The sequence below is a fragment of the Mirounga angustirostris genome, unplaced genomic scaffold (genome assembly GCF_029215605.1).
Source record: "Mirounga angustirostris isolate CCGP_5_RB_7025 unplaced genomic scaffold, mMirAng1.0.hap1 SCAF_1, whole genome shotgun sequence".
Lineage (NCBI taxonomy): Eukaryota > Metazoa > Chordata > Mammalia > Carnivora > Phocidae > Mirounga > Mirounga angustirostris.
In genome coordinates, this window is record NW_026991709.1 from 144,070,287 (window position 1) to 144,607,805 (window position 537,519).

The 537,519-nt window shown below is 41.5% G+C and overlaps 2 protein-coding genes and 1 non-coding gene across 8 annotated transcripts; 1 reads left to right on the forward strand and 2 right to left on the reverse strand.

Annotated features, from left to right (window-relative positions):
• The first annotated feature begins 11,728 nt into the window (after positions 1–11,728).
• STT3B (STT3 oligosaccharyltransferase complex catalytic subunit B) lies at positions 11,729–112,419 on the forward strand. Its single transcript, XM_045903928.3, has 16 exons — positions 11,729–12,456; positions 53,073–53,181; positions 56,555–56,842; positions 75,514–75,579; positions 77,284–77,383; positions 91,941–92,039; positions 93,626–93,772; positions 94,682–94,730; positions 96,108–96,262; positions 98,257–98,468; positions 100,117–100,304; positions 100,862–101,033; positions 101,902–102,075; positions 104,922–105,035; positions 107,295–107,507; positions 110,789–112,419. Exons 1-16 carry the CDS (start codon positions 12,143–12,145, stop codon positions 110,867–110,869), a joined length of 2,481 nt encoding a protein of 826 aa, XP_045759884.1. The 5' UTR covers positions 11,729–12,142; the 3' UTR covers positions 110,870–112,419.
• On the reverse strand, positions 99,282–99,385 carry LOC123835015 (U6 spliceosomal RNA). Its single transcript, XR_006788578.1, has one exon. It is a non-coding gene; the product is annotated as a U6 spliceosomal RNA (small nuclear RNA).
• Positions 112,420–115,806: 3,387 nt separating the features above from the next.
• OSBPL10 (oxysterol binding protein like 10) lies at positions 115,807–450,195 on the reverse strand. Of its 6 annotated transcripts, XM_064588984.1 has the most exons (13): positions 449,439–449,576; positions 385,617–385,760; positions 338,269–338,444; positions 334,386–334,465; positions 287,788–287,979; positions 216,425–216,635; positions 204,620–204,774; positions 175,996–176,145; positions 153,677–154,154; positions 144,898–145,084; positions 142,755–142,937; positions 133,027–133,180; positions 115,807–130,712 (listed from the first exon to the last, which is right to left on the reverse strand). In XM_064588984.1, the coding sequence occupies exons 3-13, from the start codon at positions 338,312–338,314 to the stop codon at positions 130,668–130,670; spliced, it is 1,881 nt and encodes a 626-aa protein (XP_064445054.1). In that variant the 5' UTR covers positions 338,315–338,444; positions 385,617–385,760; positions 449,439–449,576; the 3' UTR covers positions 115,807–130,667. The 6 variants fall into 6 exon arrangements, with proteins under 6 accessions (XP_064445054.1, XP_045759885.1, XP_064445048.1 ...); XM_045903929.3 differs by lacking the exon at positions 385,617–385,760 and having other exon boundaries at positions 449,439–450,193; XM_064588978.1 differs by lacking the exons at positions 385,617–385,760; positions 449,439–449,576 and adding an exon at positions 396,937–397,121.
• Between the last annotated feature and the right edge of the window lie 87,324 nt (positions 450,196–537,519).

Consider the following 537,519-nt stretch of genomic DNA (forward strand, 5'->3'; position numbering starts at 1 on the left):
AAACAAATTCTGGGATTTTCATGCTAGTGAGTTCATAAGTTATCTTTATTCTTAATCCAATTTAAAAATAGATTTTTTTCAGAAGTGATATTTGGGTAGCCCAAAAGGAAAATGGCTAATTCTGGCTAGATGGTGTTAAGATTTGGATCACGTGACTTTATATGGTGTTCCTTCCCATTCTTGGCGTTCTACAGAGCTTATTCTCTGTCATTCTTCCTGGATTCTGTATTGGCCTGTTTATTTTATTGCCTCTAAATTCCATACTCTTGGATTCAGAACTCCTCTTTACCTAATGGTTGTGTCTATGATTATATTAAATTTAAATTAAGTTTGAATAAAGTTTAGGCTTACACACCCTAAACATTAAAACTTCTCATATAATTAAAATTTTTCCAAAATGACAAGTTTACAACCAGAATATATTTCCTTTTTTTCTCATTTAAACAAAGCCTTGCATATAAGTAAAGCAGGCACTGTTTAGAGGAAGCATACATTTTGTTCAAGAAATATAGAACTTTAAATTAATACTACATTTCCTTATCTTAAAGACGAGAAGGTGTACAGCATATTGAAATTTATTTTCACTTTTGGCTCATAAATTTGTTGCATAGAATTATATAAAGTACATTTTATGAACTATATTCTAACACCAGAAACCACAAGTGTTATTTTTCATAGATTAGATTATTATTTTCAATTCATCTTTCTCCTATAATATAATTATACATCCATGCTCTTTGCTACTGAGGCTTTGCAGTGATCTCAGGAGAGATGATCATACATACAAGCCCAGCTCATTGATGTTGGGACTTGGCGGTAGGACTTATTGTGGCTCATGAAATATCAGCAGACATTACACAGTAGATTAAATGTGTTTGCATGATTTGGTTTGGTTCTTGAGCTTCTGACATCTGCCCTGAAAACAGATCTGAAGAGCAACTGAGTCAAAGGAAATTGAAGAGACACTTGGAGGAGACCTCATCTTTCCTCATACCCAATGCTAAGCTCAACTGACATCAGCTAAGCCCAACCGAATCACAGACTAGTCACAGACCCATGAGTGAAAATAAATACTTGTCATAAGCCACTAAATATTGGAGTTGTTATGCAGCAGCATTATTATATCAGTAGCAGACTAATTACTTTTACCCCAAATTATTATTAAAAGTAATGTTCGGGCGCCTGGGTGGCTCAGTTGGTTAAGCGACTGCCTTCGGCTCAGGTCATGATCTTGGAGTCCCTGGATCGAGTCCCACATCAGGCTCCCTGCTCAGCAGGGAGTCTGCTTCTCCCTCTCCCGCTCCCCCCTCTTGTGCTCTCTCTCTCTCTCTCACTCTTTCTCTCAAAAAAAAAAAAAAATCTTTAAAAAAAAAGTAATGTTCACATTAACACTTCCTTTTCAAATGTTAAGGTGCTAAGTATTCTGTCTCTGATAATCTGTATTTACTTACAAATCTGAAACATATTTTATAATCAAAACTTATTAACTTATTACCTTTGTCATATAGCACTTAGTGTACTGAATTGGAAGGCATTCACGATAATCACTGAAGTCACTAAAACTGGGTGGTAATCCTGGCTTGGCCATTAATAAGTTCTGTGTCTTTCACAAGTCACTTGGCCTTTCTGGACCTCCCAGTTATCTATAAAATGACGGTTGAACTAAATCCTTTATAGGCAAAAATGTTATGGTTGTGGTCTTCAAATTCATATATTTACATAAAAATTATATATAATGTTCCTTTTACATGCTAATAGATTTTAGAATATAAGTAAAATGAGAATTCAAGTCGTAAGAATTCTGGATGCTTTTAATGTTCCTGAGTTTCCTAAATAAATGAGATACAATAGTCCTCCCTTATCTGCAGTTTTGGTCTTCATTTCAGTTATTCACAGTCACCTGGGGTAAGAAAGTAGATGATACTCTTTCTGACATATGGTCAGAAAGTTAACAGTAGCCTAATGCTACATTACATGCCTACATCATTCACCTCACTGCATCTCAACACAAACAATTTGTCATCTCACATCATCCTCCTAAGAAGGAGGGTGAGTTCTGTACAATAAGATATTTTGAGAGAGAGTAAGACCACATTCACATAACTTTTATTACAGTATATTGTTATAATTGTTCTATTTTATTACTAGTTGTTATTAATCTCTAACTGTGCCTAATTTATAAATTGATCTTTATTATAGCATATATAGGGTTTGGTACTACCCTCAGTTTCAGACACCCACTGGGGGTCTTGAAACATATCCCTTGCAGATAACGAGAAATTACTGTGTATGTGTTGGTAAGTTTCTTGGATACAACCTGGCTGAATCTTATCAGTTTAAGATTCTGTAATTTCAAAAATGTTTTGACTATTCTAGAGTAGAGAAAGTCACTTAAAAAAATTATATTGATCACCTAAGTTGTGCTCAGTACACATCTTAGCTTGCAGAATACCAAAAACTGGGTTGCTAAAACAATAGCAATTCATTTTCAATATAGTTCTGGAGACTGGAAGTCTAAGATCATGGGGCTGGAAGGGTTGGTTTCTGGTGAAATCTCTCTTCTTGGATTGTGGAAGGCTGCTTTCTCGCTGTGTTGTCTGCACATGAGAGAGAGATCTCTAACATCTCCTCCTCTTAGTGTAAGGACACCAGATCTACCCTTATAACCTCATTTAACCTTAATCACTTCCTGAAAAGCACTATCTCCAAATATAATGGAGATATATTGGGAGTTAGGGCTTCAATATATGAATGCGGGGCTGACACTGTTAGTCCATAACAACACATATAGTGAAAGAAGAATTTTTAGTAGAAAGAGCACAGATTCTGGCTTCAAATATGCAAGTTTTAGGATCGGCCCCTGCTACCTTACTATCTCTAAGTTGGTTTCCATAAAGGAATGTCTTATGGGCAATAAAAAACAAGGAAATCAGATTTTTACTATCTTCCATCTTTCTACAAGCAAGCCAAGCCTTGGATTTGAAGGTGAAGAGTTGCTATTACTCTGCCAAATGTTACAAACCACGCTATGCGGAAAAATGTGCCAATTTCTATACATAGCTAAGGCCTGACACGCAAGGTCTACAACTATGTTTTGGATAGGAGAGAACTTCAGGCCCACTCAATTCCTGCATTCTTACCTGGGTTAAAAGCAACATTTCAGGGCGCCTGGGTGGCTCAGATGGTTAAGCGTCTGCTTTCGGCTCAGGTCATGATCCCAGAGTCCTGGGATCGAGTCCCACATCGGGCTCCCAGCTCAGCGGGGAGCCTGCTTCTCCCTCTGACCCTCGCCCCTCTCATGCTGTTTCTCTCTCGCTCGCTCTCTAAAAAATAAATAAAATCTTTAAAAAAAATAAAAAATAGAAAATAAATAAATAAATAAATAAGCAACATTTCAAAATTCCATGTGCACGCTCAGGTTATCCTACATAAAGGACAGCGTTCCTGGCTCAAGTATGAGGTGCTGAACCCTCCCAGCATCTCACCAAACATACACTATCACTGTGTCTGGAGCAAAATTGCTGAACCCCACTTTGATCTCTTGATGATGTTCTCTTACCAACTCCTTCACTTTTAGCTTCATAGATTTGCTTGACTGCTGCCTTTGCACTCAGGTGTTTGTTCAGTATTCAAATTATAATTTTGTAGTTGACACAGTTGGGAGACCGCAGTTATCTTAAATGAGATCATATACACAGAGACCCTATCTAGTCATAGACACCTTGAAATTTGCTTTAATTTGATAATAAACATTTTTGCAAACAAGTAAACTTTCACATTGTAAACATAGCCATCGGTGAAAACTTTTTATGGAAAAGAATTTTTGAGACACTTTGTGTTAGTTGTATATAACCTCAGGTGAATTTCTTAGCCTTTTAAAACCTCAATTTCCTTAAAAGTAAAATGACGCTGATAATATTTATACTGTAAAGCAGTGGTTCTCAGACTTGAAAGTGAGTCAAATTACCTAAGATGCTTATTGAAAATGCAGATTCATAGGTCATGCCCCAGACATACTGGGTATGGGGTGCAAAAATCTGCATTTATAATAAACACCAGAGGTGGTTATAATATATGTATTGTGGGGTCTTGTTTTGAGAAATATTATCATCAGAAGTAAATTAAATGAGAAAATACCAAGCACCCGTTCCCTTTCCTGCACATGAGTAGTAATTACTATTTAGAACTCCTACTCATCCAAAAAATCAAATCTGGAATTAAGAGATGGTGGCTTGCTTTTAAGGTCCACTTGATAAAAACAAAAACAAAAACACAAAACACAAAAATCATAGTAACAAGAATGCATCTAGATGCAAATAAACTCAAACAAGATGAACTAGTCTGTATTGGAACAAACCATGCAAGGTACAAGATGCAGGCCAGTCACTCTGCTCTCTTTTAAGAGCCTTGGCATAACTGTCAAGGTCATAGCCACCTATTGGAGGTGACCATGTACAGAGGTGACCATGCACGTAGCCATGTGACCCTACTACCTGAGCTGCAACTGACATGACCAGAGAAATGTGACTGGTCTAGATGTAACCAACAGCCAATGGAGTGAGTGAGCCAGTACAACAGCCCAATAGGAGCACCCTACATAGGAGGATAACTTCTTTTTTTTTATTATTAACATATAATGTGTTATTGGTTTCAGAGGTACAGGTCTGTGATTTACCAGTCTTATATAATAACCAGTGCTCGTTATATCACATGCCCTCCTTAATGTCCTTTACCCAGTTACCCCATCTCTCCACCCTCTTCCCCCTCCAGCAATCCTCAGTTTGTTTCCTATGATTAAGAGTCTCTTACGGTTTGCCTCCCTCTCTGGTTTCATCTTGTTTCATTTGTTCCTCTCTTCCCTTATAATCCTCTGTTTTGTTTCTTAAATTCCACATATCAGTGAGATCATGCGATAATTGTCTTTCTCTGATTGACTTATTTCACTTAATACCCTCTAGTTCCATCCACATCGTTGCAAATGTAAGATTTCAGTTTTTTGATGGTTGCGTAATATTCCATTATATATATACACACACACACACACATCACATCTTCTTTTTCTATTCATCTGTCGATGGACATCTGGGCTCTTTCCAGTGGACATTGCTGCTATAAACATTGGGGTGTAGATGCTCCTTTAGGAGGATAACTTCTTGACCCAGCAGATCATCTCTCTCAGGGAACTCCAATCTGAGCCATATTTGAACGTGAGAGGGATGCTGAAGCAATGTTCCATGTACATCCAGGACCTTCAGGTCCCTCTCTACCATGTGCCTGTGCTTCTGCCCTAGGCTTTCCCTTCAAATAACCAGAGAGCCAGAAGTGCCTAGAAGCTCATGCATTTCCTTGACCCTTAACCAGTGACCGACAGGTGTAGGGGCAACAATGCCTCAGGTCTTTGCCTCTTGTTTAGTTGTCAGAGGCATAACTTACACTCCCAAGCTCCCCCACTGGGGTTATGCTGGGGGACCCTCCTTGAACTTTGCTGAGACTGCATCCTTGATGGGCTTCTTTCCTTTCCTTGACCTTCTCACTCCCTTACCAATTTCTCCCTCCTGAGAACACTACCATAATAAATCACACAAAAGTTCATCTCAGGGTCTGCTTGTAGGGAAACAGATCCAAGGCCAATGTGCAAAGATTTCGTGAGAAGCACAGAGTTGTTCAACAGAGGGTTGTAAGGAGAAGCCCCAAACCTGTAGGAGTTATACGGAAGCAGAGTAAAGAGCTTTTGAGAACAAGAATAGTGAGTGAGTTAAAGAGTAAAGACAGGAGAGGTAGTCACAATGGGAAGCAACACAGAACAGTGGACTCGGCCTACGAACAGGGCATGGTATAGGAGCTGCTGAGTGCAAGGTAAATGACAGATCATTCTATTGGCCTAGCAGAGTTTTGTTGAGCCACCACAATCGCTGTGTGTCCCAAAATAACTTCTTGTTTTCTGTGAGGTCTGGCTGTGCAGCTACAGAGATGTCTTCCTGTCTCTCGTACCCCTCTGTGCATCCTTTCAATAAGTTCCATTACCCAGGACCTCCAATATATCTCTGTTTGTTGAAAACTGAAAGAGCCTAAGAAGCCCACTTTCAGAAATAAAATTAACACCGCAATCATAAATGCATTTACAATGCTTTAGATGTTTAGAATATTTTTAATTAATATGTCCCTTCAGTTCCTTTTAATTTTGTTTTTATTATCAAAATTATAACGTAGTTTTCAATTTTATAACTTCCAGCTAATATACCCTCTGTTTTCCATTGTGTCACTAATTTAATAACCAACAAAATCTCTTCTAATTCCTTAGTAAATGAGTTTGTTTTGTGTAATTATTAAGTGGAATACATTGCTTCAGCATAATACTTATTGTACTTAAGTTTAAGTTAAACATTTGGGATATCAACAATTTACAATAGAAAGAAGATTTAAAAAAATGTATACACAAATTCTGAAGCTCAATATATATCAAATTCTCTTGTTAAGCAAGAGGGAGTTCAAGTTTCCTGTTTTCCTGACACCTCTAGGGTGAAATAATAGTATTTTTAGTACTAGAAATACTAGTACTTACTAGTATTTACTAGCATTATACTAGAAATAATAGTATTTCTTCATATTTTATAAACTTCTTCTTTGAGCATTACTCTGACTTATTTCATAAGAACATAATTTAATAAATACTCTTATAAATATAATGCAGTTATTGTTACTACTTGGATTAACATAAAAAATATCCCAAATGTATGGGGATAGGTGATAATACTGCATCAGAATCACTATAATTGTAATTGAAATACATTGAAAGAAAATATTATTTGCTTAAGTAACCTATTTACTCATCTATTCCTATAAGGCTCTCGGGGAGAGATGGGCAGTTTAGCTACACATCAGGAAGGCACAGAATTTCATGACATTAAAACGAAACAAAAAACCACCTTTCTATCAGGGGAGACATTTGCTAACAGTGACTCTATCTTTAGAAAATTTCTACCTGAATTTCTTAATGCAGCATAAAAAAATCCCTTCATTACTTCAAAAGTACTTTCATGAAGTACATGATCTAGAATAGATCATCTAGGGGATGTGCTAAATTGAACAGCAGAAGAGTTTTTTGTTTCTTTTTAAGAACAGATTTGCATGAATTCAATATAGATGACCTCGTTTTTTGAGCAGCTGGCCAATAAAACTCTACATGCTAATGGTTTCCATGACATTGGAGCATACTACTCCAATAATTACACTTAAAGATACACAATCAGTGATGCCAATTCTGCCTCATGGAGGATGTGAAAAGATTGCCTTAAATATACAATCAAATACCCTCGGCCTTACTCATAAAGGAAATGCAGATTAAAACTACCAATTTACACCTCACTTGTTGGCAAAATGCCAACAGTTTCTTAACACACTCTGCTGGTGAGTCCCTAGGAAATGGGCTTCTCACACATCCTGGGAATGCAACTGATACAAGCCTATATGGAGAACAATTTATCTATTGAAATTCCAAATATGTTTATCCCAAATTTCACTTACAGTAATTTCTCCAACCAACACTCTTACACTTGGGAACAATTACTTCTTTATAAGTCTATTCATTGTATCCATGTTTGCAGTTGCACAAGATTGGAAACAGCCCAAACATCCACCAATCGATTATTGATTAAATGAGTATGATACATCCATCCTTTGGAATATCATGAAGCCATAAAAAGGAATGAAAAATTTCAGGCAACAGTCAAGAGAATGAAAACCAACACACTAAGAGAATTGAATGTGTCTTATTAGGTTCAACTGGTAAAACAGAGCTACTCCAGGTATTTCAGGAATAAAGGGTTTAATATAGGAATGATTACTTGTACAAATGTTGGAAAATCAAGGGGAACTAAGATCAGTGAAGTTGCTGCCAAAAAGTCAGGGTCAGGGAAGCCAACTCTGAAAACTTCAACCTGAAGGACTGAAGCAGGTAGTTCTCAAAAGCTTTCCAATCATCTCCAAAAAAGCTCCCTTACTCTGTCTTACTGTCTTACTTGATGACAATGTTGTTAAGTGGTTCTCACAGCAGCTGAAAGGGTGTTGTGAATCTTAGGTTTGCTCATTCTTCTCTTGTCCAAAACCGCCTCGCTCTCTTTTCTGTCTTCTAAATCTTGACTGTGTTCCTCTCAAACTCTAACGTGGAACCACACAGGGAAGAGGATCTGGGAAATGTAGTTCTCAGCTTCTCCCAAGCAATGCAGAGACTACGGAAGGGGGTGAAAATGAGTTGACACCAGACAATCCAGCATAGAGTGGAAAGACAGAAAACCCTGAAGACATTTTTGAGCAGTGGAATCAATACCAGCAACTACCTTTCTCCGGACTTGATGGTAGAGAAGTCCTTCAGTCACCAAATATTTATGAATGCCAATTATATGCCAGACTCTGGCAGCTCCCTACTATGCCCAGTGCCCAGTGCAAGAGTATGTGTTATGTTGTTTCTGTTGCTCTAAGAAGAATGAAACCTTCTCTTAGACCTGTGCCATTTCTGAGGCACATTTTCTGCACTCAAATCTTTTCTTGACCATATTGGGAGAAGCCAGGAGCTGAAGATCATTTTGTCTTTTCCTTTGTCTGACTTGGTTCTCTATGCACTTTCAAAGCCAGACTTCTAAAAAGGGTGGTTTACATTCCCTGTCTCCACATCCTTTGCTTCCAAACCCTCCTCACCCGCTGCCATCTGGCTTCTGCTCCCTACAACTTCACTAAATTGACCTTGCTAAAGTAACTGGCGAACTCACTTCTCTGCACTCTGTGTCACTGCTGGCCTTACTTTATGTCCCTCTGGATTCCACTCTTTTGCTATCTTCCCTACCTATCCTTCCCTCTCTGGGCCCTACTGTCCCAGTTTCAGCATCCAAAACACTTAGCAGGATGATCAAGAAGCTCAAGTGCAGAGAGGCAGAACAATATACTCAAGTTCATGCACAAACTAAGTCACTTTTCTATGTTGATGGCTGGAAATTGAGAATTCACCGTATTGCAATTTATTTTTATGGATTCCTTAGTGGATCCTCTGTAATGCATTCCTCACAAAAGTAACCTCTACAATTTCAGATGTTGGCACAGGTGGACTGAGGTCCCGTCCGCAACACGCTTTTCACATTGCACTCTCGGTAATCTTTTCAAAACACACAGCTGATGACACTGCATCTCATACACACCAAATTCTGCTTAAATCCCTTTATGGTTCCCTATTAGTCTCCCATTGAAACAAAACAAAAACACCTCTTAACATGACCTATACTCTCTGGCCATTTATTCAACTCCTATTTCACGTTGTTCCACTGTGTTGCAGCCATTCTGGCCATTTTCTGGGTTCCTTGTACCTGCCTCCCCAGACCCAAAGCAGGGCCTTTGTATGTGCTTCTCCGGATAATTCTTCCCTTTCTTCTTCCCCTGGTCATTTTATCCTTATCCCTAGTGCTGCTTCCCTGGGTAACATTCTCATCTTGTGCAGATCAAATCCCCCATGTGTCTCTCTTTGATAGCGTTTGTCACTTTGCATTTTGGTACTTAGCAGTGTGATGGTTTACTCAATGCCCATCTCCCTAGGACTGGCTGGTGAGCTCTGTGAGGGAAGAACCACGCTTCTCATGTTCCCTACTGCATCCCGGGCCCACATAGTGCTTGGCATAAAGGAGCTCAATAAATACTTGTTGAATGCATTAGTGAATAAGTGAATAAACACCAAGAATAACAGGGTTTTTTTCCTACTGCTTTTACACTCCCTGCTAAGCTGCATTTGCTTATGATCCTTAACAATTTTTCAAAGTATTTTCAGATAAGCTATCTCACATGATATTAAGAACTGACTTTATGAGTAGAAGGGGTAACCCATGCAGGTGACTTGGCCAATGCTACGTGGCTAGTAAGCAACAATGGGCAACTGGAACTGAGTCTTGTCACTTTTCAGACCAGAACTTCGGCGATTAAAAAACCAAAAAGGAAGCAAGATAATGTGTAACTTAATAGAGAGCATCTATACAAAAGATAGTAAAACGGAAATATTCAAATAAATTAAAAATACAAAATAAATTTTATTTTAGGTTGATAGAACTTTGGTTCATGGAATATGGGCACCAATACTCTAAATGCTGGCATTTTAGCATGTACAGTTTGGCTCTGAGAAAGAACATGTCACCTTTCTCCTACAACAGGTCTCAGTTAATATTCTATGATAATTCTCACTAAAATTTAGATGTCCAATAAATGTCAGCTATTAAATTGTTGGTGGGAAAGTCTACTTCTGGAAACCTTTCATCCTTTCCTTAATGAGACTATTTACTTATTTTTGTAAGGAAACCAGAGAAAAGTCAATCGCTTAGGTTAAAAGAGTAGCTGGATCCATTAGTTTCAAAGACCAATCTCAAACTTAGTCGTTCATTTATCTAACAAGGCCTACTGTTTAAACACAATTTCTAAATGTTTAAATTTGCTGTGTTGAAATTTAATGGCTTAATAATTGAGTTCTTTCATAATATTATGCGAACACAGGCTTTTAAGTTCACGTTATTCACCTAAATAAAATGGACAATTACTTTACATGAAAGTGAATCGAATATTTATGGAATCAAAGCTCCATGCCCTTCGCGGGGCGTATATTAGAGTAACTCTAGTCTCCTCACTACTCCATTTACGTTTTAACTCATTCTGACTTGAATTTAGTCTCCCAGGTGGCACTTTCCTGGGGGGGGGGGGGGGCGGGGGGCGGGCAAGAAGAAGGGGGAGGAAGGTATAAAAATACAACCTAGACGTGCAAAACTTTGTGGACAGGGATCTTCGGTCCGTTATTATTCACTAAAGAAAATTCAGTAACAGCTGACAAAAGTTTCACTCGTTCGGTGGACTGTATGCAGCCCGTTAACAATGAAGCCCTGCATCTGCTCGTACCTCCAGGGAACAAACACGACCTTTCCAATCAGAAAGATACAAGAAACGAAAAAAGCGAGAGAAAGTCGCACTTTGCCTGCCCCCTAGGTCTCTTCGGAGCTAGGAGCTTGTTTTCTGGCTCCGAAGAGTTTTCAGCGCCGGCAAAGTCGTCTTCGCTCACAACCTCTTTAGCAGGACGCCCGGCGCAGCCGGCAGGGTGGACCCGTGCGCCGCCGCCGACGCTCATAGACTGCGCAGGCTGTGTCGGGCGCCCCGGGCGGCAGAACCCCGCCAGCCAGTCCCACGCGCGCAAGACTAGTGTAACGCGCCTGCGCGCTTAGTCACGTGACGGGGCGCTCCGCGCAAAGCGGGTTAAAAGTCACGACCGCCGCAATCTGGCGAGTGCCCGGTCGTTCGGCACAGCGCTGTTCGCCTTCCTTAAGCTAATTCTGACGGAGGTTGCTCCGCTGTTCTCGATCACCTCCCGACCCCTCGTCCTGGCCCAGCTTCATGCAACGAGCGGAGCAGCCTAGCACCCTTCCATGCCGACAACACAGGCGCGCGAAACCGCGTCTTTCAACTGACAATGAAGCCGTAGCCGCGCAGCACGGCCGCCCCGGGCTAACGGGCGCGAGGCGGGAGGGGGAGGGAGTGGGGGAGAGCTGTTGGGCTAAGCCCCGCCCCAGCTCGCGCCCCCATTGGTGGGCACCGCGGTTCTGGGCCCGCCCCCTAACGGACCTGTCGCATTGTGACAGGTGGAAGGGCCAGTTCCTGTTGGGTCAGGGGCGGAGTCAGAGGTAGCCTGAGCTCCGCCCGGACTCCAGGGGGCTCCTCCTCCTGCTCTTCACAGCGGGGCGGGCGGCGAGTGTGAGAAGGAATGTCATTGCTGCTCCGAGCTGTGGTGCCGCCTCCGTCTGCTGCTTCTTCTCTGGCGCCCTCGTCCCGTCGGCTTTCGCCGCTGCCGCAGCTGCACGGGGGATACGGATGGCTAGTGGGGCGCAAGGGCCATCCGAGTTGAGAGCGCGGCAGTCGCGGCCGCTGCTGAGGCGGAGACTCCCTGCCGCCGCCTCCACCCCCTGTCCCCCGGCCTCGCGGCGCTGAGGGCGGGAGCGCGCAGCGCTCTTCCCTCCTCCTCCTTTTTCTTCCTCCTTCTCCTCCTCCTCCTCCTCCTCCGGGTCCCCGCCCAGCACCCCTCGCACCAGGCGGCGGCGGCGGCGAGGAGGGAGACCCGCCGCCGGGGCACAACATGGCGGAGCCCTCGGCCCCGGAGAGCAAGCACAAGTCGTCCCTCAACTCGTCCCCGTGGAGCGGCCTCATGGCCTTGGGGAACAGCCGGCACGGCCACCACGGGCCCGGGGCCCAGTGCGCGCACAAGGCGGCGGGCGGCGTGGCGCCGCCGAAGCCGGCCCCCGCGGGGCTGTCCGGGGGGCTGTCGCAGCCGGCCGGCTGGCAGTCGCTGCTCTCCTTCACCATCCTCTTCCTGGCCTGGCTTGCCGGCTTCAGCTCGCGCCTCTTCGCGGTCATTCGCTTCGAAAGCATCATTCACGAGTTCGACCCGTGGTAAGTGCCCCGCCGCCCCTCCCCCGCCCGCGGCCCGCGGAGACCCGGGACCGGCGCCTCTGCCCGCCGCGGCTCGCCCCGGACTTGGCCCGGCGCCGCCGCCGAGCCCCACGCGCACCCCGGCAGAGGCGAGCGCGGGTCCCGGAGCTCCGGGCGCGCCCCCTGCCCGTGGGCGAAGTTTCCCCCGCGCAGCCCGAGGCGGGGCGTCGGGGGTCCCCGAGTGGGACTTTGCCCCCCGGCCGAATAAGTGTGACGCCTCCTGGGAGGGCGAGCGAAGCCCCCTTGCAGCCCTCTTGGGTTGCCCAGTCCAGAGTGGCCACGCCGGGAGCCGGCAGGTCTCTCCTCGGCCGACTCGTGGCGGACTCCCCGCCTCCCCGCCCGTGGCTTTCGCGTTCTCTTTTTTGCTGGCGCGTTTTTGCTGGTTGGGATGGGATCGCCCAGGGGTTGCCCTGTTGCCGTTGGAGGTGAGGCCAGATGTGCAGGAGCCCTGTCTGCTCAGCCTCGCAGTTTTACGCTTTTAGTGTTTCTCCTCTTTTATACAAGAAGGGGAAAAGGGAGTGAGTAGTGAGGTGTTGTAGGAAAGGAAATAATACCCCTGAAAGTAACCTGAAAGCTAGGGACTCTTATTTATTTAACACTAGATATTTTCAGGAGTGGCTTTTTTCAGGGCCCCTAAGTGCACTCAGCACCTCACTGTTCCACAATTATCTTGGTTTGCTTTTTAGAGCAAGAACATTACTCTGTTAGCCCAACTGTCACCCTCAGTATGTTATGCACAATATCCGAAAGCATGGCATTAGTTCCTTTATTGGTCTCTGCAGGAAGGTTTGTGGATAAGAGAACAAACTGCCACAGTGATGGGGAGCCTTAGGTTATAATACAGAAGTTGCACGTGGTATCCGGGACTGACCTGAATGTTTTAGGAAATTACCCTATAAGAGCGCTAGCTAATTTAGGCACTACCCTGGTTTGTGAATTCTATAGATAGGAAGATTGCTTTAATTTTTTACCCAGCTTTCCCAGCCTATTTGGTTTTTGTTTTTGCTTTATATCTGAGCCTGTGCCTTTTAAACTAAATTCATGTTGACCCGACTTGTCAGCCTTGAGTTAATCTTATATTCTTATAATTAGATCTAACTAAATTTTAGGATATTTATCATTTTAATACAAAGAATCTTCTTGAGAGCTACTGATATATGGATTACAAATATTTGGGGTCGTGAATTATCCATATATTAAAATACTGGATTGAAGTTCTGTTATGGATAGAAAAATTGGTAGTGCTGCATCTGTTGAACACGACAGGGGCCCACTCATGGAGAATTCAGTTTAGGTAAACAATTACTGGGACATTCTTCGTGAAACGAAGAGGTTTTGATTTTTTTCTAACATTTAAAAAAAAAAACTTTATGTTACTTGGAATCACAGAAGAAAATACTGTGAAGCCTTGGGAACTAGGTACAGTGTTCTTAGTCTTAGGTTTGAAACACTTAAGCAAATTAGATAAAAATGAAATTGGAACCAGAAAATGAAAACTGCTAATATTTTACTGAACAGTGTAAAAAGAGAAAGTTGTCTTTTTAGATTACAACAGCAGAAGTGCATGGCGACCAAACATCAACGGGTAACAAAAATAGTGAATAGTATTTCTACAGAGAGTATCATTTTTACAAAGGCTGAATATTGTTTAGTAGTAACTTTGAGGCTGCAATTAAGGATTGCAGAAAAATTCACAACTGAATGATGAGACGATTTTGTTATTTTTCCTTATTTTGAAGGAAGATTAGAAATCTGCATCAAGTCAGCCCAAAATTACTATTGAAATTGAGTATTGTAATCATGAGGTCTTATCAGGTTGCTTCACCGATAATATTACTTTTTTCTTTTTTTTAAGTATGGCAAAGAATTAGAAGTTGATCTTTTTTCAAGTTTCAAGAATATGCTTGGAGAGCATAACCCTTTTTTATCCACATGAAATTTGTTTCACTTCTATTTTTTTATGTATAGAAACATATTTCAGAAACACTGTCTTTTAGCTAAATGTATGAAATTTGAACTTTAATTCATATAAGCTAATCTAAAGGTATATGTATCTCTTCATTCTTAAAGATCTACTTTAGGTGTTCTGCTTACTAATAGTTTGGATATTTACATTTTATCATATTCCTAATTAAATGCTTCTGTTCATACTATTAGATAATTGTCATTAGTATTAGTCTTTTTACAATAAAGGAATTGTCCCTATCCCTTACTGTGAACAGAGATTTGCCAATATAAATTTGATGTCTAAGTATAATTTGGGTTGACTTAATGAGAAAATTAGGTTTTAGACCAAAAAAATCCCTTCTTCGCTCACTTTTGTTTTTCTTTTTATATCTTTTGAAGATCTCAAGTAGTTAGGTATCTCATTCTTATAATCCATTCTTGTTGAAAAATTTTGAAAAAGGGTTAGAGTGTCTATCATTATTACTCTGGATTTTTTTTTTTTAAGATTTTATTTATTTATTCATGAGAGACAGAGAGAGAGAGGCAGAGGGAGAAGCAGGCACCCAAGGAGCAGGGAGCCCGATGTGGGACTCCATCCCAGGACCCTGGGATCATGACCTGAGCCGAAGGCAGACGCTTAACCATCTGAGCCACCCAAACGCCCAATTACTCTGGATTTTTAAAGCAGTTTTTCCTTCCAAGGTACTAAGAATACCAATATTTTGATCTTTAATCTAATACTCTAGTGTTATACTAGCTTGGGAGTCTCCCAGATTACTATTTTATAATACAGCAATGCCATGAACCTTTAATAATATTTAAACGTTTCTTTCAGATTTTGTATCAACAAATCAATTTGTTCTGGCCTTCTCTGTTTCCTTTTTTCATGTCTTTGTTACTGACTTCATTTCTGAAGTCTTTTTAGTGAAAAGTTTACTTTTTCTGTTTGATTATGAGTTATTTCTATAATTTTACAGTAGTTCTTAAATTGCGTAAGACTCTAGTTAGTTGCCAGAGGTGACTCATTGTCACAAAGTTGTACTTGTTTTTTAAATTTGTCACTCAATTTTTATAAATCTTGCAGTTGTTGTAAGTGGTGGTATATAATGTTGGCTATTATCGATTTATTGAATTTTAAAGTACACTACACTTTTTTAGAACTTAGCAACATTTGTGGTATGATCTCCTCACCACTTTAGTAATTTCCTCCCTTATCAGTTGAGTTGATCAGACATGAGGAAGCAGTTTGAGAGTATGTTGTCTGTACTTGCCAGACATTTGGTTGAGCAACTAGTTTAACAGCACCTAATTTTATCTTCTTTTTATCTGGAGCAAAATGTAGTTTCTACTTATTTTTGTATGTTAATACTCTTATATTAACCAAGTACCTTTTTCACAGCCGTTATCTTGTTAAATTGTAGTAGCTTTTCCCACAGAGGTGATGTAAAAGCTACCTATATAAGGAGAGCTGCCCTTTTCCCTGCCTGCACAGGTTGCAGTGGCTTCTCCCTAGAGCCCTAGAGAGAATTCTCTGAGCCTCTCTGATTTTGGCTGCAGTTAGCTGTAAAAGGGCAGCAGATGTCTTTTTGCAGGGCAGAAAGCTCCAGTTTAGAATTGAAACTTGGAATACAGTTTTTCAAAGAAACTATGGTATAAATAGATTAATTAGTGCAACCATGTTTTCAAAGGATTGATAAACCTTTGGAACATAAGCTGTTTGTAAGCTGGGAACTAGTTCCTGTACTTTGAGGTCTCCATGTTTTTCTTCACTTTGCAGATGACAAAAAGGGGCTATTGACCTCAGTTCTGAAGAAGACAAAATGGGTAACAAAACCAGTTTTAGAAAAAAACATCCCAAATCTTAAAAAGTTACTTTGTGGAATCATAAGCAACAGCAGTCCAGCTGCTCTTCAGAACAGGTATCCTGTCACTGGAGTCGTTGTAATTTACAATTTTTCTAGCCTTGAGCTTAAAGTCGTTGTAAGTTACAAGAACACTTAGGGAGGAGGTGCAGGGAGTGTCTTGACCTGCTGCATTGGATAATGGAATCGGACTTGCTCCCATTTGATTTAAGTGTGGTGGTTCTTAGAGGTTCTTATGCCTCATAGGTTTCATGAGGCATATAGAATAGGTCCTGGGGTAGTTAGGATCTGTCAGCAAAGACTTTGGAACTTTTTCTTTTTGTTCTGGATTTTTGTATTTTGAGTGCTAACCTGAGTAAGACTGCAGATCTCTTATTGCCATGAGTAGTTTGCATAAATTCAACATTGGTTGTAGACCAAGCATTAGAAGCTCATTATGGCTCTGACCCAGTTGTTAACGAATATGGGGAAACTTACTGGCCTGTCTGTACTTAATCTCCTTCTGATTTTATACTCCCTATAAGTTATGAGTAGTTTGGGATATGAGAAAATGTTAAAAGTTCTCTTCATTGTACCTTCTTAGTATTGATTTGTGCATACATGCTCTCAGAAAAAATGGAAAGATTAATATTCTGGAGTGACTGAATCATATTTTTTACTTGTTTACTTTGAAAACTTAATGCTCTTAGAGACCATACTGCTGTTAACCTAAATTATAAAGCATCCCACAATTCAACAGATTTGTACATTGCTAGATTGTTACATTATAAAAATTTTCATACAAAAAAGTTAAAAGAATTTTATAGCAAACACTGCTACACCTAGATTCTGCAGTTAGTGTTTTACTTAATTTGCCTTATCATATCTTTCTAATACTGCTTTTAAATCCTGCTTGTAGACACTGATAGTACATCATTCATGGTAATATGAAGAGTGTTATCTTTGTTCTCCAACTCCATAATTAAGAGGATCTCTTATTTCTGGACAACATTTGTTTTCTATAATACTTGAACATAATGAGTATAAATACTGTTTCTGTATCACCCTCAATTGGACTGCAGGTTAGAATCAAGATTTAATCTTTCTAGGTTTTGGTTAGTAAATTACCTGAGTACATCATAAGTCAATGGATGTCTGTTAAATGACCTGACTGCCAAATCTGATGTCACAGAAGAAACGCCTGAAGTTGTTAGAAGGGTATTGACGTTGGTTTTACTAGACTTAATTTTTGTGGAATACCTAAATTCCTTTTGGGTTATTAGAAGCCTTTTATTGGTCCGCCTGTTGCTTACTCTGAGTCATATTTATGCTCTTTTATTGCCATGTTTTGTCCAGATAATAATGCTTAATTTATGTATAATTGCAAAAGTGACTTCTTTCAGTCCCTACAATAAATAGGAAAAAATGAAAACATTTTCAAATAATACAGGGCCCATGAATACAATCTATGGGCCAAATTAATACTGTTGAAAGGGGAAAAAATGTAAATGGTTAACATGGTACCCCATCTTAACTCCTTTACTTCCTTTACCTGATTCTGGTGGATATTTTTTGTTTTTAAATCACTTACTCTTTTCTGAGAAAGTTTCTGTGTCCTCACTTGACCTAATTCAGACACATAATTTCCAGGGATTTAGAAATTGATAGAAAGTGTCAATACCATAGGATTTTTTTTTAAAAAGTGTTAAGTGGAGGTAAGAGTTGGAAGAGATAGGAACAACTGCCAGAGGTTCTCCTATTTTAGGTAAATGTAAGTAAACTGGCATTTGTAGACTTGGAATTTTATTTCTTTGTAAAAACACCTTCGGAGTTTCAAATGAAAGGCATCTAAACATACTTTGGAATATAACCTATACATAGGTTGGTGAATGCCTTTATGTTGGTCAAGTTTATACTATTTTTAGAAATACACATTTCTGAAGAATTGTGACTGCTACGCTAATTAAATTGACCATATCATTAGTGACCATTTTTTCTTTCTGTGGAACTTAGTGCTGCAGGATAACTTTAATATACGTTCTAAATGATAGTAGATGCTTAGTTTTTACAGTGTCTTACAACTTGATTTTAGATCTTAGAATTAAGGAGATAAGGTAACATCTCTTATTTCTGTAGATAAAAGGTACTTCAGTTCAGTATTCCACTAAGAATTGAATAATACAGGTTTGCTTGTCTCCAAAATCTATGTCCTTTTTACTGCATCTTCTGCCTTCAAGACAGGCTTAAATGAAAGTGTCCTCCATTTAATTTATGTTTTTGAATCAGCTGCCCTGATTTAAGTCTTAACATATTGGCCTATCCGAGTGCCTGGGCACAATCCATGCCTAGCTAACTAAGCTCACTAGTTGGATGATGGCTGATTACTTGTTTTGATGTAGGGAAGAGAGAAGAGTTGATGATGACTTCAAGTTTTTATTTATTTTTATTTTTTGTTAAAGATTTTATTCGTTTGAGATAGAGTGAGGAGCAGGGTCGGGGGCGGTGGGGTGGGGCAAAGGGAGAAGCAGGCTTTCCACTGAGCAGGGAGCCCGACGTGGGGCTTGATCCCAGGACCTTGGGATCGTGACCTGAGCCACCCAAGTGCGCCTGACTTCAAGTTTTTAAACCGAATGACTAGGGAGTTTTCAGAGATGGGGCTTTTAAGGGGAATAGCTGAGTGAGAAGAAAAGATGAATGAATCCAAGTGAATGTTGTTTTATTTAGATTTATTTTGTCTGTAAAAAGTTCATTGCAATAAGGTTGGAAATATTACGCCATTCCAGTTAAGGGACTTTTTACAGGGTGGGAGCTCAGAGTAGACCCAGAATTCTATGGTCTGCAGGGCTTCCAGAGTGTTTGCTGGCTTGGCTTGTTTTCAGGGCAAAGAAGCTGAACACCAGAGGGTGAAGTACCTTTTCTAAGGTTGTACTTCGGCTAGATTCTTTTCTATTTTCTTTGCACCTTTGTTTGCATTAGAGGGCGTTTTGTGAGAAGTTGTTTGAAAATTGTTACTTGAGAAGATGAAGGGAAGTTTGTTTCTACCACTCATTTTAAATTGACAATATTGGAAATGTTGGCAATTGAAGTTCAGCTATGAAACGATTTTTATGTGAAGTTTGACTTCTTTAGAATTGGTGATATAAAACTTGTGTGCTTCACTCATCTGTAGTTTCATTGAGTTAATAGTTTTCATGCTTTAGGTTTTCAGTTTTTTTTAACTTTTTTATTCATTCCTATCTGAGGAGAAAGACTATTCATAAAATCATAAAGAAAATTTATGTTTATATTAATAAAATATAAATGATTAGTTGATAACTAAATTGATAATGTTTCTTTTGAGGTTTTCTTTTAATTTCCTTTTTATGCCTTACAGGTTTATCAGTTTTTCTCCAGTAAAGATTTTTCTTCACAGTGCAGTGTTCTTTTCTTTAGTGATATCTAGCAATCTTTCCAACCTACACATGACTTCAGATGAATTTGGTTTTTAAACTTAAGTTATTGGGTCTTTCTCTCCATAGATAGATGGATAGATAATATTGTAGCATATGCTGTTTTCTATACTATTTTTAAATTAAAAGTAGTAATTCATAATTTATAAAGTTCCTGTATATGCACAGCTTAAATTATTGTTTGTTGCTGGCCAAAAGGGTAGAGTAGGATTGGTGAAAGGAATCACCACGGGGAAACTCACTTGTTACCACCATGTTTATTTCATGCCTATTCTTTTTTTTTTAAATTGAAGTATAATTGACGTGACATTTTATTAATTTCAGGTGTACAGCATAATGATTCGGTATTTGTATACATTTTGAAATGATAATAAGATGCTAACATTTGTCACCTTATATAAAGTTACAAAAAATTTTTTTATTGTGTTGAAAACTTTTAAGGTCTACTCTCTCAGTGTTCATGCCTATTCTTAAAATGCCAGTAACTCCTTAAAGTAGAATAAATTCTATTTAAGTAGGTTTTATTATTCAGGTTAATTATTAAACCATCTTACTTGTATAATCCACAGGAACAATAATGGAGCACAGAATTATTGGAAGGCAGCACTCTTGAAGTTTCTGAGATGTTCTTTGAAAATGTCTTAAATGTTTATATAAGCATGAGAAAAACGTTTTGCAAAGGCTTTTGATGAGAAAATGTTTGGTTTCAGTCTTTAAAAAAGTTTTTCTTTTATGGTGAAATATAACACATTCTGAGAAGTATATAAACCAAATGTACAATGTAATGACTAATTATAAGATAAACACCCATGTGATCATCACCCAGATTAAGAAATAGAACATTGGCCCCACCTCAGAAGTCTTGATGTGTGCTTGCCTCCCTTGCTTCCCACTTGTATAGTAATTACATACTTGCTTTTCCTCATAGGTGGTACAATTCTGTGTGCATTCCTAAATAATATAATTTAGTTTTGCCTGTTTTAAAACTTGAGATAAATGCACTTAGAGCTTTTGTGTCTTTTTTTTTTTTTTGCTCGGCATTGTATTTAAGGTCCATCTTCATTGATCAAAGGGTTGTGGAGAATGTGTGGTAATAAGGTTTAGCAATAATTTGATTAACCAGGCTTCTTACCCCCCTGAGGAGGTTGCCTGCTCTTTTGCAGCAGGAAGTACTTGTAGGAAAGGGAAAGCATCCTTCTCTTCACTTGAGATCAAAAATTATCGTAAGATTGATATTTTGAGCTGGAGTCAATCTTGTCAAGAGATAACCTTGACAGCTTTTCAAAAAGTACTAACTGGCCAGAGAGATTCAGTCTTTCAGCAGACACTGAGAGTATAAGGAAGAGAGGGTGAGGGAGGAGACATCACTGTCATTGAGGAGACAAATGATAAATAATCAGATAAATGCAAAGGACTGGTTTTTAAACTATAACTTTTGCCAACTATTGTCACTTTAAAACATACTAAAATTTATATAAGGTAGGGAGTGGTTGTTAGTTCTTGAAAGAAAGAAGGAAAGAGAATGTTGGAAAGAGATCTGAACTGAAGGAATTTAGGAGACCCCTAAGCACGGGCTGTTTAATAATGTATTGGTATATTTGTAAAGGATTGCTCTCTCTTCTTCTTCCAGTCTTCCATGGCTACTATTGTTTTTCTTTCCCATATCTTTATTTCCTTTATTGATTTAGTAATTGTCTTGGTCTTCAGGAATAGGAGAGGTTTGATAGTAGTAGGTTCCTTTCAGAACCTGTCTTCAGGGGATAAAAAGTTTTATTCAAAGAATAGTAAAAGTCAGGCATTGAGTAATGTATACAATTGCCTAAGCACTATGTTGTACACCTGAAACAAAGGCAACATTGTATGTCAACTATACTTCAATTAAAAAAGAGAATAGGGCGCCTGGGTGGCTCAGTTGGTTAAGCGACTGCCTTCGGCTCAGGTCATGATCCTGGAGTCCCGGGATCGAGTCCCACATCGGGCTCCCTGCTCGGTGGGGAGTCTGCTTCTCCCTCTGACCCTCTTCCCTCTCATGTTCTCTGTCTCTCATTCTCTCTGTCTCAAATAAATAAATAAAATCTTTAAAAAATAATAAATAAAAAATTAAAAAAAAGAATAATAAAGCAAATGATTTTTTTTATGTAGGATTTTACATGATTATTTATGTAGGAGCTTGAAATCTGTTGGGGCGTGGAAATTTGGCATTATGTGTTAGCAAATGATTAAGGATATTGGAAATGAGATTCTAGGCCATGACTGGCTAGCTGGATATCCTAGGAGAACTTTAACGGAGGAAGATTTTAGTTCAGTGAGTATTTCTTCCAAGTAAGCTTTTCTTTTAATTAGAAAGCAGTTCTTAAGTGAAATAGTAAACAAGAATGCTCTCTAACGCATGTCTATTTATTGGTCAGAATGATTTTGATCAAATTTGGCGGTATTTTTCTGCTGCCCGTTAGTATGTAACCCATACTCCATGAATGGATAACAGTTGATTTCTTTTGTGAACAAAGCTTGTTTCATAGTTAATGCATTGTTGAAGAATTTAAATCCAGGACTGTCTTTCTTCAAACTCCCAATTTAGTCAGCTAGTATTTCTACAGAATTCAAACTTAAAATTTTTTTTTTTTTTAAAGATTTTATTTATTTATTTGAGACAGAGAGAATGAGAGACAGAGAGCATGAGAGGGAGGAGGGTCAGAGGGAGAAGCAGACTCCCTGCTGAGCAGGGAGCCCGATGTGGGACTCGATCCCGGGACCCTGGGATCATGACCTGAGCCGAAGGCAGTCGCTTAACCAACTGAGCCACCCAGGCGCCCCAAACTTAAAATTTAAACCAAGTATCATAAGGAAGGTATATACATACTTACTATCCCTTGTCCCCTATATCCCTTGTAATATATGCCAAAGAGAAATATAAATGACTTTGAATTAGGCTGTATTTGGATATTGGTCCAACCTAATGATTTAAGCTTCTTTAATACCTCTAGTATTTCTCTTGTTTGAATTCCCCAGGGAAGTAGGGATAATTTTTTTTTGAAATGCATTAACTGTTAGGAAACATGCCAGGAATACTTCTTTAAGAAATAACAATCTAATATAGTTTATCTGCCTTGTGTGAGAGGTATAGATACAGGTTTTATTGATCCCACTATAGAACAAACTTACTTCGGTTAAATTTTGTTCAGGACTGTTCATTTAACTAAATAGGCTAGATCCGTTTTGAAGATTTTTAACACCTGTAATGTAAAAACATTCAAGGGGATTTAAGTTATTTGTTTTTTGCCTAAAGTGGTAAAATACTGTTATGGTGATATGGTTCTTATTTCCCTCTCTAATGAATAATAATAACTTACTGTTATTATAGAGAGATGAGATCCTTTCGGGTAAGAACATCATTTCTAATCATGCTAGAATATCGTACACTGTATTAGGAACGTAGTGGGTACAATTTATGTTTAGGTGATGATAGTAATAGCACAGGAAGTCTCTGTTGTGTAATACCTTGATAAACCTTGGATTTGACTGTGATATCAGTAGAATCATGTGTGGTGATACTGTGATTCATAATAAGAAGATATGTTTGGTCTTCATCCTCGTTTCTGGCACAGAGCTCCTAAAACCTTTGTAATTTTCTAAGTGATGGGTGGGGGGGGAGGTTTGGCATCTTTTGTTATGTTAATAAAGTGATTTTGGAAAGCCTAAGGGGATAGGGGTTGGTTGCCAGTGAAACCTACCCCGTGATTAGAGGGTTGGAAGTGTAAGTTCTTCCTCCTGACCTCTGGGAAGGGGAGAAGGTCTGGAAGGTTGAATCACCAGTGGTCCCAATAATTTAATCAATCATGCCAATGTAATGGGAGTCTTCATTAAAACCCCAAAGGACAGAGTTTGGAGAACTTCCATATTTGTGACTATGAGGAGATTTGGGGAGGGTGGTATACTCAGGGCATGGAAGCCTCGTGCCCCTTCCCACATAATCTTGCCCTGTGAATCTTTTATCAGTCTTTTCCTGAGTTCTGTCCTTTTATAATAAATCTGTGATCTAGTAAGCTAAATATTTTCTCTCAGTTCTGTGAGCAGCTCTACCAAATTAATTGAATCCAAAGAGGGGGTCACTAGAACTTCTGGTCTATAGCTAGTTGGCTAGAAGCACTGGTGGCAACTTGGACTTGTGATTGGTTTGTGAAGTGGGAGATTGGGGGCTGGGGAGGTCCGTCTTGTAGGACTGAACTTTTGTGGGATTTAACACTATCTTAGTGTCAGAATTAAGGTGATTTGTAGGACAGAGATGTTAGAAAAATGATTTTTGGTGTGGAAATTCACCACCCCCTCATTGGAATTGTTGGTGGACCTCTTAGTGAACATCATAATCTCACCATCAATAAAGGTGTCATTTTAATCTTACAGAAGAAGGAAAGAGTTGATGATGCAGAAAGGAGGTGATAATGCTTATGGAAAAATAATTTATATGAGTAATTGCCATCAGCAATTGGGAAATGACTAGCTAGCTGAATATCCTAGAAGAACTTTAAGGGAGGGAGATTTTCAGTATTTCTTCTAAGTACAAATAACTGTCTCAAGTTTTAACTCACTGTTAAGGAATATTGAATAAGAAAAGACAGACCAGTTAATACTGCTAACTTTTGAGCTGATAAATGAAAAAAGACATGTCAGCAATAAAAGTAAAGTTTACAAGGTGGCATTTTGTTTGAACTTGAGAAATATATCTTGATGTGGAGGAATAGTAAGAATAGAAATGATCATTGGGTATGTAGGCATTAAATTCATGCAAGTGATGAGTTTGGGTGGGGTTGGATTAATGATCCATTTGCTTTCTTGGCTCTTGATTTAACTCTGTGATTACAGCATCCCCCATCCAAAAGTAGAGCATTCCAACGAAAACTTTTGTAAGCCAAAAATGCATAAAGCAAAGAACAATTAATTTATGTGGAAAAAATTGTTTTTGGTGTTCCTAAACCCAAAAAATAACCCTGCATTTTTCTGATGCACAAGAGGCTTAGGCCTAAAGGACGCACAAAGTAAAGAGAGATAAGGAATAGACAGACGCAATTCAAAACTATGGTTTGATGTTGAGTGTTGTTCCCAAGGGGCGGAGCTTAATGGTGCCATTCTCACTGCTCAGGGTGCAGGCTGCCTCCTTAATGGCATGCTGCAAAACAAATAGTGAACCCTGTTTTTCCTTTTTTCCATTTTCCTTAAAAGTGAAAATCCTCTTTGATTCTTTCGGTTATTGACAGTAGGTACTAATGTAGGTTGGTGGTGAAGTTGAAGGCGAAGTGGCAGAAGGGGAAATTTCAAAAAGCCCTCTATTGGTAATTAATTTGGAAATTAAGCAACACTTTAGGAAGCCATCACAGCTCTGACTGATTTCATTTAAACCTTCCCACAAGAGGTTAAAGGATACTAAATAAAAATACTCATTGGGGTTAAATAAATCGTGTCTCCAATAAAGTGTCTCTGCAATAGAAATAGCTTTGTCTATGTCTAATTACTGGGAGGATCATTGAATTTGTAGATCCCGAGAGTTAAGTAAGCCAAAATATAAAGTCATTACCTTTTTTTTAAAATAGTTTTTATTTATTTAAGTAATCTCTTCATCCCATGTGGGGCTCGAACTCACAACCCTGAGATCAGGAGTCCTGTGTTCCTCCTACTGAGCCAGCCAGGAGCCCCAAGCCTTTACCCTTTTTTTTTTTTTTTTTTTAACTATGGATTGGACTCTAACAAAATGACTGGTCAGCTCTTTATACTATTCCATGTAATAATAGCAACATTCCTGTGAGTCCTAAAACTGATAGGTTGTAATGGTCTCACCATATGTTTTTGTGTACTTTTTTTTTTTTTTAAACCTTTATCCGTCAGTGTGCCTTTAAATCTGTTACAATGAATAGGGTTTGTTGAATGTACTGACAATTAAAATGTTGCATGTGTTCTTAATTTTTAAAAATTTAATAAGCTTCATGGAAATTTAATTTTAATACTAAAATCATTTTTACTCTACACCATATATAGCTAAAGAAAACTGTATTTTAATAGGCCAAGCAGCTTTCTGGTATTAGAAGAAACAGGATAATGAAACAATGTGTGGTAGATGAAATAAACCTAATCTTAAATCTATAAAGGCCAGTTATTCACTGAAAGTAGAAAAATGAGCTTGAGAAGCAACGAAAATCTTTTTTTTTTTTTTTTTTAAGATATATTTATTCATCTGAGAGGGGGAGAGCACATGCAGGGGGAGGGGGAGAGAGAGAGGATCCCCAAGCAGACTCCCCACCCAGCGTGGAGTGGTGAAAGAGCTGCAAACCACACAGGGCTCCAACCCCACAATCCATGAGATCACCACCCTACCTGAAGCCAAGAGTCCAACACTTAACAGACTGAGTCACCCAGGTGCCCTGCAACTAAAATCCTTTTAAGTATTTTTTTGAAGGTTGTTAAAATGAATGGCTCACTTCTTTAGAAAGGGAGATCTTTTTTCTTGTTTAGTATACTTTATTTTGATTGTTGAAATAATTTACCACATTTAAATAAAGTGTAAATATAAATGGCATTTAAAACAAAACGTTTTCCTTTTGAAGTAAAAATAATTCTAGACTTTTAAAAAGTTTATAAGTACTTGTTATAATTGTTGGATATGAATTGCAACATAATAGAAAGCTATAAAAATTTTTATAAATCAAACTATATTGAAAATGGAAATTACATATTAAATAATGTATATGCCATATATGTAATTATAAACATAATGATAAACACCCATGTGAAACCCCTACCCAGCTAGGGTGTTACCAATTTCACATCCATCCATATTTCTTCTCTAGCCTGTCCTCCTGGTTTTCCTCTTAGCACTAAGAAACCATTATCTGAGTGTTTAACATCTCCTTTGTCATTATTAAAAATATATATACATATGTTTGTGTCTCTAGACAATATGTTGCTAAGTTTTGCTTTGTTTGGAGCTTTAAAAATAGTAGTATTCTGTATATAATTTTCTTTGATTTGTATTTATACATTCCTAGGTGGTGACTATTTGGGTTTCCAACTTTTTGCTTTTATGAATAATGCTACTATGAACACTGAAGACTGTTTTCTGATGCATATGTGTGGATGTTTGCTTGAGTATATACCTGGGAATTTCGTGATTATTTTTGTTTCAATTCATAAAAATATAATACACCACCCCAAAACTTGGTGACAAAAAGCATTTCATTGTTTCACAATTCTGTGGGTGGAGTGGGAGTTTTTTCTGCTTCGCGATGTCAGCTGTGGTTCTGGGATGATGAGAGTCATCTGGAGGCTCAACAGGCTGCAGTCAGCTGGGGCTAGAAGTGCTGGGATGCTGTACTGCTTACGAGTCATCTGGAGTCTTGATTGGGAGCTCAGCTGCAGCTTTTAGTTCCTTCATGTGGCTGCTTAGGCTGCCTCACAGCATGGCAGCTGAATTTTAAGAAAGCATTCCAAGAGCAAGAAAGCTGCTTGTCCAATTAAGGGCTAGGCATAGAATGATCAGTGTCACTTCCACTATATTTTATTGTTCAAAATAGACACAGGCCTATCAGAGAGTCATATATACTGTTAGGGACAGAATTATTTCGGACCATCTTTGGAAACTGGTTACCATAGTGTATCATTTTTATTTCTTCTGTCATTCACAGAAGACTTTGTGCTTTTATGTTTTATGTTTGTGTCTCTGGTCAGTTTTCCTTTTTTTTTTTTTTAACTCAGTTATTTTGTATTTTGTGGGGAGGGATACTAAGTCTGGGCTAAATTTGTTGCAAATTTTAATGTATTTTGTGGCTTATTGGTCCTTAAGCACTTTAAGATAGTTATTTTATTACCCCCGTTTTACAGATGAGAAAAGGAAGTACTGCTTAGTATATTGAGATAATACTTTGTGAAGTCAGAAGCCTCGGGTGGTATTTTTGGTTTTAAAAATAGCATGTGCAAATGTGTGCAATTATGAAATGACATGATGCTTCCATCCATCTACTTATTACACCCCTCCACTTCCAAAAGAATGAGGCTTGGAAAAATTTACAAGTATTTTTTATTCACTTATGATCTATTATAATATTCTCGGTAAAGTGCTAAATGACTTGGCCAGAGTGACAGAGTTAGAACCAGTACATTCATGTCTTACTTGTCTTGCCTATACCCATATTTCATTTTTTTTCCCACTAAATTATTCAGTTGGATCAGTCAGTCACTATCTGCCAACACATTTCAAAACTTGTGTTTTTGATAGCCAGACTAGTTCCACTATTGATTGGTTCTCCCACTTTGAGGGTATGCTGGAGATCTCAGAAGACAGTGGTAAGGAATTGGCAGATATTTGAGATTTTCTTGGCTGATCCCACTTCCAAACTTTATCATGGAAATTAAGTTTCTTAAGTGTTGTGGTCAGAATATTTTTTCAAAATAATAGAAGCCAGAGATTCACAACCAATATTCAAATATTTCCTTTATGTATTTTAAAAAGCACACTTTTAGGCATTGAGTGCAGTGAGTTGCTTTAAAACTGAAAATACTACAGAATAATTCTGAATTCCATAATGCAAGGCTTTAAATAAAATGAGTCAATTTTCTATCATGCCTGAACAAATACAAAATACACAGAAATAAACTTGTAGATACTTCCCAGCTCTCAGGTTAGGAAGATTGTTCTGTGTTAAGTTTCCCATCATTACAATTCTGTATGTTGAAGACAGACTTCAGTACAGCTCTCCAGTGTAAAAACAGTGCTTCAGGGAGCATGACTTATTTTCATGTCCCTTCAGATTTCTTGGATCTGAGATTCAAAGGCAGAAATGAAAGTCATAATAATCTGCTTATTGGAGGAATTCTTTGACATGTAATGGAACACAGAGCATCTTTAGACTTCGACTCAGAAACATTTTCCACCAGAGATAACAGCCATTGAATGACCAAGCCTTTTACTCATTTTTACTCTTTCCTGCCCCAGATTCTTCCACTTTCAATGTCACACGGTGGAATTAGTTACCTTCCTCAAGAAGTAAACTAAAGTATAATGTATTTGCTATAATATTGATACAATGTTACCGTGACAAAGTGTAGGTGTCAAGTGCAGTAATTTGGCAAAAAGCTAATGCCAGATTCCACCAGGTTGAACATAATGTAACATCATTTGTAAAAAAGAAAAGGGGGAGAAGGGGTAAGTCCATTAAAATTCAGTAAATGCATTTGCAACATTTGTAATTCTCAGAATAAACACATTTTAAAATAGAGTATACCCCAAACATGCTTATCTCTGAGGAGTTTAATGTATGTTATTTTATAGAAATTGCTGAAATTACTTTATTTTTTTATTTTTATTTTTTTGAAATTACTTTAGATATGTGAAGGATACCAAAGTTTTCATATAGTTCAGTATTTTCTGTCTCTCTCCTTCAACCCCTTTCAAATAGGAAGAGAAGACTGACTTTATTCTTTCTTAGCCCCTTCTTGAGTTACGGTTGCTGATACTTTGAAAGTTTCTGATTAAAAACTAGGTAAATGGGAACACTTGGTTTCTCTGGACTATAGAATGAACCTCATACCTAGAAGAGAACATAGAAATCATAGAAATTATTTGTTAGAGTGGTTGCCAAAGCGTGTTCTGCAGAATACATATCCCAGGAATTGTAGTTCAAAACAAAATAATCTCTGATAATTTAAATTTGGAAAAACTGCATATCCCATCCACTTACTTATAATACATATTAGCATGTCAAAGGCTGAGATGTTCTTCAATACAGTGTTAATTTTCTTTAATCTGGTGTTTACCATATTTAATTTAGGAATTACTGTAGGATTTTTTTTTTAAATAAGTGTTCCATACAATGCATACTTAATGTTTGTTAGTTGGAAATCTTATTTCCATAGAATATGAATATATGTCCTGACTTAAGTATATGTAACATAATACATATTTGTATTTTTAATGCTTATTTGGAAATCTTATTTATATAGTATGATATGTAGCAATTATATAATATCAATAAGTAGATATATAATAACAATTAAGTGTAAATATGACACATATATATATATGATGTTTGTTGGAGATCTTATTTCTATAGGATATGAATGTGTGCTGCCCTAAATATGTATTACATACACATGTATGTGTGCTCTGTGGAGAGAGAGTACATCCCAAGTGTGTGCAGCTCTTGCCTTTTGTCCAGGTGTTTTAGATTTCAGTATATATTGGATTTAACTAAGCAAAAAATATCATTGAATAGTTTTAATTTATCAAATCCACTATTTTATTATTTGATTTTATTTCTTTTAAAGATTTATTTATTTGTGAGAGAGAGAGCGAATGCACCAGTGGAGGGGAGGTGTGGGGGGCAGGGGGGAGAGAGAAAATCCCAAGCAGACTCCTCACTGAGTGCAGAGCTGAACATGGGGCTTGATTCTTGGGTGGCTCATCAGTTAAGCGTCTGAGAGCCGCTCAGGTGCCCCCAAATCCACTATTATATGTGATCCTAGAATTTTTTCAGATTTTTTTGAATGGCATTAAAATACTTTTATCAGTCTTATTTTGATGTAATTTTTTGGTACCAACTTTTCATTGTCCTTTCCTTTTTTCCAGTTAGTTTATTAAGTGCCCTTTTTAAAGCAGAACAGATTCTCCTTTTTCAAATGAATACTTAGGAAAATTGATAGCTGTCATGGTCAGTTACAGCAGAAGTTAAGAGCTAGGACTGTAACATAGATCTTGTTTTCAATTAATAATGTTTGGGAGTTTTGCTCTGTTCTTATGAGTTCTAATATCTTTTTGATTTGTAATGCATCTCATCTTAAGTGAGAAGGTATAGAGAGAAGCTCAAAAAAGTCTGCAGGACAGTATCAGCTTTTGAACAACACCCCCCTTTTTTTTAAAGATTTTATTTTTTTGTCAGAGAGAGAGAACACAAGCAGGGGGAGCAGCAGGCAGAGGGAGAAGCAGGCTCCCCCATGAGCAAGGAGCCCGATGCGGGACTCGATCCCAGGACCCTGGATCATGACCTGAGCCAAAGGCAGATGCCTAACGGACTGAGCCACCCAGCTGTCCCAACCCTTGTTTTTTGTTTTTGTTTTTTTACCATATGTTGCTCAAACAGAAAAACAGGTAGTTTGTCCATCTGATAAATACAGCATGGACTCTGCTTAGGGAAGATCTTGAATCATTATGACTGATTCATCGGTTTTAAGAGCAGAGAGGTTAGTGAAAGTAGTCTTAAGACCCAGTTGGAACTGCTTATATATAAATGAGTAGTGGTGATTTGGTGACATGGTAGTGGTCATTCTGTGTGTTCCTGGGTCTTTACAAACTTCAGAATTGACCTAGTAAAAGTAAAACAGTAAGAAAAAAAATGACTACTTTATTCTGTATCATTACTAATTCTTTGAAATTTTCTTGTTTTGCTCTTGTTAATTAAACAGTGATGAATCTGTTACCCTACTAGGCTTGAATGTGTCCTTGCAGGAGTTTTCATTGTTTAAGTAATAAAATTGGCTATGTGTTTAATATGTTACCTAGATGGTGTTTATATGTAGAGGTGGTAGGACTGGGTTTAGATTATTAGTTTTAGTAGTCCTAGTAAACTGGTGTTTTTTTCTCCCAGGTGTACCTACCTGTTTTAGCCTGTCAGTCTGGTATGCTTTTGTTTTTGATCCTGCCACTAGATGGCAGGAATAATAAATGGTAGATTGAAATGCCATCTTCAGCTGGTGGCCTTAGCTGCTTTGTACTTTTCCTTTACCTTCATTCTCTATTCCCATTAGTGCTGAATTTGGGGTATATGAAGTCTCTCAACTAGTGGGATTTAGGTAGATCTGGTACCTTGTAGCCTGAGAGTGTGCCTAGTGACAGGGTAAAGGAGAAGGAACAGAAAACCTTTAATCCTAGATATAATCATTGGTATTCTAATACTTTGCTTTTTACTTCTATTTTTATTTTTTCTTTGTGGAATTCTGTCCTTTCCTTTATTTCTTGATTCTCTTACACTTACATTGGCATCCATAATCGGTCGTTTCTGTTGGTGGAACTAGTTGCCTTCTCATTTACTAGGTGAATACATGTTAACTTGGCCAATTTTGTAAAATCTTAACACTACACTTTGCAAACAAACTCAGAGTTATAATTGACTATATGAATCTTTTCACAGAATATTATTTTCAAAGTAGCCTGTTGATAGCCTTTGAAAAGTAGTGTGATGGACAAAGTCTAGGGTGGTGGGAATGTAGCTTCCATGATTATGTTATGTAAGACTGTGTTACTAGTGGACTTGTACCAGAGACTCCTTGCTGGCTTATGAAGTAAGCAACCTTGTTGAAGTCCATGCACAAGGAACTGCAGGAAGCCTCTTAAGAGGCTCCAACCAACAGCCAGCAAGAAACCAGGGCCCTTGGTCCTACAGCCTCAAGAAAATGAATTCTGCCAGCAACCTGAGTAAGCTTGGAAGTCAGTTCATTCCCTGAATGAGTCTCCAGATGAGAACCCAACGCTGTTAACTCCTTGATTTCACCTTCAGACCCTAAGCAGGGGATCCAGTTAAGCGGTGCCTAGATATGTGACCCATGAAACCATGAGATAATGTGTGTTGTTGTTCTAAGCCATTGATTTTGTTGTAATTTGTTATACAGCGATAGAAAATTCATACCAAAAAAAATTTTTTTAAGAAAATTAATACAAATACCCTTGATAAACCTTTCACATCTCTGAATATTACCTATTTGCCAGGGTCTTGTGGATACAGTGGTGTGAGCCCAAATAGAAATGGTTCTAGTCTGAGGGAGAGAGAGACTTGTAACTATTAAGAACGACAAATACTCTGAAGACCTATGATGCCATGAGAGCATCTGATAAACATAAATACCTCTTTGGGACTTAATTGATCTTTTAAAACTTACTCTTCCTAGGTTGTTTTCTCATTTTTTTAGCATAATCTTGACATCACAAAACTTGATCTAGCTTTATTTCCTGTTAGTATTATGAAAATAACTTACGTGTATTTTTTAGCCCTTGCACATGCTCTTTCTTCTTTTTAAAACACTTATATTCTTTCCTGCCGTTTTGCTCAATAATCCATCCAGGTTTAAGTTAGATGTCAGTTGAGTTCCATGAGGAGCTTTGTGAGGACAGGTCTGTTCTGTTTCTCCAGTACCTAGCACAGTTCAGGTAGGCCCATTTAAAAAAACAACAACAACAACAAAAAACATTGATAGAGAGTATACCTTACTGGTGGAAGTATTAATGGTACACCTATTTTGGAGAACTGTTTGATGTTTTTAAATATATGTGTACTCTATAATCTAAGAGTGGTTATTGAATGAAATGCTAAATATTTATCCACAAAAAGAGTGGAATTGCTAAATATTTATCCAAAGAAATAAACACATGTTCTTAAACAAGGCAGAATTTACTGTAGTATTCATAAAATGGAATACGATTCAGCAATAAAAAGAGAACTGCTGCTACATGATAAATCTCAAAAACATGTTGAATGAAAAAAAACCAGACACTTATATAGAAAGTAGAAATATATAGAAAGTAGAATCTATGATCTATATTTATTTACTCTAATTTACTTTAAATTTAATTTATTTACTTTAAATTTAAGATTTATTTGAGAGAGCACCTGAGTGTGAGGTGGGGGTGGGGTGAGGGAGAGGGGGAGAATCTCAAGCAATCTCCCCACTGAGCACACAGCTTGATGCGGGGCTAGATCTCATGACCCTGAGACCATGACCTGAGCAGAAACCAAGAGCCACTCAACTGCCTGAGCCACCCAGGCGCCCCTATGCTATATTTATATGAAATCTGAGAACAAAATGAATCTACGGTGAAAGAATTCAAAGTGTTTGGGAGGGAGAAGTGACAGGAAAGGTTCACATGGGAACTTTCTGGGTGATGGTTTTGGGTGATAGTTTTGGTTGATGGTATATATAAAATTGTCAAAACTCATTGAATCAAACATGTAAGGTCAGTATATTTTAATGCTTAATATAAATTGTTCTTCGGAGAAATGTTAGATGTCCTTTTGTATCCCTTCTCTTCCCTTCTCTGCTTGAATTTGTTTGTTGCCTGTCCCTCCTGCCAGATTGTCAAAGATTGTCAGCTTTATGAGGTCACAGACCAAATTTGCCTTTGGTTCTTAGAATTGTGAATTTGTATGCATAATGCCCAGGCTTATTGGCTCTGAGGGAGAAGTTATTTGTGAACTCTAATTTATTCATAAATTGGTGTCTATACTTTATGGTTGCATTTTCAAGAAAAATATTTGCATTATTACAGAATCTTGTATTCAGTGTTTTTCTTTATGTAGCTTCTAGCTTTTTCTGCTCTAGGATGCACAAAAGACATCTGTTTAAGTGTTGGTAGAGTAATCTTGCTCCAATTACAGCTTTGCCAACCACAGTTTGAGATAGCACAGTGCTATATTTATATACCAAAATTTAAAAATCCAATCTTTTTTATAAATGTGAAGTTTATTTTATTCCTTTAAAACAAATGAAAACTAAATATGAATCTTGTTTTCTCCTGAATCTTTGTCATCTCTCCTTAATTTTTTGAGAATGGGCAAAAAAAGGATAACCTATTATTTTACTTTTTAATACAGAAAGCCTTATGCACCACAGTAATTTGAAAGAGACCCTTATTACTTCCCTTATTAAAATAATATTGTTTTAAATGATTTCATGGCTGAAAAATAAGTATAGTCTTGATTTCCCAAAACTGCTTCAGTGGATCACAGGTGTAGTTTTTTCCAAACTATTGAACAAGGTAACTCACAGAAGATTTTTCAGTGCTGGAAAGAAATGCCTTTCTAATATGATTTATGTGTTGGGGGTCTTCTAAAATTAAGTTTAAAATTCTGCAGAATTTTTATGCACATTCTTCTGGTGAGAGAATCTGTGTTTTCATCAGATTCTCAGAGTCCCTCACCCAGAAAAATGCAAAAACCTATCTCAATCTCTGAGGTTTTTTTTGTTTTTGAGATCTTTTTCATTGCCAGTACATGGTTTTGCCAACTTTTCAGAAACAACCAACTCTAAGGTCGGCAACTAATTCCTTCATATTGAGTGTTTACCTGTACTGAACACTGTGGAAGTGTATTTGATGTCTCTGTTGGTTCTCTTCATGTCTTCATTGTTGCTTTGACTGTTTTTATGACCTTTTTAGTTGCAGAACTAAATCATAATAACTGCCCTCTTTGCTTCTGTGTTCCAAACCATCCCAGATAGAATGATGAAGAAGAAATACTTCTTTAGTAAACCTGATTTTTTGGGTTTTTTTATGGACTCTCTGGTCAGAAATGCTTGTTCTCACTTATTATACCAGTTTTGTGGGGGAAATGTATACTTGGCAAGATTTTTAGGTATATCAAAATCTTAAACTATGTGGCTGCATACATATCTTATCTGTCACCTGATAACTTACTCTGTCCTGACTCTCCTATTTCTAATCTTGTTGCTTTTATCTTTGAGGTGGTACCTAGCTATAAAAACCTGTAAAAAGATAAAATGTCATGATTGCAAAAATTAAGAAAAATTCATGTTAGAGTCACTGCGTTTTGATATCTGTTTTCTATTTTAGTTTAACAAATAGACTTTAGTATTGTAGTTAAAGAGCGTGGATTTTTTTTTTTTTTTTTTAAGTAAGCTCTGTGTCCGACATGGAGCTTGAACTCAAGACCCTGAGATCAAGAGTCACATGATCTACCACCTGAGCCAGCCACGGGCTCCCTCCTATTTGGCTTTGATTCCTGGGAAATGAAGTTAGGTCCATTATGACTACATTTTATGTGTGTCCTTATGACTTACATTTTTGTGTGTTTTTATGTAGTCTTGAATTTTTATATCTACACTTCTCTTGTCCTTTATCTTTCTGTGTTACCTTTATTTTATTATTTTATTATTTGTTTTTGTGGAATAAGAGATAAGATGTCTTACAAATCTTAGGATTTTAAAAATAAATTTTTATAGGCTTTGATTACAAAAGCTTTTAGTACTAAGGATACATTCAACTTTCACATCATTTTAACAAATATTTATTATGTGATAATTGTGCAGGCATAGTACCAAGGATTAGGAATATATATAGGGGTCTCTGTTGTAGTGGAACTTATTTTCTGGCAGGTAAACATGTAAACAAAGATCGAGGTAATTTCAGTTGTGAGAAAGGCTCTGAAAAAAATAATATGGCAGCTAGTGTCTGGGATGTGGCTTTGGGACTACCACTGTAGATATGGAAGTGAAGAGGCCTTTTTGAGGTGATATTTAAGCCAAGATCAAAATGACAAGGAGTTAGCTATCCCTGTGAGGATCTTAATTAAGAGCATCCCTCCAACCAGGAACACCTTGGAATGGTGAATGGACAAAATAAGGCCCCCATGGCTAGGATATAGTGACAAACATGGTATGGATAGTGTTAGGATAGGGCCAGATCAAGTGCTGAGATTGGTAATTATGGAAGTTAAACTCTTAATCAGAATTTCAAAAAAAAAGAATAAGTGGAACAGAAATTCTTTTGGTTGCAGCAGGTGTTTTTCATTTCTACATACAATACTGAATAGTTTTATGAGTGATGAAAGGCTTTAGAGGCCAGAACATAAAAAGGGATCCAAATGCATTGACTCAGGTATATGGAGTGTTCACACATGAAAATTTAATTAAATCAATTACACTATTTTTATTACCTTCTACCTGAATAGTATATTTTTATAGAAAGAATAGTTTACCTTAGAGTGGGAGTTAAAACATTTTATACAACTCCTAACCTCATACTAACTCACTTAACTCAAGACATTTGTGGCAAATGTTTTACAATTGGATGATATATAAAATGTTCAGAGGCACTTTAACAAACATTTATTGAACTTATTACATGCCAGGCAGTGTGCTTGGTGCTAGGGGTAGGAAGATCAATTCATTTATCTTTGCCTAGAGATCAAGTGAAATAGACTCTGGGCTTTGCTATTCATTAGTTGAATGACCTTGAGCAAGTTACTTAACTTCGTCATTTGTCTTTTCATCTGTGAATTGGGAATGACAATATCTATATCAATAAGTTGTCATGAAGATTAAATTAATACAAATGAAGGTACTTAGAACAGTGTATAATTCATAATCACTCATTAAATGTTCACTGTTGTTATTATTTACTTATGTTGGAACCTACTAATAGTAAATTAATTCTGTTTAATATGTTGCATTGAAAAAGGTAAAACGAAAAGTGCAAGATCGAGGTATAAAGGGGGAAGTGCCAGCTCTTACCTGAAAAGGATAGTTAAGGCTTAGAAAGAGGTGTCTTGAGTTAGGTCTTGAAAGATAGGTGTGGGAGGATGCTAAAGGAGGATTTGCTCTTCGGGTAACAAGAACAGCTTGTGCACAGGTACGGAAGTATGAAAAATCATGAATAGTATTTGTTTAGCGAAAAACCTGACGTTGAGGTATATAAGGTGAGAGAGAAGTAGGGAGGAGCCATTTCAGGGTAAGGATAGGGAAGGGAGTCTTAAAAACATTAGGACTTTATCCTGTAGATTTTGGGAAACAGTTGAAGGATCGGTATAATCGTTCTAGAAATTTTTCTCTTGTGTGGGGGATGGATTGTAAGGTCGGAAGGAAATACCAGAAGCTAGGAAGTCTGTAAGAAGGCAAGTGAAATAGTCTAGATAAAATATGAAGAGAGCTTTAACTAGGGGAATTTAAGAGCTGGGTACAGGGAGTGAGGATTTTATGATTCCCAGATAAGATACCAGTGATAATGGTAACATTTTAACTAAGATAGAAAGCAACTTTTTTTAATTAACTTTTTTAGAGTGGGGCAGGGGGAGAGTGAGAGAGAGTGTTAAGCAGGCTCCACACCCAGCTCAGAGACCTGCGGGGCTCCATCTCACTACCCTGAGATCATGACCTGAGCTGAAATCAAGAGTTGGATATTTAACAGACTGAGCCACCCAGGAACTGCAAGAGCTACTAGTAGAGGGCAGAGTAAATGATGAGTTCAATTTTAAGTATGTTGAATATCATATCTGTGGAGACATCTAAGTAGATACTCAAGTAGGCTATTCAATACATAGATTTAGAATTTAGAAAAAGGAATTGCGTACTTACACATTGTAGTCAAAGTTCAGGAAATGAACGAAGGAAAGAGGAGAGGTAACAGTGAAAACAGAACAATGAAGACCAAGCTTTGACATCGAGCATTTGGAGCCATTTAGCATCATGACTAAGAAAATCTCTGTCTTTGGCCCTCAGTTTTTTCATCCAAGGGATTTAAGGGCATGTGACACTTGTAAAAGAATTAATTTTCAGATTCTCAGCTTCTTTATGTACTTAAAACTGAAGTTTAGGCATCATGCTGATTTTTTCCCCATATCTTATTGCCGTTATCCATCAACTGTTTTATAAGAGGAAAGCATATCACTCACCTGTCCTATATGTTGCCCTAAGATATGAAAATCTAGGGTTCCAAATGAAGGCACAATTCACAGTGTTGGTGTGGAAATACTGTGCTTTCTCTAAAGAGAACAAGTAAAATACATGTTACTGAGACAACTCTGTGATTCTTTCTGACAATTTCAGTTTTTAAAAGTTTGTTTGCTGTATCATAATCTATAGAGATCAAGCATAGCAAATTTATCTTTAAGGTACTGACTAATATATATCCTAAGATATTTATGAGAGCAACTCAAAAAAATTATAAAGACGATCTTACGAATTCTAAAGCATGAGGTAGAGCAGAAAAGTAAGTATTAGTTGAGAAGAGAAAAATGAACAGAGGTCAGCTTCAGGGATAGAAATTACAATTCACATCTTACGATGCTTTGGTGAATTGTGTCTCATTTGGAATTTTGGTATTCAGATGGTCTTCCTTAGGACAGAGCCAACCTTTTATATAGTTAGCACAGATTTTCTCATTTTAATAAAGCTGATCATGGTTAAATAGCATTCTTTAGGAAGCAGTGTAGAATTCTAAAATTAGAAAAATAGGTCTTTTCTGTAAAAACAGTACCTTCTTTAAAAGACAGTGCTTTTTTCTTCTTGTGTTTTCATACTGCAGTTTTTGCTACAGTAGTTGAAGAAATAGGGAAAGTCTTTTTCTCTTATGGAAGACCTAAATTAATACTAGGAAGAAAAGAGCCGAATTGAAATAGTTAAGTATTGGACATATGTAATGGAGACGGTGAACTTCCATGGCTTCACTTAAGGTGGAGATTGTATTTTTAGACAGATTATTCAAGTAATATGTTACACTAAGAGTGAAAGCCAAAAGGAGCTGCAAATTAGCTACTTCTACAAATTTTTGGCACTTTTTTCCTTCAGAAAGAGGGAGAATGACTTAAAACAGACAAAGTAAGCCATTTATAGACTTCATTTCTGAAATGGGTATATGAATAATTTTCTGACTTGTTAGTAGCAAGGTTGTTTAAAGATTTAATGAAAAATGAGAAACAACCGTACTTGAAATTCCTATGGAATTAGAAAATACTTGATAACAGGGGAAAGAGGAAGAAATTCAAAACAAACTGTTAAACTTTAAATCTCATAAGTAGTTTGTTCAGGTCAAAATATTGATAGATGATTATGGTGATAATAATGGAAGTTGTGTATCTCTTGGGAGATGTTGCAGTAATGGGCAGTAGGAACAATAGAATTTACATGTGTCTCTCTGTCTTGCATTCTTTCTTCTCATGAGAACTGAGACTTTGCTTTCTACCCAATAAATTTTTGATCCATGTATACTATAAAAGTGAAACAGCCTGTTTAGGTCAAATAGGAATTCCTAATTCTCTGTTTTATACCTTGTAAACAGTTTTAAAACCATGAAGGAGAAAACTGTGTGAGAAAAAATACTTTCCCATCCTTTCTCGTTTCCTTTTGATACATTGAATATGCAAATGATAGCAGACATTATTTTCATGTTATCATTAGACATTGTCCAGGAGTAGTTGTTTAACATTTATGTGGCAAGCTTGTCTATAAGGGAGGAGAAATTGGGAAAAAAAAGCCTGTGTTGATAGTGGAAGGGGAAGGAAGGATTGCAAGTCTTTTGGAAAATTATGTGTACCCATGCTTACATATAACTTTTAAAGATGAGAAATAGACTTTGAGGGAGTAAAGATTAGAAATTATTGTGTATGGGGCGCATGGATGGCCCAGTTGGTTAAGCATCCAATTCTTGGTTTTGGTTCAGTCATGATCTTGGGTCCTGGGATTGAGCCCTGAGTTGGGTTCCGCACTGAGCCTGGACTTTGCTTGAGATTCTTTACCCCTCCCTCTCCCTCCCCCCACTATGTTCCTTCCCCTGCTCTTTTGCATGCCCTTTCTCTCTCAAATAAATAATAAAATCATAAAAAAAAAATTAATAGCATACTGAGAAGAGTATGGTTGTCTGGAGACACACAGTGGTTGATTTGATTTCATATATGAAGCATAAGAAAGGTGCCAAGAAGGGGAGAAATTTGAGGCAGAGATGAGGACCACTTGCTTTGTATCTTCTTTATGAGAGTAATATTTGTTGAAGGGTTTGGTAAAGGCATTTTGTAGATTGTGTGTGATGTTAATAAGATGGTGTGATAATGGTTATTATCGGCCAAACAGTACTTAATAATGTTTTCTGGCTATGATTTTCTTTTTCTAGGCTTTTTGTTTTTTTTTTCTTTTTAATTTTTACTTTAACAATTGCTCATTGTTTCAAAAAAAGTCAAAGAATGAGGCACAATCTATTGACAACTCATTATGTAGCCTCCTCGAATTTTTTTGAAGGATACCCAGTCTTTGAAATATTTATGTGCATATACATGCACATATAACTTTTAAGTTATTGGCATGAATAGGATCATATATATTAATGAATTTTGCTTCATCTACAAAACAGCATGACATATATGGTAGCCGTTAGTGCTGTTCACTAATGCCTCCTTTCCCTGTTTTCTGAGCACAAGGGGGCCATGTGACTAGAACTGGTAAATGAATTGAGAGTATAAATGGTATGTATTTCTTCCCAGCTGAGAATTTGTTGTGCTCCATCTTCTAAAGTTCTCTCTCTGGCAGAAAGATTGTAACATTCAAGTTCATGGGTATTCTGGCTGTGATTGTTTAAAAGATAATATGTACCAAAGAGTTGAAATCTAAAAAGATACAATCAGTGATATATTGGTCCTCTCTGTCCTTTTGCTTCCAAAGTGACTTAAGAAGGGGCATAAACTTCAGGATTCAAAGTTTCATCTTAACACATCTTAAGAGAACTGTGCTAATGGTTTTTTTGTGTATATAATTTTAAACATACCACTGTTTTTCAAATACTTGTTTCAGCTTTTTTGAACCCTTTCTTCAAGTGAGAATTTACACAAGAATCTAATATATAAACAAGTATATTAAATAGGATGGTGCCCTTTTCCAAAGTGTGTATCCCACTCCCCTCAAAGTTTATACCTGGCTCATGTCAGAAATGTAGTTCTAGAGGGGCACTTTGGAATCCCTGAGGTATAGGGAACTTTGAAATCCATTTATAAGGTTCACCGTGCCCACCAGAGTCAAAGCTCCCTAGTTTAAATCACAGTTTGACCACTTAATTGCTGTATGACTTTGGATTTGACATCTTTGTGCCTTAGTCTAATCATCTATAGACTGCACATAGAATCCTATCCTACCTCAAAGGTTTTATTTTTGTGTGTGAGGATTAAATGAAAGCTATTCTTTTATAGTACCTGACAATTGTTAACAATTTTTAAAAATAATTGTAAATAAACAGGGCGCAAAACTTGTCTCCTTACCACTCCCCTTCTTAAACCTCTTTCCCTTACTTTTTAAACATGCCCAACACACTCACCTTAAGGTCTTTGCCCTTGGTTGTTTCCCTATCTAGGGACAGCTCTTTTCCCCTTTTGGAATGGCTGGTTACTCCCATCCTTAAAAGTCTCACAAATATTATAAGACTCCACTTACACCTTGATTAAAGAAGTCTTTACCCCTTCCTCCCTCTTTCCCTTCTTCCTATTTCACTCTTTTATTTCGTCCCTTTAATTTCTTCCAAAGCTCTTGTTTCAATCTGTAATTACCTGGTTTGTGTTTATTGCACTTAAGCTCCAGGAGAGCTGTGACTTCGCCTGGCCTTTTCAGTGCTCTGTTCCTAGTGCCTAGCAGAAACCTGGTGCATATTTGTTGCTCAAGAATTTAAAAAAAAATTTTTTTTCTTATCTTTCAAAAATGAAAACCATACTAATGCCCAGTATAGAGTAGCCACCCTTAGAGGCACATACTGTGTTTTGACAGGCAAGAGTTTTGGGGAGGTTTTGAAGGACATGGTGTCAAATTGAGATGTTATCTATCCATAGAGGACAACCCTGAGCCCTCACTTGGAGTCCATGTATCCTTATTTTTGATAGAAACTTAAGTTTAGTGAATCTGGTTTCTTATCTCAAGGCAAATTAAAACACTAGGGTGATTCAAGGCTTCTGTCTTAAGGGGACTGTGTTGAGATGTGGTAATACTTGGTATAGTACTCCACCACCTCACTCTCCTTTTGCTCTATCTCCCTCCCTTCCTTCCCTCGTTTGCTACTTGTATTTGTTGTTCTTTAGCACCATCATTGATCAAAGCCGCTTGCCTCTCCTTTGTTTCTTTCCTCCTTTCTATTTCTGATTGATTCTTCTGTTTCTTAAGATTTTATTTGCAAAGGCCGAGTTAAACTAGACTTGTGTTGTCTTAAGAAAATTAGATTTGTGGACTGAACACTTGGGAGGTGGAACATGTTTGCCTCTCATCGCCTCTGTATTTATACTGGTTACTTCTAGTTTGAATCTATTCTATAAGTCCTGGTTTCTAAAGTTCTGACATTTTTACTGTGTGTATTTAAAACTGTATCAATCTTGTATCTGTATAGGAAAAAGGTAGGAATTATTATAGCGGGCACTTATTTGAGACAATCAGTTTAATGCCAGTGTTAAGAAACAGCAACATCGTCTGCCCTCACCTCCCTTCTCCAGAAATGTCAGATAGCAAACTTTAAAGATTTAATTATTTGTATGCATTTGGTAGATAGTTTTAGAGAAGGAACATGGTTTAGGGAAAAGAATGACAGAACTGGCCCTTGGAAAACTTGTGTTTTACTTTCAATGCTACCTTTAGCGCCTGTCTTGAGGCTAGAACTTTGTCTTTTACTTCCTCCTATAAATTAAGTGAAGCTTTTATTTCTTAGCTTTTCCAGTTCAAATTCTACACGTACCATATATTACGTTTCAAATGCTGGTCACAGGGTAAGTATTAGGTGCCTTGAGGTTGGTTATAGCATTAAGATAACAATATACTGACTGTTCTTCCCCTTAATTTATTCTTAGGCATTTTCCAATTATGTTAATATTTTTTCTGACACACTGCCGTATTTTTGTAGAGAATTGGAAATGTTAAACATACAAATCCCTTTCCCACCTCAGAGGTTTCTGTTGTTTCTTCTTCTCCTTCCCCCCCGCCCCCCCCCCCAAAGGTTTCTCCTTGAAGGTAGAAAAGCTATAGGTTAATTTTAGGGCTGAGGCATAATTTTTTTTTAACCCTCTTTAAGATTAAGGGTATATTGTGGTATGTTGCTTCATAATCATGAGATTCTGTTTTTGTTTTTATTGTTTTGAGTGTACATTGGGTAATTCATTTAGATGAAATAAATCCAAAATCAAATGTACAAGTGGTTACATCTCCAACAGGATTTATAGAAGGAAAATGCAGAGGCAGCTGTTAGTGGCTTTTTCTTCTTGTTCATAAAGGTAGTTAGTACTAGTTTACAAATGGGATGGAATTTAGTTTTTGTTTTCATAAGGAAACAATACAGTATATGCCGGATAAACCTTAAACCAGCTTGTAAAATTCTTTTTAAGCTGTAATGTTTTGAATACAGCATTGTAGTAATATCTCTACTAGAACCCAAGAAATACAACGTTTTTTTCATGAATAAGAATTAGGGAATAGTGGAATTGCTGGATCATAGGGTTTTTTTAGCACACCAATAATTAGAACACTGACTTAAATTTTTGTCTTCTGTTCCTTTCTTCATTAAACTCAAGCAATTGTGTGCACAAAAGCAGTCTTCAATTTTGGCATGTCCAGTTTACATATTAAAAAAATTTTAAGTAGCTGGAGTGTTATAGACAAAAGGACCATCAAGTGGTAACTGTTGAAGCTGGGTGATACATACCTGGAGGTTCATTATAGTATTAGATCTACTTTTGTGTATGTTTGAAATTGTCCATGATATTGTGTGTGTGTGTATACATATAGTTTACATATACACACACAGGTCTGTTATTAATTGTAATAAAATTTATATACAGATAGACACATTATTTACATAATTATACAAGGAACACAATACATATATATGTATTTTAAAAAAAACCAAACAGGTAGTGGCTTCCAGAAGCAAGTTCTTTATTCCTATTTTCTTACTTTTCATTGTTTCCTATAGATATAGAGAAAGGCAATTATGAAATACAGTGTCTCTGAATAGTCACACAATACATATATATGGAAACTTTATTATGGAAAATACCACAAATTGGATAAAACAAAATGGAAACAAACTATTACCTCTTACAACAGGGCTTTCAAAACCTGAAGTTTGCCAAGTTGTCTTTGACACATCTGTTTGTTTTTAACAGTCACAGGGAAGTTTATTGATTTTCAAATTTAAAGTCTGAAGGAATCTAGTGATAAATTACTAGAATTAATAAGCATTTGCAACGTTTCTGGTTACAAAATCAATGTAAAAATATCAAGAGATTTCATGTCAATGTCAAACAGAATTTTTAAAAATTAAATGAAGATACCATTAAAGATAGGAAAAAATCTAAGCAAAGATGTGCAAGACCTCTAAGGTTAAGTTATATATTTTCTGGAATGACATTAAAGAAGATTTAAATGAAGGAGATAAACTGTATTAATAGGTTTGATGAGTCAGTATTGTAAAGATGTTAATTCTCCCCAAACTGTTGTGTGGAGTTAATAGATTTTCAGTCAAAACCTCACTTTTTTTTTTTTTGGTGGAATTGACAGGCTTATTTTAAAATTTATATAGAAATGCAAAAGGACAAAATAAAAAACACAGTTAAAAAAAAAGTTCTACCAGGTATCAAGATATAATTTAAAGCTCCAGTAATGAAGCTTACATATTATTGATGCAAGGATAGACATAAAGACCACCTGAACAAAAAAGAATCCAAAAACAGATCTGCACATTAATGAACCTTAATATATGATGGAGGTGGAACTGTAGAGCAATGGAGAAAAGATAGTTGTTTTAATAAATGATGGTGGAATGATTATTTATAAGGAGAAAATAAAAATAAAAATAAAATTGAATCCCTATTTCACACTGTGTGAAATAACCCATTCCAGGTGTATTAAAGACCTAAATAAGTAACTTGAAATTATCACGAAGAAGAAAAAAAAACAAAATCCTTATGACTTTGGGGTAGGGAAGAACTTTATTTTTAACCAGGAGTAAAGCAGTAACCCTATAGCAGAAAGTTGGTAAATTAGGTTTATGTCAAGAATTTCTATTCTTTTGGGGTGCCTGGATGGCTCATTTGGTACAGCAGCTGCCTTTGGCACAGGTCACGATCCCAGGGTCCTGGGATCGAGCCCCACATCGGGCTCCCTGCTCAGTGGGGAACCTGCTTCTCCCTCTCCCTCTACCTGCTGCTCCCCCTACTTGTGCTTTCTCTCTCTCTGTCAAATAAATGAGATCTTAAAAAAAAGAATTTCTATTCTTTTAAATACCATCGCAAGTGAAAAGAGAAGCCATGGAAAGAAGCTTACAGCTTATAAAAAACTTATTTAAATCACCTAGAAAAAAAAGTGTGCAAAGTATTTCAACACACACTTTACCCAAGAGGAAATTTTAATGACCAGTAAATATATGAAAAGTATTCAACCTCAGGAGTTCTCATGGAAATTTCATACGTAGTTACCATTGTTGGCGCGAATTAACTTTGGTAATCCTGTGTTGGTAATATTACTAAGCAACAAGAACTCTTGGATAGAGTGTCCACTTTTTCTTTATTTATCCCTATAGTCATAGTTAATTTAGCTATCACACTGGGCTTAGATTAGTTGAGTGGTATGTTGTGTGGGGGAAGGATGAGAATGGCGTACTATATTATGGGTCTAAAAAAACTAGTGACTAACACTGAAAGTGCCCTGTGAAATGAGTGTACTGCCTTTTATAGTCCTGTTTTTCACTTCCAGGAGGTAAGAGATGAAAGCCATAAGGGCATTCAGAAGAACATTCATGGTGATGGGTTGGAAACTGAGCCAGAAAATGGATAGAAAAACAAATGACAATTCAGGCAGGAGAAAGTTAACTGAAAATCAAAGAGAATATGTATGTAAGAATCCATAAAGGAGTTCTGGGAGTCTTGCATACCAGGAGAAACTTGATCTTTGGGATAAAATTGGACTAAACACATTCTACTTATGTTTATGTTTAGTTTTTAGGTACCTTGGCTAGGTTTTCAATAGAATCTTAATGAGCTTTCTTGTTTGTTCTAACTTTTTAATTATGCCTTCAGGCTTGGATCTCAGAAGTATAGTTAAATCTGTCTTTGTCTTTAATTTGGGGATACCATTTAAAATTGGCATTAGGTACAGGTACCTATCAAGATAGCTTGATTGTATCTCACCCCCACTGAAAAACATATTTATGAAATCAGTTATTCATTTAACATATTTGAGGGCTACTGTGTGTTACGTGCTGTACCAGATGTTGGAGACACAGTGGTATCCTAGTGGGAGTATTTATCTAGTGAGGTGCATATTAAGTGAACTAATGTGAAATTAGATCTGTGGCAAGTGCTAGGAAGAAAAGTACACTGAACCATTTCAGAATAGCATCCCTATAAATGCTGAAGTTTGAAGGATGAGTTATTTAGGCTAAGAAGGGGAGATATTAGTGATCCAGGGAGAGGTAATTAGCAGTCTGAAGATCTTAGGAAGGAATAAAGTGAGTCTGGAGAACTGAAAGATGGTACAGTAATCCCCCTCACCCCCATATGTGATTTCACTTTCTGTGGTTTCAGTTAACTGTGGTCAACTGCAGATGATCCTCCTGTCAGAAGGTCAACAGTAGCCTAATGCTACTTCACAGTGCCTACATCATTCACCTCACTTTATCTCCTCTCATAGGTAGTTTATCATCTCAAATCATTATAAGAAGAAGGAATGGTACCACACAATAAGATACTTTGAGAGACCACATTCTCATTACTTTTATTATAGTATATTGTTATAATTCTATTTTATTATTATTGTTAATCTCTAACTGTGCCTAATTTATAAGTTAAACTTTATCATCATAGGTATGTATGTGAAAAAATGTAATATATATAGGGTTCCATACTCTGCAGTTTCAGATAGTCACTGGGGGTCTTGGAATCTGTCCCTCACAGGTAAGGGGGGCTACTGTATATGGGAAGTAGGGAGATAGTAAGGTATGAAATGAGACTAGTGTTATAGAAGAGCTAGAGTGTGTGTGGCTTTATGTTAAGAAGTGGAGGTTCCTTCCCTTAAAATTTTTTTTTTTTTTTTACTCTTAAGAGAGGAAGCCTTTGAATAGTTTAGCAGAAGGTTGCAATATGATCACATTTGCATTTTGAAAAGATGTTCTTTGTTGAGATGTATACAGATTGGAAATTTAGGAGATAGGCAAAATGGATCTAGGGAGATGAATTGGAGACTACCACTATAGTCTAGTTAAGATGATAGCTTGGATTAGAGTGCTAGTATCAGAGTAGGAAAACAGTGGACAAATTGTCCAGTTTGTTGGTGTATACTTGTTCATAGTAGTCTCTTATGATCTGTTGTATTTTTGTGATATCAGTTATAGTGGACAAATTTCAGAGATACTTAAGAAGTAAAATGACAGGGCGCCTGGGTGGCTCAGATGGTTAAGCGTCTGCCTTCGGCTCAGGTCATGATCCCAGGGTCCTGGGATCGAGTCTCGCATCAGGCTCCTTGCTCAGCAGGGAGTCTGTTTCTTCCTCTCCCTCTGCCTCTCCCCCTGCTTGTTCTCTCTCTGTCTCTCTCGCAAATGAATAAATAAAATCTTTAAAAAAAAAAAAAAAGTAAAATGACAACTTGATTATGATCTGTGTATAGGATGTGAGAGGGAAGGAACTATCAAGGACGACATCTCAATTTTTGTCTTTAACTTAGGTGGTAGAACACTCTAAAAGCAGACAGAGTATATATATGTTTGGAGGAGTCTGATCATGAGTTTAGTTATTGAGTTTGAGATGCCTTTGTGACATTCAAAGACAAAACCAAACTCAAACAAAAAAACTGACGTAGGCAGGGAGAAAGGATTGGTAAATTGTTGGGCATGCTGGTAATAATTACTGAAGAGACCCAAGTGTAACTGACATCTCTTGGGGGAGAGTTGGAGTGAGTTAATGAGAGGGTAAAGGAGGCTGTCTGTACTGAAAGCAGGAAGAGGACTGGAGATGTGGGGTAAAAATCTGGAGACTTGTAGTAATCCTTAGTGTCCTGAAATTTATTGAGATGTGTATGCAGTTTCTTTTTCCCAGTTAAAAGAAATGTAAAAACTTTCTGGATTTATCTTTAGATTTCTTAATTTTTTTCATAATACTTTTTCCAGCTTTATTGAAATGTAATTGACAAAGTTGTATAAAATGTACCGCTTGATGATTTGATAGCCCTACATTGTGAAATAATTACCACAATCAATTTAATAAACATATTAAATTTTGCATTGCTTGGATGAGGGCCCTGAAGATCTACTCAACAAATTTCAAGTATATAGTATATTATTATTAACTATAGTCACCATGTTGTACATTAAATCCTTAGCATTTATTCATGTTATAACTGAAAGTTTGTACCTTTTGATCATCTCCCCATTTGTCCATTCCCACATCCCCTGGCAATCACCATTCCTCTGAGTTAAACTTTTTTTTTTTTTTTTTTTTTTAGTAGTTCACTTACGAGTGATAGTATTTTTCTTTCTCTGTCTGGCTTATTTTTTCATAGCATAATACCCTCCAGTTTCATCCATGTTGTTACAAACCAAATGACAAGATTTCCTTCTGCTTTGTGGCGGAATAAGATTCCATTATATATATTTACATTTTCTTTTTCCATTCATCCATTGACAGACATTTAGGTTGTTTCCATATCTCTGCTATTAGGAAAAATGCTACAATGAACATGGGAGTGCAGGTATCTCTTCCAGATACTGATTTCTTCTTTAGGATATATACTCAGAAATAGGGTTGCTGGTGGTTCCATTTTAATTTTTTGAGGAGCCTCCATACTGTTTTCCATAATGGGTATACTAATTTATATTCCCACCATCCCTGTACAAGGTTTCCTTTTCTCAAACCCTTGATGTTTGTTACCTCTTATTTTTTTGATGATAGCCATCCTAATAGGTGTGAGGTGTATCTCATTGTGGTTTTGGTTTGCATTTCCCTGATGGGTAGGGATGTTGAGCACCTTTTCCTATACCTATTGATCATATGTATATCTTTGGAAAAATGTCTGTTCGGCTCCATTTTTAAATCAGATTTTTGATTTGGGGAGGTTTTTGTTGTTACTGAGTGGCATGGGTTCCTTATATATTTTAGATACTACTCTCATTCCATAGATTGCCTTTTCAAATATTATTTTTTTCTTTGCTTTGCACAAACTTTTTGGTTTGATACAGTCTCAATTTTGTTGCTTGTGTTGCTTGTTTTTGGTGCCCCCTCCCCCCCAATCATTGCCAAAGGCAATGTCAAGGAACTTTTTCTGTTTTTTGTTTGTTTTAGAGTTTTATGGTTTCAGGTGTTACATGTAAGTCTATAATGCATTTTGAGTTAATTTTTTGTATGGTGTAAGATAAGGGTCCACTTTTATTTTTTCACATATAATATCCAGTTTTCCCAACACCATTATTGAAGACTGTTCTTTCCCTGTTATTGTTCTTGGCACCCTTGTCAAAGATTAGTTGACTCCATATGTGTGGGTTTATTTCTTGGCCCTGTATTCTGTTCCAATGGTCTATTTCTTTTCTTTTTTCTTTTTCTTTTTTTTTTAATGCCGGTACCATACTGTCTTAATTACTATTGCTTTGTAATAGAGTTTGAAGTCAGGAAGTATGATTCCTCTACCTTTGTGATACCACCTTCTTCTTTGTCAAGATTGCTTTGGATATTCAAAGTCTTTTTTGGTTCCATGTACATTTTTGGATTATTTTTTTTTATTTCTGTGAAAAATGTTGTAATTTTTATGGAGATTGCATTGAATTTATAGATTGCTTTGGGTACTGTGAATATTTTAACAATATTAATGGTTCAATCCAAGAACATGGAATATCTTTCCATTTACTTGTGTCTTTCATCATCTTATAGTTTCAGTGAACAGGTGTTTTACTTTGGTTAAATTTATTCCTAAATATTTTATTGACTTTAATACTATTATAAATGGGATTGTTTTCTTAATTTCTCTTTGAGATATTTCACAGTTAGTGCATAGAAATGCAACTGAGTTTTGAATAATGATTTTGTAACCTGCACCTTTACTGAATCCTCTTTGTTAGTTCTAACAGTTATTTGGCGGAGTCTTTAGGTTTTTCTATATATAAGATTGTGTTCTCTGCAAACAGTTTTGCTTCTTCTTTCCCAGCTTGGATGCCTTTTATTTCTTTTTCTTGCCTAATTACTCTGGCTAGGACTTTAGTTTTGTCTTGAATAGAAGTGGAAGAGTGGGTACCCTTGTCTTGTTCCTGATCTTAGAGGAAAAACTTTCACCATTGAGTTTTTTGTTTTTGTTTTTTTTTTAAAGATTTTATTCATTTATTTGAGAGAGAGAATGAGAGAGAGCACATGAGAGGGGGGAGGGTCAGAGGGAGAAGCAGACTCCCTGCCGAGCAGGGAGCCCGATGCGGGACTCGATCCAGGGACTCCAGGATCATGACCTGAGCCAAAGGCAGTCGCTAAACCAACTGAGCCACCCAGGCACCCCTCACCATTGAGTTTGATGTTAGCTGTGGGCTTGTCAAATGTGACCTTTATTATGTTGAGGTACCTTCCTTCTCTACCCAGTTTGTTGAGAGTTTTTGTCATGAAAGGATGTTGAATTTTGCCAAATGCTTTTTCTGTATCTATTGAAATGATCATGTGGTTTTTTTCCTTCATTTTTATTAATATGGTCTATCACATTGATTGATTTCCATATGTTGAACCATCTTAGACTCCTAGGGATAAATACTTGTTGATGCTGTATGATCATGGTGTATTGAAGAATGTGCTATTGAATTTGGTTTGCTTGTATTTTCTTGATTTTTACATATATGTTCATCAGGGACATTGGCCTGTAATCTTGTATCTTGTAGTGCCCTCATCTGGCTTTGATAAGAGGGCAAATCTAGTCTCAAAGGGGGGTTTGGAAGTGTTGTCTCTTCTTTGATTTTTTTGGAAGAGTTTGAGAAGGATTACCATTAATTATTCTTCAGATGTTTGGTAGAATTTGCCATTAAAGCCATCTTGTTGGTTTTCTTTTTGGGAGGTTTCTGATTACTGATTCAATCTCCTTGTTTTGGTTCTCTTTAGATTTTCTGTTTCTTCCTGGTTCAGTCTTGATGTAGGTTATATGTTTTTAATTATTCATTTCTTCTAGGTTGTTCGATTTGTTGGTATATAATTAATTGTTCATAGTAGTCTCTTATGATCCTTTGTATTTTTGTGCTATCAGTTATAATGTCTCCCCTTTCATTTCTGATTTTGTCTGAGTCTTCTCTGTTTTCTTAGTCTAGCTAAAAGTTCGTCCATTTTGTTTATCTTTTCTTAGTTTTGTTGATCTTTTATGTTTCTAGTATCTATTTCATTTATCTTTGCTCTGATCTTTGTTATTTCCTTTCTTCTGCTAACTTTGGGAATAGTTTATTCTTTTTTTAGTTCCTTGAAGTGTAAAGTTAGGTTGTTTGAGATCGGTTTTATATTAATGTAGATATTTATTGCTCTAAACTTCCCTCTTAAACCTGCTTTTGATGCATTCTATAAGTTTTACTATGTTGCATTTCCGTTTGTGTTTGTCTCAAGATATTTTTTATTGTCCTTTTTATTTTTCCTTTGGCCTATTGATTGTTCAGGACTATATTTTCAATTTCCACATGTTTGTGAATTTTCCACTTTTTTGATATCTAGAGTCCTACCATGGTGGTTGAAAAAGATACTTGATATAATTTCAGTCTTCTTAAATTCGTTAAGACTTGTTTTGTGGCCTAACATATGATATATTCTGGAGAAATTCTGTGCGTGCCTGAGAATAGTATGTGTTCTGCCACTTGTCAGATGTAATGTTCTATATTAATCTGTTAGAGACATTTGGTTTGAAGTGTGGTTCAAGTCCAATATCACCTTAATGATACTCTTTTTGTATTATCTCTCCAGTATTGAAAGTAGGTATCGAAGTCCTCTGTATTATTGCATTGCTGTCTGTTTCTGCTTTTGGATCTGCTACATTTGCTTAATACATTTAGGTGCTCTGATATTGAGTGTGTATATATTTACAGTTGTTACATCCTTTCAGGCTGCTGTGGCTTGTCTTAGTCTCTGCAGATAGTCGTATTTCTGCTTCCTATGGTATTCTTCCATTGGTTTTTAATGCATAGCTTTCGTGTTGCTTACTTTTCTCCAGTGTTGGGTTTGGGGGTGTGCTTATTTTTGTATTTGATGAAATTTATCTGAAAATGCTGCAGTGCGTTTCTTCTCATTTGTCTTTTGTCTTCCATTGATTAAATTTCTCATTACTGAAGGTCATGTTTTGTTTCACAGTGCTCTTACAGTTTATTTATAGTTTATTCTCTTATGGTTTTAGTGCTATTATAATTTATTCTTTAGTCCTGTAATTTTTAGGGTTGTAGGATTGGAGGCGATCATGTTAAGTGTGCTCCTTTCATTTTGATGCTGTCTTTTGTTAGTGGTTCTTAATCTTTTGAGAGTCATTGACTTGGACCATGTGGTGAATTCTGTGTACCCTCACCGTTTTTTGTTCAAATCCATAGCTGTGTACCGCTGCCGGTACCCTAACAATGGCCAAATGTTAATTTGAGCATTATTAATTTTGTAGGCATGGGTTTTTTTGGGGGGGGGGGTCTTTGTTTTTGGTTTTAGGTAAGTGGTATAAGCCTATTCCTTGGAGAATAATGTCAATTTCTATGAAAGAAATATGTATGTAGGCCATACAGTTAAATATAAAGATATTTACATTTATAATAGAAAGATAGGGCTATTTCTTTCTACTAAGCAAACTTTTATAACATTTCCTTTTTTCCTCTTTTCTCTAGGTTTAACTATAGGTCAACACATCATCTTGCATCTCATGGGTTCTATGAATTTTTAAATTGGTTTGATGAAAGAGCATGGTATCCACTAGGAAGAATAGTAGGTGGTACTGTAAGTATATCTGCAGTTATTTGTTAATCATAGTAGTTATGTTAATCATAAAGTTTTTATAGCTATTTGAGTAAATCATGAGTTGCTAAGGTGATGGAGATTTTTGAAACCTTTGTATAGTTAACTAATACAGTTTTCTGTCACTGATTAGTATTTAATATACTAAATCTCTTTTTGACACTCGTTCTCTTCCCCCACCCCTTTCCCTGCACTTGTTTGGGTTATCTCACACTAGCCATTATTTCTGACAAGTGGAGGCTGGGAGGGGACATTTCTTGTCATAGTACATCTTAAGTTCACATTATTTGTGGTTTTGTTCTATAGCAACTTCACTGAAAAAATATTTTTTGGAAGAAAATACAAATTTAGAAGAATCAGATCATTTTATTTATATTGGGGGGTGGAGGCGGCAGAGGGAAAGGGGGAAGAGAGAATCTTAAGCAGGCTCCACGCCCAGTGCAGAGCCCAACGTGGGGCGCAATGTCACAACCCTGAGACCATGACCTGAGCTAAAATCAAGAGTCAGACACTTAACCAACTTAGCCACCCAGGCGCCCCCAGATAATTTTAATTTTTAGGTCCTAAAGCTGCGCTAAATTATTTCAGGTAATTGAGTACTGATCATATAGCTCATAGAGAGCGATTATATTCAGAATGTGACATAAGGGAAATATTTTTACGGTCTGGAATGTAAGGAGAATGTTGAAAGTGCAAGATAGATATCTTTGGGGAAATATATGTTTAGTCTTATTTTTTTCTTGATATTTTGTCAAATGTTTATCAATTTTATTAGATCTCTTAACCCAAAGAAACTAACTTTGTTGATTATATTTATTATGTGTTTGTCTTTTATTGTATTTCAATTTATTTCCTTTCTCCCATTTTCTTGAGTTTATTTTGATGTTTTTCTGACTTCTTGATATAGTTTGCTCATTAAGTGTTCTTTGTTATTAATGTATTTATTTTAAAGCTATAAATTCCCACTAATCACTGTTTTAGCTACATTTATAATGCCTAAGTTTTGATACGTAGTACTTTTATTTTCATTCAAGTTGAAATTTATTTCAATTCCCCTTATCATTCCTGCTGCTTCATGGGTTATTTAGAATTGTATTTAACTTTTAAACGTAAGAGGACTTCCTAGTTATATTTTGTTGCTTTATATTATGGTTAGAGAGCAAATTCTGTAATTTCAGTCCTTTGAAATTTATTGAGACTTGATTTGTGGCCTAGCGTATAGCCACATTTTTAAATGTTCCCTCTCTGTTTGGAAAGAATATGTCCTCCATGACAGTAAGATGTTGTTTCTAATCTGGGGCATTTTCTTATCCTTGATGTAAACAGAGATAGAAGGAGAGGAGTCATGGTCTCCAGGGCAAATTAGGAAGGTATTGAGTGGTAAGAGATGTGATAGATGGCTATTATCTGCACTTCATGGTGCTAATCCTGTTATGTACCTTATTGTAATATTTGATGACTACAGTTTGTTTCTGGGTGTGTTTATAACTTTTTATTTTGAATGCATACTTACTGGAGGTTTGTTTTCTGAGACTCCTGGTGTCCCTAGTATTTAGGACCATTTCTATAATAATCTTTCTCATTTGCTTTCACTAGAGCCCATAGGGGTTTCACTGGTTCTAGGGCAGTTTTCAGAGGTTGTTTCTTAGCTTGAAGTTTCTCACACCTGAAGTTGTTATAAATGTGGAACCCATATTCATAAATGTATTGAATGAGTTTATTTCTCGTTTTGTTTCTATTCAAAGCTTTGGAAGTAAGGCATAAAGTTCCTTACTGCTTCCCTTGGTGGATGGGTATAATTTGTCTAGTTTCATAAACAGGCCCTGGATTTGTGCCGGGAATTAGGCATTTTCTCTGATCCCTGTATTGAGCAATAATCCTACAACCTAAGGTGTGTATCGGCCTGGAGTGCTTTTTTCCTCTTTTGGGCTCCCTTGGCTTCAGTACCTACTTTGAATTCCTGCTTTATTTTTGGAGAGTTCTCTTTCTTTTGAGCTTAAATATGTTTTTTTGTTGTTGTTAGGCAGGTTTTTTGTTTGGTTGGCTGGTTTTTAAGGTCCTTTGATCCTATAGTTGTATGTGTTTTGGCTATATTTTGTGTCAGTTTAGTCTGCCCTGTTATCGTGGATGTATTGACTACCTTTAGAGGTTATTTGGATTTTTTTTCATTTTCTTTGAATATGACTGTCAAAATCATACACTGGAACCTGGTATTATATGTGAAAAGGAACAAAATTTTAATTTTTAAGAATTGTGATGATTGCCACACTTTACACCCTTCTTTAATTCTATCCTCCTTCCATGCAACTCAGCAGGTATTGTGTGTCCATTTTGTGCTAATCATTGTTCTGGGTGCTGAGGAAAATTTTCCTGCTCTTCCAGAGCTTATATTCTTGTGAGGGTGGTGAGTTAATAGACAATAAAGTAAGTAACATAAAAAGTATGTGAAATGGTGAGAAGTATGAGGGAGAAAAAGCAAGGGAAAGGGGTAAAGACCATAGGGAGTTTGCAGTTTTAAATAGTATTGCTAGGAAAGGAAATTTATAACTTTTTTTGTAGTTTCTTTGATGGAGAAAGGAAAGAATCTTTTAGGATTTAGATAAGGATGGAAATGTAATTACACATTTTAATCAGCTGTGAATAGCACAAAAATAATATCCTACTTATTTTTCTCATCTTCCTCTTCCAGGATGAGGGTAAGGAGTATAACTGTTAACTGGCTTCTTCTAGTTTATTATTATTCTCTTCCATCCTTAAATACCTTAAGTGGTGTAAAAATGTTCAACCTTCCAGGAGTCCAAAAACATTTCTTTGAATTCATCAGCTGACTAGGTTTTTTGTCCCTAGCTAGAGTTGTTTACATTCCAAATCTTGGCTTTGAAGGGAGGGAAGATACTTACATAATATTGCACGTAACTTTTCTTATCTTCTCTTTTTTTTCTCATTTCCTTATATACATAAAAGTGTGGGCAAAGTTGGAGCATGTTAAAACCCTAAACTTAAGAGTAAGTTAGACTAGGACCCTGTTTTATAGTGAAAAAAGAGTGAGTAGAATTAATAAGAAAGTTGCCTACCGTTTTTCATTTCTAAACATTATCATTTTTAATGATTCATTTTGTCTGATCTTCCTTTATTTAAATATCTGTTGCTCCATATATGAGCTTTTCCTTTGTATCCAATATAAAAGAACGTTTAATTTTGTTGTATAGGAATGTGGTGAAGAAGGCAAACTGTTTTGAGACCTTATTCTCAAGCTTACTATAAAAAACCGTGTGTAATAATAAAAGAACTCATGTTAGTGTTTTGAGCTACCTTATTTTATATGTAATTAAATTTTCCATTTTTATCTTCCTAGGTTTACCCAGGGTTGATGATAACAGCTGGCCTTATCCATTGGATTTTAAATACATTGAACATAACAGTTCATATAAGAGATGTATGTGTGTTCCTTGCACCGACTTTTAGCGGCCTTACATCTATATCTACTTTCCTGCTTACCAGAGAACTTTGGAACCAAGGAGCAGGACTTTTAGCTGCTTGTTTTATTGCTATTGTACCAGGTTACATTTCTCGGTCAGTAGCTGGCTCCTTTGATAATGAAGGCATTGCTATTTTTGCACTTCAGTTCACATACTACTTGTGGGTAAGTAACAATGTTTGCTTCCATTTAATACTCATGAACTTTGTGTGGAAATGCTGTAGGTTGTACACATTTGTCCTTTATCAATTATAGTTCCATACAGGGATCTATTACTGTTCATAGTAAACTTAGTAATGAACAACATTTAAAAATGTCATGTACTCTGCTGTGCACACTCTCCCTCACCGCCCCCATGTGTAGATGATCGTTTTCAACAATCCTGTTATGCCTGTTTCACAGATGATGATAATATATCCTTAATTTTTATGTGTCATAGTTCCAAAAAAGAGGTTACCAAAAAGCCATCCTAGTGGTTTGTTTGTTTCTTTTTGAGTCGAGAAAGGGGCCAAAAATACTTAGGAAGGTTGAAATGTGATTTAATGACTTGGGATTTTGAATTCTGTTGCAAAACTAGCATTATTTTGCTGTTTCCAAGTTATTTCTTCCCAATCTATATACCTGTTATTGTCTTTTTGCATTAGCGAGTACTTACAGTACAATGTTCAAAAGAAGTGGTGAGAGGGAACATCCTTGCCTTGTTCTTGAGCTTAGTGGGAAAGCTTTGAGCTTCTCAACATTAAGTATGATGTTAGCTGCAGATTTTTGGTAGATATTTATCAACTTGAAGAAGTTCCACTCTATTATTAGCTTGCTGATAGATTTTTATCATGAATGGATGGATTGTGTCAGATGTTTTTTCTGTATCTATTGGTAATTTCCCCCCCTTTTTTTGATGTGATACATTAATTTTCAAATGTTGAACCAGCTTTTCATACCAGAGATAAATCTCACTTGGTCAGGGCATATAATTCTTATAATACATTGTTGGATTTGATTTCCTATTATTCTGTTGAGGATTTTTACATCTGTATTTATGATACATATTGGTCTGTAGTTTTCTTGTAATGTCTTTGCTTGGTTTTGATGTTAGGATAATACTGATCTCATAGAATGAGTTAGGAAAGTATTCCCTTCACTTACATTTTCTGAAAGATTATAGAGAATTGGTATAATTTCTTCCTTAAATGTTTGGTAGAATTTACCAATGAACCCACTTTGGCCTGGTGCTTTCTATTTTGGAAGGTTATTATTAATTACGGGGTGAATTTCTTTAATAGATACAGGCTTATTTAGATTGTCTCCTTGTGTGAGTTTTGGCAGATTTCTCTTTCAAGGAATTGGTCCATTTCATTTAGGTTATCAAATTTGTGGGCATTAGATTGTTCCTAGTATTCCTTTACTATCCTTTTAATAAACTGTCTGTGGGATCTGTAGTGACATCACTTCTTTTATTTCTAGTAGTAATTTATGTCCTCTTTTTTTTCTTTGTCTAGAGACTTATTGATTTTGTTGATCTTTCAAATAACCAGTCTTTGGTTTCATTGATTTTTTTTCCTCTATTGTTTTCTGTTTTTTGATTTTCGTTGTAATTCTTTTTTCTTCTACTTCCTTTGGATTTAAATTGTCCTTTTTTTTTTTTCTAGTTTCCTAAGGTAGAAACTAACTTAGGTTACTGATTTAGATCTTTCTTTTTTAATATATATGCATTCAGTGCTATAAATTTCCCTATAAGCACTGCTATTTCTGTATCCCACAAATTTTAATAAGTTGTGTTTTGATTTTTAACTTAGTTAATATTTTTAATTTTTTCTTGAGAGTTAATCTTTGACCCATGTGTTACTTTAGAAGCATGTTGTTTAATCCCAGTTCTTTAGTTATCTTTCTGTTACTGATTTTTTAGTTTGATTCCTTTGTGGGCTAAGAATGCACATTATGTGACTTCTATTCTTTAAATTTGTTAAGATGTATTTTTTTTTTTTAAAGATTTTTTTTTTTTTTTTTTTTTTTATTTGAGACAGAGAGAATGAGAGAGAGAGAGCACATGAGAGGGGGGAGGGTCAGAGGCAGAAGCAGGCTCAGGGAGCCTGATGCGGGACTCAATCCAGGGACTCCAGGATCATGACCTGAGCCGAAGGCAGTCGCTTAACCAACTGAGCCACCCAGGCGCCCCAAGATGTATTTTATAGTGAATGTTCCATGTGGCCTTGAGAAGAATGTATGTTTTCCTGCTTGTAGATGAAGTAGTTTATAGATCCAGGATACCAAGTTTATTGATGAGTTTGAGTTTCACCTACATCCTTACTGATTAGCTGCTGCTTGTGTCCGTTTCTGAGAGACAGAGGTTTTGAAGTCTCCAATTATGATAGTGGATTCATCCATTTCTCCTTGCATTTCTATCAGTTTTTTCCTCACTTGGTTTGATGCTCTGTTGTTATGTGCATAGACTTTAAGGGTTGTTATGTCTTCTTGAAGAATTAATCCCTTTATCTTTATGTAATGCTTTTTATTATCCCTGATAACTTTACTTGCTTTGAAGTCTGATCTGAAATTAATATAGCTACTCCTGCTTTCTTTTGATTAGTGTTAGCATTGTACATTTTTTTGCCATCTGTTTATTTTTAATTTATATATATCTTTATATTTAAACTAGGTTTCTTGCAGACAGCATATATTTAGGTCTTGTTTTTAGATCCACCCTGTCAATTCGTTTTTTAATGGGTGCATTTAGACTATTGACATTCAAAGTGATTATTGATGCAGTTGGATTAATATTTATACTAAATGTCTTACTGTTTTCTATTTATTACCTTGATCTTTGTTTCTTTTTTTGCCCTTCACTCTTTTTCTGCCTCTTATGGTTTTAAGTGAACATTTTGTAGGATTCCATTTTCTCTCCTTTCTTAGCGTATCAGTTTTTGTTTTGTTTTTTACTGTTTTAGTGGTTGTCATAGAGTTTGCAGCATACATTTACAACTATTCCAAGTCGCCTTTCAAAGAACACTGTACCACTTCACAGGCAGTGTGAGTACTTTATAATAACATAATCCTAATTCCTCCCTCCTGTTCCCTGTATCATTACTGTCATTCAGTTCATGCATACATAATCATATATATATGTAAGGTATAGTCACTAGCATACATAATAGAATACATAGTTGGTATTATTTTCAAAAAACTTATGCGTTAGCTCAATTAAGAATGAGAAATAGTTTTTTTTTAAGATTTTATTTGAGAGAGAGAGCATGAGCAGGGGGAGGGACAGAGGGAGAAGGAGAAGCAGACTCCCTACTGAGCAGGGAACCCAATGAGGGGCTTGATCCCAGGGTCCTGGGGTCATGATCTGAGCTGAAGGCAGATGCATAACCAACTGAGCCACCCAGGCACCCTGAAATAGTTTTTATTTTAATTTATTCCATCTTCAGTGCTCTTACTTTCTTTATGTAGATCTTAGTTTCTGATCTATGTTATTTTTCTTCTCACTAAAGAACTTTTAATGTTTATTGCAAGGCAGGTCTACTGTCAACAAATCCTCTCAATTTTTGTTTGTCTGGAAAAGTCCTTATTTCTCCTTAAATTCTGAAGGATAATTTCACAGGGTACAGAATTCTGGGTTGGTGTTTTTCCCTCTCAGTACTTTAAATATCTGGTTCTGTTCTATTCTTGCTTGCTTGCTTGGTTTCTGAGTAGATGTCATAAAATTCTTTGTTCCTCTCTAGGTAAGGTGTCTTTCTTTTGGCTTCTTTCAGGATTTTTATTTTTAATTTTCTGTAGTTTGACAAAGATGTGCCTGGTACAGGGTAGTTGGATTTTTTTTTTTTGGCATTTATTCTTTAGTGCTTGAATTTCCTGGATCTATGGTTTGGTGTCTGACATTAGTTTGGGGAAATTCTCTATCATTATTGTTTCAAATACTCTATTCTTTCTCTCTTTCTTCTCCTCATGTACTAGGTAAAAGGAATTATGGTAAATAAGCCTTTAGTAATGTGGAGTTAAGGTGTGAGGAGAGGGAAAGCATTCTGTAGTTGTAAGATTAGGTCTGAGTCTTTTAATAAGCAGGATTGTAAACTTCGTGTGTTGCCCTTCTCCCCCCTGCCTTACTTAAGTAGACAGGGTTGGCTGGAGCTGACTGGAGTTGGATATTCCTCTCCCTGACGTAAGTTTCTCCAAGGATAGGCCTTGTTTTATTTATTTATTTTTTTTAAGATTTTTTGTTTATTTGTTAGAGAGCACAAGTAGGCAGAGCAGCAGGGAGAGGGAGAAGCAGACTCCCCAGTGAGCAGGGAGCCCGACGTGGAGCTCGATCCCAGGACTCTGGGATCATGACCTGAGCCGAAGGCAGTTGCTTAACCAACTCAGCCACCCAGGCGCCCCAGGATAGGCCTTGTTAAGAACAGAATGCTCAGGCATATTTCAAAATGGTTCCTTTTCCCTTCCTTGTGCTGGAAACAAGGGGATTTGTTTCTTACATTTACTTATAAGAACCTGGTGGAGATCCTGGAGGTAAATCCCACAGAATTGTGGCGGCCTTTGTATGACTGGGTCCACCCTGTACTTTTAAGTTTCCACACTGAGCTTCCAGCCATTCCTCAAACAGTTTAGGTTTTCCTGTGTTCTGTGTCTCATACTGTTTCCCATATCAATTCCCACTCGTGTGACTGTGTGTTTGCATGTGTGTCTCTAATCTCTCTCTCTTTTTTAAGATTTATTTATTTGTGGGAGAGAGACAAAGCAGCAGGAAGAGGGAGAAGCAGGCTCCCCGCTGAGCAGGGAGCTTGATGTGGGACTTGATCCCAGGACCCCGGGATCATGACCCGAGCCCAAGGCAGACGCTTAAATGACTGAGCTACCCACACGCCCCTGTGTGTCTCTAATCTTGTTGATTAGAGTTATTGATTTTTCAACTGTTCAGCTTTTTACTTTTTGTTAGGATAGAATGGTTCCTTACATTTGGAACCAGAAACCAGAAGTATGTTGCCCAGTTATCTAAACTTAATGTTCTTTTTAACATGTAAAATGAAGTTACTTAGTACTGGCTTCAACTTAAAGCTTGCATTTATTTTATTTTACCTGTAGCCTATGCTCATACTTTTTCAGTGTTGAAAATTGCCAAATTTTTTACATGTGAATACTTTTTTATATGTTAAGTATATTTTTAGGTATCTAGGTGAATTGGAAGTGTTATTTTCTCTTTAATAATTACATCTTTTAAAATTACTTAGCCCTTGGAAATTTTTACTTTGGCAAGAAATTTCAGAGGAGAATGTTTTAGTCAACAGTATAGATGGTTGCTTGATTTTGAGTTTCAGAAGAAAACACCCATGGAGATGAATATGATGACAAGCAGTAGGATGCTGCTAATGCTGCTGTATTCATCCAAAAATGTTTAAAAACATAGTCTTTATTTTGTGCATATGAAGAAAAAACACAAAATTTGGAACATCTGTTTGAGGCCTTTTAACATACAATTTAAAAAATTTTAAAAGTATGTATGAATGTTGATAGATCTTTATAATATAATGCCAAGTGGAAAAATAAGTTGAGGTGCAATATGTACAGTATGATATCTTTATTTAAATTTTAAACAGTATAAATCATACCATATGTTGTGTATAAAAATATAGCATATATATCCATCATGTACAGGGTAGTAGGTATTCTCAGTATGAGTGAGTGATTTTGAGGAAGGAATTTTAAGGGAGGTTCAACTATGTTGTTAAAATTTTTAATAAAATCATCTGAAGCAAATAAGTATTCTCATTTAGAAGTCTGGATGGCTATTCTTTACTCTTCTATATATTTTGTAATTTAAAAAATAATAATAATCGAAAATAATATATCCTGATGTGCCTGGTGGCACCATGCTGCATTCCTACCAACAATTTAGGAAAGTTTTAATTTCTCTAAATCCTTGCCAATACTTATTTTTTCTGTGTGTGTTTTTAATATGTCACCTGTTGGCATGAGGTCATATCATGGTTTGTTTTTATTGTAAAATACACATAAAATTTAACCATTTATAAGTACATTAAATACATTCACCATCACTACTATCCATCTTTATAACTTTTCACCTCATGAAACTTGAAACTATACCCATTAAACAGTAATTCCCCATTCTTCCCTCCCCTATCCCTGGACAACCACCATTCTACTTTTGGTCTCTGTGGTTTTGATTACCCTGAGTATCTCATATAAGTGGAATCATACGGTTTTTGTCTTTTTGTCACTGGCTTATTTTACTTAGCATAATATAATGTCCTCAAGGTTTATAAATGTTGTAAGCATATGTCAAAATTTCCTTCCTTTTTAAGGCTGAATAACATTCCATTCTGTTTATATACCACATTTTGTTTATCCATTTCATCTGTTGTTGGACACATGGGTGGTTTTGTATTTTAAGTATTGTGAATAATGTTGCATGAACATAGGTGTACAGATATCTGTGAGATATTATTTGCATTTCTTTGCGGTATATACCCAGAAGTGAAATGCCAGATCATGTGATAATTCTGTTTTCCATTTTTTGAGGAACTACCATTCTGTTTTCCATAGCCACTGTACCAGTTTACATTCCCATTAGCAGTACACAAGGGTTCCAGTTTTTCCACATCCTTGTCAACACCTGTTATTTTCTTTTTCTTCTTCTTCTTCTTTTTTTTTTTTTTTTTTGGATAGTAGCTATCTTAATGGGTATGAGATGGTATCTCATTGTGGTTTTGGTTTTGGTTTTCACTTTCCTGGTACCTAATGATGTTGAGCTTCTTTGCTTGTGGTTAAAAGGCCATTTGTAGGGTGCTTGGTGGCTCAGTTGGTTAAGCGACTGCCTTCGACTCAGGTCATGATCCCGGAGTCCTGGGATCGAGTCCCACGTCGGGCTCCCTGCTCAGCAGGGAGTCTCCTTCTCCCTCTGACCCTACCCCCTCTTGGGCTCTCTCTCTCACTCTCTCTCTCTCAAATAAATAAAATCTTTAAAAGAAAAAAAAAAAAGGCTATTTGTTATCTGGGGAAATGTTTATTCAAGTCCTTTGCCCATTTTTGAATCAGGTTTTTGTTGTTGATCTGTTTTAGGAGTTCTCTATATATTCTCAATATGAATCCATTATAAGATACATGACTTCTGAATATTTTCTCCCATTCTATGAGTTACCTTTTTTATTGTATTGTCTTTTGACAATTTTTAATTTTCCCTGAAGTCCAATTTGTCTGTCTTTTCTTTTGCTGCTTTGCCTTTGGTGTCTTATCTGAGAAATCATTGCCAGATTTAATGTGATGAAGCTTTTTGCCCTGTGTTTTCTTCTAAGAGTTTTAGGTCTTACATTTAGATCTTTTTGAGTTAATCTTGTATATGATGTTAAGTAAGGGTTCAACTTCATTATTTTGCACAGATGTCCAGCTTTCCCAGCACCATTTATTGAAGATTGTCCTTTCCCCATTGAATGGTCTTGGCACCCTGGTTGAAAATCAGGAAGTGTGTTTTCTCTAGCTTAAACTTTTTCAAGATGCTTTTGTTTATTAGGGGTCTTTAGAGATGCTATATGAATTTTAGAATGGATTTTTTACTTCTGCAAAAAACATCATTGGGATCTTGAATCAGATTACATTGACTTTGTAGATCACTTTGCGTAGTATTATCATCTTAATACTGTCTTTCAATTCATGAATGAACATGGGATGTTTCCATTTATGTCTTTAATTTTTTACAGCAGTGTTTTTAGAGTTTTCATTGTTATAAGTCTTTTATCTCATTAGTTAATTCATAAGTGTTTTATTCTTTTTGATGCTATTGCAATTGAATTTTTTCAGTAATTTCCTTTTCAGATTGTTCATTGTTGGTATAGAAATACAACTGAGGGCGCCTGGGTGGCTCAGTTGGTTGAGCGACTGCCTTCAGCTCAGGTCATGATCCGGGAGTCCCGGGATCGAGTCCCACATCGGGCTCCCTGCTCAGCAGGGAGTCTGCTTCTCCCTCTGACCCTCCTCCCTCTCATGTGCTCTCTCTCTCATTCTGTCTCTCAAATAAATAAATAAAAATCTTAAAAAAAAAAAAAAAAGAAATACAACTGATATTTATATATTGACTTTGTATCCTGCAGCTTAGCTGAATTCAGTTGCCAGGTCTGACAGTTGCTGTGTGTGGAATCTAGGGTTTTCTACATATGAAATTGTATTATCTGCAAATAGGAATCATTTTTCTTCTTTCTAATTTGGATGCCTTTTGTTTTTCTTGCCTGATTGCTCTGACTAGAACTTCAGGTACAGCTGACCCATGAACAACACAGATTTGAACTGTGAGGATCCACTTAAGTGGATTTTTTTTTCAAGAAATACAGTACAGTATATAAATGTATTCTCCTTATGATTTTTAAAATATTTTCTTTGGCTTACTTTATTAGAAGAATACATTGTAAAATACATGTAATATATAAACTATGTGTCAACCAGCTGATTATATTAGGGGTAAGGTTCCAGTCTACAGTAGGCTATTAGTAGCTAAGTTTTTGAGGGTCAGAAGTTATATGCAGGTTTGCAACTGTGTGGGAGCCAGTGCCCCTAACCCCCCTGCATTGTTCAAGGGCCAACTGTATTATGTTGAATAGAAGTTGCAAAAGTGGGCCTTGTCTTATTCCAGATCTTACAGGAAAAACTTCAGTCTTTCACTATTGAGTATGTTTGCTGTGGGTTTTTCATATATGGCTTTTACATTATATGTTGTATATTAACATAATGTTATTAAGTATGTAATAATATTAATACATATTTTGTATATTTAAAAAATATTTTTAAAGGTTTATTTATTTTAGAGCACGTGTTACACATGTGCGTGTTGGGGGGGGCAGAGGGAGAGAATCTTCAAGCAGACCCCCCCACTGACCACAGAGCCCGATGTGGCCCAGTCCCACCACCCATGAGATCAGGACCTGAACTGAAACCAAGAGTCGGTTGCTCAACAGACTGAGCCACCCAGGTGCCCCTTAAAATATTTTTTATATATATTTCTCAGTTGGACCAAGGTATTCCTCTAGTAGACACCTTAGGAAAGTCTCAAAGTACAGTATTTCTCAAGTCCTTGCATGTTTAAACCTGTTTTTCTGTAGCCTCATACTTGATAGTTGGACTGATATAAAATTCTAGGCCATATAGTCTTTGTTTGAATTTCTTGAAATTGTACCACCCTCACTTTATTTTGCTTCCTACTGTCAAGAACCTAATTTTATTGTTTAATAAGAAACATGGGGGTGCCTGGGTGGCTTAGTCAGTTAAGCATCTGCCTTCGGCTCAGGTCATGTTCTCAGGGTCTTGGGATTGAGCCTCTCATTGGACTCCCTGCTCAGCAGGGAGTCTGCTTCTCCCTCTCCCTAGCTCCGCCAACTCGTGCATGCTCGCTCTCTCTCCCTCAAATAAATAAATAAATAAACTTAAAAAAAATAAATCTTATTGGGCAAAAAAAAAGGAAGAAATGTCTTCTAATCCTGAAGTAATAGAGATTTTTTTTCTATGTCAGTAAAGTAATAAATTTCCTAGATGTGTCCGAAAGCTGACCTTTCTGGTAATGTTGATCCCTTTCAACATGTAGATTGGTATTATTTCTGAGAAGTTGTTTTGTTGCTGTTGTTTTTGCATGTTTATTTGTTTTTAAGATTTTATTTATTTGAGAGAGAGAGAGCGCAGGCACGCATGAGCAGGGGGAGGGGCAAAGGGAGAGGGAGAAGCAGGCTCCCTGCTGAGCAGAGGCTCATTCCCAGGACTCTGGGATCATGACCTGAGCTGAACGCAGATTCTTAACCAACTGCCCCTCTGAGAAGTTGTTTTTGATTGTAGTTTTAAATATCAGTTTGTTTCACTGTTTTTCTTGGATTTTCTAAGTGCCTTCTATATCACTTGGTTTATGACCCTTTTTCTTTATCTTGGCTGTTTTCCTTCTCTCCTTATAACATGCTGCTGAATTTGGTTTTTAGTATTCTGTTGAGGGTTTTTACATCAGTGTTCATAGGTGATAACTGGTCAGTAGGTTTTCTTCTAGTGTTTTTTGTCTGTTTTTGATACCAGGGTAATGCTGGCCTGATAGAATGAATTAGGAACAATTTCATCCTCTTCAGTTGTTTTTGGAAAAGTTTGAGGATTGATATTCTTTCTTTTAATGTTTTATAGAATTTACCAAGGAAGCCATCAAGTCCCAGGCTTTTCCTTGTTGAAAGATTTTTGATTACCAGTCCAACCTATTAGTTACAGGTCTATTCAGATTTTCTATTTCTGCATGATTTAGTATTGGTAGGTTTTATATTTATAGGAATTCATCCCATTTCATATAGGTTATCCACTTTGTTGGAGTACAGTTACTCATAGCACTGCCTTATAATCCTTTTAATTTCTACAGAATTAGTAACATTTCCATTTTTATTTCTGATTTAGTAATTTGACTTTCTCTTTTTTTTCTTAGTCCGTCTAGCTAAAGATTTGTCAATTTTGTTGATACTTTCAAACACTACTTTTTGGTTTTGTTGATTTTATTATTTTTTTTAAAGATTTATTTTATTTATTTATTTGTCAGAGAGGGCACACAAGCAGGGGGAGTGGCAGGCAGGTAGAGGGAGAAGCAAGCTCCACACTGAGCAATGAGCCCAATGTGGGACTTGATCCCAGGACCCTGGGATCATGACCTGAGCCGAAGGCAGACATTAACTGAGCCACCCAGGTGTCCTAATTTTATTATTTTTTTATTCTCTAGTTTACTTATTATGTTATTTATTCTAGTAGTTTTGGGTTTAGTTTGTTCTCTTTCTAGTTCCTTAAATTTTACAGTTAGGTTGTTAATTTGAGATCTGTTTTTTAATGTATATGTTTATAGGTATAAATTTTTCTCTTAGCAATGCTTTGCAGCATCCCATAAGTTTTGGTGTGTTGTGTTTCGTTTTCATTCCTCTTTAAGTATTTTTTAAATTTCCTTGTTATTCCTTCTTTCATCCATTGGTTAAGTGTTGTTTCATTTCCACAAATGTGTGAATTTTCTAATTTCACTTCTGTTACTGATTTCAAACTTCATCCCATTGTGGTCAGAGAATATACTTTCTATGATCTCTGTCTCTTTAGAATTAATTTGTAGCCTAACATATGGTCTATCCTAGAAAATGTTCATGTGCACTTGAGAAGAATGTGTATCCTGATCTTATTGGGTCTAGTTGGTCTATTGAGTGAAGTCCTCTGTTTCTTTACTTATGTCTAGTTCTACCAATTGAGAGTGGGGTATTGAAGTCTCCAACTATTATAGAACTATTTCTCTCTTAATTTCTGTCAGTTTTTGCTTCATATATTTTGATGGTCTGTCATTAAGTGTCTAAATGTTGTAATTGTTATACTTGGAGTATTGAATGTTTTATTAATATACATTGTCCTTTTTTGTCTTGCAGCCTTTTTTGATTTAAAGTTTGTTGTGTCTGTCATTAGTATAATTACCTGTTCTCTTTTAGTTACTGTTTGCATCGAATATCTTTTTCCATCCTTTAACTTTGAATATATTTGTGTCTATGGATCTAAAGTGAGTGCCTGGTGGAGAGTATATATTTAGAACCATGTGTTTTTATCCATTATGCCAGGCTTTATCTTTTGATTGGAGAGCTTGACTAAACCATTTACATTTATTCCTGATAAGAAAGATCTTATTTGTCATTTTGCTATTTATTTTCTATATGCCTAGTAGCTTTTCTGTCCCTCATTTCCTTTATTACTGTCTTTTGTGTTGAGCTGATTTTTTTTGTAGTGAAATGTTTAAATGCCTTTCTCATTTCCTTTTGGTATATATTATATTGCTGTTTTCTTTGTGGTTACCATGGGGGTTACTTTTAGCATTCTAATATTATAAAACTCTTATTTCAATTTATATTAGCTCATCTTCAATAGTATATAAAAAATCTCCCTACAACTCTCTTCCTACCCCTTTTGGTTGTTGATGTCACAAAATTAAATTTTTATACATTGTGTGTGCAAAAACAAACTAATAATTGTTTTAATTGTATTAGTCTCTTAAAGTATCTAGAAAACTAAATTTGGAGTTACAAATCAAAGTTAAAATAATGCTAGCTTTTATACACTGATAATTTTTGTTTGGACATTTAAGGTCCTTTGTATTTCCATATGAATTTTGCATCGGATTCTCCATTACAACATTGTTTTTTAAGTGGCATAACTTTTTTTATTAATTCAACAGATAATTTTGTAGAACACCGTGTGGAACTGGTGCTATTTTATATGTTGATTATACAGACTTAAATGAAGTTGATGAGCTGGTAGGGGAAATTATGAGTAGTATCCTGTTGCTTTTAATAATAGCTTGACAGAATGATAAAGCATACTCACTAAGGACTAAAAGATTATTTTGTGAGTTTTTCCCTTGTTCTGTTTTTTAAAGCAACATATTTAAAATAAACTAGGTTTAAAGTAGAAGCAGCTCCAGTATTTGAAATGAGGAGTTGGTTTGGAGTTCTGGCATAAAAACTCATTTTCTGACTTGTGGCAAGGTGTTTGACACTTTACTATCCTTCACTTTTCTTATAAATGAAATATAAAAAATGTTTTAGCTACAGAGTTGCATTAGATAATTACGTTTATGTCAAATTTGATCTTTACCAATTGAAAGTAAAAATAATAACAGCTCTGACTACTCTGAAAAGTTTTGTAGCCAAATGACATGAAGCTGAAACATTTTACATTAAGTTGTCTACTAATTCCTTATCTGGTGTGTTTATTTTTAAACTGCTCAACAGTCTTTAAAATTTTTTAAATACTTTGTTTTCAAAGCACCATTTCCAGACATTTTTGTGTATGCTAATTTGTGTTCTATAGTTTCTAACCTTTTTTTGTCAGGATTAAGTGCTTTAGAGTCTTTGGAGCCAAACTGCCCTGGTCTGGTTTCCTCTTTCCTGGATTTCAGTTCTTATCACTAGGAGTCATTTAAACCACTCCCATGTCTATTAAATCAACTGTAAAATGGAAGTAATAATAGTACCTACCTTATATGGTTTAAATAAGTTAATGTGTAGAACATTATAGGAACACAGAAATTGATGAGTACATGTTTGTTTTTACCTCTGTGTTACCACTCACCAACAACAGAGCTGATGCAAGTAAAATAGTACTGAGAACAGTACATATCGTTGCGACCTATAGAAATTTTTTTTTTAAGGTTTTCTCCCCTGCCTTTGTAATCAGTCCTCTCCTTAACCCATATTTCTTGCAACTGCAGATCTAATTTCTGTCTTCATATTTTTGGGAGTTTGTTTTCCATAATGCCATGTTGTAGAAACATACAGTGAGGGGTGTGACCCTTTATGTATGGCTTACTTCACTTAACATAAGACTTTTGAGAGTTATCCATGTTGTTGCATGTTTTAGTAGTTTGTTACTTTTTATTGCTGAGTAGTATGGGGGTACTATATGGATATACTATTGCTTATTTTGTTACCCAGTTTTTGGCATTTATGAATAAAATAGCTATAAATATTTGCATACAGTTCTGCATATGGGCATATATTAGTATTCCTTTTGGACAGATGCCTAGGTGTGTGGGGTTGCTGGTTTGTAATATAAGTACATGTTTAATTTTATAAATAGCTGCCAAATAGTTTTCCAGAATGCCTGTGTTATTTTTCATTCCCTCCACCAAAGTATGAGGCATTGCATTTACTCTGCTTTTACCAGCATGTGATATGTTCAGATTTTTAAATTTCAGCCATTCTAGTAGATGTGTAGTGGTATCTCATGGTTTTAATTTGCTTTTCTCCAGTGAGTAACAATTGAGCATGTTTTCATGTGCTCATTTTCCATTCTGATTCTTCTTTGGTGAAATGTCTGTTCATACCTTTTGCCTATGTTTTGGTTGGGTTGTTTTCTTATTATTGAGCTGTAAGAGTTCTTTATATATTTTGGAAACAAGTTCTCTATCAGATGAATGTTTTGTAAACATTTGCTCCCAGCTTGTCCTTTTATTTTTTTAACAATATCTTTCTAAGAGCAGAAATTAAATTTTTTTTTCTCCCCTCATTATATATATACTGGTTGGAACCTCGAACACAGTGTTCAGTAGAAGCATTGAGAATTTTTTTATCCTTTCCTTCCTGATTTTAAAGGGAAAGCATTCAGGCTTTCACCATTAAATTAAGTATGATGTTAGTTGTTTTTTCTAGATGTCCTTTATCATAACTTAAGGAAGCTTTCTTATTTTTAGTTTGAGAATTTTTATCACGAATGGGTGTTAGATTTTGTCAATAGCTTTTTTGTATCTATTGATATGATCATATGGTTTTGTCCTTAATTACATTAATTCAAGGTTTTCTAGTTTAATACTATTGACATTTGGGACAGGCAGTTATTTCTTGTGTTGTAGAGTGTTTAGTGCATCCCTTACCTCCACACACTAGATGCCAGGAGTACTTTCTCCCTATTCCTCACTTGGGAACCACCGCATTTTTTTTTTCAGATGTTAAAACAACCTTGAATTCATGGAATCAATTCCACTTGTTCATGACACATAATCCTTTTTTTTTTATATTGTTGGTTTTGTGTTTATATTTTGTTAAGAATTTTTTCATCTGTATCCATGAGGGATATTAACATGTAGTTTTCTTTTCTTGTGATATCTTTGTCTGGCTTTGGTTTTTGGTTTTTTTTTTTTCTAAGATTTTATTTATTTGAGAGAGCGTGCATGCGCGCGTGAGAGCACAAGCGGGGGAGGGGCAGGAGGAGAGGGAGAAGCAGACTCCCTGCTGAGCAGGGACCCTGATGTGGGGTTCAATCCCAGGGGCTTGATCCCAGGGCCCCAGGATCATGACCAGAGCCCAAGGCAGATGCTTAACTGACCTAGCTACTCAGGCGCCCCTGTCTGGCTTTGATATCAGAGTTAATACTGGGCTCTTAAAATAATTAGGGAAGTGTTTCCTTCTCCTCTGTTTTCTGAAAGAATCTTTATAAGATTGGTATTATGTCTTCCTTAACTGTTGATACTTTTCACCAGTGAAGCCATCTGAACCTGGGAAGATTTTTAATTACTAATTCAATTTTTATTGACATAGTTCTGTTCTGATTTTGTTTCTTTATGAATAATTTGGTAAAGTATTTCTTTTTTGAAATTTTTTTTCATGTATATGATATTTGTTGGCACAAATTATTCATCATACTCCTTTATAATTCTTTGAATTTCTGTACAGTCTATAGTGATGTTACCTCTCATTCCTAGTATTGGTCATTTGTATCTTCTTTCTTGGTCAGTCTAGTTAAAGTTTATTCACCTTTTGGTTTCATTTATTTTTCTCTGTATTTGGTTTCTATTTCATTGAATTCTTGACTTTTATTATTCTATTTTGTATTTGGTTTGCTCCTTTATAGCTTCTTGAGGTTGAAGCCTAAGTTATTTTAGCTATTTCTGTTTTTCTAATGTGAAATTTTTTTTTAATTTTTTAATTTTTAAAGATTTTATTTATTTGACAGAGAGACACACAGCGAGAGAGAGAACACAAGCAGGGGGAGTGGGAGAGGGAGAAGCAGGCTTCCTGCTGAGCAGGGAGCCCGATGCGGGGCTCGATCCCAGGACCCTGGGACCATGACCTGAGCCAGAGGCAGTAGTAGCTTAATGACTGAGCCACCCAGGCACCCCCTAATATGAAATTTAAATTATACTTTCATTATTGCTTTAGCTATATTCTGTATATTTCAGTATGTTGTGTTCTCATTGTCATGTAGTTAAAATATTTTTCTAATTCTTGATTTCTTCTTTGACCCATGGGTTCTTTAGAAGCGTGTTGTTTAGTTTCCTAATATTTGGAATTTCCAGCCTTTTTTTTCTCTTGATTTCTAGTTCCATTGTTGAAGATTTCTGATTCAGGAGCTTTAATATTAACATGTCAAAGACTGAGTTAAAAAAACCCCTATCCAAACCTACCATCTCTTGGTCTTCCTCCTCCCCGCTTATGGGTAATACCTCAAGGTAGGAAACTAGGAGTTCTCAACTTCTTTTTCTCTACTACTAATTCTAGTAGTTCACCAAAAAAATGTTGATTTGGCCCTTAAACATAGCCTCTCCTTTATGTCTACATTCCTACCACTGTAAATTTGGACCTCAACACTCACTTAGTCATATACCATCCTCCTGACTTGTATTTCTGTTACCAACAGGATCTATAAGGACCTTAATGCCACTCAGTGTCTATACTCACCCATGTGGTTTCTGTCATACTGTGCTTTGACTGTAGTTCTTGCTTTTGTGTCTTACCTCTCCATTTGGGGCATGACTGAGTTATAATTTGTGTGTCCAACATAGCCTTGCAGAGTTTTATGTGTATTGGTAAATACAGCAGAATATGTTTGATTCCTTTTCTCATTCTCTCTCAGCCTATACAGTTGGTTTTGGGGTTTGAGAAAATTTCAGGGTATGGACTATATTTAGTGGTTATAAGTATATTTTGGTTTTTTGGTAATAGATTGTAGCAGGGACTGGGCCCAGTCAGTCACAGTAGATTACATAAGGGGAGTTTTAGAAAAAGAAGTATTAACTATGATAGAAGAGTAATACAGAAGGAAGCCCTATATGATATGCTAAGGCTGAGGGAAAGTACTCAAGGAAGGACAAACTTAGGATTCAGATTTCATTAGGGTGTGGTTCAGCCCACCAACCCCAGAGAAGTTTGATGGTTAGGCCAGCCTAGAGCTTCTTTGGAGCTGCCTGACAGGCGATTGACCACCCTCTGGAGTGTAGGCATTCAGGAGTGGGGAGCTGCTAACCTGTAGCATAGTGTGCAGTGGGAGTCTGGGTACCAGCATGGGCAGGAAGCTTTTAGACTGTGTTACCATGTAAAGAGGACCGCAGAAAAGTTATTACTAGACCAAGGCTGCAAAGTCACATAAGGACTGTGTTCTGCCCCATGGCTGGGGTCGGCACCACCAGATGTTCTCACACCTATACCACCAACGCCAGCCTACACCTAAAATGATTGGAGAGCCTCTACTGCAGTGTTCTTTCAGCACCCTCTACCGAGAGAACTTAACATCATACTTACTTTAAAGGAGAACTACTTAGAAAGTATTCTGTTGTTTATCATAGAACATATATTGAAGGGTGCATTTGGAGCTAAGAGGCAATAAAATGATAACTGACACACAAATATAAAGCACTGAATGGTCATTTGCAAGCTTTCTCTGCCAGCATTTATCTTCTCTACCTCCAGTTCACTGGATAGCCTTTTTTTCTCCGTCACTAGGTAGAATCATTTTTTTCTTTATTCTATTGATCTACCTGCTGTAGCCTTCGTGCCCCTGTTCTTGGGATTCCATTTTGTTTCTGGAGCATCTCGTCCTCTGAGAACACTATTTCTTCTAATCTCTCCATTTAGAATTAGGCCTTTCTGGGGCACCTGGGTGGCTCAGGTCAAGCCCTGCGTCCTCAGGCTCCTTGCTCTGCAGAGAGCCTGCCTCTCCCTCTCCCTCTGGCCCGCTCCCTTTCCCCCCTCATGTTCTTTCTTTCTCTCTCAAATAAATAAAATCTTTAAAAAAAAAATAATTAGGCCTTTCTGAACATTCTTTCCCATTTCCCTGGTAGCTGCTTTCCTTTCTAAAAATCATCTTTGGTCTCTCTAATTTATCTTTTGGTCTCTGTGATTTTGGCATTAGCACTTGGTTTCAACTCACTTCTCCACTCTGTAGAGATTGGATATTATAGGAACAATTTTTAATCAGCCCTGGTAATTTTTTTCACTTTTAAAATGTCAGTATTTTAATATACTGAGACATTTTAACATAGATCAAGCTAGTTTCAGTGGGGGAAGGGGGGATGTGTTTTGTCACACACATATACTATGATGTTGAATTCAAAGCAGTCTTTCATTAATTAGTCTAATAGAAGTCAGCCTGATAATATCTTTAAGTGCTGTAAACTAGGAATGTTTTCTCTTTCCTTCCTCTCCCCCTCTTTTCATTCCTGTGTGTGTGTTTGTGTGTGTGTTTGCTTTACAGTTCCCCCAAAGATTACATGTCACCTATAGTTTGTTTTAATGTACTAGTAGAGACTCATTTTAAAAGTAAATTCCTTAAGATCAGGTATATATATAGTTCTTAAATAAAGACATTTTGCTCTTGGCATAAATAAGTATTTAGAACTTGTGTTTTTGAAATTTAAAATTCAGTTTTCTGAACCAAACCATTATTTTCAGAGGAACATATAAACTTATCTGGGAATTATTTCTTTGGTTAGTTTTTTCCTTTAGACGGTAGAGATTTGTCATTTTTTTGAACCTTCCCTTGATTGTAGGTTCTCGTTCTGGTTCAGGGTAATTGAGAATTTTACTGACATATCCTAGAAATTATTATAGGACTGTCAGTTTCTTGAGGATATAGATTATTTATTGATTATTGTTATTGGTTATGGTATATGAAAATTCCTAGATGATAGGTTTTCAAAAATGGATGCTCATAATTAGAATTATATAGAAAATCAACCATATGTAAAAATGTAGATTTGCTGAACAAGTTTATTTAGTTAAAATCTCAAATTTGCTGATATTAATCATTTTAAAATAGAAAATAAAGCAAATAGAAAAATACAGTTTTGCTTCTTCTAAGATGATTTTTACTGAAACCTGCATAACAACAACAGAAAAATCAGGGCTATTCATAAAATGTCTGACTGTTGCCCAGTGTTCTAAATGCATATATTAAGTGGATCTGAAATCTGAATAACCTCTGTACTTTTTTTAAGTATATAACTTTGGCTTTTTGTAGTACAAGTGTACTAAATATTTAACTTTGTTTGAATAGCAGGAACATTTGTAAACATTTGCTTGTTTGTGTTTTAGGTAAAATCTGTAAAAACTGGGTCAGTTTTTTGGACAATGTGCTGCTGCTTATCGTATTTCTATATGGTAAGGATTCATATTTGAAACTATATTTGAAACTATATGAGGTCTAGCAAGTATTCGGAAATTAGACCAATTCCTCTTCTTCATCATTTTCTTCTCATCTGGACGAGTTCTTCCCTTCCTTTCTCCTGAAATTTTTAGGATCCGAATTTTAATGTATTCCCATTCATTACTGCCATCCTCTTCTCTACTCCCATCCTTGGGGTGTGTGGGAGGGCTAATACTCAAGCCCTCAGATATATTTGCAGGAAGTGAAACAAAAATTTTCCTTTTCAAGTGTATAATTTATCTAAATAATGTTCCTATCTTCTAGGAAAACTTACCTACATACTTTTTTCAATAGATAAGATTGGGGTTCAGAATTACCTCTTCATTCTCCTGCCTTTTTTCCCCACAGCACAGCCTATATGGTAGTCTTGTGCTGAAAATTAGTGATAATTTTAGGTAGCTTTTTTTCTGATTTTAAACAAATATCATGAATTTGTGCATCCAAATTATCCATGCCCCTTTTAAAATGGTTGAAGCCTGAGACACATTCTGTGCAGTTGTACCCACGTACTAGCAAACTCATTCTCTTTGAAGCTTACATTAAAATTTTGAAGGTAATTTGAAGTCCTTCAGTTAGGACTTGTGCTCAATCAGAGTAACATTGTTTTTGGTGCAAAATAGCATGTGACTGAAGCACTAAACTGATATTCTTATATGCATTGCACACTGAAGGCAGGTAGTTCATTACAAGTGGTCCTGAGATATTTTAGACAAGGGTAGCATCGTTACAATATATATGTGAATGTCTAGTCTCCTGCTATGACTGTTGGTAAAATGGCTCTTCTAAGCTTTTAATTATTAGAGTACACCTAAAACTTTGATACTGACAAGAGCTTATTGCCTATTGAATGTACTCAAAAAGGTAATACTATTGGTTGAGAATAAACCTTATCTTTAGAATTTTTATGAATTTAGACCAGAGTAGGGATGGCTGGCTGACTCAGTTGGTAGAGCATGCGACTCTTGATCTCAGGGTCGTGAGTTCAAGCCCCACTTTGGGCATATAGCTTACTTAAAAAATAAAGAATCACATAAAAAAATTAGACCAGAACATACTCATTTATTCTGATTAAATAGGCTATTCTAATTTTATGATACATGCTAAACATTAAAATGGAATCTTGATTTGTAATCCATTAGTAGGAAATAATTTATACTCAAGGTAGCACTTTTGAGTATCTCAAAGCATATCCAGATTATCTGAGTGTTCCTTGTAGTTCACTTGTTGGCTGATGCTAACATTGATTGTTCTTATTCTCAGTCAAGTGTCTTGCAATGTACTTATCAAAAATGGGGGAAGTAAAACCCTTTTTTTCTTTTAAAAATTTATGATCTATATCCCAAGAATCCTTACCTTCATGAAAGACTTATTACTGATTCACAAATTAGTGTTCTTAGAAGTGTTCTTAGTTTAATTTGACCATTTCTCCAGTGAACACAGAAAAGCATGTTGGATTTATGGGATTGTGTTATTTTAATAATCAAGAAAAATAAGTAGAAATAGGTTTTTTGTAGGTTATATAAATCAATTTTAAGCATATCTCACAATTGCTAAGAATCCTAGTGTTTATGTCTATTCATTATATATTTAGATTGTCATGACAAATAAAACTTACCAAACATCTTAAATTATTTAACTTTGCATTTCTTAACTCCTAGGTTTCTGCTTGGGGTGGCTATGTGTTTATCATTAACCTTATTCCGCTGCATGTATTTGTGTTATTACTGATGCAGAGATACAGCAAGAGAGTCTACATAGGTAAGTGATCTGACTTTTGAAATTTCAGCTTGTAAGAGATGTTTCATATACATTCTCTTCATTGAACAGCTATTTCTGTTTGGCCATATTACCCATAAGAAGGTAAAAATAATTTCATATATTTTTTTGCTCTTTTTGTATTAATAAGGTGGGTCAGGCATTTTTACCTAAGTGCATTGTTACCAACTTTTCCTTGATGAGTTTTTCTTTTGTTTTTGTAGAAATTAGTCTACACATACTAGATTTAATATTTGTCAGCCTAGCCTTTTTTGGGGGGGAGGCGGGAATGGGCATTCTATTGTGAAAATCATTCATATATATGTATTGTTCAGATTTGGCTTAGTCACTATGAAATTGAACATCCTCAAAGTAAACAGTTTTATAAACTTTTGAAAGCCCTCTCTGTATAATATATGGCAATCTTAGTCCATTTGGGCTGCTAAAACAAAATACTACAGGCTAAGTGGCATATAAACAACAGAAATTTCTGGTGGCGCCTGGGTGGCTCAATCGTTAAGCGTCTGCCTTCGGCTCAAGTCATGATCCCAGGGTGCTGGGATCAAGCCCCACATCGAGCTACCTGCTCAGCGGGAAGCCTACTTCTCCCTCTCCCACTCCCCCTGCTTGTGTTCCCTCTCTCTCTGAGTCTCTCTCTGTTAAATAAATAAACAAAATCTTAAAAAAAAACAAAAAAACAGAAATTTCTCACAGTTCTGGAGGTTGCTGGAGAGTCCCAAGATTAAGGTACCAGAATGGTCACATTCTAGTGAGGGCTTCTTTCCTGGTTCACAGCTGGTACCTTTTTGCTTTGTCCTTACCTGATAGAAGGGATGAACTAGTTCTCTGGACCTCTTTTAAAAGGGTACTATTCCCCATAGCCCACAGAACCTTATTACCTCCCAAAGGCTACCTCCTAATACCATCACCTTGGGCATTAGGTTTTAAACTTAAGAATTTGGGGGGTGGGGGGATGACACACTCATTCAGACAATAGCATAGACTGAACCTTTTTTCTATGAAATCTTTTTCTCTCTAGGTTAAAACATGTCTTTTGAATAAGATGCTTAATGATAGATGTCTCAAATCTTAGAGCTCATTTTCTATGACAGAACTTTTATGTGTTGAATTAATCAGAAGTTGTGGTCTGAACCCAGTGTCTTAGTAAAATAATACAATTCCATTATGGTAATGTTGTTGGTAAGCAGTAACACAAAAATATAAAGCTTATTTACTTAATTAAAGAAAAAAAAACCATAGTAGTTTGGCAGTTCCTCAAAAACTTAATCATAGAGTTCCCATATGACCCAGCAGTTCTATTCCCATGTATATACCCTAGAGAATTGAAAGTAATTATTCACACAAAAACTTGTACACTAATGTTCATGGCAGTATTCATTATTTCTAATAGCCAGCAAGTGAAGACAACCCAATGTCCATCAACTGATGAATGGATAAATGAAGTATGGTATATTCATACAGTGGAATATTTAGCCACAAAAAGGAATGAAGTACTGATACATCATGAGCCTTGAAAACATTATGCTAAGTAAAATAAGCTAGACGCATAAGGCCATGTATTGTAGGATTCTTTTTATATGAAATGTTCAGAATAGACAAATCCTTACAGACAGAAAGTGGGAGACACCTGGCGGCTCATTCGGTTAAACATCTGCCTTCAGCTCAGGTCATGATCCCAGGGTTCTGGGATCAAGTTCCACATCAGGCTCCTTGCTCAGTGGGGAGCCTGCTTCTCCCTCTGCCTGATGCTCCCCCCTCCTTGTGCTCTCTCTCTCTGACAAATAAATAAAAATATTTTTAAAAAGAGAGAAACAGAAAGTAGGTTTAGTGGTTACCAGGGGCTTGGGGAGTGGGAAGAGTAACTGCTATTGGGTATGGGGTTTCTTTTGGGATGAGGAAATGTTCTGGAATTAGGTAGTGGTAATAGATACAACTTTGTGACCATAATAAAAAAAAAAAACAACCACTCAATGGTACATTTAAAAGGGTGAATTTTATAGTATATGAATCATATCAATTAAATTCATATGTAGTCATTTTTATCATACTTTATTACAGTCACTACTGAAATTATTAATATATATTGAGTGCTTATTTTACACCACAAACTGTCCTGAGTTTTTTACATGTATTTAACTAATTTTCATAACCACACTGTGTGTAGTACATACTGTTACTATCCTCATTTTTACAGATGGAGAAACAAGGATATAATATGTTCAAGATCATGTGGGTAAAGCTTGAACTTATGGCTACATAACCCATGATGCTAAAAATTACTGTAACTGTGTGCCTACCATATAAATAAATACCTTACTGTTGAAATACATCAACCTGTGATACATTTCTACTCTGAACACACTGTAAACAGTCTTTGGGATCCAGAAAGGAGAATGATAGATTCAACTATAAGTTTCAACTTCCTGTTTTAGAAATATATAAGGAAAGGATTTTTTTTAAAGTTAAATGGTAATGGGGGGAGCTATGAGGTTATTTAATTTAAAAACTTTTGGGTCTTGAAAATTTTTTTTTTTCCCCTAAAGATTTATGTATTTATTTTAGGGGGTGGCAGAGGGAGAGAGAGAGAATCTCAGGCTGACTCCCAGTCGAGCACAGAGACCAACTCAGGGCTCAATCCAGTGACCCCAAGATCACAACCTGCACCAAAATCAAGAGTAATATGCCCAACCACCTGAGCCACACAGTTGCCCCAGGTCTTGAAAATTTAATGGTCAGGGGATTAGAGTGGGCAGCAGATTAAGGGATAGACTTGTTAAATGTCCTTGAATCAGGGAGAGGAAGAAGAGCCAAAGTAGTCAGAAGTAGCAAGATAAATACATTGTTAAAGAGGTCAAATGAAAGGATTTTCTACATAAAAGTTTAAAACATGAGCAGTGTCCAATTCCTTTGAGTATTAGCACTAAGATCTAGTAGGGTGAGAATTAAGAAAAGACCTTGTATTTGATGAATAGGATTTCTCTGGTAACTTTACAAAAGTACTCAATACTGCTTTAGTTGGTTCTTGAAAATATTTCTTCTTTTCAGGGGGAAGAAAAATAAAATAGTTTGGGCATATTATATATATGTGTGAAGTTAGATTAGTGAACGCCTCAGGTAATTTCATAGTATTCAAACTCTACACCATCTTCCTTGTTCCTTAATCGCTTATTCCATTCATATAACTAAGAGTATTTTAGGTGATTTTTATGCTCTTTCATAGTTTACTTCTAAGTGGATGGAAAGTGATGGTATAGAACAGTCAGTTCTCTTTCTTTATCCTAAATGTATCAAGATTTAAGTTCAGTTTGGGGCGCCTGGGTGGCTCAGTCATTAAGCGTCTGCCTTTGGCTCGGGTCGTGATCCCGGGGTCCTGGGATCAAGCCCCGCATCGGGCTCCTTGCTCCGTGGGAAGCCTACTTCTCCCTCTCCCACTCTCCCTGCTTGTGTTCCCTCTCTCGCTGTGTCTCTCTCTGTCAAATAAATTAAAAAAAAAAAAAAAAAAGATTTAAGTTCAGTTTAACCTAATGGTCCTGAAAAATATGAAAGCATTATAAAGTATATATACAGGTTGTCCTCTGATTTTACCACATAACATCCTTTGTTTGTAGTTCTCTCTCCTTATGAGTAGAAACATTTAAAGAAATAATGATTGATAAATGGCAAACTCATAACCATACATTTGATTGAGTTCTCAGTATCAAATTAAATGAAGTAAAAATGAATCATTTGAAATAATTATGAAAAATGGTTTTCCCTTTCAGTAAATTTTTTGCATGAGTATTTAGAATCTGTTGGTAAGCCAAGGAAAACTCAAGTTTGTTCATATGTGGAAAGGGGGGCACATGGAAGATAATGTGGTTGTATAGGGTAGGTGTGGCACAGGAGTGGGGGGAATTGGGGGGTTAAGGGATAAGAAAAGCCCCTACTACTTGAAATTTGGGTGGGGAGGAATTGTTGTATAAAGTTAAATTATTTTGTGAAGTTATATTTTGTACTTGGTATATGTCACTATATTGGGATATGAAATACGTTACAAATAGGATTCTGATGTTTTAACAAGAAAAAAGAACACCCGTATCTTATTTTGCATTTATAGAAAGACTGGTTTGCAGGTATCACCTAACACTAATGGGATGTGAAGTTATTTAGCCTTTATAAAGTTTATCACACTTTTTATCATGAAATTATTAAAGATATGAAGACATATTTAGGGGTGTTCACTATGATGTAAGTTATAATTGTGAAAATAGTTTAAATGCCCAGGTTTAAATTTTATTTTCTCTATTGGACATTTAAGTTACACTTAAATTGTAGTGTTGCCATATCATGAAATATTATGGCATCATTAAAGTTGGTATTTGATGATATAGGAAAATGTTAATAAAAGGCAGGAAGACAATAAGGATTACTACTGATATTTTTTCTTCATACTTTTCTCTGCTTTCCAGATTTTCTACAATGAGCATGTACTGAATTCACAATAAATGAGACTTGCTTTTTCATTTACAGGAATGTGAATTTTATCTCTGATGGTTGTTAAGGGTCTCATTAAATTAGAATAATAATTTAATGAGAGGGAAGAAATTAGTTTCTAGTATTGATAAATGATTTTTAAATGTCACTGAGGAATTTGTTTATTGTCTGTTTTATTTTATTTTTATTTTTTTTAAAGATTTTATTTACTCATTTGAGAGAGAGAATGAGATAGAGAGAGCATGAGAGGGGGGAGGGTCAGAGGGAGAAGCAGACTCCCTGCTGAGCAGGGAGCCTGATGTGGGACTCGATCCCGGGACTCCAGGATCATGACCTGAGCCGAAGGCAGTCGCTTAACCAACTGAGCCACCCAGGCACCCCTATTGCCTGTTTTAGTAAGGTCATTTGAGTAAGGAGAGTAACAGAATCACTTTTTTTTTTTTAAACAGAATCACTTTTTTATCTAAAATGTATTTTTATGGTAATATTTACTGGTGGAACCATCATATAAAGAGTTAAGTATTATAGACATACCATATATTTTAGTTCTGTACAAATTATTCTAGGATTGTAGAGTTTGTGAGTGAAGAAAGAGAATCCTGCTATTAAGTGAATTAAGACTAGGAAAGCACCTGGCTGGCTCATTGCATGGAGCATGTAACTCTTGATCTCAGGGTCATGAGTTCAAGCTCCACATTAGGCATAGAGCTTACTTAAAAATTTTTTTTTAATTAAAAAGTAAAACCAAAAAATAAAAGTAAAACCATAAATTTTAGGCATCATATTTATACTTGGCATATATAAACAAAATATATCTAATGCTAAACAACAGAAAAACTTAAAAGAAAAATTGCATGTAAAAATTCTAGGATACAAAAGCTGGAAGCACTAAAATTTAGTTTGTCCAATTTTACCTTTTTTTGGAGGAAATTTAAGCAAATCGGTTCATTAGAGAATTAGATATTTAATAGATACTACGTTTTGTGCCAGCCATTAGAATGCACAGATGATCAAAAGATGGTCTTTTTCTAGGGAGCTTATACTATACAACATAATTTCATTATTACAATGTAATTATAGCATATTAACAAAATGGAAATGGGAAGGAGTCTGTGAAAATCAGTTTTGACTTTTGAGTTTCAGGAAAGTCTTGTTAGGCTTTCCAACTGACTATGTCCTGAAAGTTTTAGAGATAAATCTTGATCTTGAGAGGAGAAAATAGTATAGAAACAGACTTACAGAGGGTTTGTGATGATGTAACCATAAATGAGAGGTGCCATAATGGGGTAAGAATATGAACTGCAGAGCCAAATTAACAGGATTCAATTCCTGGTCTAGTCACTTACTAGTGGTGCAACTTTGGGCAGATTACTTACTTTCTTTATGCCTTAATGTCCTCATGAATCAAATGGAGATAATTGCCACCTTGCAGAATTTTAAGGTTAAATGAAAAGTGCTGTTTAAGTGTTTGCCTCTTGCTGTTGATGTTAAAATTATGAAGGAATAATTAGACAGGAAGAAAGAATTCCAGAGGCTGAGAGGTGATTATAAAGACTGAGGATATCTAAAGATTGTTTCTTTTTTTTTTTTTAATGAAAATAAACTTTCACTACAACTATTTTTGATTATGAGAAAAATAGCAGAGAAATAACACTGGTCTGTTACATAAAGTACCAAATAGCAACTAAAACACAACTTAATAATAGAGTGGTGTGCTTATTTTTACTTATAATTTTAAAATATAATGTATATAATTGAGAAAGTCCAATATTACTACAAGGCTTATAAGCAAAATCAGCAGGTCTTTTTTTCCATTTCCTTGATTGGCTCGCTCCCTAAATTCTTATCTGAGACAGCCACTTTCAGTTCTTTCAGTGGTTTCTTTTGCTTTTTACCACTAATAAGCTTCTAAAGGGTTCCTGTCATCAGTTCCAACGTGTGGGGGTGGTTTTCCCACACCATCAAACAGTTCTCTGACACCAGCAGAGTGTCCTACCACTCAACTCAATTCTGATACCATCTATCCTTAGGTAGCATCAGATGCCACAGGTTAAGGTTCAGTCCCACAAGACTGGCCTCTGCTTTATATGCCAGTCACAAGTCCAGGTTTGTTACCTGTGCTTCTGACCATATGGCTGTGAGTCAGAGGTTCCCATGATCCCCTCCTTGGTTTGACTAATTTGCTAGAGTAATTATAAGAGTACAGGTATATTATAAAAGGATGTAATTCAGGAACAGCCGGATGGAAGAGATGCATTGGGCCAGGTATGGGGAAGGAACATGGAGCTTCCATGCTCTTGCCAGGCACTCCACTTTCCCCAAATTCCACTTATTCAACCTGAAGCTCTTGGAACCCTGTCCTTTTGAGGTTTTATGGAGGTTCATTACAGTCATGATTGATTAAACCATTGGCCATTGGTGATTGAATTCAATCTTTAACCTCTCACCCATCCCTGGAGGTCAGGGGGGTGGGATTGATATTCCAACCCACTAATCATGTGGTTCCCTTTGGCAGCCAGCCTTTATCCTTATGTGAGATGCAAAAGTCACCTCAGAAACATAATAAAAGACACCTTAATCATTCTCATCACTTAGGAAATTCCACCGGTTTTAGGAGCTCTGTGCGAGGAACAGTGGATGAAGACCAAATATATATTTCTTCTTATAAAACATAGTAGCACAACTTGAAACTCCTATTTCTTGGTATTTATTTTCCAGTATCTACCCTTTTAAGATTTAGCTACCATCGGGGCGCCTGGGTGGCTCAGTTGGTTAAGCGACTGCCTTCGGCTCCTGGAGTCCCTGGATCGAGTCCCACATTGGGCTCCCTGCTTGGCGAGGAGCCTGCTTCTCCCTCTAACCCTCCCCCCTCTCATGTACTCTCTCTCTCTCTCATTCTCGCGCTCTCAAATAAATAAATCTTAAAAAAAAAACAAAAAAGATTTAGCTACCATCATTAATTTCTACTTAGACACAAATACACTTTCCTATCTCTGCTCCTAAATGCATTCTTGTTAAAAATAAAATCTGATATCTGCTTAAATAGGGAAGACTACCAGTTTTATTTTTTGAAATATATAGAATTCTTTGTTTTGGTAATGTCCCTTGAAAAACACTATGACAGGCTTTAATTTTGTTGGCTTAAGATCAGAAACAGCTCCCATTTGTTCACATGAAGTTTAACAGGTAAAGTATTTATGACACTGACTCTTTATTATCTGTACTAATACTTATCTTTATTAACATATTCCATTCTAAGGCCTTAGGAGTATTGTTAATCAAAGACTATAGGGCAATAGCGTACTGAGGTAGATGCATGGGGTAATTGATGGAATAGAAGAGAAGTGTCATTCCTGGTCTTGCACATAACTTCTATTGTCTTACAGGGTAATTTTCCCAAGAAATTAGAGTTACCTGCATTTTACAGTTAAATAAATGAAAACTCAGAGAAGAAAAAAATTAGACCTAGACATAGAATAATTTTTTCTAAAATGACATCTCTAAATCAGCTGAGAATTAAAAAAAACAACATAAGAATTATGTTTCTTATACAGAAATACAATTTTTTTCATTGCCAGTAACAATTGATGGGCTAGAAATACTAAATATCAAAGTGGTGTCTTTCCCTTTTATGCTGATACACAGTTATAGGTAATAGAACATCTTTAAAACCTACTCTAAATAGTAACTTTCATTATAAAATAACTCCTAAAAGGGATTCTGTATGTAAATAAACTAAAATCATTTTGATAGTTTTGATCTGAGATATTGAAAGTAATAAAGTATAAAAGTTTTATATTTGTGGCAGATAAATTTTTACCACAATGAAAGATTACATTTATAGCCTATAAATAGATTTTTATAAGGAATGAATATGTCCATATAACACTAAAGCATGATTTTCCCATGCTACCTAGAATGTTCAATTTGTCCATGATGTTTTATCTTGAGTTAATTGGTTTGCCTTTCTTCTTTATTGTACCTTCAAGGGAACATGAGCCAAGAGCAGACAGACAAACAGGGACTACCATAACTGCCTAAATTTAGCAATTTGTCCCCCCCCCCCAATTTTTGTATGAAGTTTTCGTTTTAAAGTTCTTTTGCAGTATTAGTTCAATAAAGTGAATTTTCCAGATGACTGTCCTGTAGTAAGCATTGAAACTAATTATTGGAGGAAAGGGATGGGGAAATTTTCCTTAGCCTAGATTATAATACTTAAGGATTCCTTTTACAACTTTTTCAGTGGGTACTTTAATGGTTATTTGGGGGGAAATTTTATATCTAGGTGTGCACTTGAAGATGCTGTTGCTTCTGCTATCTGTATTGTTAATATTATTTAGTTTGCAAAGGGTTAGTCTTCTGCTGTCGTCTTATTTTAAGACCCAGGATATATAGAACAAGAGTCTTACCTATGATTTAGCAGTAATCATTAGCTTAATCAAAAAGGTTTCTTCAGTGAATAGAAACAACGAATGTTCATGTTCTACAAACTAAACAGAAGCAGTGAATCATTTTATACTCCCATCTAGAAGAACAGATCTGAGATTTCCTTTAAGGATCTGTTCTTACTGAGAATCTTGTTTCATAGTCCAGAAGACTTGCTTTTGTGTAGTATAAATTAACAGATTCTTCGTGGTATTATTTAAATGAATTTAGAAACCTAGTTAGCAATAGTAGTTGACATTAAGAGATACATTAAGAAGAACCTAAACAAATTTAGTTTTTTAGTGATAAAGTGATTTGTGACTCTGCATGGTTTAAATTCTTTGTTTTGTTTTACTTAGTTTATGAGTGAATTAAGGTTGCTGATATTTGTCTGTTACTGCTTCTTTGCATATTAAGTTTAGTAACTAATCTTAGCTCTAAAGGAGTTAATTATTTAAGGGTCCTGGGATCGAACCCTGAGCCTCAGTGGGGAGCCTGCTTCTCCCTCTTCCTCTCCCTCTCCCTCTGTCTCCCAGCTCGTGCTCTCTCAAATAAATAAATAAAATCTTAAAAAAAAAAAAAAGCCCACAAAGGTTCATTCTCTACATAGTGATGGGCAGTGTTTTTGGAAAAGAAAAATTATTTTCCTTATATATGTTTGTTAATCATTAAGAAGAAGAATTCATATTTTTATGTGGGTTTTTTTGTTTGTTTGTTTTAAGCTTTAATTCATATAAGTTTCTTATCATTCTTCATCCTGCTTATTTACCCAGGATTCGCAGTAACCAAGTAGTAGAGTATCTTTATGAAAAGGCTTCAGCAGTCTTACAGTCCTTTAATCATATTTGTTAATAATAAAGCAAAATTGGTTGGATTTTCAAATATTTCCCCACGGTGTTTCTTTTGGTTAATACTGTTTTGGTTGAGAGAAAAGAAGAATGGCAAAGGAATATTTTGTTAGCCCTTTCCATTAAATATCAACCAGGAGATAAAGGAACTCAGAAATGCTACGGTGATTTAATGGTGGATCCTAGTTTTGTTTTGTTTTGTTTTTATTATGTTAATCACCATGCATCACATCATTAGTTTTTGATGTAGTGTTCCGTGATTCACTGTTTGCGTATAACACCCAGTTCTCCATTGAGTACGCGCCCTCTTTAATACCCATCACCTGGCTAACCCATCCCCCACCCCCCTCCCCTCTAGAACCCTCAGTTTGTTTCTCAGAGTGCATAGTCTCTCATGGTTCATCTCCCCCTCCGATTTCCTCCCCTTCATTTTTCCCTTCCTGCTATCTTCTTTTTTTTTTTAAACATATAATGTATTACTTGTTTCAGAGGTACAGGTCTGTGATTCAACAGTCTTAACAATTCACAGCACTCACCATAGCACATACCCTCCCCGATGTCTGTCACCCAGCCACCCCATCCCTCCCACCCCCCACCATTCCAGCAGTGGTGGATCCTAGTTAATGGAAATTTATTATTCACAAAACCTTTTCCAACTTTAAGTAAAAGGAAGTACAACAGTATCTTATAAGTATAGAGTACCATCAACATAAGTCTTTGCTTTGTCAGGGAGAAGGTACTTAAAGGTTATTTTGGGGAATAACAGGAGCTTCTTGACAACTTAAAATTTTAATGGAGCTTGAATCAGAAGTTTCAGTACCTTTTATAGAACAACTCATTTGTGTGCCTTAAGGACAGCAGTTTTCTGTTTCATTTTGGCCCTACCCCTTGGATAAAAAATAAGGTATTTTAACAGTGAAAGATGTTTAGGCTCTGTTTAGAAGATTAGTATTTGACCCAAGTCAAAGAGATTTTCTTTGGCTGGAAATAATCAAACAGAATAGTATACCTTGTAAAATATCTAATGGCAATTTTTTCTGGAATTCTTCGAGTACATTGAGAACATCATGTGCAGTAGTGAATGCCAGTAACTGTGCTTCCACAGGATGGCAGTGTGGTAACATTTTCATGATGTAATAAATGATTTACAACATTTTTGGCATTGTGCATTTTCTTAGAGATCACTACTTTGGTGGAAATCTTTGTTCTTCTGGTTTAAAGGGTAAAAGAAGTAGGTTAACATGGATGGATAAAAAGTCGTGCTGGATATGGATAGTAAGTAATTTGGTCAAGTTTCCTTAGAGAGTTCATAGGAAGAATTGGGAATGATTGCTATCTGTGAGTTTGTGTTGTTGAGGTCTTCTGAGAACATTAGAGAATGACAGAGATGGTTTCCACTGCCTCTTCAGTGCTGATGTCAAGAAGAGATCTCTCCCTCCTTGAGTTTTTGTAGAGTCAGGCTTTTTCACCGATGTGACATGTACTTGCTTCATTGTATTGTAGTTATGTACATCTCTGATTTTCCCAATTAGATGTCTAACTCTTAGAGGATGGAATTGATCTTAATAGCTTTTTTGTATTCTTAGAATGCCTTGACCATAATGACATAAAGTTTATATTTGAATGAATTAATTAGGTAATTTTTAAACACACTGTTAGATGCTATTGTACAAAGCCTGGAGGAAAATGTTTTCACTTTATAGTGAAGATTTTGTTTATTTTTAAGAATTGAGAGTCACTTCACTATTTCTTTCCACCCAAGTATATCTAATTCTTATTTTCTGTGTTTTAAAACATAGCTCTGTAAATGGAATTTAAATTGAGGTACAGAAATGCATATTTAATTTTACAGAGTCAAGGAGAAGGACAATATTAAGCAAGATGAGTTTGTGATATTTTTTATTACCTGGCAAGCAATCCTGACTTTTTTTAATAGAAATATTTGTCTGTGTAGTAAAAAGTGCTGTGAGGAGGAACATATATCCCCCTATGTAAACATCACAGGATCAGTGATCCAAAAAATATAAAATTAGGGAAAACATGAATCCAGTTCTCTTAGAAGAAAATGGTGACTTTGGATTATTACATATATCATTTACCAGCTTTGTATCATTGGTGCATATCTAATATGGATAAGGGCATTCAAAGGTAAAATATTGTTGAACTTACTTCTTTCTATTAATTCATTTTTTTTTTTATATTAACCTATGTTTACAAAGTAATACAAATTAAAGTCCCACCTGGTCTTTTATGTTTTCTGAGATTGAGGTTCTTTTTCTTGAACAACTCTCCATCACTCTTATTAAATAACTTGAATTCTAGTGCATCTGTTTCTATATGAAGAGTTTTTTCTTTACCAATGACAGTGTCTCTGTGGGGTTGCATAAAACCACCGAATTGAGAATATTAGGAGGTTTATTCTTCTTTTTGAATAAGTCTGGAAATGGGCAGATCCCTGAGAGGAAACTTCGATAGTTCCCAAGCAAGTGGTTGCTTACGTTTTTACATTGCCAAGCATATAATAGTCCAGTTTGAAAAGAGAGAATGTGAATATGTTTATGTGAGCTCACCATACATTTTAGTGATTATTTCTCGAAAATGTGACTTAAAGAAGTAAATGGGCTAGAGACTTTCTACTTTTTATTTTTTTCTAAAACACAAAACGTATTGCTTTTGCAATTAGAACAAACTAGTAACTCATAGAGACAAATGAAGATTTGTGTTTAACTTGCACTGGGATGGGGGAATGGGGAGCAGCTGCTTAATGAGTGTGGGGTTTTCTTTTGGGGTGATGAAAACATTTTGGGACTAGAGAGCGGTGGTATTTGCATAACATTGTGAATGTACTAAATACTTCTAAAATGTTCACTTTTAAATGATTATACATAAATATCTCAAGTTTTTTTAAAAAGGCTTTATTTTTTATTCATCATGTGCCATTTATCATATTTAATACAAATTTTGTGACAGTATTATAACATTCAGTGTTCATTAGTGTTTATAAGAAAGAGAAATCTAGCCTAAGAGGCTATGCTGTTTGGACATAAGTAGACTTAACTATAAATAAAATACATAAATGACATAAGGTTTTCCCAGACCTGGCCTCTTTAGTGTGCCTCTGTGTGTTCAGTATTTGTCTAGGGTTTGATTTCTCGGCAGTAGGTGTCTAGTAAGGCCTGTTGGTCATAGAATCTTAGGTTATTATTGTAAGGGTGGGGGTTGATCTACAAATCTTTTTGTCCAAACCCTCATTCTGTAGTGAGAAAACTGAAATTTTTTAAGTAGGTGTTCAAGATCAGGATCACTTGTTTCCATTTTTTTCTGTTTCTGCCTCAGTGACTCTTTGCCAGTGCGTCTACACAACACTGATAGAAACATGCTGATACTAGAAATCCCATTAACCAAATTGATTGACAGTTTGAGTCACATAATAAAAGACTTTTATGCATTTGTGTTCAAGTACCTCACTGAGGATAATTCCATTCCATAATTAATATTCCTGGAATGTGCATTATTAGGTGGACTACTTTTGTAGTCTCCTCTAGACAACCAGTTCTCCATTATCTTGGGCATATTGGAAACTGTTCACATACACTGGTCCTTCCTATTAAATTTACTTGAGCTTCTTAGCCCTTTTCCTAACACTGTAGTCATCTCTTACCATACAGCTTGGGAGACAACTTAACATTTGAACCATTAGCCCATGGTTTACCTTCCATAGATGGGTTTCTTTTGAAAGCAAATAAACATTCTTTCTCAGCTGAGTTGGAGAGAAGTGTATGCTGAATGCTGTGCTACATACAATGTAGAATATGGATAGATAAACTATAACAGTTCTCTTCCTAAATACACCACAGTCTTTTTTCCTAATAGCGTAGTTTATTTGCCAACAACTATGGACTGTGTTTCATAAAATAATGTGAATAAGCTTCTATTATAAGTGGAATAATTTCATGTTAACTTATTTGAGATGGGTTTTACCTTCATTTCTAAATAACTTCCAATTATAATGATTCCTAATTCTAACTTTCTCTGTAATGAACTTAATCAAAATAGTGATCTGTGAACACCTAAATGCAAAACAAGTTATTACACAAATTCTAATCCCTCCGCCATGTCCCTACATTTATGTTTATATAAGCCAAGAATATTATAGTTTACTCAATGTCAAGAGCAAATAGTCTTCCTTTATTAGACCCTAATAAATTCAGAAACTAGTCTGTTTTATGGCTTGACTTTTGTATACTTAGTCTTTTTCTTCTTTTATGACCGAAAACTTGGTGAACAGACATGGTGGGGGTTGTTTCTTACTGAGAGGTACTGTGCAAAGTGTCAGACTATAAAAAGGATGTGGAATACTTGAGAGTTTTTGAGACGATAGCTATTTATGTATGATGAGGATCGGTATTCTTTAGGTCATGCTTCAGAGTAATGCCAATAGGAATAGTTTTTAATTATTTATTACATAGCTTCTGGGGCATGTCAGTTATTATTGATAGATTGAAAACTTGATTCCATTTTAGGAAAAGGAAAGCAGCACCAGTCTTCTAAACTGTTCTAAGTGATATTTTACAAAATAAAGTACTTTAAAGATTGGTAGAAAGAATTTTCATGATTTATAATATGTGATTAACCAGCAAATATATATCAAATAGAGCAGTCATTTCAAGATTCTATTCTTAAAATAAGGTTAGTTAAAACTTTGCTAAAAATGTGAGCTATTGTATACATTTATGTTTGAAGTACTTAATGGTAGTAGTAAATTATCCTTGTTTCCTATTTTGTCTTTTTAGCATATAGCACTTTCTACATTGTGGGTTTAATATTATCCATGCAGATACCCTTTGTGGGATTCCAGCCAATCAGGACAAGTGAACACATGGCAGCTGCTGGTATGAAAAAATACGTATTTTCCTTTTTCTAAAGAATATATGAATGTATTACCAGCCAGTCTTCAAGAGAATTAAGGGTTTTTTTTTTTCATTTTCTTTTTGATTTTAATTTTCATCATACGGTTCTAAAACATTGCCACTATAAAATATGAAGTCAGAGTTTTATTGAGACTTTCTGATACTGTGTTCCCAAATGTGCCTATTTTCCCGGCACTGTTGTTTTGAAAAGGGGAAATATTCCTTTTTGCACAATCCATGTTATTTGCAAATACTAAATAACATATGCTTGGTTTAAACAAATATTAAACAGTGTATCTACACTGAGTGTACTGCATTTCAGCAAATTTAAATGGAGCATTTTATTTTTATGTCCCTTATATCTCCCTAAAATATTTTATCTACTAACTGAAATTAATGACTTTTGTATTGATTATGAAGTAATATAATTCCTTTCCATATGAGCAGACTACTTTGCCATTATTAATCTAGGTCACAATTAACAAGATAATGGGAGACCTTTGAATAAAACTTTAACAGAGATTCTTAACACAAGGTCCATGACACCCACAGACTTCCTGTGGGTAGTTATTTTATTTGCAACATTTTATAAATTATCAGTATATTTAACTCTGATATGATATTCCATAGCTTTTATGAGATTCTAAGTTAGAATCTTGAACTCCCGCCCCCAAAAAGTTAAGAACCCACACCTTACTGTTACATAGCATTTTATGAATACTTTTACTTACATTTCTAATTTGATATTATAAAATTACCAGGTAGTTTTATATGCAAGAAATGTATATCCAGTTTTGAGTATATAATCCTTTATAGCAATGTGTGTAAAGATACACAATCACCTGACTTTTTCTGTTACATGGGTTATTATATTTCCTAAAATCTAAATCTATGATTATACTTAACTTTTAATCATTCTAAAATGGTTAAAATTCTAAAATTCTGAAAAATAAATTTTTTAAAAGAAAAATCAATATGCCATATGGGTTTAGGATTCTCTCATGTCTTTTAGTTTTACACCTAGTGCTTTTGTATTATGTTTTGTCTATTTTAACAATTAAATACTTTCTGCTCTTACTGCTCTAATTTTATCTTAGCACTCACCCTTATATTTAGTAATTTAGAATCTTATATAAGTGTGTAACTAAGGTCACATCCTATCACTCAATCATAAAGAGTAACTATCAGGATTATCCTGGTCCAAGTCATTTGTATCCTTCAGTAAATCTAAGGACTCTTTTTGTAATGACAATTCTATTTTTTTTACCCCTAGAAAACCTGTCACTAAAATATGGGACAAGGGGGAATTTAATGGATTAATAGGCTCTAGTTATGGAAATGAATGAGATTTTTCGTATCTGGTCCATATATAGGGATTCTGATCATTTTTAAAAATGTAAAACAATTTTTTAAGTGTTTTTGACAAAGGAAATGTTGGTTAGATGAAATGACTAGGCTTTGATATGTATGATACAGGGTATTTTTAAGAAGCTCTTTAAATTAACCTTTTTAAGTATCTTTGGAAAAGTGCTTTGTTGATTATTTATATCACCCTTTTCTTTAATTAGGTGTCTTTGCATTGCTGCAAGCTTATGCTTTCTTGCAGTATCTGAGAGACCGATTAACAAAACAAGAGTTCCAGACCCTTTTCTTTTTGGGTGTATCACTAGCTGCAGGTGCTGTGTTCCTTAGTGTCATCTATTTGACTTATACAGGTAGGTGTCATCACCTGTAGACTGTGAATCTTGTCTTTAGATTATTCAAAAAGGTAATTATTTTACAAATTTTGTACATTTTCTATTTATCCTGGTTAGGTTAAATACTGTGGTGGTAGTCTTTATGAACAATATGAGAATAATAGTCAAAGGTTCTAAAATCTGAAGAGCACTACAAATTGTAATTTTTTTTTTAAACTGCATCTCAACTTTAATGCTTCAGTCCCAGATAAATACACTTTCAAGCATCCTTCTCTTGATAGATAAATAGCCCCAAAGTACTTAAATTCAGAGTTTCCAGTGTTACCTACTGTAAGCTTGCCATTACTCTGTGTGCATACACTCTCTTTCCAACTTTTAAACACTCAACCAAATCAGTTTCCATCTGCGTCTAGATTCCAAGTGACTTTCTAATCCTGAACTTCAGTAGTCCTAGAAACAAATCAGATTCTCTCTAAAGGCATTCCATCTGTCAAATTAATGTACTTGCCTAGCTCAAAATCAAGAAGGATTAATTGACAAGAGTGAAGGCAAGAATGTTTAAAATCATCTTTGTACTTTATCTAAATTTGGATTAGATAATTTAGACATCTTCCCCCTTTTTAAATTATCAAATGCCAACTTAATGTCTTAGCTTTATTTTACTAGTCAACTAGAAGTTTAAAGGAGAATGGGAAAACTTTCTATAATTTTATCTATCAACTTGTATTTCTCTGGAAATGTGATCTCCATGGATATTTGTTTTTATATAATTACTAATTTTATCTGACTGCCAGCTATATGAAATATGTTGTCACCTACAAAAGAAAACTGAAATTCTTTTAGTATTAATTTACATTAGTCCATAACAATCAGTTAACATAAACAATAAAAAGGCAGATTGATTTCCTCTACATTTTTCCTTCCAAGGTTACATTGCACCATGGAGTGGCAGGTTTTACTCATTGTGGGACACTGGGTAAGTGCAGATAAGTTATTTGCCCTAATATTATTTTAAAATACCTTTTTCCTATGTTGCTGTATTTCAGTATCTCTGTCAGTACTTGGGCAACATTTCTGACGTACCTAGCATATGCTAGTTTAAAAATTTTGAATCATCCCTTGGAATTTATCTTTGTTTAAAACTCCTGTTTCTTAGACTGCACCTTTAGTATGATATATATATATCATACATTTCTGTTCTACATGTTCAACTCCTTATTTTAGTTTTGTTTGTCAAAACATTGCAGGTAACATTGTGCCCTTTTAATAATTGATTTTTGCTTTTAACCATTCAGTTTCCATCTTAAGTAATACTTAATTTTTAATTCTTAAGGTGCTATGTTATAAACCCATATGCTGTAGTTATGAGGAAAAAATTTAACTTTTTCCCTAATAACACATTAAGTTCTTGATATTTTTAATCTGTCAAATACACTAGAGGATATTTTTGCATTTTTAAAGAGTGCTATTATAAAATGAATTAATAAAAAATTTTGGTTTTAAATTAGTCAACCAGTTCAGTAAAACTTTTTGTGTCTAAAATGTTTTCCTAAGGATAAGAATATAATCTGTTGATGATAGTTTCTCTCTCTTCCCACTCTTTGTCTTCTTTATTACTCCCTATGTGGCCCAGTAAACCTACCAATAAACAACTTATTGATGGGGCCTGCTTGACACAATACCAAAAGGGCTCATGCCCAGGTCTAATTAAAGGCGTAAGTAAATTATGTATAAATGACAAGCTAACATTTAGACACCTATTTCAAGAGATCAACCTGTGGATCTCCGAAAAGTTTGAAGGAGAACGCTAGTTGTAGACAGTTATTCTGATGAGGTTAAATTACTAGGTCAAATTTTTATACGTCATTCTTATTTAATTGACTATTTTGGAATCTCAGGGCTGGGAGCAATTTGTCCTGTCCTTTCAGTTTCCCTCCCCTGCCTTTGTGCCATCTTGTTAAGAAAGGTATTGTGGCAATATGGTATTTTACAGGATAAGGTATTTCTGCTAGTAATAAGTCTAAAAGATGTGAAGCTTGTTGATAACAAACATAGGAGCTAAGCAAAACTGCAGAAAATTCGTATTTGAACAAAGATTTTTGTATTAAAAGTCAGAGCCAACACTTTTATAACTGACTTTAGATAAGTCTTCCAATTTTAGGAGTGGCATATTGGTTTTTAGTTTACCAGTGTAGACCAGATTTATTTCCATTTGTAGGTTACATTGGAATATACTTTCAAGCAAGAAGGGATGGGGGATAGGGACCATATTTATAGTCAAAGGAAATTTCTTCATCTAAAAGAAACTCCTGTTTTATTTAATTTTAAACAATATTAACTTTTTAAATGCCAGGTATGCAAAAATACACATTCCAATTATTGCATCAGTGTCTGAACATCAACCTACGACTTGGGTATCTTTCTTCTTTGATCTACATATTCTTGTGTGTACCTTCCCAGCAGGCCTATGGTTCTGCATTAAAAATATCAACGATGAAAGAGTATTTGGTAAGAGATTTTTAATAAATACTTTGATTTGGGACAATTATTTATTTTCTTTACTGAGGTTATTATCACTTTAAAGTTTTATTTTTCTTTGCTTGAGTCTATGCATATTCAAGATAAATTTCCTCATTTTGCGTGTTTAGTGAAGAAAAATTCAGTCAATTTGCATTATATTTACTCATATTAAAATGTTTTAAATTAATTTAGAACAGTTATATAAAATTTTCATTCAATTGAGTATGTTTTCTGAGAGATGAATGTTACTATAGTCTGTGGCTGAGAATTGGAAATTATAACTTTGTTGACAATATAGTCTTTATTTTCTGAATTAGATCTGGTTAAGTAGGAAGAAGTTCACAGCCTCATCCATTGTCCATATTTCAGTGTAAAGTCATTTTGTAATGGAGTAGGAATCACCTTTAAGTTAACATCCTCTTCACTGATAGATTTGTGTTTATTTCAAACTAACAAGGTGGTATTTTCAAACTATTTTAAAGCCAAGTGTTTAAGATTTGACATTCAAGATATAAGTAGACAAAATAAGCAGATAGTAAAGACCTTTACATGATTAAGTCATCACAAGAAGTATGTGTTAAAACCTGAAACTTTAAAAAAGATTTGTAACATGCACACTTGAACTTGTGCAGGTATGATGTATGAACCATGAGTGACACTCAAATTACTATTCTAGAGTAAAGTCGGGAGAGAAAAATAGCACCTGCATGAGTTATAACCGAGGATAACATTCATTTTTGTCCTGTTTATATAGATTAGTGACTTTGGATAAGGTCTTGTTAATATTCTGTCATTCAGAAGAATGATAGAATTAGCTTAAACATTTTGCCCACCTCATTAGTCAGCACTCCCAATCCCAGGTATATACCCAAGAGAAATAAGTGCGTATGTCCAACAAAGGACATGTTTAAGAATGTACATAGCAAATTTATACATAATAGCCCCTAATTAGAAACCTTCCAAAGGTTATCAGCAGTGGAACAGACAAATAAATTCTGATGTATTTGTACAATGTAATATAACACAGCATTTAATAAAAGAATAGCATGGGTAAATAAAAGAAGCTAGTACAAAAGAGAACATTTTTATATAATTTCATTTTAAGAAGTTCAAGAATAAAGAAAACCAAATTAATGCTTTAGAAGTTCAAATAATAGTGATTACCTTTTTTGTTAGCGAGGAGGGAGGGCAGCTATTAACTGGGAAGAAGCATGAGGGTTCCTTCTGAGGGAGATATACAAATGTTCTATATTTTGATATGGGTAGTAATTACATAGGTGTGCACATATGTAAAAATTCATTGAGCTGTACACTTAAGAATATGATATAATAAATCTTTGGTCAGAAAAAAATTTAGTTTCAAATGAGATAAGAGCTCTGATGACCACTGACTTTCTAAAGTCATAGAGCCTTTAGCCAGAATTGGTGGAGCCTTTCCCTTGGTTAGCACATTATCTAGAAGGCTTTGACTGTTAAAAATTACTTTCAAAATTTAAGTCTCGTGGCAATAACTTTACAAGTTCCTCCTTTGGTTAATAAATTACATTCTTTTCATCCCATTCCTACTTTAAAGCAGGCTTTATGCCAGATATTTGCATTGGCTTTTCATAGACTGTTTGATTCTGTAAACTTACTGTGCCTAATAATACAATTCACCAAGTATGTTTTTGTCTATTAGCTATGGATTTTCTAATGTGTGATGCTATTGACAAGTACTAAATTATCATCTTTCCCATGATAATTAAATGTGAATCATGATATATTAACCTAAAACTGTTGATATGTAGTGTTCAGTCAGCTTGCCTTATAATTTCTAAATATGACTATTAAATCAGTTGGTCTGTATTATCAATTTAAAAACAATTAGCTCTTTATGGATGTGTGTCTCTTTTTTAGCTTTGACTTATAATGTAGTATTAAATACTGAATTCAGTTTTCTGTGGACATTTTCTGAAGTGTTATAAGCGAACTTGTCTTTGCAGTTGCTCTGTATGCAATCAGTGCTGTCTATTTTGCTGGAGTGATGGTGCGGCTGATGTTGACTCTGACTCCGGTCGTCTGTATGCTGTCTGCAATTGCCTTCTCGAATGTTTTTGAGCACTATTTGGGGGATGACATGAAAAGGGAAAACCCACCTGTGGAAGACAGCAGTGATGAGGATGATAAAAGAAACCCAGGAAATTTGTATGATAAGGTGGGCATCTAAGGCCTTTAAAAATTTTATGTGCTTTATTTTCCTACCATGGTAAGAACTATACATATTAAGAAAAATGATTAAACAAGGAGTTAGACAACCTGTGACTATTTGCCTCAACATTTGGGCCCTGTTTGGTCTTTTGGTCTTTTAGCTTAGAATAAGCAAATACAGTGTAATCAGAGAAGAAATTCTCTTTTTTTGTTGCTCAGGTTTTATCTGAAACCCCTCCAATTTAGAGAGTTAAAAACCTCGTGCTCTACTTAATTACACAAAATTTAGCACACTCTAAACCCTTCTGAAACGATGTGTACAAGCATTAATCCTTTAGGTCCGTATTTTAAACTTTTTAAATATTTGGTTGATTGAAAAGTAAAGGGAATAAAGTGCGTTTAAAACAAAAAAAAAAGCTTCTTGCGCACCTGGGTGACTCAGTTGATTAAGTGTCTGACTCTTGATTTTGGCTTAGGTCATGAGATTGAGCCCTCCATCAGTCTCCATGCTAGGCATGAAGCCTGCTTAAGATTCTCTCTCCCTCTAACCCCCACCCCACCCCACCCCCCAGCTTGCATGAGTGTGTACACATACTCTCTGTCTTGCTCTCTTAAAAAAAAAAAAAAAAAGCCTCTAGTTTGTTAGTAACAGGTGGCTGTCCGGTATAATGTAATTTACTTTTAGCCTCTCACATAACAGCAGGATTATATTTGGTGCTGGTATAGAAAAGACTTGTAAGAGCACTTGGCTTGGATGACCTTTTTTTTTTATCCCATGTTACTTATTTTGATGAGCGGGGCAAAAAAGAACCTTTCATGAAAAAATACGGAATGTTTCTGAATTTGCGTGTCATCCTTGTGCAGGGGCCATGTTAAACTTCGCTATTTGAATATTCAGTAGGTTTTTAAATACCAGTAAGCAATGAGACTTCCCATTATAAGTATTAACTTTGAAGTTCTTCTTTTCCTTTTTATAGGTCCCATAGAATTTATGCAGATTTGTGTTAATAAAGCACATTGTTGCTTTTGTGGTTGTTATGTTTTGTGGTTTTTTAAAACTAGCCTTGCAATTTAGAACCTGTGACTCAGTTTTTGGTGGGATTTTCTTGTTGTTTTCAAAAATGTAATCTTAACAAGATTGTAATCTTAACAAAATAACAAGCCTGTTATTTTGAGGCTTTGGTAATTAGAAGATCATGATAATGCAGGTTTTCCCTATACTAAAGTCCTGCAATCTGAATTATAGGTGGACATTGCCATTTTCAGGATAATAAATTCAGATTTTATAAGAAAAGGTTGCCAGAATGAGGCCAAATATTTAGAGATAACCAAAGTTATCGCCTTTGTCTTTGTTTTGTTTTCTGCCTTTGTGTTAAGTAAAACATAAGGGCACCTGGGTTCAAAAGTTTCATACTAGAAGTATTTTGCTTTTTGATCAGCTCCTGAATTGGGTATAGTCCCAGAAATCCTTCTCATTCACATTTGACTTTAAAATCTACCTTGATAACTTTTAGAAAACATATCACCCACACAAGAATACCTGATGGTTATACATTTTCCTTCTCAAAGAATTAAATTGATTTCACATTTTCCCTGAATGTCTTAATGACACAAGTGAAATAATTGATTTGTTTAACCAGTTTTTCTATTTTCAGGCAGGTAAAGTGAGGAAACATGTAACTGAACAGGAAAAAACTGAAGAAGGATTAGGTCCTAATATAAAAAGTATTGTCACCATGTTGATGCTGATGCTACTGATGATGTTTGCAGTCCACTGTACCTGGGTCACAAGCAACGCCTACTCCAGTCCAAGTGTGGTCCTGGCCTCTTACAATCATGATGGGTAAGAAAGTAACTTGGCGGGGCACCTGGGTGGCTCAGTCAGTTAAGTGTCTGCCTTCGGCTCGGGTCATGATCCCGGTGTCCTGGGATGGAGCCTACCATCGCGTTGGGCTCCCTCTCCCTTTGCCCCTCCCCCTGCTTGTGCTCTCTCACTCTCTTCTCTCTCTCAAGTAAATAAAGTAAAATAAAAAGAAAGCAACTTGGCTATAAAAGGATTTTTTTACCTACCCTTTTTTTCTGTCTCAAAAGATAGAATTCAAAGATAGAATGATGTTTGTGAGGCTCTGCGTTTGAATCCACCATGTTTTTCTTTTACCTCCCTACGGACACTTCCACCCCAGAACTACTAAACCAGAATCGCTTTTTTTCAAGATGGCCAGGTGATTTGTGTGCATATTACAGTTTAAAAAGCACTAGTCTAGGTCTTCATGGATTTTTCCCCCCTGTTGTTGAGGCTTTTAAAATGTGAAATTACCTAATGGCTTAGCCCCTCAAGATTTTAAGTGACCCTCTTCACATTTAAGATCTTATTTAAAAGAATATTGTGATTCTTTTCAGCACCAGGAATATCTTAGATGATTTTAGAGAAGCTTACTTTTGGCTAAGGCAAAATACAGATGAACATGCCCGAGTGATGTCTTGGTGGGATTATGGCTATCAGATAGCTGGAATGGCTAACAGAACTACTTTGGTGGATAATAACACCTGGAATAACAGCCACATAGCACTGGTAAGCATTTGATAAACAAAAGATTAAAAATTACAAATCTTTATTTACTACTTAGCAGTCAGGCTTCATTTTGTGTTTGAGTAGGGAAAATGTGGGTAAAAGTATTCTTTGCTTGCTGAATTCTCAAAATAATATTTCACACATTTATTCAATAAAGTGAATTCAAGGTATGCTAATATACTTTGTTTTTAAGAATGGTGTCTACTTATTTAAATATTCAGAATTGTAGGCTGATTTCTGGTATATCACATGATAAACTTAGCTCACTGAAGAATTAGGTAAAATCTGAAACTTTTAAGTATTATTTAACTTTTATTTTCCATTTTTAAAATTAAAATTATTTGCAAGTATATAAAGCCAAATGTACTGCATTTTTATGGGCATGTAAATTACGTTCACTCTATTAAATAAGTAATTTGCATAAATTAAGGTAGTCACGTTCTTTAAAGATTTTAAATAGATAATGGATGTTAAACAAATGAGTTCTATTTGTATTAGCATTGTAGCTAATCATCTGGTAGACAGAGAAGAAGAAAACATTTGCGTCAGCTAGATTGCTGGTCATCCCTGGCCTTGAGGTTATGAGAAATTGTATTTTTTTATATTAAAATATTAATTTCATGAAGCTTAATTATTAAGCACAATATTAGAACATGTATTCAGATGTTGACATTCCTGCTATAATTGGTTATAGTAAGTGAGGTGCTTATAGATCTTGGTAAATTTGTTGAATTTATAGCAGATCATCTCTTTAGAAAGAATTCCATGTAAATAAACTCTTGAGGTGCATTCTGTCCAATGTACATTCATTTTTATTTTTAGTGTACTGTGGGACTAAGTACACACATTGTCATTTTTTATTCTATAGGTGGGAAAAGCTATGTCTTCAAATGAATCAGCAGCCTATAAAATCATGAGGAGTCTGGATGTAGATTATGTTTTGGTTATTTTTGGAGGAGTTATTGGCTATTCTGGTGATGACATCAACAAGTTTCTCTGGATGGTTAGGATAGCTGAAGGGGAACATCCAAAAGACATTCGGGTAAGAAACTAGATCATTCTACATGTGTGAGAGACAGCTGTCAGTGTCCAAGTAATTTTCTTATCTTGCTGATTGTATTGTATTTGTTTTTATCATCTTATCCCCTAAATTAGTCCCTTACCCTGACTTTACTGTTTTTTGAAATAGTAAAGCATTGAGCATTTTTCCAGGTTTAAAACTTTTGAAATTCATTGATACGACTGTTCTTCCCTATGAAACTGTCCCCTCTCAAGACTCTTGCTTTTTACTCCTTTATAGCCTCTCAGTTCTGCCCTTTCTTTCCATTTACATTGCTTCCACTGTGATACGAACCCTAATGATTATAAACCTGAAATGGGACAGTAACCTTGAGATTGCTCTCTTTGCCTTAATCTTGTTTCCTGTCCCTATCTAACATGACATTGATCATATCATTGTCCAACTTAAAAGCCTCAGTAGATTAATGGTCTTGAAATCAGAGAGATAGGAGTTAGGACTAAAACCCTGCCATTGTCAGCTTGGTGATATGGGCAGCTTATTTTTGGCCAGGCAGCATTACATGTTTGAAGCACTAGGTCACATTCTTGGGTTCTGGTGTTATAATGGTGACTAAGGTAGCATAAGATTGTCACTAATGGGGAGGCCAGGAATAATTAATTTGTGGTGCTGTTATGAAAATTTGTAGGGATGTAGATGAAGCTCAGCCTAGGGGTTGGTATGAAATAATCTCTGTAATGAAACAATGGTATAAAATCCAAACTCCTTCACTTGGAATGTAAACCCCTTAATACGACTTTCCTTTCCTTTGCTGGCCTCTTGTCCCTCTATCAACTTTTTTCCATCCGTCAATCTACTCTAGCCTGTGAAATTTGCCTTGTGGTTTCTTTCTTTGACTTATGTGATACCTCTGTTTATATACTCTCCTCTTTCTTGGAATACTTTCCCTACCACAGATTTTCCATTCTCCAGAAGCCCTTCTCTGGTGCATCTGTGTGTTTATCATCAAATCACATGTAGCCTGTTTTATTAATAGATTCTAAGGTATCTCTCCCTCTCAATTGTGAGCTCATAGAGGATGGGCACCCAGCATTGTGGTTACATGATGAAGGGACAAAAGATGAGAGTAAGATTACCACTGACCCAGAATAAAAGAAACTTTTGGGAAAATGTATGTATGTGTGTCATGTGACAGGGATGAAGTAAAGCTCCCAACTTTCTGTTCAAATGTAAATGGTGTGATGTTTTCCCTTAACTATTATTTTAAAACACTACTTCATTGTATTAATCTTAATTTTTCCAGTATGTGATTTTCATTTATTTGCTTTAGCAGTGTTAAAATTGTGACATATGATAGATCCAGTTACCATGCTTTCAAACTGGGTATTTTTGAACTTTGAGAATAGATAATACATTCACATGGTTCAAAAAATAAAATATAGGGGCGCCTGGGTGGGTCAGTCAATTAAGTGTCCCTGTCTCAAAGTCCTGGGATCAAGCCCCTCATCCGGGTCTGCACAGTAGGGAGTTGGGGAGTCTGCTTCTCCCTCTCCCCCTACCCCCAACTCGTGCTCTCTCTCTCTCTCTCTCTCTCTCTCTATCTTAAATAAATAAATAAAATGTTATTTTTTTTTAAGATTTTATTTATTTGAGGGAGAGAGCACGAGTGGCAGGAGGAGTAGAGGAAGAGGGAAAAAGCAGGCTCCCTGCTGAGCAAGGAGCCTGACAATGCAGGGCTCAATCCTGGGACCCCAGGACCATGACCTGAACCACCCAGGCACCCCATAAAATCTTTAAAAATAAATAAAATATAAAGAGATATACAATAAAAATTTATCCCCTCCTCCAAGAAAAGAAAAAAAAAGTCCCATGTTTTATTTTCTTATGATTCTTATTCAAGCAGGTAACTAGTAGCGAAGTATACACTTTGTTTTTGCTTTCTTCACTTTGCAATATATCTTGGAGATCTTCCCATATTAGAATATGTGGAGAGCCTTCTTTATTCCTTTATTGCACATCTGCACCTAAAGGAATGGTATTATCCTCACCCACCACCATTCAAGGAGCCATCCTGAGGTCCCCTTCTCTGTCAGATTGCCTCTCCAAGTGGTTGTTCGGTAATGTGTGTGCACCATGATTTATTTAACCTTTCCCTCTTGATGGATACTTAGGTTATTTCCAGGTTTTTAGCCTTATAAACAGTGGTGTAATAAATAACTTCCTATACTCATTATTTTGTCCATATGTAAATATCTCTGTAGGATAAATTCCTAGATGAGAAATTTCTATCTAAATTGCCAATTGGCAATTTAGAGGTTAATTTATAAATTTTATGTAATCCCAATAAAAAATACCACAGTTTTTTAGACATTTCTCCTCCCCAACCAAAGAACTGATTAGAGTTCATAAAGAAAAATAAATAATTTTTAGGAAAACTCTGAAAATGTGTAATGGGGTTGAGGATGGAGCAGTTGGAGAGATTTAGCCTACCTGGTATTAAACCATGGCATTGGCACCATTCTTTTTAAATAATTGAGATTTTATAACATGGTTTAAAATCTGCCCTCCCTCATCCAACAAAGACTTGTTCTTTTCTTTTGTTTTCTTAGATACTCTTGTTTATTTTTTGTAAATGATTTCTAGACTCAGTTTAAAAAAAACACCCATGATAGTTTTTGCAGGTTTCTTTTAGGGGTCATGTTAAATTTATGAATTAATCTTCTAATACCGTATTTTTTTGAGATAACTGAATAATGGCTTTTTGAAGATACCTCAAGAGCTACTTCTTATGGGGAAATGAGAGGGGGAAACTGGTGGCTTTGAATGTGTTAAATTGAACTGACACAGAAACTTGATTTCTTTTTTTGTAGGAAAGTGACTATTTCACCCCACAAGGAGAATTTCGTGTGGACAAAGCAGGATCCCCCACGTTGTTGAATTGCCTTATGTATAAAATGTCATACTACAGATTTGGAGAAATGCAGGTTGGTTATATCAGTTTTCCTATAATCTTTATTCAAAGGAATATTTTTAAAGTAGTCTTGTTTGCCTCCAGAAAACAGGATAATGAATGTTTTAGTTTTGCTGTAAAGAAAAATATGCTATCCAAAGATTCCACACACCCCCTTAAATTCAGATTTCTGAAACTACTATGTAAAAAGTTAGGGGGGAAATTTTTTTAGAACAAAGACTTCTTCCCAAAATATTAATTAACACTAGGCTCAAATTCAGCCTTCGCTTGCCATCTTACCTTTTGATCTCATGCTTTTGGAAGACATTTTTCTGTAGGGGAGAGGTCTTCTAGGTAGGAAACCACATGATCGTAAGTAGGCTACTTTGCTGTTTTGTGGGGAAAAGCCTGAAATTAAAGAGTCAAGTTATATAGTCACTTCAGATATTCTATCACTGTTCTGTTATCACAGCTAGCTGGGACTATCTGGGTAAGAGTTTCCTAGAATATTAGAATGATGTGTGTACAAAAGCTTAAGGGTCCCCAAAATGAGTGCATGTGCAAAGAGGCATTGTGACAAAAAGAAAACAGTGGACTTCCTGCCATAATACCTGGGTTTTAGATCTGGCTCTGTCAGGTTATGTAACCCTTGGACAAGTCACATCCTCCCTGGACTCATTTTTTTCCTTGTCTTTATACAATAGGTGCTGGACTGATGAGTTGATTTCTGGGGTTCTTTATAGCTCTCTTAGATTGTATGACTATAATGCCAAGTTAGACCTTCATACTAAGATTTCAGTGAAAACTGCCTGATTTCATATTGCTTTCTGGTTGATACTAGAAGGGAGAGGAAAAATTGCTTGTTGAACTTTACGCAGGGGTCAAGGTAATTACTATTCATTCGGAATTACTCCATAGGTGGCTTTTTTTCTGTTTCTGTTTCTTTCTTTTTTTTTTAAAGTACAGTTGGCAACATAATACTACACTAGTTTCAGGTATACAGTGTAGTAATTGGACAAGTTTAGACATTGTGTTCACAAGTGTAGCTACCATCTGTCACCATACAATGCTATTACAGTACCATTGACTATACTCTGCAGGTGGCTTTAAAAAAATAGACAATAATTTTACTGCAAGATTTAGGGTTTTGTTTGTGTTTCGGTTTTCTTTGAAGGCAACTGTGTGGTCTCTAAACTCATGTAAGAAAGAAGCACTTAAACCATGATAATTAGCTCTCTCAGAAAATGGGTCAAAGATTAGTTTTTCTGGTCATAATGATGGCATCAAAAGACTTTTTCGTGTGTGTGTCCTTTAAATTTATCAACAGTTTCAAGTCATGCTTCTAGCATGCGTTCATTCTGATGTCTTCCCTATTCAAAATAATAAATGTTTAAGACATGAGTACAACTTTTCTTTCGTATAGATATGCAAGAACAAGTTCCGCCCTTATGAGCATTTGTTTTTGTTTTAAAGTTGAATTTGCTTACGCTCTTTGTGAACATAAACTTATTCTGAGAATTTCTTAAAATCTTCTCCCCTTCCCCCATTTTTTCCTTTTTTCGTTCCTCATAAATCCTCCCGTGGTTTGGCTTTTCTAACTTCCTTTATAGTTTCCACTTTCTGGATGTAGTATCGCTGCTTACTTGTGCATTTATTTAACAAATAACACTGGGGAGATAAAGCCACACTCTGAATAAGATAAAGTCATCATGCAGCTTACATCCTGGTGGAGGATACAGGTAATTTTAAAAATAAATAAAAAAACTTTAGCAGTGAATGCTGTAGAGTAAAAGATGAGGAAACAATGGGGGAGACTTCTCAACCACCAATTTCCAGAAACTATTTCCCTGAATAGATGGTGTTTGGGCTGAGACTAAAAGATAAAAAGGAGCCAGCCTAGCAAAAGAGCTGAATGAAGAACTTTCAGGCTGAGAGAGTAGATAGAGCAAGGCCCTGAAACAGAAAAGAAGTCCCTTCTGGTGTGTTTCTCTGTTACCTATAAAAAGGGCTTTGATGGATTTCCTTTGGTTGGCTGTTTTCGGTTTTTTATGCCCGTAGGCTGCTCATGTACTCTAAGGGTTCAGTGAAATTCTAATTCTGCTCTATTTAATTTCTCTCTTCCTCATTTCTTCTTATCTAGTTAGCAACATATGAGAAATGTTACGATATATTGCTCTGATTTTGTTTTCCTAGTTTAAAGGGAGAGTTTCGCTCTGATTATAACATTTACTATCTTCTAATACTGAATGTTTTCCAATACAGTTAACATCTCATACTAATGCCACTTTTGCAGCTGGATTTTCGTACACCCCCAGGTTTTGACCGAACACGTAATGCTGAGATTGGAAACAAGGACATTAAATTCAAACATTTGGAGGAAGCCTTTACATCAGAACACTGGCTTGTGAGGATATATAAAGTGAAAGCACCTGATAACAGGGAGACACTAGACCATAAACCTCGAGTCACTAACATTTTCCCAAAACAGAAGTACTTGTCAAAGAAGGTAGGTGCCAAGGGAAGTCATGTCTATAAAAGGGTAACTCAAAAGTTGGTTGGTTTGTCTGAAAAACAGTTACTAAAAATTACTAATAAATTTTCATTTGTCTCTCCTGTCTTTGAGGCAAGAAAGAAGGCCCTCAAGCCCTGTCCCTTCCGATATTTGACGGGGTTTGGATGTGTATTGTGGGGGTTTTTTTGTTTATTTTGTTCTGAGATTAAAGTATACAAAATAAAGAAGATACAGTTTTATACAAAAAAAAAATTTCATTTGCCACATCTGTGTAGACTATAGCTTATATACAAAGTATCAAACTAGCCTATTAAGGCCATTCCTTTCAAACTGAGCACTTGAGATATCCAAGCAGCAGCCTTTTCTGGATAGCATTGTGATTATCAGTGAACCAAGCTGAGATTTTCCAGAGGCATTCTGGCTTTAGTTTTGGTCATTCCCATTAGTAAGACTTACTTGAAAGTAAGATATATCTGTGGCCATCACTTTCCGAACTTTTGTGAAAGTAAAAATGTGATTGGTTTCTCATCTTTTGGTCAAAGCAAATTTATATTGCATTTTCATGTTCCATTCTTTTTTTTTTTTTTTAAGATTTTATTTATTTATTTGAGAGAGAGAGAATGAGAGACAGAGAGCTCGAGAGGGAAGAGGGTCAGAGGGAGAAGCAGACCCCCCCGCTGAGCAGGGAGCCCGATGTGGGACTCGATCCCGGGACTCCAGGATCACGACCTGAGCCGAAGGCAGTTGCTTAACCAACTGAGCCACCCAGGCGCCCTTCATGTTCCATTCTTATTATGTTGCTACTATATTACTCACTGAGTAAAGACCAAGCCTGAATTAGTAGAGTCTTGAATTTAAAAAAATCATTTATCTTAAGATAATTATTTTTAAATGTAATTATCATGACAAAGGTTGTAGACGGGAATTATAATGATGAGACTATTCTAGTCCTTTTGTAATAAATATTTAATAAGATATGAAGTATTTTATTGAAGGTCATTATTGCTCACTTAAGCCAAATAGATCTAATCTTTGCTGTAATAGGCTAGTAAAAATGAGTATTTATGTAGGTTGCTCTCTATGGGAGATGGGAAATAATGAGCAGTCAAGTAAAATATTAAGGTTGTATTTTAAGGTACTACTCTTATAATACTAATTATTAGACCCATTTCAGTCTTAAGTCTTGAAAAATGCTTAGGTTTACATTACTTGGATGAGTTTTTTTTTTAATCATTAATGCAGTTGTCTTTCCCTTTGCATTACTTAAAATATACTTAAAATATATTCAAAGTACAGATTATTTCAGTGTGTATTATAAAAGGGCTAAATATGAATTGTATGATATATAAATAGAAACTTTTTAAACTAATACTTTCTGTCAGATATAAAGTGCCATATCTAGACTGATATATTTAAATATGTTACATGGAGCTGACATGCATGTGTTAGTCATATCAAATTCACTGAACAGTATTTACATCAAATGACAGATCAAATGATCTGGTTTTTCATAGCCATGTGGGCGGAGAAACTGGTGAGTCCCATCAGTGCGGAAGTCAAAACAAATGCTGCTAGTCTCAAGGCACTTACTCCTGAGACATCTAAGCCCAGTTAAAGTCTACCCTGTCTGAGAAACAAAGCCACTGAACTTGCTGTCTAACTGATGATAGTGAATTTTTTTTTTTTTTACAGTCCTCTGATAGTGAATTTTCTTACTCTGAGCTCTTTTGTCTTCCCATCATTTCTCTAAAATCAGTAAATGAATGGATAAATAAAAATTAGTGTGCCTTGTATGCCCAAAACATACATTCTAGTAGCCAACAACATGGATTTTGAATTTCAGGTTTCCATGTCTTTATATTCTGTTTTATACTAGCACTAGAGGAATATTTGCTTTCCTCTCCCCACCCCAGTTTTTATTTTTGGGGCTGTATAGTCATTTGAGGACTTATTCCTGCTACTACAAAGCTGACAAGGCTGAGGCACTAGGAATTGTTATGTAGTCCAGGGCTGGATAAAAAGACTTTTTGGCATGGGTCACTGAGGTCTAGTTACATACTTACATAGACCGGGGGCATTTTACAAGGTCTTATAGAAAAGGTTTCATGTTAGAAACCTTTAGGTGATGATGATAAGGAAACTAACACTTTGACCTGGTTTGAATCTTTTTAAATTGTGCCCTCTGAAGTTTTTTTACTTTTTTGCCTTTATAAATTAATAATAAAGTAACATAAATTATGGACAAGTTAGCAGAAGCTAATTTTTATAACCTTAGGAAGGACTGCATTTTGCCTTTTATTCTTGTGCCTGTTAGAAAAAAGTTATAAATTGTTTTAAACTGACATCATAAATTACATGATCTAGCATTTACCCTGAATTTCTGAAACCACCTGCAAGAGTTTTTAAGTATTTAAGTCTTCATCCTCTTCTAAGTGCTTTAAATTATTTGTTTGCAAAAAGTATTTGCTCTTCTCAGTATCTGTGGCTGTCAGAGTGGTAGACACGTGGTCTGTCTGATTTGTCTTCTAAGAGTCTAGCGTAGCAAATATTTTTGCAATAGGTTCTAACAACATTTGTAGTGATTTGTTTCTTACACCAGAAAACATCTGTTGAACGTATTTTAGTGGGATCCTGAAGTGTTTAGAAAAATGTTATTTTTTAAAGATCTATGAAACTCAGTGTTACAGCTTTTTTTTCTTGGTGTTTGGTTTTTAAGTTCTTATGTTTCTACCTAAATTGGGAGAATATGCCAAGTAATTTTATCTCTTTCATTTTTGTAGATGGTTATAATCATCCTCATCATACACATAATGAAAGTTCCTAAGTTAATTTGTATTTCTGATACACATACACAGCTAATTCTTGGAGGCCAAACCAGGAGCCATATTAACATTTCCTGATTCCTTAGTCTAGTGTCATATTCTATCATGCTTGGAAATATGAGTAGTAATTACAGCTAAGCATTTAGTGGTTAAGAGGGGAGGAAGAGTTCATTTACCTGATGGTAAGGAATATATGATATGCATTTGAGGCATGCTGTGGTAGTGCTTTCATCTTAAAGCTAGGGACCTAGTCCAGTTTACCTTGGATCTCTCAGCATACTTCGCATAGAACTATTATTGGTGCTCATTGACTGTTCAAGCAATCCAGTCATAGGACAAACTAAGGGTTTTATTAAGGCAGTCTTCATCACAATGCTATAAACCATGTGTGTATATATTTTTTAATCTGTGGGAAACCTACACTAATATCATCTGTTCTGTTTTCTTTTTTAGACTACAAAAAGGAAGCGTGGCTACATTAAAAATAAGCTAGTTGTTAAGAAGGGCAAGAAAATATCTAAGAAGACTGTTTAAATACACTGTTCTGGTTCCTAACTTGAAGCGCAGTTGTCCTTGTGTGAACCGGTCTTTGCCTTTAGCTCATGTCATGTTTCACAACAGAGGGTACAGAACCATCACTGGTCCAGATTAATGTACAAAATTTTCTGGCAATGTCTGACTTAAAAAATAAAATTGGCTTATTGAGAACAGCTATTTTCTATTTGTAGTGTGAAGCAAGACAGAGCACTGCTGTAAATGTCTAACAGCAGATTTTTTTTATTGGTACATATTATCCTTCAAATCTGAGAATTTGGACTAATTGCACCAAAGAACCCTCTAATTTGGTCCCTGGCACATGCATACTTGTCAATGTTTTTATTTTTTACAAGACCTACATTTTATTTGAATTACCCAAATAGCAATATGTAAAATACAAATGACAAAATGTGATGTGAGTTTCTTGAACCAGTAAACTAGTACAGGTCTGAAAAAGAGATATTAGAAAAATAATTATACTTCCTTGAACTATATTTATTTTCATGTTTCTCCAGTGCAAAGATTGTTTCATCAAATGTACATTTTCTGTTGCTTACTGTTTGCTCTGTCAAAGAAGCTGCTGTTTCAAAGATGGACCTCTGAGTAACTGATTGATGCAAATAGTCTTTTATGTTGACACATTGCTGCTGTTAGCAGTTGTTTTCACCAGGTACTTAACAGAGCAGATCTCATGCATTGTTCATTCAAGGGCTAAATTTATATCCTTTGGAAGGCATGGCAACTGCACAGAATGTTGCTTACCAGGATGGGGTTTGGTATCACTGAGATTAGCACTATGTTTACATGCAAAAGATTAAGGAAAAAACCCTTAAAGTGGACAGGTATCCAAAGTTCATTTTCTGTGACTCTTCAAAATGACAAAGGATTTGTAAACTTTGCCTGGATTTCTTTCATTTTATAATAGTTTCCTCCATCACAATGATTTTATCCTCTGCTCCATTTATTTTTTTAATCCCTGAAGCATTTGATGAAACACTCTTTAATGCTATATGCATTTTCTTACTTTTATTAAAAATGTGACAATTGTCAAAAAATGCACTAAAATATAAATGGAGATTGAACATGTTCATTTTCCAGCTTATAGGCAACTTTATATAGACTTGAAAATTTTCTCCAGTTGTTTAGTAAAAGTGAAAGAGAAAGGGTTTTTCCTGCCACAGAATATAACTTTTTTTTATATAAACAAGCGTAACTTACCACTGTTTTTTGGTGGAAAAGTGCAGAATAGTATGTACCTTTTATGAAGAAAAGTGTAATTTACAATATTCAGTGAGAATGTTACTGCTGATTTTCTTTTCCAAAGTGTAGAATATTCTTTGATTTATAGAAGTCATTTTTGACCCAGATGATGGTTCTTTTACAGACCAATAAAATGGCTGAACATTTTCACAAATAAAGTGTAACTAAATCTGGATTTCTGATACCTTGTCATTTGGGGGATTTTATTTTACTTTATTGCTTTAAAATTCAATGCAGAGAAGTTGTTGACTGTAGGGGAAATAAAGTTAATTCAAATTTTGTGTTAAGTGTTGTCTTTCATAAAAATTTCATTTTTGAAAGGAGTTTCAGAGTACTGAACGCATAATTCCTTCCTTGTTCACTTTTACAAAGATTTTAGAGAATATGTGTACAGTAGTCCTCCCCCCTTGTTTGTGGTTTGGCATTCCTCAGTTTCAGTTTCCCGCAGTCAACGTGATCCAGAAGCAAATGATCCTCCTTATGATGCATCTTAGAAGGTCAGTAGTAGCCTAACTCACATCACAATGCCTACATCATTCACCCCACATCATCTCATCACGTAGATATTTTATCTCACATCATCACGAGAAGGGTGAGTACAATACAATAAGATCTTTTAAGAAAGAGACCACATTCACACTAACTTTTATTACAGTAGATTTTTGTCATTCTGTTTTGTTAATCATTGTGCCTAATTTATAAATTAAACTTTATTATAGGTATTATGTGTAGGAAAATACAGAATGAATGTATAGGGTTGGGTACTGTCCACATGCTTAGGCATCCACTGGAGGTCTTAGAACATGTCCCCCTCAGATAATGGGAGGACTGTTATAGAAAAGAAGTGCTAAATTACTTCAACCTCGACCTACTATTTTATTTTCCCTTCTTTCTACTCAAGAATTAAAATCGTATTTTGACTTTTTATGAATGAGTGAAAGGGAGAGGGGGAAGATACCTAGCCAAGTAGGAACTTTATCTCCTTTAAATGAGGATAGGTCTTTAACAAAAGCCCTGCTCCATAAAGTATATAACCAGTCAAGTCTTCATTGTAGAATTTTCTGATTAAAAGAAATTATCTTCCACCTTTCTCAGTTTTAGGGAACACCATTTTGGTTCAGTGGTTCAGTAAAACACCATACTGTAACCCCATGTGTGGTTTTACTGTAGCACAAAAGTGAAATTATAGTAGTTTAAATACATTGCAATATACAATAATTGGCTCAGAATATTCTTTAAATCTCTAAATTCATGTGTGATCACTAACCCCATACATCACAGAGGGAGGTATTAAAGATCATAGCTTTGAATTTAGGCTATAAAACAGCTTTTGTTTTTGTCCCACGTTTTAGAATTGAAAAAGTTGAGTGCTTTGGAGTATAAGTGAGACAGCAAATCCAAAGATAAAATTCAGTTTTCAAACTTACATTATTACCTACTTGAGTTTGCATTTGTAGAGATTTACTTCATTTGAGTCTCTAAGCCATGACCAAGAGGCCAGAGGGGTAGATAGTATAAAAGCATCTTCTAGCGTATTACTGTTTTCATAACTAAAGGGCCATAAGATGAGATTTGGAGCTACTGCACGTTCTTCCCTTTTTTTTTTTTTTTAATTTTATTTGTGGCAAAAAATATATAACAATTTACCATCTCACAACTGTACATTCTTAAATGTACAATTCAGTACTTTTGAGTACACTGTCATGCAACCAGTCTCCAGAATTCTCTTCATCTTGCTGGAACTGCTGCTGCTTGATGGGGGTTTTGTCAGACATCTACCTTGCTGCCCATAATCCTCAATTAGGGTACTTAGGTGGAATAGTGGATAGATGGAGAGCTCAACAGCAATTACAATTGAGATGGTAGGAAATTGAGACAGACCATCCCTAAACAAATGTCAGATGTTTAATTCTCTTGAAATAAACTTCTGTTACTGTGAAATGTAACACAGAATCACAAAAACTATACCTTAGTTAATTACCACAAAATGAGCAACTTTGTAACCACAACTCAGGTCAAGAGAACAGAATTGTGCCAGTACTCCAGAAGTTTCCTCATGCTATAACCCAGTCACTGGCCTGTCCTAGTCCCCCCCCCCCCCAAAGGTAACCACTCCCCTAGCTTTCATAGTAATTACGGATTTCTGATTCTAATACTTAAGTATTTCTCTCTAAACATAACTGTTTAATTGCACCTACATTTTAAACAGCATAAATGGAATCAAAGTATTTTTTGTATTCTTTTCCTCAGTTTTTATGAAATTGATCCAGAATGTTGCATGCAATGTTTTTATTTTCACTGATAAATAGTATTCCTTGTGTGTGTCACTTTCTTTCTCTTCACCCCACTTCACACTGTTGTTGGTAGATATTTGCATTGTTTACAGGTTGAGGATATTACAAATACTATAGGAATATCCTTTTGCATCTCTCTCAGAGCATATATGCATACATTTTTTGGTGGGTATTTACCTAATAGAGTAGAATTGCTAAGTAGGATATGAGGGTTCTTGTAATTCTCATATCCTAATTAGCCCATATTAATCTAATTTTCCCTTTCTGGTGGGTGAATAATGATTTCTCATTTTGTTTAATTTGCCTTTTCCAGGTTATTGGTGAGGATGGCCATTTGGAAATCCTTTTATATAGGTTTTGATTCTAGTCCATTTTTCTGGTTTATTATTTGTCGTAGTTCTTTATCTTGTATATAGGGCCCTTCATCATTTGGGTTGCAAACTGCCTAAGAATTTATTATTTTAATGTAGCCTTATTTTTCAATCTTTTGTATGCCTATAGCTTTCTATACCCTGTATAAAAAACCCTTCTGAGATGTGAAGATAGTCTCTTGTATTCTTTTCCAGAAAGTTACTATTTTGTATTTAGCTTTGTAGTCCGTCTGGAATTCATTCGTTGAGTAGTGTGAACTGTTTTTGGATGCTTTTTGTTTTGTTTTGCATATGTATATATAAATATGCACCATTTCTTGAAAAAAATATATACTTTTCCTACACCTTTGCAGTACTCCTATGCAGTATAAATCAAGTGTCCATGAGTCTCTTTCTGGAGTCTGTTACATTACAGAGAGTTCTTACCTTTGGGTCTTGACTTACTGTAGGCTTAAGATAACTAAGATACAGTAAAGCAAGTCCTTCTCCCATCCCAACCTTGTTCTTTAATCTTCCTTGGTTGTTTATGGCCCTTTTTTGCTTTTTTATATAAATTTCAGAACCATGTTGTTAAGTAACACCATAAAAAGAAAGAAAAATCTTGTCAGGCTTTTGATTGGGCATTGAAACTGTAGAATAATTTGAACACCTTTGAAATATTGTGTCTTCTGTCTATGAACATGGGATATCCTTCAATTTAGGGCTTGGTCATCTTTAATTTCTTATTTCCAGTTTTTAAATAGGCCTTGCACATTTTCATAATTTTTATTACAGTATATGTTATTTTTTGATGTCTTACAAAATTTTATTTTTCAATTGTCAGCATATAGGAAGTTTGGTTTTGTATGTTGAAATTATACTCCACAACCTGTTAAATTCTAACAATTCAGATTATTATAAACGTGCTATCATAATTGAGGAATAATGGCAGTTTTCTCTCTCCCTTTCTAGTGGTTACATTTTTTTTTCTTATGCTGCACCAATAGGACATCTAGTATAGTACTGCATAGAAAAGGTAACATTTGTGTTTTGTCCTGTCTCATATGGGAAGTTTTTTTTTTTTTTAAGATTTTATTTGAGAGAGTGACAGAGATAGCGAGAGAGAGAGCGCACAAGCAGGGAGGAGAGGGAGAAGCAGACTTCCCACCGAGCAGGGAGCCCGACTTGGGACTCGATCCCAGGACCCCAGAATCAGGACCTGAGCTGAAGGCAGATGCTCAACCTACTGAGCCACCCAGGCACCCATTTTTAAATTTTTTTTAAGATTTTATTTATTTGAGAGAGAAAAATAGCGACAGGAGAGAATGAATGAGCACAAGCAGGGAGGGGAGGGAGAAGCAGGCTCCCCTCTGAGCAGGGAGTCTGATGTGGGGATGCTGGCTCAGTTCCTGGGATCATGACCTGAGCCGAAGGCAGACGCTTAACCCACTGAGCCACCCAGGCACCTCACATGGGAAGTTTTTGGTATTTTTCCATATGCTGAGTTTTTATCACGAATGAATCTTATCAAATGGGCTTTTTTTTTTTTTTTTACTGAGATGATTCTGATTTTCCTCTTTTATTCTGTTAATGTAGTGAATTAGAGACTTTTTGTTCACAGTGTTAAACTAAATTTGCATGCGTGAAATAAAAGTGTTTGATAGAATTTGCTAGTAAAACATTTGGGCCTAGATTTTTCTTTGTGCAAAGGTTTTTAATTACTGATTTAATTATTTAATAGACACAGGATGATTTGGTTTTTTACTTACGTCAGTTTTGTTGAAATTGTGTTTCTCAAGGAATTTGTCCATTTCATCTAAATTTTCAAGTTAAAATTGTTGCTCATGTCCCTTAATTTTAATGTTTGCAGATTCTATAATGATGTCCTTTTCATTCCTAACATTGGTTTTCTTTTTTTGTCTCACATCCCTATGTGTTTCTGTCTCTGTTCTCTCCCTCATTACCATGCTCATTTGCTTTGGCAGTTTTAAATCAATTTTGTTAATTTTTTTTCCTTTCAAAAACCAGTTTATGGCTTTGCTGACACTTTCTACAGTATGTTTTTTATTTCATTAATTTGTGTCAATTTTCTTCTATTTCCTTGGACAGGAGGTGTTCTTTTTAATGTGTTGATTTCTTTTCCCAGTATATGAATTTAAAGTTATAAATTTACTCCAAATGTAGCTTAAGTTCCATTCTCACAAATTTTTGATGTGAACTATTATTCAGTTTAATGTATATTTTAATTTCCATTGTACTTTCCTTGAACCATGGGTTAGATGTACATTTCTTGATACTCAAATGTGGTGATTTTCTAGTTACCCTTTTATTATCTGTTTTTACCTTAATTGCATCGTGGTCAGATACTCTGACTTTAACCCTTTGAAAATGGTTGAAATTTGCTCTGTGGCCCAACATATAGTCTACACAGGTGTGTCTATAAATGTCCCTGAAACTTACTACTTGCTGAGGATGATGTGTTAAAATTGTAGGCAATTAACAGGTTTGCCTAATTGTCCTTGAGCTGTCAATTTTTCTTTATGTGTTTTGAACCTATATTATTAGGTGTTATATACACTTGGAACTTTCTTGGTAAATTGAACCTTCAGTTTTTTGGGAATACCAAATCTTCAGTAACACTTTTTGTTACAGCCTATTTTGTCTGATAAATAAAATAGTGTTTTATCAGCTTTATTAAGATGATTGCATGATGTATCATTTTCAGACTCCTAATATGTCCTACTTTGGATTTGTTGAGCTTGTTGGTTTTCAACAGCAAGGTTTAAAATTCTTAGTCATCTTTTTTTTTTTTAAGATTTTATTTATTTATTTGATAGAGACACAGCGAGAGAGGGAACACAAGCAGGGGGAGTGGAAGAGGGAGAAGCAGGCCCCCCGCTGAGCAGGGAGCCCGATGCGGGGCTCGATCCCAGGACCCTGGGATCATGACCGGAGCCGAAGGCAGACGCTTAACGTTAGTCATCTCTTTAAATATTGCTTCTCCCCCATTCTCTTTGCCTTCTGAGATTGATTAAACACAAACCCTCTTTATTTGGGTCTCTCCTTTTGCTCCTCCATTCTGTGTATTTTCTCCTTAAATTCTCTCATTACTTATGGCTGATCTGATGTTAAACCCATTCACTGATTTCATTTTACTTATTCTGTTTTTCAGGTCTAGAATTTATCCCATCTTTTTTTTTTATGGTTTAGAGCTGACCCAATGACATTTTCAATCTTTTATTTAACATAGTGGGCATAGTTGTTTTAAGCTTATATGAATAAATCCATGGTCTAGAGCTCTGTGGGTCTTGTTTCTATTGTGTGGGGGTTTTTTCCTGTCGTTCATGTGATCTTATCTCCCAATGTGCAGGCCTTTTTATGTGTTCTAAACATATTGAAGAAATTGTATGAGGAAGTTCAGGCCTAGGTTGTTTCCCTTTCTAAAGAGGATTTGGTTTCTGCTAGGTTATCTAGGAAACCAGCAAGCTAGAATGATCTTAATCCAATTTAAGGGACGATATACAAAGCTAGCCTGCCACCCCTAGGTAAGGGCTGGCTCATTATTCCTACATTGAAACTTTTCAAGGATGATACCCATGCAGATTTAAATATCAGCATTTATCCTCCTAGTTCTGCAAAGTTACTGAAATTATTGTTTGGTGTCTCCCAATTTCCAGGAGGAAATGGCACCAAATGCTAAGCTTCTCTCTCAGGATTTCCATCTTTTCCTAGATTATGGGCTGGTGATTACTATCTTAGTTCTATGAAGTCTTAAAGCAGATGTTATGTCTTGTCTAGCTTTTCTACTTGTCCTTAGCCCAGGAATTGGCCCAAACTCCCTAATCCACCACTGTCAGGAATACTTTACTTAGAAAATATGGAATTTTCTTGGAGAGTTATTCTTAAATCTTAAAAAGAACCTGGAGGTCATATCAAGTCTCTGCTTCTGTGAAATTGGCTTCAGTGAAAGCTGGAGATCAAATGGGAACCAGAGTGACTAAGTGTGACAGTGTGCATTCTCTTATAACCTCAGTACACTCTCTTAATTATTCAAACAAGCTAGATAGATAAAACATCTTCTGTTCTTTGCAAAATGAGATGAACATGGATCAGAGCCCAGGTGTATATCCTGCTGAAGGAAATACATACTTTTTTAAATGTTTTTATGGCCCTATTGACAAAAGGACTACACTAGCAAACATTACAGAAGGCAAGCCCACTTTCCATTTTGTATCTTTCAGTTATATAGAATTAACTTTTAGGTTTGTAATCTGTTGAGTTACTTTCTGTATATGGCTTGATGTGGGAGCCACATACAAACTATATACTAACTGTAAGTCTTGAAATCCGGTAATGTGAGTCCTATACCTTTGTTCAATGGCCTTTTAATACTTACCCTAGGCCCACAAACACACACTGGGTATTTTGGGCAACTCAGTATGTATCATCACCTAACCTGCAACTATCTAGAGTTTGTGTAGTTCTTAAGAAGAAATCCAAATGGCAGTATATGTAAAGGAACATACTATCAGGTTAGCTAAAATGCGTCAAGTAAGTTAGGATGTACAAAAAGTGTCCCATATTGTTGGTGGAACTTAAAACTGTTCAGACCACTCTGAAAATACACATTCCCCATTTCCCAGTAATTCTAAGTCTGGCAAAAATAATAGCTGATAGCAGTATGTTCATATAAGGGAATAGTATAAAATGAAAAAGAATGAACTACATTTATAAGAAATAACTGATCTTTTTTTTTTTTTTTTAAAGATTTTATTTATTTATTTGAGACAGAGAGAATGAGAGGGAGGAGGGTCAGAGGGAGAAGCAGACTCCCTGCCGAGCAGGGAGCCCGATGCGGGACTCGATCCCGGGACTCCGGGATCATGACCTGAGCCGAAGGCAGTTGCTTAACCAACTGAGCCACCCAGGCACCCCAAGAAATAACTGATCTTAAAAATGAGTTAGACTAAAGGATTATATAACATGATTTCATTTATATACAGTTTAAAAAAAACTAATATATAGTGTTTATGAATGTATTTAGGAATGTAATAGTGTTAAAGCTATAAGGCAATGTGATTATTTTTTTGTGGAGGTGGATGTGATTATTTTTTTGTGGAGGTGGAAGGATAATTTGGGGGCTTTGATTACAAATGGGTAAGTAGAGTGGTTCTGGAGTGATGACAATGTTCTGTTTCTTGAGTTGGAGTGTGGTTACATGTGTCTGCTTTATTACACTGTACATTTGATTTTTGTATTGTGCGTGTATTATACTGCACACAAAATGAGAGCAAAGTTGCAGACTAGGAAGCTCCAGGCGCTCATTTGTTTCATGAAAGTGTTAAAACCAAACCAACTTTCCCAGAAAACCAGCAGTGGTCGATAGCACTGAGTAAATGTCCAATCAAGACAAAGTCACATTAAAAAATGTCATGTTTTTATTCAACCTTTCTCTACGCCGCCCCCCCTCCCCCACCCTTGTGGCATGGTCAGGAGAGAGGAGCCTCCCAAGCTCCCAGTGATCTTTCTCAAATAGCAGGGAACAGGACAGACCTTATTTTCAACACTGTAATGTATCTAAGGCTGCCTGAAAAACTCGTCTGGTTTTCACCTAACTTGGCTCAGGGAAAAGTGTTATAGGCTGGGGAAAGCTGCAGGGATACTACAGACCTGGAGATGACCAGGCAAGAAATTATGGGTCCAGGAACGAGAACAGCTAAGGCCATGTATAAAAGGGGAATAAAAAAACAGCACACAGCCCTAAGGAAGACATGGCCAGAAAAGACCTGAGATGACCTTAAATCTCCCCCTGGGCTGATCCCAAGGCTCAGACACTGCAAGTTAATGAAGGTCTTTCTGGCACAGAGCCAGTTTGAAAAGACTGGAAGAGATTTATTTTTTCAGATGCCTAATTTTCAGCAAAAGATCACAAGGCATGTGAAGAAACAAAAACGTGGCCTATTCAAAGGAAGAACATAATGTGACAGGACTCATCCATTAACAGGCATCAGACACACTAAAGACTTTAAACCAGCAGTCTTAAATATGCTAAAAGTAAAAACAGTCAACAAACTAAACTGAAAACATGAACAAAGAATATCAACTAAAATAGGAATTATCTTTTTAGAAAATCAAATTCTGTGGCTGAAAAATGAAAAGTTGACTGGGGGTTTAACAACACTGGAACAGAAAAATCAAGAAAACCAGTCAACTTAAGTTATTTGGTCTCAGGAGAACAAAAAATTTTAGAGATCTGAAAACTGCCTACAGGCCACCATTAAATGGATGAAAATACATTATGGGAGTCCCAGAAGAAAAAGAGAGAAAACTGCAACAAGATTTGAAGAAATTGTGGCAGAAAATTCCCCAAATTTGAGGAAAGGTAGGAATCTACAAATTCAAGAAGCTCAGTGAACTCCCAAGTATGTTAAACCCAAAAGAACCCACAGACCACACTGAGACATTATAATCAAACTGTCAAAAGCCAAAAGCAAAGAGCATCTTGGAAGCAGCAAGAGAAAAAGTGATTTATAACATAAAAGCGATTGGATTATCAGTGGATTTCTCAGCAGAAACTTAGGTCAGGAAGCAGTAGTGCTGAACGAAAATAACTATAAACCAAGAAATCTAGAAGTTAAGAAGTAGTTAAGAAATTTCCACATAACAAAAGCTGATGGAGTCCATAACCACTACCCTTGCCTATAAGGAATTAAGTCTTTTAAGTAGAAATAGAAGGCTTTAGATAATAACTCAAAGGCATACAAAACAATACAGGTAAATACATGGGCAAATACGAAAACCAGTATTATAGTTTTGGGTCATAATTCCAGTCCTGTAATTCTACAGGACTTAAAAGTGCATAAAAATAATTGTAAGTCCATGGATACACATACAAAGATGTAATCTGTGACATCAGTAACAAGGGTAGAACTGTAAAGGAGTAGAGTTTATGTGACTGAAGGTATTAATTTAAAATGGATGACTATTACTTTAGGACGTTCTGTGTAATCTCTCAGGAACCACAAAGAGGACTAGAGAACACAGATAAAAGAAAATGAGAATAAAAATGTAGCACTACAAAAAATTAAATACAAAGGAAGATAATTGAGGAAATGAGAGACAAATGAAGTTGGAAAACATAAAATGGCTAAGTCCTTATCTGTAATTAATTTAGATGACATTCACCAATCAAAGGCCAACACTGGCAGAAGAGATTATGCTGTCTACAAGAGACTCACTTAAGATCTATGGAAACATGCATTCAAAGTGAAAGGACAGGAAAAATATTTCATGCAATCAGGATTGGCTATACTAATATCAGATAACGAAGTCAAACATTTATAAGACACAAGGTCATTACATATTGATAAAAATTAACTTGCTACTATAACATAAACATAGAAGCACCAAATATCAGAGCTCCAAAATATAGGAAGCAAACATTTACAGAATTGAGGGAGAAATTGCCCTACAATAATAGGAGACTTCAATCCCCCACAATCCATAATAAAACAACTATGCAGGATCAATAAGGAAATAGAAGACTTGAACAACTCTGTAAGGCCAGCTGGACCTAACATGCTTATACAGATGGCTCCACCCAGTAAGAGCAGAATATTCATTTTTCTTAAGTGTGCATGGGACATTCTCCAGGACAGACCCATGTGCTAGTTCACAAAACAAGTCAATAAATTTTAAGACAAACCATACAAAGTATCTTTTCCAGTCACTATTCAATGAAACTAGAAATCAGCAGCAGAAGGAAAACTGGGTAACCCACAAACATGTGGAAATTAAACAACACACTCTTAACCAGTGGGTCAAAAAAGAAATCACAAGAGAAATTAGAACATATCTCAAGACATAAAAATAAAAGCACCAAAATGGGATGCTGTGAAAGCAGTGCTAAAAAGAAATATATAGCTGTAAACACATTTAAAGATCTAATACCAACAATCTAATTTTGAACCTTAAGGAACTAAAAAAAATAACTAAACCCACAGCTAGCAGAAGGAAGGAAATATTAAAAGACTAGAGCAGAAATAACTAAAATAGAGAACAAAAGTACAAAAATGAAATTAAAAACCGTTTCTTCAAAAAGATCAACAAAATTGACAAAGCATTAACTAGACTAAGAAAAAAATCAAATGCAAGTGGGGCCATTACAACCAATTTTGTATAAGTGAAAGGCTTTTAAGAATAAATACCATGAACAACTGTACATCAATAAATTGGGATGATCTAGATGAATTATACATCAACAAATGGAACAAATTCCTAGAAACATTACCTATCCAAGACTGAATCATCAAGAATCAAAATATGAAGACCTGTATCCAGAAAGAGATTAGATTGCAATTTAAAACCTCCTGAGAAAAGCCCAGGACCATATGACTTCACTGGTGAATTCTACTAAATATTTAAAGAAGAATTAACCACCAATCCTCAAACTCTTCCAAAAAACTGAAAAGGGAACACTTCCTAACTCATTCTATGAAGGCAGTATCCTGATACCTAAAGCCAGAAAAGGATACTACAATAAGATTATAGATCAGTATCCCTTATGAATACTGATGCAAAAAATCCTAAGTAATAGTAAATTCAACAACATATTAGAAGTATTACATATCATGACAAAGTGGGATTCTCTGAATGCAAGGATGGTTCAAAATATGAAATCAAAGTTATACACCACACTTCACCAGAACAAAGGGAAAAACACATCTCAATATGATGCAGGAAAACCATCTGACAAAATTCAACAAATCTTTCATGATAAAAATACTCAACTAGGAATAGAAGGAAGCTATCTCAACATAATAAAGGCTATATATGAAAAACACAGCAAATGATGAAAGATTAAAAGTTTTTCCTCTTAAGAATCAAGATACCAGCTTTGCCACTTCCTTTCATGTATTGGAAGTTCTATCCAGAGCTATTAGACAAGAAAAGGAAATAAAAGTCATCCAGGTTGGAAAAGTAGTAGTAAAACTGTTCACAAAAGATATGATTTTATATCTGGAAGACTCTAAAGATTCCATACAGGGCGCCTGGGTGGCTCAGCTGGTTAAGCGACTGCCTTCAGCTCAGGTCATGATCCCAGAGTCCTGGAATCGAGTCCCACATCGGGCTCCCAGCTCAGCAGGGAGTCTGCTTCTCCCTCTGACCCTCTCCCCTCTCATGCTGTTTCTCTCTCTCTTGCTCTCAAATAAATAAATAAATAAATAAATAAATAAATAAATAAATAATCTTTAAAAAAAAAAGATTCCATACAAAATTGTTGGAATAAATATAGCAAAATTGCAGGACACAAAGTCAACACATTAAAATCAATTGTTCCTGTATTCTAACAATGAACAATCCATAAAAGAAATTAAGAAAACAATTCCATTTGCAATTGCATAAGAGTAAAATACTTAGCAATAAACTAAGGAGGCAAAAGTCTCGTATAGGCATACCTCAGACATACTGCAGTTTCAGTTACAGACCTCCACAACAAAGCAAATTATCTCACTAAAGCAAATCAAATGACCTTCCTGGTTTTTCAGTGCATATAAAAGTTACACTACACTATTAAGTGTGCAACCGCATAGTGTCTAAAAAGCAAGGTACATACCTAAACTAAAAAATACTTTTTGCTAAGGAAATGCCAACCATCTGAGCTTTCAGCAAGTCCTACTTTTTTTGCTGGTGAAGATCGTGCCTTGTTGCTGATGTTGACGGCTGCTGACTGATCAGGTTGGCAGTTGCTGAAGATTGGAGTGGCTGTGGCCAATTTCTTAAAATAAGACAAGTTTGCTGCATCGGTTCTCTCATGAACAATTTCTTTGTTGTATCTAATGCTATTTGATACCATTTTACCCACCAGTAGAACATTGTAATCAATCCTCTCAAACCTTGCCACTGCTTTATCATCTAAGTTTATGATATTCTAAATCCTTTATTGTCATTTCAACAATTTTCACAGCATCTGTGCCAGGTATAGGTTCAACCTCATGAAACCATCCATAAGATTGCTTGCTGATCTGTAAGTAGCAACTTCTCATCCATTAAAATTTTTTCATGAAATTACAGCAATCCAATCACAAATTCAGGCTCCACTTCTATTTCTAGTTCTCTTGCTATTTCCACCACATCTGCAGTTACTTCTACTTGAAGTCTTGAACCCCTCAAAGTCATCCCATGAGGATTGGAATCAACTTTCAAACTCCCGTTAAGTGTTGATATTTTGACCTCTTCCTATGAATCATGAATGTTCCTAATGGTGTCTAGGATGGTGAATCCTTTCAAGGTTTTCAATATACTATGCCCAGATCCATCAAAGGAATCACTATCTATAGCAGTTATAGCCTTACAAAATGTATTTCTTAAATAATAAGACTTCAAAATTAAAATTACTCCTTGATCCATGGGCTGCGGAATGAGTGTTGTATTAGCAGGCATAAAAACGTCTTGTATATTTCCATCAGAGTTCTTGGGTAACAGGTGTATTGTCAATAAGCAGTAATATTTTGAAAGGAATCTTTTTTTTCTGAGCAGTAGTTCTCAACAGTGGGCTTAAAATATGCAGTAAACCATGTTGTACTGATGTGCTGTCATCTAGGCTTTGTTGTTCCATTTCTAGAGGATAAGCAGAGTAGATCTTAAGGGCCCTAGGATTTTTAGAATATAGTAAATGAGCATTGGCTTCAACTTAAGTCACCAGCTACATTAGCTCCTAACAAGAGTCTCAGCCTGTCCTTTTGGAGGCCAGGCATTGACTTCTCCCCACTAGTCCTAGGTGGCATCTTCTTCCAATAGAAGTCTGTTTCATCTACACTGCAAATCTGTTGTTTAGTGTATCCACCTTCATTATTTAGCTCGGGTCTTCTGGATAATTTGCTGCAGCTTCTACATCAGTATTTGATGCTTCCCCTTGCACTTTTATGTTATGGCTTCGATCTCTTTCCTTAAACCTCATGAACCACTCTCTGCTAGCTTCAAACTTTTCTTCTGCAGCTTCCTCACCTCTCTCAGCCTTCCTAGAAGGAGAGTTAGGGTCTTGCTCTGGATTAGGCTTTGGCTAAAGGGACAGTGTTGTAGCTGATTTGACCTCCTGTCCAGACCACTAAAACTTTCTCCATATCAGCAATAAGGCTGTTTTGCTTTCTTATCATTTGCGTTCATTGGAGTAGCACTTTTAATTTCCTTCAAGAACCTTTCCTTTGCATTCACAACTTGGCTAACTGGTCCAAGAGGCCTAGCTTTTGGCCCCTCTCAGTTTTCAACATGCCTTCCTCGCCAAGGGTAATCATTTCTAGCTTCTAATTTAAAATAAGAGATGTGTGACTCTCTTCTCCTTGAACACTTAGAGGCCATTGGGAGGTAATTAATTCCAATATTGTCTGTCTCAGAATAAGGAGGTCCAAGCAGAGGAAGAGAGGTGGGGAGGTCAGATGGTTGGTGTAGCAGTCAGAACATACACAACTTTTAACATTTATCCAATCAGCCTGCCACCTCACTGGGTGCAGTTCATGGCACCCCCAAACAGTTACAATAGTAAGATCAAATATCAGTGATCACAGATCACCATAACAAGTAAAATAATGAAAAATATTAAAATATTGCAAAAATTACAAAATGTGACACAGAGACATAAACTGAGCAAATGCTATTGGTAAAATGGTGCTGATAGCCCTACCTTAAGGAAGTCTGCCACAAACCTTCAACTATAAAAAGCAGTATCTGCAAAGCACAATAAAGCAAAATGCAATAAAATGAAAACTGAAAACCACAAAATATTTCTGAAGAAATGGAAGATGAAATAAGTAAATGGAAAGATTGCCTGTGTTTATGGATTAGAAGACAATATCGTTAAGATGTCAATATTGTGCAAGGTAATCTACAGAGTCAGTGCAACGCCTAACCTATCAAATTCCAGTGATGTTTTTAACAAATCTAGAAAATTCCATCCTAAAATTCATATAGAATCTCAAGGGACCCCTAGTAGCCAAAACAATCTTGAAAAAGAAAAAAGTTGAAAGTCTCTCACTTCCTATTTTCAAAAATTTCAAAAAGCTATAGTAATCAAAACTGTGGTACTGGCATAAAAACAGATATCTAGACCAATGTAATAGAATGAAGGGCCCAGGAATAAGCCCTTGCATCTTGGTCAAATGATTTTTGTTAAGGGTACCAATACCATTCAATGGAGAAAGGAGAGTCTTTTCAACAAATGGTCCTAGGAATACAGGATATGAGGTTGGACCCTTAACACCATATACAAAAATTAACTTAAAATGGATCAAAACCCTAAACATAAGAGCTTAAAATATAAAACTGTTAGAAGAAAACATAGTGGGAAAGCTACATGGGGGTGCACCTGGGTGGTTCAGTTGGTTAAGCATCTGCCTTCGGCTCGGGTCATGATCCCAGGGTCCTGGGATTGAGCCCCGTGTCGGACTCCCTGCTCAGCGGGGAGAGTCTGCTTCTCCCTCTCCCTCTGCCTCTCCCCTCTCAAATAAATAAATAAAATCTTAAAAAAAAAAAAAAAAGATGAAAGAAAGAGAGGAAGGAAGGAAGGAAGGAAGGAAAAGAAAGAAAGAAAAAGAAAGAAGAAAAGAAAAGCTCCATGAAGTTAGATTTGTCCATGATTTCTTGGGTAGGACAATTCAAAGTACAAGCTACAAAAGAAAAAGTAGATAAATTGGACTCCGCCAAAACTAAATACTTTTGTACATCATGAACCCTATCAACAGGGTAAAAAGGCAACCTACAGAATGGAAGAAGCATTATATATCTGATAAAATTATAAATCAGAAAATATAATCTGATAAAGAATATCCAGAATTTATAAAGAACTACAACTCAACACACAAAACCTAATTAGAAAATGGGCAAAGGACTTAAAAAGACATTTCTCCAAAGAAGATACAGAAATGGCCAATAAGCACATGAAAAGATGCTCCACATCACTAATCATTAGAGAAATGCAAAGCAAAACCCCAATGAAATGGCACTTCACACCCTTTATGATGATTATTATAAAACAAAAAAACAAGTGTTGGGGAGGCTGTGGAAAAATTCAAACCCTTATGCATTGCTGGTAGGACTGCAAAATGATGGAGGCACTGTGGAAAGCAGTATGGCAGGTACTGGAAAGTTAAACAAGGAATTTTCATATGATACAGTACTTCTACTTCTGGATACGTATATCCCCAAAAGAATTGAAAGCAGATATTACTCAGATATTTGCACTCCCATGTTCACAGCAGCATTATTCACAATAGCCAAAAGATGTAAACGACCCAAATGTTCATGGATAGGTAAAGAGATGAACAAAATATGGTATATATACATACAATGGAATATTATTCAGTCCTAAAAAGAAGGGAAATTCTGATGAGCTTTGAACACATTATGTCAAGTAAAATAAGCCAGACACAAAAGGATACGTGTAGAATGATTCCACTTATATGAAGTACTTACAGTAGTCAATAAAAACAAAGTACAATGGTCGTTGTTAAGGGCTGCAGAGATGGGGGGATAGGAACGCAGAGTCATTGTTTAATGTGCAGGGAGCTGCAATTCGGGAAGATGGAAACTATGGGCACAGATGGTTGTGCTGGTCACACAATACTGGGAACATATTTAATGCCAATGAACTGTATACTTAAAAATTGCTAAAATGGTAAATTTTACGTTACATACAGTTTGCCACAATGAAAGTATAAAACAAAATGTGAATTCGGCAAAAAGGAACAGAAAAGCGAACAAATAGAGTGACTCATAACATAGATTGACCTATAAACAAAATGTTAGCTCTGACAGGCAAAGCCAAGCCTGCTCTTTATAAATCCACAGAGCATGTGTGGAGGTTTCAAAAGAAAACAATTACTCCAGAGATCAGGACAGTGGTAGTGTTATCGCTGTGGTCAAGGAGGGGGATACAGTTTTGTAAGGACACAGATGTGGCGTTTCAGGTACTAGCAAACTTGGGGGTCTTTCCTTAGGCACTGGGTACATGGGTGCTTATTCTTGGAACTGTAATATATTTCATATAAACCTTCTGTATATATTTCACAATTTTTTAAAAAGGCAAATTGAACCCTCTCCCGCCCAAAACAGGAAAGAAAGCGAACCTTGTCCATGTTTAATTTCCCAGATGGTTCCTACTTTGGCATAACATAAGACTGGAAAAATCTAAACACACCACAGTGATTATTTTGCAGTCTTCTCTTGAAGATCTTCTTCCTCAAAATAGCATCTATTCTGTTTTCCTCCTCAGAAATAAAATGGTTCCACACACTTTATTCTCCCAGATGTCTTAAGACTATGAACCTGAACAGGCCTACTACATTAGGACTTTGGCCAGTAGTAACTTCTCACAAACCATAAAATTCACTAGATAGGAGTTAAATGTTCATATCAACTTGTCAGAACATTTCCATAAATAATGTTTATCTGGTAGATTTTTTTTTACTGTGTTTAAAACACCGTTTTGATCTAAATATGATTGCTGTTCACATCAAATTAGCAATATCTAACCAATAAAATCTGAGCTCGTTCAGAACGGCCAGTTCCAACTGAAATTTTGGATCCCTAAAAATAAAATACAGACACACAGATAGGTATAGTACTTAATCGAAATATATTGTCTAATATCTACAAAGTGAACAATTGGTCTTAAGAAAGCAGACAAAAGGCACAAAATCAGTATTACTACAGAGAAGCATTCATGCTACTGGATTTTTATAAATATTCTGAGTGGCACAGTAAAAAATAAATTAAGCATTGAGCAAAAAATCAAATACTTCATTTTTTCCTTGCTTTATATTCTAGTCATGTCTTGACCTCATTTGTAAAGGCTGAGGACTGAAATTCAGCTGAAACCATGGAATGCTTTTGCAGGCTTTATGTATGTGTCATTTAATCACAGTGGTTTTCTTGCCGAGTTTGGGTCAAACAAGAGAGGTGCACTTAAAAAAAAAAACCCACAGGAAGTTCTTTTCTCTTTCCCCAAACGAAATACAAAAATTGAGGCTATGGTTGTGCAGTTTTGTATATGCATGCGTGTATTTAACTTCTAAAGCCCTTTTTCATCACAAAAGTAGTGAAGTCTTCATCTGACTTGTTTTCTACTGTAAAAGCAGCAGCTTCTGAAAAATGTCTAACGCTTTGCGCAGGAGAAATTGTCAGAAAGATTCTGGGGCAAGGACACGGGAGGCAAATTCCAAGATGGGCCTGCTTCTCCCAAAGATGCTCCATCTTGGAAGGCTCTGGGCATAAACCTTTAACAGCTTCTTGCCCACTCACCATTCAGCAGGAAATAGCTTCTCTTTCTTAAGGACAAACAAAATGCTCAAGTGGGGACAGAGGTGAGAATCACAACACTAATTGTGAAGTGACCACCACCTACACTTCTCCCAGGAATGAGCCACTTTCCACCATAGGGACCTCACCTGGGCCAAGCCAATTCACCTCTGTTTCGACAGGAGCTGCCTACACGGGAACACTTTTGTGAGTGCAAAACATTTTTGGCAAAGTGAAAAATAGAAAACCTCAAACCTCATTGATAAAAAGGAGCTCATAGTTACCCACTTAAATCTCGGTAAGTGCAATATTTACATGTGTAATAATACCTAGTAGACATGTGTATATAGTGCATGTGCGTGAACATACCGTACTGAGAGCTCACACACAGACCTGTGTACACACACATGCCCCAAATGGCTCTTGAATAAACTCAATCCCGGAGTAGTTTGGTGGTGCATTTTTCACAGTATATCATTTCTCTCCCAGGTACCATTTCTTGAATGACATCAAGAGGTCTTAGTGAATACCAGCAGAACCTTGACACTTTAATTCCTACTAACACAGGGCTACTTCTGAAAGCTCTACACCTCCACCCCATCAGTGCGCCTTCCAAAGAGGCTTGAAGTATACCCAGCCGTCACCCTGGAAGAGAAGGAAGGAGACATTTTATGAAGACCTCTCAGCTGGGCAAGGGGAGAAGCAAAGATATTTCCCCAGACTCTGCTCTGTTAAAAGCCGAGGAGCAGGCAAAGCAGTGCTCCCTCAGCAGCCGCTCAGAACTGCCATTAACGCAGCTCACAGCGACGCCATGCTGGTGGTCTCACGACCCCTCCTCGGCCTGGCTGCTTTGTAGATACCATAAATCTTCACATCTTGGCATTTCAGGAGGAAACCCCACAAAATAACCAAAATAACGTAAGAAGGGGGGCTTTGTTGGTTTATATCACGTAAGATTAATTGGCCAGAAAAGCCCTTCGAAACAGTGGAGCAAGAGAGAAAAAAGCAGACAGAAGAGAGAAGGCAAGGCCTGCCTCTGAGGAATTTGCCCAAACCAGTGATTTACAGCCCACCAGCCTGGAGGGGAGTGCCTAACCCAATCCGCACACACAAGAAATGATACCAAGTATCAGAGAGAGGGCAAGAATCAAAATGGCATACACAATCTGGGGTTTACCTAGAGGGGGATGTACTGAATGGTAACGATTCTGGTATTGGGATGATTTTTGTTCTTTACATACCCTCAAGCTTTCTATTACGAACATACTGGCTTTTTATTAAACCCCAGAAGAACTGTATGGGTTTCTGGGGGTTTTTTTGTTTGGTTTTGTTTTGTTTTGTCATCTTTTGGGTTTTTCTATGTCCAACTTTTCCCAGAAGCCAGGCAAACTAGTTGTCTCAGAGAGACCAGATCCATCTCACAAAAGGATCCTTGACTGATTTTGTGATGGTTAATTTTGTGTATTAAACTTGATTGGCCATGGTACCCAGATTCAACATTATCTCTGAATGTGTCGTGAGGGTGTTTTCAGATGAGATAATAAGCACTCAGTCAAGCTGATTTCCCTGCCTAGCGTGGCTGAGCATGATCCGATCCGCTGAGCAGGCCTGAAAACAAAAAAAGGTAAAGGAAGGAGGAATTCAGCTCCTTTTTTTTTTTTTTTCTTCTGCCTCACTGCTTGAGTTGGGACAGCTCATCTCCTGCCTTTGGACGCAACTGAATTCTACCACTGGCTTTCCTAGGGTTCAGCTTGCAAACGGCAGATCCTGAGGCTTTTCAGCCTCCGTAATCTCAGGAGCCAATTCCTCATAACAAATCTCTACGTATTTACATCTCATGCTTCTGCTTCTGTTGTTTCTCTGGAGAACCCTGGCTAATACAGATTCGCCTCACCTAGGCAAGGCTTCCCAACGTGGTTCTCGCTCAGAGCCTCATAAGGCAGTCTGCTCAAGCAGGCTTCCTGCCTGAACCAGAATCCAACCTTGAAGTGTCGGAGTTCCTGCCTGTGGGGAGAACAGCAGCTGCTTCTGTCCCTGACCAGAAGTCCACCTCAAAGCTCCTAACTCACCCTGCCGCCTGCCTGCTACACAGAGTAACCCTTCCTTGTAGCTCAAGTCAGACGCAAGTTGCACCTGGGCCAAAAAGCCTCGACGTACTTCGATGGGCTCTCAGGGTTGCACCTTGCTAAAATTCCTTGCTCCCATGTGAATATGTGATTTCTCACTTCTTGTGAAGAACGGGACGGTCTGTGATCGCCTGGGGGCTAAGTGGCCTCCACTCCCTTTATGGACTCCTGTGTCCGCCCCAGTCCTCACGGGTCCTTCTCTCATTGATGCTGCCAGGCTCCTGAGGGCCTGCATTCAAAACTGTGGCTGCCACACTTTCGTTATTTCTAATCCTGTTCTCAGAAAGCTTCCCAACTGCTCCACAAACAACCTGAAAAGCTAAGAACCTCAACGGGGCCCAGGGTACCTTGCCCGATTGCCCAGGGGGTGGGCAGCCTGGTGGCTATTACTCTTCCAGTGTCGCTTTCCCGGGTGACAGCAGAGGTACTAAGGACCCAGGACTCATGCTGGCCTTTCCTGGCATGTCCATCCCCTTTGGTCCATTCGAGGTGCTTCACAGCTAATTTGTTACTGACAATAAAGTAGCAGGGGGTGTGGTTTTGGTTTTGTTTTTTTTAAACAGGACAGCATCCAGATCTCCACCCCATTCATTCCTTGCACTCCCCGCCAGGCTGATGGGCTACTCTGACATTAGATGTCAGAGGGGAAGCGTCAGGCGCTCTGTTGTGCCCCTAGGATGGCCTGGCCCAAAGCTGGGGCTGAGCAAAGCCACCCCAAACCTTCCCAGGACCTCCCGTCCCCCATCCTCATCCATCCAAACGGCTGCATTGGCAAGACAAACCCATGCGCCCCTCGCTTGGGACAAGTCCCCAAAGGCAGGCGGCAGAGTTACCTCCTGGATGAAATACTTGGGTTGCCACGGTGTGTGGAGGTTCTCCCGCTTCCGTTCCTCCACCCGCTGCTTCTCCTCCAGGCGTCGCTTCTGCTCGGTGGCAGCATCAATGTTCCCCAGCCGCAGGTATCTGGTCACCTCCTGCCAGAGGTTCCTGGGGATGCACGGAGGAGAGGAAGTGGTCGGACAGGGGCAACTGGCTTGACAAGGGCGGTTCTCGGCAAGAACTGGGGTGGGGAGGGCATTTGGGCAGGGGGAGCGCATCCCAGGTGCCTCAAAGACCCCTAGAGCCAAGATGAGAACCCAGGGCTAACAGGTGCCCAAGTTTCCACGCCCCTCTTGTCCTCAGCAGCATGCATCTCTCAGGGCTCTGAGTGTCTAGCAGTGGAATCTGGGCATAACAGCAGTGGTCAGCAGTATGAATACCCTTCTGTCACAACTGTCACAGCAGACACACTGCATATCGTGTTTCTAACACTGTCGTGTATCTTAGCTCATTTCACCATCACAACAACCCGGTGGCATGGGTGCTACGTTACCATCCCCATTTTAAAGAGAAAAATAAGATGCACGTAAAGTGACGGGCCCAAGGTCAGCAAGCTGATAAATATGAACAATGGCTGCTGACCCACAGGGGAACCCGGTATTAGGAGTGGTAGGCTGGGGGGAGTGGCCGTGTGTGTTTATGTGGCACGATCCATCACGCGCCCCTGTCTACATGGAAAACCACTTCTCTGCCTCTTCATTCATTCACTGCAGAAGGCAGCCTAGAATGGCTCCTGTCTAATGGATAGCTTTGCCCCCCTCGGAACGTCCCAGGACCATCCCTGATTCATACTCTGCTCTAGAGGCGGAGGAAGGGGACTGAGGTAAAGCAGGATACCATCACCCGTGCACTTCCTCATGTAAATGCATCCGGGCAGTTTGGGATTTTGCATAAAAGGAACTATCAGTACTCTCAGCTGCCAGGACTCCCTCCCTGACTTTGGGGAAAAGACGCCTCGGCAGCCAGGAGTAAGCAAACATTCCATAATTAGATCCATGGCCAGGGAGCACTCCCACAGTACCCTTGGCCTTGTCCACAAGAGGGCCAGGACAGCGGGAAGCACAGAGTGTTGGCATGATGATGCCGAGAAAAGGCGGACAAGGCTGCCAGCAAAGTGGGGACAATGAGCAACCCCTTCTGAAGGGGATCAGAATCAGGCAGCTGACAAGGGGCGAGCTCCTGCTGTAAGCTCAGCCTGCCCACTGGACCTGCCCTGAGTCCCACCATACACAGCCCCAGGGAGAACAATGCTCTGGCTTCCATTTTACATCAGGAGAAACTTCTAGAATTGACTGTAAAGCTAGGTCCAACTGGCCAAAACAGTGAGGGGAGGGGAGGAAAGAGTGAGGGAAGGGTGCTGGGTCAAATCATGGCCGTTTCATCACCCACACCCTCCACACACATCTAGAGCTGAGGGAGAAGCTGGGCACAAGGACATCCAAGGTGGGGGTGCTCTCAAGGGCAGGAGCTCCCATGATGAGTCTCATCGTAAGCTAGTGGTCCCAAATTTAGAGGGCAGAGCCCTCTAAAAGAGGTCAGCAAACATTTTCTTTAAAGGGCCAGAGAGCAAACATGGTAGGCTTTGCAGGCCATATGGTCTTGGTCGCAACTGCTTAAATGCTGTGCAAAGGGGCAGCCACAAACAATACGTAAATTAAGGATCATGGCTGTGGTTCCCCAACATGTTATAAAAATCAGCCATGGGCTGTAGTCTGCTAACCTCCTGGACTAAAAACTTTCAAAAGGCATATTCTAAGAAGATTCTGCTTCTGTACCTGCATAAACATCCCTTTAAGTGGCTGCAGTACATTCACAGCATGGAGTAGACCTATTAACTGGGACGATACTCCATAATTTACTTTAACCATTTTCCTCTTGTTGGACAGGTAGGTGGTTTCTTCTTCTTCTATTAGTTTTCTTTTTTGAAAAAAAATACCCAGTTTTATACTTAAAACCGTTTCTGAATTTAAGAATTCTCCCTCAGAAGAGATCCCTACAAATTTAATTTTGGACTACAAAATTAAAGTGAATTCATGAATCTGAAGCCAGGGACCCCTGCAGCTACCCTGCGCACACTGTCACTCTAAGTGGAGGGTACAGAGTGTCAGTTTGATCCCATTCTTGCCACTGCTGTGTTGTTTTTTTTTTTTTTTTTTTTTTTTTTTTTCTTTTTTTTTTTTTTTTCTTTTTTTTTTTTTTTAATTTTTTTATTCTTATGTTAATCCCCTTACATTACAACATTAGTTTTAGATGAAGTGTTCCATGATTCATTGTTTGTGCACAACACCCAGTGCTCCATGCAGAACGTGCCCTCCTAAATACCCACCACCAGGCTAACCCATCCTCCCACCCCCCTCCCCTCTAGAACCCTGTTTGTTTTTCAGAGTCCATCGTCTCTCATGGTTCGTCTACCCCTCCGATTTCCCCCGCTTCATTCTTCCCCTCCCGCTACCTTCTTCTTCTTCTTCTTTTTTTTTTTTCTTAACATATATTGCATTATTTGTTTCAGAGGTACAGATCTGAGATTCAACAGTCTTGCACAATTCACAGCGCTTACCAGAGCACATACACTCCCCAGTGTCTATCACCCAGTCCCCCCATCCCTCCCACCCCACCCCCCACTCCAACAACACTCAGTTTGTTTCCTGCGATTAAGAATTCCTCATATCAGTGAGATCATATGATACATGTCTTTCTCTGTTTGACTTATTTCACTCAACATAATACCCTCCAGTTCCATCCACGTCGTTGCAAATGGCAAGATCTCATTCCTTTTGATGGCTGCATAATATTCCATTGTATATATATACCACATCTTCTTTATCCATTCATCTGTCGATGGACATCTTGGCTCTTTCCACAGTTTGGCTATTGTGGACATTGCTGCTATAAACATCGGGGTGCACGTAGCCCTTCGGATCCCTACTTTTGTATCTTTGGGGTAAATACCCAGTAGTGCAGTTGCTGGATCATATGGTAGCTCTATTTTCAACTTTTTGAGGAACCTCCATACAGTTTTCCAGAGTGGCTGCACCAGCTTGCATTCCCACCAACAGTGTAGGAGGGTTCCCCTTTCTCCGCATCCCCGCCAACATCTGTCGTTTCCTGACTTGTTAATTTTAGCCATTCTGACTGGTGTGAGGTGATATCTCATTGAGGTTTTGATTTGGATTTCCCTGATGCCGAGCGATATTGAGCACTTTTTCATGTGTCTGTTGGCCATTTGGATGTCTTCTTTGGAAAAATGTCTGTTCATGTCTTCTGCCCATTTCTTAATTGGATTCTTTGTTCTTTGGGTGTTGAGTTTGATGAGTTCTTTATAGATTTTGGATACTAGCCCTTTATCTGATATGTCATTTGCAAATATCTTCTCCCATTCTGTCGGTTGTCTTTTGGTTTTGTTAACTGTTTCCTTTGCTTTGCAAAAGCTTCTTATCTTGATGAAGTCCCAATAGTTCATTTTTGCCCTTGCTTCCCTTGCCTTTGGCGATGTTTCTAGGAAGAAGTTGCTTCGGCTGAGGTCAAAGAGGTTGTTGCCTGTGTTCTCCTTTAGGATTTTGATGGACTCCTGTCTCACATTGAGGTCTTTCAACCATTTGGAGTCTATTTTTGTGTGTGGTGTAAGGAAGTGGTCCAGTTTCATTCTTCTGCATGTGTCTATCCAATTTTCCCAACACCATTTGTTGAAGAGACTGTCTTTGTTCCATTGGACATTCTTTCCCGCTTTGTCGAAGATTAGTTGACCATAGAGTTGAGGGTCCATTTCTGGGCTCTCTATTCTGTTCCATTGATCGATGTGTCTGTTTTTGTGCCAGTACCATGCTGTCTTGATGATGACAGCTTTGTAATAGAGCTTGAAGTCCGGAATTGTGATGCCACCGGCTTTGCTTTTCTTTTTCAATATTCCTCTGGCTATGCGGGGTCTTTTCTGGTTCCATACAAATTTTAGGATTATTTGTTCCATTTCTTTGAAAAAAGTGGATGGTATTTTGATGGGGATTGCATTGAATGTGTAGATTGCTCTAGGTAGCATTGACATCTTCACAATATTTGTTCTTCCAATCCATGAGCATGGAACGTTTTTCCATTTCTTTGTGTCTTCCTCAATTTCTTTCATGAGTATTTTATAGTTTTCTGAGTACAGATCCTTTGTCTCTTTGGTTAGATTTATTCCTAGGTATCTTATGGTTTTGGGTGCAATTGTAAATGGGATCGACTCCTTAATTTCTCTTTCTTCTGTCTTGTTGTTGGTGTATAGGAATGCCACTGACTTCTGTGCATTGATTTTATATCCTGCCACTTTACTGAATTCCTGTATGAGTTCTAGCAGTTTTGGGGTGGAGTCTTTTGGGTTTTCCACATAAAGTATCATATCATCTGCAAAGAGTGAGAGTTTGACTTCTTCTTTGCCAATTTGGATGCCTTTGATTTCTTTTTGTTGTCTGATTGCTGTGGCTAGGACTTCCAATACTATGTTGAATAGCAGTGGTGATAGTGGACATCCCTGCCGCGTTCCTGACCTTAGGGGGAAAGCTCTCAGTTTTTCCCCATTGAGAATAATATTTGCTGTAGGTTTTTCATAGATGGCTTTTATGATATTGAGGTATGTACCCTCTATCCCTATACTCTGAAGAGTTTTGATCAAGAAAGGATGCTGTACTTTGTCAAAAGCTTTTTCGGCATCTATCGAGAGGATCATATGATTCTTGTTCTTTCCTTTGTTAATGTACTGTATCACATTGATTGATTTGCGGATGTTGAACCAACCTTGCAGCCCAGGGATAAATCCCACTTGGTCATGGTGAATAATCCTTTTAATGTACTGTTGGATCCTATTGGCTAGTATTTTGGTGAGAATTTTTGCATCCATGTTCATCAGGGATATTGGTCTGTAATTCTCCTTTTTGATGGGGTCTTTGTCTGGTTTGGGGATCAAGGTAATGCTGGCCTCATAAAATGAGTTTGGAAGTTTTCCTTCCGTTTCAATTTTTTGGAACAGTTTCAGAAGAATAGGTATTAATTCTTCTTGAAATGTTTGGTAGAATTCCCCTGGGAAGCCATCTGGCCCTGGGCTTTTGTTTTTTGGGAGATTTTTGATGACTGCTTCAATTTCCTTAGTGGTTATAGGTCTGTTCAGGTTTTCTATTTCATCCTGGTTCAGTTTTGGTAGTTGATACATCTCTAGGAATGCATCCATCTCTTCCAGGTTATCTAATTTGCTGGCATAGAGTTGCTCATAATATGTTCTTATAATTGTTTGTATTTCTTTGGTGTTGGTTGTGATCTCTCCTCTTTCATTCATGATTTTGTTGATTTGGGTCATTTCTCTTCTCTTTTTGATAAGTCTGGCCAGGGGTTTATCAATCTTGTTAATTCTTTCAAAGAACCAGCTCCTAGTTTCGTTGATCTGTTCTACTGTTCTTTTAGTTTCTATTTCATTGATTTCTGCTCTGATCTTTATGATTTCTCTTCTCCTGCTGGGTTTAGGCTTTATTTGCTGTTCTTTCTCCAGCTCCTTTAGGTGGAGGGTTAGGTTGTGTACTTGAGACCTTTCTTGTTTCTTGAGAAAGGCTTGTATTGCTATATACTTTCCTCTTAGGACTGCCTTTGCTGCATCCCAAAGATTTTGAACAGTTGTGTTTTCATTTTCATTAGTTTCCATGTATTTTTTTAATTCTTCTTTAATTTCCTGGTTGACCCATTCATTCTTCAGTAGGATGCTCTTTAGCCTCCATGTATTTGAGTTCTTTCCGACTTTCCTCTTGGGATTGAGTTCTAGTTTCAAAGCATTGTGGTCTGAAAATAGGCAGGGAATGATCCCAATCTTTTGGTACCGGTTGAGACCTGATTTATGACCTAGGATGTGGTCGATTCTGGAGAATGTTCCATGGGCAGTAGAGAAGAATGTGTATTCCGTTGCTTTGGGGTGGAATGTTCTGAATATGTCTGTGAAGTCCATTTGGTCCAGTGTGTCATTTAAAGTCTTTATTTCCTTGTTGATCTTTTGCTTAGATGATCTGTCCATTTCAGTGAGGGGGATGTTAAAGTCCCCCACTATTATTGTATTGTTGTTGATGTGTTTCTTTGCTTTTGTTATTAATTGCCTTATATAATTGGCTGCTCCCATGTTAGGGGCATAGATATTTACAATTGTTAGATCTTCTTGTTGGATAGATCCTTTAAGTATGATATAGTGTCCTTCCTCATCTCTTATTACAGTCTTTGGTTTAAAATCTAATTTGTCTGATATAAGGATTGCCACCCCAGCTTTCTTTTGGTGTCCATTAGCATGGTAAATGGTTTTCCACCCCCTCACTTTCAATCTGGGGGTGTCTTTGGGTCTAAAATGAGTCTCTTGCAGACAGCATATCGATGGATCTTGTTTTTTAATCCAGTCTGTTAGCCTGTGTCTTTTGATTGGGGCATTTAGCCCATTTACATTCAAGGTAACTATTGAAAGATAGGAATTTAGTGCCATTGTATTGCCTGTAAGGTGACTGTTACCATATATTGTCTGTGTTCCTTTCTGGTCTATGTTGCTTTTAGGGTCTCTCTTTGCTTAGAGGACCCCTTTCAAGATTTCCTGTAGGGCTGGTTTTGTGTTTGCAAATTCCTTTAGTTTTTTTTTGTTCTGGAAACTTTTTATCTCTCCTTCAATTTTCAATGACAGCCTAGCTGGATAGAGTATTCTTGGCTGCATATTTTTCTCATTTAGTGCTCTGAATATATCCTGCCAGTCCTTTCTGGCCTGCCAGGTCTCTGTGGATAGGTCTGTTGCCAATCTAATGTTTCTACCATTGTAGGTTACATATCTCTTCTCCCGAGCTGCTTTCAGGATTTTCTCTTTGTCTGTGAGACTTGTAAGTTTTACTATTAGATGTCGGGGAGTTGACCTATTTTTATTGATTTTGAGAGGGGTTCTCTGTGCTTCCTGGATTTTCATGCCTGTTTCTTTCCCCAAATTAGGGAAGTTCTCTGCTATAATTTGCTCCATTATACCTTCTGCCCCCCTCTCTCTTTCTTCTTCTTCTGGGATCCCAATTATTCTAATGTTGTTTCGTCTTATGGTATCACTTATCTCTCGAATTCTGCCCTCATGATCCAGTAGTTGTTTATCTCTCTTTTTCTCAGCTTCTTTATTTTCCAGCATTTCATCTTCTATATTACTGATTCTCTCTTCTGCCTCATTTATTCTAGCAGTTAGTGCCCCCATTTTTGATTGCACCTCATTAATAGCCTTTTTGATTTCTACTTGGTTGGATTTTAGCTCTTTTACTTCTCCAGAAAGAGTTTCTCTAATAACTTCCATATTTTTTTCAAGCCCAGCTAGTATCTTTAAAGTGATGATTCTGAACTCTAGATCTGACATCGTACTAATGTCTGTATTGAGTAGGTCCCTGGCAGTCGGTACTGCCTCTTGTTCTTTTTGTTGAGGTGATTTTTTCCGTCTCGTCATTTTGTGCAGAGGAGAATAGATTAATGAGAGAACAAAATGCTAGCAGAGTAACCACGTCCCCAGAAAATATACTCTAAACAAATCAGAAAAGACCTGAAGCAGTGGGATAAGAAGGGGAAAGAGAGAAAAAAAAAAAAAGAAAAAAAAAGAAAAAGATAAAGATAAAAACAACAACAAACAAAACAAAAGAACAACAACAAAAGAAAAACCAGAATGTGATCAAATATGATCTATATGGTATATAGATCAGTGCCACACACTAGATTTGGGGTGTGTTTTGGTCTTTTAGAAGAAAGTGTCTCCCAAAATTTTAAAGAAAGAAAAACTTATATATGTACAAAAATAAGGGTTGATATGATGAAGGGATGGAAAATGACTGTAAAAATGGAAATTATAAAAAATTTTATAAAAGGAATTGATAAGAAGTTGTTTGAAAAAAGAAAGAGGATTTAAAAAAAGAAAAAAGAAAAAAAAAAGGGAGAGGATGTGATCAGGCAGGGGAATAGAGAACACCATATACTAGAGATTTAGGGTATATTTTAATCTGTTAGAAGAAAGTATCTCAAAATTTTAAAGAGAGAACAACTTATATATATAAGCCAAAAATATGGGTAACTACTATGAAGGGATAGAATATGACTCTAAAAATGAAAAATAAAAATGTTTTTTTTAAAAAAAGGGATTGATAAGATGTTGTTTGAAAAAGGGAAAAAGAAAAATTCAAAAAGAAATAAAAAGACAAAAAGACAGTTAAAAAAAAATTAAAAGACTAAGGAATCATGGTAAAAAAGCCGTGAATTCTATGTGCAGTAGTCCCTTAGCGCTGGAGTTCTGCTGTTCTCATTGATCGGTAAACTTGGTCTTGGCTGGCTGTTCTCGCTGATCTTCTGGGGAGGGGCCTGTTGCCGTGGTTTCCAAATGTCTCTGCCGGAGGCGGAATAGCCCCGCCCTTGCCCCCTCCCGGCTAAGTAATCTGCTCGGGTTCGCTCTCCGGGGCTTTTGTTCCCTGCGAGCTTTCCGTACAGCTTTGGAGGCGGAGAGTGAAAATGGCGGCCTCCCAATCTCCGCCCCGGAGGAGCCGAGAACTCGGGCCCGCTCCTCAGTGAGCCCCCAGAGAAAAGTCGTCAGTCACTCCCGTCTCCCCGGTCTGCAGCTGCACTCCGTGCTCAACCGGCCTGTGACCACGCGTTTCTATCTCTGGCACCGGACCCGGTCTGGAGTCTCCAAACCCAGCAGATCCCTGCGGTGCACTCCCGCGCGGCTCCTCCCGGGGGAGGAAGGTGAGTCTCCCCGGATCGGCCGCTTGTTGGGTCCCTGCTGGAGGAGCAGGGGCCCGACTGGGCCGCGGATCGCGGTTAATGGCAACCCCAGCTGAGAGCCCGCGCCTGGGCTCCGCCTCTGCAGCCGGCTTCCCTGCTGCGTTACCTGGGAGCTCTGCTGCCCTCAGGCACCCCCGGTCTTTCTGTGACCCTGAGGGTCCTGAGACCACACTGTCCCGGAGGGTTCCACCCCCCGCTGAGCCACCAGAGTGACGTCCCTCGGCGGAGCTGACTTTTAAAAGTTCCGATTTTGTGCTCCGCGGCTCTATCACTTGCCAGAAGCGGCCGACGGAGGCCCCTCCCCCGCCGTCTATCTTCCCGAATATCGCCTCGGATTCACTTCTCCGCACGTCCTACCTTCTAGAAAGTGGTCGCTTTTCTTCTGAGACAGTTGTTGCTCTTCTTTTCTTCGATCTCCTGTTGAGTTTGTAGGTGTTCAGAATGGTTTGATCCCTATCCAGCTGAATTCCTGAGAGGAGACGAAATCCAGGTCTCCTACTCCTCCGCCATCTTGCTCCGCCCCCCCTGTTTTTTTTTTTTTTTAATCCTGTCGCTAATCTAGTGAGAAAAACAGTCTCTCATGGCTTCTAGGCAGTTCTTTGAGGACCAGCAACCCCGTACCGACCTCTGCGATCAAGCAACAGACCAGCTGAGTGGACAAACTCTTTCAGGACAAGCATCAAAAGTCTACTGCAGACTATCCTCACAACCCACCCCTACTTACAGAAGAACTGAGCTGAAGGCTACAAAGGATCTACCCCAAAGCCACATGCAGTGAGACATTCAAGTAAGAACACTATGCCTGGCCCATTTCTGTTAGCTGAGCGCACAGCGGCTTCTTCTCTGTCCTTAGGGTCAGGTGCTGCGGAGAGCCCAGCCCCGAAGAAACACCCCGCCGGGTCCCCACCTGGACTCCATGGGCCCCTGCTTCTCCAGGGGTCTGATCTTCTTGGGGTACACTGGCAGTGTGGTCGTGTCGATGACCCTGGTCTCTCCACTGTTGTACGTGAACTCTAAGGTACCGTTCCATTCCCCGTGGGCTTTACAAACAATGGTGTTGGTTGGGTTGTGCTTCACTTCGGCCGTGACCCTGAATGAATGAATGAGTCAAATGAACACACTTTGCGAGATTCTCAAAACAGAGGCTCACACTTGAAAAGCTGTACTCACATGCAGAGATTCTTTTTCATGGGGTTGCAAGGGGGAGGGATTGCGTTTTGCCATTTTGCTTAAAGACTAGCTCTTAAAATGTGACCTACTATTCTTGATCAGAGAAAGCAAGCGTTGGTAGACAAACTGGTGAGGGTCTGTAGGTTAGCTGATCGCAATGCAGCAATGCTAATTGCTTAATTTTGATAAACACACAAAGGTGGTGTGTTTTTTATTGGGGTGGAAATCAGGCACTTCAGTAGAAACAAAGTATATACTTCTCCCTAAAATCGCATTGAAGAGTGCTACATTTTAACCACCAACAGGGCCTGAGAGTACACCCACAAGGGCGGGCCAAACAGGACTGCCCCCAAGCGGCCTGAGATCCCAGGGAAAAGGAGGGAACCCTTCACCCTGGCACCTGCACATTCCTCTGAGCGAAGGCGGGGCAAAAACCGCGACTCTCGGCACTGAACGCCATCCTCCTCCCAGCAGCAGCTCCGAGGGACCACCTTCACAAGGGCCTTTGTGGAGGTCTGTGCCCTCCCCTGCTTCTCCGGCCTGGCCCGAGGGGGCTCCAGGTCTGCAGCTCCGGGAGAAAGCTGACCCCAGCTCCCTCTCCACCTGGAAGCTTGACCCGCGGTCAGAGTCGCGCAGTGCCAACAGGAAAGCCCGCTCCGAAGCCGCCAAGCGTAGGAAGGAGCTGGGCTCCTCTCTTTCTAATGGCCCAGCTCAGGCTGAACCCAGGGTTTTCAAACACAGGCTTGGAAGCTCTGTCCCTGAGCCTGAGCACAGCCATGGCTCCTGGGTGCCGAGGCCAAGGCTCACGGGCAGCATCAGGAACCTTCTGGCTGCATGCAGTGGAAGGCTGCTAGTGGGGTGCTGGCAGGGCTTTAATAAATGGTTCTCCCCGGGGAAAAACACCTGATTTGTAGCATCTGCCATCTTCGGGGGTGCCCTCCACAGCTGATCTCAAGCTACTGACAGGGTCTGAGGGACGGTGGAGCCGTGGAGAAACAAACGCACACCGTCAGCTCGTGCGAGCCAGCGCGCATGCCTGGGAAACAGCCACTGAGGGCACCCCGGTTCCCGGGGGGCACCCGGACACCTCGCGTGAACGCCATTCGGAACAACACTTCCCAGGAGAAAGGGCCAAGATGGGAGCCTGCTTATACGGTGATCTGTAACCGCAGCAATAAGAACAACTTAAGGCTCCCCTCGAACAGCAGACTTTTCCTTCAATTTCCTAGGATCAGGCTTCCCCAGCTTCTACAGTGGTCCTGATTTCATAGATGATACGGGGTTCGGGATATTTCATGGAACCAACCTAACACGAAATGAGCTTTCAGGGGCGCCTGGGTGGCTCTGTCGGTTAAGCGTCTGCCTTGGGCTCAGGTCGTAATCTCGGGGTCCTGGGATCAAGCCCCACGTGGGGCTCCCTGCTCAGCGGGGACCCTGCTTCTCCCTCTGCCCCTCCCCCGTTTGTATTTTCTCTCTCTCAAATAAATACAATCATTTTTTGTTGTTGTTTTTTTAAAGAGGTCTCAGGCAGCGTCTGAGCTCACAGATGAAATTGCTTCAGAGCAGAGAAATGGGCTGTGGCCTCAGAAGGGAGAGGTTATCTTGAGAAATGGAAGCAGCTTTGATTCCCTGCTGTGGGTCCTGTGACTCGATCACCGAAGGATTTCACTGGAAGAGTAGACTGGGGAGGACTTCAAAAAACTGCCACGGGAAGGGGGGCGGTTGGTGGTGGGAAAGAGGCGCCTCTTTTAAACAAGATCTGTTAACTTAGAGTTTCAGCTCCTCCCAGGGTGGAAAGCCCAGCTCCCTCTGGAGCAAAGAAAGTCAGGGCATCAAGTGAAGGCAGACACACAGCCCCTCCGCGGCCGCCTCCTTCCTACCTGTGCACTTTCCCTCCGTAAAAAGGCTTCGTGTGGAATATCACCGTCGCCGAGTAGCCGGTCTTCGCACAGCTGATGCTGACTTTGCCTCCGAGCTCCACCCAGGGGATGGTGAGAATGGAGCGCGCGTAGGCACTGGGCAGCGTGAACACGTACTCCTCCCCGTGTTCCAGGAGCTTCAGCACACCTCCAGGGAGGCAGGAGGAGAGAGTCAGGCACACAAGAAGAGGGCAGCCGGGGATCAAAAGACGTCGAGATGACAGACCCAACAGCCTCTGGCAACCGACATCGCGTCTCCCACCCCTGCAAAGGTCGGCTGCTCACTGGCCACGTATTTAGTTATTATTCCCTGCCCTCCGGGTTGCCAGACCTGCTGCGAATACAACAGTGAGCAGACCCACTTTCTTCCTCCAAGGAGAACAGGAAGGTGGCCATTAATCACCAACTGTGACGACGGCGGGAGGGCAAAGTGCCCAGTGCCATGGGGGGCCTCCGAGAGTTGACCTCGAAACAGAGTTCTCCCTAAGGAAGGGACGTTTGGACCGGGTAAGAGTTGCGAAGCTAAAGAGGGGAGGGAAATAGTCCAGGTAGAGGGAAGACCATGTGCAAAGGGCCTGGGGTGGGAAGGAGCCTGGGGAGCAGGGAAGGGCTGAGGGAAGGGCCCACGTGCACAAAGGGAGGGAGTAGGTGTGCAGGCTGGCCAATTCGGCAGGGGCCAGACCTTCTTTTAAGCTTTGAAATAGCATGCGGGGCGCCTGGGTGGTTCAGTGGTTAAGCGTCTGCCTTCGGCTCAGGTCATGATCCCAGGGTCCTGGGATCGAGCCCCGCATCGGGTTCCCTGCTCAGCAGGAAGCCTGCTTCTCGCTCTCCCACTCCCCCTGCTTGTGTTCCTGCTCTTGCTCTCTCTCTCTGTCAAATAAATAAATAAAATCTTATAAAAAAAAAACAAAAAGCTTTGAAATAGCATGCAAAGGAGTTCTGCCTTTTCCTGAGAGCAGCACAGACCTCCACGGTTCTCATGAAGCTAGAGAACTCAGACGGGACACTGCTCTCAGCAGCCCAGGGCAGGCATTAGCCACACGGGCAATGTCCCTCTAGATGAGGGCTTCTCCAACGCAGGCTCCAAGCATTAGGTGTGGACAAGTCTTAGTCTTCTGGAACAATGCAAAATTGTGTGGGTTTGTCTATTTTCTAGGGAAAGGGGCCACGGTTTTTGTCAAGTTCTCAAAGGCTGACATGACCAGGCTTTAAATGCACCAACTCCCAGGGCTGGGAGCCTAGCTGTATCCTGTTGTACAGTTTATGTACCACACAAGGTGCTGTTCTGTGAGGGCTGAAATCCAGCCCTTGCTATGGCCTGGCAGGCTGGGCACCCACAGTCGAGGGGCAGCATTTCGCTGCACCCCGAAGCCCAGACAGGCTGGCAGAGGTCCCAAGAACCAGGCTACGGGCTGACATGTGTTCTGTGCAAGGAACCTTCTCCACCTCCCACTCCAGCTCTGGGGCTCAGGGACCTGCACACGGCCTCGCCTCTCTCCCAGCTCACTCCCAGCCTGGCAATCAGCAGGTGCACTGTGCGTCGCAGGAAGGAGCGTGCTGCCCTTTCGCCCCTCCCTGGCGGTGGCCCCTGCCCGGCCCCCTGTGGGTCAGTGGTGCCCATGTGTGTTGGCACTTTCTGGCTGCCAGGCATTCCTGCGGGCTTCCCACGCATTATATCGGTTAAGTTTCACGATGACTCCACTTGGCAATAATTGTCATTTTCAAGTAAGGAGGAGGAAATTGAAACTCAGGTTTCAAGTAATTTGGCTGGTCAGTACTTCCCTCTCAGGCTAGACAAGCATCTGTATCAACTAGAGCTAGAACGTGCCCAGTAGAGACAGCGTGGTTCTTAGTACTGATGAGCTTGCCCGGGGGCCTGAGGACAGATGGGGCTGAACTGTACAGAGGAGTCCTGAATGCTGAGTTGCTAAAGTCAGCGTGAAGGCGCATACAACTATAACTCAATTTACCCTTGACATCCCCTTACTCGCGGATGTGCTACCGTCTGCAGATTAACCGACGACGCTCTTCTGGAATCAGCAGAAGCCCTCTCCGTTACCTCCAGTAAAGTCAGTTCTGCCAACCCACAGAAACAGAGAACTGGCCTGCAAATCTGGAGGGACACGCTCAGGTGTGTGTAGGGGTCTCGAGCACCCCCAGAGTGGAGGGATGCTCACACATGTGGGGCACATGCAGGAGCTGAGATCATCAGGGAAAAACAGATTTGTGGGTCACTCACGATCACGTGGGCAGGACAGGAGGACAGATATCATGGCAGCATTTAAATCTCAGTCAACCTCTCTCCCTCCTTCCCCCACCCCCAGGAGTGTAACTGAATATATGTAACATAAATGCACAAAGAGCACGGCTCTACCACCACGCCAAATATACCGAACATCAGCGCAGACCTCCTCCCCACTTCACCACCTTGCCTGAGCGCTCATAACTGAATTAACGCATCTCCCTGAAAGTAAAGCCCCCAGGCCATCGAATGCTCTCCCGCAGACCCTCGTCCCTCCTCCTACGGGGCGGTGAGTAGCCTCCCCAGGTGGCCCGAGGCCCTGCCCTGTGAGCACAGGGACAGTGTGTCTGGCAAGAGAATTACCCTTTGCTGGCTCAGTTCCGCAGGACCCTTGGAGGAGAGCAGCTGGGGCTGACACACTTTTTGTTTCGAAGCCCACTTTGTGTGTCTGACTTCCTCATGTTCGGCTGCTTAAGAAGACAGCCCAGAGCAGGTGGAAAATCACAGCTAATACCAGACACAGGTAGGACACCAACAGGCAAGAAGAACTGGAGAGAGCAGAGAGACCGAGGCCATCTTGGGCTTTCCTCTCTGCCCCAGTTCTACCCACAAGCTTCCAGGTGCTCTGGGGCCAGCCACATTCGCATGGTCTCTGGGCCTGTGGCAGCTGGGAGAGGACCCTGGGTCCCTGCAGAGGCGCTGCCAGGCCCTCAGCCAGCCTGCCTCTGAGGTCCCGGACAAGAGGCTTCCCTGTCCCCCCATCCCCGGCCTCTGTGCTAAGGGACTACTTGCTCGTAGAACCCTTCCAAGGTGGCCAACGTGTCCTCAAGAGCCCCACCTCAGCTCCGATGCCTACGGTGTCCCTGGGTGGTCAGCCCTGCCAGGCCTCAGCTGGGAGCGCCCTGGAGGCTCGCGCCCAGCCGCCCAGCCCCCCAGCAGCCTTTCTGCAGGCCAGGGCCTCACATCCTGAGCTCCCCTTGCTGCACCTTCCTGGCCTCACTCACCAACGTAAATCTTGTGGTGTGGGGTTCCACAGCTGATACTCTCTTTACAACATAGTCACATGGATCCTGTGCCCCAAGTTTTCATAAAGAGCTGGATGAGATGGAGATCTCGGGGGGGGGGGGGGCGTCAGGGGGTCCTTCCAAGCCCTCAGTCACTCAAGCAGCCTGGCAACCTTAACTTCTCTGGGTCTCAGTTTCCTTATCCATGACACAAGGATGTGTGAGGTACCTCACAGGGCTGTGGTGAGGAGCAGAAGGCGATTCTAGAGCTCAGCTAAAAGCATCAGCCTGGCACACAGCCAGGATCCTGGAGGCTTTATATCCTAACTACTCCTTGCTCTCTGGGGTGGCTTTCTTGGTGGGTGAACTCTAAGCTGCGGTATTTCCATTTGGGAATAAAGAGTGAATCACAAAGGCGCAGCAGGCTGCACACGGCAGGTGAAGAGATAGGTGGGAGGCATCCTCTTCCTACTCATCTTTAGAAAAATGTCTTGCAGGGGCACCTGGGTGGCTCGGGCAGTGAAGTGTCTGACTCTTGATCTCAGAGTCATGAGTTCTGTCCTGCGTCGGGCTCCACTGTGGAGCCTACTTAAAAAAGGAAAAAAGAAAACGGAAGAAAGAAAAAGGAAAAAGGAAAAATCTCTTGCAAACCTGAAGTCCACAGAAATCAGTGAGCCCCAAAGCTGAGTTGGTAGGAAAACACAGGGAGACCACACTCCTTTAGCTCTTCTCTAAAAATCCATAAATGTGTGCTTTCTCATTAATCACCTGCAATTATGCCTTCTCAGTCCTAACTCTTCTGTCAGGGCTGCATAAAAAAAAAAAATCTGTCCCTAATATGAAATAAAGACTATATTAAAACTAGACTTACAGATGGGCTCACAAATGAAAGTTCCTTTTTAATGAGCCTAAGAGCTCGGAGAAGCCAAAAAAATGCCAAATAATCAATACTTCCACACCGTGGTTAGTCTTCAAACTGCAAGATTTCCATTTTAAATCCCACAGATTGATTTACCAGTAAACATAAGGCAAAGCATTAAGATTTTCAAACTGATACTTTAAAATAATTTCACATCCACTTTCATTCTGAGGAACCAAACTATTCCAGTAGGACGCTGTCTCTGGGAAGCCCCGAATGGCAGAAAGGAACTCGGCATGGGTCTGCAGGCCCGGCAGCGTCGGGACTCCCAAGCACCCAGCCAACCTGGCGTTCTCTCACTAGAACTAGCTAGAACTAACTGCCTCTTCCCACAGACTCAATTAAGAAGCCATGCCATTTCCCGGGCTCTGGCTCTGGAGTTTTGGGGGGGGAGCAGGTTGCAAGAGCAGCTGAAAGTGCCTCGGCTCCCCCACAGGGCGGGTGATGAGCAGAGGGGTCACATTCCCCGAGGACCAAACTGCCGGGTGGACTGAACAGTGTCTCAATTAGGGGTGTGAGTGCCAGGGCTGAGGGACCTGGGTGGGGGCGGAGAGCAGTCTCTGAGCTGCGACCTAAGTGAGTTCAAGGCGTAATGAAGCATTGTATAATGGCATTTTACTGTAGCCAAATATGGCACGGCCTAAAGGCAGTATTTTAAAAGATAAGCCCATGTATTTACATACAAAAATTTCCTGTGGACCCACTAAAGATCTAATTTTTAAAATGAGGGGGTGGAAAAAACATTACTTCAGACCCAATCAACAAAGTCATGGAATGTGCTAGATCGGGAGGAGGAATTAGTGAGGAAAAGAAAAACATCCTGGCTTCCCATCCCCCCAGCCCCCCAAAGGAGCTCTGAATACAGGAACGGGAACCTTTTGCTCCAAAATTTGGGGACTCTTAAAAGTATTTTCGGGGGGGGGGGGGGCCTGATTGGCTCAGTCAGTTAAGCATCTGCCTTTGGCTCAGGTCATGATCCCAGTGTCCTGGGATAGAGTTCCTCATCGGGCTCCCTGCTCAGTGGGAAACCTGCTTCTCCCTCTCCCTCTGTGCTTTCCCTCTCTCTTGCTCTCTCTCTCAAATAAATAAATAAAATCTTTTTTTAAAAAAAAGTATTTTCTGGGAAAAATAAGGCTCCTGGGTGTTACAGAGTGCACATTTAATTAATATGAAAGGGGGATGTAGCTTCTGGAAGGATTTGGGGAAACTTAAGGCCTCACAAGAATGAGCCAAGGGTCTGTCCCCTGACCCTTCCCAGGTCCATCTGCAGCAGGAATGCACTGGGGGTGGCCAGAAAGGGCCATCAGGGAGGGCCCTTCCAGAGTCTCTCTCCAGAATTTTCTTTCTGATTCCAGCATTCTACCAAGAAGTTCTAAGTAGAATTTTCGAGCAGCAGATTCTAATTCTACTTCAGGGATGGCTACAGTGAGGGCCTCAGGAGAGGGTGTTATATGATCTCCCACCCACTGCATTAAGAGACTCATCCAGCGTGCCCAGAGCTGTGCCCAGTGAATTGAAGGCCCCAGGCCCTATCTGCCGCCTGTTGGGACAGGGGAGTGAACACCCTGAGACACTCTCACTCATCAACCACCAGCAATAAGACAAAGTGAAGATGTTGGCTCACCTCAGGGTGCGGGGAGTGAGGGACATGGTGGGGGCAGAAGGACCCACCATTCTCAAGTATAGTTCCAGAGGAGAGGAATGGAGGTCATGTATGCGGCTGGGTGAAGGAAGGAGCCCCAGCCCAGGACGGAGCAGGGTAACAGAGAACCCAGGGAAGGGGAGAGAGGCGCAGAATGTGCTGGAAGGGCCGGGCTAGCACGACAACACAGTCAGACAGGCAACACAGCTGTACACAGCCTCCTCACCAGAGCCCACTCCTGACGTGGATGGCTGGGGAGAGACTGACTTTCACTGACTGAGAATTCCCTGGATTCCTAGATTTGCAAATCTTCACCTTTATGGAAAATTTCCAGATCTTTGTCCAAAGTCAAGAATCCTGACTCCCGGGCCCAGAGACTGGGAGGCACCTGCCCTGTATTCCTATTTAAGAATCTGTGGTTTTGCCTTGCCTTGACCCAGAGCAGCAGGTATTTCTGCTGAGCACAGGGGAATCCCCAGAAAGGCACTTGAATACCTCCTCTGTGTACCTGAACGTGCATTTGGCTTTATCGGAAGATTAGCCTGGCCAATCACCGACTGAAAGTATGTGTGTGGGGGAGGGAGGACGAGAAAAGAAACAACTCGTCTGTCTCCCCCGGCCTGTGCCCCCGGGTCCTCCCCGCTCCCAGCTCCTCTGTTCCACCCAGCATCCCTGGGGACGCAGGTCCGGCCCTGTCCACCGTCCACGGACTCACACCTCACTCAGGGAAAAGCCCGGGTTCTTGTAGCCCCCGAGCCAGCCCTCATGGCCGGGCCCCTCCTCTCTGACCTGTCCCCTCTGCTCCAGCCACAGCAGCCGCCAGAAGTTCCTAGAACAGCCCCGCCTCACACGCTCATCCCGGGCACCCGAGCCTCCTGCTCTCTGGGCCTGCAGCGCCCTTCCTCCAGCCATCCACACGGCTCCTCTCTATCAAAGGCTGCATTCTGGGGGCGCCTGGCTGGCTCAGTCGGTTGGGCGGCTGCCTTCGGCTCAGGGCATGATCCCAGGGTCCCGGGATCGAGCCCCGCATCGGGCTCCCTGCTCATCGGGGAGCCTGCTTCTCCCTCTCCCACTCCCCCTGCTTGTGTTCCCTCTCTCGCTGTGTCTCTCTCTGTCAAATAAATAAATAAAATCTTAAAAAAAAAAAAAAAGAAGCTCAATCATGTTAACAAATACTATGTGTACCAAGTGAGGCAGCACAAAAGTGCTATAAAGACAGAACAGAGGAGGGGGGTCTGGGTGGCTCAGCTGTTAAGCTTCTGCCTCTCACTCAGGTCATGATCCTGGAGTCCCGGGATCGAGCCCCACATCGGGCTCCCTGCTCGGCGGGAAGCCTGCTTCTCCCTCTCCCACTCCCCCTGCTTGTGTTCCCTCTCTCACTGTGTCTCTCTCTGTCAAATAAATAAAATCTTTAAAAAAAAACAACAGCGGCTGCCTTCTCGGGGAGGTCTGCCCCAGGAACAGTGGTGGCCCCCACTCGCCGTCCCGCCAGCGCCGGTCCCCGGGGAACTTGGCCGGCACGTGCCCCAGACGTCAGCTGAGCGGCGAGCCTGCCACCAGGAACGGCACCACGCCTTTCCCAGGTGAGCCAGTAACCCGGCGGACTGACTGACCCGCCCCGTTAGAGAGCAGGGAGGAAACACACTGGAAACAGGTCTGTAGAGAAGGTGCCGGCCATCGGTGCGCGCAGCCGGTGGGGGGACACGAAAGTGGAAACAGCCCCCACGCTCCGCCTCCTCCCGCAAACAAACATTTCGCCTTCCTGTGATTCCTGACGTGGGAGACTTAGGATAAGGAATGAAGTGAAACAGGATGAGGTCTGAATCCGCATTTTTGTTTCTAAATCAAAGGGAAGACTCCACCAGTACAAACCAGGGGGCATGAGGTGGGCCTTTGGCAACTGGCAGAAGGCCGCCATGCCATCCCATCCCATCCTAAGGCCCCCCTGCCCTATCCCCATTGCTCCCGGCTTCCTCCCCCTTGCTTTATTTTTCTGCATAGTACCTCACACCTTCCCACACAACCAACATAATTTCATTTACCAGGAAAACAGAAGTAGAATGGAAGCTGAATGAGAACAGAGATTTATTTTGGGGGGAGAGGTCTATTTTGTTCACACAAGGATCCATAGCCCCTAACACAGTGTCTGGCATCTAGTAGGTACTCAATAAAAATGCCCTAAGTCAATGAGAGGTATTCTTAATCTCATGGACTCTTGGAAGGGCTTCCAAGGAGTCATGTACTCCCTGAAACTGAAGACTAAATTTTGGGTTGGATTTTTTTCTTTCCCTTTCTCGAGAAGAGAATCCATAGTCTCAGAGTCTCAAAGGAATTGTGACCCAGAGAAGTTGAAGAACCATGAACACAGATGCCTCAGTTTAACAAGGATTATTATAGGTTTCTTCCAACAATGAATAAATTTCATTCATAGCTATTTGCTAAAATAAGAATGTGCGATCCACGTGTGGTGTGATTACATTGTTCTTGCTTCAGAAATCTCTAGCAGAATCCAGAGATCTGCCTTGGGAATGTTTATGAGCAGATTCGGAATAGGCAGCCCTATTATCCTTACTGTCTGTGAGCCAGAACACAGGTGAGAATGAACAAAAATGTGTTTTCACAGATTTGGAGCCAACTCTTAATATTCATGCAGAGCTGAAAATAAAAATAGTACGTAAGGGGGGCCCCATACACGCATAATGTGTAAAGATCCAGGTGCATCCCATCTACTCTGCAACCTTGGCCCCACTGGGAAATTACCAGGGCCTGGCCCCAAAATAACAAAACCCGTCCCTCTTTACTACTCAGCCACCCCCAATCCCAAAACAAAACAAACACAAAGAATTCTACACACACAATCATCAATCATCTCTCAGGGGTACCAACATCACCGTGTAAGAGCCAAGCTCCACCAAACGTACAACATGGCTTACCTTCCCCTATCATGGAGACCCCCACGGACATGCCCATGAACTTGCTTTTGGTCCATACGTGAGTGTTGACGCACAGTCTCTTCTCCTTGCACTCACAGTAGAAGCAGGAGATGGGTGGGTGATGGGACACCTGCTCGGCCACAAACCTCAGTTTGTAGCTTTTGGAAGGGTCCTCGGCCATCGGGTGTTCGTGGCCAGCAGGAGAATGGGGAGCAGTCCTCTTTGGCTTGACGCTGTCTTTGGGGACCTCCCAGGAGCAGTGAAACGTCTCACCGATGATGGGGTTGTAGGGCTTCTTGGCCAAGGCCCCCTTGCGGCCCTCGTGGAAGGCCGTGAGATAATACTCCACGAAGCAAATGACCCTCTCCTCCGGTGTGGCCCCAGCGGTGACGGCCAGTAGCAGGTCTGGATGCGCCATGAAGTCTGCGTACATCTCCAGCAGGGACCGCTTCTCCAGGATGAACGTGGGAAGCACCACCTATGTTCGGAAGGAGACAAGGTCAGACAGGAGAGCCCGTGATTCCATGAAAGAGGCTGCCACCTCCACCAAGCAAACCCTGATCATGGCTTCAGCCAGGCAAGGTTTCTTTTGCTACGGACACAAATGACAGATCAGGGGAAACAGTGTCCAAGAAAACAAGATCGGAGACGTGGCTACAGGGGTGGCAAAATGCCAACCTGCTTTCGTGGACAAGATGGTTTGGAGCGGCTCTCTTCTCTGCTCAGCTGGACTGGAACGGTGGTCTCTGCCTCCCTCTCCACCCTTGTCACTGTTCTCACACAAAACCCTCTTTTAGGGACCCGGGCTCAGTCGTTAGGTGTCTGCCTTTGGCTCAGGTCATGACCCCAGGGTCCGGGGATCGAGCCCCACATCGGGCTCCCTGCTCGACGGGAAGCCTGCTTCTCCCTCTCCCACTCCCCCTGCTTGTGTTCCCTCTCTCGCTGTGTCTCTCTCTGTCAAATAAATAAAATCTTAAAAAAAAAAAAAAAACCCTCTTTTACTCCTCGTTAGAGATGTGAAGAAAAGAGCTCAAAGGACTTTTTCCTTTTCTTCCTGACATCAGACACAACCAAGGGGGGTGCCAGTGTGTCCCCACGAACAGAGACCCTGGGGCTTTGCTGGTGCCGCATCAGAGGGGGTCCAGGTCAACCAGCACACACCACCACTGCGAGTGTCTACTTGGAGATCTCTGTTAGCAGAGTAGCATACAAATCCCGACATGATCAAGGGAGAGCAGGAGTGAGGAAAGGGCCCCTTGGCCCAGGTCTCTGGGAGGGAAGGCCAATTAGTGGGCCAGCAAATGTCCAGAGAGCTGCCATCGAGGACAGGAGCCACGTGTGAAGAGTGCTCTGCAAGGCTGGCCCAGAAGAAATAAGCAGAAGTGACCAAGAAGTGAGCTGGCGTAAGTGCGTACAGCATCTTCTGGTACATGGACTGGCACAGGGGCTCCTCCTAGGTTTGTTACTGGTACCACTACTGAAGGGGAGTAGAGATTGGGATGATTCCGTCGGGGACAAGACGGGGACTCCTCGTGGGTCCAGACTGGCCACGTGGTCATCAGGGGCCCTACAACCCCAGTGAGGAGGTCAGGTAAAGCCAATGAAGGCCATTGTGAAACTGGGCTGGAAAGCAGGTCACTCATCACTATCATTTCTCACTGCTCGAGAGTGATCTTAAAATGACTTTCGTTATTGGGTATTAATAGTCCACCCACTTGGCTGCAAGGCATAGCTCGCTTTGACGTTCTCCTCCTCGTGTGGAATCACGGGGGTGGGGGCACAGGAGATCAAGGCCATGCAGCTGGCTTATACTCCCTCCTCACGACTGAGTCTGTCCTTCCTCCATACGGGCCCCAACTCCTGAGAAAATATTCTTTGACCGCGAATGTCAGAAGGCTTAGAGATCTGCAACCCCACCTCCACCTGGGTTTGCTCAGACCCTTCCTTGCAAAAGATGTAAATAAAATGGAAGAGAGATGTCCTGAAAGAGACAGACAGGCAGACAGGAGATCAGCAAAGCATAGAGGTTTCTAAGGAAACTGGAAAAATCCCAGCCCACTGGAGAGGTGACTCTGGTATCTTTTTTTTTTTTTAAGATTTTATTTATTTATTTGACAGAGAGAGAGCACAAGCAGGGGGAGCAGCAGAGAGAGAAGGAGAAGCAGACTCCCCGCTGAGCAGAGAGCCCAACGCAGGGCTCGATCCCAGGACCCCGAAATCATGACCTGAGCCGAAGGCAGACACTTAACAACTGAGCCACCCAGGCTCCCTGACTCTGGTATCTTTATTAACGCTTCTGAAATATTGTGTTCGAGGAAAGAGTACGTACACATGTCACATAAAAAAGCAGCCAGATGTAAAGTTAAACATGTAACACCATGATAAAAAGACCCCAAATGTTAACATGTATTTCTTGCTGTTAGATTTGAGTGATTTTTACATTTTTTTTTAAGATTTTATTTATTTATTTGAGACAGAGAGAATGAGAGAGAGAGAGAGCACATGAGAGGGGGGAGGATCAGAGGCAGAAGCAGGCTCCCGGCCGAGCAGAGAGCCCGATGTGGGACTCGATCCAGGGACTCCAGGATCATGACCTGAGCCGAAGGCAGTCGCTTAACCAACTGAGCCACCCAGGCGCCCTGATTTTTACATTTTTTTCTGAGTATCTTTCCGCTTTCCATTTACAATATACTGGAAGAAAAATACATCACTTAAAACACAACTATGAAGATCAGTGGAGATTTCTGCATTTTCTTTCAGCCAAAACTTGACAACACTGAGGACCTGGCTGCCCAAGGATCTAAGCTGGCCATGTAAAGTACATTCTGGCTCAGAATGGCCTTCACAGTCCACTGTGATTACGTCCTACGTCTTTTGTGGGGACAGGTCATCATTCACCGGCCATCACTGTGCGTCTGCTCTTCCAATGGGGCTCTCAAGGGCCCAAATTCTTCCCATTACCCCTGACACATCACAGGTATCTGCTTCTGGCTAACAGCAGCCTTTTCTTTCCCTCGGTGGACTAGGGAGGTAAGAATTCACTGAGCAGAACAACTGGGATGGCTGGGCCATCTTCACCTACTGCTGCTGATTAATTAGTGGGGGGCAAGGGGGCACCTGGGAGCCTCAGTCGGTTAAGTGTCCGACTCTTGATTTTGGCTCAGGTCACGATCTCAGGGTCCTGGGATCAAGCCCCCCATAGGGCTCCATGCTCAGTGGGGAGTCTGCTTCTCCCTCTCCCTCTGTTCCTGCCCCCCACTTGCGCCTGTATGCGTGCTCTTGCTCTCTCTCTCTAAAATAAACAAATCTTTAAAAAAAATAAGTGGGGGGCAGGAAGTGGCACACAGGAAAGGGGGGCGCACAAACCCCACCTTCTGGCCCATTCTACTCCTCCTGGAAAGACTAGGTAATCCACCTGTCCAAAAATTATTAATTACCACCGGGAGAGAGACCATCGGCAAGGAAGAAAGGCAAACACAGCACCCCCCATCTGGAAAAGTGCGGCTATGGCTTCCTACCTGGCTTCCCTGCTTTTTGTCAGGCCCACCTTGATTTCTATTCTATACCACAGCCAGGCCCATCTCTCTAGAATCTCTACAAGAGATAAATGAAGTCCATTCTGGCCCCTACCTCCCTCACATTCCGCCCCCAGCCATCCCCTTACAAGTACCCACCCCTCCAAACACACACTCAAATCCTGTTTTTCCTTTTCTGCCCTCCTCCTGCCTTGTCTGAATGATGGACAGCTATTCCGCTCAAGGGTAGCCTCCTCGGTGAATCTTCTCCTGACAGCTCCCGGTCCCAAGGCTAAACCAACAACTCCCTCCTTCAGATCCTTGCCACACCCCACACATCTCCACTGTGGCATTCACAACGCTTGTTGTGATAAACAGCATTACTGGGGGGCTCCTGGGGGGCTCAGTCGGTTAAGCATCTGCCTTCGGCTCAGGTCATGGTCTCAGGGTCCTGGGGTGGAGCCCCGGGTCATCGGGCTCCCCACTCAGCAGGGAGTCTGCTTCTCCCTATGCCCCTCTCCCAGCTCAAGCGCTCACCGCACTCTCTCTAATAAATAAAAATATTTTAAAAATTAAAAATAAGAGGAGCAAGATGGCAGAGGAGTAGGAGACCTGGATCTCGTCTGGTCTCAGGAATTCAGCTGGATAGGGATCAAACCATAATACCTACGAACTCAACAGGAGATCGAAGAAAAGAATAGCAACAACTCTCTGAACAGAAAAGCGACCACTTTCTGGAAGGTAGGACGTGCAGAGAAGTGAATCCAAGGCGATATTCGGGAGGATAGATGGCGGGGGAGGGGGCCTCCATCAGCCGCTTCTGGCAAGTGACAGAGCCACGGAGCACAAAATCGGAACTTTTAGAACTCGGCTCCGCTGAGGGACATCGCTCCAGTGGCTAAGCAGGGGGTGGAACCCTCATGGGACAGTGTGGTTTCAGGACCCCCGGGTCACAGAAAGACTGGGGGTGCCTGAGTGTGGCAGAGCTCCCAGGTATCGGAGCGGGGAAGCTGGCTGCAGACACGGAGCCGAGGTGCGGGCTCTCAGCTCAGGGTTCTTATAAACCTTGATCCGCGGTGCAATCGGGCCACTGCTTCTCCAGCAGGGACCCAACAAGCGGCAGATCTGGAGAGACTCCCCTTCCTCCCCTGGGAGGAGTGGCACGGGAGCACACCGCAGCGCTCTGCTGGGTTTGGAGACTCCACACAGGGTCGTGTGAGAGAGACAGAAATGCTCAGTCCCAGGCCGGGTGAGCATGGAGTGCGGCCAGAGACTGGGGAGACGGGAGTGACTGACTGCTTTTCTATGGGGGCACACTGAGGAGTGGGGCCCCGAGTTCTCGGCTCCTCCGGGGTGGAGATTGGGAGGCCATTTTCACTCTCGGCCTCCAAAGCTGTACGGAAGGGTTGCAGGGAACAAAAGCTCCTGAGAGCAAACCCGAGCAGATTACTTAGCCCGGACCGGCAAGGGCGGGGCAATTCCGCCTCTGGCAAAGACATTTGGGAACCACGGCAACAGGCCCCTCCCCAGAAGATCAGCAAGAACAGCCAGCCAAGACCAAGTTTACCTATCAATGAGAACGGCAGAACTGCAGCACTAGGGGAATACTGCATATAGAATTCATGGCTTTTTTACCATGATTCTTTAGTCTTTCAAAGTTAATTTTTTAATTTTCTTTTTTTTTCTATTATTTTTTGAATTTTTCTTTTTCCCTTTTTCAACCAACATCTTATCAATCCCTTTTGTAAAAAAACATTTTTATTTTTCATTTCTAGAGTCATATTCTATCCCTTCATAGTAGTTACCCTTATTTTTGGCATATATATATATAAGTTGTTCTCTCCTTAAAATTTTGAGATACAATTTCTTCTAACAGATCAAAATATACCCTAAATCTCTAGTATATGGCTTTGTTCTAGTCTCCTGACTGATCACATTCTCTCCCTTTTTTTTTCTTCTTTTTTTCTTAAATCCTCTTCTTTTTTCAAAAAACTTATCAATTCCTTTTATAAAATTTTTTTATAATTTTCATCTTTACAGTCATATTCCATCCCTTCATCATATCAACCCTTATTTTTATACATATATAAGTTTTTCTTTCTTTAAAATTTTGGGAGGCACTTTCTTCTAACAGACCAAAATACACCCAAAATCTAGTGTGTGGCACTGATCCATGCACCAGCCTGATCATATTTAATCATATTCTGTTTTTTTTGTTCTGTTTTTGTTCGTTTTTATCTTTTTCTTTCTTTCCCTTTCTTTTGCCCCGGTTTTAGGTCTTTTCTGATTTGTTTGGAGTATATTTTTTGGGAACGTTGTAACCCTGTTAGCATTTTGTTCTCTCATTCATCTATTCTCCTCTGGACAAAATGACAAGACGGAAAAAATCACCTCAACAAAAAGAACAACAGGTAGTACTGACTGCCAGGGACCTACTCAATACAGACATTTGTATGATGTCGGACCTAGAGTTCAGAATCATGATTTTAAAGATACTAGCTGGGCTTGAAAAAAGCATGGAAGTTATTAGAGAAACCCTCTCTGGAGAAATAAAAGAACTAAAATCTAACCAAGTCGAAATAAAAAAGGCTATTAATGAGGTGCAATCAAAAATGGGGGCGCTAACTTCTAGGATAAATGAGGCAGAAGAGAGAATTAGTGATAGAGAAGACCAAATGATGGAAAATAAAGAAGCTGAGAAAAAGAGAGATAAACAACTACTGGATCACGAGGGGCAGAATTCGAGAGATAAGCGATACCATAAGACGAAACAACATTAGAATAATTGGGATCCCAGAAGAAGAAGAAAGAGAGAGAGGGGCAGAAGGTATATTGGAGCAAATTATAGCAGAGAACTTCCCTAATTTGGGGAAGGAAACAGACATCAAACTCCAGGAGGCAGAGAACCCCCTTTAAAATCAATAAAAATAGGTCAACACCCCATCTAATAGCAAAACTTACAAGTCTCAGAGACAAAGAGAAAATCCTGAAAGCAGCTCGGGAGAAGAGATCTGTAACCTACAATGGTAGAAACATTAGATTGGCAACAGACCTATCCACAGAGATCTGGCAGGCCAGAAAGGACTGGCAGGATATATTCAGAGCACTACACGAGAAAAACATGCAGCCAAGAATACTATATCCAGCTAGGCTGTCATTGAAAATAGAAGGAGAGATAAAAAGCTTCCAGGACAAACAAAAACTAAAGGAATTTGCAAACATGAAACTAGCCCTACAAGAAATATTGAAAGGGGTCCTCTAAGCAAAGAGAGAGCCTAAAAGCAACATAAACCAGAAAGGAACACAGACAATATACAGTAGCAGTCACCTTACAGGCAATACAGTGGCACTAAATTCATATCTTTCAATAGTTACCCTGAATGTAAATGGGCTAAATGTCCCAATCAAAAGACACAGGCTATCACATTGGATTAAAAAACCAGCCCATCGATATGCTGTCTGCAAGAGACTCATTTTTGACCCAAAGACACCCCCAAATTGAAAGTGAGGGGGTGGAAAACCATTTACCATGCTAATGGACACCAAAAGAAAGCTGGGGTGGCAATCCTTATATCAGACAAAGTAGATTTTAAACCAAAGACTGTAATAAGAGATGAGGAAGGACACTATATCATACTTAAAGGGTCTATCCAACAAGATCTAACAATTGTAAATATCTATGCCCCTAACATGGGAGCAGCCGAATATATACGGCAATTAATAACAAAAGCAAAGAAACACATTGACAACAATACAATAATAGTGGGGGACTTTAACACCCCCCTCACTGAAATGGACAGATCACCTAAGCAAAAGATCAACAAGGAAATAAAGACTTTAAATGACACACTGGACCAAATGGACTTCACAGACATATTCAGAACATTCCATCCCAAAGCAATGGAATACACATTCTTCTCTAGTGTCCATGGAACATTCTCCAGAATAGATCACATCCTAGGTCACAAATCAGGTCTCAACTGGGACCAAAAGATTGGGATCATTCCCTGCCTATTTTCAGACCACAATGCTTTGAAACTAGAACTCAATCACAAGAGGAAAGTCGGAAAGAACTCAAATACATGGAGGCTAAAGAGCATCCTACTAAAGAATGAATGGGTCAACCAGGAAATTAAAGAAGAATTAAAAAAATTCATGGAAACCAATGAAAATGAAAACACAGCTGTTCAAAATCTTTGGGATGCAGCAAAGGCAGTCCTAAGAGAAGTATAAAGCAATACAAGCTTTTCTCAAGAAACAAGAAAGGTCTCAAATACACAACCTAACCCTACACCTAAAGGAGCTGGAGAGAGAACAGCAAATAAAGCCTAAACCCAGCAGGAGAAGAGAAATCATAAAGATCAGAGCAGAAATCAATGAAATAGAAACCAAAAGAACAGTAGAACAGATCAACGAAACTAGGAGCTGGTTCTTTGAAAGAATTAACAAGATTGATAAACCCCTGGCCAGACTTATCAAAAAGAAGAGAGAAATGACCCAAATCAACAAAATCATGAATGAAAGAGGAGAGATCACAACCAACACCAAAGAAATACAATTATAAGAACATATTATGAGCAACTCTATGCCATGCAAATTAGATAACCTGGAAGAAATGGATGCATTCCTAGAGATGTATCAACTACCAAAGTGAACCAGGAAGAAATAGAAAACCCGAACAGACCTATAACCACTAAGGAAATTGAAGCAGTCATCAAAAATCTCCCAACAAACAAAAGCCCAGGGCCAGATGGCTTCCCAGGAGAATTCTACCAAACATTTAAAGAAGAATTAAAACCTATTCTTCTGAAACTGTTCCAAAAAATAGAAATGGAAGGAAAACTTCCAAACTTGTTTTATGAGGCCACCATTACCTTAATTCCAAAACCAGACAAAGACCCCATCAAAAAGGAGAATTACAGACCAATATCCTTGATGAACATGGATGCAAAAATGCTCACCAAAATACTAGCCAATAGGATCCAACAGTACATTAAAAGGATTATTCACCATGACCAAGTGGGATTTATCCCTGGGCTGCAAGGTTGGTTCAACATCTGCTAATCAATCAATGTAATACAATACATTAACAAAAGAAAGAACAAGAATCAGATGATCCTCTCAATAACTGCAGAAAAAGCATTTGACAAAGTACAGCATCCTTTCCTGATCAAAACTCTTCAGAGTATAGGGATAGAGGGTACGTACCTCAATATCATAAAAGCCATCTATAACCTACAGCAAATATCATTCTCAATGGAGAAAAACCAAGAGCTTTCTGCCTAAGGTCAGGAATGCGGCAGGGATGTCCACTATCACCACTGCTATTCAACATAGTATTAGAAGTCCTAGCCACAGCAATCAGACAACAAAAAGAAATCAAAGGCATCCAAATCAGCAAAGAAGTCAAACTCTCACTTTTTGCAGATGATACGATACTTTGTGGGGAAAACCCAAAAGACTCCATCCCAAAACTGCTAGAACTCATATAGGAATTCAGTTAAGTGGCAGGATATAAAATCAAAGCACAGAAATCAGTGGCATTCCTATACACCAACAACAAGACAGAAGAAAGAGAAATTAAGGAGTCGATCCCATTTACAATTGCACCCAAAACCATTAAGATACCTAGGAATAAATCTAACCAAAGAGGCAAAGGATCTGTACTCAGAAAACTATAAAATACTCATGAAAGAAATTAAGGAAGACACAAATGGAAAAATATTCCATGCTCATGGATTGGAAGAACAAATATTGTGAAGATGTCAATGCTACCTAGAGCAATCTACACATTCAATGCAATCCCCATCAAAATACCATCAACTTTTTTTTAAAGAAATGGAACAAATAATCCTAAAATTTGTATGGAACCAGAAAAGACCCTGAATGGCCAGAGGAATGTTGAAAAAGAAAAGCAAAGCCAGCGGCATCACAATTCCGGACTTCAAGCTCTATTACAAAGCTGTCATCATCAAGACAGTATGGTACTGGCACAAAAACAGACACATAGAGCAATGGAACAGAATAAAGAGCCTAGAAATGGACCCTCAACTCTATGGTCAACTAATCTTCAACAAAGCAGGAAAGAATGTCCAATGGAACAAAGACAGTCTCTTCAACAAATGGTGTTGGCAAAACTGGACAGCCACATGCAGAAGAATGAAACTGGACCATTTCCTGACACCACACACAAAAATAGACTCAAAATGGTTGAAAGACCTAAATGTGAGACAGGAGTCCATCAAAATCCTAAAGGAGAACACAGGCAGCAACCGCTTCGACCTCAGCCGAAGCAACTTCTTCCTAGAAACATCGCCAAAGGCAAGAGAAGCAAGGGCAAAAATGAACTATTGGGACTTCATCAAGATAAAAAGCTTTTGCACAGCAAAAGAAACAGTCAACAAAACCAAAAGACAACCGACAGAATGGGAGAAGATATTTGCAAATGACATATCAGATAAAGGGCTAGTATCCAAAATCTATAAAGAACTTACCAAACTCAACACCCAAAGAACAAAGAATCCAATCAAGAAATGGGCAGAAGACATGAACAGACATTTTTCCAAAGAAGACATCCAAATGGCCAACAGACACATGAAAAAGTGCTCACCATCGCTCGGCATCAGGGAAATCCAAATCAAAACCTCAATGAGATACCACCTCAGTCAGAATGGCTAAAATTAACAAGTCAGGAAACGAAAGATGTTGGTGGGGATGCAGAGAAAGGGGAACCCTCCTACACTGTTGGTGGGAATGCAAGCTGGTGCAACCACTCTGGAAAACAGTATGGAGGTTCCTCAAAAAGTTGAAAATAGAGCTACCATACGATCCAGCAATTGCACTACTAGGGATTTACCCCAAAGATACAAATGTAGGGATCTGAAGGGGTACATGCACCCCGATGTTTATAGCAGCAATGTCCACAATAGCCAAACTGTGGAAAGAGCCAAGATGTCCATCGACAGATGAATGGATAAAGAAGATGTGGTATATGTATACAATGGAATATTATGCAGCCATCAAAAAGAATGAGATCTTGCCATTTGCAACGACGTGGATAGAACTGGAGGGTGTTATGCTGAGTGAAATAAGTCAATCAGAGAAAGACATGTATCATATGACCTCACTGATATGAGGAATTCTTAATCTCAGGAAACAAACTGAGGGTTGCTGGAGTGGTGGGGGGTGGGAGGGATGGGGTGGCTGGGTGATAGACATTGGGGAGGGTATGTGCTATAGTGAGCGCTGTGAATTGTGCAAGACTGTTGAATCACCGATCTGTACCTCTGAAACAAATAATGCAATATATGTTAAGAAAAAAAAAAGAAGAAGAAGATAGCAGGAGGGGAAGAATGAAGGGGGGGGAGTTGGAGGGGGAGACGAACCATGAGAGACTATGGACTCTGAGAAACAAACTGAGCATTCTAGAGGGGAGGAGGGTGGGAGGATGGGCTAGCCTGGTGATGGGTATTAAAGAGGGCACGCTCTGCATGGAGGACTGGGTGTTATACACAAACAATGAATCATGGAACACTACATCAAAAACTAATGATGTAATGTATGTTGATTAACATAACAATAAAAAAAATTTTTTAAAAGAAGACCCAAAATAAAAAAAAAATTAAAAATAAAAGCATTACTGGGATAGTTTGAGAAATTTTTACTGCGGGCCACATATGAAATAGTATTGTGTCAACATTACATTTCCCGAGTGTGTCAAGTGTGTCGTGTGGGAGAATATCCTTGTCGTCAGGAGATGCACACTGACTGATGCAAGGGAGAATAAACATGTCTGCAACGTACTCGGAAATGGTTCCTCCAGAACCAGACATACACGCATATATGCATGTGTGTCTGTGTGGCCGCAGAGCAAGAGGAGAGGGAGAGAGAAGTAGATAGAGTGGGAGAGAGGACAGAAGGGAGAAGAAAAGCAAAGCAGCAAAATGTGAACAACTGGCAAATACTGGTAAAGGCTACAGGGCAGTTCACTGTATTATTCCTGCAGCTCTACCACAGATTGGAAAATGCGCAAAATAAAAAGATGGAGGGAAAAGAAGGAAGGCTCCTCTAGGGATGCGATACCTGAGAACTCATCAATTTTCAAAGCCACCCTCTCCAAACTGCAGACCCAGGGAACGTGCTCTCACGGCCACCAGCAAGTCCAACCCACTTGGATATATATTCTTTTTTTTTTTAAAGATTTTTATTTATTTATTTGACAGAGAGAGATATGGCGAGAGCAGGAACATAAGCAGGGGGAGTGGGAGAGGGAGAAGCAGGCTTCCCCGCTGAGCAGGGAGCTCGATGCGGGGCTCAATCCCAGGACCCTGGGATCGTCACCTGAGCCGAAGGCAGACACTTAATGACTGAGCCACCCAGGCGCCCCTTGGATATATATTCTACAGTTGAAAATGAGACTTCAGCTTTGTCAGAGCTGGAAAAAGTGGGATACCCGGAGAGACGGAGGAGGATAGATCGGGAGTGGAAGAACGATTTCTTCTTTCATCTCTTGTCGGGTCTGTCTTGTTGGTGTTTGTGCGGAATGCCACATCAATGCCTTTCAAAACCAGCACCCTGAACATTTCAGGCAAGATAACATGCTTTTCACTAAAGCAGATTTCTCTCTCTCATACGATCTCCCTGCCTTTTGTGCGTGTGTGTGCGTGCCTTTGCAAATAAGTCACTTCATCATCTGTTCCGTGGGCAGTGGACACTGGGGACACAGAGCCAAGAAGTGGCGAATGCTAATTGGGCTGTCTGCCTCCAATGGGGACATGAGTGATGGCCCAGCTGTGCAGACCAACAGCATCCAAATGGCTGGGATCCCTACTGCAGATTGATTGAGCCATCAATAAGGGCTGCCTTTTCTCCCATTAACATAATTAAGACAATGAACTACTTTGGGGAAAGAAAAAAAAAAAAAGAAGATCTGCATTCAGGACTCAGAGAACAATTAATTACATTTAAAGTTGCATCACTCTAGAAGTAACTAATCTCCAGGCTGGGCTCTTAGAACTCTGAAATAATCAATCACCCACCAAGACAATGAGAAGGTCCAAAGAAAGAGTTAGAGTCTCTTCCCCCGAAACAGGGAACACAGCAGGCTTCTGCAAAGAAAGGCCAAGAGCAGGTGCAATTTTCTCCAAAGAAACATCCATTAACTTAATAACCCTGAGAATCATCTCTAGAACTCTGTCCTGAGACGGGCGGACCCACCCAGGGCCAAGGAGGCGGCACAGAGAGGCTGAAACCATCCACCAAGACTAGTTTCCTTTAAGGAAACCAGGGGACGTACACAAAACTCCAACCTTACAAAATAAAGGGTAGATAATCCAGCTGCCAAAGGGTTCTTTCCTTAGCCAACAGGATGCTCCCTTGGCTTTCCTTAAATGCCAGCTTCCGGGGCGCCTGGGTGGCTCAGTCCGTTAAGCAGCTGCCTTCAGCTCAGGTCATGATCCCAGGGTCGAGGGATGGAGTCATGCGTCAGGCTCCCTGCTCTGCGGGGAGTCTGCCCCTCCCCCCACTCGTGCTCTCTCTCGCTGCTCTCTCATAAATAAAATCTTTAAAAAAAAAAAAAAGGTGCCAGCCCCCTTCACATGACTTCACAGTGCTTGGAACATCATGAAAGGCATTCACTGAAACTTTCGTTGGGTGGGAAGAGTCTGAAATAAGATGTTACTTCTTCCAAGAAGATGTGTACTACATAAAGAGAGCTACAGCTGTGAAAATCAACTCCCGGGTTCCCTCAGAGTCCCAGATGTGGGCTTGCAGAAGGGAAGCAGAAGCTGAGGGCTGACATTCATCTCTTGGTGGCTATGGCCTCATATACTTGGGCAGGCTCATCTCTCTAAGGCTCAATTCCTCTGCTCTAAAACAGGGAAAATAAGAAGAGCAACCTTGTAGGGGTTTTGTGAGTATTAAATGAGTGCAGAATCAGCCCTGTGCCCACACAGTACGTGCTCATGCGGCTGGTGGCTGTTATCATCGGGGATCTGCATCTTCACCTGGAGACTCGGGCAAGCTAAGAACAGGGTAGATCAGACACGAATCTGTCAAAAATTTTTCAGTGACAAAGCTGAAGACTAAAAGTAAGTCTCAATGACCAGAGCAACCCCTGGGACCACCTCTGGTGTGTCTGTCTGTAAATACTAGATTATTTGAGAAAAAGGAGAAATAGTTGTATAAAACAAAGAAAGTGTGGTAAGAAGGCATGAATGTTTCAAACTTAAACGAGATGTAGAACTCAAGCCAGGCTCAGTGCTTTGGGCTTCACATTATCTTGTTTGGTCTTCTGAATCCCCTGTCAGCAGATAGGACAATTCCATTTTACAGATGAGAAAACGGAGGCCCAGAAAGGCTACATAAGTAGAGAGTTGGAATGTGAACCAATTCTGCTCAGCTGAGGCCTAGGCTGGATCCCTCACTGCCCCCAGGCCCAAAGATGCACCATCACTCACTGGGAATCTCCCTGGAAAAGCAGGATTGAAGAGCTCCTGCCAACAGCACAGGGAGGGAGGATGGGAATGACACACACCGGCCCCTCCACAATATAGATGCATCCAGACAAGCTTCAGGAAGCCAGGTTACTACTGGGTTTTCTACTAAAAGGCAAGCATTTCAGGAGAAGGAGTGGGCTTTACTTGACAGTATATTAAAAACAAGCTTTGGAGGGGTGCCTGGGTGGTTCAGTCGGTTAAATGTTTGCCTTCAGCTCAGATCATGATCCCAGGGTCCTGGGCTCGAGCCCCACATCAGGTTCCCTGCTCAGCGGGGATCCTGCTTCTCCCTCTGCCTCCCCACCTCCTACCCGTGGGGCTTGTGTTCTCTCTCTCTTTCTCAAATAAATAAATAAAATCTTAAAACAACAACAACAACAACAAGATTTGGAGAGAAGAGCCAAAGGCATCGGGAAGGGAAGCAGACACGATACTTGGGCGAACGGGACACTGTGTACCCACAGTTGTGCTTGTGGGGGGTTCATTTCCAGGGTTTACCCTGGCTCTTCTGACCTTCCTCATAAAAACTTCCCCCTTGGAAGGAGGAGCTGAATCTAGCAACACCGATCTTTGGCATACCATGACTAAACCTGGAAATTTAGCCTACTAAAACCATCAAAGGAGAAAACTCATATGCCCAAGACATTTGCGACCTCATGCCAGGATCAAGAAGCCACAGAGACACACAGGACCCTTCACCACTAGTTGCTGAGGACGTCCAAGACCATGTAGCAACTCGGTGGAATGTTATGCGGCCAGTCAAGAGTACACAGGGAAGGACAGTGTTCTCTTCCTCAAGCCCGCGGGTGAGGACACGACTGTTTGCTGTAGTGGGATTTGTGGGTCAACAAACCCCAACCATGCACGGGATCTCCACCTGGTTTTACAAATAGTGCTACCGTAACCATTCAAGCGATTCTTTAGGAATCGTAGAAATTGACGAATTATCTCGGCAAGCCTCTCTCGCAAAGTGAGAATCTTGTCTTACGTAATTACTAATTGCAGAAAGAGTTAGGGGTCCCTGGGAAAAGAAAGAGGGAGACCTAGCTTTCTTGACATAAGAAAGGTCATTTGAGGTGCCCCCCCCCAACCCTGCCACCTTGTGAAAGAAGGTAAGAACGGCCACTCTTGGGCCAGGAGATAGCCTTATCAGAGACGATAAATCAGTGGTAAAACTCCCAGGCCAGGTTCAGAGGTAAAGGTGGACTGGACGCACATTCTTGAGTTCTCTTTGTAGGATCTAAAGTCCCCTGAGCACTCAGACGCCAGCCCAAGAGGAGCCAGAGATTTGGTGATGATGACCCTGTCCGCCCTCTTGACTTTGACCTAAACTCGGTCATCTTAAGGGGACTTCTGCCCCAATCCCACTGTCTTTACCACTGTGCAAGTCCCTTCGTGAATGTGTATGCCCCCCTTAGCTTAAAACTGCCCCAATTTCATTGTTCAGGGAGACACTGCTTTGGGAAAGATCCCTGGTGTTCTCCTTTATTTGTGGCAAGTAAAATCCTTCTTTTTCCTATTCTTTGGCTTGACACTCACCAAGAAGGGAACCCCGTTTCGGTAACAATGGGATAGGCACTATGTACCTTCAGGGTCAGGGAACTCCTCACCTGAGGAGAGCCGATCCCCCCTCCCTTTGTCTTGTACTAGTTTTAACCACAATCTCTATCCCCAAAACTCCCACCTACTCTGTGGAATCAGCTGTGCCATCTGGAACAACACAAAATCCACTGTTCTAGAAGATCTCCCTCTCACTTGATCCCATAAAATTGGAGTTTAGGCTAACCCCCCGCCCCCAAGGAATCCATGTGGGTCACCTTGCTACCCATAACTACCACCATCCTCCATAATCTCAGTTCCAAGCATGCCACTCTCCACCCAGTCCCCCTGAGGTCCCACTCCACTCTGCCTCATCCCAGCCCCACCAAGAACGACAGCCTGTTGACCCTGTTCTGTCCCCCACCTCCTCACAGCCTCATTTTCCACCACACGGGTGTGGAGTCCATGGCCCCACCTTACACTTACCCCTCTGATCCCTGCCACACACCCCCCTTGCCCTGTGGATCTGCCACTTTCTCCCACTCGGGTACAAACTGGGTGAACCTCAACTCTGCCATAATCCAGCTCCTCTCATTCTCCATGCCTCAACCTGCGGCTCAACCTCCCTGGAGGGAAAGAGGCACCTTTCACATCCGTGACCGACAGCAAACTTAAGTGCCCCTGTGGGAGGGTGTAGCCATCCTCCTATCTCCCAGGTCACCCTGAGACCATCACTCCTTTCCTGCTGCTATCCTCCAATCTCTCACATGAGCCCACTGCTTCTGTGGGCACGGGGACAAGCGTGATGACCGTGTGCACACCATCATCCCGAGCCAACCCTCCTGCGGCACTCACCAGGCCCCGCTCGGACGCCCTCAGATGCCGGGTGCATGCAGAGCAGCCCCACAGAAGGTACACCTCTCCCAGGTTCACAGTCAGGAAACTGAGGCACTCAGCCTAGGGAACTCAGCTAGGCTGCCACCCTGACAGTCCGGCTCTCCAGCCAACGTCCTGGGCTTTGCCTGCTCCCCGGAGGCAACGGCCGCGCTGTCCCATTGAAGGGTGACCCTCTGCCTGGGCTCTGGGCCCCACGCCCTCCTACTACTCGGGTTCCTACAGCCACCACCCCTCCCCTCTCTGTTCCCGCTGGCACCCAGACACCTTCAGAAACCAAGCCTCCCAAAGTCCAGGTCCGCCTCCAGGTTCCACCCAACCCTCTGCTCTCCCTTTACTATATTCTGAGCTCTTGCAACAGCCATTTCTCCGCTCCGCCACCACTGGTCTCTCCGATCTCCCTGGAGCCCACCCCCCATCAGGCCTCAACAGAAACAAACGCAACGGTCTATCTCCAGGCCTGATCTTTCTGGACACCTCCCCAGCGCTTGCTCACAGCTGATGGCTTCTCTCTCCTGGAAGCACTCTCTTCCCGTGGCTCCAGGACCTCACACTCCTCTGGTTTCTGTCCTACCTCCCTGCCTGGCCCTTCTCAACCTCCTTTCCTGGATCCTTCTCATGCCCCCAGCCTCCACATATTGCAGAATCACAAGACTCAGGCCTTGGACATGCCCTACATCTCCACTCACTCCCCAGAGGAACTCATTCCCATCTCCTGGCTTCCAACACCCTCTGTTCCTCGTTGGTTCTCGACCTTGTAGCTGAACCTCACTCATACCCCTCAGACTCTATACCAACTGCCTCCACACCCTCCCTACCTGGATGCCTAACGACCTAAGAGATCCATGACGAATTCGTGATAGCCCCCAGCCTGCTCTTCCCGTGGTCTTCCCCGTCTCCATAAGGGCGGTGGCCTTCTGGGGCACTGGTGGCCTCCAATGAACCCCAGCTCCTGCAGAGCACACTTGTTTTAATCAATACAGAGCAAGTGACACTGTACCACTCCGGAGCCTAAGTTTTAAAAACGCTTCTCCGCTTCACTCTTGTCCTCATGGGAACTTGCAGACACCCTGCAAGATGCCTGGCTCCCCAGCTGGACAGACCATGTGGGAAGGATACACGAATAGAGATCCTAAGACTTCATAGAGAGAGGGAGGGGACCAGCTGTCTCAGCCACATCCAGCCCCCCACCGACCCACCAGCAGACCAGAGACCCGCGAGTGACCATGGACAAGACCAACAGCACGACCGCCCAGCCAAGCCCTGTCCAGACTGCACAGCTGAGAACAAACAAAATGGCTATTCGAAGCCACGACATTTGAGGTGGTTAATTCCTCAGCGATAGGTCACAGAAACAAATGTGGCTGAATCTAGTGTTTAGTCTTCCAGTGGCTCAGGTCAGAATCCCAGAGTCACTCCTTACCCATCTTTCCCTTACACTCCACATCCAATCCATACGCAATCAGGACACCCGTATCCTGTGGGGACATCCGAACTCTGTCACTGTCACTCTGCCATCATTTCTCACCTCCTCCCTGCGTCTACCTTTCCCCCCGTTGCCTGCAGCCCACTCACCCGCACCCCAGTTTACCTTCCACGAGAGGCAAAATAATCCTTTACAAGAAGGGCCACTGTGCTTTTTGCTCAAAACTCTCCAGTGGCCGCCATGTCACTCAGAGTAATATACCAAGTCCTTACGGTGTCCTAGGAGTACGCCCCCACTTCTGTCCTGCCAACTCCATTTCCTGCCAACCCACCCAGTTCATTCTTGAGTCATCCCTGCTCACCCTCAAAACACCAAACAAGGGCCCTCGGACGCCTCCACTGCACAGTCACCTGGCTGAACCCCTCATCTGAACCTTGTCTCTGGTCCAACGGTGGCCGGGAGCACCCACCCTGAGCAGCACCTCGAAGAGGGCCTGTCCCCCTCCCCTGAACTTCACCTTTCACCCTCCCGCCAGGCTCTGCTTCTTTGCACTGTTCTCAGCTCTGGACTCTCCTCTCTCGTGTACTGTCTGCCTCCTTCCGTCATCCCACGAGCTCTGGGAGGGTGTGGATGCTGGAGGTTTTGTTCACTGGTGCACTCCCAGTGTCTATGGAGCGTGCAGCTCCATAAGTATGTGAACGTATGCATTACTCGTGGTCATCTTTTATATCCCTGGAGAGCAGGTTAAGAAGGTCACAGATCTCCTGGCTCCACCCGGCATTCTGTGGCCCCGCTCCCTGGAGGCCAGGCGGAGCACAGCACCTCCTCTTCGTGGTTCTCACCTACATCAAACCCTCCAAAGCTTTCTTGTTGCCCTCAGGATCAGGTTCGCCCTCCTTCACGTGACCCACAAGGGTCCACAGGATCTGACACTGCTACCCACTCCAGGTCCGGCTCAAGCGTGCCACTCGTCAGCACACGTGGGACTCCAGTCACACTGCCTTGTGCTCTCCAGCTTTGCCCATGCTGTTCCTTCTGCCAGGAATGCCTTCTCGCTCCTTCCACTACTGCCCATCATCCTTCGGCCTCAACCTAAATGGCCCCTCCTCAAAGAGGCCTTCTGTGGCCCACCATCTTTCTGTGGTTCCTTCTTTGTCTCTCCTTTTCCTTTCTAGGCTACCCACAATTTGTGGAAATGGAGCAGGTCATCCAGCGGAGGTATTCACCAGCAACTTGGGGTTGTGGAAGCATAGCTGAGGGAGGAGGGCAGCCAGGGGTGCTTTTAGTGGGAGGACCAGCTGCATATTTTGTGGGGGCAAAGTGAAAAATGAAAATGAAAATCCCCTTATTCAAAGTTATTAAGAATTTCAAGAGAGGACGCCTGGGTGGCTTGGTCAGTTAAGCGTCTGCCTTCGGCTTGGGTCATGATCCCAGGGTCCTACAATCGAGCCCTGTGTTGGGCTCCCTGCTCAGCAGGGAGTCTGCTTCTTCCTCTGCCCCTCTCCCTCCCCAGGTCGTGCTCACGCTCTCTCTCAGGTAAACAAATGAGTTAAAAAAAAAAAAAAAGAATTTCAAGAGAGCAACAGTAGAACATTCTATCCAGCATGGGAGCCTCTGAACATGGGGGGCTGTGTGACTCCACTAGTCACACGCCCATGAAACTGGCCCTGTCTGGTGACCACAGTTAATCAACTCAGGCAAAATGTTGCATTGGACGCCCAGCCATGCTGGTGACTTGTGGATGTGTCAATACTGGCCACCTCCTCAAAGATGGGGCGGTAGACTTGTTTCATGGAGAGTGACCAGAGCTCCATTCTTCAGTCAAAGAATACCCAGGGTGCCTGCTCATCAGATGTTGTAATTGGGCTAAGTTCATACACTGACAATCTGGCACAAGCTTAACACCATGATATGGGCAAACGCCAAGAAGAGAAAAGGAGACAGTAAGCAAAGAGACTTTCATCAACCTTTCTATGATGCAACAGAAGGTTTACCTCTTCCTCTCACAAGCATTTCAGCTCATTAACTCTTCCCTTGGTTTTCGAATAATAGCTTCTTCCCAGTAAATAAGTTAATGAACTACAGACTAGAAAAGCTTTCCTTTCAAAGAGCCAACTGAGTATTGGATAAACGTAACAGTTGCTCTTTTAGGAATAGACCGTGGTTCCCAAAATGCAAAGCAATTATATCCCAACAAAATAATAACAGGAGATGCACGGTTCCTAGGATTTATTTTAAAACAAGAGAGCCATAATGTGAGGTCTCCAAGACATTCAACCTGCGTAATAGAGCCCTCTCAGTATTTTATTGTGTTCCTCCACACCTGACCTGGACAATTTCAGTGCCTCTGACATTCTCTCTCCTATGTCATTCATGATTCTACATCAATGTTTCACAAATATTTTTTAATACGATCCGCAACGAGAGTATGTTTTACATTGTGACCCAGTACACATGCATCAACAGAACTGAAATAAAAATTTTATCAGCAGTACACACTGAGATTTTCCATTGGGTTTTACTTCATTTTTTAGAAATAATCATCTGACCCACACATTGGTTTTACAACCTACTAAATGGGTCATGACCCACAGTTTGGAAATGTGGTTTTAGATCATACTAGCATATATTATTACCCACATTCCTTCCACCGGATCTTAACTCAAGCTCTATCTGAAGTGTCCACGAATCCACAAGAATAAAAAATAAGTGGCTTTTAAAAAGGCAAGCATTTAGGGGCGCCTGGGTGGCTCAGTCGGTTAAACATCCGACTCTTGATTTTAGCTCAGGTCATGATCTCAGGGTCGTGGGATTGAGCCCTGCATCAGGCTCCACACTCAGTGGGAAGTGTACTTGAGACTCTTACCTCTACCTCTGCCTCTCCCCTCCCCTGCTCTCTCTCTCGCTCTCTAAAATAAATAAATAAATCTTTAAAATAAACATATAAATAAAAAGGCAAGCGCTTAAATGATTCCTCTAGCAAAAAGGACAGGACCATTCTAGAGCTAGAAGGCTGAAATGAAGGGAATTAGGCAAGGTAACACAAAGCGGGTCTTCAGGGTGTGGTGAACAGATCCAAGCAGAGGGCAGAGAGTGGTGAAGGCAGGAAACCTTCTGAGGTCAGGCCTCCCCAGCATGGGGCCACCATTTTCTTTAAAGTGCCACAGTCTCCCAGAATATCAGACACGCTCACATTCAAACACAGAAAACATTCTGCGGAAAAGGCTTTTCTGTCTTCTTTGAGGCTCCCAACTCCTCAGTCCCCCGTAAGAGGTCAGTCACCATCTTGTCATCTTCCTCTTCAAAGAATCTCTCACACCTGCCCCTTCCCGCCAGGTTCTCTGGCCTCTGGCACAGTCTGAGGTGAACCCGTGGTCTCCAGACCTGTCACAGCAGCCATACAACCCAACCACCCTCAAGGCGGCTTCCACAGGGGGTGCCTTCAGTGGCGTGGACCATCTCAAGCATGTCCACATTTTTCTGGCTGGCCTTCAGGTTCTAGAACCCTCCCCATGGGGTCTCTCCCGACTCGTCGTCCCTCTACCACACCACACAGTCTCATCACACAGGAAGCGTTTGGTAAGGTTAAGAGTGATGTCGCACCTATTACGAGTCCAGCACGGGGCTGGGGCCCTGCTTGCTCCCTTTAATCTCACCACACCCTTCCAGGGAGGCATCAGGATTCAGTATCTGGCTAGAAATGTAACCAGGTGGGCACCGTCCCCCAATGCCACCATACAACCCTTCAGCTACGTACAGAATTGCTTTCTCTGCTTGCCTCCAGAATGAAGCCACCGCTCAGGGTGAGGGAGGATCTCTACGGGCCCAACAACTCACCTCCAGTAGTCAGGACACCGGGTTCTCTTGATGCTGGCCCCCAGGAAGAGTCAGCTGCACTTCCACCAAAGAGCAGGTCTGTTCCCTTGCAGGTGGGTAATGGGATCTGAGTTCCCAACAAGGCTGCCCTTTGGGGACTAGCTGTTAAAGCTAATACCAACTGGCAGCAGGTTGTGGCCAGGCACACAGTGGCATCACTCCCGGGGCCGCCATTTTCCTTCCTCCCGTTTTTCTCTCTGGGAGAGAAATGCCAATATGCCTCATCTGTCTCTACATCTTCAATCTTCTCTAGAACACAGCAGGAAACAAAGAAATCTTATCTTGAATTTTCCCTATCATCTCCTGTGCTTCTTCTGATGCTAGACTAGCAGCTTCTCTAGAAGGTCAAATGTGACGCTTATGCTCTGAGAGGGGCATTTACGTAAAAACATCCTTTCAAATTATCCCTTGGAATATCCATGCTCGGGTGCCATTCTGGCCTTTTTCCCACTCTCCTTCCCCAGTCTCACCCCGGCGAAGAGAATGTGAGGAGAGGAGGCTTGGGGGTGGGGGGGTGAGGGGAGACAGAACCCAAGCCATTGGCTGCACACCCAGTGGGACATGCCAACCTACCTTGGTCAAATCCATTCCTAGTTTGAGCTGTGAAATGAGATGGAGAATTATACTCCGTTGATCCTCCATGACGCCCAATTCTGTCTCTTCCTTATCTTCAGTGTCACTTTTTTCATCTTCGGACAAAACCAGTTCAGGGCCTGAGTTTGGCTAAAATTAGATCATTGATAAAAATCACCAGCTGGTCCAGCAGAAGTTAGAAGCACAGCGTAGGGACCTATACACTTAGCAATGATGGAAGGGGCCCAATCCTGCCCCACAAGGAGTTTCTCTGGAAGCCAGCCCTATTAGCCACAGGGTGAAAGAGGACTCTTTCGGGGTGTAGGCCCTTTTTGGGATGCTTTAGCTATTGTGCATGCCCATTCATTTTCCTCATCATCCCCTATTAGTGAACTTTCTGGTCTAAAGACTTCCCCCAACAAAAAAAAAGTTTCCCACCCTTCAAAAAACTATATGGGTATGAGCTCCCTTATCTGGACTATTCCCATACAATATTTTCCTTTTAATTTACACAACCCGGAACACTTTATATCTAACGTAAACTTTTCTGTTAATAAGCAAAAGTCAGATACCCCCAGGACAGACTGAAATTACCTTGGTTATGAGAAGATTTACTCTGAGACTCTTTCTACTCACATCAATTAATATCACTACAGCAAGCGTAAAAAAAAGTCTCAGAGCTGGCATTAATTTAGGAAGGGAGACAAAAATAAAAATTTAAGGAAAAACACAGAAATTTTATAATGCTGAAACTCATGCTAGCCAACAGACCCTGCTTTCGTCAATGCAAGTTTATTAATTCAATTGCTTGATTCTGATTTTTTCAATTACATAGTTAACAAGCAAGTTAATGAGCAGAATGTACAAGAGGGATTATGGAGCACAGCATTTTCCAAGACCCCAGTATCAAGAACTCTGGCTATCATGTAACGTTGTCCTTGGGATTCTACTGAAAGAAGTAACCCTATTCCCCACTCCACATTTACCTGTGTTCTTATGGTACTTGTTTACAGGTAAGCCCAAGCACTCTGCAAAAACATTACACAATGGTTTCTAATTACCAATGACAGGTCAGACCAATGAACTTGATATACAGAAATGCAGGAGCTTGAGGTTATTAGTACGAAAAGGATACAGACTTGCCCATATGTCTATGCAAAAACTAATGATTTATAAACCCCATTAGGCAGAATCATCTCATTTTATCTAAAGGTACTTCCAACTTCCAACACCCCAAGGTTATTTTAGTGATTAAGGTGGTTGTGACTGATCAGCCTAATATACACGTGCTGGCCATTCCTTACCAACGCTCTGCAGAGAAAATAAGATGCTCTTCTTCCCTGGGGTAGGCATTTAAAAATTTCCATCGAGATAGACATTTTCCATGGACATACTTCTCAAATTATTCTAAATCACCTCTGAATAACCCCAATTCTGGAGAGATAGTTGGGAAGACCTCGGTGAAGCCCACAGGAGTAGGCTTCCCCCCCAGCCAAGAGTTGCGTGTTCCCCCATTGTGTGCCTCATTTCCAGCCTCATCGTAACGTGTGTTGTTTGACATCATTAGAAAATTGTGTTGCCAGGATACACTGAAATAACTGAGGACCTGAACCCCATCCTGTTCCACGGGAGACTCACCGGATGAATCTGGATTGGGGGAGTGGACTGCACTGATTCTGTGCTGGGACGCTGGAGAAGGAGGGGCTCCGAAGGCCACCCTGCCTCTCCTCCAGCTTCACCTCTTCGACACGCACCTGCCACGTATCAGTGCTGCCACCAAGGCCACTGAGCCGGAATGGCTGAAAGGCTAGGAATAGCAGGGTCATCTTCCCACCAACCTGTCCCCCCTGACGCTTCCTTCTCCCTCCTCTGGATTTCAGTGTTGAAGAGTATGGTGGTCTCATTTCACTGGGAGTTTATAGTTCCAACCAGACACCACCAAAGTAAGAAAGCTCAGACCCAGTCCCTTCCAATGGCAAAGGTGCTGCTCTTACCACTTCTTCTGTAGTGACCTGGTGGGTAGGGCTCTGTGTTAGTAGACTTCCCCTCAACGCAGGGGTGGGCAGCTGGGGGAGGAGAGGACAATGCCCCGGGCATCTTGCTTTGGGAGGAAAAAGGACAATCAAAAACAAATCAAGCTATCAGCATTCACCCACACTGGGGGAAGAGGGGATGGTGGTGTGCAAAGTCCTTGGCCGTCTCCACAGGAAAGGGAGCCGCCATCTTGAGTGCAATTATTCCTGCCTGGAATTAGTTGTTCTCACCGAGTACCAAAAGCAGACTAAACAAATCAATTGCTCAAGTGAGGCTGCCATAAGCTTTATGAAGCAGAACGACCCTTTCTTCTGAAAACATGATTTCCCATTTGTCCACACAGCAGCACACAGGGAAATCTCCATCCTCCCCACTCAACTCTCACACCTGCTGCAACATGTTTACAGGACCCCCCGGGACCACACTTCCTCCTGCTGTCTGCCTCACTTGGAAATTAAACCCAGCTCGTCCCGGACTTCGGGTAGCCAGGAAGTCTTTCTGCAAGATCCTGCCACGTGATACTAAGTACACACATCAGTGTGCACACAAACCTCCCCAGGTCTTCCTCTTCGATCCAACATTACATTTCCTCTGTGTCTGGTGATGCCTCTCAGAGACGCTGGCTCGAGCAGAGAGAATTAAAGCTGGTGCACGGACCCCAGAAGCTGACTCACTCCAAGGCGACCGGAGGCCAGAGCTCGTGGGGACCTGAAGTCCTGCCAACGGAAGAAAGGCCGGGAGGAGCCCAAGACACATCACTGACTTGGGTCCCCAGCAAACTGGCTAAGCGTAATCAAGGATCGCAGTATTTCTCTCTCCCAGAGCTTCTGAGAATGTGCCTTTCTTCTTACAGTATGATTTGCAAAAACCCCTCCTACCCAAACTCAAGTGAATAATCAGGGTTAAAAAGGGAGGGGGGCACCTGGGTGGCTCAGTCGGTTGGGCGTCTGACTTTGGCTCAGGTCATGATCTCGGGGTCCTGGGATCGAGCGAGTCCTGTGTCGTCAGGCTCCCTGCTCAGCAGGGAGTCTACTTCTCCCTCTCCTGCTGCCCCTCCCCCTGCTCATGCTCCCTCTCTCTCTCAAATATATAAAATCTTAAAAAAAGAAAAAAACAAAGGTGGTTTCATTCATCACGTTGTTAGTGAATGTCTTAGAGGACACCCCCAATTCCACCCACGCTGGAACTCAGTCTTTTGCAGAAAGGTGAGACCACCCTCCGTTGTGGGTCAAAAAGGAGGGCAAGAGGAGAGAAGACAGGAGGATTGAACTGGTCAACCCCATGAGAAAGAGGTCAACTGACAACATAAAGACAGCTCCATCAGCATCCACAAAGCACCCACTATTAACTGGCGCTGCAAGAAACTCAGAATTTGAAGAACAAGGCTTTGTTGGCCTTTTAAAGGCAGAAAAACCCATTCCCTGTTAGGGTCAAGAGTTTGTCGATTCTGCTGGTCTACTGTGAAATCCAAAACATCAATAAGGTCACGGGATCTATATTCCATAATCAGGCCCATGTGCCCCTTCCAGATCCTCACCCTCCCACTCGCAGCACTCTACTTCTCTCCTGGGGTCCCCTGCATGCCCGAAACCCTCCAATCCCTCTGGATTTCTGCTTGTAAAGCTGTGACCACTGCCTCGAGGTGCTCCAAGGTGGCAGAACAGTGTTTCTCGATCTCAGAAGAAAACGGAAAATGAGAAATGGTTTTATAAACACTGAGAAAGTTCACACGACTTACTAAGCAAGAAGAATCATCAAATTCCCCCATTCCCCAGAGATCTCTGCAAATGAGCCAGCCCAGTCATAAAAAAGGTATGCCAACTTGAAGACAAAATGGAATCAGAATATGTTTTAAAGAGAAGCAGGCCTTGGAAAAATGAGGTTTTTAATAAAAACAAAAATTAAAGTCAATATTTCTACCACATGAGCACCTCAGGGCATATGGTGCTACTAAAAATCAAGTGACTCATACCTATGAGCAAATAGGGGTAAGGACAAGTACATTTGATGGACAGGAAAAAGCTTCATGGCAGGCTGGGGCTTAGGGACACTCCTCCGTGTGTCCACAACAAGGACTTTTGCCCCAGAGCACGGGTTCTGAATCTGGGCACTATGGACACCCCCCTAAAGGTACTACCACTACCCTTCATATTTGATACAAAAATTGTGTGTCTGGGCATTTTCTGGAGAGGAGGCCCATGCTCTCTTTGGATTCTGGAAGAAGATCTGTCCCTGGGCTGACCCTGGGCCTCTCAAGGACCAAAGGGTCTGAGACCACGTAAGAGAGATGGGCTCTCAGGATGGAATGTGTTCTAGTCAGACAGTCCCAGCATCTGCAGACGTGCTCCTGCCTTTAGGCACAGACCTCTACTTCTTCCCTGGTTCAGGGCAGCACATCTGTGAGGCACCGGCCGGGGGCCAAAGCCAGAAGCAAAATCATGACTCAGGTTAGACGGTGCAAGGGAAACACTGAACTTTGCTCCCACATCTTCTTTTTAACACAAATCTTAACTCTGCAATACAAATACAAATTCCAAACAAGACGGAAATTCCAATCCATTTTATTCAATACACACATGTAACTGAACTACAGTTTGGGTCAGTTCCAGGAAAAACCATGAAAGAGACATTCATCTTCCAGGCCCATTCATTTCCCTGTCACAGGCCCCGCTCCACCCCTGCACCCGCACCTACTCCCCCTCCCCCGCTTCCTGAGATAAGTGCATGCAACCCAGCCTTCTTTCTTCACCACCGTCTCTCCTCCTTTCTTCACTGGCCCTCAGAGAGAGCTGAGGCCGACACAAGCAGTTTGATCTATTAATGTCCTCTTTATTTGTAAATGCCTAATAACTTTAGCGTCTTAACTCAAAGGGCTGAATCCTTAGATTTGAGGCATTATGAGAGAAGGCTAGGTGGCTACATGACCCAACCTTGAAAGAAGACTTTTTCCCGTTGAACAGGGAGTAAGGCCATGCTAGAGCCCTTAAATCACAGACATGCAGGTATGAGGGGTCTACTCTAGCGAAGATTAAGATGGGCACCTACTGCCATCTTTTGCCCAAATAAGTGTTCTAGAATAGGCATTCATTAAGTAGATAATCTCTTCAACAGAAAACTGAGTTCAAGCAATCTGCAGCTATCCGAAAAGTCTACTTGACCAAGGATAGAAAATAAAGGCAGCTAGAGACTGAATATCAAATTCTACTCCGTCAGCAAGCACACTGAGGCCCAGTGTTTTGAGAGCCTGGCATCTCTCCCCACACACTGTACCTCGGCATGGAGGCACGGGACGAACTGAGTCACACCGAAGACCCGAGCATTGTCCAGATATCGTCTTTACGGGAGAAAGGGGAAAATCCAGCCATGTCAGAAAGAGTATCTGATATTCTGAGGGTCACAGAAAGCCGGAAGGTGGGGGCAAAGACCCAAAGCACCACCCTCAGATATCCACCCTCAAATGAGAGAAACGTCATGAGGGACAGCAGCAGGGCGAAGGAGCAACCGGGCAATGAGGTGTCCTCCTTCAGACCCTACCTCTCACTTCCACAACGATGCACAACATGCAACACTGGCCACCAGCACAAGTACGCCTCCGTTCACTGGGGGGGTAAAGAGTCAACAGACAGTGGTTTGCTGGAAAATGAGAAGTTCTAGAAAAAATAGGAATGGCAAGTTGAAACAAGGGATTAGAGGCTAGAGGGGCAGAGAGGTTGGGAGAGTAGGTAAATGGAAGAGAAAGGAGATAAATACAGTGAATACTGGAAGACAAGCCCGGGGGTCTGCATGTCTAAGAGGTACAAGTGCCCAGGGACCAACTACTGAAACTAATTTCTGTTCTAATGATAAAGGCATTACTGGTGTGGACGACCTTTATGGAATCCACAAAGCCAAGTATTAAGTCCTTTTATCTCTAGTCATCTTTCTCATCTCAATATTTATAACATATTCAACCAAATTATCATAATCATTCCTTGATCGTCATTGCGTATGTTCACATTAGTAATATTTCACATACTCAGAAGTCCAATCTAACAGTACAAGGCGAGGAAAACCGGCACAGCCATATTCGAAGACCCAAGCCAACTTCATACACAAGTCAATACCATCAGTATAGTGCAGGGCATACAAAGATGGCCAGCAGTCCAGCAAATTCACCTGGCATTTTTGTCCCTCATTCTACGATAAGACAATTATATCGCACGACTATCAAGTGCAAGGCACTATCACATGCTTAGAAAAACTATTTCCCCCAAGGGCACACACATACAGTTTTGTCATATGAATGTAACGTGGCTGCTCCTAATGACCTACTGTCCTTCCCACACTCAGCACAGGTGGGATTTCTTCCCCGGAAGAGTCTCTTTTGTGCCTGTCTCCAATTCCCAAAAAGCAGGCCATCTTTGCTGAGCGGAGGGTCTCTCAGTTGAATGGACGGACGCTCTCCTCTGGTCAGAAGTCATGCCAAAGAGCTTGATGTCAGACATACGTCTTCAGGTGATGTCTTGTACACCTGACGCCCCTTGGCCCTGACGCAGGGCGGCTGCTGAAGGCTAGGCTCCTCGCATGTACGATCTTCTATGTGGAGCCACATCCAAAGCCAGGTGACCAACCGTGCCTTGAAGGCCACCACTGTAATTAGGGGACCTTATCTTGCCATTCGGAGGTAGGTACAATGAGGCCACTGGGCGAGGAGGGGGAGCCCGACGGACGAGTTGGCTCTGATCCTTAACAGGTTCAAGTACAAGCACGTCCACACAGCAGGCTGGTCCCAGCTGCCGTTTTGGAGATGCTGAGTTGGTTGCCACTGACATCACAATCCTTCGGCCGCCTCCCAGGGGACGCGCTGGCTTTCTGGCTCTAACCACACATACACACACATTTGCCACACTTGGCTCGCACAGACTGGAAGGACAGATGCTCTTCCTGAGCAAAGGGGCCGACCTGCAGAAAGGTTCATTTTCAATAAAACACAGCCTGGAAAGTAGAAGGAAGTCACTTCTGGGGAGGGGGAGAGGATGGGTGGGGGGGCCGGGGGGGAGACATTCATCGTCAGCCAGCATGATCAGGCACGATTATGCCAAGAGGATGCAACAGGTGTTCCTTTAAAAAATACCGGCGAGAAGCGTTCATCGCAAACATCGGCCCTTTTCTCATTTCCATGTAGCTGCTCGGAAACCATTTTTAAATGAAAGCAAAAAAGAAAGGAATTGGGAAGGATGCAAAGCGAACCTTTAAAAGTACAAAGAAACAAAAAACCAAACCGCACACCGCCCCGTAAGGAAGCAGCCGCAGCTGTGAAGGGGGAGGTGATTATCTCGCAGCTGGGGCACCGGAAGCAAGCATGCCAGTGACCGTCCTGGCGACCACGTGCAGGCATCCCGAGGCCACACACCACGCGTCGGCTCCTCCAGCCCCAGCGGCCACCGGGAACAGCGGGAAGGGCACACGCGTGACGAGAACGCCCAAGAGCCAAGCGCTGTGTCGCGTGCTTTTATGACACGATCTCAATCAGCAGAAGTTGGGCGCTTTGCAACCCAGTCCAGCACTGAGTTACTGGCCCGGCCAAGAGCTCGCCAAGCCTGGGGTGACAGCGAGGCCGCGCCGGGTTGTGGGGCGCCAGTCCACACGGCCCAAGCCACGCAAGCAGCACAGGCCCATTTCCAAGCCCACGGACAGCTTGTGAGCACCGGGGTCAAAGGCTCGAGAAGGAAAAGGAAGAGGGCAGGGAAGCCGAGAACATAATCGCCACAGCTCTGGGAGGCAGCGAAGCCAGAGAGATGGCCCCGATATAAATCCTGAGTCCACTACCTTCCACCTGTCAGGCTCCGTCTGCTCATCTCTGAAACGGTGACGGGACTACCCACACCTCAGGCGGCCGCTCACGGGCCTACAGAAGACAAAGCACAGAGAGCGCTGAGCCCGGAGCTGGGTCCCCGGGTCAAGCCCAGTAAGCAGCCACTGCGCTCGGGAGCCCGTGGCTGACCCACTGGGGCACTGGTGGGCACGGTGATCTAGAAGCCTCTGCCACAGCACCCGCGTCCTCCGAGCCAGCCCTCCAGAAGCTGGGTGATGCTGCTCAAGCTCCTCTGCCAGGTCATCCCCCGCAACAAGGACCCAGAGGGCTCTGGGGCTGTAAAGGTCCAGGTCCCCCACAGAGCCCATGGCCCTGCCCACGAGGGAGCAGTACTTCTAGAATCTAGGGTTGCCCCCGGAAGGGATCCGTAGAAATTCCAAAACAAATCTCAGCCACGGGCCACATGCAGATCGGAGAACCACAGGAGACAAATACCAAGCAGCAGGGGCAACAAAGCAGAGCACGCGTGAGCAGTGGGCTGCCATCGCAGGTACCTGAGCTCTCTGAAAGACCCAGGAAAGGGAGGGACGAAACGCGTGCCAGGCCCATTCCAGCCTCCCTAGGTTCTGGTATGAGGAAACGCAGTTTAAGACATAAAAGACCTCCTGCAGATGGGCTGAATGGGGAGCAGGCACCCGAGTTGCAGGAGTTACCATCACCCTGACTGCCTCGAACACCCCCATTAGTTATTGAAGATAGAAGGATGCTTAAGACCTGGTGTCTGCATTTGACAAGCTGGTAAACTGCTTGAGGAGTGCACAGATCTTTTTTTGCCCCCCGGCCCTGGGGGGATCCCGTAAGCTCCACCTCCTCCTTGGAGACTTATTTCAACCACGCTTTGCAGCAGCAAGAGGTGGTACCTCCATCCTAACAAGGAACTCCTTAGCTCCCTGTAGGCACCCCATCTGGCACTCATCAACTGGATTTATGCAACTGCACATCTGCTTTCCCATTGGAACTGGAATGCCAGATCTCTCTCAGTAGAGAACATTGATTATTCGGGCTGGCTACTTAGCGCTCCGGGTTGATCCGGACCTGGAAGCCACCTCTGGGATCCGGGAGAAAGAATGCTGTGATCAGTTAGTACCATTGGCCAGGAATTGAGGAGTGGACAGTAGTGGCCTTGCAGTGGCCTTACCCTAGTGTTTTGAAACTGCTTCGTGACAGTCTCCCATTAGAACTCCTGTCCAATTCAGGTTTTCAGTTGTAGAATCTCAAGACAAAGGCTGGTTTTTATAACACATGCTCAATAAAAAAATGTGTTAAGGAGTAAGTGAATAAAACTAAAGAAACAATGGGGACAACTTGAGCATGCAAGGACAAAATCCAGATTTAAAATGAAAATGACAGGGGCGCCTGGGGCGCTCAGTTGGTTAAACGTCTGCCTTCAGCTCGGGTCATGGTCCTGGGGTGGAGCCTCGCATTGGGCTCCTTGCTCAGGGGGGAGTCTGTTTCTCCCTCTCCCTCTGATGCTCCCCCACTCATGCTCTCCCTCTCTCCCTCAAAAAAAAAAAAAAAAAACAAAAACAAAAACAAAACTTTAAAATGGAAAAGACAGCCAGTCATAAAAGATCACATATGACATGGTTCCACTTATAGGAGACGTCCAGAACAGGCAGACGGATGAAGACAGAAAGCAGGTTAGCAGTTGGGCAGGGGCTGGGAGGATGGGCAGAATAAGGGGTGATAGCTAAAGGCTACAGGGCTTCTTTTGGGGGTGGTGAAAAAAAATTTTTTTTTAAGATTTTATTTATTTGACACAGAGAGAGAGGTGGGGAGAGAGAGAAGCAGGCTTCCCACAGGAGCAGGGAGCCCGATGCAGGGCTCGATCCCAGGACCCTGGGATCATGACCTGAGCCAAAGGCAGACGCTTAACTCACTGAGCCACCCAGGTGCCTAGGGGTGATGAAAATGTTCTAAAATTGACTGTGGTGATAGTGGGACTTACCTGCAAAAACACTAAAACCCATGGAATGGTACATTTTAAATGAGTGAATGGCATGGCATGTGAATTATATCTCATAAAGCTGTTATTAAAAAATGAGAATAAAAATATAAATAAAAGGACACAAAATGGAAAGCCAAACAACAAGGGCAGGAGGAAGGTTGTGGCCTGGGTGAGCAGAAGGGCAGACTCTGAGCTGAGTGTCACCAAAGGGCAGTGCTTAGGGCAGCCAGAGGAAGGAGGGAACATTCCAAGAGAAGGAGCGGCATGATGACGTCCGGACAGTTTGGCTGAGCGGGACAACACATGGTTTAAACTTATGGCTCAGACTCATTCCCTTGGGGAGCCCACCTGACGCCATGGCTTTCCACCATTTATTCACCAATGACCTCTAAATTTCTACCTCAAGCTCAGCCTTCTCCCGAAACTCTAGCTTCGTGCATCACCCGCCTGCTCACCATCTCCCCACCCCCCCACAGCCATCTGCGGGTAGGCAGAATTAACAGTCTCCCCTGGAGGTCCATGTCCTAAGGGGCCTGTGAATGTTACCTTCTGTGACAAAATAGGCCTTCTAGAGGTTGTTAAGGGCCTCGAAACAGGAACAGAGTCCTGGATTATCCAGTATAATCACAGGAATCCCGGAAATTGGAAACCCTTCCCTGGCTGTGGTCAGAAGGTGAGCATGGTCAGTGAGATGTGACAACTGCTGGCTTTGAAGACAGAGGAAGGGGCCACAAGCCAAAGAAAGCAGGCAGCCTCTAGAAGCCAGAAAAGGCAAGGGAACAGATTCTCCCCTACAGCCTCCAGGAAGGGTCCCTCCTCTTCCTTCGTGCAGTAAATAGGCATGTCAGGCTCTCCGTGAGGCACAGTAGAGGAATATGGAAAAGATCTTAGTCCTCTTGGAACCTGAGGCCTTGCTGGGCAGACCGTGGTTTGGTTTTGGGGTTCCCCTTGGGGGATCACGCAGGGGGCCCAGGGAAAGTAGTAAGATGGTGGCAGGCGGATAAGGAAGTGAGCAAGCATGGAAGGCAGCAGGTGAAGCCGGAAGCGAAACTGGACCTGCCAGAAATGTATGCAGATGGAGTTACTAGTAGGCCGTGGGCAACATAACACAGCACAGAAGATTCATGCAGGCGGGAAGCATTCACAGGGGAGAAAGCCAACATCATCTCACCTTCCCTCCTCTCAGATCCAACACAGACCTTGGAAGAGCCCCATCAGCATCCTGACATCTCCATTTTGCTCTCCGCACTCCTGCCTAGTCATCCAGACTTGAGGCCCCCGCAGGTGCTCGGACACCTCCCAGCACCACACCATCTAGACATCTAGCTGGTCAACACATCCCTTCCTGCTCGCATTTCTGCCACCACACCCTAGATCTTAGACACCTAACTGTATGATCCTACCAGTGTGCAGATTCTCCTTCTGCTCCAAACATTCCCCTCTTACACGTTGCCTTGTGTTGCACCACTAGAATGTTCTTCCCCAAATACCCTCTTCTCCGTTCGAAAGTCTTCAGTGCCGTTCCATGGCTCAGAGAGAACTGCTATCCAGTCAGCCCAACCTGTAAGGCTCTCCTCCACCTACCCCTTTGTCCCTTTCCCTCCTGCTCCTCACCCGAACTCCCTCCTGCCTAGACAGTTTGACGGCACCCTCATGGCACCCCCTAACCTCATACTGCCCAGCACAACAGCCACTGGCCACATGGAGCTATGCAAATCCATTAAAAATAAGTAAAATTTAAAGTACGGTTCCCCAATGGCACTAGCCACATTTTAAGTATTCACCAGTCACATGTGGCTAGTGGCTACCATATTGGTCAGAGTACAAACATTCCCATCATCGTAGCGTGTTGTATTGGATAGGCTGCTCTATGCTTTTCACGCCCTCCCCGTTCATTTCTCTGCTTTCTACCATTTGTTCTTTCTCTGCAAACACAGCCCCATGCCTTGATATGGACTCCAATGACCCCAGGTCGTTAACAGTCTCTCCCTCCTCTACAGCCCTTTGGGTAAGCTTTGCCACGGTCACTCACAGGCCACTGCCAGGCCTATCTTTCCTTAACTTCTTGGTAATCCAAAGCTCACGGAGAAGAGGTCATTTTGAAAATCTGACATTCCTAATAAAGCACACAAGGACAATTTTACAAATACAGTCGCCTCAGAAACAACATGATGAAGGAGTGATGTACTGGGGGTAACCAATAGTATTAAAAGGACTCTGGACCTAAAAACTTAAAGGAATTCTACTATCTATGATTTGCTTCTTTTGTAACCATGGATGCACACCAAGAATACAACTCTGACTTTCTATATCCATGGTTTAAATTATTATTGATTTATGCTTTGTGCTGGGTGATGGATTTCTTCTGATTCTGCAGATGGTAAATACCTTTATTCAGAGAGTAAACACAATGAAACTCAGGTCGATGGCACCACGTTAGCGATGCTTTCAGACTCCACACTTGACGCCACCAATTGCTAGGCTGCCTAGTTTTTTCCACAAGTTATACACGGTTATGGGCTGGAACTCTTGAAAGAGACAGGAAAAAAAGACACAAAGCAACGAGGATGTGCAGAGCAGCTGTAGGAGAAGCTCCGAATCAGGCCTACATAATGTGTGGTTTCCGGACCTGCAGCCTCGGCATCACTGGGAACTTGACAACAAAGACGATCAAGAAAACCATCAGAGATAACCCAGGCTAGGGGCCCATCCCAGACCTATGGAATCAAACTCTGGGGCCAAGGAGTCCAGAACTGTGGATGTTTGGGGTTTTTTGGCTTCTATTTTTTAGTTGAAGTATAATTTATATATGGTGCAATGAGAGACCTTAGTGTACAGTATAACATGGCTTATGACAAATGTATCACTTTATATCCAATTCATTTTTTTTTTACCATCTTAACTATTTTTAAGTAGTAACGGTGTTATCTGTATGGACGCTGTCGTGCAACAGCTTTCTAGAATTTTTTCAGCTTCCAGACTGAAACCCTACACCCACTGGATAACTTCCCATTTCCTCTCCCATGGCCCTGCAGAACCTGTGTTCTGCCAAGCCCTCCAGGTGCTTCTGGTACGTTCTAGCGGTTGAGAAGCACTGCTCTAACCACCGCAGGCCACAGGGGTCAGCAGAGACAAGCAAGCAGGCCCCCAGGAAAGACTAGCAGGAGATGGACTATTGGCCCCTCTGGTTCTCCAAACCCAACCCCAAGCGCCTCCTGAGCACACGGCACCGCCTGAGGCGCAAGGGGACCCAAACATGGACAAATGGACAACTGTTCTCAAAAAACTGCGTAGGCACACGCTGAAGAAACAAACCGTCTTTCTCAATGTTCTCTCAGGTTCTGGAAATTCCACTTGACAGCCTCAAAACGGAAATGGAAAGCTATAAACTTTGATTGGAAGAGGGTGATTATATTTTCATCAGTGGCCCCACCAGGCGGTCCTTTCATTCTGACTCTGGATTTCATCCGTCCATTTTAATCATTTATGCCTCTCATTTAGAAATTCCCAACTGCTTCTTTCCGACGGAAATCCTGGAAGGGTATGATAACACAAAGGAAATAACCAGGGGCACTGCAAACCACAGAATAGTTTTGATTTACAAGTCATTAAAAGCACGAGGCATTTACTGTTCTTTGCAGGCAAAAAGGGACTGCATCATGAATAATGGAAAAAGCAAAGGGCATTAAGGACTCCTCCGCAGATACTGTTCTCTCCAGCCCACACTGAGGATTTCCTGGGACCCGAGGCACATATCAGTACATACACCAGTGCACCCCGGCCTTCCAGGATCTAAATCGTGCCAAGTCTATACCATTTCACTCCAAAAGGTCGAGTTTCTGGATTACTATTTCCTGACTCTCAAAAGAGCCAATGATTTAGTGCTAGAAGCACATCAAGAGCTAGGAATTTTAGAAACAATGCAAAGCTCGGGCAATTTTAGACTTTTCGTTTTTCTTAAAAAGAGGTCTGGTATATTTCCACTATATCCAGATTTTTGTAAATATTAACGGACGGGAAAGCATCCGGGAGAAACAGGCAGTAGTGTTTTGTAGGAGAAAAGAAAGAAAGAAAGAAACCAGAACAAAACCGCCTCCAGCTCTTCATTCTACGATGGGGAAGCACCAATAAGGCCCTATTAAAGCTACAATCTCTAAATCCCACTCAGTACCTTCTGGCTCAAATAGCAGGCATTTTCTCTGCTTCTTAATTTGCATTATGTATGTCCATTTTTCTAGCCACTGTGACTGAGGGTATTCAAAGGAGGTTTCTTTCTACTTTTATTCAAATGTGAATTGATACTTAGAATCTAAGAGGGTAATTGTAACAATTCATATTTTCCCCCTATTATTCCACTGCCATAAAATCCAAATGAGGCTTACTATGTCTTCTGCTTGAAAAACTGTCACATTATCACACTCTGCATTGCCCCATTTTCAAATGCTTCATTCAGTGACAACTTCAAAGACAAATTTGTGAGACAGCTGTAGTCACCCTAGGGGACCGTGAACACGTGTGGTGAGCGCTATTAATGATCAGAACTGTGGGTTATTGTGTTTAGCACAAAAAGAAGACAGTGAATTTTAAGGTGTAAATGTACTCTGGCGGGACCCACACTCTTCTAAATACTAAGTTCCTGTTTTCATTGGTTGTTTTGTTTTGTTTTGTTTTAATGATTACCCTGATGCAGTTTCCATTTCTCTAGCATAACCTAGCCTGCTATGCGGGCTCTTGAAGCTAGGTTTTCCGTTACTTGGGTAGACATTTTGACAAATGTTGTACTCCTGTGCACTAAGTCTTCATCCCATTCATGAAACAAACAACCCTCATGCAAGTTTAAAAATAACCCATGGTATGTGATGTTTTGCTTGAAATTGATATTTAACTGGTTACTTTATCATGCCATCCATAATCTAAAGTCTTTAGAACTAAAAAAAAAAAAAAAAAAAAAGTTTAACTTCTGATATTAAGTGCTTCATTTTTGAGAAATAAACCACTGTTGTTTTTTCCAAGTTAATAAGTATCCTGCATAAAACTGTCTTAAAAACCAGCAACGTCAGACCCTGGATGGAGAGAGAGGGTCCAAACCAGAACCACTGTCAAATGAGTCTATCTATACACATTTCCACATTTCCTTCACAGCAAGGAGTAGGACCAGGGAGAAGGTGAGGGTGGGGATAACAAGGGCTCTACGTAGTCAGTAGTCTTTATGAGAGGACCATTTGGTTCTTGCTGGATGATGTTTCCAAGACAGACAAGCGTCTATCTCGGCTCACGGCTATTCCCATAGCTACTGTACCTCCCTCCCAAACAGAGCAACATGCTGGCTCATCCTGGTGGTGTTCCTAGACAGCCACACATACAATTCTGGAGCCTCATTTGAAACTAACACTAGATTACAAAAGGATGTAATGAGAGTCTGACTCTCAACCCAATTCAAACTAAGGGATCCTTCACAGGAAAAGATTCTGCAGTGGTGACTGTAACCGTAATTGCTGCCACTACTTCTCATATCTGAAGTGCACCCAAGATATGGACAAAATACTTGCCCCACATTATGAAGAATTAATTGGCTTAATATAAAAAGAACACTTATAAAATATTAATTAGAAAGTCCAAATGAATTGAAAAATGTGCAGAGGCTGTGAACAAGATAAACATTAATGGCTAATATGTGAAACATATTCTTCACTTCATTCATAAGTACAAAATAGAAAGTACAACAAGACACCATTTTTCTTCTAAAATTAAAAACCAGAGGGGAGCCAGGCTGGCTCAGCCAGTGGAGCGTGCGACGCTTGATCTCGGGGGTCATGAGTTCAAGCCCCACACTGGGCACAGAGCTTAAAGATAAATATTAAAAATAAAAAAAACTGGCAAGAAAACAGGCACTTGATATTCGTTTCTAATGGCAAAAGTACAGGAAAATAGTAGCCCTCGCACATTGCTGCAGAAGTATAAATTCGTCTCCGTCTTCGAGAGCAATTTGGTAATACTGAGAAGAATTTTTAATTCCCACATTTGTTGACTGAATTCCACTTAAACTCCACTGCTAGACAGTTCCCCTATATGAGACATAGTTGTCTTAAGTGTGCAAAATATGAGCAGAACCGTATTTGTAAAAGAAAAACTGGACAACCTAAATGTCTCTCAGAAGGTCTGATTAAATAAGGCACAGGGTTCCCCGAATCATGACACAACCCTAGAGTTGACTGCTCTGTAGCTGTTTAAAGGGATGCAAACAATCTTCGTATACTGACATGGGAGGGTACTGAAGATGTATTGTTCAATTAAAAAGCCACTTTACCTACACACGTTATCTGTAGTGTAATTTCATAGTTGTAAGAATTCCTATATATATATATAATATGTATGTTTGCTGTGCAAACTCCCCAGAAGAGAGACAGTAGCCCCCTGCTGGAGGCAGCATCTAAAGAAGAGTTGAAACAGTGGACTTTTATTTCTGACTTCCTACAAAAGCCTCTGCTATTATTTTTATGGCAACAATTACGTTGTTTCACAATAATTTTTTTTTTAAAGATTTTATTTATTTATTCATGAGAGACAGAGAGAGAGAGAGAGGCAGAGGGAGAAGCAGGCTCCCAAGGAGCAGGGAGCCCGATGCGGGACTCGATCCCAGGACCCTGGGATCATGACCTGAGCCGAAGGCAGACGCTTAACCATCTGAGCCACCCAGGCGCCCCGTTTCACAATAATTTTTAAAGTCCTCCTCCTTCCACTGCCAACCTAAGAACTGTATAAACTGTCAGAAATGACCACAGGCTTCCATGTCTGGTTTAATCCTGAGGCCCTGGGGAGGCCGTGGGAGTCGGTGAAGGCGTGAGGGCCAGTGGCCAACTGGCAAAAACAAGTTTGAACTAGTTTCACTGTGTACAAAAAGCAAAGCCAGTGACTTCTTCTAATAGCACAGCCAGCTGAGCGGACTGCCTTCCGCAAAGGAACAATTGAACAATGTGCTCTACTTGGAGCCAGAGATCGATCTCAGGTTGATTTCCATGGTATTTCTAATGTATTTGGTGAATGCCAACTAATGCGCTTGCTGCAGTGGGCTGATGAATGGCCCAAAGACATCCAAGTCCTAATCCCCAGGATGGTGACAATGTCAGGCTACTTGGCAGTAGGGCATTAAGGTCGCTAGTCAGCTGAACTTAAAGTCGGGAGATTATCTTGGATTATCTGGGTGGGCCCAACATAACCACAAGGGTCTTTAAAAATGGAAGAGGGAGACAGAGGAGGGAAGTCAGAGGTAGATAGGACTATGGAAAGAGCCAAAGAGAAGAAATATTCTTGGCCCAGAAGAGGAAGGGACCATGAGCCAAGGCAGGCAGACAGCCTCTAGAAGCTGGAAGAGCCAAGGAAATGGGTTCTCACCTAGAACCTCCAGAAAGGAATGTAGTCTGCCAACAACTTGATTTTAGCCCACTGGGAGAGACTCGTGTCCCAGACGTCTAATCTACAGAACCGGAAGATGATAAATTTGTGTTGTCTAAGCTCTTAAATGTGTGGCAATTTGTTACAGCAGGAATGGGAAGCTAAAACAACCTGCCTAGACTTCCTTTATTTCTCGACACCCCAGACTTCCTCTGGTGGGCAAGCCTGGGCTACGCTGCGGAAATCAGCCCACCTGGGCATCTCACCCTACAGATGTCCAGTGACCTGGGCCCACCCAGGGGCCCAGCTAGCTGATTTTAGGACTTCCTCAGAGAGAACCCAAACAAGACACCAGCAACAAAACTGTCTTCATGGTTATTAAATTAGCTACATCGGGAGAAGCCATATTTGAATAAGTTATTAATGAAAGCCCTTTGTAAATCATGCCTCACCATACAAATATACTTGTTGTCATTTACATGCAGACTACTCTTTTGAAAGACTAACAAAAGAGAAATGAATCTCCCTTGAGGAACCCAGGATAAGTCAGGAACACATATTCTTAGGGGTTTCTCAAGACACTCATATCCACGGACAGGGATTTGCAAAGAACAATGTGAATAAGGGCTCACCACTGAGTACCTACTATGTACCAGGCATTGGGCTGAACACTGAAAATATGTGATCTCATCTGATTCTAACATTTCCATCAGGAAAGGACTCCCATCATTACCACTGACACTGCCCACACCCCCATGGCAGTCAGTGAAGGGGATAGGTTTCAGATCGCCCTGTCACCTCCACAGTGGGCGTCCTAGAGAGGCAGCCTGCTACCCCCATCAGGGACAGCTTAAACTGACATCAGCTTGATGCCAAAATGCTCAAAAGGAGGAGAATATTAGCTTTATTCCTATGGTCCTAGAAATGCAACCATTAACATACCTCCTCTCAAAATACCCCTCAGACTTTCAAAAACTTTTTATTCATCTCAGCCAAATTATCTAGAACAAAATCTCTCATTGTCTTTATTTTTATATATATTTTTAAGTAATCTCTATGCCCACTGTAGGGCTTGAACCCAAGACCCTGAGATCAAGAGTCGCATGCTCCACGGAGCCAACCAGGCGCCGCGTCTTTTTTTTTTTTTTTTTAAGATTTTATTTGAGAGAAAGCACGCATGCGCACAAGAGGGGGGAGGGGCAGAGGGAGAGGGACAAGCAGACTCCCCACTGAGCAGGGAGCCTGAGGGGGGTGGGGCTCGTTCCCAGGACCCTGAGATCATGAGCTGAGACAAAGACGCTTAACCAACTGAGCCACCCAGGCGCCCCTCATTGTCTTTATTATTATTTTGTACTTTATGTTCTACTGACTGCTTCTTCAAGGAATCGTGTTCAAAAAGGATATAAATCAAAAGCTTGCTTCTGTGACGCAGGCACTCTGATGTTTGTAAAGGCTTTCTGGGAGCAACCGCTGTGACACCTCTCCCTCACTCCGCAAGGCACAGGGGTCCCCACTCACCTAAGTGCAAACCATGATGTCACAGAGCAGCATCTAAAATGGGTGCCTATTTTCCCATTATGGGAATTTCTATATAAGAGCTCATTCTAAATAAAGTTTTTAGCTCTAAAAATGCATTCTAGCAAAATACAAAAAGGCAGGTAAACGTAAAAGTGGTCCCTTTCCCCTGCTTCCATGTCTTTTTCTCAATTCAGAGCATGAAATTGGTATCAGTCTACCATGAGAAAACTTCACAATCCCCGATGGAGTCCTTTTCTCCCTGAATTACATAATATATTTCTTTTTTTTTTAAGTCAGAACTACAAGCTGGCCCTGCATTTCAGTACAAAGGCCACTGAAAAGAAAGATTTGGAATCTGAAACACATTTTCCAAAATATAACATCATTCATGGAAGAGGGCCATTTCCAGAGTGACCCACAAAGCTCTTTGAAGCTCATAATGTGGCTTACGTACTCTATGTTCACCAGAAGGAGTTGAGATTTAATACCTCCGCAATATAAATTTTAAAATAACTCTAAAAAAAACAAAGTTACATACATTTCTTATTCTTTTGAAAGGAAAGAAACTTGGGTGAGATCGAGGAAAATGTAAAGAGAGATGTGGGACACTCTGAAGAACACTCCCATGGTTTTAAGGCTATCCAGTTCTCCAGTATGTTGAATTTCATTTCCAAAAAGGTTATGGTCTCCTTTTCCTCCATGTGTCTGTCTTTCTGCCACTCTTCTAATGCTTTTTCACAATGAGACCATTTGCTGGGATAAGCACAGCCAGTAGAGAGAGCCAAATATGACATCGGGACAGTCCAGCATCCACTTAGCTGGCTGCAGGGGCGAGGTGGGGTGGGGATGGAAATGACGGAGAAAAGGGGCCGGGGCGTCGGGGGAGGGGTGGGAGTGCACTCTGTCAGAGGAGAAACAAGATGGTGGTGACGGGGTGTCACATGACACCTGAGCACGCTCTCACCCCTCAGAGCCCACCATATGACCCTTGTGGCTCTAATATCTTCAAGGGCTAAGGTCCTGAGGTGAACTGGAGACAGGATGGCCAGCCAACTAGTTACTGGTAAAGTATGTTCAAGTGTTGGAGTCCTGTATCCACAGAGTCTGAAAATCACTACCAGGACTTAGTGCTACAGCTTTCTTATTCATGCACACACACACGCAATCTACATTCTGCCTGGTTAGTAGCTCACACCTATCTTCATTACCAAAAACTTAAAAATATACAATCTTGATTTAGCACCCAGTAAGCCCCCGCATACTGTGTAGTACTAGGGTATCCACAGCCATCCACAAAATCCCATTCAAATTGCAAAAGGGATACAGAACTCATTGATTAATTCAGGCAAAGCCCAGAGTATATGCGAGAAAAGACTGTACTCTTTTCTTCCATAACATTCTTTCCCCAAGATCATAAATCTCAGAGCGTTGACTTTCCATCTTAGGAAAGTGAACGTCATCTGAGGCAGAGGATAAATCACCTTGAGAATAGTTATTCACTGTGGGCAAATAAAAATGTAAGCCAGGCAGATGGTGAAAAGCTCATTTCTCCTGGTATAATTTTATGGGAGCAGGCCAGCAAGGGGAAAAGCGGAGTGGGTTGTGAAATCTGGGGCCACGTTTATAGGAGGAGAGAAAAGACCCCCAAAACCAGAATACTAAAAATTATCATACCACATCGCTACAATCTCTTCAACTCTTCACCGCCGGTTCAGATCTGACTTCTTCCCTTCGTGGTCCCAGCAGTGAGAGGAAGGCAGAGAGGAAAAAAACCCTACTAAACACGGCAGGGTTTTATGCCCATTCATTCACCGGGTTCAAAGCGCTTAATCCTCTGACTACTGCTGCAGAGTAGATTAGACTATACCACTCGGGGCTGGTTTTTTCCACAGGGCTCCAGCTCACAGCTGTCAAATCCAAGATGGCTGCCTCCCCAACAGTCTGGGCGCAAGTGTTTATGTCACAAAGCCACATGGACTTGGGGGGGGGAGGGGAGAGAAGGGAGGCAACACGGTGACCGCAACACGGTGACCACTCCTAAGGCTATCCCCAAAGACCTGCTTATTCCAGTGTTGAAACTCAATAAAAGTCTTGAGACACACCCTACGGGCCCCCCAGAAAGTAGAGCTGGGACCTTCTGCTACATTTCACCTCTCTCTTATATAAGTAACACCCTAGGGCGCCTGGGTGGCTCAATCAGTTAAGCATCTGACTCTTGATTTCGGCTCAAGTCATGAGATCCAGCCCCATATTGGGCTCTATGCTCAGTGGGGAGTTTGCTTGAGATTCTCTCTCTTCCTCTCCCTCTGCCCTTGCTCCCCTTCACGATCTCTCCCTCTCTAAAAAAAAAAAAAAACAAAAACAAAAAACAACAACAACAAAAACAACAACACCCAATCAAGAAAACAAAACCTTAATTACCACCCACAAAAAGGGAGAGAGGAAGAGAAAGAGAAGTAGGATGGAAGAAGGAACAAGTCCTTGGAAAGGGAGCATAAACTGAAATTAATCCCCCAAAGCTGCAGAGGGAATCACACCATCATGCCTTGTAGTAGGAGAGCTCATTAATGCCACCAGAAACCAAGTTCAAGGAGCCCTTGAAAAATGCACACAGGGCTTAGGTCTGTGTGTGATGGTTATATTTGCTGTTGATTTGTTAAGGAAAAAAAGGCCGAAAAATGTGGAGTTTTTTTACAAGACCAAAAGGAGCTCTTAGCCACGGGAGGCAGAACAACCACAGCCTTCGAGAATACCATAAAAGCACGTCTTCAACTTCCATCACATCTTACAGATGGTCACCTTAATTGCTACAGGCCACAGGCAGACTTGTAGCCACATACCCCCAGGACCTACATCGTCTTGGCACACTAACCTGGAAATGTCCCTTGGCTAAAAACCATTTCTCCTGCTTCTCGTCTCAAGATATTTTAAAAAATAATTCTAACTAGTGTGAAATATGCAGGGAGTTAAGGAGCTGCGTATCTTAGTCCACTCAGGCTGCCCTCACAAAATACCATGAATGCGGAGGTGTAAACAAGAGACTTGATTTTCTCACAGTTCTAGAGGCTGGAAGACAGGGAGCAGGCTACCAGCATGGCTGGGTTCTGTGAAAGTGCTCTTCCTGGCTTGCTGAAGGCCCTCCTCTCCTGTGTCCTCTGTCCTCTTACAAGACTACAGTCCTACTGGATTAGGGTCCTGGATGAGGGCCCCACCTATGACCTCGCTTAACCTTAGCTGCGTCCTAAAGACACCACCTCCCTGATACTGTTTTGGCTAAATACACAAAGGTGAGATTGCCGGATCATACGGTAATCCTATTTTTAATTTTTTGAGGAACCTCCATACGGTTTCCAGAAGCTTATATCTTTGAGGCCCTCATGAGTTGCTATACCAAACGTGGAAGTACTTATTGGCAGAATTCTTGTGTGAGAAGACTTCATTTATTGCTTGAGCCACTAATTGTTGGATTCTCAGTTACTGTATCTACTAGATACAGGAGATGGTCTGGTGTACGGGAAAGGCACTGGCTTGGGAGGCAGGAAGTCCAGATATCCATCTTGTCTCCCACAGGCCAGCTGTGTGGACTCCTGGCAAATTAGTCAGCCACTCCAGTTTGGAGAGTAGTCACTGGACCCCTAACAATGCTTCTAAGATTTAGTGATTCAAAGGCCATGATTCAAAGAGGAAAAAAGTCTGTTCTACAGAAACTGGGAAGGAGATACAATCAAACTCCCGTGGGGCGTGGGGGAAGGAGGGGAAATCGTATCACCCACAAACTTCCTTGGAACAAATTCTAATAAACGTGATCAACAACATTTCCTGTGTAGCAACCATCTGAAATTCAATTTTGTGGGCTTATCACAGAATTCCATAAAGTGATTTTCAATTGCTATAAGTCAGTGACAGCTGTCTCACTCCTTCATTAAACGGTTGGAATCAAATAAATATGGGTCACATATTTTGAACAAACACATAAGACTCAACATTTGTGTTAATTATCCAAAGGAGCAAAACAACCTATTAGCTTATCTTCCAAAATCTATCACCATCCCATGCCTGATAAACACCCTCAGTCACATCTATTTACACATTTATATATCATGGAGATGAAGAAGAGATGATAAAAATGGGTTGAGGGGATTATAAGGGCCAGGCTTCAACTTGAATGTCAGAGGATTTCAAACTGCCAGCATCCTATGTCGTTAAGTGGTTCAAAAGTTCATTGTTAAAATGATAAATCCACCAAGGGCATGGAAATTCTTCTTGAGGAAAATTCAGCTGAATCTTTTGTATGTGTCTCTCTCCTTTATTTGTAAAACAATCTCCTCCCTTGAGGAAGAGTGGGAGAGATGATGACATGCTTACTTAAAAATTCAATTTTGCAATTTTCTAACTGAAGCTCATTTGTCTAAATGCTAGTGGTCAGTACTTGGGGGCATTATGAGAAGTCTTTCTGAATCTGCTAGATTTGGGGGAGAGTAGGGTGTGTGGTCTCTTAATAGCTTTGTTGCCACTGTAGTTCAGACAATTAACTAGGCAATGTTTATAAAGAACAATCAACCCAAGGGTCGCCAGGAACTGACGGTGTGTTGTTGTTGTTGTTGTTGCTGCTGTTGTTGTTGTTGGCGGGGAGGGGCAGAGGGAGAAAATCTTCAAGCAGACTCCCAGCTGAGCGTGGAGCCAGACACAGGGCTCTTATCTCATGACCCATGAGATCATGACCTGAGCTGAAACCAAGAGTCAGATGTTTAACTGACTGAGCCACCCGGATGCCCCACTGACAGCATGCTCTTGAGGCACAAGCTTTAAAACCCCTCTGTTCAGGGGCGCCTGGGTGCCTCAGTTGGTTAAGCAACTGCCTTCGGCTCAGGTCATGATCCTGGAGTCCTAGGACCGAGTCCCGCATCGGGCTCCCTGCTCGGCAGGGAGTCTGCTTCTCCCTCTGACCCTCCCCCCCTCATGTGCTCTCTCTTTCTCTCTCTCTCTTATTCTCACTTTCTCAAATAAATAAATAAATAAAATCTTTTAAAAATAAATAAATAAATAAAACCCTCTGTGCAGGGTCTCCAATAGAGAGATAAATAGAACTGACCCTCCATCTTCTCCCTCCAGACCAGGGGGTAGGTATATGGGCACCAAATATCTGTCTTATATGATTAATACAACACTATATTAAACGTTTCCCTTTTTCTATTTTATCCATGGGGGATTCAAGTAAGTTAAGTTTACCAAATGTTCTTCATCTGGTGAAAGGATAAACAAACTCTGAATCCAATGGATACTATTCAGCAATAAGAAGGCATGAACCACTGACTAATATAACAACATGGATGAATCACAAATGCATTCTACTAAACAAAAGAAACCCTACTAAAAAGGCTACATACTATATGATTTCATTTAAATGCCATTTCAGAAAAGGCAAAGCTATATGGACAGAAAACAAAAGAGGACTGCCAAGGGCTTAAGTATAAAGGAACACTAGGGAATTTTGGAAAGTGATAGAATTATTCCATATTTTAATGGGCTTAAAAGTGATAAAACTGCATTTTAAAAGGGTGACTTTTATTATTCCTGAGTTATGCCTCAATAAAACTGACTTTTAGAAATCTTAAGATTCTGTCCCTTCAGAAAGGTAGGTATACACAGTCACATTTGTGATTGTCTCCATGTCACCCTCGGCTTTCCTATTCCAATGGCTCACCCAGTCTTGATCCACAGCAGGAAACAGAAACCACACCAGGTATTTCAATCAGAAAGGGACTGGGTATGGGAATTAGGTGCTTACAGAATCTCTGAAAGGTATGGAGGAGCAACGTCCCCTTTCAACTCTTTATTTCAAGGACACACCCCGGTAGGTAGTCATGATCCCAGTGTTGGGAAGTGGCCGCTGCTGCCAACCCAACAGCTTGTCACGTCCGCATAGGTGGGCCTAAGGCCCCAGGACAATGCATCTGGTCCCTGCGAGTGCCTCGGAACACCCACATCCCCATGACCTTGCCCACCAGCAGCACCAGCAGCACCAGCAGAGGAAACTTGGTCTCCATCTCAGCCTTCCAAATCTCACACAAATGCATTTATGGGACCTGTCATGCATTCAGAAACCTAACTGTAAGAAATTCTTGGACATGCAGTTGTTAGGTTTCCCATCAGGAGGGTGGAAATGAAGGTCAAGAGAGCCAATCCCAGTATCTCCCCATCACAGTTCTCCCTGTCCTGGTACAAGGCATTCTTCCCCAAAGATAGCACAACAAAAACCTTTTTCTGTCTAAATTTAAATTTCAAATGGTGCTAAGAGACTTGAAAAATTGTTCTGCTAATGGGTAAAACCAAGATCCTAACTCATTTCATTATGGAAGAATATTTCATTTTCCCATATAGTTAGTTCTAGCCCCAGCAGAATAGAATTTTAAGATCACTGCACTTGATAATAGAGCCAACTACAGTTCTGCTCTAACTCATGTATTAAATACACATTGGTCTTTGAGTTTTATTCTGCTGGGAATTAAACAGATGAAGCTTGAAAATGCATTAATTTTCCCGGTATCTGTAAGCTGTTTTACAGTAAAGCCAGCACTAGGGTAGGGAGTTTGACACTGTGATTTATAACAAGAAATATATATATTTGGTTTTGTCCCCATTCCTGGCATAGTGTTCCTAAAACTCTTGGAATTCCTGAAGGGATGAGAGAGATGAAGGTGTCTTTTGTTACATTAATGAGTGACCTTTAGAAGCCCCTTGGGAACCTAAGGATGGTGACTGTCTCCAGTGGAACTAACACGATGATTAGAGGGGTGCAACTTCCAGTCCCACCCCCTGACTTCTGGGGAGGGGCTGGGGGAGGTGGAGTTTTGTCACCAACAATTTAATCAATCTTGCCTCTGGAATGAAGCTTCCATAAAACCCCAAAACAACAAGGTTCAGAGAGCTTCCGGGTTGGTGTACTTGGGGAGGTGCTGGGGGGGTTGCTGGGGAGGTCATGGCAGCTCACGTGCCTTCCCCAAGCATCTCTTCCATCTGTTCCTGAATTCTAATCTTTTATAATAAACTGGGAAGTGTTTCGCTGAGTTCTGTGAGCCACTCAAGCAAATTATGAAAACCCAAGGAGGGGGTCATGAGAACCTCTGATCTATAGCCCATTGGCAGAAGCACAGGTGACCTGAACTTGTGATTGGCTGAAGGTGTGTGTGGGGGGGTCGAGGGGCAGGACAGTCTTGTGGGGCTGAGCCCTTCACCTGTGGGATGCGAAGCTCTCCCCAGGGAGACCATGTCAGAGTTGAACTGAACTGTATGATGCCAAGTCTGTGTCCAGTGAGAACTGGATTGAATTAATTGCTTGCTGGTATTAAAAAAGCACACACCCATCGGAGGGAGGTACACCTTGTATACCCTAATTATTGCTTCTAAAGATTTAAAACAAGCAGCAAACCAGAAGAAAATAGTTTACTCAGTTAAAGTGCCACAATAACTACAATCCTGAGTTTCACTGGTGATCACTCACATAGTAACCCATTCTCTATACTGAAGGGTTAAGGAACATATTCACAAGGAATGTTTAGCCTCTAGGAATTTCACTTCACTCCTTCTTGGGTTATCTCTCCAAATTGTGCAAAAAGGAGGCAATGGAAACATTTTCCTTTTTCTGACAGGAAAATGATTGGGTCAATATTGCTAGCTTCCTCAGTTCTCAAAAGAAAAACAAAAAAAAAAAGTGACAAAGCACAATGGCCTAAAGTAAAAATAGTATCCAACCAACACTAGCTGTTGGGGTTGTGAGAAGCATCTACCACAGCAGTCATTGGAAAAAATGGAAGGAGTCTCAAACTCTCCCTTCTCCGAAAACCATCAAAATACCATCATGTCCCCATAAGTCCTCCCTGCTATGAGGACTTACCTACCAATACCTTACACCGCTCTGACTGGAGTAAAGGTAATACGACAACCAGAAATTGATGCTGTTTATAACGTAAGGGTAAAAAAAGTTCTCCCTAGTTCTTCTCTTTCAAAGTATTTTTAAAAAGTTGAACCTGGAAGCTAGTCCTTTCTTGTGGACAATTATATACTCTTCTGTCAATGCCAGTGACTGGAAAGGCAAAGAGAGCAACAATTTTAAGTAAAAAGGTCAGGCCTGGCCTCTCGAGCTTCAGCATTAGAGGAAAAGCAGAAAAAACACGCAGAAGGATTCCCAGAATGGGGGTGGACACCAGTCCTAATAAGTAAGCTTCTTAGGTTATGGCTTCTGTTGGGTTTTGCCCAAGAAGGCTGCTGGGAATGAGATCCTATAAAATTGTTACTGAAGATCTAATAACTTACTTCCCTACTCTTAATTCTTCCCTAGAGCAAGATTTTAAATGTATTTATTATGACGTGAACCCCAAAGGTTCTCTGCCAAGGGAATGAAGGATATTATCGTAGTTTTCAACTCTTGAGCGGCTAAGCACCTCACCCTCAAATGCCAACTTCCCCCGCCCCCCGCCAGCTGCCAAGGCTCTCAAAAGAGCAATAGGACGGTGGGGCTCCCACCATTTATTCTGTCACCAACTTACCTGCCAGTTCACCTACACATCAGCTGCGAGTGTTTCAAACTGAAACTCCTGGTACAGGCAGAGGCAAGTGCCTTTGAGAATCTCACATCCCCTATTCGTTTCATACCCTGCGAAGGCACCTTATAGATGCTAATGGAACACTTGTAGGCAGGATGACCCTACCTCTGTAAGAGCCAAGCTACCAAAGTCCCTGTCCCAGAATATGATAATGTGAAGCTTGGAAAAAACTTTCAATTGATAACCAAGACCACTGGACCCAAGCAGCTGCCTTGGGGCTCTCGACCTTCCCCAACAGATTTTATGAGCACCCTACATTTTTCAGGCTAAGGGGATTTCAGTTAGAATTAAGAACAACCTCTGGGCGCCTGGGTGGCTCAGTTGGTTGAGCGACTGCCTTCAGCTCAGGTCATGATCCTGGAGTCCCTGGATCGAGTCCTGCATCGGGCTCCCTGCTCAGCGAGGAGCCTGCTTCTCCCTCTAACCCTCCCCGCTCTCATGTACTTTCTCGGTCTCTCAAATAAATAAATAAATCTTTAAAAAAAAAAAAAAAAAGAATTAAGAACAACCTCTAACGCGTGAGTCAGGTATGGCTCAGCCCAGTTCACAAGGTCCCGCAGAGAGAATGCGTGCATCAAACAGAAAAGAAAATATAGAAGTTCCCTTGCGACACAAAGTGAAATCGACAGGAGGACGCGCTGTGTGTGGCTCCCTTCCAGTGGTCACTGGGAGGCACGGTTAGTCGGGAGAAGCTTGTGGGCAGGGGGCAGTCCACGGAGCCTGCCGAGGCCTGGCTCATCGGGAGGCTCTGCAGGGGCCACCGCCCCCCCACCCGCCCCCGACCCTGACCCGGCAGGGCAGGAGTCCCCGCAGCTGGAGGGGAGGCCCAGGAGTCTCAACCATGGCCCCGGGGACGCATGCAGGGGTCGAGCGTGTGAGGCAGGCGCTGATGTTAGCACGAACCACATGAAGAAGCCATTATTCAGGGGAGCGACATAATATATTGTAACTGCTCCCAGCATGTCAACAGGTATCATTTTAATGCGTGCGTTTGAATTTCTCCCACTTGAAGTTAAAATGACTCCCATTTCAATGAAAATAGGAGATTCCTCATTGGTAGGATCACATTTCAGCCACGGCAGCTGCCAGACACAAGAACAGAAGTGCCAGGCGTGCCCAGAGCCGATTTTGTCACTCCAGGCAATGTGTCCATTTTATAATTTGTCTCCTCTTCAAACAAAGAGATGAGCAAGTTACAAATATAATTACTACATTTCTGAACAAGCGAGAACACAAGCCACACGGGTGCAGAGAGAGAACTAACGGCTCGCTTACCTCGGGCTCTGGCGGCAAGCTTTGCTCTTCTGCAGCGGAGTCTGGTAAAATCGCCCAGGTTATGTTGGCACTGGTTGATGGCAAAGAGCCAAGGGTCCCATTTTTCAGCTGCTCTGTGGAATGTGACTTGGGCCCGTGCCATCCCAGGATGTTCTCTGCAATAAAGACCGAGAATGATGCCAAGTATGTTCCAACTTAAACATTTACAGCTCAAGAATATGTGTACCCCACTGTATAAGGAGACGGACTTGAAATGGGCCCAATTTGAAGCGGACTATGGTAAATTTAAGCAGGCTTGTTCTGAACGAGGTACCAAGTGTGGATTTGGATCTATTTATAAACTAGTTTCTGTATGATGGCAGTACCAGAATTATTACCATAGGCTGTTTCTTTCCCCATCCTTGGGCAAAAAAAAAAAAAAAAAAAAAAAATCGCATTCACCAAAGCCAGATTTTCTTAAAAGTGTTTTTCTTAATTTTTTAAGAAAAAATATTTATATAAAGATATTTATCATTAAAACATTAGAATAAACAACAAGGCAAATTTTATCAGAAAGGAGCTGCTCAAATTGTGGTTTAATTGCCAATCGGCATAATGACCTGCAAAGTTGCCGGCATCATGTGCCTCGCCACCACCCCCCCCAACCCCCCGCCCCGGGTAGATGTGGCTGCTAGGGCAGAAGTCCGGAAGCCCCAACACGAAGGACTCTTGTTCATTCCATTCTAGCAAGAAACACGTTTATAAACACCAGTCTGATAAACCAAAGGCATTTTACTAATCCTCCCTCAACCCTGGGGGGAAACAAAAAAAGACTTCTTTAATTCTAATACTGTTTATTTAGGAGTCAAGTGTTATTATAGACTCTCTAGGTATGCTTATTAGTGGGGACAGGAGTAAACACAGGGGATTCCTTTATCAATTCTACCACTGGAATAAGAATAGGTCTCAAACTCAGCTGACCCTCCCCCTGGAGACTGTGTTCTCCATCTAAGAGCAAGGATAAGGGATGAAGAAAAGGTAGGCTGAAGTGGATACTGCCTTACATGAACTAGAACTTGACCACGCAGGGTCTCTGAAGTTCCATCAGTAATCCTATCCGTTAATTAGCCTTTTCGTTAGAGTTACTCAAAGAAAAATTGACAAGTATCCCAGACTCTCAACACCTTGGGAGACTCTGGTTGATAGAAACAAAATAACAGAGCCAGTTGAGATGGCTGTATGCATGCTGAGTGTGTATGCTACTATCCAACACAAGCATATTTTTATGCAGAATTTTTTTTTTTTAATGTCAAGTGTTAGATCACATAGCTGTGGCTTAAAAACCTCAAGTGGCTTCTCATGGCAACTGGAACGTAATCTAGCTGCCTGGCTTGCAAGACTGCCCGGTCTCATTTCACTTTCTCCCCAGTGCTCACTGTGCTCAAGTCATGCTGGTATTCTTTCCATTCCTCAAGTGAGCCAAGTTCATTCAGGTCAAGAGCCTTTGTGCACACCCTTCCATCTGCTCCAAACGCCACCCCTCCAGTTCTTCTACATGGGGGAGAGGTCTCCTTCATAAATCCAGGGGTTGACTCAAATATCACTTGCACAGGGAAGCCCCCTGGGACCTCCCCAGCCAAAGCATCGCCCCAAAGGCACCCCCAGCCCCATCAGTCAGTTTACTGTCTTCACAGCACTTAGCACTATCTGAACTCACCCTGCTCATTTGTTGGTCTACTGTGTTTCTCTCCTCCCTAGAATGTCAGCTCCTGAAAGCAGAGACAATACTGCCCTTGCTCAGGGCTGGGTCTCCAGAACCTAGAATATGGTCAGGCAAAGAGTATGCACTCAATAACTATGTGCCAAAATGAATGAATGACTATTAAGATTTTCACAGACAGTAAATTTCAAAAGGAATGTGCATTTCACAACCTCCTAAAAGTTAAGAAATAAGAAACAGCAAAAAGAGAGAAAGTAGAATGGATGGTGGTTGCTAGGGGCTGGGGGGAGGGGAATGGGGAATTAGTGTTTAATGGGTATGGAGTTTGTTTCACAAGATAGAGTTCTAGAGGTTGGTTACACAGCAATGTGAATGTACTCAACACTCTACTGAGCTATATACTTAAAAATGGTTAAGGTGGTAAATTTCTGAATATGGGTGTTTTACCTTTTTTAATGGCAAAATAGCATCTATATTATCAGTTCTTGATATCATTTTTAAAAAGGTGAAAACTCACAATACTAAAAACCAAAGGCTGAAGGATGAGCTAAGACCAGACTTGGGAGGAATCCCCATAAATAAAAAGGCGGATGGGGCTGGACTAAGAAAACCAACCCAAGGTTCAAGACACCAGAATCTGCCATGAGAAAGGTAGGAAGAGACTTCTTACACCTGTCCTGCTGACCAACTCCTTATCAGCAACTGCAAGTTGGATTCAGATCTTAAGTACTGAGCAGCTGTCTTATCAATACAGGAGTACTACTTTTTCTAAAAAAAAAAAAAAATTATGCAAGTAGTAAATTTCCTCTAGAGTAATTAGGAAAACTTAAGAAGCACTAAGGAAAAATAAGATCTGCTTGCCTAGGTGATTGGGACAATATTCCCTTCATTACTTCTACACCTCAACTCTGTCCCTCCCTCCCCTCCATACCACCATCATTCAGAGATGATAATCCAGGAGACAATGGGGCAGGAAGTAGAGTCCCACAGGCAGTGACACACTGCATTCAGGAATAGACACAAACCAGGACAGGAAGAGAGAAGGTAGCAATGCATGCTGGGGAATGTAGTCTTCTGGATACTCTATGGATTCAGCATATCAAAGAATCAGTGAGTGAGGACCAGAGAGAAGCCCATCCTAGGCCAATCCAGGTGCTCTATTAAATGATCACTTAGGGCACCTGGGTGGCTCAGTTGGTTAAGCGACTGCTTTCGGCTCAGGTCATGATCCTGGACTCCCTGGATCGAGTCCCTCATCGGGCTCCCTGCTCAGCAGGGAGTCTGCTTCTCCCTCTGACCCTCCCCCCTCTCATTCACTCTCTCTCTCTCATTCTCTCTGTCTCAAATAAATAAATAAAATCTTCTAAAAAAAAAAAAGATCACTTAGTTTGGAAGTCTGGCTAGGCCTGCCTCATTGGAGGATGTAGGAGGAAAATTCTAACAGAGTAAATGAGATAGGGGCGCCTGGGTGGCTCAGTCAGTTAAGCGTCTGCCTTCAGCTCAGGTCATAATCCCAGGGTCCTGGGATCAAGCCCCATGTCTGGCTCCCGGCTCAGCAGGGAGCCTGCTTTTCCATCCCCCTACGCCCCGCCCCGCCACTCGTGCTCTCTCCGCTAGCTCTCTCTCAAATAAAGAAAATTAAATTAAATTAAATTAAAAAACAGAGTAAATGAGATAGATTATATAGAGCTTGGGAAAAGAAGTGGAATCCTCAGAAAGCTTAGAGGAAGAATCCATCTCTGAAATTTCTCATGTAAGGCCTTTGGCTCAGGTCATGTCTCAGGGCCGTGAGGTTGAGCCCCTTGTCGGCCACTGTGGAGCCTGCTTAAGATGCTCTCTCCCTCCCCAGCAGAGAGAGAGGGAGAGAGCATCTTAAGCAGAATACACAACAGAGATCCAAGAGACCCTGATGGACAGAGATCAGGTCAATGGGACAGAAACAACAAATAATGGCAGAAGAAACAGACTGAGCAGAAGAGAGAGCTTGGGTGCGCTGGTAAAGTCTACCACTTTCCAGCAAAGACAATGGGGAAAAGACACATCTACACACAGCTTGGAAATCTTTTTTTTTTTTTTTTTTTTGGCTTTTCATTGCTGGAATTTCAAACTCATATGAAAGTAGACTACAATGTATGGCCTAGCTCATGAAGTTTGGCAATATTTTTGAATAATAAAAATCAAGAGAATATTTTCCCAATCATTTAAGGCAGAAAAGTTAGACTTGCCTTAAAGGAAAATAAACTAGTTTTGAATTTTGCTACAACACTAGATGTCAGAAGGTGAACAGGTGAAGAGAGGAATGCAAACAAAAGTCTACAGATTTGGGGGCGGGGTGAGGGGCCAGGGGATAATGCTGTCTGCAGCCAAATGATCTTTCCTCTGCTAAGAAGCTCTTTCGAGGTAGCAAGGACTACTGTATGCAACTTACATGTGTTAACTCATCTAATACTAAAAATGACCCATGAGGTAGGTCTTACTATTATGCCCATTTGTCAGATAAAGAAATAGAGGCACAAATAGCTGGTAAGTGGTAGAATCAAGATTAAAACTGAGGCAGCCTGGTTCTAGCACCCAGACTCTTAAACTTTACACACTGTATGCTTTCCCGGAGCACCTCAGAGACTCAGAACTAAGTTTCCACCCTCTGTGGGAAAAAACTACTTGAGGACATGTACCAACACATGAAGAAAAGAAGCAGAATCAGGAACTCAAGGCTGGAAAATTGTGTATTAAAAGGACTGAACCCCATTAAACACAGAGCAGAGCAGAGCTGCAGTGTCAGGGGAAGTAAGAAGGACACTCCCCTCGGGTGTAAATTTTAAAGTGGCACCAACAAGACACTCAGTAATCAGGATAAATGACATTTTCACACAATATTTTTAAAACCAAAATTAATGGAAAAAGTCTTGCAAGACTCAGTCTCCCTTGCCTCGCTGCATTGAATCCTGTCTTAACTTAAAATTTTGATATTTTGTTCATCCTGGATTATTTCTGCATTAATTTTGGCTCAGAAATATGTCATTAAAGGATCATTATCTTAATTATTTGGCACCCCTTAAATTTGTGCTCAAGGTGAGTGCCTCATACACCTCACCCCAGTCCGAGGCCTGATAGTGAACTGAAATAATTTTTCTAAACATGGTTACATGACTGAGTATTAAATCAAAATTATTTTAAAGAGATTTAATCATTACCACATTAAGTATTAAATTAATATTAAGATATTAACAATAGCCCCCATATTATATTACCAAAAATAGGGACGCACATCAGAGAAACAGGAAATTAAAGTATGCTGAGTTTTCATCACTAAAGGAGAGAGTCAAAAAGAAGTGTCATTCTTGACTTTGATGATTAGAAAAATACAGGTTAAGTTTATGTTTAGTACAGCATTATTTACAATAGCCAAATTATGGAAGCAGCCCAAGTGCCCATCCATAGATGAATGGAGAAAGACAACACACACACACACACACACCCACACACACACACACACACACTGGAATATTACTTAGCCATAAAAAGGAATGAGATCTTACCATTTGCAACAACATGGATGGAACTAGAGAGTATAATGCTAAGTGAAATAAGTCAGTCAGAGAAAGACAAGTACTGTATGATTTCACCCATATGTGTAATTTAAGAAACAAAACAAACAAGCAAAGAAAAAAAAAAGAAAATATAGGTTAAAGAATGCTTATGAAAAACATAATGTTGGGGCACCCAGGTGGCTCTGTCAGTTAAGCATCTGACTCTTGGTTTTGTCTCGGGTCATGATCTCAGGGTCATGGGATCAAGCCCCACGTTGGGCTCTGTGCTCAGTACGGAGTCCACTTGTCCCTCTCCCTCTCCTAATTCCCCAGCTCACAAGCGCATTCTCTCTAAAATAAATAAATAAGTAAAATCTTAAAAAAAAAAAAAAAAAAAAACGGGCACCTGTGTGGCTCAGTAGGTTAAGCATCTGCCTTTGGTTCAGGTCATAATCACGGGGTCCTGAGATTGAGCCCCACCTTGGGCTTCCTGCTCCGTGGGGAGCCTGCTTCTTCCTCTCCTCCCCGCTCGTGCTCTCTCTCGCTATCTCTGTCGCTATCTCTCTCTCTCAAATAAATAAATTCTAAAAATTAAAAACTAAAAAAAAAAAAGTAACTGCTACTAAAATTTATATACATATTGTTCCCGAAACACTAAAGATGATGAGTCAAGGAAGTACAACCTATGTAGCAAAATAAAGAGAAACCAAGAAAAGCCACAGGGAAGCAGGAAAACAAAAAGCATAAAGGATTACCCTACCAGGAAAACAAACAGCAGTTTAAATAAATAAATGGACTGCGTTACTCTATTGAAAGGCAGACTCTCAAGACTGTGTCCTAAAACAAACGCAAGTCTAGACCATACACTTCCTTAATTCTAAGACACACCCATTTCCCAAACGCTCCGGAACAAGTTTGGCCTACAGTCAGTATTGTGTCAGATTTCATCTGCAGCTTTTTCCTTCTCAGGAGCACTGAGCACAATGGTGTGTTTTACCACTACTGACAGTTGAGAAAATACGCCACACCTATAGAAATTGACTCAAGTAGGAAGATGGTCAAAAGTAGGTTCTCCAGTAGGAAGGAGGTCTCAAGTAGGAAGAAGGTCAAAAACAGACTGAGACGTACAAATGAAAGGACAACTAGGAACAGACATTACCATGTGGCTGCTGACAAACTGTCAACTCAAGTAGCTGGAGATCCACTGGCTTTCGTTCCCTCCTGGAACACCCTGACGCTCATGAGCGGGGAGACCATGGAAGATGATAGAACAGGAAGGCGGAGGGTGGTCCACCGAATGGCAAATCCAGGCCTTAAAAGAGGCTTTTTACACACACCTGCAACTCCTCACACGACATACCATAGTCGATAGGACAACATCGGGAGGAAGGAAAGCAACTGTATATGGTTTAGTTCCCTGAACCAACTAGAAGCAGAAAGAAAGCGACAGAAGATTTAACTGTGGGCATTAAGACTGGACTGTGGAACTGCTTTCATCTGTCCTTGGCCTTAGCTTCAGCCTTGCTTGGAGTGCTGAGGGCTGCAGTCTCCATGCCGGGGCTAAGAGACCTCTGCCCAGAGGCCTCTGACAGCACCCAACCCTCGTCCTGCAACACAGTGACTTCATGCGTCCTATGCTCAGTAAACCTAAGTCTTCCAAGACAGAGAAAGATGGATATTTACAAACCTGAAGACAACAGAAGGCACATTTACAATGGAAAGCTATGATGTTAGCATCTAACTGCTTTCTTTAGGGAGAATGTGCCACTCAAAATCTCCCTTCGGATAGCTCCAACAACAAAAAAATCCACCCACCTGAAATATTCTACAATGCTAGTTTTTCTTTTTTTTCTCCAATATGCTATTTACTGGAGGAATCATCACGTTTCCATCTCGGCTTTTAACCACAAAATGAGGGAAGGTGACTCGTGTGGGGCACATCCTCACCAGAAGCGGAAGGTGTCCAGAAAGAAGGTGTAAGAGACAGAGACAACAAAGTGGAAAGAGAGGAACACTGGCAGTCTGAAGACATCTCTGGAAAAAAGAGAAGCACAGCAGAAGGAAGAAGGCCACCCAGCCAGAGAGGCCACAAAGGCCTTATGAGAGGCTCACTTATTCACCCTTTTTGCCAACCCCCAAACAGAAAGGCCAACGCAACTGGCTTCTTCTAACTGACAAGCCCCACAAACCTTATAAGAGAATAAAAAAGTTATTGGAAGGACAAGTTAAGAAAAGCACATTAAACTCTGCTCTGGTTCTCCCCTCTTCGATGACACATCTCTTGATCTCTTGTCCTGATTTATGTCCAAGGGCACGTGGGTCACCTGCTGCAATTCCCCAACACCCTGCTGTCACTTGCTCCGGCAGGTCTGACTTCAGCATTTTTCCCAACATGCCTTGCACCGACCACACTGTCAGCATCCAGCTCTTACCTGGCACTAGAATGTATTTGTCTGGTTACAGGTGTCTGCTCTGACTCCTGAACCATGCTCCCCAGATCAAGACCTGCAAGCAAGGATTTAACCAGAAGCAATGCCAACAGAGTACCCTGCACTCCAAACCACTCCAAAGGTCTAGTTTCTCTCCCACACTGGCAACCCACCCAAAGCCCAGACCCTCAAGTAGCTCTCAGCTTTTTCTAACTGTGAGTGAAGTCCTACCCACCTTTCCAAGTAGAGACAGAGGCACGCATTTAGACTGAGGAGAACGGATGCCTGCCTACCGGCCCCCATCTATCATTTGCCTCCATCAAGCTATTCAAGTATATTTAGTAGTTCCCAGGAACAGAACTACAGGAGCTGTGGCCTAAAGGGCAAGTTACTTGATTAATATGAATTACAAACTTCTCCATAAATGGAAATTAAATGAAACATTTCAGGCTACTGTATCTTAGAGATAAGATCAGAGACAGGTCTAGGAGCCCAAAACGCGTAAATGGTGGGCAGACGAACACTGAAGCATTTTTGGGTTTCAGGTCAGTTGCTCGTGTGCTTGAGATGAAATGAGCGTTAAGGAGCAACATTTACAGACAAAGGCTCCAAAGCCAACTGGTTCCCCAGAAGATACAATGAAATGCTATGGAAGATGAAATGCTACAAGCCCACAAAATAATTTCTGATTCAGAAAATTTCTTTAGGAAGAAATACAACAGTGGGAGGGTCAGAAAGCAAAGAAGCCAGGATCAAGAACAATGCGTGTGGATATTTAGTATGCTGTAAGCAATCTGTGCCTCCCTGCCCATTGAACATTTAAAGGAAACCCTGATGGAGTTTCGCTGTAATGAGATTTTGATTTCCATCAAACCAGGATGGCACTCCTTAGATACAAGCATTATGCTTTTATCCGTGGGAGTCAGGCTGCTGTAACTATTGTCAAGTTCAAGAGCCCTGAGATTCCAAACAAAGACATTTTGTGCTGACACTCCCCAGGTTGCCACATTTTCTTCTTCCATTAGCTTGAGATTCCGGAATTCCATTTTAACTGCAGGCAAGTATGATGTTTTGGATGCAGGAAGTAATTCAATTGCTTCCCCCAATGTGTGCCAGAGATTGAAAAGAACCTGCACAATGTTAAAACTTAAGGGGCTGTTATATGAAATTTTTTAGGAGGGTTAAAAGTTAAAAGAAGACAAGAAAACAAAATAACCTTTGTGATACTTCAAGCACCTTCTATCCTCCAACCTTCAGCCAAGTTCCTTGATAAAAATGGTTAAAAGGAGGGGAGGGGATGGGGAGTGGGTGAAGTAGGTGAAGGGAATGAAGAGGTACAAACTTCCAGTTATAAAATAAATAAGTCACAAAAATAAATAAATAAATAAATAAATAAGTCACAGGGATGAAAAGTATAGCCCAGGGAATACAGTCAATAATATTATAATACACTTAGGGGCAGTCAGTTGAGCTTCCAACTCTTGGTTTTGGCTCAGGTCATGATCTCAGGGTTATGAGATCAAGCCCTGCATCGAGCTCAGCCCTCAGCACAGAGTCTGCTTGAGATTCTCTCTCTCTCTCCCTCTGCCTCTCCTGCTCGTGCTCTCTGTTGCTCTTTCTCAAATAAGTAAATCTTTTTTAAAAATAATATTTTAATACACTTACTGTGGTGAGCATTTCGTAATATATATATAATTGCTGAATCACTATGTTGGACCCCTGAAACTAATTTATTACAGGTTAACTATACTTCCGTGAAAAATAAAAATGACCAAAGAAGTGGCAAACAATAGTGATTCATAAGTTTGCTGTCACTGGATGAATAGGTTTTTAATTTGAATATAGTAAATATAGTATAAAAACAACAACAAAAGTGACTAAAAGCAAGGGAGGAAGGACAGTCAAATGGGGCAGGGGTGTAGGAAGGGGCAGGGGAGATACAGGAGGTAACGCTGTACACACAGTTTCAGGGATATTGCTTGGTCCTCCCAGATAACTTTCATTTCAACCTGTCATCCATCACATCTGAAATTTGAAATTCTACCTTGAGCTTTGTCCTTCCAAGCTCTTAAAAACACCATTTTTTTTCCCAATGAAAATCAGGGAAAAAATTAGAAAGCTGCTAGAAACCAGCCCTGCAGAAAGATGTAAGGGAGTCACTTTAGGAATAACAAAATGGTTCAAGTGTATAGTTACCAGTGAAACATTCCTGAATGCACCCATTAGGTTGCAGAGGCTGGAAGTTACGATATTCCGTGGGAGAGATCACGGACGCCTTGAACAGCTCCCCAGTGTAACTCAGAATCTGTGCTCAAGCCCCAATGGGGTCATTGAGACTCAGTCCAGATCTGAAAATATCAAGGAGTCCCATGGGGGGCTGCAACATTAGAGTTTCATTTTTCAAGCTGAGAAGGAAGAGGAAAGATAGAAAAGCAGGTTTGGGCACCTTCACTTTGTGCCTGAATACACACGCACACATCCCCTAGGCTGGATCCTGCACCAAAACCTTTTTCTTTCGTTATGAAGGACATTAAGAGAGTAATTGGCAAAATTTAGTGAGGTCTACAGATTAGGGAATAGGATTGTACTCATGTTCATTTACTGATTTTGACGACTGGGCAGTCATTATATAGGAGACATTATATAAAGGACATTATATATAGTGTCCTTTTTCTTTTTAAAGAAATACATACTGAAGCATATAAGAGTTAAGATACAGCATGTCTGCAATTTACTCTGAAGTGGTTAGAAAGTTATAATATGCTTAGAGAGACAGAGAGAGAGAGAAAAGGGAGATGATGAAGCAAATGCCATAAAATGTTACCACTGGAGGATTTGGAGATGGGAGATACGAGAATTTTTCATAGTATTCTTGTAACTCTTCTGGAAGTCTGAAATTCTTTAAATAAGGAGAAAAGTAAAGAAAATAAATACCTGCCAGTGAGAGAGTTGTGATGTGAGCAAGACAGCGTCACTGGCCCCCGTGAAGGGTCCCCAGAGCCGACTGGTGGTCTGTTCTGGATTAACAAGGAACCCCAGGCAGAGGAAGGCGCCTGCCACACCAGGAAGCACCCGTCTCAGCTACTTGGCTGGGTGGCCTCGGGCAAGTCATTTACCCACTATGAGCCTCAGCATCTCATCTGAATGACGGGCATAATATCATCTAGTCTGTGAAGGTTTCAGAAAAGGTGTAGCAAAGGCCAAACTCTGGCAGGATCGGAGCTCAGTAAATGAGAGTGGGTAGGACAGAAAGAAACTTCTCTGGAAAACCAACATTCCTCTTAAACTCAGTGCAACAGAGGGCAAAGAGGACTTGAGAAAAGCATGAAATACAGACCGTCACTCATAAGCTAGCTTTGCTTTCATCATCCAAGTTGTCTCGTTTCCTCAATAAGTGAACCCCGGCAACAAAGCTCAAGGAGGCTTCTGTTGGTCTCTTCATTCTAATCCTTTGTAATTATATACGACATGGCCAACCTCAAGCTAAGTTCACCTTCATCGCTGAATTTAATCTTCTCTAATATCTTTGAATCTGCTTATTAAGCCCTCCTCCAAAAGGACTGAGGCATCTTCAGGGAGTGTATTATTATCTCTAGCTACTTGATAAAGAGCTAGAAATACTCCTGGCATGTATTGAAGAGAAAGGCTCACATAGGTCCAGGAGGAGGCATGCAGGAGCATGCTCCCTGAGCCATGCGAGCAGGACCAAGCACGGGAAGCAATGTGGGAATCCTTCACCACAGTGTGGTGACGCATCATGGTGGACGCACATCAAGGCGCAGTTAGAAAAATGGATGGCATGGCAATGTATCTCAGAAACACAGCACGGAGTGCCAAGTCACAAGTGGAATGAGATATAGAACAAGATGCCAGCAAGCCTGAAAGGAGTTCCAAAGTACTCATGTAAACACATCAGTTAAATCTTTCACGGGATGTTATAGTTCTAATCAGTCAAAGAAAAAGATATCCCAAACTGGGTAGAGAAGGAGGGAGGGACAAATGGAGAAACAGATGGAATAAATGGAGAGACAGGTGGAAGGTGGATATAGTGGATTTAAAGGAGGAAGGCCACGGGGGAGATCCACACAGACACACAGACACGCACCCCAGATACTCATGGGCAAACCCACCCGCCAGGCGGTCTTACCTGAGGCCCCCGGCTTGTGGCCGGGCTGGCCCACCTGCTGCACACTCTGCTGCAGCAAATGGAGGCACTCCCCGAGGCAGCTGAGGGTGGCAGCGGAGGTAGCTTTCAGGAGGAGCAGATCCTGGTCCAAGGCAGTGAGGGGGCCAGAACCCGGCAGAGACTCGATGGCGTGCACGAGGTTCTTCTGCTGTCCTTCCACCTGGTTCATCATCTACAAAATGGGAAGACAGCAAGGGGGTGAGAGAGGACAGTCCTCCATTCAGTAGGCTGCAGAGCAGCTCTGACACCCGGGGGGCCCAACAAGAGAGGAAAGTGGGGAGAGGAAGCATTACCCCCAGGCTACAGGTGGCGCGAGAGTCCACTCAGAGGGTGTTCGGTACACGTTAGCGCTTTGACAGTGCAGGCCTGGGTGACATCTAAGTAAGTCTCTCCAGAGGCGCACAGGTGCAGCTCTGATCACAAGAGCATTTTAGAAGCCCCTGAGTTAAAAGGGCCCATTAGGGCCATCTGCATGTATCATTTTACTGATCTTCTGAAGGCAAGTCAATGATATATATGTTAAAGGTAGAAGTCTTTGGGACCGTTGTTAAGGTTCTTTCACTCTGAAGGGTTATCGGAGACAGTGGACGAACTGTGGCTTGGCCTCAGAGCGAGGCTAATTCCCTGCGTTTCCTCCAGCCCCAGTGCCTAGCTCCTTGGCAGTCTTTTTGAAGCTCAAGAAACAGAAGTGAAATCTCAGGCTGGCATTTGCATGAGTGAGATCATAGTGAAGCCAGCCATGAACCATTCCATTCCACCCTAAAAATGCTAAATCGGCTGTGACTTGAACACCATGTAAGATGCCAGGAGGAAGAGAAAACCCAGAAACTCTAGAGCCAGCCCTGCGCCACAGTTGAAGCTCTGATGGCCCCAAAGAACCATATTTTGTGTCCTGGACTCAATCCATAAGCTGCAGATAAGCCACAGTCTACTCACATCTTGGAATTGACAAATCAAGGAGAGAGGAAGTCAAGAACTAGAAAAGAACTTGACTGGTTAGCTTGTGAGTTTGATCTCCCTCGTGTTCCACAACTTTCTAAACAAGATCATGCACATGAAGTGCATGCCTAGCAAACAAACAGTCATTCCGGGAAAGGGGAGGAGGCCAAGCAACCCGCCGAGGTCCCGCTGCTCAGCATCAGAGGCTGCAGCCAACTCTTGGTTTCTAGACTCTGGTCCACTGTTCTTTCAGCTGCCCACATGAAAGCCATCCTTAATTTAAGGCCGTAACTATGACTTTGTCCCTGTCTTCCCCAGAAGATCCTTGTTATCCTCACGATGTCACCAGGTGGGAAGAAGTAATAATTCCGTAAGGACCCCTGGACTTGGGCCACAAAACTCATTCCATGCTCAGCCTTATTTTTCTATTTCTCTTTGAAAACAGATACCTGCTATTTTCTATCATTCTGTGTAGTTACCAGCTTTAAAAAAAAAAAAAAGCTCATCCATTGCAATCCTACTTATCAAAACAGGTGCTGTTACTTCAAAAAGGAATTTTTTAAAATCACTGTTAAGCCTATTGCACCGACATGGCTTAGAGATGTCACTTCAATGTGCACATTGATCCTTTGGCCATGTAAATTATTTTTTGCAGATTATAAAGGTTATACCTGGTTCTTCTGGCTCCTAAAAAAGTACCTGGGGGCACAACAGGGGCTCAATAAGTATTCATTTCTGCCTTCAGGTCTTTGCTTAAAAGTCATCTTCTCAGCAAAGCTTCCTGAGCTACATTAATTAAAACTGTATTTCCAGGGGCAGCTGGCTGGCTTTGTCAGTAGAGCGTGCGACTCTTGATCTCGGGGTGGTGAGTTCGAGCCCCACCTTAGGTGTAGAGATCACTTAAAAAAATAAATCCTTAAAAAAAAAAAAAAAAAACCTGTATCTCCAGCCCAACCCTTGGCGCCCCCTCCACCCTCCTTACTAATTTTTCTGCATAGCACTTACCACCTTCTAACCTAACTTGTCATTTACTTATTGTGTTCATTTGGGCTAGTGTGAAAGCAGGGATCCTTATCTGTGCTGTTCACTGATATATCCCAAGTACAGTAAAAATATCTGTGGAATGAATAAATGAATCCCCAGTCTCATTCTTCTCTGAGGTGCAAAGGAACTGATTTTTTGACACAAAGTCTACAGAAATCATTATACTCGATTAGCATAATATGGCTGAAGATTTAGTAAAGGATAATACCTCTATTACCAGTTTAGGTTTACCAAGAAACTGCCAACTGGTTAAATTTAACTTTGCACAAGACAAAATGTTTGTGTGTTCTTTGACAGTTCTATATATAGAACTGACAGAGAGAAGTGGGTTTTGAGCTATTTGTCATAGTCAACATTTCTGTAAATTCCCGCCATAAAATCTTGTCTTAGAAACATGAGGTGTTGAAAGGGAAGAAGAAAACATAATGAAGGTGTAATACATTGTTCTTGAGAATTATGGGTGATACCATAATGCTTAAGAGAAAAGGTGAGTAAAATCAAGCCGTTAACCATATGGGATACACTTGTTTTTAATCAATAAAAAGAACTGTATTCCAATTATATAATATAGAATAAATACTCGTTATTTCACAAGCATAAAATATTATGTAAATCTCAGGTAATAAAAACACAGAATTGACTTACAGAATTTTCTACTCCATTACAACAGAGACGCATGCCCAGAAATGGAATCCACATATCTGCTCTCTGAAAAGTATTCAACGTTAATTGAGAGCCTCTCACCAGTGCCAGAGGCAGGACGGCCTGCTTGGGGGTGGGCGTAGGGGAGCACCTGAACCGGCAGTGGGGGCGATTTGACAGTTACAATGCTTTGACACTGAGTGGTGGCGGGGGGGGGGGGGGACATGCTAAATGCCTCACAGGCCAGGGCACAGTCCTCCTAAAACTTGTCCCCCACTGCTCAAAATGCCAATACCACCCCATTAAGTAACTCTGTGCTAGCTTTATCGATAACCAGGAACCTGATGGATTCCAACGTCTTTCTGGGTAAACTGAGTCTAGCACAGGGCTTGACACACAGTAGACATGCCCTAAAGATTCATTTTCTCCCCCTTTTCCATGTGATACAAAACCGAACTACTGCCTTTAATAACACAACTGATGTCATCTTCACTTCCTATTAGTTTCATCAAGCTCCAAAAGAAATTGAAGGAACCCTCAAAGAGATGAAGGATTCCTAGCCTTGGAGCTGTATGTCACAGTTATTATTGCTCCAAAAGACTGGGAGGCACAGATGAGGAGTCTTCATCAGACTTCGGAATAACACGTTTTAGCTTCTTCCGCAACTAATTTTAATTAAGAGCACCTATGAGAAGATGAATATGGCACTGAAAAGCTGTATGCAACAATACCAACAGCAAATCCTTAAAGCATTCTCTCTCCCTTTCAAGGTTCTTTCTTTCTTTCTTTCTTTTTTTAAGTAGGCTCCATGCCCAGTGTGGAACCCAACACGGAGCCCAAGGCGGGGCTTGAATTCATGACCCTGAGATCAAGACCTGAGCTGAGATCAAGAGTTGGATGCTTAACCCACCGAGCCACCGAGGTAGGTGCCCCTCCTTTGAGGTTCCTATGGGCTTAGCAAGAGAAGAGCAAAGCACAAGCATCAACGAGTAGGCTCACCTACTGCTACCAGCCTTTGAAAAAGTTGAACCACTTACTTTAATTATGTAAGTTTCACATCTGAGCCTTTAACACTTTTTTCTGAAGCACATCAACATCCATCATTTGTGGTCTTTAGGAACAAAATGCCCGTTTCATTTCTTCCTGGCATTCCAGAATCAGGGGCATCACCATCTTATAGCACAGGTACAAAATGGGACCCCAAATGAAATTTCAGAGATCCACCCCTGAAAATGTCAACTCTGAGGTTATAAAATCAACCATATGTAGGTCACGTTGAACTTCACAGATAAGCAAATGTCACAGGGAGGGAAAAAAAAAACCCTACGGCCCATTTTTCATAGTACAAATAATGAATGGTGTATGTACTACAAAATCAAATCACAGGAGTGAATGCTAATAAAACCAGTGGCAGCACATTTTATTGCTTTATTTCAATAAAGCTGTGTAAAAGGAGATTTCAAAAAGGAGTAAGCAAGGCTAGCGAAGAAAGTCTCTTCTAAAATAGGCTCAGGAGGCCATCACGGGGGAGGAATTTATGTGCATCCTAGGAACCATGAACTTTTTGCCAGTGGCAAGCCCTCAGCCTGGACTTAACTCTCTCCTCATGATGAGACCTGAATCACTGGTGTTCTTCACTTTGAAAGGAGCCAATGGATTTGACAAGTTTCAACCCTTCATCTGTATACTAACCCAAGCAATCCCAGTTAACCTAGCTTCAATCCCTGTTTTGCTTAGAGGATCTGAAAGAGAACAGCACATTATTCCTCTGCCTTTATAACTCCCCTGAACAAGAATCAGGTTTCTACCTGAACTGTCTCCCACAGTTGCAATTCTCATTGCCCAAATAGATGCCCATTGGCTTACATTTTTCATGAATTCTCTCTTGGTCAACAACTGAAACCATGATAAAGAGACTAAAACCTAACGTCATCCAGCTCAAAGAGCTCAGATCTGGCTAAGGAGAGACCCGAACGGGGAAGCAGGGGCCCGGGGGCTTCCTGCATCTGATTGTTTCAGACTTCTCAGAGCTGCAAACCTCGGAGCAGATTTTGAGAGATGCCTGAAAGGTCCAGTCCCTCACGGGCCAGATAGCAATGAATACCAGTTCATCCACTAGTAATCAAAGGATCAGCATCAGGCACCTCCTGACATGGACTCCTTATCCTCAAGTTACCAGGGCAGCTTGCTTGGTTGGCAGAGCCTCCTGGGCTCACAGATTCCTGGCACCTTCGGTAGCTCAATCGGTCAGGCTTCAAGCAGACCGAACAATGTGAGCCAGCATCAAGGTGGCCTTGGCTTAGCATTTCCAGAAGCTCCTTTTAAGTCTCCCCTCTGGGTCAGGGGTTAGTCCTTGGCTGACTTAGGCACTTCACTTGGCCAAAGTCCTCAGCTAAGCTTAAAAGCCGTACTTCAAGCATCTTTAGAAGCAATACACACACACACACACACACACACACACCCCTCTTACTGCCTCCCTTAACACAGATTTACTATTCCGCTGCCCTCATTAGCATCACTTTAATATTCCAAGAGCCTGCCACCCCCAAAATGACAGCTCTTTAAAGCAACTTCCTGAAAGATCCATCAACTCTGTAATGGAAACCATCAACAATTTGTACCCTACAATCCTTTGATTGCCTTGCCTCAAAATCCTTGCCTAGTTGTTTACACCAATCCTGAACTGTTGGATCTTGATCTGTACCTAACCCTAATCAAGGCCCTGTACTGTAAACCGAACTTCAAATTCTCAAATTCGGAATTTGCTCTCCCCCCTCGGAGACATGGACAAGGCCCCAGTGGTAAGTAATAAAGCCATTTTGCCTGATCAACAGACTGTGCTACTGATATCTGGAGAGTTGGCATTCCAGCCTCCAAAGACTTCCTCCAAATTCCCAAGCGTTAGAGCACAGGAAGCCTTCGCCTCATACCTGAACAATCTCTTCTCCTTGCTGACTTTCCCACCTGACATCCAACCTTCCACCTGTCCTCCCTGAGCTGTGTCTCTTCTTCCCTCTTGGCACAGCACCTACCTGGAATGATAATCTACCAAGAGTCTCCCTTATTAGGGCAGGGTTCTGGGCCCTCCTGGGACACCGCTCTATGTCCAAACACAGTCCTAAATACCTTATGGACTCCCCCAACTCTCTCAAGTCTTATTATGTGAGCAGAGAGAAAAAGCCCCACCTAGTGGACAGATCTCACCAAATCTACATCTCCCAGTAGGGTTAAGAGAGCGGACAGTGGCCATAAGGGACAAAGATGAGTGGAGGAAATGGGGTCCATCTCCCAAGGTGGGAGGCTGCTTGCCACACAATGAGGTTACAAACAAAGAAGAAAGTTTAAAAACACAGGACGAGAATGGAGACACCGAGATAAGGAACCTAATGCTCTATAATATAAACCAAAGGAAACAAAGAAAAGGGGGTGGGGGGGGAGAAAATATCTCCAAAAAATTGACCTTTATGTCTTTGATGGTCTTACTGCAGGGGTCAGCAAACTTCTGTAAAAGGCCAGACGATCAATATTTAAGGGGTTTTGAGCCATTCGGTCTCTATGGCGACCACTCAACTCGGTCACTAGGGCTTGAAAGCAGTCAGACCACAGGTACACAGAGGAGTGTGACCAGTTGCTCCCATAAAACTAACATCTGACACCTCTCAGTTTTGACATCAGATAATTATTTTTCTCCTTCAAGTTGTGATTTTACTGGTTCTTGGTATGATGGGATTTTCTACTGTACCCTGGACATTCTGGCTATATCACAGTTGGAGATTTTAGGTCTGATTTGAATTTTTTTTCTTAGCAGGCTACAGAATTTATTACGTTTAGCACACAGGCCCCTAGCCTACTTTTATGGCCTGTGGTTTCAATAATGACCTACTTTCAGAGCCCCTGGGGTGCTATCTTGATCTGCTTGGTTTATCTCCTGCCTCAAGGGCCTCCACTGGCCCCTGCTGGGGCTGAGAGGACAGAAGGAGGCTCCCCAGTGCTGGTGCCTCCAGGGAAGAGAGAGCATCTTCAGCTTTCTCCACGAGTGCTTGTCTATGCAGCCATCCCCCCTTGCCCTCAGCTCTGGGTGGTGGAGGGGAGAATCCAGCCTAAAGTCATTGTTATGGCCTCGGACATAAAAGTCTGCTTTCTTTTTAAAGGTATGTTAAGTGCAGACATCCTATTTCTACATCCAAGTTGAAGACTGCTTCATAAGCAGATCTAACTGGCCAAATGGAAGGTTGCTGAGCACCATCCATTCATCTTCTTGGTAACAGAAGCAAGTATTCCTTTTAGAAAATTGACAGAGAAGCATTCATCATTTCTAGATTTTTGCCTACTTTCTAGATGCATACCCACTTTGCTTTGGGCTTCCTGGTGTCAATATGGAGGGTGACCATCACTAAATAACGGAAGCTATGGCTCCAGATTTCTCCATCTACTCCATCCCTGGGAGGCAGGACAGGCTAATGGCATTTTTAACCTCAACACTTTGACACCTGGCCTTTATCATATGAGATGAGGGGGATAGAAACCAAAGACAAGAGTGGTTGTAAGACCAATCCAGAGATGAAGGTGATCCAAAGTCTGTTCTGGTCCCTCCATAGCTTCAGTAGGTGACCACTATCAAGAAGTTTCGGTGCTGCTCATAAATGAGCCCATGCTGGCAAGAGCAGAAGGCAAAGGCAAAATTCTGAAATGTGCACACACTCACTCAAAAAAAACACTTCCTGAAGATGTGGGAGGAGTCTGCTTTATTTTAAGAGGGGGGAGGGGATGAGGGAGGAGGCAGAGAGAGACTCCTAAGCAGGCTCCATGCCCAGTGCAGAGCATGACATGGGCCTCAATCTCAGGACCTGAGATCATGACTGGAGCCGAAATCAAGAGTCGGACACTTAACCAACTGAGCCACCCAGGTGCCCCGAGTCTGCTCTATTTCTTAAAAACAGATTCCTTTCTGTCCTATCTTCACCTTTGGCTTTTCTACAACTATTTCCTCACCTGCCCCAATAATAACTCCACACTGTACACATATGAAATGTAAATTTTATCTTGACTGATTCTTATAAAGCAAACCAATCCTGCCATGTTCAAGAAATCGGAGATAACAGCATTCACAGCCAAAGAAATCTCAGGGTTCTGTTGGTCCCTCACTTTCATTTGCCCAGTGGGAAATCTCTAGTCACAGAGGCCAGGTGTCCTGGCAGAGGTCACCTGTCACGGCAGTCCCCACACTCCAGTGCCCTCTACACTAGAGGACACGATCTTGTGTACTTCCTCCTTTTCCTTTCTCAGATTCTGGAAGTAAAATACTACCTCCTGCCTCAGAAAACAACTATGACAAATTCTCTTCCATGGTTTCTTCCTTACTCCACCCTTTTTCGCCATCTGGAAACAACTTGGGTTTTTTTGTTATTTTGTTTTGTTTTGTTTTGTTTTCTGATTGCAAAAGGCTGGCTCACTCCATCACCATCCCAACAAAATTAGTCAATGAAAATAGTTACAGAGAAGGAAGTAAAAATTACCTGCAATCCCACTTCCTAGAAATAAAAAAGCAATGTTAACATTCTGGTATTATTCTGACTCTTCTAACTTATGCGCACACACATGTTATTTTATTTTAAAAGGCTCATCCCTTATAAACAATTGTGTAACTTTTTATCACATAGAATGCATCACCTGTAATGCCTGGGATTGAGTTCAAAATAATCCAGGTTTTTGGGGGGGTGGGGAGAAGTAAGGATGAAACAATATGGGCTTTGGGGTGCTGAAGCTATTGATGAGGACATGGAGGTTCAATATTACCTTCGCTGATGCTTTATGTTTGAGATTTCTCCTGTCATGTTTTTTTTAAATAGGGGGAAAATGCGTGTTGTTGTTTTTTTTTTTACATTACGTTAGTCACCATACAATACATCATTAGTTTTTGATGTGGTGTGTTCTTATGGGTTGAATTGTGTCTTCCCCCACCCCAAATCCATATGATGATGTCCTAACCCCCAGTACCTCAAATGTCACCTTATTTGGAGACTGGCTCTTTACAGAGGAAATTCAAGTTAAAATGAGGTCATCAGAGTGAACTGTAATCCACTGCTGAACCCAGATGAAGGAGTCCTCACTCTCCCTGGAGACAAGATTGGCCTCCCTGGCACAACACCCATAAACAGGGCTTCTGAGTAGCTCAGAGTAGCTCTGCAGGCAACTCCCTACTCCGTCCGCTTTGTTTTCCCTGAAAACATCTTTCCTCCCCTTTTTTTTTTTCTTGTACCGAAGTAATACTTACCACAGAAGAAATAATCAAAAGAAACAATACCATAACACATCCAAAAGCAGAGAAAACATATGTTAAAATCTTGGCATGTATACTTACATTCTTTTTATGCATGCATCCGTGAATTTTACTTTTTATGAAAATGGTTGCACATCATAATACTGCCTGGAACCCTTTTTATTCCATATACCATGTCAATAAATATTTGAGAGAGAGAGAGCACAAGCAGGGGGAGAGGCAGAGGGAGAAGCAGGCTCCCCACTGAGCAAGGAACCCAATGCGGGACTCAATCCCAGGACCCTGAGATCATGACCTGAGCCGAAGGCAGATGCTCGACTGACTGAGCCACCCAGGCACAATAAATTTTGACAATACTATTTAAAAGACTGCAGACTAATCCATCGCACAAAGGTGGCACAAATTATTCCCCAATTCCCTGCTGCTGGACATTATGAAGAGACCATTTCTTCTCTGTGACAAATTATAATTCAACAAACTTCTGTAAGGCTAAATCTCAGCATAAATTTATAGTGATTTTCTTAAAATAAACTCCTAGAAGAGGAATTGCTGGATTTAACAGTACTCAACATTAATTTTAAATTTTTAATAAATACCGCCGGCTCACCCTTGAAAAAAACCGTATCAGTTTGTATTCCTTCAGCAGTGTGAGAGCCGTCCTCCTTCTCCCTCTCTACAATCTTTTTCTCTTGACCAATTTCATCGACAACCCTCCCCCACCCCACCCCACCCCAAAAACCAGTATCTCATTGTTTTAATTCATTGTATATGTCCCTCTATCACATGAGGTAAAGAAAGATGAAGAAGTTTCCATATCCACGGGGCGCCTGGGTGGCTCAGTTGGTTAAGCGACTGCCTTCGGCTCAGGTCATGATCCTGGAGTCCCTGGATCGAGTCCCGCATCGGGCTCCCTGCTCAGCGGGGGGTCTGCTTCTCCCTCTGACCCTCCTCCCTCTCATGCTCTCTGTATCTCACTCTCTCTGTCTCAAATAAATAAATAAAATCTTTAAAAAAAAGAAGTTTCCATATCCAGCAACAAATAGTAAATAAGCCCTCAAGAGCTACTACACGTTACTACACAGTATGGTGAATATAGACAAGAATATGGTACCATAATCATCAAACTTGTTGATAGACTAGACCTTAATTATTCCAACCATTAAAAAGGAAGGATAATTACATAATGTGATAGAGGTGCTAAATATCGTTACAACGGCAATCATATTACAATACAGAAATGTATGAAATTAACATGTTGTATACCTTATGTTTACACAATGTTATATGTCCAGTACGTTCGATAAAAAAGAAGTTTCCCTCTCCAGTAAAGAAAATTTAAGCAAGTAAGACTAATGGGAGTCCAGAGAGTGTCCCCTTCCTCAGGGTGGAAGCAGCAATGAGGATGGCAGGGTGGTCCCCACCAGTGGGAGGGAAAGCTCAAGGAAAGGGAGCAGAAGGACTACTGGGGAATCACGTGGATCCAGAAAGCTCTGGAAGACACCAAATTTCTCTCCTAAAAGGTCCCAGGCACAATGGAACAATGCAAAACCATTACAGAGGGCCCCAAACCCTCACAGTGCCAGAGAGAGTTAATTGCTTAAACCTTGTCCAACTGCTTCGTTATTTCGTCCCCAAAACCCACCAGACAAGAGAAGGGCATCTGTCCCCCTTCCCCGAGCCGGCCCAAGGCCCTGCGTCTGAACTGATCCCAACACTGAAGCTGAAGAGTAAAGCAGAAAGGTGTCCTTTGCCTTCCCCACATTTCCCCTTCTCTTCTCATGCTCTTCCTTGACCCCTGTATAAAAGTCACAGTAACAGCCGCATCGTGAATAAGAGAAGCAGGGCCATTTCAAATCAGGGGGAAGGAGAGCTCTACAGTGTACAAAAATGCTTTCACACTCATAATCTCCTATCCTCCCAGCTCTGCCCTGGCCATAGGAGCAGAGCTGGTTATTGGGATTCTCCTTTTACACAACGCAGGGGCCCAAATCATAATCCATAAAAATGCAGAGGTCATGACTAAAGTCCAGTGTCCTGGAACCAAACTTCTCCGCCCTCTGCCTCCTTCCCAGGGGACATGAGAACACCACTGCGCATGTGCATGCTTACGCACAGGGTTTGATGCCCAGCCAGCACAGATTTCTACCTAAAAGGGAGTAGATGCTTGGGGAGCAAGCTGGCTGATCCACAGGCCAACTCACCATGAACTGAACAAGAATAGGTTAGACCACAAGCTCTGGGTAAAATCCCCATGGGAAAAAAAAAAAAAAAAAAAAAATGTGATCCATAAACAGAAACTGTAAAATCAAGGTAAGGATTTGTCCTGCAAAAGGCGTGGAAGCTTCACTCAAGTGTTTAAGTTCCTCTTAGATGTTCCCAAATCAGAAACTACTCAACATAAGTCACATAAAAGGTGGAAACTAAAAGGCGGTTTTATTGAGGTCTTCAGAAGTCTGGTTGATCTGCCAGTTCTCAGCAAACGCTAGCCAGTATGTTAGTTTTTTATCTCTTGGAGAATGTAACTTCAGAAACCAAAGATCAGCAAGTATGAAATTAAACCATTTTCTTGAAATTAAACCATTTTCTTGAGCCCACTTTATCTTTGTTTATTCATATTCCACATACGCGGCTCAGCCTTTCTCAAAGAACTTCTAAGTGTCTGGATATTTAATCTCCATTTTGGGAAATTCTTTTATTTTGCAGAGAGAGAAGGCTGTTTTTAAGAATTCCTAAAGAAAACAGGCCAATAGACATCTATATTCTAACTTCAGCTTGGTAGCACAGATTTATCTCAAACCAAGCCTTGTTGGCTCTACCTATTAAATGCCTGCTACTTTCTTTCACAACTTATTGTTTTTAGTTCAAATATCTATCCAGAGTAGCAGACAAGGATATAACAACTCAGTTCTCTTTTCCAGCTAAAATTAATTTCACTAGTGCCAATTATTTTCAGGAAAGAAATGCATCTCCAAAGGACACTTAAAAGGGGAGGGGAAATTGGACAAGAACTTTATGCCTCCAGGCAAATCCTTTATAGCATTTGAGCCTTGGCAAATGGAACTCTGGAGAGACAAATGCATTTATCAGGAATCTGCTTCATTAATCTGACAAGGAAAATTATGTTAAGGGATAAGCCACCAGTAATTAATATTTATTGTAGCTCCACTGAGTAAAAGATACTGCAGTCACCATTTTACAGAAGAGAGAACACAATTCCTGCATGCAAACTGCTTACAATGTAATCCTCAAGGTGCTCAAATAGGAGACTGAATAATGATATAGAATACACTGCGCTTTACCAAAGAGCGAACCACCCCTTGCAGATGTGTGCATTGGAAACTGCTTTCCAGTGATGGAATGAACTGGCATGGATCCATCCCCACTCTTCCTCACTTCCTCATGACTCTGATGTACACTTTTCAAGAAAGTTAAGTGTAAGAGTGTGTAAAGCATGGTCACTATTCATATAAATAAATGCACAAAAAGAACTTATTAAATTATAGTTAGTTCCATAATGTCTAACTCCAGGACACAGCCTACTGACTGAATCAATCCATTCATCCACTGCCATATTGTAGGATGGGACCACAGGACCTTATTCACGGGAGATGCCTGACAAATGTATGTTGGGTAGATGAGTAGAGAGAAGAAGGGAGGAAGGAAAAGAGAAGGCAAGAGAAAGGAAGGGGGAATGAAGGAAGGGAGATGAGGGAGAAAGATGGCAGAAGAGGAAAGAAGGGAAGAATGAAGAGAGAAGGAGGACAGAGCTCCAAGGTTCCAAGAAGTTTTAATAAGCTGGCATGGTTCTCCAGCAAATCCAAAAAAACCTTTCCAATGGCCCAAGTCTGGTGTTACTACTTCCACTCGAAGAATAATGGATATTTTCCCTTTTGTCATAAGACCTTGGAACTTTAGCCTTAATTGTGAGTCTCCTCCAGTACCAATCTCCCAGAGGGAATAGGACATTTTAACTGCACATTAGACGTCTCTGGGCACACAACAGTCCCAAGTTCCTTTCAGTCTCTAAAATAATCTATATGATACTGGAAAAACAAGGCCCCACCTGAATGGGTTCCAGGCTCAACTTCCAAGCAGTCCATGGAATGCCTTTCTCCTGGTTAATTCTTACTCTTTCTTCAGACCTCACCTTATAGGTTGCTTTCACCAGGTAGCTTTCCACCATCATCCCAAAAGGTCATGGTTGCCATCACCCACAGAACCCATCATGGTTGTAGTTAAGTCATGTGTTATGTTATCCATTGGTTAATCTGTCCCACCCTTAGCAGGCTCTGAGCTACATGAGGATGAGGACCTTGTCTCTCAATCTCTCTCTCTCTTTATTTTAAAGAGGTGGATAAGGAGAGAGAGAGAAACTTAAGCAGGCTCCACCCCTAGCATGGTGCCCGACATAGGGCTCCATCTCAGCACCCTGATCATGACTTGAGCTAAAAGCAAGAGTCGGACACTTAACGGACTGAGCCACCCAGGCACCCTAAGGACCTTGTCTCTTTTATTCACTGTTGTTTTCCTAGCACCTAGGACAGGGCCTGGCAAACTGTAGACAAAAAATATTAGTTAAAAAAGAGTAAATGAGGGCGCCTGGGTGGCTCAGTTGGTTAAGTGACTGCCTTCGGCTGAGGTCATGATCCTGGAGTCCCAGGATCGAGTCCCGCATCGGGCTCCCTGCTCGGCGGGGAGTCTGCTTCTACCTCTGACCCTCCCCCCCTCATGCTCTCACTCTCATTCTCGCTCTCTCAAATAAGTAAATAAAAATCTTTAAAAAAAAAAAAAAAAGAGTAAATGAATATATGAGAAAAAGCACCGAGACATCTCCTTTAGGAACTGACAATTTTCTCCACTTCCTGGCATGAAAGAAGCTATGAAGACCTGAATGCTACTAAGAGATGCATCCAGATGAACAAACATACCCAAATTACATCTAAATGTCAACCACCGGGCCTTTAAAAATTGACAAGTGAAAGTAGTCCAATACCAGCTCTGAATGGGTTGATTTTTTTCTTCTTATATCAAGACAGAGAACTTCAGTAATCACAGGACAAGGTTTCATACTTTTCCTGCATTTCTCCCCAGGTCTAGTTGATCACCATCAAAGAGTGTTCAGTAGTGAAGAACAGAAATCCACCCATGCTAGTTCAAGAAGGGGATCTGTTGCATGGATATAGGAAGGGGGTACCCAGAATCTACCAGAAAGGGCTGCTCCCTCTGCCCTTCAGAGATATCCTAATCTCTTATCTCTATAGTCTCTGGCTTTCCCACCTTCTCACTCTCTCTCCTCTTGCTCAATTGAAAACTTCCCCAACCTGTCCAAATCCCAGCAGAGCCATGGCGGAGCCAAATCTACCCAATTTCATAGGTCTGGCTTCCTTTCTCTCTAAATTCAGAGTTGAGAGAAAGTGAATGTGATTGGCTGGCCATAGTTCAGATGCCTAGGCTGGTCCAGTCAGCCAACACCTGACCTACCCCTTCACTATGTGGGCTCCTCCTCACCACTTCTCTTGTAATATTTAACCTAATCTAGGATTGTGACATTCATGAGATATAAGGATATACACTATTTGCAAATATTTTTAAAACTCACTTTACAAGAAAATTCATATATCCAACGGGACATCAGTCAATGCCTTCATCCATAAAAACTTGTCAAATAATGAGGCATTTCCCTAAACTTAATGCTGGTATGACATGAACACCAAAGTTACACAGCTTCCTGACAGTGGGTTCTAGATGTATACTAACTTCTTAAAAATGCTTATGATAAACATCCAGCTCCAAATAAGGCCAGACTATCCCACCTCTTTTAGTGATAGTACTGATGATGTAGGAACTGTTGGGGTTCGGAGCTGACGGCCAAGAAAGAATTCTTGAGACATCTTTGGCGCAAAAAGGTGGTTTTATTAAAGCACAGGGACAGGACCTGTGGGCAGAAAGAGATGTTGCCCTGGGGTTGTAATGGGTGACTGATTATATACTCTCAAGTTGAGAGGGGGATAGGGACAGCACAAGCCTCCAAGGTGTTTTGCAAACAAGGTTTCCAGGATCCTGACGGGTTAGCTATTGTTAGGAAAAGGTCATTTATTACTGTTTAGTAAAAACGCAGTCTTGAGACCCTTCAGATGTATATCAGTGGACCATATGCTTGGAGGGTGATTGCTAACATGTATCTTTCAAGGTAGAGATAAAGGAATTTTCCAAAGGAATTTTTATACGTTAAAGAAGACTTCCAGGATCCTGGGGTGTTGGTATAATATTAAGTGAACATTGCCTTTTGCCCTTAGCAAAAGTATTAACATGGAGGCAGCTGAGCTCCCAGAGGAAGGTCACTCTGCCTGCTTCAAGAACTGGTCAGTGGGCTCTAAGTAGTAAGGAAATTTAATTTTTCTTCTGCCTTTGTTTCCCACATCATTACCACGTAATAATGCAAAACCCACCAGTCTAAAAGGAGTTTAAGAAGAGACAAGGGCTCAATCCACAGTCCTCTCTCAGTTTATACCTTTTCTGATGATTTCCGAAGTCTGGAAAACAACCCAGTTAGCTGTGTTACCTCTTTTCTCATATCAGGTTCACGGGTCTAACACATCTATTAACTTTGTGGAAATGGATCTTGCTACATTAGCCAACTTTCCCTCAAGAGCCCTCTGTAGTTCTCCCTATGCAGCTATGATTAAAACAGTTCTCTTCTTCACAGAAATTTTTCTCTTCCCATGACCATCACCAAACTGGAGACAAAAAAAGAAAATGTCTGGTCCTGACAATGCCCTGGAAAGTATAGGACCCCAAAACAGAATTATGTGTGATTCTCAAAAAAGGTGGTTTGTATACCTTGTCCCTACCTTCTCATGAACACAGTACCCACTTGGGCAACTTGGCCCCTCCTGACTTTCTCTCAGGTGACATCTTGCCTAGAAATCCTTTCCTCCTCATCCTTCACTGTCAAAATCCTACTAGGTTTACAGTGCCTGGATCAAGGGAGTGCCTCTCCATGAAGCGTGCATTTCCCCACAGAGAAGTTACCAGTCACTACACCCCCAATCTTTCCAAAGCCCTCCCATGAGCACCTGCCTTTCTTCCTTGAAGTTCTTGAGGTGTGGGGGACAGCCCCAAGTTCCCTGCACCTAGCTAGTATAGAGAGATGTTGATTAAGTTTTCAACGATCCACTAAATGCATCCTTCAGGCTTTGGGCCATTGCTTCAAGTTTTCAGGTTTGTTTTCTTCCGGTGAAAATGTTCTTTATTTCAGTTGTTCTATTTGTGGCAGAGCTAGGGCTGCCTAATTTTGGCTAATCTGAACATTTACAGAAGGAAAATGCATTTTTCTCCTTCCGTCCAGAAAATACTTAGAAATGACTATCTCCCTTTAGACTTAACTGGGTACTGTTAATTCACCATCTTTAAACTAACCTTTTAGAAAATGTGTAATATTAAGCTCTTCTTCCTGATACCTTCTCAGGATTCCCCACTGTAAAATAAACACATGCTGTAATTCCTTCCATAACTAAAATGTAAATACGTATTTCACTCTTGGGATAAATTGGGTTTATTTTCATGTAAATTTAGTAGCAATAAAAGGTAATGCTCAGCATGAGGAAATGCTGTTTGCTGGCTCCCTCAGAAGATTCTATGTTACCTTCCACCCCACCCCAACGCTTCGAAAACCAAAAAATAATATCTTCTTCAAAATGCAATTCCTTTAGTAGGAAAAAAAAAGAAAAATTTTTAAATATTACTTCAAACTGAAAAATATGCTAGATTTTAATAGACCTGTATTTATTTTAGGAACGATTTCCTCAGCTTGCCCATTGGGTAGATATTCTCTTAAAGGCTCTACAGCTCTGAAAAGCCTGGTTAGGCTGAAGAACAATGACCATTTTTACCTACTCCATTGCTGCCCCCTGCTGACAAAAGGATGGACACCTTTGCCAGACACTGTCCTCTCCTGGGACAAGGGCAGCTATAGACACATTCGCCCACTGGCCTAACGGGTATCAAACCCAATGGAGAATAAGAAAGGGCAAATAGATATGGTTCCCTAAAGGCAAACAATGAATCATGGAACACTACATCAAAAACTAATGATGTAATGTATGTGATTAACATAACATAATAAAATTAAATTTAAAAAAATTTTTTAAAAGAATGAATAGAAGAGACAAAGCATTTACATATGAAATCATCCAAAAGCAGTATAAAATTATACTGTTAAAGTTATAGAGTAATGGCTGTCCAGACTGACAGGATTATGGGGCCAATGAAGACAGAGGCCCCATATATGTTAGTGGTTCCCAACCTTTATACCACTAAGGAGCCCTACCTTAGTCAGCATGGACTTCTTGCTTTCAATAATTTGTCAACATAATAAAACCAAAGTACCCAGCAGACATTCATCTAATTCCAGGCAAAAGCAAAGAAACATAGATAACTGCTTGACTGCAGTCAGGTATTTTTAAAGGGTGAAAGCAGCTCATTGACCCCCTAAGAGAGAAGGTTCTAGAATCTGATGAGACCAAAGGCAAGAGAAATGGAGATGAAATTAAATTTCCTTACACCTTATAGCCCACTGATAAATACCTGAGAAACACAAGAGTGTGACATTCCTCAAGGAGCTCGATGGCCCCTTTAATGCTGATGTTTGGCTAAAGACTAAAAGCAACCTTAGCTTGACAAGAGCCAGACCTCCAGCATCCTGTAAGTCTTCTTTAACATATGGAAATCCCTTTAGAGACTGCCTTTATCTCTTTATCTCTACCCCCCTCCAACTTAAAAGTATATAATCAATGTCTCCTCACAATCCCAATGCAGTTCTTTCTGCCCAGGGGTCCTGTCCCCGTGTAATAAAATCACCTTTTTGCACCAAAAACATCTCAAGAACTTTCTTGACCATTCACTTAGCAGCCCCACATCAGAATCCATGAACCCTAAGATTCTTTCTTAATGGGCTTCTCAGGAGGTCTGAGAACACCCACAAAATGTATCACTGACAGGGCATGTGCCTGGGAAGATTTTCCTCAGAGTGAAGAGTCATTGGCTTTCATTAACTTCTCAAAGGGGCTGTGGCCAATAATAAATTAATCAATAAACAAAATTAAGATCTCTAGGCCTAGGGATGCCAGGCTAGGTAGGAACTCCTGGTACAGATGAGGAGAAAGGATGCAGAGAGCACCTCTGGGGGAGACGCCATGTTCGCCCATTCCTGTCCTGAGATGTCCCCGTGAAAGTTTCACTCGAAGAACAAATATCTCCTCTTCTTCTCTGTACGAACTCCACCATACTTTACCACCACATGTCATGTCCCATTAACAGTTTTAAAGATAAAGAAAAGGCAACTCCAACAGGTCATAATCCTTAACCATTTATCCTGTGTGGGCAGTTCTCCTTGACAAACAAGTCAGTCTCTATTTGCAAAGCCGGTTCGTGAAACATGTTTTTTTGTCCCACACTTGCTATGTTACAATCCATAACAACTTATCAGCTAAAGTACCTGCATGCACTAATCTGAGCTTGGCTTCATGGAAAATTAATACATAAAAAAAAAAGTGGAGAGCATGTACAATTTCCTAGTGAATCGGCTTATTAGTGGGGGGAGTGTCTTCTCCACTCCCCCCCCCACCTCCCCAACTTGGAGGAGCAGCAGAGTTCAGGGTCTGAGTGCTCAGGCTCAGGACCAAGAAGCATAACCTTGGGCATGTTGTTCAGTATTTCTGGACCTCGATGTCCTTATCTGTAAAATGGGACTCCTAACAGTGCTTATTGCATAGGCATGTTGTGAGGAATGAATTAGTCAATCATTGTGAACCACTTGGAAATGGTCCTAATACACAACAAGTGTCACGTAAGTGTTTGCAGCTGCTGGGGTTCCCCCCACGGCCACTACCACCGTAATTATTATGGCGAAGATTAAATAAGACTGTGTGTAAAGAACTTAAAATAGCAACAGGCATGTTGGAAATGCTCAATAAACATGAACCATGGTGATGATGAACACCAGGGGAAAAGTGAGCAGATAGGAACAGATAGGGAATTTCTATCCTGTTATTCTAGCCGGGCATCATAACACCAGTGTATTTAAGAAACAACATAGCCCATGGAAGCCATATTACACTTTTCTTGTGGAATCATTTGCCTTCCCTGTTGTAAAAAGCAAACCGTTGATTTATTGATTTATTTTTTTAATTTTTTAAGTAGGCTCCACGCCCAACATGGGGCTGAAACTGATGACCCCAAGATCAAGAGTTGCATGCTCCACTGAGCCAGCCAGGTGTCCCAACTGATTTATCTATTTTTAAAAATAACTTCACCAAATCAATTGTGGTTGATTCTCCTTATTCACAGTAATCAGGTTCCACAGTCACCATGAAAACACTGAACTCACAAATATTGAACGATCACTCTTAAGGGAAATACAAGGGGATGTTCCTTTGAGCCTCGAGTGACATTTTCATCAACGAAATACCATTTGCGTTATAAAGGTCTGTTTGCCAGAAGCTAGCGTCATTAGCATTGAAAACTGGCTTTTCCATATCATTCTTCTCCTGTATAACACTTAGGAGGTAGAGCAAATTCTTGTTATTCATAGTAATTATGTTCTATAAGGTCACCATGAACAGTGAATTAGCAAATACTGAACCAACTAGTCACTAGTGTGCGTGTGTGTGTGTGTGTGTGTGTAACAACACTCCAGCAGGTCTTAAGGGTTAACTCGCTTCAAGTTAACACTCCTTACTTGCTGATCTAAGGCCCTAGGTCTGTAACAGAACTAATTTACTTGGAGATTTGCAGACGATTGGCCTTGAGAAGTGAAGAACCAGAACCTTCCCATGCCCCCCAGGCCAGCAAGTCTGTTTGAAGCCGTCTCAGCTTTCTGATCAGTCCAGCAATTTTTTTTTTAGCAAAATATTCTTTTTTAGGTTACACAAATGATTTTACTAACCTCCCTTTGTGTATCTGTAGACCTTGCCCTGCTTTCCAGAAAGAAGGGAGTACTCGGGCACATCAGGACACAAGAACAGGACCCCCACGCACAACCCCAGCACTGAAAATGTTTCTAGCTGGCCTCAGATCTGCATGTGATCAAGAAATGCTACAGGCCACTGCCCGCTCTTTGCCGATTAACTACCCTAAGCCCCTTTAAGCCCCCCTGGGCCAGGCAGAAACCTCGGAGTGGGCTCTTGGACAAGAGTCTACCTTCTCCTTGGGTTGCCAGCCTCCTAAATAAAGCTCAGATTCCTTTCCAATCAAAACTTGTCTCTTGAGCAATGATCCTTCCTGCGACACCCTGCCAACCTTGGGTTTGGTAACATGCATGCACACGCATATGCATATATACCATAGATTATAACCTTAAATACTAAAAACGACTCATCCTGGTAGATTCTATTTTCTTTATTTTACCAAAGAGAAAATGGGGTTCAGAACTCTTAAGCCACTTGCCTGGGGCCGCCCCACTCACATGTGCCAGAGTTGGCATTCAAACCCCATCCAGCTGGCCCCGGATGCAGAGCTTCCTGCTCACCTCTGTATGAAAGCAGAAGCAAAAGGCAGAACATCGCCTTGTCTGACTTCCAGCTAGGAATGTGTGCACTGGGTGACACGTTTTGGGATGTTTTACAAGTCTGCAAATGACCACAAACGCCTCGAGTATCAATTTGGGGCTTAAAATTAATTGTAGCAAGTAGGAGAATCTGCAAATACAGAATCCGTGAATAATGAGGATAGACTGGATTTTCTTAATTCTTCATTAGTCTCTTGATATTCAGAACGCGTCTCACCTGCAAATTTAACGTGTTTCATGCTGAACTGAGTTTTGAAATGTGCGAACCAGCCAGCACTTAGCTGAGAAGGGCTTAACATTTTCCTGACCCTGGGTAACATGCCCGAATCTTTGACTTTCAGCTCTACAGCAATGCTGTCCATGTATGCTTTTTTTTAACCGGTTGTCATCTCATGAACCCAAAAATTTAGCTGCCTTTCCATCTTTTCCACTGTTTCATCACACACTACAGATGTTACTTTAGAATTTTCCAGAGAGGGGTGAAAAAAAATAATAATTTCTCCAGAGTAGCTTCACATACAGATAAGCGAATTTCCTCTTCCTTTTTCCCCAGATGCACCGTATTTTGCTTCATTAACATTGAACTCACAGCCAACAGCGCTGGAACTCATACCTGAACAAAGCTCATCTAACACATATTTTCTCCATCAGGCAAAACCCAGCCTTCATGCACTTGACACATGACATGCGTCTATACTTGGGGCCCACTTAAAACAGCAATCACCAACAAAAAGGACAAACATGCAAAAAAAAAAAAAGTGGCACTAAACAGGCTATGGAAAGGGAACTCATTTAATAGGAGCGCTGAAGCAAGAAGGCAGAGCATCATCTTGTTCGCCCTCCGCCGGAAGGAGTCAAAATTTTTCTGCAGCTCTCCCTGCATCAGTGAACAGCCAGGAAAGTATCTCGAGCACTTATTCTAGAGTTACAGATAAATTGTAGCAGGGAGGCAAATGTGCAGATACAGAATCCCTGAAAAATGAGGATCAACTAGATATTTTTAAAGTAAAATATGTTTAAAGCCTAGGGCTATGAAACTAACACAAACAAACTCGAAATCAAACCAGAAATACAGGAGATTGCATGTGTGCACCCACCTGCATGGTGACAAGAGACCATCCCTCGCTATTCTCTTTTCATGCAGTTCCAGGCTTCTGATCACCGAGAGAAGAGAGACACTTCATATTCACCGCTCTCTCTGCTTCAAAACGGGCAGCTTAACTTCATTCAATTATTTTAAAGTTCTGTGATGAATAGTAAATTGGGACAGTCTCTACCACTGCAGTTATTCAAGTTCAGAAAAATATACTCAAAGACATGCCCCTAAAGCTTTAAAGGTATTGGTTTTGATGTAGAATAAAGCTTCTCAAATACCTTTTTTACGGGGGGGAGTGTAAAATCATTCTCCAGGCAGCCTTTATACAACAAATTTTATTGGATTTCACAGTTCAAACCATCATTTTAGTTGCTAAATGATGTTCACCTATGGATTCCATTCTGCTACCTTTAAGTGGTGTCATTTTCTCTACAAGTTTACAGAGGCAATTTTTTTTTTTAAGGCTAAAGTTTCTGGGAAGAAAAATGGGATTCATCTTGAGCCTTGGCAGGTTTAAACTGGGCACTCTCCTAGGCAAGGGGACAGCAGTGAATGAACCAACGAAAATCCCTGCCCACAGGAACGGATGTTCTAATAGAGGAAGATAGACTATGTAGACAAGCAAGTGTCCAATGTCAGATGTGATGAGTATTCTGGGGAAAAATTAGGCAGGGAAAGAGCAAAAAAATGGGCGGTAGAGGGCAAAGGGTCTGCCATTTTAAATAGATGGGTAATCTAGGAAATCCTTGCTAAGACCTTTGGGTAATCTAGGAAATCCTTGCTAAGACCTTAAAGTAAATACCTCAAGGAAGTAAGAAGCCCTACACAGAGCCAAAGGAAGAATGTTCTAGGAAGGAAAGGGTGACAGGAGAGCAAAGACCCTGAGGTGGGAGCAAGCCTGGTGTGGCCAACAAACATCAACGCCAGTGAGACTGGAGTCGGAGAGGAAGAAGAGATGGAGAAGGCCTCAGAGAGGCAAGCAGGGAGCTGCAAGTGAGAGCCTTTCAAACTGTTTGTAAAGCCCAGGCTTCACTCTGGTGAGGAGGGGCACATTAGAAGGTTTGTTTCAGGTGGGGTCTATGTACTGTCTTTTAAAGTTTCAATGTTCAGAAAACTCCAAAGAATAGAAACCTACACACCTGCCAGCAAGATTCAACAACTGTTAACATTTTGCCACATTTGCTTTTTGTCTTTCTGGAAACATTTGAAATTAAGTTACAGATATCTTGATATCGTACCCCACAATATTTCAGCATGTGTCCCCCAAAAGCCAGGACATTCTTCTGCTTCTCCACAATTCCACCATCTCACTTCATAAAATTCAAAATAAATCCATTAAATGATCTAGTACATAGTCCACATTCCAGATGTCCCCCAAGGTCCAAAACACTAAGGTCCATATACAGAATTTGGGTTGCTATTCACTGGAGTCTCTGTCCATTTTTCCTATTTGAAGAGAAAAGGCTTGTGGTTTTATGGAGGTCCCACATTCTAGATTTGTCTGATTGTTTCTCACGGTGGTATTTAACCTGCTTCTCTATCCCCTGTATTTTCTACAAACCATAAGGCAGGTCTACAGGTTGGATTAGATTCTAAGCTTGCCAAGAACGTCTTGTTACACGATGTCAGCAGGCACCCCACGTCAAGGCATGCCACCATAAGTGAGGCTAAATGAACACTCCAAGGAGGAACTGTCAGCTACCTTCCTTGAAAGTTACTTTTTAAAGACTTTATTTTTAAAACATCTCTAGATCCAATGTGGGACTCGAACTTACAACCCCAAGATCAAGAGTTGTGTGCTCTAACTGACTGACCTGACGAAGCGCCCCTTGAAAATTACATTTTCACCTTCATAATTCCTAAGTACTGCTTGACATCTTACAAACACACAAACGAAAATCACACATATGCCTTCCAAATATCCCATTCCCCAACAACCTGTACCTAACGGTTTTGGCATTCCTTAATGCTCTTTGCCTAAATCAGTGATTTCTTCGGGAATTGCCAAAAGCGTTAGTTGGCATTCTTCCTTCCCACCACCTGCCACTTTCATTTTCGCTCTCATCACAGCTTCGTGGATTATCTTTTTTTTTCCAAATGTTCTAAACTATTACCACTATTATCTTTTGACACACACCCATGAGCCTCTGAGCACTTCCTTTTCAGGTGCCTTATAATGTCCCAGGCTTATACTTTCCCTCTTCTAGCCTGAATCAACCATCTCACTGTTGGCAGGTTTTGAATAAAGGAAAGACATTACCTGACTTTTAAAAAGAATCACTCCAGCTGCTGGATTGAGAATGTTGTTATAAGTGAGGTCAGAAGCAAGGAGACCAGTAACAAGGCTCTTTTATAGGCATCCAGGCAAGAAGCTGGTAACAGTGGCCGTCATCATAGGGGTCAGATTCTAGTTATATTTTGATGGAAGAGACAATGGTATATTCTTACAATTCTAATGTGGAGTACTAGAAAAAAAAGGAATAAATAACAAAGAATGACCTTGAGATTTGGAGTCTGAGCAACTTTTATTAACACGGGAAGACAGAAGAGCAAGTTTTCCGTGTTGTTTGCGGGGCAAGAGAAAGGGATGTGGAGAAGTTCAAAATTCCATTTTGGCTACATGAATGGAGTTACTTTGAGACACCCAAGTGGAGATATAACAAGGCAGCTGGATACATGAGCATGGGCATGATCAATACCCAGACTGTCTTTATAACCACAACTCCAGAAAAGGTCACCAAGGGGACGACTAAAACTAGAGGAGAGAGGAATTCTGGAGACACGAGGAGGAAACAGCAACAAAAGCTAAGAGGAGTGATGGCCTGTCAGGTGGGAGCAGACCAGGAAAGCACGGTGTCCTGTGTCCAGGACAGTGTTTCAGGAAGGAAGTGGCTGTAGGATCCAGCACCACCGACAGGCCAGTGGCATGAGGACTAGGACAGTGGACCACCCACTACCACCCACTCCATTTACCCCACCTGGAGATCACCCAGGTGAACTTGATGAGAACAAGTTTCAGTGGAAATCGTGGAGAAAAGGGCTATCATAGGATGGGTTTAAGAAAGACCAGAAATACCACAGACAGTCCTTGAGGGGACTCCCTTCAAGGAGAGCAGAAAAATGTCCCTTGAGAGAGAGCATGCAGTCAAGAGAGGGATTTTTTTAAGTGAAGGTCTCTTTGTACACTGATGGGAATGAAGCACAGCAGAATATGCCCCCACAAAATAGGTCACTTTGACATAGGGACTCTTTCAAGCCAAGGGCAGGTGAGAAGAAGCAGACAAGAAAAACTCTCTTCTTTCTTTCTACCAGGAAGGGCAAGATGGTTCTTCATCACCTGACATTCTAGACTCTTATCAGCCAGAGATGGCACTGGAGGAATAACCATCAACCAAACCTAACAAACCTTACTAATTATCCTTGTCATCTCTTAACTTCCCCCATATGTTATCTTTCCCCAAGCTGCAGCCCTTAGAAGCTCAAAGTCCTTTTCCTCTGTCACCTCACTACAAAATTTATTCTTCTTTTGTTAGGATTCTATACAAGCCCCAGTTCTAGCCACTCCTTTCATGAGGACTCCAGCGTGTATGCAAGACGCAGGCCTTAATCTAATTTTTTTGACAAAAGATGGATTAACAAGAAAAAACCCATCTAATTTATAGGGCTCCTGCCAGAGAATTTAGGAGGATAAAAAAAGCCAAGCTTTTTCTCTCTTATAGGAATAGTCCAACAGATTGACAGGAGAGAGAAGGGAGAATCTCCAGAACAACGTCCTCAAGCAGGCGAGAGGTAGGATGAGTGCAGGCATTGGCCTAGAGCAGATGAAGGTAGAATGTTGGGGAGCAGAGGCAGGTGGGCAGGAAGTGGTGCCAAGGAAATTGATGGAGATTCTCTTTTGGTTGCTTTTCTCTTCTCAGTGACACAGACCTGGGATCACCACTTAAAAGTGAAGATGGGGAAGGAAGTGCTGGAGATTCGAGATTAAACTAGGGTTTGGGTTTGGCCAAGGTGAGTACAGCCAGGTGAGAAAGGTAAAGCAATGGAAGGGAGTTTGCAGGGGTCACTTACACTGACAGGCAGATTAAGGAGGAAGATGCTGGAGAGAGTGATGGTGATTCACAATCTCAAACCATGAAGGGATGAGGGAGGGACGGGAGGGATATGGTGTGACAAGAACATGAGATTCAGAGGTGGGTGCTTTTAGGGAAGAAAGAGAGAATGCTCTAGAAGTGGCACAGAGAAACAAGGAGGTCACTTACCCCACCTCCATGTCCTGGGAGGAGCAGAAAAGAAGCACCACCATGTGGGAGGGCTACAGGGGAGAACCATGTTCCAGATAAAGAAAGGTGAAGGAATTGTCATTTTGAGAACAGGTTGAGGATGTAGAGGATTATGTTTGATGATGGAACATGAATCCCAAGCAGCACATGAAGGGATTTCAGGAGTTGAGGAATACAGTCAGAAGAGGAGATATGGGGCCACATCAGGATGCAAGTCAGGAGGCCGGCTTGATGTGAAGTCCTGGGTCTTTTGTGATGGCTGCCACCTTGTGGGTTCATGGGCATGACAGGATTAGACTCAATGGTCTCAAGCAGAGAGGCGTGGGAAAATAGAGTGTTAGGACTTCAGTGGAAATTAATGATACACAGAAGTTAAGCAATTATCCAAGAAGCATGTCAAAAAATCTTCAACATCATTAGTCTTAAAGAAAAGTGCAGGATGTGAGGGCGATCTGGTTGCGACATCTGTCACCCCATTGATCGCCAGGGTTGATTCAGCTGATCTGGCTGGCTAGGCGGGTGTCCCCTTCCTCCCTCACCGCTCCATGTGCATCCCTCCCGAAGCTGCGCACTCGGTCGAAGAGGACGACCTTCCCTGATAGAGGAGGACCGTTCTTCAGTCAAGCGTATACGAGTAGCTGCGCTCCCCTGCTAGAACCTCCAAACAAGCTCTCAAAAAAAAAAAAAAAGAAAGAAAGAAAAAGAAAAAGAAAAAGAAAAGTGCAAAGCAAAACCAGAGTGAGATACCACTTCCCACCCACTGGGATGGCTAAGATCGAAACAGTACAAAATAATAAGTGTTGGTGAGGATGTGGAGAAAAGTAGACACTACTCATGAGAAAGGAAAGTGGTACAGTCACTGGCAATTCCTCAAAAAGTTTAACACAGAATTACCATAGGACCCAGAAATTCCACTCCTGGGTATATGCTCCAAATAACTGAACACTGGTACTCAAAAAAAAAAAAAAAAAAAAAACCACTTGGGCATGCCTGTTCCGCGCAGCACTCTTCACAATAGCCAAAAGGTGGAGACAATTCGGATGTGCATTAACAGATGAATGGACAGATTGTGGTAGAACCATACAATGGGCTATTATTCAGCCATAACAAGGAGTGAAGAAGTACTAACACAGTGTGGATGAACTTCTAAGACTATGCTACGTGAAAGAAGCCAGACACAGAAGCTCACATTATAGGACGCCATTTATATGAGATATGACGGAGATAAATCCACAGAACCACAATGGGTGGCTGCCAGGGGCGAGGCAGAAGGGATAATGGGAACTGACCGCTTAATGGGTATGGGATTTCTTCTTGGGGTAATGAAAACATTTTAGAACTGGGTAGAGGGGTTGGTTGCACAACTTTGTGACTACACTAAAGGTCACTGAACTGTTCATGTTTAAATGGTTAATGTTATGATACTTCCACTTAAACTAAAAAATAATTTTTTAAAGATTTTTTTTTAATTTATTTGAGAGAGAGTGCGCACAAGCGAGCGAGCGAGCAAGAGCATGAATGGGTGGGGGAGGGGAAAGGGAGAGGGAGAAGATGCAGGGCTGGATCCCAGGGCCCTGAGATTATGACCTGAGCCAAAGTCAGAAGCTTAACCAACTGAGCCAGCCAGGCGCCCCTAAAAAATAAACTGTTAAGAGAAAAAAAATTAAGTAATAATTTACCCGTCTCAAGATCAGACTAGCCTCAATACTGAACTAAAAATAAACATTAAAGAAAGGTTAGTGTTTAAATCAATGAATAACAAAGAACACCAAGATTTAGGAGCAAGATGCCACTAGACTAGGTTTTCTCAACACCCAAAGCCTTCTGAAAACTTTCAACTAAGGACCAAACTGTGAAGGGTCTCTTCCAGTTCTGAACAGCATCTTAGGTCCACACTGTGGCTCATCTTTTCTGGATCACAGGAAACTTCCAGCAATGATGGCAAAGCTCAGCATTTTCTGTCCAATTAGTTATTAGAACACAGTGATTTAAATTATTTTTAAAACCCAGTTGTTTTTTTTTATTTACAGAGAAATGTTCCACTCTTTTTGAGATGAGTGAGTGACCTGTTACTGTCCCACTAGCCTGGTGGTCACTTAAGAGTATTTGATTCAAGGGGCGGCTGGGTGGCTCAGTCAGTTAAGCATCCCACTCTTGATTTCAGCTCAGGTCATGATCTCAGGGTCCTGAGATCGAGCCCCCCATGGGGCTCTGAGCTGAGCATGAAACCTGTTTAAGATTCTCTCCCTCTCCCTTTACCCCTCTGCCCCTCCCCTCCTCTCTCTTTCCCTCTCTCTCAAAAAAAAAAAAAAATTAATTAAAAAAAAGAGTATTTGATTCAAATTAGTAGACTCTATAGAAAGTGCTAAAGTCCTTTTCTCTGTAACAGTATATGGCACATGGTAGGCATCTGATTGGAATTTGTAGGAGAGAGAATGAAAGACAGGAAAGGAATCAAGATAAAACTCAGGTCTGGCCAGGCAATTGCTAAAGAAATCATTCAGTGAAGAAATTTCCAGACACGAATCCATTGATCTTACAGCTGTTTCATTAGGCCCAATCGCCCTTGTAAGCACAAATCCAAGGAGGGAGTTTGGGAATGGCAATTAAGAGTTCACCTCAATCATTAACATTGTGTGGGACTCAACAAATCACCGACCTCTCTGAACCGTGCTTTTTTCATCTATGAAATGAAGAGGTTGAACTAAATTAAGCCCAACATGTCTCTCAGTCTTAAAAATCATCCATTCTGGGATTTCTTCATAAGGTTTGTCCCTTAAGCACTGGGAGAGGCTGGATAATTCTTGTTCATTGACAGACAACCATTCCCATATAAAGTCTTGTCCCTCCCTCAATAATTTGCTTTATGAACTTGGGAGAATTATACTCTTTTTTTTTTGAACCTACTTGCTCATTCATTTATTATTATTACATAAAGTTTTAAACATAAATACTCAAAACATCATACAGCAAACATGTGTATACCCCTCTCCTAGATTTTTACCATTAGTTTTTTTAAATTTTTTATTGTTATGTTAATCATCATACATTACATCATTAGTTTTTGATATAGTGTTCCATGATTCATTGTTTGTGCATAACACCCAGTGCTCCATGCAGAACGTGTCCTCTTTAATACCCATCACCAGGCTAACCCATCCTCCCACTCCCCTCCCCTCTAGAACCCTCAGTTTGTTTTTCAGAGTCCATCATCTCTCATGGTTCATCTCCCCCTCCGATTTCCCCCTCTTCATTCTTCCCCTCCTGCTATCTTTTTTTAATTTTCTTAACATATATTGCATTATTTGCTTCAGAGGTACAGATCTGTGATTCAACAGTCTTGCACAATTCACAGCACTCACCATAGCACATACCCTCCCCAGTGTCTATTACCCAGCTGCCCTACCCCTCCCACCCCTCACCACTCGAGCAACCCTCAGTTTGTTTCCTGAGATTAAGAATTCCTCATATCAGTGAGGTCATATGATACATGTCTTTCTCTGATTGACTTATTTCACTCAGCATAACATCCTCCAGTTCCATCCATGTCGTTGCAAATGGCAAGATCTCATTCCTTCTGATGGTTGCATAATATTCCATTGTATATATATACCACATCTTCTTTATCCATTCATCTGTCGATGGACATCTTGGTTCTTTCCACAGTTTGGCTATTGTGGACATTGCTGCTAGGGAGAACTATACTCTAGTGTGGCTTTGGGATGGTGGCTAAGGCTTCTGGACATAATAGAGCCATAAGTTAAGATTCCTAGACTGTGATTCAGAAGGGCTCCACCTAAACTGTTAATCACTGTAGGTAGAGGTAACTTGCTAACAAGTTGGAGGGCCCAAACTTGGCTTCGGAATCAGAAGCTTGGTCCGACCAGATAAGGATGGAAGCAAGAAGGGTGCCTGGGTGGCTTAGTCAGTTAAGCATCTACCTTCAGCTCAGGTCACGATCTCAGAGTCCTGGGATCAAGTCCCACGTTGGGCTCCCTGCTCAGCAGGGAGTCTGCTTCTCCCTCTCCTTCTCCCTCTGCCTCTCCCCCCCACCTCCTGATCATATGCGTGCTCTCTCTCAAATAAATAAATAATCTAAAAAAAAAAATACTTATGCAAACTGAGAAAGATGAGAAAATGTTACAAAAACATTAAAATAGGGTTTTTCTTTATTTTTTACTGTCACATTATTACATTTTTTTCCTCCGCAACAAAGATGATTCTGGAATCAATTTTAAAGTTGTTGATCAGTCTACATCTAGACTTCAGAGAGGCCAGCAATCTAACATTGGCAGGTCTACATATATTATTTTTCTAGATCACCAACATGCATAAAAATAACAAAAGTTATTGTGCCAAGTTTTATCCTCTGGAAGGATCACTTGCCATGATGTTATTTAATAGAAGGAAACTTTGATCAATTTGGAATAAATGTCAAAAGGAGCATCAAAGAAATTACAGAAGAATGATTTTCCTCAGTTCTTTTTTTTTTCTTTTATGTAGGCTCCATGCCCAGTGTGGAGCCCAGTGAGGGACTTGAACTGATGACCCTGAGATCAAGACCTGAGCTGAGATCAAGAGTCAGATGCTTAACCAACTGAGCCACCCAGGTGCCCCCTCAGCTCTTAATACAACCTAGACCTTTGCAGAGGTCCATCTGCTAGCAACAGATAGACACAGAATGTTTGATCTTGTTTTGCAAATTTGGGGTGAGGTGGAGAAGAAAGTTGGAAGAACTAAAAATTATAGATGATCCCAAAAGCATATTACATCTCATCACTCATTTTCCCCTTTTTCTCAACATCTAAGTAAATAAAAGAAAAAAACACCATTAAAAAGAGGCTTTGTAGGGCGCCTGGGTGGCTCAGTTGGTTAAGCGACTGCCTTCGGCTCAGGTCATGATCCTGGAGTCCCTGGATCGAGTCCCGCATCGGGCTCCCTGCTCGGCAGGGAGTCTGCTTCTCCCTCTGACCCTCCTCCCTCTCATGCTCTCTGTCTCTCATTCTCTCTCTCTCAAATAAATAAATAAAATCTTTAAAAAAAAAAAAAAAAAAAGAGGCTTTGTAGAATTATAAAAGCATTATATAGACATAGTAGGAAATCTGGAAAATACAGAAGAGGGTGAAGAAACAAAACTCATCTATATCCCCATTAATTCCAGAGAAAAATCAACATGTTGGTGTATTTCCTTCCAGTTTGTTTTGTTTTGTTTTGTTTTATGTGTTTTGAGTGAAATACTGTTAGGTGTAGTTTCACAACCTGTATTGTGTGGTCTGACAGCTACCATCCACAGATTCAATGGAAGGCACACAGGGGGCAGGAAGAGGTTGTGGACATCACCAAGGGGTCATTCTTCCAGTCTTATTTAAATGAGTCCACCATGGGGCAAGTAGCCACCTCAGTATTTTGGGGAAAAGAAATGAATTCTGATTTTCCTTACCACCTGAACACAGCTTGGAAGTAACTGCAGAATCTTCCCATAGGGTACAAGGCAGAGAGGACTGAGGGTGAGATAAGCCCTGCGTGGCAAGGAAAGGACAGGGAACTTAGCGCCTGCCTGTGGAAGGAGTGGGAGGAGCCACACTGACAGCTGGGAGCACCAGGACGTTCCTTACTTCAGCAAGTGGAACTTAGTGATATAAAACTATAAGCAGGACCCCTCGTGCACTGTTGGTGGGAATGTAAATTCATGCAACCACTGTGGAAAACAGTATAGAGGTTCCTCAAACAATTAAAATAGAAATGTCATATGACCTAGTGATTACACTCCTGGGTACTTAGCCAAAGAAAATGAAAACACTACCTGGAAAAGATATATACACCCCTATGTTTATTGCAGCATTATTTACAATAGCCAAGAAGCAGCCCAAGGGCCCATCAATAGATGAATGGATAAAGATGTGTTTTATTAATTTCGAAGGGTTACATTTATAAGAAGGAAAAAAAGAGAACACAGAATACTCCAACTCAGTCCAACATTTATATATATATATATATATATATATATATATATATATCTCAAATATATGGTATATCTATCAAATGGAATATTACTCATCCACAAAAAAGAAAGAGATCTTACCATTTGAGGCAATACAGATGGACCTGGAGGGTATTATGCTAAGTAAAATAAGTTGGAGAAAGACATATACCATATGATTTTACTTATATGTGGAATAAACAAAAACAAAAACAGATTCTTAGATACAGTTTTAGTGGTTGCCAGAGGGGAGGTAGGGATGGCCAAAATAGGTGAGGAGGATTAATATTATTTTATTACTTCCAGTTATAAGGTAAGTAAGTCATGGAGATGAAAAATACAACATAGGGAACATAGGCAATAATATCCTAATAACGTATAGTGACAGATGGTCACTACACTTACCATGGTGAGCACCAAGTAACATACAGCGTGATCAAATCCCTATGTTGTACACCTGAGGTTAATATAACACTGTGTCAATTGAACTTCAATAAAAAAAAAAATCTCTAATGTTGACTTTAACGACAAAACTATGAGCATGTGTGACCTTTATTAAAAAAAAAAAACTAATTTTTTAAAAACCTGTAAGCAACACACTTACCAAAGTAAAAATGACAGATGATCAATCAACATGCGACAGTTTTCAATCTCACAAGTAATTAAAGAAAACGCAAATGAGAACGAGATGCTTTTTTTTTTGTCTGCTGAGCAAGTTGGCAAAAAATCTTAAAATATGATAATCCTCAGAGTTGGCAAGTGTTCAAACAAGTGAGCAGTCAAAATGACTGCCAGCCAAGGGTGTAAATTAGGATGACTTTTCTCCGGGCCATTTGGCAGTATGTTCCCAAAGCCTTTAAAAGACCATTTGTGTGCAAACCCCTGAGTATGTGCTCGACAAGAAAGGTGTCCTGAGTTACCCCCCGAATAGTTAAGAGCTGCTTCATATATCACATATATCAAATTCTTATGTCTCTGAATCACAGGTGTTAGGATCCACCATCTGCCAATTACTAAATACTGACGGAGGATAAAGATTAAAGGGGCCACATGAGGGATCTTGCGGCATTCCCCGCGTCACCTGTTGGCCAAGGGGCCGCTGACTCTTGCAGAGCTGGGACGTTCCTCAGAGCTGGGACCAGTCCACAGGGTCAGACCCCCAAGCTTGCGGTTGAAATTCGAAAGCCCTAAGCACCCACTGCCACCTAGGGACCCTTGCAGTGAATACCACACACTTACCCACTAGACGTGTGACCTACACAACAGTCTCTCCTGGGTAATAAGCTTACATCATTCAAATCAGATCAGCCAGTCCAGACAGGAAAGATCTACATATGTGTCGGAAGGCCAGATGGTGCAGAAAACACAGACATGCTTGTTGGAACTCATTTTAATGTTATTCCCCAAACCTAAGCCATATGGCAGAGGGTTCCCTGGCTGGCTGGCATAAGGAACTGGACATCTGAGACTCATAAACAATTACCAAAGGCAGAAGGAGAGAAGGATGGAAAGGGCTTGATTCTGGTCCACTTGGATCATTAAAATAAAAGTCATGGAGGAAAAAAAATACCTGCGTGACCTTTTTGCAAAACAAAACAAAACAAAAAAACATTTTTGTTGCAAAACAGAAGTGTCATTTTTAATGCCGGAACAGCTTGTTCTTCTAAAGATTTGGCTCTTAAAGCTAGGTGAAAAATCTTGTCGTTTAAAAACCATAATGCATCTTTTCAAACCTCAGAGACGGAGTATGTGAGTGGTGGCTTTTAGAGGAAGAATTAATGTGGAGGGCACTTTCTCGGACTAAAAACTCACATTTGGTATAAGCCAGTTGGCCAGTGCATATATTTAATATGCATCTAGAGGGTATGGAAGTCTCTGGGACAGAATTACAAAGGAAGAATGAACACCAAATGAAAATACAGATGCACTTACCCTGAGGTTCTGGCATTTTCTGATAGCCTCACATTGTTTTTAAAAGCATTCATGCAGGGCAAATTCCACCTTTCACTCTGGAAGGAGTTCACTATTCTAGTATCTAATGTGCATTTACCTTAAAAGCCAGTGAAAACTGGAGTTGTTATTGGCTTGTGGGAATGGGCACACTAGTTACTTTTACTTGACAAAGCTTTACTGAGTTGAGCTGTATAAGGCCAACGTAACTTAAAAACCCATTAAAACCTTATTTTTATGCCCTAAAGAGCTAGTTATCACCGACTGGGAAAAAACAGATCATTATGTGATTCATTAAGATCTTAAAAGCACATGGTGCTTAAAATGAAAAATTAAGAAGGGTTACATTTATAAGAAGGAAAAAAAGAGAACACAGGATACTCCAACTCAGTCCAACATTTACTGAACCACACAATGTATAAAGTAGTGGACAGAGGTGCTGCGAGGGATTAAAAAATGAGCAAGATAGAGGATCATCTAGAAACTCAAAGAACATTCCATGAGCTTGCAAGCAATCAGACATTATGTGTCACTTTCAATAAACACTCAGGAAGGGACAAATCATAATCAAGTTGTAAGACTGATCATTTCAACGAAGCTTTCCCAAGTTTTCAAAAAAGCCAAGGGCAGCTTTCAAACATCCCATTTTGCTCATGTTGCAAAACGGTTCCCCTCCCCCCCCACCAGCCTCTGAGACTCCTAAAAGGCTCGTCATTACCTAAAACTGAGAGACAGACCCCAGTAGCATTTTTGTTTTGGTTTTTGGGGTCTGTGTGCGTATGGGAGTTTTAAATTCTCACCTATCAAGACCTCCTGACTGTTGTAGAAAGTCATAGGGACTGGCTTTGTCCCGGAGAACTCAACACAAGTCAGATTTCCTGGAAGCTGAGCATGAAAAAAGTTTTATTAGACTCCCTCTGTTGTTTCTGCTGAGGGAAGAGAGAAAACTATCAGTTGAGCCAGTGTCACCAGGTCCATTATTCCCCCCAGCCCTCCCGCTTGGCAAACCAACCAGAGAGGGTGGAAACACCTTCCTAATGAATCCCTTTCCTGTCCTGCCTCCTCCCTGCGGCAGGTACACCTCCCATGAACTCGTGAGCTCGCAGGCAGCCTGCGAAAATGTCTGTCACTGTCTCCCTGCCTAAAATAGCTACAAGCAGAAGTGGCTTCCCTCACTGTGCTTGAGTTTTCACGACTATAGTCAAGCACCCGTTTGTATGACCTCTGTGCCATAATTTATGCAGAAAATTAAAACCTTGGAGAGCTTTTTAAAAAATCTATTTCTAAGCTTAGGTGTAATCTAATTAGCAATAAATGCCGGATAACATAGCTGCTGATTGCTTATTTACCAGCTGTCCAGCTTCAATACCACATGAGCTGAAGGAGGGAAGGTCATATATGGGAATTATGCTAACAACCCCAAACTAAGCACCAAACACAAGTTCACCTTCTTCAAACAAGAGGCTCTCATAAATAGGACTGGTTCTCCTACAGTCTTCTTAAAAAGCACCTCTGGTTTATAAAACAACATGCAATTATGAAGACTCTCTAAGCTTCCCAAGCAAAATGCTACTGCCATTAAATTTATGCTTGTGACACATCGTGTTAAGAAGACTTATGAGCATAAAGAAAAGCAGCTCGTTCAAAGACAGAGAGTTCCGATGCATATGTATTTTGCCCCTTTCTCCTGGAAGTCAGGGGTTCTCTGCCTTGACAATGGTGACACGTTAGGCCAGGTAATCGTAGGGGAGCGTCCTGTGTGTTGAGGGGAGTTTGGCAGTACCCGTGGCCTTTACCCACTAAGTGCCAGTTGGCAAATGTCTCCAGATGTTGCCAAATGCCCTGGGGTGGCTAACCACGGCCCTAAAGGATTTCTTACAGCTGACTGCTCACTTGGCACAGGAATACTGCTCAGTGAGGGCATCCAGCTTAGTGCCCCAACACCGGAAGTGTCAACTTCATTCATGATCTTTTCAAACAGGAATTGACCCCTTTTCTGCCTGCTGTGGCAACTTCCCCCACTCTCATACATGTTCCTTCCAGAGAGCCTGACAAACCTCACACATGACTGCAGGGCTAGATGTCAACGCAAGGTGAGTGTTCAAAACCAAAGTTAAGATACTAACCTCGCCCTTAGCACATAGACGGAATATCCTCTCGGCTCTGTGTTTTAAAGCCCTTGACTCCCATAATCATCTTCTTTTGATGGCAAAACCATGACTACAGGTCAAGAGACCCAACTCTGTGACCTTGTGCAAATCATTTAACCTCCCTGATCCGCAGGGCCCAGGGGAGAAAATGGAGTTGAACCAGCTGATCGCAGAGAAGGTTTCTATTTCTCCAATCTACAATTCTGTGAACTCTACAAAAGGTCACTGCTATTTTTCTACAGAAAAGGGTATACGTTAAAACACACACACACACACACACACACACTTTCTATATGAAAGTTGAGATGACTCAGAGCCGAATTTTGCCATCTCCACAATACAATGTACAAAAGAGATTAACTGTTTGAGTCACTCTCTGTGTGACCTCAGACATCTTCCTGAGCCCCCATGCCTTGGAAGGGTAGCAGATTATGCCCCCCAAGATATGCCACTTTGGCCTAAGGATTATTTTTGAGCTGGAGGCAATTGGGAAACAGACACAAGAAAAGCTCCCTGCTCTCCCTGTTTGCCAAAAAGCAGGACATCAGTGTACAAAGGTGTCCCTGTCCTCTCTACCAAAAATAAAGGTTAATCCTAGGACAACTTTAGACCCTATCAACCTGGACAGGCCCCAGAGACATCTACCTAACAAACTGTGCTAGCTAGCCTTTATCTCTGCCCATGAAACTCTAAAACTACCCTCTTTTGTTCTGTCATTTCTTTGCAAATTTATTGATCTTTGTTGAAGATGCTATAAAAAGTGGAATTCTAAGCCACATCTTGGAGGTGATCATTTTTCCTTGGGTACCACATTTGTATACATGAGGTAGACATGTTAATAAACTTCTGTTTTTCTCCTTTTAATCTTTCATTACAAAGGTTCTCAGCCAGGAACTCAGGAGGGTAAAGGAAAAATTCTTTTTCCTCCCTTACACCTTCAAAATGGAGTGGGGGGAGGAGGGTGTCTGTTAAAAATAACTATGATCCGGGGCGCCTGGATGGCTCAGTCAGTTAAGCATCCTACTCCTGATTTCAGCTCAGGTCATGATCTCAGGGTCATGGGATCAAGCCCTGAGTTGGGCTCCACACTCAGCTCAGAGTCTGCTTGTCCCTTCTCCCTCTGCTCCTCCCCCCCACTTGTGCTCCCTCCCTCCCTCTCTCTCTCTAATAAATGAATATAAAATCTTAAAAAACAAAAAAACAAACAAACAAAAAACTATGATTCCTTCCAGTACTCTAAACCTGCAATCCACATACATTTATAGTATAAACTGGGAGTATAAACTGGGACAGTAAAGATTGCTTTTATTCAAACTGTTCCAGACTCTGGGTCCAGGCCCAAGAAGGTGCCTGCAAGCCTATCAGTACACCTATCCACCACTAAAGGCTATTCAGTACAGTAGCTTCTAGTCACCTGTGGCTACTGAGCACGTGACATGTGGCTGGTCCCAATAGAGATTTGTGTAGTATGTGTAAAATGTGCACTGAATTTCAAAGACTTAATATAAAAAAGAATGTAATGTCTCCATTTTTATTATTGATCACATGTTGAAATTATAATGTTTTGGATATAATGAGTTAAAGTATATTATTAAAATTTATTTTACTGGTTTCCTATTAATTTTTAATGTGGCTAGAACAGTTTTTATCACGTGTGGCTTGCATTATATTTCTACTGAGCCATGCTAATCTAATCTCCCCCAGTTAAATCAGTTCCAACTAAGTAAACCATTATTTAATAGTAGAAAATAGGTTTCCCCAAGTCCTCTCTACAGTTTGAGTCTGCATTGCAGAGAGCTGTTGCTCTAAACCCGAAGTCAGTGGGTCCTTTACACCACACGCCCTCCCAGAGTGGGATCTGATTCTTCTCGTGGGATAGGTCTGCAACTGAGAGGGTGGGCTTAGTCAACCAGCAGCTTTGAGTTCCAGCTCCACATTCATTGTCCAGCTGACCTTAAGGGAGTGACTTGCTCTCTCTGAGCCTCCATCACCTCATTTGTCAAGAGATGACCATGATGGGGCCTGGCTCATAGAGCTGTTGGCAGAGCTGAAAAGTACTCAGCACAGTGCCTGGTACATGGTGAGCGCTCCAGAAATGAGAACCACAAAACATTTACCAATCTCTTTTAATAGATAAGGAAATGAAGGCTCAAGGAACTTAAGGGGCTAGTCCCCAAGCACACAAATCCTAAGGGGGCAGAACCAGAAACTTACAAGCAAAGATGCATTTAAAAAAACAAAACAAAACAAAACAAAACACCTCTCTGCTTGGATTCAATTTGATCAATCAAAAGAGAAAAGGGCAGGAAGTTTTGAGCAGGAAATGATCTTAGGAACTGTCCAACTTGTCACATTAACTTGAATCACATTGATGACACAGCTCCAGGTGCTATGCACTCCTGCGTAGAAACCACAGATGTTTTTAAAATGGAACATCTACCCACATTCTCTGCTGTCCTGGATATCCTCAATAATATTTTAGATCAATACATGGGCATGCTGGTCCACCAAAGGGAAGTAGCAACATTTCACTTCGAGATTTCTTGCACGGTGTGGTCTCTGATCCTACGTAAGTACAAGTGAAACTCTCCAGAAGAAGAGAGTGCTGGGCCCAGTGCAGACATCAGCCTGCCATGGGCTCCTGCCCCCCACCCCCCACCACCGTCACACACAGCATGTGTCCCAACCCCTTCTGAGCAGGCTACTAAAAAGACTGCCAACTAATGCTAAACCCCCAAGCGAAGAAGCATTTCCTTTTCTATCCTTTCTAGCACCTTCTCTCACTGAAAGCAAATGAGTAGGCAAAATACCACTGCTTACAGGCAAATACCACCAGCATAAAACCATGCAGGGCTACAGCAAAGAAAGGCGTTTATTTAATGAGGTGCATTTTGGGGGCAACTTAAAATTCACAACCATACCATGAAATTCAATATGCTATAAAAACTTATGGTACACATTTAAATTTTTATTTTAAAAAGAAAACCGTACTGATAACACTTAAGGAGACATCGAAATTACAGGAGTCCATAGTAAGAAAAATGTTATCAGAATTACTCAGTTTGTAATGTCCTTTGGCTTTCACTATGAGGTTCTTCTGAGGTAAGCCTAAAATAAGGACTGTGTCTCAGGCTTTATTAACTTTCTTAGTTTTCAATTCAGTTACAAAATAATCCTTTACTGTCCCCACTACCCTTTCCCTGACACCCACCACCCCCCGCCCAAAAAAGTTAGTGTCTTAAATGTTTTTTTCTTTACAGATAAATAAGGCTACTGACATTTCCATACCTCCAATGTTGGGTGGGGAGGGCTTAGGATTTAGCCATCCCGACTTTTTTATAGCCTCTGGAGTTGAATGTCAGGTATGGTGACCTTCTAGGGGCAAGGGATGAGGACTCCCTTTTTTTTTTCTTTTGCAGATTTTATTTTTAAGTAATCTCTTCATCCAATGTGGGGCTCAAACCCACAACTCTAAGATCAAGAGTCGCATGCTCTACCAACTGAGCCAGCCAGGTGCCCTAGGACTCACTCTCTTTAGACAGAAATAAACTGGTCCACATAGGTCTGCATGGATGTCCCCACAATGGAATGATGGGACTGTTGTGGCCCCCAAGTCCCCAAAGTTTCCTACAGACACATAGCTGCTGACACCATGTGCCCAGCGGAAGGAGTGAATGGATGTGAAAAGTGGACACTGGGGGAAGCCTAGGTGGCTCAGTCGGTTAAGCATCTGCCTTCAGCTCAGGTCATAATCCCAGGATCCTGGGATGGAGCCCCGCGTTGGGCTCCTTGCTCAGTAGGGAGTCTGCTTATCCCTCTCTCACTCTCACTCTGTTCCCTTCTGCCTCTCCACCTGCTCACGCTCTCTCTCTCAAATAAATAAATAAATACCTAAAAAAAAGTGGACGCCGGGCCAATAAAGGAAGTGGACTCTAACCTCTTGCTCCCCCTGATCTAGAGGTTCTGGCTTCTCACCTCCCTGCTTACAAGGCACTAAACTGCCTACAAAGTCCATCCAGGAGTTTCTGAGTCTTCACCATGAGGGGAGGGGACTCAGGGGTCAGTTTCTGAGCAGAGCCTCCCACAGCAGCAGGCCCATGAGATCTGTCCCTGCAGGGCTCAAATCTATAGACACATTCACACACAGGCAAAAGGCACGGATCTGGACCCTGAAAGGTCTTCCTCCAGAGCAAACGCACCTCCCTTGTAAGGAAAGAAAAAAACCAGCTGAGATGCCTTAAAATCCATGAATGCCCTCAACAGTATGTTATGCTAGGAGACCCATATCAACTTCTTATGCTACTGGGCTATGACCAGGCTATCAACCACTCAGCTCATAAGAGCATATGCCTTCTTCACTCAGAGGTAATAAGAGGTAGGGCTGAAGGCACAGGCAACATTTCCCATGCTGCTCTATAAAACTTCTCTGAGGGGCGTCTGGGTGGCTCAGTTGGTTAAGCATCTGCCTTTAGCTCAGGTCATGATCCCGGGGTCCTGGGATTGGGCCCTGTGTTGGGCTCCCTGCTCGGCGGGAGTCTGCTTCTCCATCTTACTCTGTGTGCACACTTGTCTCTCTCTCTCTCAAATAAATAAATAAAATCTTTTAAAAAAATAAATAAAACTTCTCTGAACTATACAAAGATAGCAGAAGGTACTTTGGGGCAGGGACTACTACTGCTCCCCTACTATCCATTCCCCTTTCTTCCTTTTGACAGCTTCCCTCCCCAGGTTTTAGCAGGGTACCCAGTCTAGAGACCGCATTACCCAGACTCGCTTGCATACAGAGGCGTGACCATGCGGTCAAGTTCTTGCAAATGGTTTCTGAGCAGAAGCAAAATGTTCAAACTCTCCATCTCGCCATTAAAAACAATGAGGAACATATTCCTCTTTCTTCCCACTAGTAGGGGAAAGGTGACAACTGGTTAGTCAGGTTTGACCCAGGAAAGGAGGCAGTGCGATGTTCAGAGAGCCACCCCAGTTGGTAATCTCTGAACCTCTGAGAGGAGCAAACCTAAACCTTATGTAGACTTGTACTTTGTGTCCCTCTCTGTGACAACCTCTAAATCTGAGCTAAACCAATACACTCTTCCAATCTACAAAGTGGTGTTCCTAAAATCACACAGAACTCAAGAGTTCTTCCAATAATTTTTTCTGAATCTAGGAGAGTATTCTGTGAACATCAGCTGCCACCTGGAGATGACATTTTCCTAGGAAGAAGGCAAGAGGAAGCAGGTTCTGATGGTCCCACTCCCAGCTTCCAAGCAGAGCTCCATTGGGTCAATGACCAGGTCCAGCCCCTCTGCTCCCGGAGGGGTGTTGGCCTAAGGTCAGCCTGAGGGTCTAAACTTTTGTAGGGAGGCACAGTGATATCCAGCTGTCAAAGGACATGACCGCCAAGCCTGTAACCCTATGACCACACAGAAGAGCACCTTCTCATAGGCTACAGAGTCATGCTAAGTCCCTGGCAGAACCAGCAACGGCTATGACCACCATACCCTCCAAACCAGAAGAACAAGCAGTTGCAGCTATCACCAGGGATGTGATTATGCTGTGCGCACTCAGTCAGGGTCTTCACATGCATAATGGATTTTAAAAATCATTTTACTTTGAAATAATTCAAGACTTACATAAAAGTTGCAAATCCGATGGAGAGTTTCTGTACACCCTTCACCCAGTTCCCCCTAAGGTGAATGCCTTATGTAAAAGTTGTACAACTGTCAAAACCAAGAAATTCACAGTGACACAATACTATTACCTAAATCTACAGACTCTGTTTTGTATTTCACCCATCTCCCCCCACTAATTTCTGTTTTTCTCTGGTCCAGGATCCAATCCAGGATCCCATACTGCATTTAGCTATCATGTCTTCTTCATCTGTTCTAATCTAGGATGCTTTTGACAAGTCCAGGCCATTTATATTCAAAATGTCCCTCTTGGTTTTGAATTATTAAATTGAGGTTATATTCATTTGGGGCAAGAAGACCAAAGTGTGACATTGTGCTTTCTCAATGCATCCTATGGGGGGGGGGGGGGGGGACATGATGTCATTATGTCTTCTTATCACTGGTGATATTAACCTCGATCACTTTGTTGTGGGGGCATCTGCTGAATTTCTCTACCATAAAGGACTATTTTCTTTTTGTCATTAATAAGTATCTTGTGGGGAGATACTGTGAGATCATGCAAATATCCTGTTTCTCATCATACTTTTCTTTTTAAAGATTTTATTTATTTATTTGAGAGAGAGAGCATGAGAGTGGGGAGAGTCAGAGGGAGAAGCAGATTCCCCACTGAGCAGAGGGAGCCCAACATGGGACTCAATCCCAGGACTCCAGGTTCATGACCTGACCCGAAGGCAGACGCTTAACGACTGAGCCACCCAGGCGCCCCTCATCATAATTTCACTTGCTAATTTTATTATCCATGGATGATTCTTTCCTACAACAGTCATTACTATGGCTTTGTCCAGTGGGCAATCTTTTATTTCTCTCATTCCTTCTACATTTATTAATTGGAATTCTACTCTAAGGAAGAACGGTTTCTTCTCCATTTGTTTATTCAATTTATTTATATCAACATGAATCATGGATATTTATTTTATTCTAAGGGCTATAATCCAAGAGTATCACATAATGGGTTTTTAATCCTGTTCATAATTCCGATATTATCTCCATTTTACAGAATAGGAAAATGAGGCAGGAAGAAGCTAAAAACCCTGCCTAAGATTACCCAGCAAGTCTGGAGATGGGAAGCCAGTCTGACTGACTGCCCAGTTCAAGTTCTTAATTAGCAAATGATCCAGCCTTTAGGTTAAACAAAGTGATGTCATCTCAATTAGCAAAAAAGCAGAAGGCAATCTACCAACTAGTAAGCACATATGAGAACAGAAGAAGGAAACTCTTCATCTCAACAAGCAGAATTACTTACTCCCAAATTCCATGTGCCATCTTCCCAGGCACGTGCCCCACCCCCAGATTGGACACACAGAAAGCACTTCATGAGAGGGGAAAAAAAAAGGGGGTGCCTGGGTGGCTCAGTTGGTTAAGCTACTGCCTTCTGCTTAGGTCACGATCCTGAGGTCCCAGGGTCGAGTCCTGCATCGGGCTCCCTGCTCAGCAGGTAGTCTGCATCTCTCTCTGACCCTCCCCCCTCTCATGTTCTCTCTCTCTCTCAAATAAATAAAATTTAAAAAAGAAAGAAAGAGAGCGCTTCATGAGGACTCAGGGCGCTTCTACCAACACCGCCAACAGCAATAAACAGCAACATTAGTGATCTCAACGAAGCTTCAAAAATTAAGCTGTTTCAGAGGTTATTCAACTTTAATAAGACTTCACTTTCCCAGCTACTAAATCTGCTTTGGTCTGCAATTTATTTTGGGTTGTTACGATGATCAAGGGTCTCACTCTGTGTCTGCTTGGTGGGAATGATTCAGATTCTGATTCAAACAGGCAACACCACTCCCAAGGAAGCGACTTACTACCTGATGGCTCTTATGTTCTCTCTAGGACACCTAACTTTTCTCTGGTTGTTGACATCGCTGACAAAATTCATGATGATGATGATGATGATTTCATCTAAATGGTGTTCAGGGTCTGCTGTATCATTCTCAGCTTTAAGACGGTATCTTTTGCTCACACTCTAGGTGAATCAGCATGGATTCCAATTTTCTTTAAAAATGAACTATGTGGGGCGCCTGGGTGGCTCAGATGGTTAATTGACCGCCTCTTGGTTTCAGCTCAGGGCGTGAGATCAGGTCAGGCTTCACGCTCAGCGGGAGTCTGCAGGAAGATTCTCTCTCCCTCTGCCCCTCCCCCTACTTACTCTTTCTCTCTCTCTCAAATGAATAAATAAAATCTTTTTTAAAAATGAACTTTGCAAATGATTCCTGCAAGAGATTTCAGGCTCCTCCATTAGAATGGACCCTTAAAACAAATGCATACTCCGCCAAGACATTAATGTATGTTGAACCCTTTCTGGGACTTTGCAGCATTCTCCCCTCACCCAAGGGCCTGCACTACCAGAGAAGGGCTGAGCAAGCAGACCCAGGAACATCTCCCGACACTGCTCTCTGGTCCACTCATCTGTGCAGGGTCCTTCCGGGAGCTCACGGTGCTGGTTACGAGCTGACATAAAACCGGTCATCGGGACCAGAAATTGCCTTCTATTTCTCATGCTCCCACAGTCGCCGGGGATTCAGTCCCACTGGCTTTTAGTTAATGCAATCTGAAACAAGGCATGAATGGGTTCCCTCTGCCATGCACACCCAGCTAATACATTGGGCCTTCCTGCTCTTATGGGCCAGACAGAAAGAGCACCAATCCACATTAGATAGCAAGGTGTGGTAAAACGGCAAATACAAAGCAAAGCGTGGCCGTAGACCCTGAATGCTTAGCCATGACCCATACTGCCACTGTACCACCCTCCCCCCACCACCTCCTCCAGCAACAATGTCATACGGCCTCGGACACACAGATGAAGGACAGGAGAGCCCGCTGCCCATGGTCTCTCACCCTTTCTGGAACCCCTGGCAGAAGCCCTCACTTCCACACCTCCACCAGCCTCGGCCAGGTTAACTGGTTAACCTGAGCAGGTCCTCACCCGTGTTCCAATTTGCCATTTTCCTACCTGACCAAAAATGTCCACAGAAAGCCACCACCCCCGAAACAAAAATCTCTTCCTGAAAACTGAACTCAAGTGCACAAATGGAAGAAATTCTAGGTGACTAGTCTTCACTCATATTTCTCTACTTGATTCACTTAGCGGAAAGTCAAACCAAAAACGGCAAGGGTCCTTCATTCTTTCAGTAAATATTCACAGGGCATCTGCTATGTGCCATCATGTACAAAGAATGTGACCACAGAAAGTCCACAAAGCTTTACAGTGTAGGACAAGCAATGAGCAAATACATACAAATGTAATGTCAGATAATAATAAAGTAATAAGCACTATTTAAAAAATAAAGACAAGGGGATAGAGAATGATGGATGAGGTTGGGGGTCTATCTTATAAAGAGTGGCCTGGAAAGGACTCTCTGAGAAGGAAGCGTTTGGGCAGAGGCCTGGGGGAAGTGAGAAGGAGGTTGGGGAGGGCTGTATGGGGGAACAGGGAAGCCAAAGGCCCTGAACTGGGAGTGTCGTGGCCTGTGCAGGGGATAGCAGGTGGGCCAGGGGGCTGGAACCAGGAAATGAGGGGAGTGTAGAAGAGGTCTGAGAAGAGCCGGGGACCTGGTCATACAGAGCCCATGGGCCAACGATAAGACTTGGGGTTTACTGTAGGTACAACGGAAATCCATCAGAACTTTTTAACAGTTACATGATCTGACATGGCTATTAAAAGATTCCCTCTGGCTGCGATGTGGGAAATACAGCGTGGGGGCCAATGGCAAAAGCAGGGGGGAGTTCAAATGCAAGTGACAGTGTTTGGGAAGAGAGCAGTAGTGGTGGAGATGGGGAGACAGGCGTTGGCTGAATTTAGAACCAAACTCTTTGAGGAAAGAAAGTGGCATCCAGGACCGGGGAAGAAATAAGAAATCATTTAAGAATTGGAAAGTATCTAAGAATTAGAATGCAGATGCTGGGCCATGGTATGATAACGCATTAATAACCTCATCTTTTTGTATAGAGAACACCACACAGGGCATATGCTAAGTGAAACAAGTCAGACAGAAAAAGACAAACCACCCGATCTCACTCATGTGTGGGTTCTTAAGCAACAAAAATACAAGCTCATGGATACAGAGAACAGATTGGTTGCAAGGGTGGGGTGGGGAGTGAAGGAGGTCAAAAGTCACACACTTTCAGGGGCACCTGGGAGGCTCAGTGGGTTGAGCGTCTGCCTTTGGCTCAGGTCATGATCCCAGAGCCCTGGGATAGATCCCTGCATGGGGCTCCCTGCTCAGCGGGGAGCCTGCTTCTCACTCTGCCTCTGCCTCTCCCCCTGCTTGTGTGCTCTCTCTCTCTCTGTCAAATAAATAAATAAAATCTTTAAATTAAAAAAAAAGTCATGCACTTTCAGTTATAAAATAATCAAGTCCTGGGGATATAATGTACAGCATGGTGACTCCAGTTAATGATACTACATGGCATATATGAAAGTTGCTAAGAGAGTAGATCTTCCAAGCTTTCATCACAAGAAAAAAAAATTTTCTAACTACGTATGCTGACAGATGTTAACTAGACCTATCATGATGATCATTTCACAATATATACAAATATCAAATCATTACACTGTACACCCAAAACTAGTATGTCAATTATACCTCAATTAAAAAAAAAAAAAAAAAAAAAGACCACCACAGAGGACAGGGAGAGTTACATGGCACAAACAAGGTGCCACAGTCCACATTTCCACCTTGATTTTGTCAACGGAGCAACGAGCTACAATGGCCCTGAGTCTCATCCAGGATGCATCACCTGGAACCAGATGGGGAGCTAGAAAGATAAGAGCCAAGATTCTGCACTCATCCTGCAAGACTAAAATCATTCCCATTTTATTCCTGCAATCCCAGCAGGTTTGACAAGAGATTGGAGGAGGGAGGGGCAGGGAGAAGCAGCAAAGGCAGTCATTTCAGCAGCTGGCCCAGAGAGAAAAGAAACACAGAACCTGCCCAGGCCTGGAGTAACACATGGAGAGCTGGTGGCCAGGGACACTCACAGGGACACTGAGATCCTGTCAGGTGTCACGTTTGCAGAGTGTGGTGCTGGAATGTAGCCAGTTGCCTTAGTAACAGTATCTCTATCCAAGGTGATAAATTACCCTGCTCTTTAACAAATTCAGTTCATTTCTTCAACAATCAGAGTCCTGGAAATAATAGGAGAACAAGCAAAACCAACCAATAGACCGAGAGGGTAAATCACTCACTGGGTTTGCGCTGAAGTCCCCTTTGCAGGAGAAAATGCTAGCGACTGAGGCTGGGGAAAGGGACTGTGGTTCAGGAGAGCTAATGTGCCCCAAAATTTCAAATTAAATTAAAAAAGAAAAAAGAAAGCTAATAAAAAGGCACTTAAAAATGCTAAATCCCGGGGCGCCTGGGTGGCTCAGTCGTTAAGCGTCTGCCTTCGGCTCAGGTCATGGTCCCAGGGTTCTGGGATGGAGCCCCGCATCGGGCTCCCTGATCCGCGGGAAGCCTGCTTCTCCCTCTCCCACTCCCACTGCTTGTGTTCCCTCTCTCACTGCCTCTCTCTGTCAAATAAATAAATAAAATCTTTTAAAAAAAATGCTAAATCCCTCTGTGACCATTCTAAATAAATTCACATTATTCTTTATCCCTCTCCTTGTGTTACTTCATAGAACCTGACATTTAACAATTATTTGATTTTTGTTCTTGTCTGTTCCACCATACTTTGAGCTTCTTGACAGCAAGGGCTTTGTCTCTGTTTCACATCCCACTTTATTCCCAGAACTAGAAACCTGCCTGGAACATTGCAATCCTGCAGTAATATTTATCAAATGAACAAATTAAAATCTCTTCCAGATTTCTAAAAACTCTTAAAAAAGTAATATATATCTTATATGTACATTATATAATATATATTATATATACATACATTTTATATAGATATATTCCCTAATGGGGGAAACTAGAGGCATTTTCAGAAAATTAAGCCTAAGGCAAGAATCATCACATTACATCTATTTAAAATTATTTTGGATGCATTAGTCAACATAATTATTAAAAGAAATTTGGTAAAAATAAAAAGGAGGTAAATAATCACTATTTGCAACAGGTTAGTCTGTATACCTACCCAACCCAAGAAAATCAACAAAGAAACTACCACAAATAATAATAGAATGTATTTATATTTCTGGGAATAAATTCAACCCACCAAAAAGAATAGCCTCCCTTTTCACAAGTCACCCAGTCAAGTCACCCAATCAGGTAGAAAATATTACAGAAAAAAATCCCATTTGCAATAATAATAAAAGGGATAAAATACTTAGCAATTACAAGAAACATACAAGATCCGTATGCGTTAAAATGCTCCAGAGGGACACAAAAGAACACAGATGTGAACTGAAAAATGGACAAACCACTCTTCTCGTCTCGAAAACGATAGCATTCAGATGTCAATTCTTTAATATTTATTTTTAAATAAGCTCTACACCCAATGTGGGGCTCTAATTCACAACCCCGAGATTAAGAGTCACATGCTCCACCGACTGAACCAGCCAGGCACCTCCCTCAAATGTCAATTCTTAAATAATGCATAAATTTGATGCAATCCTAATAAAAAAAGGTGATAGGGTGGTGGGAGCCAAGAGGTTTTTAAGACCTAGACAAGCTGCCTCTAAAGTTCTTATGGAAAAATACTATACAGGAATGGCTGAAATGAAGTGGGACTCCGGTCAATCAGGCTACATAGGTCTTACCAGATATTAAAACATTCTAAAGCAACAATACATAAAATATCATAGTTTTCACACATGAATAGGCTGACAAGTCAATGAAAAAAAAAGAGAAAGACCAAAGATCCACCCAAGTAGTTAGTTTAGTATGCAATTTAGATGGCATTGCCGTATCAGTAGGGAAAAGTTGGGCTATTCAATAAATGGTGTTGAAAAATGAATAGGCACAAATAAGAAAATGCAGATGGATGCTGCTCTCACTCCTTACACCAAATAAATTCCAGGACAAAAATTCAAATATAAAAATAAAACATAAATATTATTTTTTAAGAAGATTTATTTTAGAGAGAGCACAAGTGGGAGGGGGAGAGGGAGAGGGAGAGAAAGAATCCTAGGCAGACCCCGTCCAGAGCACGGAACCTTACACAGGGCTTGATCCCATGACCCTGAGGCCATAACCTGAGCTAAAACCAAGAGTCAGACGCTTAACTGACTTCACCACCCAACATAAACATGATTTTTTAAAAATATTAAAACATAAAGATAAAACAGTGATAGAAATGTTCTAAAACTGGACTGTGGCCATACTGCAGAACTATATAAGTTTACTCGACTTTACTGAACCGTAAACTTGAAAGAGTGAATTTTATGGTATGGAATAGATCTCAATAAACCTATTTAAAAATGAAACCATAGCATTTTGAAAACATGGCTATTATTTAATAATCCTAAAGTAGAAAAGAACATTTCTAATTATGATACAGGGCTCCAAATCTCTAAAGACTGGTAATTTGACTACATAAAACTCAAAAATTTCAACACAGAATAAACACATAATTCAAAGGCCAGCTGACAAATTTCCTTAATATATAAACAGTTCCTAGAAATCAGTAAGGAACACATACTAAACAAAAATGGGCAGAGAACACGAACGGTTTCCAGAAAAGGAAATACAACTGCTCTTAGAGACATTAAATAATCTTCTACCTCACTTAAAATAAGAGAAATTAAAATTATGAGATACCATTTTCCCCCTGGCCAACTAGCAAATGCAAAAAAGCTTGATAACATAGCAAGACCACAAGGGTGTAAAAGAAACTGTCATTCCCAAACATCACTGGGTGTGGTATAAATGGTTCCAACAAGCAATTCTCCATCCATGATCCACTCCTAATGATCCACCTTTACTGTTATTAAACAGCGCATGGACATAGATTTTTCCCTTCAGCATTGTCTGTAAGAGCAAAAAAAATTATGGGGGGCAGGGGGAGCAAGATGGTGGAGGAGTAGGAGACCTAAATTTCGTCTGGTCCCAGAAATTCAGCTAGATAAGGATCAAACCATTCTGAACACCTACGAACTCAATAGGAGATTGAAGAAAAGAACAGCAGCAACTCTCTGAACAGAAAAGTGAACACTTTCTGGAAGGTAGGACATGAGGAGAAGTGAATCCGAGGCGATATTCGGGAAGATAAACGGTGGGGGAGGGGCCTCCGTCGGCCGCTTCTGGCAAGTGATAGAGCTGCGGAGCACAAAATTGAAACTTTTAGAAGTCGGCTCTGCTGAGGGACGTCGTGCCAGCACAAAAACAGACACACAGATCAATGGAACAGAATAGAGAGCCCAGAAACGGACCCTCAACTCTATGGTCAACTAATCTTCGACAAAGCAGGAAAGAATGTCCAATGGAAAAAAGACAGTCTCTTCAACAAATGGTGTTGGCAAAACTGGACAGCCACATGCAGAAGAATGAAACTAGACCATTTCCTTACACCACACACAAAAATAGACTCAAAATGGTTGAAAGACCTAAATGTGAGACAGGAGTCCATCAAAATCCTAAAGGAGATCACAGGCAGCAACCGCTTCGACCTCAGCCGCAGCAACTTCTTCCTAGAAACATCGCCAAAGGCAAGGGAAGCAAGGATAAAAATGAACTATTGGGACTTCATCAAGATAAAAAGCTTTTGCACAGCAAAAGAAACAGTCAACAAAACCAAAAGACAACTGACAGAATGGGAGAAGATATTTGCAAATGACATATCAGATAAAGGGCTAGTATCCAAAATCTATAAAGAACTTATCACACTCAACACCCAAAGAACAAACGATCCAATCAAGAAATGGGCAGAAGACATGAACAGACATTTTTCCAAAGAAGACATCCAAATGGCCAACAGACACATGAAAAAGTGCTCACCATCGCTCGGCATCAGGGAAATCCAAATCAAAACCTCAATGAGATACCACCTCACACCAGTCAGAATGGCTAAAATTAACAAGACAGGAAATGACAGATGTTGGCATGGATGCGGAGAAAGGGGAACCCTCCTACACTGTTGATGGGAATGCAAGGTGGTGCAGCCACTCTGGAAAACAGTATGGATGTTCCTCAAAAAGTTGAAAATAGAGCTACCATATGACCCATCAATTGCACTACTGGTATTTACTCCAAAGATATAAAAGTAGGGATCCGAAAAGGCACGTGCACCCCAATGTTTATAGCAGCAATGTCCACAATACCCAAACTGTGGAAAGAGCCAAGATGTCCATCGACAGATGAATGGATAAAGAAGATGTGGTATATATATATATATACAATGGGATATTATGCAACCATCAAAAGGAATGAGATCTTGCCATTTGCAACGACGTGGATGGAACTGGAGGGTATTATGTTGAGCGAAATAAGTCAAACAGAGAAAGACATATATCATATGACCTCACTGATATGAGGAATTCTTAATCTCAGGAAACAAACTGAGGGTTGCTGGAGTGGTGGGGGGTTGGAGGGATGGGGTGGCTGGGTGATAGACATTGGGTAGGGTATGTGCTATGGTGAGCACTGTGAATTGTGTAAGACTGATGAATCACAGACCTGTACCTCTGAAACAAATAATACATTATATGTTAAAAAAAAAAAAAGAAGAAGAAGAAGATAGCAGGAAGGGAAAAATGAAGGGGGGGAAATCAGAGGGGGAGACAATCCATGAGAGACTATGGACTCTGAGAAACAAACTGAGGGTTCTAGAGGGGAGGGGCGAGAAGTGGGGGGATGGGTTAGTCTGGTGATGGGTATTAAGGAGGGCACGTACTGAATGGAGCACTGGGTGTTATACGCAAACAATGAATCATGGAACACTACATCAAAAACTAATGATGTAATGTATGGTGATTAACATAAAAAAAAAAAAGAGCAAAAAATTAGAAACACCCTAAACTGTTCATCAAGAGTGCCGAGAGCTGAGATGCCAGGTGACAAGGAGGTCAATCAGGACAAGCCAAACTGAAAGGAAAAATTCAGCCTTCATCTACTTACCATGATAGTATAAGCATTAGGCAAAACAGGAAAAGGGAGCATTTTCCCTCACAGAACAGCACAAGGCGAGGGTCTGACCCATCATTGTAGATGTGGAGGAGGTGACTGTCTCACTGCGGGGGGTGGGGGGGCAGGAAGGGCAAAGAGTGGAAAAGGACTGAGGATTGAGTCTGAGTGCAGAAGAGTGCCCTTCAGGCCTCCTCCCTCAATAGCAGATCTCCACAGAAGTGCCTTGGCCAGGGCCCCTCCATAAGGCAGTCTCCTAAGGGGGTGCCAGGGCCAGCAATGCAGTCACAGGTCAACACATGGCTGGTCCCTAGTCCTTGGCAGCAACTCCCTCCAGACCGTGCATCCAGGTTGGTATGGGAGGGCAGCTTTCCCCCCATGGGGCCTGCCAGTGAAAGCCTTTCTAATGGCCTGTGGTCAGGTCTGAAAGATCACACACAGGATTTTGGACTAGAACAGACTCCTCCAAGAGAGGAATCTTGAAGTATGTCATGGTTTGTCCATACAAAAGAGCACTCTGTGGACATTAAAAAGAACAAGTTCTTGTATGCATGGATACGAAGCCATTTCCAAGTAGAAGAAAGCAAGGTTCTTAACAGGATATAACAAGTACTTACCAATTGGGTATAATACGCTACAGTTGGTGTTTTTTTAAAACAAGACTTTTTTCAAAAAATAAGAATATACATCTAAGTACATATAAATATGTGCCAACACGTGTGTAGAACACAGAAAAAGCTGGTAACACCTTTGGTCACAGTAGGAACGTAGGAGATAGGAGTCAGAAAGACCTTTGTCAACATATGGCCAATACCCATCTCTAAAGACAGACATGTACCTTATAAATCTGATCTCATGTGTACTTATTAACAATTAAAAACTCTGATTTGTTTAAAGAAATAGAGTTAACATGGAAGTTACCTCTGAGTAAAAGTAAAGAAATGGCAAATCTCAAGTGGCCAGGTTCTTACCACACACACAATTCAATACCCAGCTAACCTCCCTCCAGAAGGGGCTGGAAGGCACCTTTCCCCACAACCAAATTCTGGCTCTTGAATTACCTCCATCAACAGACTCCAAGCACAGAGTTTAATATAACTGTCACATCTCACAAGTTGGTCTATAAATCCTAGTAAAATCTCAAATGAGAGGCACTGTGTAATTATGAAGTATTACTGCTGTGATTTATGTGCCCAAATGTTAGTAGATTCTAAATAACATGCCTTACTCTGATAATTTCTCTGCCAGTGAGAAATCCTCGCCTCACCTGCTCATTTCCTGAGTGTTAACCTGATAGATGTTTATTCTGGAGGTATGCTGGATCAGTTACACAATAGGAAAGAAAGAAAAAGAGAAGAAAGATTTCCCCAATAGTAGCACGTAAGGACAATTATTTTTATGTTAGAGACAAAAATTTGTGCTAAAATGATGGAAGTTCTATTTTTGTTCTCCCAAAATATAGGGCAGAAGTTTTTTATTTACTTTTATGATTCTTATTTCATCCCTACTGGACAACTACTGTAAATCACATGCTTTACTTTAGAATCGCTCCTATATAAGGAATAAGGAATATATTACATAAAGAACTTCTCTGAAAATAAAAATACAGAAATGTTTCTCACAGACTTATTTTAGAACTATATTCTTGCACTGGGAGAGTAATTAAGCAAAGAATGCAAGTAAACGGAGGGAAGAATAATCAGAAAGAAATCCTATTGTGTCCTTTTCACTGTGACATCAAGCTCTGATTTATTTTTTTTTTAAGATTTTATTTATTTATTTGTCAGAGAGAGAGAGCATGAGCAGGGGGAGTGGCAGGCAAAGGGAGAGGGAGAAAGAAGCAGGCTCCCCGCCGAGCAGGGAGCCCAATGCGGGGCTTGATCCCAGGACCCTGGGATCACGACCTGAGCTGAAGGCTGACGCTTAACCAACTGAGCACCCTCTAGCTCTGATTTAAAGATGACTGTAGCATCTTTGAGCCGGTCACCCCAGCCTGGTGCCTTCTTTTATAAGTCTGGTAAAGGTCATGGCAGATGCAATGAGTTATGATGAGGTCATACTGGACTTGGTGGGCCCTAAGTCCCGTAATAGTGGCCTCATAAAAGGAGGCACGGATACACTGGGAGAAGGTCATGTGACGGAGGAGTCAGATACTAGAGAGATGCATCTGTAAGCCAAGGAACGCCAAGGACCACCAGCTGTCACCAAAGGCGGGGACAAGCAGGGAACACATCCTCTCCGAAAGCCTCCAGAAGGAGCCAGTCTTGCCAATACCCTGCTTTCAAACTCCTAGCCTCCAGACTTGTGAGACAATAAGTTCAAGTTGTTTAAGTCACACAGTTTGTGGTACTTTTTGTGACAACCTTAGGAAACCAGTAAGAATCCAAATTCTGGAAGCAAAGGACCAAGTAAGGAATATGGAGCTATTTTATCTCCACTAATATACACAGGACACATAAATGGCTGTCTTGGTAAGTTAAAGATGGCCACAATTTTTTTGTACTACTCCTGTTAAGGGGTAGGCTCTCTGTTCCCACCCCCTAAATCTGGGCAGGTTCTGTGAGCCAAAAATATGGCAGGAGTGACAAAGCACCCATTTCCAGGCAACTTCCACTTCCGGTCTTCAGAACACTTGATCTTGGGGTCCTGAGCTACCACGGAAGAAGTCTGAAGCCGCCATGCTAGAGACCCCACATTGAGAGGCCCCAAGACTCACAAGGACAGGGAGGTGCCCTGGCTACCCCGGACGTTCCTGCTCTCCCAAGAATGGCACCCAAGGCCTCAGAGACAAGTCATTTTGTCACGCCCTGACCAAACTGCCCATTCCTCAGCAAAATAAAGGATTGCAGTTTTAAGCTGTCAAGTTTGGAGATGTTTTGTTACACAATAAATATTCGGGGCTATTTATGATGCTCAATCTCTAAAAGTAGAAGCAAAAGATGTTATACCTTAAAAATGAACTAGAGAGGGGTGTCTCAGTCAGTCATGTGTCCAAGTCTTAATTTTGACTCTGGTCATCAATCTCAGGGTCATCAGATGGAGCCCTGTGTCCTGCTCCATGCTCAGCGGGGAGTCTGCTTCTCTCCCTCTGCCTCCCCCTCTCTCTCTGCGCCTCCCCACCCTGCTCGTGTGTGCTCTCTCTCAAATAAATAAATAAATCTTTTTTAAAAAATTAACTAGAGAAAATTCAGGGGGTCAAATTCCCAGTTATAAAATGAGTAAGTCATAGGAATGTAATGTATAGCATGGCGAGGACAGTTAATAAAGTGTATTGTGTATCTGAAAGCAGGTAAGAGAATGAATCTTGAAAGTTCTCAGCACAAGAAAAAAATGTTACTATGTATGGTGACAGACGTTAACTGAACTTCTACGGTGATCATTTTGCAATTTATACAAATACCAAATCATTACATTGTACACCTGAAACTAATGTTATGTCAATTGTACTTCAATAAATAAAAGTTTTTCCATGGGGCACCTGGGTGGCTCAGTCAGTTAAACATCTGCCTTCAGCTCAGGTCATGATCCCAGGGTCCTGGGATCGAGCCCCACATCAGGCTCTCTGTTCAGCGAGCCTCTCCCTCTGCCTGCTGCTCTGCCTACTTGTGCTCTCTCTCTCTCTCTGTCAAATAAATAAATAAAATCTTTTTTAAAAAATTAAAATAAATGTTTTTCCAATAAAAATTTTTAAAAAATAAAAACAAAAGGCTTGGGAAGACCCAAAAAGCGGTACATGCAAGGCCCTAAGATGCATATTTTTGTTTTTGTTTTTGTTTTTTAACGTAAGCTCTATGCCCAATGTGGGGCTTGAACTCACAACCCTCGAGATGAACAGTCATATGCTCTACCAGCTGAGCCAGCCAGGTGCCCCATGATGCGTGGTTTGATAAGGCTGGAATCACACATCCTGGAAGTTGAAGGGAATTTGGGGCCCTCCAGGGCTATTCAGTCTTCAAGCCTCCTCCTGGGTCCAGGGAACAGCTCCCTGTCAGCCTTCCTGAAGTAGCTTCAGCCAAATTATTATGCAAGATAGCACCTACTTGCTATCTCCGAGCAAATCCATGCCTCCTTACCTCTTACAGGTTGGGCAATAATGCTTTATATTTGTTGGTATTACATTTACAAAGGGCTTCCACATACATTAACATTTAACCCAGCCCATTATTCACAGAGGAAGAAACCGGCACTCTTAGATTACAGCCTCTGCCCAGGAGCAGAGCTCCTCATCCATCATGGGGCTGTGTCCTGTTAGTAGGACTTTGCATTGGGAGAGCAAACCCTGAAAAGTAGGGGAAAGACACTAAGAGGGAGTCATCTGAGGGATTCTGAAGGCATTCCTTTTCCTCTACGAAGACCCAAATTTCCACCAGTTTTGGCCATTCAGTGCCCTAAATATGCTATGACCTTCTAGAAGGATGTTTCCATCCATGCAAGAGTCATCGGCTCAAACTAAAATGTGTCATGTGGAAATTGTTGAAGAAGTGATCATTGTAGCAGATAGTCTAATAGTTTGCTATACTAATTCATGCGACGGTTTTAAAGATGTTGTGAAGTTCAGAGTACTGCTATAGGTACTCTGAGGGATAAAATACAGAATAATAAATAAACCCGTCTCCAAAGATCTTACAATGTAGTAGGAGATCCTCCAGTGGGGAGAGGGGAAGATTTTGGAAACAGAGTAGCTACGGGAAGCAAAGAACAGTGATATAAATAAATAACCCTTCATAGAAGCTGGATGTGATAACCACTTGGAGATGTTTATTTAGTTGCATTAGGTGCAGGGAGGTAAGTTGAATATGAAGCAGGTTCTCAGAGGATAGATGAACTGTTTAGTGGCATGTCCTATAGCTAAGATGTTCAGTGGATAATATATAACTGCTCCATGCAGATGACATATGAATTTTTCAAAGCAGATAAGATGGCCCGAGGGCTGTGTTTAAAAGGAAAAAGAACATAAGACGCTGATAAAAGAAACTAAAAAAGACACTAATAAATGGAAAGATATTCTGTGCACATGATTGGAGAAAAAAAGTATTGTTGAGATGTCCCTATGACCCAAACAACCTACAAATTCAATGCAATCCCTTTCAAGATTTCAGTGGCATTTTTCACAGAAATAGACCAAACAGCTCTAAAATTTGTATGGAACCACAAAAGACCTCATATAGCCAAAGCGATCTTGAGAAACAAGAACCAAGCTGGAAGCACAGTGCTCCCTGATTTGAAAGTACATGACAAAGCTATAGTAATTAAAATCATCTGGTATTGGCATAAAACAGACACATAGGTCAGTGGAAGAGAATACTGAGCCCAGAAATAAACCCACAACTATATGATCAATTAGTTTACAACAAAGGCGCCAAGAATATACACTGGGGAAAGGACAGGCCCTTTAATAAGTGGTGCTGGAAAAGCTGGACAGCACAGACAAAAGAATAAAGAATAAAACCTGACCACTGTCTTAAAATACACAGAAAAATTAACTCAAAATGGATTAGAATTGAACATAAGACCAGACACCATAAAACTCCTAGAAGAAAAACAAAGGTGCTAATAAGCTCCTTGACATCAGTCTTCACAATGATTTTTTAATCTGATACCAAAAGCAAAAATAAACTACTGGGACTACATCAAGCTAAAAAGCTTCTATGCAGCAAAGTAAACTACCAACAACAACAACAAAAAGGCAACCTACTGAATGGGAGAAAGTAACTGCAAATTATATATCTGATTAGGGGTTAATATCCAAAATATATAAAGAACTCATACAACTCAATTGTAAAAAAAAAAAAAATCCAATTAAAAAATAGGCAGAGGAGCATCTGCCTTCGGCTCAGGTCATGATCCCAGGGTCCTGGGATCGAGCCCGGCATCGGGCTCTCTGCTCGGCCGGGAGCCTGCTTCTCCCTCTCCCACTCCCCCTGCTTGTGTTCCCTCTCTAGTTGTCTCTCTCTCTCTCTGTCAAATAAATAAAATAAAACCTTTAAAAAAAAAAATAGGCAGAGGATCTGAATAGACATTTTTCCAAAGAAGACATACATACGGCCTACAGGTAGATGAAAAGATGTTCAACAGCACTCATCACCAGGAGAATGCAAACTAAAACCACAGTGAGATATCATCTCACACCTGTTAGAATTATTATCAAATAGACAAGTGTGTTAGAGAGGATGTGGAGAAAAGGGACCCCTTTTGTACTGTTAGTGAGAAGGTAAACTGGTGCAGCCACTGTGGAAAACACTATAGAAGTTTCTAAAAAAAAAATTAAAAATAGAACTATCATATAATCAGCAATTCCACTTGAGTATTTATCCAAAGAAAATAAAAACACTAACTCAAAAATATATATGCACCCCCATGTTCACTGCAACATTATTTACAACAGCCAAGATATGACAACAACCTAAGTGTCCATTGACAAGTGAGTGGATAAATATCATAAATATATAATGGAATATTATTTGGTCATAAAAATGAATGAAATCTTGGCATTTGTGACAACACAGATGGACCCTGAGGGCATTATGCTCAGTGAAATAAGTCAGACAGAGAAAGACAAATACTATATGATCTCACCCATATGTAGAATCTTTTAAAAACAAAACAAAACAAAAAAACAAGCTCATAGAAAGGGGAACCCTCCTACACTGTTGGTGGGAATGCAAGCTGGTGCAGCCACTCTGGAAAACTGTATGGAGGTTCCTCAAAAAGTTGAAAATAGAGCTACCATATGATCCAGCAATTGCACTACTGGGTATTTACCCCAAAGATACAAAAGTAGGGATCCGAAGGGGTACGTGCACCCCGATGTTTATAGCAGCAATGTCCACAATAGCCAAACTGTGGAAAGAGCCAAGATGTCCATCGACAGATGAATGGATAAAGAAGATGTGGTATATATATACAATGGAATATTATGCAGCCATCAAAAGGAATGAGATCTTGCCATTTGCAACGACATGGATGGAACTGGAGGGTATTATGTTGAGTGAAATATGTCAAAAAGAGAAAGACATGTATCATATGATCTCACTGATATGAGGAATTCTTAATCACAGGAATCAAACTGAGTGTTGTTGGAGTGGGGGGTGGGGTGGGAGGGATGGGGTGACTGGGTGATAGACACTGGGGAGGGGATGTGCTCTGGTAAGCGCTGTGAATTGTGCAAGACTGTTGAATCTCAGATCTGTACCTCTGAAACAAATAATGCAATATATGTTAAGAAAAAAAAAAAAAAGAAGAAGAGGGTAGCGGGAGGGGAAGAGTGAAGCGGGGGAAATTGGAGGGGTAGACAAACCATGAGAGACGGTGGACTCTGAAAAACAAACGGGGTTCTAGAGGGGAGGGGGGTGGGAGGATGGGTTAGCCAGGTGGTGGGTATTGAGGAGGGCGCGTTCTGCATGGAGCACTGGGTGTTGTGCACAAACAATGAATCATGGAACACTTCATCTAGAACTAATGATGTAATGTATGAGGATTAACATAAGAATAAAAAAAATAATAAAATAAAATAAAAATAAAAAAAATAAAAAAATAAAACAAAAAAAACAAGCTCATAGATAAACAGATTGGTGGTTGCCAGAGGCAGGGGGTGGAGAGTGGGGAAATGAGTGAAGGAGATCAAAAGGTACAAACGTCCAGTCATAAAATCAATGAAGTCATGGGATGTATTACAGAGCATGGTTAACTATGGTAATATGTTGTATTACAGGGGCACCTGGCTGGCTCAATCAGAAGAGCATGTGACTCTTAATCTCAGGGCCATGGGTTCAAGTCCCAGATTAGGTGTAGAGATTAGTTAAATAAACTTTAAAAAAATAATAACACTGTATTGCATATTTGAAAGTTGTTGAAAGAGCACATCTCAAAAGTCTTCATCACAAGAAAAAGAAACTTCCCATAAATATATATGGTGTCAGCTGTTAACTAGACTTATTATGGTGATCATTTCACAATAGATACAAATATCAAATTATGTTGTACACCTGAAATTAATATAACATTTATGTCAATTATGCCTCAATTAAAAAAAGAAGAAGAGCAGTTCAAAATACAGCACATAGAGACCTAGTCCCCTCAACAGCTAGTAGAATTGGATTAAAGAGTTTTGAAGGAGGTAATGTACAAAAAGTCAACTTGTGAGGTTGTGATATAGGAAAATTCTGTATTCTGCACAAATACAGAGAACCTAGGCTATGAGGAGTAGACGGTGAACCATGTCAGAGATCAAAGTAAATCTGATTTCAGTAATATGTTTTAGTTTTGTTACCATGAAACTAATTTTTAAATCTACTTTATTGCGATAGAATCTATCTACAATAAAACAAACGCAATTTAAGTACATTTCAGCAATTCTGATAAATTTATCTAGCTGTGTAATCAGCACCATAATCAAGATATAGAACATTTCATCACTCCAAAAAAGTCCATCCCCCCCCCAGCCCGCCCCAACACCTCAAATAAATGGAACTAGAGAAAATTCAGATCAAAGCAACAAAAAATGATTATGGTTTTGGCAGGGGGGCAAAGAGGTGGATAAGGAAGTTGGGTAGTTGGGGTTCCTGGCTGGCTCAATTCGGAAGAGCATCTGACTCTTGATCTCAGGGTCATAAGTTCAAGCCCCACATTGGGTGTAGAAATTACTTTAAAATCTTAAAAAAAAAAAAACGGGGGGGACACCTGGGTGGCTCAGTCAGTCAAACATCTACCTTTGGCTCAGGTCATGATCTCAGGGTCCTGGGATGGAGCTGCACATGGGCTGGCTCCCTGCTCAGTGGGGAGTCTGCTTCTCCCTCTCCCTGTGCCCCTCCCTCTGCTCATGCTCTCTCTCTCAAATAAATAAATAAAATCATTTTTAAAAAAACTAGGAAGAATTGTTCTTTAAAAAAACAGGGGGAAGGTGGGTAGTTAAGGATACCCCAGTAATTAACCTGCAACTTTGAAATATGCAAGAACCTAATGGGGGTTGGAGAAGGGACTAACCACAGTGCCTTACTTCTACTTCTACTACTATGAATCTCTAGGAAAAAACATCCTCCACAGAAATCACCAAGAATAAGATCACAAAGCACACAAGTTCTGAGGGGGCTTGAGTACCAAAGGAAGAACCTGGCCAACTTCCCTCTTTGTCTACTCACTCAATATCCAAAATGTATTATTATCTCAAGGCTGTAGAGCACTTAGGGAAAGGCTGCTTGTATTAAATTGCCACATAAAGTGAAAACAGACAGAAGTCTTTTACATCATCTGTGACATAAAATAATCTGCCACTTAGCTTCCCTTTGAGTGCAAAGCTTCATAAGTGTCTGAACCATGAACTTTCTGTGACACAAAGAGATAGACAGAGGTTCCCTCACTATATTTATTTATTTATTCATTCATTCATATTTATTTATTTATATTTATATTTATATAAAATCTTGCTCAGCAATATTCTAAATCATAATGGAAAAGTTGGTGAGGCATAAATTCAATCTACCCAGAGGCTGAATCCAGGTGTGACTCTCCCAGGGGTCCTGGTGGCTTTGGAGCCCAGAGGGTGCAGGTGTATATGAAGGAAAAGCCAGACCCCACTGGCCTTACCTCTGGCGAATTCCTATTGCCATTAACTGTTGTAATACTGAATAATTTTCATATTAGCTTAACCAACCAGCTAGACTCTCAAATCCCTGGACAACAGCCAGGGCTGCATTCCATCCCCCACATCAGGGACCCAGCACTGGGCCCACAGTGGGAGCAATAACCAAGCATGGGATGACTGGCGATAGTCAAGCTCTGTTAGCTTTCCAGGAAGAGGCTCAGGGGTCTCAGGGGACAGACACATACAGTAAGACTACAAGGGGGTGACAGTCTAGGATGCTTGTGATGATTAATTTTGTGTGTCCATTTGGCTGGGCCATGGTGCACAGATATTTGGATGTTTTGTAAGAGGGTCTGTGGTGGACTTTGAGCAAGGCAGACTGCCCTCCATAATGTGAGTGGGCCTCCTCAAACCAGCTGATGACTTGAATAAAACAAAAAGACTAACACTAACCTCCCCTGAGCAAGAGGACATTCGGCTAGGAGACGGCCTACAGACTAGAACTGCAGCCCTCTTCCCTTGGTCTCCAGTCTGCCAGCCCATCCTCTAGATCTTGGATTTACCAGCCTCCACAATCACATGAACTAGTTCCTCAAACTGCTCTCTCTCACTCTGTGTACATAGAGCTGATCTTTGAACAACACAGGGGTCAGGGGCACTGACCACCTGCACAGCAGAAAAATCCATGTGTAACTTTTGACTCCCTAAAGCTTAACTACTAATAAACTGTTGTTGACCTTATCAATGACAGTCAATTAATACATATTCTGTATGCTTTATATATTATATACCATATTCTTATAACAAAGTAAACTAGAGAAAAAATATTAAAATCATAAAAATACGTTTACAATACTATACCGTATTTATAGAAAAAATCCACACATAAGGGGGCCTGTGCAGTTCAAACCCATGTTGTTCAAGGGTCCACTGTGTATATATATATTATATATTATATATAATATATATACACACATCTACATGCTCCCACACCCCCAGTGGTTCTGCTTCTCTGGAGAACCCCAATATGCCACGGCAGCTTTCAGGGCAACCTCTGGGAGGTCGCCGGTTTGTGACTTCGCTGCTTACACTCAGGTGGCAGAAGTTTCTCTACCTCTTGACATCTGTGTGCTTCCCATTCATGCCCTAAAAGGGTGGTTAACTTTGCCCTGGAGTTCCCACTTAAGTCCACCTCAAATTCCAATGGCCAGACTGGACGATAAGGCCGGCAGCTGGTCTGATCAGCTTTGGTCAGGATGGCGGAGTCACATGGCACAAAACTCAAGCAGCTGGTCCACATGAACCACTCAAACCATCGCCCTTCTTTCTTGAAACTGGCAAGACGACAGCACCCAGGGATTCCATCAAACGCTCATCTGTTTCTGTGAGGCATTCTGTAGATGTAATTAAAACCTATAAGCAGTTGACTTTCAGTAAGAAAGATGGCCTACATAAGCCTGGGTGGGCCTGATTCAGCTGAAAGGTCTGAAGAGCAGAGCTAAGGCTGCCTTGGAGCAGTAGCAATTTTATGGGTAGATCCTCACTTCAGACAGTGTCTGAGGGTTCCTGTCCGCCCTGCAATCTTGAACCTGCTTGGACAGGCCCCATACTCGCCCATGAGCCAATTCCTTGCAATCAATCTTTTTTTTTTTTTTTTAAGATTTTATTTATTTGCAAGAGAGAGAATGAGAGACAGAGAGCATGAGAGGGAGGAGGGTCAGAGGGAGAAGCAGACTCCCTGCTGAGCAGGGAGCCCGATGCGGAACTCGATCCCAGGACTCCAAGATCATGACCTGAGGCGAAGGCAGTCGCTTAACCAACTGAGCCACCCAGGCGCCCCTGCAATCAATCTCTTAATATGGATCTCCTACTGGCTCCATTTCTCTGGTTGAACCCTGACTGCTACACCTCTCTTTATCTTAACCTCCTTATGCCTCAGTTTCCCATCTGTAAAACAGAGACAACAACAATAGTATCTACTTCACAGGGTTGAAGTAGGGTAACGCAAGTAGAGCTGAGCGCAGTATTGGGCATAGAGTAAGGTCCCCGTAAGTATGAAATATTACCGTCCATGTAACTGTCACTATTGCTAATGAATCCATGCCTTTGGGAAAGAGTTTATACATCAGTGGGGAGGTTGAGAAAAATAATTCTAACAAAGACATTTGTTAAAAATGTAGGTGGACATAAAGTGCACCAAGGATTAAGAAAAGAACTACCCAAGCATGTCTGAGGCATAGTGGAAGGTAGCCTCCACAAGTACATAAGACAGTTGGGCTGAATTCTACATTGCTTCTGCTCTGGGACCATGAGTCTCCTAAAATATGCTTACAGGGCAAAATACTCCCTCTTCTGCAAAAGCTTTTAGCCAAATCAGTGGAGGAGTGTTTCCCAATGGCTAGGATTCCCTTCATGGAAAATCATTCATTTACTCAAATTTTTATTGAGCACCTACTATGTGCTAGGTGCTGTCCTAAGGGCTGAGGAATAAAGAGGTTAAAAAAAAACACTTCTATATGGAGGGACAACAAGTGTCAGATAATAAATAAGCAAATGCCTAATTTCCAAACGTAACAAGGTAATAAAAGAACCTGACAAGAGAATCATGTGAGAGCCCCACATTGGGTGGACCCTATTTTACAGATGAGAAACTGAGGCATAAGGAGGTTAAGATAAAGAGAGGTGTAGCAGCCAGGGTTCAACCAGAGGAAACAGAACCTGTAGGAAATCCGTATTAAGAGATTATTGCAAGGAATTGGCTCATGTGCAAAAAAAAAGAAAGAAAAGAGAGAGAGACAGAGAATCAACTGAAAGAAAAGAGGGATTTGCATTACAAGGTTCCTAAATTTCCAGGAGACCAGGCAGTTAGGTCTTCTGTGGTTAATTCTGACGTCAGCCTCCCCCATCTTTGACATTCCAGTGAGTCCCGCCCTGAGCCAGCAGAGACACCAGAATGAACCTCCTTCTCCCAGGGCAGCAGGTTGGGAGACAAGTTAGAGGTTGATTGGGGACACTATCTCATCATTTTGCTTGTGGTGTTGTTCACCTGAAATGCCATTACTACCAAAATCCAATAACTCAAAACAGAGGATCTCCAAGGTGTTCCATGGACCACACAAATGTTTGTTTTAAATAGCATGGATACAGAGGCTGATGAGAGATTCCCACAGTGGTCGTAAATCCTCCCTATTCCAAGTCAGCTTGCTTCATCATCATCAATAAATGCCCCTCTTACCTTCTAAAGTAAATCTGCACTCATAAGGCATTGTTTTTATATAGTAAGGATCTATAGTATTTCTATTCAAACAATCTACTGCTTTTAAAACATTTGGAAACAACTGCTATCCACTAACGCCACCTTACAATTTTTGAAAACTGAAGTCTGGAGCGGACCTATTTTGAAAGATGGCAAATTGCTACTAAAAATGCATGCACGGGTTACTTGTCATCCTTTATCCAAAAAAGTGCACAGAAGAATTCAGGACTTTTCTTTTTTCCCAAATAATAGTTCTGCTCACACAAAGGATAAATGCACTTTATCCCCTAAATGCGGTTTCCCTGGTGATGGAATTGCTCACATTCAATGCCGTCAGCACTGACCGCTACCTTAAAATTGATCAGCTAATAAAATTCGTTAGGGAAAGGTCTTTGACAGTTGCTGCTTCCATAGTAAAGGCTGTACTCGAATCAAGGTTTCTAATCAGGTATGCACCACATCCATGTGCACCAGGATCAAACCAAACCATCCTGAAGGGAAAGAATACTGAGCCGATATTATTTATAAAGATGGCACTTTCATTAAAGGGCCCTCCCTTGTATGTGTATTAAATAAATATGCAATTACATGGAGAAACATATATTCACACAGCAGGAACCACATAAACACGTATCGGCATATATTATACTCCGGAAGGTTTATTTAAAACTATATTAAATCACACAGGCCCAGTACAGTTTACCCACCCAAGGTAAACCAATGCAACACACACAGCTCTCTCTTCAAAAGGATATGTGCCTGGTGCAAGCTAACAATAGTATAAGGGAAGGATAATTCCTACATGTCAATAAATTACCACTGAAAGCTTAATTAAAACTAAATTTATGCCTCGCACATACCCATTACAATTCGACAGCATGAATGACCTTTTCCCCTATCAAGCTACAGAATCCAGACAGTCTCCCAGTTTAATTAACTGTTGGTTTTTTTTTTTTTTTAAGTCTCAAATGTCACAAATGAAAACATTATTTGGTCAAAGACACAAGAACCTGGGCTCTACCAAGTTTATTCTGTTTCTCAAATATTTGTTATGTCCAAGCCTATACCATATTTGGATTCAGAGAACTTTTTTAGTGGGAACTCTCTTTAGAGAATTTTCAACTCTAATCCAAGGAAGAAAACAGTTAAAATAAGACCCATGGCCACCACACATAGTCCCACACATACACACAAATCCGTGCACGTACACAAACATACACAGGCTCTCATGCTTGCAGACACACCGATCATTTCTTCAGGGGTCACTTTTGGGAAACGGCAATGAATTAAGAAGAAACATCTTGACTTCCCTACTTTATATTCTTCTACTCAATTCATGGGTGTAAGCAGGTGTGTACGCATACACATAGACTACTACAAACATGTATTCTTCAGAAAGCACCCAGCAAACAAGAATTGTATAAAAATCACATTGTGCTTGTACCAATTGAACTTGTGCCCATTTAAATAAACATAAGCCACGTTAAAACCCAAAACACTATAATGTCACTTGCGTTCAAGTTAATACAAGTAAGTGCCATAATTTCAGTCATCATATTCTTAAACATCTGAGGGCTCAAACTGATTTTTAAAAATATTTTAGAACCTATTTATAAAGCAATTCCAGTGGCGCATTTGGAGGCTCGCACCGTCATCATCTTCCCGTTACCCAGCCAGACAGGAATACCCCCAGCCAGTGCTCTCATTGTCAGAGGAAACCCTGTGACTACCTGAATCAGTCCTTGACCGGTCACTATCCAGTGTGTATGGGTAGCAAGCAATCCATGAATGCCTCCACATTCTGTTTCTAAACCACTCTAACTGCTAGAAAACGGGTCCTCAAATCAATTTGTCCAGCCAACGTGCCCACCAGTTGCGCTAGGGCTAGAAGCGGCCAAGATGAAAAGGACATGGCTTTTCGCATAAAAATCCAGTCTGGGTGCCTGGGTGGCACAGTCAGTGAAGTGTCTGACTTCAGCTCAGGTCGTGAACAGTGGGATGGAGCCCCACTGTTGGGCTCTGCACTCAGTGGGGAGTCTGCTTCTCCCTCTGTCCCTCCCCCCTCCTCACTTGCGCTCATGCACACACATGCGCTCTCTCTCTCGCTCAAATAAATAAAAAAATCTTTAAAAGAAAATCCAGTCTGACACATAGTAGGTGCTCAGAACTTGTGGAATAGGTGGAGGAGGGACGGAGTGAGCAAGCTCACAACCAAGGGCAGTGTTAGATATCTAAGAAATACAGCTCTGGCCGCTAATGGGAGGCACGTAATTTTAAATTTTCTAGCAGGCACACTTAAAAGGGTTAAAAAAAAAAAAAAGAATCAGGTAAAGTGAATTTTAGTATATTTAATTTCACCGAACCTAGAAAATATTTTCATTTCTACAAGCAAGGAGTACTAAAACATCACTAATGAAATATTTTACCTTTTTTGGTACTACTTTGAAATCTAGTGTGCATTTTACATTCACAGTACATCTAGATGTACAGTTCAACTTTTTTTTTTTTTTTTTAAGATTTTATTTATTTGCGAGAGAGAGAATGAGAGACAGAGAGCATGAGAGGGAGGAGGGTCAGAGGGAGAGGCAGACTCCCTGCTGAGCAGGGAGCCCGATGCGGGACTCGATCCCGGGACTCCAGGATCATGACCTGAGCCGAAGGCAGTCGCTTAACCAACTGAGCCACCCAGGCGCCCATAGATGTACAGTTCAGATTAGCACATTTCAAGAGCTCATTAGCCCCGTGTAAGTGGTGACTCCCCTAGAGAAGAACGCACGGGACAGAGTATTTCCATCATGGCAGAAAGTTCTACTTGGGCAACATACCTCCCAACAGAGGGAGGCAGTAAGTACATGGTGGGGATGAGCAGGCATGCTGAGGGCAGGTCATAGAGATGGACAGACTATGGAAGGCCTCGCTTGCCATGCCGAAGAGTACAATCTTTATTCGCTGGACGGCAAGGAGTAAGATGGTGATAGGACAAAAAAAAAAAAAAAAGTCAGTGGTGATCAATGGTTTAAAAAACACAGATTCACAGGCTAGAATCAATCCATGATGAATACTCTTCCAATTCAAGATAAAATATTAATAACAGGGAAAATTTAGTATGTTTTTCATAAAACTAAATTTATTCAGTGCAATGAGTGGCTCTTTATTCAGAGATTATATGCCTTGGAGGTGGCAGGGGAGGGGGGCATTAAATGTGCTTTTCTGAGATGGTAGTAACCACAGACTGTCACTATGCTTTCAAAATGCCCTTGCTGGTCAAATTTTAATAGTTGCAACATCATGCTGCTCCCAAAATTCTACTTCTAAATTTTAGTTTGCAAGTAAAATCCAAAATTCTGGAACCACCAAGTTTTAAACAATTCCTGGACTTTATTAAGAGGGACATAGGGTCCAATGTGCACATATTATTCCGTATCCTGATTTTCTTATTTCCCACACAATTCATGTAGTCATAATGCTGACATGTGACTTTTTTTTGCTCCACACCCAATGTGGGGCTTGAACTCAGGACCCAGATCAAGAGTCACATGCTCTACCGACTGAGCCAGCCAGGCGCCCCTCTTACACATGACTTTTATCTTAAGCTGCTACACAGTAATTCAGTATCTGATGTGAATTATTGTTTGTTTAGTTATTTCTGTGATGTTTTGTGTTGAATCTATTGCTTTATTAGTATGAATAGCTTTACCCAAATTAACTGTCTTCCTCCAACCCCAATTCCACGGACTAGTTCCTCAGAATATAGTTCTCAACAGGGAATTTATGGGTAAATGGCAATGAACAGCTTTGTGTTTAATTCTTATTATAGATCACCAGGCTGTAGCAAAAAGACAATATGCAGCAAGACCAGTATTTCTTAACACCCTCCTATAATGGGCCATAATTATTTCTGATAATGTGATAGAAAAAGTAGCCCTAATTTTCATTTCTTGAATTGCTAACAAGGATAGGCCTGTTGTTTCAAATTCCCTATATTCATCTCTCCTAACCACTTCTAGTGAGGACTTTGGGTACTGACCTTTGAGATCTCAATTCTTTATATTTTGGGTGATAACCATTTAATCTTTAAAGCTGTCCCATTATCTTCACCCACGCTATGGAATTTCATTTAATATTTGTTCTATTGCCTCTGGCCGGGCTATTTTTCTTTCCCCCCTCCCCCTTCAGATATTCAGGTACATCTGTCTTGTGTATAACAATTTTCCTCATTGCTTCAGTGGTCCTAAGTTTATCTTCCCTATACAGCTGGGTTAAAAATGCTATTCCATTTTCCTCTAGTTATTTTATAGATAAATACAGTGGAATCCAAAGCCAAGGCCTTTATACTCTGAAATTAATATACTTTTAAAACTGCAGAACTTCCTGGTATGAGTGAAATTTTCTCAGATTGTTCCCAAGGTGGATCTGTCCCCATCGTAAAATGACAGATGTCATCAAACAGCTAGCATTCTCCAATCAGGAGTGAAGCTGGACAAGATATCTGAGAATCTGAACTTTTAACTCTTCCCTCAGAGGTGTTCAGCGCCCCACAATTCTCTCAACTGTCAATGTTGATACTTACGTCTAAACAAGCTCACTTAAAATTAGATTTCAGCAAGAAAGATTATCAGTAGACAAAAGCAACAGCCTGAAGAAATAAACGATTGCCCAGGAATATAAAAATCAAATCACTATATACCTATGGAGGCATCTTACCTATTTTCCATATAATGAAATTTCTCGGGGAAATTTCAAATAATTGCCCCTCATGGGTGGAAAATGGAGAGAAAACAAGAGGATAAAGAAAAAAGAGCATTTGTGTAATTGTTGACAAAATTTAGATCATACTATGTAAGTTTTACTTATCTATACATGTGACATACACAAAAAATAACCCAGAAGTCAATTCACTGAAAGCTTACATATTGTTATCTGAAAGGAGGTAGGATTATGGGTACTTCTGATTTTCTTCTTTTGACTTCTTATGCAATATATACTTCATTATATACTTTACATAATTATTTTTATATGCATATGCTTCAAGAACATACTTCTATTTTAAAAACTTCTTAAAAATGGAGGAAGAAAAGATCTGGGCATTAAATTGCATCATGTGCTACTGAAAATTAAGCTAAGTCACCTCAACTTTTATTGAGGTCACAGCTCATTCAATGCAAGCACCTCCACTTTTTTTCATATACTCCAGGCTTCCTAGCACCACTTGTGAGAGTAAGTCTATCAGAGATTCATTATCATAGAAGAGAATTCTCAAAATACCAGGAACTTTCAACCTGCCTTTTTTCTTTTTTTCTTCTTTTTAAGGTGGTCATCTCTAACATACTTGCAAAAGTATCTGCAGTGAGGTTTACATAAAAGCGACTATGATAGTGTTGTGGTCAAGTTGTTGGGTTTTTTTTAAGTCCTTATTTGTTAGATAAATATGAAAGCATTTACTGGCAATGATAAAATGATATATTTATGATTTCCTTGAAATACTCCAGAAAAAAAAAAAAAAGTGGTAGAGGGAAAACAGATGAACAAGAACAAGAGAAAGTTGGAATTGCTGTTACTGGGTGATGGGAACCATTATTCTGTTCTACTTTGGGTACAAAGTGTTTCTCTAATACAGTTTTTTTTACGATGCTATGAAAACTGAAAAATATATACAAGTGCACAACCATTCCTCATATCATCCAGTGTGTCAAAGTTAAGCTCAGAGCGAAACACCATTAAAAAAAAAAAAAATCAGGGTGACTATATCAAAGGCAGCATTTGACTCTGTATCTTCTCTTTATTAGGCAAGACAGAGTACAGGCATGTGTAAATCTATCAGGAAAAATAGGTCTTTCATATGCATCTACAGATTTGATTCAGAAGATTTCAGATTTTCAGTCCTGGGCCAGAGTCAGACCAAGATAGCAGGCTGACCCAGCACTACTTGGCTCGTGACATTCAGAAAACAAAACAAGATGCGTGCTGGCTTGAGCAACAAGACCCTACGCTAGGAGGTCCATTGTGCTGCTCACCACGAGCCAGGGCCCCGCTGCTTCCCTCAGAGGATGGGCTGGTCCGCCCTCAAGCCAGCTGCAGGGCCAAAGGCCTCAACACAAGGTAGGCACCCAAGACCACTATCATTTATTTCATATAGTCCATTCCCAGGAACAGTTGCAAAAGATGATATGAACACGAAGGAAGTGGGATTCCCAAACTGATGACTTCCCAGTGGGTCAAAAGTAAAAACAAAGCATAGTCCTACATAGGTTCATAAGGCACTCACAGCTGAAAGGCTTTCAAGTGCACAATCACAATGAGCCTCAAATCTCCCTTGAGAGGAGGGGAGGGCCTGGGTTATTTCCAGTCTACAGATGCAGAAACTCCTCCGATTCAAAGCTTGGAAAGACTTGCTTCCAAAGAACAGAGTCTTCTGACTCGAAGGACAGTGCTCCTTCACTCCCCAGCACTCTGCTGAGAGTGCTCTGTGATGGGAAGACCAAGGGAGGCACCTCATGAGTGAGGCAAGGCAGAAAAAGGTCTCACACGTCCTGAGTTTCCAAACCACCTCAATTATTTCCTGGCTACCCATGACCATGTACTGTCTATTCTTTGCCATGACCATGGAGACCGAATGACTCTACCTCTACTTGCACCCATGTGTCTGTAGGCTGGATTTCCCTGCTTTCTAAGCTCTCACAGGTCTCCTCAATGCGTCCCTTCACCTCACCTCACACAGAAACAAATTATTTTTTCTGTAACCAGGAGGCAACACTGTCATGGCTGGGAGGCTGGCTGCTGGCCATCTCTCTTCTTAATCAAGATGGTACAAGGGAAGGGAAGCTGGCAGCACAGTGGTAGCAGCCCTCAGCGCCCAGGGACCACTCAACCTAGTAGGAGAGCAAAGCCTACCTCTCTGACTTCGTGAAGCTGGCCGGGATACTGACTCTTGGCTCTTCGGGCAGCTGCAGGCGACTTGTGATGCGTGATTGTGACAACACCGGGGGCCCCCGTGCCGAGGTGTCTCTGGCTACAGGGAGACGCAGGATTGGGCGTTCCATGGGGGAGCAAAGTGAGACTGCGGCTTCGGGAACTTGGAGTCGTCTAGAATAAGCAACAGGTGTCAAAACTCAGCAACCGACCTGCAGAACACAGCTAAGGGTTGGCTTCCATTTATTTGGGACCCCTTCGCTTAATCTTTCCCCTTTGTCTATTTAGAGGGATGAAGGGATGGGGGAGGTACAGAAACACTACATGGCCCAAATCCCACACTCACTTAAGAGACAATGTCCGTTAACTATGCTCTGTGTTTCCTGCCCTACTCTATTAGCCATGAGAGGCTACTGAGTCCCCCCAAATGCCACAGACTCTTACGGATCTGTGCCTCTGCATAAATTAGCTCCTCTACCTAGAATGTTCTTCCCCTCACGCTGGCAAACTTCAGCTGAGTCTTAAGACTCAGTTCAGTTTCCTGATGTGTGAATCATCTCCCTGTCTGCCTCAGCCTCCCTGCTGCTCCTATTCCACTACAGCGAGATTATATTCGTTGTACAGCTTACCTTCCTAAGAGATTTTTCCGAACTCATCTTTATATCCCTAAGACCTGGCACATCATGATTGTCTAGTTTATTAGGTACTTAATAAATGTCCGCTGCATAACTGAAAGTCCTCAGTTACCAACCAATTAATCCCCATTTGTTAGTGTACTGCTCGTATTTCATCCTAGAAGAATATATAATCCCAGTAACAATTTAGTATAGGATAAAGATGGCATTTCAACCTAGTGCAGATGAATTTTTTCAGTAACTGGTGTTGGGATGACTGGGCAGCCATCTGGAAAACAAAGTTGGATTCATCTCACAGATCATAGACCCCAAATCGATCAAAGATAGTAAGAAAAAAAAAAGCACAAGAAAACATGTAGCCTTGGGGTAGGGAAAGCCCAACACCTCAAAATCCAAAAGCCATAAAAGAAAAGCTCAACAAATTTGATTACCTAAAAATTTAAAACTTCTGCACAGGAAAAAACTTTAAAAACCCACTACCACAGGGGTGCCCGGCTGGCTCAGATGGAGGAGTATGTGACTCTTGATCTTGGGGTCATGGGTTCAAGCCCCATGTTGGGTGTAGAGATTACTAAAAATAAATAAATAAATAAATAAATAAACAAATAAATAAATAAACAAACTTAAAAAAAAAAAAAACCCACTTCCACCACCAACAAAGCCAAACAATAAATTAGGAAAAATATTTTCAACTTGTTTCAAAAGGCTCATCATGCTTGAAATGTTGGCATTCATATTAATTACAGATGTAATTCTATTTATCTTACTGTAACTCCGAAAATTGTAGTATTGTTGTCATGGAAATGTACGTTATTCATAATTAGGAATGGAAATCCTAGGGATTAACAAGAAACAGCAAACTATTAAAATGGGGCAAGACAGGAACACTGATCATTCACAAAAACAGATGAAGTCCTTAAACCATATGAAAACACATTCAACTGTCTTCATTAAATGTAAATTCAAGCCACATTTAGATACCATCTGTGGCCCATCAGATTGACAAAAAGCCAAAAGTCTGAGTACACTATCTGTTGACAGGATCACAGAGGAATAGGTTTGTGGCAGTGTAAGGTGACAACCCCCCCCCCCCCCCCCCCCCGCCAAGGAGGGCAATCTGGCAGTGCGTGTTGCAGTTACAAAGGCACTTTCTTGTGACCCACAATGTCCTGCTTGGGAATATATCCTCCAGTACACCTGCTCCCAGGGAAAAATGGCAGAGGTACCCACCACGAGCCACCGAAGAAGGATGTTAAATGGCAGAAGATGGGAAACAACCCAAAGGCCCATCAGTAAATAATGGTACACCCATGTAACCTAACACCACTAAAGCTGTGTAAGAATAACGAGAAAGGGCTCTATGAGTTGCTCTGTAAAAAAAAATCTCTAGAGAAGTGAAAAGAAAGCAAGGTGCAGAACTGTCACATAGTATGCAAAGTTCTGCATCAAAATGTGAAAAATGAGTATTTTCATTGTTAGTCACTCACAATTATTTGTTTCTTTTTTAAAGATTTTTAATTTATTTATTTGAGAGAGAGCACGAGTGGGGAGGAGTGGCAGAGGGAGAGGGAGAAGCAAACTCTCCACTGAGCAGGGAGACTGACGTAGGGCTCAATTCAGGTCCCTGAGATCATGACCTGAGCCAAAGGCAGATGCCTAACCAACCATGCCACCGAGGCACCCCTAAAATTATTTGTTTAAACCAGAAAAATATTCCAGAAGAAGACCCACAAAACTAAAAAAGTGGCTACTTGTGAAGAAGCAGAGAATAAAAGAGGAACAGAGAGGAAGGGAGTTTTTTGTTTTTTTGGGGGGGGGGGGGGTTGCCCAAAGGGTTTTTTATGTTCTTTCATTTTGAACCATGTGAACGTATCACTTAGCCAAAATTTGTTCAATTCTACATAAAATTTCCATTCTAAATGTTCCTATCCTTCACTCCAGCTTGGGAGAAGGCAGTTACAGGATATGTTGACTCAGGCCACCTTCTGAATTTCAGGGATCAAATATTTACTGAACACCTACTGCGTGCCAAGGAGAATATGTACTGTATGGTCTCAAGGAGAAACAGGAGAAGTACAAGACAGTCTTTCAGCATAGATGCTTATAATATTGCTGAGGATAGAAGATACACAGAGACAGAAACACATATATGCACGCGCATACACATGGAGTAAGAAAGTGCAGAGCAAGGTGTTAATTTGGCAATACAGCCAGAAAATGCCAAAGAAGTGAGGAAGAGCAAGATCTGCTAGAGCTGACCTCATCACTGCAGGCTGCTCTGAGAGTGAAGGACCTGAAGCCTGCGCAGGACTGGGGGAGATACAGAGATAGGCAGCCGAGTACAAATCAACCCCGACAGTCAGCACCTTCAAAGCGGTCTTAGCCTCAGGCCTCGGGTAATAGTCAACAGCTCTCAAAGCTGTTAAATGTTAACGATCTGTAATTGTCAAGGCTCGGAGGGGTTGGGAGTGGGGTGTGAGGCAGGGTAGAAGTCAGAACATTCTATTGCCCTACAACATCAGAGGAGCCTGTAAGCGTTCTCTGGATTGAACTTCCGAGATAATTAATAGGAAGACAAAGCCTGAAAGCAGTGTGTTGCTTTTAAATAACCTTATATATAGGCAACTGGAGAATTTTTCGTCTAAGAATTGCATATACCTTGATCACAATGAAATACATCTACTTTCTGCTTCAATGTTTTCACTTGGAGTGTGGAGGATGAAAGAAGCTATTTCTTTAATCCTTTAATGACAGTGAATTTGCCTAAGCATTAAGAGTCTACTGAAGGGCGCCTGGGTGGCTCAGTTGGTTGAGCAACTGCCTTCAGCTCAGGTCACGATCCTGGAGTCCCGGGATCGAGTCCCACATCGGGCTCCCTGCTCGGCGGGGGGTCTGCTTCTCCTTCTGACCCTCTTCCCTCTTGTGCTCTCTGTCTCTCATTCTCTCTCTCTCAAATAAATAAATAAATTCTTTAAAAAAAAATAGTCTTAAGTCTTTCTTAAAAAAAAAAAAAAAAGAAAGAGTCTACTGAAAAACATTTTGATTGTTTGGGAGGCTTATTCCAACCCAAGAAAAGGCAGCTTTTTCACTGGGCTTTTAAGACACACAGCCAAGGTTCCCTCCCCCAGCTGTACCAGGTTCTAGCTGTGCTGACTTCATTTGAGTTATTTAAGCTTTCTTATTAAGCATCAATTACCTAATCTTTAAAAAAGGAATAATAATATTGACCCTTAAAAGCCATCATGAAGATTAAATTAGATCGTGCACATAAAACGCTTAGCACAGTAGGAAACTGTGTGGCCAAAGTTTGTTTCTTTCCCTCTATCACTTAAAACTTGATCGATGAAGGCCTTATTGATTTTTCAAATGTTAAGAAGTCACTTAGTTCAAAATCATAAGCAGTGACTGACCTCCTCCTCATTTATTTATTTATTCATTTATTTTTACAGGATCAAAGTGGTGATGAAGTCCAAAATATAATTAAATACTTACTGGAGAGCCTATATGGTCAGCCATTACATTGCAAGATTATAGGGGGAGAAAACAATTCTAGATGCTGAGTAGAATGAGAACGCATTTGAAATCAGAGAGGAAGACAACTCTGGCGAAGAGGCACCTTAGCTTGGAGCACTACCACTGTAAATGGTAATAAATCAAGAAAACTCGCCCAGGAGCCCAATTATTCCACTGTGAGTGTCTAACCTCATGATTATTACTTAATGGCTGTCACTTGAATTCACAAGCAGTAAATTTGAGTTGAGAACCTTTAATTTCCCATTAACTATGGGACTCTCACGGCTTAATTCACACCAGTGCCTCCTCTCAGGGTAAATATGAACAAAAAGCCTCACTCTTGGTACACTCCGTAGGTCATCAGGCTCCAGGAGAGAAAAAGGGAGACCAGCCAGCAAACTACAACCACTAGGAACGAGAAGGCTCTCTTTCCGCAGGCGGCCTGTCTAAAATTCCCAGGTTGTGTTTTTTAAATTGTGTTTAGCTATCACACCACTCATCCCCGCTACTATTTTATAACAAAACATTATCCAGAGTTTGAGGAACAACAGGGCAGGTTTTTACTCCAAATATTTATGTCAGGGAGGGTAACTAGAAATGTCAAGTGCGCCATCTGTGAAAAACTCGGAGTCAAGAGTAACTGTTTCTCTCCGGGAATAAGATTCACCCTTTACCTAAGAGAATCAGCCCTTGTGTCCCCTCTACCAAACAGCGCCGGCCTGACAAAGAAGAGAAAGGGGTCCCAGGTGAGACAGAGTGCTGATGCTCAGACCCTGCCCAGACATTCAACATGCGGTAGGGTTTCTTGGTATTTACAACCTCTTGGTTTCTCCTACTTACTTCCCCAGATCCCTGAAATGTCCCAAGTTTGCAAGGAAGACACGTACACATACTCTGTACTTACTGGCTAAAACGGGCATGAAGGAGAGGCATGACTGAAAAGAGGGAGAATGCACCTGAAAGAATACATCCAGGCAGGGAAATCAAGCAAGGAGCCGAGAGATACGGTCCAGTCTGGGAAGCTTACAGCAGAATCACTGGACTATCCAGAGGCTGTGGGCAGGGAGTGCTTAAGAGTCCATGGCCTGGGTTCAGGTATGAGCTCTAGCATTCATGAGCTGGGTGGCCTAGTAAAGTGGCATGGGGTTCTCACTTCTGGAATTCTATTTTTTTTTTTCCACTTCTAAAATTTTACTATTACCTACCTCACTGGATGGTTGGAGAATGAAAGGAGAAGAGGTAAGTAGGGCACAGGTCATGTACTTAGCATGAAGTGTCACCATTATCATTTGTAAATTAAAATTAGGCCTTCAGGCACCAATATAGATGAAGGATTGTTAAGTGGTCCCAGAGTCAAATATATGGACTTAAAGACTGTTTTCATCAACACTGCCTTAAACAGACACAGTTTTACCACTTCCTTAAATTTAATAAAAAAAAATTAAAAAAATAAAGAGTAATCATCCTAATTACTAAAAAAAAAAACCAGTATGCTTCAGAGAAAAATACACTTAAAATATGATTTCACATTTTAAAAAATACATCTATTATAGAACTTAACATGTCTGTAGATAATGCCAATGCTACATGGGTACTAAAAGTAAAGAATTAGTTTAAATAAGTAATAGGCGATTTTCCACTAATATTTTGGAATAAAACAGAACCTCACATTGTAAAGATCACCTGCTGGTCCTAAAACCCTCTAAAAACATATATCAGAAGTTGATAATTAGGCTTGCTGAAGCTGAAATTTAAAAGCTTTTAAAGGAATAAGGGGGGAAATAGCTTATATATACATTTGTGGCAACCACTTCTATAGAAAATTTTTCTGATGGAAAAAAAAATCGCTGAGAGTCAATTAATTATAACAGCATTCAAATGACATTTAATTTGGAGCCTATTTTCCTCACTTTGAATTCCTTCATAGTGAAGGGGAAAAAAGACACCATATTTCAGAATAAATAGCCCAAGGGAGACAAAAAACCAAACTAGTCTGGTTGCATTTTTTTTAAAGATTTTATTTATTTATTTGAGAGAGAGACAGAGAGAGCACAAGCAGGGGGAGGGGCAGAGGGAGAGGGAGAAGAAGGTTCTCCGCTGAGCGGGGAACAGATGCGGGGCTTGATCCCAGGACCCTGGGATCATGACCTGAGCCAAAAGCAGATGCTTAACTTACTGAGCCACCCAAGCGCCCAGCATTTTTTTGTTTTGTTTTGTTTTTCTTTCAGAGAGAAAGCACCTGCAGAGGGAGGAGCAGAGGGAGAGGGAGAGAGAATCTCAAGTGGACTCTAGGCTGAGTGCTCAATCCCATGACCCTGAGAGATCATAACCAAGCCAAAACCAAGAGTTGGATACTCAACCAACTACACCACCCAGGCACCCTGGTTGCATATTTTGAAAAACAAATTCAACCAACTAAAGCCTTTCATTACATTCCTCTCTCTTCCTCCAAAAAAGAAAAAAATTAATGTACCATTTTTCTAAATATGTGAAAGCTAAACATAAGAATTGTGATTTATTCCTTTTCTTCCAAAAGTAAGCATACTTCCATCAACAAAAAAGGAAAAGCCTAACAGTTTTTAAAATAGTACAATTCAGGACCTTAAAATTATTCAGAATTTCGTTTTCCGGTTAGTCAATATCTCAGTGAAAATGAAGGGTGTTATTTATTTTTTTTAAGTAGGCTCCACATCCAACATGGGTCTTGAACTCATGACCCTAAGATCAAGAGTCACCTGCTCTACTTACTGAGCCAGCCACACCAAGAATTTATGGTGTTTTTTAAATTAATCTACTCCACTATTTTGCTTAATAATGAGTAAGGGACAGGTGGGGCTAGGTAGAAAGAGATAGGTAGGGGTCTACGGGATCAGGCTCACAAAGATCCAAAAATGCGGAGGTGTAAGGAAACCAGAGATAAGGGAACAAATGGACCATCCTGTCCTAGGGGTCAGAGGTGGGGTCTTGTTATAACAGCTACTTGTGACCAACAAAGAATTACAGGACCCTAAAAAGTAAACCATTAAAGGTGTTATCACTTAATCAATAGAGATGTTAAAAGGACTTAAGTTCCCTGGTTAGCTTTCTATAAAAGACCAACCCTAAAGGCCCCCACTGGCAACCCTGTCGGGACCTCTCTCACTCCTGAGAGCTTTTTCTGTATCCTCACTTAATGAAACTCTATGGTTTTACTCACTTTCCATTGTCCGTGAGATTCATTCGACTCTGTAAGACAAGAACCTCACTCTCCTGCTTCAATAGCTGTATATGAACTTTTGCATTTGCTTTGCTTTTGATTTCGTTTTTTAATATTCTGTTATCCTAAGTTTACAACAGGTCCAAAGTAGAAATAAAAGGTTTTAAAACTGGGTTATTTTCCAAGTTCATTCCCATGATTAACTTTTCAAAAATTATACTTCGCTTGCTCTACTTTTCCAAATTCCTGTCTTCTTGCAGAAATAAAAGTTTAAACCTTCAGTTACCAAGTCTAGGGAAGTCTAGGGAATTTCTTCCATTTTCTTTTTTTTTTTTTTCTTAAGATTTTATTTATTTATTTGAGAGAGATAGAGCGAGATCATGAGCAAGGTCGGGGAAAGGTAGAGGGAGAAGCAGATTCCCCGCTGAGCAGAGGGCCCAATGCAGGACTTGATCCCAGGACTCTGGGATCGTGACCCAAGCCGAAGGCAGATGCCTAACAGACTGAGACACCCAGGTGCCCCATTTCTTCCATTTTCATCTGCAAATCCTTAATATATCATAAACATTTCCCACTAACTTTATGCCAATACCCTCTCTTAAAGCACACAAACATGAGCCACAGTGTGCAAAGGGAAAAGAATGGTTTTCCCCAGAGAGGCAGTCTCTAGCCTGCTTCTAATCATACCTCCGTGAACCTGTGATTATAACTGCAAATGCCAGATCTTTGAAAAACAGCGCAAGAAAATGCATGTATTTCCATTTCCTGCAAGTAGAGGAAAAGAAAACTTGACATTTTTAAGTTTGCCTTGTCTCTCAACATTTTCAGCCCCCAAAGCAATTTTCTAACAGCTAATCCAACCACTCCAGAATCTCTGACCATGCTCTGGCCCAGCCTCCATCTAGATCAAGCTTCCAGGTCTCATGCACTTGGCCCCTTACCACACTCCACCCTTCTCCCCACCCCCTCACATCGCCAGCTCTCACCATGTTCCAGATACCTACCCAGAAGTAGGTATGTGCAACTTCAAAACCTTCTACACATTGGCCTTCCTTTCAGCTACCCTCTACATCCTTTGTTTGGGAGCTTGCCATTCAAGGACCAAGACTCCTTTTGGATGCTTTCTTCTGAAAACATGAAAATTCTCTCTACTGACCAAGCCCAATTCTCACCTTTTCTCATGCTGTGAAACTATAGAATTTTAGAAAAGGAAAAAAACCCTCAGTCTAGTCTTCTTTTTACAGATCTAAAAACAGCCTTAAAAAGATAACATTACAAGGGGTGCCTGGGTGGCTCAGTCGGTTAAGCGTCTGCCTTCAGCTTAGATCATGATCCCAGGGTCCTGGGATGGAGCCCCGCATTGGGCTCCCTGCTTGGTGGGAAGCCTGCTTCTCCCTCTGCCTGCCGCTCCCCCTGCTTATGCTCTCTCTCTCTGTCAAATAATAAAATCTTAAAAAAAAACAAAACATTACAAGCGTCATTCAAAATTCAACTAAAAAAGACTGATTCAAGTCTCAGCCTCTCCAGGTGGCCTTTCTCAATTACACGAGGTTCTAGTTATTTAAATAGTGCTTCACACAAAGTTTGACGTTAATATATTTGATAGCAGGAAAGCAGATCTCCATTATACATTTCTACTTATCTAACACTTCAACCCACTCACCTATCATCATAAAAATACATGCACAACACTCCTTTGAAAGCAGGATAATTGTGTACTATATTCTCTTGGAATTACAGATCCTCAAAGAGATAATTTTATTTTATATATGTTGTTTGCAAATAACAAGAAACCAAAACTTTTTAATGCCAAATTGCCATGTTAATTAAAAAAAAAACTTTCTGGGGGCGCCTGGGTGGCTCAGGCATTAAGCATCTGCCTTCGGCTCAGGTCATGATCCCAGGGTCCTGGGATCGAGCCCTGCATCAGGCTCCCTGCTCCGCGGGAAGCCTGCTTCTCCCTCTCCCACTTCCCCTGCTGTGTTCCTTCTCTCGCTGTGTCTCTCTCTGTCAAATAAATAAATAAAATCTTTTTTAAAAAATTTAAAAAAAAATTTCTGAACAAAGACTAAAAAGTTTTCTTAACTTAATTAGTTATACACCAAAAACGTAGAACACCCATAATACTAATGTACAGATGTCTAGCTTCATTGCTTTTAGTTTTAGAAATAAGAATTCCAATATCATCACTATTTAACATAGTACTGGAGGCACTAGCCAACAAAACAGGACAAGGGAAAAAAAAGGAGAGGTAGGAGGATAGGAAAGGAAGGAATAAAATGTAACTAGCTATAGATGTGATTTTACAAAAGAGAAGATCAGAAAACTCCAGCAGAGTTGTTAGATGAACTTGGAAAAGTCCATAACATTCTTCTATATCAATAATAACTAGGAAATATAGTAGAAAATAAGATATTCACAATAGCAATAAAAACTATAATGTACAGATATTAATCCAATAAGGAATACATAAGAAAAGAAATACATATGAAAAAAATCAGTGAAGAACTGGGAAAACAGATAACACATACCAGGTTAATGAATAAGACAACTTAATATTGTAAAGATGACTGTTCTCCCGAATTATTATATAATTAGTCTAATAAAAATCCCAGTAGGATTTTTTTGAGCAAATCAATAAGTTTATTCTAATATATAAATGGAAGAATAAAGGTTTGTGAGGGCCCAAGTTAATTCTGACAAAGGAGAATCATCCTACCAGATACAAATATTGAACAACAAAGCCACAATGATTAATGATTATAAGGCATTCAGGCAGGAAGAAGCAACTAGACTAAAAGCTGGAAAAGAGGGCATATATAAAAAAAATATGAAAGTTGGCATATTACAGAAGCAGCACAATAAACCAGGAAAGGGAATAAATGATAAGGGGAAAGCAAACATAGCCAACTCTGTAACTTCATGGCATATACAAAGGTAAAAATCTAAATGCAAAAAGTAGAACTACAAAACTAACGAAAGGAAATGTAGGAGAGTATCTATGTAACTCTGAATGTACAAAAGCTTTTCTTATAAGACCAAAAGTACATATCACAAGTTGAACATTTGATGGATTTGACTACATTATAAGGGTTTCTCTTTGACAAGGCCATTTTAGACAAAATTAACAAATGTGTGGGGATTGGAAGAAGACAGATTACTATCTAGAATATAAAAGGAGTCCCTACAAATAAAAACCAGAAAACACTCTAAAAAATGGACAAAGGATAAGTATAGGCAATACAGAAAAAAAAAAAAAAAAAAAAAAAGATGAACGGCTAACAAGAATATCAAGGTAACCAGAGAAATACAAATTAAAATAACTAGATTTTATCCCCACCAGATTTACCAAAATTCAAGAGTAAAACACCACCAAAGAATGGCAAGGATATAAAGATACTGGAACCTCTTGCATTCTAATGGGAAAGCAGACTGGTGCAGCCATCTTGGTAGCAATATAAAAGAATTTAATGAAAATATATGCACATTCCTACGATCCTGAAGCTTTCTACTGGGCAGGTACACAACAAACATGCTCACACTCACAGGTATACACAAGGATATATTCAAGGATGTTCACTGTTCACGAGGGTGGGGAGTTTGAGGCAATGTAGGTGTACATTAGTAAGAGTTCATATAAGTTAAATATAGACTGTACATACAATAAATATACATGCATCGGTTAGAAGTAATGACATGGAGATACGTACAGCAACATCGATAGTTTAAAAAGGACGAGATCTGCAGGACGACACAACTGATACAGATTTAAAACACATATATAGGCAAAGACCCATGCAGACCCAAGGAATTGATGCTAACAAAGACGAGGGGGATGGGAGCGGGGGGGGGAAAGGAAGAAAAACAATTATAAGAGTTCTTAAAAAGTTTGTTTTTTTTTAAATAAAAGGCCTTGTTTGAACTGATAAGTTTGCCATAATCCAATAATGCTGGCAATAATTTTAACTGTAAGTATATTTATAGTATCATTTAAATGTGAACTATGTGCCATAAACTGTCTTAATATATACACACTTTAAATCATATAACCCTGTTTATAATCTCATAAGTTAGGTACTATAATTTCCATTTCACAGATGAGGAAAATGAGGCACAGAGAGAATCATATCTTTCCCCAGGTCACGCAGCTAATAAATCTAATAAATCATGGGGCAGGGATTCAAATCCAGGCCAGCTGGTCCCCAAGGCCGTGCTCTTGGCCATAATGCTGCACAGAGTCCCTAGAGGTGATTCACCTGTTCTCTTCAACTGAGGTCTAAAACAGAACAACTCTTGGGGCGCCTGGGTGGCTCAGTCGTTAAGCGTCTGCCTTCGGCTCAGGTCATGATCCCAGGGTCCTGGGATCGAGCCCCACATCGGGCTCCCTGCTCAGCGGGAGGCCTGCTTCTCCCTCTCCCACTCCCTCTGCTTGTGTTCCCTCTCTAGCTGTGTCTCTCTCTGTCAAATAAATAAAATCTTTAAAAAAAATAAAATAAAAAAAATAAAAAAAAATAAAACAGAACAACTCTTTACAGAACACCTTGACTGATAGCTTAGTTAGCATTTTGGGGGGGAAAAAAAGAGTTTTTAATTTCAAAGTCTCGTAGTGCATACCAATTCTCAAATACTTAAACAATAAGCTCATTAAGCCTAAACTACATGAAGCTAATACATCAAATTTTTTAAATGTTTAATTACCCATAATGAGGCCAATGTTTGATGGATAGTACATCTACAGATGTCAAAGATAGGATGCAGTCCCCAACTCTCACAGCACTTACTGTGTTTTATCCACATGTCTCCCTCCATGTCCTACTGTCTCCCCTAGCCTGTGACAGCCCCCAGGCCAGGGCCTGTGACTAACAGCCACTGTGTACTCCATGAAAGTTGATACAGGGCCTCACCCTGCAAATGCTATGTACACAATAAAGACACAGAGCAATGAATCCCCCCAACCTCACCTTCAACAACTGGTTAAACCACTGATCCTTCCCTAAAAATCTAATTTTAAAAACACCAACAATGATTCACTGGTATCTCCTCTCCTTTTCTAAGAGGAAGAGTCCGGAAAAGATACATCACACACAATTATACATAAACACAGAATGTCCAAAAACGAAACCTGGTACATTATCAACCAACACACATTATTGGGAGAAGTCCGTAAGTATTTCTTGGGCACCTACCGTGTACCACGCACCATTCTAAGCAATAGAGATATAAGGCTGAACAAAAAAAACAAATACCCCTGCCTTCAGGGACGTGGCATTCTGGTGAGGCACAGAGACCAAAATAAATAAATTGGGAAAATAAAAACTGTTTTAGATAATGCATAGGATCATATAAAGCAGGAATAATATATATTAATATAAGGAGACAACAAGAGAGATGGGAAGGCTTTCCAGTTTTTCATAAGTGGGGAGAGAAAACCTCATGAGAGGGTGACATTGGATTTAAAGACCTGAATGAAGCCAAGGAGTGAGCTATGCTGACATCTGGGAATAGCATTCTAGGTAGTAACTCAACAGGTGCAAGGGCCCTGGGGTAGAAGTCTATCTGGTATGTCTGAGCAAAGAGGACAGCATGGCCAAATGAGCAAGGCATAAAACAGTAGGAACTGAGGTCAGAGAGGTAACGGACTGGAAAGATGAGCTTCTGAATTAGAAATTACAGACAACTGCTGGGCAAGCCAGAGTACCTGGTATTACCTGGGGCTCATTCAGACATTCAGAATGATGAGCCAATTTGAACAATGGCTTCCAATAAGCTTCCTTCCTCCGGGCCATGTTCAGGTATTAAATTGTTATTTGCATACAATTTACATATGTCTACACAACATATATCATCTCTATTGGATAATTTTCATGGTAAAATTGTATTATTACTGCCCTAAAGATGGGCATTTCATGATTTATTCTATTCTCCTTTTCTTCTCACGTCTCCATATAATCAACCCAGAAGATATTTTATGCCAGAAATGAATCACAGAACAAAAGGAGACTACATGCCAAGGAATTCTATAAATGATCACTTCATAACAGGGGGGAAAAAAGGGCTCTTATTTTATGTGTAAACTTTGTCACCTACCAGTGGGTCAAACCAGTCACAGGGATGAAACGTCCAATGCAATTCTAAGACAGAACATTTCAAGAAGCAAATTTGATTTTCTTACAATCAATAACTAATCTCTGACAGAAGTGCTCCTATCTATTTAGAAGAGATCATTATCTCCTTCCCAAATGCTTGGGCCCAGAAACTTGAAGCTCAAAATGGCTCCTACTTGTGTCTCGAAATGCTTCACACTAAAAAAATTAAACCTCGTCAACATGCCTCAGGTGCATGCAGAATCCTACAGGATCTGTGCAATAAATCCCACTAATTACTTCTTCCAAGCTTGCTATTACTGGTGAGGTTAAGACAGAAATGCAAGATTAGCTAATAACTCAGGGAATCAGTAAACAGCCCCCTACTAACCCACGGCGGGGGGGGGGGGGGGGCGCGTGGGGACAGCCACAGGAGGCTGCAGAAACCTTATAAAGACCATGTATCAGTTAGAAGTTTCCCGAAAATCCTTTATTTGGCCAGAATCTTAGAAGCGATTAGTTTTTGCCTTCCTCTTTTCTGCTGCACTTTTTCTATGTATGTAACACGCATATAGGTATATTGTGCACCTGCAAAACCCCTTCTTAATTCTCCCTAAGGCCCTTCTTGCCAAAGCAGAAATAAACCACAGGTTCACAAGCTTATGCTAACACTACATTAGGCTTATTTTTAAACACGAAGGAATTTAGATTTTGTGTTTTGGATTTTTAAGAATCCAGACAAAAGACTTAATAAGTATACAGAACCAACGAAAAAAACAAAAAAAAATTTTTTTTTCTTACAATTAATTTCTGGATCACAAAGGAAAGAACCTGATTTCACTCTGTTAAAAAAGATAAAACAAGCCCAAGTTGGCATCATTTGCCCCCCAAGACAGCAAACCAGGACATAATTACAGTTTGAACCTATCCTGGGAATGTGACCTTTTCAAAGTCAATCTGAAATTTCCTGATAGGCTTGAGTGAGGTAATCTGTATAATAGAAACCCTGCCTGGCCTAAAACAGTCCTTTTGTTTCTTTTGCTAAGAACTCTTTGCTCCACCCTCCTTCCTGTAAAAACCTTCCAATTTGTCCAATTCCTTGGGGCTCCCCTCTCTTGCTCTCTGGATAGGATGCGGCCTGGTTCATGAACCTCTTAATAAAGCCAATTAGATCTTCAAATGAACAGGCTGAATTTTTTTTTTTTTTTTTAACTCTCAGATGTCTCAATTTCTACCGAAGAATTTACAACAGGGAATCATTAGAAGTATAACTGGTTTGGGTGCCTGGGTGGCTCAGTTGGTTAAGCGGCTGCCTTCAGCTCAGGTCATGATCCCAGGGTCCTGGGATCGAGTCCCACATGGAGCTCCCTGCTGGGCGGAGAGCCTGCTTCTCCCTCTCCCTCTGCCTGCCTCTCTGACTACTTGTGCTCTATATCTCTATCTCTGCCAAATAAATAAATAAAATCTTTAAAAAAAAAAAAAGAAGTATAACTGGTTTAAGGACTAAGCCCCTTGTCATTCCAATCACTGAATTTTACATAACCTGGACCATCAGATGAATATCTGGCAAAGCTGGAAAGCCCAGTGGACTTCCACTGGTGTCAATAATTTCCATGGATGGAGTCATTAGAGGCAACCCAAAGAGGTTTATATCATATTATAGGGGAGGATATTTGTACCGCCCAATCTCAGGGTATCAGGTAGCAAAGTTAGAAAAGCTATAGATGCTCTCAATGTCCGAATTTAACCAACTAATGAGATTTCCCACTGTTTTCCATCCCTTCCATAAAAACTACTGACATGCACACAGGGTACTGATGATTGCTCATGGCTCGTAGTCTCTCTCAGGTTATGCCTACACACTTGCACTCCCACCACCTGAGCTGGGTATCTACAAAGGGCCAACTGTATTCAGTCCCAACTCTGCTATGCTAGTGTACTTACTATTTTAACTGCATAATTTAAATAATAAACTGATAAAATATAAACTTGAAAAATGACTGTCTTTAGGAAACTAAGCTGCATGACCTGAAAAACATCAATAAAAAAGCATTGCTCAAACTGCTGTTGAATTAGGTGTGGGCAGGACAACTATAAAAGACTAGAAACCGTTTATAAAAACCTAGGATTCCATAATGAGCTTGCCCTGTCCTTTAAAGAAACCCAAACAGATACAACTCAACACCCAAAAAATAATCCAATTAAAAATGGGCAGAAGATGTGAACAGACATTTCTCCAAAGACATCCAGATGGCCAGTGGATACACAAAAAGATGCTCAACATCACTCATCAGGGAGATGCAAATCAAAACTATAATGAGACGTCACCTCACACCTGTCAGAATGGCTAAAATCAACAGCACAAGAAACAACAGGTGTTGGTGAGGCTGCGGAGAAGGGGGAGCCCTCGTGCACTGTGGGTGGGAATGCAAACTGGTGCAGCCACTGTGGAAAACAGTATGGAGGTTCCTCACAAAGTTAAAGATAGAATTTGATCCATATGATCCATTAATTCCATACTGGGTATTTACCCAAAGAATATAAAAACACTAATTTGAAAAGCTATATGTGCCCCTATGTTTATTGCAGCATTATTACAATAGCCAAAATATGAAAGTAGCCCGTGTCCATCGATAGATGAATGGATAAAGATGTGGTATACATATACAATGGAATATTAAGCAGCCATTAAAAAAAGAATGAAGTCTTGCCATGGACAAGATGGATGGAACTAGAGAGTAGAATGCTGTATGGATTCAGGACAGGTACTCCCAGAATGTGTCACTTCGGCATGTGGATTCTCTTGAGCTGAAGGCATTTGACATCCTGTGGGCTCAAGAGAAACTTTTGTCCTCCCTTAATCACACAGAAGAGTCTAAATTAGGGGTCTTTCCCAGGATATGGTTTATTAACAGACATAAATTTTAACTGGGTGACCCATCCATATGGCAGGGCAAACATCTAATTACCGAACATCTGTTTTGCTTATCACCCTGTGAAGTGCATTCCTTTCCTCTGAAGTTCCAGACGCCTCCCCCTTTCTCCTTAACTCAGAATGACATATATACCTCATTTCGCTTGTCTTTGGAATTTCCACATCTGTGTGGATTCCCCCATATCGACGCCTATTAAATCAGATTTTCTCACGTCGATTTGATTCTTAGTCCAGCTAGGAGAACTCTGAAGGGGACAGGAGTTCTTGCTCCCTGACAATGTTAAGTGGAAAAAGTCAGCTAGAGAAAGACAAATACCATATGATTTCACTCAAATGTGTCATTTAAGAAACAAACGAACAAGGGGAAAAAGAGAGAAAAACCTAAACAGGAGTTTATAGGTAATCTATTAGAAATATGCTTTCTACAAGAGAGGTGATGTACAGTTTCTACCACTAAACCCATGCTTGATGAAAGGGACCTGAAACTACATTTGAAGATTGGTGAGTGAGGATTTTAAGTAAAATGGCTTAAGGTTTGCACACATCACATTTGTGATTCTTTCCTTTAGCCAACTGTTTTTGATTAAAGGATAGTGTCTCCAAATCATCAGCTAAGAAGACGTCTCCTGGAGTTTCAGCCCCAGGATGACAGAACACTGGAGTGGCCTGTCTTCCAACGTGTAAACTGCAAAAAGGCAGTCTGCAGAAATTCATTGGCTCAAGTACCGGCTGAGTCAATAACTCCTGGGTTCATTACAGAAGTGGTATTGGTTACCTGGTGTCTGGGCACGGCAGCTCTATGTTACTACTCTGGGGACAGGAAGGAAGATGGCTTTAGATCCTCAGCAGTCTTTAGATGCCTCAAAAACACAACAATTCCTGCTAGGACTCAAAATGCTTCTGAGCCAGAATGTGACTGTCATAACCAGACTCTAGGAGACATGAAGGAGAATATTAAACTCATCCCTTCCTGCATGAGAGTACATGAGAGGTTTTCCCTCATTTCTCCCCATCTCTAGAGATTCTACTACCTGCTGAAGAGTCCAAATTATTCATTTTTTTTTTTTAAGCGTTTGGTCTTGCATGAAAATCTAATTGGATGCCTATAGCTTTAACAGACTTAGTAGTGGCCTTAACTCCAACAGATAAACTGGACTAGTTCCATCAAAATGACTAATGGAAGAAAAACAAGAGGATCAGGGGACTGGAAGAAATACATGACCTTATGGGGAGCCAAGCTGAGAGATTTCCCCATGATTGGATTAGGATATTCCTAAAGCTCTGAGAGAGGAAGAAGTGGGGGCCATCAAAAGAAAGATGGAAGTTACATGTGCCAGACACATGTGTCTCACACCCCCTCTGCCCACCTTCAATGTCCAGCAGTTGCTGAGGCAACCAAGCGGTGCCCAGATGTGAGCATCAGGCCGTGGCTATCCAATCTACCCCCTGCCTTCTGACCTGGGGCTGCTCTCTGCAAGTCAATTTGCAAAGTCAGTTGGGATGGACTTTCAAGAGCAAGTGCAAGAGCAAACCTAGAAGTAAAAGTGAGAGTTAACAACCCCACAGGGCAGCCCTTGATCAGTGGAAGTGAGAAACCAGTGGGTAATAATGCCATCTTCTGTATGCAGGGTGGAGAGTTCAGAAACACAGTCCATATAGTTCCTATAAGGATGGCTAGTGGGTTTCAGCTTTAACAGCCCCCGGCAGAACAAGCATGATGGGTTTGGGCTTCCTTTGTCTCTTTCCCTTTCTCACGCTTCCTGGGCTCCCTACCTTCCACGGGCCTGGGACCACATTCCTGCTCTCAAGCCTTCACCTCCAAGCTCCACTTTCTGGGGGAACCTACCTAAAACATGGGTACACGTTGTTTTGCTGGGTGTAGAACAGTAACCAAAATGGTATGCTTCCTTTAATCTGTCATTCCGTATCTGTTGGTCCTCTTCTTTTCCTTCCCACCCAAATTTACTCTCTATAGGCTGAAGTTCCAGTTGGCATGATGTCAAGTTTTATTGCCTCCTCCAATCTTTCAAGAACTATATTTAGGAATACAGAGATAAGTTTCCAGACAAGGGTCCAATCTAGACAATGTAAACTGAGCAGAACTGATAAAAAAAGTTCATGATTATGAGTTTCCAGGACATGTACCCAGTGCTCATGGGAGTCACATGGTTAACAGCTCCATGGTCACCGCTAGCCCTGAACTGTCAGATCTGAAACAAAGAAGGCAGCCACAAGTACTCATGCCCTGTCTCAGCAGATAGAGGGTAGACAAGGCAATGATAGGGACTCCAGGATCTGGGGCTATGGAACCAGAATCACCAGTCAGGCAGAGCAGGAAAAGATTGTTTTAACCATGAGCAATTGTGACAACACCGATGAGATTCTGTCTTAGGTTTTACACTGTACATATAAGATGCTGAACTAGGATTCCTGTCAACACCAATCACCCTCCAGCAGGCAAAAAAGGCTCCATGTGTTATCTCTGGGATCACAACCAAAATCAATGTAAAGCAGAAAAGTGCTTTGCAAGAAGCAAAAAGTGTGAGTTCAAACCATGAGCCGCCATGATCTAAGTGGACTGCCTCAACCCATATACTTTACAGCCTAGTGAGTGAGGAAGGAGACTAACACCTCATCCAAAAAAATTGAAAATAGGCACTCAAACAAATACATGTACATGAACAACAGCAGCACTATTCACAATAGTCAAAGAGAAGAAAAAACTCCAATGTCCATCAACTGATGAATGGATAAACATTCATGTGGTTTTTCCACACAATGGACTATTATTCGGCCATAAAAAGGAACGAAGTATTCATACTTGCTCCAATGTGGCTGATCCTCAAAAACATTATGTCAGATGAAAGTCAGACACAAAAAGTCACATTGTAGGATTCCCTTTATATGGAATATCCAAAACAGAGAAAAACCATAGAAACAAGAAGCAGACTGGTGGTTGCCAGGGACTGAGGAAATGGGTACAGGGCTTTATTTTGGGGTGATGAAAATGTCTTGGAACTAGATAGAAGTGGTGGTTGCATAACATTGTAATTATACTACATGTCACTAAATTGAGCACTTTTCAATGGTTATTTTATATTATCTGAATTTCAGCTCAGAGAGATTAATGCCTTAAGGATCAGGCAACCCTCCATGCACAATTCTAATTGGTCTGTCTGCTTCTCTCTATGTCATCCTACCCATCCTGAAAGGGCTTCCTTTCTTTATTGCATGTTGATGGAACATAATATTTTTTTTTATAAGGCTGGTCTTATTTCCCCTAATGCAGGCAGAACTATATACCTCGGATATATCTGGATAAATACTGAGAGGCATTCTAAACAATGGTTCCAATTTTCTTATTAAAACAGGAAGTGAGCCCCTCTACAGAAGGGTAAAAAATACTTGAGCAAACTATCCCAAACTGTTAACAGTGGAGGTTTTAGAATGGCAAGACCATGCTGTTCTTTCCTCTGTATAATCTTCTTATTTTTAAAAGCAATGTAATTGCATATAAGAAAAAATTAATCTAATGAATTATATTATTCTGGAATTTCCTTATCACACAGACTGTATTAAACACACAGAGCACAACTCAGTAGGAAGCCGTTCTCTCTCAGACTTCACCCAAAGGAGCTGCAAAGCATGAGTTTCAGTCAACACATATTAAAATTAAAAAAAAAAAAAAAGCAAAAGCAATGACTCCATCAAGTCCAGATTTTAATTCTCTACTGTTGTACATGTCCCAGAAAAATGGAGGTACGAGCAAACTAATTCTTTTCAGAGAACCCCAAACCTCTGTTACAGGCAGCCGGCAGTCTCTTTTCGGTCCCTGGATTGCCATCATTTGGTTCCTGTGGTTCATCCGTGCATGACTTCCTTGACTCCAAGAGGAATCCTACACAACTGAGGTCAAGGCATTGAGAAGAGGAGATATGTGCCTTGCAGAGGGCAAATCTGAAGCAATTGAACAGTGACATAATGGAGAGATGGCTATTTTTAAAATCCTACTTGGAACAATTAATCTCATCCTGGTGGCTAAATATAAACACACAACTTTCTTGACCTTCCTCAGGGCAAATCCAAAGGCTTTTCCCCAACCACCCTTCATTATTTCTCTGCAGATTTTGATGCTGGTGAGCACTTGCAACTTTCAAAGCTCCTGGGGTGATTGACCATGCCAATTCTCCTGCATCTGAGTGCACACCCTTTATCTCAATGATGTCTTCCATTTATCCACCCACCCGTGGGTGAACCCTGAGGTCCTGTCTTCAGTTCTATGTATGCACTTTTCTCCACAGACAGCTTTTGCTCACTTGCATCTTCAACTGTCAGCTTTTCTCAGAGGAATCACAAATGCTGACGGGCTGCCTTCAAAATGACTCCGATTTCCAATGATCTATAAAATGTTTTCAGGTACAGGATCCCCCAACCCAATGCCTCATTCTCCCTTCCTATTACATCATCTACCCAAGCACAGGTGCTTTCTCCTATCCCAGCCTCCACGCACAAGCCATCCTAAGTTGTCCTCATTTTTTCATTCCTCACATTATGTAACCATTCCTACCTAGTTTTCCCTCCTAGGGACTGTCCATTCCTTGTTCTACTCACCATCACCACCCCAATTTGTACCTGTGCTGACTAGACAGAAGTCATCCAAATGAGTGGTCACAATATGGACCCCCTCTACACTGAACTATAGGACAAGAGTGTATTTTGAGACAAAACAGTTCCACTCAAAAAATAAGAAATCTCTCTCAGAAAATTTAACATGGAAAATTGGTTATAGAGCAGATAGAAGAGCAAAAAGAACCACCAGGGAAAAAAGGGTGAGGCAATCTAGCCATCCGGGACATCAGGAAACAATTACAACCCCTAGGCAGTAGAAATCATGGGAAGAGCCATGGAAGAAGAATCCAGAAGCTGCAGCCCGGCCGCAGAGGCTAGACATGCACCGGAGCCAGGAGCGGATCCCGGGCCATGAAGGGCGGAGCTGGCCAGGGGGCAGACGCGCCACCCAGGAGCGAACATACCCGCTGCTCCCGCGTCCTGCTCACGTGGCCTCCCCTCGCACCTCCCATTGGGTGAACCTACCCAGAAATGGAGACCACGGGATCTCAGACAGGCTGCTCCTCGCCACGTGCGCTAGATGAGATGCGCAATCAGAATTTCTATCCAGGACACCTGCCATAGAGGTTTGGTGTGCGCTTGTTGGGTCTGGAGCAGGGTATGGTGTGTTCTGTCTACTTTGGCGTGATCCTCTGTGTTACCTTTTTCGGCAGGTCTGTGACCCTTGGTCTTACCTCTTGCTGAATCCCTCCCCACCCCCACCCCAGGACACATTTCACTTTCTCTTCTGCTACTGTCATTTGCTGTTCCTGCAAGAATTTCACAAACCACCCCCCCCCACACACACACACCTTGTTCCAATATGACATACAGCAGGTACAAAAGTCATGGTTAAAAACACCCTACAATTCTCATTTCAAACATGACGAACCTGAGTTCCACTACTCTAGTTCCGATTCCACCCAGTGACCTTCTACTTCTGTCCTTTTCAAAACTCATGCTCCTGGGTGGCTCAGTAGGTTTAGCGTCTGCCTTCACCTCAGGTCATGATCCAGGGGTCCTGGGATCAGTCCTGCACCGGACTCCTTCCTCAGCGGGAAGTCTGCTTCTCCCTCTGCCCTCCCCCCTGCTTGTGCTCTCTCTCTCTCTCTCTCTCTAATAAATAAATAAAATCTTTAAAAATAAATAAATAAAAACTAAATAAAACTCATGCTCTACCATTCCCAAATCTCCTACTCTTTTTCAAACAAAAAGCAACGGGGGCACCTGGGTGCCTCAGTCAGTTGAGCATCTGACTCTTGATTCATCACCTCAGGGTTGTGAGACTGAGCTTGTATCAGGCTCCGCGCTGGGGTGGAACCTGCTTAGGATTCTCTCTCTCTCTCTCCCTCTGCCCCTCCCTCCCCCCCAGCATGCTCTCCCGCTCTCAAAATAATAATAATAAAAGGGATGCCTGCGTGGCTCAGTTAGTTAAGCGTCTGCCTTCAGCACAGGTCATGATCTCACGGTCCTGGGATCTAGCCCCACATCAGGCTCCTTGCTCAGCAGGGAGTCTGCTTCTCCCTCTGCCTGCCATCCCCTCTGCTCATGCTTGCTCTCGCTCTCTCTCTCTACTCTCTGGCCAATAAATAAAATCTTTAAAAATAATAATAATAAAACAAAAAGCAGCCTACATTTTAAAGAACAACTGGTTCCCATAACAAAGCCCATCCTCTTAATTGTGCTTTTGCTCCAAAATAAATGGGAGCAATGCCTGTCTCCCACATGCCCGCACCTTGCTGTCACCTCTCTGCCCAGGTTTTAGGATTAACACAAAAACTGCTGAAGAGCATTTCTAGCCCAGAGCCAAGAATGTCAGGCCACCTAAAAGCATGGCAAAACAATCTATATGATTGCGCCACACATTAAAATGGAGTAGAATGAAAGGTACACCTTGTTTCTCTTCTTTACTTAACCATATCCCTGATTGTGATACAAATAGTATATTAGTTAGGAACTCTCTAGGTTGCAAGTAACAGAAAACTGACTGACAGTGTCCTAAACTTCAAGACCCTTTTTATCACTTAGCAAGAAGTCAAGAGTTGGATGGTCCCACAGCCAGTATAATGGCTCTTCCCATTCTTCTGCTCTGTATCCTCTGTGTAGTGGCTTTGGCCCAAAGGCACAATCCTTCATGGTGACAAGATGGCTGCCACAGCTCCAGGTGCCTGCCTTGTCATCACAGATCAGTATCCAAAGTAGGAAGAAAGGGAATGAGGCCAAGGGGCTTTCTCCTTTTATAGTGTTCTCCTTTTTCCAGAATGAAAATACTCTCCCCCTACCCCTGGTGGCCTTCTCTTTATGACCTACTGGTCAGAACTGGGTATTGTGATCATTACCACCTACAGGAGGGGCTGCTGAGTGGGTACCTGGCCAAGAGGGAACTGCTTAGTCCGTGAGGAGCTCAGACCAAGCACAATGCATCCCGGGGCTTGGGACCATCAGCTATAAAATAAATCAGGGGTGGGCGCCTGGGTGGCTCAGTTGGTTAAGCGACTGCCTTCGGCTCAGGTCATGATCCCGGAGTCCTAGGATCGAGTCCCACACCGGGCTCCCGGCTCAGCGGGGAGCCTGCTTCTCCCTCTGACCCTATCCCCTCTCATGCTGTTTCTCTCTCTCTCTCTCTCTCAAATAAATAAAATAAAAATAAAATCTTCAAAAAAAATAAATAAATAAATCAGGGGTCTAGGGGCAAGACCAGAGGAGTGGCTGTCAATAGCTTATGTCAGGTAGAGTCTCCAGAACTGTTTCTGGGGCTGCCTGAGAGAAAGAGCACATTTTGAGTACATAATAGTATGACAGAATTCCTCTTCCTTAGGCTTTCATGGCTATGCTCAGGTACTTCAAACTCATCTTGGAAACAGCCAAGGCTGAATAAGAAGTAAATATTCTCTCACTAGAACATGTTTGGGATAGGATATACATGTATCAGACTCAAAAATGAAAGAACAGAAAAACAAATTCGCTGCCTTCTTGTCTTGTCTTCTGAACATTCAAGGGCAAATTCAGTGGAAAGATTGAACTGGTTCATTTTCACCAACACAGAAAACGTTAAAGGAACTCCATAGCCTGTCTGGCTCCATTGTTCAGTGACAACAGAAGCACTTTTTGGCATGGCTGTCACAATTTCCAGTCACATTTATGACACCCATCATATCCACTCCCTAAACTCAGGCCTTCCTGACCCCGTGACTCTCCTGGGCTTGTGTCCTTTGGTCTTTTCAGGGCACAGAACCTTCAATTGTGCTGGTTGAGTTGCAAACCTCTTCTCATGCCCACTCTGGCCCTTCTTTGCTCAATAAATGCCAACTCACTCATCCTACTAGAATTACCTCACCAAACACTTCTCCAACCCTCCACATAAAATTGGTGGGTCCCTCCTTTGAGACTGCAGAGCACTGCATTTCTATTTCAATTAGAAACACTTGTCTTTTATTATAGTTCATTGGTTTTGCTATCAAATCCCACACTAAACAGCTTCAGAGCTTGGCCATGTGGAATTTATCTTCGTAGCCCTGGTGCTGGGCAACATAGCATATACACAATAGTGGTCCAAGGAAAGGATTTTTGTCTTGTTTTTTGCACCAAAGGCACTTATCACTGACTGGAAAACCTTCTTGAAATCTCTGAGAAACAAACTGAGGGTTCTAGAGGGGAGGGGGGTGGGAGGATGGGTTAGCCTGGTGATGGGTATTAAAGAGGGCACATACTGAATGGAGCACTGGGTGTTATGCACAAACAATGAATCTTGGAACACTACATCAAAAACTAACGATGTAATGTATGGTGATTAACATAACATAATAATTTAAAAAAAAAATCTCTGAGTTCAGTCTCTGGCTGGTCCTTCCTCCTTTTTCCTTCAGTCTTTCATTGTTATTCAAAGGCTCAGTCTGTACGATATGCTAGTCTATAAAAGTGACCACAATACTTTGCAGTTCTTCCCATCAAGAAGTGGGGTCTATCTCCCTACCTCCTGAATCTGCGTGGCCTTGTGATTTGCTCTGACCTGTAGAATGCATGGGAGGGGACACTGTCTGTTCCAAACCTAGGCTTCAAGAGGTCTTTCATCTACTAGGGCCTGCTACACGATGAGGGACATGTAGTTCATTGGCACTGCCCCACCCTTCAGTTGCCCAGCCAACCAACCACCAAACATGTGAGGGAGGCCACCTAGGAATACCAAGCCCAACCCATTTGTGAACTGACTGCAGATACCTTAAGTAGGCCTAAATGAGATCATCTGAGCTCAGTTCAGACAAGAAGAAATGCCCAGCATAACTATAAGCTAAATAAATGGGTATGGTTTGAAGACACTAAGTTATGGGGTATTTGTTGTAGAACAGATAACCAGTAAACAGACCTCCAGATGAATTTATAACATTTAAAGTTGGATAGGATCTAAGAATACCTTCCAACCCAAATCCCTCCTTTTTTTTTTTTTTAAGATTTTTTATTTTTTATTAGAGAGAGCACAAGCAGGGGGAGCGGCAGGCAGAGGGAGAGGGAGAAGCAGGCTCCCCACTGATCAGGAAGCCTGATGTGGGGCTCAATCCCAGGACCCCGGGATCATGACCTGAGCCGAAGGCAGACACTTAACCGTCTGAGCCACCCAAGCACCCCCTAAATCCCTCTTTTTAATAAGAAACTGAAGCCCAGGGGCGCCTGGGTGACTCAGTCATTTAAGCATCTGCCTTTGGCTCAGGTCATGATCTCAGGGTCCTGAGATCAAGCCCCACATCAGGCTCCCTGCTCAGCAGGGAGTCTGCTTCTTCCTCTCCCTCTGCAGCTTCCCCTGTTTGTGCTTTCTCTCTCTCTCTCAAATAAATAATAAAAAGGGAAGGAAGGAAGGAAGGAAGGAAGGAAGGAAGGAAGGAAGGAAGGAAGGAAGAAAAGGAAGGGAAGGGAAGGGAAGGGAAGGGAAGGGAAGGGAAGGGAAGGGAAGGGAAGGGAAGGGAAGGGAAGGGAAGGGAAGGGAAGGGAAGGGAAAGGAAAGGAAAGGAAAGGAAAGGAAAGGAAAGGAAAGGAAAGGAAGAAGAAAAGAAACTGAAGCCCAGAGAGACTGAGCAATTAACTCTAAAGTACACAGAGCCAGGACTCAGAAGATGCTCTTATTCTAGATCTCACTGGTCTTACCATTTCACACCATAACAAGGACTTGAACAAGGGTCTATTATGTTCCCCCCAAACCCATCAAGAGACTGTTAAGAGGATTATGACACATGCATCCCATTAAATACCATGCAGCTGATTTTTTTAATTATTTTTATTTTTTTTTAAAGATTTTATTTATTTGAGAGAGAGAGCATGAGTGAGAGAGAAAGCACGAGCGGTGGCAGGGGTGAAGGGGCAGAGGGAGAAGCAGACTCCCCACTAAGCAGGGAGCCCAATGTGGAGCTCGATCCCAGGACCCCAGGATCATGACCTGGGCCGAAGGCAGACGCTTAACTGACTAAGCAACCCAGGCAGCCCACAGCTGATTTTTTTTTAAATGACATATTTGCTCACATACACAAATACAGTGGTACGGAAAGATTTCCGAGAGTGTTATATGGAAAATACCAACAAAACAAAATACAAAAGACAACAAATCACAGGACAATTTGTAACATATAACCCCATTTCCCTCTCTTGTCGAAAACAAGACACACATGAATGTGCCTGGAACGGTTACTCTGGGGAATGGATGGGCAGAGATCAAGGGGGCAGCAAAGAGCATCCAACATGTTAAAAAAAAAAAAAAAGGGCAAAGCAAAATTCTACCAAATTAAAATAAGCATGAAAGAGAAAGTTTCTTCATTCTCTTTCCACAGAAGCACACACAGGTCAGGAGCAGAGCACCCCCAGATCAAGCTCACCGCACCTTTATCATCAAAAGCTGGCAATTACACTACTCATCATCATATATAATTACGATATTAATAGCTACTTTGATTAAGCCTTTCTAAAAGGATTAATTTACTTATCTCGCAAGGTCTCCGTGAAACACAAGAGAAGAAATGTGCCACCCATCTTACAAAGTAAGAAATGGAGGTACGAGAAATGCAGTAAGGTTAAGGCCAATTGGTAGAACCATCAGAATATTCCAGGTTCCTGACTTTCAGTCCTGACTTTTCAGCACCGAACCCACTAATGTGACATATCTGCATATTATTTGTGATAACAAGGAAAAGCACGGACAGCATGACGACTGGGGATGGATTCAAAAGCCAGCAAATCAAAGCCACCAGAGGAGGTCTAGGTGGCAGAAAAAAAACTCTAAGAGAAACGACAGGGATTTTTTTTTTTTTTTTAATTTCAAAAGTCAACCAACTCTAGCAGTTCTTTTGTATTTCAAAGATCAGATCCTTTTTTTTTTTTAAGATTTTTTTATTTATTTATTAGAGAGAGAGAGAGAGCACGAGAAGGGAGAGGGTCAGCGGGAGAAGCAGACTCCCCGTGGAGCAGGGAGCCCGATGCGGGACTCAATCTCGGGACTCCGGGATCATGACCTGAGCTGAAGGCAGCCGCTCAACCCACTGAACCACCCAGGTGCCCCCAAAGATCAGATTCTAAAGAGACACCTCCTCAAGCTCAGCAGTCTGCACTATGCATCCCACTGGGGGAAAGAATATTTATGGCCTCACTGCACACAGAAATCCTGGATGCCCTGGGAGCCTATGTCTACACTGTCCAAAGGGAGAAGGACTTCTTTCCTCCTCAAGGAGACATGAAGAAGAGCAGAGAATAAATGCATCCCTTCACTCGCACTCCCCAGGTCCCAGGACCGCATTTACCTGAGCCGACCAGGGGTGAGGGAGCTGGCCAGACCCTCTGTCTGCACCCCCCAATGACAGGAGGCAGGAGGAGGCATTGCTCTGGGTCCTCACCACGCCCGAGTGACTGCAGCCCATAAGGAGGGCCAAGGGCCCCCAGCCGGAGCCCTGCCAGTCCTGCCCGGCCCCAGCACAGCTCACACGGGCTGCCAGGCTTCAGCCTTGAGCGAACATTCTCTCGGGTGTCTTCTCTACTCTGTCAGTGCAGCACAGAACAGGAGGACAAATAAAACTTCAGAAATACAGGATTCGCCTCTTCAGCAGTAACACACGCCAAAGAGGCCACCCAGCTCTTCTCTGATCTATGCAGAATCCTGGCAAAGGGAATCCAAGGCTGCAAAGCTTGGGGTCCCCTTCATTCCACGGCTGGGCTTGGGGACCTCCCGAGCGGGGCTGGTGGAGCTGGGCCACCAGACCATTCTCGGCTTCGCCGCTAAAATCTCTGTTGGTTCTGCTCTGCATCCCTCATTTGGGGAGAGGCCCCCGAGTCTCAGAGACGTGATGGATGGGCTGTCTCTCACCTGGCAAGAGAACAGGGCCTTTCCCAAGAGCAAAAGCTCAGCTGCAAAACAACCCCACTGTCCCTGCTTCTCCCTACATGCTGAATCAGAACTTCCTAGCAGCTGAGGTACACAAGAGCATCATATGAAGAGCCAAACACACAACGATGACTTCAAGTCGTGTTCTGGCCACGGAGCCAGTTTCCTTGACTGCAAAATGGAGAGAAGACCTACCTAACAGGATTACTGTAAGAATTACAGGAGGCAGCTGCTCTCAAGGAGGGGTGATTCTGCACCCCCACCCCCCCACCAGGAAGCATTTGGCAAATTCTGGAGACAATTTTTGGTTGTCACAATGGATGGTGGGGTGGTGCTCAAGCGGGTACAAGCCAGGCATGCTGAACATCCTACATCCCTCAGAACAGCTCCTCACAACAAAGAACAACCTCGCCAACAATATCAAGGTTGAGAAACCCTGGTGTCAGGGGACAGATGCAGAAGGAACGTATAAACTACAGCGCACCATTTATAGCAGGAGAGCAGACTGTGTTTTTGTGGCATCTGAACCATTTCCATGGGACAAAAGTAGTTTCCTGTTTGTTTTTTATATCAGTGCATGAGAATACCTGGAAACTTCAAGCTCCTAGGCTAGTAGGTGGAAAAGAGAGGGTGCCAAGTAGAGTGTACCGCATAGGCTATAAATGATAAATGCGTACTGTCTAGTACACAAGAGCTTTTGAATCCAAAGATGTATGCAGATCTGGCAAGTAGCAGGGCTTAAGGAGGACCAAAAGAAGAGTTTACGGAGATAAGGCACCAAGTAGATGAATGAAAAGTAGCTACCCTAAAGACAGGTATCACACATAGGCAGTCTTTCCAGCTGCTGACCCCACCAAGGAGGATCCAAGGGGAATGAAGATCCTGAAGGCAGTGCCAACCTACTAATGGAACTCAGGATTCCCATGACAGTGTCCCTGGATCCTAACCCTAGCAGGGCTTCTTTTTTTTTTTTTTTAAGATTTTATTTATTTATTAGAGAGAGACAGCGAGAGAGGGAACACAAGCAGGGGGAGTGGGAGAGGGAGAAGCAGGCTTCCCGAGAAGCAGGGAGCCCGACACGGGCCTCGATCCCAGGACCCTAGGACCATGACCTGAGCCGAAGGCAGATGCCAACGACTGAGCCACCCAGGCGCACCCCTAGCAGGGCTTCTTGATAATCTCTCTAGGTTGTCAGGAGTAGGTATCAAGGAGTCTGTGGAGGGCTATAAAATCGGCTAAGAGAAGATGATGATGGGGGTAAAGTTTGTAGAAGAGAAATAGAATCACTAAATTTGTAGCAAGATAGGGTGGGGATTCTGGTGCCTGGCAGACCCCAAAAATTGCCAAGTCAGGGTTAGAAAGCCAGCTTGATAACACAGCTCACGTGGGTGGGTGGGTGGGCAGGTATGGTGGATAGATGGGATAGTTTATCTAGCCCAGAACTGTCCCTATGGACATTAACCCTAAAACACTCAACTTCCCAAATATTTTCATTTCCTATGTAACCTATTAAAGATCTATTACTTACAAAATCTTTCTTCTCCTCTTGAGCTGAATAGTATCATTTGACTTCTTGCACATTCCAGAAAGTACCCCATATGCTGTTCTAAGGTACTGGAGACAAAGAGTCTGCTCACTCAGCCTGCACAGCCCCTACATCGGGGGGGTCACAGACATGGAAGGCAGCCCAGTCCATCAACTGCACAGTATCAGTGACCTGCGTTCAAAATTCAGCCCCTTACCAGGTATACACCATATAACCTCTTAGGCTTTTATTATCCTCACTCTCTATTAGGAAAGTAGGATGTATCTTATAAGAATCTTGTAAAGATTAAATGAAGTGATGTCTACTAAAGTACTAACCACTGTGCCTAGCATTTTGATTAATTTTGATGGCTACTGGCATAATTTTATATACTGTATTTATATAAATTATTATTGGTCATCCACAACCTTCTTTCATCATATGTGAATTCTATCTCAATAAAGTTGTTTTTTTAAAAAAAGGTAAATACCAAAGACAGCATACCAAATGGGCTACAGAGGTTGCCCAACCTTCACCTAGTTTATCAGTGGCTTACCCCAACGTTCCTTTCCAAATCTGTCTTCCATGACACATCATCCTCCCTACTCCCCAAGGTCTGACTGCAGTGACCCTAGAATGCTTCCTTTACCCAAATTCTCTTTAACGCTCAGAAAACCACGGAGTTCTTCAGTGGTGAATCTCAACTAAATAATAGCAAGTGAATAATCACTTTCCTTAAAATTCATACTAATATGTATATGACTTCTAGAAAGTTTTTCCAATTATTAACATTTTATACCATTTGTCATTTGTACCCTCTCTTCTCTCCTTCCCCCCCATACACACACATATAATTATTATATATAATTAAATATAACTATATTTATTATATATAAATATAAATATAACTTTTTCCTAAACCACATGAGAGTAAGTTACATACATCATGGCCTTTTTACCCTTAAGTATTAACTACTTCGGTATGTCTTCCCTAAAAACAAGGATATTTTCTTACATAATCATAATATAGCTATCAACTACCTTTATCTAATCCACTGTCCATGTTCTAGTTTTGTCAATACAAAAATCAGATCTAGTTTAGGGTCACATTGCAAGATTTCCACAGCCCTCTTGGTCTTTTAGGATATTGCCATTTTTAAGAATGCAGTATACATGTAGATTTTTGAGTAGAAATAGCTTAACATCCTCACTATTTTCTAGTCTCTTGCTTTATTTTTCTTCTTGGAACCTAGCACTACCAGGCATACATAGCACATATCTGCTTGTTGATGGTCTTCCCCAGGAAAATGTAAGTTTCATGTGGCTACTCTCCATGGCCCACTACCATACCCTCATGATAATGTAAGCATTCAGTATTTGCTGAATACTCCTTCCAAACTGACCTCCTTCTAAGCCTCTCTCCCAGTGTCAGCAAAAGAGGGATCAAACAACCCCGCTCTCAACAGCTGACCCCAACCATATACCTGGATCCCCTGTTCCTTGATGTGCTCCTTCATATTGTCTACAATGAAGTTCAGTGCAGGAATGTCCTCAGACTAAGAGTTGTCTATCTTGCCTTAAATTAAAACTTCCCACAGAAGCCTATCTATATAAAATCATCCACCAATATTCTAGGCAGAAAACAGCAACTAAATTATTTATTCTAGAACAAAGCCCTATTTAAGTACAGATAAATGGTGGAATTAGTTCAACTGAATCAAAACAGCATTTTTTTTTTTTAATCTAAAGGTCCCCTTGACCTAAGATCATCATCCTGGGCAGCACTAATACTTGCCTTTTGGGCAAGGCAGGCAGCCTAATTTTAAAATTATGCTTGAGAAGGTACGCAAAATTGTTACACTTTATTAAGACAATAAAAAAATCCCCAAATTTTATCGTTTTAATAAAAGCTGTTCTTAAATTGTGTTTTATTTACTTAATTTGATGGTGTGTTTAGGAGGGTGATGTTTTACACTTAGTTTTAAGTACCCAAAAGGTAATTATCTGTGAAAAACTCTAGAAGAAAAATGGCTCCGAGCTTAATGTAACATGGAAGTAAAATTGCCCAACAGCAGAAAACGGGAAGATAGAGCCAAGGGAAGAGTAAATCCTCAGATGAGCTTGTCCAACTTTACTTACTGAGAGTTTATCAAGCTTAAACTGCATTCTTTTTTTTTTTTTAAGATTTTATTTATTTATTTGACAGAGACAGCGAAGAGAGGAAACACAAGCATGGGGAGTGGGAGAGGGAGAAGCAGGCTTCCCGCTGAGCAGGGAGCCCAATGCGGGGCTCGATCCCAGGACCCTGGGATCATGACCTGAGCTGAAGGCAGACGCTTAATGACTGAGCCACTCAGGCGTGCCCCAACCCTACATATTCTATTCCCCCTAAAGACTTGCTACTTAGGAAAACAGATAGTAGTAGCCCAAGACACTTTGCTTTTCAACTTGAGGCACTTTATTCCTCAGGGTCTCACTGGGAGATCCAATTCATCTTGCTTTTTACCCAACAATTTGGGGAAAGATAATAAAATACTTCTAAAATATTAAATCAGGCTAGTATATTATACAGTAAGCTGTACGAGTTTTTTGAGACCCTTGTGATTTCTTTTTTTTTTTTTTTTAAGAAATTATTTGAGATGGAGGGAGAGAGAGAGTGTGTGCACGAGCAGGGGGAAGGGCAGAGGTAGGAGCAGAAGCAGACTCCCCGCTGAGCAAGGAGCCTGATGTGGGGCTCAATCCCAGGACCCCAGGATCATGACCTGAAGCGAAGGCAGATGCTTAACTGACTAAGCCACCCAGGCACCCCAAGACCCCTGTGATTTCTAAAAATGTTTTCAGGTAGGGAGCATTAAGGGGTTCCATGTCCAGTAGCATTTACCTCACTGCCATCTGCAAATGGAGAAGCTCTGCTCACAGGACACAGGAGAAGAGCAAACTCTTACTACTCAGCCAACTGCCCCAACACCGAAGGCTTCGGCTGAGTTAGAGGCAACTCCGCGTTCATCATTAAATTCTGTCTAATTCAAATAAAAGGGGAGAAAGGAACACTTGCCCCAAAGAGCATTAAAGTTTAAACACTTCAACCCATATCAAGTAAAATCAATTCTGAGTAACAAGATTGGAAGCCTAATCTAAATTGGCAGGAATTTGGAATTATTGAATATTCAAGGCCTTTGGTTTTAAGACTTTCAAGTGAGGGATATAATGAACAGCAGGTTTATCAGTCACTGCCCCATGAAGAGCTTCTCCCTGAAGATAAAAGGACGAACTTGAAGGGCCTAAGGCAGCACAGCACTTAGCAAAATAGCCTTGGCTCCACTTAAAGAAACAATTTTTTTTTTAAAGATTTTATTTATTTATTTGACACAGAGAGACACAGCGAGAGAGGGAGCACAAGCAGGGGGAGTGGGAGAAGGAGAAGCAGGCTTCCCGGCGAGCAGGGAGCCCGATGCAGGGCTCGATCCCAAGACCCTGGGATCATGACCTGAGCCGAAGGCAGACACTTAATGACTGAGCCACCGAGGGACCCCAAAGAAACCATTTTTTTTTTGTAAATTTAAATTTTAACCATTTGAACAACTACGTCAATTATACATGTAATTAAATCAAAGTACAATGTGAAAATTTCCAATAGTATCAAAAGGGTACACCTAAATCTCTACTTTCTTTCAACCCTAAATCCCCAGTCCCACCTCACCTGGGGCAACCACTGTTACTAGCTTGCTTGTCCTTCCAAACACTGGGAGTGTAAATATGCGTGTATGAGAGAGACCTCAAGCGTGTATGTAGATCTCTCCTGTTTTTTGGTTTGAGTGGCTGATTGGTTCCATAATGATACACTTTCCCCACCCCACCCCACCCACCCATTTTTTTGAACTTTTCATCAATTTTAATGTTTAGTTGTTTAAATTGTTTTAAAGTTTTCTCTTCTGATTATTTTAGTAACTCATTTATCAGAAATAGCCCATTTCGCAATATGTGCAGTTTCCAGTCCTGGTCAGTCTGGTAATAACCATTCCCCAGGGTGATCACTTGGCAGGGTTCTCCCCCACACCCCATCAACCCAACACCTCTTATGGAAACTAACTCAGCATTGGGCACTATGGTACACATGCAACAGATGTGATCTCATTTCATCCTACCCACAACCCATAATTCCATCTTCTTACCAACGATTCTTGCCTCCATTCACACATGGGGCACGGAGAGAGCCTTGACCCTACAGGTAGCACTGCAGGGCTAGTTGTGAACCCAATACGGTCCCCCCCATGGCCACATGGAAAACAAGAGCAGCCACTCACCACAAGACCACACAATATCAACAAAGCCAAACTGGCTACGTCTGGATTCTACCAGAGTTTTCTGATGCATGAGGAATATGATCATTTGAGTAGTCTACCAAACCTTTGCAGGGGAGAGTCATTAAAATTTGGTTTTAGGGGAGGGTCTTAGCTACTCCCACATGATCCATCTTCAGGTGGAACCTAGCTCAACAAGGGTTACCTGTCAGAGATATAGCAGAGCTGGATGAGTTCATGTTATAGAAAGAACTGATATTTGTGAAGTGCTCAATGTCATTTAATTCTAAAGACTACCCTGTGTGGTTGATGCCATTATTTTATCCAGTTTATAGACATGGAAACTGAGGCTAAGAGATATTAGGTTACTTGAGACTCCAAGACTAGTTAATTGCTTGTAAATACCCTAAATAGCCAGAAACCAAGTCCTCTGAATCCAATTCCTTACTCCATCCACAATACCAGATGCTCTAATTATTCTAAAAAATTGTACTTATGTCAAAAAAGATGAGAAAAGTGAAGAAAAGCCATAGAATTGGAGAAAATATTTGAAAATCCTGTATCTGATAAGGGTCTAGTGTCTAGAACATATAAGGAACTGTTGGGGTGCCTGGGTGGCTCAGTTAATTGATTCCAGCCCAGGTCATGATCTTAGGGTCTTGCAATCGAGCCCCAAGTTGTGCTCTGTGCTCAGCAGGGAGTCTGCTTGAGATTCTCTCTCCCTCTCTCCTTCTGCCCCTCCCTCCTTTCTCTCTCTCTTTCAAATAATCTTAAAAAAATACTGTTAACACAACAATTAAAAAGTAAAAATAAAAAATGACAATTTAAATAGACATTTCTCCAAAAATGATATATAAATGGCCAAGAAGTATGTACATGAAGAGATGTTCAACATCATTAGTCATTCAGGAAATGCAAATCAAAACCACAGTGAGCTACCACTTCATACCCACTAGGATGGCCATCATAGAAAAGACAGACAATAAAGTATTGACAAGGATGCAGTAAAATCAGAATCTTCGTACACTGCCAGTAGAAACAGAAAATGGTACAGCTGCTTTGGAAAACAGTTTGGCTGTTTCTCAAGAAGTTAAACGGAGTTACCATACGACCTAGCAGTTCTATTTTTAGACATATACCCCAAAGAACTGAGAATAGATATTCACACAAAAACTTGTACACAGATGTTATAGTAGCATTATTCATAACAGCCAAAAAGTGAAAGCAAGCCAGTTATCTATCAATTAATGAATGAATGGATTGAAAAATCTGGCATGTCCATATGATGGAATATTATTCATCCATGAAAAGGAATGAAGTATTGATTAGAGCTACAACATGAAGGAACCTTGAAAATAATATGCTAAGTGAAATAAGCCAGACATAAAAGGCCGTAGTATAGGATTCCATTTACATGGAATGTCCAGAATAGGCAAATCCTTAGAGACAATGGTTAGCGGTTGCCAGGAGCTGGGGAGAGAGGGTGGGTGGGTAATGAGGAGTGACTGCTAATGGAAATAGAGGCTTTCTTTTGGGGGTAATAAAACAGTCTGGAATGAATTAGTAGTGATGGTTACACAACTTTGTAAATACACTAAAAACTACTGAATTGTATACTTTAAAAAGGTAATTTAATGGTATGTGAATTGGATCTCAAATTTTTTGGAAAAAAAGATGGCAGTCATCCGCCAGCTGTGTGACCTTGGGCAGGTAGATTACTTACCTTCTCTGTGCCTTAGCGTCCTTGCCTATTAAAATGGGGTAATAGTAGTAGCTGCCTCATAGGACTGTTGTGAGAAATACATAAGATAATCCAAGAGGGGCGCCTGGATGGCTCAGTCAGTTGAGCATCTGACTCTTGATTTTGGCTCAGGCCATGATCTCAGGGTCATGGGATCGAGCCCTCCATCAGGCCCCACACTCAACAGGGAGTCTGCTTGAGATTCTCTCTCCCTCTCCCCACCCCCCTCTAATAAATAAATAAATCTTTAAAAAAAAAAAAGATAATCCAAGAAAAGTTCTTCTCACAGGACTTTCCATATAGAAATGTGCTGATAGATGCCATTTATTATTTTCTCAAAAAATGTGTTCCTTATGATTGTTATTTTCTTCTCTCTTAAAAGAATTAAGATACATTTAGCTTGAATGTTACTCTGGATTGATTTTCATCTGTTAGATACTAATAGCTCTCTTACATTAAAAAATCCTCAAACATTTCATCTAATACAAAATATAGTATTCTAGGAAAATATGACAACTTGGATATAGTTTTTTAAAGAACCCAAATCCAACCCTACACCACCACCACCACTACTACTACTGTTCCTAATGGAGTGAGGAAGGAGCAAGTAGGGTGGACATTTAAAACGCACTAAGTGGTTGATCTCCACCATCATGTCAGGATGGTGGCAGGTATGAAGATACAGCTATGATTTCCCTGCAGTCCAGGATCTTAAGGACACAGTCAATCATGAGGGTGCATGCACACACACATGCATACACACATACACACACACACACACACACACCCTTGTGAGAAGGGATGTGTTTACAGGTGAGTGTTGGTATAAACAGGAACACAGAAGAGAGAAGATCCACTCTGACCAGGCAGGTCAGGAAGGCATCCCAGAAGCATATCAGCCTTGAGGACCACATGGGTATTTGCCACATGAAGAATGAAGCGGGGAACCCATCCCAGCAGAGGAATCCTCATGAACAAAGGCAAGGAAGCGTGATGATACAGTGTGCTGGGGACCTGCTTGTCTAGAACACTAAGCGCATGAGGTAGAGGAAAAGAAACTGCACCTGACACATGCTGGGCATCCAAAGTTCGAGACCTTGTCTTGGGAAGTAGGCTTCTATTGAAGGTTGTTGGAGCCAAGGGGTAACATCATCAACAACCTTCCCTCCCTCCTGTGCTCCTCACAGAAGCTCATACTAGAGGTTCTTAAACAGCTGCAGTTGAGGGGGGAGCATGTAGAGAATCTGCCCTCAAGAGAACATGAGCTCCTGCCTTCACACAAGGAAGACGGATGTTCCTGATGCACAGACAACATGACCGGAGAAGCGAGTGATCAAGATATTTAATGCCACGGCCATGGAGCAGACCAGAACTCCTGAGAGGAAACACAGCAAGGAAGGACAGAAGTTTAGGGGGAGGGGGGAGACACCATTCATACCTTTTAGATTAAAAATAAAAAAGTCTATAGCACAATTAGAGATTAGACTAGACATTGGTAAGTTCCCTCCTCAGAAACCATCAGAACTTTCTGTGATGATGGAAATGTTCTGTATCTGTATCAATATGGCAGCCATCAGCCAGATGTGACTACTGAGCTAAGTGCAACTGAGGAACTGAATTTTAAAATTTAATTTCAGTTACAGTTGACCCTTGACAATATGGGTTTGAATTGTGCAGGATCCACTTATACGTAGATTTTTCTCAATAAGTACAGTACAATGCTGTATTTTCTCATCCTTACAATTTTAACATTTTCTTTTCTCTAGCTTACTTTATGGTAAGAATACAGTATATAACACATAACTTACAAAAGATGTGTTAGTCAACAGTTTATGTTAAGATAAGGCTTCTGGTCAACAGGCTATCAGTAGTTAAGTTTGGGGACAGTCAAAAGTTGTAAGTGCATTTTTTTGACTGCGCAGGAAGTGGGGTGGTCACCACCCCAACCCCTGCATTGTTCAAGGGTCAACTGTAATTTAAATTTAAAAAGCCTCACGTGGCTAGAGGTCTCCACGTTAGCACAGTTTTAGAACCTACCTTTTGTCATAACTTATTTCTTACCTCTATTGTTCTTTAGACAAGTAGAACAAAGGGAGTTTGGAATCTCTTAGCACTTTCTAATCACTCTATTACTTCTGAGTTATTCTAAATTGTTCTCAGAGGCCCCAAACCAATGTCATTTGTCAGATTACCCCCAAAATTCTTAGCATTTCCTCAGTGAGTTACCAGCAGTGCCTTCTCTGGGTGACTAAAATTGGCTACTGTTTTGAGGAGAATCAACTCATATGACCTCAGTATTTGAATATTTTGGTAGCATTTTTGCTCAAATCGTGAGAGGAGGTGGGGCTGGGATGCTGGACTCGATGGCATCTGACGTCCCTTGTCAGACCGCCATATGGGGTCAGATTCTACAGCTGTCATTGGGTTCGTCTCAGTAAGCAGGTGCTTCCTGTTGTGATGCACCCTAACCAAGATATGAAAGCACCTCGCCAAAGCCCTTTGGCTCACACCCCCGGGTGGCAGAGAGTCAGGGAAGTTGCAGTCTTCCACCTTCAGAAAGCTAGAGTGCCGGGAGAAACCCCTGAACAGTGCTCCAATCTTCTCACTCTTCACACGGGGCCGGGGATTTAACATTCAGTCAGAACTCCCGTCTCAAACCTCCCCTCAACAGACAAGCCTTCTAACTCCCCAGAAGTAGTCCACACATCCCCCATGCCTCCCTAGAGGAGGTCTTGGAATGTCCCCAAGGCCAGGTTCTCTGGCCCCTTACCAGGACGGCCTCTTGACCCAAAGCACACTGCCCTTAGGACAGAAGGCACCCGCAGAGCATGCTCTTACCAGCACCAGCCTCTTTACCAGGCCAGCCCATCACTCTCCTGTCTCCCTTCTCATTATCCAATGTCCCATCAAACCCCAACTGAACCTCTAGATCACTAGGGAGTACCAGATGTCATGGCAAAAGCAGAGGATGGGAGTCAGGAACTATATCACAGGTGACAGATGTCCGCTGTCAGGGGAAAGCTGTCGGTTGTGCAAAAACATGGGCAGGCCCTTACCTGGCATTATCTTCAGAAGAGCTGGCCCACCTACTCTTGGGGCTATCCACCTCCCAGACACCGCAGACCAAAGGCTCACATGAGTTGGTATGCCAACTATCATTTTAGGGGATGGAAAAAAAAATACTTGTGATTTGGGCAGCTTCCAGCATGAATATTTATATATACACTCCTGGAAACCCAGCAGCTTTTGCTGCTCATCCAAGACCTCCTAAGGCTTATAATGAATTTAAAATCCTGTATTAGACAATCATATTCCTCCATGACCAAATCTGCATAAAAGACTGTACCCTGAAATTTGCATTTTAATTTAGAATTACCTTGCAAGGACCAGGAGCCCTAACCAATCTGATCTGACCACAGTGTCTTCAAATGCTCGACACAGACAGATTCCCTGGGACCTACCGACTTCCTAAGTGAACGTGTAGTCAGTGTTTGCTCTCAGGGGACACATGATCAAGGGGAGGATTCAGATGGAATGGGATCTCCAGAGTCCAAAGGAGTAAATACAAAGATGGAGGCAAGCCTGGGGCCCTGAGAACCCAGAGAAAGGATTTCAAATACAATGAATAGTGTTAACTACTTCGAAAGCCTCAAATTTCTACATTTTCTTACCTAATTTCCCCATAGATTAAAAAAGAAATTCTACATTTTCCATGTCGCTGGATGGGTAAATACACCAATAAAGATGGACCTTTATTTCCTCAACTTCCCCTCTGGAACTAAACAAGAGCAGAACAAGGAACAAGGGGATAAGAAGTGACCAAGACTAAAGGGCAGGTAGCTGACCAGAAGTAAAACACAGTGTAGATCCCAGAAATGCTCTAAGAAACAGCAAAACACACAGTCCTTTTAAAGATAAAACAGCCCCAACACAGAGAATAGGCCTGTGGCCAAAGCCTGGTCTTACAGTCCATCCTCACAGGAAAGGTAAGCCGCTCACGAAAACAAATTTGTGTGATTTCTATGCATGTGAAGAGACAGGAAGGAAGGACCTACAAAAGCAGTCATGTAACTCTTTCTATTTATCCACACAAAAAAAAGTGTGTAGAAGGTTGTACACCCAAATGGTATCATCAGAGATTAGGTCTGGGACTGAGATTGGGGGCAATTTTTTCTTTCTTAGATTTCCCTATCTTCTGAATGCTTTCTATTGAGTATAGATAATATTCATAATTTAAAAAAAAATAATGCTACTTACATTGTGAGGGGAAGCTCACAATTGTCAGCAGTGAATTCATAACAAGACTATGTTTGTGGTAGGGATGGGATACGGTCAGAAAGAGGCCAGCTGAGCCAAAAAGAGAAGCTGTGAGCTCCATTAAGCTTTTGAACAACCAAGCTGTACCTCACCATAGTGTACTGGCTGAAAAAGTGATAATTGCTACCACATGTCACACATTATCCTTTAGGGTTGAAAGGGGAGAAGGTACTAATGCTCAATTAACGGAGCAGACCAGTGAACTCCTCACTCAGGACACATGTCAACCCCGCCCATCTCAAGTGAATCCACGCTTCCATGTCTGGATGAGGAAAAAAGAATTTTTTTTTAACATTTTATTTATTTATTTGAGAGAGACAGCACAAGCAGGGGGAGGGGCAGAGGCTGAGCAGGAAGCCCGACATGGGGCTCCATCCCAGGACTCTGGGATCATGACCCGAACCAAAGGCAGAAGCTTAACCAACTAACTGAGCCACCCAGGCGCCCCAGGGTGAGGGAAAAAAAAAAATTTTTAATCAAAAAAAATATTGAAAACAACTGTGTTTCCATCAAGCTTAATCTTTAAAAAATTCTCTCACTCGGTCACAATTAAAGCAAATCTTCAAAATCTGAATGTCCTTCAATGCTTTCTAATCACTTGGCTACTGTCCTCACTATCCCACTTTCCCACAGGTCAAAGTCACTTGAAAACAGCATTATTCATTAAGTGTCTCCAACTCCCTACCCCCAAATATGGACTTCCACAGATTCTGAATGACCCTGAGTTCTCTCATATGGCTATTTGCAAATCACAAGGCCTATCTGAAAACAGACACATAATCACAAAGGGATGAAACAGCATACTTGTTTTCCTTGAGGGTTTGGTCCAAGCACTAAGAACAGCTGAGATGCTGGACTTCCAGGCAGCAGGCTTACTAAACATCAGCACAAGCTACTGAGCCCCTAACTCCTTGGAGTGCTTCCTGTGAGCAACTGGTCTTCGCCTACATTCCCTTTCTTGTGCCTTAGGACCACCTCAGGAGACAGATGTTACCATTCAAAGATGAGGACAGAGGATCAGAAAGAATACAAGTGACCTGAGCAGTTCTGCTTCACACATCATCAACACAGCGGGTGTTTAAATGTGGGACCTCTCTCTGTGTACTCCACAATATTTCTTCTAAACTAGAATGTCCTGAGCTGAAACATGCATGTACTCCATCAGAAGACACTTTCCATTCAAGGTTCATGGGAACTTGCCAAAAGTGTTCACCATTATGAGCTTACATCACAAAAAAATTAGTGCAAAAGGCTAATGTTACTTTCAAGCCAACTCACTGAAGAGTTCTGGAATCAGAATCTATTAAAAGACCAGAGAAGGGGTCCCTTGAGTACATAAACATTACAGGTGTCCTTTTCAGAGCTGTCCCCTCTACGTTATAAAATATAAAGTTCATGGCAGGGGAAAACCATCCCGAACCTTCCCACAGCTCCTTGCCAGGAAACCAAGAGGAGGGATGAGGGGGAGGGGGCATGTTTAGCAACTCGGGCTCTCGTTCCCATCCACTGACTTAATGGCTACGTGACACTGAGCCTATCATTGAGGTTCCACTGGCCTCAGCTTTCTAATTTGTCAACATGGAGACAGGACCTCTGTGTAAGGTAGCGTGATCCTGAGTGATGGTCACTCACATAGAAGGTATTAAACGCTATTAACTCTGTCAACAGATGGTTCCTTTCTCAGTGCTTATCGTGGTCCCCAGAATACCACTATGCCCCCATCCTAAGGGTTACTAAACACCACCTCCTTGATAAAAACTAGACACCCACTCCTACATTCGATACTTCAAAGTCATGCACTAGTAAATTCTCACAAGGACAGTTCGCTACAGCTCTCTCTTAACCCTTTTCCAGTCAGGGCTTTATGCTGCCTGAATTTTTATACTGCATTAAAAATAAGATGTTTTGTTTTGTTGTTTGTGTTTTCAGAGAACGTCAGGGTTCTAGTCTTCCTAGATGACCCACCTCACACCCTTGCAGCTGCACCTCGAATAACAACTAAAGGCCACAGGATAAACTTAAGTGACGTCAAGAAAAGGGGATTCTCGGTCTTTGGCAGTTTCTGTCCATCTAGAAGCAGAAACTGTCCGAAAGGGGCCTCATCACCCATGGAGGGAAAGAAGGCAGACCTGGCTGATATGTGTGAGGTTAAGAGCAGGAAACCAGAGACCTGAGCTCGAGCCTTGGCTCCACCACCCTCCCAGCTGGTGCTTCCCCACATGGAAACCACAAGGGCTTGACTAGGTAGCCAGACACTTAGGTTTCAAAAACCAGTACTTTTTTTTTTTAATCTGGGAATGAGTCTAGAAATCTTTTTTTTTAAGATTTTATTTATTTATTTGACAGAGAGAGACACAGCAAGAGAGGGAACACAAGCAGGGGGAGTAGGAGAGGGAAAAGCAGGCTTCCTGCGGAGCCCGATGCGGGGCTCGATCCCAGGACCCTGGGAAATTCTGACATGGTTGGTGTTTCTACCGAAAATCTAATAAAAGAAGGAAGTTTGGCCGTAAAAAAAAAAAAAAAGCATTATTCTAAGTGAAAGAAGTCTGATGCAAAAAGCTATATAATTCAGTTTGTAGAACATTCTAGAAGAAACAAAACTACACACAGAATATGGATGGGTGTTTGCCTGGAGCTGAGGGGGAGGGGATCAACCACAACAGGGTAGAGAGGGAACTTTTGGGGGCAACAGAATGGTAACTGTGGTGATGGTTACATGATTGCATGCATCCATCAAAAAATAAACTTCACACTTAAAAGGGGTGAATTTTACTTTATGTAAATTATACCTCAGTAAACGTACATTTAAAAAAAAAAAGGCAATCAATGAGTCCATAAATACTCTGTGTCTTCTACAATAAAAAGTATTTTAACCCTCAAAAAGCAAAGCAATATAATTTCTGAATAAAGAGCCATCCTTTATATTGACTAAGCTGACTTCAGGCACATTTAGGGAATGTTTTTTTCATTTCACTTCAAGACTGGGGAAAACCTCCTCGGGTACTGACTGAGACAGGTCTGGGTTTCAGAACTGCTGGACGGGTCCTCCGTGAAGCCCTCTGCGGGCTCGATGAATATGCTTATCCTGCAGTTCTCACTAAGGGGAGTTAGAATGATAGCACCATCCCATCTGCCTCATACTTGCTCCAGGGAACACTTGATTTTAAATAAAAAGTTTTCAAAAAGACAAACTTCCAAGCAATCACAGAGAGAATATTCTCTAGAATCTACAGGAGAGGGATCTGACCTGCTGAGCGTGAAGGAGAACAGAGTAAAGAGAAGGCTCCACATATATTCTTTTTTTTTTTTTTTTTTTTTTTTTTTTAAGATTTTATTTATTTGACAGAGAGAGACAGTGAGAGAGGGAACACAGCAGGGGGAGTGGGAGAGGGAGAAGCAGGCTTCCCGCCGAGCAAGGAGCCCGATGTGGGGCTCGATCCCAGGACCCTGGGATCATGACCTGAGCCGAAGGCAGACGCTTAACGACTGAGCCACCCAGGCGCCCCCACATATATTCTTAATAGCCATGATGCAAAGTAAATAGCCACCCTACAGTTAACTGGACATTGGGATCAGAGTCATGTTAAGCCCAACTTCATTTTCACTACTAGCTTTTGCCTAAGCGGCCTTGGACTTCATAACGCCTCTGCTGAACAACCGGGTCTGTTCACAATGTAAAAATCATTATTCCCTAGGGGATCACAGTAGCTACGCTATAAATGAGGGATGGTCAGCAATTCCACTTGCAGTCTCAAATAGGAAATCCTACAGGCCCTGCCACCTAAATTATTATTTATTTGGGTTCTGCATTAACAGGTTAATCTGTATTCTCAAAACTACCCAGAGAACACATCAGTAAATCAGATTCTCCTTCAGAGAATCTTTAAATTCTCTTCCTATTTCTTACTACCATGAAGAGGTCCTTACCTTTCCCAGTCTCCAGTGATTCATTAAAACATCAGTGCACTTCAAGTTGGTTTCCTGACCTCAATTCTTACATCCAAAATAAATTCCAGATGAACCAATGATTGAAACACAATAATTAAACTATAAATTCACTGGAGGAAAACACTGGAAATCTCATTATTTTAGAACAAAGAAGCCTTTGTTAGGCATGATGTAATACCAAAAGCCAAAAATGAAAATATTCATAAATTTGACAGCAAAAATTAAATATCCTACATAGCAAAAAATGTACCCCAAGTCAAAATACAGGTGACCTACCAGGAGAAAACATCTATAATACAAATAACAGGCAAAGGACAAATATGCTCAATTCACACATAGCTAAGTGCAAATCAAGGAGAAAAAAAGAACTCGATAGAAAAAGGATAAAAGGATGAAGGATAAAAATTGGCAGATCACATCAAAGAAATACATGTGATGATCAACATTTGAAAACATACTCAACCCCTGTCATGACTTTAGAAGTGAAAATGAAAATCACGGGGGATTAATTTTTTATCCATGAGACTATCAAAAGCTAAACATTAGAAGAGCCACAGTTAGAGGGGGAAATGCATCTTTACACACAAAATTGGTAGCAGAACAAATTAGGAGAATTTTTTTTAGAAGACAATTTAGCAATGTCTAGGAAAATATAGCAGACACAGAGTCTGTGACCTACAAGTCCAGTGATATAACTTTCTATGTACACCTAGAGGGACAAAAAGATATATATACAAAGATGTTCACTATAGCATTATGTCTAACAACCTAAATGTCTGTCAGTAGAGGACTTAAATAAAGCAGACATCCATTATTAGATCCCATATATCTAATAAGACTTCCAAAGTACCTTTTAAAAAGGGGGGAAGGGACTGTATGCATGAAAAGATCCCATCCGTGTAAAAAACACAAACACACATATACATACATCCTAACACATGCCTAAATCTACTTGAATGATGTACAAGAACTGTCAAGTGCAATTATCTCTAATGAGCATACATTACCATGTTGGGAGATCTGTCCTTTTTATTTTAGGCCCTTCTGTTTTATAAAAAAGTAAAAAGATACATATAAAAAGAAAAATTTTAACTGCCCTGCCTAGGAGTTTATAAAATACTGATGAAATGTCCAGGACTCCTACCATAATTCCTAGAAAACAAAGCAAGGCAAAGAGAAAAAAGCTTTAGAAGTAGGGCCCTACCTATGGTAAACCCAGATTCTGCGTGGGGAAGTCAAAAGGGGTGAGAGCAAAACAGTAGTAAGCAAGTCAAGGAAAAGAGGTCTCAAAAGAAAAAAAAAATTAACAGTGAACAAGATCATTATGAAGAAATCAGTTCAGATCGTACTTGGAGGCAGAACAGGGAGGTATACCTAAGCAAGGCATTTCCCATGGCCTTGAGCAAGACAGCTGACTGGCTATAGGATTAAAATCATCAGAAGTTTCTTTTTTTTCTTTCTTTCTTTTTCTTTTTTAAAGATTTTATTTATTTATTTGACAGACAGACAGACAGACAGAGAGCACAAGTAGATAGAGTAGCAGGCAGAGGGAGACGGAGAAGCAGACTCCCCACTGAGCAGGGAGCCCAATGTGGCCTTGATCCCAGGACCCCGGGATCATGACCTGAGCCGAAGGCAGACACTTAACTGACTGAACCACCCAGGCGCCCCCAGAAGTTTCATATGTGGGTCTTTCTACTGGATGCATAGAATGTGGAAAAATACTCCAATCGGGTACCGTACTTAAATTAGAATTAATGATATAAAAGGGGTAGTCCTTTGAGCACTGATTTCAACAAATATTTATTGCCATGAATAAATTTACTTTGCAATTATTTCCCGTATTCTAATGCTAGGAAATCCTCCGAATAATCCATGAAAATGCCTACCTCCTATCTCCCACGTATCTGATCTAAGACCTCCTACCGAATCCTGAGGAAAAAAGAATTCATAACTTAGATGCCAAATTACCTGAGAACATTTCTATACTTGGAATGCTGAAGTTCCCTGCAGGATATTTCATCAATTTGGGGTCTATGTTTTATTTAAGGACCACTGACGACAACTAGTCTCTCGTGAACAGTAAATCAAATTCCCTCTGCCTCCACAGTGAAATCATCCACTCAAGTTTCTCAACAGACATTAACAGCAGCCTAAATTGACAACACGTGAAGCCATAGAAGGGTCTTCCCAGAATCAGTTCCAATGAGGTGTCTGCAGGCCTCTTCATTCTACCTACAAGCTAATCCTCCTACTTTCCTCTTGGTTTTAGATTTCAATGCAGCAGGGCAATATGAATTCCAATACAGTGGGTAACTTCAAAAATGACAGGAGAAACAGCCTCCCCAAAGAAACAGATAATTGGGCTGAAGGGTAGCTCTCCAAATTACTCCAGTGTCTCCTTGCTTCCCCATGGTTACTTACCTTAGAACTCGTTTCCATGTGATATTTGGCACAAGCTCGAAGCTGAGTCACCCAAAACTGTTTCTCCTTTGCATCGGCAGCTAAAATAGAGAAAGAAACGCTTGCAGAGATGGTTTCAAAACATATTTAACCTATTTCTACACCCACTTATGGGGGTGGGGGGCCCAGGGAGTGAGGGAGAGAGAGAACAAAGGGGAAAACAAAGGCAGATCACAATATTCTCAAGCAGCCTGTGTTCTCACACACACACACACACACACACACACACACACACATATACACAAATTACACTAAATCTCAACAGAAAATTCCCTCTTAAACCACATTAAAAACATACTCTGAAATGTCTGTTATAAGAACAATTTTTGCCCTTTTTTTTAACCTCCTCTGAAAAAAGTCATTTCTACTTTTTTTTTTTTTAACGATTTTATTTATTTATTGGACAGAGAAAGAGTGAGAACACAAGCCAGGAAACAGAGGGAGAGGGACAAGCAGGCTTCCCGCTGAGCAGGACCCAGGACCCGGAGACCATGACCTGAGCCAAAGGCAGCTGCTTAACCTACTGAGCCACTCAGGAGCCCCATCATTTCTACTTCTTTAAAAAGGCAGCAGGGGGGGTGCCTGGGTGGTTCAGTTGATTAAGCGACTGCCTTCGGCTCAGGTCATGATCCTGGAGTCCCGGGATCGAGTCCCGCATCGGGCTCCCTGCTCGGCGGGGAGTCTGCTTCTCCCTCTGACCCTCCTCCCTCTCATGCTCTCTGTCTCTCATTCTCTCTCAAATAAATAAATAAATAATCTTTAAAAAAAAAAAAAAAGGCAGCAGAGGGGCTCCCGAGTAGTGCAGGACCCTGAGATCGAGCCCCACGTGGGGCCCTGCACTCAGCAGGGAGGCTGCTGGAGATTCTCTCTCCCTTTCCATCTCCCTCTACCCCCTCTCCCCAACTCTCTCTCATAAATAAATAAACCCTTAAAAAAATAAAATAAAAATAAAAAGCAGGGAAGGTAAAACATGATTATTTTTAAGCACCTCTACATGTGTGGCAAATAAGAGGCTCAAAGTATAGTTTTTCAGGGCCTTTGGGCATTTCCAGAATTGTACTGTGGACTTACTAGCATCTACAAAATAAACATTCAATTGAATTATTTTAATATGTGTCCTCAATGATTCATGTTATGATTGGACAGAACAATATTCCAAATGCTGCTTTAGAGGTCTTCAAATTTCCTCCAAAGAGACATTAAAATACAAGCCAACTGTATGGTCATTATCTTCCATCTACACTCCCATCTCTCAAATACATCACATTATTTTCTTAAACTATCATGGATATATAACAGGTTTTAATAAAATCTAAGTCATCAATTTCACTGCATAACTAACTGCATAAATAGTTTACTATAACTTTAACTGCATGAATATTGACTAGGCAGGAAACAGAAAGATTCCCCTGGAAGTTATAATTGTTTACAAAAATGGGCTTCAGTGTTGTCTGTCAATACAACTCAACTTCAGCTTGAACTTTCGGGTGAACAAATCTGGAGTGGCAGACCAGCGTAAGATCAGGTGACTTTGACTTCCAAAGGATTCTGCAGAAACGAGAGGCTTTTTCCCTAGGAAAAGTGAAGAACTGCCAGGTTATGGCGGTCCCATTCAAAGGCTCTGCACCAAAAACATTCTCAGAAGCCGTGCATCTACTGACATCAAGACTCATTCAATTCTACATGTAGGTGAGATGTGCAGTGAGAAAACCAACACCCAGATCCTCTTGGGATGAGCCAAGGACCAGCCATATATCTGCAGAATTTATCCCGCCTTTTCTGCAGTTCCTAACTTTACGCTAAATTTAGCCCTTGCGATAATGTCACGCAGATAATAAAACTTTTGTATTTGTTTTAAAGCTACCCTTAAAAAAAAACAAACCAACCCCTGACTCTTAAAAGGCAAAAATGAGATGGCTCAATTGTCATATTAGTCGGGTTTTTTCATTTGTGTGGGTTTGTGTCATTTTATAAACCACAGGTGGGGGGCTCGGGGGGCGGGGAGTGCCATTAAGTTTTTCACCTGCTTTTTTGTTTCTGCCTGAACAATTTGTTAAGCAATAAACAACAAAACGAAAGCAAGGACCATATAAATCTAGCCAGCTGGAACACACACCGCATGAATCTCCAAAGAGAACATGAATATTCCCACGTTTCCAAAAACTGAAAAACTTTTTTCAATGATAGGCATTTTTATTTCATAGGTTTCTGGGTTGTTTTATAGATTGTGAAATATGACTTGTATATCGATAGTAAAGAAACATTAGCTTATTCCATCTCTTGGCAGGAAAGCTTGTAGGTGGAATGATGAAAATTGGACTCAGAGGGGGGCGCCTGGGTGGCTCAGTTGGTTAAGCAACTGCCTTCCGCTCAGGTCATGATCCTGGAGTCCTGGGATCAAGTCCCGCATTGGGCTCCCTGCTCAGCGAGGAGCCTGCTTCTCCCTCTGACCCTTTCCCCTCTCATGTCCTCTCTCTCATTCTCGATCTCTCAAATAAATAAATAAATCTTTAAAAAAAAAAAAATTGGACTCAGAGGCAAGGAGGCTGGGCCCTCGGTCTGGCTTTGCAGAGGCTGATCTCTCACTGTCAGTTCCTTGGGGTCCAGGAGAGACACAAGGGGCCTTTTCTTTGTACTGAGCCCTTCCTTGGGCAAAGAAAAATGGAGGAAGGCAGAATCCTCAACCAACCCCCAACACTCAATACAGGCAAGTCCTACCCTTCCTCAGACCTTAATAACACTGACTCGGTGTGTGTGTGTGCGCATACATGCATGCACACACACCAACATGGGCATCCGGATTGTTGTTTTTGTTATTTCATTGAAGAAAACTGACAATTTTTCTGGCAATGCAACTGTAATGGGACGATGGAAGAATGATCTAGCAATCCAATTATACTGCTACAGTCGGGGCTGGCATTGCTAAAGACCTGTACGATGGACGTGCCTTGGGGGTGGCGGGACCTATAGCCATGGCTCAGTGTGGGGCTTCCTGGGGATTTATCCTCCAGGAGGATGCTGAGCAGGCCTCAGTTCTCAAGAAGCAAAGAGAAGGGGAAAAAAGCAAGACAAAAAAATTAACTCCACACCAAACAGATGGCTTCCTTACCAGGCCCTAATACTACACCAGAATAAATACAATATAAGTGAAGGGGGCTGGGCGCCTGGGTGGCTCAGTTGGTTGAGCGACTGCCTTCGGCTCCGGTCATGATCCTGGAGTCCCGGGATCGAGTCCCGCATCGGGCTCCCTGCTCGGCAGGGAGTCTGCTTCTCCCTCTGACCCTCCCCCCTCTCATGCTCTATCTCATTCTCTCTCTCAAATAAATAAATAAAATCTTTAAAAAAAAAAAAAACAATATAAGTGAAGGGGGCCTTTACTAAGAGACGGTTCTAGAGAAACTCGGGGGCGGGGGGGCGGGGGGGGCGGGGGGGGCGGCAGAGGAGAGGCGCGCTGACCCTTGAAATGTTTGTTTTGTCCTCACAGCCTAGCCGCGCAGGGGATTGTAATGAAGATTCATACTGTAAAGTCCAAGAAAATATACACTGAGCTGATATGAAAAATCTGAAATCTGAAAGCTGGGCTGGCTTTACTGTCACTCCCCTTTCATCTGTCCTTAATTCCTCAGTTATTTAGGACAAGCAATTCCCAATGCCAGCTCCATCTCCCTGCCCCAGGTTTAAGAGAGGCAGTGTCTGTCTGTCTGTCACCACGGAGTTGTCAAACGCAGCAAATTGTTAAAGGTGATTAAAAAAAAAAAAAAAAAAAAAACACCCAGGAGAGCCGCCGCCATGGTAACTGGGAGTGCAGCCCCTGAGCTGCATCTGAAGAGTTAGAAGAACATACCTCTCAGCTTATACATCTCTCCGTTAGCGGAGTACACCACCAGCATGTGGGGAACTTCATCGCTCAGGGACACTATGGCTCCAGACAGAGGCAGGGCTCCCCGAGGCTTCTGGTGTTTGCTTTGCTCATTCACAAAATACTGCAGGATGCCAGCCTCAAAATCCAGCACAAAGTACCTGTGCAGAGAAACACAGTGCATCATTCCTCCTCCTCCAGCAGAGGGGGAAAGTCATGCTTAAATCAACACCAAGGCTCTCAATTCAGGGAGGTGGAAACCCCACCTCCCTCCCGGGCGCCCCACAGAAGTCAGCCCGTGAGTAAGGGGAGAGTCCTGGGCTCTTAAGCCAGAATGGTGCTTATAAGGGGCCACCAGGCTAGGCACAGGCTACGTCCATTCCGGATTTGGTGTAAGGCCCATTACCTCGCCTGGTGCCCATGGAGGTCACAGTAAGCCTCCAAATGACCCCCTTCCCCCCGCCCCCCCCCAAAAAAGGCAAGCAGATGTATTGGGTGACAGCCTCGGGTGACACACTCCGTAGGACTTCACAGGAACAGCTGGACCTTCTAAGCCTCTAAGAGAGGCCGTTTTACACGCAGGGAACAGCAAGCTGGGCCCTGAGCTTTCTGCCGGTGGCACGGGTAACCCTAAGGAGCCCGAGCTCCAGGGGTCACCGGTCAGGGAACTGGGCGTGCTCACACAGCCACCTGGCACACTCCAGCAGGCCCTTCGAGAACTCACTCTACTCTGGGAGGCCACAATGCCGTTGCAAGGTAAAAGCAGAGGGGCTGCAAGTTGCCTAAAGCACTCAAACAGGTCTTTGTAGCCACACATCTGGCCTGTTTACACGCTCAACCTATCGCCTAGGAAGTCACCCCAACAAACTCCCCTTCTGCACCAGGAAGAAAAGGTCTTCATCTGAGACTCAAGTTCTTCCTGCAGCCCAGAGGCTCACTACAGCCCCTGCTGACTTTTCCGCCTTCTCGTTTTCTGTTCCACTCACACCAGCCTCTCCTCTCCACCCTCAGAGTCCCCAAGTCGTCTCCCACACCACAGGACCTTGGCTCATGCTGTTCCTCCCTGTCTGGAACAGTTACTCCAAGTGTGGCCCACAGACTGTTCCCAGTCTACAACAGCTTTGCAATTTTGGCTTTGCTTCAACACCCGACTGCGTGATCAGAGGATCGGTCTCATTAAACACACATGGCACATACAAGCTACACACTAGTCATGGATCAACCACAATGGAACTGAGGGGAGGGGGCGGAGGTCCTTCAGCACAGTTCGAAAAACACCTGCCCAGAATGCTATTCCTGCCACCTAGACTATGGCTTCTTTGCCTTCTTGCCATGTTAACTTCTCAGCCTTCGGGAACAACTCAAGGACCACCAACTTGAGAAACTTCCTGATACTCAACTATTCCTCCCACAAGCTCTCATAGCACCTTGTAATTGTCCTTCCCGGCCCAGCCCGGCCCCGATGGGAGTCTATACTCACAGGAGCCTCTAATTCCACATCTAGTTTCCCCACTAGACTCTACACCCTCGGGAGGCAGAAGTATGTTCTCCTCCCAGTGCCCAGCACAGTGCTGACACTTCACTGATACTCAGTGAACTTTTGTTCAATGGATTAATGAAGCCAGGGTGGGGCGGGGAGAACCCCACCAAATTCCAGTTTCCAAGCCAGGCACCAAAGCTCCTGGGTCACTACTGTGAACTCACAGAGGCACTGCAAAAATAGTTCACGTTTGGTGGCGCCTGGGTGGCTCAGTCATTAGGCGTCTGCCTTCGGCTCAGGTCATGATCCCAGGGTTCTGGGATCGAGCCCCGCAGCGGGCTCCCTGCTCCGCGGGAAGCCTGCTTCTCCCTCTCCCACTCCCCCTGCTTGTGTTCCTTCTCTCGCTGTGTCTCTCTCTGTCAAATAAATCAAATCTTAAAAAAAAAATAGTTTACGTTTTTGAGGGACATACGGCAATACTCAACACAGGTCAGACGCCATGCATGTACTAACTCAGTTTGTTTTCACAGTTTCAATGTTAGATTGCACTACATTCCTTTGAACAACACCGTATCTCTGCAAAGTAGGGTTTTCAGCAGGTGCGGGGATAAGAAGCAAACATCAATGTGGAACAGGAAAAGAAGGCAGTGATATGCCCAATATGATTCCAAAGCTTGAAAGCCACACAGGGCCCGCAGGTGCATACATCCCATCCATAAGTAATTGCATTATTTAAACAGATTTTTTTCCACTTATGATTATTACTATTTTTTCAAATACCAAGGTGCTAAAACATAAATATGTATGAAGTTGTTTGGAACTAACCATTTAATAAATGAAACTTAGGGGTTTCTTCACAGTAGAAGCACCATGAACCAAGAACGTTTACAACCCTCTGATCTAATTCATTCTCACAGCAACCCAAGAGTTACACATTGTCATTCCCAATTTACAGATATCCTGAGACCCAAAGAAATTCACAATCCAAGAGCAAGGCTTGGTTTGCACCAGCAATCATAAACTCCCCTTTGATTGTCATGCCAGTCCTCCCCTGGCCCTTTCTCCAAGTCACCTCTCAAGTCACCTCTCCTGGACTCTCTTAGAAACTTTATTCTCCCCGCCTTCCTGTTCCAACAGAGCTAACCCAGCAAGCTGGAAGCTCCCTTCCCAGAAGCAGAGGTGCCCACCCCCGCTCCCCTCCCACAGAGCAGGGTGCCTGACACCCCAGGACCCAGTCCTCCAGAACTCCAATTCCTCTAAGAAATCTTCCACTCGTAATTATTTTTAACATTCTGGCCAAGATTGTTTACCTATCTCACCTGTCTCCTTCCCTCCCATACCTTAGGCCAGGATAATAAAGATAGACTTCTGGTTTTCATTATTAGCATGGATAAATCAAGACACAGAAATGCATCACAGACAGGACTATTCCAAATTAAAGCTCCTACTCCAGCAGTATCAACATCACCTGGGAGCTTCTTTGAAATGTAAATTCTTGGGCCCCACTCAAGACCTGCTGAATCTGAAACTCTGGGGGAGGAACCCAGAAAGCTGTGTTTTCTGCTTCCAGGTGATTCTGATGCAGCTCAAGGTGGAGGGGCACTGGCCTACAAGCTTCCTTCCTCTTCCAGGAGACACCGCCAGAATATATTCTCCCAGATTCCCTTACAGTTTGGGTGTCGCCATTTGAGTTTTAGCCAATAGGATGTGAGGAAAAGCAATGCAGTCTTGACCCATAATACACACATTCTCTCTCTCCCTCCCACATACATACACACCCACTCTTACACACTCACTTTCTCTCTCATACACACACACACACACACAACCTGCAGGTGAACTTGGGAACCCCGCAACAATTATGGCAAAGAGGTAAGGGACCTGGGTCCCCGAATCACCACCTGGAAGAATCACCTGCTAAGGAGTACCCACATCAGGCTGGTATAGGAATAAGAAAGTTCTGCTGAATTAGGCCATTAAGATCAAGATGTGTTACAGCAGTTAGCCTTACAAATTCACAAAAAAGTCTTTATTTCTATTTTCATGTCCTACTTAAATTTTTTTAAGATTTTATTTTTGAGTAATCTCCACACCCAACATGGGGCTCAAACCCACAACCCTGAGATCAAGAGTCACATGCTCCACTGACTAAGCCCTGTCCTACTTAAAATTTGCTCTGACTCGGGGACACCTGGGTGGCTCAGTCGCTTAAGCATCTGCCTTTGGCTCAGGTCCTGATCCCAGGGTCCTGGGATTGAGTCGCGCATCGGGCTCCCTGCTCAGCGGAGAGCCTGCTTCTCCCTCTGCCTGTGGCTTCCCCTGCTTGTGCTTGCTCTCCCTCTCTCTCTGACAAATAAACTTAAAACAAAAAACAAAAAACTTCTTAAAAAAAAAAAAAGAATGTGCCCTGACTCCTTTCTGTGTGGCGAAAACCAAACTCCTTCTTCGACAAGAGAGCAGGGTAATTTCTGAGCTGCCAATGATCAAATTATTTAAGTGCTGACCCTGCCTTCTCCTTAGGAGTAACTGTTTTCAACTTGACCTAGATCGAATGTCATTGTGACCGTAGCCATGCAGACACGCTCCTGGCAAGGCAGAGCACTAACAGTAATACTCCTCACAAGTGTAGGGAAGGACACTTGGCTCCAACAGCAGCACTTCGTGTCCTCCCCCTCCACCCCCCTCCCAGACCAAAGCTGCAGCATCCCTCGTAGATAAACATGCCCACTTTCCTGGGGGGAAGCAGAAAAGGAGGGGTATCTGAATAGGCTTCAAGGAAAAGGCATATGCCATTGGTCGGAAGGGAGGAAGGGTTTGACATCTTTCTCCTTATTGCTTCTACCAACTCCTCATCTGTCAGCTTTCCTTGCTCCTAGAGGCAGCTTCCCAAATGCATCCTGTTTAAACAACTCACTGTATATTTGCAAAGACATTATTCAGAATCTGGTGCAAAGAAATGAATTGAATGTTGTTCTTTTGCCCAATAGGGATGACAGAATAACCAAATGATGTCCCATTATGCGGGATATGGGGACGCATTAGTGATTTTTCACAATACGTATTTCAAACTTACATCGTAATTTTAACCTGTCGCAGATGGGGGAAAAAATACTTCCACTGCGTCCTAAAATAGCTTAAATGCAAATACGCAGGTTTGAATCATGTGCACTAAGGAAGATCATCAATAATTTACTCCCTTCTAAAGACAATTAGAAACTACCGTGTTTGGAGAGAGGGGATGGAGTACCAGCAGATTAAAAACTGTAGCCAACTCAACAAAGTGTTCCTTCAGGAGGGCCTCTGAAAGGTAAGTTAGCTTGTGTCACAGAAGGTGAAAGCTATCCATACGGCATTAAGGAGGGCAATCCTGGTTGGTCACATCCCCTGGGAGGAAGGAAATTAAATTTGGTTTCCCACAGGGTCATGGCTCTGTCAGGTACTGCTGTTCGGAGCTTAGAGCGATATCTGAAAGTCCTATTTAGCTTTCATGCTAAATAGGAAAAGTTAACCATATTTCTAAATGAGACTTCATAAGCCCAAGTGAAATTGCTAGATAAAACCCTAAAACATTCTTACAGGTCTTTCCTTCTGGAGAAATGATTAAGACAAACCTAATTCCTACTCTTTTTTTTTTTTTTTTTTTTTTAGTTAGTGTCTTCAAGCTTTAGTGTGCAACCTGACGTGCAGGTAAACTTCACTGTATACAGAGCAAGCCTATTTTATCTGCCGTGTTAACAAAGCAAAGAACGTGCTAGAGAGAGAGAACCAGGGGAAAACTCAAACCCACTTAGAGAGCCATCTTCATTGCTAGCAGGTCAGTTTCCTGGGGGCACCACTGGCCAGTTCCAAAGCTGGGAGCCATGGCACGTGGCGGGCCCCATCCTCGCAGGGGCTGAGGGCCAGCCACTGCCTACTGCTTATCCTTCAGACAAACCCCACTGCTTTAGAAACACCACACAAACACACGCACACGCTCCAGCCTACATACACACAGACTCACAGTGACGCTGACACTAACATGTTCCCACACATGCACCTGCACACACGTATGCAGATACTCATGTTCATGCTCACACTTCTGCACTCACATCGACATTCTTGAACTCACATGCTCCCACCCCACTTTTACACACTCCAACATGCACACACATTCACACTCCCCTGCACATGCTCTGACTCACTCCCTTACACACACGCATAGCAGCGGCCCTTTCCTACAGCACTGCTCTCACCCAGCTGTCTGTTTCATTAAGGTTCCACTTTAGGGTCTGAAAGTTGAAAACCATACGTTTTTACACTGGGAGCAGGGAGGAATGGGCCTGGAAGCACACCAACAACCATGGGCCAAACTCCAGCCGGGAGCGGAAATGTCACAGGAAAGGATGGGAGGCAGGCATCGGGAAGAAGCTCCTCGATGCGGACAGGCAACCAACCCACGAGAGAATTTAGAGAAAAAAAAATGCAGTGAAAAAAAAATCTTCCTTTGAAGACGAACTTTGCTAGATAGGCTGGTCCTGACAAAAAGCTAAATCATTTCATCTGAATTGAAAGGTGAAAATTAAAATGACAAGAGTAAAGGTCCTAGGAAGAAGAGGTTCTCGCCTCTCCGTGGCGTGTGAGCAGACACCCTTCATACCTGTGTTATTTCCAATAGGCTGTCAGGACTCTCCGTGTCTCCCCAGAGATTCAGCCCCATCATCACCACGCCTGATGCTAGGGCCAAAGCCTCGGGGACCCCCTGGGACCCCCTGCCTGCCAGACCTGCCACCCCCATCCCCATGTTAAAGAGGAAGGTGGACCCAGCCTCCACTGACCACAGGTGGACAGGCGGTCCTTCCCACCGAGATGGGTCTCACCTTCCTCGGGCAGCCTGTCTTCTGAGAAGCAACTGCCCCCGCTGCAGGAACTCACTGGACACGGCCGGCTGGGGAAGTCTGAGCAATGGCCTTGTCCCCACGAAGGACAACATCAACCTTGGTCTTCCACTTAAGACACTTTTCTGGGTTGGATTATTTACTGCCTGACTCTTCCAGAACTCCAGTCCACACCCCACTGGCACACCAAAATGGCAGAGACAGACACCCTCTCGCAGAGGCTGGATTTCTCTGCCTTGGGCATCCTCCCCTCCTCCATGGGCCCATCCACTAGAGAACCGACCCGTGTAGGCACAGAGCTCAAGGAGTGGTTCTTTCCAGCACGACACACACAGATACCTCAGATTTCAGCTGCCCACACCCAATTCCCTTCTATCAGTTGAAATATCACCATTTCTGACAGCTAGAATCACACTTCTAAAATGTCCAATCTATGGTTTACAGAAAAATTAAAATGAGGAAAATCCACAAAGCAGAGCAAACTCAGTATGTGAAAGAGGAGGGGAAATATCAAATTGTGGGTGTATTTTCCTAAATTCACCTTAAGTCTTCAAACCTAACACCATCTGTTGACCACCTTCATTGAGCCCTTCTCATCTCCAGAGAGCAACATATTAAAGTTCTCCACACCAAGTTACCTCCTCGGAGCCACCAGTCACATGCGAGAAGGTATTTATGCATCCCCAGGTGGGCCTGTAACACCTGATCATGGTGGTCTCCTCACAGGGAAGGGTTCACACACATAACCCTTAGAGTTTCTGGCTTGGGAGAGAAGGTAAATCTTCTAGAAGTTTTCTCATGATAACCTGGAGAGGAAGCACCAAAACCTTACAAATTCCAAGGCACAGTGTCTGCGGGCCACCTTAATCCTAGCCAAGCTTTAACGTGTGAAACCCGCTTAAGTCTTGCAACTTGTGAAGATGGGATGGCCATGTTCCATCTCTGTGGATTCCCAATCCATTCGGGGTTTCCTGGGTGTGATCTGGAACTGCAGCTTAAGGAGGGCAGGGAGGGACCTAAGAGAGGTCATCCCTCCAGGTGGGCAGGTGGCACTTTAATACACAAAGGGAACTTACACAGGAGGCTTGTCTTGGGCAGCAGCAAGATGAATCCACGTGCCCACCCTCCAAACCCTAAAGGTCATGTATACCGTGCAGGTGTTCTCAACCATCCCACCACCATCTCAAGGCTGTGTCCTTGGAGCAGGCTCTGGGAGCAGGAAAGGCCAGCAGAACCCACATTCCAAGGACAGGGAAGGGGGTGAGAGGCCTCCAAGTGCCCAGCTCCAGCTCACAGGTCAACTGGTGGTCACGTCTTCTTGATGACCATTCCAACAGTCTCCGCTACTTACTACTCAACTTACGACCAGAGATTTCCACCACTGCCACTTATCCCCCAAAGCACCACGAGGCAGAGATTCCAACATCCTCCAGAAGGTACTAAGTTGTCAGAGGGTCTTCAGGCTCATCACCAACCAGGGCACAAGTATACTCTATTACGTGAGAATTACAGAAGAACTCAGTCATTCTCAAACATTTGTCCATGCAATACAACAAGTCCAATCTCAATCGATCACAAAAATTTAGCAGGATATGGCCTGTCTATAGGAGAACCATGATGCTAGCCTTCAGACGTCTTAAAGATCGAGAAGCTGAACCCTTAGTCAAAATAACTGCTAATCTTCACAGAGCACTTTCTACACGCCGTGTATTATTGCTCATATTAACTCATTTATACCTCCCAGCAGTCCTAGGAAATAGATATGATCATAACCTCTTTCTACAGGGGAAAAATTCAAGCAAAAAAAAAAAAAAAAAAACTTGTTCAGGATCTTACAGACAGGAAATGATGGGGCTAGATTTTAACTCAGGCAATCTGGCTATATAGCTCATAGCTCTAAACCGTTAAGATACTCCTGTGGATTAAAATAGTTTTCACTGCAAAGAAGCAAAAACAGAGGATTGAAAATACAAAAAGCAAATGGATAGAAATGCAAAAGGAAAATAAAATACAGTCAGATCGGGAGGTTGTAGAATCCTCCTATCACCCAGAATTGAACAGATATGCAGAAAACAATACATAGATCCAAGACAACATAAGTTTTATTTTAAATTTGACAAATAATTATATACACGAGTGAAAAATAGGATTTATTATTTTTTTTTAGGATTCTATTTATTTATTTGAGAGAGAGAGGGAGAGAGCTGAGCAGGGAGCCTGATTCGGGGCTCGATCCTGGGACCCCAGGATCATGACCTGAGCTGAAGGCAGACACTTAACCAACTGAGCCACCCAGGCGCCCCAATAGGACTTCTTTTTAAATGTGCATGGAACATTTTCCAAAACATTGTCCAAAAAACCATCAAGAAGTAGAAATGTCATAGGTCACATTCTTTATAGTTCATGGTAAAATGACTGGTATGTTAAAGACTTCAGTTTTTAAAAAATAGTATTAGTTTTAGTAATATAATATTTAAATGTAATTGTCATATTATAATTTAATATTCATTTAGGAGAAAAATATGGGTGAATAGGTTAGAGTGGGAAGGGCATAACAGAGGCAAAACCATAAATAAAAGTATTGACACATATTTCTAAATAAATAAATCTCTAAAGTAAAAAAATAATCCATAAATAAAATTAACAGACAATCAATAATGTATAGTTTAAAAAAATACTGCAGTATCTTGCCTCCTAAAAAGAACGTGTCTTACGGTTTGGGTCGGCCACTTCCTTCTTCCTGATTCAGTTAAGCAGCTTTTGAAAAATGTGGATTTCTCCGGGGCGCCTGGATAGCTCGGTCGGTTAAGTGTCTGCCTTCGGCTCAGGTCATGATCCCAGGGTCCTGGGATCCAGCCCCGCATCGGGCTCCCTGCTCCGCGGGAAGCCTGCTTCTCCCTCTCCCACTCCCTCTGCTTGTGTTCCCTCTCTTGCTGTCTCTCTCTCTCTGTCAAATAAATAAATAAAATCTTTTTAAAAATTAATTAATTAATTAAAATGTGGATTTCTGACTCCAACCCACACCTAGAGAATCAGAATCTTTGCAGATGAGGTCAGGAAATCAGGAAGGTGAAATTTCAAAGTTTCCCTAAAACGCCCTACAGGAGAACAGCCAGTGCCAAGTCGGAGACAGAAGAAAACCTCACAGTGTTGTTCGCTGTCCTGGTTTTCAGCTTGTCGGTCAAGGTTTCCCCCACCATCATTCTTACAGCAAATGCCGGAGCACCCACATGCCCATACAACCAAGCAGTATTTATTATTTAAGTGTGCGACAACCTCATTTTGTCTTAGTCTGAACGAGCCCAAGCCCAGCTCCTAAATCACAACCACCCAGGCGGTGGGTTTTCTTGATTCTGTCACTTTGGAAGTATTTTTGAGAAAGATTTAAGGAAAAGTTACAAAACTACCTGGCATAAAGCTCCTGCATAATCGGATCATCAAGCAGCATTATGCAGGTGCTCACCTGCGCAGAGGCGCCCAGGGGCCAGGTTGAACGAACCACCTAAAGATTAAGAGCCGGCTCAGCCCAAGTGGCTGCCACCTCAGGAACCACCTGAAAAAGCACTGGCATAAGTCAACGTTAACTTTGAACACAAGATTTGATGCATTGCGCTTGGATTTGATCTATGATGAGATTCAATCTGCTTTTAAAGACTGGGTGATTTAATTCCAAAAGCAAGAACTGAGACCTGTCTGACAAGGATTAATACAGGCTTTTGGAATATTGCCTCTCACCTTCTGAACTATTAACTCTTGATTTTCCAGTGCCTTTAGGGAAGAATCTAATACTATTATAAGTAAATTGTAAAATATCAAGAGGTGTCATAATGCACAGAGCTCACATTTTCACTCTTGCCGTTGAAGACACAGGTAACTTACCTGGGGATCCTTACATTGGGCTGAGTCTTGATTCAAGTCCCTGCTTTGCACTGTAAGGTTAAACACACACATCAAGTCACGCTGAAAAAGATTCTGATACTCACTAAAGCCCTGGGGTATAGAAGGGTGGGCATTCCCAGCCTGGCTCCCACCAAGATGAAGAGAGCGGAGAAGCCGGCCTGGGGAGACCCACCAGGGGAAGCAATTCAGATCATAAGATTCCCAGGCTCAGCTTTGCCCCCAAATATCCAACTCAGTCAGGCCCTAAACCCCACTGTCCTTGGATCAAAGGATCTTTTATTTTTCCCTAGGGTGATGCAGCACAGAAGAAAGGTGTGACTTGGTGGTAAGAGGCCTGACTATAGCCTAGACCGCTGGTTTTCAAGCTTTAGTTGCATCAGAATCACCTGGAACCTTGTTAAAACACAACTCCCTGGGCCCTCTCCAGAGTTTCTGATTGCGGAGGTTTGGGGTGGTGTATGAGAATTTGAATTTCTTTCTTTCTTTTTTTTAAGATTTTATTTACTTATTTGAGAGAGAGCGAGAGAGAGTGCCTGCACAAGCGGGGGGGAGAGGCAGAGGGAGAAGGAGAAGCAGATTCCCCGCTGAGCAGGGAGCTGGACACGGGGCTCCATCTCAGGACCCTGGGATCGTGACCTGAGCGAAAGGCAGACACTTAACCGAATGAGCCAGCCAGGCGCCCCGAGTCTTTGATTTTCTAACACCTTCCAGGGGTGAGGCTGATGCTGCTGATATGATCACACTTCCAGAACCACTGGTTCTCACTTCGGTAACAAGGTACTTTATCCACTCTGAGCTTTGACGTCCAGGTCTACAAAAGCAGAAAGCTGATCAATTCTCTTTGCAGACCATTCCACCATCACTGTTCCTAAAGATCTGTCTGGTTATAAAACAAGAGCTTCCAAAAGCACACGTCGCTTTTCCAAATGCAGACAGTAAATCGGATCTGATGCTGATGTTCATATTGCATTGTGTCAGCAGTTTAGTTAATTGACTACAATGCCAACAAGACAGAACTTAAAACAAGAGCCTGGATTTGTTCTTTTGTCAAGGTGCCATGGAAATATTATTTGGCAAGGACTAGCACCTGATTCTCAACATGGTCGGCTGTACAAAGGTTCTTTAATGTGGATATCTTTTTTTTTTAAGATTTTATTTGAGAAAGATCGAGAAAGCACAGCGGTGGGGGAGGGGGTCAGGGAAGAGGGAGAAGCGGACTCCTCACTGAGTAAGGAGACCGTTGCGGGATTCGATCCCAGGACCCCAAGATCATGAGCTGAGCCCAAGGCAGACGCTTAACCGACTGAGCCACCCAGGGACCCCAGATATGGATACCTTTACTCAGGGTTAAAGAAAAAAGAGTCTATATAAGTCCAACTTTCTGAAGAAATTCGAAGAAAACCTAGTTGCAAAACTAGGTTTTACTTGCAAGCATTGACTCATTTCTTTAAAAACAATTTTTTTTTCACTGAGTACCTACAATGTGCTAGGCATCCTGTGCCAAGTGCTAAGGACACACTGGTGGGTTGGGGTGTAGACAAGTTCCCTGCTCTGATACAGGGCAGGGTAGATGAATGGCTCCAACAGACAAAATATTCACTAAAATAAATGTGAAACTATAGCTGTGGTAAGTGTCTCGTGGAGACGAGAAGAAGATGTGACCTGGTTAGGGAGTTCGTGAGGACAAAATACCCATAAACTGGTGAAAGGATAAGCAAAATGTGATATATGCATACGATGGAATACTATTTAGCAATAAAAAAACTGATACATGCTACCCCATGGACGAACCTCAAAAGCATTATGCTAAGTAAAGGAAGCCAGATGCAAAAGATGATGCATTTTATGATTTCGTTTATACGCAATGTTCAGAAAAGGGAAATTTGTAGCAAGAAAAAGCAGATGAACAGCTGAGAACAGGAGCAGGATAAACCACAAACCAGCTAGAGGGGATTTTTTTTCAGCGATAGAAATGTTCTCAAACTGGATGGTGAATTTAATGGTATGTAAATTATACCTTAATAAAAGTATTTAAAATAAAACACTTCAGGGACACCTGGGTGGCTCAGTCGGTTAAGCGTCTGCCTTGGGCTCAGGTCATGATCCCAGGGTCCTGGGATTGAGCCCCACATCGGGCTCCTCGCTCAGTGGGGGGTCTGCTTCTCCCTCTCCCTCTGCCTGCTGCTCCCCCTGCTTGTGCTCTCTCTGTCAAATAAATAAATAAAATCTTTAAAAGAAAACACATCAGTGTTTCTGGCACTAGGCTCGGTCAGCGTGGAGCTGCAGGATTACAGCAGGGGCACAATTGACAAGACTTGATGATGAACAGGGAATTAAATTTGGGGAATTCTGCACCTGAGAGACCTTTACAACTTCCAAGAGATGTTGATTAGCATCTGGATGAATGGGGCTGGAGCCCAGAGGAGGTCTGAGCTACAGCTATCAAGTTGAAATCTCCTGTAAATAAGGAGCCACTGAGGCCAAAGGCATGCATGAGATTCCACAGAAAGAGAAGAGAAGAGAAGAGGGGCACCTGGGTGGCTCAGTTGTTAAGGGTCTGCCTTCGGCTCAGGTCATGATCCGAGGGTCCTGGGATCAAGCCCCGCATCAGGCTCCCTGCTCAGTGGGAAGCCTGCTTCTCCCTCTCCCGCTCCCCCTGTTTGTGTTCCCTGTGTCTCTCTCTGTCAAATAAATAAATAAAATCTTAAAAAAAAAAAAGAGAGAGGAGAAGGGGAGGCAGGGAGGAGTATTCTTCAAACCAAGATGTGGGGAAATCTAATCGTAAACAGCAAAAGAGAGAACACAAGGCAGAGAGCTAGGAGGAAACCAGAATCCCAGAGAATGTTTGGGAAAGGAGGCTGTGACCCACTGTGTCGAATGTTGACAAAATGTCCGTGAGATAAGAACTGAAATGTGTTGTTTCTGACCATACACTGATCTGTTTATTTCCAGATTCATGGAGTGCCATGACCCTACCTTACTCTCAAGCAGATCAGTTCTTGTTGACGCAGCAAGCACAAGAGAGAGGAAAAGAATTTCTCTTATCTTCCCAATGTTTATTGCCCAAGTTTACCAGATGTTTCCCAATATCCATGTTCCACTTTTACTGGGAGCAATTGGAAGATTACTGGGTTGAAACCAGGGTTTGTAACCTCTACTTTGGCACAGATTAACTCATAGTCTAAAACCAGATGTAGCAGAGACCGCTGACTACCCAACCCAATATTCATTTCCTCTTCTCTCTCAAATCAAGAGACCTCCAATTTTTAGCGGGCCACAGTAGGCTATGTCAGAATACACTTCCCAACCTTCCCTTCAGCTAGAGGTGGTCATGTGACTGAGTTCTATCTAATGAGCAACAATGATGTATTAGATTCCTTCCCCTGCGTTTTAGGAAAATGGAGATCATGGCTGGAATTTCAACATTCCAACTTTGAAGACATGGCCACAGCTGTGGATGGTGAGACAGAGAGTTAGAAGAAGCCTGGGTCTTTGAAATCTTTGGCCCCCCACCCCTCAACACCAACCCTAAAAAGCTTACTTCAAGACTTCTTTTATGTGACATAAAAATAAAGGCTGCATATCAGAGTCACCTGGTGTTCTGGGCTGAATTTTGTCCTCCCCAAATTCATATGCTGAAGCCCTAACCTCCGGAGTGACTGTATTTGGAGACCCCAGGGCTTATAAGGAAGAAATTAAGGTTGAATTAGCTTATGAGGGTGGGGCCTTGGTCTGATAGAATTAGTGTCCTTACAAGAAGAGACTCCGGAGAACAAGCTTGCTCTCTCCCTGTGCATACAGAAGAATGGCAGTCATCTACCAGCCAAGAGAAGAGGCCTCAGAACAAAACCCACCTTGTTGGCACCTTGTTCTCAGACATCCGGCCTCCATAATTGAGACATAAATTTCTGTTCTTTAAACCACCCAGTCTGTGGTATCTTGTTATAGCAGCCCAAGCAGACTAAAACACCTAATTACAAGTCCTGCTCCTCTGCATGCACGTTGACCAATTAAATCAGAATCTCTGGGAGTGAAACCCAGGCATTGGTAATTGTCCAAGCTCCTCAGATGATTGCAATTGCAGCCAAACTGGAGAGCCAGTGGCTGATTCCACCTGTTAATTACAGCTGAACACTATTCCTAACTGATACACCAATCCATTTGATCCATCTTCTTGGGCCAGTCAGTATGCACACTGTTAAAACGGGATTATAACGCTCACTACTTCCACCAATATTTAGCAACTCTACCATATGCCAAATGCTGAGGATACACTGGTAAACTGGTCACAGTTCCTGCTCTCAAGAAGCTTATAGTTATGTTATATGAAAAGATACATGAATTTGTTCTCTGAGCAAAAGCAACAAATTATGTAACTATTATAATTATTTGGGTTAAATACAATGCAGAACCCAGAAAAAGTAACATGGATGAAAAGCAATCATATCTCCATATTAAACAAAAGGTAACAACCTATTATAAACCTAAATAGTGTTTCAGAAATCACTCAATAATTAATTGCTGAGAATAACTTCACATCAGCGATATATCCCCATTATACACACATATATACACATATACAGCATTAGAAATTGTGCTTAATATATCTACATTTCTTACTTATCATCATGAGGAACATCACCATATTAATTTCAAGACACTCAAACTCCAAGAACTGTATGACAGATAAATGAAGTGTTCACCATTGATCATAGTTTTCAAAACAGACTTCCTTTAGAGTCCCATACAATAGATCGCCATCACATCTATAGAGGATAAAGAGTTACTGTATTATTTTCAGATTTCATGTAAAAACAATAATTACTCCCCAAAAGACTGTTTAAGACTAAACCCATTTGGGGATCAAATGCTCCAGGTTCTAAGCACAGACTCCACATTCCAGAGGATCTAATCAAATGGAAACTACTTGTATTTTCTGCAAAGATGGTATTATTTCCTTACAAATCTATTTTCTTTCTCAGGTCTGGACAAGGTGGAGAACCAGCACATCGTCCGGATCCCTCCTTGGAATCCAATCGTAGAGATGCCACAGAAGAGTAAGGATGCTGAGAGACTGGAGTGCAGAGCAGAGGTGCCTGGGTCCCCAACTGCAGTGACAGGCTGGGGCCAGGGAGCATGAGGGCCACAAAGGAGGCACAGTTTCAAGGAGAGTCCTCCAACTGTACCACGTGTGTCACTATCACTGCCCAGATGAGCAGAAGCACCAACTCGAAGGGCTGCTGTGATACCTGGGCAGTGCCTAGCTTGGGTGGGTCACTAACAAGAGTAAGTACCATGGAGCCAGCCAGCTTCTGACCTTCTGCCTTCCCACCTCAAAACCTGTCCTAGGCCACAGCCAGACAGCGCTAAGAAAGACTCAGGTCAAGTCCTCGGGATGAAGAAGAAAAAAGACAAGAGAGTTAAGGGATCCAGACTGCCCTTCAGTCCTGAGGGCATCTTCTGTCACTGAGTGAGCTCATCGAGTGAGGACAGGCAAGCGCCCAAGCTGCTGTCACCCCTCTCTCCGATAGAGAACAGGCAGAGTGACTAAACATCACCAAGTAATAAAAGGTACCTGACAATGGCAGAAAGAACCAGAAATTAGGGGCGCCTGCGTGGCTCAGTTGTTAAGCATCTGCCTTCGGCTCAGGTCATGATCCCAGGGTCCTGGGATCGAGCCCCACATCAGGCTCCCTGCTCGGCGGGGAGCCTGCTTCTCCCTCCCCCACTCCCCCTGCTTGTGTTCTCTCTCTCGCTGTCTCTGTCAAATAAATGAATAAAATCTTTTAGAAAGAAAGAAAGAAACATGATGGCATGTTATTCCACAGAAACAATGGTGACACAAGGCAGCAGAGTATCTGCAAAACAGAGAGATAACATAGCCCCAAGAAAGAAAGAAAGAAAGAAAGAAAGAAAGAAAGAAAGAAAGAAAGAAAGAAAGAAAGAAAGAAAGAAAGAACGAACGAGCCAGAAATTAGAGAAGCATGTGTGCTATAAAAGGGGGTGGGGGGAAGAATGGAACAATTCACATTGGAAGAAGTAGACCTAATGGGGAAAAAAAACTTAAAACAAATACTTTAAACAGCCTCAGTGAGCTATGGGAGGCGACTGGAAATGTGGAGTAGAAAGAAGCAGAACCACCAACTGAAAATCCTGAGTTTGAAAAATAAGCTTTGGGGGTGCTTGGGTGGCTCAGTTGGTTAGGCATCTGCCTTTGGCTCAGGTCATGATCCTGGGGTCCCGGGATTGAGTCCCGCATCAGGCTCCCTGCTTAGCAGGGAGTCTGCTTCTCCCTCTGCCTGGTGCTCCCCCTGTTTGTGCTCTCTCTCACTGTCAAATAAATAAATAAAATCTTAAAAAAAGAAAAAGAAGTTTTGTAAAAGGGCACTTAAAGGATTGGTAGAAGAGCAGAAAGAGGTGGAAGAATGAATTGGTGAGCTGGAAGATTAATCAATGCACTCTCTCTGAAAGCAACAGGACCAGATTTTTTTTTTAAAGATTTTATTTATTTATTTGAGAGAGAGAGAGAGCACAAGAGGGGGGACGGTCAGAGGGAGAAGCAGACTCCCTGCTGAGCAGAGAGCCCGATGCAGGACTCAATCCCAGGACTCCAGGATCGTGATCTGAGCTGAAGGCAGTCGCTTAACCAACTGAGCCACCCAGGCGCCCAACAGGACCAGATTTTAAAGGTGGAAAAAAAATGTGATAAAATAGAAGTGTCAACATCCATCTCGCAGCAGTTCCATGGGGCAAAAAAAAAAAAAAAGAATGAAAGGTAAAGGGGAAATATTTAAAGAAATAAGAACCAGAAATTTGCCACAATTGAAGAGTTAACACTTCATACTGAAAGAACTCCCAGATGCCAAAAAGGCTGAATGAGAAAAAGCTACACCTAGATATATTATAGTAAAATTACTAATCAAAGAAAAAGAATAAATTCAAAAGTTTCCAGAGGGAAAAAGCAGAAAACCTGTAAAGAAAGAAAAATACCAGACTGACATCCGAGTTTCAACAGCAACATTAGATGTAAGAAGACAAATACTTTCAAAATGCAAAGGAAAAGATCGTGGAACCCTTCATTCGGTGTTCAGCTGATTATCATTAAATGTGAAGGTGAAAAAGTCCTTTCACTTCTCGTATCATGGGCAATGGGGGTTTTGAGGAATCTTCCTTCTACAGTAACTGAGTTCTAGATACTACGCAAGAAATCTCACAATAAACCACAGTTTCTCAGGAATGCCCCATACATATGTACCCATGTGGTACCAGGGCTGTGGGCAGCTGAGGGCAGCAGGGTTGGTTGTCTTGAGGGCAGATGTTGATAGAAGCATGCTACTGGGATAGTGCGCCTTGGGCTCAATTTCTCCCAGGTTTGGGAGAAGCCACACCTGGGATCCCCTTTAAACCAAGACCCTCAAGGGGGTCTAAAATGATGTCAGATCAGCACCCCTCTGGCTACTATAAGAAACAAAAGTAAATCCTCTCCGGAGGAAGCATCCCTAATGTATATTCTCATGCAGATAAGTTCAAGCAACATATTCACAAAGATCACCAAGTACAAAAGAAGGCAAGCCACTAGGAGTGAGTTTTGGCAGAAACAAAACAATGCATTCAGACCTCCAAGAATGGCAGATAACTGCAATTATTAGATATAGAGTATATAACAGCTGGGTACAAAATATTTAATGAAATAAAGTATACAAACACAAAGATATGCACATAACAAAAGACTATCAGGAAGGAACAGATGTATTTGAAAACAAAATGCAACCTCTATACATTAAAACTGTAATTTTTTAATTAAAAGACTATATAGCATAGGGAATGTAGTCAATGGTACTATAATAGCATTGTAGTTGTAGGATGACAGATGGGAGCTACACTTGAGGTGAGCATAGCATAACATATAGACTTGTCAAATCACTATTTTGTACACCTGAAACCAAAGTAACATTGTGTGTCAACTACACTTCAAAAAAAATTAAAATTAAAAAAAATAAAAGAATCTCTGAATGGGTAAAGCAGTAGATTAGAAACATCTAAAAAGAGAGTAAGTAATGTGGAGGTGCCTGGGTGGCTCAATCAGTTAAGTGGCCAACTCTTAATTTTGGCTCATGTCATGATCTCAGAGTCTTGGGATTGTGCCCCCACATCGGGCTCTGAGCTCAGCAGGGAGTCTGCTTCAGGATTCTCTCTCCCTCTCCCCTCCCCCAACTCTCTCCCTCTATAAAGATAAATGAATAAATCTTTAAAAAAAAAAAGAGTGAGAGAGAGAATAAGTAATCTGAAAGATATACTCAAAGAAATTCCCCAAAGTGCCCCAACGACAGAAAAGATACACAGAAACTGTAGGAGAGACATTAGGAGATCGGGAGGCCAACCACTGATCTAATTACAGCACCAAACAGAATGGAGAGAAGGAGGGAAAGACAATATTCAAGGAAATAATAGCTGCGAATTTTCCAAAATGGGTTCCCCTGTAACTCAAACATGATAAATAAAAAGAATTTCACTGGGTGGCTCAGTCGGTTAAGCATCTGCCTTCAGCTCAGGTCATGATCCCAGGGTCCTGGGATTGAGCCCCATGTTGGGCTCCCTGCTCAGCGGGGAGTCTGCTTCTCCCTCTGCCCCTCCCTTCCCCCCCCCCACCCCGCTTATGCACGGGCACGCACTCTCTCTCAAATAAATAAATAAAATCTTAAAAAAAAAAATTTCACAGCTAATCATGTCATCAAGAAATTGCAAATAGCAAAGGGAAGATCCTGAATGAAAGTAAAGATAAAGTTCAGATCCTCTACAAAGGAATCTTAATCAGAATGATGGCACATTACTCCACAGAAACAATGGTGACACAAGGCAGTAGAGTATCTGCAAAACAGAGAAAACATAGCTATCAATTTTAAATTGTGTGCCCAGAAAAGTTGCAGAATGAGAATAAAGTACTTTATAGCTATACAAAACACTCAGAGACCTGCAATTAAGGAGCTTTTAAATTTCTTTAAGAAAAAAAAATTCCAAAGATATATGCAAAAAGAATAATTAATGAATAAAATGATAAGCACAGAGGCAAACCAAAACAATGTGGTCTATACAGAAATAACGATGTCTAACTTGTGGGATTTTTTTGTTTTTATTTATTTATTTTTAAAGATTTTATTTATTTGACAGAGAGAGACTGAGTGAGAGAGAGAGCACAAGAAGGGGGAGGGTCAGAGGGAGAAGGAGACTCCCTGCTGAGCAGGGAGCGTGATGTGGGACTCAATCCTGGGACTCTGGGATCATGACCTGAGCCAAAGGCAGTCACTTAACCGACTGAGCCACCAGGTGCCCTAACTTGTGGGATTTTTTAAAGGACAGAACTAAAATAATGAACAATAGTGTGTAAGATAGGAGGGAACATTGAAATTATTCAACTGAGTTTGGAAAGGGGATTTAAATAGTTAACTTTACATTTTTTAAAACTCAATATACAATTTAAAGAAAAACCATGAAATAAAGAAATAAAGAAAAACCATGAAAATAATAGGGTGTAAATTCCAAACAATGGAAAGAAAAAATGGCATATAAAAGAACAAAAAATTCAATCTATCCCCAAAAAACATCCACTCCACATTGTTGCAAATGGCAAGATTTCGTGGGTTTTTTTTTTGATGGCTGCATAATATTCCATTGTATATATATACCACATCTTTATCCATTCATCTGTTGATGGACATCTAGGCTCTTTCCATAGTTTGGCTATTGTGGACATTGCTGCTATAAACATTGGGGTGCATGTGCCCCTTTGGATCACTACGTTTGTATCTTTGGGGTAAATCCCTAGTAGTGCAATTGCTGAGTCGTAGGGTAGCTCTATTTTCAACTTTTTGAGGAACCTCCATACTGTTTTCCAGAGTGGTTGCACCAGCTTGCATTCCCATCAACAGTATAGGAGGGTTCCCGTTTCTCCACATGCTCGCCAACATCTGCTGTTTCCTGACTTGTTAATTTTAGCCATTCTGACTGGTGTGAGGTGGTATCTCATTGAGGTTTTGATTTGATTTCCCTGATGCCGAGCGATGTTGAGCACTTTTTCATGTGTCTGTTGGCCATTTGGATGTCTTCTTTGGAGAAATGTCTGTTCATGTCTTCTGCCCATTTCTTGATTGGATTATTTGTTCTTTAGGTGTTGAGTTTGATAAGTTCTTTATAGATTTTGGATACCAGCCCTTTACCTGATACGTCATTTGCAAATATCTTCTCCCATTCTGTCGGTTGTCTTTTGGTTTTGTTGACTGTTTCTTTTGCTGTGCAAAAGCTTTTTATCTTGATGAAGTCCCAATAGTTCATTTTTGCCCTTGCTTCCCTTGCCTTTGGCAATGTTTCTAGGAAGAAGTTGCTGTGGCTGAGGTCGAAGCGGTTGCTGCCTGTGTTCTCCTCAAGGATTTGGATGGACTCCTGTCTCACATTTAGGTCTTTCATCTATTTGAGTCTATTTTTGTGTATGGTGTAAGAAAATGGTCCAGTTTCATTCTTCTGCATGTGGCTGTCCAATTTTCCCAACACCATTTGTTGAAGAGACTGTCTTTTTTCCATTGGACATTCTTTCCTGCTTTGTTGAAGATTAGTTGACCATAGAGTTGAGGGTCCATTTCTGGACTCTATTCTGTTCCATTGATCTATGTGTCTGTTTGGTGCCAGTACCATACTGTCTTGATGATGACAACTTTGTAATAGAGCTGGAAGTCCGGAATTGTGATGCCACCAACTTTGTTTTTCTTTTTCAACGTTCCTCTGGCTATTCGGGGTCTTTTCTGGTTCCATACAAATTTTAGGATTATTTGTTCCATTTCTTTGAAAAAAGAAATGGAACAAAATCCTTTAAAAAAAGAAAAAAGGCCTTAGCAATATACTAAGAACCTTTTTTAAAATGGTATTCTATAAACCAACAAAGTTAAAAAGTGAAACTTTTGAAAAACAAATCATTTACTATAACACTGTCTTCAGTCCTGCCCCCATTGAAAGGGTATATGAAAATGTTCTTACATCTTTGCAACTCTACTATAAATTGAAAATTATTTCAAAATCAAAAGCTTAATAAAAAATAGATGTTGACTTTTGCGAAATGTCTTTCAACATGTATTGAAGTGATCTTATGGATTTTGAAATACTCTTTTAAATCCTGAAGTCAAAACATAAAGTTTTCCTGCAGATCTCCCCACATCCATTTTCACTCATTTCTAATCCATTTTCCCTCACTTCTAATCCATTTTCCCTCTATCTAACATAAAGATTTTTCCTAAACTACAAATGAGGTCAGTATGTACTCCTGATTAAAATCCTTAATGGCTTCCTATAACATTCAATATAAGATCCAAAATCCTTAATGGGCCTAAAGATCTTGCATGATGCAACTTCACTCACTTCTGAGGTCTCCTCTGCCAAGCCCCTCCCTGTCCCCTCTGCTCCTGCCACACTGGCCTTCTTTGTGCTTCCACATCTCTCTTGCCTCAGGGCCTTTGCTCATGCTGTTCTCACTACCTAGAAACCTCTTCCCTACTCTTGACCTAGCTAGTTCTTATCCTCTCCAATCTCAGCTCTAAAGTGTCTGCCATTCAACGAAGATTCCCCACCAATCTACACCGAGTCCCCTGTCACTCTGCCCCATGGTATATATTATCTCCCAAGTATTCTCACAAGCTCCTTGCCAGTCCTAATGCAGCCCCCCAAGTCAGTCACCAGTGCCCTGGGCGACCTTCTAGAAAGTGTCAGATTCCACAGTGGGCAGTGAGGGAGAAGGGCCAGCTCAACAATGCAGAAAGTGGACAGCGTGTAGAAAAATGAGGATTATTAGTTCTTGCATTTTCCCGACATTTCCAGCTCCATGCCCTTCCTCCTTGATCCTCTCTCTATTCCAAAGATACGTGGAATACAAGAGGCCCTAGCAACGAGCATTCACACAGTCTTTCCCATATTTATTCATTCAACAGTTATGTTGAGCACCTGCTGAGGGCCAGGCACTATTCCAGGTGCCAGGAATGGGGGGGGGAGATGTGGGACAAAAACTCCTGCCTTCGTCCTATGGTCCCTCTATGGAGGAGAGCTGGGAAGGCAGAGAAGAAAACAATCACTAAGATCTGCCTAACCCTCTGAGGTAGATACTATATTACCCCTTCCTTTAAAGACAAGGAAACCAAGACACAGGGAGGGTCTCTCACTTACCACAGTCACACAGCCAATTAGTAGCGAAGATGTGAGCCTAAGCAATCTGGCCCCTAACCACAACCCTATCCCGGCTCTCTCAGAAAGATAGGAATATACTAAATCTTCCCCCTCAGAACAAGGGGCCTCAACTTTAAAGAATCTAAAAGCAGCGTCATGGAGTAGGAAGGAACACTGATGAGGAAATGGCAAATATTCAGCCTGGAAGTCTAATGTTTGCTAAAACCAGGGAGCTAAGCCTGCCCTGGAGTAATTTCTCCTCAAAGGGTTCTGCAGGCAGCTGACACCTGGGGGAAGGGAAGGCCAGGAGATGAAATGGGGAAATCTGAACCTCACTGTCCATGGGCCACGGGGCTTCACTGAGGAGAGTTCCCATATCCGGCCCCTTCTGGCACCGAGGGCGCTGGCTCGCTCATTCCCTGGTCCCTCCACACCCAGTCCCTCCACACCCACTCTAACCCGCTTTCTCCCGCCCAGCTTTAGCTTTCCGGCTTGACTACCTTCCCTGAGCATGGGATCCCAAGCCTCCCAGACCGGCAGGAAACCCAAAACTCAGCAGAAACATACCAGCCACCCAGTCAGCAGATCTCAGGCCCGGGGAGAAAAAAGGGAGCGGGCCTGGCAATTAGTCGCAGGCACTAATGTAAGAATAAGCCAAAATGATGTATGGCCATCGGATCAAGCCACCATGAAGGGCCCTGGAAAAAGACACACATTTCCAAAATGAAAGCCACTTGTTGGATAGCTCTCCCTGGAATTTAATTAAACCAACCTGAAAGGGTCAGACATATCAAAAATGCCACCCCACAAAGATTAAAATCTCAACTGTTCCTCCAACACATGCTCCAAAGCCAACATGCAACATGATCCACCATGGGCACAACATCCAGTCCAAAAACAAAACCGCCGTGAGGTCATCCGGGTCCTCCTGGGTGGCTGTGGGCACACATCTGCTCTCTGGGGACACAAAATCCCCAAGCGGAGGACACCGTGGGCCAAAATTTCTACACACTCTCACTCTCCACAGACTCTCAGGGAACCTGAAACAAAATCATTTCCAACTTGGTCTGACCTTGTGGGAATAGCTGATGTTGGCTACTGAGCCCATCAAATAAAGGTGGAACTTCCCCAATTTTCGGGAAGAAGGAGGTAGCAGTGAATGGATAGAATTCTCTGTTTTGAGGTTTTCTCCAAAGAATTTTTCTGAAACCAGAAGCAGCTGAACACAAAACAAACATATAAGTGACAAAAGGATCAGGTAATAAAACTATCTACCTTGCAGGACCACTGTGAGGAGCAAGTGCTTGGAAAATGGGGCGACTTGGGTGGCTCAGTCGGTTGAGCATCTGCCTTCGGCTCAGGTCATAATCCCGGGGTCCTGGGATTGAGCCCCGCATCAGGCTCCTTGTTCAGCAGGAAGCCTGCTTCTCCCTCTCTTTCCCTCTGCCCCTCCTCCAAGCTTGTTCTCTCTCTCTCTCTCAAATAAATAAATAAAATCTTTAAAAAATAAAAATAAAATAAAATGCTTGGAACAGTGTCCAGCCCATAGCAAGCACTACACACACACACACACACACACACACACACACACACACACGTCAAGTAACATAAATTAAGGAAATATTTACCAGGTACTCCTTTTAAAAACCCTACACATGCTTCCTACATAGCTTATTTTTTCAAGGGCACATGCTTGTGATCACATACTGGACACATATGAGTTGTGACTTCCTATTGCTCAAATTACATGATGACAGCAAAACTTATCAACGTGCCAAAAAGCTTGTGGCAGTCCATTAAAGAGCACCAAGACAGAGAACCTGCTGACTGCTCATCTCAATAATAAGATAAGGCCTCAGGCGCCTGGCTGGCTCAGTCAAGAGAGCTTGTGACTCAGTCTCGAGGTCATGAGTTCAAGCCCCACATTGGGTATACAGCTTACTCAATTAAAAAGTAATAATAAGGGGCGCCTGGGTGGCTCAGTGGGCTAAGTGTCTGCCTTCGGCTCAGGTCATGATCCCAGGGTCCTGGGATCGAGCCCCGCATCGGGCTCCCTGCTCCACAGGGAGTCTGCTTCTCCCTCTGACCCTCCCCCGGCTCGTGCTCTCTCTCTCTCAAACAAATGAATAATAAAAAAAAAAAAAAAAACATAGAAAAAATAATTAATTAAATAATTTTAAAAACTAAAAAGTAATCATAATAAGTTAAGGCCTAATGAGAGAGGAGAATGGAAATTAATGAATATCAACCAAATTCCAAACATCGACTATTTTCCAAATTGGGTTTGAAATCTCGATTACACCACCCCCGGAAAAAGTATCCAAGATTCCTCAGCAAGACCGTCAAATGTTCCCTGCCAAGAAACGATCCCTTGATTAACCGTTCTGGCTCCTCCCCTCACCTCAAACAAGGGAAAACCGGGAGAAAAAGAAGAATGAAGAGCTGTATTTGCCACTGACGGGAATGATCCAGCCTGAATTTTGAGTGCCAGGTGCCACTGTTCAACCTTACAGATCTACACCGCTATGAAGTGACATGAGTTTGGGGGTGTCCCCCGAGGCTGTTCTAGATTTCACAAATGGCACTGAAGACAGCATAGCCAAAGATGTGACCACGGACGGAGGGCGCGCCATCCCATCAGTCTGCCCTACGGATTATCTGCCAGACTCGCAAACAAAACAATCCCTTCACCACGAGGGAACCAAACTGCTAATGTCTTTTCGCTTGGTTCTTTGAATTTCTCAGCCTCCCCCCGCCTTCCCTGCCAACTACCTCCTAAATTGTTTCTTGGAAAATATATCTGACCTCCCACTCCTACCAATCCCAGCCAGAAGTTGTCAGCTCTGTCACCAGCGGACTGATGGAGCTGAAACAGTAGGAAGTCATTTGGGGCAGTGGCTACTTCTGCTCCTTTACTATTCATTATTATTATTACTCATTACCAGTTACATGACTATCTCTGCCACCTAACCTGGAAACCCCTCTGGGGCCATGTCACTTGATAAAGCATCCCTCTGGGCCTGACCAGCATCGCACATATAGAGAAGGCTGTATTATACAGGGCCCACGCTGAAAGATCAGTAAATTAAACCTTGTCCCTTCATTGTCACCATCCTCATTTGTCTATTATCACCACTGTCACAACCAGAATATAAAGCTCTTAAAGCCAAAATGATTCTCCATAAACAAGGGCATTTTAGATACTCAATGAATATTTTTACAAGGCTCTGTGCCAGGATGGGAAAAAGTGTACAATCACTGATTCTGCATCTTACCCAGTGTACTTATCGCTGATCAAAGACCAGCCAATCAACAAAATAATCAATTCCCAATCATGCAGGACCTAATTTATCGATCTGGGGACCATCCTGAGTCTCCAGTCCTCTTCCCTCACTGGCCACTCCTCCCATCTGAGCAGGAAGAAAAGGTGAGGACCAGATCTGCCACGGACGGCTGACCACTAGCAGATTTTACTCGCGTTTCAGAAATAAAAGGGGCTGTACCTGATGGTGACAACGATGTTTCCAGATCATCCATGGCTAACAAAGAACTCATTGAAGTAAAACCTGATTTTGAAAAAGCATCACTGAAGTCATGGAAGACAGCTTGCCTGCCGAACCCACTTCTGCAGGTTTTATGTCGAGAGAACTTTTATGGCTCTAAGAAGCCCAACATTTCTCCAACCCTCTGGAGAAGCAGTAAAATTACACAGCCTGACTCTGAATTATTGATGTCATAATTTATGGAAAGGTCTCCATTAGGTCATAGGTCACACCCCAGATGCAATGCCATATACCCACCCGAGGGTCTGTGACCGGGGATAAAAGCAATGTTGAACCTATCGTTTGTTCGTGAACATCCATTGTATGCAAGGTTTTAACCCAGATAAGGGGGGGGGTGGCTCCTGGAGGGCTCTGACGCTAGAGAATCACTCCAGAACGATGCTCAAGTGAGGGGGTCAGAGAAGCAGGGAAGTCTGCAAAGAGCTGACTGCAATAGTCCAGGCAGAGATTGATGTGCACAGCTAATAGATAACATGTACGGACAGGTCACATAGAAGGCTTTCCCTTCTTATTTTCCAGCACCCTAGAAAAGCTACCGCCCCCTTCTCATCCACCTGTAGCCTGATAACTTGTTCCTCTATGAGCTGATTTAGAGGCAAGGTGGCCAGCCTAGGACAATGCCGCCAGGTGTTCTTCCTGCGCAAAGGGCCTGCTTGCATTTGCTGGGGCTCATTGGTGAGGAAGAGGCTAAGGAAAGGGCTGGACAGGAAAACCGGCAATGACTTGGGTCTCCTATTACTTTAGGCTGTTTGCTTGCCTCTAAACACTCTGTGATCCTCTGGGTTGTGGCAATCAATTCCCTGATATAAGACTCCATTTCCATACGCCAGGGTATTTTTTCAGTACCTGGCAGATATTGATCGGCTACAGATGACGGTGGCACTTTAGGGCAAGGAGCTGGAAAGAGAAGACGAGCAGCTCCCCCGGGGGCCGAGCAAGGCGCACAGCTTGATTTGGCCTTCACTTAACTGGTGATTAGCCAACAGGAAACCCTGAAATCACCTCTACAACAGCATCTGTCAGAGAGTGGAGCCTAGTCGAGGGCCCTCCGAAGACACCAGGTCGCTGGAGGGACATGTGATCCGGAATAGAAAGAGGGATCTTAAAAGAATAGAATGTTGAAACATAGCTGGCATTCATCAGGATTCTTAATGATGGTGCTCATTCCTTTGCCTTTCTCTAGACTGAGCTACGAGAAACCTACCTCGAGGTTCGTGAATCAAGGAACTGGAGAGCTGACATCACCGGTCCCAATGCAGGCTTGGCCCTCTGGTGGCATGTTTCCATAGCCACCCTCCTTTATATCGGAACTACTGATGTGACAGATAAATCATTTTATCACCAAGACCTGCAGTTTCTAAATAGCATTCTCTACCAAAAGAAATATATTGGCTTTCAGCCAGAATAGCACCTTGATTTGGTTTCTGGTCTTCTGGATTATATTTTGTGGGGCCACTTTTGAAGGCACGTGGAGCTTAGTCCCGGGAAACAGAACAAGCATAATAGAAAATAAAAGACCCCATTAACTCTACGACTCTTGCGGCTAATGAAAGCTATTGCTGATACAGCTCAAAGTTAAAAAAAAAAAAAAAAAGGAAGAGGGAACATCTCAGCAAATTATTTCATTAGCAAAAAAATGCTAATTAACATTTCCACACTGACTCATTGGCTCAGCAGACCCACTCTGGCACCCCAGCAACTTCGGATCAAATGAGCGTGCTGTAACGTCCACAGACCCTCCGCGTCCACATTAGCTTTTCTCTCCAGGGCTACTCCCCACATCCCAGGCATAACAAATGCTACTTTGCCGTCTGTGAACTTCCCATCAATCTACTTGAATTGCTCCCACTCTGAACAGCAGCTTTGAAACCAACCACCTAACACCCTTAAAAAAAAAAAAAGAAAAGAAAAAAGAAGCTGAGAAGTTGAAGACACTCAAAAGGCAAGTTCTGGAGCACCCAAGAAGCTAGCTGCATTGGAGATATGGAAGTCAACCAGTTGGCCTCCTTGCTCTCCAGGCCTCAATATAGGGACAGAGACTTCAGTAATGGACAAGGCATTTGCAGAATTCAGAGGCCAGAAATCCAGAGACTCTCCCCCTGCTGAACTTCTTGGCAAACAGAATGTATGACAAATCAAAGACGGTACTGAAATACTGCTCGGTCTTACATTGCAAAATGAAATGAGCAGCCGTCATTTCCTTCAAATAAATCCATAAGCCTCCCCAGCCTTACAAATATTTATAGCATGCTTAAATTACCTTCCTAATAAACCACTTCATTAATTAAAGGGCCCCTACTTCCGTTATTCAAACCATTATGTAATCCAGCAGGCTCTCTTCTCAGGCATGGTCCAGAATAAAATGTTCTCCTGAATAAGAGAACATTGTTTCAAGGTCGGCCATACCTGGGCTGTTACTTTGATTCTTTTCACTGCCATGGCACTGCAGGGTCCCTATTAGACACATCACCCCCAGGGGACTCAGATGTGGCCCACCCTGCTTCAGCCCTCTGCCTGAGGTAGAACTCTAAGGGCACACACAGCTGATAACGTCCAGGGCCTAGGGCAGAGCTCCTAGAACAGGAGTCGGCAAATTTTCTGGGAAGGGCCAGAAAGTAAATACTTGAGGCTCAGTGTGCCATAGTCTCGGCTGCAACTACTCCATTCTGTTGATGTGGTACCAAAATACCCATAGACCACAGTAAACAAATACCTGTGCCTGTGTCCCAATAAAACTTTATTTATGAAAAAGGCAATGGGCTGGATTTGGCAGATAATCTTGAAGCTACTGTTGTAGCTGACAAGGAAAGTGTTCTGAGCCTTTTACCACCTTTCCCAGGCCAGTGATTATAGGTGTTATGGTGAATCTCCATTTACCCTCATGGGAGTGGCAAACACCATTCAGCTTGGGGTAATACTTTCACCTCGACACCTTTCTTTTGCCTTGTTTGTGACATAAAGTACTGCAAGCAGGGAATATGCAAATGTCAGTCATTCTTCCTTCGTAAATATGGCTATCTTATGGAAATAGTTGACTTTGGCTGGCAGGCCTTGCTTATGAACACTGTCTTAATTTAATAAGAAGAAGAAATTCCAAGTGATAGAAAGTCAGGCCCCACTGGGAATTTTCCTACATGCCCCATGCAAACAAGCACTGATTAAAAGTGGTTAAGTCTGACGGTTGCAAAACAATATGAATGTACTTAACACCACAGGTAGTTAAAATGCTTAGAAATGGTTAAAACAATTAATTTTATGTACTTTACCACAATAAAACAGTATTTTCTAAAAACCTGTAAAAAGAAAAATATTGATAGTCACAGGAAAAAAAAAATGGTAAACTGGAGGAAGAACTGGGAGTAGAGGAGTTCCAAAGGGTGGAAACAAGCAATGTTTTCTAACCTTTTCAAATAAAATGCCAAGTTAAGGAACCCAAGAAGCTCTGGCCCTCCTCCAAGGCCAAAAATCAAGTTCATCCTACACATTTTCTTTATTGAAGCCTTTATATATTTTGAGTGTACCTCACCTATGATGCTAAAATTCATTAGTCCACGATACACTGCTTCACTACAGTGAAAACTCTCAATAAAGCTGTCATCCAATGAAAGAATTTCAGCACCAAAAGGGACCTTGGAAGATATACCACTCGGCAGTTCTAACCTTTTCTCTCCACATCGGGCATGATGGATGGTGTTCACGAGCATGATGGATAACAAGAGATCCACACCCATGGTTTGCTCATGCCATTTCCCTCTCTGATGCTCAGGAAAGTGTTTCAGAGGACAAGTAAGAGTGGCATTATTTTATGAATAACCTTAAATCCAGTCTAGTTTTCCTTTTATGTAAGTCATTAGCAAACTTGGATATCTTACTTGTGTGTGTATACATATGGACACATGCCCAAACACCCATATATGTAATAAATAGCATGAGTGAAAACTGGTATATGATTCCATTTAACCAGAATTCTTAAAATACCTTCTGGGGTCGATATGTCCTAAACTCTGTGCTTTTAATTTATACCAAGTAGCTGAGGGAACTTAAGTAACTTCCATAGAGTCCACATAGGTCTTTACACATCGGTCAGAAGGTGGAAATGGCCGAATGTGTACTAGTTTTATAAATCCAAATAGAAAAGTAAAATCAAACAGTTCGACTTCTCTGTGCATGTATTAATTTAGGCTACAGGCTAGCTGATAACAACCTAGAAAACTGGCAAGACAAAATGAACAAAACACTATATAGATATAAAGATATTGATATGGATATAGCTAGCTAGATCAAACTCTCTAAAGATTTTAGTTGTTACTGAAAGAAGCAAATGTATTCAGTACCCAAATGTATAATATGTGGTTCTATGCCCCTAATTTTGTCACATTTCTACCCACCCAAATCTAGGAGAGTGGAGGGATTCTCACATTCTTGAAAAATCGAGAACCAAGCAGAGACTTGTCTTAGTCTATTCGGACTGCTGTAACAAAGTACCACAGACTGGGCGGCTTATAAACAGAAATTTATTTCTCACAATTCTGGAGGCTAGGAAGTCCACGGTCAAGGCACCTGCAGAGTCATGGCAAGAAACCGTGTTCTGGTTCATAGATGGCAGTCTTTGTGCTGGGTCCTCACGTGGTGTAAGGGGAAAGGGACCTCTCTGAGGTCTCTTTTATAAGAGCACTAATCACATTCAGGAAGGGTCCACCCTTGTGACCTCATCACCTCCCCAAGGCTCCACCTCCCAACACCATCACATTGGAGAGGTTTCCACATATGAATTTGGGAGGGGAGATGGGGGACACAATCATTCAGTCCCTGGCAAAACCATAACCATTCATTCCTTTGGTGTTTAAAGCCAGTCCCAAAGCTAGCTCAGTTGTCTCCCTGGAGTAGCACTGCCCAAAGTGTTTGTATGTTGATAGGTGTCAGTGAATAAAAGGGGGCGATCAACAGCTAAGTTTGAGAAACCCAGCCAAATTGAAACTGAATGAAGCATCAATTTCACTACTGTGACTTATCAGAGAAGAAATACGCTGGTGCTCATTGTCTAGCCCCACAAGGATATGGCAGCAGGGAGTGTTACCAACCATAAGAAGTTTTTCAGGCAGGGGTGCCTGGGTGGCTCAGTCAGTTAAGCGGCTGACTCTTGGTTTTGGCTCAGGTCATGATCTCAGAGTTGTGAGATCGAGCCCTGGGTCAGGCCGTGCTCAGTGGAGAGTCTGCTTGCGATTCTCCCCCTCTCCCTCTGCCCCTCCCCCTGCTTGCTTTCTCTCTCTCTAAAAGAAAACAAATAAATAAAAAATCTTTTTTAAAAAATAGTAAAGGGGTGCCTGGGTGGCTCAGTTGGTTAAGTGACTGCCTTCAGCTCAGGTCATGATCCTGGGGTCCTGGGATCGAGCCCCGCATCGGGCTCCCTGCTCAGCGGGAAGCCTGCTTCTCCCTCTCCCACTCCCCCTGCTTGTGTTCCCTCTTTCACTGTCTCTCTCTCTCTCTCTGTCAATTAAATAAATAAATAAAATCTTTAAAAAAAATAGTAAAAAAAAAAAGTTTTTTGGGGCAGTGCATCTCATGGAACCAGTGTTCCATGGAACTCACTTTGGGAAATATCATAGCAAAAATATATCCAAGATAGGACTCTCATTTACCAATATGTGGAATTATTTGAGCCCGGCACTCTAGCCTTCAGTATCAAATTTTTCTAGTTTCCTGGAGTCTAAATAGGAAGACTATTAGGATCCATGTGAACCACTACAACTATGCTATGTAATGAGGCACTAGCCACATGCAGCTACTTAACTCACATTGATTAAAATTAAATAAAATTTAAAATCAGTTCTCCAGTCATGCCAACCACATTTCAAGTGCTCAATAGTGACATATGGCTACTGGCTACTGTATTGGGCAGCATGCCTATGGATCATTTCCATCACTGCAGAATGTTCTAACAGACAGAACTACACTAGAATATAAGCTCCTGTGTTCAGGGAGGTGTCTGTTGTGTTTTCTCCTGTATCTGCAGCTGCATCCAGCACAGTGCTCTGAACACAGCATTTTTGCATAAATAGTTGCATTTTTGCATAAAAAATTGCCATGAATAAGACTTGCCCTGCTCTGCAGTTACCCTAACCACTCCCTCCCCTCCCAATTCCTGTCCTCAAATTCTCTGGTGACCAACCATGCAACATCACCTCCACATGAATGGACCTTGAGGGTATTATGCTCTATGAAATAAGTCAGAGAAAGACCAATGTTGTATGATCTCACTTATATGTGGACCCCAAAAAAACCAAACTTGGGGCACCTGAGTGGCTCAGTCAGTTAAGCATCTGCCTTCGGCTCAGGTCATGATCCCAGGGTCCTGGGATCGAGCCCCTCATTGGGCTCCCTGCTCAGCGGGAAGCCTGCTTCTCCCTCTCCCTCTGCCCCTCCCCCTGCTTGTGCTCTCTCTCTCTCTCTCCATCAAATAAATTTTAAAAATCTTTTTAAAAAGTTATTAAACAAACCAAACTCACAGAAAGAGTAGACTGGTGGTTACCAGGGCTAGGGGGTAGGAGAAATGCAGGGATACTGGTCAAAGAGTACAAACTTTGAGATATAAGATGAGTAAGTTCTGGAGATCTAATATACAGCATGGTGCCTATAGTTAACAGTACAGCATTACATACTTGAAAGTTTCTAAGTGAGTAGATCTTAACTGTTCTTACACAAAACAAATAAAAACCAATTACATGAGTGATAGACACATTAGGTAACCTTAGTATAGTAACCATTTTGCAATATATACAAACTGTCACATAGTACAAATCACCACACAGTACATTTTAGATCTACACAATGTTATATGTCAATTATATCTCAATAAAGCTGGAAAAAAATATCTCCTCGGCATGGATCCAGCAATGTCTCCAGTAAGCCGGTAATTAAGGCAGAGTAAGTTTTTATTTCCTGTCATCGACATTGTTCAAAGTCTATCAAAAAGGCTAAAACACACAGTTCAACTCAGAAGGCCTACAATTCTAGAACATTTTAAAATTATTCAACACACAAAAGCCAAGGTGCATATGTTACACATCTTCCTGCTCATATATTTCCTCAATTCTAAAGTAAGAATAAAATGTTCCTTAAAACTTTGTCTTCCTGGGTGGGTAGATTTGGCTGGTGTAGGGAGAGTGTCAGCCCCCTGCCTCTAAATACAGGGGGATCCAGTTTAACAAGAGACCTGTTCGAAGCATTAGGATGCCTTTGTTCTCATGAGCAGAGCACAAGCCAGATACCTTACACCTTCTTTGTGCACCAAACCTCCCCGTAAATTGACTCAGCCTTTTACCACCACCCCCAAAAATGAACATTTTCCACAGTCCACAGCGCTGCAGTATGCTAATCAGTGCAATAAAGATGTAAATGTTTGCTCCACTCAATACTCTTACAGATTGAAGTGGACATTTTCACAATCACCTTTCTCCCCTAACATAAAAGCTCTATAAATCCGTGATTAATTACTTCTCAGGCACCTGTTAATCTCCCTCTTTCCAAAGAACAAAACCAAAAGCAGTGGGTTTTTGTCTTCTTACCAAAGAACTCAATAGTGTTGATTCGTCTACCTCGCCCTTTCCTGAAAATGGTGGCTTATCTCTCCTTTTGCATTTCATTTTCACTCTTCTGTTTAACAAATGTTTTTATTGTAAGCCTCAACTCCACGGTTTTTCAGTGGAGACTAAATATATGTGATTAAATACATCTCTTTTGCTCTCGTATTTAGATTTTGAGAAATCTATTTCAAGCCTCTCCAAAAGCATTAATTCTAAATAACGTGAGGCTCTGTCTCCTTGCATCACGTTACTTCGCTTGTGCACATCGATAATGTGACTCCGGGAAGGAGGGCAACAGGACACTGGAGAGTAAGAGAAGACAAAGTTGGAGTCACTGCAGCTGGGGCTCAGTATCCCCCAGGGTCATGAAGTCACAGGAGAGGTCTTGGGCAGCCATGTCAGGTGGGAGGGGGCAAGGGCCCGGGAAAGGAATGACAACCCAGAGCCTGCTCCTAACCTGTTGTAACTGGTTAACTACCAGCTAAAGGATAAAAACCTAAACCTCCCACCCATTAGGAAGCCTTGTAACCAGCCAGCCAGCTCCGCAGAAGCGCCTTCACAGGACAAACAGACCTAGCATGCTGACAGCAATCAATCCGTACGTCAAAGCACATAACCTTGACTGAGCTAAGGCAGGCTCTCTTCTTCTTGGTATTGAGTAGGATTGTGGCGTTCTGTAGAAGACATAAAAATAAGCCTGAAGATCATCAGGAAATAAATTTAAAGCCCATATCCTCAGTGTTTGCACCAGTTTTGGGAAGAGGTTAAGTTCTGAGTTACTTCATGAACACTTTTCAGGTGTTTGAAACATTTAAGAAAATCTGTTCTGCTAAATGGATATATGTGATTCATTAATTCTCGAGAGTTACTGAAACACTGCGGATGACTTTGCTCCTTGGTTTTCTTATCAGCCTTAGTGAAGGTATTTGAAAGAAACAGATTCTTTAAATTTGTGATTATAGTTTCAAATGTAAAAGGAGTCTGATTAAATTTGTAAGATGCTAATAAAAGCCTGAAGAAGGTTAATTTGTTAAATTTAGAAGTTAAGTGTTAGTTGATAAATAAGTAAAACCACTTCTACCATAAAAATTGACAGTTTATAAATAAAATAATATCTACAAGTTGAGATTAAGGTTTAAGAAATACTACGTGTTAAAATGCACAATTTTAATAAACTGAGTAATAACTGAACAAGAACAACTAACCGTAAATATTTCCTTCCAAGCATAAAAGTCGTCCTTGGTGAGTAAAAACACACTGACAATTCACTTAGCTGTCATCTTATTATTTTAAACCTTCTTTTGGGGTTTTTTGAAAATACTAATAATAAACTAACTGCTGGTTGCCAGAGGAGAGGCGGGTGGGAGGATGGGTGAAACAGGTGAAGGGGAGTAAGAATACACTTATCATGATGAGCACTGAGTAATGTATAAAATTGCTGAATCACTCTATTGTACACCTAAAACTAATATAACACCATGTGTTAATTACACTGGAATTTAAAATAAATAAATAAAAATAAATAAAAAGCCAGGGTCAAAAAAATAGTCATAATAACAAAGTATAAGACAGCAACACAAGTCCCCTGAAAAATTAAATAAGCCCTCCTAGAAGACAGAGGCTACAGCTGTTTTTTATCTAAGCATTTGGAATGGAAAATCCTCTCAGAAACGAAAAGCATTAACAAGATGGTCAGGTGCTATCACCGTTGGAACCCTGCCCAACGGGAAGGAACCGGAAGTAAGCAAGTCCCTGTCCCACTGCCTCCTACTAGGTGGCCAAACCTGTAAGGATGAGGGTTGGCAAAGTCAGTGGGTACAGCAGACCAGGCAAAACCAGGGTCACGGGGGCACTCCCAACCTAGTTCATAATGCCATGTGGAAGACAGACCCACAAATGCTAGATGATCTAATTCTTCCAGAAAATTCTGAACTGTGATGTTTACATATATACAACCAGATTTTTAAGTGAAAGCATTTGATTTTTAAATCATGACAACTAATGACTGAAAACATTTACACAAGCAAAACAAAACACATAGGTGGGCCACAAATGGCCTATCCAAGGCCTATCTGTGGCTTCTGATCTAGGGAATGAAGTTAAACTCCACAGGGAGCCTCTTATAACCTGATCCTGCCCGCCTACCAACCCCAGCCCGATCCCTCCCTAGGTCAAACGTCCTGCAACTCCTAAAGATGATTCCATGCCCTAACTCTGGGCCTTTGCTCATCCTACACCTTCTACGCAGAATGTCCTGACCTGCCCACCTGACAAGATAACCTCTTTCATGGACTCTGTTCTACCCCCAGGTAGGTTCATGGGAGAACATATTCCCTTCTCTTGGAAATTTTGAATTGGAGACACAGATAATCAAGGTAGGCATCTGACTAGAAGGGAATATCATTATCAAAGGCCCATGGGAGGGAGTTCACAAGTAAGAATGGCTTCCAGACTGTGTCTCCAAAAGTGCTTGCTGAGTAAATGGGGATCACTATCCTGGGCTTAGGAAAACAAGGTTATACAACACACACAAGGCAGGTCTAGCCACCACATGACCAGGCAGTGCAGGAAGCCTGAGCAAATGCACTTTTTATTGGAGGATAATGGCATCAAGAGCATAGATTGCAACATATGGAGGGCCCGTCAAGGTAATACATCTTAGCTATCATAATTATCCTCTACTTGATTCCAAAGGGAAATCCAACTTTCTATACCTCCCAGAGCAGAAGCGTAATCACCATATGCTCTGAATAGCTGGTCATCCTCAGTAGGTACTCACCTAAGAGATTCAAATATAAAGAATTTAAAAAATGAGAAGTGGAAAACATAAAACTAGAGAGAAGGTACACAGAGCAGTGGCTCCCAACAGTTTGGGAGGAAAGGGGGAGAGATACAGAGATGCATATGGGGCATTTTAGGGTAGTAAAACTATTCTGTGTGATACTATAATGGTGGATATTGACATGCATTTGTCAAAACCCCATACAGCTGTACCACCCAAACGGTGAACCTTGACAGTCTGCGAATTAAGAAAGGACATCATGTAGGTCATGGGATCCCAGGAAAGAATCCTGCCTGGCAAGACAATTCTAACTATTACAAATGTATGAAACAACCTCGCTAAAGGGAGTGGGGGAAAGGTACTGGCCTAAGTAACTTTGGAAATGAGTGTAAGACTAAAGGCGCAAGAAATAACACCTAAGCACTGTGCTCTCGCTGACAAAGTTGTTTCCCATGGGGGGGTATAGGTTAACATGCTGATACTGCCATGCATACACCCTGGAATTGAACAACTAAGTAAATGGATATCAGAGGATATAAACCAAGTTTCTCGCTGTTGAAGAGGGAGTTTCCAAATAAACAAGAGGAGTCTAGAATGATCCATGTGGTAATGGGGACATCAGTATGTTGGGGACATCAGTATGCTGAACATACTCATGCATAGATACAGATGGTTACACATGGAAAAATACATACATCCATATGTATATCTGTAGGTTAACATACATACATTTTTTCCTTTGTCAGCTGAGAGGACACCCCTACAAGAATCAGCACACCCAGCACCCAGATCTTGGTCGACAGTACCGTTCTCCAATAAAAGGCTGCTGTGAGAAATGGGCTGATTCTAGGACTGGGGCAGGAAATACACAAGGTGAGCCTGGAGGGTCTGACAGTGCCAGAAAGTAAGGAAATGCTCAAAAACAAACCAAAAAAGGCCACAGTGGTGGGGGCATGTGAACCTGACACAGAAGCCCACTGAAAGAGTTTCCAATGGCTAAACCTGGCACACGTTTAGCAACAAAAGAAAGTAGTATTGGACCATAACCCAAAGTAAAAAGCAAATACTGGTGATTCCATACTGACATGAATAAATGAATGAATGGAGGAAAAGAGACAGAGCTCCCATGCAGAAGAAATCCCAATAATGTAAATAGTCCTCTCTCAAGGAAGTAGAGCCACACTCCCCACTCCTTAAGTGCATATAGTGACTTCCCTTCAAAGAGCACAGTATGGGAAGGGCAGGGAAAGCACAGTTTTTCAGTGGAGAAACCTGACCGACATGACTCCAGCCAGGTTGTTAGTTAAACAGCAACAGGCTTAAATCCTGTAGATAATCGTAACCCTGACATGATGGAATGAAAATGGCACTTGACCTCTGTGGTCTTCCTCTCAAACCCGGAACCCCATCTCATCATGAAAAAAACATCAAGCGAATTCCAGTAAAGGGCCTCCTATAGTATACTGCCCAGCAGTCCTCAGAAATGACCAAGTCAGGGGCGCCTGGGTGGCTCAGATGGTTAAGCGTCTGCCTTCGGCTCAGGTCATGATCCCAGGGTCCTGGGATCGAGTCCCACATCCGGCTCCCGGCTCAGCGGGGAGCCTGCTTCTCCCTCTGACCCTCTCCCCTCTCATGCTGTTTCTCTCTCGCTCGCTCTCTAAAAAAAAATAAAAAATAAATAAATAAAAAATCTTTAAAAAAAAAAAAAAAAAAAGAAATGACCAAGTCAGCAAGGTCAAGGAAAGTCGGAGAGAGACATGGTCACAGTCTACAGGAGCCTAAGGAGGCAGGACTAACCATGAGAGACTATGACCTCTGAGAAACAAACTGAGGGTTCTAGAGGGGAGAGGGGTGGGGGTATGGGTTAGCCTGGTGATGGGTATTAAAGAGGGCACGTATTGAATGGAGCCCTGGGTGTTATATGCAAACAATGAATCATGGAACACTACATCAAAAATAAATAAATAAATAAGTAAATAGGAAAAAATAAATAAATAGAAAAATAAATAAATAAATGTAATGTGGTACATGCAGGATGGGATTCTGGAACGGAAAAAGAACATATGGTTAAAAAAAAAAAAAAAAACTAAAGCAACCTGAATAAACTATATACTTTAGTTAATAATAAGGTGTCAGTATTGGTTCATTAACTGTAACAAATGTACCACATTAACATAAGATGTTAATAATAGAGAAACTCTGGGGGTGGAGGGAGGGTATGCAGGAACTGTCTGTACTATCTGCTTCGTTTTCCTGTAAATCTGAAACTGTTCTAAAAATAAATAAATGAAATTGATTAGTTTTTTTTAAAAGTGGGAGGAAAGAGGAGAAAGGCACACCCAGGACTCGGGGGGTTCGTTTTCGGAGAGGGTGACGGTGATCTGGTCGCCCCGCTGGCTTCGCGTGTGGCTCTGTCCCGCTGGGGTGGAATGTTCCTCTCAGCCGTGCACACAGATCTGGACAAAACCTCATTAACTCTAAGAGGTAGCTGCTAGCAATCAGCGACAAGAAATTTCTAGAGCACAAAAGAAAAGCTATTTTAAGGGATCCCAGGGATTTCCAGACTAAAATCTCAAGCAGTTAATGTGAGGGTTTCACAGGATGTAAAAATCACTTGGGGCTTTTAAGGAGCAACTAAAAACGCAAGGAAACCCTCACACAAGCACTTCACAAAGCAAGAACAAGGGGCAAGGTCCAGGACCATAAATGACTAAACAGCATTCTTCACTTATCTGAACTGGTTTCCTAGGGTAGCCACACTTTTTTACTGAAGAATCCCTGACAGCAAGCGGCCAAATCCCACAAAAGAGCTGTAGCTGTCCAGACTGGTGGAGGGAAGGGGGTGAGGTCACCAGTTCGGGTTCATTCATTCACACGGTCCCTGGTGAACATCTTGCTGTTGCTGGCTGATTCTCCAAAGGTCCAGTTTCCACTCAACACCAGTACACAGCCTGACACTAATCAGAGGGCAAGTGTCACTCCCAACGGCAGCAGACAAATAAACATGGCCATTAAAACAAGGACAGAGCACAGAATTAGGAGGAGAGGCTCTAAGGCCAACCAACCAGCCACCTCTTTTTCTTCCTGTATTTTTAAAAGCTAAAAATATTCTCAAACACACACATTCGTGTAAAACAACACCTTAAAAAGAAAAAACCTTGAAATTGTGAAATGTATTTGTCCTTTCTGGCTCTGACTCTGGAGTTGAGAAAGGAAAGGCGCCAGACACGCCACAGGCCCTGGGAGGGAGCAAACGCGCCATGTGGCCTTGGCAGCGTCTCCGTGGAGTTTGGTAACACATCCAGGGAGTCGATTCTAAACTTCCTGAAAGACAGAAAATCCAAGTTCTAGAGCTTTATGCCTCTCTTAGGTAAAATCCTGAGTAAGACAATTACTCCTGTAAGACTGAAAACACGAGCCCCCTCCCCCACCCCGCCCCAGAACAAATACATGTACCGAACACAGTATAACTTAGTTCATTCACAGAACTATCTTAACCAGAGTGAAGATGAGGAAAATATGAGAGATTCACTGATTTTATGAAAAAAGTTACCAAATTCAGCTGGATCAAACTTTGTCCCTGAAAGGCCAGATTCCATTTTAGCCTCTTGGAGGTCATGCTGCATCTGCAGCAATTACCCAACTCTGCCTTTGTAGTGTGAAAACAGCCCTCAGTGACAGTAAACAAATGACCACAGCTGTGTTCCAGTAAAACTTTATTTACAAAAACAAGCAGCAAGCTAGATTTCACCCATAGGCTGTACTTGACGGACTACTGAGTTGGATAACCCCATCTCTGTCTCTCTCTATCTTCAACTAAAATAGTCACCATCCATTCAAATTTCAGGAACAGAGTTAAACTCCTTTCATTCATAAATCAAGAAGAAAATCAACACGAATCCCCTAAAAATCTCCTTTATACATTTCTTAAAGAAACTGAGTTGAAAGTCACACAGTTGGGAACAGTAACTGGATGTAATCAAACAAAACTTGGCCAAGGATAGCTTTTTCTATTTTCTCTAAGTGGAAGTGTTTGGGAGAAGCACACACCATATGGATCAAACGGAAACTTCTCAAGGATCCAGAAAGCTTATCTTCCCTGTGGCTGTCCTCTCAACACACTCCCTTACCTGGAAGCTTTGAAAGGGTTCCTAGAATGTCCAGAACAAGTCCAGTCTTCATAATAGGGCATACAAGACCCCCTGGACTTCCCACAGCCAGTTCCAACCTCATCTCTGCCACATCTCTTCCTACCCCCAAACTACACTCTGACAACTAAGAGGACTCACTTTACCTCTAATACACCATTTGCCCTCATGCTTTCAAGTCTCCAAGCCCTTACCAGATTGACCATGTAATTTATTGTTCAAACTGGGGCATTTTAAAAAAGATTGTATTTATTCATTTGACGGAGAGAGAGAGCACAAGCAAGGGGATCAGCAGGGAGAAGCAGGCTCCCCACTGAGCAGAGAGCCTGATGTAGGGCTTGATACTAGGACTCTGGGATCATGACCTGAGCCGAATGCAGACACTTAAGCAACTGAGCCACCCACAATAGGGCATTTTTGAGAGTAAAAACAGGGCTATTAATAACTATACTGGGACAAAAAGCATAGCCCAATGCAGACCATAACGTAGAGTCATTTAGCCTTCATTCATAATTTATTTCTCTGTTGTGAAATCCATTGCAAACTCAGTCTGGTGAATTCCTATTCATCCTTCAATGCCCAGGTCAAAATATCACCCCTCCCTTTTTCTTGTGCCTTTCTGACCTCTTTCTGGCAGAGGTAACCACTCCCTCAATCTCTGTATCTGTTACAGCCTGTATCACATAATGTTATATTTACTCGTTCATGTGTTATGTTTTCTTTGAGAACGGGAATGCTTCCTTTGTACAGCTGGCTTTGTGCTGGAACTGTCTTATGGTTAGTGCTCAATAAATGTTTATTCATTTTCTTATAAAAATGTAAACTATGTATTTACCTTCAAAACCATTCTTTGCATAGAATAAACCACTGGTTCTCAATCAGGGATAATTTTGCCTCCCAGGGGATATTTGCCATGCCTAGGAACATTTTTTTTAAAGATTTTATTCATTTATTTGAGACAGAGAGTGAGCAAGCACAAGCAGGGGGAGCGGCAGAAGAAGAAGCAGCCTCCGCCAAGCAGGGAGCCCAATACGGGACTCGATCCCAGGACCCTGGGATCGTGACCTGAGCCAAAGGCAGATGCTCAACCGACTGAGCCACCCAGGTGCCCTGCCTAGGAATATTTTTGGTTGTCACAACTAGGGGAGATATAACTGGCATCTAATGAGTAGAGGTCAGGAACATCGCTAAGCATTCTACAACATGCAGGACAACCCTCCGCAACAAAGAATTATCCAGCCTAAAACGCCAATAATGCTAAGGTTGACAAATCCTGGAATAAAACTTAAAACTTCAGCTCCCTTCCTCCTGAAGTTACTACACATTCTGGATTACAGAAATAGAATGTCATGAAAATTTCCTCCACATATGCTATAGACATATTCAGAAAGCCAACACATTCGGGGATTTCGTATAACATAAGACAAGTAAAGATGGCACAGATTTACTGTAGGGATTCATGAATTGGTCTGAAAAGCAGTGCGGATACACAATGTTACACAGGGTGCTCATGCAGAGGTCATTAATCCGACGCATGGCTGATACAGAGCATATGCAGCCGGAGAGGTAGCAATGCCAGGAGAACGTCTTCAACCATACACGAGATCAAAGGTGAAATAAAGCCTACAAACTCTGGACCACGTCAAGTCACTGACATTTGCGATCTAAAGTACAAATTAAAATTGTATTTGTTGGTGGCGCCTGGGTGGCTCAGTCGTTAAGCGTCTGCCTTCGGCTCAGGTCATGGTCCCAGGGTCCTGGGATGGAGCCCACATCGGGCTCCCTGGTCTGCGGGAGGCCTGCTTCTCCCTCTCCCACTCCCCCTGCTTGTGTTCTCTCTCTCGCTGTGTCTCTCTCTGTCAAATAAATAAAATCTTTAAAAAAAAAAAAAAAATTGCATTTGTTACAGAAGCTGAATCTGAAACTTTGGCAACTACCACCTGAACCAAACGCCACTATTACATGCAACAGAAACCCTAGAACATGTAGGGGATATTTTCAACCACATAATCTTATAAAATTAATTTCTAAAGAAAAACATGGCCACCAACCATTTAACTGCTTCCATTAGAACAAATTTTTTAAGCTTCCCTATTAACAGATATCGGCACTCCTCAATCTTTGCTTGGTAAATTGTCCTGAGAGCTGAGTGCAAAACATGCCACAGACCTCCCTGCCTTCATAAACAGAATAAACTATGTCAGATCTGCTTTTCCTGGATCCCCAGGGTATCTTAACTACTTCTAATACTGTGCTCTACTAATATAACCCTCACAGCCTACTGAAAAGGGATGGAAGGCTTGCCCCTTCACTAAATGGCCATGAATGGCCTGTTTTCTTCTGTTATAATGTCTGCATCACCCACTAAGCTGCAACCATCATTCCTGTTGCAATTGGGATGCATGCCTCTGGCCTTTATCTCCAGCCTCTTCTCATGTAGCTCTTCTGGAAATCTGGTATGAAGTAAGTAATCAGAAATGCCTTAGGGTGCTTATGTGGCACAGTCGACTCTTGGTTTCGGCTCAGGTCATGATCTCAGCCCCACGTCGGGCTCTGTGCTCAGCGAGGAGTGTGCTTGAGATTCTCTCTCCCTCTCCCTCTGCCCCTCCTACTTGTGCTCTCTCTCTCTCAAACAAATAAATCTTTATTTTTAAAAAAATGATAACTTTAAAAAACAAAAGAGAAGAAATCCCTTATCTAAACCCTGGGTAAAAGGGCTGAGTGAATGTACAATTAAAGAACTGTTCCGCTAATATCAGGCAAAGAGCTTTGTAGCCTGTGAATTCCCACATCTCTGTACATTCATGCCTTGGATGTCCTCTTGCCCTTAACCCTTGTAGTTAAGAACAGGAAAAAGACCAAAGGGGTATGGAATAAGAAGTAAAAAAAAAAAAAAAAGGAAGGAAGGAAGGAAAAAAAGCCCCAAAATGAGAGTTTACATGGACAAAATGAGGAACAAAAAGGGAGAAAAAATTAAACATGAGCCACAATCAGTAAAGTAAGGTCATTAAACTCCCATGGCTTGAGATCAGGTTAGTTACAACAATCACCTTCTAATCCTAAAGCACAAATACCTTTAAGAAAGTAAATGAGGGGCACCTGGGTGGCTCAGCCGTTAAGCATCTGCCTTCAGCTCAGGTCATGATCCCAGGGTCCTGGGTTCGAGCCCCACATAGGGCTCCCCGCTCTGCGGGGAGCCTGCTTCTCCCTCTCCCATTCCCCCTGCTTGTGTTCCCTCTCTCACTGTCTCTCTCTGTCAAATAAATAAATAAAATCTTTAAAAAAAAGAAAGTAAATGAGACTTGCAGATGTTATTTAAAACTCTACAGAAAATGAACACTTAGGTACTTACAAAACTTTAATTCAAAGGTATTGATTTTTTAAAACAGGCAACACATAACCAAAGCATCCTGTCCATTTGGCATCTATCTTAACCTGCCTGGAAAAAAACCCACTAATTGAGAGTTTCAGGAATGACTCATATATCAAGGTGACTTTTAAAAAGTCTGTCTGCATGCTCCCAGACAATAATTATTATTGTGTGAGCCCTCTCTCTCCACCTCCCAAACACAGAATGCCCAGAATGCACATTTACACCCATTTAACTTCCTCTGGACCAGAAGTTTAACTTGAACCTACCAAAAGGTGCTGACAGATGACAGAAATATAAAAATCACTATCTGATGTTAATCTATTATTAAGTCTGTGTTTATTAAATATTGGTAGCATTTGATAAAAGAGATGAATTTTTACAACAGCATCACAGAAACACCTAACCCTGAACTATCTCCTTTACCTGTTTACATCCAGCTAGGACTCAAAAGAAATCTTTTAGATGACAGGTCATACTTCATCGCCACAGACACTGAAAAGGCATCTAATAATCCATTCTTGGAAGGAAAAAAAAAAAGATAAGACACTTTTCTAACATCATAAAATATATGTCAACATAAAAGCAGGCATCACACTTAACAGAGAAATTCTAATCAGTACAAAATAAGGATGTAATCTATCACCAATATTTTTTAACACAGATCTGGAGATTCCTGTCAATGTGATAAGATAAAGTTTACTAATACAAAGTTAACATAGAAACCCAGTAGCTTGAAACAGACAAAAATAATCAATTATAAAATATACAGAGAAGAAAAGACTTCATGATGGCTACAAAATAAAAGTAAAAAATCCAGCAATAAACTTAACAAGAAATATGCAAGACTTATATGAAGAAAATTTTAAAACACTCGAAGGCATCACTAAAAAAGACTTCAAAAAAGCAAGACATACTATGTCTTAGGGATAAATTTCACTTCAGCAAGATGTTAATTCTCCCTACGTTAATCTATAAACCCAATAGAATTTCTATAAAAGTACTTCAAAATCTTTTGGGGGGTTTTGGCACTAAATGAGCACCTTCTAAAATTCATATGAGAAAACCAACAGAAAAGAAATAAAAATCGGAAAATAGAGGTATGAAGAGATAATATTCAAACAAATATAAAGTTACCACAACTGAAACAGTGTATAATTAATTGGTACATGGCCAGTGGGTCAGATCAGTGAAGAACATAAAGTCCATAAATAAATCCAAATGCATGTAAGAATTTAGGATATCATAGAAGTGGCATCTCAAATTAACGAGGAAAAGATGGTTTATTCCGTAAGTGATAATGATGGAGGGACAACCAGGGAACCATTTGAAAAATAAAATAAGGCTGGGGCACCTGGGTGGCTCAGTCGGTTAAGCATCTGACTCAGCTCAGATGACTTGATCTCAGGGTCCTGGGATCAAGTCCCGCATTGGGCTCCTTGCTCAGTGAGGATTCTGCTTCTCCCTCTTCCTCTCCCTCTGCCCCTCCCGGCCGGCTCATGCTCGCGCACTCACTCTCAATTTCTCTCTCAAATAAATAAATTAAACCTTTTTTAGAAAAAAGAAAAAGAAAAGAAAGCTGGATCCCTATCTCTTACTTCATATAAATCAGGTTAGACATCAGAATAACACCAGAATAAATTCTAAGTCGATGAAAAATTTAAACATGAAAAAATAAAAGTAACAGATATCTCACAGGTCCTTCTTTTTTTTTTTTGAAGATTTTATTTATTTCTTTGACAGAGAGGGACACAGCAAGACAGGGAACACAAGCAGGGGGAGTGGGAGAGGGAGAAGCAGGCTTCCCACTGAGCGGGGAACCCGATGCGGGGCTCGAGCCCAGGACCCCGGGATCATGACCTGAGCCGACAGCAGATGCTTAATGACTGAGCCACCCAGGCGCCCCTCTCACAGGCCCTTCTAATAAACCTGAAGTGGAGAGGGTCCTCCTAACTGTGCCATAAAGAGTCTGACAAATGCTATTATAAAAGAAATTAAAATTTCTGCATGAAAAAAACACAAAACATGAAAAATATCTGCAACTCCTATCATATACACAGAACTAATTTTCCTAATATTTAAAGCTCCAACTGAGAAAAGACCAATACTCTAACAGAAAAAGGATCACGTAATATGAAGACAGCTCACAGGTAAAGAAATAGAAATGGTTCTTCTATATATGAAAAAAGCTTCACCTTCATTCACAATAAGATAAATGCAGATTATAACTGAACTGAGAAATAATTTCCTAATCTCAGAATGTCAAGAATCCGAAAGCTTGACAACATACCCACTGGACATACACTCTCATATTCTGCTGATGGAAGTTTGCAATCTTTATGAGGAGCAATTAGGTAATGTATATCAGAATAAAAAATGCACATAACCGCTGACTCAGTATTTCCAGTCTCAACATTTACTCCACAGAAATAGTTACACATGTGAGAAATGAAGTATGCACAGGTATTGCAGCGTATGTTCTTTGTAATACCAAAAGACTGGAACTAATCTATATAAGCATCAATAGGGAATGATGAACAAATTAGAGAATATCCATACAATGTACATAGCCACAAAAAAAGATGAGGGGGGCTTTAATCTACCACTTTGGAATGATCCTAAAAAATACTGTGAAATTAAAAAAAAAAAAAAGTTATCGGGTAGAATAAAATATGGGACAAGAGTACCCATACTCACATATCTGCTTATATAAGCATTAACTATCACAGGAAGCATGCACAGGAAATTGGTAACACTGGTGACAATCTTTGGGGAGTAAGACTATAGGACAGATGGAAGAGGGAAACAGTTCCATATGCTTTGGATGTGAATGTAATGACCCATGTGAATGTAATACCTGTAAAAAGTGAACTCAAATTTAAAAATTTTTAACCTTAGTAAACACCTGAAGTACTCCCCTTTCCCAACTCTCAACTAGTTAGTAAGTTCTTACAGTCCTCTTTCCAAAACATGTCTCATTTACCATCTCCTCTCCAATCTGTGACCATAATCCAATTCAGTCCTTGGGATAATGGTCAGGAGCCTCCTAGCTGGTCTCTGCCTTTCCTCTCTCCCCATTACAGGATGCACCTGACCCCACCTGACCCCACCACCACATCCCTCTCTTTAAGGAGAACAGTGTCACTTCGATCTGATGAAATCCCTTCCCTATGAATTAATGAAGTCCCTTCTCTATTCATCAAGAGATGCTGACTGCTACAGAAACCTGCACTTCTAACTAGGCATCGAGACCCAAACTATTTTTCTAGCTCTATTTCCCGAGGGTGTTTTGTGCTCATTTTTTATCTTTCCAACTACACTAGAAGTTTCTTAAAGGTTGATTATTGTCTAACCCATCTTTTTATTTTCAAAAACTCTTAGCAGGGCCTCTTTCACACAGAAGGTACTCAAGAAACGTTCTCTAAGGGGCACCTGGGTGGCTCGGCCAGTTAAGCGGCCAACTCCTGAGTTCCGCTCAGGTCGTGGTCTCAGGGTCCTGGGATCGAGTCCCACGTTGGGCTCTCCGCTCAAAGGAGAGTCTACTTCTCTCTCTCCCTCTGCTTGCCTGTGCTCTCTCTGTCAAAAAAATAAATAAAATCTTTAAAAAGAAATCTTTTAAAGATCTCTTTAAAAGAAAACCTTTAAAAGAAAAAGAAAGAAGTGTTCTCTGAATCCATGAACACTCAACGATAAATGTTAAATTAACGGAACTTAAATATCTGATTATCTCATACCAAAAAAAGAATGAAAATGAACAGCGTGGTCTTTCACTCAAGCAGCTTGAGGAAAAAGAAGTTAGGAAAACCAAATACTGTTACTGAGGATAAAAGTGTATTCTGAAATAGTCTGCTTCACCAGAGTTTCAGCTCCAAACATGTTCTCATTTCCACCTCCATCCTCATCTCCTTGTCTCCCCACTTAGCTGAGGTACTTTCCTTACTTACCCTCAAGATGACACTACCTGGAATTCAATATCCCAAGTGGCCTGATTTTAAATGGGATACAAATGGCCTAAGTATCTTGATACCACTTATTCTGACAATGGCCTTAACAATAACAATTTAAGAAAAAAATAACAATGTCAAGAAGTCATACAATTTATTTCATTGATCTGGGCTGCAGCTTCCCCACAATTGAAACTTAATAAACACTTCATCTTGCAAACCCAGAGGAAAATCTGTAGTGTTTTAAATCACATATAATCAGGGGCGCCTGGGTGGCTCAGTCGTTAAGCATCTGCCTTCGGCTCAGCTCATGATCCCAGAGTCCTGGGATCGAGCCCAGCGTCGGGCTCCCTGCTCAGCGGGGAGCCTGCTTCTCCCTCTCCCACTCCCCCTGCTTGTGTTCCTGCTCTTGCTGTGTCTCTCTCTGTCAAATAAATAAAATCTTTTAAAAAAAAAAGCACCTAGAGAGTTTTTCCTGAATGAGAACTCATTGTAAATATCAAAAATATCTTGAACATCATAATATTTTACTATTGATCAAACAAATCCATGAGTTATAAATGCAAATGATTTTACATAAATATTTATGTTGTCAATCAAAATAGCATGTATATACGTTTGAAAAATAAGAAGAAAAATAATAAGATTTATTTTAAATTATAGGCAAATACTTTGATATTTGTAATGATTTTTAAAATATTGACTATTTTTAAAGAAGTAAATGAGCAGGGGCGCCTGGGTGGCTCAGTCGTTAAGCGTCTGCCTTCAGCTCAGGTCATGGTCCCGGAGTCCTGGGATGGAGCCCCGCATCGGGCTCCCTGCTCAGCGGGGAGCCTGCTTCTCCCTCTCCCTCGCTCCCCCTGCTTGTGTTCCCTCTCTTGCTATCTCTCCCTCTGTCAAATAAATAAATAAATTCTTTAAAAAAACAAAAACAAAAATCACATATAATCAAAATAAGTTTAGTTTTTCAAATTCTTGTTTACCACTTTTTCTTCCACCTGAATACTACTAAGGGACGTTCCATGCTCTCAGTATCACAAAGAGGCTATTTAACATCATTTTAAAGATGTTTAAATCTTTTTCTTTTATTTTTTTTTTTTTGGTATCAGCAAAAAGTAGAGAATATGTTTAACAGCTTTCATGAAAACCATATACAAATCTTGAAAACAGTCACAAAACATTAAGTTTTTTAAATCTGAATAAACACAAAAATATTCTTACAGGAAATGAGAGGATTCTTATTTCTTTTTCCCCCCAGATTTGTCCCAGAATTACTGCAAGAGCTACACCATAACTGACAACACCAGACCTTTGATTCCTGGATAGGACTTTTAAGGGCCATGCAGACAAATTAAAACATGATTCCTAAGGGGTTTTTTTTCCTTAAGTTTTTAAAAATTCTTTGTTGTAAAGTTTCATGTCATGAAATCACATTTGGCAGCAAGAAAAGAAAAGGCCCAAACTGAGCACTCTACTTCATTCCATCACCTAAGCTAATTGATTTAAGAAGTGACTGGAATGAGTTTTTTAGATGGTTAGCCTCTCTAATCATCAGTATCCTTACTTGCAATTTTGATTCTTTTTTTTTTTTTTTTAAGTAGGCTCCACGCCCAGCTTGGAGCCCAACACAGGCTCTGAACTCAGAACCCTGAGATCAAGACCTTGATCAAGATCAAGAGCTGGACGCGCAACCAACTGAGCCACCCGGGCACCCCCCCTTACTTGCAATTTTGAGATCCATAACAATTAATTGGTAGCACTTAGGGGAAAACTAAATTATATATTGTATGTAAGTCACTCAGCATCTCTGGTACATAGTGAGTGCCACATAATGAATGATAATTGTTCTTATTTGTGAAGAAGTTAAACACTAGATTCAGAAAAAGCATTTGAGGGCGCCTGGGTGGCTCAGTTGGTTGGGCGACTGCCTTCGGCTCGGGTCATGATCCTGGAGTCCCTGGATCGAGTCCCACATCGGGCTCCCTGCTCGGCAGGGAGTCTGCTTCTCCCTCTGACCCTCCCCCCTCTCATGTGCTTGCTCTCTCTCATTCTCTCTCTCTCAAATAAATAAATAAAATCTTTAAAAAAAAAAAAAAAAAAAAAAAAAAGAAAAAGCATTTGACAAAATTCAAAATCTACTTATGGTAAAAACTCTCAACAAAGTGGGTATAGAGAGAATGTACCTCAACATAACAAAGTCCATCTATGACAATCCCACAGCTAACATCACAGTCAATCATGGACAGGTAAATCTTTTTCTTTAAGATCAGGAACAAGACAAGGATGCCCGCTCTTGCCATTTTTATTCAACATAGTATTGGAAGTCCTAGTCATGGCAATTAGGCAAGGAAGAGAAATAAAAAAGCATCCAAATGTTAAAAGGAAAAAGTAAAATTGTCACTATTTGTAGAGGACATGATATTATATATAGAAAATCCTTAAGACTTCACCAAACAACTGTTAGAAGTAATAAATGAATTCAGTAAAGTTGCAGGATACAGGGGCGCCTGGGTGGCTCAGATGGTTAAGCGTTTGCCTTTGGCTCAGGTCATGATCTCAGGGTCCTGGGATCGAGCCCCTCATCGGGTTCCCTGCTCAGCGTGAAGTCTCTTCTCCTTCTCCTACTGCCTCTCCCCCTGCTTGTGCCCTCTCTCTCTCTGTGTCAAATAAATAAATAAAACCTTAAAAAAAAAAAAAAGATCTGTTGCAATTCTTTTTTTTTTAAGATTTATTTATTTATTTATTTATTTATTTATTTATTTATTTGAGAGAGAGAGAGCGAGAGAGGGAACACAAGCAGGGGGAGTGGGAGAGGGAGAAGCAGGCTTCCCGCAGAGCAGGGAGCCGGATGTGGGGCTCGATCCCAGGACCCCAGGATCATGACCTGAGCCAAAGGCAGATGCTTAATGACTGAGCCACCCAGGCACCCTGTTGCAATTCTATAGACTAACAATGAACTATCAGAAAGAGAAATTAAGAAAAAATCCCATTTATAATTATATCAAAAAGAATAAAATACCTAGGAATAAATTTAACCAAAGAGGTGAAAGACCTGTACATTGAAAACTGTAAGACATTGATGAAAGATTATGAAGACAACACCCAAAGCAATCTACAGATTCAATGCAATCCCTATCAAAATTCCAATGGCATTTTTCACAGAAATAGAACAAACAATTCTAAAATCTATATGGAGCCCCAAGAGACTCTGAATTGCCAAAGCAATCCTGAGAAAGAACAAAAAACCTGGAGACAACACGCTCCCTGATTTCAAAGTATATCACAAAGCTATAGTTATCAAAACAATGTGGTACTGGCATAAAAACAGACATACAGATCAATGGAACAGAATAGAGAGTCGAGAAATAAATCCAAGCATATAGTCAATTAATTTATGACAAAGGAGCCAAGAACATACAGTAGGGAAAGTACAGTCTCTTCAATAAATGGTACTGGGAAAACTGGACAGCCACATGCAAATGAATGAAACTAGACTACTATATTACACCATACATAAAAATTAACTCAAAATGGATTAAAGACCTGAATGTGAGACCTGAAACCATAAAACCCCTAGAAGAAAACACAGGCAATAAACTCCTTGACATTGGTCTTAGTGATGAGCTTTTGGACATGACACCAAAAGCAAAAGCAACAAAAGCAAAAATAAACAACTCTCAACACTTCAACCTAAAAAGAAAGGAAACCATCAACAAAACAGAAAAGGCAACCTACTAACTGGGAGAAAGTATTTGCAAATCATATATCTGTTAAGTGACTAATATCCAAAATATCTAAAGAATTCACATAACTCAAGTGCAAAAAACAATCCAATTAAAAAATGGGCAGAACATCTGAAAAGACGTTTTTCCAAAGAAGACATAGATGGCCAACAGGTACATGGAAAAATGCTCAACATCATTCATCATCAGGGAAATGCAAATAATCAAAACCACAATGAGATATCACCTCACACCTGTCAGAATGGCTATTTATCAAAATGAGAAAGAAAAGAAAGAAAGAAAGAAAGAAAGAAAGAAAGAAAGAAAGAAAGAAAGAAAGAAAGAAAGAAAGAAAGAAAGAAAGGAGGGAGGGAGGTAGAAGTATTGGCAAGGATGTGGAAAAAAGGGAATCCTTGTTTGTGGCAATATAAATTGGTGAAGCCATTATAGAAAACAGTTCCCAAAAAACTAAAAATGGAACTATCATATGATCCAGCAATTCCACTTCTGGGTATTTATCCACAGAAAAAGAAAACAATAAGTCAAGAAGATATATGTAACCACATGTTTATTGCAGCATTATTTACAATGCCAAGATATAGAAACATTCTAAGTGTCCATCGATAAATGAATGAATAGATAAAAAAGATGTGGGGGCGCCTGGGTGGCTCAGTCATTAGGCTTCTGCCTTCGGCTCAGGTCATGGTCACAGGGTCCTGGGATCGAGCCCCACATCGGGCTCCCTGCTCTGCAGGGAGCCTGCTTCTCCCTCTCCTACTCCCCCTGCTTGTGTTCCCTCTCTCGCTGTGTCTCTCTGTCAAATAAATAAATAAAATCTAAAAAAAAAAAAAATGAAAAAGATGTGAGATATACACGTACACACACACACACACACACACAGGAATATTACTCAGCCATAAGAAAGGATGAAATCTTGCCATTTGCAACAACATGTATTGACCTTGAGATCATTATGCTAAGTGAAATAAGTCAGACAAAGACAAATACCATATGATCTCGCTTATATGTGAAATCTAAAAGCAAAAGTAACAAGCTCATAAATACAGAAAACAGATTGATGGTTGTCAGAGGTGGGGAGGATGGGGGGAGTCAAAAGTCACAAACTTACAGTTATAAAATAAATAAGTCATGACGGTGTAATGTACGGCATGGTGATTATAGTTAATAATACTGTATTGTATATTAGAAAGTTGCTAAAAGAGCAGATCTTAAAATTCCTCATCACAAGAAAAAAAGATTTTTTTGTGACTGTGTGTGGTGACAGATGTGAACTAGATTTATTGTGTTGATCATTTCTCAATATATATAAATATTGAATCATTATGTTGTTCACCTGAAACTATGTTAATTATACCTCAATAAGAAAAAACAATGAGTTGGCCTTCCCTAAAGAAACAGACTGGCAATGAAAGGAGGAACTAGGAAAGGAAAAACTATGTACTTAAAACTTGTACTTAAAATATACTGCTATGAGCAATCTGCATGCGAGTAACTGGAATTGTACCACATAAAGTATTATTATTTCATTTTAGTCAAAAACTATAAACTTCTCTAACTTTTTAGGATGGTGGAAATGCTCTTATTTGTGGTAGTGCTTTCATAAACTACATACATTTGTCAAAACTCAATCTAACTCTACACATGAAAAGACCGAATTCTACGTACTGCAATAAACCTGAATTTTAAAAACAAACTTTTCTGAAGCCAAATATCCTTCTTTTCCAACAAATATGGTACACGAGAAAAAGTATTCAATTCCAAGCAACTCAAAACAGTTTAAAGATTTTACTGTATATTGGGCAAACAAGAAGGTACTCCAATTTTACTAACGGAGAAACTGAGGCCAGCTCAGCGAAATGATCTGTGTAGCTTCCTATGTTGTGATTGTCAGGTCACCACCGTTGTGAGCTGGGTTCATGGCACAGAGCCCCACTGAACCCCACTGTGCTGTTGTGTACTCAACACCCAGGCATTAGGCAAGTTCTCAGTCCCTTCCACTGCAGAATGAGGAAGTCAGACTCAGGTGCTGAGGTCCCCTTAAACTTTAACATGCTGATTTTATACTCTACTGGAGATTTGAAATATAATTTAAATGCCCTCTTAAAAAACCAAGATTTGAAACTTCTTTAATCAGAGAACTGAGCCTAACACTATTAAAAAAGAAAAAAAAATACTAGGAAAATCCAATTTACAGAAGAAGAGACAGATAATCATGGGGTGTACAAAGATTTCCAAATTTACAAAAATCATTCGCACAAAGAGCTTCCCTAGGACATTTAGGTGTTGGTTTACACAACATTAATTTTGAGAAAGGTGGTAAGTGCCACAGTCAAAAATAAAATTATTCAAAAGAAACCAAACATCTTTGATATTGTGATAGAAATAAATGTATCTCTGAGTCAACTCACCTACGAATTCTGAGAACAATTCCACTGTGTAAAGAAGGCCTGGGAATAGGCTAATAAAACCATCTAAAACCATTTAAAAATCTGACATATAAAGTGCTTTGGTAAGGGGCATAAAAATTATAAAGTTTTTTTTTAAAGAATCAAAGACTTCTCAGATGAGAGGAAAAGAATAGAAGAAAAAGACCAAAATTCAAAACTCTAATTCCACAAAGAACACCAGAAAATGTATACTTGCAGAAAAGGGGCTAAATACACATGACGATCTTTCTAGCCATATTTTTTTACAGCATCATTTCCCAAAGGGTCTTCTACAGAGTCTCCAAAACAAAACAAGTTTCCATCGTTAAAATCAGTTCCATTACTGCTGACCGCATTCCCCCCGGATGAATTAGGATTACACTCAGCTGCATGGAACAGAAACTCAACTATAAGGGTTTCAGCAAATCGGGCTTTATGTATCTACGAGAACAAAGGCCAAAGGTGAAGCGTTCAAGGCTGGTAGAGTAGCTTCCTGAGGCCATCAAGAACTCCTTCAATCTTTCTGATCTGCAAATCCTAGTATGTGGCTTCCTGGTGCAAGCTGGCTACAGCTCCTGCAGGCAGGAAAAAGGTGGGCACTCGCAAAGATGTGTGCCAACCTCCTTAGATCCTGTTTATCAAGAAACCAGTACCTTTCCCAGAAGCCCCCACTCCACAGAGACTTGGACTTCTCAACTTACTGGCCAGCACTGGGTCACATCTAGTAGCAAAGCAGCCTGGGGAGGTGAGAACTTTCAACTAGGGACATTGCCACCTGGAGGAATATCAGAATTCCAAAAAGAAACAAGGGACCGAGTGTTTGTTTAGCAATTTAAAAGGTCCTTCCTACTTACCGTAGAAATCCAAGAATGCCTATTTGATTTTAAGGGCTCTGAGACACTGTAAAGAAACCTGTCTCCCTTTTTTAAACCACAGTACTTCTCAAACTTACTTGAACACCAAGTGCCTTATTTCCTTTGACTGGCCTGTTGAGACACCATCTGGTGCAACACATCTTGGGAAATACTGCTTTGGGAACTAAAAGAAAGGGCGGGGGGGGGGGGGATCTACTCTGATAAAAGAGTCTGTTCTCATACTTAGATAGATAAAAGGAAGAGGGCGCCTTTAAACCGGGGGTTCTGGAAACAGAATGACTGAAGTGATAACAGAATTCTACAATCGGGATCTGATGTGTTTTCACTTTCTCTTGTAAAGTCACAATTCCAGTGAGAAAAAGCTTTTCCCCGTTCCCCTGCCTTCAGAGGGTGGGCCACGCCTCATTTCGTCCCCTTCCATTCACCCCTTCTCAACTCCCCAAACTGTCATTTCCTTATGTAACCTCCCTGCGTTCTCACACCTCAGGCTGGCCTTTCAATGTCCGTGCCAGAGTGGCTCCTAAGAATCCCTCGGCTTTCTTCTCCCATTTTGTTGTCATACCACCAAAACACTTGGGGGGTTAGCATTTATTTGAACCAACCTTTCCTGTATATTTATTTCCTACTCCATCTTTTCCACCAGCATTCTTTGATACCTCGTGGAGGCTGGTGTTAATTAAACACTGCTATAAATGCCGGTATTACTTCCAAGGGAAAATGTCCATATTCTTAGAAATAAAGCAGGAAAAAAGACAATCAAAACATCATTTTTCGTTTTGATACTAAAGCGCTTGAAAGAAAAGCCATTCATCATATCCAGTTCCATTAAAATATTCGTTTCTTGGGGCGCCTGGGTGGCTCAGTCGTTAAGCGTCTGCCTTCGGCTCGGGTCATGATCCCAGCATCCTGGGATCGAGCCCCGCATCGGGCTCCCTGCTCGGCGGGAAGCCTGCTTCTCCCTCTGCCACTCCCCCTACTTGTGTTCCCTCTCTGGCTGTCTCTCTCTCTCAAATAAATAAATAAAATCTTTAAAAAAAATAAAACAAATAAAAAATAAAAATAAATAAATAAAATATTCGTTTCTTTTCATTCAATTTGGTAGTTTAAAAAAAAAAAAAAGGAGGAGGTAGGCTACATTTTTCACATTTCCCAACACCATTCATTACCACAGTGTACATAGAGATTACTTTGCCAAAAAATCCAATGCATCTCTTTTTCTGGAAGGGAAGTGAGAAAATGTCATCTTTTATTTCCTGAAGGAAAAAAAAATTAAATAGGTCAAATATATAAAACTTTCATGAAAAAAAGGCAACACTTCATTTAAGCCATTAAAGGGAAATGTGTTTAAACTCCCCAGTGGAATTCCACGCTCTCGAACAGGAAAGGATTATTCACTGCTGTCTTGAAAGAACCAGACACGGCTTATCACATCACTTCATGAAGACACTGAATGGAACTGGACCCCACAGGGTCTCTTATCCTTCTGTTTTCTAGAACCCAGGGGGGAAAAAAAAGCAATCGAGAACATTCACTCCTCCAGTAGACAGGCCTCTAGAAAGTCGAAGGACCACATAACATTCAGATGCCATAAAAAGCCTTTTTGTGCCACGGCCTGGCTAAAGGGATTGCCCATCCTCTTTAGAGGCTGTCATCACTCACAAAATAGAAGGCACGGCCGGCTCACTCCAAGTCAGAAATCCGGACAGTATCACTTCGGGTCCAGCTGCACCCTTTCCAAATTGCTTCCACAAAGAAGACTGGATCCTCCCAACCACCAGGGGAGCATTCCCTCCGATCATGCCTCTCAGCCTCACCCCACGCTTAGTCCCCCACGACCCCAGGCATCCTTTCCTATGATTTGACACCCACAGCCCCATCCCCCCACGCCACCTTTTGACCACACCCCTTAAAGCCACCTCTCACCCCAACCTCTCTTCCTCTCTTGGCTGACGCTGGAACATTTGGTGGAAACCCACTGCAGCCTCTTCTTATTCCCCAAAGCCAAAATAACCGTCCTCCACTCCCAGGCACAACTTCCATCTACAGCTACGCATCATTAGAGAATTCCCTGAAGACCTTATGGAATGGCTCAGTCTTCCTTGAGACACCAAGTGCAACTGTCATTCTGAATGGCCTTTGAATTCACCGAGCACACTTGCTTGGTCAGTGCCTTGTCCTCATTCTGTCACCTCCCTCTCTGTGTTACTGCCTTCCTCTCAAAGATCCACCCTGGACTTTCCCATCACCACTCAGAACTGCTGCACATCTGACAGTTTCCCCAGACATCTCACCCCACTGTCCTTTCATCCTCTATCAACTCCTTCCCCCTCAGCCCTCTCTCACAGCTTCTCGCCCTACACCCACTCTCCCAGCTCCCTTTTGGCTCCATTTTGCCAATCCTTTTATTTTCTACTTCTCTGACCAGCTTCTGTCTTCACCTCCTTTCTCCTCCCTCCTACATCCGTCGCCCGCCTGGCCAATGAGCACAACTCCCCTGCACTCTCGTGTACACCCACCCGGCCAAATCCCAGCCCCAGATCCCTCTACGCATCTCCTTCCCTGTTTCTCTCTCCAGGATGCTCAGCACTATGGAGAAAAACACACATCCACCAAAGCTGTCTTCACAGATTCATGGTCTCCATCCTCAAGAGGCCCTCAGAGCCCCGCAGCAATCCCCAGAGTCTCCTCAAAGGCTATTTCAAACCTCCTCCTCCATTTTACCTGAGCTTCAGAGACCATCACCTCCATCTCTCCCCACTGCACCCCCAGAAAATGGCCTCACCTGATACTTCACAGAGAAAGAAGCAAGAATACTTTCAACTTCCTGCTCACCCCCAAACTCACCTGCATCTGTATTCTTCCTCCTATCTCCTACCTCAAACCAACACGCACCCCTGCTCAGGACTCTCCTGACTTCCCAGGCACCAGCTCCATTCATTAGTTCTCTCCTACACCCTCACACTTTCCTCTCTACCAGCTCCTCCCATCATCATTTTAACATGCCAATGCTCTACCATCTTGGGAAAAAAAAAAAAATCCTGCTTCAAACCTCCTGCTCTGTTATTCTTTTCTTCACAGACAAGCAAGATCTATGCCATCTTCACTCCCCACTCTACTAACTTTGGGCTCCTTCCCCCCACCCCCAGAGAAATTCCCCTAGCCACAGGCACCACCAGCAAGGTCTTAGCTGCCAAACTCCACAAACATATTTGACCATGCTTCACTTGCTCCTCTGGAATATCATCCCTCAGCTTCCTATGACCACAGACACTCCTGGTTTTCCTTGTATCTGCCTAGCCAATCTTCCCCCCGCCCATACATCCCTGCTTTCAAACTGTACGTATTCAGCTTACATCAAGAAATCAACTTAGAGCAGGGTTTCTCAACCTTGGCATTACTGACATTTGGGGCTGCATAATTCTTTGTTGTGGGGGGTCATCCTGTGCTATCCAGACTGTTCAGCAGGATCCCTGGCGTCTACTCACTAGATGCCATTCGTGACAATCAAAAATGTCTCCAGACATCATCCAATTGGCATCACTCCCGGTTGAGAACCACTGACTTATAAGATCACAACCAATATATTTTTTTTAAATGAAATGAAATAAAATAGAAACTACCAGGGTAGATCTTCTAAGATAAAGATCTTTCATGAAACTTTTGTTTCCATGTCTTGTTTGTATTTGTATACATGTATACGTGTGGAATATAAAATATTTCTTTCTGTGGGTCAGAATCAAAAGACTTTAAATTCACTGCCTTACATGTTAGCATCCCCAAGGCTCTGTTCCATCCCTTTTTAAATCATTCAGCAAGAGGCGCCTGAGTGGCTCAGTCGTTGAGCGTCTGCCTTCGGCTCAGGTCATGATCCCAGGGTCCTGGGATCGAGCCCCGCATTGGACTCCCTGCTCGGTGGGAAGCCTGCTTCTCCTTCTCCCACTCCCCATGCTTGTGTTCCCTCTCTCGCTGTGTCTCTCTCTGTCAAATAAATAAATAAAATCTTTAAAAATAAATCAGCAAATAAATAAATCTTTCAGCAATGCAAAAATGCACAGACACACAATGGACACTTACGAACTCAGCACCTGCTCAAGAAAACAAAGCATTATCAACCAGATGCAAGACCCCCAGGTCGCCACCCCTCCCCCTTTCTCCCGGAAACCACAACTCTATTTTGGCATTTTCCCCTATTTCTACTATGTCTGGGTATGGGTCCTTAGGCAATATATACAGTACAATTTTGCTCAGTTTAAAATGTTTTAAAAGAGCAGCACCATGTCATACATACTTTTCTGCAACTTGCTTTTTTTCTTCACATTATGTTTGAGAGATTCATCCATGTTGGTATGCGCTGTTCAAACACATTTATTTTCACTGCTATATAGTATTCTGCTGAATGACTATACCACAATTTATTCATTGATTCATTCTTCAGCTGATTAACACTTGGGCTGTCTTCATATTCATGGGCAATGCTACTCTAATCCTCTGTGTGCATATATTCTAGCGCAAATGTGTGACAAATCTACTTGGATACATGCTCAGGAGTAGAATTACTACCCCCCTCTAGAGCATGTTCATCATTATTATTGCATAAAACAAATTGTGTATAGATTCTATAGAGTTTGTACCTGTCTCTACACTCATCATACTGATACTTAGTAGTTCTTCAGTATACTTTGAAATCAAATGCTACTTCGATGATGATGTGCCATAAATATCTTCTCCCAGTCCGTGGGTCTTCCTCCCCTCCTTGGTGATCTTCTCCCCTCCCATGGCCTCTGTTACCTTCTCCATGGTGACCACTGCCTGCTCCATACCTACAAACCAGATCTCTTTTCTGGCCTCCAGATCTATGGGGCTAATTGCCTCCTGGCCATCTCTCCTGCCTGCAAGTATCTCAAACTCAACTGTCCCAAACTACAGCTGTTATCATCCCGCCCCCCCCACCCCAAAACCTGGACCTCCTGCATTCCCTGGCTCAGGGAAAATCACCACCATTCATTCTCATATACAGTGATCCTTTTCTTCTCATTTCAAACCTGTCCATCACCTAGTCTTGTCAATTCAACTTTTGCATTACAGGGATATTTTTTCATTGCTATCCACCTCCAATATGAAATTACCTTATTTCTGAACACCATCTCTGAGCTGGATTGTATGCCATGGGCTCCTTGTTCCTAGCCTTTTGACTTCAATCTGTTCTTTAAAAAACATCCAGCCCTAGGGGCGCCTGGGTGTCTCAGTCGGTTGAGCCTCAGACTCGATTTCTGGCTCAGGTCATGATCTCAGGGTCCTGGGATCAAGCCCCACAATGGGCTCTGCACTTAGCACAGAGTCTGCTCGAGATTGTCTCTCTCCCTCTACCCTCCCTCTGCTCGTGCTCTCTAAATACATACATACATACATAAAATCCTTAAAAAAAAAAAAAACCAGCCAGCCCTAGCAATCCCACTATTATTTACCCAAGAGAAATGAAAATAGACATCTACAAAAAAAAAAAAAAGACTTGTATAAGAATGTGTATAGCATCTTTATTCATCAAAGTCAAAAACTAAAAACAACCCAAATGTCCACCAACAGAAAATGGATGAACAACTATGATTATTCCATAAAATGGAATACTCCTCAACCATAAAAAGGAGCTACTACTTATAAATTCAATGATGTGGATGAGTTTCAAACTATGCTGACTAAAAGAAGCCAGACAAAACAGAGCACCCGGTGTGAGACACCATGAGATCTAAGAAAGACATAACTGGAGATAGAAGTCAGAAGGTGGACTTCGGGAGGTGGGCATTGGATGACTGAATGGAAAGGGACATGAGGGAATTTTCTGGGGTAATGGAGATGTCCTTTTTTTTTAAGATTTTTAAATTTTATTTATTTTAAAGGAAGACTGTGCAAGCAGGGGGAGGGGCAGAGGAAGGGGGAAAGGATCTCAAGCCAACTCTGTGCTGAGCAGGACGCCCGATGCAGGGATTTGATCCCATGACCCCAACATCATGACCCAGGCCAAAATTAAGAGTCGGACCCAACCGACTGAGCCACCTAGGAGCCCTGGTAATGGAGATGTTCTATATCTGGTTTGGGGGGGTGGTGAAATGAGTGTATACAATGATCAAAACTCATCAACCAAACTGGCCATTGACTAAGATCTGGCCATTTTACTGTATGTGATTATATCTCAAATAGATATATTGATCTACTTATTTATGTTTAAAGCCAACTAGAATAAACTTGCTAAAATTAAAATCTGACCAAGTTACTTCCCTGCTTAAATTTTTTTTCTGAGAGCCTCAATGACTTTGTGACAAAGGCCACTGAAATGTCCTATCTACTTACCCTCCAATGTCCACTCTTATCCTTCTTTCCGCACCTTTCTCAGGGGCTACGCTGCTCTCACACTGAAGTTCTTGTATTTTCCAGAGCAGATGATGTCCTCGTTCACCTCTGGCCCCCTGTGATTAACCCTGATGTGGCCAACTCCTATTGTCTTTCAAGACTCAGTGTGGATATCACTTCCTCCAGGAAGTCTTCCCAATCCCCCCAACACTGGATTAGGGATCTCCCCTGGGTTCCTGAAACATCCTGTGCTTACTGATACCACAACCCCCTTTACTGGAACTTTACTTGTCCATCTGCTCCAGCAGAACGTAAACTCCATGAGGACAGGACCAACTGCTGGATGTGCCCAGAGTTGAGGATGGCATGTATTCAATTAATGTTTGTTCAATGGGTGAATGAAATACTCAAAAACTATTTTCTCCTCAAGCTAAACACAGAAGGATAGAAACTTGTAATATCAATATTTAAGGAAAAATAACTTCAAAAGAGAAAAAGGTAAATATTTTATAGTTAATACTTCAATAACCACATGAACACAGGAAATGATATTGTATCAAGATCTGCTGCAAACAAAAAGGAAAAAAAAGACAGATTGGGCTAACTCTTACTCCAAAAGTGAAGATAAAAGGAAATTGGAAGTCATCTTGGGTAAATAAATAAATCTCAGGAAAGGCACATTGAACAAAGAGAAGACTCTTTGATGAATATGAAAGTGGTCACTTCTTCAGTTGATTTTAGAGCAGCTGAGAGTTAGCCCAACAAACCTCTCAGAACTGTGTAAATTCCAACAGAAGCAGCAAGGAGCCAGCAATGATCTGGAACAGCTCCAAGAGTTCAAAAGCATCAAGTCTAGACACCTCAGATTCCCCTGAGAGGGATCTGGCAGCCTGCCTATGACCAAGATCCCTGCTGACCCCAATTTCTTACTTTCCATCATCATTTTTTGGATGGATCACTAAGAAGTTAACTTTAAGAGAAGCAGTTTCAGTCACCATCTTTCACATCTCAGAGGGGCACAGCCCGTCCTTTGTAAGGGAAAGAAATGGACTAGTGTTAAATGGCAAGTGAAATGAATTCCTTAAATATCAGGAAGCAGAGACTATAAGTAAAGCTCTTCCTTTAGCACTTCTTGCTGCCAAACGAATTCCCAAAGCAAAAAAGTGCTGGCTGTATTTATTCAAGTGCTATCTGATTTGCCAGAATACTTCTGAATATTCCAGAACTATTATCAGCTGCTGCTTACCAGCAAGGCTTCGCTTTCTTCCTCCTCCTCCTCCCAGTCAAGATCTCAATGTATGTATGGCCCAATATTAAAAGCGACACATTTCCCCTTATAATTTCTTTTAAACCCTCCTAGATGTCTCTGCCTCCTTAAGCCCCCTGGCTCCATTATCAGTATCTGAGTGTGGCATCCAAAATCTACAAAACAACCCACTTACAGGGTAGACCTATTTGTGGGGTAAAACTGAAAAGCAAAAATGGAGACAAATGAACCAAAAGGTGGCCACCAAACACGTACTGTGTCACATAGTATCAAAAAGCAAATACACATTGCAACTGGCTAACCCAATTTTGTTCTGTTTCAATTTTTTTTATTGTGATTACATACATGTAACAAAATTTGCCATTTAACTCTTTTTAGGTGTACACTTAGGGGAAATTAGTTACATTCACAACGTTGTACAACCATCACTACTATCTACTTCCAAAACTTTTTTTATCATCTCAAACAGAAACTCTGTAACCATTAGCAGTAATCCTTATTTCCCCCCTGTTCCGAGGCCCTGGAAGCCTCTAGTCCCATTTCTGCCTCTATGAATTTCATCTAGCTGCAATCATGATATTTGTCTTTTGTGCCTGGCCTATTTGACTTAGCAGAGTGTTTCCAAAATTCACGCATGCTGTAGCCTGTGTCAGAACTTCATTCCTTTTTGTGGTAAACAATACTGTATTGTATGGATACACCATATTCTGTTCATCCATTCATCTGTGGATGGACACTTGGGTTTCTTTCCACTTCAGGGCTCTTGTGAATAATGGTGCCATGAACACCAGCATACAATGGTCTGAATCCCCGTTCTCAACTCTTTTGAGTTTACACCTAGGAATGGAACTGCTGGATCATGTAACACACCATTTTTGATAAAGTCCATTTAATAGTTTAAAAGGAAAAAAAAAGCTTAATAATTTTCCTGATTACAAAAGTATTGCATGTTCATTATGGAAAATCTGAAAAATAATTATACCACCCAAAGAAAAACACTGTTAGTATTTTGGAATAGTCCCTTAAAATCTTACTGTCTAGTTACATGCATACACAGAGTCAGACACACATGGATATTTTACCTGAAACCAGCTTTTTTTCACTTAACATTATATCAAGAGCATTAATTCCACTGTCATTAAATGTTCTTCAGACACACCCCCTAAGGGGTGCCTGGCTGGCTTAGTCTGGTAAGCATCTGCTTTCACTCAGGTCATGATCTCAGGGTCCTGGGGAGTCTGCTTCTCCCTCTGCCTCTGCCTCTCCCCCCTGCTCATTTTCTCTCTCTCTCTCTCTCTCTCTCTCTGTTTCAAATAAATAATAATCTTTTTTAAAAAGAAGAAACATCATTTAATATTGGAATAATATTTCATCAGGTGGGCATAGCTTAACTTTCCTAACCTTCCCCCCATTTAGGCTATTCTCTCATTTTCATGATCATAAATAACACCTCAATGAATATCTTCCTGCCTTGTTTTTCGTGCACTTCTCTGATTGCTGTCTTAAGTATATTAAGAGCAGAATCAAGTAGAATCACCAGGTCAAATAACATGAACATTCTTAAGGCTGTAGATAAAGATTATCCATCTGTCTTCCATAAAAGTCATATGAATCTGCACTCCTACCGGCAATGTTAAACAGCTTTTAATGTAAACAAATAAAAATATTTCAAAACACTAATAAAAATATTATTTAAAATAAAAATAATATTTTAAAAACTGCTTCTAAACTGGTAAGACTATATGGTAACAATTTTCTTTCCTATCAAAGGATGTGACCAGACTGAATGATCTTAGGCATCTATGAAAATAACTTTACAAATGGCAGTCCTTATTTTAAATTAACAAACCTATTAAAGCATCCCTATTTTCACATACAGATATGTGGAAAGATTTATATAAAACTATCACCTTCCTGATGGCTGCCTTTACTCCCAAATCTCCCCCCGTCCCTGGCCTTTACACTCAAGCCCAATGAGACTATGAGGCACACCAATGTCTAGAACATATTTACTTAGGAAAGATCCAGTACTTGGGTTTTAGTAGAAAGGGCAGGTCCGCCTCTACCCCTTGACCAACAAACACATCAAAGAACCAAAGGGTGATTTAAAAAAAAAAATCCCACTTGCAACACTGACTTTTTCCTTGGAGACATCACCCCACCCCCTTCCCCTACCCAGTCTGGTTGTTTTACATGAAAACAGGGAACAAGCCACACTAACAAAGGAGACTCAGGAGTCACTTCAGGAGGAGGAGACTCCCCAAATTTCCCTCCCTCACCAGCCAAGGAGGTGTCAAATTCCCACCACAGGACTTCTGGTCCAACAGGACCGTCCCCAACCACAAGCACCAGCAACCATGGGACCTCAGAGTCACCAGTGACACTCAGGGGACACCATCTGGACCACAGCCTCCAAATGAAGGTCAGTGGAAGACTGAGGACCCAGCTTTCAAGGCCATTAGTCCATGGGGCTTGGCCAGAACAGGATTTTGTTTTTTGCTTTTATTTTGGGGCGGTTTTTGTTTTGTTTTGCCTTTTGTTTGTTTTGAATTAGTTGCCATTCTTTAAAAAAAAAGAGAGAGCTTCTCATAAAAATCCATATCTCTGGTTCCATTTGAACGATCTGAGGATCTCACCGCTGGGCTCTCGTTCACCAGCCTCACGGCGACAACAGGCCAGAGCTGAGAAGCAGCTGCCTGTCATGTGCTACGCATTCCGGTCTCCACAGTCCCATCCTCTCAAATGCTCAGGCCACAGAGCCGGGGTCAGCAGCCCTTGGCCACCGAGCCCACGGTGTGTCCAACACCCTTGTTTCCGTGAGGGCCGGGGCCCTGCAAAGCATTTGAGCTTGTGACCCTCGGACCGATAGGAATAATGGGTTATGAACATAAATATGGTTATTTTTCAAACGTCTGCAGGTCCTGCTGCGACTAATAAAACCGAAATTACTTGGAAGCATCACTCAATTCACACTTGCCACCAGGGATTTCCTGACACAACAGATGCTATTAAGTACTATTAAATGGAGGGTGGGGACTCAAAATTTTTATTCTACTCACGACAAAAAAAAGATGAGAAACCTTTTAATTAAGAATTTTTTCAATTTTTTAGTTTGTTTTTGTTGTTACTTCCTGCCTCCCTGTACAAAACATCAGGCCTCCTACTCGTGATGCTGCCTGGGCCACCGCAGGCGGGGGGAGGGAGCTGCTGGGTGGTTCGATGTGATGACACAGGCTGGGCCAGGTACAGTGCCAACAGCTCACTGCCCTTAGGAGGTGACACTGGAAGCCTCTGTCAAAGGACAGGGCCTCTGCCTGGCTGAGGAGAGGGACAGGAAGCAACGTTCCAGTCGAGGGGTGACAGTGGGCTGGACACTGGGCACCACTTTAGTAGAGCCTGGATTTGGTTCCAAGGTCCTGGGAGATCACCTACGAGCTTTAAGGAGCACATACGCTTTGAGAAGCTCACCATGGATGGCATTGAAGATGGTCGAGAAGAGGAAGATCCGGGCTCAGGGAGGGGGGGTCCAGGCCAGGGCTGGGGGCATCTGGCCAAAGGCAAAAGGCAGGGAAAGCAGTTACAGTAAGACACTCAAGAGAGAATGAGACAACAGGAATTGGAATGAGTCAGAATTTCTGGCTCCAGCAACCTAGTGGACGTCAGAGTCATGGAGCCAAGACGAGAAACACAGGAGGGAGAACAGCAGCGGAGGGGTGAGGGTGAGCGGGCGAGACAGACCAGGACTCCAAGTGCCAAGTGTTGCAGGTGTGGATCTAGACATGGCCTAGACCAACTTTCCCACTTCCACCTGTGGATCCAGGCCGTCCACGAGCACGTGGCTCAGCACCAAAGCTTGAGGCACCTTCCTCCACCCAACTCACCTGCCAAGGGCAGCATCATTGGCATCACTGAGAGTGAGAAACTGAATGCTGTCTTCCTCACAAAGGCAGAAGCGTGTTTGTTTGTTTGTTTTTAAGTCATCTCTACCCGCCATGTGGGGCTCAAACTCACGACCTCAAGATCCAGAGTCACACGCTCTGCCTGAGCCGGCCAGGCGCCCACTTCCTGCTTGTGGGCAGCTTGTCCACGTTCCCACTGCCAGACCCCGCACCCACACCAGAAGTCCCCTCCCAGGCCCTCTCCACCTCCGCACAGGCCGCCTTCCCTCACTCGGCGAGTCTTTTGACAAACACTCCCCATCCTAGAAGCAGGCCATGGAGTTAGGAGATACGGTGGGAGTCTTAAGACAAACAATATGTAAAAGCAGCCCTCAGAAGAACCCAGCAGGGCAGGGATGATTCGTAGGCAAACACTCCACATACTGAGCAAAGTGTGATGCGCCAGAGGAGAGAAACGGAATGTCTCCCGTCATGTTCCCTAGAAGAGCCTGATGTGGGGTTTCCTTGAAAATGAGTGCTTGAGGGAGTGCACTCAGGAGAACCTTGTGAGCAAGTGAGGGAAGTTGCATAAGAAAGGAAAAGATGATGGGGCGCCTGGGTGGCTCAGTCGGTTAAGCAGCTGCCTTGGGCTCAGGTCATGATCCCAGGGTCCTGGGATGGAGCCCTGCATTGGGCTCCTTGCTCAGCAGAGAGCCTGCTTCTCCCTCTCCCTCTGCCTGCCTCTCTGCCTACTTGTGCTCTCTATCTCTCTGTCAAATAAATAAATAAAATCTTTAAAAAAAAAAAGAAAGAAAGAAAGAAGAAGGAGAAAAGAAAGAAAGAAAGAAAGAAAGAAAGAAAGAAAGAAAGAAAGAAAGAAAGAAAGAAAGAAAGAAAGAAAGAAAGAAAAAGAAAGAGAGAAAGAAAAAGATGGGGGTTGTGTGGATCCCACAGAGCACTCTATAATAGACTTTGTGCAGCCCGGAGGCAAAGGGCTGGGTTGTACATCCTGATCATTGACATCAATGATGTCAGCCACTGGGTCCGGGCCATGCCAGGGTGGAGAGTGAGATCCTACCACCCTGTCATCTCTGGGCTAGCAGGCTCCTATCTGGCAAGGCAGAGTCATCCTGTGAAGCATCCACGTGTGAGCTATTAGCAACAAAGCCTGCAGTAGCTGAGGGCTGGATGCAGTGGCCCGGGAAAGGGCCATCCAGACAGGGCACCAGCAACATCTGTACAGAATCCATTCCGGAAGTCCATGAGAGGACCATGTAGGTAGGGAAAGAGAGAGGGGTCTTTCTTCATTAAGAATCTTTCCATCTTTTTACCTCCCTGGAAACTGTCCAGGAGATTAAAAAACTCACTTTCACCGGGTAGTTGAGCACCTCGGAAAAGCCTCAGGCCTGGAGTGTAACTTCATCACCCAGCTGAAGGCTCACCTCCCAGGCACTGGGTTTATCGTTCACTGCTACGCAGAGCAGCATGCAGTTCCTCCTGCCTTCTGCGCAGGAGCCCGCTAGCCAGAGAGTGAGCCCCCTTGACAGCACTTGAGCAATAAAAGGGCAGTCATCCTCAGCCATAGAACTGACAGCATCCCTCCAATTTTTATGAGGCTTTTTATGCTCACTTTATAAAGTTTCATGTTTGACTTTCCAGATTTCATTGTGTGTTCCCAGTGTGCCCCAGGAGTGTAGCTAAACAGTTTTAATTTTCCAAGAAGTATTTCTCTGCCTCTCCTTTCCACTAAAGCATGGCTAAGAAATTGGAAAAGGCCCCCCCAAAGCAAGTTTTCTGTGCAGCATATACAATCTGGCCCAAGACATTCAAGCAGGAATTAACTTAAGGAAGTTCTTCCTGTGTAAGAGCTGAAGCCCCCCACCACTCTCTTCATGTATTTAGAGGATACATCTATGGCGATACAGAGCTGAATAAACAAATTCCAAAGTAACAAGATTAACCTAGTAATAAAAAGCTATCTGATTATTCAGGGCAGAGGGAGAACGTCTTTGGTAAGATGCCTGAGAAATTCTGAATCACCAACCAGGTCCAAAAGGAAATAAGTGCTCAAATCAATTAACTCATTAATTATGATTTGCTCTTTGATTAAACTCACAGATGAAGCTTCTGACAACACTAAGGTGTGTGGGGGTGGGGGGACTGCTTCAGGTTGGTTTCTTAATCAATGCAAACCTGCCTCAACTATCATTCTTAAAATGGACACACTAATGATTTTGGGAAGAAAAGCACCAATCGGGGCACCTGCCTGGCTCAGTCGGTAGAGTGTGTGACTCTTGGTCCCAGGGTTGTAGGTTCGAGCCCCACATTGGGTGTAGAGATTACTTAAAAATAAAAATCTGAAAGAAAGGAAGGAAGGAAGGAAGGAAGGAAGGAAGGAAGGAAGGAAGAAAAACTCACCAATCAACTGAAAAAAAAAAAAAAGGCAGGAAACTAAAGGTTAAAACAGCCACGAGTAACCTTTAGAGGGTACCTTGCTGGTACCCAGAACTATGTGAGGAGCTAGATGCTTACATTCTTCTCCATTCTCATGAAAACACTGTGCTGTACAGGAAATATTAAAGAATATTGGGTCCCTACTTCATACTCAGACACCAGAGTCCAGATTAAAGATTAGACTTAACTGAGTAAAATCCTAAAATTTTCAGCAGAAGATACAGACTACCTTTTTATCTAACCATAAAAGAAAATATTGAAATCTTGCCCCATTAAAATGAAGAACTTCTTGACCTGAGGTCCTATCTGTAGGCTGACTCAGTTTGAATCAGAGCTGGGAGCTGCTCTCAGTGAAAAATTTGAGTTGTCAGTTGTGCTGTGTGTTGAAACAGCTATCTGAGCGTTAGCAATTTTTTTGAAAGTGGGTCTCAGTTGGGAAATCCTACTTAGGTTTGCGTGTGTTGGTTTCCCAGGCATCGAAGATGGGCCTGCCAGGAGTGACAGTTATTTCTGTCAGTGAATGCAGCAGCTGTCAGGAGTGGGGAGCATAATAAAGATAATATAAAAAACAAATTAGAATTTGTTTTTCAAAAGCATCACAAATAAAGTGACAAACCGTGAACTAAGAAAAGATAACTGTAACACAAATATTCAACAAAGGATAAGTATTCAGAATATATAAAGAACTCCTACAAACTAATATGGAAAAGATAAATAACCTAATAAATAACTGGGCAAAACACAGAAGCTGGAATTTTGCAAAAGGGTAAGAGAAAATGACCCTTAAAGATATGAAGAGCTCCTCTTTTCCATAGTCAGGGATACACAAATTAAAACACCAATGACATACTATTTATACCCACTAGCCTGGCAAAATAAAGAAGTCTAACAATACCCAAACACCAAAAGATGTAGACGAGTGGGAACACTTATACTCCTGGTAGATTTTATACTGGTACACCCACTTTAGAAAACAAGTTAGCATTATCTTATAAAGTTGAGCATCCAGATACCCTAAAATCCCAAAATCCCACTTCGCCATATACCATATACCATATCACCAAGAAATTCTTGCAACACATGCATTGAGAGTCATGCACAAGCAGGTGCATAGTAGCAGCACTGCTCACAGCAGAAAAAGTTAAATAATCTAAATGCTCAGCACCAGGATAAATTATTGGTGGTACATTCACACAATGGAGTGCTATACAACTTTGAAATGAATGCACCACAGTTCAGCACAACAACAGGGATCAATTTGGGAACATTAATGAGTGGAGAAAAAAACACAACTGCAAAAGACTATACAGAGGGGGGCACCTGGGTGGCTCAGTCAGTTAAGCGTCTGCCTTCGGTTCAGGTCATGATCCTGGAATCCTGGGATCAAGTCCCGTATCGGGCTCTCTGCGCAGCAGGGAGTCTGCTTCTCCCTCTCCCTCTGCCCCTCCCCCTGTTTGTGTGTTCGCGCTCTCTCTGACAATAAACTCTTTAAAAATATTTTTTTTTAATTTTAAAAGACTATATAGAACATACTTTTTAAATATATAAAAATGAAACTAAATCATATTTTATTTAGAGATATCATGTATATTTTTTAAACATTATAATTTATATTATTATTTATAAAAAGCCAAAGGAATGATGAACTCAAAATTCAGAAATTAATGGTTACCTGAAAGGGGAGGATTACTGATCTGGAAAACACACAGGTAGATGAGCTACTAGTGGTTATATTATCCCTCCCAGGTTGAGTGATGAGCTCTTGCCTGTTCATTTTCTTATTATGTTTACAACACGATGTATATAATTGCATATATTCTTTGGTATAAACCAAATATTTTTTTATTTTCTTTTAAGATTTTATTTATTTATTTGACAGAGAGAGAGAGAGAGGGAGAGAGCAAGCACAAGCAGGGGGAGCGGCAGGCAGAGGGAGAAGCAGGCTCCCCGCTGAGCAAGGAGCCCAATGCAGGACTCAATCCCAGGACCCTGGGATCATGACCTGAGCCGAAGGCAGACACTTAACTGACTGACCCACCCAGGAGCTCCAAACCAAGTATTTTTAAAAGATAAGAAAAAATTAGTTCATCTATTCATCCTGTGACAGCATAAAATTACAAAAATGAAAATAAATAAATGATTTTTAGATTATATGAATTAAGTATTATTATTCTCATTTTACTGATGAGGAAACTGAATTTTAGAAAGGTAGGATAACTTTCATACATTCAGTTAAGTGAATATGACAAAGCTGGGCTTTTAATTAATTGAAAACCCATGCTTTTATAATGAGATCTTGCCATTTGCAACAATTGGATGGACCTAGAGGGTTTTATGCTAAGTGAAGTAAGTCAGACAAAGACAAATACCGTATGAGAATCTAAAAACAACACAAACAAAACAGAGATTCTTTTTTTTTAACATTTTTTATTTAAATTCAATTAATTAACATACAATGTATTACTGGTTTCAGAGATTCATCAGTCTTATACCCTGTGCTCATGACCACACATACCCTCCTTAATGTTCATCACCCAGTTCCCCCATCCCTCCACCTCCCACCCTGCAGCAACCAAAATAGACAGACTCATAAACACAGAGAACAAACTAGTGGTTGCCAGAGGGGAAGTGGGGGCAGGGGTGGGGGAAATGCGTGAAATAAGCGAAGGGGATTAAGAAACTTCCAGTTATAAAATAACAAATGTTGGATGCCTGGGTGGCTCAGTCAGTTAGACATCTGCCTTTGGCTCAGGTCATGATCCCAGGGTCCTGGGATCGAGTCCCAGGTCAGGCTCCCTGCTCCGTGGGAAGCCTGCTTCTCCCTCTGCCTCTGCCTCTGCCTCTCTCTGTCTCTCATGAATGTCTAAATAAAATCTTTTTAAAAATAAAATAACATAACTAATGTCATGGAAATGACAAATTCAGTATAGGGAATACAGTCAATAACATTGTAATAATGTTTTATGGTGACTACACGTATCATGGTGAGCACTGAGTGATGTGTAGATAGAACTGTCAAATCAACATAGTGTACACGTGAAACTAATACAACATTGTATGTCAATTACACTTCAATAATTTTTAAAAATTGAATACTGTGAGGGGAAAAAACACGCTTTTAACACTATGCTATCCTGTTAACAGTGACAACGGGGGGGGGGAAATAGAAATAATTCACAAGATTCTGGAATCTCTGCCCAAGACCCCTTTGATGTGCCACTCTTCTTATAGAACTCCTTGTAGCACCTGTGCCTTCCATCAGTAGTGGGACATAAACGTTATTTATTCAGCATTTCTTAGCTCTAAAGTCATAAATTTATTGACATCTCCTTCTAGTCAGAGTAAACAAAAAAAAAAACGAACAAAATCCTTGAAAATTCAATGAGATTTGCAATGTACAGAAAAACCTATGACAAAGCATTTTATTTCATTTTGCAAAGGCAAATAAGGATCCTGGTACAAAATGAAAAATCATGTTTTAAGGTACAATGGGTGGGTTGAGAAAAATCTTTCTTCAGTGAAGCACATCTATTCGGGTGATTCAGTTCTTGGCTCCAGATTCTTCTCTTCCTTCTTGCTTTCAGCTGTTAGGGTTTCTTTCACTTGCCCCAGGGAGCCCATGCTTGCTCTCTCACACCTCCAGGTCTTAACCAGATGGGTGTGCCCTCCAGAAAGAGTTTCCTGCACGTGTGCCCTGGGAGACGAGTCTGGACTCGCCCAGAGCCCTGGCTATGCCATGAGGCTCTCAGGCCACAGCTTAGCCGCCCGTCCACTAGGGCTCCTTCCCAGCCCATCAGCTAGGAGGCAGGGCTCACCAACAGCATGCCCCAGGGGACTTCCGGCCCCAGGATGGCACATGGTAAGTGACTAGTGAATGAAGAACTGAGCAAAGGAATGATCCATCCCACTGCGTGAAATCCATTCACATAAAAGGGTCAGAGGGAACATAGAATAAGAAAGAATGCAGCATTTGTGATCAGATGGGCCCACATGTGTGTGTCCACTTCAACATCAGTTTGCTTGGCTAAAATAAGATGGTACTGGAACCTGCCTGCCTGGAATGGTTATTAGCACTTATGGTGATACTGTGTGTGAAGATGGGTCCTGAAGACACTCTAGCAGTGATTTTAAACTGTGGCTGCACTTAAGAACTGCCTGGGGGTAGGGGCCCACATTCTGGTTCAACTGGTCTAGCATGGCACCTGATAGTGGTGTTTTTGCAATATCTCCCCAATCCTTCTAATGTATAGGCACGCTCCAGAAGCTCTGCACAGGATATAAACAAGGAAGGAACTAGCACCTACAGATTCTTGCTGTGTCCAACTCTTGGCTGCCACCCAATCTATTATTTAAGAGCTGACTCCCGTGGAGTGGTCACTGCCTCCCTATGAGCAAGCAGTGGTCACCCTCTTAACCCTCTTCCTTCCCCCCCCTCAAGCATGTCATTCACCTTCACAAAAGATCTACCTTAAGCTTTCAGACAAGTCCCTATACGTAAATGTGTTCAATGGGGAGTATGAGAGAGACAGAGACAGAGACAGAGGAGGAGGAAGGAGCAAGGGAGGGAGGGAAGAATTGAGAAAAGGCAAAAAAAAGACTCCTTTTTCAAACATCAGAGAATTGAGCAGCTTCAGAGTCCTAATTCATTAACAAAAAAGGAAAAGAGGAGCTGTTTCGAACTCCAGCTATTCCAGCCAACAGGCCCTATGTTTCTAGCACGAACTCAGCACAACAAAAAGCCAACAACAAAAATCACTAGAACAGGGCTGAATTCACCCTCCTTTTAGCCCTAAAATAATTAAATGTCTCAGGGGCTTGTGCACTGGCCCTCCCACTTCTCATGCACATAAATTCCCAGTAACGCAAGTCCCGAGAGGGAAGAGACACGGGTCAGAAGGGATTCCTGCATTAGCCAAGATGCCAAACATCGGGACAAGAACTGAATTAAATGGTCTCTAAGCCCCTTTCACTCTAAGTGTCTACAAAGAGCCTCTGTGCATTGATAACATTAGGTGGGAAAGGATAAAGAAGAAACAATGTCCAAACTCCATGAGGAAGGCGAGTGCGTCTGCCTTCTTCACGGCCATCAGGCACAATTTTAAAGCTAGCCATCTCAGCAATAAAAAGAATTGTTTGACTGATAAGACATGATGATCACATGGATGAATCTCAAAATGTTATGCTGACTAGAAGAAGCCAGACACTATGAGCACATGCTGTGTGATTCCACTTACATGGCATGTTAGAACATGCTAGAACATGTAAGAACATGCTAGAACAGGCAAAACCCATCTATAGTGGGGAAAAAATCAGGATGGTAGTTGCCTGTGTTGGGCAGGGCAGGGGCATTAGGGAACTTTCTGGGGAGGTGCAATGCTCTATACCTTGATAGGGTTTTGGGTGACAGGTATATGCAGTTGTCAAAACTCAGCAAGTGCACATTTATGATTTATGCATTTCATTGTGAAATTTTACATCAAGAGAAAAAAACTGCAAATAACTTAATGGTATTTGTTACCAATAGGCATGCTAAAATATTTATGAGGAAGTGTGCCGATGTCGACAGTTCACCGTAAAATGTATAAAGAAATAAAATGGGTTGATGGATGCGCAGATGGAAAAATATGTGATAAAGCAAGTAGAATAGAATATTAATTGTAGAGTCCAGGTGACAGACATGTGGTGGTCACTGTCCAATTCTCTCCACCTTCCTGTATGTTTGAAATTTTTCATGATAAAACGTTCAGGACACAGCAGGGAAAATGAGGCACACAGGGGGTGGGAAAGGTAAGCTAACTGCTAAGAAAAAGCCTAGAAGCTACCGTATCCACTGGGGTGTAAGGTAGCTGAGAGTTGCTCGGACAAAGGGGGAAAGAGAAAGATGGCAAAGTTGAACATAGCAGTAGTAATTTGGGGGACAACTACTCCATAACAGAGGCACATGGTAAATAGTCACATGCTATCTGATTTTACCACCCCAATCTCCCTCCAAGGTAGGCACATCCCCATTTTATAGATAAACAGACTGAAACCCAGAATGGTATAATAACTTAACTGTGGTCACACAGGCTGGGATCTGAAAGGGATCCTCTGCCTCAAAACTCTAATGCTGCAAAGCATCATGAGCCCAGCACTTCTTCCATCTTACCGAGGACCATGCCGAGGGTATGGGCACGGCACAGCGGCCACTCCAACCCAGCATGCCACCCGTCACACAGTGGGCAGGCACCGTCCAGTAACAGCACTGACCACTATACTGAATCCCAGTCACTTACTTCTCCCAACAGCCTTCAGGAGTCTCCTAAACTCAGTCCTCTCCCCTCTGCTCTGATCACTGCAAGAATGTCCCCACCAGGGGTTTTGCCATCACCTCTGTGTGCACACCTTGGTCACAAATATGCCAAAGGGGCTCATTGAGCACCATCCAGCAGCATTCCAGCCCACTACCTCCCTGGTCTACAGGGCTAGAAAGCTAACACGGACTCCCTTGCAGCTAGATTCTTCAAGCACACACGCGCATGCAAGATATGAAAGACCACAACAACAGGAGGTAGCCCCCACAGGCTGGGTGCATGATTCCTTGGAGTAGCCGTGGCGTGTGGCTTCGTGTTCTGCCTCAGTGTCACAGGGACTGGGGCGGAAGTGAGCTAGAACCATGTGATGGTGGGGGACTGGTTGGAGACAGGCTGTGTTGTCACTGAACATGTAGCGCTGAAGCTTTGTTTTCCCAGAAATAAGTCGAACTCCAGAGAATCCCCTGCTGCGTAGCCTGCTTCAAAGGAACCTTCTGCCTGCAACGAAGATCCTAACCCGCACAAGGCCTTCTAAGCAGCTCTGATCCTACCTACTAAGTTATGAGCCTACACAGTGGCCGGCCAGACAATAAAACTCCCTAGCTCAGACATGAGCTTCCCCCTTCCCACGTCAGAGGGAGGACACGGGAGGACAACAAGGGTATCACAGTCCATCGACTTCTATCGATATATGCACAATCTCTCAGGAAAGCAAACCTAGAACAGCCTTTCAAATGTCCAGGTAACAGGGACAAGAGAGCACATATAAATGAAGGCCTTTCAAAAACCTTTGCAGTAGACCCTGGATTTGGAATAAAACAGGTCAGGATGACCTCATTCAAAAGCCATGTTGGCATGGCGGTCTGGGGACAGCCCAATGACGTATGAAGGCACACTCTGTTTTGTTTTTATTTTATTGTTTTTTTTTACTATCACAACTTACACAGAGAAATAGTTATTTTTGTTCCCTCCAAAGAAATACCCTCAGAGGCTCCTGGCTGATGGTCATGACCCACAATCTTTAGCTCATTTGAGACAAATCCATTTCCTCTGAGCATGGTTATAAGATCTGGAAACAGCCAAAAGCAACTCAGAGCCACGGGCGGAGGCCAAGGCGAGGGAGTCATGCTGGCTAATACCATTTTTAGTCAAAAATGAGGTAAGACTACGAAGCAGGCAGACTTCTTTCCCACCGCGGCTTGTAACTTATTCAGAAGGCACTTCCAAAAAAAGAGCTTCAAAATATTTTCAGCAATGATAACACTGTTGTGAAAAAGAATCTTTTCCATTCTTGGATACACATATTTGGAAATTCCTGTTCAGAAAAATACATCTTGAGAGTCACATCGTATAGAATGAGACTGAAGATTTGTTTCTTGGTTTGTTGCATGTGCCCCAAACAGGAAGAAGGAAAAATTTAAGATTCTGCTCCGGTCTAGCCTCTGTGGCCCTGGGCAAGGGTGCAGTAACTCTCACACTGGCCTGAAACCCTGGGGACCACGTCGTTGACTTAGAGCTAAAGCAAGGTTTGCCTCTTGAACAGCCAATTACCTGACATTAGCCCTGGCCTAATTTCTTCCCATATGTAGTCTTCTGGGTATTGCTATTTTGCAGGGTTTAAGAATGAATTATAACTTTTTTTTTAAGCAAATCACTTTTTTTTCACTAACAATGGTATTCTTTTATTTATTTGTTTATTTATTTTTGAGTATAGCTGACACACAATGTTACATTAATTTCAGGTGTACAATATAGTGATTCAACTTCTCTATATGTCATGCTATGCTCACAAGTGTAGTTACTGTCTATCACCGTACAACACTATTTCAATATTATTGACTAGATTCCCTATGCTGTGCCTTTTATTCCCAGGACTTATTTGTTCTGGGAATACCGGAAGTCTGTACATCTCACTCCCCTTTACCCATTTTACCCATCCCCCACCCCCTTTTGCCTGGCAACCATCAGGTCTTTTCTCTGTATTTATAAAACTCATCCTATTTTTTGTTTATTTGTTTATTCGTTCTGTGTTTCGGATTCCACATATGAATAAAATCATATGGTACTTATCTTTTTCAGTCTGACTTATTTCGCTCAGTATAATACCCTAAGTTCATCCACGTTGTCACAAGTGAATTATAACTCTAATATTGAAAAAGTCAAAAACACAGAAAAGTGTTCCTCACAAATCAGTCCTTAAAAATATCTTCCCTGCTAAATCTAGTTTATATCTTTTTAGGCTTCACTAGATCCCAATGTGCTAACAACTGTCAGATATGTGGGTACATTATGATCTTTAATAATACCAACTGGTATATACACACACTGGGGCTTTGCAAAAAAGTACATATACAGGGGGACAGGACTCAAATGTACAAAAAGGAAAACACAGTTGTGTTCACAGTGGTGGGATTAGAGGCCTTTTCTCGACAAAAAAGCCTTTATTGATGTTACATCAACTGAAAAATTATTGGGAAATAATACAAAAGTGTCTTCCCCACCACAGATGTTAAATCTCAACTGAGATATTTATGTTCCTACTACTAGATCCTTTTCTCCATCACCCACAGAAGCTAGGGGTGTTTCCGTCTTGTCTTCCAAAAAGCCACTAAACCAGGGGTCAGCAAACGATGGTCCATGGGCCAAACCCAGCCCACCACTTGTTTTTGTAAATAAAATTTTATTGGAACACAGTCATGCCAATCTGTTTACATACAATCTATGGCTGCTTTCTTGATACAACAGCAGAGTTGAAATTATTTACTATCTGGCCCTTTACAGAAAAGGTTTTTGCTGATCGCTCTACTAAACCAAAGTTAATATCCACTACAGCACACGGAAAGCTCATCAATGCACCATGGGAAGTGTCCCCCAAAGGTTAAATACCATCTCTAAAGGGCCAGGGTCCTAAAAAAACACTTTCTGTAACTATGGTCCAAAAAAGCAGTTCCTCAGAGTGGAGGAGTGTGCAAGGGAACCCGACAAATTACATTTGCTAACAAGCCAAGGTCCAGGCTAGAACTGCTCCCAAGCAACTGAAGAACTCAGGAATGCAAGGCAATCCTATGCCAATCCTATGCCCAGCGAACCTGGCTGTTTAAATCCATGAGTCCATAATTACCTAGCTGCACTGAACTCCCCCAAGCACACTTCAGAGAGCATACATTCTTGAATAGGATAACCCACAATATCTTTGTAATGTTTAAGTTAAAGCAATAGCATCTACAGAGGTCTTTGTGAGAGATACGCAGTAAATCAATGTCAATATTCTAAAATCTGAATCCAGACCATCAGATGACCATGTACCTGGACTACACTGTATTCCCAGGCAGTCCCTTTGCCCCCCTGCTCCCACATTTTCTTTTCTATGCTGGCTTTCAACATACTACTATGTTACAGAGGCTGTACATTTTGTAATGGGCAGTATTTTTCTCAAAGCACATGTGTTAGAATGTTTGCTTAACTCTGCAACCTAATTTTCTACCCTTATTTTTCCCTGTCAATCTTTTCTAACTATTTTTAGCTTATTTCATTTGGCTATATTTTACATTTCTGTGGTTACCTCAAGTCACTTTTGCTAATAAAGTAGATTTTAAAGCAGGAATTAAAATTAAATGAAAATGGTGGGCGCCTGGGTGGCTCAGTCGGTTGAGCGTCTGCCTTTGGCTTAGTCATGATCTCAGGGTCCTGCTCAGTGGGGAGCCTCCTTCTCTCTCTCCCTCTGTCTCTCCGCCCCCCACCCCCGCTCATGTTCTCTTGCTCACGCTATCTCAAATAAATCTTTTTTAAAAATTAAATTAAATTAATATGCACAAAACATTTGGAGGAAAAAAAAAGAGACTATTATATAAAGCAGTTTAGGCTCACAGCAAAATCGAGCAGAATTACAGAGTTCCCATATTTCCCTTGCACGTCTCCCCACCATCACAGCCTCCTTATTATATTTTAAATTAGAAAAATAGCATCTGCCCATCAAAATAAAGTTCAGAGGTGCCAGTCTTCTGGCCTCTCAGAGGTCACTTTTCTCCCGAAGCCTTCCCAGGCTTCCTGGCTAGTACAGATCCCTGGAATTCAGGTTCTCCCATGCCTTCTTGTTTGGTGGCTCACGGCACAGTCTTGCCAAGGGAAGGCAGCCATGGGGCTCGTGTTTGCTTCATAGGTGCTCAGTATTTGCTGGCTAAGCCAATGAGTGGATTTGCACAGCCTCAGAATTTGGTTTATTATAGACCTGCTTAGAAATAGTCCTCTTGGGGTGAGTTACCCAAGATGAATATAAAACAGCTCTGGCAAATGAAGAAACAAAGCTCTGGCTTCTTGATTAAACATGAATGGAGGAAGGTTTCCCAGGGCATTTATAGAACTAAGAGGTGGTTTACACCAACTTTCAGGCAGCTTTCTCATACAAGGAGTTTGTGTTCTGACTCTACGGGGGTGAGGTTTTTGGACCTTGAAATGAATTTTCCTTTCGAAAGGAAGAATCATGATTAAAGAGGACGGTGCGTGTGAAAGAAAGAGAACAGGTGGGGCACCTGGGTGGCTCAGTCACTAACGTGTCTGCCTTCAGCTCAGGTCATGATTCCAGGGTCCTGGGATTGAGCCCCACATCAGGCGCCCTGCTCAGCGGGAAGCCTGCTTCTCCCTCCCCCATTCCCCCTGCTTGTGTTCCCTCTCTCGCAGTGTCTGTCAAACAAATAAATAAAATCTCAAAAATAAGAGAGAGAACAGGTAATTCTCCCCAGGTGGTGAACAACACAGAACGCAGAGCTGATGCCCTTGAGGGAGAAGTGGGGCACAGGAAGTTGGGAATGTTCAGAGATGCTCATTTGGTTGCTGAGCCCGTGAAAGGGGAGACAGACGGAAGAGCAAGAGTGACTCCCATTAATGGGTAGTTTTCTGCTGGCGAGGGCCCACAATATGCCAACTAGCTTGTAGTTTTATGGTGGCCATTCTAGCCTTGCTTTCTCATTTAGGTCAGTTGGATCTGAGTCAGGAATTTGGCCAGACAACAAAATACTTTAATGGGTTTCCCCTATTGCATCTCATTTCCATAGTCTTGTTTGTAATCCTAATTGATGCAAATGCTCTTGTTATCTTGAATGTGAACTGAATGCAGTTCTGATTTGTTTAATTTTACATCATGTTGTTGAACAGGGGGTGTAGCTGAGGATCTGAACGACAAGCCGAGTATGGCTGAAACTAGCCTTATTTTATGTGGTACCTCTGGCAACCTGGGCTATAGGGAGAAACCACCTCTAAGTAGAAGGTTACTAAAACCCCAAACCAGTTCAGGAAGGGACCTCTGAGGTTTTCTATTTGCAGGATCCCTGGATCTTGAACTGTTTACTGCTCATGGAAGCTTTTTTTGTCTATAATTTCTTAAGCATTCAGCACCGTGCTAATATGGTCCCCTCTGTCACGGGGAGTTTGGAAGAACAGTTTTACAGTAACTACATCAGACCTCAGGAGGGAGAGTTTTATTTTCTTAACTGATGGGTAGCTTTCATTCTCTGCATTCGAGAGGAACTAAATTTGAAAAGCCTTGTAGCCATGGGTCAGAACTCCGGAATAATCCTGACATTTGACCTATATCGTTTTTTTCTGAAAGCATTTTCCAAAATAAATAAAAACTGCTTAACAGTAAAAGGGAGAGGGAGGCTAACACTTTTCTTCACAGGGGATTATTCTGGGGCCCCAAGATGAACTTGCCCCACCCTCATTTTACAGGTGAGGAAACAGCCCCAAAGAGTTAATTAATTCAAAGTTATATCTGAGTTTATGTGGTTAGAACAAGAAACAGGATCTCTGCTCCTTAGCCAGTTTTGGGAAAACTCCAGAAAATGTAATGGCTAAATTCAGTCTTGATACACTGCAGTTCTGTTACACAGCAAAGAAAACCCACGCTGGCTTCTCATTATCTGGCCAATGTCCTGAGATTCATTTGATGTTCTGGTTTATTTATTAGCTGTTTTGAGTCAGCGAAAAACCCTTCAAAATGTGCAGAGAGCTTTTCTTGAACCCTGTGTTCCCACGATATTAAAAGATTGTGTTTAGGATACCTTATCTCTGAGTCTGATGCTAATTTCCTCTAACACATGGCAAAGAAACTCAGTTTCATAGTAGCTTCCAGTAGCCAAAGTTGTTTTTATTTTATTTGCCAGGTTGTGAATAAAGGACCAGCCCTTAGGCCGGTTTCTAATCTATCAGCAGATAGCACATTGTCTAGGATGCCACTCAAACATAAGATGCACTTGTGAATTCAGGAAGGTAGCTAGCTCAATTTGATTAGACTGCATTAAAAATGTGAGACTTTTCTCTGTGGGCTGATGTTTCCTAGCAGTTCTTTAGGACAGAATGTGCTTCGGTGGCTTGGGAGCAGTTCTAGCCTGAACCTTGTCTCATTGACAAAAGCAGCCTGTTTGTTTCCTTGTACACTCCTCGGCTCCTGAGGCTCTGGTATTCGGGGCTATAATTACTGAAAGTGTCATTTAGGACCCTGGCCCTCAAGAGATTGTATTTGACCTTCAGGGGACACTTCCTACAGAGCGCTGATGAGCTTTCCATGTGGTAGAGTGGGTATTACTCCCTGGTGTAGCAGAGACCATCCCATTCTTGTCAAGAGAGTGCCTGTGACAAGACAAAAACTATGTTGATCACTTGAAATCGGAGCCAGTGAAACTTCCTGACTTTTTAAAGTAGCAGTTTTTGTTATGAAAATATAATCTAAAATGAAGATATTTTGAAATTATTACCTTGGAAACAGTTCTTGACTCATTTATCCATAAGAGTCTATTTTTAAAGAAAGAGAATACAGTACTAATAATGTTTGGAGGGCTGGGCAATTATTACTGTCTTTTGTTTTCTCTTTAGTCTTTCCTGAATTTTCCAAGTTTTCTCTGAGGAACATGAAATAATACCTTTAATTAAAACAGAGAATAACTTTTAAAAAGGCAATGGTTTTTATATTTAGAAAAAGACAGCAAAGTCATCAAATTATACACTGAAAAAAGGTACACCTGTTGTTAATTATGCCTCCGTAAGGTTAATTTTAAGTTTTTTTAAGGGGTGCCTGGCTGGCTCAGTCGGTAGAGCACACGACTTTTAATCTCAGGCTTGTGAGTTCAAACCCCACGTTGGGCATGGAACCTACCTTAAAGAAAAAAGTATTTATAAAAAAATCCTTAGAGTTCGTCAATTTTATTTTAAACAGTATACATTATAGTGGATAAGTTATAATCTTTAGGCGAAGTTAATTTGCATAAACTGGCAGTAGATACACATGATAAATTCCTATGTGTTTCCTTTCAAGATAATTAATTAAATTTAAGTTCCATAATTTGGGTGCCACCAATTTGAGATTTGGGTCCTGTAGCCTACTGTTACTAAAGGTAGCAGGTGTAACTCTATAGAATAGATGGTTTGCGAAACAAATAATAAGAACAAAATTATTGGGTTTTTTAAAAGATTTTATTTATGCATTTGACAGAGAGAGAGCAGGGGCAGGGGGAGTGGCAGGCAGAGGGAGAGGGAGAAGCAGACCCCAGGACCCTGGGATCCTGACCTGAGCCGCGAAGGCAGCCGCTTAACCTAATGGACTGAGCCACCCAAGCGCCCCTACAAAATTACTGTTTAATGATACAAGGTTTCAGTCTGGGATGATGAGAAGTTCTGGAGACAGACAGTGATGCTGGTTTCACAACAACGTGGATGTACTTAATGCCACCGAACTGCACATTTAAAAATGGTTAAAATGATAAATTTTATGTGATATATACTTTACCATAATCAAAGTAACTTTAGCTTCTACCTAAACACTTTTTGGTGGAGATTTCATACTTTTTCAATGGTAACCAATACAGGAGAAATGTCATAACTGTCTGCCTCATCCCTCCGGGTGCCTTTACCAGCAAGAAGTCTAAAATTAGGGCTTCAATTTCTTCCATTACACTAATTGTGATGCAAGGTCCCTGAGATGAAACTTTTCCATTTGGTGATTTTCATGAAGTCCAGAGGCACAGAAAGGCGTTTCTCGGGAAGCGCATCCTAATTGGCCAGGTGCAAGGCCCCTGTGCAATGGGAAAAGCCAATTCCAAAGTCATTGCTGCTCTGATTTCCTTCATTCAAACAAATATTTATTGCGTGCCTACTATGTGCCAGGCACCATGCTAGAACTTATGTCTAACACCCGCTCCCCCGGATCCTACAATACAATGACCTGCTCTCAGTCAAGCTACTGCATTATTGGGCAAGTTCTAATAACATTACATGGTGTGACTTGCATTTCTCAAAGGAGCCATGTGTTTTCTTGTTTCCTTTTTATATATTTTTTTCTTTGTACTTTGAAATGATTCAAACTTGCCTAAGAGTTACAAGAATATTACAAAGAACTCCTGAATATCCCTCCACCCAGATTCAACCATTACTGGTGTTTTGGCACATCTGATTTATCATGCACTCTAGCGCTCTCTCTCTCCCTCTTCCCCACCCCTCCCTCCCCTCCCTCCCCTTCCTCCCCTCTCCTCCATCCACACGCCATCCAGCTCCCTCTTCCTCTCTCCTTATATAGTTTTTCTGGAACCATTTGTGAGTGAGTTATAGACATCTCCTTTAGTCACTAAATATTTCATTATGTATTTTCCTTGTTCTCTTATATAACCACAGAACAATTATCAATCTCTGGGAGTTTCGCATTGATTCAATAGTATTACCTATGATAAAGTCATACTCAAATGTTGCCAATTGTCCAAATGGTGCCTGGGTTTGTTGTTTGTTTGTTTGTTTTTTAAGATTTATTTATTTATTTTAGAGAGAGCACAAGAGCAGGAGGGGCAGAGGGAGAGGGACAGAGAATCTCAAGCAGACTCTGAGCTCATCGCGGAGCCTGACATGGGGCTCAATCTCAGGACCCTGAGATCATGACCTGAGCCAAAACCAAGAGTTGGAAACTTAACCATGGTTTTAAAATACCAATTGGAAGGCTCCCTCCTCAACCACCCAATGGACTGACAGCACCTGCGGAGACCCGGCTTACTCCCTTGCTTTTCATAGGACCTTTCCTATAGGACTCCAGGCAGAAGGAAATCCTCATTATTTTAAACTCCTTCCCCTATGATTTAATGAAGCTCTCTGACAGCTGTAGCTGCCTCACATTTAACCTGACTTCTCCATGATATGATTTGGTCCTATTTCCTTTTGTTCCAGTCACTGAAAATCTCTGGATAAAAATATTTTCTTGTAAAATTCTGTGGTACCACCTTCCATACCCTCTCATTTAGAACCTGTTCAAATCCGTGGGACCTTTCTGCTCAGCACCTCTCTCGACATCTTCAACATAAAGCAGTATTTCTCAACCATTTTATCATTATCAGTCCCTGAAGGAGCATTTTTAGACAATTTTTCCCTAGCACCACCCAAATAAAATTAATATAGTATATACATTTATATCTTACAGATAGCAACCCAATGAAATTTATATGAGATACATTTATATACTGTATCTATCTGTATTTTATACATAAAAAGAGTAAGATATTTTTACCATCACCACCCAGGAACCAATTTTTACTGCCCCATTGAGAATGCATGGTGTAAAATCGCTCACAACCTGGGCTGGGGGTAAGAAGGGCAAAAGAGCAAGGTGTTACCTACGTGAAAAGAGATCAGGCTCCTCAGCTGGGTGAGGTCCAAACAAAGACCGAAAACCTCTAACTGGCCCTTCTAACTAAACTTCTAGTCTAGGCTCCAACCTGGCCACACAATAAGCTCAGAATATTATGGAAGATCCTGCATATTCAAATCTAGAATGGAAGTCTTAATGGATACAGGCAAAATTCGCTCTCATAAAAAGGTAGATGAGCTTGGATTGTCTGACAGTTCCTTCCTCAGGAACATTAAATATAAAAATAGGGCAGTCTGAGAAAGGGGAAAACCTGAATACATATGACTTTCTGTGAGCAGGGGTTGTGCTTGCTTTCTAGACCACAGCTCCAAAATTATAAAATAAAATTTCTAAAAAATCAGTCAGGACACAGAAGAACTGAATGTCAACAAAATGGATCTAACTGACATTTTGAAAACAATTCTCCCAATGACAACAGAATACATATTCCTCTCTAAGGATACATGAAACATAGGTCATAAAACAACCTGTAAGAAAATTAAAAGAAATGAAATAATAGAAAATATGTTCTCTGACCACAAGAGAAATGAGTAAGTGGAAGATGATAGAAAAATCTTCAAAAACTTGGAAATTAACATACTTCTAAATAATTCATGACTCAAAAAGAAAGAGTCAATGGAAATTAGAAAATATTTTGAACCAAAATGAAAAAACAATATATCAAACTTTGTGAGGACAATTTAAGCAGTGCTTAGAGGGAAATTTATAACATTAAATGTTTATATTATAAAAGAAGAAATAACAATAATTTAAGCTTTGACTTTAAAAAAAAAAAGTAGGAAAAGAAGAAATGAAACATAAAAAGCAGAATAAAAATTATTAGGGCAGAAATCAATTACACTGAAGGGCGCCTGGGTGGCTTAGGCAGTGAAGCATTGAACTCTTGATTTCAGCTCAGGTCATGATATCAGGGTCATGGGATCGACCCCACATCAGGTGGGCTTCAACTCAGCACAGTGTCTGCTTGCCCCTCTCCCTCTGTTCCTCCCCCAGCTAGTGTACTCTCATGCTCGCTCGCTCTCTCTCTCAAGTAAATAAATAAAATCTTAAAAAGAAAAAAAAAATCAATTACATTGAAAAAAAGAAAAAAAAATCAATTACATTGAAAAAAAGAAAAAAAAATCAATTACATTGAAAAAAAGAAAAAAAAAATCAATTACATTGAAAAAAAATAGGGGTGCCTGGCTGGCTCAGTGGGTGGAGCATGCGATTCTTGATCTCCGTGGTTGTGGGTTCAAGCCCCACACTGGGTATAGAGATTACTTAAAATCTTTAGAGGCACCTGGGTGGTTCAGTCAGTTAAGCGACTGACTCTTGATTTTGGCTCAGGCCAGGATCTCAGGGGTGATCTCAGGGGCGTGAGATCTAGCCTGCACTGGGCTCTGTGCTCAGCGGGGAGTCTGCCTGACATTCTCTCCTCTCCCTCTCCCTCTCCCTCTGCACCTCCCCCCATTCACACTTTCTCTCTCTCAAATAAATAAAAGCTTTTAAAAAAATAAAAAATAAGATAAAATCTTTAAAAAGAAAAAAACAATAAAGACCATCAATGAAACAAAAAAGCTGGTTCTTAGTAAGATCAATAAATTGATAAACCTCTTGTAAGATTAACAAAGACAAAAAGAGACGATACATATTACCAATAGAAGAAAAAGGAAAGAGAGAATATCACTCGAGGCCTCAAATATATTAAAAGGATAATAAGGGAATACTTCAAGCAACTCTACTATAAATTTGACAATTTATAAGAAATGGGCCAATTCCTCAAAAAGCATGAATTACCAAAACATGCCCAAGATACAACAGATAAACTGAATAGCTTTATAACTATAAAGAAATTGACTTTGTAGTGACAAACCTTTCCAAAAAGAAATCTCCACACCGGATGGTTTCCCTGGTGATTTCTACCAAATATTTAAAGAAGAAATAACACCAATTCTACACAATTTCTTCCATAAAATTTAACAGGAGGGACACTGCTCACCTCATCTTAAGGCCACCACTATCCTGATACCAAAACTAGACAAAGACAGTATAAGAAAACTACAAACAAATATCTCTCATATAGATGCAAAAATCCTTAACACAATATTAGAAAATTAAACCCAGCAACATAAAAAAATAATATGACATAACCAAGTAAGGTTTATCCCAGGAGAGCAAGGCTGTTCCAAAATTCAAAAATCAGGCAGTGCAATCTACCACAGTCATAGTTGAAAGGGCCACATAGTAAACACCTTAGGCTCTGCAGGCCACAAAGTCTCTGTCTCAACCACTCAGCTTTGTCATTGTCCAGTGAAAGCAGACAGAGACAATACGTAAGCAAATGGGCATGAGGGTGTTTCAGTAACACCTTATTTATAAAAACAAACAGCAGAGCCTTTTATAATAAAAACACTCAACAAACTAGAAATAGAAGGAAGCTCTGCAACATAATAAAGGTCATTTATGGCAAGTCCACAGCTAACATCATATTCCATGGTGAAAGACTGAAACCTTTCCTTTTCAGATCAGGAGCAAGGCAAGAATGCCCACTCTTGCTTTTTATTCAGCAGCGTATTAGAAGTCCTAGCCAGAGCAATCACACTAGAAAATGAAATAAAAAACGTCCACACTGAAAGGGAGAAGTACAATTATCTGTTGCAAATGACATGATCATATGTATAGAAACCCCTAAATATTCCACACAAAAACCTTTGTTAGAACCAGTAAACAAATTTAGCAAAGTTTCAGGATACAAAATCAACACACAAAAATCAGTTTGGTTTCTATACACTAGAAACAAACAATTGCAAAAAGAAATTAAGAAAACAATTTCAAAACATAGGCAGTATTCTCTTGGACATCAGCCTTAGCAACATATTTATGGATATGTCTCCTCATAAATATGAGAAACAAAAGCAAAAATAAACTATAGGGACTATACTAAAATAAAAAGCTTTTGTACAGCAAACGGCACCATCAACAAGACAAAAAAAGCAACCAGTGAATGGAAGATATTTTCAAATGATGTATCTGATAAGGGGGGTTAATATACAAAATACATAAAGAACTTATATAACTCGACACCAAAAAAAACCCAAATAATTTGATCCAAAAATGGGCAGAAGACCTGAATAGACATTTTTCCAAAGAAGACATACAGATGGCCAACAGACACATGAAAAGATGCTCAACATCACTTATCATCAGGGAAATGCAAATCAAAACCACAAGGAGATGTCACCTCAAGCCAGTCAAAATGGCAAGTATCAAAAAGACAAGAAATAACAAGTGTTGGAGAGGATGTAGAAAAAAGGAAACCCTCATGCACTGTTGGCGGGAATTTTTATACTGATGCAATCACTGTGGAAAACAGTATAGAGGTTTCCTAAAAAACTAAAAATAGAGACACTATACGATCCAGTAGTTCCACTATTGGGTATTTACCAAAAAACCAAAACCACTAATTTGGAAAGATATATGCACCCCTATGTTTACTGCAGCATTATTTGATATGGAAGCAAACTAACTGTCCATCAATAGAAGGATGGATAAAAAGATTTGGGGTACACACGCACACACACACACTAGAATATTACTCAACCATAAAAAAGGAGATCTTCCCATTTGCAACAACACAGATGGTTCCGGAGGGTATTATGCTAAGCGAAGTAAATCAGAGAAAGACAAATATCATATGAACTTCATTTATATGTGGAATCTAAAAAAACAAAACAAATGAACAAACAAAAAAAAATAGAAACTCATATATAGAGAGAATAAACTATGGTTGCCAGAGGGGAGGTGGGCAGGGGAGTACATGAAATAGATGATGGGGATTAGGAGGTACAAACTCCGAATAAATAAGTCATGGAGATGAAAAGTAGTATTGAGTATATTGAGGAATATACTCAATAATACTGTAATAATGTTGTATGGTGACAGATGGTGACTACACTTACTGTGGTGAGCTTTGCATAATGTATAGAATTATTGAATCACTATGTTGTGCACCAGAAACTAATAACATTGTATATCACATATACTTAAATAAAATTCTTAAAAAGAAAACAATTCCATTTATAATAGCATCAAAAAGAATAAAATACTTAGAAATAAACCTAACCAAAGAAGCAAAAGACTTGTACACTAAAAACTACAATTTCTGAAAGAAATTGAAGAAAACAAGAAATGGGAAGCCATCCCAAGTGTCTTTGGATCAGAAAACTTAATATTGTTAAGATGTCCTCACTTCCCAAAGTGATCTATAGATTCAATCCCTATCAAGTTCCCAGTGGCATTTTTTTGCAGAAATAGAAAAATTCATCCCAAATTCATATGGAATCCCAAGGGACCCTGAATAGCCAAAACAATTTTGAAAAAGAAGAGCAAAGTTGAAGGACTCACACTTCCTGAATTCAAAACATATTAAAGGGGTGCCTGGGTGGCTCAGTCAGTTAAGCGGTTAAGCATCTGCCTTCGGGTCAGGTCATGAGCTCAGGGTCCTGGGATCAAGCCCGCATCAGGCTCCCTGCTGAGGGAGGGAAACTCCCAGCCTGTTTCTCCCTCTCCTGCTCCCTCTGCTTGTGCTCTCTTTCTCTCTCTCTAATAAATAAAATCTTAAAAAAAAAAAAATTGAAAACAAAGCTACAGTAAAACAGTACGGCGCTGGCATAAAGACAGACAAGTAGACCAATGAAACAGAATAGAGAGCCCATGTGTTATATGGTCACATGGATGGTCAAATGATCTTTGACAAGAATGCCAAAAGTACCTAACAGGAAAAGGACAAATGGTGTTGAGAAAACTGGATGTCCACATGCAAAAGAATGAAGTTGGGCCCTTAACTTACACCATGTACAAAAATGGACTAAGACGTAACATGGTAACACACCCAGAAGAAGACACAGGAGAAAACTTCCTGACCTCGGACTTGGCAGTGATTTCTTGGATATCACACCAGAAGCACAGGCAACAAAAGCATAAATAGATGAATGGGCCTACCCCAAATTTTAAAAGTTTTGTGCATCAAAGGACACAATCAACACAATGGAAAGGCAACCTATGAAATGGGAGAAAATATCTATTTTTTAAATGAAAACACATTTCATGACACCCATCATGAAGAGGTAAAGCTGTGCTTCCATGGCATAAATACCATGCTCCGTGAGATGATGGAAGACAAATCAAATTAACCTTGTACATCCAAAGCCAGGGCAAGAAAACTCTTCCCAGCTCTGGCTAGGAAAGCAGAGAGCTCGTGCTGCTCCACTTTTATTTCATTTCTTAAAATTCGCCTAGTGCTTACTATGTGCCACACCCTGACCCTTGCACTTTACAAATATTAACCCATTCAACTTAACCCTCACAGCAACCCTACAAGGTAGGTATTCTCCATACCCTAATTTTACAAGTGAAGAAACTAAGGCATGGAGAGGTTAAGTAATGTGTCCAAGTAAGTGGTGGCTCCTTCCATCTCCGCTCACCGATGACGGCAAGACTCCTTTGCTGTCCTCAGCATACTGTCTCAGCAGGCAGTGATGGTGGATGGCTGTGTTAGCCCACCAGGAATGGAAGGGGGAATAAAACCCCATCAGCTTGGCAAATGGGATGGCCTTCCCCACCCTCTGAAAGCCCGCATTTTCCTTGTTTTGCTCTTTGCTTTCTCTTATTGCAATTCAGAGAGGCTAGAATGAAAAGGTTATCGGGGTCAGGGTTATAAGTTCTTGCCACCGCTGTGACCATATAACAAGAAAAGAACATCTGGTCCTTTCTGAGCAGCCCATCTACAGTGCCTCCCAGGAACACATTGCTACCACCCCGCCTGGTCAGTGGGAAAGCCCACGCTGCTAGGGCTCCATGAAGAGCACCCATCTGATCTACCAGAACACAGAGAAGTGACATAGGGGACCCTGATTTTTTAAAAAGAGAGAGCAAAATGCCTCATAAATGGTGAGAACACTGACCAGGCAGACCTCCTCCATCAGAACACCCCGTGAACCTTAGACTCCACGAGCCAACTGAATTAGTTCAACGACAAGCATCTGCCAGCTTGACCCTGAGGAAATACTTGAACTGACTTCCAGTCCCAAAGTCTTCAGCTGTGGGGCCACCAAGGGCACACAGAGGCTGCTCTCAGAAACCAGCCCATCACCACACAAAAATTCCCAAGACACAGTGTCCTCTTTATTCAACCAATGCTTTACAGGCAATTTTAAAACAAGTGTTGCCACAATTTTAGATAAGAGAATTATGTAATAGGGTTGTAGGTTTAAAAATGCATATAAATGATAATTCATTCTCATTTTCCTATCTTGGAATAATGAGGAACAAGCAATATGTTTCCCACTTCATCAGGTTTACAGATGACAAAACTGGTTGACATTCAGACTAGGTTAAACGAAACAGGGAAGGAATCAAAACACGAATCTCCCATGCCTTTGGTTTCATGGTCTTTTGGTAAAAGCTGCAAATACGCCAGCTTCACCTAGTTTAATGGACCCCCTGCTCACACCAACCAACAAATTCAATCAACTGCATCATACTGAACAGTCTAAGAATCATTTTTACCATGCCTGGAGCATCTGCTAAACTGGCCTGGAATAAGCCTTTCAGAGTGGATGCCCCAATGGCCACTTGAGAAGACCAGCATTAAGGCAGACTGGATTCATTAGCTCTATTAATCATTAGATATATGCTACGTTCAGCCAGGAAGTATGTACTTCATGCCCCATAGCCTTTTTTTTAAATAGACCAAAAGAATTTTTGTTAACATTTTATTTTTTTTTTGGCATTTTTTTTATTCTTATGTTAATCCCCATACATTACATCATTAGTTCTAGATGAAGTGTTCCATGATTCCTTGTTTGTGCACAACACCCAGTGCTCCATGCAGAACGTGCCCTCCTCAATACCCACCACCAGGCCAACCCATCCTCCCACCCCCCTCCCCTCTAGAACCCTGCTTGTTTTTCAGAGTCCATCGTCTCTCATGGTTCATCTACCCCTCCGATTTCCCCCGCTTCATTCTTCCCCTCCGGCTACCTTCTTCTTCTTTTTTTTTTTTTTTTAATTTTTTTTTTAAGATTTTATTTATTTGAGAGAGAGAGAATGAGAGACAGAGAGCATGAGAGGAAGGAGGGTCAGAGGGAGAAGCAGACTCCCCGCCGAGCAGGGAGCCCGATGCGGGACTCGATCCCGGGACTCCATCCCGGGACTCCAGGATCATGACCTGAGCCGAAGGCAGTCGCCTAACCAACTGAGCCACCCAGGCGCCCCCTTCTTTTTTTTTTCTTAACATATATTGCATTATTTGTTTCAGGGGTACAGATCTGAGATTCAACAGTCTTGCACAATTCACAGGGCTTACCAGAGCACATACCCTCCCCAGTGTCTATCACCCAGTCACCCCATCCCTCCCACCCCACCCCCCACTCCAACAACACTCAGTTTGTTTCCTGCGATTAAGAATTCCTCATATCATGAGTTTGGAAGTTTTCCTTCCGTTTCGATTTTTTGGAACAGTTTCAGAAGAATAGGTATTAATTCTTCTTGAAATGTTTGGTAGAATTCCCCTGGGAAGCCATCTGGCCCTGGGCTTTTGTTTTTTGGGAGATTTTTGATGACTGCTTCAATTTCCTTAGTGGTTATAGGTCTGTTCAGGTTTTCTATTTCTTCCTGGTTCAGTTTTGGTAGTTGATACATCTCTAGGAATGCATCCATCTCTTCCAGGTTATCTAATTTGCTGGCATAGAGTTGCTCATAATATGTTCTTATAATTGTTTCTATTTCTTTGGTGTTGGTTGTGATCTCTCCTCTTTCATTCATGATTTTGTTGATTTGGGTCATTTCTCTTCTCTTTTTGATAAGTCTGGCCAGGGGTTTATCAATCTTGTTAATTCTTTCAAAGAACAAGCTCCTAGTTTCGTTGATCTGTTCTACTGTTCTTTTAGTTTCTATTTCATTGATTTCTGCTCTGATCTTTATTATTTCTCTTCTCCTGCTGGGTTTAGGCTTTCTTTGCTGTTCTTTCTCCAGCTCCTTTAGGTGGAGGGTTAGGTTGTGTACTTGAGACCTTTCTTGTTTCTTGAGAAAGGCTTGTATTGCTATATACTTTCCTCTTAGGACTGCCTTTGCTGCATCCCAAAGATTTTGAACAGTTGTGTTTTCATTTTCATTGGTTTCCATGTATTTTTTTAATTCTTCTTTAATTTCCTGGTTGACCCATTCATTCTTCAGTAGGATGCTCTTTAGCCTCCATGTATTTGAGTTCTTTCCGACTTTCCTCTTGTCATTGAGTTCTAGTTTCAAAGCATTGTGGTCTGAAAATAGGCAGGGAATGATCCCAATCTTTTGGTACCGGTTGAGACCTGATTTATGACCTAGGATGTGATCGATTCTGGAGAATGTTCCATGGGCACTAGAGAAGAATGTGTATTCCGTTGCTTTGGGGTGGAATGTTCTGAATATGTCTGTGAAGTCCATTTGGTCCAGTGTGTCATTTAAAGTCTTTATTTCCTTGTTGATCTTTTGCTTAGACGATCTGTCCATTTCAGTGAGGGGGATGTTAAAGTCCCCCACTATTATTGTATTGTTGTCGATGTGTTTCTTTGCTTTTGTTATTAATTGCCTTATATAATTGGCTGCTCCCATGTTAGGGGCATAGATATTTACAATTGTTAGATCTTCTTGTTGGATAGATCCTTTAAGTATGATATAGTGTCCTTCCTCATCTCTTATTACAGTCTTTGGTTTAAAATCTAATTTGTCTGATATAAGGATTGTCACCCCAGCTTTCTTTTGGTGTCCATTAGCATGGTAAATGGTTTTCCATCCCCTCACTTTCAATCTGACGGTGTCTTTGGTTCTAAAATGAGTCTCTTGCAGACAGCATATCTTGTTTTTTAATCCAGTCTGTTAGCCTGTGTCTTTTGATTGGGGCATTTAGCCCATTTACATTCAGGGTAACTATTGAAAGATAGGAATTTAGTGCCATTGTATTGCCTGTAAGGTGACTGTTACCGTATATTGTCTGTGTTCCTTTCTGGTCTATGTTGCTTTTAGGCTCTCTCTTTGCTTAGAGGACCCCTTTCAAGATTTCCTGTAGGGCTGGTTTTGTGTTTGCAAATTCCTTTAGTTTTTGTTTGTCCTGGAAGCTTTTTATCTCGCCTTCAATTTTCAATGACAGCCTAGCTGGATAGAGTATTCTTGGCTGCATATTTTTCTCATTTAGTGCTCTGAATATATCCTGCCAGTCCTTTCTGGCCTGCCAGGTCTCTGTGGATAGGTCTGTTGCCAATCTAATGTTTCTACCCTTGTAGGTTACAGATCTCTTCTCCCGAGCTGCTTTCAGGATTTTCTCTTTGTCTATGAGACTCGTAAGTTTTACTATTAGATGTCAGGGAGTTGGCCTATTTTTATTGATTTTGAGAGGGGTTCTCTGTGCTTCCTGGATTTTCATGCCTGTTTCTTTCCCCAAATTAGGGAAGTTCTCTGCTATAATTTGCTCCATTATACCTTCTGCCCCTCTCTCTCTTTCTTCTTCTTCTGGGATCCCAATTATTCTAATGTTGTTTCGTCTTATGGTATCGCTTATCTCTCGAATTCTGCCCTCGTGATCCAGTAGTTGTTTATCTCTCTTTTTCTCAGCTTCTTTATTTTCCATCATTTCATCTTCTATATTACTGATTCTCTCTTCTGCCTCATTTATTCTAGCACTTAGCGCCCCCATTTTTGACTGCATCTCATTAATAGCCTTTTTGATTTCTACTTGGTTGGATTTTAGCTCTTTTACTTCTCCGGAAAGGGTTTCTCTAATAACTTCCATATTTTTTTCAAGCCCAGCTAGTATCTTTAAAGTGATGATTCTGAACTCTAGATCTGACATCATACTAATGTCCGTATTGAGTAGGTCCCTGGCAGTCGGTACTACCTCTTGTTCTTTTTGTTGAGGTGATTTTTTCCGTCTTGTCATTTTGTGCAGAGAATAGATTAATGAGAGAACAAAATGCTAGCAGAGTAACCACGTCCCCAGAAAATATACTCTAAACAAATCAGAAAATACCTGAAGCAGTGGGATAAGAAAAGGAAAGAGAGAAAAAAGAAAAAGAAAAAAAAGAAAAAGATAAAGATTAAAACAAAAACAAACAAAACAAAACAACAACAACAACAACAAAAACAGAGTGTGATCAAATATGATCTATATGGTATATAGATCAGTGCCACACACTAGATTTGGGGTGTATTTTGGTCTTTTAGAAGAAAGTGCCTCCCGAAATATTAAAGAAAGAAAAACTTATATATGTACAAAAATAAGGGTTGATATGATGAAGGGATGGAATATGACTGTAAAAATGGAAATTATAAAAAATTTTATAAAAGGAATTGATAAGAAGTTGTTTGAAAAAAGAAAGAAGAGGATTTAAAAAAAGAAAAAAGAAAAAGAAAAAAAAAGGGAGAGGATGTGATCAGGCAGGGGAATAGAAAGCACCATATACTAGAGATTTAGGGTATATTTTAATCTGTTAGAAGAAACTATGTCAAAATTTTAAAGAGAGAACAACTTATATATATAAGCCAAAAATACGGGTAACTACTATGAAGGGATAGAATATGACTCTAAAAATGAAAAATAAAAATTTTTTTTTTTTTAAAAAGGGATTGATAAGATGTTGGTTGAAAAAGGGAAAAAGAAAAATTCAAAAAGAAATAAAAAGACAAAAAGACAGTTAAAAAAAAATTAACTTTAAAAGACTAAAGAATCATGGTAAAAAAGCCGTGAATTCTATGTGCAGTAGTCCCCTAGCGCTGGAGTTCTGCCGTTCTCATTGATCGGTAAACTTGGTCTTGGCTGGCTGTTCTCGCTGATCTTCTGGGGAGGGGCCTGTTGCCGTGGTTTCCAAATGTCTTTGCCGGAGGCGGAATTGCCCCGCCCTTGCCCCCTCCCGGCTAAGTAATCTGCTCGGGTTTGCCCTCCAGGGCTTTTGTTCCCTGCGAGTTTTCTGTACAGCTTTGGAGGTGGAGAGTGAAAATGGCGGCCTCCCAATCTCCGCCCCGGAGGAGCCGAGAACTCGGGGCCCCGCTCCTCAGTGAGCCCCCAGAGAAAAGCCGTCAGTCGCTCCCGTCTCCCCGGTCTCCGGCCGCACCCCGTGCTCGCCCGGCCTGCGACCGCGCGCCTCTATCTCTGGCACCCGACCCCGGGTGGAGTCTCCAAACCCAGCAGATCCCTGCGGTGCACTCCCGCGCGGCTCCTCCCAGGGGAGGAAGGTGAGTCTCCCCGGATCTGCCGCTTGTTGGGTCCCTGCTGGAGGAGCAGGTGCCCGACTGTGCCGCGGATCACGGTTTAGGGCCACCCCGAGCTGAGAGCCCGCGCCTGGGCTCCGCCTCTGCAGCCGGCTTCCCTGCTCCGTTACCTGGGAGCTCTGCCACACTCAGGCACCCCCGGTCTTTCTGTGACCCCGAGGGTCCTGAGACCACACTGTCCTGGAGGGTTCCACCCCCTTCTTAGCCACCGGAGTGACGTCCCTCGGCGGAGCAGACTTCTAAAAGTTCCGATTTTGTGCTCCGCGGCTCTATCACTTGCCAGAAGCGGCCGACGGAGGCCCCTCCCCCGCCGTCTATCCTCCCGAATATCGCCTCGGATTCACTTCTCCGCACGTCCTACCTTTCAGAAAGTGGTCGCTTTTCTGATGAGAGAGTTGTTGCTATTCCTTTCTTCGATCTCCTGTTGGGTTTGTAGGTGTTCAGAATGGTTTGATCCCTATCCAGCTGAATTCCTGAGAGGAGACGAAATCCAGGTCTCCTACTCCTCCGCCATCTTGCTCCTCCCCCCGCTGTTAACTTTTTAATATAATTTCAAATTTATAGAAAAGTTACAAGAATAGTTCAAAGAATTATTTATCACTAAAGAAGTATTAACATCTTACCACAGTTGTTTTATCATTTTTTTTATACACATACACACACGTTTCTTGAGAGTAAGTTGCCAACATAATGCCCCTTTACCCCTAAAAACCTCAGTGAACAAATACTAAAATCAAGTAATTTACAAGGATACGGTACTATTACCTACAGACCTTATACAAATTTTCCAATTATCATAATAATATCATTTGTACGAAAAGAAAATATCAGATCATGAGTTATATTTAATTGTTACCAAATGTACGTTTTGTATGTCATGAAGGGAATTTATAGTTTCAAACTCAAAAACAAAGCAAAAATGAAGACAGAAACAAACAAAACAAAACAAAAAAACACTAAATATACCAGTAAGTGCTCCAATGCTGGAAAGGAAAAGGAAGCAAGTGTTTAGATAAACAGAAATTCAGACAATTCCATGACACGAATAACTACAACTTGGCCTCCTCCAAGCGAGGTCATGCTTTGCTTTTGTTCAAAAAACACTATCCAGACTTAAACTTGATTTCATGGACACAAGTTGGGTCCTCTTTCTTTAAAACAAAGATTTTCTGAAGTATCTTTATGTCTACCCCATAAAAATGGCCTATCTTGGGGCGCCTGGGTGGCTCAGTCGTTAAGCGTCTGCCTTCGGCTCAGATCATGATCCCAGGGTCCTGGGATCGAGCCCCACATCGGGCTCCCTGCTCGGCAGGAAGCCTGCTTCTCCCTCTCCCACTCCCCCTGCTTGTGTTCCCTCTCTCACTGTGTCTCTCTCTGTCAAATAAATAAATAAAATATTTAAAAAAGGGGCGCCTGGGTGGCTCAGTCGGTTAAGCGACTGCCTTCGGCTCAGGTCATGATCCTGGAGTCCCTGGATCGAGTCCCGCATCGGGCTCCCTGCTCAGTGGGGAGTCTGCTTCTCCCTCTGACCCTCCCCCCTCTCATGTACTCCCTCTCTCTCATTCTCTCTCTCCAATAAAATTAAATAAAATCTTTAAAAAAAAAAATCTTTAAAAAAAAAATGGCCTATCTTCTTATTCTAGCATGAGGAAACACTGTGGAGTTTGGGCCATTATTTCACACTATTTTCCTGAGTTTCAGCAGACTCTGAAGGAATCGTGAAAATGGATATTTGACAGAAAAACTTCAGTTACGGGAAACTCTGAATTAACTAAGTGACTCCAAGAGTGTTAAAACACACTTTGGGCCAAGGTAGCAACAGCAGACTTCTCATAAAAAAGCAAACAGCACACAACAGCCAGGCTAACAAAAATTACCACGAAGAATTTTGCTAGCCCAAAGAGCGACGTAAATGTGAACTGCTATATAATAAACATGCAACAGGGCTCTCTCAACAGTGCTTACGAGCACAAACTGGCTTTTCCCCTGTTCAACTTTCTAGGGACAGATCCACTGAATGAGTCAGCTGGAAAATGCACACAGAAAAGTTCTGCGCTGTGTGGTTACCCAAGGGATCGGGAGGCCCATTTTTAAGGTATTAGTAATAGGGTGGGACTCAGATACACAGGAATCTGAAAAGCAAAGTATGTTCAAAACATGTGACCCCTGTCGGCCAAAGTCTGCATTCTGAGCTTAATGAACTGGGAGGCTTCTGTGTAAATCAAGATTTATCTGCCAGTTCTTAGACGAAGTCAAAGGGCCGAGGAGCCCCCTCCACCAGCCCTAAAAGCCCAGGTAAAGAAAGGACAGGACGAGCAAGCGAAGTCATTACTAAGGAGGACTATGAAGGCTCTAAACATGGCCCTCAAGCAGTGATGCTTTCTCACCAAGGAGAAAGACCACCAGACATCAACTACTCACAGAAAGAGATTCTGCCCATGGGAGGGAAACAAAACCACTAATTAAAACACGAGACCCCTTCTTTGGGAAGGCCACAGCAGGAGAGCGAGAGTGAGGGATAAAACAGAATAATGATTATCTTGCGGTGAAATGAGCTGGAACAGGTCTACCCTGAGGCAAAGCCCTCCGTGATCTCATCGATGTAATGAGGGGGTTGAAGACCTCCAAGTACTTTCCAGAGTGGTGGAAAGAAAATATACTTTGGAGTCAGACACATTGTGGCTCCACAACTTACCGACTGGGCAACTTATGTCACTGTATGCCTCAGTTTCTTCCTCGGGAGAACAGATTCGACCTGCATCAGTTAGGGTTAGATCTGGCTATGAATAGTGGCTTTTAAAAAATGCTTATTCTCCCTATCATGGAAAATTCCAGAGGTTGGCAGCCCAAGGTTTGTGAGAGGGCTCTGATCAACAGAGTCTTCAGAGGCCAAGTCTCTTCTGTCTTGATGGCCTTCATCTCAGTCACCTCAAGCCTCCAGATGGCTGCCGGAATTCTAACCACCACGTCTGTATCCTGGTTGCGGCCATATGTCTATATTCCAAGAGCAAAGGAAAAAGAAGGAAGGGTACAAAGATAGTTCCAAAGGACTACTTTGTGAGAACTCTGCTTGTGTCTAGAATATAATCACATGGTCATCCCTAGCTGTGAGGAAAAGGAAGGGTGCAAATATAGTTTTATCTGGGACAACCGTGTATCTAGCTAGAACCTGGGGTTCTGTGACTATAGGAGGAGGAGAGAATGGATAGATCTGCAATACCCCCAGCTCACTGTAAGGATTCAACTGGATAACAGATGTAAAATATGACGCTTCCTGGACCCACAAATGTATTCCTCCCCTTTCCAGTAACACCGACAGCTTATGATCTGTGGTCTCAGCATGCAGTAGCCTTTTACCGCCTCGCAACTGGCCGCACCCCACATACAACCTGCAGCCACAACAAACCTATCTCCTCTGTCCTGTTTCCAAACCTGTGCCCTCACAAAGCCTCCTCCCCGGGGAGCCTTCCCCGGGCTCCTGTCTGCGTGATGAGCCGCTCTTCTCAACATTCTAGTCTTGCTCCCCTGCCCCTCTCTCCCCTCCATCCCCAGAAAGAGCTGGTGCTCCCCCTGCCAGGTGCTTCCCTTACGGAAGATCCACCAGGTATACGGTAAGGGCGGCTTGCATCTAATGAGTGCCAGCCGCTGTCCTCAGCCCCACACACGCAGCTTCTCAGTCCATCCCAACCACCCTAGGACATGGACGCTATATCACCCCCACTTCACAGATAAAGAAACGGAGGCACGGAGAGGTTGTTCCAGCTTGTCCAAAGTCAAGCAGGTAGTAAAAAGCCGAGGCAGGATTCAAGCCCCAGGCTTTCGGACCACGGAATCCGTACTCAGCCACCACTGTAGGCTGCCTCCACTACTTGATTAAGGGGCCTGGGTGTCATTTTAGAGCAGGGATGGTCAAACTCCGTCCCACCGGCTAAATCCAGCCCACCATCTGTTTTTGTAAACAAAGTTTTGTTGGAACACAGACGCACCCGCTTGTTTGCCATGCCAGCGTTGCGCGGTTGCCACAGAGACTGGATAGCCCACGAAGCCTGAAATATTGACCACCTGGCCCTCTAAGGAAGAGTTTGCCCATCCCTGTTTTAGGCTGTCAGCTCCTCAAGATACAGCCTGTGCTTCTTGTTCCTGCGTCCTCGGCGTCTCGCCTGGCATTCGGCAGACACACAAAAGGTGCCCCACAAATATGTGGGGTATGAACACTCCAGCAGACCTAATTACAAGCAAAGAGGAGGTATCTGGGGGCTGATACTGTCTGCCTACTTGGGACTTGGAAAGTTTCCCAATTCGGTCCAGGTTCTACTTCACAACCAAAAGGCCTGGGAAAACTGTGGCAGCCTCGGACGGACTGACCATTGCCGACCAGCTGAGGGTCATCTGTGTCCATCACCAAACCCATGTGACTCCCCCCGAACAAGGGGCTCAGGCAGAACCCCAGGCCAACCCACACGGGGGAGAACTTCGTGAATCCCACCGCTTCCTCGGCGGTCCCATCCCATACTCCTCCTCTGCTCAGAGGCCACTGATCATGCCACTGGCTTTGCAGATAAACCCTTACCACGTCCTGGAAAAGAGTCACTAAAAACTGATGCTGGTGGCCTTTCAACTTGTTACATTTTCATCAAAATATTTATAGAAAGGGCCCAAACCACATAAAAACATAAACAGCCCTCTGAAAACTACAGCAAAACATGAAAAAGTTATTCGTGGCTCAAATGCCTTCTTTGACCTTCAAAGAATAGGCTTGCCACAGGACTGTGTATAATGTTTCCTAATTTTATCATAATTATTGATGTCATTATACGAGACACAAATAAAGCACTTTCTTTCTGGGCTGTGACCATATTCGATCCAGTCTGGGTTATCAAAAGTCACATTCTGGATGGTTTTCTTTTTAGTTCTGTCTTGGCCTGGACCCAAATCGCATCAGGCAGGAGCCAGGCAGAGCAGCAGAAAGCCTCCCACATTTCCAGCACAATCGTTTCAAACCTCCTTTCGGGACACAAAGGCTACATCTCTTCTTTTTCCCAGGGTTTTCAAACAACTGTCCACCAGAGCAGACTCTGAGGAACCCCAGGCTCCGCAGCAAATGGAGACAGGCATCCACGAGGCAAATCAAATAATTGTCACTTAGGTCCCCACGCAGAGGAGAAAAGGCTCAGAAATATCTGCCTGTCTGCTAAGGCGGGGTCTAAAACGACCACCAACTCGTCCCTGCGGTTCCACAAAGTTACCCACCGGTCTAAAATGTAAGACTCCCAGGAGACAAACTTCTGCTGCGGACCGACTGAGCGCCACCCACTGCACTAGACCTGCCACCTGTGGCAGCCTCACAGAGACCCTACAAGGTCACCATCATTGCACAGATGAACAAACCAGGGCCCGAAGAGTTAAGTGACTTGCCCAAAGTCACGCCGCAAAAAAAGAAGCTAAGCTGGAATGGCAAGGAGGTCTAACCACTTCATCACCCTGTGCTCCTACAGACTGCCCCTCTCAGAAGGTGGCCGGGATGGGGAGCAACCCATTCATTCAGACTGTGCTGGGGGAGTGGGAGATGGTTCAGCCACTCTGGAAAACACTTTGGGAGTCTCTCCATGCCCCTATCCTATGATCCTGTAATTTCCATCCCTAGGAAATTTACCCAAGAGAAATAAAAGCACGTGCCCACACAAAGACTTGTACACAAACAGCAGTTTTATTGATAATAGCCAAAAACTGGAAACAACCCAAATGTCCACCTATGAATGAATGGATAAGCTGTAGCATACCCACAGAATATATTACTCAACAACAACAACAACAACAAAATTATTATCTACTGATAGATGCAGCATCATGGATAAATCTCAGAACATCAGGCTGACCAAAATAAATCAGACTCCAAAAAGGATATCCTATATGGATCCATCTATATGAAACAGACAAAAGAACAGACAAAATTAATTCATGGTGATAAAAATCAGAAACAGATTGCAGGGGAAGAACTGACTGTCAAGGAGCACAGAGAAATTGAGGCGGGGGGGAATCAGAGAATGTTCTGTACTTTCTGAAGCAGCAGTTACATGGTGCAAACAATTGTCAAAATTCATCAAACAGAACACCTGAGACCTGTGCATTTTATTGTATTTAATTATACCTTTAAAAAAAACAAGTCCTCAGGCTAATGAGTCATTCAGATGACAAAATGGAAAACACAGATTATTACATGTATACTACTTACTACCAAAGTGATTGTTCAATGGTATTTACAGAAAGCCCAAAGAAAGTCTGATTTGCCCAAGAAAGCAAATGAGGTTTGCTGCCTGGCATTAGAAAGAGTTTCCCTCACAATAATGCCTACCTTGCATTTGCCCAAGGGGTCTGTCTAGTAGACAGAGATAAATGCATCCACCAACCCTTCATGACCAACCCACTTACGGTCATGACAGCAACCCTTTCAAGACAGAGAAGGCTGTCACCATGGCAACCAAAGAAGGGTGGGAAAGGTGGATGGGGAAGGGAGACAAGAGAGCTTCAGAACCACCTTAGAATTAGGCTGTGTGTGCCATACCCCACCTACCCCCACGATGTCCACGTCCTAATCCCCGGAACCTACGAATGTTACGGTACAGCGCATACAGCAGGTAAGATTCAACCAAGGATTTTAAGATGGGGCGATTATCCTGGATGATCTGGGTGGGCCCTAAACGCAATCACAGGAGTCCTTCTAAGAGGGAGGAAGAGGGAGACTGGACACACACAGAGGAGAGGGCAACGTGAAGACAGAGGCAGAACCTGGAGTGACGCCTTATGAGCCAAGGAATGCCGGCAGCCACCAGAAGCTGGAGCAAGCAAGAAATTAATTTTCCCTTAGAGTATCTGGTGAAACCGTGAGCCTGCCAAGACCTTGATTTTGGCCCAGTGAAACTAACTTCAGACTTCTGGACTCCAGAACCATGAGAAAATAAACAGCTGTTGTTGGGAGCCTCCAAGTTTGTTGTCATTTGTTATAATAGCCAAACGAAACTAATACAGACTGGGAGCCTTAAATCCAGTATTGTTTCTGCCAGCTTCCACATCCTCCAGTATCAATTCAAACTTTCAAGAAATGTTCAAATTAATAAAAGTTTTTTTTTCTTGAAAGAATACATCAGAGAACAGCCTCATGACTGTAGAGTAGGCAAAGATTTCCTAAACAGGACTCAAAAGGAACTAATCATAAAGGGAAAAAAATTTTATTTTTTTTTTAGATTTTATTTATTTATTTGAGAGAGAGAAAGAGAGGGGACTCGGGCAGGGGGGGAGGAGTAGAGGGGGGAGGGAGAAGCAGACTTCCCGCTGAGCAGGGAGCCCGACGCAGGGCTCAGGATCATGACCTGAGCCGAAGGCAGCCGCTTAACCAACTGAGCCACCCAAGCACCCCAGGAAAGAAATTTTAAATGTGACTATATTATAATTTAAAATTTGTGTTTATCAAGGCACTGGTTAAAGAGATGACATGGCAAACCACAAGTGAGGATATCTGCTCTATGTATGCAGTGCCCATGTGCATGTGTACATATTCCCATCAACAAACTCATATCCAGAATATATAAAGAACTTTCCCAAGTCAATATGAAAAAGGCAGATACCCCAGTATATAAATGGTCAAGGACTTAAATAGCACCTAACAAAATGTGAAATCCAAATGGCCAGCAGGCACACAAAAAGATGCTAAACTTCATTAGTCATCAAGGGATTAAAGCCATAATCAGATGCCACCATATACCCATCAGACTGGCTAAAACAAGAATAGACACTATCGAGTGTAGATGAGGATGTGGAGCCCCTAGAACCCTCATGCACTTCTGGTGGGAGTTATCAACAGACACAACCACTTTGTAAAACTCTCTGGCGGCCTCTAATAAGCTGGACATTTGCCAACACTGTCACCCAAGATCTCACTCCTAGGTATACACCCATTGAAATGCGTATATACATTCTCTAAAACCATGCCAGCACTATTCGCAAGGAAAACCTGGGAAGAGCTCAAACGTCAATCTGTGGTAAGTGTCAGTGTGTTTAGTATATCCACCCAGTAGAATTCCAAACAGCAGTGGACACAGACTACAATTATACACAGCGACATGGATGGGGCTCACAAACATAATGTTAAGAGCAAGATGCCTGGCACAAAAGATCACATGTACAATAAGAAATTCAAAAAGAGGCCTAGCTCATGAAAGGTGCTGGAAGCCAACAGTGGAGGCCCTACGGGGAAAATGACCATGAGGGATGGGGGAAGGGGCTGGCTGCTGGTTCTTGATCTGGGTATGTTCCATTTATGAAAATCCATTGAACTAGGTACACTTATGAGTTGTGTACTCTTCTGAATGTACGTTAGACTTCAAATTTACTCTCAAAAACTATTCAGAGATACGTGAAAAGCTTTTTTTTTCCTCTATAATTTTCAGACTGCAGAATGGATGTAAGTTCACCTCAGGAAAAAGAAATAATGGAAAAAAGAAAAGAGGAGAAATAATACCACCCACCATCCCGCCAACAAAGGAAAACCATGGTAACCATTTGGCGTAAATCTCCTCAAATATGCATCCATTTTAAAAAGGGAGGGGAAGAGCACATCCCGTAGGGAGTGGTTAACTCAGGCAGGTGCTCAATAAATATTTTGAACCATAAGTGAATAAATCACATTATATGCTGTTTTGTAACCTAGGCAACCACCCCTTTATTATCACGGTCCGTGAAGTAATCCAGTGTCCCTAAAGGATTTGAGTATGCAGGCCCATAACAATCTGGCAAGCCAGACCAGTAAGATGTGTGAATACTTTCTAAGTACACGTGGGCAAGAACATAAAACCCAGAGCCGTGATTTTTCAACCCTGGTATCACCAACTGCCTCTAAAATTTGCGGAGTACTCAGAAAGCATTCATTTTAATTCAGTGTGGTTTTAAAAGTTAATATACATACCCCCTCCAACTTTTCTAAATGAGCCAAGTAGCCCCAAAACCCTGGAAAATCATGACCAGAGGCTAAACACAGCATTCTCAAGCATGTCATTAATGCAGATCAGGTCAAAAGCAGGTCCTGGATATTTGGCCACTAAAGGCCCACATTAGGTGGGCAGTGGTGGGCCCTAAGTCAGGGTGGGCATGTCACAAGATGAGTCAGACTTGCTGACCCGGAAGACAAAGACTGATGTTTGCTGAGAGCAGGGCAAATGATAGACCTATGAACTCAGGGACAGGCTATAAAAGCAGGCAGAGAACCAAGAATCACAATAATAGTAGCCAACACCGGCCAAAACACAAGTAAACCCTGGTTTAACTTCTTCTCTGTCATTCATTCAGTCTCTCAGTTATTCGATGGTATCTACTGAACCCTTATTATACGCCAGACTCTGTTCTAGACACTGGGGATACAGTGGTGAATAAGGCAGACAAATTATTCTCTGTCCTCAGGGAGCTTACATCTCGTGCAGGGACCAGAGTAAAGTACGGAGCGTGTCAGATGGTGGTGGTTATGGAGAAAAATAGAGCAGGGAAGGGACATAAGGATCTGAGGCTGGAGGAAGGGAGTAAGTCATTTGCCATGTTGATGCAAATGTTTGCTGGGTTCCAAGTTTTAAAATGATCCCTTCAAAACCAAATCCTCATATCCTCGCCAAAGAACTCTGGGATAATTATGTTAATGGAGTCTCAGCGTAACCACAGCATTCAGAAAATAAACCAAGAACTTTATGGACCAGAAAGGATCCACTTAAGAGGGACAAACTGAAGATCCAATAATAGCCTCTAGTTCTCCAGATCTTGCTATGCACTGTTCTCAGCCACTTATAGACCAGTATCCTCATGTAATCTTCACATTGAACTAATGAGAAGGGTAACATCTTTTCTCCATTTAACAGATGAGAAAATGGAAGCCCAGAGCAATTAAGGAACTGGCCCAAGGTAACACATATGCTAAATACTGATGTCGGAGTTTGGCCCCCGAGTCCACACTCCCCTTACATTCTAAATAAATGTCCACTGCTGGCCTGAGGTGTTCTTTTGCTGATACTTACCACACTTACTCTATTCAAGATTTGCCTTTTAATATTTTTTAAAGATTTATTTATGTATTTTAGAGAGAGAGGGTGCACACGTAAGCAGGGTTCAGTGGAGAGAGAGAATCTCAAGCTGACACCTGCTGAGCATGGAGCTAATGTGGGGTTCGATCTCACGACCCTGAGATCATGACCTGAGCCGAAATCAAGAGTCAGATGCTTAACCGACTGAGTCACCCAGGGCGCCCCTTGCCTTTTAATACTTTACTGAGTTCTTAGAACCCCACCAATCACATACATACACACACATACACACACACACACGTTGGACGTGGGTTTCATATTTGCAATGTCTTCTTTTCTCTAGATAATAAAAACTGAATGGCAATGAAGACTCTCAAATATTTAAATATAACTTCCTAGATCCAATTAGAAATTATTTTCTCAAACACTTGATGTTATGAGCAAACCCAAAATAGTTCTATTTGGGTTTGAAATTAAAATTAGCCTTGGGGTGGTGGGGGGCCTGGGTGGCTCAGTCATTAAGCATCTGCCTTTGGCTCAGGTTGTGATCCCAGGGTCCTGGGATCAAGTCCCGCATCAGGCTCCCTGCTCAGCAGGGAGCTTGCTTCTCCCTCTCACACTCCCCCTGCTTGTGTTCCCTCTCTCGCTGTCTCTCTCTGTCAAATAAGTAAATAAAATCTTAAAAAAAAAAAAAAAATAGGCTTAGGGCAAATTAGAGTTCATATGGCCAATTTCTACTAAGTATAGACATCTCAAACTGAACACAGCCCAAAGGGAACTCCTGGTTGTCCCCCATCCTCCCCACAAACATGTTCCTGCCCGTGACCCTCATCTCTATAAAGGACACCTCAACATCCCAAGTCTCTCAGGGCTGCAAACTCAAAAGTTCTCCTTGGCCCTCTCTTTCTCTCACCTCCTCATCCAACCCATCAGTAATTTCTAGCCTCCCCACCCCAAATCTGTACCTTTTCTCCACTTTCCCTGTCTCCCAGCTGCAAGCTGCCAGCATCTCTTGCCTGGACCCCCATGAGGAGCTCCTCAGTGGTCTCTCTGCTTTTCTATCTGACTGATCCTTTGAAAATCTCGTCTCCACATAAGTACCCAGAGTGAGCTTTTTTTTTTTTTTAAAAGATTTTATTCATTTATTTGACAGAGAGCGAGCAAGCACAAGCAGGGAGAGCTGCAGGAAGAGGGATAGGAAGAAGCAGGGTCCCTGCCAAGTGGGGAGCCCGATGCAGGGCTCAATCCCAGGACCCTGGGATCATGACCTGAGCCGAAGGCAGATGCTCAACCAACTGGAGCCACCCAGGTACCCCCAGAGTGAACTTATTAAAGCACAAATCAGACCACGTCACTTCTCTGCCTAAAATCCTTTTGGACCACCAGAACACAGCCTTAATTCTTCCCCTGGCCTACAAGGCACCATGTGACCTGGCACTGGCCTGCCTCTCTTAGTTCTTGGGCTCTCTCTCCCCCTGGTTCACTCCATATGAAAACCAAAAGGTGAGTGAACAGATAGTGTTCTAGATTAAAATGTGAATAGCAGTAAAGACACTAGAGTCACACAAAATTATTTCCACAAATACTTATTTCTCATCATTTTTTTAATACAGTTGACCCTTGAACAACAAGGGTTAGAACTGTGCAGGTCCATGTATACACAGATTTTTTTCTTACATAAATACAGCAGTACCGAAGTGTATTTTCTCTCCCTTATGATTTTCTTAATAACATTTTCTTTTCTCTAGATTACTTTATTATACTATATAAGACACATAACAGACAAAACATGTGTTCATCAGCTGTTTATGTTATTGGTAAGGCTTTTGGTTGACAGTAGGCTATTAGTAGTTATGTTCTGGGGAAGTCAAAAGTTATATGAGGATATTTGACTGTATAGGGGTCGGTACCCTTAACCCCCTAGTTGTTCAAGGGTCAACTGTATTTTTTTTAATCTTTCATAGCACCTGCCACTTCTGAGGTTGTTTTGCCCATTTGTTTAGATGCATTCACTCTTTAACACCATCTATAGAACTATACCTTACTATTATACCTGAAATATTTTTTCTTAGCTGTAATGATGAATTACAGAGTCTCCTTAATGTACATTTTTCACCATGCTCTGATTATTTCACATTCCCTCAGCCAATGAGTGTGAGCCAAGTGCTCTGGATGTACTCTCCTGACTTGGAGTGTGTCCCACAATGTGCAGCCTTCTCTCCTGTAGCCTCTCTCTATGTCACCTCGTTTCTGTTCTGGCCCAAACTGCCTTCCCCAGGGTGTGGTGACAGGGCCGAGTGTGCTACAAGTGAATTGCAGCAGAACATGATGCTGAGCGTTAGAATATATGCTATACAGCAACTTGAGGTTATGCAAGAGGACACTAGAGTAAAAACTGCTATCGGGTGATAGGTACCACATCCTGGGAGCCAGTGAAGGGTACGATCAACAGCATGGCAGCAGAAATGCATGCTAAGAACTTTGTGGCTGGAGATTTGTCATTAAGTGCAGGCAACTTCAAAAGTACTGCCAAAAGAATATGCCAAGAGGTCCAAAAGTGAAGGTAATTTGCATCAGCTCACCTCACTATTTGTACCAAGGCATTCCCCTAGACTAAGGAGCTCTGGACTCCCTCTACTTTTTTTTTTTCCCCCCTGCCGAGCAGGGAGCCCGACGCGGGGCTCGATCCCAGGACCCTGGGATCATGACCTGAGCCGAAGGCAGACGCTCAACGACTGAGCCACCCGGGGGCCCCTCCTTCTACTTTTTAATTCTGCATCTCCTCAGCTACTTCATGTGAAGATGCCTTTGCCTTTTGCACACTGGAGTAGCTCCAGCTCTGAGAACAGTGCCTGGCACATAGTAGGTCCTCAATAAATAGTCTCTGAATAAACAAACTCATGAATAAGTGAATATATTGTCTTTCTCTTCTTCTCATTTCCTTTTCACTGTTCCAGACCTCCCCTTGAGAAGGGAAAAATGTGCAGTCACTGAATCATCATAAATCCTCTCCAGACCCCTAATGGACCCTCAGCCACAGTTCAGAGAACGTGGATGTGGGGAACAGAGACCTAGACACTGAGACATTAACCATTAGAAAGAGACAATGCTTTTGGAGTCAGTGGTTGAGGAAACAATGAGTCTACTGTGGTTAAGAATAAACACTGGTGGCCAAAAATCACAGTAAATAAACTTAACAAAGATAAGACCTTGCCAGTGTGTGCAGTGCATTTCACCCATGTAGCCTGCAATCACATAGATATTATTATTACTATTATCATTATTATTATCAATTTTGCCTCTTCTCAATCTGGCATAACCTAAATACCCCAGTGGATTTAAAATTATACAAAAGCACGAGGGACTCCAATTCCTCCTAAATCCACTGCAAAGAGCAAATCCTTTAATATGCACTGCAGGTAAAATACTGTCCCCAAGTGAAACAACTGTAATCCAGGGTAAAATCTCTGTTGGCCTCATAAGCTACTTGTAAAAAAAAAAAAGAGAGAGAGAGAGAGAGAGCATTAAAAGTGACTGCCCAACACACAAACCAGATGCTGTCACCAACAAGGCACAATTACCAAGAACTGAAATCAGATTTAGTCATCTCATCTCTCCCTCATCCTACACACTCTACCTGTTCTTTTTCAGCTTTCAAAAATTGAAGGGGAAAAGGGAGAGGCAACGGTAGACACCAGGGCTATTTTGAGAAATAAAAGGATTCAAAAGTTATAGTGCAACTTCCACTGACATGGTAGCAGATCTCCGAGGAAACCCAGGTGACTCAGAAAGTTCTCTGTCTATAATATCTATATAGAAACAACTCAGTTTCCATACTTAGGAAGTCATCTTCCTCCTAGTTGAGTTTCGTGTGAAATAACTGCCTGATCAAAGTTTCTGCTGGAAGCAATCTGAACATTTCCAATCCACCTGCCCGGAGAGAGCACCAAGGAATCTAGGGTAACCAGCAGAGAGAAGTAAGAGCTCCCAGGGTATGACTCAAACTTCATAAGCATCCTTAAGAACCCCAAGTCCTAAGACCCAGGGGCTTTTAAGGGCAGGACAAAAGATCTCATCAACAAGTTCTCCAAAAAGCCCCCATTCCTCTTGTGTGGGCATTTGTATCTCCCTCTGGCTTGTTTTTGAAAAACAAAGTAAAAACAAACAAACAAAAAACCTGTAAATAGCAGTACCACAACCGCTCCATCCAAGTCTTCCTCACTATAATCTCTACTGTGTCCCACATATTACCCCCAATACAAGTGTGCTGGGAGCCCCTTCCCTTGACATCCCCATCCTTCCACGTGGCCATTAACTAGGTTCCCCAACTGTGAGGGTAGAGTGAGTGAACAAAGAACTTCAAGAAGGCACCTCAAGGGGGAAAAAATAACACCACTTTAAATAGCAAACTGTCCATTTCCAAAGGGGAGAGGTTGTTTTTAAAAAAGAAAAAAACTAAACTTCTGTTGCAGAGATTGGAGGTCTCAAGCCACCAACGGGGCGGGAGGTAGCACGCGCTCCGGCAGGCGCCGAGGAGTGGTAGGTTTCTGGTGGTGGTGGTGGTGTTTTTAAACACTGAAGTTGTAAAGGAACTATATTACGGGGAGAATTGTTCTGACGGGACCAGCTGTATTAAAGCTTTTTCGTCCAGGCACAGAGCACGCCCCCTCTGCCTCCCTTCCTCAGCCATTCTTCAGGAGTGCGGAGAGCCGCGAGCAGGCAGGGCCCTGGGACCAGCGCGCTCCTCCCGCCACTCCAGCCCCTGCAGGTGCCCGTGCATAAGAAAGCCGGGGCCCTCGCCCCCCTCCCCGCCACTGCGGTGCGGTCCTGGGGTCGGGTCACGGCGCGCCCCATCCCGGGCACCGCACCTGGAGAGGCGCCGGGACGCAGGGAGGGCCCCCGGCGGAGGCAGCACCCGCTCGGCCGGCGGCCCCGCCGCGCACGCACGCACACACACACACGGACAGCGGCGCGCCGGGAGGGGCGCGCGGGGGCGCGGGCGGCGGGCGCGTTACCTGTTCTGCCAGCCCTGGAGGAGGTTGGTGTATTTGCTGAGCACGCCCTCGAGCGCCGGCTCCCGCCTGCGGCCGCCGCCTCCGGACGGACTAGCGGCCACCGAGCCCGGGCTGCTGCGGCTGCCCCCGCCGCCGAGCCCCGCTCCCGCCGACCGGCTGGAGACCCCCCGGCCGGCCAGGGAGCAGGAGGGCGACGAGCCCGCCGAGGTGGCGCGGCTGCTGCTGCGGCTGCTGCTGTTGCTGCCCCCGCCGCCGTCTGCGCCTTGGGCCGCCCTCTCCATGGTCCGTGCGCGCCGGGAACGCGGGGGCCCGCCGCGGTGGCGGCCCCGGCGCTGGGGCTGCTGGCGCGGCGGCGGCGGCTGCTACAGCTCCCGGCGCCCGGGCCGCGCGTGGCTGCTCCAAATCCCCGGGAAATGCCTGACTCATACAGGAGGAAGAGGAGGAGGCGAAGCAGAGCTGGGAAGGAAGCCAACGGGGCTGGATGCAGCTGCGGCCGCCCCTCCTCCTGCCGCGGCCCCGGCCCCGGCCCCTCCCTCCGCACTAGTTTCCTCGGCAAGTTCGGCGAGCGGGTGGCCGGTTCGGCGAGCCCTCCTCGGGTTCCTCTTCCTCTTGTTTCGAGTCCCAGCGGCCGCTCAGGCCCGGGGGCGGGGGGCGCTGCCGGGCGCCCAGCCGCAGGGTGGGCACGCCCTGTCACCCTCGCGTCCCTTCTGCCGCCCCCTCTCGGAGCCGGAGGGGCGAAAGGGAATCTCCGCGCGCTCCTCCCCACCCCCACCCCCCACCCACCTCGGGACCTGGAGGGAGGGGCGGCCCCACCCACCCGGCCCACCCGGATATGGGCCCGCCCCGCCTGGCACGGGCACACGCGCACCGTCCCTCCCTCTGCCTGCCGCGCCACGCCGGGGCCAGACACACATACACGGTAACCTGGAAATGAGCCTCGCGGGCCGCGCAAAGTAACAGGGCGGCGACGTCGTCCAGGTTCTCCTGCATGTCGGGTAGGGGCGGGAGGGCAGGTGCTTCTCACAGGTAAGCTCGCCCGGGCATTTTCACGCTGCGGAGTTGTGGTAAATGCATCGTGGACACCAGGGCCCGGACTGAAGTAGGGCAAGAGAACCCAGGTTCCTGGCAGTGCCTCCTTACACTGAGTGCTCTGGGCGCCTCACTCGCCTCCCCCTAATCCCCACACTGATGGACGCGTCAATCTGGCAAGTCAAACCTAGCGAGCGGTGTTCCCGTACAGCGCCAAGCCCCTGGGAACCAGGGACCCTAAAACGAGTAGAGTGCACTAAAGGCAAAGGAAATCAACAGAGATTTACAATCATGGTGAAGTATGTATTCTCTGCTGGCTGTTAACTTCTTCAGTGCACCCCCACCCCAAGATACACTGAGCTGCTGCAACTAGGTCTCTAAATCTAAAATTGTTGCTCTTTGGTAAAAGTAGATGAGTTGCACTCTCTCCACCCCACTAATAATTTTTGTGAGTATAAATATCCAGTGCAATCTGGAAGTTTCTAAAATTATCTAGAAAAATAGCTTTGAGGAGCTCAGACACCACACACACACACACACACACACACAAAGGGTGATAGATTGATAGGTAATCCCTGCCTGAAGGATCCACAAACCCGTAAAGCAGATAAATAATTCAACAGTTAAAAAAAAAAATTACTAAATGGAATAGAGTCAGCTCTCATGGGGGCAATTCCCCAAGCCCCACCCCTTTCTATAGAAGCTTCATATCCTTCCCAAAGCTTTCAAAGGTGGTTTACCTTTAGAAATTTTCATGGAGAGCTCCTGGGGCTGATTAGAAGTGGTTATGCTCTGAATAAATTACAATTCCAGTTGCCTATACAGTGTAAAAAGAGAAAAGATCCCCCAAAGAAGAGATTCCATGGTAGAAAAGACTGACTCTGAAGCCAGACCAAGCTGAGTTGGAATCTATGACCTCCATGGAGTTACCACTTTTAGCCTTCATTTTCTTACCTGCCAAATGGGACCAAATGGTACTACTGGCTGTGATGGACTATGTGAGACTGTTTATTTGTTCAAAATATTTACCGCCTCTCCTTATGGGAGTATCCTCCCTCCCTCATTGACCAGGCTTGGCTGTGGAGCTGCTTTGGCCAGTGGAATATAAACAGATGTAAAATATACCACTTCCAAGCATAAGCTTTAAGAGCCATCATATAGTTCAACCATCGTTCTCTTTTCCTTCTACCAGGAGATCAGCATGTCCCAGGTAAAGGATCCCCTTCAGTCTGGGTCCTGGAGTGAGAAGATGTGTAGAATTCAGCAGAGCCAAAACCAATTAGCATTGGCCATGTCACGTGCACAAAGTGTTTGTTATAAGTCACAGAGATTTTATTTTTTTGAAGACTTTATTTATTTGAGAGAGAGCACAAGAGAGAGCAGAAAGCACAAGTAGGGGGTCGGGGAGAGAGGGAGCAGAGGGAGAGGGAGGAGCAGACTCCCTGCTGAGCAGGGAGCCCGATGCAGGGCTTGATCCCAGGACCCCAAGACCATGACCTGAGCCGAAGGCAGACGCTTAACTGACTGAGCCAGGTGCCCCGAGATTTTTTTTTTAAGATTTTTTAAATTTATTTTAAAGAGAGAGAGAGCATGTGCACTCGAGGAAGGGGAGGGGCAGAGGGAGAGAGAGAATCTCAGGTAGACTCCCAAGTTGAGTGTGGAGCCCAAGGGGCTCAATCTCACAACCCTGAGATCATGACCTGTGCTGAAATCAAGAGTCAGATGCTCAATCCAGTCGCCCAACACTGAGATTTTAGGAAGCATTTTTACCACAGCATACTTTGTCTAAGCCACCTGATACATGGACCACTATGTGAGTGTCCATGAAGTTCTTCACTGATATGAACACTGAGAAGGTGGGCACATACTGAACTATAAATATCAGTCATGATGTGCCAGAATAACACCCCTTTTTATGGGAGACTGTCAATCCTAAATTCCTGTTGAAAGGGGAGAAGTGCCATCATTTTATTTCATATCATCCAACCTCCATTATCACCATTACTCCATCCTACCCAGCTGATCTGTGACTGGATGAGATAGTGCAGCAATTTCTCACCTTAGACCAAAAATCTGAGACTCTTGAGATTGTCCAGTTGAAGGGAGGAGGGGCTACGCTGAAAGGAATAGTCAAGGCTAGTGTGTTAGACCGTTCGGGGCTGCTATAACAAAATACCATGGCCGGGTGGCTTATTAACAACAAATTTATTTCTCACAGTTCTGGAGGCTGGAAGTCCGAGATCAGGGTGCCAGCATGGTCAGATCCCTGTGAGAAGTCTGCAGGGCCCCAGATTTATTATATCTTCACATGGAGGAAGGGGCTAGGGAACTCAGTGGGGTCTCCTTTGTAAGAGCACAAGCCCATTCATGAGGGCTCTGCCTTCTGGGCCTGGGCTCCTCCCAACGGCCCCACCATCACACGGGGCCTAAGGATTTCAACGTATGAAGTTGGGAGAAACAAACATTCAGACCATAGCAGGCAGGATGGGCCAAGAGCAAATCAATTGTGTGGGATCAGAAATGGCCAAGGAGGGAAGTCGGTAGCAAGAAGTAAGTGGAGCAGACATACTGGAAGAAGAAGGTGGTACCATGAGAGAGATGAGGCAGATGTCCTCCCCTCCCAGCAGCCCTCTTCCCTGCTCTCCTTGCATGGTTTGGGCTTCTACCCATGGAGTTTTGTATTAAAAGTCACTTCTTACAGAAAGCTTTCCTGACCCACCCTAGTGTAGCAAGATACTTGCAAAAGATACTTGCAAAATTCTCTTTGGAGAGGAAAGCCTTTATGTTAGAAAAACAATTTTGAGAACAAAAGATGGCTAAGCGTCTGACTCTTGGTTTCGGCTCAGGTCATGATCTCATGGGTCGTGAGATCAAGCCCCGTGGTGTTGGACTCTGAGCTCAGCAGTCTGCTTGAAGATTCTCTCCCTCTACCCCTCCCCCAACTCGCATGCACGTTCTCCCTCTGTAAAATAAATAAATAAATCTTTAAAAAAAAAGAAGGAAAAAAAAAGAAACAGTTGGTCTGATGTGTTCTCCATCCCAGATAATAAAAACAATAGCTGATATTCATTGAGCACTTACTATGTGCCAGGAAGGCACTGTTCCAAGTGTTTTAATAAAAATAGCAACTGTGGCACCTGAGCGGCTCAGTCGGTTAAGCATCCGACTCTGGATTTTGGTTCAGGTCATGAAGAAAGAGAAGTTAAGGAGTAGATCCCATTTACAATTGCACCAAAACCCACAAGATACCTAGGAATAAAGCTAACCAAAGAAGTAAAAGATCTGTACTCTGAAAACTATAGAACACTTATGAAGGAAATTGAGGAAGACACCAAGAAATGGAAAAACATTCCATGCTCATGGATTGGAAGAACAAATATTGTTTAAATGTCTATGCTAACTAGAGCAATGTATGCATTCAATGCAATCTCTATCAAAATACCATCAACTTTTTTCACAGAGCTGGAACAAATAATCCTAAAATTTGTATGGAACCAGAAAAAACCCAAAATAGCCAAAAGGAATGTTGAAAAAGAAATCCAAAACTGATGGTATCACAATCCTGGACTTCGAGCAGCTCTATTACAAAACTGTCATCATCAAGACAGCATGGTACTGGCACAAAAACAGACACAATAGATCAATGGAACAGAATAGAGAGCCCAGAAATGGACCTTCAACTCTATGGTCAACTAATCTTTGACAAAGCAGGAAAGAATGTCCAGTGGAAAAAAGACAGGTCTCTTCAACAAGTGGTGTTGGGAAAATTGGACAGCCACATGCAGAAGAATGAAACTGGATCATTTCCTTACACCATGCACAAAAATAGACTCACGATGGATGAAAGGCCTAAATGTGAGACAGGAGTCCATCAAAATCCTTGAGGAGAACACAGGCCACAGCAACTTCTTGCTAGACACATCTCCAAAGGCAAGGGAAACAAAGGCAAAAATGAACTATTGGGACTTCCTCAAGATAAAAAGCTTTTGCACAGCAAAGGAAACAGTCGAACAAACCAAAAGACAACCGACAGAATGGGAGATGATATCTGCAAATGACATATCAGATAAAGGGCTAGTATCCAAAATCTATAAAGAACTTATCAAACTCAACACCCAAAGAACAAATAATCTAATCAAGAAATGAGCAGAAGTCATGAACAGACATTTCTCTAAAGAAGACATCCAGATGCCAAAAGACACATGAAAAAGTGCTCAACATCACTTGGCGTCAGGGAAATACAAAGCAAAACCACAATGAGATACCACCTCATACCAGTCAGAATGGCTAAAATTAACAAGTCAGGAAATGACAGATGTTGGCAGGGATGCAGAGAAAGGGGAACCCTCCTACGCTGTTGGTGGGAATGCAAGCTGGTGCAGCCACTCTGGAAAACAGTATGGAGGTTCCTCAAAAAGTTGAAAATAGAGCTACTCTACAACCCAGCAATTGCTCTACTAGGGATTTACCCCAAAGATACAAACGTAATGATCTGAAGGGGCACTCACACCCCAATGTTTATAGCAGCAATGTCCACAATAGCCAAATCATGGAAAGAGCCCAGGTGTTCATCGACAGATGAATGGATAAAGAAAACATGGTATATATATATAATATATATATATATATAATATATATATATATACACACACACACACACACACACACAATGGAATACTACTTTCAGGGGCACCTGGGTGGCTCAGTCTGTTAAACGTCTGCCTTCGGCTCAGGTCATGATCCAGGGTCCTGGGATCGAGCCCCTCATTGGGCTCCCTGCTCAGCGGGAAGCCTGCTTCTCCCTCTCCCTCTGCTGCTCCCCCTGCTTGTGCTCTCTCTCAAATAAATAAATAAATAAAAATCTTTTTTTAAATAAAAGGAATACTACTTTCATTTCAATAAAAAATGAAACCTTGCCATTTGCAAAGACGTGGGTAGAACTAGAGGATATTATGCTAAGTCAATCAGAGAAAGACAATTATATGATCTCACTCATATGTGGAATTTAAGAAACAAAACAGGATCATAGGGGAAGAGAGGAAAAAATAAAGCAAGACGAAATCAGAGAGGGAGACAAACCATAAGAGACTCTGAATCATAGGAAACAAACTGACGGTTGCTGGAGGGGAGGGGGATTGGGGTAATTGGGTGATGGACATTAAGGAGGACACGTGATGTAATGAGCACTGGGTATTATATAAGACTGATGAATCACTGACCTCTACCTCTGAGACCAATAATACATTATATGTTAATAATTGAATTTAAATTTAAAAAACAAAAAAAAAAGATTCTGTCTCCCCGTCCTTCTGCCCCCTCCCCCCAACTCTCACACGTGCATGCTCTCTCTCTCAAAAAATCAATCAATAAATAAATATAAAAATAAACAGATGCTTATTTTGAAAGATTCATATGCCCAAAGGTATAGTGTAGGAAGTGAAAAAGTCATTTATAACACCTTCTCAGATAAAGACCCTGTTAATAATTTATATATATCCTTCCAGACAATTTTCTTTTGAAAAACATAGTTGTATGTTGTCTTATTCAAAAGCAAGTTCTTACTATAAAATGTATAATGATTTCTAACTTGTTTTGTTGATTGAAGTGTATAGTATGGACAGTTTCCTTTAGAGCTATATTATCATTTGTTTCTTTTGGGGTTTTTTTTTAAGATTTATTTATTTGAGAGAGAGAGAGCACGAGCGGGGGGGGGGGGGCGCAGAGGGAGAGGGTGAGAAGCAGACTCCCTACTGAGTGTGGAGCCCAAGGCAGGCTTGGTCTCACAATCCCGAGATCATGACCTGAGCCAAAATCAGGAGTTAGATGCTTAACCGACCAAGCCAGCCACACGCCCCTATATCATCATTTGTAACAGAGTATTGTGTATGTGCAACCCCCCCCCATTTTAATCATTTCACTATTGATGAACGCTAGGGTGTTTCAAACTTTGGCTATTATAAAAAATGCCACTTACATAACTTTTTCCATTAAACGATTTCCTTAGAAAAAGAGACTGGAATTGTAATGACTGGGTCAAACCACATATATATGTTATAAATATGGCTCATATATTACAAAATTACTCCCAAAAAGTCTGAGTCAACTTTTACCGTGCCGATCCTGAGTGGGTCTTCCCACATGTTTGAGCATTGGCTGGATGGTCCAGGTTGGCTTTGGCTGGGACAACTGTGCTCTCTCTCTCCTCCGCAGGGTCTCTCCTGCTCCGGCAGCCTAGGCTGGGCTTGTTCTCATGGCACTGAGGCTTCCAGAGATAGGAAGCACGCAAAGCTTCTGAAGCCTCGTCTGGAAACTGGCATCAGAGTTATTTCTGCCACATTTCAGCAAATAGTGCTGTCTCTGCACCACGCAGGGAGGGGTCCATATGGCAGTGTTTTGGGTCCCTGCGGTAACTTAAAGGGGAACTTTCCCAATGTGAGGAGTCCTTGATGTCCTAAATTTCCTTGGAGCAGGAACTCATTTAAGCTCTTAAACAGAAAAATAGATAGAAGGTTAATGAAAAATAAATAATTTCTAAAAACAAGTTGACAAATAGTGCTAGAACAACTGGACATTTATGTGCCAAAAACTAAAAGACCTATACCTCACACTTTATATCAAAATGGATCAAAAACTAAAACGTGAGGGGTGCCTGGCTAGTTCAGTTGCTGGAGCGTGCCACTCTTGATCTTGGGTTGTGAGTTTGAGTCCCATGTTGAGTGTAGTGGTTACTTAAAATAAAATCTTAAAAAAAAAAAATCTAAAATGAAAGATGTAAAACTATTAGATTTTTGGAGGAAATGTAGGAGAAATTTTTATAAACTTGGGTTAGGAAAATGGAGCAAACAATGTTAGCTTTTGTGAAAAGAGAAGGTTGACAAGGGAGGGCCAAGGGTTCAGAGAGGGGAGTCAGGAACCACAGAGAATTATTCCCAGGCCTTGAGACACAGTCAGGGAACTTGCAACTGGACTGCAATTTTGCCCAACGGGATTTTAGAATTGCCCACTCATTCCTTCATGCCTTCTGTTGGCTCCCTTTTTGAACAGGAATATTTAGAGCAATTACCCTATGTCTGTTTCACCACTGTGTGTTGGGGGAGGGGGAGCAGATGACCTGTTTCTTCCATTTCAGGGGTCCCAACAACTACATTCAAGGAGCTGACCTTGAGGAGCCTTCTTCGTGGGCCACACTCAGATGACAAGATTCTGGACTTCTGGCTGGTACAAGGATGGAATGAGACCCTTGAGGACTGGATGAATGTGTTTTGCGTATGAGAGGAATAGAAATAATTTGTGGCCTGAGGGTGGGCTGTAGTGCTTTCAAAGATATGTCTACACCTTCTGTGATATGTCTCCCCTCAAGAGCTGGAGCTAAATTCCCCTCCCCTTGAGTATAGAATGGACTTGGTGGCCCACTTCTAATGAGCAGAATATGGCCGAACTGACGAGGTATCACACCCAAGGTCAGGTTAGAGAAAGATAGTGGTTTCTGTCTTAGGTGAGCCCCCCCTCCCCTTTCTTCACACATTCTAAAGGAAACACCTACCACGACAGAGGGACACTCAGGCAACCTAGGGATAAGCCCACATAGGAGGAATTAAAACATGCCAGCCACTATGTGAGTCACCTTGGAAGGAGAATTTCTGAGGTCAGCTAATGGCCTCATGAGTGAGTTTGAAAGTAGATCATTACTGGGTCAAGCTGGGGAATGACCACAGCCCTGACAGACAGCTCCACTCCAACTCCATGACAGACCCTGCACCGGAAGCACCGAGGCAAGCGGCTTCCAGATCCCTGCCTCTCCGAAACCGTGAGGTAATAAATGTGTGGTGGATTTTTTTTCTAAGATTTTTTTTTTTTTAATTTACTTGAGAGCGAGAGAGAGAAAGAGAGAGCACAAGCAGGGGGAGTGGCAGGCAGAGCGAGAAGCAGGCTCCCCGCTGAGCAGGGAGCCCGATGCCTGGACTCAATCCCAGGACCCTGGGATCATCACCTGAGCTGAAGGCAGATGCTTAACCGACTGAGCCACTTAGGCATCCCAATCAATGTGTGTTGTTTTAGGCCACTAGGTAGGGGATGATTTGTTATTCAGCACTAGAGAACTAATACGGATGGCTACCGTGAAATGGGTCATTCTGTGATTTGTATCTCTTGGTTTCTTTCCCACGACCACTGACCAACTTTTCATATCCTGAAGATAGGGAATACAAAGCAGGGAAAATAAGAGAATTCAGGACAGCTTAAAAAATATATATCAGTGTGGTATTGGCAAAAGCATAGACACATAGAAAAATGAAACAGAATAGAGTCTAGAAATAGTTCCATGTAAATATAGCCAATTGATTTGGACAGAAGTGCAAGGGCAATTCAGTGGAGCTTTCTCTATTTTTTTTTCTTTTGCTGCTATAAAAAATTACCACAAACTTAGTGGCTTAAAACAACACAGATTTATTATCTTGTGGTTCGGGCAGTCAGGAGTCTGAAGAGGGGTCCAAAGGGCTAAAATCAAGCTACCAGCAGGGCCATGTTTTTCTTGACAGCTCTCAGGGAGAATCAGTCCCTTACCTCTTCCAGCTTCTAGAGGCCACCTGCATTCCTTGGCTCATGGCCCCTTCCAGCAATGACATCACTCCAACCTCCTTCTGTCATTTCATCTCCTTCTCTGACTCTGACCTTCCTATGTGCCTCTTATAAGGACACTTGCAATTACATTGGGCCCACCTGGATGATGTTTTCAACAGGTGGTACTGGAACAACTAGACGCTCATATGCAAAAAAAAAAAAATATATATATATATATATATATATATATATATATATATATATGAACCTGGACCTATACTCACACCTTATACACAAATTAACTCAAAATGGATCATCAGTCAAAATGTGGAAGATGGAGCTCTTAAAGCTTCAGAAAAAAAAATTAGAGAAATCTTTGTGAAGTTGCATTAGGGAAATAGTTCTTAGATACTGCATCAAAAGCACAATCCATTGTTAAAAATAGAAAAATTAGACTTTGTCAAAATTTTGCTCTGCAGAGGTAATGATATAAGAGAGTACCTGAAAAGATCAGCCATAGAATGGGGGAAATATTTGTAAATCATATATCTGACAAAGGACTTGTCTCCTGAGTATGTAAAGAACTCTTGAAATGCAGAAATAAGAAAATAAACAGCCTTATTTTTTAAATGGTAAACAATTTATTTTTTTTAAGATTTTATTTATTTATTTGACAGAGAGAGAGAGACAGCAAGAGAGGGAACACAAGCAGAGGAGTGGGAGAGTGAGAAGCAGGCTTCCCGCCGAGCAGGGAGCCCGATGCGGGGCTCGATCCCAGGACCCTGGGATCATGACCTGAGCCGAAGGCAGATGTTTAACAAATGAGCCACCCAGGCGCCCCTAAATGGTAAACAATTTAAACAATCACTTCACCAAATTAGATGTACAGATGACAAATAAGCACCATGAAGAGATAGATGCTCACCATCATTAGTCACTACAGAAATGCAAATCGAAACTATAATCAATACTGCATACCTATTAGCATGACTACACACACACACACACACACACACACACACACCACCAAAAAATCGACAATACCAAGTGCTGGTGAAAACTCAAAGTAACTGGAATTTTTTTTTTTTTAAGATTTTATTTATTTATTTGAGAGAGAGAGAATGAGAGACAGAGAACACATGAGAGGGGATAGGGTCAGAGGACGAAGCAGACTCCCTGCCGAGCAGGGAGCCCGATGCGGGACTCGATCCCGGGACTCCAGGATCATGACCTGAGCCGAAGGCAGTCGCTTAACCAACTGAGCCACCCAGGCGCCCAGTAACTGGAATTCTTATACGTTGCTCGTGAGAATGCAGCATAGGACAGCCAATTTGGAAAACTCTTTGGCATTGTCTTTTCAAGTTAAACATGCACTTACCATATTTATCTAAAGGTAATGAAAATCTGTGTTCACACAATAAACCCGTATGTGAATGGTTGAAACAGCTTTATTCATAACGGCCAAAGCCTGGAAACAACCCAAATATCCCTCAACTAGGGAATGAACTAAAAGCAAAATAGAACAGTGACACATTCATACAACGAACAACTACTCAGCTATAAAAGAGAGCAGACTTCTGATCCATGCAACAGCACAAGTGAATCTCAAATGCCTTCTCCTAAGTGAAAAAAGCCAGACTCAAACACACACTGTATGATTCCACTCATATGACATTCTGGAAAAGGCAAAAAACTGTGGGAAAGAGAACACACCAGTGGTTGCCACGAGTGAAGGGTTTGACTACGAAGAAATAGCTGGAGAGCATTTTTTGGAGGAGGGTAGGGTGATGGAGTGGCTCTCTATCTTGATGGTGGTGGTGGTTACAAGGACTCCATGCACTTGCCAAAACTCATAGACCATCCACCAAAAAGAATACATTTTATTAAATGTCAAATTTTAAGCAAAAAAAATTAAAAGAAGAAGAAAAAGATATATGAGGTCAAATGCCCTGTGTTGCCTCATGTTAGGAAGTGGGTTCCCTACGTCAAGGAACAAAGGACAGATGGGTGGGTGGATGGATGGATGGATGGATGATGTCTGCCTACCTGCATACTTATGATCACCTGCTCAAATTTTTATGTTCTTCAGGTGATATTACTCAGACCTTTTGGGTAGGAGTGCAGGTGTCTTTTCTATACACCCCTCAGTGCACGGTACGGTGAGCATCTGAGGCTAAATGAGACACCAAAGATGAAAGCTTTATAAAGTGAAAGTGTACTACAAATACCAGCTATGTCACTGCTGAAGGAACAATCTACATATTCATTTGTTCTGAAGCAAAGTTGAGGCTCTTGAAAGGCCACAAACCAAATACCACAGGTTAAAAAAAAATCCATAGAGGGGCGCCTCGGTGGCTCAGTCGGTTAAGCATCTGACTCTTGATCTCAGCTCAGATCTTGATCTCAGGGTCATGAGTTCAAGCCCCGCGTTGGGCTCCATGCTGGGCATGGAGCCTACTTTAAAAAAAAACCATAGAGAATCCCTGTCCAAGGATGAAGTGACATGCAGGGAGGCAATGGATTCACATACAATACAAGGTCACTACTAATGACTACCTGTAACATGTCTCCTTCCCGACTCACCACCTGACAAAATGCTCTCTGGAGGATTGGAGACAGAGGATGAATCCAATCTCCAATTTCTTGATTAGGAAAATGAAACCAGGAAAGAAGATGAGATTTCCCCAGGATCACGCTGTGAGTTGGCGGGGGTTTTGGGATCACCAGTCTCACGGTAGAATGTTCTTGCCTGTATTCCATTTCAATTGCTGTTTTAAGTGGTGTGCACACAATTCTTCCAATTCCCCAGCAGCCCAGCCCAAATAACCAGCATGACAGATTACTGAGCCAGGCAAAATATTCCAGAGACATAAAAAAAAAAAAACAGTTTAATGTTCCTATAAAGGAAAACATCTGTCCAAAGAAAACCATTTAAATTTAACAGAGAATTGTAACTTTCTTTTTGCTACAATCTGCTGGGGAGCACTTGCTTTCTCTCTGCTCTCCTGTGAGAGACAACAATGACATGATTGCGGGTTATTTTACTTTACTTACCTCTAATGATGAGCCAACCTGTGTTCTGATCTGATCGGAAGAATTTTTTTTTTAATTTAAATTTCCAAGGAGAGAAGGGGGTTAGGGGACCTGAAGGCTTTTATCCATAGGTCTAAGAATCGGTTCTTCCCACAGTTTAAAAGGAGACAAAATCGCTCTACAGAAAATCTGTAATGCGCCTTTGTACTCCTCAGTCTCAGGAAAGGGAGGGAATTCCAGAAAGAAGCTGCTGCCAAATGTTGATGTTTCTTTCCAGATTAAACCTAACATTCAAGACGATTTCTATAGGCCGGAAAAGTGCCTAAAGCAGAAGACCAAAAGCAGTAAAAAAGAGATCCTACTTTCTCCACTCCAGAGGGCATGGAATTAAAAAACAAAACAAAAGAAATTTAAATAACTAAATAAATAAAAACTTGACCCGTATCTCTGGACAGGCAGAAAGCTCATTTTTGGGAGAACTGTATTCCAACCAGCCAAAGGGTTGTGACTCTTGGAGAACTAATGCAAAATAAAAGGGTTTCCACCCTTCTCTTCACAAGGCTTCCCACTCGCAATGGGATAGAACACAAAAGAAAGGAAATCGCTCATGGAGATTCATCTTGATGCAGAGGTGGGTGCCTTTATTTATACATACCGTGCTCTTCTTACAGATGAATGGTTTACTTCCTGACAAGACACATTTAGGATCATCATATGCTTGAATTTACTAGCAGATATTATACGATAAATTATTTCTGGCTATAAAAGCATGCCCGATTTACGTGCATAGCAGAGCCCTAAAAGTATGACTATGACAATGTCAACAGACAGTGTTTAAGTTCTAATAGTCTCCTTATGAGCATTTATGAACATCATTCATTTTTAAGGAGACAGAGAAGAGTTAGTGAATTGGCAGATGTCAGACAGAAGAAGAATTTTAAATTTTACTCTCTATATCGAATAGTCTGCTTACAACAAGTTTCATCAAACAAGCGTTTTGGGATGGGAGATGGGAGAGCTGTGACACAGTGGGCATTTGGGGTCCAGTGGGCTTGAGTGGGCATTTGGCTTTGCCTCTTCTTTGTCATGAGTGCAGCTCTCTCTTGGAGTCTCAGTGTTTTCATCTGAAAAATGTGGATGATAGTACTCACCACGTGGTGTTATTGTAAGGCTTGTGGAAATTTATATTTTTTTAAAAATCCTGTGGATCACCATAACATAGGTTGGCTTATATTTAGAGGCAGAGAATGGCTCATATTTAGAGGTTGAGAAACACTCCAAGTAAAATAACCTACAATCATGTCATTGCTATCTGGCATGAGAGAGCAGAGAGAAAGCAAGTGCTCCCCACAGATTGTAGCAAAAAGAAAGTTACAATTCTCAGGTAATGAAAAGGGAGAAAGGAGGAATGTCCTCACCATCAAGTTGTACTCCCCATCAGCGAATCTCACCACTGGTGCTACGCCCTGTCAAATGAGAGCTATTCACAGGATGTCCCAGAGTGCTGAGTCTGTTGATTTCTTGCTAGCAAGAGAGAAGTGTTAACAGAATCTGACCAGACAGTTGCCTGGGAGCATTGGATTTATTTACTCTTCGGAAGGGAACTTTACAACTGTATTAATTTGGAACTGCAGTGTTTGAGCTACTTCATTCTGTCACCTGCAAAACCCATAAGCAAATTCTAATCCCCTTATTTGTCCCTTTCATTGGATATTTTTTCAAGAATTTTGATTGGTAAATGCCAAATAGAGTCCTTTAGTAATTTGAATTTCCTGTTTTATAGCTGTTCTTTCCCTAATTGGCTCCCAATCATTTCAGTTCATTTTGGGAATTCCACTCCCTCCTTATCTGGCCCTCGTCTCCTATTCCTGATTGTTTTTTATTATACCATGTCTATCGGTTTTTCTCTCCTTATTGAGTTTTTTCCCTCTTTGGTTATGGTAGATCTGCACCATTAATGGAGAGTTTCCAACTATCTCAGTTCTTTTTCCAACTATTTTGGATAAATACATTTAATTTTCCAAATGAGTATACCCAGTAGCTTTGAGTAGTCATTCACATTTTAGTATGAATGGATCATCACCATTGATTTAGTTAATTTGCATTCATAAGAAAATAAAAGATTGAAGAAGATACATAAAAGAGGAAAAATGAGGGACATAATTTTCAAATTGAAATCAGCCAGATGTGGATGATAATCTCCTAGAGAGGGCCTAATATTTAGTTTTCATTTGGTCCCATTCTGCTGTTACCACTACTCTAAGACTTACAGGTTTGATCGACCATCTCCCTTCTGCTCTCTGGACGGCATTATTTTAAGTTCAGGGACAGGCTACACTGGGGTTGTAGCAGCCATCTGGGGTGTGGCACCTGGCAAAAATATCAGTCTTCCCTGTCTTGCCAGCCCCTCCTCCCTCTTAGTTTCCCTTATGTCAATGCAGATGAGATGGCTCAGACTTCTTTCTTTCTTTTCAGTAAATGCGATTATCTGTTCCTGCCCTAGATTTGTTCAAAAAGAGATATCACAACATCATTTTAAAAAATCATTTGTCATTCATAAATCTTGCTTTGGGGTTCAGAAAATTATGCCCAGATCTCAGGAACAAGATCACTACCCTGATAGCTTCTCTATTTCCAAGGCATGCCTACCACCTGGGGAAATGAGAGCTCGGGCATTCTGTTTTATAATGGAACTTTTGAAGCTGATTCAAAGGAATTTGACTGCTGTCACAGAACCAGCCCTAAACACAGAGCATTAAGGGGGTCATTCGATTCCCTCACCATAGGCCAGTGATGGAAAGTTCATAAGAGGCCTCTTCTAAGACAACTTCTTTTCATTCAAGTATCTAGGTCTGTGGCCTCAGCTGTTGCTCAAGGTCCGAGTCTCATGGTCTAAGAACTATCTCTGTAGGAGAGATATCTCCCTATCAGACACTTCAGCCTTCATTTCCCCCTTCCTTAATCACACCAGTTTGCCCTATTTGAGGCTTTCTTCCTGTACCCAGTAAGTGAGCACTCATTTGCCTGGGTCTTATACAAGGGTCAGCCCCCTGTCTTTCCATAGACTTTCACTGTGGCATGGTTATTCTGCTCAGAACAGTTAGTACTCCAGAGAAAGGAAGAAAATTCAGAACAGAGTCATGTCCAAGTTATGTCATAATATATGCTTATAGAACCCAAAGTCCATTCCATTGCCTCCAATTTGGTTCTGCTACTCCAGAGCTCTCTGACATCTCTGGGCCTCAGTTTCCTTATCTGAAACTGAGTGGGAAGTGAAGGCTACCCTCCCTCATCAGTGGCCTTCTGTGAAGGCTAATGGAGATTTGTAAGGAGGCCAGGACACTGGCTAGCATATACAGGATCATGAAGACATCTATATGAGCTCATCGCTTCTCTAACTCACGCGTCAGATCGTTATACAACATATTCTGTGCAAACATGGTGCTGCTTCCCCCACCTCCACTGCTTACCCCCTGCAATGCAGTCTGACCAGTTCTGTGTAGGCTACACTTCAGTCTGCAAGCCAATCCTGAGAGGAGGAGGAAGGAACATTCTGACTTCTCAGATGAGCAGTCTCCCTCTTCTTCCCAAATCTGCTCCTTCCCCAACTCCAGCCGTGCGGTTCACATGACAAATAACTTTTTCTTACATGGCCACAATGGAATGCTCTGAGATGGGCAGCTTTCTAAACTAGGCCACTTAGAGTCATTCCTGGAACACTTTGGAACTACAGTTCAGAAAAGACTGTCCTTCTCTCCTGGTTTGAGCCTTGGGGAGGGAGGCCTGGGAGCTTTTACAGCCATGTCCCTGGCTGTATGGACAAGGTCAAGGTGTAGGAATAGAGAATCAAGCCAACAAACAGAATTGAGAGTTGGAGGGAAGGCATCTTTGCAGAAAGATATCCTCAGATCCCTGTGCATGTCTGCTCTTCCTGAAGCCGGGCTGTTGAATCCAAACTTTGTGATATAAGCTGCTCCCCGCCCTTGCCCATTTTTTGGGTGGGGTTCTGTGCTTGAAACCAAGAAACACCTAAGAGGAAGTGGGAAGCTTATCCATTCAGCCAGAGTGTCCCAGGAGAATTATTCCTTCCTCAATGCCTCCCTGGCCTCATCTGTAAGCCTTGGTTCTGTATTGACCTCTAGGTCCTTGCCGATCTGCTGGCACATTCTGTCTACTACCTCAGTCTACCAAGGAAGTAATCACCGTAAGTATTTCTCAACGGTTTCTGAGTAAGCATTTTACATCTATTACTGCTCTTCATTATGCTATAATTTCTTTTTTTTTTTTTTAAGATTTATGTATCTTATTTGAGAGAGAGAGAGCACGCACATGGAGGGAGGGGCAGAGGGAGAGGAAGAGGGAGAATGCTGAAGCAGACTCCCCACTGAGTGGGGAGCCCTATGCTGGCTCGATCCCAGGACCCTGAGATCAAGACCTGAGCCAAAATCAAGAGAGGGCCGCTTAACCAACTGAGCCACCCAGGTGCCCCCGAAATTATAATTTTTAGGTAAATTCATGACTCAGGTACAAAGATGAAATAAATATGTCAAAAGTTTTTTTTTTTAACAAATATATTACCATTGGAGGATAAAGACATATTTCTTTCTTTCTTTCTTTCCTTCTTTATTTTAAAGATTTTATTTATTTGACAGAGAGAGACACAGCAAGAGAGGGAACACAAGCAGGGGGAGTGGGAGAGGAAGAGGCAGGCTTCCCGCGGAGCAGGGAGCCCGATGCGGGGCTCAATCCCAGGACCCTGGGATCATGACCTGAGCCGAAGGCAGACATTTAACGACTGAGCCACCCAGGCGCCCCAAATATGTCCAAAGTTTTATTCAACTCATTAATTAATAGGAAACTAGTAAGATGTTAAAACTGGTTCAAATAAGAATTGGAATTATAGAGATTTATATTTTCCACCAGGCAAAATTAACTGGCATGCTTATGAATAAGAATTATTTGCATTACTATGAACAGGAAATGTTACCATTGGTTTTCTCAACTTTCTCAAATTTCTACCCTTGAAGAGTTGTTTAAAAAAAAAAAAAAAAGCCTACGCAACTGCAAGTCAAATGCGCACACCTATGGAATCAGATATCTCAGAAGCTCCCCTACACAGTGGTCAGCACTCCCCTGAAAGGACACCCAGTCATCTCTTTTGTCCATTTCCAATTCTTAGACAATCTTTTTTTGACAATTACAACCTTGTAAGAGAGAGATGATTATACTCAATAAAACATTACCATCACTTTGGAGATGAGGAAACTGAAGGTCATAGAAGTAAGGAACTTATTTTGATCACATGCTTTCGTAAAATGGCAAGCTGGGATTCAGACACAGCTCTAACTCCAAGATCTTGATCGAAACCATCCAAGGTGGCTAGGGCCATAGGTATACTTCCTGCCTCACATTCCTAGGGGAATGCATCCCTCACTCACTCATTCACCCATTTCACAGATACCACTTTTATTAGGTGCTGTGATGAATGCTATCTTAACTTAATCAGCCCGAGACCACCAGGTACAAACCTCAGTGTGATGAAGTCAGGTTCATTGACATCCTGCAGAGGAAGTGCACACCAAAGGACCCATCAGGTGTCCCACCAAATGAAGGAAAAGAGAATTACAGAATTGGGAGGAAGGGAGGAGTTTAGGTGAATGTCAATAAAGCAGGATTTTGAAAACCCAAAGCAAAGCAAGCCTGTACATCCAAGTATCATAATAAGTCCTGGACTGTGAAATGGAGAAAGGGACCCGTTTCCTTGGAAACAATAAAGTTACAATAGCTGTGGAATGTTGTGTCCTGATCTGACGCTCTACACCTGGGTTGTAAGCTCTGCACCTGGGTTGTAAATGGAGGCTGTTCTCTATGTCAGTGACTTTGACCCCTCCAGGCAAGAAGGGGATGTTTCCTTTTTTAAAAAATTTTCTTATAATTGACACATTACATTGTGTGACTTTAAGGTATACAATGTGTTTGCTGATTTGTACATTTATATATTGCAATATGAATATCACTCTAGCTTTAGCTAACACCTCTCTCACCTCACTTAATTTTTGTTTCCTTTTTGCAGTGCATGTGTCATTCTTACTAACACAATTCCAAACCGGTAAGTTTCTGGTAGTCTGTGATTTTAGAGAGAAGTTTCTCCAGGAGTAAGACTGCAGTACTCACTCCAAGAAGGGAGTTCTTTTTTTTTTTTTTTTAAGATTTTTTATCTTTATTTATTTGACAGAGAGAGCACAAATAGGCAGAGCAGCAGGCAGAGGGAGAGGAAGAAGCAGACTCCCCGCTGAGCAGGGAGCCCGATGTGGGGCTCGATCCCAGGACCCTGGGATCATGACCTGAGCCAAAGGCAGACGCTTAATGATTGAGCCACCTAGGCACCCCCAAGAAGAGAGTTCTTGAGGCACTTTATAGCTACAGTGTCCTTGAGAGAAATATTTTTTTAACTTTGGAACTGATTTTTCCGCCTGATGAATGGCCAGGCAGATTTTGAAAGTCCAAGCTAGTTTTTACTTCCTCACATCTCAGTGGAAGTGACAAACAGGTCATTAGGACACAGCTCGAGAAGGTGCTAGAATAGGGGATTTAACTTAGACTTAACTTAGGTTAAGGAAGACTGCCTGTAAGAGGCAGCCCTCCCCACTGGGAAAAACAGAAGTTGGCCAAAGGAAGGTGGGGAAGAGGGTTACAGCCCAGCAAGGACATAGGCGAAGAGAACGAGGGAGAAGGTGGCAAATTGGAGAATGGCAAATACCAGTGAAGGTCAATCAACAGGATGTCTGGAATGCTGGGGAGAATGGCAATTGATACCCAGACTCCCCTACGTCCAGACGAAAAGCACCTGTCACCTTGGAGTGTGTGTTCTTTGTTCAGGGGACAGTTCTTTGAGTGGTCTTCCTATGTACGTACAAATGAAAGGCAAGTAGCCCCGCGTGGGAAGAGTACCAAGGGGAATCTCATTTCCTAGGGCCCCTGCTTATTTAGCAAAGCTGATCCCAGCAGAGGAAACGGCCATTTTGTCGACTTTGCATGGAGCTTTCCTCTCCTATTTCCTGAGAACATTTAGGGAAGCCAGGCTGGCCTTTAACCAAACCTGCCCTGCAGGAAAGGACAATGAGAGATAAAGTTGCCGTGAAGAAATGGAATGGCCTCCCAGGAGAGAACTGGATTTAGCCAAGGGTTTTATCGCTCTGGGTCCTGGGAGAGAACAGATCTCACATTGCAACAGGCTAACCCTCCTGCTTGTCTCTTCCCCGGCTGAACCCAATCAGAAGAGGAGGGCGAGGATGCCCGGTGATGCTTTCCCAAGAGATCAGCCTGGCAGGGCGTGAAGCAGGGTGGAGATGGGAAAACAGTGGGTCTGGAGGGAAAGAGCGGAAGCTCCCAGCACAGGGGTTAATGCCTTCTGTCCTGTTCATGCTGAGATGTGGTTGTTTCTCTGCCAAACAATTTGGGAAAGTGAGACTGAGAGGAGTTGTTACTTACAGCCGAGCAGGGAGGAGGAGACCCAAGGACCGTGGACCTGGTGTCTGCAGCAAATTGCCACCGCGGAAGACAGGCAAACCCAAGAAAGTGTTTTAAATGACTTCCTTTCTTCGTTTTAATTTTAAAAACTTTGGTTAAAATAATTTGTTATTGAAATTTACACACTGAAAGGAGTGACCATAGTCATACCCTTCATTAAAGAAGATCCTATTCCTTCAAGGGGCAAGAGCAAGGGGCTGGATGGCTGAGCAGATCAGGAAGGACATGAATGTCAGGTAGAGACTTTATCCTGAGCCACAGGAGAGCCTGAAGCAGGGAGCGGCGTATTTTACTGGCCTGCTATTGCTGGATTATTGCCATGATAGCAAGCTCCTGCCCTCTCATTTATCCAACCGGGAAGGATTACACATTAATTCCATTGCCAGTGGACTTTCCCACCCAGAGACAGAGGACAGCCAGAGAACCCTGGGAACCAAGAGCAGGCAAGGAGCCAATGAGAGGAGACAGAAAACAAGGACAAAAACAAGCAGGGGCGCCTGGGTGGCTCAGTCGGTTAAGCGTCTGCCTTCTGCTCAGGTCATGATCCCAGGGTCCTGGGATGGAGCCCAGTGTCGGTTTCCGGTCTCGGCGGGAGTCTGCTTCTCCCTCTGCCCCTCCCCCCGATGTTCTCGTTCTCTTTCTCTCTGGCAAATAAATAAAATCTTTTAAAAAAACAAAAACCAAGTATTTGCTGTTCAATCTTGAGCCTTGAAAATAATGCAGTAGAATTAGAAAATCTTGTTTCTGGGTATCACATTCTTTGGTTCTATGTTTCTAGGCTTTTGAAGAGTATATAAGCTGGTTTCTAGAATGTTCTAAGCTCTTTTTTTTTAAAGATTTTACTTATTTATTTGAGAGAGAGAGAATGAGAGACAGAGAGCATGAGAGGGAGGAGGGTCAGAGGGAGAAGCAGACTCCCTGCCGAGCAGGGAGCCCGATGCGGGACTCGATCCTGGGACTCCAGGATCATGACTTGAGCCGAAGGCAGTTGCTTAACCAACTGAGCCACCCAGGCACCCTGTTCTGAGCTTTTATTAGAGAAAATACGCTCTGTACCAGATACCAAGAGAACAATGGAGAATAAAGCATGGGTGCTTCTCTTGAGACCCTCACAGACTTGCAGAGCAATAGATACATGGACAATGAATTAAAGTGTGTGTTGAGCCCCAGAACAATGCAGGGCATACTGTTGACACACACACACACACACACACACGCCAGCTAGAATTTTAAAAATTTGTTTTTAGAAAGCAGGTGCAGAAAACTGACTTAATTACATTCCTCAATATTACCTATAGCATCTCCCATCATCAGTCTTCCAGTTTTTTAATTTAATTTTTAATTTTGAGAGAGAGAATATGAGTGGAGGGAGAGGCAGAGGGAGAGAGGAAGAGAGAATCTTAAGCAGGCTCCATGCTCAATGGACGCAGGGCTCAGTCTCATGACCCTGAGATCATGACCTGAGCCAAAATCAAGAGTCAGTCGCTCGACCAACTGAGCCACCCAGGCGCCCTGTTCTTCTGTTTTCTCTTCTCCTGTTCAGTTCCCTATACTTCTCGCTCCTTGTAGGCACCCACTTTAACGGACGTGATAAGTACTCTTATACTGACCTTGTTGGTGTACTTGTAAAAATATACAGAAGCCATACCATGCCATAGATCTTAATCTGCTTCTTTCAGCCAACTCTCTGATTTAAGATCCGTCCATAATGCACATGCACATCTAGCTCAGAGCACCTAACTGCTGAAAAGTATTCTGTACGTTGCATCTATTCCATAGTACGTCGTGTTCCATCCCTCCGTCGATAAAAGCCTGGTTGCCTCCAGTGGCCCCACTCCCACATGGAGGCCGAGATGAACACCCATGGACCTGTCCATTCATGGGCTGTGAACAAGTTTCTCTGGCATATTTATTTGCCCAGGAGCAGGCTGGGGAATATATACCCGGTCCCTAAGTACTGGCATACAGCTATCCCGAGACCCACACTTGGTATTGTCTGACTCTCTACCCTAATGTTTGCCAACCCTGTGGCTGTAAAGTGGTATTTCATTTTTACTTTGCATTTCTTGGTTACCTAATGAAGCTGAGCGATGTCAGCCATTTAGATATTCCCTACAAATACCCTTTGTGCATTTTTCTGTTGGATTTACTTTATAATCTAGATATTATTTGTGTCACTTTTTAATGATGTAAAACCTCCTTATCTGTGTCCCAATTGTCACTTTGCCTATTGTATTTTATTTAAAATAAATTCTTTTTTTTAAGTTTTCATTTAAATTCCAGTTAGTTAACGTACAGTGTTCTATTAGTTTCAGGTGTACAATGTAGTGATTCAACACTTCTATACATCACCTGGTGCTCATCACAACAAGTGCACTCCTTCATCCCCATCACCTATTTAAAACAAATTCTTAATCTAAATGTAATATAATCCATTAACTATTTTACCTTGTGGTTGGTGTGGTCTTGCTTAAGAAATCTTTCAACCCCACCCTCATCACAAAGATATTCTCCTACATTTTCTTCCTTTTACTTGATGGTTTTATCTTTCCAGAGGAACTTAGTCTAACTATAGTTCACTTACAGCTGGTGTGGTGCCAACTTTATCATCTGTCAAGTTCTCCTATATACAAAGGTTTATTTCTGAGTTCTCTGTTCTGTCCCATTGAGCTAGTGTATTCACCCACAATTACCATACTACTTTTGTTACTATGGCTTTATAATATGTGTTGATATCTGCGAAGGTGATTCTTCCTTCTTGGCTCTTCCTTATTTCAAAATGAATCTAGATATTCATGGACATGTATCCTTTCTTAGACTTTTTTTTAAAGGATTTTATTTATTCATTTGAGAGAGACAGAGAGAGAACAAGAGCAGGGGAGAGAGGCTGGGGGAGAAGCAGACTCCCCACTGAGCTCGGAGTCTGACCTGGGGCTCCATCCCAGGACCTGGAGATCATGACCTGAGCCGAAGGCAGACGCTTAACCATCTGAGCCACCCAGGCACCCCCCTTTCTTAGACATTTTAGAGGAAGGTGGTAGAGATCCCAAAAAATCTAACTGGAATATTTTTTGGATTGCATTGAATACATACACTAATCAGAAGGAAATTAGCATTATTACAATATTAAATCATCCAGTTCAATACTGTGCATTGTCCCTCCATTTATTCAGATCATTTTCTATTTCCTTTTTTAAAGTTTTCAAATTTTCTCCAGAGAGGTTTTAAGTACCCCTTTGGTATTTTACTTCCTAGATACTTTATAATTTTTGTACTTGTGGTGGGCATCATGTTTTCTATTATATCTTGTGTTTGTTATTACTGGTATAAGGAATGAAAGCTATTGAATCTTGTAAGGTGATCTTTTTTCTAGAGACCTTGCTAAACTCATATATTTTAGTAGTTTATTTTTTTTATTCTGTTGGATTTTCTATATAGTTGAGCATATCATTTGCAAATCCTGACAATTTTATCTCTTCTATTATTATCCTTCTACCTTTTAGGGGGTTTTTTAAATCCTTCTTTGCATTGACTAGAGCCAGCAGTATTGTGTTGAATAGTAGTGGTGTTATCAGGCATCTTTGCCTTATTTCTGACCTTACAGGGAATGCATCTAAAGTTCCTCTTTAAAATATAAAACATTGATGAAAGAAATTGAAGACGGTGCAAACAAATGGAAAGATATACATGTTCATGAATTGAAAGAATTAATATTCTAAAATTATCCATACTACTCAAAGCAATCTACAGATTCAGTGCAATCCCTATCAAAATACCAATGGTGTTTTTCACAGAACTATAATAAATTATCCTAAAATTTGTATGGAACCACAAAAGACCTCAAATAGCCAAAGCAATCTTGAGAAAGAAGAAGAAAACACAATTACGATTTAAAGGTATACTACAAAGCTGTAGTAATCAAAACAGTATGGTACAGGCATTAAAAAATAGACACACAAATCAATGGAACAGAATAGAAAGCCCAGAAATAAACCCACAATTACATGGTCAACTAATTTACAACAAAGGAAGCAAGAACATACTATGGGAAAAAGACAATATCTTAAATAAATGGTGCTGAGAAAACTGAACCACTTTCTTATACCACACACCAAAAAAAAAAAAAACAATCCTCAAAATGGATTAAAGACCTAAACATGAGACCTGAAACCATAAAACTCTTAGAAGAAAAACAGGTAGTAATCTCTTGGACATCTAGAGCCCAGAACACTTTGGAACCAGACTTAGACTTGTCTGCCTAGGAGCCATCACCCACGAACCAGAGGAATCAGTCAGCCCCCAGAGACCAGGGCACTGCAGAACACTGGGATAGCTACCTGTCATGGCTGGCTCTTAGCCAGATCCATCCAGCTCTGGACACACCCCTGGAGACTGAGATCTATGGGGGTGGGGACTTCCAGAATGACGCTATGCTCCCCCACCCCAGATACATGCTACTTTTGAACTGTGAGCCATGACCATATGGCCTTGGGAAAGCTGAGGGATCAGCCTGGGAACTTGTATTTTGCTCATCCTCTTCTTAATTTTTTTTTAAGATTTTATTTATTTATTTGAGAGACAGAGAGAGAAAGAGAGAGCACGAGAGAGAGCATACGTGGGGGAGGGGCAGAGGGAGAAGCAGACTCCTCGCTGAACAAGGAGTCCGATGCGGGGCTCCATCCCAGGACTGCAGGATCACAACCTGAGCCAAAGGCAAACACCCAACCAATTGAGCGTCCCAGGCGCCTCTGCTCATCCTCTTCTAGAGATACTTTTCACTTATAAGTCTCTTCATTTAGTCACTAATAAGACAATAAATGTTGTTTTTATAGGCCTTAAAAAAAACAAAAAACCCATTAGCAACATTTTTCTAGCATGTCTCCTGACACATGGGAAACAAAAGCAAAAATAAACTATTGGGACTTCATCAAAATAAGAAGCTTTTGCACAGTGAAGGAAACCAATAACAAGATAAAAAGGCAACCTACTGAATGGGAGAAGATATTTGTAAATGATATATCTGATAAAGGGTCAATGTTCAAAATATATAAAGAACTTATACAACTCAAAACCAAAAACCCAAATAATCCAATTAAAAAATGGACAAGGACCTGAATAGTCATTTCTCCACGGAAAACATCCAGATGGCCAACAGGCATGTGAAAAGATGCTCAGCATCACTCATCATCAGGGACATGCAAATCACAACCACAAACCACAAAACCACACCAGTTGGAATGGCTAGAATCAAAAACACGAGAAACAAGTGTTGTCAAGGATGTAGAGAAAAAGGAATCCTCATGCACTGTTGGTGGGAATGTATATTGGTGCAGCCACTATGGAAAACAGTATGGAGGGTCCTCAAAAAATTAAAAATAGAACTACCATATGATCCAGTAATTTCACTACTGAATATTTACCCAAAGAAAATAAAAACACTAATTCAAAAAAATAAAACACCCCTTTGTTTACTGCAGCATTATTTACAATAGCCAAGATAAGGAAGCAACCCAAGTGTCCACTGATAGATGAATGGATAAAGAAGATATGAAATATATATGCAATGGAATATTACTCAGCCATAGAAAAGAATGAGATCTTGCCATTTGCAACAACATGGATAAACCTAGAGGGTATTATGCTAAGTGAGATAAGTCAGACAGAGAAAGACAAATGCCACATGATTTTATTTATATGTGGAATCTAAAAAACAAAACAAACAAAAAGCAGAAATAGACCCATAAATACAGAAAACAAACTGGCGGTTGCCAGAGGGGAGGGGTGGAGGGATGGGCAAAATGAGTGAAGGGGAGTGGGAGATATAGGCTTCCAGTTATGGAGTGAACAAGTCTTGGGGGTGAATGGGACAGCATAGGGAATATACAGACAATGGTACTATGATGGTGTTTTATGGTGACAGATGGTAGCTGTACTTGCGGTGAGCACAGCATAAGGTATAGAGCTGTGGAATCACTATGTTATACACCTGAAACTAATGTAACATGTGTATTAACCATACTTCAATTAAAAAAAGAAAAAGAAAGTTCTTCCTTTGAGTAAAATGCTTTCCATGGGCCTTGGATATAGAGACTCCTAGTTGTTCACCATAATCCAGCCTTCCCTCTTCCATGGTGTCCCTGCACATTTTTCCTGGAAAACAACACTGGAGGTCAAACTTACATGCTACCACTCGAGTGGGTTGATGAGCAACCCCAAGGAGGCAAAAGTCAGGGAAGTGAGGCAGGAAAGAGGGAAAGCGATGGAGGAATGTGTTCTCAGGCTGCCGCAGCTTCACCACAGCAACTGCTCAGATTTTGCAGGATACCTCCACAGAGGCTGTAGGAAATGACCGAGTCACAGAACAGTCTGGTAGGGTGGAAAAGGGAGCTCTGTTTTCGCTGGTATCCTGCCATGTCCTATCTCTCGGGGGGCAGAGGTAAGCCTGGGAGGCCCACCCCCTTCATGTTTGCATTCATCACTCAGTCCCCTCAGTGGCTTCTGGGAAACTGGCCAATGTGGCCAATAGACATGTGCGGACTTCTTGGATCATGGGAGCAGCACTGCCAAGCGTGCTTTCAAAAAGTGCCAGGTCAGGACTCACCATGACTCACTCAGGTCTTCTCTTTTCACCTCTTGGTCTCTAAGGCCCCAGGAATGACATGAGCTGTCACCACGGGGTATGCTTGCAAGTGACAAAGGTAGGCATAGCCAAGCAGCTCTGGAATGGTGCATAATGGTGGTGTACACATGGCAACTGAGTTAGAGCTTGGCATATTTCCTAGACTTGCTTGCAGTTTGATGAGGCCATGTGTCTAAATTATCATCACTGGAATGTGAAATACCAATCCTTCTGGGTCTGGTACTTAGGCAATGGGCATGCCTCCTTCATGATGTCTTCCCTCCTAGCAACTGGAACCTGGTCATGGCAGCCACCTAGCTTCCACTAAAGACAATGACATCCCTATGGGATGGTAGAACTATAACTTGGAAAAAACTTGGAACCCCGAATGATGACATGGAACCGAGCCATCCGTCCTCCTGACCCGGACTGCTCACAGTGAGATGAGTAAATGAGAAAGAAAGAAATGGTTTTTAAGCCATTGTTTTAGATCTTTTTCTTTTTCTTTTTTAAGATTTTATTTATTTATTTGACAGAGAGAGACAGCGAGAGAGGGAACACAAGCAGGGGGAGGGGGAGAGGGAAACTTCCCACGGAGCAGGGAGCCCGATGTGGGGCTTGATCCCAGGACCCTGGGATCATGACCTGAGCCGAAGGCAGATGCTTAACGACTGAGCCACCCACGTGCTCCAGATCTTTTTCTTGTAGCAGTTCACTGTACCCTAACTAATATGATAGCCTTTATCAAAAATAAAAATAAAATTACCAGGCGCCTGGGTGGCTCAGACGGTTAAGCGTCTGCCTTCGGCTCAGGTCATGGTCCCAGAGTCCTGGGATCGAGTCCCGCATCGGGCTCCCTGCTCCTTGGGAGCCTGCTTCTCCCTCTGCTTCTCTCTCTCTCTCTCTGTCTCTCATGAATAAACAAATAAAATCTTTAATAAATAAATAAATAAATAAATAAATAAATAAATAAATAAATAAAATTACCATCTATTCTAGTTTTCTGAGGGTTTTTATCATAAGAGTTGTTTAATTTGATTAAATTTTTTTGTATTATATTTTGTGATTTTTCTCCTTTAGTCCATTAATAGAGCCAGTTGCATAAGAGATTTTCTAATGTTGAAGTATCCTTGCATTTTTATATATATATATACACACACACATATACATACTGTTGGATTTGGTTGAGTAATATTTAATTCAGAATTTTTCCATCTGTATTTTTAAAATGAGGTAGACCTTAAATTAGTCAAGGTTTAAGTGCATGTAAGAAATCATATAAGGAAAAAGGACTTATATATAGGGAATTGGATAAATAAATAAAACAGTAAATCAGAGCTTGTCACTGTGGCACTTGGGTGGCTCAGTTGGTAGAGAATCCACTCTTGATCTCAAGGTTGTGAGTTCAAGCCCCACCATTGGATGGGGAAACTACTTAAAAAAATAAAGAATGAATGAATGAAAACAAACAAATAAGTAAATATAGGGAATGGGTGCTCATAAAATTATTAAAAGGGATGGAGAAGCAAGCTCAAGGCGGGGTGTCCAGAATAGACTCTCAGAAGAGACCAGAGAGGGCGCCTGGGTGGCTCAGTTGGTTAAGCGACTGCCTTCGGCTCAGATCATGATCCCGGAGTCCCGGGATTGAGTCCCGCATCGGGCTCCCTGCTCAGCAGGGAGTCTGCTTCTCCCTCTAACCCTACCCCCTCTTGGGCTCTCTCTCTCACTCTCTCTCTCTCTCACTCTCTCTCTCTCTCAAATAAATAAATAAAATCTTAAAAAAAAAAAAAAAAAAAGAAGAGACCAGAGAGAGCTGGCTATAGACGGGGAAGGGGAGAATGGAGAGCTGGCTGCCAGACCTCATCAGGAGCCGTGATCCACAGAACAGGAAGTTGCTGCCACCATCACAACGGCCTCTTAATACCACAAAGCTAGTGACCGGACACTAGAAAGCAAATGCCAGACCCCGATGCTTCCCAAACTGCCTCTGAACACTCAAAGCTCAAGTGGCTAGTCTCCTCAGTGCTGCACCAGTAATGTCTCCATGACCATGCTAAGCAAAGCAATGGCAGGAGCATTAGGAAGATGGCCTGCCCCACACTCTGCACCTCTAGATTGCATCTAATTGGTGAAACTTAATCATGTCAAGAACACTAGCCGCAAAGGAGACTGAAGAGGGTTGTATTTAGTTGTCTGGGTTTTGTGGTATGGGTGGGCACACTGGAAGACCATTGGAAGGGACACTGAGTGCTAAGTGACAATTGTGTTGGCCAAGGTGCACGAGATTACACTGCAATAGCAATCTCCCACATCACAGTGGCTTAAAAGAGCAAAATACATGCGCCATCTGACTATCACAAGTCAGCAGGGATGTGATTCTGCTCATCGTTGCCATTGAGAGACCCAGGCTGATGCTGTAAGTGCCATCTCACGCAGCTGGTTGCCACCACAAAGGCAGAGAGACCCCAGGGGTCTCAACCAGCTATCGAGTGCACCAGCTTAGAAGTAACACACCATTTGAACTCATGAATCACTGGTCAGAATCTAAGAGGCCCCACCTAACCTCACGCGGGTTAATAACACACCCAGAAAGCTGGGGGAAGACCTGGAAGTAGCACTACCACAATTCTATCTACCCGCACCTAGAAATGTCTTCTCTTATGCTCTCCTGATACAGATTTGGAATTGAGTTTATGCTAGACGCAGAAGATGAGTCAAGCAGGCTTTCTTATTTTTCCAGTCTCCGGAACAATGTGTATAAAATGAGAATTATATACTCCTGGAGAGATTGGAGGAATACATTCATAAAACCATCTGGGTCTGATTTTTAATGTGCATAGGAGGAAAAAAAAATGTGTATAGGAGGAAATCTTCAAGATACTTTTTCTCAAGAGATGCATAAGTCTGTTTGGGGTTCCTCTTTCTTCTCAAGTCGATTTTTGCTCTATATTTTTATGTATGAAGTATTTTTATATTCTTTCATTGTGTTTAAATCTCTCATATCTGATTTCCTGCTTTTCATTTTGGAATTTATTTGCAGGTTTTCTCCCTTTTTCTGTCTTTCCAGAGGTTTGTTTACCTAAATAATTATATTGGTGAAACACTGGCTATGTTAAAATACTCTTTTTTTGCTATTATTCACTATTTCACTGATTTTTACCTTTTTATGTATTACTTCATTTTTTTCATTTCTTCATGTTTATTTTGTTCTTTAGGTTGATTCTCGAATTGAGTGGGTAGGTCATTTGGTTTTAGTTTTTATTGTTTTTGATACACATATTAAAGCCTATAAAGTCAAAGGCACACATTTTGTCATGTAGTACATGAATCCATTTGGAAAGCATAAATATTCTCCTTAAGCCTGATGAAGTCTTTGGTATGTCTGTATCCTCCGCCTCTGATATTCCGTTTCTTGGAATCTGTCCTACAAATATAACTGAACAGTGGGTAAAGTTACATGTACAGGCTATTTGTTATTATTCCTATTAATAATAGTGGAAACGTCCCAAATGTCCATCAATCAGAGACCTGTATTCGTTTCCCGAGGCTGCTGTAACAAATGACCACAGACCCGGTAGCTTAAAATAATGCAAGTTTCTTCTTTCACAGTTCTCTAAGCCAGAAGTCTGAGCTCAATAGGACTGGTCTGAAATCAGGTGTCTGCAGGGCTGTACTTCCTCAGGAGGCTCCAGAAGAGGATCTGGGCTTTGGGTCTTCCAGCTTCGGAATGACTGCTGGAATTTGCAGGCTTGTGGCTGCAACACTCCAATCTCTGCCTCTGTTCACACATCACCTCCTCCTCCACTGGTGTCAGATCTCTGTCTGCCTTTCTCTTATGAGGACACCTGTGATTCATTTGGGACCCACCCAGATCATCCAGGGTAATACCCCCATCTCAAGATCCTCAACTCAATCAAATCTGCAAAGATTTTTTTTCAAATAAAATAACACAGGTTCCAGGGATTAGGATATAGACATTTGTTGGGGGGGGGGGGGCGGGGGGGTCATGATTCAGTCTACTGTAGGAATAGTTAAATAAATCACAGGGATATACCTATCCCTACAATGGAATGTTTTGCCATCATTACGAAGAATGAGATGGAACTGGGCATATTAATATGAAAACATGTCAAAGATATACTGTTAAGAGATTAAAAAGTACATTGCAGAACAATAAGTATAGTATCCTACACTATAATTTACATGTATTATATATGGGCTTAAAATATATTTCTGAATACATACTCAAAAGTAGCAATAATTGCATCTGAAGAATGCAATTGGGTCAGGAAGATGAGAGAATTTACTCTTCTTTTGTACTTTTCTATAGTGTTTAGATTTTTATTTTATTATTATTATTATTAATAGGAGGCTCCATGCCAGTGTGGAGCCCAGTGCAGGGCTTGAATTCACGACCCTGAGATCAAGACCTGAGCTGAGATCAGGAGTCGGACACTTAACCTACTGAGCCATCCAGGGGCCCCTTAGATTTATTTTTTTTAAAAATCCTGGACAGGTTATTTTTATAACCTTTACCACTGTAAAATGTTTTGTTATAAACTATTCTCTAGCCCATCTGCCTCCAGTGCCCTGGCCCTGCCATGCAGGACTCTGCTCTCCCCAGCAATCCTGTTTTACAGGAGAAGCAGAGCAAAGCAATCATCTTCGCATGCCCCGTGAAGGTCTGTAATTGTCCTCTTGTGCCACCTGTTGTTGAACCTCCGGTGACAAGTCATAATGGGAATGGAGAAAGAAGGTGATGAATCAGCTTTCAGAGTGAGCAAACCCATGAGCTATTTAGTTAATCAGTACCCAAACCTTCAAATCCCCGTCCACTTCAGGCCATGGTGCTTACTAGCTGGAGAAACTTAAGCAAGTGACTTAACCTCCTAGACATCCTTATCTATAAAGTGAGGAAACGTTATGGTCTCCCTCATAGGGCTACAGTGACGACCAAATGAGACAATGCATTTCAAAGTAAAGGGTTTGTAGAAGCTGAGTTGCAATCTGCCCAGGTGTTAAAAGAATGCATTGGTAAAATCCAGGGTGGCAAATAGCAGGGATGATATGGTATATAAAACCAGATTTGAAATAGCCAAGTGCATTGCAAGCAAATGAGCCCTGCACCACACGAGGAATTCTGGGTTCCAGTACAGATGCCAGTCAGTCCCAGCTGTATGACTATCACACAAGTCCCTTCCCCATTCTGGCTCCAGGTTTCATCAGCTGAAAAATAAAGGCACTGACCTATGACCTCTAAGGTCCCTTCTAGCTCTCACATTCTATCATTCTGGGGACTTGGACAGGAGATTCATGATTGTGCTTGTCAATCAATGTGTTCTTGCAAGTATTTGTAGAAAACACTTTTTTTACTTTGAGGATAAAAAATTGAATGGATTTTTTTTTAAGGACTGAATTGTGCCTATCTCCCCAAAATTCATCTGTTAAAATCCTAACCCTCAATGTGATTGTATTTGGAGATAGGGCATTTAAAGAGGTAATTAAAACTAAATAAGGCCATAAAGGTGGCGTCCTAACCCAGTAGGATTGCTGTCCTTATAAGAGGAGGAAGAGAGCTGACATTAGTAAACTGGTGGAATAGGAAGTCTCTGCCCTCATTCTCCCACAAAAATACCTTTCATAATGAAAAACTCCCAATAAACTAGTTACAGACATAATCTACCTCAACATACCAAAGGCCATAGACAAAAAGCACACAGCTAACATTATACTCAACAGTGAAAAACTGAAAGCTTTTTCTCTAAAATCAGCAAAGGCAAACATGCCTGCTCTCATCACTTTTATCCAATGTACTACTGGAAGTTCTAGTCAGAGCCATTGGGCAAGAAAAAGAAATAAAAGGCACCATCAGAAAGGAAGAAGTAAAATCATCTCTGTTCACAAATGATATAATTTTATACATAGAAAACCCTAAAGATGACACACACACAAAAACTGTTAGAACTAATAAATTCAGTGAAGTGGCAGGATAGAAAATCAACATACAGAAATCACTTGCATTTTCTTTACACTAGCAATTATCCAAAAAAGAAGTTAAGAAAACAATCTCATTTAAAATACTTGGAAATAAACTTAACCAAGGAGATGAAAAACTGATATGCTGAAAACTTTAAAACCTTGATAAAAGAAATTAAAGAAGATACAAATAAATGGAAAGATATCCTATGCTCGCGGCTTGGAAGACTTAGTATTATTAAAATGTCTCTACTCTCCAGGGGACCTGGGTGGCTCAGTCCGTTAAGCATCCAACTCTTGATTTCAGCTCGGATCATGATCTCAGAGTCCTGGGATTGAGCCTCATGTCGGGCTCCATGCTCAGCGGGCAGTCTGCTTGAAGATTCTCTCTCTTCCTCTCCCTCTGCCCTTCCCCCCTCAAATAAATAAATAAATCTTCTTTAAAAATGTCTATACTCTCCAAAGTGATCTATAGAATTCAGTGCTATTACCAACAACATCCCAATGACATTTTTCACCGAAATAGAAAAAATAATCCTACAATTCATATGGAACCACAAAAGATCCCAAATAGCCAAAGGAATCATGACAAAGAGCAAAGCTGGAGCCATCACACTTTCTGATTTCTTTTTTTTTTAAGATTTTATTTATTTATTTGAGAGAGAGAGAGCATGAGCAGAGGGGAGGGGTGCAGGGAGAAGCAGGCTCCCTGCTGAGCAAGGAGCCCAATGCAGGACCGATCCCAGGACCCTGGGATCATGACCTCAGCTGAAGGCAGACTCTTAACTGACTGAGCCACCCAGACACCCCACATTTTTATTTCAAAATATATTACAAAACTACAGAAATTAAAATAATATGGTACCCGCATATAAACAGACACACACACAAAAGATACTCGATGGGAAAAAGTTGCTTCAGCAGATAGTGCTGGGAAAACTGGACAGCAACATACAGAAGAATGACATAGGACCACTTTCTAACACCATACACAAAAATAAACTCAAAATGGATTAAAGACCTAAATGTGAGACCTGAAACCATAAAATTTATAGAAGAAAACACAGGCAGTAATTTCTTTAACATCAGCCATAGAAATATTTTTCTACATATGTCTCCCGAGGCAAGAGAAACAAAAGCGAAATTAGACTGTTGTGACTATAGCAAAATAAGAGCTTCTGCACAGCAAAGGAAACCATCAAAAAAAACAAAAAGGCAACCTACTGAATGGGAAAAGATATTTGGAAATGATATATCTGACAAAGGGTTAATATCCAAAATATATAAAGAACTTACACAACTCAGCACCCCCCAAAAAATTGATTAAAAAATGGGCAAAGGACCTGAATAGACATTTTTCTAAAGAAGACATACAGATGGCCAACAGACACATGAAAGGATGCTCAGCATCACTAATCATCAGGGAAATGCAAATCAAAACCACAATGAGATCACTTCACACCTGTCAGAATGGCTAGTATCAAAAGCACAAGAAATAACCAGTTTTGGCAAGGATATGGAGAAAAAGGAACCCTCATGCCCTATTGGTGGGAATACAAATTGGTACAGCCACTGTGGAAAAACCAGTGTGGGGATTCCTCAAAATATTAAAAATAGAATTACCGGGCGCCTGGGTGGCTCAGTTGGTTAAGCGACTGCCTTTGGCTCAGGTCATGATCCTGGAGTCCTAGGACCGAGTCCCGCATCGGGCTCCCTGCTCGGCGGGGGGTCTGCTTCTCCCTCTGACCCTCCTCCCTCTCACGTGCTCTCTCTCTCATGCTCTCTCTCTCAAATAAATAAATAAAATCTTTAAAAAAAATAGAATTACCATATGATCCAGTAATTCCACTACTATTTACCCAAAGAAAACAAAAATAGTTATTTGAAAAGATAATGTACCCTTGTGTTTATCGTAGCATTATTTATAATAGCCAAGATATAGAAACAAACAAAATGTCTATCAATAGATGAATAGATAAAGAAGATGTAGGATATATATATACAATGGCATATTACTCTGCCAAAAAAAGGAATGAGACAAATACCATATGATTTCACTCAAATGTGGAATTTAAGAAACAAAACAAAGAAAAAAGGAGACAAACAAAAAACAGATTTCTAAATACAGAGAACAAATTGGTGGTGGCCAGGGGAAGGTGGCAGGAGCAGGGATGGGGCAAATAAATAAAGGGGATTAAGAGTATACTTACCTTTAAAAAAAAGAAGAAGACATAGAGGGGCCAGAAATAAACTCACACATATACAGTGAACTGATCTTCAGCAAGGGTGCCAAAAATACGTAATGGGGAAAGAATGGCCTCTTCAACAAATGGTGTTGGGAAAACTGGATATCCATAGGCAAAAGAATGAAATTGGACCCTTATATCACACCATACACAAAAATCAACTCAAAATGGATTAAAGACTTAAACATAAGACCTGAAACTGTAGGGGCGCCTGGGTGGCTCAGTAGGTTAAGCATCTGATTTCGGCTTAGGTCATGATCTCAGGGTCTTGGGATGGAGCCCCATATCAGGCTCTGCACTCAGTGGGGCATCTGCTTCTCCTCTCCCTCTCTCTCTGTCCCTCACCTCGCTCACGCTCACGCTCACTCCCTCTCTCTCAAATAAATAAAATCTTAAAAAAAAAAAAAAAAGACCTGAAACTGTAAAACTTCTCAAAGAAAACAGGGGGAGAGCTTCTTGATATTGGTCTTGGCAATGATCTCTTAGATATGACACCAAAAACGCAGGCAGCAAAAGCAAAAATAGACAAGTGGAGCTACATCAAGCTAAAAAGTTTCTGTATAGTAAAGGAAACAACAGAATGAAAAGGCAACCTATGGAATGTCAGAAAGTATTTGCAAACCATGTATCTACATGAGGTTAATACCCAAAATATACAAGGAACTCATGCCAGAGCGTTGGTGGTATATCAAAAACACAAATAACCCAATTATGAAATGGGCAAAGCACCTGAATAATCACTGTTCCAAAGAATACATACAAATGGCCAGCAGGCATTTGAAAAGGTGCTCAGTATGACTAAGCACTAGGGAAATGCAAATCAAAACCACAATGATAGTATCTCCCACCTGTTAGAATAGCTATCATCACTGGGGCGCCTGGGTGGCTCAGTTGGTTAAGTGACTGCCTTCCGCTCAGGTCATGATCCTGGAGTCCCAGGATCGAGTCCCACATCGGGCTCCCTGCTCGGCGGGGAGCCTGCTTCTCCCTCTGACCCTCACCCCTGTCATGCTCTCTGTCTCTCATTCTCTCTCTCTCAAATAAATAAATAAAATCTTAAAAAAAAAAAAAAAGAATAGCTATCATCAGAAAGTCAAAAGAGGGCGAGTGTTGGCCAGGATGTAGAGAAAAGGGAACCCTTGTGCATTATTGGTGGGAATGTAAATTCACACAGCCATTATGGAAAATAGCATGGAAATTCCTCAAAAGATTAAAAGCAGAACTACCATATGATCCAGGAATCCTACTTCTGGGTAGGTATCCAAAATATTGAAATCAGGATCTTAAAGAGATATCTGCACTCCCCTCTTCGTTACATCACTATTCATAAATAGCTGAGACATGGAAACAACTTAAATGTCTATTGACACATGAATGGAAAAAGAAAATATGGTATATACATAGAATGAAATGTTATTCGGCCTTAAAAAAGAAGGAAATCCTACCATATGCAACAATATGGAGGAACCTGATGGACATGCTGTTAAGTGAAATAAGCCAGTCACAAAAGAACAAATATTGCATGATTTCACTTATATGAAATACATCATAGTCAGCCTCATAGAAGCATAGAATGATGGTTTCCAGGGGCTACAGGGAGAAGGAAATGGGATGTTGTTGTTCAATGGGTATCAATTTCAGTTACATTTCAAGATGAAATAGTTGATGATGTTTTGCACTTTGTTAAGAGGGTAGATCTCATGTTGTGTTTTTAACCACAAAAGCAAACAGTGTTTTTACCACAAAATGTAAAGGGGGAGAGCCACAGAGAGGCCATGTGGAGACACAGGGAGAAGGTGGCCATCTCCAAGCCAAAGAGAGAGGCTTCAGGAGAAACCAAACCTGTCAACACCTTGACCTTGAACTTCCAGCCTCCGGAACTGTGAGAAATAAATTTCTGTTGTTTAAGCAACCCAATCTGTGGTATTTTGTTATGGCAGTCTAAACAGACTAACACAGGATTTAAAAGCCAATTATGGAAGGAACTTTATTTGAAAATGTTCAAGAGATTTCATGGACTAGCTAAACACTAAAAGGGCTCTTCCTAGCATCAAAGAAGCCATAGATAGATGTTATCTCTTACTGGTTTTGGAAATTAGGATAGGTTGTCTAAATCTGGTGCAATTTTTGACAGTCTCAGGTTTTAGTTCTCTCAATTTGGAGAATTTCAGTTTGGGAGGCAGAATTAAAATAGCACAGTGAAATAGTTCAGGTTGGAGCACCCTGGGCCAGGATGAAGCTGCTTACCAGCAGAATGACCCTTACTCAGTTCCTTAATCTGTCTGCATCTGACTACTCTGATCCTACCTCACTGGATCAGGAAGAGAGTTAAATTAAATGACAGACTGTGGGGGACGCGCCTGGCTGGCTCAGTCCAAAGAGAATGCGGCTCTTGATCTCTCTTGAGTTCAAGCACCAGTTGGATATAGAGATTGCTTAAATAAATAACTTAGAAGATAATGTAGAGATTTGGCAATCTCACAGTACATGCTTGGTAGCTATTACACTCATTTGACAATGAAAAGTCATTACTGCTGCTTTCCTTGAAAACCTCATTACTCTGGAAAGAAAATAATATTTTCTTTTTTAAAAAAAGATTTTATTATTTATTTATTTGAGATAGAGAGAGTGTTCATTCACACGAGTGGGGGGGGGCAGAGGGAGAAGGAGAAGCAGACTCCCTGCAGAGCAGGGAGCCCGAATGGGGCTCAATCCCAGGACCCCGAGATCATGACCTACACTGAAGGCAAACGCTTAACCGACTGAGCCACCCAGGAGCCCCAGAAAATAATATTTTCTAATAAAATATTTCCTAGACTAAACTGTTTAGTTCAGTGTTTTGCCCATGAAGAGGTCTGAACTTCCACTGGAAGCTGGAGAGGATGCTGATAATAGCATCCATTTATTGAGCTCTGACTTGTACGCCCAACACATATGAATTTTTCATGCATTGTTTTGTGCAAGCTTCTAGATATCCTAAGAGGCAAATATTGTTATTATTTTCATTTTACAGATGAGAAAACTAACACTCAGAGCAGTTAAATAGCTTTCCAAAAGTCCTACAACTAGAAATATCAGCTGTTTGACTCCAAAGATCACTTTCTTAGCTCCTATGTTATACTGGTCTCCAATATACAATTGCCATTTGTATTACTACACATTTTTCCAGTGCTAAGTACTTTATGTGTTTAATGTTCATACCAACCCTATAAGGTCGGTACAAGATTTTATTACTGTTTTACAGATCAGGAAACTGATGCTTACAAAACTTACCCAATGTGATTTAGCAAGGGGCAGAGCTGGGACCCACACCTGGTCTGTTTAGTCCAAGTTTCTGGTTCTTACTTCCCTGCCTTATTGCCTCCATGCTGTGCTCAGACTGCACAGAGCAGTACGTGAAACTGGAGTTCAAGAGAGCTCGGTTTTGAACTTGGCTGTGTGACATCAATAAGTCATTTCGCTTCTGAGCCTCCATTTATCATTTGTTAAACAAAGAACTTAGATTAGACCACCTGTAATTCTCTTCGCTTTAACATTCTATCATGGCAGGTGAATTTTGAACAATTCCATTTATTATGTCACTGAACTTAAAGAAAAAAGTGATTATAAACTCCTAAAAGAAAACTATAATGAGTAAACAATTATGGTAAAGAAGTTCGATCCCAGCACTTCAGAAATCAGCTTTGTACATGGATTGGGGCACCAGTTACCGGGCAATGGCAAAAGACTCGATTGAGTATCTGTGATCCTAGACAGGTATTCATTCTCACTCTGCTTGGGTTTACTTTTTGGTTGAGTGAAGATCAACCTGTATGTTGATACCTACCTGTATGTTCATCTTAGGAGTGCTCTTCAAGTATTAAAAAAAAGAGAGAGGGGTGCCTGGCTGGCTCAGTTGGAAGAGTGTGCAACTCTTGATCTCAGGGTCATGAGTCTGAGCCCCATGTTGGGTGTAGAGATTACTAAAAAGATAAATAAATAAAAGCTTTGAAAAAGAGGGAGAATTGGGACACCTGGGTGGCTCAGTTGGTTAAGTGTCTGCCTTCGGCTTAGGTCATGATCCCGGAGTCCTGGGATTAAGTCTCACATCCGGCTCCTTGGTAGGCAGAGAGTCTGCTTTTCCCTCTGCCTGCCGCTCCCCCTGCTTGTGCTTGCTCTCTCCCTCTCCCTCTCTCTGACAAATAAATAAATAAAATCTTTGAAAAAAAAAGAGGGAGAATAGACAGGAAACAACATAGGGAAAAAGTTAATAAAAATGCAAGACACTGAGGTGCTCGAGTGGTTCAGTCAGATGAGCGGCTGACTCTTGATTTCAGCTCAGGTCTTGATCTTGGGGTCTTGGGATCGAGCCCCACAACAGACCCGTGCTAGGTGGGAAGTCTGCATGAGATTCTCTCTCTCCCTCTGCCCCTCCCCCCCACCCCGTGTGTGCACTCTCTCTCTCTCTAAAATAAATAAATAAATCTTTTTTAAAAAACAAGGCACCATCTTTGAAGAAGTCTTTTTCATCCCTGGAACTGGACATGAGTGGCTAAATTTGCTGTCTGGTCCACTGTGTCCATTAAACAAAAGAGAATTTTTAAAATGATGCTTCCTGTATGATCACACTGGAAATAACCAAATATAAAGCAAAAATCAAAAGGAAACTACAATTTCAAAAAACTGGGTAGTGAAAAGCTGAGAAAAAGATGAAGAAAGAAAAGGATAAAATTGGTGGATAATTGGAAAAAAATAAAGGCCCACAGGGATAAAAGGAGAAAGGGGGAGAAATGGAAAAAATGAAGGAAAAAGGTAATTTCCACCAAGAACAGGCCTGAACCAGTCTTGATTTTGAGGTGTGTGCAAACATCACCACATTCCAATTTGAGAACATCACCCTCCAAATTCTCTTGAACTGAATTCCACAAACTGAGCCCTCCAAAACCCACCATAGTTTGAGAACCTTGGGAAACACCCTTTAGCAAAGTCTAAAGTTGTTTTCCCATTCTGCCACTAGGGGGTAGTACATTCCATCCAATTCAACAAGCATTTAGAGAAGGTTATCTAGTGCAGAGTGCCTAGAGGCTACCCCACGGAATAAGGCACCATTCTTTATACTCAAGCATACTTGATAATATCCTTACACAAATAATTATTACTCAAGAAGAAATGAGTTGTGAAGTTGCATTTGAGCTAAAACTTTAAGGCTGGGTGGGAATTCATAATAAGCAAAGATGTGTGGTAGAAGGAAGATTCTAAAGAAAGGAGTACATTTGGAAGGAAAGATCGGTGACAAAGGTTAACTAAACTTCTATTATAGTTGGAACAGAACGCATTTTCTTAACTTTCTTTTTCATGCGTTCAACATCCACAGACCACTTAATGGGGATTGTTCCCATAGGTAAATAACTGAACAGAAGTAAGTTATTTAAAAAGATCCAACAGAATTTGTTTTATTTTATTTATTCTTTAAATTAGGCTCTATGTGGAGTCTGACGCAGGGCTCAACCTCACGACCCTGAGATCAAGACCTGAGCTGAGATCAAGAGCCAAGAGCCAGACACTCAACTGACTGAGCCACCCAGGGGCACCCAGAATTTTTTAAAATGCAACTAGAAAAGTTTCTATTTGACTAGAAATATGAATCACAATTACAGATCTTTGGCTATGGTAGCAAGGGCCTCTGGTTCTGACAGTTGGCTCTAGATATTTGGATCAAACATAGACCCCAAAGCCATGGAAGGATTTCTCTCCAATTTCCACTTACTCTGCTGGGTAGAAGCAGGGTTAATGAGACTAACACACCACACACCAGAAATCTGGATGCCGACTTCACTTTTAAGATACAACTGGCTCTGATAGTGAATCTTCATAGTTTTCACAGCATTTGAACTTTATCTTATGTTCTTTTTTTTACAGCTTTATTGAGATATAATTTACATACCATGAAATTCACCCATTGTAGGTATACAGTTCCATGGTTTTTAGTGAACTTACAAAGCTGTACAATCATCACATTCAAATTTAATTTAATTAATTAATTAATTTAAAGATTTTATTTATTTGAGAGAGAGAGCACAAATGGGGTGAGGGGCAGAGGGAGAAGCAGACTCCCTGCTGAGCAGGGACCCCCCCCCCCCCCGCGATGTGGAGCTGGATGCCAAGACTCACAGATTGTGATCTGAGCTGATGCTTAACGACTGAGCCACCCAGGTGCCCACATTCAAATTTTAGAACACCCCTTTCCCCAGTTCCCGTGAGTCCATTTGCAGACCCCTTCCCCCATGCAACCACAGGCAACCACTGATTTATTTTTCTGTCTCTCTAAATTTTCCTCTTCTGGACACTTTATAGAAACAGAATCATATTATATGTAGTTTCTGGCCATTGGCTTTTTCCCACTTAGCATAATGTTTCCAAGATTCGTCCATGTAGCACACGTATCATTCTTTTTTACTGCTGAATAGAAATCATTGTGTGGATAGACTACATTCTGTTTATCGATTCACTGGTTGATGGACGTTTGGATTGTTCCCCAAAGTTGTTTAATAATGCAGCCAAAAGTAACTGTGTACAAGTTTTTGTTACGTGAAAGATGGAATGCGCTGGACAATTAGGGAGATGATTTTGGTCAGGCTATTGCCATTGGGAGAACATTCATTAGTGAGAAAAGTCTCCAGGAAAAGGAAGGAGGTCGGGGGTTTTATAGAGGCAGATAAACGAGGGGGCCATCACTAGGTCTCCTGAGAGTCTTGAGGAAGGATGAAAGGAACTGTGCAAGGGCGGGGTGCAAAGGCAATTAGCCTTTCTCAGAATACAAAATGGTGGAGGGATTTCCCAGTGTTGCTCCTTCCAGGAGAACAGCTTTCAGGTAAAAGCTCAAAGGATCAGTGAGGACTTGTGTATTCATTTTTTCTGGGTTAGATCCCTAGGAGCACAACTGCTAAGTGAGGTTTAACATTTTAAGCAATTGTTTTCTAAAATAGGTGCACCATTTTACATTCCCAAGAATAATGTAAGAGGGTTCCAGTTTCTCCACATCCCCGCCAGTACTCAATAATTTCTTTCTTTTCCACAATGGCTAGTGGATGTGAAGCGGTATCTCACCGCAGTTTTAATTTGCATTTCCCTAATGATTAATGGTATTGAGCACCTTTACATGTACTTATTAGTCATTTGGACATATTGGTGAAATGTCCCTTCAAATCTCTTCAAATTGCCCAATTTTAAATTGGGTTTTAATTGGGCCTTTGCATTATGAAGTGTTAGGAATTTTTGTTCTTATGTTTATTTATTTATTTTTTAGGGCGCCTGGGTGGCTCAGTTGGTTAAGCGACTGCCTTCGGCTCAGGTCATGATCCTGGAGTCCCGGGATCGAGTCCCGCATCGGGCTCCCTGCTCAGCAGGGAGTCTGCTTCTCCCTCTGACCCTCCTCCCTCTCATGCTCTCTGTCTCTCATTCTCTCTGTCTCAAATAAATATTTATTTTTTAAAGATTTTATTCATTTATTCTAGAGAGGGTCGGGGGAGGGACAGGCAGACGCCCCACTGAGCACAACTTGGGGGCCCGACTGACCCCCATACCCGGAGACCGTGACCTGCATGAAAAGAAAGAGCCTAACGTCTAACCAACTGAGCCACCCAGGCACCCCAAGTTGTAAGAATTTTTAATATAGTCTGTATATAAACCCTTTGTCAGATATGTGATTTGCAAATATTTTCACTCAGTCTGTATAACTTGTCTTTTTATTTTGTTTAGTATATTTTAAAGGGCAAAAATTTTTAATTTTAACAAAGTTCAGTTTATCCATTTTTTTCTTTTATTGCTGTGCTTTTGATGTCCTAAGAACTCTAACTCAAGGTTACAAAGATTTTCTATTTTCCTCAGGAAATTCTATAATTTTGGCTCTCAAATATAAGTCTGTGACTAATTTCGAATTAATTTGTGTGTGTGGTAAGTTTGCGTGTGCATGAGTTAAGTTTGTTGGTTTGTTTGTTTGTTTTTGCATATTGATATCTAGTTGTCCCCGCACCATTTTCTATAAAGACTATCTTCTCCCCATTAAACTGTCTTAGAACCTATGTTTAAAATCAATTTAACATAAATGTAAAGGTTTATTTCTGTGCTCTCAATCCTGCATCGTTCCTGTATATGCCCATCCTTCTACCAGTACCCTAACAGGCATAGTACCTTATGCCAGACTGTCTTGATAACAAGTAGCTTTTTTTTTTTTTAGATTATATTTATTTATTTGAGAGAGAGAGAGCACAAGCAGGGGAGAGAGGTAGAGGAAGCGGGAGAAGCAGATTCCCTATTGAGCAGAGAGCCCAGTGCGGGGCTCCATCCCAGGACCCTGAGATCATGACCTGAGCTGAAGGCAGACACTTAACCAATTGAGCCACCCAGGCGCCCTGACAAATAATTTTAATAGTAAGTTTTGAAATTGAGCAATACAAGTCCTCCAACTTTGTTATTCTTCTTCAAAACTGTTTTGGCTCTGCAAAGCTATTTGCATTTCCATATAAATTTTGTGAGCAGCTCATCAATTTCTACAAAAAAATGGTCTGCTGGGATTTTGATAAGAATTGTGTTGAATTAAATCAATTTTGGGGAAATTGCCCTCTTAACAATATTGAGTCTTCCAATCCATGAACATATAATGTCTATTTATATTGTCTTTAATTTCTTACAGCAATATTCTGTTGTTTTCAGTGTATATATCTGACACTCCCTTTAATAAATTTGTTTCTAAATATTTTGTTCTGATTTTATTATAGATTGAATTATTTTCTTGATTTCATCTTTAGATAGTTTGTTGCCAGAATATGGAAATATAATTAACTTTGTATAATATTGCTCTTGTGTCCTATGACATTACTGAAGAAATTTATTAGTTCTAGATTTTTCTTTGTGGGTTACTTAGGGTTTTCTATATAAAGGATTATGTCATCTGTAGATAAAAAGTTTACTTCTCCCTTTCCAATAGGAATGGTTCTCTCTCTCCCCCTCCCTCTCTCTCTCTTTTTCTTTCCCTCTCCCACCCTTCTCTTTCTTTTTTTCCTTATTGTCCTGGCGAGGACCTCCAGTACAGTACTAAATAAAAGTGATAAAGAGTAGATAGTCATGGCTTGTTCATGATTTTAGAAAGAAAGCATTTAGTCCTACACCATTAAGGCTGATGTTAGCTGTAGATTGTTTCTAGATGCCCTTTTCCAGTTTGAGAAGTGCCCTTCTATCTGGTTTGTTGAGGGTTTTTATCATGAATTTTTCTGCCTCTATGGAGATCAACATGTGTGGGGTTTTTTTTATTTTATTTGACTTAATTAATATGGTACATTAAATTAATTGATGTTGGGGTGCCTGGGTGGCTCAGTCATTAAGTGTCTGCCCTCGGCTCAGGTCATGATCCCAGAGTCCTGGGATTGAGCCCCGCATCAGGCTCCCTGCTCAGCGGGAAGCCAGCTTCTCCCTCTCCCACTCCCCCTGCTTGTGTTCCTGTTCTCGCTATCTCTCTCTCTCTGTCAAATAAATAAATAAATAAAATCTTTTTAAAAATATCTTTTAAAAAAATTAATTGATGTTGTATTAATTCAAGCTTTCATTCCTGAAACACAAGATATACTGGGAATACACTTGGTTAGGATGTATGATTTTTTTATGTTGATGATTTTGATTTGATAGTGTTTTATTAAAGATCTTTGTGTCTGTGTTCAGGAATAATATTGATCTGTAATTTTATTATCTTGTGATATCTTTGTCTGGCTTTGGTATCAGGGTAATGGTGTCCTCAAATGTGAGGGCTCTTTGTTACTGTAGCCTCATCTACTCTAGCCTGACTGATACAGTTGCAGAAAAGAATGATGTAGCTCTTTTTGTTTTTTGTTTTTAAAGGATTTTTTTAAAAGGTTTTATTTATTTATTTGACAGAGAGAGAGAGAGCACAAGCAGGAGGAGTGGCAGGCAGAGAGAGAGGGAGAAGCAGAGAGCCTGATGCGGGGCTGGATACCAGGACCCTAGGACGACCTGAGCCAAAGGCAGACGCTTTAACCGACTGAGCCACCCAGAGCCCCTTTAAAGGATTTTTTTAAAAGATTTATTTATTTATTTGAGAGGGACCAAGTTTGGGGGGGGCAGAGGGACAGAGAGAAAGAGAGAGAGAGAGGGAGAGGGAATCCCCAAGCAGAATCTTTGCTGAGTGGGGAGCCCAATGCAGGGCTTGATCACAGGACCCCGAGATCATGACCTGAGCCAAAATCAAGAATCAGACACTCAACAGACTGAGCCACCCAGTCGCCCCAGAATGATGCAGCTTAGGTGTTAAAAGCGTGTTATAGACTATCTGGTATATGGTGTGTTATCCTTTGTATAAAGAAAAAAAACATATGTACGTATGCATAGCATTTCTCTGGAAGAATAAACAAGGTATTGAAAATAAGATTGCCTTTGTCAAAGAGAAGTGAGCCACAGGGATAATGGGAAGGAGATTTCTTTTTCCTGTTTACCCTTTCATACCTTTGGAATTTTGTACCAAGTGCAGGTATTACCTACACACACACACACACACACACACACACACACACAGACACCATGTACATGCTTTTATTTTATAAAAAAATATATGTATTTCTATTATAAGTAAGCATAGCCACCAAAGCAAGATGAAAGTCACGGGAACAAGCTTTTTCTGGGAAGAAGCTCATCATCTCTGAGGGTTGCTTGAAAGACACTTCTGATCACAATTTGATTTGTCTTGGAGATCTATCCATGGAGAGAATGTGTTATCAGATCCCTTTGCTATATATTGTTTACTTCTAAATGAATGACTGGACGGCCAGGATTCTGTGCAGTATGGTGGTTTTCACTAATGAAAGTCTGCTCCTGAGAGGCAGTGCCAACACCTCAGGGAACCAGGTGTGCAAGACTGAGGACCAGAGCCCAGGCCATGGTGCCTCACACAGGTTATCCTGTTCCTTTCACCTTCCAGGTGGTCAGCTTCCCCCTTCCCTCTAGTCATATCTGACTTGCTACATATTCTTTCCTCCTAACAAAGTACTTGCCATTGGCAACATCTGTCCTATTTGTAACTACCCAAGCACAGATATTGTATTATATCGTGTGTTGTATTATATTATGTTGCATCATGTTGCACTCCTTTTTAATTATCGTATAATATACCTACAGAAAAGTACCTAAAATGCAAACTGAATGCATCCAAGTAACCATGTCTAGATCAAGAAACAGAATGTAACCAGCATATCAGATGCCACATTCTTGCCCCTTCAACCACGACTGCCTCAAAGGTAAATGCTACTCTTATTTCTAATACAGTAGATTAGTTTCACTGGTTTTTGAACTTTATACAAATGTAATTGTACAGAATGTACTGTTTCTAAGCTTCCCTCACTCAATATAGTTTGTTAGATTCATCCATTCTATTCCATGTTGTAGTAGTAGGTTCATCCTGATGGTTATATACTTTTTACCGTGTGAATTCTCAACACTCATTATATCCATTCTACCATGTGTCTGAGTGGTTTCGAATTTGGGAACTACAGTGCTGCCATGAATATTCTAGGATATGTTGTGATGAGCAAATGTGTGCATTTCTGTTAGGTATACACCTTAAGAATGAAATTACAGGATCATGTCATGTGTATACTTTCAGATGCAGTAGATGCTGCTAATCAATTTTCCAAAGTGGTTGTACCAACTTATGCTCTCACCATCAATGGATGAGAATTCCATTGCTTGATATTGTCGGTCTTTTCCATTCCATTCATTCTGGTAGATGTGTTGTAGTATTATTATATTGTGTTTCTAACTACTCGGCACTTTTTGGACAGTCTTCCAATGTTAGGTTGATTTCCTTGATTTCCTGTATGTCCTGCCTTCCCAAAGTAGAGAGGACAGACAGTCACTTTCCTGGTCTCCCCTGTGACCCAGGCTGCACTGTAAGACTTCAACTCAGAAGAGGGAAGTAGCTGCAGGGAATCCATTGTGACAGCACTGGCAGAAACATGTCATCTGGAAGGACACTGTGAAGCTTCAGGCATCAAAACCCCAGCATCATTGGTGGGAGCCATGGGGTCAGCGGTCAGCAAGATGGTTGTGATGTTAGTGCGGGAGCAGGGCATCCTTTGTGTATTGTTCCTAGCTTCCTGGCCTACTAGCCCAACTCCTTGGGCCCTACAGAGATTCTGTAAAAACCATAATATTCTTTTTTTTTTTAAGACGTTATTTATTTGAGAGAGAGAGAGCACATGAGTGGGGGGAGAGGCAGAAGCAGAAAGACAAGCAGATTCCCCACAGGGAGCAGGGAGCCCAACGTGGGGCTCAATCCTAGGACCCTGAGATCATGACCTGAGCCAAAGGCAGATGCTTAACCGACTGAGCCACCCAGCTGCCCTGAACCTTAATATTCTTAAGAACTTTTTTTTAAGTTTTATTATTTAAGTAATCTCTATGCCTAATGTGGGGCTTGAACTCATGACCAAGACCAAGAGTCACAGCTGAGCCAGCCAGGTAACCCAAGAACCTTAAATTCTTTAAGAAGTTCCTTCTCGGGGCGCCTGGGTGGCTCAGTAGGTTAAGCGACTGCCTTCGGCTCAGGTCATGATCCTGGAGTCCCAGGATTGAGTCCCGCATCGGGCTCCCTGCTCGGCAGGGAGTCTGCTTCTCCCTCTCCCACTCCCCATTTGTGTTCCCTCTCTCGCTGTGTCTTTCTCTGTCAAATAAATAAATAAAATCTTTAAAAAAAAAAAAAAAGAAGTTCCTTCTCTACTTAATATAACTTCAGGTCTGTTAATTTCAACTTAGAACCCAGATGGAGGTGATTTCATGGATGTCTAGCATAAGAAACAGCCAAAGGAATTATTGTATATGGTTCTAAAAGAACCTGAAGTGCATATTCCTTACACCAAGGTGCCTCCTACTGTACACACCACTGGTCCTGGGAGAAAGACACAGGAAGTCCTACCAGTTAACATCGGCATTACATTTTGCTTCGTGAACACCAATGACAGTGCTTGGGAAATGACCAGCCATACTAACGCTCCCTTCATTTCAGAACAGGGGGCCCACAGCTGTGTTGTGCAGATGGTGGACAGCTTCCACTATTTTTAGCAGAGATCTCTCTAAGCTGGGAAAATAGACACGGAACCAAAATTCCCCACAGAGCCCGCTTCCCTTCCTCAGTAACACCCTTCCCTTCTAGGCCAGAGATGCCTGCATTAGCATCCACACAGGTCTGTATCAGGGACGCAGAGAAGTCGTTGTCAGAGAGAACCTGACTTTGGAGTATTAGGGCTCCAGCTCAATAGATGATAGCCGCAGCCAAGAGGAGTCGTTTATGGATAAAAAGATATGTGAAGGGCGCCTGGGGGGCTCAGTCAGTTAAGGGTCTGCTTCGGCTCGGGTCATGATCCCAGGGTCCTGGGTTCGAGTCCTGCATTAAGCTCCTTGCTCGGCTGGGAGCCTGCTTCTCCCTCTGCCTCCCTCTCCGCCCCCACCCCGACACTTCTGTGCACACACACACACTCTCTCTCTCTCTCTCTGTCAAATAAATAATAAAAAAGATATGTGAAATAATGATGTCTGAAAACTATAGAGTGTGGATTGGAAGATACATCTCAAACAGTGCTGAATGAAGTGAGGGCACAGAGAGGAAGAGGATGGGATTGGGTGGTGGTTAAAGAAATGTAGGCTTCGTCTATAAGGTTTCATATCTGTTAATGAAAAGATGAAGCAGTGACCCAAGCTTAAGGAACAGTATTACAAAGGCCCTGAGACAAATCACTGGAATGTGACTGATGCCCTGAGTTCCAGAAGGAAAAGAGTCTGTGCAGGGCAGGCTGGAGCCTGGGAAGCTGGAAGAGACAAGGAGGGTTTCTCCCCCCAGAGCCTCTAGAAGAAGTGCAGCTGGCCTCCAGCTTGACCTCAGCCTTCTGGCCTCCAAGACTCTGTTGTTGTTATAAGCCACCCAATTTGTGGTCATTTGTAATGGCAGCCTTGGGAAATGATACAGGTACACATCCATTCTTCTTTTTTTTATTTTTTAATTGCTCACATAATTATCAAGTGGAGGCCCTGGCTTTCATAACAACTAGAGTCACTGAAGAATTACAAGTTTATTTTTCCCCTGTAAAACAAGTGGTGTTGATTGTGTGTAAGTGAGGTAAATATTTTCTATCTTGTTTGTTTATGTCTTCACTTGGTGAACTTATTTATCAAAGTCAAAGCAAAAATAAACATTAACCTACCCCAATACAAAAAAATACACACACAAAAACCCTAGAAGCAAATAAAACAAATGTTAACAGTTATTATTGTTAATTCTTGATGTTGGAAATGGAGTATTCGCTACATCTTTCTATATATTTTTCAATATGTTTAGCTCAAAAGAATTAAAATAATCAAAAATTGAATGTGTTCAGATTTCTTTTTTTAAAAGATTTATATTTATTTATTTATTTAAAGAGAGAGAAAAACAGAGCATGGGTGGGTAAAGGGACAGAGGGAGAAAGAGAGAGATTATCTCAACCAGACTCCGTGATGAGTGGGAGCCCAACATGGGGCTCCATCCCAGGATCCCGGGATCGTGACCTCAGCTGAAATCAAGAGTTGGACGCTTAACCAACTGAGCCACCCAGGGGCCCCAAATATGCTCAGATTTTAAGCAAGAGGCAGTTCTGCAAGAAATGGAGATACCCCTTCAGATGTCACAATTTAGATTTTCTCACAGCAACATGAGACCTTGAGCTTCTTCCTTCTTATTCTTTTTCTGATGGAGCATTGGAGAGAATGGAATAAGTTTCCCAATCCATTAGCCATCTCGGTCTTTTGGAAATAACTAGCCACTGGTCCTGGAAGTGGGCTCAGCCTGTCCATGATGAATTTGCCACTTCATTGGGTCCACTCTTTAAGGGATATCTTTCAGCCCATCTCTCAGCCCAGACCTTACGTGGCCCGTGCTCAGGGAGGAGGACATACACACTCTCTTATACACACACATATGTGAATGGGGGTGGGGGTCTTGATGTCAAATGTATTTCTGACTGTGGGTTATAATCAAAGAGAGTTTTACTGAGAGTCACTATACTAAGCAATTTAACCACAACATGGCCAAATTAGAAATCTTAATTTCATTGACTTTCTTTCCTCTAAACTAAAAATTTTCCTCCTCCACTTTCTCCATCTCAATCAATGGTACCATCATCCAACCCAATTGCTTAAACCAAAGGCTGGAAGTCGTCTTGGCTGTCTTCCCTCACCCTCTATATCTCAGCCATCAGTTACAGAATAAATAGTAGATAATACATGCGTCGCAAGTATTGGTTTGGAAAGCTTGTGTTTTGGACACATATACACACACTTGCACATGTGATATGGACACTGGACTGCAGTGTTTTTATCCCCCTTTCCCTGAAGGGGGAGAATGTTACAAAGAGGGTTTTTATATTTTATCCTCTTTAAGGAGCTTGGAAACGTCCGGAGCTCATAGATTCTTACTCTTCTTTTTTGTATTTTTAAATTGTTTGGTATCCTCCTCATTCTGTTGCCTTTCCTTTTCTGTTGCTAAGAATCTGCTCCTGTTGTGATAAATAATTAATGGAAAATAGGAGAAAAGAGAGAACACAGAAGATACAGTGTATTTTGAGTGTGTTGTTGCCCTATCAATAGGTGTGAGGACCAACTAGATGATCCATTCTCCCCTCTGGATTTCGACAGCATTCCATCTATGGCACTTACCACTTTTGACCTTGTGTTTCAGTTACTGGAACACAACTTTTGTCTTCTCTAATTATCTGTACCCTGGTTGGGAAGGGTTCCTTCTATATTTTACCTCTGTGTTCCCACCCTACCCATCCCATCCCCAAAAAGCCTAGCACAGTCCCTTAGAAAAAGTCTTTTGAGTGACTGCATAATTGTAACCTCCTTCCTCCCTTCCTTTTACTTCCTTCCTTCCTTCCTTCCTCTTTCCTTCCCTTCCATCCTTCCCCTCCTTCCATTCCTTCCTTCCCTTCCTTCCTTCCTTCCTTCTGTCCTTCCTTCCTTTCCTTCATTCTTCCTCCCTTTATTTCTTAGAGAGGAAGAAAATTGTGCTTTAGAAACTCTGCTTTCAGCTGGAATTGGGTACAAAAGGGGCAAGACCTTTGATATAGAGAGCACCTGCCATGGCACCTGCCATTGGATGGTTGGGTAAACTGGCCTGCAGAGAATCAAAGTGTATAATGGGCATGAGCAAGCTGAAGACAGACCATGTTTATTTGCTTGGGTGCAAACAGAGTTTGTCAAGTGTGTCCTTGCCAATGTTACAAAAGAAATCCCTTTATCTCATTCCTGTGGGGAAATTTCTCTTCCAGTGAGTTTTGAATGGCTCTAACCTCCAAGTTTACTTCCAACACTTACAAACATGAGCAATGCCAATGCAGTGCAGGTCCTGGAATCATGAATCAACGTTATGTGTCTGAAAAGGTCATTCGTATACCTTACTCCTCATAGGGAGTAGTTTTCTCTTAGAAAGTTAAACTTAACTGCTAAGGAACCTAATACTCGTGGGAAGAGAGCCAATAAAAATAAGGTGAAAATGCATCATCTCACTCTAAACTGTGTCCATTCCCTAAAGGAGAAAACATTGGCGGTAGAGCCAATATAAATATAGATAAATATTGTTTTTACTTGCCAGATACAGAGCATAGGGCAGTGATTATGGCGTCTTTACCTCTCACATCGCTCCAAGTGCAACCACTGGCAATCAACAAATAATTTTTAATCATACTAATAATGTTATATCTGAGGGCAATAAATACTCAAACACTGCCCATTAAAAGTAGCCTGTAAACCATTTCTTGAAATTGCTTTCCAGCCAGTTTCAAACACAACTCCATTAAACCATTAAATAAAACAGAAGAGAGTATGTCATAAAATGAGAATAAGTATTATGTTGAAGAAGGTTAGAGGCTAAATTTATAGTATCTAAATTTTCTTAAGGAAGCAAGTGATAAAATTTTACTAAGCACCACCCTTAAGTTATATAAAATATTGCCAGATTGGAATCACATTTTGTCCAATAGCAATTCTTTATCTCAAGGAAATGATAATATGAAATAGTTTAACAGGGAAATAGAAAGATTGAAAATAATCAGGAACTGAAGTGAACTTCACCCACCAAAAAAGTACAGTAAAAAGAAGTAAAATGTTTCACAATTTTATAATTTCAGGGAAAGTTAATGGGTTTGTGCTATCTGAATGTATCTTCAGCTCACAGATGAAAACAAGATTGCTGGAATTTAGAACTTTTTTATTTTCATATAGTGGCTATAATTTTTTTAAGATGTAATTTGGGCCAAAAGCCTAATTCTTGCTAAAAATTTTTGGGTTGTCTTCACTTATTTAATCTGAAAGCCTTTGAATATACTGAAAGAATCCCCCAAATTCTGATGTTAGTAACTTTTTTTAAGTAGGTTCCACACTGAACGTGGGGCTTGAACTCACAACTCCAAGGTCAAGTGTCAAGACTTGAATGCTCTTCCGACTGAGTCAACCAGCACCCCTGATGTTAGCAACTTTTAAAGAAAAATTGAGAGACAGACTCAAGGGGAACAAACTAATATAGGAATTGCATAGGAACTGCATTTTCCCATAAATAAGAGCAAACAGTGAGAAACAAGAAATATAAATGCAACAGAAAAATGAGTCTGAAATCTTAGACTATTTCAGAACCCCTTGGAAGAGAAGGGCAAGAGAAATCATTTTATGTACTATTCCTTTAGGGGCACCCGGGTGGCTCAGTCATTAAGCATTTGCCTTTGGCTCAGGTCATGATCCCGGGGTCCTGGGATTGAGCCCCACATCAGGCTCCCTGCTCCGCGGGAAGCCTGCTTCTCCCTCTCCCTCTCCCCCTGCTTGTGTTCCCTCTCTCGCTGTGTCTCTCTCTGTCAAATAAGTAAATAAAATCTTAAAAAAAAAAAAAAAAAGAACAACTCCTTTAGGGGCGCCTAGTTACCTCAGTCGGTTAAGAGTCTGCCTTTGGCTCTGGTCATGATCTTGGGGTCCTGGGATCAAGACCTGCATTAAGCGTCGGACTCTTGGTTTCGGCTCAGGTCATGATCTCGGGGGCATGAGATCGAGTCCCACATCAGGCTCTCACTCAATGGGAAGTCTGCTGGAGATTCTTCCTCTCCCTCTCCTTCTCCCTCTGTCCATCCCCCGGCTCTTTCTCCCTCCCTCTCTCTCTTTCTCTCTCCCCCCAAATAAATAAATATATCTAAAAAAAAATAATAATTACTCTTAAAATCTTAAGGCAATCCATATATCTTGTTTTGTGAAAGAAGTTCCTTCTTGCATGACTTTCCTCCCTTCCCATATACACACACACACACACAAAAGCAGGAAAAGGAGAAAGATGAAATTTTAGTTTCTTTAAATTGAAATGTCATCTAAACAGGACAATTTCTTTGGTGAATACGAAAAGAAACAAGAACACGAGATTTACTATATCTCCAATTTTTAATTCTATTGAACAGCTGACTCAGGTTGAGTTAACACTAATAATTCCCATTTCTTTAATGTTTCTGAAGCAGAGAATTACATGTTAGCCTTCAACTCAATAGATATATGTTTCAGATTCTTATTAACAGAACAGGAAAACCAATAGGAAAAATTGCCTCTGGCACACTCCCAAACAGACTCTTCATTAACACAGAATTTTATAAAACAAGATTTGTTGTTGTTGGAGGTCCATTGAAAGAAAATTCATGTCTTTACTCAAGAATATCCCATGTAACTTCTAGTAATAACATAAAAAACAGTCATCTGAATTATTAATGCCTGTGGTCAGCAGACACATTTAGGGGCTTATCAAACCACAATTTATGGATTTCCTAAAATATGTACTTAGATTTTACACATTGTGTGTTATTGAACATTTCCCTTATTATTTCCATTACCCTAAAACAATTTGAAATGTATAGTAAAGCTCAATGTTTTGTTCGTTTGTTGGTAGAGTCATTTTGGCCCAACTTGTCAAAACTTGAAGATCTTCAAAGCTGTTTCAATTACAAGAAGGCTTTCAAATATCTGTGTTAACCTTGTAAGATTAATTTTCATCTTAACAGGAAGTCTCATTTTTTAGTACCTGGAATTAATTAACTTGAACTTACATGATCCAGTAGAATTTAAAATCTGGCAAACCATTGACACCAAGTCCTAAGGTTAAGAATTTAATTATAAAGTATCTGGCACCTAAAAGGGCACTCGATGAATACTTATCAGAGGAGCGAATGGGGTGGAGGGGTACTTCCTTGCTAATAAAAAGGTGATATAATTCTGAATTGCAGCCAGTAAAGGCTATTAGAAAATACCTAAGAATATTCATGGGGTGCCTGGGTGGCTTAGTGGGTTAAGCAACTGCCTTCTGCTCAGCTCATGATCTCAGGGTCCTGGGATCGAGCCCTGCATCAGGCTCCCTGCTCAGTGGGGAGTTTGTTTCTCCCTCTCTCTCTGTGATCGCTCTTGTTCTCTCTCAAATAAATAAATAAAATCTTTAAAAAATAAATAAATTTAAAAGAAAATAAGAATATTCAGATTCTCATTTCACTGTCAACTATAAATGGCATCAACTTCCACAGATAGTGTAAAAAAGAGACAAGATTCCATTAAAGCTATTCATACCATTTATGACCAGCTTCACAGGACATTTAGCCTCGAGTGAGATGAGCGGCCCTCAAGACAGTAAGGCAATAAGCCATTGTTATTATTGGATTTTCTTGCTCCATCTGTACTGCAAAAAAAGAAACCTAAGAATTTCTATCAAACATAAATGTCTTCCTCTCCAGAAGTTTGAAGTTTTCCTCAAAGAATAGTATTCCATAATTGAAGAGTCCAGTCAATTACAAGCTCTAGAACTGAAGAAGGATAAACACCAAGATTTCTCAAGTTGCAGAGGATGATGCTCATTATAGCGCTTTCTGAGACAACAAGTAACTTTCCTGCTCTAGGTCCCGACTGTGGGATAGTCTTATTTGTCTCCAACACAGTACCGAACACACTGCAGCCATTCAGTTAACCTTGATCAAGATACTGTATTTGCTAAGAGAGACAGTGTCAGTTTGTGAATTCTGTATTGTTGAGCTTACACTTATCCGCACTGTGTTGGAGAGCCGCTATGAGCATCAGCCTTCATCAATGTGTGGTAAGTCAATTTAGAGAAACAAAAATGTATAAAATACATCAAAATAAATATAGGCTATACAGCTATTCCAGAGTCTAAGAAAAAAAAATATATATATACTGAATATACATACATACATATATATATATATTCACAGAGTGATAATGCTGGTAACAGGGAAGAATTTTAGTACCTGACTATGGGTTTTCTTGTACCTGCTACTGGGCTTGTTTTATGGAAGCCGCAGTGTCGATACTCAGACATCCTCCTCAGATATACAGTTAGTCACCCCAGAGAGCATTTGACCTAAGGGAAGTGGGGATATACCATAAAGGCAATTTCTAGAAAAAAACATGTTAAAACAAAATTTCACAACTCTGAAGGAATCAGACTGTCGACTATAAAACAGGATCAGATTCTGATGTTCTTTTAAGTAAAAATATTGAGAAAAACAATGTTTGGAAGAGATCTTAAGAGAATATCCATTCATTTTAATCCCCCAGCCTTCTGGCAGGAAAGGAACTTAAGCTATCATCACAGATTTAAAAAGCAAAAAATAAGAAGTAAAGTCATAGAAACAGGAAGTAGAATAGAGATTAAAATTTTATGTTATAAAATTTACCATTTTTAAGGGCACAGTCTTGTGGCGTGAGGTACTTCCACGTTGCTGTGCGATCAGCACCAGGATCTCTCTCCAGCACTTTCTTCATTTTCCAAAACTGAAACTGTGCCCATTAAACATGAACTCCTCAGCCCCTTCCCCCAGTTCCTGACAACCACTGTTCTACTTTCTGTCTCTATGAATTTGACTACTCTGGGTACCTCATTCTGTCATCTATATTTTACCACACAAATATTTTTTTTTCCTAAGGAAGAAAAGGTGGCAGGCTCCTAACTGGTCTCCCTCCCTGTGTTCCAACTCCGACCTGTGGCCCACTCAGCTCCCCCTCCCCGCTGAGGTCAGCAAAGGGTTTCTAATTCCTATAGAACTAAATACAGAGTCCTTAGCTGCCTCCAGGCTAACATGGGGGTAAACCACCAGCACCCTCCCAACTCACTAAGGTGCTACCTTGAAGGACAGAGGCCACCTACCAATCCAAAAGACAGTCCCACTATGTGCCGTGTGTTTGGACACTAATTGTGAAACACGTTCCTAATGATATCCACTCAGTCTCTGAACGATGAACAGCCACAGAGAAGACTACATATCCTCGTTCTGACCAGACAACTAGGCAGAAGTCCTGCTCCTATGGGCAAGCTAGCTTCATCTAAACCAAAGTTGTGCCTCACCACTCTGCACCCCCATGAGCTGGCTTCATTTCTCTAACCATTCAATGACAACAACTACTCTCACTCGATACACCCACTGCATAGCCCACTGCGTCTTGGGAGGGCGGTCCCCCCAGGAACAGCGAATGTCTCCCGGGCGCCCCATTTGACGGAGAGAACGTGAGCTTCGGGCTCACTAGGAGAGCCGGGCTGAGCAGGCAGGAGAGAGTCATGGCCTGTTGCTCCACGGCCCACTGCTGAGGCTCTCACTCCAACTAGGCAGCTTCTTGGACTGGTTCTGCCGTCGGAAAATCCTAGAATGTGAGCCCAAAGAAAAGTTCTGCTTCTGTCAGAAGAAAGCCTGGTAGGCACCAGAAATTGTTTCTGTCAGCCTGAGAGGAGAAATCTGACTGCTTCACTTCAGTGAAGGAGGGTTAGAACAGCCTGGTCACCTGCCCAGTGACCGTCCCCAGGCTTTAACAGATCGCTCCTCATTCACAGAGGGGAGGATTTTTACATCCTAGGGAAAGATTCTGCAGCTTGTAAGAGAACGGAAGTGTTGTCTTGAGGACTCAGAGAAAAAACAATGCTGAGACAATGTTTTTATAAAAGAGCAAAAAATTGCCCATAAAATGTCTAAAATGTATGGAGTGATATACCAGAGTTAAGGGAGTTGCACTGAGAGAGAGGTCCAGAGATTTGCAAAGGGTCCTCACTAGCCTGGCAAGGTGTTGGTTTCTGTGTGCATTAAGAGGGAGCTACCTGAATCTAGGAGATACCACCAGAAAGGAGTAGGTGAACATATCTAAAACATCCGGGGGCCCCTGGGTGGCTCATTGATTAAGTGTCTGACTCTTGATTTTGGTTTAGGGTCCTGAGATCGAGCCCTGCGCTGGAGTTTAGAAAATAGAAATGTTGCACAACTCCGTACATTTACTGAAAATTCATTGAATTGGCTGCTTAACCATGGATGAATTTTATAGTAGCTATATCATAACTCAATAAAACTCTCCAAAAAAAAAAAAAAACCCAAACAAATACTAGGCAAGAAAAACAGAATAAATGGACAGAATGCCTTATCTAGAAGTTAAAATGGACTAAGAGACTACTGCAAGCGAACTACAAAGACAAAATAAAAAATTGTCAATTGACAAACTGGGAAACAGTATGGTTAATATAAAAATTTTAGGAGCTGTTAAAGACATTATAATGAGATAAACCTATGAAAAAATGTAATTTTAAGAAGGAAGACAAGCAAACAAATTCTAAAGGAGATGTTAAAAGATAAATGGAGGCATATTAACATTTTTAAGAGTTTGAGCAAAAATCGATTTGAATCGGGCAGCATCTGATGTAGCAGAGAAGAAAGAGCTCTGGAGACCTGTACAAAATGAAAGACTTCTATAGCCAGAAGGGAGATATACTAGGCTAAAAAGTGGGTCTGCTGTTGCAAGGTCACTTTCCTTTAGTGGCGGGCAGAGGTCTATTCGGCAGATGACAGAGCTAATGCTGATCAGGTGACTCCTGATTGACTGGATTAAGACTCCATTTCCGGGAGAGCTGACACTGTTATTAAGTCCTGGTTTGGTTGGGGGCGGGGGAGGGGTGGGGGAGGAGGGACTGGGGGTTCTTAACATAAGTATTTGGGGCCTGTTATCCTGTTTTTGATATGCAGGATTTTTTTTTTAATTTAAAAGGAAACAGAAGGAACACCCTCCACTTAATGTTAACACTGATTCTCTCTCTCTCAGTTGATTGTAAGTGGTTCTCATTTTCTCCTCTTTTCCAAATTTCCTACAATAACACAATTTTGATTATAAAATATGTGTGCATTTTTAAAAGGTAATGAATTTGAACATTTCAATGAAATGGATGATCTTCTAGAAAACAAAAATCGCCCAGAGTGTTTTAAGAAGAAACCACAAAAAAGGACAATCAAAAATATTTAAAGTTCATAATTTAAAATGCTCTTACGTCCGTATTATGTATTTTTTAATTTTGGAGAAACAGATCATTTCCATAATATATAATGCTTCAGAGTATAGAAAAAAATGGAACACTAACCAACTTATGAAGATGACATAAGCCTTTTACCAAAGCCTGGAAAGAGTGCACAAGAACCATAGACGGGTCTCACTTACAGATATCAGTGGGAAAATCCTAACTAAAACCCTAGCAGATCAAATTCAAGAGTACAATAAGCATAATGGATCTCGGCCAAGTAAGGACATGTGTTTGAAGGGCCCAGGGATCAAGTGACTCCATCCCCACCATTTTCCATCTCCTAATTCAGTTGCTCCTCATCATCATGTCTCACTCCAATTTTTGAAACCCTGACTAATAGGCTCTCTGCTACATTTTTGCCTACACTCTGATGGTAACCTTTTTTAAAGCACATCATGTCCTTCTACATTGCAAACCCTTTTAAGCAGCACTCACTTTCAGAATAAATGCCAACTTTTCTGCCAGGTTGCCACAGGTTGTATTTTAGGGAAAGCAGATGCTGAGATGGGTAGGCATGCAAAAGACTTCCCGGGGAGCAACGCTGGCAAAAGAAAAGCAGGATTGGGCATCACTGACTGTGATGCAGATGTGACAAGTTTCTGCCAGTCCAACAGGGATCTCTGGAGCAAAGATTGCCTTAAGGGCAGACTGCATAGGACAAAATCAGCCAAGACTTTCTACCACTGTCCTATCCAGTCATTAGTCAGGGGGATGCTCCAGAAGCAGGGATCTCAATTTAAAAGCTGACGCAAGTATCCTGAATATATAAAGAACTCCTACAACTCAACAACAAAAAGACAATCCAATTTAAAAAGGGGCAAAGGGCTTGAATAGACATTTTGTCAAAGATACACAAATGGCCAGTGCAAAGAAAAGATGTTGGACATCATTCGTCAGGTTCATCTTTCATCATCAAAACCATAATGAGGGCACCTGGGTGGCTCAGTCAGGTCAGCGACTGCCTTCAGCTCAGGTCATGATCCCAGGGTCCTGGGATTGAGCTCCGCACTGGGCTCCCTGCTCAGCGGGGGGTCTGCTTCTCCCTCTACCCCTCCTCCCTGGTCATGATCTCACTTGCTCTGCCCTCTCTTTCTCTAATACATAAATAAAAATCTTAAAAAAGAAAGAAAGAAAGAAAGAAAGAAAGAAAGAAAGAAAGAAAGAAAGAAAGAAAGAAAGAAAGAAAGAAAGAAAGAAAAACCAGAACAAAATAAAACCATAATGAAATACCACTCCACACCCACAGGGTGGCCATAGCCAAAATACTGGATAGTAAATGCTGGTGAAGATGTGGAAACATTGGAACCCTTATACATTGCTGGTGGAAATGTCGAAATGTCGAAAATGCTGTACAGCCAGCACAGAAAACAGTCTGATGGTTTCCCAATAAGTTAAGCATAAAATAACCATATGACCTGACAATTCTATTCCCAAATTAATATACCCCCAAAGAATTGAAAACAGGTGTTCAAAGAAAACCTGGTACACAGATGTTCATGGCAGCACTATTCACAATAGCCAATGAATGAGCCTTGAAAACATGCTAAGTAAAAGAAACCAGACCCAAGAGCCTGTATATTCCATTTATATGAAATGTCTAGACTAGGCAAATCCATATGGCTTGGAGGTTGCTGGGGCTGGGGAGAGGGGGCAATAAGGAATCAACTGCTTAATGGATATGGGGTTTCCTTTTGTGGTGATGAAAATGTTCTGGAACTAGGTAGAGGTGATGGTTGCATAAAATCGTGAATGTCCTTAGGACTGCTCTAAGTGTTCTATCACGGATGGGAATTAAAATTTTAAAAATTAAATTAAAAAATTAAAATGCTGAGCCAGATTCTGAAAAGTCAAGAGGCAGGAAGCTATCAGACAGCCAACTGCACTTCTCAGAGCCGAGCAGCCAGCCCTTTAGGGATCTGAGTGCACCTCTGTGTCTGCCCCCGGGTTTGTGATGATAATTGTTTCAATATATAAGAAGATCGGGGCACCTGGGTGGCTCAGTTGGTTGAGCTTCTGCCTTTGGCTCAGGTCATGATCCGGGGTCTTGGGATTGAGCGGGCTCCTTGCTCAGCGGGGAGCCTGCTTCTCCCTCTCTCGCTGCCCCTCCCCCCACTGCTTGTGTGCGCATGCGCACACGTGCACGCGCGCGCTCTGTCAAATAAATAAAATTAAATACATATTTAATTATATATATATAAGTATATAATTAAATAGATAGATCGATCGATCATCCCTCTCCCTATTCAATCTTACCCCAGGAACCTTCTCCCACCCAAGGAGCTGGTCTTTCATCCTCACTGCATCAGGGAACGGATAATTCAGAAGAGTCCAATCCCTAACCTTTGGTTTCCAAAGGGGAGGTCCTCTTGTCATAAATAAAAAAGATTTGGGGGAGGGTTTGGATAGATTCACATTCTCAGCCTCAGGGGTTAATTTTTGGGTTAGATCTTAAGGAATCCTGTGCCTGGTGTGGAAAAGGAGGGAGGGAGAGTGATAAAATTATTTGCTGAAAGGAGGGTATTTCTCAACTTTATTTAAAAGAGTAATTCAGGGGTTCTTGGGTGGTTCAGTTGGTTAAGCGTCTGCTTTCAGCTCAGGTCATGATCTCAGGGTCCTGGGATCAAGCCCCATGTCAGGCTCCCTGCTCAGCAGGGAATCTGCTTCTCCCTCTCCCTCTGCCTCTCTCACCTACTCACTCTCTCTCCTCTCTCTCAAATAAACAAATAAAATCTTTTAAAAAAATAAAATAAAAGCATAATCCAATGCAACTTCTACTTTGCAGGGAAGTGAACCTGATTTTCAGGGCAAAAGAGAGTGAGGGCAGTCTGCCAGATTTGGAGGTTCTAGAGGGGAAGGGGCCTGATTGTCACAACCCACGTGGAGGTCCCTGAGGTCTCCAGTCTTAGAAATGTTTCAGCACAGGAGTGAAACATAGTAGGTAGACTGAGGAGAACCCAAACAAACTCACAGAATTCCCTGCAGCCCCAGAGAAGGGCAGGAGAGCAGCCACATTCTCCCTGTGTCCCAGTGAAGGGGACAGTTTTAGCTGAAAAAGAGTGGACCTCAAGAAGCCCTACAGTAAGGGACAGCACAGCGGGACCCTGCTTGCATCACCATCCTGGGACAAAATGAGTGCAGGCACATCTGGGCAGATGCTGGCTTGCCCAGAAATGAGCAGAGAACCAGCTCCCTTCCCACTGCAAATGCCCCAGAGGAAGGAGGAGGGAGGACTGAGCTCAGGCCAGGCAGAATGGCAGGAATTTACCCGGGACACAGATTTTCTCACATCCGGATGTCATTTCTCAAAAGAAAAAGTGGATTGACTTGTAAAAAAACAGTTTTATTTCTTCCGTGACATATGGCTTAGGATAGGGTGCCTGCCACAAAGGCGGTGAAGATTTTCCACACGATGGCCCCAGTCTCCATTTATGGCCCTGCTGTCTGCCACTTTCTACCCCACGCTTAAAATTCCAGCAGCATCAGACGACACCCTAGCTGCAAACACCCCCTGTGCTCTCACGCTTTCTTGGCAGGCCCGTGACGTTTTTTTCACTGGCCATATGCCTTCCTTTAAGAGGTCAGAGTCTATGTCCCCTCCTGTTGAATCTGAGCTAGCTAACCAGAGTCCCTTTTGTAGCCAACAGAATTTGGTGGAAGCGATACCATGTCACTTCTAAAGAAGCTAGGTCAGAAAATACCATGCAGCTCGTGCCTCATCGTCTGGGAACACTCACTTTTGGAGCTCTGAGCTGCCAAGTTAGAAACCCCACCATCCTAAGGCTGCCATGCTGTGAGGAAGACCAGGCCACAGGGAGAGACCAGTGAGGTACTTCTCCTGACGGCCCCAGCTGAGGTCACATCCAATAGTATCAACTGCCAGACATGTGAGGGAAGATGCTTCCAGATAACTCCAGCTCCCAGCTGTGGGATCACCCCCAGCCTCGAAGTCTTCCTAGTCGAGGAGCCAGGTATTGTGGTGCAGAGACAAGTTGTGCCCCTTACACTCATGCTAAATTCTTGACCCACAGAATCTGTGGGCTTCATAAAATGGTTAAGTTTTAGGACAGTTGAGTATGCAATAGTGGTAACTGGAATGTACCCTTCTCCATTCTGAGGGGTCAAAGTCTTATTTAATCTTTTTTTTTTTTTTTTTTTTTTAAGGTGAGGGTAAGTGGAGAGAGAGAATCTTAAGTGAGCTCCATGCCCTGCGGGGAGCTGACAAACCCGGAGGTCATGAGCTGAGCCGAAATCAAGAGTTGGAAACGCTTCACTGACTGAGCCACCCAGGCACCCCCAAAGTCCTATTTATTCTTAAGGGCCCTGCAAAAGCATCCCCACCCCTCGAAGTCTCTGCTCAGCTCCAGGGTCAAAATCGATGCCCTGGTCAGACTGTTGTAATATTTCGGTGCCCGCTGCTCCGCCCCTCCCTTCTCCAAGGCCAGGCTGCCATTAGGAGGCATCCCTGCCCGGAGTAGGAACTCAAAAGATATTTGCTCCAAGAATCTTATTCCTCAATTTTACGTGACATACTAATTCAATGTAGCCTCTGCTTGAAATTTGCAGGAAAGGGAACAGCAGTTTAGAGGACAAACCGGGCCTACCTCGAAATGATCCCCCAGCTTTGAAAGGCTCCGGAGTAACTCAACTGTGCCTTCCTCCTAAATTGAAGTGGCAGTGGCAGAAAGCCTACAGCATTTCACGGCCCTGAGCCTGCATTTTGTTTGTTGCAAGTTTCCAAAATACAAGAGGTTGTGCCTTTTCAGATGATACAGTGGGCTGGGCCCTGAGCTGGTGTGAATGGGAAGCGGTCTGCATGGAGCACGAAGTGGTTTTTTTAAAGGCATTTCAGAGTATAGTTCCCATATGGCACAGGCATTCTGCCAGAGAACATTCCGACCCCCTCTGAATGTTGCTTCGACTGGGCTTCTCACAGATGCGAGAAAGCACTTGTGAGCCACTAGGAGCCAGATTACACTAATGTCTTTTGTAAAAGTAAATTTTATAGCAGCTGTTAATGGTGATTGTGATCAGAGCAAACTGATAATTGAGTTTATGCTAACAGATCAATCTGCAAAAACACTGCAAGGACTGTTGGGAAAGAGGGTGTAAAAGGTGAAACTCTGTGTACATAGCAATAGTCATCAGGAAATAAAGGCAAGATCAATAATGGGATGACTACAAGCTTGGCTTTCCACCTGAGGGCGTTCCAAACTGACAGCATTTAGCCTGTAGTCCAAATTGACAAGCATTGTTATTTTTTAATTTAATTTTTTATTTTTTTTAAAGATTTTATTTATTCATTTGAGAGAGTGAACGAGAGAGCGTGTGCACGCACGCGCCCACACACACACACACACACACACACACACACACGAGACCAGCGGGGAGGGGCAGAGGGAGAGGGAAAAGCCGACTCCCAGCTGAGCAGGGAGCCTGATGCCGGGCTCCATCCCAGGACCCTGAGATAATGACCTGAGCTGAAGGCAGACACTTAACCAACTGAACCACCCAGGTGCCCCAACCAGCATTTTCAAAGAGAGTACTGTCCCCCAACCCCCAACTTAAAAACAGATTTCCCACAAAATCTTCTAGAAGTTAGGGCTGGCTAATAATGTGAAGCTAAGCTTCTATTTATTTTAGAGACAGAGAGAGAGAGCACAGGCAGGAGGGACAGAGGGGAAGGGAGAGAGAATCTCAAGCCGACTCCCCGCTGAGCACAGAGTCCAATGCAGGGCTCCATCTCATGACCCTGAGCAGAAACCAAGACTTAGATGCTTATCTGACTGTGCCACCCAGGCAACCCTATTCAACGTTTTTTAAAAAAGCAGAATCTTATCTCTACTGTTTGTCCTGACCCCACTTTGCTGTTGCTTTTTTTATTTCTTAGTTATGGTATAGATTATTTTGGCATTGCAAAAATGGGGTGCCCCATATATAAAAATACTGCTTGCTTTAATAAGTTGACAGCAAAATCTGTTTTGGGTCTACCTATCTATTCCTTTTGTGTATCCCCCACCCCTAGGGCTTTAATTTCTCACCTTTGGCCTTCCAGTCCTCTCTACCCTTCCTTATCAAAACAATAAAGATCAGAGATCATACCTGCACTGTAAATGAAATCCACTTACTCTATAATAACTCTCCCAGGCATCTGCAATTTAAACACTCTTCTTTTGCAAAATGAGTGACTCAGTTTCGTAGTAAAATAATGTTTCTGCCACAGCAGGCTGATGAGAAAGTGGTGAGGCTGGTGGGGGTGGGGAGGAGGGGGGGGGGTGTGAGAGAGAGAAAAGCAGGAGGCCTTTCTTGTAAATTGTAAATGCCTAAGACTGGCCCCAAAACTAAACCAGTCAATCACCCATCCATGCATTCAGCAAACCTTTGCCACACATCAACCAGGAAAAAAGAGTATTCACTCCTATTTATGGGATTTCATGTTTCACACAAGAATTTAATGGGGTAAATACTGTTGCCTTCCCCATTGTACAGATGAGGACATTGAGGCACAGAGATTCAATGGAAACAAATGTACAGCTCATGAGTGGCTGAACAGGGACATGGACGTAAGTGGTCTGAACCTTCATCTGCTCCTCTAACCACTGCACTGAGCAGGTCCGACCAATTTTCCTTCCTCTCCTTCCCCTTTTCCTTAGTCATGGTAATTCTGCCTCCCGTTTGTCTCTCTGCCCCCAAATATCCAATGCTTCAAGCATCCAGAACCCATTCTTACGCACTCCTTCTCTCCTGGACACCATTACTGTAGGCTGGCTCTTTTCTCCACACCCCTAAACCCCATCCTGTTGCCCTTGGGACTAGCAACATCCATTCTTCACTGCATACCACCTCAGACCTTCCAGGCCCCCCATGGGGGTGAAGGGATGCATGGAGCCTGGGAAAGGGGAAGGGGCAAGCCCAGGAGAGGATCAGCTGAGACACACGTGTTTAGCTCTGGTGCTGAGGAAGAATAACCTATACAAAAGAACCGGTCTGTGGCAAGAGTGATGCTGCTTTTACTGCATGGACTGATGTGGGTATCACGATAAGAATAATTCAAAATATTGACAATTGATGGTGTTATCAGAAAATGAAAACATTGACTTAAAACTCATCTAATAGTACTCTTAAGATCCGTGCATTGCACTGCACATCAATTTTACCTAAAAAAAAAAAAAATCTGTAAACAAACCTTCAACTCTTGTTAATGATGTGCTTGTGGATGTGTTTAGGGATAAGATATTCTTACATCTGCAATTTTAAAGTCCATTAAAAAAAGTAAGATAAATTGATGATGGCTAAGTGGATAGCTATGTGATAAAGCGGCTTTAGCAAAATGCTATCAACTACAGAATCTAGTCTGTGGGTATATGGCTGGGGTTTTTGTTTTGTTTTGTTTTGTTTTGTTTTGTTTTGTTTTGTTTTGTTTTTAAGTAGGTTCCACGCATGGAGCCCAATGCAGGGCTCGAACTCATGACCCTGAAATCAAGACCTGAGCTGAGATCAAAAGCTGGATGCTTGACAGACTGAGTCACCCAGATGCCCCAGGTATTTGTATAATTCTTTCAACTTTTCTGTATGTTTGAATATTTTCATAATAAAATATTGAGACAAAAATATTGGTATAAATATGATTGTAGGTAACTAAAACATTTTTAGTGTTTTGACTATAGAAAAAGTCATTTTTTTTCTAAACACAAAAATGTATTTTTTGTGTCCTGATGACTTCTATATGTTTTAACTGATTCCAAATTAGTAAGCATGCATGAAACAAACTTTTGGGGCTATTTGGTTATAACATTATACTCTAGACATATAGTTTCCTCTTTGGGTAGCATGATCTCTGCTCAGGCAGATACTCTTTGCTTGACACCTTAAAAAAATGTACAAGAACTCAGAGCTCAGGACATTAAAGGAAGACAGCAAAGAGAGACATCTCTGCAGTGAGGGAAAACTAAGAGTCCCAGTAAATTAAGGACATTAAAATGTATGTGAATCATTAAAATGAGCACTGGTCTGATTAAAACAGAGAGTGAGTTTAAAGTGTAACAGATGTGACCATATGACAAGGAAATGACTTGGGAGAGCCTATGAATGCTGAAAAGATAAAAAAGTCAATAATGAAACAGTTTAAAGAATTAAATTTTAAGAAAACAACCAACACCCGATAGAAAAATGGGCAAAATATATAGGAACAGAAATTTCACAAGCCGAGGAATACAAAAGGCAGTGACCTTGGGGCCATGAGGGGAGCCAGCCCAGAGGATAAAGCCAGCACCCCAGGGACTGCAGAGGAGAAAGAGGGGAAGAAGAGTCTCAATAAGAGCTTTGGGCCATTTCCTTAATCAGGGCTGGAACTGCTTACTTCTAGACTTCCAAGTGAGATACTAAATGTCCTTACTGTTCAGGCAGCTTTTAGTTGGTTCTTATGTTACTTGCAGCTAGAAAACATCCCTGATATACTGGTACTATTTTGAGGTTATTTATGAAGACTTTATTGTTGCATTGTCTGTGATAACAAATGATGGATACAACCTAAATACCCACTGGAGGGGACTGGTTAAATAAATTACGATACATTCATATAATGGAATAACACATAGTCATTTAAAAGGATGATTCAACACAAAAGATTACATACTGAATGATTCCATGCATATAAATTTCAAAAACAGGACAAATTAATCTAGGGTTCTAGCAGCCAGGACAGTGGGTAGTGACTGGAAGGTGCATGAGGGAGTTTTGGGGGCATCTGGTAGCTTTCTGTGATCTGGGCAGTGGTTACACAGATGTAAAATTATCTTTGTAAGAATTCAGTGTGCTGTATATATACTTACATTATATACGCTTTTCTATATGTGCCTTCTATACCAGTAAAACACACAAAAAAGAATGAGAGCTTTATATGTGCTAATAGGGGATAATATCCAAATATGTATGTCCTAAAATAATTTAAAAACTAAGAAGACAACTAGATATTATTATGTATAAAATGTTACATCAGTGATTGAATTAAAAAAAAAAAAAAAACTAAATAAGTAAGTAAACGCTGTCCAAATTCCCCAAATAAGTAAATGCAGGCAAGATCTGGTCTTCTCTGAACTAGTTAGCTCCTCCCTGCTCCCCCTCTTGCATGGATATAGGTTAATCCAATGTGATTCCAATAAGCTCACCATCTTTTTCTCACAACCCAGCTGATGCCTGAGCCAGACACCATCATTCTCAATCCCTCCCCCTTTCCTACCCAGCATGCGCACTCATCACACACCAAAAACATGTTGGGTTTACCATTTATACCTAACTCAAATCTACCCAGGCCTTTCTGCCTCTACCCCAGCCAAGGGCATCATTATTCTCCTGGAGTAATGAGAGATAGCCCCACTTCCTGTCTCCAATTGTCCCCCATCAGTCTCTCCAATTGTAGCCAGAATTAATGGTCAAAAAGGCAAATTTGACTGGGTCTCTCCCCAGCTTAAAAAACACTGCAGTGGTTTCCCCCTGCCCTTGGGACAAAGCCCAAAACTTTTTGCCATGGAGTACAAGGCCGTCCTTGGTTGGAGCATGCTCACCTCTTCCCTTCACCTGGGAGTGAGCATTCTCCTGCTCCTAATCTGTCCTTCAGACACACAGACCCTTCTCAGTTCCTCAAATGAGCCTCGCTTAGTCTCCCGCTAAGACCTCCCCCACCACCTCCTCTTTCCATCTCCCCAGATTCCGCACATCCTTCAGGCACTCTTTCCAGAAGGGCTTTGTGGAGGCCTACACTGAGTTAGGTCCTCCTGCTCTGTCCCCTGAGCTCCCATACATCCTCTCTCTGAACAGTCACTCACCACACCTTATTGTAATTTATTTAATATCTGTTTTCCAGATGAAGCATAAGGATTGTAGGTGCAAGGACGATGTCTGCCATTGAACCACCATATTTCTAGCATGCAGACGCAGGCCAAGCACATAGGAGGAGCGCAATGAATATGTTACACAAGTGAAATAAAAAATGGTGACAGGATGAACAAATGCTTTTTAAATTATCCACAGTAAAACTAAGGTTACTTCTTCATCATAAGCAGGTGCTTTAGTGGGCACTGCTCACGGCAAAGTCCTTGGGGGAAAAACTTGAGGTCCTTTACAGCCTAAAGCCCTTTTAATGAATCATTCTCCCTTCAATTGCCAAATTTTGCCCCTCTGTACCAAAGGAGAGTGCAGGACTCATACAAGTTGCTGGGTTTAGCATCCTAGAGAGTTACTGAGCCAACTTCCAGAGAGGGTAGGTAAAACTCCAGAGGGAGTTTTGTTTTGTTTTGTTTGTTAAGAAAAAAGATAAATGATTTCTGGTCAGAGGAGAGAAGAAAAAGTAGAAGAGAAGGAGAATCAAAATTGTGTGCCTCACACATGCCTGGCTGGACCCCAGGTTGGAATGGCAGAGGGAAGAGCAAGAAGACAGCTGAGACAAGAAAAAAACGACGTGAGCAGGAGTGAGCCTGGAGGAAATCTATAATCTAAGGGAAACCAGGGCAGGAATCCAGGGTGCTCCTGACACCCGACATCACAAACATGGAGGGACGCAAGGCAAACAAAGACCAAATGAGCTGCGTGCAAAGAACACCCGCCTAGCGGGGAGGTCTTGATTCTGGACTCTGCCCTGACACGAATTTGCAGTGTGGCCTTACTGGAACCACTTAGCCCTCCTGGCTGTCAGTTTTCCCATTTGTGGGATGAAGGGTTTAATGTAGACTGTGCTTACTAACAGCTCAGAACCTTCGTGAATGCCGTTGTTCCAATAACAACGCTTTTCTCCAAAGACAAAATGGAAGAACACTCGGAAGAATTAAACCCTTTCATGTTCATGATCTCTACTAAGCATTTAGCAATCCTCACCTTGGGTAAAGAGTTTCCCTCTTATAAGGCTCTCTAATCTCAGCTATGTTTTCATCTGGGTCTAATTTCCCTACGGGATTTCAGTTGTGTTTTCAATCACAATTCCTGCTGTTTATATAATAGAAAGTGTCTAGGCTCTCACAAGTTCTTTCATGCTGGGCCAGACAAAATCTCTGAGTGCAGATCTGGAAAGCTGCCCAAGGATACATTGCTCAAAAGGGGAGAGCAAAGGTTGGGGTGTGGGCTTCCTGCATGGACCTGGACTTAGTACTAATATTGCCAACAGGCTGGCATCACCACTTACGTACCTACTTCCACAAAAGACGTGCAGATGTATAATAGACTTCCAGACAGGACAGGACCGTAGCATTTGTCAATCCACAAATCCTTAATCCCCTGTTTTTATCCCTCAATGTGTTTTACAAATATTAGGAATTTAAAAATAAAGGCCATCCACTGTATTTCTACGAGCGGTTTCGGAAGTATGTGAGATAATCAATCCTTCCAAATGAAAAGGCTTCCTTTTTCCAGTATTTTTCACCTGAATATACTGCCAGAGCACAAATCCTGATGTTAGTCATGTATCTTGGATAACCTCAATTCACAGCAGTTTAGGTACTAAAAATATTTATGTATTCCCTGGTCTTGATGAGCACAACAGCAATCTTTCAAAAACCTTGCAGTGGGATGTAATAAAACCTGAACTGTGGTCCTGAACCATTTCTACTTTCAAGTCTGTCTCCCGAATCAACTTGGGTGAGTTTCAAGAGGAAAAGAACAGGACCCTGCATTCCCCCTGGAGGAAGTGAGGAGTGACAACTGATCTGCTTCTTGAGGGAAGAGGCAGCTGCTGACTCTTTTTAGCACCAGGCAAGAGGGCCCCAGTTCCCCCATTTAATCCTGCAGTGGGCAGGAGGCTGACCAGGGAGCAAGCGTTTTAGAGCCACGTGTTGAAGACCAGGAAAGGCACTGGGTCGAAGTTTGGGTTCTCAGCTCCACAGCTCAGGCACTTGGGGCCTAAGCACAACCCAACAGAGTGACCAGGCCCAGGGCAAACAGACAAATACCAGAAGCTCAGGGCAGGGTCTTCAGAGTGAGACTGACCAGGGTGCCTGCACGCTCCCCACATGCTACTAGGAAGATGGGGTCAAGTCACTTGAGCCCTCTGCATCCCTGTCCCCCCCTCCATAAAGAGCGTTAGCACAGCATGTCCCTTAGAATTGCTTTGCAGATTAGATTCATGGGGTATAAACTACCTGAGAATAGGAGCTGTCTCCTGTTCACGATGGTTTATTGGGCACCTGGCACTCTGCTTGACCAAATAGGTATTCATTGAAAGGTTGTTGAATGAATGAATGTAAAATGCTTAGCACAGAGCCTGACTCATGGTACATATTTAATGAAAATTTGTTGATTGAATGGTTTACGTAAAGCGCTTGGGACTGGCCAATCACACAGCATGCAGTAAACGGTAAATATTAAAAGAGACACAGGGCTGATTTGTACAAGAAAAGCTCACCTAAGATAAGAAATCTAAAGGGCAGGTGAACTTCCACTATCGTCCGTGTATACTCTTCCCAGTAAAGACCAACTTGGGAAAGCAAGGTGAGTGAAAATGTATAAAAATGATCACTTTTCTCTTACTCTCAACATTAAGTCTGAGAGTGGAAATCATCTCCCCACACAGAACTTGGGAGCTGAGGACTGAAACTGCCTGCCCCCCATATCCTCTACAGTCTGCACTAATTTAACTTGAGCATCCCACCGCCCTCTTTAGCATGACTTTATTATTCCAGAAGACTCTGCTCAGACAGATGGCTAGATTGTAGCCAGGACAGGAAACTGTTCGGTGGAAACCATCAACAGACACTTTGCAGCATAAGATTCTTTGAATCCCTCACCTCAAGATCCTCACCAGTTCTGGATGGTTGTATCCCGATCCTTACCCAATCCTAAATCAATTTCAACCTTGCCTTCCTCCTTCCAGCCACTGCCAAAGCTCTGTGCCAATACTGTTCTCCCTTAACCACGGTCGGCAATAAATTCAGTGTTATCTTTTTTTTTTTCTTTTTAGTTTATTTATTTACTTAGTTAAGTAATCTCTATACCCAAGGTGCAGGACCCTGAGATCAACTGTCACATGCTCCTGGGACTGAGCCAGCCAGGCGCCCCTCAGCATTCTCTTTTCAACTGGTTGTGTTGGTGCTATTTGGGAGGCTGCACTGATAAATAAAAACATAGAATCTAGATATTACATAAATAGCCTCAGGGCATTTGATCCACGGAGGGCTGGAACCTTCACGCAGTTGCCCTCACAGTCATCCGGGCTCTGCTCTAAGACCTCCTGCGCTAAGACCCCCTACCTCTTCCCTTCTGCTGGGACCTGTTCTATCTCTGCCCAGCTCTCTCCTTGTCACTTCTCCACGCAAATTCTAGTCCTGCATCTTGAAATTCACCCAAACTCTCTTCCAGAAATCAACTGACCAAGAAATGATCAGCCCTATGTCTTTATCAGCTCTCTCTGAAGGCAGCCGACCATAAAATGGCAGAGGCTCAGAAATCTCCTTATGTCCTTCAAACAGGATCAGGAATTCTCACCATCTTTTCGGGAGTGATTCTGTATCTTCTGCCTTTTGGGAATAGAGATTCTGTATCTTACGGAACCAGAAAAAAGATAAGATATGTTTTCCCTCCTTTGTGTTAAGGTCTGGGGACCTCTCTTCACATGTAAATGATTTTTGAATGGGCAACATTTAAAGTTCCTTCCACTTACAATTGCCTCACTCTTCACCCAAGATGAACTGAGGGAAATTTTTAAACATTTTTTTAAAGATTTTTATTTATTTATTTGTCGGAGAGAAAGAGCACAAGCAGGGGGAGCAGCCAGTAGAGGGAGAAGCAGGCTTCCTGCTGAGCAGAGAGCTCAATGCGGGGCTCGATCCCAGAACCCTGGGATCATGACCTGAGCCGAAGACAGACACTTAACTGACTGAGCCACCCAGGCGCCCCTGAACTGAGGGAAATTTGAATTCTAGTTGGCTTGAAAATATTTTATTGTTGTTCATTTGCTATGGACATAATGCATATTCATTATAGAAAAGTTAAAAGAGATCAATAAATTTTTAAAAGTCTCTATCACCTAAATATAGCCACTGTTAATATTTTGAATGATTTGGTATTCAATCTTTTGGTTATTTTTCCATTAACATGCAGGTATGTATGTGTGTATACTGATAAAGTCAATTTGCATATTGGGACCCACAAAATGGAGGCCACCCCAGTGGCCTGGCCCACATCACAAATGTAAACCTAAATCAGCCTGCACTTACGGAAACACCTATTAAAGAAACCCACTATATACCAATCACAATCCTCCGACTCAGCTTTAGCTAGCTTACCTTCTCCTGGAAAATAGGACCGGCTAGCCTTACAAGGAAATCCTCAGTCTCCTAGCCTATCATGCCCTATTTCCATGTTGCCTCTCCCAATGTTCTAGAAAATTTGCTCTTGGCCCGGATCCCTCAGGAACAGAATTCTACTGTGAGATGCTGTACTCCCCCAATCTGTGAATTGTTTTCCCCTGAATAAAGGACATCAAACTCATTACTAAATTGTTTTAGTTTTGTCATTTGGCAATATATACATACATATATATATAATTTTGTAAACTTTTTCATTTAATATATCTTGGTTATTTTCCATAACATCATTTTAATGGTTATACAGTATAAAACTACATAATTTACCTATTGCTGGACACTTTGGTTGTTACTAATTTTTAAATATTATATACTGATATTAACTTATTATTTATGTACATAATTAAACATATGTGTAATATACTATTATCTCTCTTTGCCCACCTTTAAGATGTTTTGACAGAAGTGGAAAAAAGCCAATTTATTGTCTTAGGAAATTGTGCCGCTTCTATATTCCTGTCTGTAGAGTATGACAGGGCCCCTTCCCCCCATCTTCATGAATGTTGGATATTAGCATACTGTATACATTTAACATCTATGCCAAATACTCAAGAAATCGAACTTCTTGTAATGTTTGAACTACCTCTGATCCTAAACATTTCTTCATGTTTATTGGTCATTTGTGTTTCTGTGTGTACAAATTATCTTTTCATACCCTGTGCTCATTTTTCTGCTAAGATATTCAGTTTTCTCTACTAAGTTATCAGAGATCTTTATATATGAAGATATTTATCACTGTTCTGGCCACATTTTATACAATTTCCTGAAGTTCAAAGGTGTTAGAGGTGAAGGATCTGGGCCCTATAGTAACAGAGGAAAGATACAGCTCAGGAAATGTCCACAGAAGTGGATCCTGGGTGGCATGGGGGAATTAAAACCTGGGAATAAGTAGGGAGAGAGAATGTGGAAAAGGAAGACAGGACAAAGACCCAAGGTGGAGAAAGGCAATGGAAAGAGACCATATAGAGAGAAAGAGGGTGTCTGAATGGATAAGCCTGTCCAAAAGGGCTGGGTGAGTTCCTTTTGATTCATCTAAATGGTAATCTACCTTTTTTTTTTAAAGATTTTATTTATTTATTTATTTGAGAGAGAGAGAGAGAGAGCGCGTGCACAAGCAGGGGGAAGGGGCAGAGGCAGAGGGAGAAGCAGGCTCTCTGCTGAGCAGGGAGCCCTACATGGGGCTCGATCCCAGGACCCTGAGATCATGACCTGAGTCGAAGGCAGACACTTAACTGACTGAGCCACCCAGACCCCCCTCAACTTTTTAACTTACTCTTTACTGTATGGAGGGGAGCCAAGACCACCCAAAGATGATTTTTAGAATCATTTTAGAATTTTAGGGGATCCCTAAAAATCTAGATAAAGCAGCAAATGTTTATTAAGTTCCTCTTCCAAACAGACATGCATCCCTTTCCTACATCCCTCTGATGCTGTCAGAGGCCGCCTACTTTATTCCAGACCCCCTTAATGCTCTACCTAACTTGGGAATGTCTCACCTGGAAAACCTCCACCTGCCTGTAAAATTACCTTGACCACTCCACACTTCTGTAAACACTTGGTCCCTGTTTAAAAACAAAACAAACCAACAACAAAACCCTGCTGAGTTTCAATCATCTTCAAACAATCCTGCCTGCTGAATTCTGTTCTGGGCCCTCTACACTCGTACAGAAGCCCTCCTGAACCTATTTGAATCCAAGCTTCCCAGACTCGGTGACCCTTCATTTTCCTTAGATAGGACTTTACTATCCTCCTTGTGCACCACCCAGAGACTTGAGCTCAGAAGACAGCCTTGGTTGTTGCTTGCTCCTTTTCTGCTGTATATCTAGCCTTTTCTTTTTTAAGCAGGCTCCATACCCAGCGTGGACCCCAGCGTGGGGCTTGAACTCAAGACCCTGAGATCAAGACCTGCGCTGAGATCAAGAGTCCAATGCTTAACTGACCGAGCCACTCAGAGGCAACTCGATCCAGCCCTTTCGATTTTTGCTCTGAGACCCACTGAACTCAGACCTAGATGACATAACTCTTTCTGGGCAAGCAGATACATTCAGCTTTCTCTTCGATTAGCATCTAGAGATCTTCGTTTCTTACCATTTGACATTCCATAGTTTAGTTCAGTGTAAGAGATTACCTGGGTAAAGTAATTAATACCAAGATACGAATGACTGATAGTCTCCCATTTTCTCAGCATACTGGCATGTCAAAGGTTTTATCAAAGCATATTAGTCTATAATAGATCATTGGTAAATCTGTGTGGGGGGTGGGGGCAAGCAGGAAGGGAAACTCTATCTGTGAAATGAGCAGAAAGGAATAGAGTCCATCCCCACCCGACGCCTTCCCCTTCCACATGAAATAAAGATGAACTCCCTGCCTAGCGCTGCCCCAGAGCCTCTGTGCCATCCTCATTACGTTAGTCATTACCTGGACATATGTTGTGATCACATCTACTGCAAGCCAAAGCAGTAATGTGGTTTTTCTCAATTTTGTCTTCCCAGTATCTCTTTCTTTTTCTCCCCCCAAGCTCTCTCTCTCTTATACACACACACACAGAGTAGAGGACTCTTTATAAATATTAGTTAAATGAATAAACAAACACACATTTGTTAGAACACGCATATGCTATAATCCTTGACTCACTAAAGTGGATGAATAATACCTTTACAAATGAAAGCTAGTTTGGAGTGTAGGTATGATTTCCTTCCTTTCCCCAACTTCGAGGGTAAGGTGTACGTCCCCCCTCCCGACCCGCCCCATCACCCCCACCAGGAAACTATAGAAATTTCCGCTTGAAAAATTAATGTGCTCTGAAGAAAAGTTAACAGGAAACTGACATTTGGGAGTGCCAACCCAAAAAACCTGTTTGCCACACAGTCACCCTCTGCTGCCGAGCCCTGCCAATTCACCTAGAGCTGCCTCACTCCTACATATGAATGCACAGCACACAGCACCGAACTTTTGAAAAAGCCTCCAGCGTGAGAGACAACACAGGTAACATAAAGTAAAAACAGCAACAACAAATCAAAGGAAAACACCCTACACTTAATACCTTCAAAGAGTTAAAAAGAAGAATGAGAAAGAATTCTTAGAAGGTGAAAACAACACAGAAACAAAACAAAACACCAAGAGAAGTTGAAGATAAAAATCCAGAGAGTGGGGGTGGGGCAGGCAAACAGAAATGAGGCATGACAAGTGCTACGTGAGAGAAGCTTCAGAAAGAAACTACAGATAAGATGCGAAAGAACTACTCCTTGAAGAAATGAGACAAAAAACTTCATAGAACTGAGAAACACAATAATTCTGATTGAAACTGCACCGGTGAATTTAGAAAGGCCCATGACAGGGTTATAATCAGGAAATTTCAGGACACTGGGGATAAAAAGAGAATCCCAAAACTTTCAGGGTGGAGGGAGAAAAACAGGTCATATAGAAAGGAACACGTATTAGGGGAGAATCTAAGTCAGTGTAACACAGAGAGATAAAAAATGGAGTGGCATACTCAAAGTAGAAATGAATCGCTAACTCATGTCATAGCTCAGAGGGAGAGTTGAGGGCTGGAAGGCCGGCTCAGGAATTCCCAACATCCAGCTTCCAATTCTGAGTTCAGGTTAAAGTTTGTTTACCTCCCTCCATCATGTCTACACCCACCTCACTCCATCATGTCTACACCCCACCACAGGGAAGAGGGAAAAGTGAAAGTGGGCTGATTCTTCCTAAGTCACAACCTGAAACAGAAAACAGTTTCAACTCACATGCTACTGGCCAGAACCTGGTCCCCTGTCCAGAAAGTACTACGAGGAAGGCTAGGAAGTGTAATCCCCAGGCTGAAAGTTAGACACGAATGCACTAAAGGAAAAAGGGAGAATGGGTACTGGAGGACTAACAGAAGCCCCTTCACCAGATTCAGAACTGAATCATATTTCATAACATCACTGGGTACTAATAACCAGTAGAGTAGAGACTCCATGATTTGGAGGGAAAACGATCTTTACTCAAGAACGTCACACTAGGGGCACCTGGCTGGCTCAGTCAATGGAGCATGCTGCTCTTGATCTCAGGGTTGTGAATTTAAGCCCCATGTTGGGTGTAGAGATTACTTGAAATTCTTTTTAAAAATCTAAAAAGAAGTCACATTAGTTCAATATCAAAGGTGAGGTTAGAACGAAGGCATTAAAGAGAGAAAAACAGAATTTTCTGGGAGTTACTGAATGATGTGTTCTACTTAAATAAGAAATAATCCAAGAAAAAGGAGGACATGGAATCCAAGAACAGGCAGGATGGTGTAAAAGACACATGGCTTTGGGAAAGGAATCGCCAGGAAAAAAAATGGAATCAATAAATTATCTATTATGTTTGATACTTGGGAAAAACTAACGATAGGAACATACTTGATCCAAAGAAGCAAATGAGAAAAACTTTAAGAATTAGTAGGAAAAAAATATGTGAGTTAAAAACAACAACAACAAAGCAATTATTGAGTCTAGAGGTGGCAGGGGGTGGGGGGTGGGGGGAGAGAGTACATGAGAAGAAATCTGATTATAATATGCTTCTTGAAGCTATAGCTAATTGTTGACATGTCATAATAAGGCAAACTGGTTACCAAATGGACCCCAAACCATGATGTAACTATGGAACAGAGAAGAGGTAGGGGAGGAAGCCATGCATGTCTGGGGGATGCGGGGATAGTATTAATGAAGTAAATCCTCATTTATTATTATAAGACATCTGAATTATAAAAATCAAGAGGTAGCAGAAAACCTTATTCATAAAAGGAGAAATGCAATATAAAAATAAATGAGAATATTTTCACCTATCAGACTGGTGAAATCCCAGAAGTGTGGTAATGCATATCCTTGGCAAGGTTGTCGGAGGTAGGCACTGGCATACATTGCCGGGAAGACTGTAAACTGGCCCGTCCTCTCTGGAGGACAATTTGGCCATGCCTATCAAAATTACAAAGGTGTATACTCTTTAAGATTTTATTTATTTATTTGAGAGATTGAGAAAAAAAATGAGCGCAAAGTGGGGGAGGGGAGGGAGAGGGAGAGTCTGAAGCAGGGCTCAACATGGGAATCATGACCTGAGCTGAAATCGAGAGTCAGATGTTTAACTGTCTGAGCCACCCAGGCGCCCCCAAAGGTGTATACTCTTTGAACCAGCAAAGCCACTTATGGGAATTTATCCTAGAGATACATTTACATGTGTGCAAAATAACATCTGAATATTCACGGTAGCATTTTTTTGTAAAGGAAATATTGAAAATAATGCAAATGTCCATCTGCTTAAGAAAAAAAAAAGTAAAGATGCTCTGTTTACTTAAGTGGCATGATTCATGAAATATTTCTTAGCTGAAAAAAGCAACATGCAGAACGGTACGTCTAAGAGGAAATCACTCGGGCTCTTCACCAGTGTGTCCGACTCCTGGGTGGTGGTAAGTGTGCACTTCCCTGATCCCTTTAAACTGCCAGGTCCACGTGACATGCTTTGGTCAACGAATGGGAGCAGAAATGATATGTGTCACCTTTGGGAGGAAGGCTTTAGGGGCCAGTGAGCAATTTGTCATCTTCCCCACTCATGACATCACAAGCATGATGCTCCAGATGAGAGGCTCTGTTGGTTTGCAGCTCTGGGTGAGGACAAGGTGAAATAACCTACGATGGCCATGGAACATGAATGAAAAAGAAGCCACTTGGACATCTGGATTGTTTATTACTGCAACATGTCCTACTTTATCATGACTGATACAAGATACTGTACCACTTTTTGTATGAGAAAAAAAGCAGAGAAAGTAACTATATCTTGTTCTTTTCTTGTATATCAATATGCCCAGAGAACTAATGACAGTGGTCACCTGAGGAAAAGCAGAGTTAAGTAGGAACTAGAAGGATGGGAGAAAGGGGCAGGAGAGGTGCTCTTTACTATATACCTTTTTGTGTTTTATTCTCGAACCATCTGAATGCACTACTTATTCAAACACTTTTTTTTAAGATTTAATTTATTTGAGATAGAGAGTGAGAGAGAGAGGAGGAGCAGGGGGGCAGAGGAAGAGGGAGAAGCAGGCTCCCCACTGAGCAGGATCATGACCCGAGTCAAAGGTAGACATTTAACCCGACTGAGCCACCCAGGCACCCCTTATTCAAACACTTCAATTAAACAAGAAATAGTAGCATAGGTACATTATTTAGAAATATGGAAGTAAACGGATGAAATTTTTAGGGAGTAGAATCTGGGGAGGAAGATGATCGCTTTCCACTTAGCACCATTTAATACCATACCATTTTAAAACTATGACTATGTATTACTTTGATTTTTTAAAAATAAGAGAAAAAACCATGGAGAGTGACCATGTTTAAGCATCTTATGAAGTGGTATTATGAGGGCTAAGCTTTATCCACCTCAGTCTTGCATTGGAAAGTGATACATGAGTGGAAATTTAAGAATTGTTCCAAAGTGCTGATCTTTACAAACTGAATCACATCTTTAATACTTGTGGGTTGCTTATGGAAAACTCCAACCCATCTTGAATACTATTTGGCATGAAATGTAACACAAAGATTGATATCTGATTTCATAGTCTAGAAAAGAGGAAATCTAGAAAAACCAGAGGTATTTTTGCTTTTGCCAAGAAAGGCAACTTCTTCCTCTGAACACTTCCCGTCCACCACAACCTACCCAGTTGTCTGAGTCAGAAATCTGGAAGTCCCCTTAACTCTTCCCTCTCCCTGACCCTGCATTTCTTCAAATGCCAGGTCTGTAGGTCCTACCTTTCCTGGACCACTTTTCTCCATCTTTGCCGCCTGCATCTAATAGCTTGTGGGCTCACTGTTCTTGTTTTCCAGTTTTGCCCCTTCAAGGACATTCTCTTTGCTACAATCAGAGTGATATTTTATTTTATTTTAAAGATTTATTTATTTATCTTAGAGAGAGAGCGGGGGGGGGGCAAGGGACAGAGGGAGAGAAAGAATCTCAAGCAGACCCCCTGCTGAGTGGAGAGCCAGACACGGGACTCAGACTCACGACCCTGAGATCATGACCTGAGCCAAAATCAAGAACTGGATGCTTAACTGACTGAGCCACCCAGAAGGCCCCAGAGTGATCATTTAAAAGACAAATACAACCACATCACTTAACCTAAACACTTCAATATTCTCCCATTGCTTCCAAAATAAAATCCAAACCCCTATAACAGAACCCTCCATTATCTGGCCCCTGTCCACTTGTTGGCTCCATCCGTCTTTACCTGTTGGGCTGTCCTCTGTTTACTGAATTTTGATCCTCAAAGGAACCAATGACTGTTTTTCTTTTGCTTTCCAGCCTCCACGTATGCTGTTTTATCTGCCTCAAGCACTCCCCTAATTAATTTGTACTCAATCTTCCTTCCTCCAGAAAGTCTTACCTGGCTCCCTGGGCTCAGGTTGGCATGGCTCCTATCTGTTCCCAAGGTTCCCTGTCTCTTATCAGACCAATGGGCTGGACTCCATACAAGATACTTGTTTCTTTATCTGGCCTCCATTCTGGACTGTAAACTTTGTTGCTTTTATTTGACATTGTATCCTCAGCTCTGGCACATGGGAGGAGTTCAGGAAATATCTGTTGAATGAACAAGACTCAAATCTAGAAACAAGTACAGGTTGATATTTGATTTTCAACCAAGTAGAAATGGAATAAATATCTCTGCCTTTCTCCGGTAGGGTATAATACTAAGTCTAGTAATTTCATCTTTAAAACTCCCAAGTTCTCCAAGCGATCCAAGCTAGCTGGTACCCCAGATATAATCAGTAATAATACTCAGTGCTTGCCTAAGAACTGGCTCCTAAACTAAAGGTAGGTTAGAAGCAGTGTGATTTTTAAAAGAAGCAACAGATTCTTACACTCTCCCAATCTAAGGGACTTGAGAAAAGATGCAGTTGGTAGACAAAACCTGGTGCCCAGATCCCTTGGATAATTAAATAAACCTTGATATGAACAGATTACAATTGACACCTGCTACTGCTCAGTGTCTGGGGCTCTATCTGGTTCTTGCAAGCAGCCAAATCGGCCTTTCATCCATTATGTCTCTATTCCCCAGGTAAGTGAGATAAAAGCCCATATAAGTTTCCAGAATGAGGCACTGTGTTTCTTGCAGCCAAAAATCTGTAATTCCTCATTAGACTTTCAATAGCAATATCGAAGATGTGCAATTCCATTTGAAGCCGGTTGTACCAAGAACAAATGTCACCACTGGGGATTGTACATCGTGTTAATTAGGAAGCAAAATGGTGACAAAGCACTGGGAGGACAGAGCAGATAAAATGTTTCTCCAGGGCGGCCCAAGCAGAAATCTGCCCTGGAATTGGAGGAATGAATTTAATCAATACTTGTGAAAAAGTTTTCAGTGCCACAAAATAGTGAGAAGAACAGACTTCAGAGAGTTTTCTAAAAAGCTAAATTTATTCTTTCCATTTTTCATTTTAGGTTTTCATTACATACACCCAATTGTTTGAATTTGACATGTTTTTAATATGAGCTTATGTTAAGTAGAAAAGCAAGGAACACGACAATGTATAAAATATTAAAAAGTGGGAAAGAAAAATACGTTTGTCTATTTGTGGAAGATTCTTGGAAATATACGGAAGTCACTGGTTATAAGGGTTTTCTCAAGGGAGGGAGGTGGGGCGCTGCTGGAAAAGGCAGGGAGAGAATTTCACTATATACTCTCCCAATCCTGCTGGATTTTGAACCATGTGAATTAATTAACTTTTCCAAAAATATACTGATTAAGTTAAAATGATAGGGATAAGGTAGTTAAAACAAATATGATGAAATGAAGTGGGAACAGAACATGGCAACAGTTTATGTGCTTATTTGGAAAAATTTAAAAATTGGTAATTCTCTGTCAGACTTCAAAACAAGTAAAAATTTTTTAATCCATGAAATCCCAAAGTCTGGGAACTATTTCTAAATATTTTTTTTCAACAAGCCAATCTTAAATGAATGCTTTCTCATTCTAGCTAAAGAAGACACATGTGTTGGTTTGACCCATCACTGGTGATGTTGACTCTGGTCACTGGGTGAAGCTATTGTCAGCTAGTTTTCTCTACCATAAAGTTCTTCTTTTTTTTTTTTTTTAAGATTTTATTTATTTGTCAGAGAGAGAGAGAGCGCACAAGCAGGGGAAGCAGCAGGCAGAGGGAGAAGCAGGCTCCCCACTGAGCAAGGAGCCCGATGGGGGCTCGATCCCAGGACCCTGAGATCATGACCTGAGCTGAAGGCAGACGCTTAACCGACTGAGCCACCCAGGCATCCCTACCATAAGGTTATTCTTTTATCCTTCATATGTAATTTGTGTGGAGACTTTGAGGCTAATATCCTGTCCGTCATCAAACTTTCACTCCTATTTTTAACATTCACTGATGATTTTGTAGTGCTGTCATTTCTTCTATATATATCAGTTGGCATTCTATCGCAAGCAAGAGCTTTTCTTTCTGCCTTATTTATTTGTTTGCTTATTTCTTTAAATTATCCTAGACTCATGAATTTTTATTTTATTTTATTCAAAGTGTTTAAGTCTATTACTGTTATTATTATTATTATTATTATTATTTTGATGCTTGTGTTGACCCAGATTTGGTTAGTGGAAAATCCTTTTTTTTTAAACTGTGGACAATTTAACCTGGCCTGACTGCATTTTTGTGACTGAAATTCTCTCCTCTCACATTTGTTCACTGTATTATATAGTTTTCTATTCCCCCAAAACACAGGCTGTTTAGTGCCTCAGGGCCTTTGCACTGGCTATCCCTTCTTTCTGCAATGCTTTTCTATCCATCTTCCCATGACTGGCTCCTTTGATTCATTCAGGGTCCCCTCCTCAGAGACTCTCATCTAACTTAAGGCTAGTTCCTTTCTCACTTTCTTATTCTCCCTCTCATTCTCTGTCCTGTATTTTCAATCTCTCCCTCTCCACTGGCTCCTTCAGAGGAGTATTCAACATGTTCTAGCCTCTTCCACATAAACTGTTCTAGCCTTGACACATAAAACAAAAACAAACAATAACAACAGAACCCCCAAACCTTAAGTATTCTTCCCATTTCTCTTTAGTTTTGCCTTCCTCTTCCCATATGTCCCTATCCCTTATCTTGTTAGCCAAACGTCTAGAAAACATTGTCTACATATTATCAAGCTCCACTTTGCCTTCCATTTATACTTCCACCCACTGCAAGCTGGGTTCATACTTTGTGCAAAAACTGAAGTTAAACTATTCCCACCAGGGTCACCAATGACCAGGGTGGTGGCTAGCCCATAAAATACCTTTGCGTGACCTGGAAAAAGGTGCCCCTCCTTCAAGGCACTTGTTTCCATCTGCAATGTCCACAGTACATTGTGCCCACTAACATTATGCAGTGCACTACCTGCATAACCATACTCAAGGGCTCTGCCAGCAGCTTCCTTCCTCCAGCTTTATCTTACTTGACCACTCTCAACCACCACCACCCACCCTCAAGATCATCTTTCCTTCTCGAAATGCTATCTTCCTTTGGCAACTGCAATACCATGCTTTACCTTCTTGCTGCTCCTTTCTTATCTTCTCAGGCTCCCCTTCTTTGGACCTATTCTTGACTATTATGTACATTTCATAGTCCTGTCCTGGTTTGCCTTCCTTTGTTACTTGACCCATCTGAGTGATCTCAATCACTTTTATTCAACAAACATTTACTGAGTGTCCACTCTGTGCCTGGCATTTTCTAGGCACTGACCCTTAGACTTCCCACATATGTGCTGATGAATTGTAAACACGTCTATCTCAGACCAACATATCCAAATGCTTCCCTGAAATCTGAACTTGAATACCAAATGGACTCCTCAAACTTAACTTTTTGTTTTAAAGATTTTATTTTTAGCTAATCTCTGCACCCAACGTGGGGCTTGAACTCACAACCCCGAGATTAAGAGTTGCATGCTGCAAAGACTGAGCCATCCAGGCACCCCTCCTTAAGCTTAACTTGCTCAGAGCTCATCAACCTTCTCTCCAGATCTATTCCTCTTTCCCTGTTTCAGCAAATTATATTCATTCATTTGCCCAAGCCTGAAAGCTGGAGTCATCCTAGACACCTTCCTCTCTCCACTCAAGAAAGTAGTAAGTCTCATTTTTCTGTTTCCTAGGTATGTCTCGGTTTGGCCCACTTCCCACCCCCCCCATGGCCATCACCACCGCACGGGTCTCCATCGTAGTCTAACCTACTGTGGCTTCTCATATAGAATACTGCAGCCGGCTCTTCCCTGGTCTCTGCCTCCTCGCCCTCCTCCTGTGACTGAATTCATCTGGAGGACTCTTCCTATGACACAGGCTGGTGATTCATTCTTCGCCAGTCCATACTGAATTCCTTTTAGGTTCTGCACATGTCACTCTCTCTCTAGTCTCTGAACCTTTGCCTATGCTGTTCTCTCTGCCTAGAAGAGCTTAATTGTGCACTCCTGTCTCCTCACCTTGCTGAGGACACCTACCTTTCCCTTCAGGCTTTAATAGAGATCTTACTTTATCTGGGAAACCTTCCCAGAAACTCATAATCTGGGACAGGTTTTGTGTGTGTGTGTGTGTGTGTGTTTTCTTTTTTCTGGGCTGCCAGAGTAAACCAGTAGCATTTACCACACCATTGGGTAATTATCTGTTAACTGGCCTCTATCTCCTTTTAAGTATCTAAGAGGGTAGGGACCCAAGGGCGCCTAGGTGGCTCAGTGGGTTAAGAGTCTGCCTTCAGCTTAGGTCATGATATCAGGGTCCTAAATCAGGCTCCCTGCTCAGCGGGGAGTCTGCTTCTCCTTCTGCCCCTCCTCCTTGCTAATGCTCACTCTGTCTCTCTCAAATAAATAAAATATTATAAAATAAAGAGGGAAGGGATCCTACCTTTCTTATCTAATATTTAATCCCTGGGACCCAGTACAGTGACTGGCACATAGTAGGTGCTCAATAAATATGTGTTGAATGAATGCATAATCGGATGAGTATAAGATATGGAATCCGAAAAGCCTGGCCCTGAATCCCCATGGGAAATTCAGAAAGTCTTTTTTGAGTCTGTACCTCAATTTCCTCACTTGTAATGTGAAAATATACAGTTGATCCTTGAACAAGGCAGGTATTATGGGTATTGACCATCCCCCATAATTGAAAATCCTTATATAACTTTTGACTCCCCCCAAACTGAACTACTAATAGCCTACGGTTGACTGGAAGGCTTACTGATAACATAAACAGTCAATTAACACATATTTTGTATTAAATATGTATTATACACTGTATTCTTACAACAAAGTAAAAGAAAATGTTATTAAGAAAGTCATAAGGGGGGCGCCTGGCTGGCTCAGTCGTTAAGCGTCTGCCTTTGGTTCAGGTCGTGATCCCAGGATCCTGTCTGCCTTCAGTTCAGGTCGTGATCCCAGGATCCTTGGATCGAGCCCCACATTGGGCTCCCTGCTCTGCGGGGAGCCTGCTTCTCTCTCTCCCACTCCCTCTGCTTGTGTTCCCTCTCTCGCTGTGTCTCTCTCTGTCAAATAAATAAAATCTTTTAAAAAAAAAGTCATAAGGAAGAGAAAAATACATTTATAGTACTTTACTGTATTTATTGAAAAAAAATTCATGGGTTTGAACAGAGAAGGTCCACTTATAATACTGTAAATGATATTTTCTCTTATGATTTTAATAACATTTTTTTAAGATTTTATTTATTTATTTGACAGAGAGAGACACAGCGAGAGAGGGAACACAAGCAGGGGGAGTGGGAGAGGGAGAAGCAGGCTTCCCGCCAAGCAGGGAGCCCGATGCGGGGCTTGATCCCAGGACCCTGGGATCATGATCTGAGCCGAAGGCAGACGCTTAACGACTGAGCCACCCAGGCGCCCCTTAATAACATTTTCTAATAAATCTGGCTTCCTTTAATTGTAAGAATTCATTATATATCCCTTCCCCTAGAATCTGGGCTCTGTGATTTCTTGACTAAAAGATCATGACAGAAGTGATGCTGTGATAATTTGGGGGGCTCAGGTCTTAAGAAACCAGTGACTTCCATTTTGTTTCTCTTGGGATGCTTGCTGGTGGAACCCAGACACTTTGCCATGGGGAAGCTGCTTCTGGAGAGGCCCACATGGAGAAGACTCAGGCCTGCAGGACTGCAGCCCACAGCTAAGGCTGAGCTCCCAGCCAGCAATCATCACCAACTAGCCAGCCTTATGAATGAGCCATCTTGGCAGTGGATCTTCCAGCCCTGTTTGAAAGTCCATCCCCATGCTGGGGAGACCCTTCCTCTCTGAGCCTGGCCTAAGCAGCAGATTCTGGGGCTAAATAATTGAATGTGGTTGTTTTATGATCTAAGTTCAGGGGTGGTTTGCTGTGCAACAAGTGATAACCAGAACAGATTCTGCTACCCGCAAGTGGGATGTTGCTGCCACCCTAGCGTGCAGCATTGGCTTTGGCTTTGGGACCTGGCAGCTGGCGGAAGTCAGAAAGGCCTCTGGGAGGGTAAGAGGTTTGTGGGGAGGGCTTAACGGGGCAGGGAAAAATGTTATCGGGAGCTAGAGGAAAGGAGAGTCTAGTTACATAGGGAAGTTTGGCATCTCTGTTACCATTGCCTCCTGTAATGCAGAAAATAGAAAGTATACTTCATGAACTCAGGGACCTAGCTAAGGAGTTTTCTGAGCTGAGTCTCCAAAGTGCTGCCTGGCTTCTAGCTGCGCAGCCAGTTTTTACCACGATACACGTGTACGCTAGTCATGTCATCAGAGACACTGTGCCCAGGCACCGAGTCACATACACCCTATGGCTTCTCCAGGTCCTCGAAGGGTCAGCCCTGGCACAGTGAGACTGGCTAACTCCTCCTCCTGGCTGCTCCCCCCTCTCGGGGAAGGTGACACACAGAAGGCCGACGATGTCAGCTTTGCCATCTTAGATGACCAGAAGTGGGTCAGAAGACCAGCTCCCTCAAAATCGGCTTTTCTCACTCTTCTGTACTATCACTTCTCCTGGCTCCCATGATTTTCATTACATACATAGTAAAACATGCTTATAATATATGCAAACGTTACGAAGAATAACCTCCCCTCCCCTCCACCATAACCACAATCCTGAAATTTGTTTATCTTTCCCTTGTTTTCCTTTACAGTTTTACTACACGTGTGTGTATCCCTACTGGTATATTTACTTTTGCTTGTTTCTGTAGTAACAGACATAGAATCATAAAGCATGCCATCTCTTCTGTCTTGCTTTATTCTCTCAACATTATGTTCATGGGTTTCACCTACTTCGTTTTTGTCTTGATCTTTGTAACCAAGCTATAAAATAATTGATAACTTACTCTGTTCTGGCACAATGTGTTGTGCATATCGGGTGATCAGTAAAGACTGTGTGATAATGTTTTGTAGGGTGTGTCCACAGAATAGCCAGCAGCTCATTATCATGCAGGTGTCCTTGCCACACTGGTGAAGAGGAATTTCCAGATGAGGTATAAAATTTTCAGGCAAAGGCGAAAACTGGATCACTTGGTATAAATCTTTGCAATGCCTGGATACTCCCCAAGTCCATAAATTCATTATTTAATTTGACAACTTCATTTTCTAAGAAAAGTAATTTTCTTGGTGCCTGGGTGGCTCAGTCATTAAGCGTCTGCCTTCGGCTCAGGTCATGATCCCAGGGTCCTGGGATCGAGCCCCGCATTGGGCTCCTGGCTCAACACGGAGTCTGCTTCTCCCTCTACCCCTCACCCCATTCTCGTGCTCTCTCTCTCTCACTCTCTCTCTCTCAAATAAATAAAGAAAGAAATAAAATCTTAAAAAAAAATTTCTAGCAAGAAAAAAACTAATAAAGCTTTTAAAGTCCATCTTTCACATCATCCCTGCCTAGATGTCTTTCATTAATGCAAAGAAGTGAGAGCAAACCATCAGTGAAGGAATGGAGAAAATTCGCCCCACCCACTCCTTTAAGTATTTAGCATAAGTAATATTGATAAATCTTTCCCACAATGCAAAGATGAAAACAAAAATAGTTGTTAATCCTCTGAACATCAGACTAATAGTATTTCTCTAGGGATTAGAGCATTTGTTTCTCCGGCCAGTCACCACTGGTGTTTTAGCTTTTTGGCGCTCATCTTTACTGCCTTTGGCAATCATCTTTTGAACTTTAAAAAATTCTGATGTCTGTGTCCTGGGAGATTCTGACGATCCAGGGTGGTGCCGGGGCCCGGGTTTTTTTTTAAAAAGCTCCAAAGACTCTTATATGCAGCAGAGTTTGAGAGCCTGTCGTAAGCCACTTTGTCCTCCTCCCACAGTGTCTAGCACGGTGGCCTGGTGGAAAGTGACACTCAGA

Bases quoted from the DNA above. Each gene is read 5' to 3' on its own strand.
- STT3B (XM_045903928.3), top strand. From the start codon at position 12,143: ATGGCGGAGCCCTCGGCCCCGGAGAGCAAGCACAAGTCGTCCCTCAAC. The intron at 75,580-77,283 runs GTAAGGATTCAT...CTTAACTCCTAG, and splicing joins GCTTATCGTATTTCTATATG to GTTTCTGCTTGGGGTGGCTA. The intron at 96,263-98,256 runs GTAAGAGATTTT...TTGTCTTTGCAG, and splicing joins CAACGATGAAAGAGTATTTG to TTGCTCTGTATGCAATCAGT.
- OSBPL10 (XM_045903929.3), bottom strand. From the start codon at position 449,719: ATGGAGAGGGCGGCCCAAGGCGCAGACGGCGGCGGGGGCAGCAACAGC. The intron at 154,155-175,995 runs GTAGGTTGGCAT...TTCCGAACATAG, and splicing joins TAGGAATGGATTTGACCAAG to GTGGTGCTTCCCACGTTCAT. The intron at 145,085-153,676 runs GTAAGCCATGTT...GCCTCCCTGGAG, and splicing joins GGTCTCCATGATAGGGGAAG to GTGTGCTGAAGCTCCTGGAA.